The sequence below is a fragment of the Lepidochelys kempii genome, chromosome 19 (assembly GCF_965140265.1).
Source record: "Lepidochelys kempii isolate rLepKem1 chromosome 19, rLepKem1.hap2, whole genome shotgun sequence".
Taxonomy (NCBI): Eukaryota; Metazoa; Chordata; order Testudines; family Cheloniidae; genus Lepidochelys; species Lepidochelys kempii.
The window spans coordinates 7326642-7896227 of record NC_133274.1 but is presented as its reverse complement, the minus strand read 5'-3'; the positions used below and the strand labels follow the sequence as shown (position 1 = coordinate 7896227).

Here is a 569586-nt window from a genome sequence, read left to right as displayed (position 1 = left end):
CTGCAGCACGGGGAACCAAACGGGTGTGGTGATTTGAAATATCACAGGCCAGATTGTCTGTACAAACTGGCTGTGAGACTTTCAGAAGCTTTGTATCGCATTGCAATAAAAAAGAAATTAAATGCATTTTGCATGGGTTTTTTTTTTTTTTAAATAAAACGAACAGGATCCACTTTTTTTGTAGATGGTCTGTATCTTTAGATGCAAAGGCGGTGTCCTGTACAGCTTAGGAGCCTGGGAGCCAGGACTCCTGGGTTCTATTCCCAGCTCCTGGGGTCATTGATTCTGTGAATCTGGGCAAGTCACTTAACTCTGTGCCTCAGTTTCCCCATCGATAAGGTGGGTTATACTCATGCTCTTGCAGGGATGCTGGAAGGGCTGAGGTTGCAAAGTGCTTTGAGATCTTCCAATGAGGCGTGGGATAATGTGATAATACTGCCTAGCCGTCAGACAGGCTGCCAGACCCCGGCCTGTTCTCTCACTGCGTGCTAGGACTGCTCACGTTCTCCACCTAAGAGTTTGATGCCAGTGTGTTTGAGGTGGCTGTTCTAGGCTGCGGCTGCTGCCTGTCTGATTCTTGTTGTAACGTCTGCTCTTTCCACAGGGTGCCAGCAGGTGGCGTGTCTCCCTCGCAAGTCGGCCAGCTCTGGCGAACTGGGCACCAGTGGCCTGGGTTGTTTGGGGGCCTGTGTGAGCCTGAAGCCTTCTGCTCTTATCCACCCCGTGTCTCTAGCTCCTAGCTCGCACTTTTCATCGGCAAGGCAGCATGCTTCACAACAGACATCAGTGTCATCATCCCCATCCCGCAGAGGGGGAAACTGAGGCGCGGGGGGGACTTGACTAAGGTCACCCGGCAAAGCAGTAGCAGAGCTGAGAATTGACTCCAGGTCTCCTGATTCCCAGTGTGGTGTCCTATCCATTACCATGGTACCTCCCCAGGCTGGGCTGGAAGGACTCAGGCCGGTAGGCCTCACTGACACTCAACCTGTTCTGCTCCAGTACGGCAGGGGACAGCCTGATACCCCGAGAACAAGCACCTCTAAGCTCTACTCTACACGCTGTGGGCTGCAGCTCTGCTCAGCCCAAAACTCTGCCCCAGAGCCCAGTGCCATCTGCCTCCTGCCGCTTGAGATGCCTCTAGGTCACGATTGATCTTTTCCCCCTCCAGGGTAAAGAAGCAGTTTGACTTGCTGCTCACCCCTGCACAGCTCGGCGCACTGCTGCCCTGGCAGCTGCCGGCTGGAATCCAGACCCGATCGGCCGAGTGAAACAGTTGCAGCAGGAATAGCAAAGGGGCTGGCGAAGTGGTGGAGCTAAATCTCAACTGCGCGGACTAAGCAACGGGGGGAGAGTGCTCTCAGAGGCCTCTGTGAGGGACAGGATGCTGCGGGGGAGAAGCTGTAGGAGTCCCTGGAGCTGCATGGTCAACTCTCCGCCCTTCATCCTGCTGAGTAGGGAGATAACCCTGCAGAGCCAGGGCCCCACGCTGTGGACAATGGGGCCATGGGCTGCATTTCAGCAGCACTGTCTGTAGGGAGGGGGCCGATCCTGAGCCCAGCGGAGGTTTTGCCCTTGACTCTGGTGGGATCAGGATGGGGCCCAAAGGTTGTAAGGTGCAGTGGGAGACAGATGTTAAGTGGCCTCTGTTATTTGTCAGTCTACACATCTGTCTGGGCTAGTGGTCGTGGGGGGCGCGGAGCTCGTGTATCTCGCTCGTGCATTTGGGGCAGGGCAAGGGGGGGGCGGGTGTCATCCCTTTGACTCCTTGTTAGTGCGAGACAAGCTGACTGCCTCACAGGCTGCCAAGGACAGTTGGCCAGAACATCAGGCCGGATTCTGCCCCGCCCCCGTGTAACGCGGCTGGTGGCCACGGCGTCCCGCCTGGTTCTCATCAGCTGAACTGGGTCCAGCGCCTTTCTGTTTTCACACTGCCCCTTGCTCTAGGCAGGGCTCTGTGCTTCCTAAAGCGAGGGGGGGCTTTGTTGTCCCCTGGCCTGTGCTGGAGGGGGTCTCTCTGCACCCACAAACTGTTCTTTTTTGGAGCCCTTATAGCCAGTAAATGGAACCATGTCTGGGGTTCAGGCCAGGGCGCCAGGCAGGCTGAGTGGCATGCATCTGGACACTGCTGACTGGGCTGCCTCCCTCTGCCGAGAGATCTGTCCTGGGGAGGTTGGGGGTGGGGTGGGAGAGAAATCGGGGAGTGGTGCTGAGCTGGAAGTGTCTGCCCAGGTGGGAGAGGGCCAGTCGTCCCGCTTGGGTCCCAAGACAACGTAAATTTTTGCTTTAATATCCAGCACACCCTGCCTGAGCAGAAAGCAGGGCTGCTGGATTGGTGGACCTAAGCGCCGACCTGGCCTGACCCAGCTCAAGCTGCAGCAATGAGAGAGCCCCTGTCCTCTCACTGGGGCCTTGACCTGCGCCCATCTCTCCCGGGAGTCTCCAGCAGGGCCCGAGCCCCGCATTCCTCTGGTCTCCTGCCCTTCCTCCCTGATGGATGGGACAGGCAGGGGGAGGGGCAGGGGGAACAGCTCCTCTTCCTTCATGTGCCATTGTTGGTTCCCTTTTCTCCAGCCAGCAATCTGCTCCCTGCATGCCAGCAGACAAAGGCTCTAGCTCCAGGGCTCTTCACTCCCCCTATTGTGCCCTGGGGAAGGCATTTGGCCATAAAGATTTACCGTTTGCATCTCAATGCAGCCTCCTTCCCCACCCTCCATCTCCCACCACAGATCCTGAGACGCAAACCCCCAAGATGGGCCTGCAGCCCAGGGGAACCCCAGCAGGAGGGTCCTTTTCCATGGAATCAGGACCCTGCGGCATGGAACAAGCCCAGGACTCAACCCACTGTGCCCAGGAGGTTGTGGGTGGGCTGGGTCATCAGCAGGGACTTTGCCAGCTGTGAACCCCCCAGATCCTAAGGGATCAGTACAGGGGAGTCTTGTGAGTCGTGTTTCTGCTTAACAAAGAGCTTGACCTGAAGTTCACCTGCTTTGAAACCGCTGAGAGTCAGTGTTGCTGAGCTGTTAGTTCTGTCTGTGTGCGCAGGGCCAGGGATAAGGGGAGGAAAATTCAGAGGGCCTTGGTCAATATTTCCCCTCTGCCTAACGTTGGACAAGGTGCGGTGTGCCTGTTGACTTTCAGCTGCCCCGCCCCAGAGCTGGCTGCATTTCAGTGGTGCTGTCCGTAGGTTGCGAAGTGCTTTGGGATCTTTCGGGATGAGAGGCACAAGAGAAGTGTGTAGGGAGGGTGGGGGCAGGGGAGAGACCAAACGTTCAGCTCATTACAACACATAGTGACAAGCTACAAACTTCGGGACAGGAGCCAGGCGTTCCCGCAACGTTTGGAGGGGAAGGGGATTGGATCGGGGGGATGGATTGGTTTGGCCCACCTTTAATATTGATCTGTTTGTATATTTCATGTGTGTGTACGCAGGTGTAGATTGGAGTGTGTGTTTGTGCTGGGGGGGTGTTTATACTGGGGGGCTGAAAGGCTCATGTCTTTGTTCTTCCCAGTCGGTTGAAATACAATCTTAACCTTGTCGGCCTTGACAGCTCCCCCTCGGTTTCTTTTTGAGCCCTTCAGTTTCAGTCTTGCTGGGAGGCTGCTGTTCACGGATCCCACTAAAAACCAAGCGGATTAGGGCCATGCCTGCCTGGGCCACCCCTCGAACCCCGTGTTCTCAGAGCTCCCAGGGGGAACCACACTGCATCCTGGGAGTGCACGGTCTGCAATATGTTGGGGCTTGTTTTAGGCAACATTGCTGCTCAGGGACCCCGAACTCCATGGCTCTGCCACTGAATGGTCCCTGGGCACCGCGTTGACAGTGGGCGTGGTCACAGCCTGCTTCCATTTCAGAGCACAGACAGACCTACCCACACTGAAAGGTGTTTTCAACACGGCCAAAGCCTTGGTTGTCGCCCAGGTCTCACTCTCTGCACAGTTCAGGGAGCACGGTTAAGGTGTCTATGGGTCTGTGCTGTAGTTGCTTGTGGACCGTTGCAAAGAGTGGGGCCACTTATTCACAACCACCAGCTTCTCCATGAAGTTTAAACCTTCAGTGCTCCCAGATTGTCCTGTCCATGCTCAGACCGTGATTCTCATCAACGTGCTTGTTGTCTCTGGTGGGACGGTCGCACAGTTCAGACTACGGGCGAATTGCGGACTGGTGGGGGTGGGGGTGTCTGTTCCTTGGAGGAGTCGAGCCTCACCATTGTGTGTGGTTTGCCTGTGTTTCTGTCCTCTGATGGGAAGATGTAACCTTTTGAAACAGAAGGAAGATCTGCTGAGACAACCAGATTTTATTCTCTCAGGGAGAGGAGTAATGGAGGGAGGTGATGCGAGACTCGGGTGGTGGGGGCAGGATAAGTAGCTAGATAACAGGTAATTAACCATGCACATGAGATTTTCTTTTCTCAAGAAATTATTTGCCTCTGTGGATTTAAAACCCCTTGGAATCTTCCCTGACACAGACACAGACGCACACACAGATGCCACTGAAAGGTTTATTTGTTAGACTTCACACTCCCCCGCCCTCGTTGCTTTCACACAAAATAACTGCATGTGTCTTTACATGCCTAGTTCTATGCATGAAGGATACTCAGTGGTCTCACAGCTGTATCTCTTCTTTGAATAATTATCTCAGTGCTGGGGGTCTGGCCGGGGGTTTTGCAGACCTGCTATGTTCAGGATCCCACCCTATTTGCAAAGGGATTGCTTGAATTGTTGGTCCCTATCAGTCACCTACCATCATTACTGCAGATACTTCAGTAGTTTGTTCGCCTAGGAATTTATATTACACCCATCAGTGAGGAATCCAAGTGCTTTCCAAAGGGACTAGAGCGTATGCATGATAATAATTAGCACAATTTTGCAAAGGGGGTAGTCACATCTCTTTGGCGCTATGCTTTTGGCCAGGGAGAGCTGGGAACCGGCTGGGTGTGAAGCTGTCCATGCCATGCACAGCAATCGCTCTTTCACTTCTCTCCCTTTTCTGTTACATCAGCTCTGCTGGCAGGGTGGCAGTGAATCACCCATAGTTGCATCATGGTTTGCTTTCACTCAGTACAGATCAGCTTGGGCTCCATGCTCTGCTCAGCCAGCTGTTCAGAAAGCGTGAGCGAAAGGGATTGTGAATAACATCTCCAAGAGAATGCGGGGTGGGGTGGTGGGGGTGGTTTGATTCAAAAGCATATTTGCAAATACCGGGAGCAGCATTCACCCACCTCAGTGATAAGTATAGTGTGGATGGGCCCTTGACTTCACTGTGCCTCAGTTTACCCATCTGTGAGGACAGCTAACGATTCACAAAATCGCTCTTGAGATGGTTCTCCCTGATTTGGAAGGCTGGGTTTGAGCTACTGCCGTCCCCAGGGCCTTTGTCAGTCTGCTGAAAAGCCCTTATGTTATCGCCTAGACACACAACTATTTTAGTGTAGTAAATAAATCCCTCCTCCCCCTCCCTTTGCTCTCTTCACCAGTGAATTGCCAGTCGGAGTGGATTTTACAGGCCCTGAAAGTGATGGGGTTGTAAACTGACTCCCAGCTGGTGAGAAGGAAGAGTTTCCCCTTGATTATGCAGTACACAATTGGGTGCATTATAGCAGGGCTGGTCCTTTCCTTTTTAAGGGACACTGTCAAATTAAAAATGACACATCTGACTGAATATTTAACTCCTGTTGTTCCAAGGAACCCCTGTGATCTTTCCAGAACAGTGATTTTTGGTCAGTTTGTTTCCTTTGTGCATTTGACAGCACTTTGCCTGCTGTCAATTTCACTGTATTCCCCTGTCTGGTCAGTTACTTTCCCTAGTTTGTGTGGGTCTTTTGCACAGTCATAGGGGATAGTAAAAACCATTTAAAAACAGGATGGTGTGATTGCAAAACCACAAAAATTGGCTAGGAGGACTTGGGGCAGGTGAAAAATTTGCGACTACTTTCAACTTTCTTTTCTTTTTTCCCGACTAACCATTAAATTGATGGTTTCCCTTTAAACCATCCAGTGCTGGTGGGTGGGTCGTTGTCAGAGACAGAATACCAGATCAGAGAGACAATTGCTCTCTCCCAGCTGGCCAATTTTATGGCTTTAAAGAAACAAACATTAAATGCAGATATGTAAAGCCGGTAAATGATCAGAAGATCAGTTGAAGGTCAGAGTGTCTTGGTCTCCCACCCACCTTGGTCACCCAGCCAGAGCCCAGCAGGCCTGGCCAGCTTTAATAAGCTGCCAAAAGTTACATTTAGAAATGCCTATGTTTGATTTAAATGTCAGGGAATGGGGGGTTTGTATTTCTAATCTGTAGGTGGATAGGTGAAAATACACCCATGCAAGGCCACGTGAGGTCTTTGAACCATTGTGAGCTTCAGTGTAGGTCTTACTTGGATTTAAGAAATACGTAGTGTATAAGCATCTTCTTTCTAAGGTAATTAACTTGGCTCCCGTAGAGCAGACAATCTGGTCATAGTATCAGATCGTGCTGTAGGTCTTTTCTAAGCTAGCTAGCTGCATGGGGATACAGACTGAATGAGACCTTTGTATTACAGCAGTAACCCTTCGTGATGGTTTTCGCACGGCTCGGCTTCCAGGTGGCTTTGCGGCTATGATCTAATAGCTCTATATCACCTTTATCCTACTCTGATTAAATGTAACCTAATGATCAGACATTTGTGTGTGAAGCAGATTGGTATGTGCCCTCACCTTTGATTGACCAAATATATCAGCAACTAGCTTTGTTTATTTGGAGGGGAGAAAATAAACCATGTGAACTTGGTACCCCTAGTCGCAATATTGTTTATGTTGTTGTTGTGCCTAGGAGCCGCATTGTGCTAGGTGCTGTAGAAACAGAGCAAAAAGACACTCTGTGCCCCAGAGAGCAATACGGGATTCCTTTCTCCCCTTCGTTCTGCCATGTTGAAAAGATCAGTCTTCTGTATCAGTGGTCTCCAAACTGCGGAGGGCGGGTGCGTGAAGTCTTCCGGTCTTCTTCCTTCGGCGGTGCATCTGCGGCTGGTCTTCTGGTCTTCACCCTGGGGGGGTGCGCAAGCCAAAAAGTTCAGAGACCACTGTTCTCTATAGATGCTTTGTCACCTTCTGGAGGAGCAAGCATTATCACGGATGTATATGTCATTATTAATGAGCCCTGGCCTGGAGTGTTCTGGAGGGTTGCCACACACCATCTCCAGTTGCTGTGCTCCACCCCAGCAATGGTTGCATTTCAGAATCGGTCAGCGTTGTGGCCTCTGTTTGCATGAAAGGGCTGTAGTTCGCTTTCATGTTCTGGAGACTTTCCGCCTGTATCATTCTAACTGTGACAAAGCCTGAACTGGTACTGACTGACATGGCATCTTCTTCCTGGATACAGTGCCTGTAATTTAAAACGATACCTTAGCAACAACTAGTGATTGAAAGAGGTATCCATGGTCTGTTCTTCTTGCTCCAGGTGGACTTTATAATCAGACCCTGTTTAATGCTCAGGATATAGTCATCATCATTAGCTCTCCTTGTGCATGAGGGTGAATCCCCTTTCTCTGTTTTCACAATAACCGTTACAGTCATTGGCCCCAGTCTGTCAAGAGGCTCCGCCCGGATGGACCCTGGCACCCACGCAGAGCAACCTGGGTTCACGTTGGGTGCGGCTTTGGCTCTCTGAGATGTGGTTAAACGTCAGTGCCTCTGGAGGCCAGGTTTCAGTAAATGAGCTGGGATTGGGGATGACACAGCTGCCACCGGCATTCCCATCTCCAGGTGCAAGCAGGATCCCAAGTGTTGGATGCAGGAGCGGGTTGCATTTAATTCCTCCCTCCCCACCCCAGCTTTACTGATAAAGGCCTGAAATGGACTCGTCGTGGCTATGAGCTTATTTGCAAATGGACATCTCCTGTTGCATAACATGTGCCTAATGGGCCACGTGGGATTATTCTAATAGATGCATTCAGCTGCCAGTGTCATGGGGTCTTCAGGCACCATGGTTAACTTACTACTCAGTCTCCCAGCTTGGTCTCTTGCGGCATCAGTGGCCAAAAATGGACTCTTGATACACCACCAGAAGAAGTGCATGGAGTAGACAGAGCTCTGGCTGTTACAGCAGATGATCCTAGTTCCTGAGCCCTGTCAACACGAGCGCTCTCCCCCCCCCGCCCCCGTTGTTACCAGCAGGGGTAAATTGCGGTGCAGATTGTGAGCGAAGTAGGGGAAACGGTCTCAAATGTGCCCGTATTGGATTTCCCGGCTCCGGAGGATTTGTGGCTCGCAGGTGTTTGACAGGAGGCTGAGGTGGTACAGCTGGCCCATGTGGGTGGGGGGGCCAAGGGCCCTCAGGGCTTCGGCCGTAGGGTTTTGGTTTTTAACCCCGTGCCTAACTGAAGTCACAGGCAGCCCCTGAATGCAAGGTCCTGTGTTCCCAGGCTGCGCCTGTGTGGCTCTCTGGATCCAGTTGGTCTTCTGTTCTGTACGTCAATAGACTCCATTGAGCTCCTGGCTATGGCACATTATCCGTTTCTCCACTTGCCTGCCTGGGTATTCCCAGTAGCTACATCCCTCCTGGCAGCTCAAGGTTCCCAAATGTGCATCCGATTCATGTTTCAGAGGGCCAGTTGTTACATTATCACTTACAGATGTGGTCTCTCTTCTGGGGGGACATGACGGGGTTCCACACGGTTCTCTCTGCTGCCCCCAAATGCCTCTCATCACGGCAACCCCTCACATGGCTAAGACTCATCCCCATGGGGAAATGTACCATCATGGCTAGATCAGTATAACTACCCTGACGACAGATCCTCCTCTCTGCCCTACCTGACACCACCTGGGGATACAGGTAAGAGCCCCCCACCCCCATGGACTCTTGTAACAGAATAAGAGTACTTTATTCCATGGTTTGTCACTTTGTAAGTGGTATAAGCTGAATCAGAAAAAGGCCCTCTTATTCCAGAACAAGTGTGTCCACACGGGGGGTGTCACCAGCAATGCCATGTTGATATAATTATACTGGTATAGCTAGTCAATTTCCGCACGTAGACAAACCCTAAGAAGAGCTGCTGGCTGTTAAACCAGAGCCCATTGAGGCAATTACGCCTAGGCTAAGGGGGGAAACTAAAGAGCAACGTGATGTTACTGCTCCTCGCCGAGCTGGGAGATCTGCCCATGTGGTTCTGTTGGCCCCTTTCAGCCTGGAATACTTGGAACAATGTCCAGGCCCCAAGACAGCGGCGGTGCCTGGAGGCACATGCTCTCCTCTAACCTTGATCTGCCCTCCCCGCCCTGAGACCACGAAGTCCAACTGTCCAGCCCCTGGGACCATGCAGCCTGGCTGGACCCTACAGAGGCAGCCTTGAGAATGCAGAACCCTGGACCTGCTACCTCTGAAGAATTATGAATGGGCCAAGTCGCTCCGTGGCACCTCCCCTTTGTAGTTGCACGGAAACTGGTTATTCGTGGAGCTAATTAGCAGGCTAATGGGAACTGACAAAGGAACAGTCCACCCAGTCCTGATCCTCGCTCCAACAACCACCAGCCTTCAGCGGAAGGCAAGGCAGTGACACTGTGTAGGGCCATAGATGGAGGAGGTGGGGGATTCCCACCCCATGTCCTGAGGCTTTCTTAGCCCAGCTCGGGTTCAAGCAGCTGTTCCTAGAAATATTGCTTTTCTATCTGACTCTCTAAGGCCTTGTCTGCACCAGGGGAATTCTCAATAAACCTTCCCACCATTCGATTCCACTGTGCTTAACAACGGTAAGAGCCTTGCTGGGGTTGGGCCCCTGGTTTCCTCTGCTGCGTGCCCACACGACCTGCTTTGAGCAGTGTTATGAGGGGTGGTGTTCAGGGCAAGCCGTCTGTCAGGCCTAGAGTCCCCAGCATTGCTTGGACGGGTGCCACTGGACTGGGGTTAGCAATGGAGGGCTTCAGTGTCCCCACTCCCCTAGGGAATCCGCTTGTGACTGCCAACTGCTCCCCTCCCCCATTACAGGCTCCAACCAACGTTCTTCTGTAGGGATCTCAGGCAACAACTCCTTCTCTCCGCCAGTCGCCAGGCCTCAAGATTTGGGGACTGATCCAAAGCCATTGAAGTCCGTGGCAAGGCTCCCGCTGACTCCACAGGGCTTTGAATCAAGCTGTCTATGCAGTACTAGATCTTACTTTCCCTTCCCAGGCCTGTGATCAGTGTTGTTCCTTCCTTCCTTCAAAACTGTGTCCAGTTTTGGGCCCCACACTACAAGAAGGATGTGGATAAATTGGAGAGAGTCCAGCGAAGGGCAACAAAAATGATTAGGGGTCTGGAACACATGACTTATGAGGAGAGGCTGAGGGAGCTGGGATTGTTTAGCCTGCAGAAGAGAAGAATGAGGGGGGATTTGATAGCTGCTTTCAACTACCTGAAAGGGGGTTCCAAAGAGGATGGCTCTAGACTGTTCTCAGTGGTAGCAGATGACAGAACGAGGAGTAATGGTCTCAAGTTGCAGTGGGGGAGGTTTAGATTGGATATTAGGAAAAACTTTTTCACTAAGAGGGTGGTGAAACACTGGAATGCGTTACCTAGGGAGGTGGTAGAATCTCCTTCCTTAGAGGTTTTTAAGGTCAGGCTTGACAAAGCCCTGGCTGGGATGATTTAACTGGGAATTGGTCCTGCTTCGAGCAGGGGGTTGGACTAGATGACCTTCTGGGGTCCCTTCCAACCCTGATATTCTATGATTCTATGATTCCTCCTGGCCCCCAGCTTTCCCTCGGTGCCTCCCCAATATCTGCCACTGCTCCTGGCAATAACAGCAAGTCACGTTCACTTGGGTGGATCAGCAGCAAGAAAGTTACCGTCGGCCTTCAAGCTGTCACTGAGATGAGTGGGTGCACGTCACACTTCCCGGAGCTCTTGTGTCAGGGTGTCTCCAGCCGGCAGGGTTTATCTCCACAGCCAGAACAACAACTTTTAAAATAAAATACATTCTGCAGAAACGGATGGGAGCTGAGGTCATCCAAACCCCCAGCATAGCACTGTCCCGGTGAAGAAGGCCAGTCATTATGACTGGTGCAGGTAGCGATGCCTGGAGTTGAAGAAGCCTGACACTTTCCGTTGCAAGATCCTGTTTTCAGATCCTTGATTGTAGTCTTGTGCATTCCCAAGCATTAGTGTTGTCTTTGATGGTGTGAAATTTACCAGATGATGCTGGTGAGTGAATCTCTGCCAACTGCTCTCTCATATGGGCCTCCCCAGGAACACCACGGGCAGCTCATAAATTATAAATCACCCTGATGCTTCTGGTAGGGGATGTTGCCTGGAGGCCTGTCTTCTCCTGCTAAACTGTTCTGCTTATAAAGGTGAAGCCATTCAAATGAAGACTCCCCATTCCAGACCTTGAGGAAGCAATTAAGGAGCAATGATGCAAATATTTGTGCTGCAGTCGGAGGGGTTGGCTAATTGCCTCCCCTTAAATCTGTTATCCCAGGCTTTTGTTCTGGAGTCAAATTAACTCTTTGCACTCCCAGCCCCCTCCTGTTAATGAATAAAGAGGAAATTGTGGAGCAAATGATGGAAAGATTTGAAAGAGATAGAGGCTGCCCTGCATTTGCTAGCTAGACCTGGTCTGCAGCACTCCTGCAACACCGATGCTAGGATGTAGTCAGGTGAACCATCGGTGTCCTCTCTCTGTGGTCTAGATGAGCCTAGGGCCAGATCCTCAGCTGCTGTAAACGGACGTAGCTTTATTGAATTAAGTGGAGCTGTCAGGATCTCACCCACAGTGGTTAAAATACTGGTGTCCTGCCTGTAACAGCACTCCCACCATCCCCTACTGCGCCAATGGGAAAGCTGAAGAAAAATGCCAATTATAGGCAAAGCCAAAGTAGGTTTAGTTCCTATTTTGTGACAATGTTATGAGCTTCCTCAGGGAGACTTGCTGGTATATTGCATTGCAACACTTAACATTTGAACCCCCAAATGCAATGCCCGTCTCCTTCCTACCGAAAATCCTCAATGAAGGTAATGTTACTGATGACGTTATTTAATCTCAAAGGGCTTTTACCTTCCATGTTGGCTCACAATCACTTTCTTTAAGATTTAAATATTCCTCAATTTCTTGCGACTGTTTAATCTGCCTAACTTTAAACTTCTCATTGCTTAGATACTACGCCGATGGATAGATATAAATACTGCTGCCAACTGTCAAGACAATGAATGAGACAATGCCCCTGATAAAAATGTAACACAGTATTAGATAATAAACAGTATTAGATAATAATGGTCCCAAATGCTTCCTATTATATTGTGGTGATCTGGGGCTAGAACACTGGAGGGTTTTTTTTAAATAGAAATATGGGCCTTGAATGAATTTGGCCTAATGTGCTAATTCAGATTAAGATCTTTCTGGTATGGCTCAGCCTTCGCTTTCCAGAGCGTGTCAGTTGAGGGCCTGCCAGTTTGAGACTTTAACATTCCATGCTCTGTCTGCTGTCCCTGGATGTTTAAAAATCTCTTGGCAGTTTTCATATTTGTAGCGGTTTGTCCAATATTTACCAAAACATTTCCCTCCTACTCCTGTTCTGTAGGGTGTTCGTGTCAGTTGATCTCCTGGTTGGTGCACTCCAGAAGTGGGCAGCCATTCGGGGTGGTTTCCTCAAGTCCCTGTCCACTTTGGGGGTCCAGAAGCTAGAAAGCGGCTATGTTTATTTAAACTAAAAATCTTATTTACCTCTCCAATTAAGTTTCTTTTTCTCTTTCCCCTTCTTTCTCTTGTCAATGTTATTCCTTCAACCAACAGGGAGTTTCCATCCCATCTCAACCTAACTTTTAGAATTAACTGAAAATAGTTCTTTGGTAACATTCACTTCCTTTTTTGTGTGACCAACTTTTTAATTAACCTTATGTAACTTCAGTTACAAAAGAGGAACCTTTTGGGGGGTGCCATTTCAGCTACTTGCCAGGTGGTGGCGCTTCTTAATACTGCAGTCCTGTCTGGGATAAATCAGAGATGCTGATCCAGTAAGAAGTTTGGGGGTGGTGGTGGGTATTGGTGGGATTTGTTCATTACGTTGTATTCCATGTAGATTTGATTGTAAATTGGTTCTGGATTCAGTGTGGGGTCTTGATCTGGTACGGGCCATTTTAGTACCTGCCTGTTGCTCTGTGAAAAATAATGGAAGTGGGATTAGCTTGAAGTGTCCCCTATACAGCAATGTGCATTGTTCAATATAAAGTAGCTGAGATCAGCTGCGGGCAGTACCCACGCTCTATATTCCCTTGAGTAGGTGATCATTTTTCTGGCTGTCTTAGGAACAGGTTTATATGGCCCCTCTTATCAGCGAATCTGAGCGCTTTATGATCTTTTAAAATATTTGATCCCCACAGTACCCATGAGAGGTAGGGATTATTGCCATGTTGCCAATAAAGAATTGAGGGACAGAGGGTATGTCCACACGGGAATAAAAGCCTCGGAACCCAAGTTAGCTGACTCAGAGCAGCTGCCGGATTTTTATCCCCATGATGATGTAGACATACCCCGAGAGGCTCAGGCTCAGAAACCAGTGGGAGCTAGATGCCAACACGCCTTTGAGGATCTGGGGTCATGCATAGCGCTCTAACCGCTGCACCATCCTCCTTTCACCTCCCACTCTGGAAGCACTGAGAGTTCTTGGACCCTAGTTCATCTTCATGACAGGACATTAGCTGCATTTGAGAAGAAATTTAGGTCTTTAGTGGAAATAAGAGTATTCTCTGGAAGGATGAATGGACATAAAGCAGAAGGCTTCCAAGCATGTGTCAGTCCAAAAGTGAATGGGGAAGAGGGTGCAAATGACAGCTGGAGCGTGTTGCCTGAGTTTAAAACAAGACAGGGAAGTACCAAAGTGTTCTTTAGTATTTAAAGGTTTCAGAGTAACAGCCATGTTAGTCTGTATTCGCAAAAAGAAAAGGAGGACTTGTGGCACCTTAGAGACTAACCAATTTATTTGAGCATAAGCTTTCGTGAGCTACAGCTCACTTCATCGGATGCTCAAATAAATTGGTTAGTCTCTAAGGTGCCACAAGTACTCCTTTTCTTTTAGTATTTAAAGAACAAATCAATATATGCTCCATGCACAGCATTCCACCAAGAGATTTGCCTGGGAATTTGCAAACTCCATCTTTGTATTAATGGGAGAAACTTCATGCCTTGATGCCTTTCCTCTCTAACTACTGTAATCCTATGTGTTTGTTTCTTAAATGACATGCTACATCCAACAGCCTCTGATATTCAACCAACCAACCACGCACCATGCAAATTTAAACCTTTTTACAAAAACAAATACACATGATGACACAAACAGTCAAAAAATATTAAAATAGTGTCATTTGCAAGCTCTATTGCGACAGCATAGGCTCCGCGGTGTAGACATAGGCGTAATAAGTGTCCCTTGACTATGCTGCCCTAGAAATGTATTCTGCCACTGTGGGAACGCCGCCTCCCTGAACACAGTTAGCTAGGCCTACAGTGCTCTTCTGTCTGCGGAGCTGCGTCTACACTGGGGGCTTTGTCAGCATGGTTATATTGGGCAGGAGGGTTTTGTTTTTATATCCCAGCCTGACAGAGGCTCTGTAGTAGACATAGGCTATGTACAGCCCGGTGCACAACAGAGCCCAGCTCTCAGCTGGGACCTCTCAGTACAATATAAACAATCAACTCATGAGTAAGTCAGGCAACTAACTTTGCAGAAAAGTGAGTATACACCGAACACACTACTCTGAGGCAGGATCCACCGCTCCCACAGCATCAGCCGCTGAACTGCAGGCTAAAAGTCTCTCAAACGCTTGCTTTTCCTTTGCAGGCCTTCAGCGCTCCTTAGATCGCCAGGTGTTTTGTTTGTGTTTTTTTGGAAGCAAAGCAAAGCTAGCCTTGTTTGTAGGGAGGGGAAAAGGAGTCACAGACAGGTCAAGCCCGAGTCGGTACCAGAGCTGGGGAAGAGGACTCAGGGCTCTTTCATCCACAGCTGCCCTAAATCTGCTAGGGCTGAAAGATTAGCCAGGGGGTTTGTGTCGGGGGCGGGGGGGGGCACTTCGGGCGTGTTTCTAGTGCAGGGGAGAGTCAATTGCTCTTTCAGTGCCGGCGAGTAAACGCTCCCTGACGCTGCCCCCGGGAAGTGGGCTGCGGTGGGACCCCCAGGGCCGGCCAGGGCTTGGGGCAGTCGGCTGCTCCGCCGTGCCGCGGCCGGGGCCAGGAGGGAGCTGCCGCCGGAACAGCTGAGCTGGGCGGCGCGCCGCGGTGATTTACACGGGCGCGCCCCGCCCATTATGCAAATCCCAGCCCCCTGGTTGGGGGTCCGCTGGCCGGTGGCGGGGCCAGCCGCTGCAGACGGGATATAAGGCGGTGGGGGAACAATGCACCCGCGTCCCAGCTCGGCCGCTGCGATTGCGGGAGGCGGCCCCGGGGGTGCAGGCTGCAGCCAGCGCGAGCCGCCGCTGGGGAAAGGTGACTCCAGGGGGTGGGTCCTGGGGCTGGGGCCCCCCCGCTCAGGGGCTGTAGTTTGGGGACCCTGGGAAACTTGGAGGCAGCGCGGCCCCCCCCCCGCCCACAGCGCCTCTGCCTTGCTCCAAGCCGGGCAGCAGGGACCGACCTGCTTGTCACTTACCCGCCCCACGTGCGTGGGGGGCCGCTGGGCGGCGGGGGGGTGGGAGCAGCTCCGCGCGTGGGGGTGCGCAGTGGTCTCCATGGGGGGGGTGACTCCGGTTTAGGGCTTTGGGGTCTCTTGTGGGCGCGGTCAGCTCCCCGGTGGGTGGGGGATTGGGACCCCCTTGGTGGCTGCCTTCAATGGGGACGTGATGACACACGGGAAGATGCCGCGAACGCCCCGTCATTACAGATTGGGGGGTGGCCACGCGACAGTGGCTGATGTTGGGGTGTTTCCCTGCCTGGCTTGGGGCGGGGGCTTACCCCCCCCGGGGGTTAGGAGCGTGCCCTTGCCTGCATGATGCTGACCCTGCGCTTTGGGATCCCCAGGCGTCCCGCTCCCGAGATGGAGTTCGACTCTTACCAGCATTACTTCTACGACCACGACTCGGAGGAGGATTTCTACCGATCCACCGCCCCCAGCGAAGACATCTGGAAGAAATTCGAGCTGGTGCCCACTCCCCCCACGTCGCCCCTGTGCAGCGCGGCGGGGAAAGCCTGTTGCCCCGGGGCAGAGGAGAGGTCAGACTGGCTCTCCCACTGCTGCCTGGCCGGGGAGGAGCCGGAGTATCTGATCGGCACCGGGGAGATCTTCGGGAACCTGAGCGCCTTCGTCCTCCAGGATTGCATGTGGAGTGGCTTCTCCGCCCGGGAGAGACTGGAGAAAGTTATGACCGAGAAACTCTCCACGGGCACGCAAAGGGTTAATCCGCCCAAGCCCTCCTTTGCCCAGGAGTTCGGGTTCAACAACTCGGTGAGCGAGTGCGTGGATCCTGCTGCCGTCTTCCCCTGCCCCTTGGCCGAGAACAAACCCCCCCCCGCCGCCGCCGCCCCCGGGGCCGAGAGGCGCTGTGATTCTGGTAAGGGAGTAGCAGAACAACCCACGCGTTCCCTTGCTCCAAATCAGGGTGTGGGCTGTTCCCAGTGAACTTCCCGCTTTCTCCAGCATTGCAAAACCGCTCTCCCGTTCACACACGGGTGTTGGTAAACAGTCTGGGACCGGCGCTCTGGAAGCCCAGCCCCCTTTTGTGGGGACTCCAAGCTAGCGTAAAGCCCACGGACAAGAACAAAGGGAAGCTGAACCGTCTCTTTCCTGCTAGGATTTTTGCTGGGGAAACCCCTGCCCTTTGCAGGGAGGGGGTGGCCCTGGAGGGACCCCGGATTCCAGATTTCTGCTGCTTTAAAAAAAAAAAATCTTTCCCTCCTGCTGCGAGACAGCGCTGGGGAACGCGCTCTGAGCCTGGAAGCTCGCTGCCTGGGGAAGTTTGCAGCTCGCTTTAGATCCTGTTGCAATGCTTTCCATCGCAGCCATATTGCTGTTCTTTCGGCTTGATTTGGAGCACCCAGCCTGAGGTGTTCTCCCATGACTAGGTTTCAGCTGATCAGGCCGCTCCCCTTTGCAGCCTGGCAAGGAAAGTCTGTCTCTGAGGGCCTCCTAGGTCAAAAGGCAAAATCTGTTTGTGGGCTTTGGCCGTCACAAAACAATTGTTCACGTCTCTGGGGTCACCCCGCGTACTGGTATGTGGGGGGAGGCAAGCGACTAGATGCATCTCCTAATTCTTCGTAGCACCCTAGCGCTGCCTCTGCAAAAGGGTCCTGTCTCCTTGGCCCTGTCCAGTCTCCCAATCTAGGAAAACTGGTCTAAATACTAGACTGAGGCTTGAAGGTGAAAAGTGATAAAGGGAATGGTGTGTCAAGCCACCAAAACTAAGTCTGAACCTTGATCTGTAGGGGTGGAAGTTTCATGCATGCAATTCTTTAATTTTTTTTTTTTTTTTTTAAAAAAAAGCCCTTGTCTTAAATTTGTTGCTTAATGGTAGGCAAAAATCCTCCCAAATCAGCAATTTTTTTTCTGCTCCTTCTAGAAATGAACAGTTGGTGGTGGTGTGATTTCAATACACCTAAACTCGGGGCAAGATTTAAATGACTGCCCTCTGAAACGAAGGGGGTATGGTGGAAGTGCTGACACAATCTTGGGGGTGCAGGGCTAGACACCTCATTATCTTGACCCTAATACTAGTCTGACTGATGAATCAGGGATGAGTAATTTGGTTATGACTCATTCCAGGGATGAGGATAGCTGGGCCAAGAAGCACCTTTAGGACTAAGATTTAATTACATTAGGATGATGGAGATAGTAAGGAGGCTGCGGGCTCTAAAGGGCTTAATCTCAATTAGTGGGGGGGATGGACGGACGACTGAATTCATTATTTCTACTTTCATCTTGCTACTTTGCTGACCTGCTCTTTACCTGATCTGAATCCAGGGCCCTTGAGCACATGCTCCTGTCCACATGGTCCCAGAACAAAAAGCAACAGATTGTAGCAAACAATGAGGGGGGCCCTCAGTGAGTGACTCAGGCATTGGCCAATGAGGGGTGGGAAGCTTTGCAGTAGCAACATTCCAACTGCCTGCTGAGGCAGCCAATGGCCACCTGGCTGGGAGGTGGGGCCCAGCCCGTCAGATTTTTATTAATGGAGAAATGATACTATTGTCTACACAATGGAAGTTTGTGACAAAAGAAGGGCATAAAAAGTGCACCATACAAAGCAACCAGGAAATAGCATTGAATATCAGGAGGGGTGGGGATGTGTGTGTTCTAAAACAATAAAACCACAGTAGCAAATTCTAGACTGCTGATCACCAAGTGGTGCAAGACCTCTGAAGGATAATCTCTCTAGCATTGGGGCACATGGGAGACGATGCGGTCTAATGCATAGAGCGGAGGATTGGGAGTCAAGAGCCCTGGGTGCCTCTCCTCTGATTTAACAATATCTGTTGGCATGATGAGTATTGGCAAAATGCAAAAAGACAGACCTCCACTATCTGCTAGGCTAGAGCTTCACTCTGTGTCGAGGGTCTTATTCCCTGATGAGCTGCGTGACCCGTGGGCAAGTATATTAAACAGCTCTGCCTCCGTTTCCCCAACTGTGAAATGAAGGCAATACCCATCTCAGTGAAGTGTTTTGACCGAGTGAAAGGCATTGCTAATGCAATGTATTACTAAGCCAGTTGGAATGCCATGCGCAAGGGATATGTGCTTTCTTTTGAGCTTCACAATCTCTTTGGGAAAGACCAAGTGACTTTGGGAAGTGGCGGGGAGTGAATTTATAGTAGCTGCTGTAATTCATGGATGGCTAGAGTGGAGTTTTAAAGAGTTGGGTCTGTTCCTCTGTTTACAGCTTTGATAACCTTTCCCCTCCAACCCTTTCTTTAAGGTTGAACATGTTTAGAGGTGGTGAGGGGAGGAATGTTAAATGGTGGATGGCTTAGAGGTTCATTGAGCTGATGGCAAAATGTCCCCCCTCCCCACTGTGTAAGAGGGGAGGATTGTGTCTCTCCATCTTCTCTTTTCCCCTCCTCTCCCCATTCAGCTGGAGGGGGGGAATACCAGGGTGGGGGATGAATAGGATTTATAACTTGTGAAAAGTAACAAAAAGTCACTAAAGTGTGAAGCTGCAGTGAACAGGAACAAAGGGCAACTCAGCCCCCAGATCCCTCATTTACAATTCCAATGGGCCATGAAAGAGCCTGACAAGCAGGAGGGGGGGGAAAGATCTTCAACTCTGTCCCCAGCCACTAAGGCTCTTGCTCCCCTCCTTTCTGCTGGGGGAGGTGAGGACTGGTGCAGCAGTGGGAGCTGGGGGTGCAGGAATTTCTTGCCTGTTGGGTCTTTGCTCTTAATGAGTGTTGCCCATAGTGTGTAAGGGAAACAGTAAAAAAAAATCCACATCCCATTTCCTGGGACACAGAGCCTGAAGCTAAGGAGAGATCTCAGTCCTATGACTGGGATTAGGTGATGTGGGATCGACCATTTCAATCATCCTTCTGGGAGCAGAATTGTTTTGTCCAATGCACGGCGGGATCCATGCAATATGATCCTCTTCCTGATAAGTTTAACCTAATCTCCAGAACATAAAAAGGTACTGGAGATCCATGCAGCAGGCATGGTGCTGCACCATGGTCTCTTCCTTGGGCATGTCGCTGCACCATTCTAAGAGGCTGGGCCAAGGGGTAGCTGAAGGGAATAGTTGAATGATTCCAAGTGATGGGTTGTTTTGCTTGCGTCTGTTTTGAACAGAGGGTGAAGAGATTGATGTGGTGACAGTAGAGAAGAGACAATCGCTCAGCATGAGGAAGCCGGTCACCATCACGGTGCGAGCCGACCCCCTGGACCCCTGCATGAAACACTTCCACATCTCCATCCATCAGCAACAGCACAACTATGCCGCCCGCTCTCCACCAGACGCCTGCTCCCAGGAGGAGGCCTCGGAGAAGGAGATCAAGGAGGAGCCCCTGAGCAGCCCAGAGCAAGCCACAGAGAGTTCATTGCCTGAGCCTTGCCTGCTGAAAACCGGGAGCGCCCCGAGCTCAGATAGCGAGGACATGGCCAAGAGGAAAAACCACAACTACTTAGAACGCAAGCGGCGAAACGATCTGCGCTCACGCTTCCTGGCACTGAGGGATCAGGTCCCCGGTCTGGCTAACTGTCCCAAAACCCCCAAAGTGGTGATCCTGAGCAAAGCTTCAGAGTACCTGCAGTCGCTAGTTAGTGCAGAGAGGAGGATGGCTGCAGAGAAAAGGCAGCTGAAGTTGAGACAGCATCAGCTGCTGAAACGAATCGCCCATCTCAAGGGACGTTAGCTACCAAAAACTCGACACCTTTCCAATATTGATTTGCACATTTTTGGTTATTGTGAAACCTCCAAACTACATATCCCAGAATGCACTGCAGCCAGCGCACACAAATATGGCTTGCGTTCTAGGAAATTTAAACTGTGTGTGCGGGGGGTGGGTTCTTTGTCTCCCTTATCCACGTCTGGTCCTGGGTTCCTCCTTTAACAGAGCAGGGAGTTGCCAGCTGTGGGCTGAGTTAACTCTTAGCCTTTGGGGATGCTGGTATGTTGGCACCGGAGTAATGTAGACACTGGATTTTGCAAGACCCTTGGGCTGAAATTTTCAAAAGTGACTATTGAGTTTTGGGTGTCTCATTTTGAGGGTGTCCAGCTTGAAGCACCTGGGCCCTGACTTCCAGAGATGCTGAGCATCTGAACAGAGATGTGGAACAATGCCTGCTGAGGCGTACAGGAGGTGCCTCTGAACTTCAGGCCTCAGATGCCTGAAATTGGGCACTCAAAAATTGAGGCCATTTTCCAAAATAAGGGCCCGAGTGGACAACCCTAACCTAGAGATGGCAGGATCCTCCTTCAGACAGATAAGACCTCTCACTGAATCCAACTATTCTGTGAATTTACTTTCATACACACAATTTTGGGTGGATCACTAACATGGCCGTTGCTGCCATGCACCTAGTAAGTTTGATTCCACTCCTGTCATTCAACCCAACCCCAGCACCGGTTCCCCTGCTGCGGTACTCTTCCACCATCCCTTCCCTAACCCACCCTCGGTGTCTGTACTGGTCCGCCTCCCCAATCACTGGCTGGCACAACATCCCACATCCTATTCTACATCAGGGGGGACTGAGAACATGTGCCCAACACATCCCCCTCCAGAAGAAGTCATTACATTCTCAAGTGGCTCCCACTCCACTGCACCTGGGTAGAGAGAATCTAGGCCAGGGTGTTCAGATCCAGAATGCAAGGGGGTTGCAATCCAGTGGTCCAGTTTGGGTCCATCTCTCTAGAAGCAGTGACAGTTAGGGACTGCCTAGAGGTGGGTTGGGGCCAGGGCTGCTGTTAAAGACCCTTTTTCTCCCAGGGGTGGGTGGATGCATGGATAAACTCCTATCACTGGAGAAGAACCAAGACCAGCTTGACGTGGGCTATACCTCACTTTCTTACCACTTTACACAGTAGCTCGGCTTGAGGTTTGTGTTCTAGAAGCTGCTGTTGTAACTGCCTGAGTCTTGTCCTGGAGGACCTTTTTTTTTTTTAATACTGTATTTTTGTACAACTTTTTGGAAGAGTATTGTTAAAGATTTGTCTCTTTTGTAAACCTTTTTTGGGGGGGGAGTGTGTGCATTGTCCCTGCTGCAGCGTGGAGAGTATGTGTTTGGGGGACAGGGAGTGTTCCTGATGCCTTTCTAGGGGAGTCCAAGAAGGGGGACATGTTCTGATTTACTGTTCCTAAATCCTATGTTCTGATTTACTGTTTGGAATTTAAGTGAGAGATTCCTCCTGGGATGATGTTAGCTGGGGCCCAGCTCCTCAAGCAGTACAATGGGCTATTGAATGGGGTTTCTCTCTCTCTTGCAATGAGGGTGAAAATTATCCTGTTTGCCTGACTTTCACATATTCCCCAAAAGCAGGCTCTTAGGAGCTGTGCTGCCGAAGATCCCAGGTGTAGCCCAGGACTGACAGCAAGGGCTGATCTAATTGCTGCCTGGAGTTGCTTTGTCTTTACTAGGTGGGTAGGCGCCACCTCTTTGGAGGGATCTGATCAGACCTTAACCTCTTTTTTGTTTGCTGACCTGCAGCTATACTCCCTGAAATAGCATTTGTTCAGCTGGCCAAGTGTTGCCTTCTCTCCTCCCCACAAGTCTCCCTCTGATGTGAATACTAACCAGTTGACTCAGGGACTGGGGGGAGAGGAGTAGGACCAGTGGCCTTCGTCTCCCTTGACACTGGTGGGGCTGACCCTCTACTTTGCAGCAGAGATGCACAGAGCAGCCAGTGAGCTGTCTGGCTCCTAACTGACCTATTGAGAAACTTTAGAGTTAACACTGTGGTCGGATTTAGCACTTTCTTCATTACCTCACACTTCATAAATAAATAAGTTACAAAGACAGACTGGATTGGCTTCTTCCATAGAGTTGTTCTAGGGGGGGTAACTGCCACTTGCAGCTGCCCTAACTAACTTACTTGCCCAGCGTTGAGTCTTCTCGGGGCCCCGGAGAAGGGAACAGTGGGATTGTTATTGCATGAGCAGTTGAGATGAGCTATAAGCAATGCACAAAGCTAAGGAGGGCTGCTGTGACCCAGCTCCCTTTGTGTGGACAGTCTCACAAAATTTAAAATGTGGAATGGCTACAGCAGAAGGTCCTGGGAAACATCACCTGGAGTAATTTCTCTTTAAGTGGTTTTATTGAGGAAGAGGGGCTGAGAGCTGAGTTCCTCTAATGAGGGACTCAATGTAATTTTAAACTCTTCTAATGGCACTACAGAACAGTCAGCATGTGGAATTCACTGCCCCTGAAGGTCATCAAGATGAATATGATGATGAATTGTCAGTGAGTAACTAGAGGAAAGCTCAGATGGGGAATGAAATTGCTTGCTGGGGTGGGAGGGGGGTGAGACTTCCCTTTAGGGGCTACTAAAGAATTCCCTACATCCCCATATGCAGAGTTTGAAATATTTTTTACCTTAATTTGAAGCATGTTTATTACTCATGAACAATCCCAGGTTATTGGTTTTAACTCCTGGAGGCAAAATCCTGTACTAAATGCAATGGAGCGCAGGCATCATGTTACTGCTAAGGCAGAGTCTAGAATGGGGCCAAAATGCCATTTCAAGAGAGGTTTAGTTGTCTGAATGAAGGAAGTCTTTTAAAGAATGATTAATCAATCAAGAGCTTAAAATGCTCCTTTTGGTTCCTGAAATAGCTGTCATGTTTTACACTTCTATTGTGTGTTGCAGCAGATGAGGTCAAAGCATTGTACAGACACCAGAGTTCAACTTTCCGTACTCTGCCATGACTTGCTAATGGTTACATAGCAAAACTGGGAGTCAAACTCGGGTGTTCTGACTCCTAATCCCTTGCTCTCACCTCTCCACAAAACACTATGGTAAATAATATAGGTTCAAAGTGTCTAGATTTATTTCTACAGGAGTGTTCCAAGGGGCAGCGTGGGAAGGAATAGATGCAAAAAGGAGTACTTGTGGCACTTTAGAGACTAATAAATTTATTAGAGCATAAGCTTTTGTGGGCTTCAGCCCACTTCATCAGATGCATAGAACTGAACATATAGTAAGAAGTGTGTGTGTGTGTGTGTGTGTGTGTGTGTGTGTGTATATATACACACACACACACACACGTACAGAGAGGGTGAAAGTTGCCATAAAACTATAAGAGGCTAATTAATTTAGATGAGCTATTATCAGCAGGAGAAAAAAATGTTTGTAGTGATAATCAAGATGCACTCTTCAATGAAGCAGTAGTGGGTTGAGTTGATCCTCTTATTCATACAGAGTCTGCTTGTCCCAGAGCATGACAAGAAAAAGATGGAAGGTGGGATTTTTACATGAATCTTTGTGAGTTAGCACAAGTTTAATTGAAAGTCAATGGGGACTTGTGCTGCTAAGCCATTTAGGCACCTAACTCTGATTGATTTCAGTGGCAGTTAGGAGCCTAAATACCTTTGAGGATCTGGGGTTTTAAATGCTTTTGCAAATCTCACCCAGAGACTCCATTTAGTTCAGTTTAGCGGTTGGATCGTACACAGGCAAAAACCAACTTCTGGAGACATCATCTCTGTAAAGTTGTGCACTGAGTTGGCTTGGAAGCATAAGTGCTGGAACTAAGGGTGCTGGGGGGTACTGTCGCACATTCTGGCTTGAAGTAGAAGTAACAAGCCAAATACATGGTTTCTGCCTTCAGCACCCCCAGTATAAAAATGATTTCAGCACCACTGCTCGGAAGGCTACAAAAGTACTGGACCGTAATTAGATGAGACAACACTGTAAGACCACAGCAGTGGGGTCAGGATAACTTTTAAACCAAAGTGCAAAAGCCTGTAGAGATGTAGAAATTCATTATATGCCTGTTTAGAGGGAGAACAGCTGAGCTAGATCTGGCTAGGGATAAGTCTGAGCATATTACAAAAATATTAGGGTTGCATAAAACACTCAGACATCAAATCACAACCCACTGTTGAAGAGGATGGTTAGTGGAGTAAGCATCATGTTTGAAATAGACCCACTGGAAGCACAGGTTAAAAATACATCAGGATTAACTAAACCTGACATCTACTCAGAGCAGACAAACCAAATAAAGTGTGCATGGATGAGTGGGTCTCTTGAATGAAGCTTTCTGTGTACACATTAAAGATGCCAGACTATTTGTATAAGGATGGTGTTTTGCTCTGTTAAAATTACCTACAGAGAGGTTTTTAAAGGGGTTTCTGGGGGTTTTTTTTGGGGGGGGCAGAGGCTTAATGACAGAAGGCATGAAAGAGATTTAAATGAAACAAACGAGCTGTTTGTGTTTGGAAGTTACAAGTTGTTCTGGGATCAGTCAATTTGAAATCTAGTCAATTTCAAAACCAAGTTTAAAAGTAAATGTAGATGTTAGACCTGTCCCTGAATCTTCCTGCCATTTTTGTCAGTTTTCAAGTACAGCTTCCTACCCTTAAAAATGCTTTTCCTAGTATTACTACATGAAGGACCCATGGCAACTGACATTAGAAGGTAAATATGGAAACTGACTATACACACAGTGCTGCCAAAAGCCCATAAGAAACAAAGGGAGAGCATATTTCCCCCTATAATCTCCTTCAGCAATCAGACTCTTGGGTGTTAACTGTAATAATAGTAAACTGTTACAGACAAAAGCCAAATTTTTAAGTTCACATTGTCCTGTTAACACCAAGCCTTTCAGGGGGTCACCCCAATTCATATTGCATGTATTCTACCATTCCCTGGACCATGCTTTTCTCTGCAGCTGTAACTGGTTTACTACACTCTTGCAAAATTCTTCTTGTACAGGGTGAGTAATTTGTTCTGGGTGAGTAAAGAATCATGTTTTTTTCCATGCTTATCATGCTGAAGGGTGGCGTGTGGAGGTTTGCGCCTGGGTTGGTAAAGTTTGTGACAGTGTGGCAAACCTGCTATAATCTCATCTCCTCCAATGACACGTCTCCTTGCTGCCCCTTGCTTTCCCTGTTGCTATGCCAAAAGATGTATGTTGCTAGGATAAGAGCCATTTCTGCTTCCTCTTCCATATCTGTTGCTGCAGTAGAAGTCACAGAACCCCCTCTGTTACCTTGGTAACAGTCTCCTCCTACTGTTTCCCTGGTAACAGTCTCCCCATCTTTCTTTTCCTTCTTCTCTCTGTTGCTACAGTAACAGTTGCCTGCTCCCCATCTCTCCCTGTTGCCTGTGTTGCAGCTTTAGCTCTTTATCCCTCTGTAGGGCCTGCACTCAGTCACCAGGGTAACATTTCCTCTGTTGCTATGGTAACATTCTCCCACTCCCCCCCCAGTCCGCTTCTCACCTTCCCTTCTACCTCTCTGCTTCCCTGGTGCTAGACTGCCAGTGGCCCCCCAGCCCGCCCCATAACTTAGCCTAAAGGGAGACCCCTGTAGGGGCTTCCTGCTCTCACTGCCAGGGGGAAAGGTCATGCTCCGGCCCGGGCGCTGGTCTCTAGGGATGGGACATGTCTGGGGGACGGTTACCCGGGGTGCGGTCGGGCGCTGGTCTCTAGGGATGGGACGTGTCCGGGGGACGGTTACCCGGGGTGCGGTCGGGCGCTGGGTCTAGGGATGGGACGTGTCCGGGGGACGGTTACCCGGGGTGCGGTCGGGCGCTGGGTCTAGGGATGGGACGTGTCCGGGGGACGGTTACCCGGGGTGCGGTCGGGCGCTGGGTCTAGGGATGGGACGTGTCCGGGGGACGGTTACCCGGGGTGCGGTCGGGCGCTGGGTCTAGGGATGGGACGTGTCCGGGGGACGGTTACCCGGGGTGCGGTCGGGCGCTGGGTCTAGGGATGGGACGTGTCCGGGGGACGGTTACCCGGGGTGCGGTCGGGCGCTGGTCTCTAGGGATGGGACGTGTCCGGGGGACGGTTACCCGGGGTGCGGTCGGGCGCTGGTCTCTAGGGATGGGACGTGTCCGGGGGACGGTTACCCGGGGTGCGGTCGGGCGCTGGTCTCTAGGGATGGGACGTGTCCGGGGGACGGTTACCCGGGGTGCGGTCGGGCGCTGGTCTCTAGGGATGGGACGTGTCCGGGGGACGGTTACCCGGGGTGCGGTCGGGCACTGGGTCTAGGGATGGGACGTGTCCGGGGGACGGTTACCCGGGGTGCGGTCGGGCGCTGGGTCTAGGGATGGGACGTGTCCGGGGGACGGTTACCCGGGGTGCGGTCGGGCGCTGGGTCTAGGGATGGGACGTGTCCGGGGGACGGTTACCCGGGGTGCGGTCGGGCGCTGGGTCTAGGGATGGGACGTGTCCGGGGGACGGTTACCCGGGGTGCGGTCGGGCGCTGGGTCTAGGGATGGGACGTGTCCGGGGGACGGTTACCCGGGGTCCGGTCGGGCGCTGGGTCTAGGGATGGGACGTGTCCGGGGGACGGTTACCCGGGGTGCGGTCGGGCGCTGGGTCTAGGGATGGGACGTGTCCGGGGGACGGTTACCCGGGGTGCGGTCGGGCGCTGGGTCTAGGGATGGGACGTGTCCGGGGGACGGTTACCCGGGGTGCGGTCGGGCGCTGGGTCTAGGGATGGGACGTGTCCGGGGGACGGTTACCCGGGGTGCGGTCGGGCGCTGGGTCTAGGGATGGGACGTGTCCGGGGGACGGTTACCCGGGGTGCGGTCGGGCGCTGGGTCTAGGGATGGGACGTGTCCGGGGGACGGTTACCCGGGGTGCGGTCGGGCGCTGGGTCTAGGGATGGGACGTGTCCGGGGGACGGTTACCCGGGGTGCGGTCGGGCGCTGGTCTCTAGGGATGGGACGTGTCCGGGGGACGGTTACCCGGGGTGCGGTCGGGCGCTGGGTCTAGGGATGGGACGTGTCCGGGGGACGGTTACCCGGGGTGCGGTCGGGCGCTGGGTCTAGGGATGGGACGTGTCCGGGGGACGGTTACCCGGGGTGCGGTCGGGCGCTGGTCTCTAGGGATGGGACGTGTCCGGGGGATGGTTACCCGGGGTGCGGTCGGGCGCTGGTCTCTAGGGATGGGACGTGTCCGGGGGATGGTTACCCGGGGTGCGGATGGGCGCTGGGTCTAGGGATGGGACGTGTCCGGGGGACGGTTACCCGGGGTGCGGTCGGGCGCTGGGTCTAGGGATGGGACGTGTCTGGGGGACGGTTACCCGGGGTGCGGTCGGGCGCTGGGTCTAGGGATGGGACGTGTCTGGGGGATGGTTACCCGGGGTGCGGTCGGGCGCTGGGTCTAGGGATGGGACGTGTCTGGGGGATGGTTACCCGGGGTGCGGTCGGGCGCTGGGTCTAGGGATGGGACGTGTCCGGAGGATGGTTACCCGGGGTGCGGTCGGGCGCTGGGTCTAGGGATGGGACGTGTCTGGGGGATGGTTACCCGGGGTGCGGTCGGGCGCTGGGTCTAGGGATGGGACGTGTCCGGGGGATGGTTACCCGGGGTGCGGTCGGGCGCTGGTCTCTAGGGATGGGACGTGTCCGGGGGATGGTTACCCGGGGTGCGGTCGGGCGCTGGGTCTAGGGATGGGACGTGTCCGGGGGATGGTTACCCGGGGTGCGGTCGGGCGCTGGGTCTAGGGATGGGACGTGTCTGGGGGATGGTTACCCGGGGTGCGGTCGGGCGCTGGGTCTAGGGATGGGACGTGTCCGGGGGATGGTTACCCGGGGTGCGGATGGGCCCACGCTGGGTCCCCTCGCGCGGGGCTCTGCACAAGCCCATAGAAACAGGGCCCTGCCCCGCAGAGCGGAGGACACCATTGAATCCTAGACTACCAGGGTGGGAAGGGCCCGCGGGGGCTCATCTCGTCCAGTCCCCTGTCCGCAGCAGGACCAATCCCTCATTTTTGCCCCCGGTCCCTAAACGGCCCCCTCAAGGATCGAGCGCCCGAGCCGGGGTCTGGCAGGCCACGCTCACGCCACTGAGCTCCCCCCTCCGCCCCCGCTTTAGGTCCCCAGCCGCCCAAGGGGCCCCCTGTTAATTACGAGTGGGGGGGGGATATTCCTGTGTGGGGCTCAGCCCGGGAGCGGGCAGCGAGGGGGGGCCCGGTGGGGAAAGGGCCTGGCTTGGCTGGGAGAGCCCCACCCGCGGGGCCCAGGGGCTCAGCCCTGCCCCCTCCCCCTGCCCCTCGGGCCCTCCCCTGCTCCCGCCCCCCCACAGCCCGCCATGGCCGCGGCCGCCGCCGCGCGCTCCCTCTGCGGGCCCGGCCGCCGGGCGCTGCCGCTGGTGGTGATCCTGGGAGCCACGGGCACCGGCAAGTCCGACCTGGCGCTGCAGCTGGGCCTGCGGCTGGGCGGCGAGATCGTGGGCGCCGACTCCATGCAGGTAGCGCCGGGGGGAGGCCGGGAGCGGGGCCCGGAAGGGATCGGGGCCTGGCCGGCGCGGCGGCGGGGAGAAGGGGAGCGATCAAGGCCTTGCGGAGCCGGGGCCTCCCGCAGGACGGGGGGCCGGGAGAGCCGGGGCCCCGTGAGGGGATGGGGCGGGGGGGGGGGGGGAAGGAGCGAGCTCACTGACGCTGCATCGCAGAGGGGAGCCAGGAGACCCCCAGCTACTGCCCTGGTTCTGGGCTTTGTGGGGTGAACTCGGGCACCCCAAAGACCCACTCCAGGTGGGGGGGGGGTTTGCTCTCGCTCCGCAGCTCCTAGTTCTCCCCGCCGCTGGGGCCCCTTATTGTTTGTTAAGCACCGTACACGCCACGCTTCGCTCTGGTTTGCAGCCGGGAGACCCTGGTGTGGCTCCCCCTAACTCACCGAGGTGGGTGCAACACCCCCCCGCCCGCCCCCAGTTACACACACACACCCCAGAGGGAAATAATCCCACCAGGCTGACTGGACCGTGTAATTGCAGGTTTTTTTTCTAAGAGCCGCCACTGCTTACTTAAGATGTGCTAGGTGAAACAACCTGGAGAGCTTTCCGTTCAATCAAATGAAATTTCCCTGTCTGTGAAATATACGGCAAGTGTCTTTTTAAAAAAATGAACTTGCCTGCTGAATAGAGGCTCTGGGTTAATGTTTACAAGCTGGGAAGGAATTGCTCAGCCTCCAGTGGCTGCCCAGATGTGCTCTTGAGAATGACCCCTGGCCTAGCCCAAAACAGGGCCTGGAAACTCTTAGGATAGGAGTCAACACATAACTTTAAAACTGTTTGGGCCGTCTTTGTTCTCTGTTCACCGGATCTTGGTGCGATCTCTAAAAACAAGCCAAGTTTGACTTTTCTACCCTCTGCAGTTTTTTGAGTGACTAAGATTTCTCATCAAGATCCTGGGGGAGGGGGAGTGCGAGCTGTTCCTTTGTTTTTTAACGCATGCGTACTCAAAAATGGTGGGACTGATTTTGTTCAATTCCCGCCCCGCCAAAAATAATTTCACCTTTGGAATGAGACTGGGCCTGGACAGTTGAAACCCAAAAGGAATCAGTATGAGAAGTAATGAGCTCAGGGAATGCAGAATGGAAGTTGAACGTCACATGAGCTGTAGCTCACGAAAGCTTATGCTCAGATAAATTGGTGAGTCTCTAAGGTGCCACAAGTCCTCCTTTTCTTTTTGCGAATACAGACTAACACAGCTGTTACTCTGAAACCTGTCATGCTTGCTCTTATAAGCACTGCTTCCAATCAGGATCCGCTAGCACGGACTCTTGGGCATTTGTTGTGTCTCATCGAAGTGAATAAGGCTCTGCAGAGCACGTGAGACCTCCTTAAGTGAATCCCAGTGCAAGGTCAGGGTCTTACAATGTTAAATAAAACAGGATAGTAGCTCAAGGCCCTGTTCCTGCACTGAGCTCTGTGTAGGTGGTCTCCTGCATTTGCATGGAGCCCTGTTACTCTGTGGGGGGGTGGGGTCTGTCACTGGAGAGGTCATTGTAGGAGGAGGGTCCAAATGAAGATAATGATCTAATTTGGAAGCTCAGTTGGTGGGCTTCTATCACTGCTTATTAAAGGGACTGGCTGGATAAATAGGCATGGCAGAATTCAAATGTTATATTTTTATAATTTTGACAGATAATATGCTTATTTTAAGCAGTTTTTCTATTTTCATCTATTTGCATTTTCATATTGCGGAAAATTATAGGTTTTAAGTAATTTTATTTTCAATTTTTATCAATTTAAATTTTCACATACATTTTTTGAGGGAGGGTCAGACAATAATTATTTAATATCAGTAGATGTTGAGATTCAAAAAGTTAAAGTTTATAACTGTTAAAACACACATTGCCAACATCACATGTCAAATTCTACAAAGTAAATATCCTTAAATCAAAGTCTGACAAGTGTTCAAGCAGCATTTTTCTTCTTTTGCCTATATGTAAATTTCTGTTATCATTGGAAATACTTTTTCTTGTGTGTGTGTGGTAAAATCAGTGTTTACTGACATTTACCAACAAAAGACGAGTCCTTTTTAGCCTAAAGATAAATAATATTAAAAACAATTCCTTATTAGTCACTAATGACACCAGAGATCATGAAAGGGACAATGTCATCTTAAAAATCCCATGTAAGCAAATTCATTTCTTTAGCTATCTTACTTATAACATCTTAGTTTATTACAAATGAAAGATGTTAATGCTTCCATTGTACCTGTCACTGTGTTTTATTTACTTTTTGGATTTCTGTTAGCTTGTACAAGGAAAATCAATGAAGTAAGTTTTGCTTTTGTTTAGAGTCTCTTTCACTGAGGTTCCTAGTGTTGTGATGTTTGGATTTAAAACACTGCTTTAAATTACTTTAAATTTTTTCATCGTTTTGTATTAAATTGTGGCAATATTCTGATAAGCTTCTTTTTTACAGTATTTTAATTTGGTGCCAAATTTAAGGTGTTGGTTTTTACCTTTTAATCCTGAAATAATTTTTTAAAACTGTGGATGTGTTTCCCTCCCATCTTTGCTATTGTTTGTTGTCTTTTTGCACCTCACTCAATTTAGATGTTGAAACTGGACTTGTTGTTTTTACTTTCTGGTTCTTGTGTATTAGCTCACGGCTGCTGTTTGGGTTCTGAACAGGGAAGGGGGGATAGTCTAGAAACTCTTTCTACTGAATTTAAAACAAATAATGAAAATGCTTTTGCTCATACGGGAGTTTTTAAAACGCAGGGAGGTGGGGCTGCGGAGTCTTAGGCCTGAACTAAGTTGGCATGACCAAATGAACGTAACACTTGTGAAGCTTTGTGCAGCATGTCATGGTGTCTTTGAGCTACCATCAATTCAAGCGCTTGACCTAGCTATGTTAGAAAGCCACATGGGTGTGGAATTATCTGCTGGAGTCACAAGGTGACTTAGAACAGTTTTTAGGAGGCCAAGCATATTCCTGGTGAATGGTCTGCTAGTCCTTTAGAACGGTTGTTATAACATTTGGGGTTCTGACTCCATGGTAGATCGTAGAGGGAGGAGGTAACCTATTTTCTCTGGAATCTAAGGCCCTGTCTAGGTTAGTGCAAGTTAAGTTATTGGGGATAAATCTCTCTAGTATAGTGTCTTCATTAGGGGTTTCTACGAGTGTCCCAAAGGCTACGTTTCCACCATGAGCCAGGGGTTTGATTCCTCTGCCTGCACACACCTACTTGCGCTAGTTCTCATTGGGCTAGTAGGAGTATAAATAGCAGCATAGCTGCGGTAGCCTGGCTGGTCCAGGTAGCTCTGCCGTGACTTCTGCAGTCTTGGCTACACTGCGATTTGTGCTCAGGCTAGCTTGCTGGGTGCTCGCTCGGGTATGTGTAGACGTAGTGTATACGGATGTCATTGCACTAGTACAAATGTTTCCAGTCTAAACAAGCCCGGAGCTCTCACTGGAATGATTCTAGCCCAGCTGGCCATGAGGAAAGCTTTGCAAGGGTAACGTGCAATGATCAAATGAATGTGCGCTGGATGTGAATGCCGATTTAGGGCACAGTGAACTTGAACGAGCTATTGGGTCCTGGGACTCGTTTTGGCCGGCGTAGCAGAAATGAGTCTGAGTCATGGGGGTTACAGGAGGAAAACTGAGTGTTGTGGGAGGGGGAAACCATTGGCACCCCTGTTTTAGGAATACGGCAGGTTTTTTATGGCCAAGGCGAGATGTTTCTGCTCATGGAAGTCAATGGGAAAACAAGAGATCCTGGCTCTGTCTTGACTTCTCTGTTTCTCTGCAGAATTGGCTGGGACTGGCTGCCACAGTTTGAGGCTTCTAGATGTTCTGGGACCTGAACTATAGTTTGTGCTCTGGTTATCTCCGTTGCCCCTGTGGGAATGGGTCTACTCGGAAAATTCTGACACCAGGCAGCCAGTGGAATCCAGGCGCTCGCTGTCGGCCTGCTTTCCTTTGAACCTCATCCTAGCGGGACTACGGAGGGAGAGCGGAGCGGCTCTGCTGCTTTTATCCTGTAATGCGGCCTGCTCTCCGCGTGGCCCCTTGAGGCTGCCAGACACTGGGGCAAAGGGTGCGTCTCGGAGGTACTGGGCAGCCTGAAGGCATAGTGTTGATTGGACCTTGTGTCCCACACGGCATGGTGGCTCTCGTAGGCATTAGCAGTTGGAAGGATGCGTCTCCCTTCTTTCTGGTATTGTTCCTGTGGCACGTGCCTCCCCGCTGGGTGTCCCAGAGCTGGCTGTAGCATTCAGGCTGAAGGATCCTGGTGAGTTGCTGCTTAAGGCTGAGTTTGGGTTTCTCTGTCCCCGTCCCTCGTTCCTAATTGACAGCCACACATTAACGCGTCTATCCAGTCACGGAAGGCACCCAGCAAACATCTAACGAATGCTGCCAGTGTTTAGGCAGCTGTTTGAGTCAAAGCAGTGCCCCGAGACCACCTGCTCTGGTGATAGTGTGGCCAAGGCCTGGCTCACAGGGACCCTTGTATTTCCCAAGTGTTCTTGGTGCCTGTGGATCCTGGTAGCTGAGTTATGGATTCACAGCCCCCTCTTTGCGTGGCTCAGGATGTCAGGATCATCTAAAGGGGCTTTTACTTCTTTCATTCTGTGTTGTCATTTCCCTTGGTTTTATAATCCTAATGAACCTTCTTTAAGAGTAACGGCAGCTCTCTACGGCTGCCCCGGAGAAAACAGACACCTACCAGGTGCTTTGCGAAGGGAGTGCTTTGTTGTAACCCTGTTTGCAGTGCCAGCTAATGGGAGACAGCTGAAGAAACAAGTGGGCCTTTCACATCAGGCTGCTGAGTATCCTTTCTCCCCGTACCGCATGTGGGGAAAATTCCCAGCCAAAAACTTCATGCCCCTCTTCAGAATTGTATCTATCTTAGGTACTCAGATGGCCCTGTTACCATGGGGTCTGAGCAAGCACCTCCCAATCTGTAACTTTATCCTCACCCACCCTGCTGAAGTAGGGAAGTGCTCTTTTCCCCATTGTACAGATGGGGAAGAAGGAGGCTGGGGCCCAGCTTCCACTGAAATCAGTGGAAGTTACACCCCTAAATACCTTTGAGGATCTGGGCCTAAGTGACTTGCCCATGGTCACCTATGAAATCTGGGGTGAGCAGGGAGTTGAACCCAGATCTTATGAATTCCAGGCGATAGTGCAAACCACTGGACCACCCTTCCTTTCATAATGCCAACAACCTCATCGAGGCTAGGCCGCTGGTGAGTTCTGCCCACCACTCCTGATAGGCTAGAAATGGCACACATCCTGTTATTGTGTTACCCCATCACCCCCACCCTGATGTGCCCATTGTGAGGTCTTATCTTCTAGGCTGGAAGCCCTTTGGGACAGGGATTGTCATTTACTGTGTGTTTTTAATAGTGATTGGTGTGATGACTTTCACATCAGCTCTCTTTGCCTCAGTTTCCCCACCTCGTTACTCTCCCACCTCTTTAAGATCTAGGGATGAATCTATCTAGGTATTTACGTGGGCCCCAGCTGAGTGCTCTAGCAGTATTGTTCTTCCTGGTGTTGCACCCAGAGGACTGGTGCTCCAGGCTGCTGCTAATCTGTTTTGGGGCCTTAGACAGTAACAAAGTCTTATCTGAAACCTTGCAGAAAATAGACAGGAGTCTACAGTGCGAGGATATCTCAGCTGCGAGGCCCTGAAGCCAGCCAGCTGGTGGAATCTTTCTTTTCTCTTTTCTCTGTGTGTGTAAAAGGCTCCCTTTGTTCCGCTCCCAGCCCACACAGGGACACCACATTCCTCCTCCTCTTGTTTCCAGATATCTAGGGAGCCTCTCCCTCCGTGTTTATTCTCAGGAGAACCTTGAAGGATTGAGCATGGCCTGAAAATCCCAGCTCTGCCCATGTAGGGCGCTGGGGCTCCAGCCGCCTCCCTGCAGCTAGTCAAGTCCTGCCATTAGCAAGAGATTTGTGTGTATCGCTATGATTTCGGGGAAACAGGTGTGAACCAGGGGAGCTGAAAGGCTGATGGGCCTTGCCTGGGCAGGGCGTCTTCCCATTGACTTCCACCTGCTTTGTATCAAGCCACAGCAGGCCTGAATTGCACCAAGCAATTACCTCCTCTGGGTCTGACTGTATTAGATAATGGAAGGTAATCAATAGGCTCCAGCCAGCCATGGGGTTTGCCGGCAGGGAGCTGGCTCCTGGGTATCTCCTTCTGTCTGCTCAGAGCCCTGTTTGTGTTTGTGCTCAGAGCTGGCTGCATTTCCATCCCTTTCCTCGGGCACAGCTTTGTCACCCTCCTGCCCCTTCCTCCCCTACAGAGACTGCCTGCAGGCAGCCGCTACCTTCTTGATGCTGTTAAGGGAGTGCCAGTGGGTGGCTGGGGAGGGGCCTGGTGCTTTCAAAGCATGGCCCCCGAGGGGCAAATTAAACAAGCAAATGAATCTTGTTTCTCTCTGCAGCTTCCCTGAGATGTGATATGACACTAGAAGGACCACAATCCCCCCTCTCCCCGTCATGGGGTCCAGTGGAGGAATGAGGCCCAAAGAATTCAGTAGATATTGGCAATGGTCCTTCCCAATGTGCTGACTGTCTTGTAGGGGCCAACATAAATTCCTTCTTCCTCCCTGCCCTCCATCTCCTGAGCATCCCATGTCATTCCAGGGGATTATTATTAGGAGGCCACCTCAGAAGCCCAGCTGAGATCAGGCCCCTCACTGTGCCTGGTGCTGCACAAACAGATGATTGCTGCCCTGAAGAGCTAGTGATCTAAACGGACCAACACAGGGTTAAGGGAGAAGGGCTGTAACACAGGAGCAAGGGTGACAGATGGTACCTGTCAAGTTAGTGCCATGGTTTGGTGGTTTTGTTTTGAATTGTTTGGGTGTGGTTGTCCTGGGAGGAGAATTAGCTAATTAGAGACTATGGGGGGGGGGGGGGCTAAGGAGAATAGGGGAAAGGAAAAGAAGGGGTGCAGGGAGGACAGATGGAATGAGCTTGAGCCAAAGAAGCTGTGGAGGGTGTTGGAGCAAACGGCCAATCAGCTCAGGGAGAGAATGGCCAGAGTCAAAAGGAGCGGAAAAAGCGACCGGGCACAGCTTACCTTGCCAGAGTCCGCAGGTCCTGCCACAGCTGCTTGTCTGTGCTCACACCGGCTGAGGCCAGGGCTGCACAATGCAAGGTTTGCTGGGGCGGTTATACCTGTATAACTCCGCCGGCAAACTCTCCGCATGGAGACCCAGCTTATCCCCGTGTCACTTGTCGCTTGAATGAGCGATACCAGCAAAAGGATTCTTGTGCTGGTCGAACTGTAACCACGCTAGGGCTTTTGCCCTACAGACGTGTTGCAAAAAGTCACCTCCCTACCTGCCATTGCTATACCGCCAAGGTTTCCAGGGTAGACGTGGCCTGAGTCTCTGGGCAGCCCTTCCCTGAGCTGGCGTGGTTGGGAGACGGGGCGGGCCTTCCTTCCTTTCTCCCTGTTGGGTGTGCTCTGGGAGTTGCTCCGGGGCCCACTCTGCAGGAAAGCAGCACATCTACAAACTAGAGGGAGGCCCCAGGCTGAAGGTGTGCAGGTTGGCTTGCTGCAAGCTAGGGAGGGAGATGTTTTGCTCCAGTAACCTCACATTGTTCTTCTCCATGGCCCTCCGCCTCTCCCTAGCAAGTCACCAACGCGATCCATTGAGCATCACTTGCAGGAGACTGGCAGGCGGGGGGGCTGAACGGTTGGCAGCTAGCAGAAGTAAAGTGGGAATGAATCTGGCTCTGTGAGTCTGGCTCTCCAGTGTTACAGGCTGCTCTCGCCTCACCAAGCCAGGCTGACAGGGCCTTATTCCAGCGCAGGCTCTAACCTGAGGCCTGGCATGTGCAGAAAACTCCAGCCTGCGCCATGCTCAGTGCATCCTCCCAGGGGCTGAACCCCGTGGTTACAAAGCAGGGCCTCAGTGGGTGTCTCACACAAAGAAGGCACAGTCCCCCTTAAAGCGTTGAAATCTGATTTCCGAACAGAGAGGCTGCTTTATGAGCAGTGTCTTCGCCCACAGCGCTGGGCGTCCTGGGGGAGCGCTGGGCGTCCTGGGGGAGCGCTGGGCTATAGAACCCGACTCTGATCGGGGTTTGCAGGCAGGCTTTTTAGAGCAGTGGCCCAGCTGCTTCTCAGCACGGGTTGCCAACAGCATCCGAGGCTCTTTGTGCCGTGCCAGGCCAGTGCCAGGTCCGTGGGCATACATCACCGAAGAGACTTGTATTTGCACAGTGCCCATGAAGCATGCAAGGGACACACCCACCGATGTAACAACACGCTCTTCTGAAAGAGCTCTCCTCAGGGGACCCTCCTAATTCCTTAGATCCAGAGCTCGAAGTCGTAAGTAAGGCTCTGATATTTACACTGGGTAGTTCCTTAGTTTTGGCCATAACTGGGTATTTACACACCCCAGATGGTGGATCCTGGGTATGACCTTGATGTTTGTGCTGCCTGGATGCAGAGCGTGGCGATTTACAAAGAGCCCTGCAGAAGGGTTGGCCTGTTTTTAAAAAAACTCTGTTCCTAAATCAAGGAATGCGATCCAGCGGCTAGTCAACAGCCCGGGAGCCAGACTATCTCCCTTGCTGCTCCCTTGCTGTGTGATGGGCAGGTCCCTCCTGAGTTCCTCCATTTCACTAGGGAGTACTCCTCTAGCTCACAGGGGATGTAATGACGTGAGGTGCTTTGAGATCTTCACATGAAAAGTGCCCTGAAGTCTGTTTCCTGGTTCCGCAAGGAAGGAGTAGGAGAAGAGGGGGGATTGAATAGCCCAGCGATACTAGACTGCCTAGCTGAGGGATGTTCTTATCAGGGGCTTAGAAAATAATCAGATCCAATAGTGCCATCTGCACTGTGAGTTTGATGACTGTGGTAGCACGGTTTTTGCTGTTCCTGAAGGGGTGTGGTGCATTGGGTTTGATCGGTGATTGTGCCTTTTCTTTCGGTAACTACCCAAAACACAGATCTTCCAGGGTGCACCGTGCACTGTATTACATCACTGCAGGAAAGGATACAGGTAAGTCTGTACGTCCACTCAGCTGCAGGAGCGGCTGCAGACGGTATGGACAGAGGTGCGTGTGTTAAAGACACATCCACAGAGATCAGTGTGGTATCACCCGATCAGCACGTGGGCTTGACATGACTGGGATGCTCTTCTCTGCGCTGATAATCCAGGGCATTGGTGGATTTGGTCTCTGAAGCATCCAGGGAGCTGAATTGCTACCTCAGTGTATGTTTCTGCCATGTGAAGTGTTGTCAGCTGGGCCTCTGAGCTGGGGTGGGGGAGGGCTGACGCTTACGCAGGGTGGAAAAGAGCAGCTGCAGCCACAATGGAGAATTTCTTACTCCTGATTGTCTTCTGTCTTTTTCTCTACCTTGCCAGCTTTTTTGATCAGATTTCCACTGTAGGCCTGCAGCCCTTTCAGACCGGGGAGATAAACTCTGATATGGGATCACTCCAAAGAGAACGCAGCAGTCAGAGCAGCTGGCTCTGGATAATCTCATGTTCCTTTTGTATTAGACAGAATATAATAATTTGTCCAGCCTTTGCAGTGCCTTCCACCTGAAAAGATTGGTGTGCTTTACAAAAGTTGGGAGGCACTGTCTGCGTTTTACAGGGAAATAGGCATGAAGATGCAAAGTAACTTGCCCAAAGGTCACCCAGCAAGTCAGTGGCACGGCTAGGAATGGGACTCAGGAGTCCTGACCCCCAGTCCCATGATAGGAAACATTACAAAGCTGACAGGAATGGGTCATATGCAAACACCCAAAGCTCCCCGAGTTGGACTTTCTCGTCAAACGTTTATTTCTGCCAAAGGCCCCTTGAATTTTCAGCAAACATTGAAAACCGAAGCGCCCCAGCTGAAGGTGAGGAACCCAGTGTGTCTTTGATCTTCCCAGAATAACAATCTGGTGCGGGTGCTTTGCCCTTCCTGTACACAGGCAGGATTTTCTCTTCCCCAGGGGCTACCCACCCTTGCTAGCTTAGCCCTGCAGGGCATAGGCACTGCATATTCCAAACACCCATTATGCCTCACTCATTAGGTACTAGGAGGTAGGGGAGTATTGTCCCTGATTTCACTGATGGGGATGCTGAGGTGAAGGGGACTTGTCCAAGGCCACGCACAGGGTCAGAGTCGTGAGTTCCTGGCTCCCAGTCCTGTGCTTTAGACCCTGTCTCCCCTCCAAAGGGAACTGTGTATCTTTTTAGAATTGGGGAGCTAACTGATCGGGCACTACACTGGGCCAGAGAAGACCTGAGTTCTATTCCCAGCTCTGCCACTGACCTGCTGGCTGACTGTGGGCAAGTCACGCCAGTGCATTGTGCCTCAGTTTCCGCAGCTGTGAAGTGGGGAGGATACTGACCGTCTGCTGTAAAATATTTTGAAATCTGCTGATGAAAAGTGGGGTTTCCTGTTAACATGATTGTAGCCTAGACTAAGGATGGCCGTGTGGTCACTGGTCTACTTTACAATTTACAATTGTGTTCAAATGCGATTGGGGATCCTAGTGTAAGCAAAATCTCAGCCTCCAGCTCTCTGGGCATTTCCTCTGTGCCGCTCCCTTACTGCTCTCCCCTCCCTTGTTGTCCTCTCACTGGTTCTTGGGGCTTGCACTCGGGACCCTTTGAAGCTCAGAATTCCCATTGTCTGGGTGCTGAGATTTGGTAAATATCAGTTTACCTGTAAATCTGGAGATTTTGATTCTATTATAAAGGCCTGTAATCCTGTGGCAGAACTAATTCAACTCCAGGGAGTGGCTGTGTCCTCTCTTTGGGGGTTGTTGACCTGAGCTGATGTATAACTTTTTTCCTTCGGGTACCTGGAGGGACGTGTCACCGAGCAGGGGAAAGGGGTGATAAGCTCAGCTTTTACTGGATGTGAGAGCTCCGACTGTTACAGGGCTCCATGGTGTTTGCAGAAGGATCTCCTCCCCAAACAAGACTTTGTGCTCTGTTAGGGACCCTGCATTTGGACAGAGCTGCACCTGAACGTTTACCAGCAGAAGTGCCCGGTGGGGTTCATGAAAACAGGCTGTTGTCTGAGGGCTGCAGTTTGGAGCTGGACTTGGCAAGGTTACCCTGATCAGTGGCTCTGCCCTGGCTCTCCGATCACTGGGTCATTGGAACACGCTTGTGTCAGCAACGCACGTGGGGCTGTATTTGGCCCCAGCACAAGCAGATGCTGCCCTGATTGGCGAGTCCGCTTACGCCAGGGCTGAAGCTGGCCTTCCTTCGCATGGCCTGTGTCCTGTCTCGGCCTGGGTCAGAGGGAAGAAGGGGATGTCTCCAGAGTATGAAGGATTAGCTGAAGTGGTCTGTGGTCATGGGGCTGAGGAGGGAGAGCAAATTCCTCCCTTCTCCTATGTGGCGGGGGTGGGGACAGCTCTGTGATTAACGAGCGGGGATTCGGACTCTTATCTCCTGCTCTCTGTGTCCCAGGTGTACAAGGGGCTGGACATCATCACAAACAAGATCTCTCCCCAGGAGCAGGCTTTGTGCAGACACCACATGATCAGCTTTGTGGATCCCTTGGTCTCTAACTACACTGTGGTGGACTTCCGGAACAAAGCAGCGGCCCTGATATCCTTTCACAGAGCAGTCCGACTGGCCAGACAAATACACACCGGGCTCTTCCGTTCTCTCCCTGGCCCCTTCCCTGGGCCCGGGCCATTGCCTGGATCAGCCATTCGCTGTCTTCCAGGAGTGACTTCCTTAAAAACTGAAGCTGGTGAGAGAATGTTAAAGGCGGTGGGAAGTTGAGCTAATGCTGTAGGAGAAGCATTAGCTTGTCCAAACCCCTCTTTGTCCATGTGTGGACGTCTGGGCGTCGTGTGTCAGGCCAGACTCCGTAGCCAGCAAGAGGAGCAGTTCGGAAACCAACCTTTGATGAAGGCAGTGCTGCTGGCGTGATCAAAGCCACTCGAATTTGGGGTTCCCCGGGCAGCTGTCGGGTAGAGCCCTCTACCTCGCTGCATGCCACCTGCAGCATTAGTGCCTGGGGCGGACGTGGCTAGTGGGGAGAAGTGGAGAGGGGGATGATGATCTAATCCAGGGGTGGGCAAACGACGGCCCGCGAGCCGTTTTAAGCCGTCCCGCGAGCTCCCGGTCTGGGGCCGCTCCATGTGTAGGAGCTGGAGAAGGGACATGCCGCTGCTTCCAGGAGTTGCTTGAGGTAAGCGCTGCTCGGAACCTGCACCCCTGAGCCTCTCCCCATGCCCCTGCCCCGATCCCCCTCTCCAAACCCCTTGATCCCAGCACAGAGCACCCTCCTGTATCCCAAACCTCTCATCTTCATCCCCACCCCAGAGCCCGCACTCCCAGCCAGAACCTGCACCCCTTCCCGCACCCCTCATCCCCCTCCAGCCCTCCGAACCCCTCGGTCCCACCCCAGAGCCCACACCCGCAACAAGAGCCCTCACCCACTCCTGTGCTCCAACCCCAGTTTTGTGAGCATTCGTGGCCCGCCATACAATTTCTATTCCCCGACGTGGCCCTCAGGCCAAAAAGTTTGCCCACCCGTGATATAATCCCAAACCCAAGATGGTCAGGTTTGAAATAGATCAGTGAAATCATGCCGGGAGCCCAGGAGTGAGAGTAGGTGCTGGTCTGCTTTATACCCAGGTACATCAAGAGACGCAGTCAGAGCGCTGTTGTCTGTTGTCAGATTAAAGAATAAGTTTAGTTTGTACTGCAGAGAGGCTCGAACGAATGTATCGGTGTCCCTGAGACCTGCTATGACCCAGTAGGAGCAGGGCTCCGGCTCAGCCTGGTTCAGTCCTGTCTACGCTACGAGACCAGACTGGATTTCAGGAGACGTGTGGGTAGCAGCAAGACACGGTTGTTTCCATGGTGTAGATGGCCTGTGAGAAGCTCCCTTTCCCTCCATCGAATGCTGAGATTTTGCAGAGCTTTCTAGGCCCCTCTGTGTCTCGCCTCGCGCTCCTTAACCGTGCACATTGAAGATATATTTGCTCGAGAGAAGATCCCAATCGTTGTGGGAGGCACCAACTATTACATCGAGTCCCTGCTCTGGAAGGTCCTTGTCGATACCAAGGTAGGAGCTCTGGGGGGCAGCAATTCCTGGGCGAGGCAGGTCCCCTCCTCACGGCTGGGTTTGCTGTGATTGGAAGCAAATTCGCCTTCCTCCCTTGGATGCTACACTAGGCCTATGTAACCCCCTTCCTGCAGAGCAACATACCAAGTGCATCCAGGTAATGCCCTCCCTCGGGAGCAGCCTAAGGCACTCGCCCAGAGGTGAGGACATGCTTTCCTTGCATTAGCGGCTTGTTAGCTGAGTCAGCACCAAGCAGGTGCCTGGAGGCAGATTACCGGTGCTGTGGGCGTTACTCTATCCGATGAAGTGAGCTGTAGCTCAGGAAAGCTTATGCTCAGATAGATTTGTTGGTCTCTAAGGTGCCACAAGTCCTCCTATTCTTTCTATTGCTGAAGGCTCTTGCGGCAATCCCTAGCCAATGGCGGGGAGCCGGTGCCCCGTGCGAGGTGGTAGACTTGTGAGTCCTTTGGTACGCTTGTAGGCAGCAGCTCTGCTTGAAGCTGGGCCTGAGACATGACGTTCGGGTCTGACCCTGCACTGCCCCAGAGCTCGGGGAGATTTGGGCTGCCTGGTTTTGATTTGGGCTCCTTTCTGATCCATCCCACCATCCTCAGGGAGCGGAGGGTCCCAGATGCAGCAGGTTTGAGCAGGGTCTTGCTTTGTCCTGCAGGAACATTCGCAGAGGTTTGACTTGGGCGGGCTGATCTGTGCCCCACAGGAGAAGACCAGCCCTTCCCCTGGGCGAGCAGCCGACCGGAAGGTGGAACTGGAGCAGCTGGATGGCCGTGAGCTCCATTGCCGGCTGAGCCACGTGGACCCGGAAATGGCTGCCAAGCTGCATCCCCATGATAAGCGCAAAGTGGCCAGGTGAGCTTGTCTAGCTGGAGAGCGCTGACCTCGGGGGCGCTGCGGCCGCTGTAGACGGTCGCCTCGTGCCGTTTGCGGCCTCTCTTGCCATTGCAGTTAGAGTCCAGCTGAGGTTTGTGCCTCTCTGCAGATCTGCCATGGCTGGGCCCCTCGCGGGGAAGTGGACACAGTCGCCTCTTGTCTGCCACCCGATGAACAAACTTCGCTGGCCTCTCGTCGGTTTCCATTGCCACTCACTAGACTAGCACCAGGTCACATGTGGAGGCTGGACAGAGAAGGGAGAGGAGTGTGAGGGGCAGGGCTTGCATGGAGTGACATTGCAGACAGGGAGGAGGAATTAGATCTGACCTCTTGGTTCCAGCTGATGCAGAGAGATTGTGGGGTGCCGGAGGAGGGTGTTTTCATCTCTCTGCCATTGGATGAAGAGCAGTCTCTGGTTCTTGGAGTCTGTCAGATCAGCAAAAGGCTGGGTGGTTCGTGAGGGTCGAATACCAATATCCAGAGAGACTGGGCAGAGCCATTCTTTGAGAGGCCCTGATCTCTGCTCTTGGCTGTGTGGAAGTGATCTGACAGGGAGCGGGAGTGAAAGTGACTCACGTGCTTTCCCAGCTGCTCCCTGTGACACCAGGGCATCCAGCTAGTGGGTGCAATTCCTCGGGGCGGTTTGCGTTTATTTGGGGGCTTATGAAACACGCTGCTCAGTCGGCAGGGAGACATCTGGAAACAGGCAATAGAAGCGACTTGCTGCCCAAAGCCAGAGCGAGCAGGCTCCCGTTCCCCACCCCCGAGTGGCTGGAGAGACCTAGCACTATGCCTTGGACATCACCCAGCTCGGGCTCTGAAGGGACCAATATGGGAGCCGAAGCCCAGGCCCTCTGCAGTGAAGGCCCAGCCCTGACTTGCAAACCTAGGGCCTGTTAACAGGAGCATCCCTGCTGCAATCAGAGGCATCAGCGAGGGTGGCCAGGACCCAGCCTGGCGATCGTCGTTCACGCCTCCGGCGGCCCTGAATAGGGTGGCCTTTGGCAACCGGTAAAACGCTGCCCACGGGCCCACAGCGCGCTGCCGGCTCAACCTGGGGAGCCCACGCAGGCCGGGAGAGCAGCAGCAGCTTCTCTGGAGCGATTTAAAAAGAAAGCTGCCGTGCTGGCTGAGTAACATACCGCGGAGCTGTGGGAACGGGGCGCGGCGAGATTGGACTTGTCGCCTCGAACAGACTCTCCCAACCCAGCCCTGCCCGCAGGTGAAGCGGGCCAACGCCCACCCCGTTCGCACGGGAGAGACGCAGTCATTGTTCTGCCGGCTGCTTCTGTTGCTCTGTGACCTTTCTGATCCGTGGTACCAACCCCTTCCCTGCAGGGACTCTAGACGGGAAGAGGCAGGACGCATGCCAGCACCTCTCCCCTAGCCCCGTAGGGGCTGTCTCAGCGTCATTAGTGGGGGGTGGTTCTTATGGTCAGCCAGCTAGGTGCTCCATGTCTTACACCCACCCCCTGGCCTCTTCCCCCAGGAGCTGGTAGTCGGCTCTGGGCATACTCAGTACATCATGCTCCTGAAAGGGGCAGATACTTTTTCCCCAGGTGGGAGGGTTGGGTTTTCCTGTGCGTTCATGGTTCCCTTTGGCTGTATCCGCGAGGGCACTGGGCAGATGGAAATCTGCTCCGAACCTGGCTTCTGAGCTGTCTCTGTCCATCTGTTGTACAGGAGCCTGCAAGTATTTGAAGAAACTGGGATCCCCCATAGCGAGTTCCTGCATCGGCAGCGAGAGGAGGAAGGCGGGGGCCCGTTGGGGGGGCCCCTGAAGTACCCAAACTCCTGTATCCTGTGGCTTTATGCAGACCAGGCAGGTAAAGAGAGGGTTCTGACCAGGGGCCGTCTGGCTGAATGGGCAGAGCCGTCCTGGGGCGAAACGCAGGCAGGGTCTCTCTCGTCCCAAATGCAGTCTCCTCATTGAGCGGTGCCTGGTCTGAGCCTGGGAGGGGTCCTCAGCAAGGAGAGACCCCAGCTGAGCAGCGTGTTCAGTGTGGTGTTAATGTGAGCCCCCCTGCCCCGATCGTCATGGTGCCCTCCCTTTAGCCCTGGCAAGTCCCACTCGTACCCTCCAAAGCAATCCTCTTTCCTTGGGGTTCACCCCCTCGTGCCCTGGGTCACGCCCATGGGCCCAGCAGAATGGGATTCTGACGGTGCAGGACTCCTAAGAGTTCTCGGTGCGTCACCCAACAGGAGGCCGGATCCGTCAAAAATGATCGGAGTTTTGCCTTTAGCTTTAATGAGAGCAGGATCTGCCCATTACTACCCTGTAATTCTTGTAACCTCCCGTCAGTAGAATTATTCCAATTTTACAGATGGGGAAACTGAGGCAGGGAGAAGTGAAGTGGCTTGTCTAGGATCATACAGTGGGATTGTGGCGACATTGGGAATAGAACCCAGGAATCCTGTCCCCAGCTCCTGTCCATTGACCTAGCCCTTGGCAAGCATGGAATGGCCCAGTGCTGCCCTCAGGGATCAGAGCGCGAGTTCAGTGCTCAGGTCCTTGGTTGCCAGTCCCTCTTCAGGAGCTTTGTGAATGGTGCTCCCTGCTCCAGCAGGGAGGGGGCATTCGAGGTGGGAGTCACACAGTGAGAGGGGCAGCAGGTTTGTGAGTATGGAGATGTCTGGGGTGGAGTGTAGGGCTTGCACTACCCCTTCTCCCCCGCAAGGATTTAGGGTGCCTGGCGATGGAGCCATTCGCATGGTCCTCGGGAGGTCCGGGATGCAGCCTGCTACTGTGGGTGTATGTGGCTGGGAAGCCGTGCGCTCTCAGTGCCAGGGCTCTCCATCCTGCGAATGCGGCTCGGGGTGTTTGAATCGCTGTTATGATCTCTGCCAGCTCTAGATGAGCGGCTGGACAAGCGGGTGGATGACATGGTAGCAGCGGGGCTCCTGGAGGAGCTGCGGGACTTCCACCGGCGTTACAACCAGGAGAAGGTGGCTGAGAACTGGTGAGTGTTCGGCTGACTGCTTCGCACTCAATCAATCCCCTGTTGTTGCAGGGGCCTTGGGCGTTGGAGCACCTCAATCCTCCTGTTCACTGCCTGTGGCCTGTAATACGTGAGTCCCCCTGAGAGCTGAGTCCTTGGGCCGATTGTGGCTGAAAGGCTTGGTGTGGGGGTAGTTAGAGGGTGTTTAGTGGCCTGTGACATCCAGGATTGGGCTGGTGTGATGGTACCTCCCAGGTGTAACCTCTGATGCCAAGCTCCTCGTGTGGGCACCTGGACATCCCCCACCCCACCCCACTGATCCAGGCCATTGCTGGGGTCGCTCCCATGTGGCTGGCAATGGCTTTGCTGTTCTAAACACATGGGAGCTGATGTTGTGGGGACACAGCACAGAGGGGGGCAGCTCCTTGCTGCAACCGACAGGTGTTGACCTGCTGTCTGACCTTCTTCTCTAGCCAGGATTATCAGCACGGCATTTTCCAATCTATTGGCTTCAAGGAGTTCCACGAGTACCTTATCACGGAGGGGAACTGCCCTCAGGAGACCAGCGCCTTGCTGCTGGAGAAAGGTGGGAATGGCATGCCCAGGAGGCTGTCACTTGCTCACACCTGGTAGCCCATGAAGGGGAGTCTCGTGTCTACCCCTAGCAGCACTGTGCAATGGCCCAGGAGGTCCCAGCCACCCATGCCTGACAAGCCTTGCAACTCGGGAGGTGCTGGTGTCACTTGGCAGAGTCTTGAGCAGGGTCTGGTGCCCCTTGGCCAGCTGAACCAGGCTGTCTCCCTGGGGAAGGGCTCCTTGGAGCTGGGCTGCAGAGTGTCTCCCATGCTTAGAGATTGAGGGAGATGGAGACTCCTTTGCCTTTGCTTGGTGAGCCAGGGATTTGCTCACTTGTCCCTTGGTTGGATCCAAAGATGGAGAAGATCTGTTGAGGCCTCCAGTCCATCCCCTTGGAACCCTCTGTAGGATCGTCCCTAGAGTCTGTTCCTCAGGGCTTGGCCCAGTTGAGTTTTAACTGTCCCCCATGATGGTGTTTCCATCACTTCCCTTTGGAGAGTCCTCCCCCTGCTGAGAGACCTCCCTGATCTTCAGCCTAGTGGTCACCCTCCCGTTAATCCGGCCATCCCCCCTCCTCCCTTGGGGTTCGCACCTTCCCACACCCTGCCCCACTTAGTTCCCACTGGCTTCTTTAACATCCATGGAGTCTAATTCACAGGTGCTTTGTTACCTTAATTTGAAAGGGATCCAGGCCCTGAAACTAGTGACAAAGAGATACGCCCGGAAGCAGAACAAGTGGGTCCGAAACCGCTTCTTGAGACGTAAGTGTTTATACCCCTTCTTCGCCCCACCCCCAGCTGCCCTGGGAGCATCCCCTCCCCTCTCATCCCTCCGCCCCATTCACGCCCCACTCCCGGATCTGCTCTGGGGAGTGTCCCAGCCCTCCCCTTTCTCCTCCATCCCTCGGAGCAGTGTCCTCTGCCCTCCTGGCTGGAGAAGGGAGCCTGGCTGCCATTGGTGGCCAGGCGAACTCTGGTTTGTCAGGTGCTGTCCAGCCCGTGGGGGGCTCCGAGTTCTCCCAAGGGGGGGTGCGTTGCGTACAGGGCACGCTCTGACCCTGCTCCCTGCAGTCCCCTCTCCCTGTGAACAGCTCTCCTCTGCCATTGTGGCTCTACGGCCGAGGCAGCCCTCTGGAGGGAGGGGGCCGTACACGATGGGGCAGCTGGATAAATAGCAACGTCTCCGGGCGCAGGCCATATCCAAGGACAGTTACGTAACATGGCTCTCCAAGGGCCACCGAGGGAACCGTTCCCGTGTGAATTCCCTCTGCTGAGTCACGTGGACATTCTCCGCCTGAGTGTGAGGCCGCCCGCCCCCCCAAATTACCGGGATCTGTCCAGCAGCCTCTTCAGTGAATAACCTTTGGGTGTGTCCTGTCTTCAGGCTGCCGAGAGGGCTGGGCACATCGGGACGTGCTGTTCCTGCTTCGCTCCCGGCCCATCAGGACCAGGCCTGCCCAAGACCTTGCTGCCCCGGCCTTGTCTGTGCTCATTCCCCCTCCCACCTGAAGTGGACGTTCCTGAGCTCCCTTCCCAGGCCCTCTTCGGTGTGCTTGCTCCCTAATTGTCCAGCTGTGACAGGGAAGTCTCCACCCCTCCCAGGAAAAGCTCCCTCCTTGCTGGCTAAAATCCCAGCAGAACAAAGCCCCACGCGTCACCTGTCCCTCCACACGTCCCCTCCTCCTGCACTAGCTGTTGCTGGCAGTCAGATCCCTGGCTGCCTACCGGCCAGCTCTTTCCTGAAAGGGGCTACAGGGGATCTGCCCATCGTGTTTACCTCTCCCCATGAGCCCACACGCGCGCCGGGCTGGAGCGAAAAGCCCAACGGACAGCTGCCCTCCAGATTAGGAGCTGCAGCCGATTGGTTGTTACAGGCCTGCCGTGCACACCACGATGGCAAGAAGCCAAAGGGACTTCCCTCGCCCTGGAGCAGGGCCAGGATCAGCAGCTGGGAGCCGAGCATTTGTTGAAAGGTGGCTGGTAGGGGCAAGAAAAAGAAAAAGAAACCCAACCAGGCCAAAAGACTGGCTTTGAACTGGGTGCAGGGCTTTCCCGGGGCCAGGTGCGCAGCATCCGCGTCTCACCTTTCTGCCGAGCAGCAGATGGGACAGGTGTGCCTTCGATCGGCCTCTTAAGAGCCTTCTTTGTGGCTGGAGCAATAAAAGGCAGCACCTGCCGGATGCCGCAGCCTTTGATGACTTTGTCTGAGTGATTAGGTGCTCGCTCTGCCGGCTGGCAGGTGAGCGACATCGCTGGGGAGTGTGCGCTGTCTGGCTTGCAGACATCTCTGCGCTCTGAGTGCCGGCTGGGCCTCTGGAAGCACCAAACGCCCTCACGTTGGTTTAAGGAGGCAGATGGGTTGGTTTTAAAATAGTCCCACACCAAATGCAGGTGTTCAGATGAAGCACACCCATTGCTACGTGCGCGTCCACCTCTTGTCCTTCCGTGACAGCTGTAAATAAAGCAACCAGGCTGAGACCCTCAAAAGCAAATACCCGATCCAAGCACCAGGCTCGAGTCTCCCTAGAAGAACAGCTGCACCTCACGTAATTGCTGTGTGCTGAAGCCATCTGGGTCTCCGTCTGACTCTTCCGCTGGCTGAGTGAGCCTGGACTTTTCCAGTGGACCGGGCAGGTGGGAAGTGGGTTCTAGTTATGATGGGAGCACAATTTGCTTGGCTCTTGCCAAGCTCTAGATGTTGGGTTTCTTTCCTGCCCCTGGATTGCAAACTGCCCTGCTGGACGCTGGGATTGAGGATGTGCAGTTCCTAGCAAACCAAGGGCTCCGGTAATCCTGTCTCAGGACCACTCTGTCTCAGAATATCTGTCTCGGAAGGACAAGCTGGTGAGGATAATGTGGGACGTCTCCCAGGGATGTTAGGGTCCTGCAGCCACACCGCTCAGGAGTAACGTGACTGGCTAGGATACTGCTGGCAGCTAATTGCTTCTGCTCTGTGTTTCTCCCCAGGCCCTGGACCCAATGTGCCCCCAGTGTATGGTTTGGAGGTGTCTGATCTCTCACGGTGGGATGAGAATGTATTGAAACCTGCCCTTCAGATTGTGGAGAGCGTCATCCAGGTGAGCTTCATCCATGGGCCTGTGTGAGCAGTTGCTTAGGAGCCACTTATTTTGGTGTGTGTCTGATCTCTCTGTCCTGCCCTGGATGGGGACTTTTGCCAGAACTGCAGCCTGTCCCTTCCACAAGCTGCCACTGTCGCTAGAGTTCTTCTCCCCAGAGCTCCACCCAGGGAGATTGCGGTCTCCATGCTTCTAAACTAGAGCTCCCTCTCTCCCTACTCCTCTAGCCTCCAGGCTTGCCCCTCTCAGGCTGGCCAAGGGTTATTGCTATGTCTCTAACTCCAGGTTTCCGATTGTGTCCCGCTGTTACTGAGGAACCCCCAAACACACAGCATGCCCCTTGTCTCATACTGGGAGGAGACTGACTCCGTAGCTCTGACCCTTGAAGGTCAGTAGGAAAGCCTACAAATCCCATGACAGTGGCAGTGACGAGAGAAACCTCGCTGAATAGAAACTGACCTGACACCTTTTTAACCTCAGGGGCAGCAGCCATTGGCAGACCCTGTAATGATGGAGAGTGAGATAAATGAGGACAAACGGAGTCATCACATGTGTGAGCTCTGCAACAGAGTCATCATTGGGGACAGAGAATGGGCAGGTAGGATCCAGAGGGGGGGGAAATATATATGGGATAACTTCAATGTGGAATTGCAGTTTGTGTCAAGGGAACAAAATGAGTCCATAGATACCTGCTCTTGGTCATATGACCTTCATTACATGATCTCAGGCTTCCTAGGACTGTTTACAGCCCTCTGATAAAAGCAGCCGCTTGCAAGCCTGGAGGGGTGTAAGCAGCCATCTGTCAGCTCTTACCACTGGGCTGGGGGGAGGGAAACAGGAAAACTCACGTTCTCTTCTGGCACTGGGTGGTGGGAGCCCTCTCCGTCAAAACACTCTTCTTAGCGCATCACTTCTGAATTTCCGTGTTCGTTCTGAGCTGCTGGTTCTTGTTAGCAATTCAGGAGGGTTAGCGAACCTGCACCGAGAATCTTGTTTCTCTTACAATCTATTTTTTTTCTTTAAAACAAACAATAATATATCCTGGAAAGTTTTTAAAAAGTTGGGTTTGCGCCAACATTTAGGTTTTGTAAAACTAAAGCTTTTCCCAGATCTAATGTTGACAGGAACATTTCCATGAGTTTGAAAATTGAATTTTAATCCCATTGGAATCAAAATATTTTAAAACAAATTAACATTTCCCGGAAGCTCAGAACCTCAAAGTGAGATTGGCTAGAAACTGACTAGCAACAAACATGAAACTGACACGTCTATCTTCATTGTGCAAACTGAGTGAAATGCTGAAAGCAAATGCAGTATTAATAGCGAGAAGTAGGTTTTAAAGATTCATTTAGTTTTATTGATCCAGGGAGCGGTTTATAACGTAGGTAGGGAAGTTGGTGTTTTGCATTAGTAATTCTCTTTAATATGCTTAGATCATAAATGTAGTTATCTGGTTTTTAGTAGATCTGTGTATTGTACTAGTTTGAAAACATTTTAAAAGACATGCATACACACCAAGGAGAGAGAGTCTGGAAGATTTGAGAGCTCACTCCATGCTGCTAGGGCACAGGAATCATTATGACCAAGAGTGGTCCTTTTGTAAGGTACAGTTACGGGGCAATAGATTCCTTTCCTGGGGGTGTCGCCCAAGTTCCCAGTTGTTAATATTTATTTATCCTAGATCAATGCTGCATCCCCTATATCCAGCCATACTTGGCATGAACCCATAAATGGTGCAAGAGCAGTGTTACGGGGAGGGAGGGCGCATGTAGAACTGAACTGAAATGTTGCCATTAAATGCAACCTTAAAGCTACACATTTAAACACATGAGGCAGGAAATGAAAACACCGGGGGCCCGGAGTCAACTTGAAATCTAGTCAGTTTCTAAAGATGAGTTAGAAATAGTTTCAGAAACTGCTCCTGGCCCTGATGGTCCTCTCAGTTTTTGTGTGTGTTTTTTTTTTTTTACAATTGCACTTTCAAGTTGTTTAAAACGAAAGACTCTCACAAATGACAGGAGAGATGTGTACTGTTTCAGTTAAACTTTGGTATCACTTGTAACAAAATTTCAGAGAACTATGATTTCATTGCAACCTGATGGTGTTCCAATAACACTGCGATAAAGTACCAAATGTGCATATAATTTTCTTTCAAAGGAGGCCAAAGGAAAAAAAGTCTGGAAAATGTCCTAGGGCCCCCATCCTGCAAACACATATGCACATGCTTAGCGAAGGCCTTGTCTACACTGAAGTATTGCTGTCGTAACTATGCCGGCATGGCTAGGGCTGCGAAAACCCCCTAGTGTGGAGGCTGTTATACCGGGATAAAAGTGCTTATACGGCCGTTGCTATTCTGGTTCGGTGAATCACCTCACACCGATATAACTGCATGTACACTACTGCTTTGTAACTGTGTTGTAAATTAATCATACCTCGTATGGACCTAGTAATGCCAGTAAAACTTTGCGCGTAGGCCAGGCCTAAGCAACGGGACTGCTTGTGTGCTTAAAGGAAAGCACAAGCGTGAGTGTTTGCAGGATCAGGGCCTACCTGTGTTTTTGCACAACTCCGTAGGTGTTAACTTCATCCAGTCTATAGACCCACAAAACACCCAGCTATGGCATATTGTATGTAAAGACACATTTTTGGCACCGCTTCGTGGTGCTGCAGACAATTGTCCAACTTCACGACGTAACGAGATACGAAAACCGGTTTGTGATATGAGGCTCACAGCAGCTGTTCCTCACTGAGGGCTAGACTCGTCAGCAATGTAGAGGTCACCCATTTGTGAGTCTTTAGGCACAAAAATGGTTTTGCATCTCTCTTTACAGGGCAGTGTGCGTGTGTATAATATGATATAATGTTTATCCATCTGGATTATTCGAGTAGGTGGCAGGATTTTAAACAGACCAAGGCCTTTCCCTCTAGTGCTAAGAATGAGTATGAATTGGTTTGGCCTGAAAGGAATACTTCTATGAGTGACTGGAACAGAGGCTGCTGGATCCTATGAGGTAATGAACATCCTCATCTCCCCCATAGTAGTGAATGGGAGTTGAGGGTGCTCAGCACATCACAGGATTGGATGAGTTGGGTATTTGCTTCCCCAAGATCCCCCTGAGTCGCATGCTCTGTTTGTCTTTGCCCTCAGCTCACACAAAGTCGAAGTCCCACCTTCACCACCTGAAGAAAAGACGGAAGCTGCACTCGAAGCTCAGTGCTGTGGAAAGCCAAGTTAATGTCACAGGGACTCAAGGAGATAGTGACGGGACACAGAACTTGGGACAGGACAGAACGTAGGCTCAGTTCTGCATCTGCCAGCCAGCTGGGGAGCAGGGTCAGCAGTTGTTCTGCCCCCAGTGGAATCAAGACTGAACGGAGCAGAGTGCAGGAAGGATCTGGGGATAAGCTGGGTGTCTTGCTTTCAGCATCCTGCTGCAGGCAAGAGCGTATCCTCTTCACACGGCACGAATGGGGCGAGGATCCCCAAACTTCTCCAGCCCAACCTGAAAATGGCTGAACCTCCAAGCAAGCTCACCAGGAGCAACCAAGCTGAGTTGTGTTTTTAATTCTAGGCCGTGATGCAGCATCCCAGCCTTGGGATTTGATCTAGTTTGCTGGCATTTGAGCGAGGTGTTCTCAGGGACAGAAATACTGTGTCCATTCCAGCCTGGGCCAAAAGCATAGAGCCACACGCTAGGGAATTCTTGCTATCTTTATTTATTGTTTATGAAGGCGATTTTTTTTTTTAAACATCTAAATAAAGTAGAAACGTTGGCCCCCCTCTTTCTGGTGAAAATGATTAGCCCTCTGGTTTGGTAGCTCCGATCTGTTCCAGGCTTCCCTGGACTGCCCGTGGGCCTGCATGTTACTCCAGGTCCAGCCCTTTTCTCCAGAGCCTCAGTCTCCACCTGGCTTTTGTATGCGGTGGGCAGAAGGTAGTCTTATCTCTCTGCATACTGCTGGCAGTGAAAGCACCAGCACCTGTTAGAGAGCACCTTTGAAATGATCTTGACAATGGGCTAGAACTAAGATCCCTGGAGTTGACAACAGGTGAGTCTATCCTAGCTAAACCCTGATTCCCAGGGGTTTATACTGTGGTTTGACGTCCACTGGTGCCTGGGGATGAGTGCCGTACTCGGAGCAGATGTAGTCCTGTGGGTTTCTATGTGGTAACGAATGCCTCTGAGCTTCATTCTGATGGATCAAAGAGAGATCCAGCCACGCTGCCTTATTTCCTTGTGTAAAAACCATTCTGGGCTTGTGGGATTCTTGTTGCAAAGGGAGCAGCCTATATTTTGGCTAAGGTTTCTCCCATGGGGCTTCTAACCTTCAAAGCGCAAGATGTTCCTGCAGCTGCCACAGAATCACTTAATGTGGCTGAGATGAGATGAATGCCCCAGGGCTCTGCCCACTTGGGAATGGATTGGGTTACTAAAAAAGTATCTCTGGACAGATTCCCTATCGCAGGCTCTGGGGATGGATCTTTGGTTGGGGATTAGGTTGAATTGCCGGGACATGCTCTCTGGGTCCCCCTATGTTTAATTGTTTCTGTAATACCCTGAAAAGCAGTATCATTGATTTGTTTGACCCACTGGGGGAAGCTCAGTCAACATAAATCCAAGGAGAAGTTGCAAATAATGTGTCGCTCTTTTGCCCTGGAATCAGCAAGAGCTGGACGCTGGCTTTGAAACCTTCAGACGCTGCTGTTTTGTAAGGACTCTTCCCTCCCACTCTCCCTGTCTTCCCAGCCAGGGTTGGGATCCTTAGGGCAAACTCTGTGAATGAGGCAGGGATTACGGGGGGGGGGGGGGGCATACAGTCTGCCTCACGGAGCATGTGCTGTCAGATGACCACACTGTTAAAAATGGATTTAATGGGCCTAATCGGTTTAATATTAACGCCCCATCTCCAAAGATTAACAGTGTTATGCGACCCAAATAGCGGCTGCTAGTCTGCATATTCCACTGACGATCCCATTAGCAATGGATGCTGAGCTGCAGGTGAGAGCTGTGCCGGTGAGAGCTTTTTCCTTCTCCTCGATGTTGTGTTTGCGATGCTCAGACTTCCTCTCAGGCTCTCTCGTGGCAGGGGTCAGATGATATGGCCCTCGTGACCGTAGGTTCTGTTTCACTATCTCATCCCTCCCGTGACAGAGCTGGGAAATGAATCCACTGGTGGAAATGCAAAGAGTCATAGATTCCTAGATTCCAAGGCCAGCAGGAACCATTGTGGTCATCTAGTGTGTCCTCCTGCATAGCCCAGGCCAGAGACTGTCCCCAGAATAATTCCTGGAGCAGCTTTTTCCACTCGCAATTTTAAAATTTTCCGTGATGGAGAATCCACCTCGAGCCTGGGTAAATTTTTTTATTGCTCTCACCGTTAAAAATTGTTGTCTTATTTCCAGGATTAATTTTTAAGCTTCAACTTCCAGCCACTGGATCATATTAGACCTTTGTCTGCTACACTGAAGAGCCCCTGATTAAATATTTGCTCCCCCCGTGCATGCTACAGACTAAACTCAAGTCACTCTTTAACCTTCTCTTCATTAAGGGCTAAGCCTGAGAGATGCCCCCTTGATTCCTGGAGTAGAAAGGGCTCAGCATCTCGAAGGGTCAGGTGCAAGGTTCGTTTCCCTGTCACTGTTTGGCCCATGGAGGCCTCCCTGGAGCATCTTCCCTTGAGCAGATAGAAAACACCCCTTTTGTAGGTTCTGTACTGCTGCAGTATTTGAGCATCCTGCAAGTAAAGTCTCTAGTGAACTTCAGACTTTCAGGATCCTCACCAGACTGCAGATTCAGCTGGGGCAGTGGAAATGCTCCATACACAGGGGAAAGTTCTGAGGCTGTCTTGGCTCTGGATTGCTAGTGTCCTTTTGGATGCTCTGAGTCTCGAGTGGGGAGGAGTTAATACTTCTTTGATCTTCCTAGTTAGCTGTTGCCCTGAGAGGCCAGTGGGGAAACTGCGGGCAGCTCCTCACCGTTGAACTTAGCCAGCAAACGGCGCACGTTACCCCTAGGCATAAAAAAACACCATAGGGTATTTTTATTCCCCGCATTAGGTAAGTGCCAGCATGCAGGCCTGGCATGAAGGCGGTTCTGGCGAGGACCCGAACGGGTTCCTGCTGCCATGTTGCGTGGCCTTTGTTCAGATTTCCCTCGCTTGGTTTTGTTGCTCCCGGCCCCCTCTCTGCCTCTTTCAGCTAAGAGCACGGTTAAAAATCAGCCTCCCTGAGAAAGTTGTTGGGGTCTCGAGTTTCAGGCTGTTGTCGGTTTTGAGTGGAATGAGGATGAGGAATGCCACTTCGCTCCATCTGCCCTCCGCTAATCCCCAGACAAATGCAGCCTTCCCATCTGTGCTGCTGAGTCTCAGGTCCTATCACACCAGGCACTTTATCTAAATGACTTTGGCCAAAGATAAGGTAATTAATTACAGTGGGATTAGAAAACAGCCCAGGCCTGGCTTTGCCTATCAGTAAAAACCTATGCTAGGCTGGCCCTGACCCTGCACTAGAAGTGTAGGTCATTGTTGCCCAAAGAGAGAGGTTTGAGGAAATGCACTGCCTGCCTTAGGGACAGTCCTCCCTTGGATGTATGAACGCCCTGATCATCAGCAATTAACACGGAGCTCCTGCATTGCTCCCGCTGCCCAGCTGTATCCTTCCATCACAGGGGCCGTTAGTGCTCAGGAGAGAGGCTAGCAGGAGGAGCCTGGAGAGTGAAGCCCCCAAAGAGAAAGCAGCTGTAAGAGTAAGGGGGAATTCATCCATCGTGCCCTGCTCAGTTCTTAATACCTCTGCTGAGGCCCCCAGCAAAGGGGTCATGCAAGTGCCAAGTGTGCTGGTGGTTCTGAGTTACTCACCGTGACTTGGACTGAGACCCACAGTGCTCGTTACATGGATGTCCCCATCCGTTCATTGGATTCCCGTTGTCTCCATGGTAAACAGTTTATATGAGTCAATCACAAATCATTGGGCTTGATGGATGAAATTTTATGACCTATTATCCAGGGTCAGACTAGATAATTACAACGGTTGCTTCTAAAATGTCTGTCTCTGTCTCTTGCAATCTCTGAAACTCGTTGTATGTTTTATTTAAGTTGCCCCACACCCTGGGGAACCAGCTGACCTGGTGGCTCTTCCATCTCTCCGTGATATTTACCTTCCTGGCAGATCCTCCATCTTTACTCCTCTTTGGATTAAATTCCTTTTCCTTGTAAGGTTTTGCTTGTGCTCTTCCTCAGCATTGATCCCCTGTCCCCGTCAAGAGTTTCTTATTCACCCATACAAAGCTCTGTCACTGGGTTCAACGTTCCTTTTGTCACCTCACATGTGTCATCTCAGCCTTTCTTGGCCCTGCAGATGTTTGTGACTCAGGGATTGCCAGGGTTGAGCCATCTCTGAGAACCTAAACGGGTGAAAGCTGCTAGAAACCAGCCTGGTCACCTAGTTGTGGTCTGTGCAGTTAATCCCTTTGCTTTTGTGCTGTATCCATTTCATTGGTGTGAGCACTGAGGCATGGGGAAATGGCATGACTCGGGATGGCCACACAGTGAGTCAGTGGCAACATCGGGCATTCATCCCAGACTCCCAGCCCCGGGCTGATCCTCTAGATTGCAGCTGTCCCTTCAGTCTTTTTTTTTTTTTTTTTTAATTGTTGTATCACCTGGTCACCTGCAAGAACCAGGTCTCTTTGCATTATTGCTAAGTTGCAAACTCCAAGGTGCCACATTTGATACTGTACGTGAAAGTGACCGGACGGAAACGCAGCCGGTACCTGCCTGTGTGTGAACGAAGCGTCCGGAGAGGGCCCAGCTACGCTGCCAAAATGGGATCTGTGGTGCCATAATGCTGTACTCCTGCCCACTTTCTAATGGAGCTGTGTCGTTGGGGGGCGGAATTTGGCTGGGCTCTGCCAGGTTTGGGGCAGGCCTATTCCCCTGGGAAATCCCACCTCTCCTCCTGCTCCTGCCCCCCAACTGAGCAGTGGGAGGGGTGGGGGGGTGGGATCCCTGTGAGGAGATTGCCATGGAGACCTCTTACCCCGGAGTCCCCTCCTGCAGGTTCCACTGAAGGGGATGAGCTGGGCCTTTGTTACTGAACATCTAGTTCTGGCGTGTAGTTCTGACGGCCCCTCAGGCTACCCGTCGTCAGCAAAGCAGCCCAATCCATTCCAGCTCCATCCGGGCTGGGATCAGAACAGTGCCAGCACCCGCCTCGTTTACAGCTGGCCGCAGTCAGCAGGATGCTAGCATACTCTTCCCACCTCTGGTGGGCACGGCCCGGGTTATAAACCCACCCTGGACTGCAGCATAACCCTGAATGAGAGCGAGTTACAGAAACCACGGAGGGACTCGAACCCCAAGCAGGGAAATGGGGCTAGAGCCCAGCTCAGATGTCTGGACCAGTCTGATTGCGGCAGGGTGAGAGCCTGGTGCAGAACTCAAGCCCACAGGTTTCTGTACAATAGCCATTCAGTCGAGCTGAGAACACAGCAGAGACCCCTCCTGTTGCTACTCCAACCTGTCCTCTCTCGCCTAAGGAAGAGACATCAGGTAACATTGTGGCAACAGGTGCTGGAGAAAAGAGGTCAAGAGATTGTGTTACATAAACCCAGCCAGAGCGCTGCTCCGGCAAAGAGCCTATGTGAAGAGAACATGAAGAAACCTAGAACAATGGAGAGGGACAACAGCTGGTAGCTCACTCCAAGGCCACCTGTGGCTGGATTACCAGGTGGCCCTTGCCCCATGTAACGTGCACCTAGGTGAGGCAGGTGCTGCCGAAAGAGCCTCCGCATTGATTATGGGGAAATGCCCACTTGCAATTCCTGTGCAAAGGGAAGGGAACCTTCTGCATAAATCGTTATAATTGAGCCTTTGCTGGTTTTAGTTTAAGGGTGACACTGGTGTCATGTGGCTACAGCAGGGTTCTAATAGTCAGGATTCAACCACTTTGATCCCCTTCTCTGCCACTGACTTGCTGGGCAATCTTGGTCAAGTCACTTACCCTCTCTGTGCCTCTGTTTTCCAATCTGTAAAATGGGGCTAATGCCCACTGCACCAGAGGGCAGTGAAACGTACAGGACTCTGTGGATTTTAAGGCCAGAAGAGACTGTTTATGAGCATCTAGTCTGACCTGTAGAACACAGACCATGGGACCCTACCCAGTGGTTTAGTATTTGCAAAGTACTTTGAGATTCTCCAACGGAAGGTGCTGGGGAAGTGACGCTATGTATAGGATTAGTTTTATTGAAAGCATCAGCTCCTGTTTTGAGAAGACATTCTGCAGGGTCTCCAATGCAGCTGCTGTGTTCATTGTACCACTGGCATCAGGCCTGTCTCATTCGCCAGGCCGGTAAGTTCTCCAGTTTGTTCCTCCTGAGGCGTGCAGGGAAATGTCTGCAGATGGGCACCCACCGTGGCGGACAGTTCTACATCCTGTGAGCTCTGGGGAACGAAGCCTCAGAGCAGTTGGAAGCGAGCGCTGGCTGCCTTTGCTGATTTCCCAGTAATCCTGCGCTGCTGATTGTCAAAGGGGAAATGTGGTGAGCCCATATTTGCATGAGCCCTTGGGAAGGGGGTTTGGTGCGTCCATTGTGCTGTCTTTGAGCATCGTCTCCTGTCATGTGATCAAAGGGATTAGCAGCCAGGGGATCATTCTTCTTTGCTGCTGAAGGCCTTGATCTCTCTCTGCTGGCTGGAGAATGCCTCTCAGCCTGTGGCAGAGGGTGTGGGGATGGGCCTGGCTGGCCGGAAGCCTGGGTTTTGTCTTCAGGATGCTGTCCAATCTGCCTTGAATGTGGGTGGAAATAGCTTCTTTCCCCTTTGGTGTCATCATCTGGTGGTTGCATGTGGGAGGGAAGAGGGGTGGAGGGTTGAGAGACTGCCCAGTTCTGATCTCTCTAGGGCCAATCCCGCAGCAGTCAACGGAGAGAAGTCAGAAGAGGATCTAGTGCACAGGTGTTCATGGGACCAATCCTCAGCCTTCCCGACCCTTTAGCTCCCACTTGGCAGCTGCCTGGCGGTACAGTGTGCCCTGCCTGGGGAGGGTTCCCACGCTGGTCCCTGGCCCAGGCAGACTCCGACCTGGCAGGAGGCTGTCTGGGGGATGGTGTCACCTGGGGATGCACATTTGTTGCAGACACATGGCAGCTGCAAGATACAAACTGAAACCGACTGTGGATTAGCAGCGCCGCTCGCTTGATCTTTAGTTCCCAAATTGGATTTTGGTGCAGCCGGGGACTGGGAGGAGATAGCACTGTTTCAGCTTCCCTTCTTACGCTTGGCATGCCCCTGCCCCGCCCATACTGGAGAGCAGGGAAGCTATCGGTGCCTCCAAATCACGGGTGTCTCTTCTATTGCCACTCCGTTCCCCCACCCCACCACGCAGGCTGGTGTTGGTTTGTGCCTGTATCCAGCATGACCACGTTAATCCTCCTTATGCCAACTTGGGGAGGGGTCGGAAGGAGATGCCCTGTCTGTCTGGGTCTCTCCTGTTGGTGGATGGACTCCAAGTCGAGGGCTTTTGTGCAGATTTTCCATGTGGGTTGAGTCCCCACAGCTGAGACGGGAGCAACCGTGGACAGTAGAAAGCAGCCACTGGGGTGACCAGGCAGAGCTGAGGTTAGGCACCAGACCAGAATGTTCCTTGTAATAGTAACGTAGCCGGTGATAACTGCCTTTGCTTTCCAGTTAGGTCACTCCCTTGCAAATCCTAGGGCACCAGCGCTGAGGATTTCCCAGTGCTGGTTCCTGACCCCAGATCTCCTTTTTCAATCTCCTCCTGACTTGTGTGCTGAAAATAGCAACGCCCCAGAGCCAAGGGGCAACTAGCAGCCGTGCTCGCTCCTGCTCCTGCCATTGCATTGCGGGACTCGGGACAGGCTGCTCTTTGATGCACATGGGATCCTAGAATATCAGGGTTGGGAGAGACCTCAGGAGGTCATCTAGTCCAACCCCCTGCTCAAAGCAGGACCAATCCCCAACTAAATCATCCCAGCCAGGGCTTTGTCAAGCCGGGCCTTAAAAACTTCTAAGGAAGGAGATTCCACCACCTCCCTAGGTAACGCATTCCAGTGCTTCACCATCCTCCTAGTGAAATAGTGTTTCCTCATATCCAACCTAGACCTCCCGCACTGCAACTTGAGACCATTACTCCTCATTCTGTCATCTGCTACCACTGAGAACAGCTGAGCTCCATCCTCTTTGGAACCCCCCTTCAGGTAGTTGAAGGCTGCTATCAAATCCCCCCCCATTCTTCTCTTCTGCAGACTAAATAACCCCAGTTCCCTCAGCCTCTCCTCATAAGTCATGTGCTCCAGCCCCCTGATCATTTTCGTTGCCCTCCGCTGGACTCTCTCCAATTTGTCCACAACCCTTCTGTAGGGTGGGGACCAAAACTGGACGCAATACTCCAGATGGGGCCTCACCAGCACCAAATAGAGGGGAATAATCACTTCCCTCGATCTGCTGGCAAGGCTCCTACTTATACAGCCCAATATGCCATTGGCCTTCCTGTCAACAAGGGCACACCGCTGACTCATATCCAGCTTCTCGTCCACTGTAACCCCTAGGTCCTTTTCTGCAGAACTGCTGCCTAGCCAGTCGGTCCCTCGTCTGTAGCGGTGCATGGGATTCTTCCTTCCTAAGTGCAGGACTCTGCCGCTCTTTGATAGACTAGTGATGATACTGCTTATACAAGGCTTTCCATCTTCGAAGTCCTCTGTCAGTATTCGCTCGTTGCCCACCTCAGGCGCTTTGTGGGGGTTCGGTGCATTGCTGTGAACCAGATGGGCAAACTGTGGCACAGAGGTGACATGTCCAAGGTCAGACAGTGAGTCAGTGGCAGAGCTGGGATTAGAACTCGGGTGCAGCCGGCTCCCAGTGCTGTGTTCGGACCTCCGTGTGCATAGACGCCCTGTGCGCTCAGCGTGCATAGACAGCCGCATCGAAACATGTCTGTGCGGGTTAGCGAGGGGGCCACCCTGTGGCTCGGGAGCCAAGCATCCCCAAACTTTGGGGAAGCTCTGGAGTCCTGTCAGGAAACTGGGATTTTATCTTTTTCATGGGCCCAGCCGATCTCTCAGATCTGAGCTTCCCAAACACTGGGCAAGTCTCAGTGTCCGTCTGTTCTCATCACACCTCCTCGACCCCTTGTCCCTCGCCCAGCCAGAGCTGCCAGCTCCGCTCAGGGCTGGAACGCAATCCCTGTACTTCTTGCCTTGCACCGATTGTCCCGGAGCCGGGGCTTTGCCTTGGTTGCTAGGATTCGCGGCTGACTCAAGCCCCACCATGTGGGGGTGGAACAAGGAGTGAATTATAGAGAGCTCAGTCGCTCGCTGGGAGCCAGCAGCCAGTTCTCCCGCCAGAGCACAGAGCAAACAAAGGTGCGGCGGAAGCACTCCCTGCGTGCAGCTATTAGAGACGCTTTCTGAAGCTACAGCTGCAATTGCCGGCCCTCGGGTTGATTTGGGAAATGCACCAGTTGCTCGCTCTTGTCTCCTGCCACATCTTGTCCCATTGTCGTTGAGCCAGGGGGCAGTTCCCTGCATGCACCGTTCAGGCTGGAAGCAGAGGGGACACACCAGACTGGCAAGTGCATCTCAGGGGTGCAAAGCTCCCGGCGTGTAGGGATCACAAATCCTTGGCAAGCTGAAGACGGGACAGGGGATGGTGTAGGGGGAGGAAGGACAGTTTAGTGGGTAGGGCACTAGCCTGGGCCTTAAGGAGACCCAGGCTCAAGTCTCTGCTACACCATAGGGGCCCTGTGTGACCTTACATGAGTCACTTCGGGCTTGTCTACACAGCGAGCTACTGCACCACAAGCCTGGGAGTGAACCCAGTGTGCCGGCTCGCCGTGCAGTAACTCGCTGTGTAGACAGGCCCCCGGTCTCTGGGCCTTAGCTTCCTCTCTGTTCAGTGGGGATAACAGCACCTCCAAGTCTCCCAGAGGTGGTGTGAGGCCAAATACGGTAAGGACGGTGAGGTGATCCCGTGCAGAGGGATGCGGCCATAGGAAGGACCTTAAAGCAATGGAAGCTTCACTCCTGCCAAGGGGCTGCGGGGGCAAGAGGAGCTCTCGGGCTCCATGGCCCATCTAGGGCCAGCTCTGGGGGCGATCCTTGGGACATGGAGGCCTGTCTGTTAGCAAGCAAGGACGTGGAGGCCTAGACTGTGTCCCAAGCAAACGCGCTCCCCAAAGGCCATGCCACCAAGCAGCTCCCAGACGGCATGGGGCGGCTCCCGGCAGCTACTGCCCTGGGCCAGATTGCAGCGAGTGACCGAGCTGCCAAAGTCTCTGGGTCCCTGCGACCAGCGGGCCTGGGGAGCAGGCTGAGGAACCTGCAACTGAGAGGCTGGCTTGGGTGGTCTCTGCTGGGCTGCTAGCTAGCTAATCATCTCTGCACTTAGTCGGCCCTGGGCTCTGTGGGATCTGAGCCTGCGCTCAAGTGACAGGGGAGAGGCACTCAGCAGGGGCAGCTCTTCCCGGGCACCTTTTAAACCTTTCTGCTCCTGCTCAGCCCTGATTCCTTTCCTATCGGGAGAGATTTTACAGCTTGTTGGGTCGAACAGGAGACCGGATTGCGGATCCAGCACGGGTGGATTCCCCACGCCCACTTGTAATCTTTGCTGGGACTTTTCTAGCCTTGTGGGAATCGGCTTCCCCCAGGTGGTGGGGGTCGGGTGCTTCCTTTAGCGCTTGCTCCAAGTGCCGAGGGAGTCCCATGCCGTGGCAGTGAGCAGTGGCCGTGGGCTCTGCTGAGCGTGGGCGCTTGGTGTGGTTCTCATGACTGTACTAAGGTTGTCTCCAGCAGGCAGAGAGCTGGGCCTGTTTCTGCTCAGCCATGCTCCAGACTGGCAGTGTCTGCGCCAGGATTTAGGACGCACGGGTAGAGCAGGGGCATGTAAGGAGGAGCAACTGCCTTCCCCCAAACCTGGCTGAAATAGAGGGAACAATCAGGCTGTTTACATGATGCCTGGGAGTTTTCTGACCAGGTGCCAACTTCCCTGTTCAAAAAGTTCCTTCAAGTTGCTCTAAGGCTGGGTCATGAGAGCCGCATTTCCTCCTCGACGCAGTGTTTTGCCAACAGCTGTTGATCACCCAGGCTGCACCATGCACCCAGTGCCAGAGGCTGGTACGTTCGCCACACACCTGAGGCCGATGCGATTGCATTCAGCTACAGGTGCCCTTCTCAGTCCCAAGTGCAAACAGTGCAGGACACAAACCCACAGCCTTCAGGAGCCCCAACGCAGCTCAGCCACCTGCGTCCTCTTCCCCACGGCTGTGGGTCCCAGGGTATCTAGCAGCATCAGCATCTGACACACCACAAGGCACCGGCTCTCCTTGGACTTACCGAGCCACAGCGAGCAGCAGCCCTGCGGATCTGCCAAGCATTGGCTCTGTGATCTGGTTGTGATGCCCAGAATGAGGCGTCTTCACCCCAGCTGCTGATGTCTCTGGTGCCTTCTCCCCAGGCTTCACTGCTACACAGGGTCTATCCCACAATGCTTTGCTTCGTAGTTGGAAATTACCTAGAAGCCCCGGATCCCGGCACCGTGTCTGGGCGCTAGATGTTCCAGAATGCACTGGGCCGACCCCGGAGGCGTGGCACTCGTTCTGACACAAACGGCGGCCTGCCGCGGAACTGATGTGCCCGGGGCAGTCTCCTGCCGTCGCGCGGGGGCATCTGGGCAGGCTCTGTGCTCCAGGCAAGCGTCCCATGAATAGTGATGAATCCCCAGCTGTTAGCTCGCACTTTTCATCCCTCGCTCTCGACGCCGCTTTGCAAGGGGGGGTCGCTGCCATTCGCCCCGTTTCGCAGACGGGGAAACGGCGGCCCAGAGCGGGGAATTGACTTGCCCAAGGTCACCCCGCGACAGGACCAGGATCAGAACCCAGGCCTCCTGAGGCCCCGCTCCTGTGCTCCACCCACTACAGCTATTGCCCCGGTCTCAGGAGCCCGAAGCCCCGACAGCAGTAACCCCATGGGGCCCAAAACAGGTCAGATGCAATCGGTACCATCTGCCCGTTGCAGCATCCAGCCTCCTGAGGGCCAGGGCTGCGTCACTGGGGAGGGAAGAGCCGCTCGGCCCCCCACTCCCCTCCAGCAGGCTAGGGCAAGAGCAGAGTACGTTCTCCTGCACTTTCAGGCCATTAGATAAGCGTGTGGTTCCCGCGCTATAAAGCATTTGAAGCCAACTGTTTTCCCTGCAGGGGCGATAAGAGCTGGGGAGTGCCCTGCCTCCCCAAGGGCTACGGGCGGCTGATGTCCCTGTTATGTTACTGTGGGTGGGACAGATTTATAGATCCCAGGCAGAGCGGGAAACTGCCACTGGGTGAAACAGATACGGTTTGGCGGCAAAGCCCAGGTGGTGGTGTTTTTTTTGAGTGTGGAGAGAATTTAGAGAGACTCCCTGGATCCTGGCTGCAGGCCCAGTGAGCAGCAGTTCAGGGAATGCCAGTAACAAAGGAATTATTCTCTTCTCCCACCCGCCATTCTCTGCTCCTTCCCCTCCCCGGGCTGGTACTTTCCTAGGCAGCTGTTGGAAAGCATTGGCCTGCAGCAGGAGACTTCATCCCAGCCCCAACCCTCCCACCTGCTCTCACCCCAGGAATGGGGCGCTGTCCTCTTCCCGCCAGGTCCCCTTCTCCGGGCCAAAGCTGAGGCAGATCCGTTAGTCTCAGGGTCTGGTAGGCCGTCATGCCGCTGTGCAGAGCCGGTGTCGCGGTGTGGCTGGGTTGTACCCACACCAGAGCACCATGTTGCCCCTGGATGCAGCCCTCTTTGGGCTTAGGGACAAGCGCTGAGCTCTGCCAGCTTTGCCCAGTGGATGCAGGGTTTTCCCTGGCCCCGCTGAGACACGTGGTGTCAGCGGGAAACCTGGCCTGGGCAGGCAGAGATTTGCTGGGATTCGTGGGCATCCTGCCCGGTTGTAGCTGCGATTCCGAAGGGGTCGCTAGCAGCTGCCTGACGTGGAGGGGCCCTTCCCTGTCTCCAGAGAGAGACTTTGCTTAACCACTTGCAGTCTATAACCCTTGTGTTGAGAATGACCCTGAGCTGGGCTCTGCTAGTTTCTCTGGGCTGGGCTGCTTCTTGACTGGGAAAATCAGTGGGGTTGGCACCTCTCACCTGCCGCCCACCAAAAGGAGGTGTCAGTTGGAGTGAATTGGGCCACTCTGTGACCCTCCCACCCCTTCCTCACATGAGCAATGAAATAGTTAACACTGGCAAACTTGCATCATTGCCCGGCTGTCCGAGTTAAGTCATGGAGATGACTGGGGCAGTTCACATGTCTCCAAGCTATTGAGCCGCTGTCTGCTTCCGTTCCACTCAAGTCACGTTTTTTGATTTTTTCTGTGCAATCGGCTCAGTCTGTCTTAACAAAAAAAAAAAAAAGCAGAGATCCTGGAGAACGTGACAGTAGCTTCAGGGCCGTTCCAAGGCCTGATTCTAGTTCCCAGGGGAAATACGCCACTTGAGAGGTCTGTGACATTCTTTCACAAGCCACAAACAGAGGCCAACATTTTCAAACCTAGGAGCCTACGCTTAAGGCTCGGCTCCCAAGTGCATATTTAGACGCTGAAGTATCCGTGGCCTGCAGAGCTGCTGAAGGCCCCTGGCCCCCAGCACAGTCCCGGGGGCTGCAGGAAGTTCACATCTTTGGAAATCAGGCCTCCATGGATTCAGGAGCTACCCGTTCAGTCTGAGAATGCCAGCCACAGTCCTTGAGTTGGACCACGGGACGCCCTTCAGGTCAGAGTCCCTCCTTTGTTGGATTCTTTCACCTGAGGATCTCCAAGCCCTTTACAAAGGTAGGAGCCACGGAGCCACGGAGACATGACGTGACTTGCCTGAGGACCAGAGCCCACGACGCCTGGCTCCCACCCCCTTCCTCTTGCCATTCGTCTCTCTAGCGGAGAAGTGGCTGAAGTGATGCAGAGGGAATGGCACACGGTGGGGGGCAGGGACATGGGGCGGGAGGATGTGCTGTATATTCCAGCCCCCCCCCAGAGAAACGCAGCTGGGGAAGCTGGAGAGCCTGAGCAGAAAGGCTCTTGCCAACAGCTCGTGCAGGGCAGAGGAATCAGAAAGTTGCCAAAGGGAGTGAGAGCTGCAGTTTGTGCCGGTTTGGATAGCTATGATCCGGCGGGCGGGGGAGGGAGGTAATCTGAGTGTCGCGGCGGGAAAGGCTCTGGGGCTTCGCGGCAAAACTGGCCGGGGAAAAGGCCTTTTCCACAATGAAAAACCTCTTGGAATTTGGACTCTTGCCCTGTGGCGCGAGAGTGGTGGTTGGGAGCGGAGCCGTTGGGTGACTGAGGGGGATTTGGCGGCAGGGTCCCTGGGAAAGCCGCCAGCACCTGCTGCCCAAGGTGTGTCCGTGCAGCAGGGGTGGCAGGGTTTGGGCAGGGCTCGGCTGTGCTTCCGTGCACCCAAGACTTGGTCCCCGCCTCTGTCAGAGCACCCTGGAGCACAGAGCATGTTACAAACATGACACTGAATTTTCAAGAGACAAGTGATTTTGGGGCTCCCCAGCAGGAGACATTGTCAAAGGGCCCAGATTGCCGGAAAATGCAGCTCCCCCTCACCCTGAATATCAGGTCTGTCTTGAGGGCCCCAAAGCTCTAGTCACCCAAGGTGTCTGAAGGCTTAACACCTAGGATTCCCAGGCCTTTGCTCTAACCACCAGATCCGCCCCCTCCAGGCCTATGAGGTTGGTTATTTGCTTTTGTTTTTTCCTTCCATTCAGGACTTTCCTTTGCGTTTAACATAACCCACAGATGGCTTCTTATTTCCTGGAGTCCGGTGCCGTTTGCTGTCTTTGCAGCAGCTGGCGTGAGGTGCTGGGTCCACCTGGCAAACAAACCCACCAAAGGGTGAAGTCTGGGCCTGATCCTGCATTGCTGATGCCCTTGCAGCCAATGGGAGCTCTGCTTGGGCCGGTGTTGTAGGACAGGGCCCTTGGCAAACCATTTCAAAGCGTCCCAAACATGGGACTGGTGATTTGATAGGTAAGGTTTCGTTTTAAGGCTCCCTCCCCCCCCCCACTTTTTTTCAATTTTGCAAAGTGCTTAGTTTGCTAGGTGACGCTTTCGCTGCATAAGGCAAGTTCGCTGCCCCGAGGAGTGTGCAGTGGAGGTGGGGCGGATACCCCAGTGTGCGCTGCGGGGGGCACTGGCAGAGCGAGGGGGGAAACGCTCCAGAGAGGGTTTCTGGGGTTGCACTCAGCTGGCCTGTCTTGCTGTGTGCGGTTTTATCGGTGCATTTCCACCTGGTGTTGAGCAGTGTGTGCGGGGGGGCGATCAGCTAGGGAACGTGTGGGGGGGGGCGCAAAGGGGAGGCTGTGCTGATGCGGGGTGGTATGGAGCCCAGAGGGGCAGAGCGGAGGGCCTGGGAAGAGCAGCTGGAGGAAATGCGAGCTGAGATGCAGGTAGCAGCAGAGGCTCCAAAATGGGCGGGTGGGGGGGTGTTTTTTTGTCACTGGAGGGATGTGGCTGGGCTGGCGGTGAAGGACAGAGAGCCTGGCATGGCTAGAGAAGAGTAGGAGGAGGGAGGCCTTGTGGCGGGGGGTTAGCGGTGGGAATGGAGAGGAGACGCTGCATGGAGGAGCTTGTTGAGGGGGGGTGGCCCCAAGGCTGGTGTGAACCGGGCGAGCGGGTTGTGGTCTGTGCTAGAGAAGAGTGGGGGGGTGGGATGGGGCTAGTTGGGTTGGAGTTGGTGGATCATGGTGGGATGTCCTGCCTGAGGTACCGGAAAGGCAGCTGAGGAAGAGACCAAAGAAGTCGAGGTGGGAGTCATTGGCGGAGAGGCAGGAGCTGAAAGCAGCGGGGGCAGGTGGGAGGGGCACAGTCCTGTGGGCTGGGGGAGACGAGCCCCCCGGTGCGATGACGACTGGGAGTCTGGTGTGGAAAGATAAATGGGTTGGGGGTTGAAGTCTGTACAAACCCCGATTCCCTCACCGGGTCCTGCTGTACATCCAGAAACGATGAGGCAGGTTCCATTTCAACCAATGCGTCCGGGCGAGGAGTGTCCCCAGGGGGCCTTTTGGCTGCTGTCTCTGAGGGGCGCTGGGCTGAAGCGCAGTGCCCTGGGTCAGCTGCTAGGTCTGGCGTGGCCTTCTGCCTGCCCTGGGCTCGCTGATTCTCGCTTTGCCGCTGCTGACTGGGGTCTGCGGGGTGGAAATTCCCACTCATTCGTCACCAGTGTCCAGGGCACTCATAGAATCATAGAATATCAGGGTTGGAAGGGACCTCAGGAGGTCATCTAGGCCAAACCCCTGCTCAAAGCAGGGCCAATCCCCAATTTTTGCCCCAGATCCCTAAATGGCCCCCTCAAGGATTGAACTCACAAGCCTGGGTTTAGCAGACCAATGCTCAAACCACTGAGCTATCACTCCCGCACCGGTCCCCCATGGCTGGGTACCGAGTCACGGGAACGGCCCCATCCTAATGGCAGGCCTGTTCTTCTGCTTCTTTAATACAAACTTGCGCAGAGAATTCACGGCTTCAGCTCTGGGAGCTGCCTCTCATCAGGTGCCCCCAGGGCTTGGATTTCTCTGGCGCTGCTGAGACCGAGCATCAGATCTGGGCTCGGGGCTCAGCTCTTGGGGCTCTGGGCTGGGAGCTTTTGGGCAAACGAGCCGAGAGGCAATTAACGGCCAGCTTCCGATAGTGTCGTGGGGCCACCTGCTGGACAAGAGACGCAGAGCACACACTGGCTGAAAGGAGCCGGGCAACCTCAGTGAGCCAATGGGATCAGTGGCACGGGTCCGGTTTGTGTCCCCTGGCTGCAAATGGGCACCGCTCCCAGCTTCCCCCGCTGCAGGCCACCGGAGCGACTCCGGCCGTCGCCGGCACTGCTGCAGGGCCCAGCGTTGCTACTCCGGTGGTAGCCTTTGGCAGGTGGAATCAGGAGTGGACAAAGGCCAGAGTGCTGGATCCTTGGCCCCCAAGTCCCCATGTTGGAGGGGACCCAGCTGCGACAGGAAGGCAGCGTCACAGGTGGAAGGGGTTAGGAAGATCAAGGACTCTGGCGTGAGGAAGACGGTGCCTCTCCGCGGGGGGCGAGGGGGTCAAGCCTGTTGGGAGCCCTCAACGTTTTGCAGTGAAAGGGGATGAAATACTGGTGGATCTTTATAGAGCATGGCCTGGCACTGCTAGATCGTAGGGAATGCTGTGTTGTCGCCCTCTCCCGGCAGCTAGCAGGGGAAGCAATGACCAGGGGGCGGTGGACAGCTGATTGCAGGGGGGGTTGCCCGTGACCCCTTTCCCCCGGTGGAGGAAGCCCCGGCGAGGCCAAGCAACAGAGACGGCGCCAGTCTGGCAATAAACAGATTAAATGTTATTTTATTTCACACAAAAATGTACAAAATAACAGGTGAGTGGCTTTTAATTGTTTTATATTAAAAATCTAAGAGGTGCACTGAGCTATTTTCAATGGACTCAGTGCGGGAGGGTTTCAAGATGATGTCTTTTTCTTCTTCTTCTTCATCGTCGTCATTGTCATCGTTGTCACAGTCGGACCCTTGGAGTGATTCACGCACATTATTTACATCTGTCAGGAGAGGCGGCTTCCTGCCGGCCATGCCCTGGACCCCTCCCTTCGCACTTGGGGGGTGTAGTCCAGATAAAGTGACACTACGCTGTACCCCTGTGGGAACCATGGGACGCCCCCCCTGCTCCCGGGCTTCCATCCCCGAGCCCCCACCCCAAGCTCAGGCAGGCTAAGAACTGGGCATGTCACATCGCCACTGAGGGGGTGCTGGGGGTGGGAAACGGAACGGAGGCGCACGGAGTGGGTGGCACGCAGCCTGCCAGAGTTGGACACTGATCTTCTCTGGAGGGAGGCGGGGGGCGTTGGGGAGGGCGGATTTGTGGGCTGCTTAGTTTGTTCTTGTATTTCTGCATTTTTATTTTGTAAAAACTTTTTTCCCTTTCTTTACAAAATGAGGACTATGATCATGGTTATTTATAGCAACATGGCAACATTTAAAATTTTCTGCTGACAGTTCTAAGTTAAGCCTCCAGGCCTCAGCTGCACAGATCCCCCCCACCCCACCGCTCTCGAGGGCCTCACTGCAACAGGGCCCGGATCTGCTTGGACGTGGTGTCGTCGTTGAGGTGCCGGGTGGTGTACCTGCAAATGGAGGAGGGGGATTTATGCTACTGAAGAGTCCACGTGGTGCTTTTCAAGCCATTAAGCCTCCTCTCTGTCTCCCAGAACCAACCGTCGTGACGAGCTCAGGCCAAACCATTTTGATCGCATTGTGGTGTTTATGCTGACTCCACATTTTAATCCTGTCCCACCAGGAAACCTCTGAACAGTGAACGCTCAGGACAAAGAAGGGAACAGCAAGGCACAGACAGGAATCTCAAGCAAGCAACGGAGCAGGAATTTACCACGCAAGGGAGGACTAATGCCCCTTATGAAGGAGCCATTTATCTTATGAAGTGGGATTTAGACTGAGAACCTGTGTGTGACAAGGGGTCTAATCCAAGGGTTGGGAATTGTGCTGTATAACACAGAGGCCAGCCACAAGAAATGCGCCTCGAAGCACACCTGAACCCTGACCCTTTCCCCAGACACAAGGCCAGCAGCCTAGCTGCTTCAGGCATCAGATTCAAATATGCTGGAGACCAGCACTCCAAAGGATCTATCTAACGGGAGCAGATCCCAAGCACAGTTGAGATCAACCTAAACATCTGTCGGAGAACGCCTCCGAGTCCATGGGTGTGCTTCAGCTGACACTCAAAAGGAAGCTCGGTGGACCTGGAACCAAGAGTTTTAGCCCTGTGCATTTCGGATCCATGCCTCAGAGAGCAATGGGCGCGCACCAGAAACACAATCTTTGCACTGGCTGATTCAGGGACTTGAAAGCATGATTACTATGGGTATTACTGCTGTGCCTGGGGGCCTTCGCTGAGATTGTGTTAGGTGCTGCACATAAGCATAGTAAGAGATGGTCTTTGCCTCATAGAGCTCAGTCTAAATAGACAAGACAGGTGAGAGAAAGGGCCGTATTATTACCCTCCTTTTACAGATGGGGAAACTAAGGCATAAAGTGACTAGTCTGGGGTCGGACAGGTTGTCAGCAGTAGAGGTGGGAGTGTGAACCTGGATCTCCTGAGGCCCATTCAGGGCCAAAACCAACCTGCCTGTCTGTAGAGACAAGGCGCCTTGAATCTGTAGGTCACTGGCTCACACCCAGCCTAGCTCAGTAGCAATCTATAGCGGCTACCACCGGACAGCGGTTTGGTGACCTGTCTGAAATGAGTTGGAGAGTTCTCAGCGGGCAGGTGTCTCCACGACAGGAAAAGACCCAGCACAGCTGACGGAAAATCAGCCTCCCTGTTGGCACTTTCTTCAGCAGAGTCAAGGACTGAACAAGCCATAAAGTCTGAGTTGCTCCCACCCTTCTGGGAGTTCGGGGGGCATCTGCTACTGGACTAGTCTTGTAGTGGAATGGATTTGAGCCCCCAGGTCTGTAAGCCTGGCACCTTGAAATGCCCAGGGAAACATTAAATCAAGGGAGAACCAAAGCCATTCTAGTTATTGCCGGTCTGTCTGCTGAATGCACTGTCTGATCTCGGCTTGGCTCCTGGAGGCTTTGAGCTCTATTCTGTGCAAGTGTTTTCGAGAAGAGAGTTCTCAGCAGGGGAGGAGATGGGGCAGACGAGCCTCTCTTACCAAAACAGTCACAGAGAGTGGACTTTATACTAATTCATAAAGAAGAGAACAAACGTGTGTGTGTGTGTGTGTGTGATCATCTGCTCTGACCTCTCGTCCATCACAGGCCAGAGAACTCCTCCAAAATAATTCCTAGAGCGGATCTTTTAGAAAAACATCCACTCTTGATTTTAAAATGGTCAGTGATGGGGACTCCATCACAATCCTGGGTAAATTGTTCCAATGGTTAATTACCCTCCTTGTGAAAAATGTATGCCTTATTTCCAGTCTGAGTATGTCTCGTGTCAACTTCCAGCCATTGGTTCATGTTAGACCTTTCTCTGAGAGATCGAATACACACGCGCCCCAGTGAGCCGAGCTGACAAGGGGATGGAGCGTGCGCCTACTCAGCAAGTGAAGCTGTGGTTGTAGCATGGGTCACGTCCCCACTAGTTTTAACCTAGTTCATGTGGGCAACAATAGCAGTGAAAACATAGCAGCACAGACCCTGGCCAGCGACCTCAGGGTGTACCCAGAGTCCCCAGCAGGTTGGTGCTGGGGTCAGCAAGCCCATGTCTTCATGACCACTGGTCCCTGCACCAGCTGCATTTGCTAGGTATGCCAACCTGCACTATGATCACACTTTCATTTGCTGTGTAGATGTAACCAAAGACATACGACTCCCGTTGACGTTCCCCAGCTGGCCGTGAAAATCTTGTCTCTCTCTGATACAGCTGCTGAAATCCCTGGCAGCACGGTGGAATTTCCACCTTCTCAGCATTACCGCTCGTATTAGCAATGCTGTTTCTGCACTGGGGATGTGTTTCCACTGGGAACTGGCGCCAAACCTGACCAGCTAGTCCCTGCCCTCGATTGTGATCTGAGCTGGCTCTGAGGGGGGAAGAAGAATCTTGAGGCTTTTCGGCAGCGAAGAAGGAAAGGAAAGGCATCTCATGTGACCACATCTCCTGTTTCGGCCCCACCCTCCTTCTCAGCGCGAAGGCAGCTGTTGGTCCGGTAGGACAGAGTTATACATACCTCAGTGCGTTCAGGAGCCCCTCTGTGCTGGTTGAAGGCTGATCTTTCAAGACTTTGATGCATCCTTTCATCTACCAGGATTAGAGAGAGAGAGCCAGGCAGGTCAGCGCTCAAATGAAAAGAGCACATGGCAGGTGGGAGCAGGGAATGGCAGCCCCCTGACCCACACCTTCTGAGGAAGGACTGAGTGTTCTCTCTTAGCCCGTCCTTCTCACACTTCCCAGCTGTGTCTTGGCTTCCCTGTCCCTCTCCTTTTTGGCTTTGTCGCCACCCAGCAGATGAAGGGGTGATTGTCGCATAGGTAGGTACAAGCACCCTTGCCTCAGTCTAGCTAGCGTGGTTAAGAACAGCTGGGAAGACGTGATGGGCCAGCAACCTGAATGCGTACCGAGGATCCCCTGCCGGGCAGATTAAAGCACTGAAATCACACCTTCATTTGCTGTGTAGACATACCCTTTGTTTCTTAAAATGTCCCACCCCTGCTCCTATTGGTTGCAGCACTGCAGTGGTGGGAACTCCAGTGTAGACAAGGCCCCAGGTATATTAACCGCAATTCTAAGACCTCCTCTGAGAAGAGTTAAAATACCAGCCACTGACCACCTCTAGGTTTCTCACCAGTGCTATCCCCAGTGGAACTGCATCCAGTGGTGGGAAATGTTTAGTCTTGAGACAGCCTTGCTTTCTTCCTCCATCTGTCTCTTTATCTCCAGTACTTCCTTCCTACCTTATTCTTAAAATCTTGGACTGGGAATTGTCCTGCACCCGCACTGCGTTCTAGGCTGACCGCTGAGTCTCTTAGCTGGCTGCCAGCTGCTCAAGTGCGGTGCCTGGAGGCCCCTGTCCTGCGGTGTGTCTCGTGCACATTACTGCAGATGGGAATCTAGCTGTGGTACGACTCCTGGTCTTCGGGCAGCTAGGAAAGCCAAAAGTGAGCCGCCACCCAGGCTGGCTGGTAAGTGCTGTGCTAAGAGTGACTCTGCTGGATGTCACCCCTTGCGTATCTCACGCTGACCAAGACCTCATTGCTCAGAGGTAGGAGAGCAAGAGTGATTCTTGCTTGGCTACTTGTGATGGGCTCATCCAGCCCAGAAGAACCAACAGAACCTGGGTGGAGGTGAAGCATCTTCTCTCTGACTCTGCCCTGATCCAGGGGGTGGCTAGCAGGACCGCTCCTGCTAACCACCAAACCTATGCCTGTAGGCCCCATAGCACTCCCCATCTCTGGCTTCACTGCCTCGTGATTTTCTTCTCGTGCCCTTTTGCTGGGCAATGCACCATCTATTGAGACCAAGGTGTCACTCACGTCAATTTTGGAGGTCTTTGCGAAAGCCCCGACTGGGTGAACGTGATCGTAGAGGATAATGACTCCAACCATCACTCGCATGCAGAAGAGAAGAGTCTCAGTGTTGGTAAACCGGCTCCTGTATTCCCTGAAATCAAGAGCGGGGTCAAAGTGACAAGCCGAGGGAAGTGTGGCAGGGTCTGACTTAGTGTTCTTATTGCTGCTGGCAAGTGAAGGGAGATGAGAAGGAGCGTCCCATGGGGGGGTCACAGGTGGGAGAGCTTCTACCTGTACATGCCCCTTCTATATGGGTGCCTATATGTGTTTACAAGCTGGGCTTGGGGACCTGCAAGGATCTCTCAGCGCTCAGGAACTGCATGGATTCACTCCTGGTAGGGTGACTGCTTAGTCCCGGTCTTCCCAGTGTACGTTGATATCATAGAATCATAGAATATCAGGGTTGGAAGGGACCCCAGAAGGTCATCTAGTCCAACCCCCTGCTCGAAGCAGGACCAATTCCCAGTTAAATCATCCCAGCCAGGGCTTTGTCAAGCCTGACCTTAAAAACCTCTAAGGAAGGAGATTCTACCACCTCCCTAGGTAACGCATTCCAGTGTTTCACCACCCTCTTAGTGAAAAAGTTTTTCCTAATATCCAATCTAAACCTCCTCCACTGCAACTTGAGACCATTACTCCTCGTTCTGTCATCTGCTACCATTGAGAACAGTCTAGAGCCATCCTCTTTGGAACCCCCTTTCAGGTAGTTGAAAGCAGCTATCAAATCCCCCCTCATTCTTCTATTCTGCAGGCTAAACAATCCCAGCTCCCTCAGCCTCTCCTCATAAGTCATGTGTTCTAGACCCCTAATCATTTTTGTTGCCCTTCGCTGGACTCTCTCCAATTTATCCACATCCTTTTTGTAGTGTGGGGCCCAAAACTGGACACAGTACTCCAGATGATGGAATTCCCTCCCTTGGCTTCCTGCTGGCCTGTGATTTTAGAAGCCATCTGCCAGCCCGGGTTCCGCGCCTAGGCACATGGGCCAGGATGAAATACTCACGGGGTCTCCAGCATCACCCTGCAGACACAGGCCATGGTGCTCAGACAGTCAGTTGTGTCCTCAATGGGGAGGGTCTTGTTCTGAAAGGAGAGAACGAGAGAGACACTAGATTTGCCTCCTGATCCCCTGTGCCCCTCGCTGTAGGGGAGGGATCAGTTAGGGACTGAATCACTTCATCGTATTGCTATTTCCCTAACCCCTGTTCAGTTGGTCTCCCTCTATAAACTCCTGTGCCTATGCTGCTATGGACAACTCTCCATGCCTGTGGCTTATACACACCTGTTTCTTATGACAAAGGACGTCCATGACCACGGATGTTGGAAACGTGCTGAATTCGTGAAGGAATCCTTCCAAAGCTCGCATCCTGTTTTCTCTCATGGTGAATTGTTGGGCCAAACTTACTGCTGGGCACAGCTTGATTGACCTCAATGGTGTCTCACTGGTTTACCCAACAGGTACATCTAGGCTATTGTCTATATTTCTCTCCTCCAGCCCCCCCCCCTCAGCTTTTGGTTTCTCTTTCTGTCTTTGGGGCTCACTCACCTCTGAAACAAACTTGGTTGTGGCGTTGCTTAGAGTTTTAAGCATAGGCGTGGCCTCTGCATAGAAGAGAGACATCCTGTTGGCCATTTCATTGTTAACGTCACTCTCGGCCTCCAACTGCAGGACATGAGATGCGAAAGACGTCTTGGTCACGTTAATCCCAACAGGACTGGGCAAATGCTGAAAATGTCTGAGCCCATCCTAATCTGCCCTGTTGGAATATGCTGAACAGACCCAGACTATAACCTCACCAGCTCACACCTCCCAGTTCAGGTCTGGGTTTGCTGAACTTGGGGGCTCAACCCGGACCGCCTTCAGGTTTGTTCACCCCAAGCCTTGCTGGTGCGGCAGAGAGGCGAGGGGACCTAACGCAGCCGTCCTCCGGTTCATTCTGCGCATCACTTTATGAGAGGCCCACCCACTGCTTGTGTCCTCCACAGCTTGCTCCTCGAGATGTTTAGTTCTGCCAACCATCTGGTAGAGCATCGAGTGACAAGCACTGCCCCTGCAGGAATCTCTCATCTTACTTTTCTAGCAGTTTATGTAGAGTTCACCCCCAAAGCTTTTTACCCAGTGTTAACCCGGGCTAGCAGGGCTAAACAGACCTCCATATCCACGCTTATTCCACGCTCATTCCATCCCACACTGCTCTGACAAGGAACTCAAACCCTTTGGGAGGGGGACCGACCTCTTACCTGTAAATTGTTAATGCGATTTCGGCTGAGGGTTCTTCTGTAGTAGCTAAAATCATTCTGGATGGCAGGGTTGGTCATCTGCAGCAAACATGGACAGAGAAGATTGGAGGTCTGGTCAACTGCTCTTGGTAACGCTCCCACAGGGCAGAATGGGCCTTAGATCTGGATTTGTTAGACTGGGGGCCAGTTTCCAAGAGATGGTTGAAAGAGGAGTGGATAAACCTCTCAAAATCTAGCATAAGGTATGATACCCCAGTGGCGATTGGTGGGAATGGTCCAGAGGACCTAGTGTAGGCTAGTTCCACTGCCCGTTTGTCTAATGAGTGGTTCGTTTGGTTTACGCTTGCATGTCAAGTAAAGCAGAGCTAATTCACCAAGTCACAATTTAGCATTACAAGGAGGAACATGCCAGGGAATATTGACTCCCTGAAGAGCATGGCTTGTGTTGGGCTGTTACTGCGTCATGCAGCATTGGTTCTCTAAACCAACAGACCATCACTGGGAAAGCTGAGTTTCTGAGCTCCCATGTTCTGTCTCCAGCGGGACATGCAAAGCTTCCCTACCTTGAACTCGTCGAAGCTGAGGGTGAAGTGTAGGATTTCTGCAAACTGCTTTGCTAGGGCTTGTTCTCTCTCAAGGTGCTGAGTCGGTGCATAGGGCGGGCTAGTCAGAGCTTCCAGCAAGCTGCGCAAAGCATTCTCTGGGAGCGGGAGGAGAGAAAAAGGTGTATTACAGGGCGGCATGTCACCCAGCGATTGCCAGCACTCAGGCTTAACCCCCTCCCACCCCGCATGGAGCAGTTCAGCCTTAGCTGGCAGCAGATTTAACTGCAGGTTCTGGGTTATAACCTCCCCATCTCCTGCACTCAGGGGCTTTTCTACCTCTCCTGACCCAGGGACATGCACCAGCAGTGTTTCCCCTCCCTGCAAGCTGCTGGAAGCAAATCTCTTCATTCTCGTTTAACAGCGGGGTTATTTCCTGGGTGAATCCCCTTGATCTCATTCCAAAGGTGAGCAGCCCCCGGATGGCCTAGTTCAGCCACCCAATCACTTGATGTCACTGGAACAGAGCTGATAATCTGATCTGTTGTGTCCACTTCAGTCCCTTCCAGCCAATCTGCTTTTCAAATATTGGTGAATCTAGCCTCTTCATCTCCCCACCCCAGTGAGTGAGATCTGTTTCGCAATCCCCATTTTACAGATGGGGAAACTGAGGCACAGAGCGTCACAGTGACTTGCCTTAGACACGCAAGTCAGTGGCAGAATCCGGACTTGAACCCAGGGCGGAGCCCCACTCCTGAGCCTTAACTACTAGACCATCCTCCCCTCTGAAGTCCAAGGCCAAATGCTGCAGTCCTTGCTGAGGCAACGCGCCGGTTGTTCTGAATGAAGGACAGGTGGGTGCGGCCCAGTGATAGTGTTTGGAGTGACATGCGGGGCAGGGAGCTGGATGAGGGCTGAGGGCAGCAGGTTTGTGCAGGTGTTCGGGGGACAGGAACGGAGATTGCGTTACTAATGGAGCTGGGGCTCACCCAGTCGAAGAGAGAACTCATAGAAGCGTTTCAGCTTTGCCACTAGAGGGCACACGGCGTTCCAGGCCTTCTCCTGTAGCTGGAGGTCATTGGGATTTTGGATTGCCTACAAGGAACCGAGATGGCAAGCTCATCGTTCGTGCCTGAATCCCTGCCCGTGTCCCCAGGCCAATGGCTGGAGGAGCTGAAGAGCTTTACCTCTCTGATCTCCAGCCCAGCCCCCGTGTAGGACTGCAGTTCAGCCAGGATTGTCTGTGCTTCCTCTAGCACGGCATTGACCTGGTTCCACACAGCTGTCTCGGCTTCCGTGGGCTGAGCATCTGCATCGGATCACCCCCCCCAAGAAAGCAACATTTCAGCGTGTGCGTCGGACAGCGAGAGTGAGGGCTCTTTGGCGGCCGGTCCCCGAGCAGTCTTAGACCCGGGGAAACGCACTGGCTTGTCTGGGGCGCAAGGGCAGACAGAGCGATTCCTCTGCCTAAGGCTGTGGAGAAAGTGCCGACGAAAGATGTGCGAAAGGGAAATTAGAAAACCTCCCACCAGTAGGGCCAGGCCCCGTCTAGTGCTAGGCCTCATCTATCCGCTAGTCAGATCTGAACCTTCTGGAGACCTGGCTCTCCTCTCCCCAGTGATCTAGTCACACACGCAGACTCCCAACGGAAAAGAAACGTGTGCAAAGGAAACAACACAAAGCAAACCAAAGGGAAGAAACGTCTCCTGCTGAGAGAACAACCCAATTGGAATGAGATGCTTTGGAATATGACTCCCCTCCACGGGCTTGGTTCTGATCCCATAGCAAATCAGGAGTCAGTGGACCTACAGTAGCATCATACTGGTGTAGGGAGGGAATGGGGCCCTTTCTTTCCTGACTGGGCCAGATTCCGGGCTCAACTTCCAATCTTACTGCTCCTGAATGGGCCCGTCAGATCCCTTCCTGCCTCACTTCGCACGGGAAAACAGCTCCCTGTTAACTAACATTGTCTCTCTGGAATAATGGATGGGACTGAGAGGATTTACATGGCAGGTAAATGTTAAGAATTCAGGCTTCTGGCTGGGACCTGAATGCCTGGCTGAGCTTCTGGCTTTCAGTTATAATCAACAGAGCAGAAACCAGGAGAAGATAACCTTACAGGGATGGGACTGGCGCTAGGGATGGAGAGCTAAGCCCACCTCCAGCTCTGAAATGCCCCTACCAAAACCCTGAATAGCCTGACAGCCCTTTCTGCCGCCCCTTTGGAAACCAGCCTTTTAAATCCCCCAACATCTGGCAAGACCAGCTTCCTGAGAAATCGCCTACGGGAGACCAAGCGGGATGGTGAGTGGGGAAGAAATCGCTACAATTTCTGGAATGGGTACGATGCCATGGGAGATTAACTGAGACGACAACTTAAAATGACATGAATGTGGGGGGAAAAAAAATAAAAAATAAAATAAAAATCCCATCTCACGTTCAAAGTCAAGGAAAAAATTAGGGCCTTGTTCAAGGTCGTTATAAGTCAACACTTTAAGAAGGTTCCCCATGTGACACCTGCAAGAGAAGAGACAAGAGGAAAAAAATACGATGGGTAGTGAGGTGGCGTTCATGGAAGGAAGCAGTGGGAGCACTAGCCTGAGGGAAACATCTGGGCAGCAGGAAGAGCCCCTCGGGCATCAGAGTGTCAAGGGGTTTGGCCGGCTGTGTCACTCCGGAATCTTTGTGGCCACATGTAAGAGGTGCCAGTTGTTGGCTCTTCGTAAGCAAGAGCCTAAGGGAGGCAAAGGCTATTGAGCCCAGCAACTTTGCAGCACGCGGCAATTCTAACCTTAAAGAGCCGTGCTGCTCAGTTAGAACGAGCTGAGGCTCATTAGAGACTCTCCCAAGATCTTGATGGCGACTGCAGCCATACGTGGCTCACGGGCGGGTGGCCCGGCAGCTGCTCCCAGCCCAATGAGCTGCAGCCTCTTCCTGCCCTCAGATGGAGATGAGCGTTGGCTGATGAGGGTGGTGACCAACAGTAACAAGCAAAGTGAGGGAGAGCCGCTGTTCTCCAGGAGGGGGCGGGGGGGAATGGTCCCAGGGCTTCCTGGAGTCCCGCTGCATGGGGTGGGTATGTCTCATTTCATCTCCAAAGCCAATACCTGCCCCTTGAGTCTCAGGGAGGTAATTACCCAGCAGCGTGGAACATCCATCTACCCCACAGTTACAGCCGGCTCCAGGGACCCGGAGGCAACATGGTTCCGATGAGACTTTAACCTCCTGGCCCATACCCAGGCTGAAGCTTTGGACGTGTCCAGCCCTGGTCCCAGAACATGGGTCTGGGCCAGGCTCTGCTACAAATTGGCAGCATGTTTGGAAGGGAATCTCCTGGCTTGCTCACAGTCAGGAGGTACCTGGGGCCCTGCTGGGGGAATTGCTCTTGTGACAACCAGAAAAGGTCCTTGAATGGGGCCTTAGGGCTGAGCCATCCCTCCTGGCCCCATCTCCAGCCTCATGCTGCAAGGGCCTCCCCAGTGCTGCAGAGCCAGAGGACTATTTTGGGCTCCCCCCGCAGGCCTCTCTGAGCCAGACTCTGTGGTGAACAGAGCCCTCGCCTCTCAGCCCCCGCCGGGAGGCAGAGTGTGAGCTGTGATCCCCTGCACTATTTTTACACCCCTCGGGTTTTCCTGAGTGCTGACTCTGAGCTGCTTCTCTGAGTGGATGAGGAGGGGCAGCCATGGGGGCTCTTGTCTCGCTGGTTTGCCCAGGTTAGTCAAAGGCAGGTGGGTTATTTTAGGAGTGACCCCAGCTTTCCGTCCTCCTTGTTCCCTTTCCTACCCCCTTGGGAGCGCCGGACCCATCTTCAGCACTGGTGCAGCTTACAGAGCGAGCTCCAGCCTGGATGTGTTTTGACCATGGGGGCCTCTCACCCCACGGCGAGCAGTGGGGTGGCGTTGCCAGCGTGAACAAGTCTCTGTTTTAGTTCTCACTGTGCTGCTCCCTGATCCTCCAGCTCCAGGGGCTGGGGCCAAAGGGAGTTTGGCTCCCTGAAGCTGTTGGATGTTGCCGGCAGTACAATGAGGCAGCACAAATCCTTCCTTCCTCCTTCTGCGGCAGCATGTGACCAGCCGTTACAGGCAGACGGGCTCTTTGGGGGCTTATTGGCCTGCCGGGAGGCTTATTAGCGGTCCAAGTCCTACAGGCTTGTGAGCAGCGAAGGGGATTCAGGCATCATGGGGCAGACCAGGCAGCTGCCTCGGGAGAGCGTGTTTGGGGCTGAGATCCTAGTGTGAACGGCAACGGCCTCTCTCTCTCCCAAATATCCTCTGGGGGAATGTCACCTCTCCACGGCTGCCATAAATGAATTGCCCAGGTTGCTGGGAAGCCTCGCTCCATAGCAAATCTGTCTCGGCACCTGGATCCCAGAGCCATGGGTGCTGGATAAATAAAGAGAGCCAGTGGGCTGGGGCCTCTCCGTTCAGGCAGCGGCCGGGGAGTGGTGGGTGCTCCAGCGTGGAGGAACCTCCCCCCCGTTAAGGATAAAACCAGGAAAGCCCCTGAGCTCTCCATCGGCATCTGCAGGGTGAGGCCGGAGCTGCTCGTTTGATGGGAGGACGTAAGATTTCCCTCCCCGGACCTGGCTGGCGATGGAGATGGGATGTGACAGGCGGCAGGGAAATCACATGGTGGTTTCACGTGGGAGAAAGTCTATTTAATGCCCCCACCCCATTCCCCTGCTCAGTGGCGACCCAGGGCCGGCCTTAGGGAAAATGGCGACCTAGGCAAAAATGTATTTTGGCGCTTCTGGTTCACGCTGCCTCCCTGGGCTCCAAACACATCGCCCCCATCCCCCCTGGTCCCTGCCACCTCCCCAGGCTCCCAACCCATCCCCCACATCACCCCTGGGCCAGCAGCCTCCCCATCTATCCCTCCATTCCCTCTGGTCCCCACAGCCTCCCTGGGCTCTCCACCCATCGCCCATGGCACCCACCACCTTCCCAGGCTCCCAACCCATCCCCCCATCTCCTCTGCCTCCTGCTACCTCCCCGGGCTCCCTATCCACCCATCCGCCCTGGCTCCTGCTACCTCCCCAGGCTCCCCATCAACCCTGGCCCCCACTGCCTCCCCCAGACTCCGCACCCATCCCTCTGGCTCCTGTTGCCTCTCCTGGCCCCCTCATCCATCACCCCTAGTGCTGCTGCCTCCCTGGGCTCCCCACTCATCACCCCAGGCCCTGCAACCTCCCCTCCCACCCATTGCCCTGAGCTCCCTTCTGCAGCCTCGCACCCCGGGCTTGCACCCACTCCTTGCCTCTCGACCCTGGTGCACCCCCCTGATCACGGTGCCCCGGGTGGTCGCCCACATTGCCCACCAGTAAGGCCGGCCCTGTGTCCACCTGTCCAGCCTAGCCTACGGGAGCTGCCAGTGCCAGCCTATCCCAAGCTAGGGAACTGTTTCCCACTGTTCGTTTGGCTGCAGCTGCCCTCGCTCAGAGAGGTCTCTAGGGACGTTACCAAACGTAATAAGGCCCGTCAGTCAAACCCATTGCAGGGACCAGTGTGAATGTATGGTCATCTTTAGAGAGCAGCGGCTTTTCCTCCTGCCAGGCACAGAAATCCCCCGGCCCTGAGCGCGGGACTTACTTTCAAAATCCAGGAAAAAATGAGGACAGTTTTCTAAATCTTTGCCCAATACCTTTATCAGGTTGCCCATGGCCAGCAGACCTGAGCGAGAGAAAGAACAGAATGGAACAGCACAAGCACTGAGAGCTACAGCACGCCACCGCCCGGAGCACGGCGCTCCTCCTCCCACCTGGCCCAGAGCCATCCACCCTCCTGCACCTCTCAGACGGCCCACGCCCGGCGGAGAGCCCCTGGCCAAAGGCTCCCTCGCAGTCATCCCCTCTTACCAGAGGGTGACACTACCAAGCCTGGGCCGACTTACCTGCCTGCGCCAGATACAGCTGGTATCGGCTCTGCAAATACAGGGGAGTCTCCCTCTGCCTCCCCACCTGGCTATGGACTTTGGGATGCAAGAGCAGGTGAGCGGCGGTGAAAGCTGGGCATGCTACTGTCCGCAGCACAGCCGTCTGCTCCACCTGCGTCCCTCTCCTGCTGGGTGTCTGCGTGAGGACGCGGAAACGCGACTGCTCTCCCCGCCACTTCTGTTTTTTCTATTTTTGAGGCCGGAGGGGAAGCGGAGAGCTTGTTCCGTGCCTCGAATTTCCTGTGTGAGCCTCTCGCATCTTCCCCTCCACCCGAGCTATTCTGCCTTTCAGGACTTCCTCCTAGCCCAGCAGAACGGCAGAGGCCCCCTGACTTCCCTAACGCTTGCTGCTGCTGCTATTTCTTGGTGCCCCTTCAGCTGCACTGAGAACCTGTTCCCCTGACTGGCTGGGGTCAGAAGGCAGGAGCCCTTATTGGGCCCACCTAGCATCTGTCTGCCACTGAGGGCACTGGGATGGGAAAACACCCGTCCCCATAACACCACGACCCTTACACTTCCTTAAACGGAGCTGCAGGCAAACCAGTCCCTGTGAAGCTGCATGGGACAGTTCCACAAACGAATGGGAACACGTCTCCCTGAGCACCAGTTTGCATGCGCCTCTTGGGTTTACATACTGCTACTTGAGAGGTCTGGGCTAAGGCCTGGCATGCTTCAGTTGTTCAGCTCTGGGCAGTTCACAATCATCATGAAGTCTCGTTATTCCCATTAAGCAGAGGGGGAACCTGAGCAGTGAAGTGACTTGCCCAGCACTGCACAGTGAGTCAGTGGCAGAGCAGGAATGGAAGCTGCATTTCCCAACTCCACGTCCAGTGCCCCTACCCCCTGGGCAGTCTTGCTCCTTGTCTGTCCCACCATGAGACTCCACCACCTTCATGAATGACCCAGTCTGACCTGCCATCGAGGGGCACCAGAGCTCGGTGCTGGGGTCCCTGCCGTCAGTCCAGCACTGGTTTGCTTTGCAGTCCAGAAACACAGCGTAAGAATCCTTGTGCTGGAGTGGAATGCTGTGACCTGAAACCTCCATCTGCTGCTCTCCTAATGTGCTCTCCACTTGCTGCAGCCCATCAAGGACCCCTCATCCTTTCTCAATTGCAATTTTAAGATACACTAGCCCCCTCACAACCAGGGGTCTCTCAATCTTCTTCTCCAGTCTATTGCTATCACTGATTGTTCCCCAGAGGATGGCTAGGGCAGGGGCAGTATCAACTCCAGGGGTCAAGGAGCCCAACTCCAGGGTACCAAGGCCCTAGTTGCTAGGGCTAACTTGATAACAGACATTGAGCAGAGGCCTAGGACAGCCTGGGTGACTATACTCTGTGTCTGTAAAAATGACTCCATCGGGGGGGCAGGGAGCACCAGGACCCCGGCTAGCAGAGCTCCTCTGCCATTAACTATCTGGCTGATGCTGGCAGGAGTCGGGGATGGAAGCTGTCCTCTTGCATAACTTCCTTCACTGACTCCTGCTATAGCTAGGGTAGCTGGCTATTCCCCTTTTCACCCACTCGGTACAGTACCTCCTGTTGAAACTGAAGTGCTAGCCCCATGCCCATCCAGTGCCTGCTCGGGGAATTAGACTTAAACTGGTGCTCTTACATCCTGCTGAGAGGGGCTGGGCCTAGACTGTCTGTGAGCTCCCACTAGTAAACACTGCAACCTCCTCTCTAAGGTTGTAACCTCCTCCATTGCTGGCCTCCCAGTTGGGTCTGCTCGGAACAAGAAGAGATGATGGTCTTTACCTTGATTTCTGACGCTTCAGTGACCTCTATGGCAGGAACCGGGGCTGTGTATTGCTCATAAATCACTTCATCGGCTGGCAGAAATCTGCAGTGAGAAGGAGAGGGACGGAACATCACTGGAGGCTTCAAAATTTCAACCATCTTCATGAGTTAAGCAATTCCCTATAAACCTGCTGATAGTGAGGGCCAGGTGTCCTTGTTGGAACCCAGGGAGTGACTACCTGAGCCCAGGCCTTGCCCATTCATCCAGGGAAAGCTACCAAGGAGCTCAGCAAAGGCCTACACAAAGGTCTCAGGAAAAACTGCCTGGAGTGGGTCATATGGAGGAAGCTATTAGGGTAACGCCAATTAAAATTCTGCCTCTGCAGGCCACATCATGGGGGTTTGCCCAGGGAGTGGGCTCATTGGACACTTCGTTCATTTGTACTCTGGCTCCCCCAGTTCAGATCACCACCTTGGATGTGTCTCCAAACATGATGTTACTGTCAGAGAACAATGTTCCTGTGAATCAAAGCGGTGACCCTGTGGCTTGGGGCAAGTGTTTGCTCAGAAATTAAACCCAGGATCTGTAGCTGATGACAGCTAGCCATGACTCTGTCTCTTTCACGGGCTGGCTTAGATACCAGATTCATCCTCATCACATCGGGACCAACCCCATCACACCCTCCATTAACTCCTACTTTGGATCCTGCGCCTTCCTGGTCCTCAAGGCAGCATGGCCAATCTTTGTGACGGGGAGGGAATTCTGAGTGCGAGATCAAGTTGCAGTACAGACTCTGCATCTCTGCCTGGTTTCCATCTTGGTGCTGAGCTCTCCACATCGCTATGGCAACAGCTAAAATGTCTCCTTAAGACATCCTCCCCCAGCCCCATATCGAGCGCATAAGGGGCCTATTGCTCCTCTGTCTGTCGAGAGCAACAAGGGGTAAATGCCCAAGCAATTGGCCCTTTAAGATGACAACAGGGAGTTTCTAATCATGCCATGACGTGTCTACAATCCAAACTTTCCTTTTCTCACCCAGGGCTGCATGGGATTTGAACTCATTTCATGATGCAATTTCCTATCGTTGGCCATTTCGTTTGCAAGATGCAAATGAAGAGGCATCCGTTACCGCTAGCCCAGGGAGAAGTCAAGCTATGGCAATTGATTACTGCCGCTCGGCAGAGATGAGTTATGGTTTCTGTACTGGGGATGAACTGCCTTCTGCAGATGTCTAAAACCTGTATGTCAATGAGAATGGCAGAGAGGGCCCTTCAACATCTCATAAAGTTGCAGGCTGAAGGTCTGCAGTGTTGTGGCATCCATCACTAAATATACAATGGGACCAAGAGTATTTTTGCCTCTGAGTCTGACCCTTATCTAAAGGTTAGAATGGAGCAGTGGTCAGGAAGGGTCTTTCCTCTTTGCATTTAGAATTAAGTTGCTTCCAAAGGATCTGTGTAATATCTCTAAAATATTGTTAATAGGCCATCAGCAGTTCAGCACAGTATCTAGGCAATTAATAAATTATCATTAAGAATGGCTACATAGACAAACAGAAGTGGATGGTAATGGACCAGTTATCAGTAATGGACTATGCATGCTCTTTGACACTCCTTGATGTTACCATTCCAGTCTACCAAATAAATACCAGGCATCCCATAAATACCACTGCAATGCTCCCATGCACCGACGAAGCAGCCCAAAGCTTGGGCCAGTCAGCTAGGAGAGGTGCAAAACTTTCTTTGGTTTTGGTTCACATGGGCTCAGAGTACAGTTGTGTGATTTAGGTTTGAATCTGCGCAAACACTCAGTGTGAAATGCCATCAGAGCCATCCCTTGAAACAGGAAACGTGTCAAGGCTAAGTTTTGAACAGAGCTGGTTCATGGCGGTATGACATACCAGCACTGCACCAACCAAGGGCTGGTGGCATGATGGTTGCTTAAAAAAACAACCTCCTCTTCTGAATATGACCCAGTACAGGGCTGTCTTCCTGAGCCTAAAGACAGAGTGAGTCATTAGCTTGAAGAGGTGTGAACTGGTTCCATTAATCTCTTACCTATTTACGATTGATCATTTGACCGAAACCTTTAGCCACACTGGGATTGTGGATGGGATTTGGCTAGTGATGGGATTGTGGGCAGGACATTTTGCTAGTCTGCTTCTTCTCACATGATTCTCTCCTGAAACCATAACTCAGCCCAGGATCATATGAACCATAGCAAACTGAACAGAATTTTAGGTTTGAAACCTAACTATGAACATATTGCAGAACTTCGCTCACTGAGTAAAGGATTTAAAATACCCTTTTACTTCTGTTTTCTCTTGTATTTATTTTCAGCACCGTTTCAAGTTGTCAGGGAAGATTCCACACAATATGAACATAAGAAGAGCCACACTGGGTCCATCCAGCCCAGTATCCTGTCTTTGACAGTGACCAATGCCAGGTGCCCCAGAGGGAATGAACAGAACAGGGAATCATCAAGTGATCCATCCCCTGTCGCCCATTCCCAGCTTCTGGCAAACAGAGGCTAGGATACTTCAAAAAAGAACTAGATACATTCATGGAGATAGGTCCATCAATGGTTATTAGCCAGGATGGGCCGGGTTGCAAAACCATGCTCTGAACTCTGTTATAGTCTTGGCCGTCACAACGTCCTCTGGCAAGGAGTTCCACAGGTATGGGTATGGATTTCACTATGTTTGCCCCTTAAAAACAAGAATATGCCCTGCTCTTTTCCTAAAGGAAACTTCCCAGTCCTGGGAAGCCACTTTGCCACAGGGCCACCTATTCTTCATTCTTGCACAGCTCGGAGGGGAGCGAAGTCTTGGAGATTCTTTAGCGATTTTGGGTGGCACAGAGGAAAAAGTACAAACAGATGGAGAAAGAAGAGCTAAGCTAGAGATCCTTGCCATCCCACCATCCAGAGCGAACAGCTGGGTAGTGATGCTTCAGCAACACTCTGTCTAATTTGAGGCAGAAATACTCTTTGCACGAAGTCAGTGAGATGCTAAGGCATAAAGAAACAGCTGTCATAAACCCATCAGTTCTCTCCAGAGATCCAGTCTGCAACTAGCCGCAACCCATCGGGGAGTGTGACACTCTGAGCAAACGTGCTCTGGTTGAGTCCTTCAGTTTAAGGAACTGTGTGCCACTATATGAGTGGTGAGCCCAAAAGTCATGACCATCGACTTCAGCAGCATCCTTTCAAAATGGAACCATACTCTCCCTTCTGGGCATGTGGGGGAAAAAAGTCCTCTCCCATAATCTAGACACGAAAGGCAGACAGCAGAAGGCTGGGTGGACTTGTGGTGAAGGCACTGGCCTCAGTTCCTCGCCCTGCCACAGCCTCCCTTTACCTCTGTGTCTTAGTTCCCCAGCTGTAAAATGAAGGTCGTAGTATTTCCTTTCTCCCACCCTTTGTCTCCCTGGATTGTACATTTTTGGGGGCAGGGCCTATCTGATATTACGTTTGTGCAGCACCTACCATGAGGTGACCTCAAGCTCATATGCAGCCTCTAGTTGCTACTACAATGCAACTCACATTAAGCATTCCTACTCTTTTCATTTTGGAAAAGTCCAAGACACTTAAATTCATGGACTCCATTGTGAAGCGTGTGGCTTTCGTGGTATTAACGGCAGCTTGGAAGCCACACCCATCTTTCCTCCTGCTTTTACTTTCTTTCCCCCCCCCTCTCTGTTCTCGGATAGTTGTCCTTTTGCTAAGTTTTAACATTTCATAGTTAATATTAGGAGAGGAAATACAGCATGTATGAGAGTCGCTGCAGCTTCTTTCCGAAGGGAATCAGAATGTGATGACTAGATCTATCTTTCTTACAAATTGGTTTATTGCTTATAAAATCCATTTTAAAAAAAAAAGTTCTGTGTTTGTACGTCGCCTAGCACACCAGGTACTGCAGTACAAATTCTCACTAGCATTCAGTGCAGCTTTTTTACTTAGCGCTGGTAAAAATGATGCCATTTATCTGTGGTGGGAATCCATTTTTTTTTAATTCTCTGTAAATTATTATTATTATTATTTTGACAAAACCCCAAAATTGTGAATGGGGAAAATGTTTGCTCTTGGAACCTGGTTTTTCGTTTTGTTTTTTAAAATCAGGTTTTGGGAGAAATGTTCAATTTCTGAAACCAAACTGTTTGACTGAAAACCTTTTATTTATTTATTTTTTTTACTGGAAACGGACCATTTTTATAAAAAGAAAAGCACTCCATGCCGGGTTTCCCTTTGAAAAACGGGAAACCTTTGACCAAAATGAAATGTTCTGCAAAAATGGCTGAGCTGAAAATGTTTCAACAAAAACTGCCACCCCACTCTAGTTCGAATACGTTTCCTGATCAGAACCAATGTGGAATGTTGTAACTCCTGTTGACATTGATGGGACTTGGGCATTGTTAGCATCTCTCAGGCCCACACCTTGCCGGTGCAAATCTCAAAATGCAGGTATCAAATAAATGCCCAGTAATGTTAGGTGAACAGTACGCACAGATTCAGACCAGTCGCTGTCCGCATCTTCCACTGCATTCGGTCCCATTGCTTTCTGACCTTCACTCCTCTTTTACAAAGGTCACTACTTCCTCTGAGGTGCTCCGAGAGTTCAGTCCTGCTCTGAGAAATGACTCCGTGGGAGCAGCACTGTTGAGTCTGGGTTGGTCTCAGCAATTCTTTAGCAGCTTTCTTCAGCTTGCAGGTTCAAAAGACGTTTCTTTTTTTAGCTGCCAGCCCTGCCAACTCCCCCTGAGATCTGGGTTCTCTCAGTCTTTGTATCATCACCAGTAATAATCATTCTGCCACGGGGACTAGCTTAATAATTTTCTTGATGATGCATGAGCCAGGATTGCATCCAACTCGCTCTCCTCTAGCTGTACCCGCTCTGCAGGCTGAACGGGAATAAAAAGCACTAAAAGCATAGTTTTGTCACTAGGGTCAGCAGATCTGACTGTGATGACGCCTAGCTGAGAAAGAAGGTACCGTTTGTACGCAATCACCTTTTCTGTGACTACCCCTCGCTATACCGGGACATTAAATACCAAAATAAAGGCAGCCACAGCTCAGTCCAGAGCCATAGAGCACGGAGATTGGGTGTTAGGCCCAGATCCTCAAAGATATGGAGATGCCTAGCTCTCATTGATTTTAGTGGGAGTTAAGTGCCTTTGAGGAGCTGGGGCCTGCATCCTGCAGTACTGCCTGCTCTCAGTTTCTAATTTGTCTGATGTTATCCATACGGGCATTTGGTTCCTCCCAGCTGTGAGTGAGGACAACCTGCGCCTCTGTGCTCTGTGCCTTGAAGGTTCACCGTATTTGCCTCTATTAATTGTTTTTCCACCAGCAGTCAGTGGCTTTTCGAAGCCAGCCAGCCTTTCATGGAAGGAATCCGTTCTTTTTACTATCATCTCCTTCAGCTCTTCCAGCTGACATCTGAGCAGAATCCCCCCGGGAAAGGAATGAGCCCTGTGTTTGTTTAATAATACTGAGCCTTTACATAGCATTCAGAGCACCTCCTGGAAATGTTCTAGCTAATCCTCACAGCACCTCTGTGTGAGACAGGTGGCTGATCCCCATTTCTTAAGTGGCTACACTGAGCTTGGAAGGTGAAGTGACTTGCCCAGGCCCGTCCAGTGCATAAATTGTGGAGCTAGGATTAGCACTCGGGACCACCTGCTTCCTACCCATGGGCTTGGTCCCCTCAGACCACGCTGCTTTCCTGCAAGCATTGGGATGTGTCTACTCAAACGTCCTTCCAGGCAGGACGCTCACCTTTCAGCCTGGCTAGGGCGTTGGAAAGCTTGGTGACATGAAGCCAATGGAGGGACAACAGGAATGAATTTCGCCTATTTTTCTATGGGATTTTGTTTGCGATTTTCCTTGCCTCACAAGAAACTCCCTATGATGAAGTGGGGATTTTCCCTTGTTTTGTGGTATGTAAGCCTATGTGAGTCTTACCGTTTTGCATGAGGGCGGTGTGTGCCTCAGTTTCCCTATGTGTTGCACCAATATCTAGGTGGTGGGAATAAGCGTGTGTGATTTTTGCGGGGCCTGCTCCAGCTGCCTGCACATATGCTATGGCCGCCCCTTCGTAACCTGAGACCCAGGAGGGGATGCGACCAGGTGACCCTTGGCCTGGGAAGCGAGACAAAGGCCGGAGGAGGAGCAACGGGCAGGACAGGGGCCAGGCAGCATGAAGCGGAGTCAGTCTGGGCTGGCTTGGGTTGCAGGGGGAGGGCCAGAGCCCTGGCTCCCCTCCCCGCAAGATGGACTTGGCTGAAAGTCACTGATTTCTGTGCTAACGTTCTGTTCTACGCTGTGTTCCTGTCGACTAACAAACCTTCTGCTTTACCGGCTGGCTGAGAGTCACGTCTGACTGCGGAGTTGGGGTGCAGGGCCCTCTGGCTTCCCCAGGAGCCCTGCCTGGGCGGTCTCACTGTGGGAAGCACGCGGTGTGGAAGGGGCTGCTGAATGCTCCGAGGTCAGACCCAGGAAGGTGGAAGCTGTGTAAGCTTCTTGCCCGGGAGACAGTCTGCTCAGAGAGAGGAGGCTCCCGCAGAGTCCTGGCTGGCCTCATATGGAGTAGTTCCAGAGCATCGGTCCGGTGACTCCGTGACACTCCCCTGGCTCTGGTATGTCAGCCTTGAACCAAACTACGGCTATTTCCACCAGCAGCTCCCCGGATACCCCCGCAGTTAATATTTGATTGCTCATTTCCTGTGTTCTATATCCCAGGACAGCCTGAATTCCCCAGCGGGCTGCCATCGGCTACTGGTCTTTAACAAAACGCCCTCTCCAGCATGCTGTCATTTGCCACTGACCCAGGTGCAAAATGCCCTCCCTCCACCCAAAAATCAACCAGCGAAGGGTGAGTTTTATTTTTATGGGGTTTTTCATTTCTTTACAAAATACGAATACAAAAAAAAAAAAAAAAATCACTACATTGGGCCCAATTTGTCCCTGGTGTAACTCCACTGATATTGATACAGCGATGCGGGGGCGAATTTGGCCCAGTATCGATCTTAAGGTTCGGCTCCACCGCACGGTCCCTTCTGTGGCGTGTCGGGTGCTTACACTGTGTGCCCCGGAGGGCAGGTGTAAATAGCAATGTCGATGGTGAGGCATTGCGTCGATGAGTCGCGTTAGGACAGACCTGAGTCCGGTGGGAGTGTAACCTGCACACCCAAGCAGTGCCTGGTCTACACTGCCATTTCAAACAGCGTGGCGTCCTGCTCCTACTCTGCTGCCAGAGCCTTTCCCCGCCACAGGGAAGGACTCCGGTAGCTCCCCACTGCTGAGCCTTTCCCCACTGCCGTCCCCCGCCAGAGCCTTTCCCCGACACGCATGTAGCTACGCACCACAGCGTGAAATCAGCCTGCTTTTCCCTGCGGGGGGTAGCTACGTCCTGCCGCAAGTGGTGTGCAGTCTTAGGTTCTTATATGGTCCCTGACACCATATTATCTGAGCTCTTCCCGGCACCCCTGTGAGGTAGGGAAGTACCAGTATCCCATGGGACAGATGGGGAGCTAAGGTTCCAAGAGGCTAAGTGACTAGCCAAGGTCACACCGGATGTTTGTGGCAGAGCAGGGGCCTGAGCCCAGGTCCTAAGTTAGTGCTTGAACCACTGGACTGTCCTTCCCCTCTATCATTTACTAGAAAACTGATTGTAACTGGACTGTGTGAGACTGTTTGTTTATTTCCAATGACATGGAACTAAATTTCCAAACACGTCTCCAAGTCATTGGTTTTCTGTGATTTATGCCTCTGTTAGGTGAGTTTTTCATCACCAGCAGTCCCCACAAGTCATCAGACCCAGAGGGGAGAATCTCTCGTCATCCAGAGATTGACAGCGGACGCTCGAGCCACAGCTAGTACACGGGATTGTTATTCTTTGCTATGCTATGCTAATGGGATTGTTATTCTTTGCTATTTTAAAGATGCATGTTTCCAGTGAGCAGGGCTGTCACGTAGGACCAGTGTGTCCCCTGGAAAATGGCATTTGGTAATGAGGAAACCAATGAAGAATCTGACATCGGAGTTGGCTTCAGAATACAGCCCAAGCAGCAACCAGGGTAAGGTCACCAGATTATTATAATTACTATTAATTTATATTGCAGTAGCAATCAAGAGCCTTAGTCATGGGCCAAGCCCCCCCCTTGTGCGAGGCACGGTACAGACACAGAACACAAAGACATTCCCTCCCCCAAAGAACTTACAGCCTACGTACAAGACAAGAGACAACTGGCGGAGACAGGAAACCATGGCTTCTCCTAGGGGGTCTCCCATAGCTGCTCCATTGACTTTAATGGGAGCAGTATTAGGTCCTGTGTCAGTGGCGAACCCTCTGCATAATCACCAACCTGCTAGTTGTTTGATGTAGATGGGGATGGGGATCAGTGATGTGTTGGTGGGGGCATTGGTTAAAATTCCACCACTGGGTTTTGTGGGGGTGAAATCCAGCCCCATTCCCACCCCTTGCTCCCATCCCTGATCTTGATACATTATCCCTGCAGGCCAGGCTTGTCACTGGGGCCCACAGTCCCAATGGAACAGATTGCACCAAGCAGTAGGTAAGAAAAAAATCATCTCCAGGTTGGGGAGAGGAGGAACTTCCCTGCAAGCCAACACCTGGTTTGCTCAGCAAAAGACCACAGGGTGGGGCCTGGTCCTCTGAGTCAAATTCTGCTCTGAGGCACTGGTGTGAACCCATTGACTTCAGTGGTGTTCCTGCAGATTGGTGTAGCTGAGGGCAGACCAAAGCCCTCCCCTTACACCTCCTCCGGAGTTGCTTTCTCATTCATTCTTTCACTCGTGGGTAAGAGGCGGAGGAAGCATCAGCCCTGGGTTAGGGTTTTGTGTTTTTTTTCTCTCTTTGAGCCACACCCTTATTAAAAGCTAGATTTTGCATGTAACAGGCCGACTGCTCAGGTTTAATTAACGCGGGGGAAGATCTGAAAGGGAAAGGGCCTAAGGTTGATGATGCAATTTGCACCCAGGTCGCCATGGCGAATGATCCCTCTCGTGTGTTTGAGAAACACATTCTGGGAGGGGCTCTGCGTGAATGCAAGGCAGCTGCTACCCTGCCAGAGAGCCAAGCTCACTGAAACTCTCAGATGGCTGCAGTGTTCTCCAGGGCAAAAAGGGAGCTCTCAGCTTCTCACAAGGACTCTATTCTCACCTGGGTAAGAGGTGATGTTACACTATGCCAGTAGAGATGCCAGGCCGGAATTGTAATAGAACACAGTGCAAAGGGATTTGGCCTTATTTACAGTAAAGGCTACAAGGGTCTGACTCCTTATTCAAACAGCTCTCGCAAAATAAAACCTGGTTTCCTTTAGGACTAAATTACTTTTGTCCCTTCTGGGAATGTTGTGTTGCTGGAGAATTAAATGAGGTTTTGACAAAATCTTTAAAGGTGAGGCAAATTATTCATTCGCCTAGACACTGCCATGTAGAGATAGTTCTCGTCTCTCCCTGCAGTAAGATACCAAACCTAATGCAGCCATCCCTCATCTCTGCATGTTCCCAGATGCTGCTGTAACACCCCAGGGCCAGATCCTCAACTGGTGTAAATTGGCGTAGCTTCTCGGTTGATAAGCCAGTTTACACTAGCTGAGGAGCTGGCCTGAGATGTTAAGTTATGCTGTAGTAGATCCAAGGGGAGACAGACGTTTCCCAATGCCAGAGCCCCATAGGTCCCATTCTGAAATACAAGGGGTCACCCCTGCTACATCTCAGTGCTTGTCTCTAATGCCAAGTGTTCAGCCCGCTTCCAGCCTCATGGGTCTCCTCGACCCCGGGATTAGCTCCGCCAAGACCAGCTCCCCGTGACGGGCGGTTCGACTGCAAGCCGCACTTTTGAATGCCTTAATGAGCACCTCGCTGCCGCGGTGACAGGGCGCTCCGTAAGCTAATTAAATAAATAACAAATCGCCGGCAAGGTGGCAGCTCTGCATAGATGCTTGTTAATTCAGGGCAGTTTGGAAAGTGCCGTTTTTGTGCATGGTTGTAGCTGGCAGGCCCGGCGAAGGAACCCCTGTGACAGCTGCTTTGGAGCCCCCTAACGGGAGGTGGGCATCTGCACTGTACCCGCCAGGGCTTTGGGCTGAAGGGGGGTAGCATTCCCAATTGAGGGCACTGGGCCGTAGGCAGTCTGGAGCAGCTGCCTCCACCATCTGGAAGAGCAATTATGTGAAACAAACAGCCGTGAGGGTGACCTCGAATGAGGTTAAATCGAATTGACTCTGATTCGGTTTCCTCATCTTTGCGAATGGGGCAAGGGCACCAGCTGCCCCAACAGCCGGATTGCCACTGCTCCCAAACCAGCATAACCTTCCTCCTGGGCACCTCAACCCCTCTCATCCTCCTTGCTGACACCGCCCCATCAGAGACAACAGTGCCACCCAGTTCCCACCACCACGACTGCCAACACTTCCATCACCATGATTATCAACTTGGGTACCACCCATACCATAACCACGGTCAGTTACCCGAACAAACTGCCCATACCCAAGTGGGAAGGGACCTCTTCCACATGTGAAGACAGCCCAATAGCCTGGACACAGACACGCGACAGGAGAAATGAAGGAATTAAGTGGAGAAGCAGAGCGGATGGGGAGTAAAAATCCAGGCCAGCATTTTCACAGCTGGGCCCCTTAAGTTAGACACTTCCACCTGTGTTTAGACACGTAGATAATTTGATTTTCAGAGGTGTTGAGCACCAGCGGGAGCTGCCAATGTCCTGCGCTGCTGAGAATCAGGCCACTGATTCAGGTACTTGAATATAGATTTTGGTGCCTCTTGTTGTTTGTTTATGGGGGTGCCTGCAGTAGGGTAGGTGCTTTTCAAACACTAAAGAGGGACAGTCTCTGCTTCGAGGACAGACGGGTTAGACCATGGTTAGAGAAAGGGGAACAACAACAGGCAATGTTTATACCGGTCAGTTTGATTCACCATAAGCAGCACAGCCGAAGTGGGTCTTTAAGAGGGATTTAAATGTGGCCAGGGCAGGAGCTCCGTGGATGAGTTCTATGCAAAGGGGGTCAGGTAGATCTAAGTTACGTCACCCAACTTTGAGAAGGCTGGTGCTCTCTGTCCCTGTTTTTTCTTGCAAGGAGGAATACCTGAGGGGAGAGACTTTGGAGGGTGACCTTTAGTCATTGCAAAGCACTTAATTTCTTTGCAACCCTCCATGATACTTGGTTCCAAACGTTCCCCACACCCTGTTCCGTTAGGACTAAGAACCGGCCTGAACTGCAGCAGTCATATCCTGTCTGATTCGGATCAGGTCACTTGCTGAGAACGGTGCTTAACGAACCCCCCTCCAATCAGCCAGTAGTCTCGACTCAGGAAAGTCTTTAGCCGGCCTTCTGCTTTTGCTTTCTGAATGGCAGACACCATGTAAACAAACCACAAGCGCAAGAAAAAGTGTGAGGTCTCTGTTTTTCGAAAGGGCTGCAAGGGAAGCTAGAAAAACAGCCCCGCTCTTTACTGACGTCTGCAGGATGTACCGGGCGGTTGGAAACAAATGATGCTCTTTGCACTCCCCGCCAACTAACCATTTCTAACCCGGGTAACTTCCAGTCGTGCCAGTGACACAGTATTCATACTTCAACTTTGAGACTGCAAACCAGATGCCAGGGTGAGGGGTGCCTTATAAAACCGTGATGGGTGGGTGGAGGTCCTCCATTGCTGCCAGTCTTGTCATCCTTTCTTCCTCTCTTTTCCATTCTCTCCCTTTCTTGCATCTCCTTGAATTGCAGTTCCAGGAGCACTTAAAAGTGCATGAGTGAGGAAGTTGCTTTAATTACTGTGCTCTGAATTGCCAGCCAAATAGCTGCATCCCTCTAGCTCCTGCCAGACACCGGTATACCCCCAAATACCTAGGGAGCATGTCCTCAGGGCTGGCTTACAGATGTGTGAATCTCTCTACCAAGCAACATATGCCAGAACCCCATCTTTCCTGGGTATGGACTCCCCCAGTTGTGCATGCTTATGACACCCCTCCAGCAGCTTCTCTGTCTACTCTAGGGTCGTCCCCACAACCTGATGTGGGGCTCTGCATCTTCTGGTAATGCCCCCACACCTTCCAACACATGGGTAGGGCAGCCAAGAGATCGGGCCAGTCTTTTCCAAACAGGGACTGATGGGACTCCAATCTCGATGGTGGCTAAGTAGCCCCCCAGCATTGATGGGTGTCTGGGTGGTTGGATCTGGGTGTGCATGACTTTGATTTTTCTCCCGGTTCAGGCACTGACTTCCTATTATTTTACGTCCTAACGTGAACTGGTCGTTTTTTCGGCTGATCGGGTCAGCCCTCCGTGGTTGATTCTTCCCACCGTGCGTTCCAGCCGTGTTATGGTAATCGCATGTCCTGGGAGCGCTCAGTGAATGTTTCCTGTGCGTCATCCTAGGGAAGAGATTCTCTGCAGCAGATTCCTGGGCAGCCAATGGGATGATGAGCAAATTCGACTGAGGAGCTTCCCGATCCAAAGCTCATTGTAGTTATTATCACGGATCCTAACCATCTTGCCTCCGAGACATGACCAGCCTCAGAGATGTAGCAGGGGCTAATGGGAAAGCAGATGATGAGCTGGCCACAGTGATCCATCAGAAATGGCCACACTGACCACAAAGCAACGCCAGCTGGTCCAGCTTTCAGCACTGCTGGTCACCAAGGCCCAGCATCTCAAAAGCATTTAGACAGGTTTCAGAGTAGCAGCCATGTTAGTCTGTATCTGCAAAAAGCTCACAAAAGCTTATGCTCAAATAAATTTGTTAGTCTCTCAGGTGCCACAAGTACTCCTTTTCTAAAAGCATTTAGGTGCCCAGTTCTACTGGGAATTAAGCACCCAAATACCTTGAACAATCTGGATCCAAGAGCCCACCCCTGCGCTTCCCTTGCTCTGCACTCTCCTCATGCAGAGGGGCATATTCACAATCCTGGCTTTTCTCATGAAGGCCACTCTGTGGTATCAGCCCTCCCTACCTAACATCTTTCACTCAGAGACCACATCCTCCCTTGACAGCTTCATTTCACAGCCACTATAAAGCTGCAGACCCCAGGCATTGAGCACATGAGCGATGGGGACATGTCTGTCTTGTGAGCAGGTCTGAAGCTGTGGGAACTCCCGTGGAGGAGGTGAGAGATGACCACAGATCTCAACTCTCCCAGTGAAGTGCAATGCTGGCTGCTGTGACCAAGCCTTCCAGGCAACACCTCCCGCAGAGGTGCTAAATACCATTTCAAAGCTTTTCCAGGTGCTCCTGGAGCAGGGAGAAATCTAGACCAGGTGGAGGACATTTCGTGCATGCAAATGTTGATTTGCACCGCACACGCGGATGCTGTGGGGAGGAGCATGGTATACACAGGTAGACAGATGTCACCAAATGGCTGTTGCGCTATCCCTTGTCTGCTTGTTGGATCCACCTGTTGTCTCTCATCTTCGATTGCCAGCGCTTTGGGGTAAGGGCTGTATTTCTGTTATCTGCATGTACAGCACCTAGCACGATGAGGCCTTATCCCTGTAGGTGCTACCACAATATGTGGTGATAACTTTCACTTCCTGCAGAATTGGGTTGGATTTGAACTAGCCACATAGGGGGAAGTTTCCATGTCCCCCTCAGATCCCCTGAGCACCATCTAGTTCCTCCATTTAGGGTCCTTTTTTGTCCATCCTTGCACAGCAATTAAGTTCTGTGAGCCTCTGCCTCAGGTTGCCATGACAAACTAACTTACCACCCCAGACGTGGTGTTTTTCTATCTGGGGCTCGCTACGCAGTTAAAATAACCTGAAAAAGAACAGCCGTCTCTTTGTCAAATTAGAAGCCAGTGCTGATATTCAGAAGCACTAAATTAATGGGAACCTTAAATCGCCAAGGGGCCCTGTTTTTTGTTGTTGTTTGTTACATCAGTACATCCACAGGCCCCGTAAACTATCTGACACTCCTCATTAAACCGTAATGCGGCAGCTGCTGCGGCATGTTCTGTCCCTGCCCGGGGCCGGGCCCTAAGCACTCTGTTTGAAGCTACAGGGGTGGGAAGGGTATTGCCCGCTCGTTTCTTCAGTCCCTGAGCAAGGGACAAGGGCTCAGCTCCTGCAGAACCAACACGTTTTATCCCAGAAAAGTGACAGAAGAAGCCCTTAGGGTAAATCCAGGCTTAGCGAAACTAGAGCGCTGGATAGCTTGGTTCCAAGCAGGTTTGTGGTGTCTGCACATGGCCTGCTGGATGGCTTTGGAGCATGGGTAGGGGTGTGATGGGACTAGTGCCTTCTCTGCCGAGTTTTTTTTTTTTTACATATGGATTATTTCTTATTTCTCTGTTTAAAAAATATATAAAAACCCCAAACCGCTTCATTAAATAAGCCAGAAGCCCAGAAAGAATCCCCAACCCCGCCTGCTCAAGGAGATTTTAGTGCCCTGCTGACGCGGAGATGAATTCCCCATCTGGAATCTCTCTGCGCGGCTCTGGTCGCTTGCAGTGTGGGAACTGTAGGCGCAGGGCTGGGCTGCTGATTAAGGCCTGAGCAATTGTTGGAAGGGGCAGGGCTAACTCCGTTCTTACAAAGCCAACCTGTCCTCTGCCTCATTGAGAGCACTTGGGCCCGCCAAGCTTTTACCTATTTTATGCCAGGTGCTTTGGGTGCAGCCCTTTTCTCTCTCTTCCCATCCCAACATGTCCAGCTTTTAATGGGCTTTATGTGGCAGAAACCAGAGTTGAATAAATAACAAGCAAGGAATAATTTATAAGCCATATTCAGCCTCTCTTATCCACCATCTGATGGCAATTCCCTCCAGCTGATTCCATTAAAGCCTCTTCAGTGGGTTTGCTTTCTGGACCAAATACAGAAAAGTCCAAATTCCAGCTTCGCTGGGATTGGTAAGAAAGGTCGCATGGGATTCTTTCTCTGCTCTGATTGGATCAGCGGGTGAATGGTTCTGTAGTGTATATGTGCACGTGCAAATTTAAAATCTGGTGTCTGCAGGTACTTGTGCACATGGCTTTGAAATGCCCTTTCCACGGACCACTTTTGCCAGTAAAATTGCTCAGATGTCTGCCTGAAAAAGGGGAGCAAATGCAGCTGAAGCAAATCCCTTTAAAGGTTCAAACAAGCATCCATGGAACCAAATGTCTGCAGTATCCCTCTCCCCGTAAGAGAGGCAAGGAGCGTTCTTGGAACGGGTGGATTTCTTGGAAACCCCAATCCATGCAAACCATCTATTGTTTATTGGCAGTCAGGCTGCATGACCAGAGTGGTCCCTTCTGGCCTTAAAAGCTAAAGTTGTTCTCAGCACTTTTTCCTAGTCCTCTGACCTGTGCAATGCTGCTTTGGCTTACTCATTTCCCTCCTGGCAGCCTTTGGGCTTGAGTGTGTCCCTCCGCAGAGCGGCTAGGTGCCAATCATTTGAAGGGTGTTAGGAAGGAAGGTGCAGTGAATAGGAACAGCTTGGTGATACTCTGGCGGTTCTTATTCTGTGCAGGGCTGAGGGGAGAGGAGGGTAGGGGGGGACAACTGGACTGAGGCCTCAAGCTCAGTTGCCCCCCCAAAACGACTGTAACTGAGGTGAAATGGGAGGGGGTGATACGTCAGCCCCCAAATTTTTCTCAGCGGGCCTGTTTCTGTGGCTCTGCTGCATGCAATGCTAGGGCAGTGCGAAGAGATGAAACAGCAGCAAAAATGTTTTCCCCCTTTACCATTGAAATGTCTCTTCAGCTTCTAGCGGGCTCTGGTCTCTCCTCAGGACGTTGCTTGGTTGCCGTTCTTTGATTGAAGGCCACCAGAAACCAGAGCCTAGACTCAAAGGGATTTAGGCTCTGAACTGGTGGAAGTTAGGATCCTAAATACTTCTGACAATCTGCGCCCATGTGTCTATGTCCCACTCACTGTCTTTTACATATGCAGAGGGGTGCTGCAGGAATCCAGGCTCTAGCAAGATCCCCGATGTATAAATTACAGTTTAAAAGGCAAAGGTGAGGGGGAAGAATGATCTCGTTTAACGGCCCTTCCACACTGCAGAGCAATGACTCGCCCTTGAATGATTTTAGGCCCAGTCAGTCTCTCCCAATTCCCGCAAGGCTCTGGAAGGAACCTGGGGCTCGCTCTCCAGAGCCTATATACAGTCCCCTCTGGCTCGGCTCTGCCTGCCATGGTGGAGTCCACTGCCGCCTGAGGAGGTTTAGTGGATTCATTGTCTCTTCTGAGAGTTCTGTCAGGCCGCCTCCAGAATGTCTGAGGTGGGAACTGAAGGAGATAAAGCTAGGAAGGCAGGGAGGGAAGATTCACCCCAATATTTGATCCTCAAGCACCAAAACCCCATGTCTTTTCCAGCAGAGTGTTGCAAGCTCAGGCAACCAACCTCAGCAAGGGTAGCGGAGAAGCTGGGGTCTGCCTGAGCAAAGTTCGTGGGGAAAGGTCAGTCGGGCTGGAGCGCCAGCTTCCACTCCAGATGCCAAGTGCCCGGGGACGGCCGCAGAATAGGGCAAGTAGGCAGGAGAGCGCAGATAGGGCTGTGCGAAGCTGCTCTGCGCCCTCCCGCCATCCGTCCCCGGTTATCTTCAAAGGCTGTCTATGCTTCTGCTCTGTTGTCTGCCTTTGGGTCTCTACTACATCCCAGAATCCTCCTGGCTGGCCGTCTCCTTTTGAAGCAGGGCAGCAGCCAGCGCTAGGTTCTGGGCACGGCAGGGGAGCGGAGGCTCCAGCTGCAGATGACAGAGCAGAAACCAGGAGGAAGGAGTGACCTATGGAGGGGATGGAGCTGTTTATGGAGCTGGGTGCCTGGGAGGGGCAGGAGGGGCCAGCCCTCTCTTTGGTCTGGATGCCAGGTAAGGCAGGTCCTGCTCCTGCTTTTATGGGTGGTAGGAGTGTCTCTGATGGTAGTGGTGGGGGGTGTCTCTGCCTCTCGGAGAGGAGAATGAGACCCCCAAAGAGGGAGGGTTCTCGGGGCCTGTGGCACGCGGCTGTCAGCTGAACAGGTCTGCTCTGCTCTACCCAGTAGGTGCTGCTCCCTGCTAGGGGATATAATACAGGGATGGGAGTGAATTGCTAGGTCAGGCACACAGTGTGCGGAGGACACTGTGGAAAGAAAAGTGCATTGGGCTAAATCTTTTTACAAGTCCCTGCCTCTGAAATCACTGCTTAATTTACTTCAGCGGTTGAGCTGAGGCTTTGCCATGTGTGCGGAACACTTCTCGGAATCAGAGTTGGGAGCTAGGACTCCTGGGTTCTGTTCCTGGCTTTGCCACTGACTTGCTGTGTGATCTCAGCCCAGTCACTTAATTTCTCTGTACCTCCATTTCCTCAGCTGTAAAATGGGTATGAAAATACTTACTGAGGGGTGCATCTCAAAAGACTGCTGGGAGGTGTAATTAATTCATCCTTGCTAAGCACTTTGAGGCTCTCAGGGGAAAGGTAAGTAACACAAGCACCAGGCCTTGGTAATTAGCTACAGAACTGCATTATTTTGTAACTTATTTTCAGATCTAGATCTCACGAGTATCCCACGGTTTGCACTGCCGGCTGATCACCAGCATGATGAACTGAAAACCTACCTTCTGGGCTGGTGGGGGCCCTGCTGTACCACCCGGTGCCCTTCTCTGTTCTCTCTGAAGGGAGAGCCTGTGATGTACCTTCCGTCTACAGAAAGGTACATGTATGGGGTTCACGTGGCTCCTCATTCCCCTTTGCACTGAGCTCATCTTTCTACCGGGCGCCTCTTGGGGCCTGTGTTAGCGAAGAAAGAACACGGCAGAGATGCCCTCGGGACGGGGGGTGGTCGGCACAAGAAACCGCACCCAGGAGCCTTGCTTGGAGAGGGCTCCCTGCAGACTGAGGATGCAGGAGCGGAACTCCCCAGAGGAAGAACAAAGTGGAGGGGGGGGACGGGGAGGGGAGAGCAGATGGGGGGTGGTGCAAGAGAAGGAAAGTGAGGGAGGGAAGGGAGTAAGGCAGCGGGGAGGCAAAAGAGGAGAAAGCCGCAGAACCAGGGGATGGGGAAGGAAGAGGGTAAGGGCAGCGGGATGCGGGGATGCTCTCCAAGGGGCGAGCGGGGCAGCTGAGCTGGGAGCATGCACTCCTGTTCTGGCGGAGTTTCCAAACGCATCGTGTACAGCTCCCCCAGCTCTTCCTGGCCAGGTGCTTCATTCCAGCAGCCGTCCCATGCCCGGCCTTTGGATCCAGCGGCGAGGAAGTGGTGCTGCTGGTTTCGCCCCGTCGAGACACTCGCGTGGCATGAAGGGGCGATGGGAGGCGGCTCAGGTTTTCAGCATCCATTCTACGACCCGCTCCAGCCTGACGCGGAGCAGGCCCCAGGAACTGAGTGTATTGTCTCTGAGGTGAAACGTTTTAAATCCACGCATGCATATTTAACGCTGATTTGCACCCGAGGGACAGGCGAGGCGGTTTAAAGGAGACGCACGGACCTGCCCTTCAGTAACCACGCTGCGGCTTGTCTCCACAGGGCTTCCCAAGGAGCGAATCAACGCAGGCCCGAGCCGATGGGCTCAATTATAGGGCAAGAAGCGGACAGGTTCAACGGTGTCTGGGTGCAGCACACAATGGACAAAGCGGAGTGGAGACAGACTCACGGAGGTGCACCGGTGGTGGGGGTCAGAGCAGGCCAGTGCAGCCCCAGCGGAGTTGGGCAGATCAGAGCTGTACGACCGGAAGGCCGAGCAGGGGGATGTCAGTGCAGCCCCAGAACACGGCGCTAATTCAAGGGCAATGGTGACTGCAGAGGCGGGTCAGTGGCTAGCAGAGAGCCCCAGTCCAAGAGCAGTATGAATCAGAGGAGCTCTTCTATAGCAGTGTATGGACTCGACAGGACCAGCCCAAGGGCAATATCGACTTGGCAGGCTCAGCGCAAGTGCACGCCGAGGTCCTGTCCTTTGTACAGGTGAATTCAGTGCTGGTGAAAGGGGCTAGGCTGGCAGCCCCAGACTGCAGCATGGGAATTTCCAGCGGAAGCGTCATGGAGCTGACCTGCTAACGTGTCTCATCGGGTCAAAGCAGGGATGGCACAGGAACTGTTGAACTGCAGGCATCGGAAAGTGGCCAGGATCTAGGAGGGGCTGCATGGGGATCAGGTCAAGGGCAGTATGATGGTGGACCTACTAGAAAAACAGCTATTGCACGAACTGGAGGTGTCCAGACTCCATCGAGTACAGTCGAGGCTAGATGCAGCCAGCACTAACGCTGCCCAGTAAACACCTGCTCAGCGGAGACTTGCTTTCCCTTCCTGCTCCCTTCAGTGCACTGAATGTGTCTGACAGGAGCTGCATACAAATATGGAGGAGGAGAACTGCCCAGCTTAGGGAAGGCTATGGCTGTGGGGGTGAGTGGGGAAGACCTATCGCCTGTTCCCCAAGGGGCTGTTCTGAGTAAGATCCTGAAGATGGAGGCATTTGGGGTATGATTCCCCTTCAAAGGGAAGCAGTGGGAGCCAAACTGAGTCTGGAGATGTTTTATCCAGCCACGCCGAGTCTTCCTCCCCCCACACCCTCGCCCCGCAATGCTCCAGGACCCAGGGAGCGCAGAGATGACAGAAGAGCAGATGCAAAGGATTTCAGTTTTTCAAGAGCACCCTGGGAGCTGCTGGTGGTGCCCCCCAGTCCTCCTCTCCCTCTGTACCCCTTTGAGCTCCAGGGAATGGGGCAGGGCACCCCAGCTGTACCCGTGAAGAGTGTGTGACCCTGCAAAGTGCAAAGGAGCAAGCTCAGCAGAGGAGCCCAAGAAGAGCCAGGAGGGCAGCACGTGAGCGACCCCCTTGCCGACAGAGTAAGCCCATTCTACATCAGATTGGAAGCAATTCCTAGATAGGCTACTTGGAACTCAGCTGACCTCCTTCCCTCTCCAGCCCATCCCTGGTCAGTCCCACTCCCTCCAGATCTGCTAGGGGAAATGGGGGCACTCAAGTGGATCCCTGCAAGCAACAAGGGCCTGGAGTCTACTGGGCTCACCCTACTTCTCTCGAGCAGAGCTGCAGCCATAGCTCACCCTCACTGGAGTTCTTGGAACTGCTTCTGGAATCCCTAAGGCTGCCAGCCCCTGCTACGTCCAACACTGCCTCACCTAGGACCAGCCTCTGCCCAGGTGAGAGGTGGCAACAGCCCAGGGCTTCGTCTATAACAGGGGTGGCCAAACTGTGGCTCGTGAGCCACAGGTGGCTATTTTACCATTAAAGTTGGGCTTGCGGAGCCTCACACGCCCTCCCATTCTTCACCTACCAGGCTGGTGGGGGAGGGAGCTCAGGATCTCTGCCTTGTAGCAGGGTGGTGTGGTAGGGGCTTCTGCCGAGCCAGGGAGGGGGGTCTTGGGGCATCAGCCCTGTGGGGCACACCTGCCAGGGTTCAGGGCTTCAGCAGGAGCAGGGCTCAGAGGGCCAGTAAGTTTGGCCACCCTGGTCTATAATATTCCATCATAGCACCCTGATGTGGACGAACCCTCCTTTCCTGGCAATCTTCATGTTCATTCATTGCTGGGCTGCACATCCTCCCCCTGGACTGACCGCCCTGTCCCAAGGCCAGTGAGTACTGCTCCCTCAGTGGACCACCTCTGTCTGGAGAAACCCCTGTGCTGGGATGGGCCAGAAACACGACTATGTTCTTGTCCTTTAGGGATCCTGACTTAGCTGCGTGTAGTTTTGGTCTGTGTTGCTTTCTTGCTGATGCTCAGGGTAGGTGGTGCATTGAGCCTGAAAGCCTGCATCACTGAATTTGAATCCGACTCCCCTGTATCGTGCCAGAAAGCTAAGCCACGGAGGATACCTAGGTACCAGAATGCTGGCGCATTCCCACCAGACACAGCACAGAGAAGAGAATCTACAAGCCCCAAACCCACGGGAGAAGTGGAAGCTCCGAGTGGCCTGATCCCCTCCCCTATGCCCAATATCCCCCCACCCAGATCCCATCAAGGGCAGAGATAGATTAACCCCAGGCAGGCCTCCTCCTTCCCAGGTCTTGTTTTGCAGGAGATTAATAAACACTCCTTGGAAGGCAACCTGGGAATGAATTTCACTGCAATTCCTGAAATTCTCTCACCCCTCCCAGAAGCTGTCTCCATTGTCCTATTCTCCAGGCCAGCCAGGACCCAGGCACTGACCCAGAAGAAGGCATCACAACAACAGCTGGAAGTCACCCTCACCAACAAGAAGCCCCTTTGATCAAGAGAAGGCAGCTACAGACCAAACATCTCCTGACACTTTGGGAGATGGATGCTGGGCTCTACTGGGGGGAAGTGGGGGGGGGATGTCTGGGTCCTGGGAGCTGTGATCTCTGGGAGATGCCAGAAGCAGGAGGTAAGGTAACAGGGATGGGCACGATGTCACCCCGTTCTCTTGTCCCCAAGCAGGCAGCTCCCACTTTGCTTGACAGCAGCACCCTGGTGGGTCTTGCTCTCCCTTGGCCAGAGCAGGTGAGGGGCCACGCTCCTCGCAGCCAGGCCGCTGGTACCTCCATACAGCCTCCTTCCCAGCCCTTCTGGGAACTTGTGGCAAAGGCCACCATGGACCCCAGAGGAGCCGCTCGGGCCCCAGCACAGCCGGAGAGGAAGAGGGAAAGCTGGCCCCCAAGCCAGGGCGCTCAGCCTGCGCCTCAGTGCCAAGCCGGCCAGCAGCGCGCTCGCCTCTCTCATTGCCTGCTACTGCAGGAGAATTTACCGCAGGGGAGCTGAGGAGGGAGATGCAGCGCCCAGCTGCCGGCAGCGGGGGATGCACCGACCCCCAGCTTGCAGAGCGAGACCCCCCCCCCTTGGAGGGGCCCGTTGTGTGCAGAGGGAGGAGGGGGACCCAGCTTGCCTGCAAAGAGCACGGACCTCCCCCCCCAACCCCTCCGTGCTTGGCATGGAGTCACCTTCAGCTCCCACCCAGCGCAGGGGCAGAGCAGTGCAAACAGGGCAGGCTGGGAGACGGCAAGCCTGGCATCGGTAGCCGTGGGGGAGCACAGAGACACCCCCCCCCCCGCGTTGCAAAGAGACTTGAGGGGCTCCATGGAGGCAGGCGGCGGATTGCTGAATAGGGAGACCAGGGGAGCCCGCAGCGGGCAGCTTCCTGCGGGCTCTGCCCCCACCCCAGCCTTGCTGCCCCCCACCCCAGCCTTGCTGCCCCCCACCCCTTGTCTCCTTCCCTGGCACTCACCGCTCGCCAGCCCGGTGCTCAGGGGGAGGCAGCCGCGAGGACAGAGGCTGGGTCCCAGGTCCCTGCAGAGCCCAGGAGGAGTGAGGCGCGGCTGGGGAGCTCAGCCGCCCCGGCCCCTGGGTGTGTGTGAGCGAGCGTGTGCCTCGCTGATGAAAGCAGGCTCAGTGCAGCAGCTGCTGCTATCAGTAGAAAATGCATCACAAAGACCACCATAGACCACTGCTCCCCCCCCCCCCCCAAGACAGCGGTGACGTCTAAAGTGCAGGGAAGCCAGGGCCGCTTAACCCTCTGCTCGCCGGGCTGCCCGTGCCTCAGGTCCCGCTGCGCCCTGGAGACCCTGGCGCGGGTGGGGGAGCCGCAGGGCATTAGGAGCCGGGAGACCCATTTCTCAGAGCTCTCCTACCCCTGCTAGGGGTCTGCCAAGCTGGCTCGCTAGCTCACTGCTCGGGCTGCCTGACCCTTGTAGGGGGCCAGCTCTTTCTTTCCAAGCCCCGGCTGTCAATTTGTCTGGCAATGGATCTAGTGGCTGGAGCACTAGCCTGGGAACCAGGCATTCGCCTCCCAGCTCTGCCCCCGAGCTGCTGCGTCAGGCCAGGGGAGGCATGTCATCCGTGTGCCTCTGTTTCCCCTCTCGCCATGGGCCAATCCTGCTTAGCTCCATTGTAAGGGCTCCAGGGCAGAGGCTGCCTCTCACGCTGCACCTGGTGCAACGGAGTTCCCACCCCCGCTGGAGCCCTGGACACTGCTCTGACATAGACCATGATAATCCCGCTCACCACTAGAATATTGGCTAGCCCATGCAGCGAGCAGGCTATTTACCGCTTGTCCCCAGGGCTCCCTCTTGGCCAGAGGTGCTGGGGGTGCGGCCACACCCCCTGGCTTGAAGTGGTTCCCATCATATGCAGGGTTTACAGTTTGGTTCAATGGCTCTGAGCACCCTCACCTCAGCACCAACTGTTCCAGCCCCCCTGCTCTTAGCCAGCCTGCCCTCATCCTGGCTGCTGTGTCCGTCCTGGCATTGTCACCTGGCAGGTGACAGGTTCTGCAGCTCGTGTGGCCCTGGGCTAAGAGCGGCTGGCTGGGAAATGATCACAAGGGAAGGCTGGCGTAGAGCAGACAGGCACTGGGGGAAGGAGAGAGAGGCCCCTCTCTGTCGGGAAGGGTGGGCCAAGGATACAGGCTGAGAAGCTGGACTGTGGTGGGAGATGGGAGGACAGGAAGCTATGGAAACGTTCAAAGGATGAGATCTGCCGGGCGCGTGCATTGACTCCCAAGGGCAGTGGTTGAGGTGCCGTCCCGGCGGGGATTCTGGAGTGGACTAGATAAGACAGCAGAAGGAATGACGCGGGGGGCCTTGCTTCGTGGATGAAGCAGGTGGTCCCTTTTGGGCCGATTGCACTGCTGCAGCTATGGACTTGCCCACTCTGGTGGAGGTCTCAGAGTTGGGTTTGAAGGAACCTCCCTTCCTTCCCCCTTGCTACCAGGTCCTAACATCTCCCACACACTTCCTACAGCTCTGTGAAAACTCTTCCTCTCCTAGCAATCTGATGAGATTCCTGCCACCCAGCCCAGAGCCCGGCTGGTAAGACGCAAACCCACCTTCTTTTACCTCTGTAGCAGTCTCCTCTCCACCCACCTGCCTTTTGCTACTCATCCTCCAAAGCTTTGCCCCCGCGCCATTTCCAGCCTTCTCCGTCCCAATCCATCTCCCCCCACTTCTCGCCTTTGGCTTGCTCTTCGTCGGACTTGGCTGCTGTCCGTTCTTGGGAGTCTCGCAGACATGGTGCAGTCATATTAGAGTGGAGGATCTTGTATGTCCAGCTGTTTTAAGGGAGGCCACCCAGCCCTCTGTCAGCACAGCAGCCCTCGCGGTTCCTAGATGCTGGGCTGTAACACGCTGGCTGGAACACAGTCATTTCTCAGCTCTGTAGGTTTCCAGATGTTGTGCTGTGAAACCGTGGAACTAATGCAGTCTCAGGGCTGGAAGTTCCCAGCTGTTCAGCTTGGCACTGCCATTCTGCAGACTAAGAACGAAGGACAGCGAGGGCCCCAGAAATGTGGCACATTTTCCATTGAAGGGAGTCGTCTTTGTTTTTGTGGCTAAACGCTGAGCATCACTACAGTCTGGACAGAGACCAGCTCCCTTCCCAGCCACAAGGTTAGTGCTGTGTGATCACAATGGCTGCCACTGAGGACTGGCAAAGAGGCTAGGAAGACTACGGGGTACGTGGCACAGATGCGGTGGCTGTGAGCCCTTGGACCCTCACTCAGATGGGCTAATGTCCTGAGACCTTGTGATGCCCTCTTATGGCAGGACTGTTCAAAAAGGGAAGCTGGGGTGAGTGGAGGAGGGGGCATGTCCTGTTTGCTCCAGGGCCTGATTCGGCTGCACCAATCCCCTGCACTAGATTCCTCCACTCAGGAATGTGGCCCAGGGTGATTTTGATCAACTTTGACAAGCCGCCATCCTTCCATGCTCTGCCTCTGAACCCAGCCAGCGATGCGTGCGGCATGCCAGCCCCGATGGCAAAAGGAGGCAGGAAATACTCTCCAGGCCCTTCGCCCTGAGGGGTTCACATCAGGGGCCAGGGTAGCCGACTGAATCCAAGATGGCGGCTCCTGAGCAAGAGCCGGGACAACCAGTTTCTGGCAAATTGACCAATCTCCTCAGGTAAAGAAGCAATTTGGTTTTTCCACCCAGGAGCTCCCTAGGCTGGGAGCATGAGACAGTGGCCATGCTAGGTAGGTTAATCTGTTGGGCAGGAGAACTGGGGTGAGGGACAGAGGTGCCTGAGGCCGGGGCCTCGTCCACCCCACGTTGTGCTCACATGGCACTGGGGAAACGTGTCAGGACTCTGTCCCCAGCCGCTTCCAATCACACCGGAGGAGCAGACCAAGACGGGCTGGCCGGTGTGTCACTCACAGATTCACCCACCAGTGGGAGCTCAAACCTCTTTGTATTTCCATAGAGACAGCCAATCACAGGGATATCTTCACCTCACGCTGGACAGGCCCCTCATTCATGGCTTAGGTGGTGGGAGACACCAAACCAATTGCTGCTCATCGGAACTAGGTTTCACTGTGTGGGGAGCGGGAGAGCCCCATACGGCTGGGACAAAGAAGAGGGATTTCTCCTCACAGGGCATTGCTTCAGGAGGATCTCAGCTCTGGAGAGCACTGGGGTGCAGCTTCCCAGAGCCTAGAAAGGGCTGTTATTAGGGGTAGATGTGGTTAGGAGCGTGGGCGTTTTGCATTGCTACACTGCATAGATGGAAAAGGGCTTGCTGGTGATATGTGACTGTACAGCTCACGGTATTTGACTATGCAGAAGAGGAGGCTATCCTAGCACTATATTTAGCTACACAGATGATATGGAGAGTTGACGTTTGTGATGTATATGTGCCTATGCACAATAGAAGGAGGAGTGATTGTGGCGATGCAGAATAAACTGCAAGAACGGGGTAGCTGGAGGATCTAGGTGACTTTCCAGAATATAAGACCAGGTGCTGTTGGGGATGCAGATAACTATACAGTATTAATATGGGTGTAGCTGGGGATCTCTGTGGCTGTGCAGATAAGAACAAGTTGTGACTACACAACGTACTGTAATAAGTTGGGGAAATCTGTACAGCTATACAGTTCATATGAACAGGTAGGTGGAGCTTCAGGCGCTAGACAGAGTAGTAGAATAAGTTTAGATGAGCTTCACTTTGCTATAAAGTCATGGGACCTGTTCCAGCTCCCTCTGACCTCAGGGGAGTTTTGCCTCTGATGTGCCAGGGATCAGCATCAGGCCGGTGGACATGGGAGGGTGGTTAATGGAATTATGACTTCCTGCGCTTGGCTCATGCTGGAAAGAGTTCCTGTTCTTTTATCAGAGGGTACGTTATAGGCTGGTTGTGTCGCTGACGGGTTTTGTAAAATGACACAAGCTGTTATAGAGGCAGAAGCAGGGCTGTACCCATTACTAGGTGTGTCTCCTTAAGGCTAGAGATCCAACCACTCCAGCTATGACTTCCGGGGGCAGGTTGCCTTGATTTCCCAGTAGGGTTTTTTCCCATAAGGGTGCCGATGGTGGACGTAAGAATAGGAAGCTGGCAATGTCTCCTAGGGTAGGGGAGGATGGGTTGTTCTCAGAACATGATCATTCATGAACATTCTGCGAGACCAAGCTTGAAGGTTCATTACATGACTCTCATCCTCTCTGGAGAGTGCTGACCCTTCGGGGCTGTTCTACAGGGGAAAGGACTGCCAGGGAAGAGTCATTAGGGAAGGGTTACTCCTCGGACAATAGAATTCGGGTCTCTTCCTTAGCAAGCAGCAGCAGATCCTACTGCATCGTGCTGCATCCCATAGTTGTATGTATTTCATTTGAACATGTGCATGAAAATCCCTGGAAGGTCTTAGGGTACATGTACCCTGCAAAAGAAATGCCCAACAACCCACAGCAGTGAGTCTCAGAGCCTGGATCGACTGACTCAGGCTTGCAGGGATCATGCTACTGGGCTGAAAATAGGCCGGAGCTTGAGCTCTGCCTCCCCTTCTGCCTCCCCGCCAGGTTTCGGAGCCTGAGTGGGAACATCTTCACAGCTAATTTTTGCCCCATAGTGTGAGCCTGAGTCAGCCGACCTGGGCTCTGAGACTCGTTGCCACAGGTTTGGTTTGGGTTTGTTCGGCAGCGTAGATGTACCCTTTGAGGTCTCCGTGCTATTGATTTCTGAACTAGAACAAGGTTTGTTCATTTTCTGCCAGGGACAGCCCACAGACCAAGCGGGGCCCAAGGAGTAACCCACAATGCGCACTGCCATCAATCCGATTTTGTTAGAGCGGCTGGGTCCGAGACTCATTGGAGAGTTCAGGCCCGAGCAGTGCTTGATCTTGAGTGGAGGCCAGTGGAAGGTGTTGTAAAAGAGTGTAGTGTTACTAGTATTTAATACACCAACCTTCCCTGACTGTCAGTATCTTGCTTAGCTCCAAAACTCCATCTCCAGTTCACCTCCGGGGTACTGAGCCTACCTGCAGAGTGGTCCAATGGTTAGGGCACTGCATTACGATTCATGCAACCTGGGTCCTATTCCTAGATTTGCCACTAACCTGCCCTTGGGCTAGTCATTTCTCCTCCCTATTACCCTTTGCCCTGTCTATTAAGATTTGTAAGCTTTTGTGGGTAGGGACTGTCTCTCACCCATGTGTCTGCACGACACTGTTCACAGTAGGGCCCTGATCTCAGTTGTGGCCCCTGCATGGTAGTGTAATCTAAATAATAAATCCTTATTACCTCAATTGTGAATTTGGCCCATCATTTCTACATTGAACAACTTGCTTCCAATCTCAGCCTCTTTAGCTTCCTGTGAGACTGACTGGCTCATCGTGACACCTGTTCAAATCAGACACAGTCCTGTTCCGCGGATGGTCCATGTCACTGGGCTTGGAGTAGGAAAGAACATTCACGTTTGGTCCATTAATGTTGTTTGGAGTAGATCAAGGGTTGGCTGTTTCCACTGCTCTCATCGTTGCTGTATCTGATTGACCCGGTTGCAGTTTTCCTAGCTGCACCGTGCTGAATGCCGCCTTCTTCCCGTGTTTGTCTGTGCATATGTTCTAATGAAATACCTTGGGCTATTCGATGCAGCAGCATGTAGAATCCTCTGCTGTTTGCCAAGGCAGAGATCTGAATTCCATTGTGCAGGGAGTAACCCTTCCCTAATGACTTCCCTGGCACTTTCTCCTTGTAGAGCTGTCCCAAAGGGTCTGCACCCTCCAGAGGGGGAGGTAGGTCAAATAATCAACTTACAAACCTGTTTTTGCAGAGTCCCGTTCCCCCCCCCCCCATGGCTAATTGTGTTGTGTTAACTCCCCATCTCATGCAAAGCGGCTCTTTGGTGGGATTAACGCAGGGTGCTAACCCTGGGCCTCCATACGGAGGAGGAGGAGATTACCTCTTGCTTGTGAACTAGCTGATTGTGCATAGCAAAGCTGCACAGTGACACAGAAAACTGTCCACCAGGGACCGCCCCCACCTCTGGTGTTGCAGCTGCGAACAGCTCGTCTCTCACTCTCTCTCTCCCATATATGGTCATAACTGCACTGAGCGAAGCTGTGTAAAAGCCGTGTTTGTGTGCAATGTATGCAGCCTATCAGGAACCCGGCTCCAAGGAAATCAGGTCAGATCCTGGCAGGGCATTTGCTGGAGAACGACCCCATGCTGAGGTATCAGCACTCGCGTCTAACCCCGGGCCTCATCCTGGGATAGCTACCCACGCCTCACCACTCGCCTTCTGTTCTGGGACGGAGGTGCAGGGCTGCTCACTTAAACAAATACTCGGAAGAGGAAAAAGGACCCGTTAAAGGAATAAAGTGCCTGGACCAGATGGGAAGCTGGCGAGACCATTTAAAGGGCAACCCTGATCCAGGGGACAGACCAATGAACAGGAATAAACTTCCCAGGCATCAAGTTTAAAAAAAAATCAATGTTCTGATAAAGAAGCCTCCCCAAATTAGTAATACACACACATATAGGTTCTCCGCAAGCCACCTGACCCTGTAGATTACCTGTGTGAGAGGAACAGGGCCAGCTCCTCAGCTGCTGGAAATCCACTTCAATGGAGCTGTGCTGATCTACACCCCGAGAGAATCTAGCCCATAGGTGTCCTCCAAGAATCCCATTTTGATGCACCAAAGTGATTGGGAGTTTTCTTCCCTGTATGAATTTTCTCCCTTGTGCTTTATCCCGGGATAGCACCCTCCCCCCTCCTTGAGTTTGGCCCCCTAAGGGTCAGTTAGGAAGCTGCCTGTCTCGTCTCCCTGGCTGCACTGTGTTCTGGATCACTGGGAAGTCAAGATTCTCATTGTTTCATCAGCTAAGTCTCTCTTTGCCCCCCTTTCTCTGCTGATTTTCTTCTCGGGAAACCATTTTGCTCCTGACAGCTGCATTCCCTCAAAACAGTCAGTCAAAAAGCCAGCCTGGAGGGAGAGGCAGGTGGGAGGCTAGAGGTGTCCAGGAGGCTCTGTGCACTGGAGCTGAGGAGCATGAGTTTGTTGTGTTTGCAGAGAATACCTTGGACGCACGCCTGAGTGCATGTGGACATGCCGGAGGGGTTTCGGATTGAGGTGCCAAATAGCAATGCTCTGGTTGTAGATGTTTGAGAATGCGCCGAAATCTGTGCCTTGGAGGGGTGAGGGTGCCTGCCGGCGTGTGCATGCATTGGCTGTGGACTTGGGAGGGTGCCTGGTTGCAACGGTGGGTGTGTGTAGGCATGGTGTTGTGTGAGTGTGGCGGCATTGTGCGTGCTTAGAGGTGCATGCATGGTTTTGCGTGTGTTTTGTGGCCGAGCAGGCAATCGGTTCCTCCATCGGGGCATTCGTTCTTTACTGATTCGCTGCCCCACCCCACCTGGGACTGTCCCAGGTAATTTCCCAGGAGGGTGATGCTCTCTGCCTTCTGTGACAATGGCTGCCCTCTAAGCCCATCCCGAGCTGCAGCACACACAAGCTGCAGAGGAGTAACCGGCTGAGCGAGCGACTGCAGAAGGGGCAGAGGAAGCAGGGAAGAAGAGAGAGGGCCGATGGGCTTGTAAGGGAGGGAGAGAGGAAAGGAGGGGGGGGCGAGGGAGGGGCTGCAGGCCTGAGGGGAAGGTGGAGGTACCAACAGAGCCAGAGAACGAAACAGCAGCTGATGCAGGCAGTGATGCAGGGGTAATGCTCATTGGTCCAGTAGCCTGTGATGTGATGTGGGAATAGTCATGTCGCCAACCTGCACATAAGGAAGTGCTCTAGTCCCTTATCCCCATCCCATCCCTTGGCTGAGATGGGACAGGGCCGAGCGGAGGTCCTCCCAATCCTTTCCGAAAGGCAGGCTGGAGCCTCCCCATCTCCCCTCCAAGCTCCCCGGTCGGGGGAGGCCCAGACGGCTGCGGAGCTGCCGAAACAGCAGATTTCCCTGGGGCCAGGGAACTGCACACACGAGATCTAAAGAGCGGCTCAGAGGAGGAGTTGCGAGGAGGCCAGGACTTCCTTGGAATCAGGTTAGGTTATGCTGCACCTTGCAGAGCCTTTGCCAAGAGAGGGGTTTTCCCTGACTCCCCCCACCCCCACCCCTACCCCAAGGACGGGTGTTTAGCCTCAAGGACACCCCTCCAGGGAAACTGTGCTAGTCACAGGACTGGACCCAGTCTTTGCTTGGCAGAGGCTGAGGAGTGGAGCAGGAGAGGGGTTGCAGGTCAGGATTACAGTTCCTGCCTGATTTGTGTTTAGCACCAGCCAACGCTATTAGCTCTTTGTTTTCACCAGCGCTAAATTCACACGCATTTAAAAACAGAGGCACTCGTTTCTTACTTTCTTGTCCTGGACCGCTGTTGCTGCGTGCTGTTAAAGAGCAGCCTGTTCCACCTCAGAAGTGGCTGCTTTCCATGGTGGATAAAAGTGATCCCTCCAAACGTACTATGAGAGCCTTCGGGATGAGAGCTGCTACGTGATGGTAGGGTGATGTAATGAGAGGGAGCAAATTGTCAAGAGGGGTGCGTATGGCGTGATGACTTGTGTTTGTCAGAATTGGAGTTTAAATATTTCATGGTATTTTTTTTCAGTGCCTCGGGGAGCTATTTATAGAATCCAATTAATGTGAAATCTTTCCCCAGTGAGTGAAAAGACCAGGCTTTCTATTTCTGACTTCCTGAGGCACCAAACCCCAAACCAAAGGAGGATGTTGTGATCTTGAGGTTGATTCGGGTTCCCCTGGGAGCTGAATGCCCAGCACTGAGTGGCCAAGTCTTGGGTCCTGGCCAAGTCGCTGAACCTTGAAGGTGGCTCTTAAAAAAAGAGCCACTTATCTGCCCCGTGGAGCTGAGCAATGCGAGGAATTAAGGGGACACCCTGTGGCAAAGTGTGTGCCCCGATACCAGGGTGAAGGACGTTGTGTAGGAATAAAAGGGCTTGATCCCCAACATCCAGAGCTGGATCTGAACAGTTGGGAGGTGGGGTGTTGGATCCCAGAGGAGTTGGCTCAGGCCCCTGATCTCTCAGTACTAGTGACGGGCCAGTCCCGTGACTTGATGAGATTCAAGTTAGGCTGATAGAGGTGGCTGCGTAGATACAATATACATGGCCGATTGTAAGGTGTTTGCCTTAGTAACGCATGACATTCCGATGTTAAAATTAGCACTACGCGATATCCAGAGAGCACCCACTGAATGGGTTGAGAACTGGCTAACTAACTGTCCCGTCTCCAAAAGTCGTTGAAATGAATGAGGGTGTTTCGAAGGGGGCCCTGCAGGGAGTGTGACTAGTAAGCAGGCCTAATGCTATTCAACATGTCATCATTTGGTCTTCAAGTCCATACAAAATCACTGCTGATAAAATTTGCGGGTGACGCAAAAATTGGGGGACGGGTAAATGATGACGAGGACAGGGTTGTCAGGGGATGGCTGGTCCCTTTAAGAGGGGGCAGAGATTCAGTGCCCCCATGATGGGTTCCCGGCTGACCAACTGGGTTTGAGGGAAGGCCCCTGGGCCTTGCAAAAGAGGAAGCTGCAGCAAAGCGAAGCTGCAGAGAACAGATGGCTCCAGCTGCGTCTGAGGCTCCAGGACCCAGAAGATTCTTGCTAGATTGGGCTGTGAGTCCTTTCCTGGAAAACAGGGTCCGCTTCTGGGGCCCTCATTTCAGGAAGGACATTGAAAAGCTGAAGAGGGCGCAGAAAAGAATCACAAAAATTGTTGGCGGGTTGGAGAAAATGCCAGCAAACAGAGATTGAAGGAGCTCTGAGCTGTTTAGTTTACCAAAAAGAACATGGCGAGGTGGCTGGATTCCAGGGTATGGGCCCTTCCGTGGCAAGGGACGACCAGGTCCTCGAGGGCTCCTTAAGCGAATGGAGAAGGGCAGAACACAAGCCAGTGGCTGGAAGTTGACGCCAGACAAAGTCAAATGGGAAATAAGGCCAAATTTTGGACCAATGAGGTTGGTTCACCGTTGGAACAAACCATCAAGGGGAGCGGGGGCTTCTCCATCTCTTGATGTCTTCAGCCTCTGGCCTGGCTGGAAGGGGCGCAGTAGCCAAATGCAAAGTTGAATGGTCTGTGCTAACCAGGAGGTCAGACTAGACCTTCTGGCCTTAAACTCGAGGGGTACGTCTACACAGAAAACCAAACCTGCAGCAGCATGTCTCAGAGCCTGGATCGACTGACTGGGGCTTGCGCTACGGGACTAACCATAATCGTGTAGATATTGGGGCTGGAGCCCCAGCTCTGAGACCCACCCCCTGGCCAGGTTCCAGAGCCCAGGCTCCAGCCTGAGCCTAGACGAATACACCGAGTCAGTTGACCAGGGCTCCGAGACTGGCTGCTGCAGGGTTTTTTTTCCTGCCGTGTAGTAAGGTGACCATATTTCCCTATGCTGAATACGGGGCACCTGGTAAAATTACTCATCTTCAAGTGAGTTCAACGGCAATCGATCAGAACTATGCAGTACAAATGTTCAAATTAACATCAAGTTGACCGAGCCCCTGTTAAAAAGAAATACCGTGTAGTTGGATTCTTTTTATTTACCTTCTTATCTTTAAGGCTTTAGGGAGAGGTGACACACACACACTCTCACATACACCGTCTGACCTGACCCTCCCTGCCCAGTGCCCTCTGCCCTCCATGCCTAGCTGGGCCCCCAGGACGGACCTGGCTCTCCTGGTATCTGGCGCCATGTCTTCCTGAGGCAATGCTTGGGGAGGGAGGGCACGCAGGGTCACATTTCTGCCAGGGTTCACACCAGAGTGTGGCTAGGAGCAGCCTTTCGGCCCTGTGTGGGAGGGAAGGGATGAGAGCTGCTTCCAGCCGCAGGGGAGGGGGGAAGGGATGACCTGGCCTGTGTCTTTGCAGAGCTCATCTCTTCCCCCCCACCCTCCAGTGTGGCTGGAAGCAGCTTGTGCCTTCCTGCCCACACCGTGTGGAAAGGCAGCTAGCACCTCCGGGCTGCTGCTGGCCACAGCTGGCCTCCGGCTACAGCGCAGGCAGGAAGGGGTTAAGCCCCGAGGATGCATTGTGCACCAGGGCCCAGGGAACCCGGCCCGAGAGGTGGTTCAGCAGGGGATGGTGCCTAGAGGACGGAGCAGCCCCGCACTCCCTGGGGGGCAGGACCCAGAGGTGCAGGGGTGAGGAGGGTGCTAAGCCCCTGCCCCAGGGGCTGCTGTGGAACCTGCAGGTTCCCACTCCAGAACTTCGCTGAGGGGCGGAGAAGCTTCCCCATGCCAGCGCTGTGCAGAGCTCGGCTCCTCCTGGCCAGCACCCTGGGCCGGAGGGCCTTGGGCTTTCCCCGGGGCGCTGGCCCCGCCAGAGGCAGTGAGGGAAGGAAGGAGCCTGCAGCCAGGCTGTGGGTGAGCTGAGCGCTCCGATCAGGGGCTGGTTCTCCCCACAGCGCTGGGAGTGGGACACGTCCCACCACGGGGGATATGGAGGAGCAGCGGGACTAGGTTGGGGGTGAAGGGGCAAAGCAGGGAGCGGACGGTGAGGGGGGAGCATGGAGAGGGCTGATGGGTGGGCAGCAGAGGAGACGCGTAACCGGTCGCTGCCTGGCGCCTGCCTGCACTCACCAGCCACTGCACGGGATGGGGGGGGGGCAGCACGCAGCGGGGGCTGCGCTGACGGACCAGCAAGGGGAGGGGCCAGTCCCGCGTGCTGTATCTTCGCCCCGCCAACAGCCTTACACCCCCACCTCCATCATTGGCCACTGGACCCCCCCCACCACCACTGGTGGGCAGGGATCCGGCCAGCAGCAGGACCCGCCAATACTTGGGGGGAGACAGAAAATATGGGACAATTTGCCCATTTTTAAGAAAAGGAGGGCTTAAATATGGGACTGTCCCTTTAAAAACGGGACGTCTGGTCAGCGTACCGTGTCGACGCACCCTAGGACTCTATGAATGTTTATGTCTTTTACTCTCCTCACATCTTCTCTTTGCATTGCCTCACATAAAGGCCATGCCGTGGGTCTGGATCATTTCACCCCAATTCGGGGCCAGTCACCCCACTTCTCCCCCTCTCCCCCAACAAGACCCAGTTCCCATCTGCTCTGCTTCTACCAGCAGGAGCAGACTTCCCCCTCTCTGATACCTGCCGCAGACAGACTGTGTGGGCCTTTTACAACGGCTTATTAACCCTCTCCTGGCCCCATTGCACTCCAGACGCTGGGGATCATTCTCAGAACAGGGGCATGAGCCCCAACCAGTGTTCTGTGGGATGAGGCCAGGCTCCCAGGGACTGGGATAAAGGGTGTTCTCCCTAGAAGCTGCTCACACACCCTGCGTGAATCTGTACCGTCAGGATCTGTTCGTTCCCACACACCAGATCCATATGGCCCATACCAGATGTGAGTTCACACATGTACCCACACAACCTATGTATAGATATGAACATGAGCATATGTATGCTGTTCGAAATCACACAGCTCCCCGGCCTCATCGACCTGTCCCTGATCCCTTTGCCTTCTGGTCCCTATATTCTGACTCTCACTCTCTCTCTTTATGGCCTCTTCTCTGCCACCCTTTCTCCATTCCCTCAGTTTCCCCATGACTGAGTCTCTCAAGGAGAGCAGAGGCCTCTCTGATGCCAAAAACACTGTGCCGTGTTCCTCTGATCCTCTCTCTGGCTTCTTTCCTGCTCAGGGCTTCCTGTACAACAATTTCCTCATGTCCAGCAGCACTGAGGGGCGAGGTTCCATTCTGCTAACAGGTCTTGCAGTCAGACCCCAGGTTCAAGCCCAGCTGGACTCACTCCCTAATCGGCAAATTCACTGAATGGGTCTATAAGGAACATTGTGCCATATGCAGCCTTGGTCAGGCTCCTTAGGCCTGGAAATAGGCATCGGTGCTCTTCATCTGTGTGTTTCCATCCTCTGCTTCTCAGAAAGGAACTGGGTCTGCTATGTCCAGCTGCAGGATGGAACAGGAACCAAAGGGCTGACAAGAGCTTGGTAGAGCTGGGCATCTCTCCGATGCTGCATTTAGAGCCAGATTTTCAAAGGCTCTCCGCTCCCGTGTGGGCGCCTAAATAAAAGCCAGATTCTTAAAGTGCTGGGTGCGTTGGGTGCAGAGATCCTGGGTGCAGGGGAGATGCCAAGGGAGATATTTGTGCCAACCTTCGGGCTCTGCTTGGAGATCTGATTTCTAGTAGTGATGGGCAGGATCTTCTGAGTTACTGCAGGGCCCCTCAGTCTTGATCTGTCTGTAGCCTGTGACACCCTTCCCCGCGAGCGCTGTCTCCCTCCATCCCCTTCCACTGCAACAGCAGGACAGCGATCTCCGCAACCCTGCAGGTGGCCACAAGGGGCAGCTGCAGCCTTTGCATTTGGCCAGATGAGCAGATATAAATACAAGGAGGCCACAGGTCTCATCTGCCTTGGAAACAATTTCTAGAAGGGAGCAAGGATGGACTGCTAATGTGGGAATCCTTCAAGGGGACAACCCGTTCAGAGACACTAAGGTCCCAGGTTCAGCAGCACTTGGACAGCTGACGAGATAGCACTCCTGCTCCAAGATGCACTGGGGACAAACCCCGCGTGTGTCTGGAAGGGGATTCTGCATAATTCAGGCCCAGAGGTTCTGATAGTTCTGGGTGGCTTCTGTGTCCCCCCCACTTCCCACAGCTTCCCTGAATGCTCCAGCACCACAGCGAGCCAGCTGGCCTGCGGGGCTGCACTCATTCTGCTCAGGAGCTGCTCTGAGACGTGGCCCGATCCTGCGGCTGAGCCTTCCCCGCTGCTGCAAGGCAGTGCTGTGGCTGCATGGGTGCTGCCTGGAGACTGCCCATGGTCACGAGCTCCTTAGGGCCTGCTCTTGCCCTGCCGTCCTGAGGCTTTTTGGACTAGGCCACTTTAGCCTGGCGTGGACTCTGCTGCTGCAGACTCCGTGGGGCTGCTGCCCCCAGTGCTGCACAGACCCTGCTGCCCTGAAGGGCAGCTCCTGCTTCTCCAGCACTGCTGTCCCAAAGCTGTCTGACGCGGGGATGCCAGCGCCCTCCAGACGACGGATAACACCTCCTGGCGCTGTCCAAACACCGCTGCCCTGAAGCACTTGGACGGTCCCCTTCCTGTGCTGCACGGATGCTGGGGCCTCGGTATCCTCCAACCTGATCGAGTGCTGGTGTCTTAAAACTTCCGTGCTCCTTGTTCTTTGCAGCCTCTTGGCTGCACAGCTGCTGCTGAGCCAGTGACTGGAAGCCTGGACGTCGGAGGGGGTGGGCACCCATTGACTTCTGGTTGAGCTGTGGGCGCTCAGCACTTCTGAAAATCAGGGCCTACATCTCGAACCACAGTTGGCCCCTTTGTCAGCAAAGAGCCCAGGGAACAACAGGACCTGGACTCTGGTGGAAGCTCTCAGACCCGGAGAGGAGTGGGTGGTCCCAGCAGGTCGGGACAGAGGCACAAGGCCAGTGTGAAGGGGGAACTTTGCACTGCTGTGCTTGTTCTGTGTCTACACGGAGGACTTCATTATCCAGGGCTGTCAGTCTAGCATAGGGTGACCAGATGTCCCGATTTTATAGGGACAGTCCCGGTTTTGGGGTCTTTTTCTTATATAGGATCCTATTATCCCCCACCCCCATCCCAATTTTTCACATTTTCTGTCTGGTCACCTTAGTCTAGCACCTTTCACTAGCGGTGAATTCACATTAAAAATGCAATGGGCATTCCTGCAGTAACTATGCCTCTGAGTATTTAAATATGAAATATGTATGCCCTACTGTGCCCCCTGCTGGCAATGTACAGTGCATTACATCCCTAGCTACGACATACTGCTCAATGTGCTACCTTTCAAACTCAGGAGACCCACCTGTTTTCAAACCCCCTTTTTGACACAAATCTCTACATTCACCTTGTCAGGGATCCAGTCCTGGCTAGCAGCTATTCAGCCTTTCATGTCTGAGGAATCGGTTGTTATGGAAATGGCTGGACTGTCCTAAACAGACAAGTCAGACACCAGTCTGCAGTGGGGGGGTGGGGGGAAGAGGAATTCACAGGATGTTTGCACAATTGCAGACACGTACGGGGATTAAAAATCGTGGGCCTGATCCTCACCTGCTGTAAATGAACTAAGCTCCAATAACACCCCTGAAGCTGAATGCATTTGCACCAGCGAAGGACCTGGGCCCATATACATATAATTCCTTTGAGTTGCAAAGAGCATCAGAGATTATTAAAACTGACATGTAAAAAACATTAGGGCCGGATTCACCACTGTATTACTCCAGCTTTAAAGCAGTTCAGTGCCCCAGAAATCAATAGAGTTGCAGTGGGTGTAAAACTGGAGTAATGTAGGGATCAGGCCCTTCATTCTTCATGCTGTTCGTGCAGAGCATCCGTAGCTTCTGCCCCACGGGAGGTGTGATGGCTCAAGGTGGTGCTGTCAACATTTACATGCCACTATTCAGGGTGGCCACCAGGGGGCATATAGCAAGGAGGTGAGGATCTGTGTAAACAGAAAACAAAGTCTTACATTCACCCCAACCATAGTGTCCTGGTCTCTAATCTCCCCAGGGTGTCAGTGGTGGGATCGAATAAAAACCCAGCAGAACGGCCCTGGGAAAAGATGAGGAAAGGAAAACAGACAAGCAGTCTCTGGGGTCTCTGTAATCTCTACACTCAGCATCTTTGACAATCAGGCTCTCTGTTCCTAGCCAGCATCTTTCTCAAGTCCTGCATTTACTGGGGCTTTGTCTAGACTAGGATTTAAAGATGTGAGGTGAGATCTAATTAGATAGTTCAATCTAATCAATGCTTTCTAAAATTCTGGTCAAGACAATGCCTAGGGCTGCCCTCTAAGCTTTCCTTTGACCAGTTTAGCAGCAGGTGCTAAAATACAATTGCTTTGCCTTGATTTGAGTTTTTGGCTATGTCGTTCACTGCAGGAAGGGAGTGGGTTTTGCATGGCGACAGCTAGCTCAACGTATAATCCCAGGGGAGACAAGGCACAGGTAGTTTTTACCTTGATGTCGCCAGTCCAAGTCTACACTATACCCCCTCACCTGGGGTTGACCTCAGCCAGCTACATGGAGGTAAAAACAACAGTGCCTTATCTCCACTAGGGCTTCACATGAAGTTGCTGTCTGCCGTTAGCTATTATTTAGCTACTACTTTTTGCAGCAAAGAGTTTTAGAAGAGTTTTGGGAGGAGGGATAGCTCAGTGGTTTGAGCATTGGCCTGCTAAACCCAGGGTTGTGAGTTCAATCCTTGAGGGCGCCGTTTAGGGATGGGGGCAAAAATTGGGGATTGGTCCTGTTTTGAGCAGGGGGTTGGACTAGATGACCTCCTGAGGTCCCTTCCAACCCTAATATTCAATGATTCTATAAGATGCTAATTAGATTGAGCTAGTTAACCCAATCTAACATCACACCTTTAAATCATAATCCAGACAAAGCCAAATAGAAAAAGTGCAACCTTGTAACGTCAAGACCCTTTGCCAGTGTCTAGACTGGGATTTAAGGTGTGTTGTCAGCATGTGCTAACTAACATATTATAATCTAGACGAGGAAGTGTGCCTTTAACAGTTACTAAACTGGTTGAGTTAAAGCCCTGACTCCCCTCTAGGCTATGGTTTGACCAGTTTAACATGGTAAAGGCAGTGTACTGTGTCTAGACTCGACTTTTAAAACGTGGTAGCTAATACGTGCCACGTACGCCACACTGTTAGACCCTAGTCACCTCAAGATCTTTGGGCTTGTTTACACTTGAAATGCTGCCGCATGTAGCCACCACCGGCACTTCTGCGGCGTAGGTAATCCACCTCCCCGAGAGGCAGCCACTAGGTCGAGGGAAGAATTCTTCCATCAACCTACCGCTGCCTACACCAAGGGTTAGGTTGGCTTAACTACATCACAACTCAAGGGGTGTGGCTTTTTCACATCCCTGAGCTACATAGCTGGGTCAACTTAACCTTTTCGTGTAGACCAGGCCTTAGTTCCCTCTGGGTTCTGTTACTATATAAGGCCCTACAGGGGTATTCTGGCTCAAAATACAGATTTAACAACTTGTTAATTAGTAACCCTCAGGTAACTAGAAATATTTCCATGATTTTTTTAGAAAAATTCAAACTGAAGGAGTTTTATACCTCTGTTTATTAATATAATCAATTTGTCAGTGTTACTGAGACCAGGTCTACACTACAAACTTTTGCTGGTGTAGCAATGTTGGTTAGGGGTGTGGTCTTTTTACAATATGTGTATACTGGAAAAATCCCTAGAATAGATGCACTTTTGCTGACATGAAAGTGCTTTTGCTTATTTTGCTCACTGAATCCGGTATAAACTATACCCACAAAATCACTTTTTTTGCTGGTATAACCTGTGTTTACACTAGCAGAGTAGGGTTGTGCGAAACAGTTCACAAACGAGCACTGGATTTCCCCAATTTGTTTTCTGTCAAAAACAAAACAAAAAAGTCCCACACAAACCAAATGATTTGTTTCAATATTTTTTCCAAATGAAACGTTTGGACTCAAAAATGACGTTTTGGTTTGAATTTTCACTCAGTTTTGCTCTTTTTTTAAAGTTTTATAAAAACCCACTCCCCTCAAAACCAAAATGAAATCTCTCACTTTGGGTTGAACAAATGTTTTGTTCAGCCGGTTCCATGCCGCATTACTGCAGTACACACAGATGAGGGGTCTGTGCCCGCTGCAGTGGGTTTTGCTAGGCAGGCATTGGACGGAGCTCACCAATGCTTCTCACATACGCTGCCAAAGAGCCAGCAGGTGGGAATGATCTTTATTTGAGCCACACCTGGGCTAGAGCGGGTGGGGTCCATATCACCTTAATCCCCCTCTTCCCAGGGGCTGGTGTACAGGCAGTGACGGGGTCACAGCCCTGGTAGGCTCTGAGCACTCGGAAGACGCAGCCCTTCCTGGGATGCAAAAGCTGTGGTCAAAACGCTCCTTTTGGGTAGTGGGGGGAAGGGTCTGCTGTCTTTTCTCTGCTCTTGGATTGACCAAACCTGCTGGGGAAGGACTGAACAGGTCACTTTAGAGATGCAGGTAAAGAACTGAGCCTGCAGCTTTAGTGGGGGTTAAGTTTGGAGGAAGGAGGCTCTGCTTGGGTAGAGAAGGAGAAGCCAAGAGAATGGGAAAGGGGGTGTAGTGGAAAGGGCGAGGTCTCAGTGCACTGAACGTAACCAGACCTCACTTTTCTTTGGTGCTCTCCAGCTGAGGAGCTCACAGCATTTTCCAAATGCCAATGCATTAACCCTCACAATGCCCCTGCCTCATTTTACAGGTAGGGAAACTGAGGCACCCGGTTATTTGTTCTACCTCGCAGGTAGCAGAGAGAGCCTAGAAAGACCGATGTCCACACCTGTGTGCTAACCACTAGTCATGCTACCTCCTTTGGATCTCTCTTGCAGGACTACAGGGTAACAAGCAAATTGTCGTCCAATTAAATTCATCATTTGCTGGTCATCTAGCACCCTTGGGAGCTGGAAGTCACCCCTTTAACACATAGGCTTTTGTTCTCTCTAAAGGATGCAATACCAGAGATATTTCCATCCTGTGTATGTTGGATTTTTGGGCGGAGCTTGGGTTCTTCTGAGTGTTAATTTCCTTCCTGCATTGATTGGGCGGGTGGTGGGAGATTTTAGGAATATCATTAAAGCCTAGTTATCCTAGTACAGTCACCCAGCGTAGCTGGTGTCGCTCCCTGGAGGTGACAGCCTTGGGGCACTACCAAGCTGTAGGCTCACTGTCTTGCTGGGTGGCTTTCACGTTATCCGTAGATCTGCAGCTGCAATGACTGGGGGAATGTCAATTGCTAGGATGCAAAGGAGAAATATCAGTGTAGAATCGGGGAAATGGGGAGAAAGTGGACAAGGAAGTGAAAACAGAGAAGAGAAAGAGGAAGGAAAGATTTAAGGAGAAGAGCTCGAGTAATGAGGGAAGATGATTCTATGCAGAATCCTCTGATTTGGACCAGAAAGGGGTTTACAGATTAAGCTTTAATTAAGATCCTGACAGATAACCAACTGCCCTAGAACTGTTCAGGAAGCACTAGGTTGTTTGGAGACAGTGTAATTCATTGATCTAACAAGGCATATCCAGATGTATCCACAGCAGCCCAGAGCTGGTTCTGATTAACACCGAGGCCATCTGACTGGGTGATTTTGAGTGATTGTCCAGCACATTAGCATCCTGCACCGTAGGATTTAAGCCCTGATCCTTAATCTAAATACACAGGGCCAGATTTCTAAAGGTACCTAGGCACCTAGTGGGATGGTCAAAAGCATCTGAGCAAGTTAGGCACCTGACACCCATTGATTTCAAAGCTGGCCCAGTGCCTGGAGGCAAGTACCCAAGCAGCCTGGCTGGGGGCTGAGTTGCTTTCTCGCCTGCTGAGGGTGGCAGGCTGGCTCCACGCATGAGGCTTTGCTTTGCTGCCTGTTCAGAAGTGTGCAGCATGTAAATAAATATGGAGCAGGGGGCAATAGATCCTATCCCGAAATCCACCCACTTCCAGCTCAGCAAGGAACTAGCCCAGTGCTGAAGTCCAGGCCCCTCTGCCCACAAGGGACCAGATTTTCAGAAGTGCTCAGCTGCTACTTAGCCACCAAAATATGGCCCAGATGCTTCTAGTATGCTCAGCACGCAGCAGGACACATTCCTGCCAAGAGCATTACTGGCCAGGCACAAGAATTGCCAGCAGTTATTTAGGAGCAGAAGGCTGGCCCAGGGGTTAGGATGCTCACCTGTAACTTGTATGGCAGATGCTCAGTTCCCTAGCTCTGCCACACCTTGGTCAAGTCACTTAGGCTCAGATCCATAAATGTGCTTAGGCTCCTAACTTCCATTGAGGATCTGGGCCTTAGCCACTCTGTGCCTCAGTTCCCCAGCTGGGGTATTAGCCTAGCCCTGCCTCACAGGGAGGCTCTGAGGTGCTCAAATATGGGGGCCACACAAGTACCTAAACTAGATAGTTGTCCATAACCCTAAATAACTAGGCTGAGGCCTCACTCTGCTTGGTTCATGCTCTTTGGGTGTGTAGCCAGGGGAATCTCGAGCAGGAGTAGAGAGGTTATTTTACCCCTGGATTTGGTGCTGATACAACCATTGCTGGAATACAATTCAAGAAGGATGTTGATAATCTGCAGAGGGTTCAGAGAAGAGCCAGGAGAATGACTAAAGGATAAGAATATGTGCGTTGCAGGGGTAGACTCAAGGAGCTCAATCCAGTTAGCCTTAACAAAGAGAAAGTTCAGGGGTCATTTGATCACAGTCTGTAATTATCTACATGGGGAACAAATATTTGACAATGGGCTCTTAGATCTAGCAGAGGAAGGTATAACGGGATCCAATGGCTGGAAGATCAAGCTAGATAAATTCAGACTGGAAATAAGGTGTACATTTTTAACAGGGAGGGTAATGAACCATTGGAACAACTTCCCCAGGGTCGTGGTGGATTCTCCGTTACTGGTAGTTTTTAAATCAAGATTGGAGGTTTCTCTGAAAGCTCTTCTCTAGGAATTGTTTCGGGGACGTTCTCTGACCTGTACCATACAGGAGGTCAGACTAGATGATCCCGATGGTCCCTTCTGGCCTTAGAATCTACGAATCTCTGCTCGACTTGCGCGGGAGGGATGGAAGGAAGCGGGCTCTGCGCGACGGCACGTCTTTCTTTGGGACGCTCCCATTCCCCTCTCGTGGGAGGTGGTTCTGATGCCCAAGTGGCCGCCCCCGCAGATGCATGAAGTCCCCGGTGCCGGCCCAGGCTGTGCTGCTAATTGCCAGAGTTGTCGGAGGAGGATCCTGGCCTTGCTGTTGGTGGGAGTGGGGTACCGGTCTCCCCAGGGCTCAGCCATTACACGGTTTCAATTAGTCGCTCATTAATTTTTCAGGCCCTTGAAGAATCCTTCGAGGGAGAGGAAAAAAGCGTGCTGTCTTTTTAATTGACGCCGCTTCTCTTTTTAAGTGGGCTGTAAATGGAAGAGGAATCGCTGCTGGGGGGAGAGGGGGGCATAGTTTTCCTCTCCTTTGGGGAGCGCTCGCAGTGGGAGGGCTCAGCTGTGCTGGGGGCGGGGGGAATGGCAGGGGGAGACCCAAGCCTGAGCATGGATTCTGACCTTTCTCCCCTCTGCCAGGAAAGAGGGTGCAGCTGTTTAGAGCGGGGGAGGGGGCTTTGAGTAGAACCCCTCCCCCCAAACCTGGAGCCTGAACTCTCCCCTGGCCTCAAGGGAGATTCCCTAGTGAGACAATGTGGACAGCATGCACCATGCTGAAGGGATGAAGATCTGGATTCCTTTAAGGTGTAAGCCTCTAGCTGGTGGGGTGATCCTGTGGAACGTGAGCTTTTAGAGGGCAGAGGCGAAATCCTGGGGAGATGTGAATCCGTAGGTGGTGATGGGGGAGGGTCCCAGAATAGACGAGCCCCTAGCTACTGGATAGGGGGATGCTGGGGAGGTGAGCCCCTAACCAGTAGGCTGTGGGGGGAGTTGAGCCCCTAGCTAGCGGGTTGGGGGGGTGGAGATGAGCCCCTAACCACCAGGGACACTGATTTCAGGCTAGACAGCAGTTCCTGCATGATGTGTTTCTGGAAGAGAAAACAGATCTTTTCCTGTTGGGTTTTGCTTTCTGGTTTTCCAGCCCTGTGTGGGACAGCTGGAATGATGGATGGATTCCTGTCCAGGCTCAGGATAAATTGCTTTCAGGATCTGTATCCTCCTTTGTAAACCATTTACTTCCTTGGCTGGGTGCAATCTAGACGCTGCATCTGTAGATGCTTCGTTGTGGGCACAGGAACTAGGGGTGTGGGGGTGCTGCAGCTTCATTTCTTAAATACCCCAATGAACTGAACAGGGAAAGGCTGGGGTTAATGGGCCTCTTTCCCCAGAAGTGTCACCTCTTTGCATCAGCAGTGACTAGTCTGAATTCTAAAGGTGTTTAAACAGAAGGCATTTCAAAGCCGCCAAGCATTCCACCTCATTAACCAGTGCAATGTCCCAAGCCTCTGGCTGGGGCTGTTCCCTAGAGGGGGTGAGAGAGTTCTCCAGCTTTGCAATAGGGGCGTTCAGGGCTGATTGCTAAAGTAAGCTACCTGTTTCAGTGGGACGCTTTCACACAAAAAGTCTCTCCCTGCCGGCGCAGTGATTAGGGCACTAGCTGGAGACCTGTGTTCAATTCTCTGGTCTGCCACAGCCTTCCTGTGTGATCTTGGGCAAGTTACTTAGTTGCTCTGTGCCTCAGTTTCCCCTCTGTACATGGGGATAACAGCACTGCTTTGCCTCACAAGGGTGCTGGGAGGCCGAACACATTAAAGACATAAGTACTTTAAACCCTTTTCTGAAGGGAAGGCCCCTTCAGAGCAGGGCTGGTGATCAGTGTGGGAGACCGAGCAACATCCCAGGAGAAAGCGGTACCCATCTGGTACCTTGTGTGAGCTCATGCCGCAAAGCAATGTGGGACACAGTAGGAAAAATGCACAAAATAAAGTTGTGTTGCATCACATACGCTGACCTCAGCTCAGCCACGCTGACCGTGCTTGCTGGCCGTGCTTGCTATGATCTTGGCTTCTTAGATGAAGAGCTCTGTCTGGGAAGCTTAGTCCCCCCCGACCCCGCCATCCTCCTAGACCATGGGCCACGTCAACTCAGCTCTGTACACTCCCAGGAAACTGCTCAAAGCATGGGCCACACCCTCAACTCCTTATAATGCAGAGACCCCTGGGACACTGGGACTTAGCCCTCCAGAGTCCCAGGACCCCATTTGTCCAGAGCAGTGGGCATATCCCCTATTTCTCCAGATGGTAGTGAGCTTCATTCGACACAGACCTAGCCTTGTGCCCCATCTGAGCAATGAGGGCATCTTCATCTCTCAGGAGCACCGAACAATGCCAGCCAGCTCCCCTGTTTTTTTCAACCCCTCAGTCCATCTCTAGTCCCTCGTACGAGACACCATCTGCCTCATTTCTGGGGGAAGAAGCTGCCCCCCAAGATGGATCCTCCCCACTGCCGTCTCCAGCCAGAGGCCTGTAGCGGTCTTCTCTCTCCGTGTCGTGTCTTGTGGGCAGGGTTGCCGCCTGTCCAGGTTTTCCCCGGCTCGTCCCTTTTGTGAAGTAGCTGTCCTGGGAGATCTGCAAGGGGGAGCTCAATGCACCCTGTCAGCTGCCCCATTGTTTTGTACCCTACTTGTGGAGGGCACATTTCCGCGTGACAGGAATGATCTCCACGGGGTGGGGCCACCGAACCCAGCTGGCTGGAGCCTTTCCTCTCCCTGACAGGTGGAGCCGCTCCCCCGTGGCCACTGCAGCAGGGCCCTGTTAAATATGGGCTCGGCAGCCCTGGGGACACACAGCAGCATCTGAGAAGTAAGGACACCAGGAGACACATCCTCCTGTTGCTGGCAGTCACCATGGAAACCATTTGCCTTTGTTTCTGAAATCAGTTGGTCTCTCTCTGGTTTTTTTATCGGCAGGCCTGCTCTTCCCCACAAAAGCTCCTCTCTGGCCAGGGCATGAAAGGGGCAGGGCATGTTGTGGAGAACCGGTGTGCCCATCAAGACCTGGGCACAATCCTCCCCCTGCTAAGGAAATGCTGAGCTACCCACTGCCCTCTTAGCCTCCCCTCCTGGGAGCAGCATTTCAGCTCGGGGTGGCTTCCCCCTCACTCCCCGCCCTGCTCATCACTTTGGATCTTGAGCTCCTAGACCCAGCATGGCACGTCCTGGGCAGGGCAGAGCTCTGGGCTCAAACCAAGGAGATCTTGACCAATCCACCTTCACGTGTTAAAGACCAGCCCCCACCAGGCGGAAATTCCCACCGCAGCTGAATGGGGGGCTGGGCTGGCTGCAGCGAGATGCCATGGTTAGCATATGTCCTAGCACGGAGCAGTTGCCTTCAAAACTGGAATCCCAGCCTTCTACCCAGTAGTACTTTAAGGGGCCTGGGAAGAGGAGACTGTAACGTGACTGACTTCCCTGGTGCCTGAGAACAAATAATTCATACGCCCAGACTTCCCTTCTGCTGCCGGTGCTGTCTCCATCATACCCCAGGCTGAGGGGGTCCCTGGCAATGATCTTATCTAAACCTCAGTCCCCTGGGAGAGTGCGGATTTCCCTGCACGGCACCTCCTTGTTCTGTGAGATGTCAGGATGGCTCAGAATCCATCTCTCTGTATCCAAAGGATGCTGTATTTATTATCATCAACCCAGCTTTATGGGTGGGCAGGACGCTTTACAGATCAGTGGAATATGACAGGCCTCAGCTCTGAACAAGCTCCAAGAACATGATTTGTAGGGGCTGAGCACCCACACCTCTCTCTGACCTCCAGGGTGCTTGGTGCAGGTCAGGATCACACACTAAATTAGCCCTAACTCACTCAAGGACAGAGTAGGGCAGAGCTGGTCCTAGCCCACTGGGGGCCCTAAGCAGGAATACTTTTCCCACCCCACCCCCCCAGTATTAAAACAGGCAAGTTCTTAGATTAAAAAGCAAATGGGGGGCCCCTTGAGCCGCTCAGGGGCCTATGCAATTGCTTAGGCTATGCCTACACTACAGACCTTCAGCTGCGCTGCTGTAAGGGCTCCTGTGTAGCCGCTCTATGCCGACGGGAGAGAACTCTCTGGTTGGCATAATTAAACCACCCCCAATGAGCAGCAGAAGCTATGTCACTGGGAGAGCGTCTCCTGGAAGAGACCTTGAGAGGTCATCTAGTCCAGTCCCCTGCACTCAAGGCAGGACTAAATATTATCTAGACTATCCCTGACAGGTGTGTGTCCAGCCTGCTCTTAAAAATCCCCCATGATGGAGATTCCACCTCCTCCCTAGGCAATTTATTCCAGTGCTTAACCACTCTGGCAGGGAGGAAGTTTTTCCTAATGTCCAATCTAAACCACCCTTGCTGCAATTTAAGCCCATTGCTTCTTGTCCCATCTTCAGAGGTTAAGAAGAACAATTTCTCTCCCTCCTCCTTGTAACAACTTTTTATGTACTTGACATAGTGCTGTCCACATCAGCGTTTCTGTCGGTGACGCTTGTGTCGGTCGGCAGGGTGTGTGTGTTTTTTCACACCCGAACGACAAAAGTTTTACTGACAAAAGTGCAAGGGTAGACATAGCCTCAGTCTTCTTATGCCGAGTGCCGGCTCTGCACTAGAGGAAGGGAGGATGAGGGCTGCGACAGCAAATGAGCAGGAGTTATGTTTGTTGTTACGCATTCCCCACTAGACCCCTGGCCAGGACTCTGGGGCAACACCCCTGAGACTCCATCGCAGACTTTATGCTGAATCCAGTGCATGACGGGACAGGCCTTTGGGCACAGACACAGGAATGATCAATGAAGTTCAGCCATCTATCTTGCTAGCAAGGCTCCGTGACTTGATATAAGGAGCTGCCTGTAAGTAGGGCCACAGGTGGGCTCCGCGTCAGCCCCTCCTTGGAGTATTTACTGCCATGTACCCGGACTGCAGGCCAAGGTGAGGGAAGCGCCGTGACTCACCAAGGCCAGGAGAGCGCCAAGGGGAGCAGAACGGACAGCATGTCGGCGCCCCCCCTGGGGCTGCTTTTGGCAGAGCCAGGGGAGACGCCTGCTCCCCCCCTGCAGGAGGGCAGCGCTTTGGGGCAGCCCTGGGTGGCATGGGATGCTGCAGTGGGGCGGGGCGGGGGGCAGGGGAAGGGGAAGGGAACAACCACCAGGTGTGGTGTCGCTGGCAGGAACCAGCTGCAGAAGAGCCCGGGGTGGGCTGGAAAGCTCGCCTCTCTCCCCCCAGAAGTTGGTCTAATGAAAGGTATCCCCTCCCCCTTTGCCTCCCTATAATATCCTGCATCTCTCCCAGTCCCACCAGGCCCTTATCCGGGAGAAGACAGAGCACAGGCCACCCCCTGTTAACCCGGGAGCAAACTCCCCGCGCCCCTGAGCAAAGCGGGCACGATTCAGCCCAGCGGCCAGGCAGCCCGGCAGCATGTCCCCGGCCCCAGCTGAAGCAGGCTCTGCTGACTGACACCCTCCTCTCCCAATCAGCCTGCCGGCGGGACCAATCCGGCGCCTCCCTTCCGAGCGGGGCGGGGCACGTAGGGATACAAGAGAGAGGGAGCCGCAGCCCGCGGGCAGTGCAGGTGGGGGGAAAGCCGGGGCTCGCTTGAGTGCATGGGCAGGAGGCGTCCCCCCCTCTCCTGAGACACCGCCCCTGGGGCTGACACCTCGCTGGCCCAGAGGGACGACGGCCGCTTCCCCTGCATCCCAGCCCAGCTGCAAGGTAAGAGGCACCTGGGAGGGTGAGAAATGCCCCAGGGGCTCCTCTAGCCCCTGTGGGGTTGGGGGACAAAAGGGGGTTTGCTGGAAATAAAATGGAGGTTCAGCAATAGCTGATGATCACACGATGTGTTGTGATTCAAGTGGCGGGGATGGGGGAGCAGTGGGTCTGCTCGGCCAGCTGGCCCTGTCATGTGCCCCCCTCTGCTTGCCCCCCTCTGCTGGCTCAGAGCCCCTCGCTGAGCGAGCTGTGTCTGGGGCATCGTAGGAGCTGGTCCCAGCCAGGTGCTGTACTGGTTGCATCTATTGCAAAGGGGGTGGGGGGGGTGTTTGGGTCCTTGGCTCAAGTGCCCTATAGGCTCCATCTCTGAGCTTGCCCCAGGCTGGCATCAACCCAGAACTCTTGCTGCTCCTTCTGCAAAGTTTCCCACCGCTCTGGCAGCGGGTTTAGTGCATGCAGCGCCTGATCTAAAATCCCAGCGTGGCTGGCAGGTGTGGGGAGCCCTTCCTTTGGGAAATGGAGGTGGGGTATGGGCTGGCTCTCAGGAGGGGGCTGTTCTGCAAATAAGCCCAGGGGAGCCTCCAAACCAACCTCCGTCAAAGACCCTTAAGAGCTTTGGGGAGACATGTGCACAGATGCCCCTCTCTACCCCATCCCTTTGTTTGTCTCCTACTAGGACAGTGTCGTGCTGCAGATCCCAGCAGTGTGATTTTATGAGTGTATGTGGGGGAGGTGGGCTGGGGGGAGGTACTGTAAGGGTTGTTTTAATTTATGCTTTATTGTATGGGGGGGCAGTAAGGGGGTCATTCCTGCACATACACTAGTGCTAGTTAGTTCCTCTATGTACCAAAGCTTTAGATTCTCTCCCCCAACCATAAAAGCAGCCATCTTGTCATTGCCCTGGGAAAGCCCTGGTTTGGGAGGGGAATCTCAGTAAGAGGTATTGTAACTGGCCCGTGTAAGTGTGGCATTGCTATTCTGGAAGCCAGTGTCTCCAAAAAAACAGTCTCTACAATCCAGAGCCCCATGTTTGGTCACAACAACAAGCCAGCTCACCAGGGTTTCAACCCACCAGGGTTTCAACCCACCAGGGTGCTTGCCATGGTTTTTTGTTTGTTTTTTCCTATTCCTCACTGCCTGCAGCAGGTACTGTGAGGAGCACGCAGGCAGCTGGTCACAGGGAGATTTGTTTCATCGAGGTCCTGTGATCTTTTCACCAATCCAAACTCTGGAGGCATGTGGGCTGGGTTCTCCTTATCTCGGAGAACCCTCAGAAAGTGCCATTGCATGATGGAGAACGAACAATGTAACACACGCTCCAGCCCGTGGAATGGAGGAGCCCTTTCCAAACTCAACCATGTGCCCGCATCTTTGGATTGCACACGGTGTAATGTGTGTGTCTGGGCATGCACAGTGCCGATGTCCCCACAATGGAACGTACACAGCTCACAAACGATGTCTTGCATCAGTCCGTTGCTATGGTTTTTTTAACTGTTTGTGCAGCAGCTTGCGTGGGGACACGATGATAAATTCTACAGCTCCTTTCATCCTGCACAGTCCCACAGGCAACCATGAATGTCTCCACGTAATCCCTTGTTCCAGTGATCAAGATGTAATTTCCTGCCTCTGGGGTTCACTCCCCTTCCCTGGACAAAATGGAATTATCCCAGCCTGGGATGGCTCTTTATTCCCTGGCTCTTAAAATTTGCATCAAATGGCAGCCTCAGAAATATGGCTTTAGTGTCCCTTCTCTACACATTCCCATCTTGTGTGTGTACACCCACGCACACAGCCCTTGTACGCTCCCCTCTGCGCACACAATGGATATGAGTGCACAACTTGAACATGCGCATTCTTTGTGTGTAACCTGGCTAGATATTACATACACAGGTGTGTTACACTCCTGACAGACCTACACATGAAATGTCTGCCTGCCCAAACCCACAGGGCTGATCACATGCTGCAATCTCCTGTCACCTCTTCCTGCTGCTCCCAGGGTGCTGGCTCCGCTCCTGCTGAATAGTGACCATGCAAATACCACCTGTACCCTGCGGCATTCCTCAAACAGGTCTCACTGTTCTTATGCAAAGTGTGCCCACTCCAGCCAACATGCGCATCTACTGGGAAGGATCGTCCTTCCTGTCTCTGCACACTGGAGGGAATCCCTCAAGCCCAGCCATCTCCCTTACTTTGAACCCACCTGCCCAGCAATTCTTCTGCCTTTGTTCATAGCAATGACTCTTGCACCAGGAAAACCCTGACTACTTTAGGAGCAAGAGGGTTAATTCTCTCAGTAGCAGAGCTGGCCTGTGCCTAGAATCAATCCAGAACTTGTGGTGATCTGCAGAGAAACACAGTCCCACTAAATGGAAGGGGGACTCCAGGAGACCATCTGAGCCCCACAATCAGAGGGACTGGGGGGGGAGAGAACAGCTGTATCTAAGGCCTTTCTCTGACATTCAGAATAATAAATCTCTGCAGCAAGATGGAAAACACAGAATGGAGAATTTCCATGCACCATGTGAGTCCAAGAGAATCACTCTTGTGCTTTGGCTTCCTGTGTCTAGCAAATACACTCACACCACATCTTTCAGCCCACAGCACTCTGCAGGCGTAAACTGATTTACTGGCTGTAGCTTGGGATCCTGTCACTTGGCAGCTGAAATACAGCCACTTCTTGGGTGGAGCATAGCTATTGTGAAAGGGCATAATTGCACCACAGTTTAGAAGGAAAACTGAGACAGGTAAGCGTCTTTCCATTTTGCAGATGGAGGACTCGGGGAAGCATGGAGAGGTGACGTGACTTGCTCAAGGCAGCATGGCTGGAATGAGCACTGCAGTGTTCCTGGCTCCCAGACTTATGCTCTGGCCACTGCTCTCAATTAGCACTGCAGGGAGAACTAGAAGTGGGAAGAAAGGAATTGACCCAAGTCCGGTTTCAGCCAGGGCATGAGTTTAACACTGATCTCTTCTCACACACACCCCCCCCCCACATCTCCTTTCCACCCCAAGAAACATACAGCCTTTAATAGTAACAAGGAATTGGGACTTTGTCTTGCAAACAGCATGTGACAGGTGGCATCTCTCCCAGTAGCCAGTTTTGGCTCAGAAGAATCCTCAACAGCATGTCCTGCACTCTGCTGTTCCTGGGAGATCTCCCATCCAAGTGGTACTGGCCCAGGCCAGTTCTGTTTAGCACACGTGACCCTGTTAGATTTCCCAGACCCAGGTCTGCAGGCTCGTTAAGCTTTCTGGAGAACAGATGCACTCCCCAAGGCAGTGGCTGTGACCCCCCCCCCACCCTGTGAAATGAAGCTGGACTCTAAGGTTGTTATGCAGGTCTTTAGGAAGACGGGTCTGTGAGCATGCAGCAGGGACTCGCATGTTTTCCTGCTTTGAACTTCTCAGGCTGAGTCTTGGCATAAGAGTGGGGAGAGGGGCACAGGGAGCTTCCCCTTGGCATGGACTTTTGTCCCCTCTGAAGCTGATGGTGCTGGCCATGGAGTGGCTGAGATCAAGCATTGCAGCATTTGATCTCCTTCATCAGGATCAAAGGATCCACCCCTTTAAAATATGGGGGCAGGTCGCCCTGAAGTGAAAGGTGCAGACCGCTTTACATGAGGGACCCAAAGATCTCGAAAGCCAGATGCTCTACTTCAAGTCTCGGGGGACAAGCACTGGTGAGGGGTGTAGAGGGAACCTGATTTTGCTTTGACCTCCCAGTTGGGACCACTAGCCATGATTTCCCCACCCCCCTCTTCTTGCTCCAAAGTGATTTAATCTTGTGGCTTTTGGCTGAAGCGCAAAGGTCTGTGGAAGTAAAAGGCACAGGGGGAAGAGTTGGCTGGTAGCTTTGGGAATGCTGCTACTGTTGGCAACCATCTCTCCACAGCGGAGCTGTCGCCATGGCAACCTCCTCAGCACCAGTTCCTATATGTACCAGAGTAATGCGGAGATTGTCCCTGCCCCCCTTCAGCGTGAGCACAAACAAACCTGGGGGAAGGGGAGTGAAGGGGGTGGCTTGGCCTCCGTCCCCTTGCAGCTGCGCCTCCCTATGCTTGACCCAGGGAGGGATGTCGGAGACCAGGAATTTGGGCAGTGTCTGCCCCACTTGGGTCTGGAGACAGTCCAGTGCAGGGGAGGGTGTAGAGGTGGTTTTTTGGGAGGTGGGGGAAGCTGCATTGACATGCCCTTCCATTGTGTGCTGCTTCTGCAGTGGGTGAAGTTGCAGGGACGGGAAGTCGCTGGGGGGGGGGAGGGGAATTAGACAGAAAAGACCCAAGCTAGGGCAAGGCCAGGTCCTTCATGATGTTAAGTGCCCTCGGCTCCCATTGATGTCTGTGGCAGTCAAGGCACTTGGCTCGGGGATGCTGAGAAGGATTGAGTTTGGCTGCAGCTATTCTGGGGTGTGGCAGGGTGGGGGCCATCAGTTGCTAGGCTTGAAGGGGGTGGGTGGGGGGCTCTAGGAAAGCAAAGTTTGGAATTTCTAAACGGGGGTTCTTGAAACATCCGAACTCTGCTTAGAGATCCTTCGGCTTTGTCTAAGCCAAATGCCCATTGCCGAGCAAGAGCTCCAAGGCTGTGGCATCGTTCTAGCCTATTCGTGCAGTAAAGATTGGGGGGGGGGGTGAGGGGCCAGGCAGGATACAAACCCAAAACTCCACCTGCAGAATGGGGAGAGCAGTAACTAGGTGGCTTGGAGCATTTAGGCCCTCAGGGAGAGCTTCCTCCCCCCCCCCCCCCCAGAGGAGATGAGGGAATCTGCATCATATGGTGTCATGACTGGGTCCCTGCCTGTCACTAACCCAGGTCTCATTTCAACCAGTAACTCTCTGGGATCAGCTCTGAGCTTGGAGATGAAGTGTCCGTACCAAGCACGCAGTTGCTGGTATTCTGCCTTCTGTTCCCAGATGGTGCCACAGAGTCCCATGATAAAATCCCCTGGCCCACGTGTGTTGGAGCAAAATCCACCTCTGCTGAGAAACCTGCTGAGGTTCAAGGGGTGATTCTAAGGCAAGGGCTGGGTAGAGCTTATGCTCTTCCAGAAGCCTGTTTCTCCCCCTCCAGCAGTTCTCCACCATGCCTCATTGGGAGAGAGTGCAAAGCAGAGAGTGAGTGGGTTGAGCTAGGCGGCAGTTGATGTGAGATGGGGGGTGAACTTGGCCTAGTGTAATTGGGAAGTCCTCTTCTTGTTCAGCAATGGGGCAGCCCCTGTGCCATACTTGGGGGGAGGCATCAGAAATCAAAGGACCCAGTGACATCACTCCCAGGCCCTGAGCTCTCTGAAGGTTAAACTTGCAGATCTAGACTCCTACGTTTGTCTCCAATTGCTCAACAGCGAGAATCACTGGAGGAGAACACCGCAGCAGGGGATTAGATGCCTGACACACCTTCTCTTGTGCAGGGTGGGACAGTCCCTCCGCCAGCCAGCTCTGCTTATAGGGCAAGCGCTCTTCCTGCATGCCTGATTGCACAGTATCCAGGACACAGAAATTAACATCCATACCAAGAGACTTAGACGACTGGCCTGTGATCCCAAACAAGGTTGGCTCAGCCTCTGATCTTCACTGAAATCAATGGCAAAACTTCTGATTGCACTGGGGCATTTATCTGCTCCGTCACTTCTGTAGACAGTTGCAGGTTCGAGATTTGGGCCGGGAAATGCCAATGGCACAGAGAAGCAGGAAGGAGTTTAGCTGCTGAGGTCTATGCTAGGAAGGAGCATCCCTTTTTTGACTAACCAATTTATTTGAGCATAAGCTTTCGTGAGCTACAGCTCACTTCATTAGATGCATACTGTGGATGAAGTGAGCTGTAGCTCACGAAAGCTTATGCTCAAATAAATTGGTTAGTCTCTAAGGTGCCACAAGTCCTCCTTTTCTTTTTGCGAATACAGACTAACACGGCTGTTACTCTGAAACATCCCTTTTTTGTGAGCATTTTGAGACTTGGTGACAGTCTCTCGCTTATCTTGGGGCAAGGAACAAGATGTCCTGGGAAACCAGGACCGTACAGGAAGAGGCAGGCATAGAGGGGGAAGCTGGTTGGGGAGACAAAGGAGTGCCAAAGCAGATGTCTGTAAATCACTGGCACTTAAAGTGCCATATTTTGGAAGATGCATCAAACTGAGATCTGGGCTTGTCTGTTCCGGTCTGTCTCTTGGTGAATTTAAAAATCTAATTTTTTTTGAGCATATAAGGTAACACCAGTGTCCTCCTGGCCAACCATCTGCCATTCGATTAAACAGCAAATAATGACCCAGGATGTGTGGGAGCGGTTGCTGAAAGCTGGGCAGATTCTTTCTTTGCCTAGGCATTCTCTGATTTGCCAGTATTTTGCTTCTCTGTAGTGCTGTGGGAGAGCCTGGGGATGGAAGGAGCTGCCTGAAAGCTCGTGCCCTTTTATAAAGGGCTGACTGATGCAGAAAGGCAAATGTCAGAGCTGCCCCAACACACTTTTGAAATCCTGACATCCACAATACTGCAGCCTAGGGTAACACTTGCTAAATGGTGTCGCCCTCTGCTGGTTGGTGCATGAGGGATGAGAGCTTACTACTTCTACTTGTTCATAGATTTACTCAGTTTGCTCAAGTATCTGCTTTAGAATTGAAAGTCTTGGGCTGTGCCTTGGGACCTATGTCTGGGGTGGTTGTGCTAGGAATGACCTCTCTGGAGCACCGCTACCCCCTCCTTTGCTCTCTAGTTAACCGCCCACAGTGGAGGTTTGGTATCTATGGCTGGAATTCATTAGACACAGGTTCCCCACTCAGGAATTCATCAAGCAGTAAATACTTTGCCCTTCTATTGCACCTGTAATATAAGAATCTCAAAGCATTTCTCAGGCACTGATTAAGACTAACAGTGCTCCACTTGGAGAGGTATAACAGCTGTTCTAAAGATGGGGAAACTGAGGCACAAAGGCTGACCTGTGACTTGCCTGAGCTTGAAGAGCAATGCAGTCATGAATAGAAGTCGGAAATCCTGCCTCTCTGCTCTGACTACAGCAAACAGCACCAGATTATTATCCATGGCTACTCGGATATTTTGCTGCAGGCCTATTTGTTCCCTGAGCCCTTCCCTCCAGATCTAGTCTATTGACACTTGCGTTGGGAGGAAAAAGCAGCCGGCCTTATGTGGAGAAGGAGGGTGTGTTCTGGGTGCGGAGATGTCTCAAATTCCTCCCTAGGTCCATGCTGGCGACACCATTATCTGGAATTCTTAGATGTGGCCCAAGGGCACGCCTTTTGGACTAAAAGGTGGGTCGTTCTGTCTGAGCAAAGTAATGGGAGGGAGTGGGGGGAAGCTCAGGATTGCCAGCCCCAAACATTCAAAAATCACATTTTTGTCTTTAAACAAAAAAACAAACCACACACAGGACTCTTTTTGCTCTAGTTTGTTTTTGGTGTTCTTGGTTCCGAGTTTCTTGGGATACTCGTGACTTCCCCCCCCCCCCTCCCCAAGCTCTCCCTCTGCATCCATGAGGGCTAGAAATGTACTTTTAAAAAAGCATAAAAAGCAGAGCTCCTTCTGTACACGCGGGACTGCAGGCACCAGGGCTTCAAATTCAACCTCAAATATCAGGAGTCTCGCAGTAAACCCAAGAGAGTAGTGGGCAAGGTCACACTGTTGCCAACTCTATCCTGAATGGGAGCCTCACAGATGAGACTGTTCCAAGAACATCCTCTTCTCCCTCCCTTGCCTCTCCCTGCCTTGGAAAGTTGGAGGTGACACCACCCCCAAATCACTGACAAGGGCTCCCCTGGGCTCTGCCCCACCCCTTTCATTTTCTCAATGAATACTAGTTTTATTTAACCCTTCATAGCACAGACCACCAAATGCTCTGACTTCACAGCTTTGGCTTGTTCTTCTTTTTAAACATTTTCATGGAAAGCCCCCCCAACCCCTTGCTGCTGCAGCTACCACCAGCCACCCACTCCCACTCCCCCATAGGCATTCTGGCCTTGCCCCAGCACTGGGGGGAAGCTGGCTCTCTTGGCCAAGAGACCTTCTAGCACTGTTAGAACCGACAGTGTTGGATGATTGCTGGAGGCTTCCTTACTGGGCAGATCTGATGCCTTCCTGACTCCATTCCCAGAGGTTTGTGCCAGAGCGCACGGCATTAAGGTGCCCTGCTCTTTCTTCCAGCTAGAGGGAGGGTGTTCTGGCCATGTCTTGGCCGGTTTGGCCCTCAACAGCCATGGGGAAGAGAGGAAAAGGGTTCCCAGCTGCTACTTCAACTCCCTGGCAGTGAGACATGTCCTCAAAATTCCATCCAGTCGTGCTGCTTTTGGGGGCTTATGAAATCATCCCAGGAAAAACTCTGAACAAGATGATTCTTAATGGCCTTGCGATTCCAGCAGGAGTCCAATATTGTGAGCTTCTCAGCTGCTCCTAAAACCTATCTTATGCTGTGGCAGGTGCCATGAGACAGTCACTGGGTGCTGAGGTTTTACTGGCCATGACTGGCAGGTGAGGTGTTGGCTGAGGTCTCATGGTGTCCAGACAAGTTTTAGAATGATGTCAGATGGCACTCCTGGGATCAGCTGTCTAGTCTCTTCTCTGTAGGAGCCAGGGTGGCCCTAGTCACAAAACCAGCAACACTTGTAGTAGCATGAAGCATGGTTAGTATGGAAACATCCAAGCCGCAAACAACCCCACCGAGTGGTGGGGAGGGCAGGCAGGTCTTCTCAGGGCTTTGGTCCATGGGAGAGGTGGCTTGTGAGTCACATTCATCAGTCACTGGCTTTTCCAGTAGTGTTTCTGTCTCCTCTGAAATGTTGGCCATGTTGATACTTGTTGCTTCCAGGACCTTTGACAACACCAGTGCTTTGTACCAAGCTTAACTTGCGAACCCTCCCATGCACACCCGTGAGGCTGGTCAGCATGACAACCCTCACTTTGCAGAGAGGGAACGGGGGAAACTGTGGTACAGAGATGGAGACGTGGCAGAGTTGGGAAGGGAGCCCAAGAATGCCTGTCTCGCGGCCCTCTCCCCAACACGGTTAGTACTTCAGCATCTAAGAACTGCTGATCTTTCCAGAGTCCGTGATGGGAAAACACAACAGTAAGCTGGCCCCTGAGATGCTGGACGACCTGGTGAGAAGCACAGAGTTCAGTGAGCAAGAGCTAAAGCAGTGGTATAAGGGCTTCCTGAAGGACTGTCCCACCGGCATCCTCAACCTGGATGAATTCCAGCAGCTCTACATCAAGGTACAGGGGAGGGAAGAAGATGGTCAGTGTTGGGTGGATGGGGGCAGGCAGTGAATAAGCTGCCGGGAAACATGGGGCTATGGCTGTTTAAAAGGCTGCATTTGGTAACTAGCTGAGACCACTAACTCACCTGGATGGCGGCAAAGCAAACGGGTAGTGCTAGACCAACTAGAAGTCCAGAGCACCACTGAACCGCCCCCTTCACTGCTGGTGCTGTCTGGGCCCAGGAGAGTTTTATGGTTAGGATGAAATTGGTACTTGTTGCTGGCCATGGCTGGCACAGCACAGCCTGAGGGATGGATTGGGGTTGCAAAGATCTAGTCGATCTCCCTCTGCTAGCAGGATCCTGGGCTGGAGTCACAGAACCCCTGACTGCTCTAAGCTACAGAATGTTTGATTGTTCCTTCCAAGTCCAGTCAGAGCTAGATCATAACCCCCTGCCCCTAAAACCTTCTGTGCTACCCTCTGTCTGCAGGCTGAGAGATGCCCTGAATTTGTCTCCTGAAGTATGATTGCCCGGGTGTCTTTCCACACCCCTTTCTCTGCAGTGATAGAAAGTGGCCATATTTAGAGCTCAGATTCCCTTAAAAGTTAGATAAGCCTTTTACCATAGTGGCATACATCCGATGAAGTGAGCTGTAGCTCACGAAAGCTTATGCTGAAATAAATTTGTTAGTCTCTAAGGTGCCACAAGTACTCCAGTTCTTTTTGCAGATACAGACTAACACAGCTGCTACTCAGAAACTTACCATAGTGGTGGGGGCTAAAGAAGTCCTCTAAAGTTCTTGGTTTGGCCAGGCCTTCACAGATTTGTGCCTAGAATCAAATAGGTCCACCTCTTACTCCTTGTCCCCCGCAGCTATTCTCTCTAAGTTGATGATGCCCTCTATCTCTCTATACTAGAAATACAGATTCTGTGTGTAGCTGTCTCTAAGCAGCAATGAATCCCATATGCTCCCTTGCACTGCAGGTCCTCTATCTCTAGATCTCTTACTAGCCTCTCCTCACCCTGCAGTTTTTCCCATATGGAGATGCTTCCAAGTTTGCTCAGCACGCCTTCCGCACATTTGATAAGAACGGTGATGGGACGATCGACTTCCGGGAGTTCATCTGTGCCCTGTCAGTCACCTCCAGGGGAAGCTTTGAGCAGAAGCTGAACTGGGCCTTCGAGATGTATGACCTAGATGGAGACGGGAAGATAACCCGCTTGGAGATGCTAGAAATAATTGAGGTATCGGAATGCACCGGCCTCTCTGTCTCTGTGAAGACAGTGGGGTCAGATGCTGCAGTGGGCTCGTTCTGATCGTTCACCCCAGCACTGATGGGAGGTTGGAGAGCAGGACCAAGCAACTAGAATAGAAGCCCCTTCAAAACATTGCAGCACATGAGTGTTCAAACTCAAAAGCAACTCCAGTATGCCCTGAACCATAGGTAATAAACACTCCGGGGTCCCTAGTGGTAAATCCATATCCCCCAGAGCATTCGCCCTCCCCTCCAGGCTACTCTGACCTTCCTACATCCCTCCTAAGAACAAAGTCCCTATGCTCTGGCAATGAATGCCCTGCTTAGGTGCAGACTGGGCCCTGAAGGCATGCCAGGCCAGATCTGCCAGTGTTAACTGATGTGGCTCTGTGCTGACTGGAATGGCACCAGGTGACATCAGCAGACAGTTTGGCCCACAATCACTCACCCGCCAGTCTCTTCTTCCCTGCTGCCGTATGTCTACACTGCAGCCTAGGGTGTAACTTTTGGCAAAGGTAGATCTAGCATACTGCAAAATAGCTGTGTAACCATGGCTACATGGGTGGTGGTACAGGGTTGCCACCTGATACCATCACACCTGTCCCCCAGTATCTACTTGCATGACTCTACTCTTTAAAGCACACTAGCTCAGTCCAAGCTGGAAGTTACCCATGGCTGCAGGTGCAGCCATAGACCTCGCCGGGGGCGGTGCAGCATGTGTCCACTTACCTGTGCTAGATCAAAGCTAGCTCAAGGAACAGCAGTCCTGAAGCTGCAGCAGCATGGGTGGGGGCCGTTCAAGTAGGTGGGTGGGCAGGGCTTCAGGTGAAGGGGTGGTTTGTAGCACAGGTAGGCCTAGCCTTTAATCCAGTTAGTGTGGCTAACAGTAGCTGTGTGGCTGTGGAGGCATGGGCTTGCAATCCAGTACAAGCCCATGCCTCCCTGTGCCATGCTATTGTTACTCACGCTAGCTGGATTAAAGCTAGCATAGGTACACCTGTCTGTGCTCCAACCACCCCTTCACTTGCTGTGTGGACCTACTCAGCCCTGCCCCTGCTAGCATGGTGTTACTGCCGTGCAGAAGGGGCCCTCTTCACTTCACCCTTCTTCCCTCTGTCCTTCATGCCTCAGGCTATTTACAAGATGGTGGGGACGGTCATCATGATGAGAATGAACCAGGACGGGCTGACACCCCAGCAGCGGGTTGACAAGATCTTCACCAAGATGGACAAGGACAAGGATGACCAGATCACCCTGGAAGAGTTCAAGGAAGCTGCCAAGAGCGACCCCTCTATTGTCCTCCTCCTGCAGTGCGACATGCAGAAATAGCCTTTCCCCGCAGACTCCAGCTGGACTGTCCGAGGCCGCGTGCCCCAGCATACCGGTTACCGCCCTCCCCAGAACCATGCACCCAGCCCCTGCTTCCCAGAGCTGTGCACTTGGCTGCCTGGGGCAGAGTTCATTCTGCTTGCAGCCTTCCACTTCCTCACCTCTACATCCCACTCCCCAAGCCCTCCCACCCCCAAAGGGACTGCCTGAGCCACATTAGAACCCCCCCCCCAACAATCCCTCCCCACAAAAATCCCTGGAGTGTGTTCAACCCCACAGCCCATCCCCTATCAATCCATCCTGGGATCACACTGCCAGGAGCTCATCTGCTCTTCTTTTCCCATCTAGCCCCCAATACCAGTTTAAGCCTCCTCAGTACTTAAATTCCCCTGACCCCAGAGCCCTGAAGTGCACTGTCCAAGGCAGTGTTCACCCCATAACCAACATCAAGCCTTCTGGCTCCCCCAAAATGCTGCTTTCTCATCCCTAGTTCCAGTTCCTACAGCCCCAGCTGGGTTATCCTGTCAGGGCCTATTTGAAACCAACAAATTTCTCCCTCCCTCCCCCCTGCCCCAAACCTGATTCCTGGTGATGCCCCAAACTAGGTTTTGCAGTGCCCCTTGCTGCCAGTCCTGACTGTCTCTTCTCTCCCACACGACATACCCCAGTCCACGGAGCCCCAAATTTGAACTAGCCAGAACTGGGCCCTGACAGAATAGAGCTCCTAAGCTCAGTGCCCTGGGCCCCAATCCTGGGCCTCACAATAGAATTGCCGTCCTGCAGTCTCCACCTCCCTCCAGCACCCACCTTTTTGGCCTCTCCTTTCACTGCAGCCAGCGTTGGTTGCAGGGCTCCCATAGATGAGGCACTTGCAGCATTGTGAGACGTTGAGAAATAACTGATTTCTGCCTCCTCTTTCCATATGGTCTCACTGTAAAATCCCAGAGTGCCGTGTTCTGTCTGGCTACCGCGTAGCATTGCAGAGCCAGCAGCTTTTGGGTTCAAATGCATTTCCATGCACCCCTCTTTTCATCTTGAAATTAATCTGTATTTAAACTGCCCCCTCTGTTCCCCAGGCCAACCAGAAATCAAAGCAACCATTGAATACAGGCCTCCTCAGTGGGCTAAGGAAGGAGCTATTGATCTGTATGCTCCCGTCAAAGACAGCCCTGAAATCAAGCCATTGCCCATCTAATCTCAAGGGTCCCTTTTCCTGTTGCCCTGGCATGTTGGGGCTGGTCCCATGTTCAAATTGCTCTTGGGTCCAAGGGAGGCCAGAGCTGAGTAGACGTCTCGCCGTTCACGTGAACGCTCACTGCGAATGTTAGTGCAGGTTCGTAGAAGTGGGTTCCTTGTGATTTGGGTGGGTTTGTCATTAATGGTAAGTACAGGCTTGAGACCTCTGCTGAGGGTGGAATGCAGAGATTCTGCCCATTGGTGGCATTGCTAGAGGTGGGTATCTTCTGCCTTTATCTCCTCGGGGCAGGAAGAGTCTTAGGCCAGTCTAGCTTAGTTGGAAGAGACTGGCTCGATTTTCTGTTTGAGTCCTGGGTGTTGCTTCTGCTCCTGAGCACAGCAGGGCGGAGGGACAACCCGCAGCGCAGGCCAGAGTGCCAGGCGTTGCTCAGCACTTATGTGACCTTTGCAGCTGGGTGGTGGTACCTCTCGGCAGCAGCATCCCACCTGGAGAGGGTATAAAGTGAGGGGGGAAGATAGAAGGGGCTGTCTGAAGCTGGGGGACAACAGCACAGGTGTGATGGGGTGAAATGTGGTGAGAGTCTGGGTCAGGGGTGTTCTCCAGGGAGAAGATCCCCACAGGCCAGGGGTTGGTGGTGGAGGGCAGAGAGACGCAGTGGCGGGTTGTGGGAGTGACCTGGGGAGCAGCTGACTAGCTGGGATCAGGTGGTGGTTGTCGTCTCCAAAGGACCTATCCAGCCAGGAGGCTGCGCTTCACAGAGTAGGTTTGAGGGCCTGGGAGTGATTTTAATGAGACCTTTTTAACAGCATCTCCCCTCCCCAGCCTGCTGCCTCCACCCTTCTCCAACCCCAGGACAGTTGTTTGTTCACAGATGTGTATCTAGTCTGCTCATTGTGGTTTTGATTATTGTAATAACTGTTAGGAAGCTGTGGAGTTGTTTATATATTTTTTTAACTGAAAAATAAAATGTGTCCCACAAGGGTTTCCGTGGAGCCGTTATTGGTAACGCCGGGGCAGCGTAACCGCCTGCTGCAATAATCACCAGCGTCCGCTTGGTTTCCCCTGTGGCTTTTTCTTCAGTGGTCAACAAAATTCTGACCACTGCACCGGCTCCAGCCTGTTGCCCATTCCTGCCATGGGCCGTTCCACCTGGAGTGAGGCTGATGGAGGATTTGTGGAAAGGGCCAGCCCTGGGATGTTACATGACTCCTCCTAGAATCCTTGCTGGGCTCTTGAGCCCCTGGGGAGCTGCAGCCAGCTACAGGCCTGAGGTGAGGAGGTAACTGAGAGGTGAGACTTCTTAACTTCTCCCAAGGGAGGGAGGTGGGCTGATGTGGGCAGCAAGAGAGTTCTCACTAGACCCATCCCCCCCCCCAAAAAAAACTCCTCCAATGGGGGGGGGACCCAAAACACACACCATGATCAGCATCTGCCTCTGAGACTTGGGTCATAGGGCTCTTCAGATACCCTGAGGACCTGCACATCCTGGCCTGGGAATAACACTGAGCTCGCCCCTGCCCTGTAAGTAAGGTCCATGGCAGCTGAGTGAAGGGGGAAACGGTCTCTTTCCTCAGGCAACTTCACTCGGTTGGTTGGTTTGTTTTGTGGGCGTTCTGAATGTGGGTACCCTGAATGTGGGGGTTGAAATGCCCCTGACAACTCTGAGCAAAAATTCCCCCTCCCCAAGGCTCCTGCGTTTTCTCTCTGTCCCCACCAAAGCAGCACCCTGGCTTGGCTGTGGATGAACCTTATTTCCACGCTCTCTGGCAGAATCCTGCCTGCTACGAAGCCAAATGTAGGGCCAGATCCTACCCCTTGCTCCATGTGCACGGTGTGGGTAGAGCCTATTCCCCAAAGGGGATGTCTATAAAAACACCCCTGCACTGAGGGTCCAAGCTCAGGGCCATTTACACAGGCTCAGGCTTTGGGGCTAAATGTTGCCCTGTAGACGTTTTTGAGATTGGGGTGGAGTCTGGGCTGTGAGGCCCATCCCCCTCTGGGGGGGGGGGGTCCCTAGAGTCCAGACACCAGCCCAAGCCCAAATGTCTACATGGCAATATTTAGCCCCAAGCCCTGTGACCTCCAGCCTTTGCAGGGCTGTCCCATGGGTCCTTTAGGGCCATGTACCTGTCCCTAAAGAGACTTGGGTGCCAGCTGCTTCAGGGCATGCTCCAGAAGGGCCTGATCCCCCTGAGCAGGGGGAGTGCACCTAGCCTCAAGGGCCCCTCAGGCCCTACTGTAATCAACATGATTAACAATTAAGGGCTGGGCTGTAGCCGCAGAACCCAAAATTCATAGAGCCACTACCCAAGCCCTCAGGGTGGGGGGTGAGGTGGGTGCAGGGGCTGTTAACATCACTGTAGCTGTGGGTTGCTGTGCATCTCTCTGCGGGGGGGTTGGAGTTCCTGGAGGGGGTGGGCATTTATATTCCCCAGCTTACCCCTGTACGAAGCCCATTCAGTGAGCCCTTCCAAAGGGGGCAGGGGGAAGGATGGGTAGAACCTGGAGCTGCTTGGTGCTGGCTCAGGGCAGTTGCCCCAGCTGGAGCGGAAGCACCAGTTTCTTGGCCAGTTGTAGGGGGCTGGTGGCCCAGCCCAGAGCTCTTGCAGAACAATGCCTAGCACGCCCCTTAGCCCACTTTCCTGCAGAGCTCACTAGAGCAGAGTGTCCGGGAGAGGGATAGTGATGGCCCAAAGGCCACTTGGTCACCTATTAAATTCCTGAAAAGAAAAATGAGCAGAGCATCCAAGACATGGGGGGGAGGGAATAAGAGGCTTTAAAATAAGGTCTCTGAGCTTTTGAATGGAATTCATACTGTGCCCTGCTGTAGCACTATTGCCTAGCAGTCATATAGTCTGTTCTTGACATTTTAATTGTACAAAGTGAAACACAGGGAGCGTGGGAGTTGCCTAAAACCAGAGCATGAATCAGTGGCAGAGCTGGGCCTAGAACTCACCACTCAATCAATTGGCATTTCCTCTCCATATCACCTCTGCTCGGCTCCATTTGTGTGAGCATCACTGGTAGAACTGTCCCAGATCTGCACTATAGATCTTAATGCTGGATTGTACCTTGGCCCCCAGAGGCACCCACACTTTGCAGCACCAAGAGCTGTCCTGGCAGCTTGCAACCCCCCCCAAGTGTCATGCCCACATGCTCATATGCCATGTTCACAACGGGTACAGCTTGTGCCAAAGGATCACAAAGCTAGTTTAATCTGATTAAAGTCAGCACCTGGGCTTGGCTTTGCACTGCTCCATCACCCAGACAGGAAGCTGTGTAGGTCTGGAATGTGACGTGAGCTCTGGGTTCTCCTGAGCAAATCATGCGAGCAGCCCTTGGACTGTACCTGCCCCTGCCTCTTGCTTTTCTGTTCGGCAGCAAGGAATCCCCCTTCCCAAGCTGAAGATCCTAGAAAATAAGGAGAGGCAATAACAAGCCTGGAGCAATGTGTGAAAATTCTTGCATTTTGTATTTGTTCCTCCCAGCTCGCTCTGCGTGAGCAGTGATGGGACCAGACATGTCCCCAGATCCCTTGTTCCGAGGGGAAGGTGCAGCATCCTCCAGCTGGGAGATGTTTTGATGACCTCTTATGACCAACTAGTCCAAGAGGCCAGGGTACCACTACCACCTCCATATTTTGTTTCAGATGCCAGGGTGTTCTTACATAGCAAAGAATTAGGCAGATGTAGTTCTTCCACTCATATATACCACCTGGCACAACAGCAGAGACAGAGAGCCCAAGAGCAGCCGTTGGCCTGGTTCCCTATGATTATTATTACAGTAGAGCCTAGGGACCACCCGAGAATGGAGTCCCATTGGGTTTGTAGAGTACCTAGCACAGGCTGAGAGAGTCCCTGCCCTCAAGATTTTACAGTCCCATGTGGGTCCAGGGCTGTGCCTTGACTTCCCATGCCCTATCCCTCTCCCAGTCAATTTCTCCATGTAGACAATCCCTGAAACAGCTATTCCAGAATAGCTCCCTGTGTGGACACTCTACTCTGGAAGAAAAGTCACTTGATTCTGGAATAATTAGTGTCCCAAAGCAGAGTAATCATTGTGGAATAAAATCCCATTTATGCAGGGACAGAGCATCCACCCAAGGAGCTACTGCAAATTGTCTATTCCACGGTAGCTAGTGGGGTCAGTTTTCCCATGTGGCCAAACCTGGGTGCGGCTCCAGTTTGCTATGGCTTTAGCTCTTGCCTCTTCACCCCGCCTCAGTGGCGCTCCAGCCACGCACGCTGCTCGAGGGAGCCGGCTGGGATAAGGAACCGCAGCAGTGTCACGCAGCGGAGAACCTGGCTTGTTTTCCAGTCCTGGCCTTGCTCCCTTCACTGACTTTCCCTGTAAAAGAGAGGCCAGGGCAAAGGCTCCCTGCTGCCCACCCCCAAAACTGGATGCGAATTACTTTAGAGGAGGGAGGGAATGTAATTCTTATGGGAGACGGCAGTTGTCCATTATAAATGGGGAGTGGCAATCGCAACAGGCAAGGTCAAACGAAGGGCAAGCTGACATGCACTCCTGCGTTTCTGTCTGCAAGGAATTGATGACAGATGCCAATGTGATCGGAGACAGGGCTGACTGCAGCCCAAGACACCACTGAAGGGCCTATGCTGCTCTGCTCATTGAGCTCAGCCGGTATCACAAATCCAAGACAGCCAAAGGAGCCCCAGCAGGTTGCCACTAATGTGCGGCTAGCAGGACCTGGCTCAAAATATCTACCAAAGGGGATGACTGGGCTGTTGGGAGTGGTGGAAGCCTCACCCCCACCTCTGGGAGGTAGGTGAGTATCAGCCCCATTTCACACATGGCAAAACTGAGGCCCAGAGAGGTTAACGGCCTTGTCTGGGGTGAGACAGGGTTGGGATGCAACCCGCCCCCCCCCAGCAGCCCTGACTCCCTGCTCTAACCACTTAACAGCGCTTTCTTTCTGAAAGAAAACGCAAACTCGTAGCAAGGACCAAGGGCGCCGGGGGCAAATGCACTGAGCCTTCTGATGGGAGCGGCATGTTTTAATACCCCCGCTCCTGTGGAAGGAACCCCTCGGTCATTTGCTGCTCGGTCACAGGACCTGCGCATGGGGCTCTCGTTCCACTAGAGGGCAGTGGAACACCCAGGCACAGAAGGAGCTTTCTGAGTCCCGCTGCCAGGCGGCCTGCAGCCCACTTCTCTCGGGCTGGGCCAGCTTCTCGCTGTGTCATTCCCTTTCGCTCTCCTCCGCCTCCAGCTTTTAGCTTGCAATGAATTTAGGGCTCATGGGAGTTGTCAGACAGCTCCGGGGCCAGAGATGATGCCAGTCTCATCGTCATGTGCCCACCCCCCCCCCTCAAGGCAGGAAGGGCCCCTGCTGAGCTTGCTAGGAGTGGGCCGGTTGTCCTTGGGCCCCTGGGAACTGGATGGAGACCCAGCAAACTCCTCTCCCAGGGGGGCTACCAGACTGCCACTGCATGGTACCAGCACCCAGTCATTGCTAACCTGGGCTGGAGAACAGTGCTCTTGTATGTACAGCGCCTAGCACAGCAGGGCCTGGACTCTACCTGGGACTCCTAGGCACGACTACACTATAAATAGCTATAAGCGAGGGTGGGGGAAGACTCCATTGCTCATTGGTGAGCCATCCCCATGCTCTGCAGTTCTTTCCCCCCCCCCGCCTTTTTTTCCCCTTCCTTCTTTTCAGTCTCCTTCCCTTGGCTGCCTCATTCTTCCTTCTGTTTTGATCTCCTCTTTCCCCCATTCCCACCCCCCCATCACATACTTGTTAAGATAACGACTGAGCCCCGGTTGCTAGGGAACTCTTGTTGTATTAGCATCTTAAAAGACTTTTATTTTTTTTTAAAAAAAAGGTCCTGGCAAGTCTTCAGCAGCGAAGTGCCCACAGGGTTCCCCGCAGCGTGGGTGCTCAGCCACGCTTTGAGGCGCTGAGGCAGGCTGACTTGGCAAACCCCGCTCTCCCCCGACTGCCGCCTTCCTTTCTTGCTCAGTTCCAACAGCGTGTGCGGGGCTGGGCGACGAAGGGCCTGATCCTGAGAGGGGCTGAGTCGCTGCCCTGGGGCGTGTACAGTCGAAGAAGAGAGACGGCCAAGCCTGGGCGCTAGTGGTATTTTTTCAGGAACTCTCCAGTTATTCCACTGGCAGTAGTGCAGCTGGCTGCCCTAGTGTAGATGGGACTCCGGCGCCTTTCCCACCGTCACCTAGATGGGAGTTAGATCCGTTGTTTTTCAAGCTGTGATGCGTGAACCCTGGGGATCCGCACACTATGCCTAAGATTTCCAAAGGGGGCCGCAGGCTGCTTGCAGGTCACAGTGGGTGCCTTCGCCTGGCCAGTTGTCTGGGTCACAGGTGAGCTGCAGTTACAAAAGCTTTGGGCATGAATACGAGTCGGGGACAGGGTCAGGGGAACTTGAAAGCTTTGCCCCAACAAAATAGTCTCCTGAGTGTAGCGGGGGATGAGGTCAGTTAGATGGGGTTGCCTTGAACTTTCGATGCGGGGGTAGCTCTGCAAGTGTCTGGGGAAGGAGAAACTGTACAGATCACACAACCGTATTATTCTGTGTGCAAGCCTCAGACCTTGATCCTGGTAACGAGCCAGAGATGCTATTAGAAAGGGCAGTAACTTAAGCCTTGGCCTGGAATAGCTGGATCTGTTCCAGGAGGGATGGTGAAGTAGCTTCTTCTCTCAGTGGCCACCCTCCCACTCCTGCACTGGTGTAGTTGCTGTGTATGGAGACTAGCAAAGCACTTCCTGGGGTCCTTTGTCAAAGGCAAACTGTTACCAAACGGAGAGGATTTCCAAGCAGTTCAGGATCAACACAGCACGGGAGCCAGCTCTGAAGCCAGTGATGTTCTCCAGCAGCACCCTGTGCAGCACCATTGTCCCCAGCCTTAGGTGCCAGTTAGAACATGAGATGCAACAGTGTCTTGGGTTTTGTCCATTCCCTGGTGCTTCTAGCTAACAAGAAGAGAGCAGGCACCTGCTGGTCTGATTAGCCCCTGGGCAATCAGCTCTGAAAATGAACCCTTAATTGCTCGATGAACTATTGTGCAAAACGCATATCTAAGGACCTTGTTGCATCTCACAGGCAGAAAGGGTGAGTCTTGGCACTAGGACAGTGCCCCATTCTAAGGGAGAGGATGGGATCCTTGACAACAGTCCCTTGCTACACTCAAAGTCCATGAGTGGGGGTCCTGACTAAAATTCCTCATGGCTGCCAAAGTGTAAATAGGCCAACACCCTCAGGGTCCTGTCAGAGACCAATACAATTCACCCAGCATGGCGCTGCCCACGGGGTTGGGGGCCTTATCCGCTGGGTCTATTTGTCACCATAGCCCATTTTGCCTGATCCAGTAGCAGGCTGCTGTGTGGTGGGGTGTTGTCTCTCATCCTCGCGCCTTCCTGCCAGGGTTGTGCTTTGTGATGTTCAGTTTCTATCCCTAATGGACGGGCCCTGATTCTGTATTTGGTTTGAGTTCTACACATTTCACTGTGATGAGGCTGCTGGGCCATCCAGGTGTCCCTAACAGCCTGGTTTGTTGGTTTTGATCTGTTCTTCCCAGTGACTCCTATACAGTTGTTTCACAGGTCTTGATCTAGCGCCTTGAGGATCATTTAGTTTAGGGGGAGGTTGTTGGCTCCCTTGGTCTGAAGTGGACTTGGGCAGAAAATGGGATTTCTGTCCCATGGAAAATTCTGACCTTTTGAAATTTGTTTTGTCCCAAATCTGGACAAAAGGTTGAACTATTCACAGAAGGGAAGAGCCTGAAGCATTTTGATTTAGAAACCTTGAAACAACTGTTGAAATGAAATGTTACAGCATAATATAGAATGTTATATATGATGACGATCCAATAATAAATAGTGTAAACGCGGAAGTTGAAATGAAACACTCCACTTTGATTTTGAAACTTTTCTAACGGTTCACCAAAGTCGACAGGTGCCTGGGAAACATTTTGATTTCAGGGAAACAGCATTTTCCTATGGAAAACTTCCGTCTGAATTTTTCTGACCAGCTCTAGTCTGAAGGTTCAGCTCAGCAGAGCCTTTGCAGTGACCCTCTCCAGGGGTGGGTTAGGGTGTGGATCGGTTCCAGGTTTTGCAGTAAAGGGGCGTTTGCCATTTCAGATAACGTTGAAACAGAAGCTGCTTTCTTTTATCGTGTGTTCAGCAAGAGGGGGGGGTCAGCCTCCTGCTGCTCTGCAGCCCGGATTCAGTGGGTTCTGGGCTTTGCATTTAGGGCAAAGAGTTTCCTTTTACGGTTTGTCCCAAAAGGTGTTTTTAGCAGTTACAGTTGGGCCTCCGACTTCACTCAGAGGGGCTGGGTTATACAAATGAATCCACCTGGGAGATGATTTATTAGCTAATGAGTAAGATTAATAATTCCATTCACTAATGCACAGCTATGGTCCCCCCTGCAGGGACTCAGAGGACGAGTGGGTGAATCCTGCTGAGTGTACTGCAGTGTCTCCATCTCAGGCTGCCAAGCCGTGGATCTGTTTGTCCCCGAGTAGCCTGCTGGAGGATGATGGACTTACGCCGTTCCCACCGGGGTTTCAAGTCTCCCTGACATTTACCCAGCACTGGGCTTGCAGCAACTACTCTGGGTGATTTGCAGCCCCTTGCAGCCCACCAGCAGGACTAAACCTGCCCTTCATCAGCTTATCTAAAGGTGGGCAGGTCTCCGTCACTGCCAAGAACTCCATCACCCTCCCTGGACCCCAGCTTCACAATGTGGGGTTCCTCTCTGCTGCCCCCAGATAGACCCTTGCCAAATTCTAGTTTCCTGCCTCATCCATCCTCTAGATTCCAACCTTTCCTCTCTCCACCCCTTATGCCTTGACTAGCACAACCTGCCTGCATCTCATCTCCCCAAAATGTCACTGCTTAGCTCATCTTCCTCTCCCAGGGCTCCAACCCTGGCAGTCCTTGCACCAACACCCTCTCTGCTGCAGCACCTAACGGAAGCTCCTCTTCTCTTGCAGGGCTTTGCATAACTCCACCCTAAATGGTTAAGGCCATATCCCAGCACTTGGCAGGCTCAGGTGCAATTCCTAGCTCTGCCACAGATGTCCTGTGTGACTTTGGGCAAGTCACTTAACCTCTCTCAGTCTCAGTTCCCTGTCTGCACATCAGAGATAACTCTCCTGCTCACAGGGGTTGTGTGAAGATAAATACATTAAAGATGGTGAAGCATTGGGGGATCGACTGACGACAAGCACGATACAGAGTTAGGTTTTATTATTACCATTTCATCCCTCATGCTCCTTTGTACCCCCTCTTCTATCCCTTCCCTTCGCCTCCTTCCCCCACTCTCAGCTTTGAGCCATCTTTCCTGCCATCCTCGATTTTTGGGAGCACCCTCCTATCCCCAGGCACCCTTCCTCACTTACTCGGGATCTTTCCTTAAAACGCACTCCATTTGCCAAACCTCCTGCACTGATCTGCAGCCTCTGAGTTAGCTCCTCGGGGCAGGGGCCTTGGCGTAGATCTTCAAAGGTTAATTAGGCTCCTAACTCCCATTGACTCCAGTCGAGGTTAGAAGCCTGAATACCTTTGCAGATCTGGGGGGGTATGTCTTTTCTTAGTGCCCTGACTACCCTTGCACCCCTCTCCCTTGAACAGCATCTATATCCCAGATAAAAAGAAGGGCAAAGTTATTGCTGTAGCCCCCAGGGGCTCCGACAGGGATCAAGGCCCCAGGGGCCTAGGTGCGGTGCATACACCTAATAAAAGAGTCCGTGGGCTTACGGTCTAAAGCAGCCATACTCGGACCTCAGGGGTTCAGGAGCCAAATCAGCGATCAGCATTACCCCCAAAGGCCCCCCCCCCCCCCGTGGTGTGAATTCATGGCTTCAGATACTCGAGTGCCAGATACCCACTCAAGGGCCTTTGAATACCGTGTGCTGCGAAGAGCCGCAGGAGACCCATTAAAGCGCCTCCCAAAGCCTTGGCCTGAGTACCGCGGAGCTCAAGAGGGGAAACAGAGGCACGGGCAGCAGGTGACTGGCCCGAGGTCACACCGGGGCGGACCCAGCCGGGGAACCCGGGCGGCCTGAGTCCCAGCCAGGTGCCCTGCCCGGGGCGCCGAAGGACGAGCCGGGGGGGGGGCCCTGCCCGGGTCTGCAGCGCCGGTCCCCCGAGGCGCAGCCCGGCCCGGCGCTGGTTTGCCGCCCCGCTTGCGGGGCAGGGCCGGGCTGGGCGGGAAGAGCCCGGCAGGCTCCAGCGCCGCACGGGTTAAGCCAGCTGGCCCCTGCGATCTCGGCGCAGGGCGGGCGGCCCCTATAAAGCGCCCCCGCCCAGCCGAGCGGCGCGCGCCGCGTCCCGGGGAGACCCAGCAGCGCAGCCGCTCGCGCTCCGGGCCGGCGAGATGGAGCCGGCCGCCGCTGGGGAGGGCTCGTCCGCGGGCGGCCAGGAGGCCGGGACGCCGCAGCGCTGGGAGGAAGCCAAGACTTTCTATGACAGCCTGACCCCTAGAAAGAAACCCAAACCAGTAAGAGCCTTTCCTTTCCGGTTGGGGCAGGGGCTGGGGCTGGGACCGGGACCTGGGGGGCTGGGGCAGCAAACCGCCCCCGTGCCGGGAGCAGGGTCCAACCCCCAGGATTTGAGCCACCTGGACACCCCCCGACCTTTTGCATCGATCTGCTGCGATGCCTTTGCAGGCTGGCTTGCCGGGGCCCTGGGAGGACGGGACCCTGAGCTAGGTTGCTCCTGCCCTGCTCCCTGGCCGCAGGGCGCATGCCAGGTCCCCTGGGTGCCTGTCCCAGGCAGAGCACGCCCGCTAGGCCATCGTAGCCAAGGCAGGAGATGCCCAGCCCAGGCCCAAGCTCCGTCTGTGACCCACCTTCTCGTCCCTGTTGCTGGAGTGTGGGCGCCCACGTAAAAGGGGGTGGGTTGAGGATGGGTGAGGCTGAATCTCCTGGCAGCTCCAGTCGGGCAGCTAATGTCATTTGAACTTGGCTGCTCCTGTTCAGTCTCATTGGCCTGTGCCCTTCGGCTAAGAGCCCTGTGTTATCTAATGGGCACTGAGCTATAAACCCCTCCGGCACAAGTTTAATAATAGAAACTCCCACAACCAGCAGAACCTCCACAGGAACCGTGGGCTGGAAAACAAGGTGTAGAAACCCGCCTGCCTCCAATTACCTGTGGTCAGGAATAAACTTCCCTGCCGGCTGCTTGTTTGTTAAATGCCCCTTCTGGGGTTCTTACGCCTGCCTCTGGAGCATTAGCTACTGGCCACTGACTGAGAGAGACAAGGTCCTGGAGCCAATGGACCCCCCGCCCCCCTCCCGGCCACCCCGCCATCTGGTCCAGTCTGGAAATTCCTGTGTTCATGGTGCTGCAGGCCTGCCCCGTGATAAGCCCGGAGCGCATGTCCTAGCGGCTCCCAGTTAACACTTCTGTCTCACACCTGTAACCTCAGGTGTGAACTCGGACAGAGAGAGACTTGGCAGGCTGTAGTTCTGTGGAGCCCTGCCAGCCCTGGGCATCGTCTCCGGCAGACACATTCCTTGCGTGGAAATCTTGTTTGGCTCCTTGAATCCTGCAAATGGATGATGGTTGCTGGCTTTAGCCTTCACAGTTGTAGTGGGAACTGAGAGGGGATAAGCTAGCCTGGGTTATAACAATGATCCTCTGCCCCCTTTCATGCCAGGCTCTCAGACAGCTTCAGCCATTAATGCGACCTCTCAACACCCTCAGAAGTGAGTAATCAGTATTATTATCTCCATTTGACAGATGGGGAAACTGAGGCATGGAGCAGTTAAGTGAGTTGCCCACAGTCAGTGGCAGAGCTGGGACCAAAAGCCAGGCGTCCTGATTCCTAGTCCTGGGGTCTGGAAAACACACCCTCTCTCTGACCACATTGCCAGGAATCTTCTCTGTGGGATCTGCCATGACTCCATGCCCAGCTCACACTCCTGCCCCAGGGGCTGGCTTCAGGCAGGCTGTGAGGAGCAGGTGCCAAAGCCATGCAGAGAGCTCCCATTGCAGCTCCCTTGCGCCCAGACACAGCTGGGCACGCCCTGAGAGGCAGCTGTCACAGCCCATGATGAATGGGTGCAAGGCATTTCCCTGTCTTATTTATATAGTGTTTTGAAAACCCATAAACATCCCAGCCATTGCAGTGAACTTTAATCTGACCCCTGAGTGCTTGGGGGGGGGGGGCAGGGATTTGTGGTCTGTTTAAGAGAGATTTCTAGGTATCAGTAGTCTGTCTGTCATCTGTTCTGTCCCTCCATCTGCCTGCTGCCTTCGCAGGCCCAGGGGACATGCCTGTCCTCTCTGCTGGGAGCAGTCTCCATGTCCGAGCTGGGATCCTGGAATGACACCAGCTGACCCCACAGCTCTGCTGCTTGTTGGATACAAGACCAGGCGAGAGAGACGGGTGAAGAGACTCGGGGGCTTCTTACAGTCCCAGGAGCAGGTTGGGGGGGGCGCAGGTGGGGAGGGGGCTGATGATGCTTATAGTAAGCCCTTGATTTCCATAGCCTCGGAAGTGAATGTGGAGTAGGTAGGAAGAGGGTGACGTCATGGGGCTGTAAACAGCTAACGGGGGTCATGGGTGCATTAAATTGGGCCCAGAGGCACCTAGGCTTTGAGGCACCATTCCGTCCAGCCCCGCCACTTCTTCCAGGCCCCATCTAGTCTCTTCCTCCCAAATCCACTCCTTTTCAGTGCTCTTCCCAGTGGGCCCCTGTCAGCCCCCACTCCCCACAGCAGTGATGGTTCTCACTGCTGCCTTGGGTCTCCCTCCAACCACTAGGGCTGGGTCAGGAATTAGACCCATCATTCCATGATGCTTACAATGCCTTTTAATGGCCTCATAACCCTCTCCAGTGATCAAGGGGCAAAAATTATCCATCTCTAAATAGCGTACAGAACCAAGGCAGTCCCTGGGGAAAATGAGTTTTCCCTTCAGGTGCTGCTCCCTTCCCCTCTCTCCTTAGCAGAGTCCCACCTCTGCCACCAAGTATAACTGTCCCCTTGCCCAAAGTCATGCCGCTCCGGCCTTTCCCTGAGGAATAAATCCTCTTCACCCTCCTCAGAGGACTGACCCCTTGTCCATATCTCCAAAGGATCTGAACCCATTTGTCTTTGCTACCACCTGGTGCTGATGTTGCCTGCCCCTCGTCCCCCCCCCGCCCCCCAACTGGCATACAACTGGTCCCAAGACAGGACCCTGGAACTAAATCCTCCTGAAGTGTTGGAGAAGGAGCTGGAATCCAGAGTTGGACTGGATCCAGATTTCACACCGGATCCCTATTCCTCTAATGGACCAAACCAAAATGCCAGATCCAGGCATCTCTGAACTTGGAGGGAGGGGAGGGTCTGAATCCAGATCAACGTCTCAGTTGTGTTGGTCAGGCCCTTCGTTACACAGAAACCTTTGAGAACTACTCTGCAGGGATTGATGGGTGCAAAGCATCTGGAGATGGGAAAGAAACAAGCTCCAGCAGTCTGGGGGCCCCTGCTGAGAAGAAGAGTCAGTAAGAGTCACTCACAGCTATGCAGTGGTGGTCCTGTTACAGCTTGTGGCTTGGCTCAGGGGCAGCTGTCCCCCAACTCCTGCAACTGACATCCCAGAGAAAGGGTTTTCTTGAGGGTGCATTTGCATTCCTCAGAGTGACACCGGCACAGCTGGGCTCCAGCCTCAGGTCGTATTAATTTTTCATCATTTTTGTGTTCATAAATATAGGCCCAGATTCTCAGCTGGGGTAAATTGGATATTGTGACAGCCCAGTCTTGGCCGACACGCCAATGACTGAACCGCCAATCTCTTGAGCTAAAAGCGTGAGCTGCTATGGCTCGAGCTAAAGCTTTCTAAGGGGCATTATCACAGATTAATTTTCCCTGTGGATCAGACACAGCCCTGGGCCCTGGAACGCACGCTCATCGGTGTTGCGTCACACCAGCTGAGGCTCTGGCCCACAGCCTATAAATAAAAAACACGTTAATTTAGTAGTAACAATAAATGACTGTGACCCTAACACCAGTTTAAAAGAGATCATGTTTTCATTCCCCTGGGGAATACAGTGTTCAGTTCTGCACCCCTGGTGATCAGAAGGTTATGGACAAACTGGAGGGACTTCAGAGAAGAGCAAGAGAAATGATCCGAGAGGTTAAGGCACTTGCGAGGAAAGCATGGAAATGCCTATTGTGGTGATGGCCCCCAGTGGGGAGACAAGTTTGCAACTATTTGAGAGGAGGATGAGGGATGACATAGGCTGGCATGAAGGGTAGAACCAGGGGAAGTGGGGGGGGGGGGGGGGGGGAAGGAGATGAATTAAGAAAGGGAGACGATGGAATTGGGTCCCGGAGGAAGGGAAGAATGCCCCATTGCTTGGAACAGTTAAAACAAGACTGGACAATGTACTAGTCATTAGGTGCTAGGGAACGGACATACCCCAGCAGGAAGGACCTTATGGGTTTTGTCCTATCGGTGAACAGCCTATCGGTGCCAATTCAGATCGGGCTGCCCGCTCCTGAGCTGTCTGGGAGATGCCAGGCTGGACACCTGCAGGCTCTCTCAGGAGCTGCCCAAGGCCATGGCAGCTGCCCACTGAGTGGCAAACACAAGTCCTATCTGGAGATACCAAGTCAGGGCAGTGCTTTGTGCTACAATGCTCCATTTTCCCAGGATGTCGTCTGCCTGCTTCTCAATTCGTCACCTTCAGCCTTGCCTGCTCCTTGCCTATGTTCAAGGTGTTCCTCTGTCTGGCTGCGTGGGACGTGTCTCCCACAAGTTGGGATTTCCCCTCAGTTCCTGTAAAGTTCAGGGATCTCTGCACGTTCCTTGGTGCCCTCATGGGAGCCAGCACTATATATGCTCCAAACTCCTGTATTGACCGGAAGTCATATCTCCGGTCTGGGTTTTCGGTGGCATCCAGGATTTCCGGGGCTTGGCCATCAACTCTTGGCAGGGTAGTTAGGAATTGTAACCACAGCAGCTCTCGTGTAACAGGATTAGGTGACCGGATTAGAGGAGTGCCATCTGGTGCAATGTTTGAAGCTGCCTTTGCTGGAAGGGATCACTTGCAGTTATAAGTATCAAGGTTGAAATACATAGATGCCCTGGAAATCCTGGCAGAATTGTCTCAGCCCTTCATCCTTTGGAGGAGGATAAAGCTGTGCTGGGTCTTTCAGATGAAACCTTTGTTCTGCCTGTCCTTGGAGGATGTTAATGCTCCCTTGGTGCTTTTTTTAAGAGCATGTGCCCCCTTCCCCCTCTCTGGGATCCTGGCCAAAATTCCTGTTCTGTGTGCCGCTGGCTATCGTTCTCCACCCCAGAGTTGGCCGCATTTCAGCGGTACTGAGTATACATCATCTGTGAAGTGCTGTGGGATGAGAGGTGCTATAGAAACGTACAATATTAGTTTTAATAATTCCCCCTATCATTTCTCCATTTTTCTTTCTGTATTTGAAGGGTTTTTATGTTAACATAGCTCTGTTTAGGGACTCAAGCTTGTCTAAGAAAATACAGACTGCGTGGGAGGGTAGGGGCGACTGGTAAGGAATTATGGGAGCTGTTGGCTAACACTGGGATAGTAGCTTAAAGGCAGCAGGTACTTTCCAGACCGCTAGCCCAATGACTGCTTGGGAGGAGGATTAGACCTACATCTGCAGTTCCCAAAGGTTTAAATCCCCTTTTAGCATCTCCCTGCATTGCACTGTTTGCTGATGGCTAGTGCTTCCTACCTGGTTGCCCTTCTGTCCTTGTCTTAAGATGCTGAGTCCAGACATGAACAGAACCCTAGAAGACAGCTCCATCTTCCCCTTCACTATCCTCCTATAATATTTCTGTTAAGCTCTTTATTAATCCTCTGCTGAAAGGGGCTAGATGGAGCCTTTGGTCTGATCCTCCAATGGCAAAGGAAGAGGATAGAACAGCTGACCTATTTTTTAAATTCCAAAATGCAGAATTCAGTTTGATTCAGCTCAGCAAAGCCCTCGAGCTGCTTTCCAGACACTGTTTGATGATCAGCATTAACTGACCTTGAGGATAAACAGTGTTTGTTCTGAACTATCCAGTTTCCTGGCCCCAAGGATCCCCACTCGGCTGATGGTCACGCTAGGGTGGGATGCTGCGTAGGGTCCCATGTGGTCTGACAGCGAATATGAAGTGTGGCTAGGAGGTCACTAAAGAAGACAACTGTTTGTTAGGAGGAGAAGAAGCGCAGTCTAGTGGTTAAAGCACAGGAATGGGAGTGTGTGCTCCTGGGTTCTTTTCTTGCTTCTGCCCCAGGATTGCCATATGACTGTAGGCAAATATCTTGCTCTCCAAGCCTTGGTTGCCCATTTGTAAAGTAGAGATAAGAGCTGACTTCCCCCAGACGGAAAGGTTGTAAATAGAGCAGGTAAAAAATAGATCAATGGAACAATTTTATATTAAAAAGGCAGTTTTATCATGTGTCTTGGGGGGTGGGCTGGTTTTGTGACACTTCTTGATTGTGGGGGGGGAGTTGAAACATGTCAATAGTGCCCCTTTGATTTCATTTGGACTTGTATTAAAATGTGGATTTAAATATTCTGTTAATGTGATGTGTATAGCGGCCACTTAATATTGCAATATAAAAGTTGCATTGAGGTGACTTATTGAAACATTTAGTTTTTTTTGTTCCCAAAATCAAAATTTTGGGGCTATTTGTCTTTTGGGGACTTCAAAATTTCTGACTTTGCTCCGAATTGGAACAAAAATGTATTGTGACGGTTGGCATTTCCTACAGAAGGGGGAATTCCGTGAACTGACCAGCCTGAATTGTGAAGCTTAATTCATGAACATGTACAGTCCTCCTGCAGAAAGTGTTCTAGAGGTGCACAGTATTTAGCAGGCGTGAACAGGATTCGACAGGTGATATGTCCCCAGATGGTGGAAGAGGGATGATGCCGGACAGCTCTGCCTGCCCACTGACGCGCTACAAAACAGCAGGGACTATGTCAGAAATGTAGGGTGGGATACAACTGAGTATCTGGCTTAATGATCCATTTCTTGCTGCGCTTATTACCTCTGAAATTTACCTTTGGGGGGGGCCTGTACCTTTAAATGGCAAGGAGCGAACCGGGAGCATCTTGTAAATAGCTACACAAGACGAGGGCGTAATTGGCGCATAGACCTACAGGCAAGGTGTGGGCAGCACAGAGATCCATGCATGTATGAAAGCACAGCCAGATTTCTCTGTGCCATACCACGCCAATCCCAGTGTCTTTGAAAAGGCACATGGAATGGCTTTCCAGAGCCCCCTGAGTTTGTCTGATCAAACTAAGTGGTTGTGACATTCACAACACTGACCCAGTTTTATCTTGCAGGAAATTCTTAAACAGCTATAAGTGGAGGATGCATTTCCCTGCTGTCCGTCATGTACCAGGAAGCGGATACAAATGTCCTATAGCCCATCTTGGTTTACCCAGAAAACTAATTTAGGTAATAGCAGCTGTGCCCATGAACTGGATTAACTGCCAAAGGCTAGTGACGAACTGACTTGGGACCTCTAATAGTTATTAATTAATGTCTTTGCTCATAAATGACCCATGACACTGGAGTTATTAATGCAAATTAGAGTTAAGAGCTGGACCATGACTAGTTAATAACTGACTGAGGCCCCCTGGGTAACCGATCTTAAAATGGTAAATTTGCTACTATTTGCCACATGTGAATTATGTATTTGGTGTGCTATGCTACTAGGCCAAAATCCTGGGCTAGTGGGAGCGAATGAATTCTCCCCTCTATCTTACATTCTGTTGTGGTCCCCCATGACCGTAATATCTGCGGTCCTAGATAGCCACACCAGCAAAGCCCAGGAGAAGTCATTTTAGGGAACAACAGTCCATGCGCATCCCTGCAGAACAATCCCGAATCCTCTCTGGTGCATCTGTGAAGCTCGGTGGAGTGCTGGAGAGGAGAATTTTGTCCCATTGTTTCAGCTATATGGAGAGGGTCCTGTTGGTTTCAGGTCACTGTCCTGGTGCATGAACACTGCTTAGGGACACTTTCAGTGTTTATTGTCTGCAAGGCGGTTTTCTGGGCTGTATAATTAGCCTGGCAGCATCTGCCTAAATCGCTCTGTTAGCTGGCCTTGATCCTGCTGAGAGAGGAGTAGGTGGATTGTGCCAATGCACGGAGGCAGGTGACTCTTCATCCCAGCTGGCTGCAAGGGAGGTGGGAGTGACTCTCTCGGGGTGGTAGAGGATCAGGGCTGAGCAGGCTGGAGAGAAGGCCCAAGCCTTCAGAGCAGCCGAGCCTGCGGAGAATCGTTGAGCTAATCTCTGTTCTCGTGTTGCTGTTTTTAATAAAGCCAAATGCTGGGGGGTGAGTTTGGACTTTGCAGAGCATGTGGACTGTGTTCGTATAGCAGGCTGGGAAAGACACCAGCTTACCTACCTATACCAACAGCAAAATAACAATACTGGCCAGGTCAACCTTGTAAACAGGAAGTCTAGAAATCGGTGCTGAAATAAACCGAGAGGAACATTGAAAATCTCGCACTTAGGTACTTTTGAAAAAAGTCTTTAAGCACCTAAGTGCCTAAATCCCATTGGAAATCTTGCTAGGTGCCAGTCTGCATTGCTAGATGCCTAAATCTCTTTGAAAATCTGACCCTTAAGCATGTCAGTTCCTAAACTCCATTGACTTTCAATGAGACCGGCTCTTAAGTGCCCAAATGACATCTGAAAATGGGACTGAGGCACTTAAATCACTTAGGCACGTTTGCCCCTATTGGGGTTGGTCCCATCTAACACACTGTTCCGTACTGTCTGGTTTCTAGTTTTCACTGTCTCCGTGTAATAACCCACACCCTAAGATACACCCCCCCCCCCCAAATCTTAAGCTCTTGCCATAGGTTTTCATCCAGGTTCAGCCCCCCGCCCCCAAACCTCTTTACATGAAATCACAGGAAACCTCAAATCTGACAAGTATGCTGCAGTTCACTGAACACACACACACTCGCATTTCAAATCGGCTCTGATAACAATGGAACCAGCCCCCTTAGCTGGTGCCTCGAGATGAACGATAAGACGGTTGTAGCCCGGCCATGTCATCTCTCTAATATTGATTTAAGCTAAAAATTCCTAAACAAAGAGTGGGATCAGTCAAGCCAATGCACTCAGCATAATGCATCAGTAATACCCTGCAATCAGCTAAGCTGCTGTGTCCCAGAGCATAAAAATCCCTTACCCTACGCCTCTGTTTGTGCCCGAGATGTCACATTCAGATTTTGGGGCCGTTTTGAAAGCCCAGTGGGCCTGATTCTGCTCTCAGCTATGCCGCTGCAACTCCACTGGTGAAATTGGGAGCAGGGTTTGGCCCAGTCTTTCTCAGGACAAAGGAACGCAAGAAGCTAGATTGTTCCCCAGCGTCAACCTGATTTATTGCATTGGGTTTGTTTCCAAGGAGTGGGCCAGAGAAGTCCATGGCAGCATCGCTGCTAACCACAGCGTGCTCAGCTGTTGTCTGACCTAGGATTCAGAGATTCTCTGCCAATTCTGGCCCTCTCCCCCTGTAGACGGTCTCTGATGTGCCGGAGAGAACTCTGAAAGTGGCAGGGGGGTGTCTCATTTAAAATTTCCCCACCAAATGAAAGAGGCCAGGCTGGTTTCCCTGTCTCAGGTGGAGTTCTCTTCCTCCTCCTCCTGGATACTGCTAAACCATGAGTGGTAGGGATGACTTATTCCTGGAGGCCATAAAAATACTGCCCAGGAGCCAGGCTTTGCTTTCTCTGCAAGTGCCTCTCTCTTTCTCTCCCCTCGCCCCCAATACTGTCACAGGCTTTACTGCAGGCAAGGAGGGATCGGCTTTGTTAGATTCTTGGCAGCACATCGCTGGGGTGTCTGCAGAAGAGTCCCCGTTCAGGCTTCGCTTCCAATTATTTTGTCAACCAGCGAGTTGCCGCGGAGAAGCCATTTTGCCTTTGAGAAGCCACAAGCCCATCACAACTTCGCCTCCGTGGCTGGCGTGAGATTAATATCCTCTCGCCGACTCAGAGCTGAGAGTGTAAACTCCTCTGGGGGAGATGGTGTCTTCATCCCCTCTGCAAGATGCCAATGCCACCTCCAGCACAATAGACGTGTCGGGGCCCAAGCCACGCCTAATGGAAGTCCATGAAAAGCCTCTTCTTGATTTCTTCCGTGGGCTGTAGATCAAGTCTTTAAAGATTAATAACACTTGCTAATCAATGGTGGTTTGGCTCACCCTGGGCTTGCAATACCTGTTCACTGCCTTCCAGCCAGACACAACAGCCTTTCTCAGGCACTTTCCAGGCATCGCCGGCACTGGTTGGTTTTGATGCCTGGGACAAAGTCTTTATAATAGCTCAGTTCTGGCTGAACTGGCATGGTCTGTAACGGTTTCTTCCCAGTGTTGATGGGAAGCCCCAAGCATTGCTAATGCACTGTGTCAAGTAGTTTTCCTGACTCCCTCCCCAACGCAGTGCTTAGTGTTTTAAAATTACCCAGATGCCCCTGTTTGCAGCACCGTGAATGCCAGGTGCCCCGTGAATGCCAGAATGAGGGGGAGGGATACTTCTATCTGTTGAAGTTTTGCAGCGTCCTAGGAGACAACCAGCTATTCTGTTCATTTGATGCCCCTGCCATAACTCCATAATTTGGTATAGAGACACCCTAGGGACCAAATTATGCTTGTTGTAATCAGGTGCCATGCATGGTCTTCAGCTGAGTTGCACTCATGGACACCAGGTCTGAATTTGGCCTTTAACGTCAAAGGACTCTAGATGCTGCATGAAACCAGGAGGCAAAAACCCATCACATTCTATGTGAGATGGCCCCCAGAGTTCCTTCAACTGGAAACATGGAGAGGTTTTTCAACAGTTGGGTGGGTGCCAAGTGACCGCTGATGAAGAGTGCAGGGAATGGAAATGTCTCCGCTCAGAGGGGCCATGGGACTGAGGATGCTGATCCTAGAAATCTCTTGGCTCGGAGAAGCCCCAGAATGCAAGGAATGGAAATGTTCCAGCTCAGAATGAACTCTGGGGTGAAGTGCTGACAAGCATTGGCTCCCTGCCTATAACCTTAAAGCAAGCAATATAGATTTGTGTGTGATTCCCAGCACACAGTCGTCCCCCCCCCCCCACCCAAGTGAAATGGAAGCAATCTGTGTATGTGAATCTTGGGCCCAGAGGGCTATGCTAGATGGAGTTTAATCGGAAGTGAGAAGATTGGGATGGGTTTGTTTTTAATAGATACATGCCCAATCCCTACATTCTGATCTAGAGAACGATCCAGAACTGATGTTCCTAGACTTTGGAGAGGGGTGGACTTGGTGCTCCATTTCTGGCCTGGCATTTGATGATACCCCTGCATGCTGGAACTGGGTCCATAATCATGTGACCATTGATGGAAAATAAGTATTAGTGATGCAATTTCTGTCTCTCTCTGTCATGCAGCCAAAGCCTGAGAATGCAATAACAATCGCAGTCTCCTCGCGGGCTCTGTTTCGCATGGAGGAAGAGCAGAAGATTTACACAGAGCATGGGGTGGAGGCATATGTGAAATACCAACTGGACCATGAGAATGAACCCTTCCTACCTGGCGCTGCCTTCCCATTTGTCAAGGTGAGCACCACTGCTCCAGCCCCCTGAGATCCTCTGCCTTTCCAAGCTCCCCCACCACCAGAGCAAGGCACAAGGATTTAGGCTCATGGTGTCCTGGATAAAACTGAAGGTAAACACCAACCTTAGAGAATTCTGCTCTCATCACTGTGTTATCAATCCAGAATAGCTGTATTGGCTACAATGGGAACTACTCTGGATTCCCACTGGTGTAAGAGAGAGAGCAGAATTCAGTTCAAAGAATCTAGAAAACCTTGGGAGAGAAGGAAAATACTCTGAGAAAACTTTAAGGGTAATGGCTTCCACTGAACAGCACGGATTAGAACTGAAAAATTCATCTTGGGTAAAAATCTTCCCAACGGCCAGCTTTTTAGATGTGCCCAAGGAGTCATGGGCTGTACTTGTTTTGTGTCGTGTAGAAGATTTGATTTAGACCCTTCCTCTGCCTTTTGAAGGCCATGGAGGAAGGAGATATGGATGCTCTTCTGACAGGGCTGTCTTCTCTGAAAGCACCTGAGCATCCGTATTTCAGAGAGAAAGCAATGGAGTTAGTGGATGGATGGAGTATGGGGAAGATGGGGCAGAAGCAGGAGTAGCTAATACTGTCCAATTTATTTTTAAAAGATGAGAACTTAGGAGACACATACATCATGGGGAAACAAATTGCTAACTCCCCTTGAGGGACAGACCTAAATGGGTTCCTTCCAACCTTTGGTATCCTCTGTTCATGGACACGCAGATAGTAGTAGAGGGCAGATAGGAACACGTTGACTATAAGCAGACAGAGCCACATGTAAATCAGTGGGCATCAGGTTTCAGCTCGTCCACTTCTCTTGTTAAGGAGCATGTGCATGAGCTGGTGGCTAGATCACTCTTCCCTCTTTCTTTGGACTTGTAGGCCCTTGAAGCTGTCAACACTCAGTTGCGAGAGCTCTACCCCGACGGTGAAGAACTCTTTGATATTGTCCTCATGACTAATAACCACGCCCAGGTCGGGGTCCGCCTGATCAACAGCATCAATCATCACGGTAAGCACCGAATGACCCTGAGCCGGAACCATTTAAATGACCTGGGAGCTGGTGGCCACTGGGTCTTTGGTTAGTGGCTGTGATGATGGAGAAACTGGAGGGCAAAGCTTTATCTTCTGTTCCCCGCGCTATTCCGTTAAACCACCCAGCAAGCCCCAGTCTCCTGTGGCTTAGGCTAAAGATGGTTGTAGACTAACCCTCTCCAGTCTTCAAGGGTACCAATAAAATGTGATCCAGCTCTGAATCAACCTTGCTTCTGGTTTGGTAAATGGGGGTTTGGCAACATCTGCCCCATTTTGGGCCATCTCTTCTTGGGACGATTAAGCCAAAATCAGAACAGCGTATGCAGTTCCTGGGCACTTGGATGGAATGAGACCTGGATCAAACCACACCTGGGTACTTTCCAGGGTCAAAAGCCATCTGATGAGTTTCTGCCAAACTCAAACCAACCTTGATTTTGCCATCTCCCTAGTTTAGATCCGAGTTCTTGGTGCGAATAACCCTGGGAACGGAAGGAATGATAGGAGGGTCGAGAAGCAGTATAATAATAATTAGCTCTTGTCTAGCACTTTGCATCGGTAGAGCTCAAAGTGCTTTACAAGCAGGTCAGTGACATTATCCCCATTTTACATATGGGGAAACTGAGGCAAGGGGCAGTGAAGTGATTTGCCCAAAGTCACTCCACAGGCTAGTGGCAGAGCTGGGATTAGCGCCCAGGCCTCCTGAGTCACAGCCTATTCTTCTAGCCACTAGGCCGCCCTGTCTCTATAGATGTCAATATTGAATTAATACCATGTGCCCCTTTGGGGCTTTCCTGGGTCTGGGAGGAGGATGGCTCACAGGAGGACACTGCTAAGTGTAGTGTGGTGCAGGGGCTCGGTGAAGGGGTTATTGACAGGTGTCGGGAAACCAGTGTCAACAGCTACTAGGTATGAGGCGTTGTGTCCAAGCGGAACTACTGCGTCCGTATCTGTGACAGGGCTGGCCTGGGCATCACCGTTGCCAGCAGCCACGGGGCCCCCCACCCTTCTGGTGGCCAGGCTGCCCTGTGCTCATTTGCCGTCTCTTTCCTCTGGCCTGGCATCAGAGGGGGAGCAAATCCCCACTCTGGTTCACTCCCCCACCAGTGGCAGCTGCTGGGGCCCCCTGCACGCCATAGGGCTGGATAGCCGTCTGGGCCCTTGCTGGGCCATGCCAGCTAATCTGGTGCATCCGGCCATCCTCAGATCTGTTCATCGAGAGGTTCTGCATGACGGGAGGGAACAGCCCCACTTGCTACCTGAAGGCCTATCACACCAACCTGTACCTCTCCTCTGATGCCGAGAAAGTGAGTGAGGCCATTGAACAGGGTGAGTCTGCCGGTCAAACCCTGGGTGGCAGCGGGTGGGGGGCACGCTCTAGGAGAGCGGTGTAAGGGCCAGCAGCCCCGGGATCTCCATCCAGCGGGGTAGCGGAGGCGTCCCACACCCTGCCTCCATCACACCCCTGCCCTTGCTGAGGCGACGTGGGCCCTCTCGTTTCCATGGAAACGGCAGCATTCGCTGACATCTATAGCTTCTCAAAGTGCAGGTGGGCTGCTCTCCTCAGCTGGCTGCTGGATGGATACTGACTCCTTCCCTGCCGGTGGGAACAGCTGAGGAGCTGAAAGCACCTATAAGATATGCAGAGACAAATGATGGAAACCCATGTACGTTCTGCAATCTTTGCTCCCCCTGGCCGCCCCCAAATCCCCACTAAATACATGGAGGGAGGCTGGCACCTAAACAGAACACTAGACCCTCACGTCTTCACCTAGGTATCTAAGTGCCTCTGGCTTTCCTAAATGCTGCTGTGACGGTCCAGATGCAAGTGTCCAACGTAAGGACTGGTGTTGGAGCGTCTCCGCTCTGTAAAAACATCGAGGAGTCCTTGTGGCACCTTAGAGACTCGCAGATGTATTTGGGCGTAAGCTGCTCTGTGTGTGTGTGTGTCCAGTTCTGTTGCTCGGCTCCGCAGTAGGAGGACCTGGGAAGCGCAGTCGGGAGGAGCCTTGCCGCCTGCCACGTTTTTCTCTCTCGTTCCCTCCCCCAAGGCATCGCCGCAGCCACCATGTTCAGCCCCAGCAAAGACGTGAAAGTGTCGGACAGCCAGCTGCGGGTGGCGTTCGACGGGGACGCCGTCCTCTTCTCGGACGAGTCGGAGCAGATTGTGAAGGCGCACGGCCTCGACATGTTTTTTGAACACGAAAAGGCTTATGAGAACAAGCCGCTGGCCCAGGTACAGCCGATCGCCCCCCGACCCGCCAGCCCCAGGAACCAGGTCTGGGACAGGCAGCGCTGGGAATGGGCTGACGGCTCCAGCAATTCCCACTCCATTAGCCCTGAGCACAAGCCGAGGGGCCAGAGCGGGATGAGGCTGATGCTGGGTTTCTGAGTTTCGTCTGGGTTTCGTCTGGCTTCGAAAGACAGGGGAGCTCAATGGGAGTTAGGTGCCTAAATAGCTCTGAGGATCTGGGCCTTGGTTCCTATACGCTTGGCTAGAGGATTCCCACAGCAGGGTTAGGGTCTTTCCCAAAGCATGGGGAGTGGGGAAGGGATGAAGGTAGCTGTGAATGACAGTGTCCCTTTGCTTGGGTAGGGGCCACTGAAGGGCTTTCTGGAATCCCTGGGGAAGCTGCAGAAGAAGTTCTACTCCAAGGGGCTGAGACTGGAGTGTCCGATTCGCACCTACCTGGTCACTGCCCGGAGCGCTGCCAGCTCTGGGGCTCGTGCCCTAAAGACTCTCCGCAGCTGGGGACTAGAAACGGACGAAGCCCTGTTCCTGGCCGGAGCCCCCAAGGGTCCGCTGCTGGAGAAGATCCGTCCGCACATCTTCTTCGACGACCAGATGTTCCAGGTGGAGGGGGCGAAGGAGAGTGGCACCATCGCGGCCCACGTCCCGTACGGGGTAGCCCAGAAGCAGAGGCGGATGGCTCAAGAGAAACAAACCAAGAACAGCAAGTAGCCGTAGCTGGCGGTGGCAACTGTGACTGCAGGTGCTCGCTGACCAGGGCACCGCTCGCGGATTGATATCCGGGTCTGAGCGTCTTTGATTAGTATTGAAGTTGCAGCTGCCTTGTCTGGGTGGGTTGAAGGAAAGGTTTCCTTTTGCCTTTGTGTTGCACTTTATTGACTGTCTCTGTCCCGCCAGCCCCGCATCACCACCCATGCCCCATGCATAAAGGTCAGAAGGGTCAACCAATGCCTGAACCCAACTCTGCTACCTTTGCTCCTGTGTCTCCGAATCAGCCATTGCTGACTTGCGCCCCATCGGCTGTCGCCTCTCTGCCCTCGTGCCTAAGCCAGCACCAGCCATTCTGATCCTGCTATGCCTCCCCTGTGTTTCAGGGGCCCATAGAAACCCAGAGGAGCTCACACTTAAGTTCTGCACCAGATGTTGACCACAAAGCTTGGAGAACTTAAACCGAAACCCAGCCAGACTCGAGAAGCCTACAGGAGGGGGGACCTTGCGTTGGACAGGATCTGTGAGAACAGGGCTCTCCTTCTGGGGAACTCATATGCCAGCCCAATTTAAACTTTTGGTGCTCATTAAAAAAACAAACAGGGAAATTCCCAATCCAAGAACTTTGATATATTAAAAAAAAAAAAGTCAAGGCTGACAATGTTTCAATGGAATCCAGCTTACGCGCAGAAACAATGTTACAATATTGTTACAAACCATTTACAGGTTTAAACATTAAATGGTCTGGAAATGAGGTTAAAAGATGCAGCCAATTTCCCACCGCTGTTGCTGCACCCACCCAAACTTAAGTTTGTCTGTGAATGTTTGGGGAAATAGAAAGACTGGTCAACGCTAGATAAGAAAATCTCAAGCCCTATTTCCTAGTCAGTGTTTTGGGCCAATATGTTATGGCCCAAATTCGGGTGCTACTATTAGATACCTAAATCCATAAGGTTGCAGAGGGGTAGCTGTGTTAGTCTGTATCAGCAAAAACAACAAGGGGTCCTTGTGGCACCTTAGAGATGAAAAAAAATTATTTGGGCCTAAGCTTCCGTGGGCTAAAACCCACTTTATTAGATGCATGGAGTGGAAAATACAGTAGGGAGGTATAAATACACAGCACATGAATATACACATGTACATGTGCTGTGTATTTATACCTCCCTACTGTATTTTCCACTGCATGCATCTGATGAAGTGGGTTTTAGCCCACGGAAGCTTAGGCCCAAATAAATTTTTTTCATCTCTAAGGTGCCACAAGGACTCCTTGTTGTTTTTGCTAAACGCATAAGTAACGCCTGGAAAAAAGGCATCTCAAGTTGAGCATCTGAAAATTGAGCCACACAAAGTCAGAAGCCACTTTTCAATATGTGGCTTCCCGGCCTCTGGACCTAGGCTGGGCATTTATGTAAGTTGAAAGACAGCCCTAACCTATGGGGGGGGAGACACACTTTCTCGAAATCGACAATTACATCAGCTGAGAATTTGAGCCTGAGTGTTTCGTTAGCCATAGCAAAATTCAAGTTTCATTCAACCTGAGGCTACTAGGCAATTGATAACCCTGCTCCTGGCACTTTCCTAAGACCTGTGGTGACTCCTGCAATTGAAAGATGCTGCTAACACAATGGGAAAGAATTAAATCCCCAATTCAGAAAGGAATCCGAGAGCTGTTCTGAAGCCATGTATGGAATTCATTCAACAACATTCTTACTTGAAGGTGCAGCCTGGAGGAACAATAGAAGGTTAAAGATCATTTTAAAAAATACTCCTTCCCCGTTGGTGTGTTCTAGGTAGCACAAGTAGCAATGCCCATGGTTAAGATTGCCTGGCTCTTACCGTTATAAGACCACGTTTTCAATTGCTTAGAACTTAGACCATTTCATTTGGGCTGAAATTTTCCACGTGAGGTGTCTGCCTCTGGCTGACTTTTGCACATTTGCAGTTACAATGGTTTGGCCATTTCCAAGGATGAGGGTTCTTGTATATCAACTGAAATAATATTAACAATCAACCGCATGCTTCGCCACCAATCCTGTATGTTTGTTCCGTGCACTAAATCCTGCTTGGACAATGAAAGCACTGGTAAGTTTTAGCTTGTTTCTCTGGTCAGTTTCCCGTTGAGATCCACTCTGCTGCCCTGCTGGGGTTGCAGACACCTCGGGGAAGATTTTAAATCCAAACCAAGAAGCTGTAAAGAAATGAAATATCACAAAACCATTTCTATTAATATTCAGTTTTATCAAAAGTAGGAGGCGGTTGGGGACGAAACTGTCTGACAGGGACCCTTCCAACCAACCTGTCGGGATACGTGCCAGGCTTTCATGTGAACATCCAAGGTGCTTCCTGTAGATTGGCATTGACTGACATCTGTGGAAGTTCTGCCAAGTGCAAGCAGTCCAAGTCAGATCGTCGCCCAAGTCTAGAAGGTGACCTTGCAACAGGAACTACAAGTTGTAATGAAGACCAGAACAGTCAGCTAACACTTATGAAATTGTATTTCTCTGGGTCTGGGACTTGTTGAAATATTGGCATGGGGACAGGGGGAGTGTGTGAGTGAGCATAGCCATCTGCGTGTGTATATGGGAGAGTGATTGTAACGGGTGGTCTTGAGAGTGTGTGTGTGAGAGAGAGAGATTGTACATGGATGCAGGTATCTGATTGTGCGTGTGCACGATAATGTTACTTGCGGGGGGTGAGTGAGTGAGAGAGATTATTTAAAAACAGCACTCTGGGGTCGAGAGAGCTTGCCGCTCTCAAAAGAAACCCCAGGCGCCGGGGTTTGACCTGCTTGGCAAGCAGAGCTCGGGTCTAAGGTGCCTCTAGCTCAGGGAAAGAGCCTGTGCCCCAGTTCTGGTGGAGACAGGGGAAGCACGCGGCCGTCAGAGTGCTGCGTGACTTGCACTTTAATTTTGTTTCCAACGCTTAAGACAAACAAAAGAGAGAGAGAAATGCAGAGGGCCGGGAACAAGTGTATTGGGCAACTCCTGCGTTGCCTCTTCTCATTCGCTGCCAGCACGAGGCAAGTAGACCCAGAACTCGCTTCCCTGCTTGTATTGGGGGGAGGCCCCAGGGGACTCCCCCCAGAATACAGGACTCCGAGAAATGAGGATTCCCCACTGTAGTGCGTGGATCCTGCCTGCATTGAATGGGTTTATTGCCCTACTCGTGTTTGACAGCCACCATTCAGGTTTATCCATACTGCTTTCTATGGTGCACCATCATTGGCTGAATTGGATTTCACTGCTTTTGTGGCTTGCTTGCTTGTGTCCATCTGTCATCTCCTGGTTCGGGATGGATTTTCCGTCCTGCCAGCAGCCCCCTTGAAAGGTCTCTTAGCTCATCGCGCACTTGGATGGCTTGGTGGCGTTTCTTGCATCGAACCAGCGGCTACTGGGCCCTCCTGGCTGTTGTAGTGTTGTGTGCGTTTCACTCCTGTGTCCTCTGATGGTTTTATCTGTGAATGAACTGGTGTAGCAAGGGAAATTCCTATGCGTGTTTGTCTGTAATAAACTGCAGCTGGTCCTACTTCCTTGTCGCCTGCCGGAATTCTTTTGGGGGGGGCAGGGAATGACAGGCCGCAGAAGTTCTATTTGGTGGCCAGCAAGGAAGGAGTTAACCCCCTGCTTAGGATCCCCAGCCCTGGGATCCCCAGCCCTATAAGCCACCCAGAGGGAAGGTGGGAACTGGTTTAAAGCAGCATTCTGGGCGCTGTAGAAGCATTGGGAAGAGCTGAGGCTCTCCAGACAGTGACTGGAGAAGTGGTGTGTAACCCAAGGTGTCTGGCTCTGTCTGAGCAGCCATCTCCTGTTGTAATTTAGACTCAAGCCCTGGATAAAAATAGCACTTGGCAAAAGACTTCTGTCGAGCAGACCCTCTACCAGTCACTAGAGGGGGATGGGGAGAAAAGGCCTTTTGGGAGGAGATTCGTTTAGAAGCACCAGATTCGTCTAAGCAGCACCGTTGTAGTTAATGTGAGCACCACCTACCGCTTCCCCCTGCCCAAGTACAGCATCGTCGGCATTGGTCAGCCTAAAGCAAATGGGAGATTAGTGGAAAGCATTCTTATGTACGTTTGTTTTTAGTGCTATTCCTTTCACGCATTCCCTCCCCAGCCCTGCGTATTCTCATACCAACCGTCTGAAGCTAATTAAACTACACAACTGGGAGTGTTCAGAGTGCACTAGCAAAGATGCAGCCGACGTCCCTGCCTGCGTTCAAGATCTTCCGGTCTCAACCTCCAGCCTTGGAAACTCCAATGTGCAGGTGGACACCGCCACTCAGACAGAGCTCCACTGATCTCAGTGGTCCACACCCACATGGCGCAGCATGCAGGAGCGGGGCCCAACTGGACAACGGCCTGACGAAGCCTGGGAGTGAATGGGATGCAATGGCAGGCATGTGACTGAGCAGTGACGTTAACTGCCACTAGACCCATGGTTTTGTGTGCAGAGGGTTAATCGTTAGTCCTCTGCCTGTTTCTCACCTTTCTTTAGAGCACCAGAATTCAAGGGGGTTTTGCAACAAACCTATTTTAAAAAGGGATTCTGCAGAAGACCGGGTGGGTGGGTGGGTGGGGAGCAGATTGATGATTATGCTGTCAGCCATACCCTGTCGGAACCGATGTCAACAAGGTAATCGGTTCTTAGCGTGTGAATAGGCTAAACAACAAGCCGCCCGCGGTGCTGAGACTGGAACTGAAGGTCAAGGTTCTGGTGAGGCTCATTTCCCCTAGAGTGAAACACCACCAATGTCCACGAGGCAGTCGGAGTACAGGCCTGGGCCTGGTCTCGTAGTTCCAGTCCTGGCTCTGCCACTGGCTTGGTTAACATACAGGCAAACTGAGGGGAATATTTACCTGCCTCCAGGTGGGCTGGGGGCGTAGATGTGATGTTTGTAAAGCACTTGGAGATCCTCCTGTGAGAGGTGGTGCATAAACCAAGAGAGAGAGACATGTAACCTGTCTGTTCTTTGTATCCCTGTAGCACCTCAAACCCCAGTCCTGGCTCAGGACCCCCTTGTGCAAGGTGCGGTGCAAATACAGAATGACAAGTGGGCCCTGCCCCATGGAGCTCCCCCTGTACGTAATGGAACTTCTGTCTTCACAAGCGCCCAGTGACCTGTGGTTCTGTTCCACAGCCGCTTGCCGGTGTAACAACACGCCCTTAGGTGAGCGAAAGCTTTCGTGAGCTACTGCTCGCTTCATCGGATGCATGGAGTGAGCTGTAGCTCACAAAAGCTCATGCTCAAATAAATTGGTTAGTCTCTAAGGTGCCACAAGTCCTCCTGTTCTTTTTGCGAATACAGACTAACACGGCTGCTACTCTGAAACGTTAGGTGAGCGGTCAGCTGTAGGACATCTGACCTAAAAGTGCAGCCCTCTACGGGCCTGAACGACAGGGTCCCCCTTTGTTAGCTCATTGCCCATAGCAAAGCCCCAAACCTCTGTGTGCGGTTCAGGCCTGGAGGGGGCCGAGAGCCAGACAGCGAGCGTGGGTTACACCAGGTGTGCTGTGCTATTGGAGGGCAGGTCCATGTCCTCAAACCCACTTTACATCCCTCTGCCCTCTGGGCAGCAAATGTGGGGAGGGGAGCATGTGCATTGCAACAGTCTCTAATGCAACCACCCGGATTAGCGGGGAAAGGCCACTGATTGATTGAAGGAACCCCAGGGATGTCTCTGTGGTCAGAGACCAGGCCGCGGGCACCAGCTTTCAGCACGAGCAGGGCTGCTGCCGGTATCCAGACAGCCTGGCCATCTCGTTCCTTTGATACGGCTATTTATAGCTGTGCTTGCTGATGGCTCTGTCAGGGGAGCCCGCAAATGGTTCCTCAGCCCGAGCTCGGGCGGGCTGGGCTGGGGGTGGGGTACGGGAGGGGGCTGTCTGTGGAGCCAGGTCACAACAGAGCACGTGTGGAACTGCTTCGTGCCGCTGACGCACGAAACCAGTTTCTCCCGCTCCAAGGGTCGGCTCCGTGGTGAGTCCGGCTCCGAAGGAGGATTTACCACCATCCTGTAACCGGCTTCCTCCCTAGTGCCCTCGGGAGAGAGCCAGGGGCGTGGACGAACCTGTGACCATCCTGTGGGCGGGGTGATCGTGTTTGTGAACAGTTGGTTTAGACAGCATCAAACCATGACTTAGCCAGCGGTGTAGACCAGGGTGGATTGTGTACAGCCTGGTGTCCACACCATTAGATAATCACCCTTTAGCTACCAAACTGAAATCAAACATGGTTTTTTTTTTTCTTGTCCTCTCACCTTTGCTTCAGGGCATTGCTTGGAAGCTGGGCAGAGTGCCAGCATGCTGTCTGAAGCTATGTTGTGATCACGGCCCGGGCATGCTGCTCTTATATGGAGCTAAAGCCAGGAGCCAATGCAGCACTGAGTGTCCCTAAAGCAGTGCTCGATTAAGGCACTGTGGGGCCCTAGGCATGGGTCTGTAATACCCTAGCCTTAAACCAGCCCTATCCTAAAGTCGAACTGAGGTGTCTGCCTTTTCAAAGGGTGGCTGATGGTACAGACCACTGGTTGTCTGAGATGAGGGGTAACATATAGGACAAAAAGAAAAACCCTTTTAGGCAGGAGGCATGATCATCATTCACCTTTGGTCAGAAACCAGAGAGATACTCGCATCCCAAACTCGGCAGGGCTCAGATAATCTCACCCAGAGCAAACCTAACTGACTTCCTCCAGGTGACCAGAGATTTGCCTTTGTGGAAGTTTGTTTAATTCAACTGCAATCCAATGAGTGACAGAGATTTTTGTTCCTGAGCGTTTTATTCATGACTCGAGTGCAAGGTTTATCGCTTGGTGCTGGGCTTCGGTCTGGGGTTTGCGGCTTTCTTTAAAATCACTGACATTTCTAAGGTTTCAGAGTAACAGCCATGTTAGTCTGTATCTGCAAAAAGAACAGGAGGACTTGTGGCACCTTAGAGACTAACAAATTTATTTGAGCATAAGCCACAAGTCCTCCTGTTCTTTTTGACATTTCTAAGGGTTGATTTTTGGAAGTTGGGAAATTACGACAGTGGCCACCAGGGGGACCTAGTGAGTCTCCAGAATACAGGGAGAATGGCACAACTGGTTTTCAGATTCCTGAATGAAGGGCATCACTTGATGGTCGTAGTTTAAGTTCAAAAAGAAAATCCGTAAAGTGCTTGGAACAATCCTGCCCCGCCATGGTGCTTTCCCTCCCTCAGCCCACTGCATTCTTCTATTTCCTCTCTCCTGACAATCTCTCCTTGCTGATCCTTTTCTACAAAAAGGAACCCATAATTCAGCCCCTGGGGCGGTTCCATTTTTGCAGTTCTGGTGCAGCCCTGGGAGCTGAACTGTGTTAGCTACACTCCTCTTTAAATCCAGTTGTTGGTAGCACAGGGCCCTGGATCATTTTGGGTGTGGACTGTGAAAAGTCATACCAATAAACCTGGAATTTGTCTCAGCTCTGTTTGTTCCCCTTTTGCGGTCACTTTCCATAAGTATTCTACTCAACAAATTTACAGGCAGGAATGTTCATGGAAACAGTAAATATTAAGTGATGGTTACTGAATGTTCAGGGAAATGAATTCTGACCTTATAAGTGCAAGTATCAGCATCAGAAATCTGATTCTAAATTACACTTATCCAATCAGGGATTGGAAACATACCATGGGACTTGTTCCCAATCAAGTCAGTTTTAAAACCCTGCTCATAAGCAGTCTCTGGAGCATGATCATTCTGTAGATCAAGAAACATCCAGAGAAATTCTCTGGCAAATAATTTTGAACAAACTATAAATGAGAGAAAATTTAAAGTGAGTGTTTCACAAATATAATGTGGCTTCATTTATTAAATGAGTGTGTATGTGTCATTTATGCATCTATTGCATATGTGATTCCGACACAAATACTGTGAAAGCCCTTTATAATGTTTATAGTGATGGGCACTCCAATATTAAAATAGAGGAACTAGGTATTATTATTGTTACTGTGAAAGTTTTGTTCCATTAGATGAGGTCACTCTCAGCAGAAGTTCATTATAATCAAATTACTATTTGCAGACTGCAGTGAGTGAAATTAACATGCGACTTTCACTTTACTTCACTCTAAACAGAGTTTCCAACTCTACACAACAAGCCCAAGCTGATCTCTGTTGTTGTGGCCACCGGGATATTTGTGTGTCCTCTGCATGTGGCTGGGGAGAGGTGTGCCATTAGACATCCACCAGGAGGCATGAATCATTGCAGAGCTCTGAGTCCTCCTCCCTCAAAGGCTTTCTGCTGTCACTCAATGGGCAAGCCGGGAGAGGAAAACGGGAGAACAGTGGGAAAGGCCTAAACTCGTTTCTTTCATTCCCGCTGGTGGGTTCTTGTCCCCTGCCGGTGAGAATGGCAGCGCCCCAGGACAGAGCTCTAAAGCCGGTGCTCTGAGTGGGGCGGGAGCTTCGTGTTGTGTCCACTGCTCCCAATGGAAAATTCCTCCCTTCCCATGATCTGCCCAGTGTGGGGCGCAATTGGGGAGGAGGCAGGCGGCTTGGCGTGGGGCACATGGGGCGGGGCAGCCATCTCCCTGCTGGGCTCTGTGGCATGGTACCTTTGGGATAGGGGGACCAGACAGCAAATGTGAAAAATCGGGATGGGGGTGGGGGGTAATAGGAGCCTATATAAGAAAAAGAGTCAAAAATGAGGACTGTCCCTATAAAATCGGGCCATCTGGTCACCCTACTTTGGGATGGCACCGGGACGAGCTCCAGCATAAGCTGCGTGTGCACCTGGGCGGCTGGGCGGAGAGTGGGGCCGTTGGGTTGGGGGGTTGTCTCTGGCCTGAGGCGCTTTGGAGAAGGGGCAGCTGCCCTGGCCATGGCTTGCGCTGGGTGCTGCATACGGGAGACGGTAGCTGGCTCGGCACCAGAGCATGTTGTAATGGGGATAGGGTGGCTGGGTCACCAACTGGCTCTGGCACGCCGGGCATTTGAGATGGGGCGACTCCATCAATGGCTGCGCCGGGAAGGGGCTGCTCCTGCACCAAGAGCTTTTCCCATCTGTTTATAAATAGCCCCGGTTTCCTCCCCGGCCCTGTCAGCCCGGGCTGCCTCCTCCAGGTGCGGCTGGGAATGATTACCAGATTCTGCAGCGGCTGGCGGAGTGTGGGAACTGGAAGGGAAAGCTGGAGCGAGTCCCTCTTTCATCTCCCCCCTCCCTCCTCCCCCCACAGCTGCCAGGCCTGGTTTCCTTTTGAATCCTTTCGTTTGTGCCAAACGTGGTGGGGGGGGGGGCACAAGAATGTGCCTGGGGATCTGGCTTCATTCAAACTGCTGGGCCGTGAATACCCACCACTTCCAGCTCGGGGAGGAGGCCAGTGCCAGAGACACAGAGCAAACAAACAGGGAAACAGCCTTCGAGGCCGCGGCTCCGTTACCACAGTGACTGTCTGGAAGGAGGCCCCGGAGAAGAGTCCCCTACAGCGGGGGGCTGGGGAGTGTCACGGCATCCCCAGGGTGCGAGGAGGAAGGAAAGGGCCCGGCGGCTGGATGAAGCGAGGGCTCTGTTTCATCCTTGTGTGGGGGACATTGTGCGCAGACAGACGCCCTTGTGTCAGCCTGGCTAGGCACAAAGGTGACAGGGTCGCTCGGCGGGGGTCTTGTCTTTGGCCTTTCGGAACGATGGATTTTTGACTCGCTGCCGACTCTATCCCGGCCAATTAATTCTTTCCTCTTGCAGAGACAACGTCGCTCTGTGTGTGTGTCTTGGTGTCTCCCTCCCCCTCCCTGTGACACACACACACACACACACACGGGCCTGCTCCTTTCACAGCGAGCTTCCTCTTGCTCTCGCCCTCAGCTGGGCCACCAGCTGCACCTGACCAGCAAACTCAGCCCAGCTGGGACAGCTGCTGCCTGGCACCTCGAGAGATTCGCACGGGGGTGGGGGCTGGCCTGAGCCTGCTGTCTGGTGAGCTAATGGTGCAAGGGCAGCGCAGGGCTGGGGGCAGGGCGAGAACAGGGGATTCCAGGACGGCGCTTTGTTTTTAAATGTACTGAAGAGAGAGACTGCGGCAACGTCTAAAGTTGGAGGATTAACAGTTAACAGGCAAACCCACAGTTGTGTCTACGTGTCGCACACCAGTGCAGCCTTGCAGATACTCACAAGTTTGCACACTCTTGTGCAGCCATGCCACGTCCCCCTGCAGCCTTCCATGACATGCTTGCACCCACAGGCACGCAGTTGTGTATACAGACCACACACCAGCAGACGCTGGCATAGACTCACACATTTGCACACAGTTGTGTATACCTGTTGCGTGCCAGAACACACTTGCTGATACTGATCCCTTGCACACGAACACAGTTGTGTGTACAGGCCACACGCTCACATACGCTCCCATCCAAGCACACAGTTGCATTTGCTCCACACAAGCATAATGGCATAAACAAGCACCCTCCCCGCCACACACTTGTCGATGTGCATCCATCCATGCAGATGCACGCTCATTCTGTTGCCTCTGGGGGCTGAAATGCAGTCCCGGCTGGCAGGCATCCACTGTCACCAGTCCACACTTTCACGCATAGATGTCCACAGTACCCAGCACTCTCTCTCCTGAGGTTGTACAATGTCTGGCGATCCTCTGGGCATGCAGAGTCCTCTGCCAGCGCTGTATTCATTCCTTATTTATACCCTGGGACAGTGCTACAGGTGGGCAATTGTTCCAGCCAACAGAGTAGAATGCAAAGAAACAAGATTTAACTTCCTGCTATTCAATTAGAGAAAGTAGCCATTCATCACCAGCCACTGGCTGCTGGCAGAAGAGAGACCCACCCACTATGCTTAGCTCAGCTTGGCTCTGAGTCGCGGGCACTGAAGCTCACAGGGCTGGGGTCTCAGCTGGCACTGGCAGGGCACTGCAAGGAGGAAGCTCACAGCACTGGGGTCCCAGCTGGCAGGGCACTGCGAGGAGAAAGCTCACAGGGCTGGGGTCCCAGCTGACACTGGCGGGGCACTGCAAGGAGGAAGCTCACAGCACTGGGGTCCCAGCTGACACTGGCGGGGTACTGCAAGGAGGAAGCTCACAGCGCTGGGGTCCCAGCTGACACTGGCGGTGCACTGGAAGGAGGAAGCTCACAGCGCTGGGGTCCCAGCTGGCACTGGCAGGGCACTGCAAGGTGGAAGCTCACAGGGCTGAGGTCCCAGCTGGCAGGGCACTGCGAGGAGAAAGCTCACAGCACTGGGGTCCCAGCTGACACTGGCGGGGCACTGCAAGGAGGAAGCTCACAGTGCTGAGGTCAGTTTTCCCCAGGAATTGAAATTATGGTGGGTGTTCAAATTTACAGGGCTGGGGAGGCAGGGATGATGAGGGGTGAGACCATGAGGGTGAAGGTGGGCTGTATGGCATCATAGTAAAAACTGAAAAATGTTTCATGACCATTTTATTAGATTTTAAAATCATCACACAAATTAAAGTTGGCTACTCAAGCCGTCTATGAAGCACTACGTCTACATCCTTCTTGGTTTCTTGTTATAATTTTGCACGACTCCGTTAATGAACCTCTTGAATGCAATGCGTTCATCTTTGGTGGCTTCTCGTGTGTCCGGTACTTCCATTCCATGGGGGGGAGGGATAGCTCAGTGGTGTGAGCACTGGCCTGCTAAACCCAGGTTTGTGAGTTCAATCCTTGAGGGGGCCATTTAGGGATCTGGGGAAAAAATCGGGGATTGGTCCTGCTTTGAGCAGGGGATTGGACAAGATGACCTCCTGAGGTCCCTTCCAACCCTGATATTCTATGATTCCTTCAATTGATATGCTCATTAGTTCATTCACATGATCAGGCGGAAGGTGACTTCTTTCAAAACACAAAATTCTATTCAATGATGAAAAAGAACACTCCGCTGTAGCTGTGACTGGGAGTAGCAAGAGATGAATTCCTACTTCTTTCAGCCCAGGAAACAGAGCGTAAAGATCGGGTCAAGCCACTAGTGATGATAAAAGAGAAGTTGAAGTCAAATCTTCATTCATTCGTCGGATGATATTCCACTCTGTGTTCAAATTCTCTGTTCTGTCCTGAGCACATGGCAGCCCATTTGCTGGTAGTGCCTCACTCCACTCAACTGTCGTGTTTTATAAGACAGGGATCTGTAAAAGCTACGTAGAGGTTGAGTAGAATCTAGAAGTCGCTGTTGTAGATTTTTAAGAATCAAGTCTGTGTACTTTTTCAGTTGTCTTAACAAACACTTCTTGTCCTCTTCACTTAAGGATTCAATATAAATGCCTTCATTAGTCAACTTCTGGACTGAAGTCTTTGCTTCTTCCAGTACTTTTTCAGTGGATAGCTCTCGGATTGATCCAAATGTAGCTTCTATTGCTGGACAAAGATCTACTACTGTTGTAGCAGATGCCTGGATGGCATTGTTTAGTGACCCAAGTGGTTTCAACAGTAGACTTACAAGGGAGAGAATGGCAATAGTCTTCTCTGAACGTAGTAGCAAAAGTAATCCACCAGCCTCACTACTTAGATCCATCTTAGTAGATACTTTCCAAAGACAGTAATAATGGCTGGAGTAATTTTAAGACAACAGCCAAGGATCGCTCTTAAGAAAGCCAGAGGGTTTTCCCAGGTTGGACTAATTTGAACTTCAATCCCAGTGTATCTTCTATATTTTCCAAGATATTCCGGTTTTTTTGTACTCTTGCTGAAAAAAGAATATAATGAATACATTAAATTTATAGCTTTTTTAATGTCTTTTGAAGAGTCTGCAGCTTGTACTAGCGCTGGTTGGAGTAGATGGCCTCTGCAGTGTGTATAGGAGAGACCAGGGTTACTCTTTTCTCTGAGCAAAGCTTGTGCTCCACCATGTCTTCCAGAGAAGTTTGCAGCTCCATCAAATGCACAAGCAGCCATCTGTTTGGGATCCAATTGACAAGCATTTAACTCTTCTAAGATGTGGATTGTCACAGATGCAGCCAATCTGTCTTCTATCACTTGAACATCTAGAAATGCATCTACTGGCCTACCCCTGATATCAACATACACAATGACTTAATACTTGATGACCATTTGCACTGGTGCACTCAGTGATTTCAGCTGTAGTGGTCACTTAACAAAACAAAGACTATCTAGGGAGCCTAATCAACTCTGTCTTTAAACAGCGGAGAGAGGCAGGTCAAACAGTACTTGGGACTCAGGCAGACCATCAAGCAAAACAGCTGTCCCCACCCTCTCTCTTGATGCCCTCAATCAGCACAGGCTAAGGACAGTTCTACTGCCCTTTACTCCTACAATAAGAATAACAACATTTCATTCCCCTCTCCCCCATTCAAGTGATTTATAACCCAACCCCAGCCAAAATCTATCACTTGGGCAACACTGCTCTGTTTGCTGGATACCTAGGTAGATTAGGTGTGAATATAAATACAATCTGGTCCTGAAGCCTTTCCCCCCAGCTCATCACTGGCTGTCAGGGAGAGCTCATTTAGACTTTGCTTATAAACCATAATCTGAAATTATTAGGTTGGCCAATATCACCGAAATGAATGCACTGACATGGTCATAAAAACAACAGCTGTACAAGGAAGCTAAGAGACTAACCAATTTATTTGAGCATAAGCTTTTGTGAGCTACAGCTGCATGCATCCGATGAAGTGAGCTGTAGCTCATGAAAGCTTCTGCTCAAATAAATTGGTTAGTCTCTAAGGTGCCACAAGTCCTCCTTTTCTTTTTGCGAATACAGACTAACACGGCTGCTACTCTGAAACAAGGAAGCTAGTCCATGTTCATACTTTTCAAATCTATTCTACTTTTTCAGATACACGTACTTTATCATACACTGTATATGCTTTTAAAGTGTGTATTAATGTTTCAATTTCAATTCAAATTTCCAAACAATCACTAAATTGGCAACACTGTATGTAACTAGTTCACAAAACTGGGGGGGTTGGGGAAATTCAGGGGAGGTAAAATCTGGGGGAGGTGTAGGGAAATCCCTGGCTGGGGTCCCAGTTGGCACTGGCAGGGCACTGCAGGAAGGAAGCTCACTAGGTAAGCCACTCCTCCCGTTCATACTCCTAACAGAGCCATGTATAGTTGACACTTTGACCTTAGGTCATATATGTTCTTTTTAAAATGGTGAACCATCCTGCTTAAAGCACTCAGGAGCCACCCATGCTTTGACAGGGACAGCCTGGTGGAGAGTAGCCATGGGTGGTAGGGGAGTGGCCATCTTCACAGGGGCAGTATTGTCCTTTGAGCTCTGTTCACAGGGGTTAGAAGCCATGAGAAAGTCACAACGTGCATGGGGGGACCTCTGGCAAGGTAGCTTCTACCTGGGCCAGCTGAACTGTTTCAGATCAAATGAGAACTGACTTGAATCATAGAATAGCAGGGTTGGAAGGGACCTCAGGAGGTCATCTAGTCCAACCCCCTGCTCAAAGCAGGACCCATCCCCAATTTTTGCCCCAGATCCCTAAATGGCCCCCTCAAGGATTGAGCTCACAACCCTGAGTTTAGCAGGCTAATGCTCAAACCACTGAGCTATCCTTTCCCAGTCTGTGCCCTGACCTCACGCTGAGCCTTGACCTCTTTGGTAAGGAACACCACGCCCTTGCCCGTGTCCAGCATATCACTGAGAGTCCCCATTGGGGGCAGCATGACCTTCACCTGCTTCTCCTCCATTCTTCGCCACTCTGGCCTTCTGTTGTCAGACTTGCTGCTTCTGCCCAGTTGAGGTTCTTTCGGGAGGCTGATTTGTCTGGGTCCCTGGCTCCAGGTCTTAGTCATTAAACTTCAGCACAGCCTCCCCGGGCCTGCAACGGGCAGGGTATTTCAAAAAGCCCAGAGGAACGATGTGGCTCCTGCAGAACCTACTTTCTGATCACCGCCCGTCTGGAATTGTGGACTCCTGTGTGCACTGGAGGAGCGGAGACGCGTGGGGCGCTGTCAGGATGCCCCTTCTTTATGACACAGGGAGCCCAGAGCTTCGCTGCCCCCAGGCTCCCTTCCTCTGCGTTAGAGAGTTTCCAAATGTTCGTCTTTTGAAATCCCTCCACGCTGGTCCCACAACAAACGCAGCTGAGCCGGAGAGAAGCTGGTGGATTTGGGCCGCTGCGGGGAGGCGAATGTGGAGGGTGGGAGGAGACTATCTGGAAAGTATTAATTAAAGGGGGGGGAAGGCCCTGTCCCCTCGTTCCTTACGGAGAGCTGGAGTCACTGGCCAGGCCCAAGTTGCGGGTGCAGGTCCTGAGGAAACAGAAGCTCTCCCTGCTTCAGGGGAAAGCCACCTGGGCTCCCGAAAGAACCCACCTCACGTCAGTTATGGGCTGCCCCCATCAACATGCAGTGATCTCTGCTGATGAAACCCATCTCCACCTCTCCCGGTGCTGGAGCCCACACAATGGCTTGCTTTGGACCCTGCTTGGTGAAGCCCACCCCTTACCCGCGAAATCTCCACAACTCCCAGCTTGCCTTCCCCACCCCCTCATTGCAGTAGCGAGACCCCAAGCTTTTGAGGACCCTCTGGTGGCTTCATTGCTTGGGGTCCCGAAGGGCGCTAGCTCTCTCTCTCCTTTCATCCCTTCAAGCCCCCTCCAATTCCAATCCAAGTCAAGGGAAAGATTCCCGGTGATTTCAGCGGGAGCTGGCTCTGCTTCTGGGACTCTTTCTCCTGTTCGCTTTCCCCATATTGTGTGAGCCAGGTGCTGGGACAACGCTACAGTACTAAGTGTGTTCGTTCAGCAGCTCCATGCTGTTGGTGTCTCTGTTAAAGCCGCCTTTCATGGCTCTTCGCTGGCTCGTTATCTTTAACCTCCTCTCGTCCCAGAGACTCGCACAGGCTTGGTCTTCCCAGCTGGCTTTGACCCCTCAGTGACGCAATTAGAATCAATGCTGTCTGCACAAACTCACCCACACACACTTGCTTCCTTTCCAAGTGCTGCGGTAATAGTTACTAGGGTATCGGGTAGTATTGATCCAAGCTCTGACTGTGACAAGAGTGTCACTTCGGTGTCCTCTGGACCAGGAATGCATATGATTATGTAGCATGTAGGAGCCCCACTCCCAGACCAGGCCTCCAGAGGGCTAGGTGCTGTAGAAACATGGAACAAGACGACAGTCCCTGACCCAAATTGCTTATAGTCTAATGCTGTGACCACGACATTCGAAAGTGTCTCGACATTCTGGGTGCTCAGCTGAGGTTCCATTTGCTGAGCACTCAGCTTGGGGCCTCAAGGAAACTGAGATGCCCTCAGGGACGCTGGGGGTATAGCAGCCCCCCCCACCCCACCCCCAGCTTGAAGTGGTTTCCATCACATCCAGGGTTTACAGTTTTGTTCAATGGCTCTCAGCACCCCACACTATACACATTTTCCCAACGCCCCTGCATGCCCCAAATCGCGAGTCACTTCTGAGAAGCTTGGGCTGTGGGTCGTCTTTCGGGGAGGATGTGGGCAATAAAATACGTGGGTGCTCACGTGCACACCCAGTAAATGCACGTGCCCTCGTTACCTTTCCAACGCCATCTGGCCAGCAGCTACGCAACTAGGATCGGGGCTGGAGGCAGAAGAACGTTTTACCACTGAAAGTAATTAACCAAATAAATCCCTTTTTAAAACCCAGTAATTAAAAACAGCCCCAGCCTCTTTGTTTGCTGTTCAAGCTAAGCTGATGTTTACTAATTTGCTTTACAAAGTGGGCCTTCTTGTGACTTCAGAAGAAACGAAAGTTTGAAGTGGTCAGAGAAGAAAGGCTCGGGAATTGATGTGTTCCATCTGGGGTGGGATACCGCCTGTCTGTGTTTGCCTACACGCAAGATCTATGAATGCAAACTTAACAAGCGGTGAAACTGTCTACCAGGCTGAGCTCTTCCACAGCTAATGAGAGGGGACTGGAGAATTATCACTTGGGTAGGGAGGAGGGAATCATCCCTCTTGGATGGTTGGTATTTGGGGGCTGAGGTAGGTTCAGGGCAAACGCACACGTTCTGGCATTGTGTTCTCTAGAGTCCCTCAGGGCTGGCTCCAGAAGGGTGCCTAGGCCTTGTCTACACTAGACTTTTTTTCTGGCAGGGCAGTAATGGACACCTGCTGGCATTCGAACCAGTGAGCTCTGGTACAGCTTCCCAGGAGCCAGGTGGCTGAGCCCATTTTGCTCGCTGCGAGACTCATCTTCACCTGGAAAATCCTTATCCCACTGCCCTCCAGGGTTCCCCTGAGGCCCCATCATTACTGCTTGGCATGGTTCCCAGGTGAGGGAGGGGCAGCCCTGTTTCCACCCAGTAAGTTCCTTGGGGCAGGGACTGTCCGTTTGTTTTAGGTTTGCTCGATGCTCTCAGCTCACGCAGGGCCCTGAGCTCTTCTGGAGCCTTGGATGCTACTGTAACGCTAGTAATGGGGATCTTTCCTAGAATAATAATACTACCTAGCGATTTTCGTCAGCTCTCAGAGCACTTGACCGAGGAGGTCAGTATCATTACCCCAATCTAACAGCTAGGGAAACTGAGGCACCGAGAGGGGCAGTGACTCACCTAAGGTCACCCAGCAGGCCAGTGGCTGAGCTGGGACTAGAAACCAGGTCCTTCTGAGTCCCAGTCAGCTATCCACAAGGCCACACTGCCTCTATAGACAGTTTGGGGTGGAGCTTTGGGCTCATCCCACTGTTCTGTCTTGTATTACACCTCATCTGTGCGGTGCAGTGAGAGCTGCCAGCCGCTCCATGTCAGGCAGTTTGGGCCAGTGCTGGTGACAGACACTTTGAAGTGGGTTCTAGACAGGCCCTGGGCGCTGGCTCTGAGGGGCGAGCGCTGTCTTATCAGGCAGAATTCCTCTCCCCGGTACCGTGATAACAGAACCTTCCACACTGCCCCCGCACGCCAGGGGGTGAGAGCCCGACAGGTGGAGCTTCACACTTCCTGTGCCAGGGGGCTTAGGGCTGATCGGCCTGACTGGTGATGCCAGGAGCAGGGATGTGCTCAGAAGCCAGACCCAGCCACGGTCACTGCCTGCAAGGACACATGCACACAACATGACAACACAGCCGTGCTGAAAGGAGAATGGCGCCAATCATTTCAGCTGTGTGCTCTGCAGCCAGAGATCTTGGTAAGCATTCACCTCTGATAGTTTACTGTGCCTTCTCCATACTGTGTTGGTGTGTGGGCCGTGGGAGTTTAACATTTTGAGCGTCCCTGGATCTGTGTCACTGTAAGCAATCTCCCTCTGGCAGTGTCCCAGACCTGACCAAACACAGAGATTAAATTTTGTCCATTCAAGAAAACTTTCATCCAAAAATCATCTAATAGCCTGTATGTTTCCTCTCAAAAACAACGAGGAGTCCGGTGGCACTTTAAAGACTAACAGATTTATTTGGGCATAAGCTTTCGTGGGTAAAAAACCCACTTCTTCAGATGTCTGTTTCTCTCAGCTCCCATGAAGGCCTGTTTATCCACAGAACACGAATAGCACTGAATAAGAAAGTTTCCCCACCGTGATGCTATGCTTGCAGCCAGGAATCCTGTCCCAAAGACCCCTGTGAGGCCCCCACTCTTGACATTACAGCTGTTGATCTGGCAGTCCATGGTGGAACCTGAGGTTAGGAGTTGATGTTGACAGAAGATGTGTGGACAGGGTATTCCAGGCATGTACGGGGTTAAACCGGAGGTGTCGGTTCACCAGAAGGTAACAGATATGCTCTGCTTGCCCCCTCTTTTATTTCCATCAGCTCTGCCCTCACTCCCACATTCCAGCTGCTGCAGCTTTTCACAGCTGGCAGCTCTCTGGGGACATTTCCCAGAGCTGAAGGGGGGGAGGAAGGGAGGCAGGAATCCCAAAGCTATGGCTGGTTTGTTTGTCTAATTGTAGTGCCAGCGAAAGGTGCCAGCTTGAAAAGTCCTGGGGGTTGGAATCATTTACTTCTACTTCTCCAGCAAGGGGGGGTCATGCATCTTGGTGGCTTCTTCATTCCTTGGCATTCTGGCCTTGGAAATGGGCTTGCTATTTAGAGCCGGTTGTGATTGATGGGTAGATTCTATGCTGCTGCTACCCATCCCCTAGAAACTGAACTTACAATCAACAACTTGTTTCACCTTGGGCAACACTGACTGTTACTACCCACCTAATCCCAATATGCACTAGAGATAGCGGTGAAGGACTCCGTATTCCGTGGCCAGTTCCCTGAGACATTAAGTCCCCTAAAAATGAGGGTTTTTCATGAGCAATTCTAACACTGGTCTCCCTTTACCTGTGAGGTCACTTGTATTGCTGTCTTGATGGACAATTAAAACCAGATTTTTTTTTGAGATGGTGACCCCGCAATGGTGGTCTTGGTGAGCCAATACACATGGGACATTGCCACACAGCTGGGGGCAGGAGAGGCACAAGGTGGGGCCAGGGATCATATGGTGATGGGCACTCTAGAAACACCCGGGATAGGTTGTGAAATGAGGAAAGTCACTGGAGAGGGAAGAGCATTTAGGAAGGAGAAGTTCCTAAAAACATCAGGGGAAGCTGCTCCCATACCTGAAAGTTCAAAAGTTTGATGAGAGACCTGCCTGGCAGTGGGAATGAGCCAGGAAAACTCATTGCCTTGGTGACTGAGTTTCTTCTCTGGCAGGTTGTCGAAAACTCTGACTAATCTTCTATTCTGCTGGCGTATGGAGTTCTAAGAGCTTCGTAATGAGCTGCGCTGATCTCCTTTTGTCTACGGTCCTGTTGAACGTGGGAACGAGCTTCTCACAAATCCACTTCTCTTCTAGAGACACTGGGAACTCCAAGAGCTCACGTTCCTTGAATACACCCTACTGCAGGCAAAGAGGTGGCAGGCCCCTATAGTGATGGATAAGAGCAGGTCAGTAGTGGTCGGAGGCATTTTTCATGATTTAGTGACTCGAACTAGCCATTTAATAGCAGCAAAAGACGTTTTGAGCCAGTGGATCCTTAGCCCCCAGGTGAGGAACAGTATGCAAAGCCAGATTTCTGTTCTCTTCTTAGCCTTGGTGGGAATCTTACCCAGCCTGGCTCAAAACAGCACAAAAGAAAGCACCGAAAGCACCGGGAGTGGACAACAAAATAAGTGTTTCACCTCAGACCCCTCACTGATTTCTCCGTGTGTCCAGTGTGTACATTTACACACACTCCCTAGCCAGACAAAGGAACAATAGTTATTTACACCTGCACCCCCCTGTCCTGCAGCTAATTCCCCGTAATCTTTCCCTGTAGTCTCTATTGAACCCAGCTGTGAGTGGGCTCAGCACAGTATCTGTTTCCTGCTGTTCTACAGAGCGGCTAATCCTGGGGTGGCTCGGATCACTCTAACAATCCCCAACGATTTAGCAGGAGTGATTATAAATTACTCTCCAGGAGCACAGGCTAGACTAGGGATCTGATTACAAGAGAAGTGACTTTCATGGCCTCTGCTCTGTCCATAATGAAGAGTAATCCTAGAAGAACATGTTGCCAATTACTCTACGATTGAACCCAGATAATGATGCTTAGAGAAGGCCCAGGAATGAATGAGCATGGAGGGTGAATTCCCTTCTTACCCAGAAGGGAGGCCCTCCAAGGCAGGATGGGACACGCGGATGCAGGACTGAATGAACAAGGGTGCTGAAATAACCCAACCTGTCTCTATAGCCCATTGAAATAGAAAGCAGGGCATGAGACAGATTCCCCCGTATATCCTGGCACTAACCTAATTAGATATGGGATTGCCATGTAGACGACAGTAACTGAACTAGCGTTCAAAGCAGTAACATGATATCCATCCTAGGGCTGATATTCCTAGGAGTGAGAGGGCTGCAAATTGTTCCAACCACTGGTGACTGACATTTTCTTTTGCCATTACATCATTACTTGTGAGTGGGTAAATCATAAGTGAGTTATGCAGATGGACCCAAAGAAGGGGCAAGGGACCCTGTATGAGACAGCACACCCTTCTTCATTCTGTTTATGACATGCCTTTTATGTACAGCCTGGTTTGGAGAGTTTTGAAAAAGTTTGGTGCACTATTTTTCATATCCTTCTGCATAGAAATCCAAGGGCTGTAGTAACATGAGTCTAGATGCCCAAGCCTCAGGTAGAGAGAAAATGTACAACTAGAAACCTCATGAAAAGAGCTTTTCTGTAACTTGTGTCATGCTTTTAAGGGCCAATACCTCCCAATTTATCCTTGCTAGAAACAAATACTCTATCCCATTGGATAGTGGGGAATCCCAGCTCCTCTCTGTCGGAATGAAGCCCTGGTTCCTCTTCTGAATGGTTCATGAGTTACCAAACCTTAAATCAGCCCTGAATGGAGCTGGTTGGGAATTTTTCCATAAAATGTTGTGGTTTTTTTCATCAGAAAATGCCAAATCATCAGAAATGAAGCGTTTTGCAGGTCAGTTGCAATGTATTGTTCTACTAAAAAAAAAAAAAGTTTTAAAATTGTTGACATGTTTCATTTTGACATTTTTAGAATGAAGCAGTCTGGCTTTCCAGTTTGAAACAGCTTCTTGTTTTCAAATTTAAGCTAAAATATAGTTTTAAAAAGGGGGGGGGGGTCAAAATTGAAAACACACCAGTTCAAAATTATTGAGGCAAAACATTTTGAATGACCCAAACTGTTTTTTTTTTTTCCCCCAGTGGCCAAAAATGTTTGAGATTTTGACTTTAGGTCCCAATTCAGGGTGGGAACAATTTCCAAAATATCAAAAACTTCCACGAGGGGGGAAAATAATCCCCCACCCAGCTCTGTGGAATGTGACACTGATCTGAGATGTACGCTGAGTAATTCTGGAGGAAAGGCCCCATTTGCAGGAAAGAAGGTAGAAATTAGTTGGCAGGTTTCTTTGCTTTAATAGCAGCTGCTTGGAAGCTGCTCAAGGATTTGAGAGGTTAGAGTGCGCAGGGTTAGAGGGCAGAGTGCAGGTGAGGTGGCCAAGAAGAGATGAAAAAAGCCATTTATCACAGGGGCCTGTGGTTTTTCACAAGAGAATACAAAGGGTAGGGAGCTAGGCTCTTAACTCCCAATGAGTGCAATGGAAATTAGGAACCTACGTACCTCCGAGGATCGGGGCCCCAGTGTCACGAAGGAAGAGCCGCAAGCCAAGAGAGGTGGGGCAGGGAGAGCGGGCTGGGAAGAATACCGGATCTGAACTGCAGCTAGATGGGGTTCGGAGTGTCTCAGCCCCAGAGTCGGCTGGAGCTCCAGTCCTGGGCACCTGACATGAGGGGTGGCCGGGTGATTCCCTGTTCTGTTCACTCCCTCTGGGGCACCTGGCCTTGGCCGGTCAGAGGACAGGAGACTGGGCTAGCTGGACCTTTGGTCTGACCCTGTCTGGCCCTTCTTATGTTCTTATGACCTGATTAGGACTGAAAGCACCAGCCCAGCCTCTGCCCTTTGAAAACCGCCCAGAGCTTAGGCCAAGCTGGTTTGCATCTGAATCCCAGGGCTCCGGACCCGCTGGAGCCCCGCCGACGGCTGTGCGTGAGGGGCGGGATGTTGATTTTTCCCTGCAACAAGCCAGGCCTTTATCAGGCCCATCGCTTTCCCACGGTTTTCTGTTGCCAGTGAGGTCACTGGTCCCTTTAAACCGCGGCGGGGACCAATCACCGAGGCGGGCAGGGGGGCGAGGGGAAGGGGGGGGGGCCGGGCCGGTTCACACGGGCTGCTCCTTTGACAGGAAGGCGGGGGCAGGGAGGGGAGTGGGAACCTGGGAAAGCCGGAGCAGCCGAGCGATCCGACACTGCGGGGCGAGGGACGTGCCGGGCAGAGCGAGACGGGGCCGGACGGGAGCGGGCGGAGGAGCTGCCCGTAGGCGTCGGGGGCGATTTCCTCTTCCCAGCCCGGCGGGGGCGCGGGGGGGGGGACTTGGGTCTCTTCCCTTCCTACAGCCAGAAGGGGAGCAGGGCCGCGGAGACGGGACCGATCGCACAGCGCCCGGCCAGGGTGGGACAGCTCCCAACTCCCCTTTCCACCCCCCCCGACGGACCCTATCCACCCCCGCGGGTGCGGGACAGCCATTCCCCCCCCATAGACCCCCGATCGCCCCCACGTGCGGGGAGGGTGCGGGATAGCCTCCCCCCCATAGACCCCCGATCGCCCCCACGTGCGGGGAGGGTGCGGGAGAGCCTCCCCCCCATAGACCCCCGATCGCCCCCACGTGCGGGACAACCCCCCCCATAGACCCCAACGTGCGGGGAGGCTGTTTGCCCGTCGCTGTCTCGGAGGATGAAGCGGCTGAGCGAGGAGAGCTGGTCGGGCTCGGAGTCGGACGGGACCATAGACGTGGGCAAAGAGGAGGAATACAGGTAAGGAGGGACAGGTCAGGGCACATGGGAGGGGCAGTGCGGGGGGGGGCTGGCATGGGGGTCAGGGTGCACTGGGGCAGGGAGGGCTGGAGCAATTTGCACAGTAGGGGGGCTGAGAGCCCCTGAACCAAACTGTAAACCCTGGAGATGATGGAAGCCACTTCCAGGGAGTGGGGGGCGGCCACCCCCCTAGTTCCAGCACCTATGCACCGGGGAGGTGGGTTTAGAGCCCAGCAGGGTCCTTCCAGCAGCTCCAGAGCCAAGCACTGGGAGTTCCCATCTCAGCCAGGCCACCCACTTGGGGCCACAGGCTGACCCGCCTCTGTGAACTTGGGCTAATCCCAGAATGGGCAGGGAGGGTGTGAGGATGATTTGTGCAATGCTCTGGGACTGGAAAGTGCGAATGACCAGGGTTAATCATCATCATAAACCTCACAGCTGGAAAGCAAGGGACAGAAACTCACCCCAGCCCCCAGTGAAGGGATAGTGAACTGCCAGCCTTGGAGGAAAGGCTAAGGCTAATGCAACTGATTTCCCACTCTCCCATCATGGCTAAGGGAAAGGAATAATCTCACCTTTTTTAACCCAAGCTCCTAGCTCCCCAAGAGACAGCTATGTATGCTCCCCCAATGCAAGGGCCAGTATCTATAATCTGCAGCGCTGTTTATCTGAAACCTCCCAAAGAATTTTGGATGAGTGAGTTTGTCCTGTACTAGACACTCTGCCCGTGGAGTCATAATGCACCCATTGCCCGGTTAGGCCAAGGTTCATTTGCTCTTTATTGAATGCGGGAGGGATTGTGGTTTTCCCGCGGTACGAGTTTTTTACATTGTACAAACCAAATAATGTTAGCAATGGACATTACCCATTGAGGGAGCTGAGTTTCAGCACCTGGGCTCCTCTCAGGCTCGAGCACTCTGCAGCTTGGGAAGACGGTTAAAGGAAAGGAGCTGGCCCTGTGCGATTTCCCCCTCTACGGTGCTATTTTAATTCTTTGCAAGGTCCCTGATCACTGCAGTTCTGTATGTTAAGGGAGCCTTGCTGCTGTTCCTCAAAGCACTGTGTTCCCACGCTGTGTCATCTGTTTGCCAGCAGCCCAGGCACTGCCCGTGGAAACAGACAGAGGAGGAATGTGCAAAGCACTCTGAAACTTGTTTTCTTCTCTGTCTTATGCATCAGTTGCATGTGAACACTCATGTCTACAGCCCAGTATCCCCCAGTGCACCCGTAGAAATAAACCCTTCGCTGCTTGATAGCTTGAATACAGAAATCACCCATGGCCTCATTCTGTGAGCATCTCTTGCTAGGTGCCTCAGCGGGATATGCTCAGATTCTCGCAGAATTAGGCCCTAAAGAACATTAGTACTTGCTGATATTAGCACTCAGCGTTACTCGGCACCGTACAGGCAACAGAGAGCAATTTACCCAACACATAACACACGTTAGTGGCGTTAGACAAATACATAGCACACATGCATCCAGCGGTAACACAACTATGGAGTGTATCCGTATATCATCCACCCTCCCAACGCACATGTCATATATCACATCACAGATCTATACAGCACAACGCCACAGTCTGTCTTACAACACACTGTTGGACATAACAGTACATAGTGGAACCGTCTCAATCATTTATGTCAGGGAACAACCATAGAGATAGGGTTGATCTCTGTTGCAATTGAAAATATGTATTTCCAAAGCAAGATGTAAAACATAACATTATGATTGTTATATAATTTATTATACTGTGGGTGGTGGGTAGGGGCCCCATTGTGTTTGTACAGCACCCAGCACGTAACGAAAGAACAGTTCCTGCCCTGACAAGTTTACAACCTAAGTAATGTACTAGTGTAAGAAATGTAGCAGGCAAAGAGAAACACCGCCAAGTGGGGAGTGTTGCCTAGAGCTTGGAGTAATTTGGGACAGTAAGTCAGGAGTTTGGGGTTTGATTCCCGACTCCACCACTGATTTGCTGTGTGACTTTGGGGATAAACTGCTGGCATTGCAAAGCATAATTAACTCGGGTTTGTAAACGGCAGAGATCCTGAGCTGAAGGTTGGTACAGATTGAAAGTGATTATTTTTGTTTATTAAATAGCCAGCTGAACAATACTACAAATGACAAAGTCAGACAACAAGAAATGTATCAGTCATAGTCCTCCAGAAACTTAGACCAAATCGCCTTAAATTCCTCAGTCAAATGGAAGAAACCCTTTTGAAGTAAGCCAAATCCATCCGTCCAGTGTCTGGAACTGCAGTTTGCAAAGAGCAATGCATTCAAACAAAATGGGACTTTCTACTTTCCTACAAATGGAGGTTCAGGGTATTCAAACTGACTGTTAGTGAGTTCTATTGGACACATACACCACACACCCATACTGCACATCAAATCACATCCCTGTACCATATATACACACACAATCCCACATACAACAGTACAAATAAGAGTAAATACTCCTTGCTGTGAGCACATGCAAATGCTCTCCCATGTCCACTCTCTCACCATGCACACACACAAACAGAGTATACACATAGACACAGGGAAAACACGCAGCAGGCATGGAAAGACTACAAAAAATGGGGTATATGAGATGGTACTTAAGGTAAGAGTTTGTCATTGTGTGTGATTTATGTGAAACATTGTTACTCGTACTGAGAGATCAACAAATCCATGTCCAGTAGCCTTTTGACGACATTCATTGTGTTAATCAATAACATATAACAGACGCACCATGTGAAGGTTGCCCTCTTGCCCCGGCTCACTAATGTGGACTTGGTTATTTGAATGTTACTAATCACTTCTCTTGCCATATGGAAGAAGAATTATAGTGAATCAACTTCTGGAAACCCCCCACCTTGTGCCTAACAAAATGTACTTTTAATGGACCGTGCTCATTCTAGGTTTTGGCCTGTTATGCAGAACACACTCTGCCTACAGAGATTTATTTAACAGGTTCTGCCATTAAAATGCTCTGTCAAACTGAAAAATATTGTGGTTTGATGGAGTGAACCCAAACCCCTTTCCAGACGTATATTTCTTATTTGCTCTTCAGGTCCCTTGGGATGTCTGTACTGGAGAATGTTGTAAACTGTGTTTAGATTTTATCATCTTTGCTTCAAATGTCTCAAGAGGCAGGAACAGTCCAGCAGTTGGTCAGTTTCAGGAGCTGGGGTTGAGAGAAAAGTCTCCCAAGGACCACGGGAGATAAGTCAAGCAGAGGACTTTTGTAGCTTCTCTCTCAAACATACACATGGGTTCCACATCTGTGAAGTCCCCCATCTTCTAACTGTCTGTCCCTCTAAAGGATATGCTTCCTTTGAAATCCAAACGTACCTATGTCCCATGCAAAGCTGCTCTTATCCTGCATTTATTTTCCTGCATTATACAGCAGAATTGTAACAGTGAGATGATGAAAATGTTGTTTATATTAAAGATTTGACCTCCCCTTGTATTGTGCTTCCTGCACCATTACTTTGGGTCTTTTGTCTCACCTTTGGGTCTCAGCTGATGAAAGGTCTGAAGAGCAGTCTCCCCTAGTTTTTCCCATTCTAGATCTCTTTTTCCGGGGCTTCTACACTGCAGCTTGTGACATCTGGTTGGGGACAACAGCGCCTTCAGGGACTGTCTATTGGCAGGCAGTGATCACTGTGCTGAGTAATGTAACGAGGCATTTTCTACCTACTTCCGCCTTCACAGCTGAGCTCCATCTCTATGGTGCTCCAGTCCCTCTAATTATGGGGAGCAACTGGTTTTGTCCGTTTAAAAGTTTACCTTTCAGCTGTTTGCTGTGTAACCAGATACTGCCCTGGGGAATCCAGGATAACTTTATGTCTGTCACAGGAGAAGCAAACATGCAGCTGCAAGAAGTGTTCTTCTCAGGGAAATAATTGCATGATCCAGGAAAGCTCTGACCAACCACATAAATGCTGTCACCAGGCCTGATCCTGAGGCATGAGTTCCCTGACTCCTCCTTACATCAGTGGGAGTTGTGGGTGCTCGGATCCATTATCACAATGATGGTATAAAATGCTGCAGGTTTATAAAAGAGATCTGAAATCTGGAAGAACAGAGAAAACCAGGGACTCTAAAGATCAGATCTTTGCTTTTGCAACAAGTCAGGAAGATGCTGTCTATTTTGATACCAAAAGACAATATATGCCTCTTAGCAGAACGGCCTGCCAGAAATCTCTTGCAGTCTGATGGGCATTTTCAGGGAGGAGAGATCCCAAGTCCCACCCAGCTCCCCTTGCCACCTCCCACTTTACTTAGCTCTAAGTAGACTGTGCTTAAAATGGTACAGAAATCTCAAGACTCCCTTCTAGGTGGGAAATCCCATGTGGAGAGTGGGTGTAAAGTCTGTGTGTGTGGTTAACAAATAGACAGCAGCTGAAACACCTCCCCACTCCCTTTTTTTCTTCTTCTTCTTTCTATACAGCCAAGTATCCAGGGCTGTTTCTCCCACCACCACATCTCAGATACAAGCCAGGAAGAAGCGGAGAGGGGTGAGTAGCATTTATGCTACAAAACCTAACAGCCATATTGTGCCCGTCAGTGGCATGCACAGATTGAGGACATGTGAATGCTGTAAGGTTTTTAATGCTCATTACCGAGTAAGCTATAGTTCAGCAAAGAAATGGGCCGTTGTAACCCTTCTGTCTCATGGATCTCTATTGTTAACGAAGGTGAGCTCCATATCCCAAGGGAGAAGCAGTGTTAGAACAGTATAGGAAAGAGGCTTCTATTTCCAACTCTACAACACCAGAGATGGGCTCTTCTGGGGGCTGGGCTCTTCTGGGGCCTGGAGAGGCTCCAGGCATAACTTAGCTTTGGTGGCCTAAGTCACAGCATCCTCCCTGAGCTGCCCTCTGGACCCTGCACTGGCTGGAATCTCCCTAGGGCTGCATGATGCTGCCCTGTGTCTAGCACGTCCCTTGTGATGGGGTCCTCTGAAGGTACAGCTTTTCCTCCACCCTGCCTTCACTGGAGAAAGTGTCCTCAGTGGCAACTGGGGCTTGTCGGGCATGTTAATGCTGCTCTGGCCCTTTTATCCACCCTATAGGGGTTGGGATCCCACCCCAAGTGTTGTTGGGCAAGTCATTTAACTCCCCCCACCCCCATGCCTCAGTTTCTCCATTGGTAACACTGATTTATTTCATTTAATGAAAAGTGCCTATCTAAAATTGTAGATATTAAAAATGGGGGACAATCTGTACCCCATGGAGGGCTATGAGGCTCCATTAACCAGTGCTTGTTAAAGAATTTGAGATCCCTAGATGGAAGGCATTCTAGAAATGGGAGGTATATGTCTAAAAATGATTATGGGATATGGGGCCCAGCTACGCTCCTCTGAATGGAATTATTTTGTAGATCATTGAGAAACGGCGCCGTGACCGTATTAACAGCAGCCTGTCTGAACTGCGGCGTTTAGTCCCCACTGCCTTTGAGAAGCAGGTACGTGAAGAATGTTAGACGTGACCATTTTCCCCCCAGGGGCTTATAGTTTTAAGAAAGGCAATGGTGTCCCTAGCTTCTGTCTGCCAGAATCTGGGAATGAGCAACAGGGGATGGATCACTTGATGATGGCCTGTTCTGTTCACTCCCTCTGGGGCACCTGGCATTGGCCAGAGTCAGAAGACAGGATACTGGGCTAGATGGACCCTTGATTTGGCCCAGTAGGGCCATTCTTTTATGTTCTTATGTTAAAGAAAAGACCTTCTGGTGCTTATGAACAAACATTCAGAGAGGGGTCATATCAGCAGAGTAAATTATCTTCAGGCAGCCCAAATCAGGGTTGTGGTTCAATGGTTGGGAGGCATCTTGCTTTTACAGCCATTTCATCCTAGGCATTAATTTAATTAGCTCTCATTAGCTGAGCAGGGTTTGGGTTGGACAGCAGTCAGAGCTTGGGTAGGAGATCTGAGGACCACCAGCTGGTGCTGCAGAAAGAGATGCTGGTGATGGAGTAGGCAGCATTCCTCTCTCTGAGTCGCCAATGCTGCCCTAATGCTTAAGCAGCTGCTGTCTTCTGGATGAGATCTAAAAACCAGGTCCTACCCATTCTCTGTGAAAAGATCTCCTGAAATCCAAGTCACATGTCCGGCATATGTGATTGTTGTTTCTTTTTGTCCCCTGTTAACATCTGTTTATCTAAAGGCCCCAAACCTCTCAGGGTACTTTTCCCAGTTGGGGTGCTAAACCCAAGAGTCGTGCTCAGATTGTAACTTGGGTAATGCCATTCTGTTTACCTAAATTCCTTCTGCAACTACATTTGGAGATGTTATTCTTCACTGGTCCAGCTCCAAAGTGTTACGTAATGTCAACGGCGCACAATGACTGCTGCATTCCACCCCAGAGGTGTCTGCATTTCACTGATGGGTAATTGTTAAATACAGTCTGTAGATCCTGTTAGGATTCTTCAGGGTTGAAAACCCCATAAACGCTCTAAATTATTATCACTCAGAGGATAAGTAGGTGGTAAAATAGGGTGGTAATAAATCTTCCAGGAAACCTTATGGAGAATAAAAGACATTTAGCTGCAGCAGGGACGAACGGAAACAGAGATTTTCAGTTTGCCTCACAGCATCTTTTGAGGGGAGATCCATTTTCCTTACCACTTGATTCGAGATGAGTCTGAATCCAAACCCTGAATCTGTTCATCTGCCCATTTCTGGAAAGTTCAGGTCCCCTTGCTGATGGCTCCCTTAATGAGATGGAATCCTAGATTTTAAAACAGTGGATTGATAGTCTCTCTTTCTCTGCCCCTCCCTGCTTTCAATACACAGGGCTCCTCCAAGCTGGAGAAGGCAGAGATCCTGCAAATGACAGTGGACCATTTAAAAATGCTTCATGCCACTGGAGGAACAGGTGAGAACCGCTTCTGTAAACGTGTGTACTGAGGGTGAAATCCTGGCTGTATTAAAAGCAATGGCAAGACTCCCACTGATCTCCCCTAGGGGGACAGGATTTCTTTTGAGGGGAGGAAAATTCACCCTTGACTCTGAGAGCAGCGTCCCATTCTTATTGTCCGTTGTTTACTCCAGAAATCATTAACACGAAGGTTATAGAAATTATTTGGTGTTTGCTTTTGAAAGGAAGCGGCTCTCCCATGGGGAGACTTTCCACTTCCAGTGCTACTATTTGTTCTCCTGCATATGGGTCAGGGTCTCACATTTAGGCCTTGGCAGACTGAGGTGTGCCATATGGTGTGTCCCGTGTTACCACAGAAAAGGCAGCCAACTCCCAGAACAACGACAGCTATGCACACAGACCCGGGCAAGGCTACACACTTAGTCATGCTTGCAAATGGATCTGGCTTCCAAACCAAAGTCTGCCTCCTCCACATCCCATTGGGATACATTTCCTGGCACTGCCTGGAGTCTGGTTAGTGACTCGGCATAGAAACATGCCTTTTTCCACCCCCCCATCTAACAGTTTGTAACACACAAGGGGATACACGTCGTCCGCAAGAGCAAAGTTCCCATTCTCCGCTTGCCCAGTGACTCTGGCGGGGATCTCAGTTTCAACACAGTAAACCTCTGACTCGATTAAAACACAGTTCTGTCTCGCTGGGTAGATGGGACTAGACTGTGGACTTTAGCAGAGTTACATCATGGTCTAGGAACATTGTTTAAATACTCAGCTTGACTATGCTACAAGGCTGAAACATGGTGTCAACAGGGTCCCCAAAATGTGAAGTGGTGCAGTATTTTGTCCATGCTGGTTGCACTCTCTGGTTTATTGCCCATCCTCTCGGGAAGCCCAAGAAGGAAAGAGACTGAAGGAACAATTGGTAGTTTTATTGTGCCTCATTGATCGTCTCCACAATCCAAGGCTTTGGGCCCTCTAGAGCCAATAGTCTTAGGTCTGAGACTGTCTCGTATCCTCCAGTTGGACATCTGTTTAAATAAAATATGAGTAACAGAGTCAAACAGTTGTCTCTAAATGCAGGGAGGGGCCATTAAGCTGTCCATTGCGAAGTAGACACCACACAACCTGCTGGTCTAGGAATGGCCATACCAGAAGAGACTCAGCTAGTCCAGAATATTGCCTCCAGTAGCAGCCAGTGACAGAATTAAAAGGAAATTACTTCCTGATCCTGGCTGGTGATCAGTTTATGCCCTGAACCAAGAACATTGATGGCCCTGATCATTTTATCCTAGCTAGAGTAACTGCAGATGCTAGTCTTATTCATGTAAACATCAAATTCTTTTTTCAAGCTCACCCGGCTATTTGCTTCAATAATATCATGGGGCGCCAAATTCCTCAGGTTAAATGCGCAATTACGTTAAAATTTGTAGTGAAATCAGTTGTCTGTGCTCTTGGTGGACATGCTGCTATATATGTCTTTTTCTCCCAGGGTTCTTAGATGCCCGAGCCCTGGCTGTGGATTACAGGAGTATCGGCTTCCGTGAATGCCTCACTGAAGTTGTCAGATACCTTGGTATCCTTGAGGGACAAAACGGTGCTGATCCTATCCGGCTACGACTCCTCTCCCACCTGAATAATTATGTTGCTGAAATGGAGCCTTCGCCTATGGCCACTTCCCTTCTGCCCTTTCAGATGTGGCCCTGGTCATTCCTCCACAATTCCACAGCCCCCGCCAATCAAGTACTAATACCCAGGAGGGAGGTTGTCCCGGGTCTAGCTGTCTTGACTGCTTCCCCCCTGGCTTATCCAAGTACCACCATGAGAAGGGCTCCCGTTCGCCGAATTCCTAGTGCCATCATGCCAGCCCGCCGAAACTTCCTGTCCAATAGGATGGCCTCTTCGTCCCGGAGGGCTAGACCCACAGTGACATCAACAACCCCATGTGCCATGTCCAGTGTGCCATCAGCAAGTGGTGCCCTGAGAGATGCCACCTCTAGGAGCAGCCAGATTGCAACGTTCCTGCTCTCCTCCACCTCTCCTGGAGTTCCCATACCACCTGCTTCTTACACAGCTCCTCCTGCTTTGAATGATTCTCCCCAGGGGCCAGGGACCAGAGGTGGAACTTCCAGACTCTGCCGCTCCTGGGCTACTGAAATTGGGGCTTTCTGATCCCTCCCTGACAAAATCCTAATGGAGACAAAAATCATCAGCAGCCACTGCTCAGAAAGCATGCTTCGATGAACAGCTTCTTTCCTGCTTTGCAGAAATAAAGGATCCTCTCCTCACCTTGCCATCCCTTCTTATTCCTCACGTCATCTTCCCTCCCTCCCCATCACACTGTCTCCCTCTTTTCCATTTCAGGTTTGCAGATTTTTTGTTGAACTGAATGTATTTGTCTGTGTACAGCTCCACTAAAGGTTATGGGTGAGGTTTATACACAGATCCTAATTCAGACCTTTCCCTTCTCCAGCCCAGGCCCTGGTAGAGCTGACTGTTGCAGTCTGAAAAATGTACACCAGCCTTGGCACTGATTTGACTTTGCTGGAGACACAGAGCTCCCAAGCAGTGACACTTTCTAACACTTGTATGCAGTGGTGTTGTAGCCATGAAGGTCCCAGAATGTTAGCAAGACAAGATGGGGGAGGAAATATCTTTTATTGGACCAACTTCTGTTGGTGACCAAGACAAGCTTTCCATCTTATACAGAGCTCTTCCTCAGGCCAGCCCTGAAGAAGAATTCTGTGTCAGCTCGAAAGCTTGTCTCTCTCACCAACAGAAGTTGGTCCAATAAAAGATATTCCCTCCTGCACCTTGACTTTCAAACATTGACTTCCTCCTAGCTTCAGCATGTTGTTTGACACGATCTAAGTGAGGTGAGACATGTTGGCGAGTAATAGAGACAATCTACCACACGCACACAAACTGTCCTTTGATAACTGAACCCAACCCCCATCAGGATTGCCGTAAACAGTCAGGACACTTGGGAGGTTCCTCTCCGTTGGCCAGCCCCATTCTGTTGATCTCTAAAAATGGAGAGCTTGACATTATGCGTAACAAGCTGATTCAAAACCACAGAACCCTGAGGGACGACTTGGTTGAAAACGTAACAGTTCCCCATCTCCCTCTGAACTGACACCCTGTGATACCCAGTATGCATTCCTGCTGCAAAGAATTATCCCAGCACAGGACTTCCTGTACTTAAGACCTCAATACTATGTGCAGTCCACATTTTCATTTCCCGTGGCTCGGCTTTTACCTAAAACCAGGGCCTTCCCAAGTGTCACTAGTGAACTTGATTTACGGAAACATTTGCCTGATCCTGTGCTTAGATCAATGCAGTTATCAGAATGTTTTCAGGAGGGAGTATCAGACATTACTGTGCAAAATGCCTTTGCCAGCTGCTGTTTGGGATTCCCTATGTAGATAATTCAGATGTCTGTGAGAGAGACAGACCTTGCTCATCCAGTGAAGCATTACAGAGTAAGGGAGCAGGTTTCCGAAGTGACACCTGTCATGGAGGGGAGGACTTGGGAGCTGAACTACGAGGAAAAAGGATACCCTTCCTTCTCTCTTCCCCTCTTCAGCCATCAATCCTCCCTCCCCATATGAAAATACATTACCATAAAGGGAAGAGTGGAAGAAAGCATCCTTTACCCCAGGCTCCTCCTTTGTTTTCACCAACTTCCAGATCCTTAATTAAATTTTCTAGCCTGTTCCGCCAGGCCCACCTCTACCCTTTTTCTTTATCGCCATGTTCTCTGCATGGACTTGATCCCAAACCCACTGAAGTCAATGGCAGTCTTTCCACTGACTTCATGGGCTTTTGACCAGCCCCTAGAATGTCCTCTGTCTCTTGAAAGCTTTCTCTGCCTTTGTCTTCTCTCTGTGCGATCCTATATAAATGCCAAGGATGATGATTATTATTTGGTTCCTACTGCAATCAGCTGAGAAGTGGCAGTAGTAAGAGAGTGCTCAGAAGTTGCCCGAATGGGTGTAGGAAATGCTGTTTATATAAAACAGAAGCATAGGAAGGGCAGTTGGTGTGATCTGGTGACCAGATGGCCATGGAGTCTATGAGAACCAGGGCCTGTTTCCACAGAAGGGGTTGGGAGACTAGAACTGTTCCTCCCAACCAAGACATCTGGCCACCCTAGCCACAGGCTGTCTATTGCCCCGGTGCACTTCTCTTGGCATTATTATTTTATATAACATATAAGAAGGCAGTATACCTCCACTTAAACCAACGCAAGACCCCTCTTCCCTGAACCTGTGTTTTTATTTTCTTGGATTTATGCAGAAGCTGGCATTGGTCCAGTTGAATACCCTCTAATTGCATCAACGTGACCCTTGCCTGAGTCAGTGGTGCCATGCCAGGAAGGGCAAAGCAGAGAAAGGAACAAAGGGGGAACAGTGAGTAGTGTCTTTTTATGTAACAGACCCTCCCCATCCCAGACGTCAAGCAAGTGGCCAGTTGTGTATTGAACTGGTGGCTCAGCAGTGGCATTGATACAGCTGTGTATCTGACATACGTATGTTAAATGTATATGGGTCAGACAGACTTGTTTTGGAAGTGAGTCCCTCCTGATTGCTCTCAATACACATAAATGCCCCTGGCCCCCGGTACTTGTCCTCACTCATTTCCTGAGGTGGCAGAGTCAATCGGGAATGCAATATTCCTTTATTCCAATATTCCAATATTCCGTTCGGAGAAGTTCCCTGTGGACTGGTTGTTCCTGGAGCTAGTCTGTGCCTTAGAGCCCACACTTTGCACTGCGCAGAGCTGTTAACATTGTGAGCTGTCAGACATCCAGCAAAAGGTGTCAAATAAAGTCTTCCAAACCCATGTCATGGTTGTGAAATGTGCTGTTGTGTCACAGTCTGTTTTGCTGGAGATGTCACATGAGATCCCTTTGCAACTCTTCAGTCAGCTTTGGACTTGAAGATGATTCCAAATTACTGAAAATAGTTGAGTTTTGCCACCTCACTTTTCCAGATCATTTATGAATATGATGAACAGTACAGGTCCCAGTACAGATTCTTGGAGAACCCCGCTATTTATCTCTCTCCATTGTGAAAACTGACTATTTATTCCTACACCTTGTCTTCTATCTTTTACCCAGTTACTGATCCATGAGAGGACCTTCCCTCTTAACCCATGACAGCTTACTTTGCTTGAGAGCCTTTGGTGAGGGATCTTGTCAAAGGCTTTCAGAAAATCTACGTACACTATATCCACTGGATCACCTTTGTCCACATGTTTGTTGATCCCCTCAAGGAGTTCTAGTAGATTGGTGAGGCATGATTTCCCTTTACAAAAACCATGTTGACTCTTCCCCAACAAATCATGTTCATCTATGTATCTGTTCTTTGCTGTAGTTTCAACCAATTTGCCCGGAACTGAAGTTAGGCTTACTGGCCTGTAATTGGATAGCCTCTGGAGCATTTTTAAAAAATTGGTGTCACATTAGCTATCCTCCAGTCATCTGGTACAGAAGCTGATTTAAATGATAGGTTACATATAACAGACAAGAGACAAGGTGAATGAGACAATATCTTTTATTGGACCAACTTCTGTTGGTGAGAGAGCCAAGCTTTTGAGCTACACAGAGCTCTTCCTCAAGACTGGGCAAGAGGAGACATTCGTTATATTGCAGATGCTCTGATTAGGGTTGCCAGTTTTGGTTGGAGGTTTCATCACATGACATAATCTTTAATTATAGATTCATCTTTAATTCCTGGAGACTCCAGGACAATCCTGGAGGGCTAGCAATCCTAGCTCTGATTGTAAGGAGTAACTACATTTATTTGCCAAAGTTTCCGTGCGTGAATAATTTTGCCCACCTATGTTCTCCCGTTTTAAATGGATGAAATGATCGTCCCCATCTCCTGACCCTTCTTCCAGTCAAATGCAGGAGGAAGCACTTCTGCTTTTAATATGATTCAGGTCTGCCCCCTAATGGTAAAGCCAAAAAGTTAATGAGAAATCCTGACTCAGGCTCAGAGGATACAATAAGACATAGAGTCTATGGCTACCACTGATGAAATGTGACCTTCCAGCATCCAACTGAAAATTCATATTAAAAAAATAGCCTACCTCTTACCATAGTGTACAGTGCCAGTACTTAATGAAAAGGAGGGTTTGTGGCACCTCAGAGACTAACCAATTTATTTGAGCATGAGCTTTCGTGAGCTACAGCTCACTTCAATAAATTGGTTAGTCTCTAAGGTGCCACAAGCCCTCCTTTTCTTTTTGCGAATACAGACTAACACGGCTGCTACTCTGAAACCTGTACATAATGAATTACTTTTCAGAATCATGACAAATAAATGACCTTGGAAGACCACAGGGCAAAGGGACTTGCACTGACCTGCCATCACTAGGAGCATACTCGGAGAATAAGGAATATTAAGAGAACATAATCAGAAACCTTTGCTCCAGCCACCTCTGAAGGCCTGAAGAGTGCAGATAGAGAAAGCTCTCTGGGATCCAGGCCCCACAGTCAGAGGGAGCCCGGAAGCATCTGGAATCAGCCAGATGATCTTCTGAGGTCCCTTCCAACTCTGATAGTCTATGAGTCTATGAGAGCAGTAGGATCCATTTGACTCACCAACTGTTTTGGGCACAGAAAGCAGAAGATGGATCTTGTGTGCCCTCCCCCCACCCGCATGTCAATTCACTTTGTGATATAACCTTCATGTATAAGGAGACAGCATGTGGGAGTCATGTGACTCCAACTTCATGGAAGGGGACACAAAGTTATAATGAATATGCATCTAGAATAATCTTAATATACTCAAGCCCAGGGATCTGGATGCTCAAACAGCTAAAGCAAATGCTGCATTCAGAATGGTTTCCAAGGTACCAAGACCACTGCAGCCCTAGTTTTTGAGGATGTCTGGGCCATTTAAAACTGTATTCTTTCAAGAAAGTTTAATCAGGAGCACTAAACTCTGGGCCAAATTTTTCAAATAGAAATTGCAGGTTGACAGTGTTCTGATCCAGAGCAGGCAGGTGGGCAGTGTACAAACCTCAGAGTGAACATAATGGCAAGTGGAAAGGAAACAGACAATAACATTGTGTCACGCTTTGTTACCCACTCCCAGGTGCCACCAGAGTCCAATGATCTTGTGAGGCGTTGGGAATCTGGCTGCTGAGTTGGGAGGACATGAGCTCCGAAGCAGAAAATGCCAGAGGGCTGGAAAGGAGTTACAACCAAAAAATATTGTAAAACAAGATATTTTATTAATCCATTGATTCCTTTTACTCTTCCACTGTAAATTATTTACCATAGTGGAAGGATAGTTTACCAATAAATAGAAACAACGATTGGTTTTATCGAGGATTAAAGAAAATTAAATGTGCTGTATAACTGAAAAGCCATATTATAACCGCAACAAGACCCTGAAGGATATGTTAGGTTCTCTTAACTTGCACATCATTAATGCCCTGATGTGTCTAACTCTTATACTAAAGAGTCTGCGTAATTATGGATCTCCAGAGCATTGATTCTAGTGAGTCTGGAGTTGGGGCATGTTTCAGCAGTTTTCTTCTCCATTCATTGCTGTTCAACCCTCACCCTTTTACTCACCTGGTGAATGGAGAATGACAACTGGCATCCATAGGGAGATGTTGAAGCACATTGGTCCTGCTCCAGGGCAACGTATGATGTGAACTGGCGTTTTCTTCAGGAACTAGCCCTTGTTCAAGGAAAAGTGATGTTCTAAATACTAGAAGGCAGATTGCTATGGGAACAACTCCAGCTACAGTCACTCCTGATCTCAGTGCTGTGAGGGTATCTCCGAAACCATAGCTAAGAGCCACGCACTTCCAGGGCAGTGAGATAGAATAGTCAGGTGCACATCCTGTCTTCAGGTGCATTTCACTGGCTGCTTTTCTTTCTCTGCTCCCCCTTTCTTCCTGACTCAGTTGGTTTCCTCCTTTTTCACCTCAGTTTCAATCCCATGACACTGTTCCTCTCCTGTGTTTCATCAGCTGCCTAGTAACCTTCTGTTCAATGATTGTCACAGCACCACAAAACATCTTCATTCCATTCCCTTCATGGACTGAAGAGAGACCCTCATCGCAGTCCTCCTCTGCACTGTTTGCAGGGGAGAGGACAAGAATCTCTCTCAAGTGCCATTAAAAATAATCACCCCATATTGACCCAGACTCATGTCCTTATGACCCATTCCCAACTGCCCCTTCCAATGGCCCAACCCCAACTGCCATGGAATCTTCTGGCTCCAACATTTCCATCTCTTCACTGGCGAACGGGATGGCATCGCCTCCTGGCTACGAATTTATCTTGGTGCCATTACAAATATTCAGCTCCGCTTTCCCAATGCAGAAGCAACATGCTTTTGGTATAACTTGAGTGAAGGGGGGATTGGTATGGGGGGGTATATTTTGTTGCCCTGCGGCTGACAGGAGGGTTGGAACGACTGTCAGGACTTGTGTGGTGGGTTGTCCTTAGCCCAGTGGAGGCATGGGGGAGGTTATTGGTAGGAGTTTGCCCCAGAATTGGCATGGGGGGTAGACTGACAGGATTTGAGGTGGGGATGGCCTTTGACAGTTGGAAGGAGGGCAAAAATGGCCAAGTTAAAAGGAGTTGCCAGGATTTGGGTGGGGTTTTGTAGGGGAAAAGTGAATGTCAGGACTTTGCCCGTGTGTTTTGTGGAGTGAAGGGGAAGGGTGTCAGAATTAGTCAGGGGATTTTCCCCTATTTGGTGTGGGAATGATAATCGGGAGATGAATGAAAGTGGCTTTGCCCTTGGACTTTTGAAGAAGTGGGAATGACAGAATGTGTACGCAGGGTGGGCAATGTTGTTCTGGGATTGTCAGGATTTTGGTGGGAAATTGTCCCCTGACTGCAGGGATCAGATTTTAGGAGCAGGTAGATTAGCAAGATTTTTTGGGGGGCAGGGGGTAGGAATTGACCTCTGTTGTCTGAGGGGTGGTGTCAAGATTTGGGATTTTGCCCCTGGACTGCTGGGGAAAGGGGGGGGGATGTCAGAATTTGGGGGCGGGATTTTACCTTCTGCATTGTTGGTGAGCAGTTCTTATCATTTGAGTGGGGTCATGTCCCTGGATTCTCAGGGATGCGCTGCTCAGGATTTGAGTGTAGGTGTTGCCCCTGGATTGGGGTGAGTGAGAGAGGGAGAGAGGGTTTGCCTGTTTTGTTGAAGAGAGTCAGGTTTTGGGGTGGCTGCCTGGATAGGTTACCCAGGATTGTTGGGGAAGAAGAATCCAAGTTTTTGGGGGGTGGGGTGGGGTTGATGTGTGCACGAAGGTTTGGGCATGAGGTCACCCCAGATTATTGGAGGAGGGAGTCAGGGTTTGAGGGGGCTACCCTGATGTGTTTGTGATGTTTGGGAGGGTCAACCTGGATTATTAGCAAGGAGGTCCTGATTTTGGGGGTCTGTCTTAAAGGTGTGTGAGGTTTGGATGGAGGGGGTTGCCCTGGATTATTGGAGAGAGGGTCCTGATTTGTGGGGCTGCCCAGATGTGTGGAGAGGTTGGGTGTGAGGTTACCCCCAGATTACTGGAGGGGGGGGCTCATGATTTGGGGGTGCTGCCCAGATGTGGGCGGTTGGGTGTGAGGTTACCCCCAGATTACTGGAGGGGGGGCTCATGGTTTGGGGGTGCTGCCCATATGTGGGGGGTGAGGTTATCCCCATATTACTGGAGGGGGGGTTCATGATTTGGGGGTGCTGCCCAGATATGGGGGGTGAGGTTACCCCCAGATTACTGGAGGGGGGCTCATGATTTGGGGGGGCTGCCCAGATGTGGGGGGGTTGAGTGTGAGGTTACCCCCAGATTACTGGAGGGGGGTTCATGATTTGGGGGTGCTGCCCATATGTGGGGGTGAGGTTACCCCCAGATTACTGGAGGGGGGGTTCATGATTTGGGGGTGCTGCCCAGATATGGGGAGTGAGGTTACCCCCAGATTCCTGGAGGGGGGGGGCTCATGATTTGGGGGTGGCTGACCAGCTGCGGGGGGTTGGGCGTGAGGTGACCGGGGGGGCTCATGATTTTGGGGGGCCTGCCCAGACTGGGGGGAGGCTGCCGTGTGGACTCCTTGTGGCGGTGCCCGCAGGGGCAGGGGCCGGGCGCGATCCCGAGCGGCCGCGAGCCGCTCCTGCCCCGGCAGGGGTCGCTGCAGCGGGCGGCCCAGCCCTGCGGGGCGGCGGCGGGTCGCTCCCCGCCGGCCCGTGTCCTCTCCGCGGCACGGCGGCCCTTTCACCCCGGGGAGCGGGCTATAAAGGGGGCTCCCCGGGCCCCGGGCCGCCTCTCTGCTCGCCTGGCCGCCGCGCGTGAGTCGGTGTCGGGCCCAGCCGCGCTCCCGCCGCCCCGCGGAAAAAAAACAAACAAAAAAACCCCAAAAAAATCGCAAAAACCCGAGGAAAAAAAAAAAAACGAGCCAGCGCCGGGGCGAGAGCGGCGCCCCCCGGTCCGCGTGTCGGTCCCGTCCGTGGGTCCGCCCGGCCCCTTCGCCCCCCCCTCCCCGGTCCGTGGGTCTGTCCGGCTCCCCCCCCACTCTCCGGTCCGTGGGTCCGTCCGGCTCCCCCCCCCTCCGGTCCGTGGGTCCGCCCGGCCCCTTCGCCCCCCCTCCCCGGTCCGTGGGTCTGTCCGGCTCCCCCCCCCCCTCCGGTCCGTGGGTCTGTCCGGCTCCCCCCCCCCCTCCGGTCCGTGGGTCCGTCCGGCTCCCCCCCCCCTCCGGTCCGTGGGTCCGCCCGGCCCCTTCGCCTCCCCTCCCCGGTCCGTGGGTCTGTCCGGCTCCCCCCCCCCCTCTCCGGTCCGTGGGTCCGTCCGGCTCCCCCCCCCTCCGGTCCGTGGGTCTGTCCGGCCCCTTCGCCCCCCCTCTCCGGTCCGTGGGTCTGTCCGGCTCCCCCCCTCTCCGGTCCGTGGGTCTGTCCGGCTCCCCCGGTCCGTGGGTCTGTCTGGCCCCTTAGCGGCCCCCCCCCGGTCCGCGTATCCGCCCGGCCCCTTCGCCCCCCTGTCCGTGGGTCCGTCCGGCTCCCCCCCCTCTCCGGTCCGTCCGGCTCCCCCGGTCCGTGGGTCCGTCCGGCTCCCCTCCCCCACTCGGTCCGTGGGTCCGTCCGGCTCCCCCCTACTCTCCGGTCCGTGGGTCTGTCCGGCCCCTTAGCCCCCCCTGGTCCGCGTGTCCGTCCGGGCCCTTCGCCCCCCACTCGGTCCGTGGGTCCGTCCGGCTCCCCCCCGGTCCGTGGGTCGGTCTGTCTGTCCGGGTCCCACGTTTCTCTCCCACCCGCCTATCGGGTGTGTCCGTCTCCCAGACCCGGGTCCGGCTGTCTGGCCCTTTGGCCCCTCGGTGTTTGTTCTCGGCCCCCGGACCCTTTCCCCGCCTCTGGCCCGCGGGTCCCCACCCTCGGCTGTCTGTCTGTCTGTCCGCCCGCGCCCTCTTCGCTCCACGTGGGTCTCTGCCCCCCCCCCCGTGTGTGTCTGTCTGTCTGTCTGTGCCGTCCATCGCACCGCCTGTCCTCCCCTCGGGAAAGGAACTGCCCGTGCCGCCCTGCCTGGCTCCTCCAAACTGGTGTTTAGTGTTCTAGTCTGAGGAGCCGGGGTGTATTTTATATAAAAATAAGGACATATCCTTTTCCTTTTAAAGAAGAGGGGGGGGGGGACCCCTATCACTATATATTGCAAAGTTTATTTTATTTTTGTCCAAGTTTTCTATCTCAGAAAATAAAACAAAACAGTGGCCTCAGACTTTGGGTCTGAAGGATTTGGAAGAAGAAATAATAATATATTAAAAAAAAGAAATACTTCTTTTTTTTTTAATTGGCACATTTTGCTTTTGGAAACTAAGGCAAGGTGGAAAACCTCTACAGTGTGGATTTGGTTGTTGGGTGGGTGGCGGGGTTTGGACTCCTTTCTTGTGGAAGTCTTAATTTTTTTGTGTGCCTATTTCTAGGCCTTTTCTCTATCCTGCTGCTTCCCCTCTTCCTCTCTCAGGGCCTGAGATCATCAAACACACCTCTTCCACACAGTTCTGTCTCCACCCCCCCCAAATCCCCACAAGCTTCTCTTGCACTGGACCTCCAGCCTGCTGCTCTGACTTTCCAATCCCCAGAGCACACTGATCTTATTCGGACTTCCCATTGGCCTCTACTTTCTTCTGCGACTCTTCTAGTCTTTTCTCCTGCCCTGAGTGGGACCCTCCCACCCCTTGTTCCCACTTCAGCTTCCGTTAGTCCAAAATTAGTGATTTTTTTAAAAAAAAAATATAATTGTAAATACCCTGTTTTAGTTTCTAAAACTTTTTTTTGTTTAAAAAAAAAAACTTAAAAAACCAAATTAGTTTCTGGTGGGAGTGCGTGCTGGGTGGAAGATGAATACGGCTGCTAGTAGCTACCCAATGGCGTCATTGTATGTGGGCGACCTGCACCCTGATGTCACCGAGGCCATGTTATATGAGAAGTTCAGCCCTGCTGGGCCTGTACTCTCCATCCGAGTCTGCAGGGATATGATCACCCGTCGCTCCCTGGGATATGCCTATGTCAACTTCCAGCAGCCAGCTGATGGTAAGTTGGACATAAATGCCTGTTCTCTGAACTGTTTTGCTGTTTGTATAAGTCTCCATACAATCACCTAGCTGTGAATTACAATGGCAGGGGTGAGCAACTTCATGGCCACTCTGTTACTCCTTATGAAGTTGGAATGATATTAACCACTTCACATCTTCAGAGTCTTTTGCAATCATTAACTAATCTTCACAACACCTCTGGGAAGCAGTTAAGTAGTATTTCTGTTTGCCAAAAATCAGCTTCTATGGACTCGCTTTTTCTGACTCATTTGAGAATGAAATCTTCCTCAGCTTCCCTCCCTGAATTGTCCTGCGTTAAGCTGCGTGCCTGGGTCTTTATCCAGTCAGTCACCTTGAAGGAAGCTGAAGGCTAGTCAGACCTTCAGTCTGAATGACTGTAAAGGAGTCTTCCCACTCCCATCCTCTAAGTGAGACTTGGGCGGTGCAGTGAGCTGAGGATGGTAGTGTCTGGGGGTATATCTACACTGAGTTGTAAAACCCATGGCAGCGAGACTGAGACTGGATCCTCAGACTGGGGCTCTTGCAACAGCACTATAAACAGCAGTGTAGATGTTTGGGCTCAGGCCCTGAAGCCCACCCCCTTCCCTGTCTCTAAGACGCTGTCACGGTTTTAAAATGCAGTATAGACATACTGTGGGTAAACTGTCTGTTGGCTGATCTAGTTTGCTATTGGTTGTGAAGTTGAAATGCAGCATTTACTGATGCCTTTTCTACCCTTTTAAAAAGGAATACACGCCCTGCTCACATGACGTGCTGATGGTGCCTTGCCTGGCTTAGGCTCTGTTCAAGGAGGTATCCTTGGCCCACAGCAGCCAGAGCTTTGAGAAGGATGGGGCAGAGGAGGTCAATGTTTAGTATGTCCATACCCAGAGAAAAAGCTGGGTCAGCATTTTCTGCCCTAGTTCCCACAGTCTTGCATTACAGACACCTAAGGGCTAAGTGTGGTCTGGTGCTGTGGCTTAGCAGCATCTTTACATAATGTAAGCCTCTAGGGTGGTGAACTTTTAACTTTCATCCAGAATTAATTTGCAACTGCACAAACTTCAGCTACATGTGAACTCTACTGTATCCTTAGATTCAGGTTTAAGAATACAGTCTTGTCGGTACACTAAGGAATACATGGTCCTTGAATCATGAGCTTTCTAATCTGTAATAAATAGAATAGTTACTACATAACAGATATATTCCTCTAAACCTATTGAGAAGCAGAGCCTATTGGGCTGAATTCTTGTCTAGAATAGTGAGGCCCTGATTTTATGCTGCCCTGGGTTTTCATCCTGTCTCCTGATACATGAGACCCCAGGGTAGCATCTTCGCCTTTTTCCCCAGTGGTGCTGATTGCTTTAAATGACTCTTCTGCTCCTACCTATTGATGTTTTACTAAAAAGCTGCCTCATAGCCCAGTTATTTTTTTCATACATGGAGCCTTTGAAGTTGCTTTATACACAGGCCAAGCAATGTACGGTGTGGTTTAAGACTTAACAGCAAGAAGGGATGGATTTGAGAGAGTCTGAGGTTGTACACATGGTTCCCTTCTTAGTCCTGTAACTTCCTGTGTTATTACCATTTATAGAACATTTTTGTGTTCACAGCACCTTGTAAACATTAACTGATCCTCATAAGCTGGGAGAGGTAGGTGTTATCTCCCCTCTCAGGGTTGGGGGGAAAAGCGGGCAGTGGAAACAAGGCCAAGTGAGAGTCAGATTTGATGAACAGAGACATAGTCTGAGTATTCATTAGAAGAAAGAAAGAGATGCAGGAAAATGTAGCTATGTAAACTTTTTCTCACTTTAGCTTTTATAAAGCTGAGAAGGGGATAGAGCAGAGGACAATTTTAAAGCGGCCCTTGAGTACTATGAAAGTAGACATGAAACTATAAGGGGCAAAGTGTTGCTTTTTTAGAGCGTATATGAGTGATTAGTTATGCGTTCTCTTTGATCTATTAAAAAAAAATGCCCTGTCATGCATAAAAAGTAGAAGACAGGTGGCTTTCCAATATACTTTAAGATCACTTTTCACTGCAATAAATAGGCAGGTATTTGAGGGTGGGGTTGCTTCATACTTGGCTCCCAGTGAGGCAGCAGGCATTCTAGAAAGTCTCTGCTGAAGTAATACTCTGGCACAGTAGAAGGTGTCTAGTTACTTCTAGGTTAAGGAGGCCAAATGACTAAAACATGGGAAGCCTAGTCACTGAGAAATGTATTGGAAGGAGAAACCCCCAAATCCCCATTGTTTCATGAAAAGGATCTCTTCTGAAGAGCTTTAAATTTCTGCTACTTGGTGATCCCCACTACACATGCTGTTTGGCTGCATGAGCAAGAGACAGCTACTCCATGAAACAGAATATTGTCACATACTTTGGAAAGACAAGGCCATTGGTGGCACATCACGATCTCTTTGTAACCAAGACTTGTCATGGAAGAGCAGAAAAAAAGTTCTTGTTTTCCCCTTTCAAGATGGCACCCACCTCACACTGCATGAAAGGACAAATTGGTGTCAGCACAGAGAAGGAAGGATGCTCATGTAGTACTGGCCACTTTGTTGCCGTAAGCGATCTCTGTTACGGTTTGAATATTATTGTAAGATGTTCCAGAGTAGCATTTTAGCACAAGGTAAAAGTATTTCACCAGAGTTAGAGGGAGAACAGACTGCTTGTTTAGAAGTTGTATTCAAAGTACTTGCAGATGTTTTTTCAATGCATATGAAATAGTAACAAATAATTGAGGAAAGAATCTATAATAGTCCACAGCACCTTCCATTCAAGGATCAAAGTGCTTTACAGATACAGATCAATCATGCCTCTACCTCTCTGTGAGGAAAGTATTCTCATTTTGCAGGTCCAGAAGCTATGGCTCAGAAGTTGACTTGCCCAAGGTCATGTGGCAAGTCTTTATCAGAACAAGGAATCTGAGTCAGAACTCACTCCTGTGTGGTAATCACTAGCCCATGCTTCCTATACCCAGGACACTTGCATCTCAAGTGCAGACCTTCTGCTTTTTTACAGACTTTTTTGTTAGCTAGTTACATGGTACCAGGCAGTGGAATAGTGATCTTCTGGGTGGGCACTGTGTTGGCTGGGCAACATCAAAGATCTGCCTGTTGGAGAAGGGTTGTTCTTGGGGAAAGAGTAATACTGCCTTAGATTACACATCTCTATGGCATAGTAATGGGTGACTGTCGAATCCTGAGCATGTTGTACTGTGGTAGGTAGACTGACCAAGAGAATGCTCCAGTATTCTGGCTGGTGGTTAGGTTGGTTATATAACCATGGCCTTTCACTTGGTTCTTTTTCTGACTAAAACACTGAAGAAAATTCTTTCAGCTTCATAATTAGAAGAGGAATTGAATGTGTCATGTGTGTTTAGCTGTAGTTCAGCTTTCATAGTCTGTCATGGCCAGGGGCATTTTTTGTTTGTTTTAAAAACACATTAATAATTCAACAGACAAACTTTCATATGGACTTGTGTGTATAGCTAAGTTGTTACAGAAGTCCATGGGAAGAGAAATCATCCCCCCCCAAAGAATCTTAACGAAAAGTCAACAGATGGAATGCAGTGTGACCAGTCTGTTGACTTTTGGTTCTTATTGCTGAGACAGTGAGTGTATTTCCAGAAATCTCTGAAGGGAGGCTTTTCCAGAACTGTACAATGTGATCGGCTTGCAAAAGGTTCCAGGATATTAGGGAGTCAAGGTGGGTGAGGTAATATATTTTATTGCAAGTTGGTGCAATAAAAGCTATTACCTCACCTACTTTGTCTCTCTAATAAGAATGTAGGTACTCCACCTCCCTGACATGCTGTCTACGCTGGGAATTAGGTTGGTATAATTGTGTCACTCAGGGGTGTGGACTTCCACACCTCTGAGCAACGCAGTAATACCAATATAAGGCTATATCTACACTAGGCAGCTTTTAGCGACATGGCTGTGTTGATACAGCCGTGCTGCTAAAAGTCGTGCAGTGTAGCCGCTGTTTGTCGGCTCTCCTGCCGACAAGAAACTTCCACCCCCCACGAGCGGCCTTTGTGTTGTCGGCAGGAGCTCTTGCTGTTGACACTGGCACTTGTCGCGGCAAAACTTTTGTCTTTCAGGGGGTGGGGGTTTAACATCTCTGAAAGACAAAAGCTTTGTCATTCAATTGCCAGCGTAGACATAGCCTAACTTTGTAGTGTAGACCAGGGCTAAGAAAGCCCGGGGAAGTTTGTATGCAAAGGACTTCTTACCTCATTCAATGTCCTCCTCTAACTGAGCCCCACCACCACTTGTCATGGGCCCCATGAATTATTCATGTCCAATTATTCCTTCTCCTTCAGTGTCCCTGACAATACCCAACATTTTGTCTACAAAGAAATTCTTTTGCAAGCCTCCCCCATTAGGATGACCCAAACTGTATATGAAATCTTTCTTCAAGGACATTAAATGAAGAATCAATTCATTGACTTTCCAGAGTTTAACATATGAGCTGTGATCAAGGAACATACAGAAAAGCAGAGAGAATGAGCCTAACCAGTCTTAAACTCACCAATGGTAAATAAATCAGAGTGGATAAACTCTGGCTCTCTCTTTTTTTTTTTTTTAAGACATAGTGGTAATGAACAGGGACAAAAGGTCCCTGGGGCAGCTATCCTTACAGAGTAAAACTCTAGTACTGGCTTTCTGATGGCTGAAACTTTGCATTGTAGTTACCTGCCTTTATGGGCCTTCATTATGGTGGCTAACTCCAGCATTGTTTCAGTACTTGAGCAGAGAGCGGGGAAGGGGGGCATTACTGTGAAGTCTCCGGCAGGGAGTGTCTCAGTCGTTTTCACTAGGAACAGGCATGAAACAGAAGAGAGTGGTGGGTTAAGCGGTTAGAAAAGGGAGTGTGTACTGCAGCACTGTGTCAGCTGCAGCTGATTCTGCTGGAAGGATGCCAGGAATCAGTAGGAGAGAAACAGACACAGGGATTGAAATGGCTGAAGCTTTGGCCTAAATAGAAGTAAATGTGGAAGTGTTTTTCTAGATCAGGGAAATGAATCAGAGGTAGGGTTTCTGGCAAATTCAAGCCACTCATGCCCATTCACTAAAATGGTGTGACTGTGCCTTGTCATATCCACGGATGGAGATGTAAACTTCCCTAAAGCACCGGGAGAATCTATTTTGGACCCTCACTGTAATGCTTACAATGGGTCTTTAAGCCGACTTCAAGCCGCAGACAGCGATACTGTGGCCTAATCTATTAACAGAGACAGCAGCACAATAAGTTCTGCTCCTAGCTACTAACAGTAGAAGAGCTGAAATAATGCAAGTAGGGTCCTAACTAGTCTGTGGCTCAATAATTGCCGTAGAGTTTCAGAATTCATTCTGATTGCATGTCTTTGCTTCAAACTGCTTGTCACCTTTCAACAAAAACCCTGTTTCAACTACAAATGGTATATACCATTAGTTTGTGTCCTTGCCAACACATGCCTCTGGAGGACCTCTCCCTGCTATAAATAAATGCTGGCAAATTCAACAAGCTGGACTGAGTTGCCTTTTGAAGTGCCCACTGGAAATGGACTGTGGTAAACTCCACATTGCCGAAAGAATGGCATTGATTCAGACTGTAGCAGTTGAGGAATAAATTGAGGACACCAGTTGGTTCAATTTAACCCTTTTGACTAAACAAAGTTAGCCGAGCCCCTAAGGCAAAGGTATTTTTCTCTCTTATACAGTTTTACATGTTCCCTTTCCTTTGCAAGCGTGTAGTTCAGGAACAAGTGAGAGGGGAGTTTCAGCTGTGTGAGGAGAATGGGAGCCTGTGACATCATGCAAATAGAAAAGCCATTTCTGAGCAGATGGAAACTTCTCATTTAAGAAACATTTCTACAAATAGGAATTCAAACAGACTAATATTTCAAGGGGGTCTTGGTCACTTTTATTGCAAATTTTGTGGTGGTTGAGCTCCATGCAGACAAGAAGATAATCCATGAGATAATTTGTTGTATAGAAAATGTTGGATTCTCTAGATTCTCCTTCATCTGCAGCTAGAGATCAGTAAGCGGCATGTGTAGCCAGCAGACAATTAAAATCACATTTCTCTTGAATTTGCTGCTGCTACGGTTTAGCCAACAATTTTCACTTCTTTGAGGCCCTGAATCTAAATATGGAAAATCATCCATCAGAAAAAAACATGGAACCTCAAATCCAGTTCAGAGTTTTTTACTCTAGCATGTGGGTGAAGGTGGGCTGAGAGGAAGCCAAACAAACCTGGGAAAGTAGGTTTCTTATCTCATGAGTATTCTTTGACTTAATGCAGGTCCATCGTCTTTTTTCCCCCTGCCTCATACTGGGAATTAGTGTCCTCTTTCTCTTCCCCTGCATACTGCGGGAGTATTTTCTGGCATAGAAGTGTGTCCTGAGCATCTTAATTTTATGAACAAGATCCTGATGTGCATATGTAATGGTCCTTTTAATACACCAGTGGATAACAGAAATAGAATCTCGTAGGGGGGTTACAGTGGGTTAAAAGTCAATCTACACTGCTGAGGTTTTAGAATTTAGATGGATACGCTTCTCTGTTTACAATATGCAGATTTATTTCTGATTTTTCTTATCCCTCTCTGATGCGATCTTTAGAATGGGTTGCTAAAGCAACATTTTTGCCCCATAGGCTACGTGGGCGTCTCAAACTTCCTTCCCAGCATATTACACATGTTTATGTACCTCTCCCTGTCCCTGCACCAACAAGAAGAACAATCCCTCTTCTCTTAGGCCTCGTTTACCCATAACAGGGTTTGCCAGCATAGATATACTGGTAGAACTATACCAGGAAATCCCCTTGTGAAAATACAGCTTCAACTGGCAAAGGAATTCTTTCTGGTAAAGCTTAAACTAGTTCCCCAAACAGAATAAACAATGCTAGCAAAAGGACTTTTTTGCTGGTATAACTGCAGCTACACTGGTATAGCAATGTTGGTTAGGGGTATGATTTTTTTGCAACATTTTTAAGTTGGCAGAAGTCCTAGTGTAGACTGTTATACTGGCAAAGTGCTTTTGTGGTAGGGTTTATTTCTTTGGGGGAGCTGGTATAAGCCATGCTGGCAGAAGCACTCTCAATGGTGTAAGCTGTGCCTTCGTATAGCTATACTGGCAAATCATTTCTAGTGTAAGCTAGGCCTTACAAGGCATTAGGAGGGTTTTGTGCAGAGTATTGAATATTAGGGCTGTCAAGCGATTAAAAAAATTAACTGTGCGATTAAGCAGACTGTTAATAATGGAATACCATTTAATTAAATATTTTAGATGTTTTCTACATTTTCAAATATATTGATTTCAATTACAACGAAACACAAAGTATGCACTTTATGTTTATTTTTTATTACAAGTATTTGCACTGTAAAAAACAAAAGAAATAGTATTTTTCAGTTCACCTAACACAAGTACTGTAGTGCAATCTCTTTATCGTGAAAGTAGAACTTACAAATGTAGAATTATGTTCAAAATAACTGCATTCAAAAATAAAACAATGTAAAACTTTAGAGCCTATGAATCTACTCAGTCCTATTTCTTGTTCAGCCAATTGCTCAAACAAGTTTGTTTACATTTGCAGGAGATAATGCTGCCGGCTTCTTGTTCACAATGTCACCTGAAAGTGAGAACAGGCATTTGCAAAGCACTGTTGCAGCCAGAGTTGCAAGATACTTTACATGCCAGATGAGCTAAAGATTCATATGTCTCTTCATCCTCCATTCCAGGGGACATGCATCCATGCTGATGACAGGTTCTGCTCGATAACAATCCAAAGCCGTGCAGACCGACACATGTTCATTTTAATAATCTGAGTCAGATGCCACCGGCAGAAGGCTGATTTTCTTTTTTGGTGGTTCGGGTTCTGTAGTTTCCACATCGGAGTGTTGCTCTTTTAAGGCTTCTGAAAGGATGCTCCACACCTTGACCCTCTCAGATTTTGGAAGGCACTTCAGATTCTTAAACCTTGGCTCCGGTGCTGTAGCTATCTTTAGAAATCTCACACTGATACCCTCTTTGCTTTCTGTCAAATCTGCAGTGAAAGTGTTCTTAAAGTGAACAACATGCGCTGAGTCATCATCCAAGACTACTATAACATGAAATATATAGCAGAATTCAGGTAAAACAGAGCTGGAGACATACAGTTCTCCCCCAAGGAGTTCAGTCACAAATTTTAATTAATGCATTATTTTTTTAACAAGCGTCATCAGCATGGAAGCATGTCCTCTGGAATGGTGGCTGAAGCATGAAGGGGTATACAAATGTTTAGCATATCTGGAACGTAAATACCATGCGAATGCCTGTTTTCACTTTCTGGTGATATTGTAAATAAGATGTGGGCAGCATTATCTTGCATAAATGTAAACAAACTTGTTTGTCTTATCAGTTGGCTGAACAAGAAGTAGGACTTAGTGGACATGGAGGCTCTAAAGTTTGCATTGTTTTAGTTTTGAGTGCAGTTATGTAACCAAAAAAAATCTACATTTGTAAGTTGCATTTTCACGATAAAGAGGTTGCACTATAGTACTTGTATGAGGTGAATTGAAAAATGCTATCTCTTTTGTTTATCATTTTTACAGAGCAAATATTTGTAATCAAAAATAATAATATAAAGTGAGCAGTGTACACTTTGTATTCTGTGTTGTAACTGAAATCAATATATCTGTAAATGTAGGAAAAGATCCAAAAATATTTAATACATTTCAATTGGTGTTCTGTTTAACAGTGTAATTAAAACTGATTAATCGCAATTCATATTTTTGAGTTAATCATGTGAGTTAACTGCGATTAATCAACAGCCCTACTGAATATGTATAAATATTAAAGATGCATCATCCTGTCTGTCCACTTGTTCCCTACCACCATGCCTTCCCTCTCCCCCAGGAAAACAACTTCTCCCATCTGTCTCCATGTAGAAGAAAAAGACCTTCCTGATTCACTACTTCCTCACCCCTCCTTGTATTCATGACATGTTTCACCCCAGATATCAAAGCACTTTACAAAAGTGGGTAAATACCTGCATTTTGCGTAGAGAGACGCTAAGGCTCACAATTATTCAGTGAGTTAGTGGAAGAACAGTGGCCATGTCTAGACTAGGAAAACAGGCCTTTATTTTCAACCAAGTTAGCTCAAACTTGATTGACAAAAGAATTTTGTTTTTCCTAGGTGAGACAAGGCCAAGGTGTCTTGATTCCCAGTCCTGTCTTCCGATTGCTAAACCATGCTATCACTCTTGTGAAAAATAATCTATACTAAACCCCTTGTAATGTAGTCTTGTAAACATGTCTAATGACCTAGCTGCAAAGACGTCAATTTAAAATAGGCAATGGAGTCTCTCTTTTTTTAAAATTTTTAAATGTCTAATCTTACAATAAAGGTGAGTTAGCTAATGGAATTACTGGCCAAAGGATGTCACCTAGGCCTTGTCCCTTAAGTGTTCAGGAGGAGACGACATAAACTGAAAGTGATTCAAAGAAAGTTGTAGGACTAATGCAGCAGTGACCTTTCTCCTTTGTCATGCTGCAGAAGCTTGTTCTTCCTGACTTTCTTCTCTTCACAGCTGAGCGTGCTCTAGACACCATGAACTTTGATGTGATCAAAGGCAAACCCATCCGCATTATGTGGTCTCAGCGGGACCCCTCTCTGAGGAAGTCAGGGGTTGGGAATGTCTTCATCAAGAATCTGGACAAATCCATAGACAACAAGGCACTTTATGACACATTCTCAGCATTTGGGAATATCTTGTCCTGCAAGGTGAGACTTGGTACCTTCCCTGAATCATAGAATCATAGAATATCAGGGTTGGAAGGGACCCCAGAAGGTCATCTAGTCCAACCCCCTGCTCAAAGCAGGACCAATTCCCAGTTAAATCATCCCAGCCAGGGCTTTGTCAAGCCTGACCTTAAAAACCTCTAAGGAAGGAGATTCTACCACCTCCCTAGGTAACGCATTCCAGTGTTTCACCACCCTCTTAGTGAAAAAGTTTTTCCTAATATCCAATCTAAACCTCCCCCACTGCAACACCCATCTTTGTCTCAGAATCCACCTTCTATCGCCCTTACTTGACCCAACTAAACACACACAACAAGGGATGGAAAGCGGGGATGTCCACCATGCTTGGGCAAGGGAATCTCCAAAAGCAGAACAGAGAAGGACATCACTGAGCAGAAGAGGGAGGATCATTAAAATTAGATTTGATCTTGATCGTCAAGGCACAAAGCTGTTCACAGCTTTGAAAGCCTCTTCTTAAAATGCCTTGCCAACTCCGTCCCTTGGCATGACTTGTTTTCCCTTGTTGACATGCCACTTGTGCAAACACAACAAATGGAAAAGCTTCTGTTCTCTGCAGTTGAAGATACTAGCAAAAGCACAAGTTCCAGGCTGTGAAAGGGTGGGTTAATGTTTGGGTTGTAGCTGGCATATGATTTAAATCTGGGATTCTGGCTGTTGTATGTAGTACATCAGCAATACTAGGTCCGGGTTATCCTTGTAGAGAGCACTTCATTCACAGATGTGAATGCTTCACAAGAGGGAATACGTATCAGCCTTCCTTTACAGAACAAAAAGCTGAGGAAGGAAGATGAAGTACCCTTGCTCAAAGTCACATAACAGCTAAGTGGCACATTGTGGACCAGAACCCAAGTCTCTTGACTCCTAGCCTAACTTCCTATCCACAGGACCATGCTTCTCTTCAGTATTTAGTCTTCGTTATTTATTTGTATCGTGCCAAGGAGCCCTAGTCAAGAACCAGGACCCCATTTTCTTATTCATACCTTCTGTGTAAATCAAGGGAAACAGAGGACGTCTCTGCTGTTATCCTGTAACTAATATGGTCTGTCTTAATGCAGAGCTGATGGTCTGATCTGTTCCATCACTTGTAGGTGGTGTGTGATGAGAATGGCTCTAAGGGCTACGCATTTGTGCACTTTGAGACCCAGGATGCTGCAGACAGAGCCATCGAGAAGATGAATGGCATGCTGCTAAACGACCGCAAAGTGTGAGTGTCACAGCCAGAAGCAGCAACGATCGCATGAACCATGATGCATCTCGGTATTAACAGGGGACACACAAGGCTACTGGTTCTCCTGGCCCAAGCCTTGGCCTGCTACCTCTCCACTACAGGGCTGGTGAGTTTCCCTGCCCAAGCCATAGCCTGTTACCTCTCCATTACAGGGCTGGTGGATCTCCCTGGCCAAGCCTTGACCTGCTACCTCTCCACTAATGGGCCGGGTGGGTATCCTTGCCCTACACTCTCCACTGCAGAGCTGGGTGGGCACCTTTGGCCTGCCGCCTCTCCACCATAGGACAGTTGATTCTTCTGCTTGATCTCTGGGCTGCTACATCTTCCCCCAGCTCCTAGCAGACACTCATTTTTAGCCCACTGCAAATCACACATCCACCCTTGAAAATGAGTTTTTCTCACCAAGACTCCCGCTTTTTCTTTTCAGATTTGTTGGGAGATTCAAGTCACGTAAGGAGCGGGAGGCTGAGCTGGGAGCCAAAGCAAAGGAGTTCACCAATGTTTATATTAAAAATTTTGGGGATGACATGGATGATGAGAGACTAAAAGAGCTCTTCAGCAAATACGGTAAATACGCTCTTGCTGCAGCGGCAAACCTTGTACCCCCATCGTAATTCTCGGGGGCACTGCCAACCGCGGTGCTACTTCTGAGTCGCTCTGAGGGCAGAGAAGCAGGATAATCCCGAGAGAGTGGGCAGCTGTCAGGCAGGAGGCAGAGGCTGGGACACAGTGAATGACAGAAGGCCGGGCGCTATATGCGGCTTTAGTTTTGATTTTGAAAAGCTCTCCTGGAAACGTAGTGTAGCTAATGCCCTGCTAACTCTGTCCCTTGGCAACAGGCAAGACACTGAGTGTTAAGGTGATGACAGATCCCACTGGAAAGTCCAAAGGCTTTGGGTTTGTGAGCTTCGAAAAACATGAAGATGCCAACAAGGTACGAAACTGCTTTCATTCTAGTCAGGTGTTTATATGGAAATAAGCATGGGAAGCCATCATCTAGAGTAGGGATGGAGAACACTGGTCCTCAGAAAAGCTTAGAGCTGAAAGTGTCCAGAGTTGGGTTGAACAGCTTCTGCACTTCACCAAGTTGGAAATTCAAGGTTAAAGCCCACATTCCCCCCAGACTACTAGATCTGCACAGTATCCTGTTGGATCAATAGCAGGAATTTTATCTAATCAGGGACCATTACACCAGGAGACAAAGTGCGGGGAAGTTGGGGAGGTGTCTGGAGCTGGCATGATGCTCAGAAATGCTCTTTCCTCAGAGTAGGTCTTACAAGATTTGGCCCTGTAGTCAAGGGTTGAATAATTGTCTGTAAGTTCACATATCTCTGCTGTGAGTCCAGAATTTAGAGTGAGCTGTGTGAGGATGGTTCCTGCTGACAACTTCAGTTTGTATTTTACCAAGCCTTTATTTAGATGCAACACAAATGTAATGTTACAGGAGAGGGGGATGGATTGTTGGCACTCAAACTGGTAGTAATAGGAGTAGCTGCCACTTTGTTTCACTATTTGACAGGAATTTTCTGTTTGAACCCCTGTCCAGGCAGTGGAAGAAATGAATGGAAAGGATATTAATGGAAAAATGGTATTTGTAGGCCGGGCACAGAAGAAAGTAGAGCGCCAGGCAGAGCTGAAACGGAAGTTTGAGCAGCTGAAACAAGAGAGAATCAGCCGGTACCAGGTAAGAGAGTGTGTGCGCCGGTTCTGGATGCAGGGACCCATCTTCAGGCAGAAGTGTACTGGTGGACTTAAAGGGAACATGCCTATGCTTATTCAATTGTCATCTTGCAATACTGACCTCTAGAGGTAAAGGCAATCACCTAGTATTGGCAGAGGGAACTCCAAGGGTCAGAGCTATGGCAACAGATTGAAATTTTTAGTGGGATGTGAGAATAAAGTCTGGGTTTTGTAAGGACTATCAACATAAAGTCTCATGCATGTAGTCTCCTTGTAATGATGAAGACTGACACCTTACATGGATGACAAAAGGTAGCAGAGATCAGGCCACCTTCTGTGGTTGTGGTTTATGGTAAAGCTAGGTCAGGCTATAGTTTGCATCTAAATCTTTCCTGCTCCTTGCAGTGCAGTACAGGACTGGGGACACATGATGCTACAGCAAAGCAGAGGAAATCCAGACAGGCTCCTTTCCATTTGCTCTGGGACTTGTCTCTGCAACATTTCATGCCCATAGTTATTAGGGGAGAGAGCTCTGGGTTTGGATCATTTCCACAGTTTAATGGGTTTGGCAGCTCGATGTGGTTGCTCAATATTCCCTAAATATGCAATTTCTTCATTGGTATGGCTGCCTTCCATATTGTTAGCCTCATGTATTAGTATTCTCTCTTTTAGGGCGTTAATCTGTACATTAAGAACCTAGATGACACTATTGATGATGAAAAACTGAGGAAGGAGTTTTCGCCTTTTGGGTCTATTACAAGTGCCAAGGTATTGTCAGGGTTTATAGATTCTTAGATTTCAAGGCCGTTATCTAATCTGGGCCTGGGGCTGAGGGTGATTCTTAGATCTGTGGTTCTCTTAAGCACTGAAAACATTTTGACCAGTCAAGATGTGGATTTCAGTGGGACTAAAATGTGTTTTAACTTGAGAATTGTATTGAATGCTTGCTTCATCCCTGAGGAGGTGGGAAATGGCAAACTCGCTTGTGTTTCAAGTGACTCCTGACCTATATGAGATGCCCAGGAATGCAGTGTTGAGTCATGCAGTTTAAAAGGTGCACCTGAATCTTTCCCATTCCTTGCAGTACAGTGTGGGCCTGGGGACACACGGTGCTAACAGCAAAGCAGAGTAAATCCAGACAGGTGGTTTTCCTCCCTCATTGAGGGCTTGTCTCTACAACTCTGCAACATTCCTCCTCTGACCGCAGGTTGTGGAGATTCACTAGGGTAAAACATACAGCTTCTCTTTATTGGCAGGGAATAGGAAGGAAGTAGAGGTTTCATTGAAAGTAGCAATAATTGACGCATTACTGGCTGACCCACTCCCTATAGACAGCAGTCCCTTCCTGTGTGATACACATGAAAGATCCCTGAGTACTTGAGTCCCCTGAATTTGACTAGATTGCTATGACTCTAGCCAAGCCCTCATGACATGGACCTGCCTTCACAATGCTGCCCCTCTGTCAATCCTCGTTTTAGGTGATGCTGGAGGATGGACGAAGCAAAGGGTTTGGCTTCGTCTGCTTTTCCTCTCCAGAAGAAGCTACCAAAGCTGTGACTGAGATGAATGGCCGTATTGTGGGCTCCAAGCCATTGTATGTTGCGCTGGCGCAGAGGAAAGAGGAGCGAAAGGCCCACCTCACTAATCAGTATATGCAGCGTATTGCTGGAATGAGAGCCCTGCCTGCCAACACAATCATTAACCAGTTCCAGCCAGCTGCTGGGGGGTACTTCATGCCTGCTGTGCCCCAGGTAAGCCCAGCTGAGTAAGTCAGTGTGGCTTTACTACCAGTATCACCTGGCTTGGATCTCTGACACTGCAGCTGCAAGGACTCCATTGAGTCTTTCTGCTGTGCCTTTCGCCAGGCTGCAGCTCCTAATGTTAGGTACCAAGTCCATGGGATTCGTTCTGTGGCTTCCCAGCTGCCTGCTATTGTCATGTGACTCTGGGGCACAGAGCACTGAGCTCAGGGTATCAAAACCAGTTGTAAACAACGTTTTACATCACTGGCTTAGATATGGCTCCTTCATTGTCTGTTTTTGTCGTCCTTTCAGGCTCAGAGCAGACCAACTTACTATGCACCCAATCAGATGACGCAGATGAGACCTAACCCACGCTGGCAGCAAGGGGGGAGACCTCAAGGTGAGTGTGCTGGAAACAGAGCTGTGGCTTTAAGACACCTGTTTGTCTTACTCTCTGATTATCCTCCACAATACCTGTTGATCCTGTGTCTGATGCTCTTGTGTGCCACTAGACGTTGGAAGAAAAGTGTAATTGTTCCCCTGCAAAGAACAGACTAGACGTCATTCTTGGTCATAGCTGGGCTGCCAGGTGGCGAGGGACACCCACTCGTGCTGGTGACGGAAATCCCTGCTAGGCAATATCCACACACCTGATTACATCTGTTGTCAATCTGGGCTCTGCCATGCCACTCCCTGAGAAATACCATGTGTCTTACCAGGGCATACTCTGTAATCTCCTGTGTGTTCATACAAGTGTAGCCTGCTGGGGTTTCTAGAGCCACAATTCCCCCTCTCTTTCCAAAGTGGGCAAGGATGACAGCAACAACGAAGACTTCTCCATTGAATCCCCTTCCTTGACTCCCTCGTTCAAGACATGCGTGCACACGTCTCCCAGCTGGTGGGCCGGGAATTGCTAATCATTTTGTATTTTGAGAATTTCCTCTCACTGCCCTTCTCTCAGGATTCCAAGGAATGCCGAATGCCATGCGCCAGTCCGGACCGCGCCCAGCACTGCGCCATCTGGCGCCTACTGGCAATGCTCAGGCCTCTCGTGGCCTTCCTGCTGCCCAGAGAGTTGGTAAGCAGTCCAGCTCTCACTTTCTTCTCCAAGTCTGAGTGGAGAAGCAGGAGCTGCAGAGTCTCTCGTGTTTCTGAAGACTGACGCAGGATGTGGATGGCAAGAGGCAGCATGGAGCACACAGTTGAACTAGGTCCCCACATTAGGGTGGCATAAGTTAGGATAAAAAGAGCACCTCAATCTTTCCCATTCCTCGCGGTGCAGTGCCGGTCTGGGGACAGTTGGTGCTATAACACAGCAGAGGAAATCCAGACAGGTTGCTTTGCACTTTAATTGGGACTTGTCTCTACAACTCTGCAACACTTACTACCCTCTGTATGATTATGGAGGTTTCTCCAGAGTTAGAGGTCCAGCTCACTCTGTTGGAAGGGATGTAAGTAGAAAATAGTGTCACAAGCAGCATCTATCACTGGTTTAGGGTGCTGGAGAAAAGCCCCTTCCTAAGGTGGCCCAGTGCTTTCTGGGGTATAACTCTAGAGAGGTGATGATGGCTCTCTTCCACTGTAGTACAAAAGGAACTAATCTCTGACTGGGGCCCCGGGTTAGAAGCTGCAGGATGAAACACACGCAGCAGGATAATTAACCTCTTCCCCACCTGTGTCTAACACGGCAAACTGAATATTACACAGCTCGGAATAATTTGGCAGGTAAGGAGCCTGCTCAGCCGCTGGTTCTGTTGTGTTAGTGCAGCGCCTCACAAAATTTTAGTTCCAAGTGTGTGTATTACGAGGATGCACTGTGCAAAACAGGGCTGGGTCCAGCATGATCCAGGACTGAGCTCTAGCTTGGTACCACTGCCTCCTAGTCAATGAAGAAGACAGGTTCTGCACCAGTGTTTGGCTCCGCATTGAATGAACTCTGCTGCTGGAAGGTGGTGGTGCTTAGCTGTGGTTGTTCACAAATTCCACGCTGTTAGCATCAAGCTAGAAGCACAGTGGGCTTTAGACTTGTGTGCCACTCTTCTGTGCACGTGTATCATCTGGTATCCTATTCTTCCTTTGCAGGCGTCGCCACTGCAGCTCAGAATTTAGCTCCTCGTCCGCCTGTAACCGCCCCGGCTCCCAGAGCAGTTCCCCCTTATAAATATGCCTCAACTGTCCGCAGCCCACACCCAGCAGTACAGCCTTTGCAGGTAATACGAGGGACTGTCTTGCAGTTAGCAATGGTAAAGTTAGACCGTAGTAGCTACAGGAGCAGCTTTTACAGCTAAACTTGACTGTAAAGTGGATTTTTTTTCTAGAAAGGCCAGATTACTTTGATAACAGAGATGGCAGAATTTGGGAAGCTGGCTGTACTCCGCCATGTACTCAGCTCTGCTTGTACAGCTCAAGCCAATCATCTTTAGCCTGGCAGGCCCTTTATTTGTTCTTTTTTTTTCCAGGGATGCTCTTGGGTCCTTGCCCCCAACTTTTGTCTCTGGCCTCAACTGCACCTCAGTGTCTCTTAGCCAGGCTGGGTAGCGTACAGCCTTTGTCGAGGGATCCTTGAAGATGCAGCTAGACCCCTCTACAGAGGTCACCAGGCACATCTCTGCATTGTTGAACAGATTGTGAACTAAGTGCACCCTGTCAGTCCTGCACTGAACCAGTCTTGTCCACAGGCCTTTCCAGCTGCACAGGCTCTGCCATGGACTTGTGTGTCCTTAGGAAGGACCTATGTATTCTCTTGCTGACTCTAAACAAAAAACCCAACCCTCCTCTTCTACACGTCACTACTGAATTCTCCTGTTGCTTCTTACAGGCACCTCAGCCTGCAGTACACGTACAGGGACAGGAGCCTTTAACTGCTTCCATGCTAGCTGCTGCCCCTCCCCAGGAGCAGAAACAGATGCTGGGTAAGTGACACTATAGTTCTTGAGGAAGAAAGGCCTCCACGGCTGTAAGGAAGCTAAACACATTCCTTGTGAGCATATTCTAATTCAGGACACTTCACGGGAGTTGGAAAGCATCAGTCTTTCACAAACAAGGACACTCCAGCCAGTTTTGTGAGAGCAACTGGACACTTCTGTAGCTAAATCCCTTCTGTAACGTGTGTACAGATAATGGTTAAAAGTGCAGGGGGTGTAACGTTCATTTCATTGGAACCACTGCTTCCGATTCCAGTAGCATTGGCTCAGCCCTGTAGAACTGCATTCAGTTTGTTTACATGGAGATCTTTCCAGTGTCTTGTCTGCTCTACATGGACGTTAAAGTTCCTTTGGCATTTCTGGGCCAAAATTTTCCACAGCCTTCACTGCTGTCTACCTGGTGGCTGCCCTTCTCTCTGAATTTGGCAGCATCCCACAGTGGTACTCTGTGCATATACTTGGTAAAGTTTTTGAGATGAGGTGCTACAGAAATGGAAAGTTAATGATCTGGATTTACCTTCCCTCTTTGTCATAATTGCTGCAAAGCCCCTCAGAGCACTCTACAAAGACCATCTGTTTGACCTTTGCTTTCCTAGGAGAACGTTTATTCCCCCTGATCCAAGCTATGCACCCCAGCCTTGCGGGGAAGATCACAGGAATGCTACTAGAGATTGACAATTCAGAGCTACTGCACATGCTGGAGTCTCCAGAATCCCTCCGGTCAAAGGTAAATTCCCAGGCCCTTCCTGGCAGGCTTGGCTGGAGAGTGATAATGGATCTTATTTGATCATTTGTCTACCCCAGGTGGAGGAGGCTGTTGCAGTGTTGCAGGCTCATCAAGCCAAGAAAGAAGCTGCCCAGAAGGTGGGCGTGGTTGCTGCTACCTCTTAAACCAGGAAGACTGGTGAGTGCATACCTGCTCTCCTCTTCAATCCGAAGCTTTCAGTATCAGAGTTACTAGAATATTGTTTGTAGGGAGTGCAGCCTGCCAAGAAGTGGGGTCAGGGCTCCAGCACAATGGCAGCAGAATTTCAGTCCACTCCTTGTAGATCAGTGCAGTTTTGCATACAGAAATTCCTGAGGATAGAAGCTTCAGAACTTCTCTTTTAGAGATCCAGTCACATTTAATCTTCAAACAGGTTTCTTGAGTTCCTGAAGTATCTCCAGCAGCTAGTGTGTCAGGGAAGGATAAAATGAGATTTGTGAAGACCATTAAATTATTAACCCATGTCAAAGAATAGAATCCATCAGAATAAGAGCAAAGCCACAAGACATTTCAGTCATTTTTGGGCAGGGCAAAATGGAGACATATCACACCTAAATGCCCAGGTTTATCCAAGTTGACAAGTACCTTTAATTAAAATTACCTACTGTGTCTTTAATTCACGGTTGCCAGTGATTCTTGTCAATTAGCTGCTAAGTAAGGCGTTTAGTTTCTCTGAATGCCCCTGTGGATGGGTGGCTTAAACTCCATCTAGATTTACACATGCCTTTCCATAGCAGATTCCCCTCATAAATTCCCTAATGTGGATTAGTCTGGAATTACTGTGGTCCAATAAAAGATATTACCTCACCTACATTGTGTGTGTCATATCCTGGGACCAACTCGGCTATGACACTGACCATTAAGGCACTTTATCCTGTCAACTCCCTCGTATATCACCACTTCTGGCACTAAAGATTTATAGGAAATCTCTTTCGGGAGGCACTGTTGCTTTAAAATGACAACAGCCAATCTGGCAATTCGTTATAAAGGACAAATGTAGTAGTAGTATGCAGATTAGATAGTAAATTTGCCCCTTAGGCTTTTTAATGGGTTGGTAATTTTGGATATTGGCACGCTGGGCTGGATTGAGCTATGTTCCCTGTAGACAGTTTAGTATTTTCTTAACCTTTTTTTCCCTCCCACAGGATGCAAAGAAGCCAAATAGCTCCTTCACAGACATCCGCTCAAGATGTTTGTAGATACCCTGTGCTGACCTGCGGATCTCAACACCATGCAACATATCACATAACTATACTGCATTTTGTAAATTAATCTTTAAAAATCTTGTTTCAAAAGTCAATTCCATGAAACTTTAGGTTTCCAAGACCAGGATTAAGTTTGCAAGCTTTTCCTTTGTGGCCAGGACAGAGCTAATCTTTGTCTTTTCTAAGCAGGACTTTGAGGATTTCTGATTGAAAGTTTTTTGTGGGTTTGGTTTTTAACTGAACAATCCAGTTTGCGAAGTCTGGAAAGAGTTTATCAATAAAGGAATAAAACCTTTCATTAAATGAGTCTTTTCTCCCGCCTATTGTGCCAAACCACATGAATTTCTTTTGCTTGTCAGAAGTAAACTGTTAAACAATTGTCACATGATTTAAACGCTTAAAGTTGTGATTCAATGGCACTATTCTCTCTCTCTCTCAACCTCAACATGACAATCCCTGCTATCAAGCAGCCATGCTAAAATACCACTTGACATTTTGACTTCAAACTGTGCAGTGTTGGGTCTGGTTGGTATTTGAAAGGCAGACCTTTAAAGAAAGCCCATTGTATTGGAAATGGTGTTGATTTCATAGGTGGGATGCAGCCCTCTAAAATGGTATTGAGAGACATTTTTCAGATGAAGGATAGAGAAGAGGTTCAGATTACATTCCATATAAAAATCCCAGGGCACTCTGCAAGAGTGGAAAAGACCCAGCCATTCTTCACGCTGGATGACTACATACTGTGTCCCTCTTTTCCTCCTGCTTATTCAACTGGATATTTTATTTCCCTTCCTTGTAACCATTGTATAGTGTCGTACTGTGCTAGTAAAACTATCCTGCACCTTAGAGATCCCTGCATGTCAGTGGTTTTGATGTGTGCTTTACAGTGGTTTGGGGGCATTCTTTAGCGGGGAAGGTATTATATAAATGACTTAGAGGAACAGCCCAACAAGGTAAGGTTAGTACTATCAAAGGATTTAAGAGAATCTCACCTAAAGGAAAACCGCCAAGCTGGAAAGCACACTTCCGTTTCTCTGCAAAAGGAGGATGATGCCTACTTCACAGGGGAGGTAAACCTTACTACAGAATTGCAAAGCATTTTTAGATCCTTGGAAGAATGGTGCTAGAAAAGTATAAAGTGCTCTCTTGGCTTCTAGATTTAAATGCTACCTCGATTTTCCACTTTGCCAATTTGCCTTGTTTTTGAGAGCAGACCAAGGTATTGAAATATACAAGACTCTGAAATCTGGATTCTGGTCTATAACACTCAGTACCTAAACCCTAAGAGTAGAAGAAGCTAGGAGAGTGCAAGTGCAGAAATGCAGTGCCCTGCATCTCTTGAGGGCAAGTCACAAAGCAGAGAATTTTGATTCTAATTATATGGACTCCTTTGTATGGGGGATTGAACAATATATTGTAACAAGATCCTGAAAAGGCTGGTAGCTCTTAAAGGCTACATGTTGGACCTGTTATCTTAGCTGACCACTCTAATAATTCCGTTTCTGCTTCCCAGCTGCAGTACCACATTTCATAAATTTAAAGCAGGAAAATGGTTACTTTGCAGTCTGGTGGTATGACACTTAGCACAGTAACTTACGGATTATTTGGAAATGCAGCTGTACCTTACTGAGCATCCCAGAGAGTCAGGGCAGGGGCCTATGAAACACAGGCAAAGGCAGCTGGCATTGGACTCCGACTCAAACAGCTCTTGCAAGCACCTTTAAGTTCTGTGATCACTGGACACCCGGCCGTTCAGGATCAGGGCTCCTGTGGGGTAAGTCTTATAACCCCATTTACATTGTATCCTCAATCAGTTTGCATTAACTCCTATAGCTAAACCACATGTACATAAACTGCTGAACTACTGGCTGTAATGCTAGCTGCAGCCACAGAAACTCCTCAGAAGCTGCACTGTCACCATCCTGGTTTGCAATAGCAACTGGCTGATAAGGATGGTTGGAAAAAACAAACACCTCTAACTCAGGGGTTGCTTCAATAATCTTGGGTTTCAGAGTAGCAGCCATGTTAGTCTGTATCCGCAAAAAGAACAGGAGGACTTGTGGCACCTTAGAGACTAACCAATTTATTTGAGCATAAGCTTTCATGAGCTACAGCTCACTTTATTGGATGCATTCAGTGGAAAATATAGTGAGAGATTTATATACATAGAGAACATGAAACAATGGCTGTTACCATACACACTGTAACCAGAGTGATCACTTAAGGTGAGCTATGACCAGCAGGAGAGTGGGGAGGGGAAAGGGGGGAAACCTTTTGTAGTGATAATCAAGGTGGGCCATTTCCAGCAGTTGACAAGAATGTCTGAGGAACTGTGGGGGAAATAAACATGGGGAAATAGTTTTACTTTGTGTAATGACCCATCCACTCCCAGTCTTTATTCAAGCCTAAGTTAATTGTATCCAGTTTGCAAATTAATTCCAATTCAGCAGTCTCTTGTTGGAGTCTGTTTTTGAAGTTTTTTTGTTGAAGAATTGCCACTTTTAGGTCTGTAATCGAGTGATCAAAGAGCGTGAAGTGTTCTCCAAGTGGTTTTTGAATGTTATAATTCTTGATGTCTGATTTGTGTCCATTTATTCTTTTACGTAGAGACTGTCCAGTTTGACCAATGGACATGGCAAGGGGCATTGCTGGCACATGATGGCATATATCACTTGGTAGATGTGCAGGTGAACGAGCCTCTGATAGTGTGGCTGATGTGATTAGGCCCTATGATGGTGTCCCCTGAATAGATATGTGGACACAGTTGGCAACGGGCTTTGTTGCAAGGATAGGTTCCTGGGTTACTGGTTCTGTTGTGTGGTGTGTGGTTGCTGGTGAGTATTTGCTTCAGGTTGGGGGGCTGTCTGTAAGCAAGGACTTGCCTGTCTCCCAAGATCTGTGAGAGCGATGGGTCGTCCTTCAGGATAGGTTGTCGATCCTTGATGATGCATGGGAGAGGTTTTAGTTGGGGGCTGAAGGTGACGGCTAGTGGCCTTCTGTTATTACCTCCCTCTCCTAGACGGAAGAGCCAAGTGTATCCCCCATGTAGGTCCTTTCAGCCGGCGATCAAGCCGCCCCTGTGTTAATCTGAACAGCTGGCCCTCCTTGCCACTCTCACGGCTGTTAACGAAGCCTTGTGCCTCTTGCTCCTGGGTCTAGGGGCAATTTTTGAATTGGACCCCCCCCCCCTCCACAGACACACACACACACCCCCCCCAGCTGGCCGAGCGGCAGCCCCGTGAGTGAAACGACCTGCCTGGGGCAGCGGCAGCGCTCGCCGCTACCGGACCGGAGCGATTTCCAACCACTCGCACGGCAAACCCTGCACCCGGAGGCCGGGAAAGGGCCGGCGGCGGCCGCCGCCTCCCGCAGCGGAGCAGCGCGGTGAGCGCCCGGCCCCGGGAACCCGCCGCCGCGGCCGCGTGTCTCGGCAGGGGCGGGGCGGGCCGGGCCGGGTGAGGTTCCGGGGCAAGGGGAGGGTTTGGGGCGGGAAGATGGCTTCCACCAAGAGGGTGCTGTACGTGGGTGAGTCGCGGCGGGAGCGGGGGTCTCGCAGCTCCCCGGGGCGGGGGGGGGGGTAAAGCGCGCCACGCGTCCCCCCCCCGCAACCAGCGCGTCCCCCCGGGGAGTCCTGTGGCGAGAGCAGCCCTGTCCCGTCCCGTCCCCCCCCGCTATCCCCTGCGTCCCCCCGCGCCTTGCCCTGTCCCGTCCCCCCCCCCCCCGCTATCCCCGCCTTGCCCTGTCCCGTCGTCCCCCCCCGCTATCCCCGCCTTGCCCTGCGTCCCCCCCCCGCCTTGCCCTGTCCCGTCCCCCCCCCCCGTTATCCCCGCCTTGCCCTGTCCCGTCGTCCCCCCCCGCTATCCCCGCCTTGCCCTGCGTCCCCCCCCCGCCTTGCCCTGTCCCGTCCCCCCCCCGCCATCCCCGCCTTGCCCTGTGTGTCCCCCCCCGCCTTGCCCTGTGTGTCCCCCCCCCCGCCATCCCCGCCTTGCCCTGTGTGTCCCCCCCCCGCCTTGCCCTGTGTGTCGTCCCCCCCCGCCATCCCCGCCTTGCCCTGCGTCCCCCCCCCGCCTTGCCCTGTCCCGTCCCCCCCCCCGCCATCCCCGCCTTGCCCTGTGTGTCCCCCTCCCCCCCCGCCATCCCCGCCTTGCCCTGTGTGTCCCCCCCCCCGCCGTCCCCGCCTTGCCCTGCGTCCCCCCCCGCCTTGCCCTGTGTGTCCCCCCCCGCCATCCCCGCCTTGCCCTGTGTGTCCCCCCCCCCGCCTTGCCCTGCTCCGGGGTTGGCTTCTCCCTCCCGCGTCCTCTGGCGCTTGCCGGGTTGCGCAGGGCGCCTCGCCTGTGGCCTTGGCCCAGCGCCGGGAGAGGCTGCGGGGATTACAAACCCCACCCGAAATTATTGGGTTAAACGTCGTTATGGGGGCGGGGGGGGGCGTTGCGATTATCAAAGGCTCAAAGCCTGTTTAGCTTTACGGTTCCCCGCTTGTCCCTGCAGGGCTGGAAACATGCTGGCTCTCCTTCTTGTTGAAGGGCTCCTGTTCTCAGACTCCCTGGAGTCCCGGAGCTGGGGCTTTTGGGATGAGGCAAAAGAGCAGGAGACTCAGTAAAATGGGTCACACTCAGCTGAAGGGAAAACGAAATGGCACTTTAACGTAGTCTCCTTCCTTTGACTAGTGGGAAGTGTGCACCTCTCATGCATGAACCGAATGGGATGAATGCCCGCTTAGGTCATAATGTTTTAACTCTGATGCCTAAACCCCTGTAGGCCTGGTCTTCAGGGGGGTTCCTGAGAGCAGCTGCTCTTACTTATGAAAAATCAGGCCTCTTATTATGGTGCCTAACTCCAGGCACCTGAGTTGAAGCACTCTGGCTGTATGCCATGTGTGTTTCCTGCCCGGGGAGGTCCTGTTCGCAGGTTGGGATGCGTACCCAAACAACTTGGCAGCTCAGATGTTCCTCAATCCTTTGCCCAACTTTTTAATACCTGCTTGCTCTCCCCCTCAACCAAGCTGCAGGGCTCATGTATTCTTGCCCTCCCCTGACCTCCAGATGACTTGCTAAATTAATGTTGTCCCTGGTGCTTAGCTGCATCTGCACTGATCCATGGCACCTGTCTGCAGCAGGTGTGGAAGACTGAGACTTGGGAGGGTGCTACTCCACTTCCTAGTGTCTGAGCTGCTAGTTTGTGCTGGGCAATGTGTGTTTGTGTAGCTGCTAGCTTGGGCAGGGCAAGTGCAGCTTGCAAAGGTCAGTTCGTCTGACCCGCCAGCACGAGCAGGTGATGCGATGGTTCTGGTCCACTTCCTCGTATGTGCCCTGTCAGCGTAGGCAAAGGTTCCCCCTTTTACCATGGAAATCTGCCTGCATTTCAGTTTCCAGCCAGGTCTCCATGTTACTGTATTTGGATCTATTCCTGAGCTAGCGGGTGAGTTGTACAGAGCTTGTAGTTCTCTCTCCCTTGTACGATTTCACGCCAAGATGGTGTTGGTGTGGGTAAGGTCAGGTTTGTGATACAAGAAGTCTGATTAAAGTTTGGCTGATCAGACTCTGCCATGCGGTGCACAAAACCTTCCCTTTGGTCACTGTCTTTGGCTCAGTACATCTGGCAGGTCTGTTTTTGCTCATGTGCCTATCTGTTGCCATTTGGGGAGCTGAAGAATCTGGTCCTGGGATGGGATTAGCAGTTTGTTTGGTTTTTTGGGGGCGGGGTGTGTGCGTGTGTATTTGGTCCAAGCCAGATGTAGATTAAGAAGCAGAAAAGGAGCAGGAACTGGTTGTGAATTCAAGTGGTACCTGCATTCTTCATTTTTTCAAAAGGGTTTTTAAAAAGTTAGGGGGTTGGAATGGGTTCCCTTATTTAGGGTCCTTATTTGCTGATGGGGAGGGTGGTGTCTCTTATAGGGTCCTTATTTGCTGATGGGGAGGGTGGTGTCTCTTATACAGAAGGGATTTTCTTTGAGGCCACTGGAGGGTTTTGAAAACAGTGTAGAAGCCACTGGAGAAACTTCAGATCTTTCCCCAAACCGCTGGCCCCAATCCTGCATAGACGTAGCCACATGTTTAATTCTAAGTGTGTGAGTATCCCCAGGACTAAGATAGGACTCAGGCTATAAGCCACTTTGTAGATCAAAACCAGCACTCTGAATAGCACCTGCACATGGCCTGGAAACCAGGGTGGTCTCTAGAGCGCTGATTTGCTATGCTACTTGTGGGAAGCTCCGCTGAAAAAAAAAGTGACTGCATTCTGCGCTAGCTGTAAGTTTACAAACTGTCTGTAATCAGCAGGCCATCCTTTCCTCTGCACGGAGGCCATGTTTCTGCACTGGGAAGTCTTAGTGGGCAAACAGGCTGCACAGGTAGAGAACACTCTATGTGACTTGCAGGTGGACTTGCGGAAGAGGTGGATGAGAGAGTTCTTCATGCTGCCTTTATTCCCTTTGGAGATATCACTGATATTCAGATACCTCTGGACTATGAAACTGGTGAGTCCGTTCCTGCTTTGGTCTGTCTTGTTTCTTGCCCTGTGTGGATCTCTGTGTCAGGAATCATGTCCAAGAATTTGAGAGAAGTGTCAAGTTGCCCTCTTCAGCTGCTCTGTCCTTGGGGTTTGCTGCTTCCCAAGAAACCATGGCTTGCGAGGCTCTCTTGAAGAGAGAACCCTGCATAATGATAACTGTAGAGGTTTGTGCTTCTGTAACATCAAAATCTGGAGGCAGCATTTTCCCAGTGCACCAGGACCACTGCGGTTCATAGTGCTCTGGATGTGCTGGGTAACATGCTGTCTTTGGAATGTGCAAAACTTTAGAGGCTTGAGTTTTCCAATGAACTTGACCAGTTTCTTAGCATCTTCTGAATCACACCAGGACAATTTACAATCCCGACCCTCAGTAATCACCTAGAAACCACTGTCCTCTCCCTGCTTCATAGCAAAGATTCAATAGCAGTTGCAGTCAGATCTGTTATTACTGAAAGTCCATTCTCTGACAACATATTCTCCAGGGCATGTGCTCGAACTCCCTGATATATTTGCGTGAACAATTAAAACTAAATTACAGTTTTCAAAATAGATGAACACCGTGTATTTTGCAATGTCTTCTTTAAATCATGTTTGTTTATTTATTTCATAAATAGCAACTTTCAGTACTTAGCAAAGGGATTTTCCTGTCATTACATGCTACTGTGTGCCTTTTCTCTATCTCGGTTGTGAACTAAAACTCTAATCCTGCAGTGATTTCCACATGCACAGACTTGACTTCAGTGAGTCTGCATGGATCCAGGTGCCCTGGAGCTTATTTCAGGATGACGGTGTAAAGCTAGCTCTTCTTTCTGTACAACAAATTGTTTAAATTCATTACCTGAGAATTACCTTGATGGAGATTTAGCTTTGTTAACATCAGAGCCATAAAGAACAGTTTAATGTTTCTGTACAACTTGAAGTAATTAAAAATGGGCCATTTCGTAACCCCTGATGTTGCCAGTTCTTTGCACCAGCCTCTGAAAACATTAGTGTGTCTGAAACAAAGTCTGAATTCTCAAATGGGGAAGGAGCAGCAGAGAAATTAATTTCCCTTCGCAGCACGAGTGACTTGTTGTCAAATCTCTTGTTCTCTGGCTTTCCTGGCGGCTGTAACTGTTCGTTATCTTTCCACAGAAAAGCACCGGGGATTTGCTTTCATCGAATTTGAGTTGGCAGAGGTGAGAAAGGAGCAAATTTTAATACTGAGTTTGAAATCTCTTCCTCCTCCACCATTTTTCACCGAGTCCTGCTCCCACTGAAGTCCTTGGTAGTTTTGCAGTTGACGTCAGTGGGAATCGGATCACACCCTTTGTTACTGACTCCTTCAAGGTTAACAGCCATGGCTACATACGGTTCTCCTTCGGCTGGAGTTGCTGTCCCACTTCTGGGTCCAGTTTTGCCATCTCTGTTTTTTCTGCTTTCTTTGGATGATCCATCTCCGCCTTGGAAAATCTTTGTGGTCCAAAATCTTGACCAGGGCTGTCTCAGTCCATGATGCCAGTGGTGGTTTTAGTTCAGTAGATACCATGTGCTGGCACCTGTTTGTGGCCTGACGACCCTATCGCAGGCTTCAAAAAATAAAAACCAGCATAACACGGGACCCAAATGGTGTGCAATTTGGAGGCATTAGCTGATTGGATCGATGGGGCGAAAACCAGGAATGCATCTGCCCCTGTGTCTGAAAACACTTGTGAAGGTCCACGTGAGATGTGGCAAGAAGCTACAGGCTTTGCATTGAGGAGCAAGCCTTATTTTTGGGTTAGACCATTTCTGCCAGCCCAGGCTATGCATTGATATGAAATCCTCGCAGCCTTCCATGCGCCTAGGGTGGATTTTTTTTTGTTTGGTTTTTTTTACATGAATAGAGGAGTAATGGCTGAATTAGCAATAACGTATTTTCTCTTGCTCTTCCCTTAGGATGCTGCAGCTGCTATTGACAATATGGTATGGATTACAATCCCCTTTACTGAACCTTCTTGGGGGAAGTGTTGCCCTTTCTCTATCCCCTGCATCATTTGGCTTTGCTCTGCTCCCAGTACGATGAGACATGACCAAATGTCTCACCATTGTCTGGAGATTTCCGTTAGTCTCTTATATCTAATGACCCTCATCCCCTTGACAGCTGATCATAGCTCCTAGGCCAAGAAAGGGAAACATGGATCTGATACCCTCTGGGGTGGGTGGTTTTTTTTAAGTAACTCGGTTCTGGATCCTTCCCGTATAACAGCGGTCGGGAATGGACATAAGTCAGAGAGGAATCCCATCAGCGTGTAGCACTGGCTGCAGGTTCTTCGAGTGTAAAGGGAATTGCCGGCTAAAATGGGGGGTAGTGGTTGCTTTTGCATATCCTTGGAGGCGGGCCTTTGTTCGACGGTTAGGCCGCTGGTGTGTCAAGACCACTGCCACTCGTGTTTGCCGATATTGTCTCCTCGTTGCCTCGTGCTCCTCCCTGTCTCCCTCTTTTTCTCTTGTCTCACGCTTCGTAAGCTCTTTGGGGCAGGGCTGTCTGTTTGTTCTGTGTTTGTCCATCACCTAGCCCCGCGGGCGGCTCTTCAGAGGTTAATATGCGGCTCCTTGTAAAGGCACCGACTCTGGGGCCGGACCTACAGGTGCCAACTTCTTAATGTGCCGGGGGGGGGGGTGCTCACTGCTCAACCTCTGGCCCTGCCCCCGCTCCATCCCTTCCTGCCCCCTCCCCTGAGGCTGCCATGCCCTTGCTCCTCCCCCTCCCTCCCCAGAGCCTCCTGCATGCCACAAAGCAGCTGATCGGGAGGTGCTGATCGTGGGGCCGCCGGTGGGCGCGGGGAGCTGATGCGGGGCCGCTGATGTATTACTGTGGCTTTTTGGCAGGGCACATTGGTAAATTCTGGCTCCTTCTCAGGCTCAGGTTGGCCACTCCTGACCTAGCCCAATGCGCTCTCGGTCCATGACTGGGGTTGCTATGGTAATTCAAATAATCAATACTCTCAGATAGCGGGCAGGAAGGTCTGTGTTTCTCTTGACTCTCTCTCGGAGCCCCGCAGGGATTTGGAGAACGTAGGAATTTCTCACCTTTTTCTCTTTCGTTCTCCTTAGAATGAATCTGAGCTTTTTGGCAGGACGATTCGTGTCAACTTGGCCAAGCCAATGCGGATTAAGGAAGGTTCTTCCAGACCCGGTGAGTCGGTGAATGAGAAGGCGGTGGGGGGGTACCTCAATGTCCTGCTGTCAGTACTGCCTGGCTGTGTTGGGTTCTGTTTGCTTGCTGAATGTCTCCCTTCTCCATCGCTTTGCTGAGGGCCTGTGTCACACGTTACGTGGGCAGAGTAGCCATTAGGGAAGACTGAGTGGGCTGATTCTGTTGGTAATATTAGAGAGCTGACTCTAATGGGAGGTTTTACTAGGCTGCAGATACTGACTCAATGACCATCACTTTCTCATTCACCTGTGTAATGGGTCTAAATTCTCTGTGCTGTGGGCTCTGTGTCCTTAGGGTTCTCCTACTGGGGACTGAGTGCTCCTGCACCTTCAAAGTCTTAAAGCTGTCCTAGAACACACTGTGTTCAGACCTGGCTGCTCATGCCACAGAAGAGCACGTGATTTGGTTTAGACCCTGTTCTGATCCCTTCTTCTCTCTGTCCCAGTCTGGTCGGATGATGACTGGTTGAAGAAGTTTTCGGGGAAGACGCTTGAGGAGAATGCAGAGGAAGAGGGAGCAGAGCCTTCCAAATCAGAGACGCAGGAGGTAAACGGCAGGACTCTCTCTCTCTTTCTGTGGGGAGAAGGAAGGAATCGAGCGATGGATTTGAATTGTTCCTTTTGTGTCGATGGAAAGGAGGAGTTGAACATGGTCAGGGTTTGGGTGAGTCGTCGGTTTAAAACGCTGTCCGAGTTGCAGCAGGTCAGGCATGAGGGCAGGAGATGCATTAGTGCCACAATTTTTTGCGGCTTCAGAAATTCCTTTCAGATGCCACAGATACTGAAAAAGGCAAGTTCAAAGCTAGCTCGAGTCACGAGGGCAGCGTCCGTGGGCATGGGCTAGACTCCGGAGCCCAGCCCTGCCCGGCACCCTGGGTATGTTCTCAGGCTGTCTATGCTGTTGGAGCTTCGCTGCTATTGTTACTCGAGCTAGCTCAGGTACGTCTACACGAGCAGCAGTCACGCCTCCTGATTGCTGTGTTGACGTTCCCTGTGTGAGGGGGAGCAGCCCCGCCCCCAGGTGGAATTGTCACAGCCTGCTGTCCCACTGAAGGCTGAGAACTCGGGGCTGGAGGCCTCTGTAAGAAGAACCTATGGGAACATCACTTTGTTTCTCTTCCCTAGGGTGAACCTCCTGCTAAGAAATCCAGGGCCAATCCTCAGGTGTACATGGACATCAAGATTGGAAACAAGCCTGCTGGTCGAATCCAGATTCTCCTGCGCTCAGACATTGTGCCCATGACAGCAGGTGAGAGAGAGTGCCACGCCTCTAAGGCGCTTTCTAAGATGAACTTTCGCATATAGCGCCATTGCTGGCATTTTGAACTTTGATTTTGCTTTCTTTCCTCCCCTATCCCGCCCCGCCCTGCCCCCCCCAACACACACAGAGAATTTCCGCTGCTTATGCACCCACGAAAAGAACTTTGGCTTCAAGGGAAGCAGTTTCCATCGCATCATCCCCCAGTTCATGTGTCAGGCTGGAGATTTCACCAACCACAATGGCACCGGAGGCAAATCGATCTATGGGAAGAAATTTGACGACGAAAACTTTATTCTGAAGCACACGGGACCAGGTAAGGCCAGATCCTGTGGGTGCGGGAGCAGGCTGGCTTAGTGGGGCAGCTCAGGCAAAGGTTGCTGCGACTGCATGGGGCAGATTGCTGGAACTTTTGGGGTGTGACTGAGTTCATTATCAGTAAATGGTGCTGGATTCTCAGCCTTTGAAGCTATGTCTACACTAGGGGTGGGCAAACTACAGCCTGCGGAATTGCCACCCCTGTGGCATGGCAGGGCTAAGGCAGGCTCCCCGCCTGCCCTGGCCCTGTGCCACTCCCGGAAGTGCCCAGCACCACATCCCTGCAGCCCCTGGGGGGGAGGGGGCAGAGGGCTCCGTAGCCATAGGGTGAAGCTCTTGCGTCAGGCACAGATTGGGTACAGCTCCCCCCACGTTGCACCACTGATGTGCTGCAAACTTGACTCGGAAAGAGCATCTCTACAAGTGGGAGAAGATTTCATTGTCCGTGGCCAGTTCAGCCCCTTGCTTCTTGGCTGAGCTTTTCAGCAAATGGAGACAGTGTTAACCCTGTGGGTGGGGTTTGTGATGTGGACACCTTTCCACTAGGAAGTGACCTTTGTCACCTATGTACGTTGTGAGGCCACCGATGTATTTTACACAGGCCAATAAACAGCTGCCTAGTAGCCATCCGCTGATGGTAACAGTTGGTCCCAGCTGACGTAGGCTGGATTTGCAGTAGCGACCCAGAAGTAAGAGTTTGAGCAGGATGCTACGAGGGGTTGCTTGGGATAGCGGGACTGGAGTTGGTGACCCAAGAGGTCATTTCCAGTCCTGTGTCCCTAAGAGGCTCAATATCAGCCTTTCGGCTCTCCCGCTGTCACTGAGCGTCGTCAATTTCGTACTTGTTGCGTTCAGAGCTCAGTGTCTGGTGCACTAATATGATGCTGGGTTGTAAACACAGTAGGGAATGTTGATTTGGATTTTTTATTTCCATTGGGTGGTAATATTCCATGGGAGAGTTTCGATGGATCCTATATTTTATAAAAAATCTACACTCGTGTTTTACAAAATCTAAACTTGCGACCAAATCTGGCCTGACCTTCTCCTTGTAATATGTATTGTTTCGATGCATGCGGTGGGAGGGTACATGATGGTATTGAACACTGTGGGGCAATGTGTAATGGGCGTATCATGAATGGGATGGATGAAGCCTGAGACAGGAGGAGAAAGGAAGCAGAGGGCAGCACTGTATTATAACCTGAAAACATACTAGCAAACAGACCGTCTCTCTCTGGGGGTGGGATAGCTCAGTGGTTTGAGCATTGGCCTGCTAAACCCAGGGCTGTGAGTTCAATCCTTGAGGGGCCATTTAGGGATCTGGGGCAAAAACTGGGGATTGGTCCTGCTTTGAACAGGGGGTTGGACTAGACGACCTCTTGAGGTCCCTTCCAACCCTGATATTCTATGAGTCTCTTGATCCTTGTGGCTGTCCTGTGATGGGGCTGCTGAAGGAATATTTGTATTAGGCAGCTGATGTGGTGATGCGCTGAGCGTAGAGCAGATCTATGATAAATGGCATACTGGTCATTCGTATTTGTCAGCTGTTTGGGGCAGGGACCATCCTGCAGTGCACCCAGCACAGTCGGGTCCTGCTCCGTGACTGGACCTCAGTACAATAATAATATTTTGTCCCCAGGGTTGTTATCGATGGCAAACTCTGGCCCAAACACCAACGGCTCCCAATTCTTCATTACTTGTGATAAAACGGACTGGCTGGATGGCAAGCATGTGGTCTTTGGAGAGGTGACGGAAGGGATTGAGGTGGTGCGGCAGATCGAGGTAGGAGTCTGGGGAGCAGACAACGGGATGTTTCCCCAGTTGTTTTTTTGGTCTGACTTGGAGATTTATCTTTACTTCTTGTTTCCTTTTTCTTAAGGCTCAAGGCAGCAAAGATGGGAAACCCAAAGAGAAAGTGATCATTTCAGACTGCGGGGAGTATGTGTGAGCCCGTCTGGATGGAGTGACCAGATGAGCAGTGAAGGCTGGAAGTTGTTCCGGATGGGGAAAACAGAACTGGAGACTGCCAGGGAGAAAAGTCACCTTGTTACTCCACAAGTCCCACTTGCTGCATAGTTTCTTTAGAAACTACCATACAGGCTTGGGCTGAACAGTCTGGTCAGCAGACAGGACTAGGTCCATCAGCGGGTGCTTTTTCACCCGGCGGGTCACAGGAAGCATCCTTTAAAAAAGCCGTGCAAATAGTTTGACCAATCTGGAGTGGATCCTGTGTCCCTCCTCTGCGAGGCATCGCCAGTCCTGCCGGTGCCTTCCATAGAGAATTTTTTCTTGTTTAAAATAAACCAGAGCTTGTATAAAATACCGAAAATGTGTCCCTTACCTTGGAATTCTCACAATGTTGTGTTGTTTAGCACACAGATCATGGTAACATCTAGAGGTCAACGAAGTACAAACGTCGCCACCTGTTTCTTACAATCTAAGAAAGAGTTGTTGTCATGGGAAAGGTTTGAAGAAGCAGGAGTCTGCCTTGTGTTTTATGGAGTTACTTGTGGACCCTACTGTTCAGCCAGCTGCTTTGGGTTTGTGTGTTTAACAGCCAGCGGGTGAGTCTGTTTAACAGCCTTTCTAGCCGACCTTAGACTTTACCTCCCTATGCCTTGGTTTCCCCTTCTGTAAAATGGGGGTACTGAGCTACATCATAAAATGCTTTGAGATCTCTGGATGAAAAGAGCTAGGCAGTATCATCAGTTAGTTAATCTCATGCACAGCCATAGCAAAGGACTGTCCTCTGCACTAAAATCCCTACCAGTGTGTTGTCTAGTGTTGCACTCGTGCACCCCTTCAGTGCTGATGTGGTGCAGGCGGATTGGAGTTACAAACAGCGGGACAGTTGGCCTTTACGGTGATTGTGAATGGGTTTTAGGTCTTGAAAGGCCCTTTGAAAAGCTTCCCCTGACACTGATCATAGAATCATAGAATATCAGGGCTGGAAGGGACCTCAGGAGGTCATCTAGTCCAACCCCCTACTCAAAGCAGGACCAATCCCCAATTTTTGCCCCAGATCCCAAATGGCCCCCTCAAGGATTGAACTCACAACCCTGGGTTTAGCAGGCCAATGCTCAAACCACTGAGCTATCCCTCTCCCCTGTCCATGTTTACGCTCTGCATCTGTGTTTGTTCGTTCCCGCCTGACGGCATCAGAGCAGCTCTCAGGAAAGCCTCGCTCGCAAATGGCCTTGGGCTCTGTTTTTGTGAAAAAGCTCATCCTCCGAGAAACTGACCCCGCTAATTGCGCTAAGCGAGGGAACGTAACTGGGGCCCATACGAAAGGTTACACCCAGAAAGGGAAGCACCTCTGTAATTCCTGCAGCAAGGTGGCTGTGTCTAAGCACAAACATCCTGACTGTGTAGGATCCTGCTCTAGGCAATGTCCTAGTATTTGCTCAAATAGCATTGAGCTGTTCATTTATGACACAGGTCGTTATTAGTGGCTACCATTTGCATGACAGAGGAAAGGCACTTTAGTCTCGCCTTTGGTTCAGCGCTGAAATAATAGACACAAGAAGTCTAAGAGCGCACAAAGCGAAGCTAGTGTCCTGAGCAGAAATAACATTTTCTGTAACCCCCATTTTGTTGTCATTCTTTTTTTTTTTAAATTATTTTTTGAATGTAAACATGAAATGAGAGAGTGCCCGTCGGGTTTGTGTGGGTTGGAGATCACTTAGATTCTCGGCAGAGAGCTGATTTAAATACGGTTTGGAATGGCAGAATGAGAAGTCCTGTGTCTGAAAAAGGAGCTCCCGTTCACACTGGCAGGGGATGAATATGGGCAGAGCAGTAAGTGTGGCTTTGTCTCCAATTAGAGCCTAGCTTGTTTTGCCTTTAAATTCGAGGTAGTTGCTTTGATACTACTGAATAAATGTGGCATTGTCACTTACAAAACTATCCTTATGGAGACTGCTCTGCTACAGCGTCTCAGGTGTGTTCTTCTTTTATAGTTGTTTGCAGTGGGCTTGGTTGTAGCTGTGTGGGTCCCAGCACAGGACTCTCTGGCTTTAAGATTAACCTTGATAAGTTTATGGCGGAGATGGTATGATGGGATAACATGATTTTGGCAATTAATTGATCTTTAACTATTCATGGTAAATAGGCCCAATGGCCTGTGAGGGGATGTTAGATGGGGTGGGATCTGAGTTACTACAGAGAATTCTTTCCTGGGTGTCTGGCTGGTGAATCTTGCCCATATGCTCAAGGTTTAGCTGATCGCCATATTTGGGGTCAGGAAGGAATTTTCCTCCAGGGCAGATTGGAAGAGGCCCTGGAGGTTTTTTGCCTTCCTCTGTAGCATGGGGCACGGGTCACTTGCTGGAGGATTCTCTGCTCCTTGAAGTCTTTAAACCATGATTTGAGGATTTCAATAGCTCAGACATAGGTGAGAGGTTTATCACAGGAGTGGGTGGGTGAGAGAGATTCGGTGGCCTGCATTGTGCAGGAGGTCAGACTAGATGATCATAATGGTCCCTTCTGACCTTATCTACAATAAAAGATATTCCCTCACCCACCGTGTTTTTTTTTTTTTTGAGAGAGAGAGAGAGAGAGAGACACAAGGCAGGTGTGGTGGTATTTTCTATTGGACCTGTTACACATGCATTTATTTAGTGATTTACATATTTTAAAATGTACAGAACTGTTGATATTAGACACTGTACATGGTGTGGCATTTTACAAATATCCAGGTTGACCTCTTCATTTGCTGTGATCCTTCAGATGAAAAGTAGCTATGAATCTATTCTAAAAGTCAGGTGGTCTTTAGTATTGAGTGGCTGGTGTGTTAATCTAAAACCACTAATATGTAGCTTTTATATGGCACTTTTAATCGGTAGATGTCAAAGCATTTTATAAAGAGAGGGTTAGTATCATTATTCCTGTTTTACAGAGTGGGAAACTGAGGCACAGAGACTTGCCTAAAGTCACCCAGCAGGCCAGTGGCAGAAATAGAACCCAGGCCTCATAGTCCATCCACTGGGAACACCACCTCTCTGACTAAAAAAACTGTCATTCTGATGAGCAGTAACCCCAAACAGGCTATTGGCTTTGAAAAGTTTAGGACTGAAATAAATTGTTGGTGATCATTCAGTGAACCTTTGTTTCATGTCCTTCGAGGACCACAGGCAGAGTTTTAATATGAAATGTGTTTAAGGGCTTTTTCCTTATTCCGTTTATGTCACACTTCAAATTAATATGCACCTGTGGAGGCCCAGCAAAGAAGCTCTAATGAACGTGACATGGATGTAGAATGTAGGAAAGAGGGGAAAGGAAAACAGGAAGCACTAGCTGGGACTATTGCAGATCAAAACTGTAAGTATGTTGAAATGTTTTTTGCCTTAGCATACACTGACAGTTGCCTAACTAGGCTTAAGTGTTTTGATCTGGAAAAAAATCACTTCTGTGTTTTTCTGTATTTATATTTCCATCATCTCAAATTTTTTCATTTGGGATCTGATCCTGTATTCATTGAAGCCACATTGACTTGGGTCATGTCCTCCTGGAATGCATCTGTGATGTCTCATGCTATTTTTCAGTGCAAGTCTCCTCTGTCTTGGGCCTGGCTTGTCAGATAGCTGTGAGATTTCTCTTTGAGCTGCTGGTAAGGTCACTGAACAGGCCTTTGTCTCTCAAGGGACCTGACTAGCATAGCTTTTCTGGTATAACTCTTCCACAGTAACTCCACAGGTGGGAGTTATTCCAAAACAGCTATGGTGGTCAGTTTTAGCTCTGTGGAGTAATAGTTTAAGGCCAGCAGGGACCCTTGGATCAAGCTGGTCTGACAACCTACAGTTCCATGGTCCTTAATTTCATTCAGTTAAGTGTGTTTAGCTAACATTGCTAGTACCTACAGCACAAGGCCTTAGGGATCCTGGAGAGTTAATTACAGAGTTAATCAGATAGGGGCTGCTTTCCAAAATACAGTCTCCTAGCTGAGCTGTTGTCACAGCACCATGCTGACAGGATCTCATTAGAGAAGACAGGCTGTTCCTAAATTGCTACCCATGCTGTTCCTTATTCTAATGGTCCCCCTTCAGGTTCTGGAATAGGAATGATTGCGGCATTTACTTTAAAACTTTTTACCCTCTTCTCCTAAGTGTGCAAAAAAAGGGAGTTCTTGAAAAGCTGCAGTAGGTGTGAGTTTGCACAGCTTCCCCTTTCTGAATTCAATAAATCACAGTACACAATCGGGGCTTAAAATAAGGTGTGTTTTAATCTTTTCATTCCAGAATCAAGCATGACCACAATACTTTCCCTCACCCACCCTATAAAGATGACTGTTCTAAGCCTAATTTGGTAACTGGCTTTTCAAATGAATATGTAGTACTAAAAGCACCTAGCTGTTCCTCAGTTGATGATTTCTTACATCAGTTCTGTTTACGTACAATAATGGCTCACTTTTTCCAAGCAGTTATCACATCACATTAACTGCCCTAGACACTAGGTGGTCCCTTAGTCTTAGGCACTTACAAAGCTTCATAAACAACCCAATTAACTATTTTCTCACTCAAATTTTGTGGAACATGAGAATAAAGCTTTAGGATCAGACCCTGAGGCTAGCTAATCCAATATCTTGTCTCCGATAGGAGCCGGTACTGGGTGCTGTAGAGAAAGGGGTTAGACTGAAGGATAATTTTAGGATTACAGGAGGAGAATATGTGCTCCAGCCCTGAAACAGGATGTCTAATAGGATTGTTGGTTACAATTTATTTATAATGTTTATGGCAGGACCCTGGAGCAAGGGTGTTTTCCCACAGAGGAAGAGGTGTGCTGCTGTTCTTCAGGTCAAATCATGCAGCCCTGTGGCTATACAAGCAGGAGCATTAGAGGCCCAGAGAATTCAGCATCTTTCAGAGTTCAGGACTGGGGGCGAAGGTGCAGGGCCATGGAGCAGACTTTCCATCTGCTAGCTGGCCAAGTCACGTTGGGGCTGCACGGAAGCATCCACGGGCAATTCCAGCAGCAGTTGCTGCTGCTGGAATTAGTAGTAACCTCCAGTTCTGTTTCTGAGGGGAAAACTGGGGCAGCAGTAGGGAATACAACTGGAACAAGCACCTAGGCTGTTGTGTCACCCCCAGCTACCTCAAGGGCTCCATCAACCTCGAGGAGCACAGCAACCAGAGAACCCCAAACTAATCTGCTGTCGTTTGACCCTTGAGGACTCTGTAGTGCCCCAGTTCCACCAGCAGAGGGCATTAAGTCCCTGTCCATTCAACACCTCATGTAAACCATCACCAGAACGCCTTAATGGAAACTTCAACCCAGCTACACTGGACTTTAAGGGGATCTCCATTCTCTGCCATTAGTACACATAGTAGGCTACCCATTCAGAGCTAAGCAAGTTCAAGGAGGAAAAAAAATGCAGAAACCACTGAGTGTTCAGGTAGCAAACATTATTATTGACATAATAGCCCCCTAAGCATCAAGACTTTGACTGGCTAATGCTGCGTGCACTTCATAAAGGCATCCCCTTGGCTGTGCAAAGAGTGATGCTGCAACAGGGCACCTGGACAGCTCAGCCCCTAACTCTAGGCACTTCTGACCAAAAGTTGAAATCCTCCCATAATTCTGGGCGCTGGCGCTTTAAGGAACAGCCCAGCTAGCGTGAGACTTGCAGTAAAAAGCAGGACCACGGGCAACAGTCAGACTTCAGGGGGGATTGTGGGTTCCCAGCATTTGTCAAGCACTTTGACACATACTCTGAAGAATTAGTCTCTGACCTGCTGAGGAAATAGTGAACCAAAACCACCATCTCTGGGGGGTGTGCTACAGCGAGTGACCTAGGGTCCCTTAGACTACATGTTAACTTCTGCTAAACTAGCTGTTCGCCCTTGGAGTGAGCAGTGACCCGCTCAGTACCTTTCCCAGACCTGAGGAAGCGCTCGCTGTAGCTTGAAAGCTTGTCTCGGTCACCCACAGCACGTGGGCCAATAAATTATATTACTGCCTTCCCCCCCAAGTCTCTGAAATAAGATTGGCACATTCAATTCCCATGAAAAGGAGAGCTGGCGATCAAGGAACGCTTTCCCAGGTACAGGGAAAGCAGATTTCTAGGGGGAACATTCTAGCTCAGTATGCAAGTCCTGGGCTGGGAGTCGGTCCCTTTGAAGAGGCTGGCCAGTAAAGGTGGGAGTATAGCACAGGTAGGCGTACCCCAGGGAGCTTTAATCAACCTAGCACAGGTAACAATAGCAGCAAAGGCACAGACTTTGTCACGCCCTCTGCTCCCTTGCCACCCTTCGGGGCGGCCGGAGAGCCGGGGCTGGGGCGTTTACGGGGTTTGCAGAGCGGGAGACTTTTTTGAAAAATCCTGCACCTACCCCATAATCTATTTTTATCCTGCTCATGGTAGTGGGACCCCAGTTTCTTGCACACCACTCGTTTAAGCAGTACACCGCCCCCTAGTGAGGATGCAGGAAAGCAAATGATATTACTTAATTCCTATATAGCACTTTTCCATCTGTAGATCTCAAAGCACTTTACACCAAAAAAAAAAAAAAAAAAAGGGGTTATCCCCATTTTTACAGATGGGGAAACCGAGGCAGAGCTAAAAACTAGAACGCGGTCCCCATAGGATAAGGCAACATTAAAGGGATCCTTTCCTTAGAGCTTTCTTTTTTTACCCTGACACCCTCATTTAGCCGTCACCCCCAATGAATTAGCCCATAGAAAACAAATTGACATGAAGATGTCACACAATAATGGATTCCCCCCCCAGCAAATACTTACTAGGTACAATTTTAGCAGACCCCTGGGGCTTTTGCTGAGAAATAGCGTCCATGCTGCTGGGTCATGACATTTACTAAAAACAAACAGTAAGTGTTTACTTTCCAAACTAGGGGGTTTATTTTATAACTGTGGCTTGACATTTTTTTTCCAATTGGATTAATTTTCAAGCTTTAAATGGGAGGGTAGGGGAGAGGAGAGCGAGCTAGCCAGCCAGCTCTAACTGGCTGACCGCGTATCATTTAGAGAACTAGAAGTGCTTGTTAAAACTATGATACTTGGCCATAAGTGAGTAGATACTGATAGATTTATAAGCAACTCAAGTCCTGCCTTCCTTGGCCTAGTCACTTGTGCAGTCTAAACTTCATCCAAGAATAATGAATAATCCAGGAGCCAGCTAGCCACAGTTCTATAACAAAACCCAATAGCCAGAAACACAACGTGTACTTAAGCAGCCCCTGATTTGCTCTCTCTAGTTTCATGAAGTATAATAGGATAATAAAAGTTTTGTCTTCTCTACAACTAGGCGTTTGACTCTTACGGACTTTGGCAACATAGATGGGATTCAGACCTGTTAAAATAGTTCTTTTTCCTCGCCAAGAAACCAGCGATCGCATTTCCTCAGGGGCTTCAGTGGCAACCGCATGATTTCACCACCATGTTGCGGTGTTTTTTGAGGATCACATTGTTGTTGCTGTCATAATAGAGGACAGAGGTTGCGCTGAGCTTGGTTGGAGCACAACAGGCCTTGGGAACTGCCTCGGGTTTCATCAGATGGACCTGTAGAGGCAAACAAGCTAGTGTGAGAATTTTCATTTTTGACGAATGGCTGCTCCTCTGCAGGCTCCAGGCAGGATAAGGAATTTGTAGCGGGGAGTAACGAGCTAGCTCAAGGTAAACATGTGGTTTTTCGATTTAGTGAAAAGAAAAAGCTTCAAAGAGAGCAGCTCTTACCTGTAAAAAGGCTCTGATTGAATGGGTAGATTATTTTCAGCTTTCATCCAAATATTTATTCTAAACTTTTTGGCAGCTCTGGCTACAGTTTATATTGGACCCATTCTCATGGCTCCACTCCTGCAGGGCAACTCATCAGTTAAACTGAGATTTCTGTGCAGCGCCCTTGTCACGAAATATTCTAACCTCAGTTAGAAAATACGCAGGAAAGAGAATGCAGCTTTAAAACTTTTTGTTTTTGTTACCCAGGAATAAAATATTTTGTTTAGATCAGCTTCTAGGAGCAAATGGAACGTAGGCCCTCCCCCGTGGGTATTCGGTGTCCAAACTGAAAATTAATGTTGTTCAAAAAGTAGTAAGTACACAACCTTGTCTCCCTTCTGAAAGTGACACTGCCTTGACTCATTCTCCGGGTGACAAGGAATTCTTCCAGTAACTCCCCATATAATGTAAGGCTAGTAGCCTGCAAGTCATTATACACACATGCACACACACACCCCCCCCCCCCATGGGCCTGCCAAATACGTGCAATTAATTTATCTCAGCGCAATTCAGAATCTCCATTTACAGAAGCTGGTGTTTTGGTGTCATGCTGCATTATTTCAGGACAGAAGACTGGCTGGCACTGGGGCCCAGATTCTCAAAGGTATTGATTCTGAAATCAATGGGAGTTAGGAACCTAAATATCTCTGAGAATCTTGGCTTTGATTTTTTTATTTTATTTAATTTATTTATTTATTACTTCCGGTTCATTTTGCCCCTCACAACTGGATGCTATTCACATCAGTCCCCGGAAGGTCCAATTCTGAAGAGCAGTGGAACGGATACATTTCCACACACTTCAAGGGTTTGCTCTACATAATACGTTCCTGGAATTGTGGAAGATTTAAGTTTAAAGGCAAAGTATAAGGACATCCAGAATAGGAGGATCAGTCATACATTTTTTGGTGTTAGAAAACACAGGTGAAATCCTGGCCCCACTGAAAACACTACCATTGACTTCATTGAGGCAAGGATTTCCCTGTGTCTTTGTACTGTGGCCTGATCCTGAGTGGGGCTTCTGGATGCTCCCATATATGAATATTAACAAACAATAATATTTTGTATCACAAAACTGCACTCTCTCAGCCAAATGCAGCGGAGCAATCTGTCTACACCCTAAATGCTAAAATGAGAATCAATGCAACTCTAGCTTGAGAAATCAAGCACTCACTAGTCAGGAAATCCCAGAAGTTAAAGCATGTCCTGCCACGTGTAGTGTGCTTGGGAAAATGTTGCATTAGAAAACCTTTCCGCTAGGAATTTCCTGCCTAGTGAGTGCTTTGGTTTCCGAACTATAATGGTGCATTAAATGTCTCAAGATTTTTTGTTAAATCCCCATGGTGCCTCCTAATCTTGGAAAAGATGTGTACTCTTATATGTGCACGTGGGCAAGAGGGTTATCTCCTATTGGGCATATGCATCAAGCAGCATTTTCAACGTGTCCTAAAGGCAGAGACTGTTTTCAGTCTAACAAAGGCAACACACCTCCCTGAAGACTCGTTTCAGGTTTGCAAATGTTAACCATATTCTAGTTAACTGCTAGGTTGGGGGTGGGCAGGGCGGGGAATTAGCCAGAATAGGCAATTGTCATTTTCACCACAGTTGGAAACTTTTAACCTTGAGAGATGATTTGTCTGAAAAATCAAGTGAAAAATGGAATCGGCCCAGAAAGCATTTTGCAATGGGATAGCAGTTGCGAGTCTGCAAAGCGTGTGAAGCTTAAAGCTGGCCAATCAGGTGTTCATTCCATTATTTCCTGTTGATTCCTTGATCTGCCCCTGTGGGCAAATCCTGACCAGATTAAAATAATTGTGTCATTAAAGGGGTTGGTGTGATGCAGATTTTTGATAGAAGAATCTGAGCTAGACTTCTGCATCCGAATGCCCTCAAACTTGTAAAAGGCCCAGATCCAGATCTGGATTTCAGGGACTGTCTATTTAAAAAAAAACAAAACATCTCACCTCACTAGGGGGCCATGAAAAGATTCTTTTGTATCTAGTAGACCAGCCCTTGGACTGCATTTTTATCCTTCCATTGTGACCTGATTTATACACCACCAAGTTTCTGACAGCTACTTCAAATGTTAATGATCCTGTGCAGAGCCCAGGCCCCAACAAGCTATTAATGCACATACACATTAATAAACTACTGACTAGTGACTGCAGGATGGCGTGATTGGTTGCATTCATGCAGGAATCCAGAGGAAAGGCACATTCTCCTTCGCAGTAAAAAGCGGAATATCCTTGTGGTGCAATCACCCAATCCTGCAAAAGGAAAGATTTGTCAATAGTTAAGCTGCACGACTACACTCGTTCATTCAGTTCTCCGACATACACAGAAACAATCAGGCTACTCATAGTGGGGCGAGGGGAAATGTCAACAGTTAGGGTTTATTTTGATTTTTATATTGACTGGAGAGTTCCTCCTTCAGGGTCATTGATGGATTTCAGGTTGTATCAGTTCATGTTTTTCTTAGTAATGCCAATGATGTTGTTAAAGCAGGTTCCTGTGAAACCTCCCAGGTGAGATCAAAGTGAGGCAGAGTTCACATGCTCTAAATTGCCTTGTGTTTGTGAAGGAGTGGAGGGGAACCCCAAGGATGGGCTACTTTCACATTTTTCCCATTTAATTTTCTTGGGTATCAATTTACTGCTGAAGAAACAAGGGGCAGGGGGTGGAATTACCAGCCATCCAAGGTCCTGAAAGCTGACATAGAGTTCATGCCTCCTGCAAACCTGTCTGCCTTCAGAGACATGAATGTCATCTAGAAAAAAAAAAAAAGGGGGGGGGGGGAGAGGGAGAGGGAGAGATGAGAAAATACCTGTCACTCAAAATAGCAAACAGAAAAACCTCACCAGTTACCCTATTTTATCCAAGTATTTGGTAGCACCAGTATAAGAAAGGCTGTTCCAAAAGAGCAACAGACGAATATTTAAAATCCCACAGATTATCCATATCCTTTGTCTTTGACATAGCCAGTGACAGGAGCTGTTTCTGCAACACCCTGACCCATTGGGACCTCTGATTCAAAGTCTTAGATACTGATGCTACGTCTAGGCTCACCCTGACCCAGATTCCTCTCAGTCTGGATTTAATAATTCAGCTGGAGGATTACTAGAGAAAGCACCGATGGATTCCTAGGACCTCAGCGGGCTGCTGCTGCAGCCAGGAGCTCCTCACTGGGACACTGGTTCTGATTCCAGGAGTGCCTGCCCAGCTTGCTGGATTCACCAACTCCGTGGCAAAAGCCAACAGTGTGAAACCTTCAAGCTTCAAAATCCTCTGGGGTCTCGGAACGTCTTTTGGCAACTCTAGCTATGCCTGACAATGAAGCCCCCCTGGCCTCAGAGCCCGTCTTCTTAGTGAGAAGGCTTAAGAGTTTCTTTAGCTTTTAGACTCTCTCCACTTCTCACAGACTGTGGTGTGTGGGCATCTTGAAATAGTCTGAGCTCACTACCTAGCTGAGTTCCTAGATTGCCCCCCCTCACATCTCTACCCTACATTTCTGCATTTTTCAAAGCTACATGCTTACACAGAAAGCCTGGAGAAGCTACAGTCCCTAGAAACATTGGCTCCCTTGAAGAGTGGGGCCAGAAAACATTATCCCAGATTCTTTGGGTCACCCAAAGAAGTGAAGGCTTCAGACTGGATCTAGATGTATCACTCTGAGATCAAGAAACAGCGATTCAGCATGGAGAAATCTAACCCCAATCATTCAGGAATGGGCCCTAAATGACTCCCTAATCCCAGAAGGAATTTGAAAGAAGCATATCTGTGCGTTCCTAACCAACTCCTCTACTGATGCTTGGCCATGCATCAAAAGCATCTCAGGTTCATCGGGATGCCTTTCAGGGTCTCTTCCACTCTAAGGATGGTTTTGAAGTGGATGCTAATATTAATAGCATACTTAAAGGGTTCAGTATTCAGATATACCACTACCTAGAAAGATATACCACTACCTAGAAGGTCTAATAAAGCCCTTTCCTTCAGGAAGCCATTGCGGACAGTACAATCTCTTTTGTTTTTTGGCTTCATAATCCACTTAACGGTCCCTATTCCAAAAGCTCTCTCAAAACCTAGTTCATCTGGAACTCACTTCAGGACACATCAGAGCCATATGTTTCAACCAGAACAGAAATTCCTGAAGGAGGGAGGGGCTAACAAAATATACCATGATTAGCACAGCAGAGGAAAATGGTATTTTAGATAAAGATCATTTTCTTTACTGTAAATACAGGCTTTGTGCTACCTCTAGCTAGCTGGGTCTCTAACCCAAAGCTCTTACCAAAAATCCCTGGAAGCTTGTTTGGATGCGGTAAGTCGTTCGTTTTCTTGGGCTGCCTCTTCTTCAGCTGCTTGACGGCTCGAGTGACTCGGACCGGATTTTGGCTTGCCCGGAAAAAAGTGACCATGAAAGGTTGCTTGGAGCGTGGCCCGCGCCGACCCAGCAGTCCTGCTAAGCCCGGATCAATACTCTGCCCTACGATGGGCAGAAAACACAAGTTTGTTTCACCGCATATGCAAGTTAGGCTGTAAAACTAAGCTCTTTAGTAAAAGGGGGAGAAAAAACAAATCAGATGTACATTAAAAAAAAAACAATAAAAACAAACCCCAATAAAGTCCAAGGATTTTTCTAGTGTAACATCTTCTTGCACCTTCACCAGTTGCTGCATTCTATTATTTCTACTCAGCCAGCACCTTCCCTCCCTCCCCCTCTGTGTTGTTCATAATCCACATTTTGGCATCAAAAGACAAGAGCACCCAGGGCTGCCAGGTGCTCCTTTGGTAAAGCCAGAGCAAATGAATGGGCCTCTTCATGCCTGGACTGGAAGTGCGACCTGCCTCCACACAACACATTAAAGAGACACTTCCGGTCATTGTCCAATCAGAGGACATGCTTTGTGAGCTAAATCGTTCTGCTCGGAAGACCAGACAAACGAGAGTAATCATTCTAATCCAAAAAGAAAAGGAGGACTTGTGGCACCTTAGAGACTAACCAATTTATTTGAGCATGAGCTTTCGTGAGCTACAGCTCACTTCATCGGATGCATACCGTGGAAACTGCAGCAGACATTATATACACACAGAGATCATGAAACAATACCTCCTCCCACCCCACTGTCCTGCTGGTAATAGTTTATCTAAAGTGATCATCAAGTTGGGCCATTTCCAGCACAAATCCAGGTTTTCTCACCCTCCACCCCCCCACACACAAACTCACTCTCCTGCTGGTAATAGCCCATCCAAAGTGACCACTCTCCCTAAATTGGTTAGTCTCTAAGGTGCCACAAGTACTCCTTTTCTTTTTGCGAATACAGACTAACACGGCTGCTACTCTGAAACCTGTCATTCTAATCCAGGATTGAAAGAGAGAAGCGATAATTGTGGGGAGGGTGAAACGGGGTAGAAAAGACAAGGAAATGAGAGATCCAAAGGAAATCCAAACAGCTGCGAGTTCCTCGAATTATTTCGAGTTTTTCAGTCTTTTCTAAGGAAGAGAACACTCTCCTCCGATCTCAAAGTTTCCCTGGTCCAGAATGTCACCATTACAGTCTTGGATTTTCTCCATAGAGCAAGTGAGGCGAAATGGCAGTGCTCCATTCAGTCCTAGGACTCCCTCCCACTTTGCATTCCTAGAGCCTGGCTTCCAAACACGAACATCAGGTCAGAGGCGAAGTCTCATGTGCTCCTAAGTCACTTTTGAAAATGGGAATTAGGCTCCTAACTCACTCAGGCACTTCTGGAAAAAATCTCCCCCCAGGACATGAGACCCTCTGCAAAGGAGGACAGTCTCACATGTAGGGATCCAGCTTTGGACAAGAGGGCACAAGAGAGGTTTCATTTGCAACAGGACTTCATTGCAACAGGATAGAATTTGCAAAAAGAAAAGGAGGACTTGTGGCACCTTAGAGACTAACCAATTTATTTGAGCATAAGCTTTCGTGAGCTACAGCTCACTTCATCGGATGCATACTGTGGAAAGTGTAGAAGATCTTTTTGTACACACAAAGCATGAAAAAATACCTCCCCCCACCCCACTCTCCTTCTGGTAATAGCTTATCTAAAGAGGCCCACTCTCTTCTCCTTCTGCCCCTCCACCCTCACGAACATGATACAGTTCTGTGGTGACCTAGAATCCTATTTTCAATGTCTCCGACTCAAGGAATATTTCCAACATACCTCTGAACAACATACTAATCCACAGAGGTCTCCCTACCAACACTACAAAAAGAAGGATTCTAGGTGGACTCCTCCTGAAGGTCAAAACAGCAGACTGGACTTCTACATAGAGTGCTTCTGCCAACGTGCACGGGCTGAAATTGTGGAAAAGCAGCATCACTTGCCCCATAACCTCAGCCGTGTGGAACACAATGCCATCCACAGCCTCAGAAACAACTCTGACATCATAATCAAAAAGGCTGACAAAGGAGGTGCTGTTGTCATCATGAATAGGTCGGAATATGAACAAGAGGCTGCTCGGCAGCTCTCCAACACCACTTTCTAAAAGCCATTACCCTCTGATCCAACTGAGAGTTACCAAAAGAAACTACAGCATTTGCTCAAGAAACTCCCTGAAAAAGCACAAGATCAAATCTGCACAGACACACCCCTGGAACCCCGACCTGGGATATTCTATCTACTACCCAAGATCCATAAACCTGGAAATCCTGGGCGCCCCATCATCTCAGGCATTGGCACCCTGACAGCAGGATTGTCTGGCTATGTAGACTCCCTCCTCAGGCCCTACGCTACCAGCACTCCCAGCTACCTTCGAGACACCACTGACTTCCTGAGGAAACTACAATCCGTCGGTGATCTTCCTGATAACACCATCCTGGCCACTATGGATGTAGAAGCCCTCTGCACCAACATTCCACACAAAGATGGACTACAAGCCGTCAAGAACACTATCCCCGATAATGTCACGGCTAATCTGGTGGCTGAACTTTGTGACTTTGTCCTTACCCATAACTATTTTACCTTTGGGGACAATGTATACCTTCAAATCAGCGGCACTGCTATGGGTACCCGCCTGGCCCCACAGTATGCCAACATTTTTATGGCTGACTTAGAACAACGCTTTCTCAGCTCTCGTCCCCTAACGCCCCTACTCTACTTGCGCTATATTGATGACATCTTCATCATTTGGACCCATGGAAAAGAAGCCCTTGAGGAATTCCAACATGATTTCAACAATTTCCATCCCACCATCAACCTCAGCCTGGTCCAGTCCACACAAGAGATCCACTTTCTGGACATTACAGTGCTAATAAACGATGGTCACATAAACACCACCCTCTACCGGAAACCTACTGACCTCTATTCCTACCTACATGCCTCCAGCTTTCACCCTGACCACACCACACGATCCATCGTCTACAGCCAAGCTCTGCGATACAACCACATTTGCTCCAACCCCTCAGACAGAGACAAACACCTACAAGATCTCTATCAAGCATTCTTACAACTACAATACCCACCTGCGGAAGTGAAGAAACAGATTGATAGAGCCAGAAGAGTTCCCAGAAGTCACCTACTACAGGACAGGCCCAACAGAGAAAATAACAGAACGCCACTAGCCGTCACCTTCAGCCCCCAACTAAAACCCCTCCAGTGCATTATTAAGGATCTACAACCTATCCTGAAGGATGACCCAACACTCTCACAAATCTTGGGAGACAGGCCAGTCCTTGCTTACAGACAGCCCCCCAACCTGAAGCAAATACTCACCAGCAACCACATACCACACAACAGAACCAGTAACCCAGGAACCTATCCTTGCAACAAAGCCCATTGCCAACTGTGCCCACATATCTATTCAGGGGACACCATCACAGGGCCTAATAACATCAGCCACACTATCAGAGGCTCGTTCACCTGCACATCCACCAATGTGATCTATGCCATCATGTGCCAGCAATGCCCCTCTGCCATGTACATTGGTCAAACTGGACAGTCTCTACGTAAAAGAATAAATGGACACAAATCAGATGTCAAGAATTATAACATTCATAAACCAGTCGGAGAACACTTCAATCTCTCTGGTCACACGATTACAGACATGAAAGTTGCGATATTACAACAAAAAAACTTCAAATTCAGACTCCAGCGAGAGACTGTTGAATTGGAATTCATTTGCAAATTGGATACAATCAACTTAGGCTTGAATAGAGACTGGGAGTGGCTAAGTCATTATGCAAAGTAACCTATTTCCCCTTGTTTTTTCCTACCCTGCCCCCTTCAGACGTTCTTGTTAAACCCTGGATTTGTGCTGGAAATGGCCCACCTTGATTATCATACACATTGTAAGGAGAGTGGTCACTTTAGATAAGCTATTACCAACAGGAGAGTGGGGTGGGGGGAGGTATTTTTTCATGCTTTGTGTGTATAAAAAGATCTTCTACACTTTCCACAGTATGCATCCAATGAAGTGAGCTGTAGCTCACGAAAGCTTATGCTCAAATAAATTGGTTAGTCTCTAAGGTGCCACAAGTACTCCTTTTCTTTTTGCGAATAGAGACTAACACGGCTGTTACTCTGAAACCAGGATAGAATTTAAGCACATGCTTATGTGCTTTGTTGAACGAGACTAACAGCCAAAGCATCAGTCGTCTGAGGAAGACCTGAGGGGAAGCATTTTCCCCCCTAAACTCCTGATCAGTTGGAAGGAGGATTTTTGAGGGATTTCCATTGCACATTAAATCCAAATTGGCTCAATCATTGGTCACCAACCTCAAAGGACAGGGAGCCCATCTGAGTCCTCATTCAGGAGAGCTCACTGGGGCTTCTGTCAATGCAGCGAAAATAAAATCAGGTATTGAGAGCAATTCAGCTAGCACCATTACCTCAATAACCAAGCGTAACGGACCAGCTCATGAGTGACTGGCAAGGTGATCACAGTCTCAGATGGCAACTGGCGGCTCAAAGGGAGTCCTCTGTGTTTTAAGAGGCCATGTTCTTGGTTAGCTGGCAGAGACTATCCTTAAACTAAGAGCTATGCATATAAAATAACCCAGGAACATACGGGCTGAGCAGAAGGGCCATCTGCAAAGGGGAAAGGTAATTTACACAGCTCAGTATTGCGGTGATCAATCTTTACTGTCAGGCCATCCTCGGAACAGCACAGCTCAAAGCCAACTCATTGCGGGAAAAGGACCACACGGTACGAGCAGTCGCTGCAGTGTCTCGGCTGTCCCTAGACCAGATCCTCAAAGGCACCTAGCTCCTATTGATTTGAATGGGAATTAGATGCTGAATACCTCTGAGGATCTGGGCCTGATATCAGACATCTGTTCTGCTGCTAGCGTGGGTAGTTAGAAGAGAGAGAAATCCTGTGATGCAGATTGTTTCAGGCTGACTGAAAAACAACAACAGGGGCCAGATCCTCAGCTAGCATAAGATGGCATAGTTCCACTGAAGTCACCAATTTGCACCAGCTGTGGTTCTGGCCCTTGCTGTTTAGAGCTAGTGTTGATCTATCCACCCACCCACCCCGGGCAGTTTCCAGACAGAGGACACATTTACTCAAGGTTTTGTGCACCACCTCAAACCAAAATAGCCTAACCTTAGCAGCATGCTTATTGAAAGGGAAATATTGCGGAGAGAGGGGACCAACAAGCGCAATTATATTCCCCGAGCCTCAAGGACGATCTCTGAAGTACACCTTTCGAGGTAGCACTTGGAATGGATTTTATCCATGGGTGAAATTAGGAAAGGTTAATCCAGCAAAACACAGGTGAGAATCCCTTCAGGCAAGGATTACTTTAAACCTATCCTATTAGTATAGCCTTGTCAAGGTTCCCTCCCCACTCTGAACTCTGGGGTACAGATGTGGGGACCCACATGAAAGACCCCCTAAGCTTATTCCCACCAGTTTAGGTTAAAAACTTCCCCAAGGCACAAATCCTTTCCTTGTCCTTGGACAGTATTGCTGCCACCACCAAGTGATTTAGACAAAGATTCAGGAAAAGGACCACTTGGAGTTCCTGTTTCCCCAAAATATCCCCCCAAGCCCCTTCACCCCCTTTCCTGGGGAGGCTTGAGAATAATCTACCAACCAATAGGTTAACAAAGTGAGCACAGACCAGACCCTTGGGTTTTTAGGACACTAAAAACTAATCAGGTTCTTAAAAGAAGAACTTTATTATAAAGAAAAAAGTAAAAGCAGCACCTCAGTAAAATCAGGATGGAAGGTTAATTTTACAGGGTAATAAAAGATTTAAAACACAGAGGATTCCCCCTCTGGGCTCAACTTCAAAATTACAAAAACAGGAATAAACCTCTCTCTCAGCATAGGGAAAATTCACAAGCTAAAACAAAAGATAATCTAATGCATTTCCTTGCTTTACTTACAATTTTTGTAATCTTAGTTGCTTATTTCAGGTAGGGTTTTAGGAGAGGTTTTTTTCCTGCCTGGTCCCTCTCTCTGTCCCGAGAGAGCACAACAAAGAGAGCCCAAACAAACCCAACCCCCTCCCCAGATTTGAAAGTATCTTCTTTTCTTATTGGTCCTTTTGGTCAGGTGCCAACCAGTTTATCTGAGCTTCTTAACCCCTTACAGGTAAAGGAGGGATTTTATGCTACCCTTAGCTGTATGTTTATGACAAGCCTACACTAGGAAGTGCATTAGCATCAATGCCTTTAAAAGGCCTAGAGGCGAACTTTATATTGGGATATTCTCCTTACACCCAGCTGCATCACACCAAGATCTAGCTAGATTTTTACAAGCAGTAGGAATTTTAAATCCTTCCAGTGCCTGAGTTAGTCTTACCGTCATCTGTCTCCACATAAAGTCTCAGGCCCAGGTTGTGTTTACGGTTTACTAACCAGTGATTACTGGCAGCTGTGACATCAAAAACCAACCAGCCTTCGGCCCCAGCCTGGAGCTCCTGAAGGTCTAACAGGAATAAGTCAGACTCCCTACAGAAACGGAAAAAATAGATAAGCAAAGTCAACTGAACGTAGATAATGCAAACGGCTTAGATTGTCTGCTCTCCGGGGCAGGGTTTGTCTTTTTGTTCTGTGTCTGCGTAGCACTGAGGACACGGGGGGTCTGATTGATGGGTAGGACTCCTAGCTGCTACTGCAGTATTAATCATTAATAATAATGGGTGGCATCATTTCTGACATTTGCTCTAAAAAGCATGCTCCCCACTGTCGGAGAGTGAAAAAGCTTGACGGTGCCCTTGGTCCATATAGGACAGGTATACCCACTACCTATTAAATTACTACCACCTATTGAAATACATAGGAATGATTTTCCCACAGCTGAAAAAGTAGAATCAGAATTTCTCACATCCAAGTTGGACACAGGCTTGCACATAAACTGAACGTCGTGAAGCGAAAAAGCAGCATTTCAATTTTGGCTCATAAGAACCCAGATTTGTGTCTCGTTCTACAGAAGAAAAAACCATTTGTTTTGTTTCCAGCTCAAAGGCACTGGTTGGTTTCACCGCACCTGTTGGAATACTCCTTCATGATCTCATAGATGCTGATGTGAAGAGTTTTGTTGACATCACGAGTGAAACTTCGCAGCTTATAAATTCGGAATTCGGCAGCCGTTACAGATTCTCCAGTTGGAATCTGGGTCAGGTCAAATCGAAATTCCTTCCAGTAAGGCTTCTGGTAGAAGATGTCTCTGTCATGCTCAACTGGAAAATAAAGGATTGGGGAAAATGATACAAATGATTCCCCGAACATTTATCAATCTTACCAGCAGACCATTGTTACACCCCAGTCTGATGAGAAACATGCCCCAAAGCTACTGGGTTTTAATAGGATCCTCTAGAATTAATCTACCTTGCATTCAGTGACAAAAATCTCCCTAATATCTTGCTTTTTTAGCATTCTGTGTGAAATTGCTCATGAAGGGTTCCTGTTCTTAACTTATTGTTCGGGCTCTGCGTCTGTCACAGAGGTCGCGGAAGTCATGGATGCCGTGACTTTCCGCAAACCTCCATGACTTCTGCAGCAGCCTGAGCAGCGGTCCCTGGGGTGGCCAGAGCAGCCGTTGCTCCAATGGCCCCAGGCAGCTGGAGCCACTGGCCCTGACCCCCCAGCAACAGCCCCACAGGGCACCCACACACACACAGCAGTGGCCCCCCAGGGTGCACCCCCCCACACACACACACACCCCAGCAGTTCACAGAAAAGCTGGAGTAGCTGCTGCTCTGGGCAGCCCCCAGCAGCTGGTGCCCCTGGCCCTGGCCCCCTGGGGCTCCCCTCCCCCTTCAGGAGCAGCCACCCCAAGATTTAGTGACGGGTATTTTTAGTAAAAGTTATGGACAGTTCACGGGCCGTGAATTTTTGTTTGTTGCCTGTGAACTGTCCATGACTTTTACTGAAAATACCCGTGACTAAATCGTAACCTTACTTATTGACACAGTGGCTGCCCATTGGGGCAGGGACCATCTTTTTGTTCCATGTCTGCACAGTGCCTGACACAGTGGGTCTTGGCCCGTGACCAGAACTCCGGGCACTATGCTAATACAAATAGGAGATCATTAATCATAATAGATGACAGGGCTAGGTTCAGTGTTGTCAAATGTTTCTAGCCCTCGTGCTTGCAGAGAAAAGCTTGAAAACATGACCCAAAGACTCAATCAGAAGGCAATTGAGGAGAACCCGCCGTTAAAAACAAAAACAAAACACCACCACCACCAATGATTTGGGGGGGGCTGGATTCTCAATTTTTGAATGTTGTTGGGACTGTAAATTTAAAACCAGGATTAGCATTGGGAAGGCAGCGTGACCTCATGGCTAAAGCACTGGACTGAGACTTGGGAGACATGACTTCTATTCCCAGCTCTGCTGCTGGCTGTGTTTAGGCAAGTCACTTCATTTATCTCTGCCTTGGTTTCCCCATCTGTAAAATGGGGAGAATGATGCCGGCCTCTTTGGGAAAGTCCTTTGAGATCTACAGATGAAAAGCACGACAGAAGATCTAGGGGTAAAAGTTTTATTTTGGGATTTTAAATTTAGCTGGGAAGAGGCAGTGTCATCGATGTGGATCTTCATGGGCTTCCCATCTCTAGACCTGACACTTCTCTCTCTCCCCTCCCCTTCTCCTTCCCCTATTCCTTATTTAAAAAGTGCCCCTGCCTGCCAGTATTGGCCTGGAATACAGCTGCACATCAAAGAGAGTCCTCAAATGGTTTTGACTTTGCCTACATCATGCTGGGTGCCCCATCCAGGGAGGCCCCCGGCACAACAAGTATTCTCAGGGAGCTGTTTCCACCCCTTTCTTCAAGGTTCCTTTCTTCTTTGCAGGTAAGGTTCCCAGACCCCCTACAGTGGGTCTTCCCCTCTTTGCAGCCTGCTGGAGGCAGAACCAGACCCATCAGTCAAGGCAGGATGGGCAGGGCCACGTTCCTGAAGAATCTCCCAGTTTTTGTTCTACTTCCTTAGCTGTTGGCCAGCTTCCCCAGACTCTCCCTGCTACAGAGCAGCAGCTGAAAGCTAACAAACCCCAGAGCAGAGTGGGATGTTTGTTGCTTCTGATGTTCAGCTTCCTGGATCCTAAGATTTCACTGAGCTGTTGGTTAGACTCTGGGGATCTACAGACACCTTCCTAGAAACCCCCTCTGCCGATCCTGAATGCTAACTGGCTCCCAGCCCAAAGGCACAGAGAATCGGACAGAAGACATACCGCTGGCAGTCAAGGGCACTAAAACATGGCCATTGTAATATCGGAGATAAGCAAGCACCCTCTCTCTACAGCTGATTTGCATGCTACAGTGCTGTTGGCTGCAACGAGTCAGATAGGGGAGTGAGGCTGGACTTGTGTCAAGAATTCTCATTGAGAGATGTCTTGGCCTAGCTCTCCTTGCTTCGTGGCCTCATGCTAGCTCAGGTAGCACTGCTTGCCTCCCCCATGGCACTGCTGCCTTGGAGGCACTTCCCACCTACGTGGCACCATCAGGGAAACTGAGGCAGGAGTGCCGGGGTAGCCCTTAAGGCATGGGGACCTTGGGACTGGGCTCCTTCCTCCCCACTCACTTCAAGTAGCACCAGTCTCCCTAACACAGCCCCCTTCCCCAAACACACCCTTTCCCCCCCACCCCAGGCCCATGCAAATTCTGTTTCCTCTTGCCCTCCCAAATCTCCACTTCCTCCCCCTCAGCTGTAATATTTCTACTTATCTGTTTGTCCTCTTCAAACACAACTCCCCTGCTCTTGACTGAGGCCATGAGCGAAAGATACTTTTTAAAAAAAATGTATTGTGTATCAATGTAATTTAATCCGGGACCACAAACTCAAAACGCATTAGTCCTAATTGTCTGCTTATTGGGTGGCTTCACCATGGGGCAGAGTTAAGGTTGCTAGGGTACCTTAACATCGTCAGATTTATGTTAATTTTAACCTGAACTCTGACTTTCTGGATTTGTAATGCCTGTTTGTGGAATAATTGCAACATCCCTGTAATGTTATTTACTTTCATGCCACTGATAGGTCTCCCAACCTTAACTCCATTTTAACATAGTATTTTGCCTGGTTACGTCTGAAAGACGTGCCTATTTAAAAAGGCCGTGCGTTCTGATGGCAGGAATTGTTTCCTAAAAATACTGGTATGCTTTTGAGAGTCTAAGCTGTATTTAAAAGGCCAAATATTGCAAAGGTGGAAACACACACACAATTGGTTTAAAAAATCTCTTCAGATTAAGAGATTATGTAAAAGAAATTCTTCTTAATTAAAAATTATTGGATTTGGGGACCATTAAAAAGGGAGTCTTAAAGCTCTTTCAGCCATTCTCCCTCCGACAGAATTTGAGTCTACGAACTATTTGCAATGCATCTGCACCATCTACTGGATACTACAGGAATGCAACTCCAAAATCCAGACGGAGGCTAGTACATGATCACCAGATGTATGGCTCGTAGCCAGTGAAATATGGATCGCCTAAACCCCTGGGATTTAGGCATAAAAGCCAAATGGCCACATGGTCTCTCTCTCTTTGATTTGTTCACTTTCCTGTATAAATAAAGCACCCTGGAAGAAAGAGGTTGAAGACACTAACTCTGGAACCTGCTGTATGCCCTGCTGCAAAACTAAAAACAACTGAATTTGTGCCCTCCTCCTCTCTGGACATCAAGCAGCAAAGTGCAGAGCAACCAATCCTGAACTTGCTCCAGCAAGTTACAAAGGCGCCAAAAGGACCCTAGTAAAACCACAGCAGATTATTCATGGATTAATGCATTCCACAGCCAGACAGGACCATTGTTTTTATTCATCCTGCTTTCCTGCATAACACAAGCCACAGAACTTCCCCCAGATAATTCCAGTTTGAACTAGAGTCTCCAATCTCAATTTCAAAATGGCCCGTGGTGGAGAATCCACCACGATCCTTGGTCAGTTGTTCCAATGGTTAATTACTCTCACAATTAAACATGTCCACCTTATTTCTGGTCTGAATGTGTCTAGCTCCAAAGTCCAGGCATTGGTTATTGTTATACCTTTTTCTGCTATATTGAAGAACCCCATCAAAATATTTGTTCCCCCTGTAGGTGCTTATAGACTGTTGTCAAGTCACCCGTGAACCATCTCTTTGTGAAGCTAAATAGATTGAGCTCTTTATGTTGATCATTGTAAGGCAGATTTTCTAATCCTTGAATCATTCTCGTGGCTCTTCTTTGGACCCTCTCCAATTTATCAACATCCTTCTTGAACTGTGGACACCGGTAGAAATCCAGGAACCTCTAAAACAAGCAAGCAAGCAAGCAAGCAGTAACATCCCTTTAAACAAACAAGCAAACCTGCCACAGGACAACCTGCAATCAATGAGGTTATTGGTGAAAGTGTTAACTTTGTTAAATTGTGTTAAAATATACTTAAAGTTAATTAATTGGATCACTAAATTGTTAAATTAATAAGATTTGGGTCAGCCAGAGCCTGATCTCTGACTGAGGTGCTTCGTGTTACTGTAATAAAATAATAAGAATAATGATAAATCAAACATTGACCCATCTCCTCCTGTGAGCCCTGATAAACCTGGCAAAGAGCGGAAAGAAGAAATCCTGTTTAAACAAATTATTTGGTTTGATTTTTCAATAGAAGGTCTTGCATAGGACTGAAAACAACAGTCTCTTCCTTCTATTTTATGAAACGTGTGTGGGAACGTCTATGTGTTTTTGAACCCAAGTTCTTTTGGGAGCACATATGGGAAGCCACCTGGGAGTTGAAAGTGGCCTGTTTCCCAGCCAGTCAGCTGCACTTTCAGTTTAATATTCGTGAGAAATTCTATCAACGCTCAGCTGATTGATTAGTGAGACAGGGTGGGTGAGGAAATATCTTTTATTGGATCAACTTCTGTTCTACCGGTTACCTGCGGAAGAGCTCCGTACGACTCAAAAGCTCATCTCTCTCACCAACAGAAGCTGGTCCTATAAAAGATATTACCCCACCCATCTCTCGAACATCCTGGGACCAACACAGCTACACCACCACCGCATACAACGTCAAACTGATCTGTTCTCATTTGCTTTTATTATTGCCACACAACAATTTGGAAAAAATCAAAGAAAAACCTGCTCTGTTCGTCCTTTTCTCCCCCAGCTGTATAACTTGTTTAGGACTGGTTGACATTTTCCCATTAAAACTGCTTTTTGACAGAAAATTATGGTTTTGGCACAATGAACATTTTCACAGAAAGTGTCTGGTTTCTGTGGAAATGCAGCATTTTGTTGAAAAACCAAAAGACTTCCTGGTGTTTTGAGGAAAAGTCAAAAGTTTACACACACCCCCACCCCCACCCCCTGATCAGCTCTAATCTTAGCATATATGCTATCTGATCAAAAGATTCTCTTTTAACGGCTGGTTAGAAATGCCATGGTCATAACGAAAGGATAGAATTAAATGATTAAAAACCAAAAAAGTCCTATTTCTGAAATACAAGTAACTTCTTACACAAACCCAGTGTTAAAATAGCGAGCAGTTCTTCTTGGAGTCAGCCAAAAAGGGGTGTTAAAATTAATTATTTATAAAAATCAAATAATAATAATACATTAAGCAAATTATTATTAAAACCAAAAACTATTAAACCAACCTAGTTTGCAGATTTCATTTTAAAACCTAGCTGGCATCCCAATATATTATTAATTTAGAAACCATTCTCACCTGCACATCCATAAACCACTTACAACACATCCCTCCAAGTCACTTCTAATTAACAAAGCGTTTAAATGAAACGTTCTAGAGCCATTAATATCTATTCAGTTTCAGTAATGAACAAATATGGTTTAAGGGTTAGATGGTTTTGAAATTTTTACCCTAAGTGATCTAAGATCCTAAATCCCATTTTCAAAAACGAATTAGGCACTTGGGACCCTAACTCTAGCAAAGTCAAAATGCCTAAGTCACTTCTGAAAATAGAACATGCGGTCTTCACTCACTTAGCTGGTTTTGAAAAATGTATCCATAATCTTCATAACAGGCACTTGAATGTATGGTATCTCATTTATAAATCTGACATTATAAACAGGGAATATAAATATAACATAAGCAACTGAATATTGACAAAATATACAAGTGCTAGAAGGCTAAATGCTAAGATGGGTGAACTAGAGTGCCTGGCATCATGGCAACTTGGTGGAATGAGGATTAATTGATAGGTCACGGTAATACCAGGATACAAGATATATAGGAATGACAGAGTAGGTCGTGCCAGTGGGGAAGTGGCACTGTATAGGAAAGAGAAAGCATAGAGTCAAATAAAGTAAGCATCTTAAATGAATCAAACTACCCTAGAATCTCAATGGATATTAATTCCACGCTTGACCAATGAGGCTATAGCAGTAAGAATATACTAATGACCACCAGAGCAGGATGGTGACCGTGATTGTGAAATGCTTAGGGGGGTTAGAGGCTACAAAGGAAGAAAATGCAATAATAATGGGGGATTTCAACTATCTCATCTCTAGAAGGGATGCAGAGATAAAATTTCTAGACACCATAAATTACTGTCCTGGAACCCACAAGGGGAGAGGAAATTCTTAATTTAGTCCTAAGTGGAGCACAGGATCTGGTCCAAGAGGTGAATATAGCTGAACCACTAGGTAATATCAACCATAATGAAATTAAATTTATCATCCTTGCAGGGGGAAACGTGCCAAAGAAACCCACCACAGTTGCATTTAATTTCAAAAAGGGAAACTTCACAAAAATGAAGAAGTTAGTTAAATGGAAATTAAAAGGAACCGTCACGAGGGTGAAATGCCTATAAACCGCATGGAGACTATTTAAAAAACACAATAATTGGAGGTTCAAACTAAATGTATACCCCAATTTAAAAAAACAAAACACACACACAGAGTAAGAGGACCAAAGAAAGGGCACCATGGCTAACCAGCAGAGTAATGGAGGTGGTTAGAGGCAAAAAGGCATCTTTTAAAAATTGGAAGTCAAATACTAGTGAGAAAAATAGAAAGGAGCATAAACTCTGGCAAGTCAAGGCAAGTGTAAAAGTGTAACTGGGCAGGGTAGGCCAAGAAAGAATCACAAGACCAACTAGCTAAAGACACAAAAACTAATAGCAAATTTTTTTAAAGTACATCAGAAGCAGGAAGCCTGCCAAACATCCACTGGGGCCACTCGACTACCGAGGTGCTAAAGAAGCAATCAGGGAAGACAAGGCCATTGCAAAGAAGCTAAAGGCAGTGAAGCCCAATGGAAAGAATTCAGATGAGGGGGAGATTCCCACAGCTGAATCAGTCTTTTTAGGTGACAAATCTCTATTGATACCTCCATCTGGACAATTCCTCAGGAGGTTTTGGAACAAATTGATAAATTAAACAGCAATAGCTCGCCAGGACCAGATGATATTCACCCAAAAGTTCTGAAGGAACTTAGGTTACATACCACAGTCTTGCAATTTTGCATCTATCACTTAAATCGGCCTCTCCCTTAGATGACTGGAGGGTAGCTAATGTAGCACCGATTTTTGGAAAAAAACAGCTCCAGAAGCGATCCTGGTAATAACAGGCTGGTAAGCCTAACCTCAGTACCAGGCAAATTGGTTGAAATGATAGTAAATAACAGAATGATCAGACACATAGATAAACACAATATGTTGGAGAAGAGTCAAAATGGCTTTTGTAAAGGGAAATCCTACCTCACCAATCTATTTGAATTCTTGAGTGTATCAACAAGCATGTGGACAAGGGTGATGCAGTAGAACTAGTGTACTTGGATTTTCAGAAAGCCTTTGACAAGATCCGTTACCTAAGGCTCTTAAGCAAAGTAATGAGTCATGGAATAAGAGGGAAGGTCCTCTTATGGATCAGTAACTAGGTAAAAGATAGGAGGCAAAGTGAAGGAATAAATAGTCAGTTTTCACAATAGAAAGAGAAATAGTGGGGTCCCCCAAGGATCTGTACTGGGAACTGTGCTGTTCATGATATTCATAAATGATCTGGAAAAGTGGGTGAACAGTGAAGTGGCAAAACTTGCAGATGACACCAAATTACTGAAAATAGTTAAGTCCATAGCCGACTGTGAGGAGTTGCAAAGAGATCCTATGTAAGTGGGCAACAAAATAGCAGATGAAATTCAATGTTTAATGAGGGCAGAGTAACGCACATTGGGGAAAAATAATCCTAACTATACATACAAAATGATGGGGTCTAAATTAGCTGACACCACTCAAGGAAGAGATTGTAGGGACATCATGGCTAGGTCTCTGAAAACATCTGCTCAATGTGCAACAATCAAAAAAGCGAACAGAGCGTTAGGAACCATTAGAAAAGGGATAGATAATAAAACAGAAAATATCACAATGCCACTCTACAAACCCCTGGTGCGCCCACACCTTGGTTGCCCCCCCTCTCAAAAAAGATCTACAAGGATTGGAAAAGGTACAGCGAAGGATCTAGAACAGCTTCCATATGAGGAGAGATTTAAAAGACTGGGACTGTCCAGCTTTAAGAGGGAATCCGATCGAGGTCTATGAAATCCTGACTGGTGGGGAGAAAGTGAATAAGGAAGTGCTAGTTACCCCTTTACGTAAGAACTAGGGGTTGCCCAATTAAATTAATAGGCAGCCGGTTTAAAAACAAAACATAAGGGAATACTTCTTCATACAATGCACAGTCAACCTGTGGAACTCCTTGCCAGGGGATGTTGTGAAGGCCAAAAGAAGAACTGGATATCAAAAAAGAATTAGGTAAGTTCCTGGAGGGTAGTTTTATCAATGACTGGTAGCCAGGAAAATCAGGGTCGCAACCCCATACTCTGGGTGTCCCTAGATCTCCAGCTGCCAGAAGCTGGGATTGGATGACAGGGGAAGGATCACTAAATAATTGCCCTGTTATGTTCATTCCCGCTGAAGTGTCTGGCACTGGCCACTGTCGGAAGACAGGATACTGGGCTAGATGGACCATTGGTCTGACCCAGTCTGGCCCTTCTTAAGTTCTTAATATAAAACAGTGGGAAAATCTGCTAAGAGAATGTCCAAAGAATGTTTATATAAGGGGCGTGAACAGCAAAATGCACTTCTCCAAAACGAAACACTAAGATTTTAATTATCCATCCGTGTGTCTTTAAAAAATGTTCCCTCCAGCTACTGGGCTCACCACAAGCTACATTTTATAAAAAGCACCAGGCAAGGCCAGCCTGGGGCGGATGTGGAGAGCACTTCCTGTTCTCGTGGTGTGGGCCTGGCACCGAGGGATGGACAGCTGTGCTGTGGAAGGATGTTACAGAATACATTTGGTGAGGAGAAACCTGCATTTTGATCTCGCCCTACAACAACACAAAACAAAAATCACCACCACGCGAACCTCTGCACACTTGCTCCAAAGCCGCGGGACTAATTTAAATTTTTTTTAAACCCATCCATGTCCATGACAAGGAGAGTCACGACTTGTCAAGAAGGAGTTCTGCATACAATGCTCAAAGCGCACGGGGGTCTTATAAAGCTGTTCTTAAACTTAGTCTACTCCCCCACCCCAGTTAACAGAGAATGTTCTACTAGGACTGAATGCCCCATTTATAACAGCAGAGGGAGCGTCACGACAAAACAAACAAAGGCCTTTGATTTTGGTCCAGACAGCTTGTAGGGATCCATTTCTTTCCACTGACCAAGCATCCATGCTGAAAACATGGCCCTGAAAGCACTCTCACTGGCCCTGCCAAAGTGTGTTAAGGTCTGGTAGGTCTTTATTATGATCTGCTATTATATAATGCATCAATGTTCAGCTGTAGCAGTTGTCGGGCTTACAGCTGCTCAAATCGTGTTGGGATTAAAGTTAAGGAAGGAAGAAGCAAGACGATGCTCAGAATGATATGACTATAGTGTCCAATATCTAATGACCAGCCAAGTCTTATAGATAAACGGTGTATACCTTTGAAAAGCTGAAGTTCTCAGTTTTCCACTGGAATAAAGTATTTGTATCTGTCCTTGACAATTCACAAGATACTGGACTTTAAATAGGTCACTGACTCCTCCGCTTAGCAGTGTTTTTTTGGCAGAGAACAAGGATGGAGTATTGCAAGTCTTGGATCTCAAATCAATGTAGTTTTCATGCCTTGAGTTTATACCAAAATTTCTGCTAGTGAGGACTTGATATACCATTACTCTTAAGAAATCTATACATAGGAAATCTACCATGTGCTAGGTGGAGACAAGAGCTAGAATACACAAAATAAGACAGAAACCCACATGTGTACATACACAGAGTACATAGAAATCAATGTGAGATCTGATCATGTGATTGTATTTCTATCAAGAAAGTTATGTTGGACAGCAGTAAGATTTCTTTCTTTCCTCCTTTCAGCTGTTATTTATGGACACAGTGCTATGGAATACGGTTACTTTCCTCGTTCTCCAATACAGAAACAGACAAGAGATACAGGAACAGCATCAGCAACTTGCTAATAAAATCCATACTAACGACTTAGAAAACTATAAACAACTGTAATTAGAGGTTTTCCCAGAATACTTGAAATTTGTCATCTATCTGATGTATAAACATGCATTCAGGGAAGGGCAATAGGAATTCTTGTGGCAAAAATCAAGGAGGTTTGTCTGGTAACGTTACAAGGACGTGGCTAAATGTGAAATTTCTTCTGGGTGTTTTTCAGTGCTATAATTATTCCAAATTTGGTTTCATTTAGTGCATTGCAGGGGATCGGACGAGTTATAAAGCAGAAGGGTTAGGGATGCTCAGCTTCATTGGAGAAGTCATCTCAGTTCCAGCTGATGTCTTATCATTTGTATGTAGTGGGGCACAAAGCTGTGGAAACTGGGCTTCAGAAGTCTGGTCCCACTGAAGACATTGTTCCTGCCTTAGTTCATGCAGAAGAAGAGCTTCGTATAAGCTCGAAAGCTTGTCTCTCTCAACAAGAAGTTGCTCCAATAAAAGATATTCCCTCCCCCACCTTGTCCCGCTTAGTTCCTCCAGGGCATAAGCAATAGAAGGACATTATGAAGTGTGGCCCAGGGAGCCATGGAGCCCGTCCTGACCTGGAAACGTCTTTTATGCACAACCAGGTGTGTGGATACCTATGCTGACCACGAAAAGCAGAGTGTACCTGTCTGAGGGTTGGTTAGAGATTATTACACCACACTTTTCAGAATTTGTCTTGTGTCAGAGGCTCAACTCTCTTGCTGATTTCTATCTGTGACTGAGAGTGCGTTTGTGGGTGGATTTTCAAATCCCTGGGAACTGGCCATCCAAATCTTTTAGGCTGCATTTAAAAAAGAAATCTCAGTCCGAATCTGTGTCTGTCAGTGTGCATATAAGTATGTGTGTAAGCACCATAGGATTATTAATTTTAAAGCACTGTGGTCAGACAAGGACTGATGCAGTGATGTGTCTGCTAGGGTATAGGGTTGTTTTTGTTAAATGGATGTCAAGCGACATTTTCCTATTTAAAGTTCTGTGATTCAAAATTCTGCTTGGCTCCTTCCATCACTGGCTTCATCGTTACATATTCACCAACATTTAATCCATCTACCCAACTGCCATTCTTCACCCTGAGTGAAATAGGACAGACCTGCTGCCTCTGTACAGCACCTAGAACAAGGGAGCCCTAGTCAAGGACCAGGACCCCCAAAGTGCTACAGTGACACAAATAAATAATAGTGTTCCAGTCTTCCCTCTTCTTAGGAGATTTTTAAACCTCTTCTCACCTCTTTTCCTCTCTTTGTTCTGTTCTAATCCCCCTGACTGAAATCTAATGAAGGGTTTCCAATGAAAGGAAGACAGCCATCCTCGCCTGTGTTGCTTTCATCGGGCGTCCTCCTGCCCAGGAACAGGCCCTCAACGAGCCTGTGCTCACTCACAGATAGGCGCAATTAACACAGCTGGTCTCTAGGTACCTTTTATGTTTATTTGCTGTAAAACTTAAAATAATGCTCCAAAAGCCCATGATTGGTTCCTCCCGGGGGGAAATGTGTAATGAGTATACTTGGCAGGCTGCTTTCATGCCGTGCATGGAAAACTAAACAACTTGCTAATCACCCACATGTGTTGGGTACATGTTTGCTGCATATAGGAGGATGGGAATCCCTATAAGCATAATCATCTAATTATAGCAGTTCTGAAAGACACCGATTCACTTAAGAAGTCTCCTTATGGCTTATGATAAAAAAATCTCAGGCTTTGACATTTATTTATTTGGTGTAGGCAATCCACTCAAGCAAAGCCACAGCATTCTTATCAACATCGTTCAAGGCACGAAGACCTCCAGGAAGTTGAGTCATTTTGCAGTCCTCAACAATATGCGCCATGGTTTGTGGCTGTCCACATTGACAAAGGGGACAGTCTCTGAAACGCCACCGAAATTCAGCTGCAGCACAAATTCCTGGTCTGGTACAAAACCGGTTCAGAAGGCTCCATTGCCTTCGTGGTCAATCAAACCTGGGAGGATGTTGAATGGGGTCCGAGACAAGATTTGTCACTTTCTCTGCAGACGATGAAGCTCACCAAATGTCTTCTACCATAAATCTCCCACCCAGTAAACTTATCCACAAAAAGGCGATGTGAGGGCAGGCAAGGGCAGCTTTGACAATAATGGAGGAATCACCCATCCAGACAGTGGAAAGGATTGCTATGCTTAGCACGTACCTTATGGGTCAGTCAAGTCTTCTTCAGGGTCATAGTGTTCACACTTTTGAAAGGATTTGAGGTATTTGAGACATGTATCGGCTCATATTTTATAGGGGTTGAACCAAACAAAGATTTTGAAGTCATCAGGTACAGAAAGAAAAACCATGAGGATGTGAGACCAGTCTTCGAGAAGGAATACTAGTTCGAGGATTCCTAATGGCAGATATATTTAACCCTTTTCTTCAGTCTCCGGGAGAAGAAAAAGGCAACAGTGATGAGAAAGGTTTGGAAGTTGATATAGAAGATACTTTAATAAACGGAACCTGTCTCAGTCAACTTTGCCTGATGATTTTCTTCTAAGTAATCTGGAAGTAGTAGTGAAGAAAATACAACCAGTCAGAATTTCTAGTTAATTACTAAGGACAAAGGGCCGTGTCAGAGGGCTGGAGAATGTAGACCTAGTCATCAAAAGGAGGCCAAAAGTTAATCTTGGAAACTCTGGACCCATTACCCTAAATTCAATACAGGGAAAACAAGTAGGGCACACTGAAATGAAAACGTGGTGAACAGCAACACGGGTTTATGAGACAGATCATGGTAGGCAAATGTTGTTATGTTCTTCACTAATTTACGAATTGGGTGTGTCAGGGAAACGGACACTAAGCAGTAGATCTAGATTTTTATAAAGCCTTTGATAAGGCCACCCAAGAGAGCTGAAAAATTGACAGATTATCAATTTTAATTAAATCCTAGCGTAACAAGGAACCTGGCAATGGGAAGAGAGACATTGAACATGAGTTTACACAAACACAAACAGCCATTCTGGGTATGGTCTAGTCCAGAGGTTCTCAAACTGGTCTGTGGACCACCAGTGGCCCGTAAGCCCCATTCAGGTGGTCCACAGATAGTTCCCTCGAAGGTGCGCGCCTGGGTGGCCACACACGAGAGAATGAAGGGCCACCTACCTAATTAGTGGAGCTATGCAGGCATGCCTACACTAATTAGGTGCCTGGACCCTGGAGAAGATGCACATGGCCTTGGGGGTAATAGGGGGTAGTGGGGTCAGAAGAGGGGGTGGGAGTATTTGGGATGTGCAGGGCTGCGGTGGCCAGAGAAAAAGAGGCAACTTTCCTAAGCTCCAGGGTTGCGGCTGCCGGGGAAAGATGGCCCTCTACCCCGGCCCCAGCTCGGGAGCTGCTGCAGCAGGAAGGAGAGGGAGACGCCCCGCTCCTTCCCAGCCCCAGCTCGGGGGCCGCCATGGCAGGGGGAGAGGGCACATCCATCGCACTGGAAAGGTAAGACTACAGATATTAAAATAGGAGTTGTGTGCTTTTATCTGTAGAACAAAAATCGTTCCAAAGCACTTTACAATAGTTAGCTGATGCTACAAACAACATTTGGAAAGATCATTAAGTGGTCGGCCGAGACCCTCAGCAATTTTCAAGTGGTCCGTGGGAAAAAAAAAAAAAAAAAAAAGCTTGAGAACCACTGCTCTAGTCAGTCGAGTAAGAGTCTAATAGTCAAGACTCCTGGGTTCAATTTAGAGTCTGCTACAGAATCTCTCTCTGAGACCTTGCTAAGTCATTTAACCTCTTTCCCAGTTGACTCATCTGGAAATTGTGTAGAATACCTCCCCCTCCTGGGAGCGTTCCAAGCCTTTAAATAATGTTTGTAAAAATACACCGAGATCCTTGAATGAGAGATTTTTGAATGATAAGTCCAAATAATTACAATTATTGATTGGGTGGGAATGGCTGGCTTAGCTAAGCATCAGGCTGATAGTCCACAGTCTCCCAGGAACCATGGTTTTGATTTGACCAGACTAACAGGGCTGCATTTCTTTTCGGAGGTAAACTGCAAAAATAGCTGAGTTGTTTTGAGGTTTCTTTATTGAACGGCTGGATAAACATTTAAAGTCAGCCGTCCCGTTTGTTCAGTGTGGACATTAACAATCCTATGGCCATCTTCATAACATGAGGGGCTTTACCCTCATGTCCTTGGTCAAAAAATTTCCCTTTACTGTGCTGCCTTGTGCTATACATTGGTTGATGCTTCTCTGTAACACAGAGACAGCTCAAAGATAGGGCCCAATCCTGCGGCCACCTACTACTGGGAGTAGCGTTTACTACCCAGAGAGATACCATGGAGGTCAATGGCCAGCGCTCACATTTGTATCACTACATCTGGTAACAGAGGGTCTGTAGGGTTTGGGAAATAGTCTTTGGGCATGACAGGCACCCTACACATGGAAAATAGAATCCTGTTAAGTATAGGGAGAGGGATCACTTGTGAAATCAGATAGCGGCTTGCTTTATACATGCCCTTAGTAAAACCACATCTAGGGTTCTCTTTCCCATTCTAGATGCCTCACTAGAGAAGGGGTCTGAATAATTCAGAGTTCAAGTCACACACAGACAGTTAAGATATGTCCTTATTAATATTTAACAAGTCCTTTGCTCTAAGTAGCTTGGCCATTTGCTTTTACACACCTCGTGAGCAAATTGCTTGAGAAACACGATGACCCCCAGCAGAAAGAGCTCTGGTGGTTGTTCTGTGCCACACCTTAACTGGCTAAGAAAGGAGAAGGAAATAAAAGGCGAGATGCTGTTTCTCACGGACAGTGACACTGTTCAGACATCCCGGCAGCACTTAGACCAGGGGTAGGCAACCTGCGGCATGCAAGCGGATTTTCAGTGGTCCGGGGGCCTCTGCATTTTAATTTAATTTTAAATGAAGTTTCTTAAACATTTTAAAACCCTTATTTACTTGACATACAACAATAGCTTTGTGATACATTATAGACTTATAGAAAGAGACCTTCTAAAAACGTTAAAATGTATTCCCGGCACGCGAAGCTTTAAATTAGAGTGAATAAATGAAGACTCGGCACACCCCTTCTGAAAGGTTGCCGACCCCTGATTTAGACTATATCTTCACTGCAGTCAGGGGGTATGATTCAGCTCGTGTAGACATGCCTGCACTAGCTTTCACATAGCCAGCTCAGGCTCTGGAGGAGGGAAGCCACGGCGGTGGGGACTAGCTGTCTGAGTCACACCGGGGGTTCTGGGCAGGCTTGGACAGAGGTTGAGAGAGAGTCACACTGCTGAACGCACCACTTGGAGGTGTTCGGGTAGCGTGGTGCAAACGTGGTTTAAGAACCTATATACAACAGGCCAGAGGTGTCTCGGGGCTCTCTCTCTTCTCGTGCTGGACTGAACCCTTTACCAAGTGATCCCAGCCAAACACTGGACCAGCACCACTCTCGTACCATCTCAGCACCTCCGAGTAAAGGCTAAGCTTGTGCGAGGAGGTGTTTAGTCTCTGGCAGGCCTGTTTTACAGCATGAAGAGCGGCAGCTTCCCTTGGGATCAAAATCCTTCTGCTCCTTTGCATGCCCTCTTCCCCCGGCCAACACCCCACTTTTATTTTTCAGGCTCACTCTGATTTTTAAAAGTCAATAGGTAAAAGAAAGAAGAAGAAAAAAAAAAAGACGGCCAGACTTGCTTAACTGAGCTTTTCAGAGATGCCTTTCATTTGTCACATGCTCGGTTATTTTAATTCGGGGAAGGGCAGACAGAAAGAGACCCTGGGGGAACAAAGTGAAGTTCAGTGTGAGAAAGCTGGGCTGCTGTTTTTCTCAAGCAGCTGCAGGCCCAAGGAAGGGTTGAAATTGTCCCTTGTATCTAATAAAAGCACTTTCTGAAGGAGCCTCTCCCCATAGTGAAGCAAAGCACCAGACGTGCTAGTGGGCTCTCCTTGCTTCTCCAACCTCAGCACCTTACAGAGGGTAGAGGTGGGATCATGCAATCTCTACTGGTTCTTCCAGGCCGCCTTCTTAGCATTCTCACAGAATTCCAGTTTCTTTCTTTTTCAGTCCTTTCAACCCTCCTCCCAGCCAGAAATCTCCGCAATGCTGAAGAGCAGGTCTTCAAGTCTCTACTGTTTGCAAGATATTTTTAGGCACTTTTTTTTAATTGTAAAACTTTGTGTGTGCGCCATTTCTATAAACTACACATCAGTTGTAATTACTAGTCCTGGCTGCCTCCGAATGGGCCAGATGACCATTTCAGACCCTAAATTAGAAGGAGATGCCAGCATATTCAACCACATCAAGTATTCCGAGTCTTAAAATATATTTAAATGAGATGCAAGAAGGATGCTACCCTTCAGCTGAAACCAGGAAAAAATAAACTACAGAAGCTTTCCAAAGGGGAAAAAGGGATTTAGAAGTACTCCCGAACACTGCAAACTGTGGCAGATAAGCAGCTGGGCTTGGCTCCTCATTTTCTAAACAATTCCTGGCTCCTTCTGTGGCAGACTTTAGGAGCAAAAGGCCATGGGATCCCTCCAATGGAGGCACCTATTCATTCACAATTGGATCTGAAATTCTGTTGCATTTGATCATAATGCCGTTTTGCTTGGGTCCCTTAATTTCCAAGACACGTACGTTACTGCAATTCCCAAACAAAAACTTTGTGAAGTTCAAAAGTATGTTTCAGTGGAGTCTGGCTAATATTTCCTTTACCCCCTCTCCAAAAAATTATACTTTCTTGATGAAAATTCTGCACATTTAAAGGAAGCAAGCAAGCACACACCCACCCTTCATCCAGTTTGGTGAGAAAGCTTTGCCACAAAATAAAACAATTACCCCAGTCCGTGTCTTGATCTATTGAGCCACTGTAGCTGAAATTCATCTGAGGAACTAGGGAGGGAGTCTGAGCCCTTAGAGAACGAAGGGAATAGCAGGAGTGGGAAAACAGCAGTTTTTAATATTGAAGGTAATTTGTCTTCACTAATAATTGGCCTCGAAGTAAAAACTTGCTGTGCTGATGAAATACTCCATAGGTGGCAACACTGAGCGCTCAGACCTTGCATTTGGCTTTTGCTGTCAGATGCTAAGAGGGAGCTGGGAACCAGTCAAGAACTCTGCCCTCAGTAAGCGACCAGGCTGAATGGAAATTCTTTCTGCTCACTTCTAGCAGCGGTCAGCTAAAGATCGCACATCAGTTTTTGTAAGGACTATAGCCAGCATCCCATCGCCCTGCAAGAGGACGTGAGAGATGCGCTGCAAGGCTGCCTAGAATCCGGAAGCACTCCGGGTTTCCTTTCATACCGAAGAGCGCTCTCTTAAAACCAAGTGCAGCGACGTCGGTCCCGAATGCTACTTGCAATCTCTTTGGTTAATGCGAGGTGATACTTAAGTCTCCCTAAGATTTCCCATCTCTCGGATATTAACTTTCCTTACATTAAGTGGCCACCTATGAAAAGCATTTCCAGCCACACACCAGACCCACCCAGCTGTTTCAGCTGCAGCTGACTTGCTAAAATGGTTGGAAGGGAAACTGCTCCACCCGGATTCGTAAGCAGAGGCCAACAGCTCAAGCGCTGGGAGCCCTGGTGAGCTGGCTGGCCCAATATCAAATGGCCACCTGTTATAATGGCTGGAAAAAAACTTGGAGTCCTGAAGGTGGTTATTTCATTAAATGCTTTCAGTGTGGTACTTGGTCTGTGTTGTTAGTGTGCCAAACAACTGCATATAATTATAAAGATGGAAATGAGACACAAGAATATAGTGTGAAAATTGGAAAAATGGAACATTTTCTTGGTTGTATTGTGCAGTCTTGTAAAGGGACATTGCCAATTGGAGAAAAAAAAATTCAGACACCTCACTTGAAAAAACCAAACACTTAACTCTGTTCGACACTGGTGAGGCCTCATCTGGAGGACTGTGTCCAGTTTTGGGCCCCACACTACAAGAAGGATGTGGAAAAATTGGAAAGAGTCCAGCTGTGGGCAACAAAAACAATTAGGGGGCTGGAGCACATGATTTACGAGGAGAGGCTGAGGGAACTGGGCTTGTTTAGTCTGCAGAAGAGAAGAGTAAGGAGGGGGATTTGATAGCTGCTTTCAACTACCTGAAAGGGGGTTCCAAAGAGGATGGATCTAGACTGTTCTCAGTGGTAGCAGGTGACAGAATGAGGAGTAATGGTCTCAAGTTGCAGTGGGGCAGGTTTAGGTTGGATATTAGGAAAAACTTTTTCACAAAGAGGATGATGAAGCACTGGAATGTGTTACCCAGGGAGGTGGTGGAATCTCCTTTCTTAGAGGTTTTTAAGGTCAGGCTTGACAAAGCCCTGGCTGGGATGGTTTAGTTGGGGATTAGTCCTGCTTTGAGCAGGGGGTTGGACTAGATGACCTCCCGAGGTCCCTTCCAACTCTGATATTCTATGATTCTAACTCAATATTGTTGCACCTGGCATTTGAGAAACTGACGAAACATGTGTTTAGTTTGCTCCATGTATCTGACAACACTTTGTACACAAGCAGGTTTACTGTCAGGGGAGTCTCTGGCCCTCACATTTAATTTGTGCAAGGCTTACACATAGCAGTGGGGGAGATGAACACATTTTAGAACTAGGACAATGTTATTATAGACCCACAAAAAACCTCCTTTTTGAAACTGACTTGATTGTGCCCCTTACATGCCTTTCTGCAGGTGAGTTTACGGGGTAAACATGGAGGGTTCTGCTGTCTCCTCCTTTTGTGTTTGTTTGTAGTGAAATAGCTACACGGCTCAGAGAAGACATGTCTTCATTCTCTGGCTCTGCGGGGGGAGGAGGCATTTTCAGGCAGATTCATTCTACAACTGGCAGGTAGAAAAAACCCCTCTTTAAAACAGTCAGAGCTGCAGAAGCCTCAGAAAGGGGCTGCATTTCTATTGTCAGAAAGTCATGTCCAGATCATTTTATAGAACATGCATCCAGGCCACCCTGTCTTGGTACTATGAATCCCAGTTTGTCCTAAAATGGCTCGACCCTTCACCACGTAACACTCTTGTTTGTGGAGTGACTACCCCAGACTGGTTCTTACTGACCGGGCTTACCCACTGAGTGTGACAAAAAAGAAAGAAAATATCCTTAGTAGGTACTGGGCTGCCCAGCTCAAATTCCTGGGTCATAAGTAAATCATTAAAATGGGTGGCTCCTCGTCTGTATTTCCCAAAATAACCGGAGTGGATAGTAACTCCCTGAAGGCTGCATCAGGTTCCTGCAGCTCCTCTTGGCTTCTGCTCTCGCTAGCTCTGTGGTTGGGAGTGTGAGGCAGCCTTTAGTTTCCTTTTGAAATGAAGGTGACTGGAATCTTAAATTAAAAGTTCTGAACATGCTGATTGTGCAATAAACCTCCCATACCTGGTCCTATAGCAAACAGTAGTAAAGCTGAGCTTGCCCTGCAGGCAGTGGGTGTGGAAGGTTTGTAAGGGAGGGACTAAAAGAAGGTGTGTCTGTTTTGATGTGTACAGGAGACGGGAGTTGGGGTGGGGTGTTACAGACAGGGGCATGCATTAATGCTGCTAAGGTTCTCTGACAGCCTCTCATTATACACGTCATTCTTCTACTAGTACAACTCCCATAACACACAAGTGCAGGGCTAGCATCTGTAATTTTTTTTTTTTTAATTCTGATGGATATAAAGTACTTTCATTTTAAAACCAAGTCATTTTGCCGTGTATTAGCGAATCAGACCTTTCGTTATTTTTGTTTGTTAGTGAAATGGTTGGGTTACAACCATCTAAACCACAGATCACCGCACGTGCGTCCACCTATCCAGCAAACCCCGTCCCGGACACATCACAGCCAGGCTCTAGGTACCCCAGAATCTGCTCCGAAGTAGTAGTCTGGGGTACACACTTAAATCCATCTTCACTAAACAAGGACACACCACCAGAGTAGATTGTGTCATAGAACAGGTCACCCAACTACCCCAGAAGAATCTGCTTCAGCACAGGGGGGAAAAACCCCACCCACTGTACAACTCTAGTTGTCCCTGCCACCCCACCCTAGAACCCATATGGGTACCATCAAACAGTTACAACCTATACTTGATGGGGTCCACAGCCTGAAATAAATCTTTCACGAACCCATTCTTCTGGCCTTCAAACAACCCTCTCCCCCTGCCCCAAAATCTCACCCAGCTCCTCATCACCAGGACACAGCAATTCAAAGCGGCACCAGACCCTGCCAGAACAACAGATGTGAAACCTGCAGACATATCTCCCCTGCTACGATGATCCATATCCCTCACCCCCAACACAACTTTCACGATCCAGGGGTCCTACACAAGCCTAACATGACGAAGGCTAAGATTTAGTCATGCATATTTTTAGTAAACGTCACGGACAGGTCACGGGCAATAAAGAAAAATTCACGGAAGCCTGTGACCTGTCCGTGACGTTTACTAAAAATACGTGACACAAAATGATGAACTGTGGGGTCTCCATACCATCTGTGGGGGGGGACCAGTTTGGAGCTGCGGGATCCCCGCACCTTGCATGGCTCAGAGCTGTGGGATCCCCTGCCACCCATGGCTCTAAGCTTCCGGGGGCCCTGCCGCCTGCAGCGGCCAGGAGTTGTGGGGTTCCCCGGCTGCCCACAGAAGGGCAGCGGAGGGACCCTGCAGGCAGCTCCCAAGCACTGGGGGCTCAAGTCATGGAGGTCTTTGGAAGTCACAGATTCCATGATATTTGCCTTCCTCTACGATGACAAAAATAGTAGTCTTAATCATGGCATATGGAGCACCTTGTCCAGCACATCAAATGCCCCCCCCCCCCCCACCACCACCTGGGTGAAACCAGACAGTTGAATGAATGTCACAGACAAAAAACACCCTGTCACCCATGGGCAAACTTTTTACAAAACAATCAATCCATAGCTGACCTCTCACAGAATCACAGGACTGGAAGGGACCTCGAGAGGTCGTCTAGTCCAGTCCCCTGTACTCATGGCAGGACTGAATATTATCTCTGTCATCATCCTGAAAGGAAACCTGTTCAAAACCTTCACAAGACCAGCCTGGGAACTTAAACTCATTACTCTGCTGGACACTAAAAACTATGGACTTAACAGAGACACTAGGTTGATGGCTTATTAGAATAATTTGTCACACACCTTACTGCAGAGGTCTCCAAACTGTGCGGCACACCTCCCTTAAGGGGACACAGAGGAACACTCAGGGGGGCCCAGGCCACCCCCCAGGGAGGTGCGGAGGGAGTGCCACCCAGCCCCACCCCGTCCCCAACCTCAGCACCCAACTCTGACCTGGCTGCAGCTCTGTTTCCAGCCCTGCCCTGGCTCCCAATCTCAGCCTCCTTACTCCTGTCGGCGTCCCGTCCCCCCAACACAGGACTCACGTCCCTGCTCCTGGAGCAGGGGGGCACATCCCTGAAAAGTTTGGGGACCACTGTCTCATGATAACCTTTAATCACCCACTTCATTTAAAGTGGTCTCTTATAGCACGTGTGAACCCGTTGTGCTTAACAATCTGTCCCACCTTGTATGTAGCTGGGACACTCTGGTTGCCTTCTCCAGACCTGAGAAAGAGCTCTGCAAAGCTCAAAGGCTTGTCCCTTCTACCAATTGAAGTTGGCCCAATAAGAAATATGACCTCACCCACCTTGTCCATCTAAAACCAACTAATTCTCCCCACCCACATATTGAAGTGGACGAATCAACATGGGCCCGATCCTTCAAGTTATTCCACAATACGCAGAACTCTAAACAGAACAGTTTACAGGATCAGCAATTCATACAATTAACCCAATTCTTGGTCCAGGTGCACTTAATGCTGCCTCAGCAAGAGAGGAGGGACTAGATAAGAGAGGTCCCTTCCAGCCCTACATTTCTACTGATGCTATGAGAGATTCTCTCCTTCATATTTCCATACAGAGGCTAATTTTTCTAACCTGTGCAAATGTAACTGCTTGCACGGAAATGCATGCCCCGTTGTACATCTAATGGACGGCAAATAAAGAAGTGTAACTGCCCATGAGAGCACCAAATTACCCAATGTTCATGTACTACCAGGATAACGGCACAAGCAAATCAGGCAGCCAAATTAATGCAAATCTGCCCTCGGAAGCATTTAGTTAATGAGAAGTTGAATTTTTACCGGCAAGGCTGGAATTGGTGTAGGGGGCAGGTGGAGAGATTGGCACCTACCCCAAGCTGCCATCTTGTTCTCCAGAATCTGAGCTTTAGTTTTCTTTTTAAAGTGTCTAGCCTGGTTACAAAGAAAACCTTCACAATGTGAATCGAGTGTAACCAAGAGAGCAACTTCTGCCCGAGTCTGCAGAGAGCCTGAAACAATAGCTTGGAAAGGCGCAAGCTGCCCTCATTGGCCTCAGGGAGGCGATAACCCACATGCCCAATGCTGAGGCTTTAACCATTTCACTCCTGATGGAGCACATAAGAAAAAGACAGGCAGGAGAGAAAATCTGCACAATCTACTCATTTTGCTGTCTCAGGTTAGTGGAACTTATTTTGTGAGTGGGAGAGTTCCTTTGCCTTTTTGTCCCCAATTCAAGCCTTCTTTCCCACAGAGTATATTTTAATTTTTAAATGGTTCTCTCCAGGACTGTCTTTCTGCCAGCATTCAGCAGTAGGCACTAAACAATATATATTGCCATTGCTAAAGCACCTGGGTGCCTTACATCATTTATAGATAGCAACAAGACGCACCCGAATGCTAAGAGGGCAACAAAAATGTCCTACAATTAATCAGCCTAGACGGATTTGCCTGGTACTGTCTTGAAGCATGCAGAGCAGCTGGCTCTGATGGACTGAGCAGGTAACATTACAGTAGCGTGAGCACCTCAGTCCTTTACGTATTAATCCGTCAGGTAGGGAACTACTCTAACCTCCATTGTACAGATGGGAAACCGAAGCAAAGCAAGGCTAAGTGACTTTCCCAAGATCACATTGGAAGTCTATGGTGGAGCAGGAACTGAACCCTGGTCTCCAGCTTTCAGCCTAACCACTGGGCCACCCTTCCTCTAAGATGCCCATCCCTTCCCCTTCACTGCTGAAGACTCCAGGCCTGGGGAGTTGATTCTGACAGCAGTGCCTGGCCTTTCCTGGCACTGATTTCAGCACTAGCTTGAATGGAATTGTGCGGGGTGTGTTTCAGGTTGCGCAGAAGAAGAAAGCAGCCCTCAGATGCTCCACAGACATCAGGTATCTTTGCAAGGCAGCTTTCCCCCCCGCCCTTCTCGCTGTTACATGCCATTGGATGCAGTCCGGTGCATACAAAGGCCGAAAATGAGCCCTTGTTCTTGAGAAGTATCTCCAAGCCAGGGATTCAAGCCATGCCTGGGATCTCTGAGGGCCAAGTCATCTCTGAATCAGGCCCGTCGACCATCATCTGCAACGCTCTGTTCCACGCTAAGTAACTTGGGTCAGAGTAATGTTCTCGAGGGGCCCTTCCCTCCCTCTGTTCCTCAGAACTCCTTTGTATTAAAGCATCATAGATAAAATAAATAAATGTCTTGAGAAAGCTCAGCCCAGGCTGGGGAGCTTTCAGCATTACTTAAAGAGGGGAGATGACTAGTGTCAAAGGCAGGACAAAGCCAGACAGCTCTTGCTCTCTCTCCATTTGCACATCTCGTTAGAGAGCGTTCAGGGCGTAATGGGGGCCCAGGTCCTCAAAGGTATTTAAGCTCCTAATGCCCACTGATTTCAATGGAAGTTAGGACGCTAAATACGTTTGAGGGCCATCTAGTCCAGCCCCTTGCGCTGAGGCAGGACCAAATAAACCTAGACCTTCCCGGATAGGAAAGTGTACAACCTGGTCTCAAAAACCTCCAGTAGTGGGATTCCACAACCTCCCTTGGAAGTCTATTCCAGAGCTTAACTATCCTTATATTGTAGTTAGAAAGTTTTTCCCGTTATCTAACCTAGATCTCCCTAGCTGCGGATTAAGCCCATTAATTCTCGTCCTACCTTCAGTGGACATGGAGAGCCACCATCCTCTTTATAACAGCCCTTAACATGCTTGAAGACTGCTCACCAGGGCGCAATAGAGCAGGATAATTACCTCCTGTGTCTTGCATACAACACTCCTGTTATTACACCCCAGAAAGATATTCGCCTTTTTCACAGCGACATCACAGTCTTGGCTCCGATTCAATTTGTGATTCAGTCTAACACCCAGATCCTTTTCAGCGGTAGCCAGTTAGTTTCCATTTTGTAATTGTGCATTTGATTTTTCTTTCCTCAGTGAAGTACTTTGCACTTATCTTTATCGAATTTCATCTTCTTGATTTCAGACCAGTTCTCCAGTTTGTCAAGGACGTTTGGAATTCTAATCCTGTCATCCAAAATGCTAGCAATCCCTCCCCGCTTGATATCAGCCACAGATTTCATAAGCATACTCTCCATTCTATCTAAGTCATTAAAGAAAATACTGAAAAACAGCAGACCCAGGAGTGACCCTGTGGGACCCCACTAGATACATCCTCCCAGTTTGACAGCAAGCCATTGGTAACTACTCTTTGAGTACGGTCTTTCAACCAGTTTTGCACCCACCTTATAGTAATTTCATCTAGACCACATTTCCCTAGTTTTCTTATGAGAATGTCATGTAGGACTGTGCCCAAAGCCTTACTAAAAATTAAGATATATCACATCTACCACTTCCGCTCCCTCTCCCCATCCACTAGGCCAATAGGAAATTAGGTTGGTTTGCCATGGTTTGTTCTTGACAAATCCATGTTGGATATTACTTATAACCCTATTATCCTTTAAGACTTGTGCCCACTTACATCAGGGCAGATCTGGCCCTGTATTTTGAAGTCAGTTCTGATAAGGGTGAATTACTAATAAACTGCTGCTGAAAATTAGGTGATTTTATCATCATAGTCCGCTTCCACGATGCACAGACGCTGTCATGTATTGGAACAGATCTGAACCTGAATCCATCCTGCATCATCAGACATTACTCAGGGCACAAAAGGCCCTGTCTATCCTGGGCCAATCCTTGCACATCCTCTATGTTGTTACGTCCCGCAAGTGTTCCCTCTCTGGGTACGTCTACAATAAAAAAAAAACCCACAGCACCAAGTCTCAGCGCCTGGGTCAGTTAACTTGGGCACAGGCTGCGGGGCTAAAAATTACAGTGTCACATTCAAGCTTGGGCTAGACCCTCTCCCCTCGCAGGGTCTCGAGGCCGGATGTCTACACCGCAACTTTGAGCCCCGCAGTCCGAGCCCAAGTCAGCTGACCTGGGCCGGTGGCAGCTGTGCCATGGCCCTTTTATTGCCATGTAGACGGCCTCTCTGAGCACTGTTCGACAGAGGAATTCTTTCAGCGGCCTCTTTTACATGTTCCTCCTCCAGCTGCTTAATGGCAGGCCTGCCACAGCAGACACTCAGTCTTCACTCTTAATGCATGTCCCCAATATTTCCACCTCCTTTTCTGCTGGATACATTTGGAGCTCATGGGTTGCTGAACTTGCCGACCGAAAGTCAGCATTTGTTATAAATCCATTCCATTTAATAGCCAGCCTTTCCCCAAGGCCGTTGCTTTTGAAGGCATTTGTCGCCGTTGGTGGCTTTCCACCTTTCCACATGGAATATCAGGGTTGCAGGGGACCTCAGGAGGTCATAGAATATAGAATCATAGAATATCAGGGTTGGAAGGAACCTCAGGAGGTCATCTAGTCCAACCCCCTGCTCAAAGCAGGGCAAATCCCCAATTTTTGCCCCCATCCCTAAATGGCCCCCTCAAGGATTGAACTCACAACCCTGGGTTTAGTAGGCCAATGCTCAACATCCACATGTTAAGGTGGAAATCACTCTTGGCTTACAGTTTCACAACTGGTCTTTAAACTGGAGAGCATAGAAGAGACGAACCTGCTTAGACTCACCCAGGCCTGTCCCCAGCAGGGACCAAGTTACAGCCGAATTTGGGCCAAACAGGCATTTGCCGTGCTAGTTTCTCCCCCTCCACATCCCACCCCATTTTAGCAGGCTTCTCACTCAGGCTAACAACAATGTATTTATTTCCAGGACCACTGTGATACCTTTTGACACTGAAATAGAGTCTACACCATAGGAGGCCCTCTGACCCACGGGCCACCACAAGTCACTTGTGAAGTCAGCTTTATAAACAGGGGATAGCATCTGGAAGTACCGGCCAGCCTCCTAAAGGCTTTGTCTCACAAGGATGCTGACCAAGAGCCACATCTGTGTATAGGATACCAGCAAGCTTCTGGTAGAACTACTAGAATTAGCCAGCTCTTTATGTAGCTCTACAATAAAGCTGAGAGGTTTCCATTAGTCGCGAGGTTTGGTCTGTGGGGTTTAGGATGAAGTTAAATTTAGTAGCGAGGTTTCTGCTCCTGGGGAAGATCTGGTGCGTGGAGAGAGCAGCCCGGTACGGGAGGTGAAGCACATAGCGATAGTACACAAGTAACAAAGTGTACGGTTGTCGCAAGGATGCATCGTGGAACCTCCCCAGACCGACACAGCCGCATGGATTCAAATTATTTGTGTGTCCTAAACTCGCACAGCGGCAGCCCTGCTAGATTTATGGACAGTAAAAGCGTAACTCTGGCAGAATAATGTCATTCTATCATCTCGCGAGTTTAGCCAGGCTACCTGCTGCTGCTTTTGTGATGCCACCCAGCCATGTTTTGCCTCCTGCATGCCTGGACACAGGCACACAGAACCGTTCAGGACCCTTGGCTAATGGGATCTGAGTGAGTTCTAGTAGGTTTAAATTAGTTTTAAGTTATACACCAGTCTAACAGTAAATAACCCTACCAGGTTATTATTGTGTTTCCCTGTGGGGTGCTGAGAATAAAGTTTTAGGATCACAGGAATTGTCAGATTGGATCAGACTCAAGATCCATTTAGTCCAGCTAATTCAGAGGAAGGTTCAAAAACCCGGCAGCAGGCAGATGTGGTGCAATCTGCCCCCCTCCCCCCACCACACACACACACACATTAGGTCTCACCCTGATCTGCAACAGGGATTGGCTTATGTCCTGATGCATTAGGTTTAATATGCCTTCCACAAAATTTGTTTCAATTAATTATGATGATAACACTGGATCTTCCTATTATTCAGATGAAGGTCTAATTCCATTTTGTTAAACTTCTGGCCTCATTGACTTCCTGTGGCAATGAGTTCCAGAGTCTAATTGTTCTTGTCAGGTATTATATAGCACTTTTCATCAGAAGGGCTCAATGCACTTGACAAAAGGAGGGTCATGATCATTGTTCCCATTTCACAGATGGGGAAACTGAGGCACAACAAAGGGACGTGACTTGCCCAAGGTCACCCAGCAGGCCAGCGATGAGCCAGGAAGAGACATATCTTTCCAATCCAGTGCTCTAGCCATTAGGCCATATATTAGATCTAGCACATTGCAGAGTCATGTAAGACTGGAAGCAGTCAACAGGCCCTTCATATCTACGACGGTTTGAGGACAAAGCTGTCATCTCCACATTACATCACCTTTGATATCACAAGTATCCAGAGGCTTAACAGACTACAGAGTAACCAGCAAGTAAGTCCATGCAAATCATCATAAACCAGACCTCATGTGAGGAAATAGCCAGGAGAGAAGCATTGTTAGCTTAGCTTGAAATAAAGGGACAGAAATCCACTCGCAATCTGGGACAACAGGGAAACACTGGCCTTTAGAAACCGGGCCCCAAGCTAAAGGTTGAGAGGTGGGTCCAACACAGATGAGAAGTAACAGGTGTCAGGGATTTGGGGGGTGGGGCTGTGCGGGGGCATAAGTGTCAGAAAAATAATTTGAAGGCACCCAACTTTGAAGGGAGGGAAATTAGAACAATGGGCGGGGGGGGGGGGGGAAATGACAGAAAAGAGCCAGACCAATCAGCCAGGAGACCCGGCACCAATTTCAAGGCAATCTGAGGATTTTAGAGCCCCAAGGAGAGTTGTGATTTAAAGGCAAAGCTGCTCTAAAAACCTTAACCCCTGTATGGTAGAACTGCCCGTGCGCTGGGGTGAAGAAAGCCCTGCAATCAGACAGCTGCTCGGGGGCATTTGGATACAGCCAGAGGGTGGCTGTTCCCTCTCAGAGGTGCGCTGGGAATTCCCCGGGGGAAGTTCTGTGCTATCCAGGGGCTCAGGCCAGGCCAGAGGCTCCCAATGGTCCCCACTGGCCTGGGAACCGGTGAATCTAGTACCTGGAGCCTGTGGGTGGACCGAGACGAGGTGAAGAAAGTCCCCTGAGCAAATGGGGGCAGGTGCCCAAGCCCGGGCAGGCCCCACCCGCCCTCCGGGGTCCTTGTCTCTCCAGCCGCTTGGGCGCTCAGCACTTACCCATGTTGACAAAGCTCATGACCGTGTCCGCCCGGCTGATGACTCTTCCCAAAGGAGGCGCCTGGATGCTCAAGCTGGTCAGCACGGGCCGGGAGACCCCCCGGCCCCAGCCCGCCTGATCTTCCTCTTCGTCCTCCTCCTCCTCCCTGGCCATGGCGTGGTAAAGGTCCAGCATGAAGAGGGGAGCGGAGGAGGGCAGCTTGCCCCCGGCGGAGGCCTTGGGTCGGGGTCTGCCCGGCAGCCCGAGGATGGACAGGATCTCCCGCTGCATCTCCCGCTTCTCCCGGCCGCTTAGCCGGCGCTGCAGGAAGCTGGAGGCATGGAGATGGCTCCGGAGGAAGCTGCTGTTACCCAGGTCACACAAGAGCCCCAGGAGCCAGAGCAGAGCCCCGCAGAGCAGCCGCATCGCCTCTGCCGGCCGGGGCCGTGCGCTCCGCTCCCGGGGGCGCACGGGCTCACCAGCTGCCCATTGGCCGGCGCGCGTGGGAACGGGCGGCCGGGGCTTGGGATGGGTCGTGGCCAGGCAAGCGCCAGGTGCGGGGCCTTGCGGGAGCCTCCTCTCCGAAGGCGGAAGCTGGAAAACGGAGCCAAGCCGCAGCAGCGCCTGGCTCAGGCTCTCCCCGCCGGGCCCGGGACGCGGAGCTGCCGCGGAGTCATTCAGCCCGCCCGGGGGAGCCCCGGCCAGCGAGGCGTCGACAGCAGGCGGGCACCCCTCTGCCCTGGGGCTTTACGCGGGGAGCTGTTGCTGGGTGTGCGCTTTAACCATCGCCAGCGCCCGGAGCACGTGTTTGTACAGCAAAACCCTCGGCCCGCCCCCGGGCTAAAGGGGCCCCCGGCCGGGCGGCTGAGCGCAAGCGGAGGCGAGCTGGGCTAGCTCAGGGCGCAGCTCTCCAAACACCTGGGGAGGAGCGCGCCTGGCGCGCTGGAAACACCGAGCGAGGTGGCGCCCCGCAGCGCTCCCTCCCAGCCCAGCACCCCCGGGCTCCGCTCGACCGCTGCCCTCCTCCTGCCTCCCACGGGTTGGCTCTTGCGCTGGCCGCGCAGCTGTGCGGGATTTTCATCCCCCTCCCCCGCGAGAAGGGGCGCCCAGAGAGGAGGGCTGCCGGGAGGCCAGCGGTTCTGCGGGCGCAGCGCTGGGCCCCGCCGAGCGAGCAGCGAGGGGCTGGCCCTGACCCCGGCCCCGGCCCCGGCCCCAGTCTTTCGTCCACGGCAATCGGGGTTTCCAGCGAAACGCTGAGCCTCAGGGGCCAGTGCTCCGTGATCCGGCTTTCCCTGCGGCACAGGGCCCTGCTTCCCACCAAGGCAGCCGTGTCGGGACGGGGACGACAAAAACCCATTTTGACCCCAGAACGTCTCTGCTCTGCCACCCCCTCCAGCCCCGCTCTGCTGCCGGCATGGCAATAAGCCCCACCCCGCGAAGGGGGGCTTTCCTGGGCCGGTCGGTCCGGGGTGAAGGTGGGCTGGGTGGGCTGGTATCCACTGCCCTCTCCTGGCTCGGCTCTTAACTGGGACACTTCGCCCTCCTGCCTGGAACGGGGGCTAGAGTCCCAGGTGATGCTGAGCGGAGACGTGTCTCTTATACCGACCTGCTACTGAAAGGGAGAGGCTGGGTGGGTCTGGACAATCTGCACAGCAGACAGGGAGGTAGGCAAACGTTTCTCCAGCACCAGTTTCTTACAAAAATGCAGATTTCGGGCATACATTCATGCCCTCTCCCCTCCCTTTTAAAATCGAACCTGCTGTTCCCACGGTTTCCAAACGAAACATTTCAATTTTTTATTCAAAAGCGGCTTGTTTAAAATTTTACTTTTTATTTAAAACTTAAAAACCTCAGAACCAAAACGAAACAGTTCAGGGGAGGTGGAAATGAAGCTTGGCTCCTCCTGAACCAACTCAACAACTGGTGTGCTGAGTTTTGGGTTGACCCAAAACAAAACTTATTTATTAGTGCAAGCCACCAAACGGAGAGGGGGAAATAGGGTTTGCTCAGGTCTATGTAGAATGTCATTCCCAATGGCGAGAAAATGTGTAAATGAGACTCCACCCTATAGGCAATACTGTACTTTTCAATTCTACCAGTGGGTTAGCCTAGGAGGAGTTTCTGGGAACCACTGGATTTCCATCCATGAATGTGTTTGGTTTACAATGCCCACACAGGACAATCTGAAATGATGGGGTGCAAGAACAGTGTTCAACAAGTGAAAACTGGAGTGTAGACTAGTGTTCAACAAGTGAAAACTGGATATATTCAAGATCAGAATCCATGGGCGTCTTAGCAAAGATAAGCACATTTTGAAATGAACTGCAGGCCCATTTTACAGCCTGGGTCTGCTGCAGTGACCTTTGCTTAAAGAAAGAGCTTTTAAAAATGTGTCACTACACGGAGGCAGGTGCTAGTGACAAGTACTGCTCAATGCAACCACAATCAGTAGTCAAGGGACAACATTTAAGACCCTAATAATTTCAGATCACCCCATGTTTAAAAAACATTGCTTTGCTTGGAGGAGCGCTGACTCTCAGGAATGCAGAACTGTTTATGCTGTTGCACGGTGGTTAGGTACCTGAAGGGACCGAGACAGACACCAAATGTAGTTCTGAAAACAGGAAACTTGCAAAGCCATACCCGGTTCAGCTTGTATTGCATCAAGCCCATTGGCAACACTTCAACAGCAACATTGAGGAAGCTAGGCTTTGAAGGGACAATGCTAGTACATCGTCTGTGACGCGTGTGTATCACAGACACTTCAAAATGGATTTGTTACATAGATTAGAGGGTTAAGAGGAACTTGACCAGAAGAATTCTGCTCAGCAGCTGCAGACTTGTGTAGTCTAATGTACATTTTTACACACACTGACATCTGAAAAGCAGGTCCCCAAGGGTTGAATTTAGGGAATTATCAAGTTTTCTGACATCGATAGCCAAATGTATTAATATTTTACAGGGCCCATAAGCGTGCTCGGTGCCTCTCCGCTAACACTGAGCCACAACCCTGCCTCGGGGGCTTGCAATATAAATGATGGACCTGAGATTATACTTCAGATGAGAATGTCACTTTCATTAGGAAGCACATAGGTTACAGATACCACAGCGGATGTAGCAAACAACTTTGATGCAGATACGCTGAGTGTACAGTGAGCTCGGGGGGGAGGAGGGGGGAGGATTTTGGAGTTCTCAGATATTCTCTTGAAAGAATTCACTTTAATTTTTTCCTTCAATGCATTTTCCCCCTTATATGATAAACCTTTCATGCAATCTTTCTGAGGCACAACACAGCACAGATTTACATTCAGGTAGACAGTCAATACATTCAAGTACAAATAAAACAGCCATAGCTGTGGGAAGGAGAGTTGCAGTAAACAGAATGGCTCACGGAGTAGAATGCGTAGTCATTAGAGACAGGCCCTTCCAGGAAGGTTCAGGAATCAAGAGTTCCTTGTTCCTGTTTAGCTTAACCCAATTTGAAAACGGGTTCAAATAAACAGGAACAAGTCACTTTTATTCCAGATTGAATGCCCGCACCTGGAATTAGTCAAGAATAGCTACTGCACTTTAAATTTACACCCTAGCTTAATCTAAAACCACTTTCATGCAGAGACAAGCCCTTGAAATGAGATTTGACTCAAGGAAACAAATTAGCCTGAAGCAGGGGGCTGGGGGCAGATGTTAAAGGCAGCATTCACCACTTGTGACGAGGAGAGAGAAGGAAGGAATCTGGTATTTGCGCACCACGTAACAGGAGCATTAGAGATACGTTCGGAGAAATATTGCCCTTTCTCCTTGCCTGCTAAATCCAGGGAAGGCCTTGAAGACTTTTGGACTAGATTCCGTAGGAGAGGAAGCCAGGGAAGACTTGTGGGAAATAGGAGCAGCAAATTATACTATACTGAGCTCAAGAAACAAGCCAGTGTCTTGGAAAGTAGGAATTACTGGCATTGGGAGACTTCAGCATGAAGATACAATGGGGTAAGACAGGGTTAAAAGAAGTGAAAAGAGTTTTGAGTTGAGTGCACCTAAGCTCCTGCCACTAAGGGTAAATCCGGAATTGGGGGTGGGGTGGGAATCAAGTTTGGGATGAAGATGGTTTGGTTACTAGAGACAGATTTACCCCTGGCATTAGTTAATGCCCAGGCTTGTAAGCAGCCACACGATCAGCTGCTGTGCACCTTACAAGCCAGGTGCACCACGTTCTCACTCCCCGCAGTGCAGACATAGGAAGAGGGAATGTGATAGGAGGGGGGGGGGGAACTTGGGGTTTCCAAGTCAACTAGATCTAGATTTTAGTGCCTTGCTCCCCTAGGGCTAGTACTGACTTTACACAGCTTGGGCTAGAGGGACCTGAAAACCCAGTACATCCCACAGCAGGATACAAATTGCATTAATTTCCCTGGTCCCATGCAGCAGTATGGACGAGCTGGACTCTTGGCAATGACAGGCACCTTAAGACAACACATTGCTTTACTTCCAATAGTACAGCCACATGCAGCTTTTAAACTGGAGCAAGGTTTGGCTGGATCAGCTGTATAACCTTAGATTGCTCCCCGCTGTTCTTGTGCTTTGCAAGCCAATTTCCCCCTGAGCTTTCACTTTCTATGGCTCACATTATTCACCTCTGTCTTTAACGACTGCACGTTCTTATGTATTGCTCCACTGTGGAACCGACCACTTATCTCTCCCCAGACAGTCCATCGTTACATCATACAGAAGATTATATTAGCATGCTTCCCTGGGATACACATGTAAAAAAAGGGAAAGAAACTAATAAGGATAGGAAAAGGAACTAATAAGGATCTCAAGACCATATTTTGCCAAGTAATTAAATAACCCAAACCATCAAACATCTCCCTACCTGGCAAGCAAGCAGCTCATTCCTCTTAAGTGTGGACCTTGCAGCAGTTATCCAGACCCTTGGTAGCTCCATGCTAAATTAGTGCAATACACTTCACCTGGAGTTCACCCAGAAACTCTTGGCAGCATGGAGCACAGCTGCTTGCTTTCTGAGTGGTGGAGGATGGTGTGAATTCATAACCTACACAAGTCTCTGCACCGATTTCTATTCACTTGATATCACTCAGTGGGTTGAGTGATTGTTAGAGTCCTGATGTCTTATGCAATAGTTATTGGAGAATCCACCACAGCACGTGGTTTGATTGTGAAATGCCGAGATGGCAAAGGAATAGGAAGCATAGGAATGAAAGAGCGGTGAACCATACATTCTAAGCAGGTCTCCCACATGTGCTCTCAAAGGCAACTTTTGCTGTCTTATAGATGCATTCAAAATACATTTTTATCCAGCCATGCTGCTTTTGCCTTGTAAGAAAACGCTGAAGCTTGAATACGTATGTTTATAAAGCTCGCACTGTGGAATAAAACACGAAGCAAGATTGTTATTACTGCAAGCAATTTTAATACAAAAAAACTGTTTTAAACAGTTCATTGGTTGAGCTTCAGTTTCTGCCTCAATTAAACCAATTGAGAGAATCACACAGCAATATGGTCAGAGCTGAAGAGGAACAATATTTAATAAATACAGGAAGTCCAGATAGCCCCTCCCCAGACCCACCCGCATGGTCACTTGGTCAGTTGTTTTTATCACAAAGAAAAGTCGCATACAAAAGCGAGATAGGACTTGCTAGCAAGTGCGCTGGTGAGACTCATTTAAAGGACAAGCAACGGTGCATGTAAGTCCCAGGTTTCTTCTAGGAGCAGAGGTGACGTAAATCTCAGTCTGGTTTGAAGTCGAATGACCAGTCAAATAATAAATAGGAAAAGAGGTGCAGATAAATAGCAATTCTGTAACAAACAATGTGAGTCAGTCTCTTATGCGAACTGACTGGGTGGCCATCCAGAAGAGTCTTCTAACAGGTAGGACAGGAAGTGACAGAAGCACCTTTCCGTCCCATCCTCTAAAGGACGTATCTGTAGGGTTGCCAACCCAGCGCTCTCTTCTGGACAGCTTTAAAGTTCTACCCCCCAAACCCATCACTATTATTTGCTCTTTAAAAGCATAAGTGCTGGGACAGTATTTTAAAGACAGCATTTGTAATGAACCCCGTTACTGTAGCATGTGCAAATGTTATTAATTCAAACAAACTCCGATTTCTTCAGGTAAAATCACATAACCTTTAAAAAAATGGAAGCAGACGCCCAAAATCCCCTCACCTCATGTGTCTCTGTTTGAGGTATCCATGATTCACAGAAAAAGAGAGTTCCTTGAACACTGTAGGATTCTGGTTTTTTGTTTTTTAAATATAATTTATCTCGCTGAGACAGCAAGTCAAGTTTATAAAGAGGCATTTAGGAACAATCCTAAAAGATAAAGCAGGTTCACACCCTGCACCGCGCAGAAATCCTATGTATAATTTTTTTCTTAACTTTTTTTTTTTTTTTTTACACTTTCACATCTTGACTTTTTTTGCTTGCTTTCCCTCTCCCACATTTCAGTTTTCTGGGCCCCACTGTGAATAGGGGTGACCAGGAGGCAAATTTTATCTACATAAATATTCACATGAAAATAGTAACTTACAAAAAAGAAAAAAAAAAAACCCAAATAAGGCAGCTTCATAACACAATTATTCTTTTACACTTTTAACAATATAATTTTTCCCGTTTAGAATAAATATACATCCAATGTACGTGGCAGGGTTAAAAATTGGACACAGGTTTTTGTTTTGTTTTAGGGGGTCTTGGTACAGTATTATCTCTTGGGGCCTGGAGTTTTGGGGGTGGCAGTAGTAGGTTTCTTGGACATGGTTGGGATTTTGGAAGGTTTTGCCAACCCCCGTCGCGAACTGCCTTGACCCCCTGCCGCACTGCTTTCTGAAGTGTCTGAACAGGCTGACTGAGTTTCCAGAAGGTCAAAATCGGAGGCATCACTTCCCCGCCGGCTGCTGGCCCGACTCCCTGCCCGACTTCCAGCACGACTTGTGGGACGACTGGCTGTTTTTTTAGGATCTGAAATTAAATCCAGGTATTTGTGACCCCGCTGAAACACCTCCCCCTTCTAACCCTTAGCAAATGGACCCCACCTCCCTTCAGTACCGCCACCAGTCTGCAGACCCAACAATAGCAGCAATGTTATTAGAAGACTGTGCAATCAATACAGGATCACTGATCGCTCTATGATCTACGATGACAGTGAGCAACTTTGCCTAAAACTTTAAGACTCGCTGGAGAATGTCACAGCTTGTTTCTGGCTGTTCTCACTCCAGGCTCTGGGAGACAGAGGGTCTGTGGTATGAAGCTTTTATTCTGAACACAATTTAAAGGAAATGCCTCTTAAAATGCATCCCAAACTACTCAGGGTCAAGGCAATCACTGAAACATCTCTACTACAAGTGGATAAACAGACCAGCCTGTATAACCATGTCCTTTCGTTTATCCTAAGCTATTACAGATGGTCAGTATCTTATCCTTTCTCTCGACTGGAATCCATAGACAGGGACAGCTATGAAAGGAGATACCACATATTTTAGCATCCATTACAGGTAAAACGGTCAACCTAGCACTTACCAGCCCGATTGGTTCTGGCACCTGTAGAGACTGGAGAGGAACTATTACTGGTATCACCCGCAAGAGAAGTTCGACTAGAGTGAAAAGTTGGTCGCTTCAGCTTGCTGCCTGCAGATGGAGTCACCTTGGAATAAAGAATGCATCGAGAGTCTTTTAGACGTCATGGTATAATTCACTTTGTAATGGGTTAATATCAGAGGTAGATCTCGGCAACAGGATTCCAATATATAAATACCACCATCATCGTAAAGGTCAAGGAGAACACATACAGTAATTGTTTTATTGTTCCACCGAAGCCTCGTCCCTGAAAACATCATACCCATGGTGGCTTTGGGCCCTCAGGATAGCACTACATGCTAGTGCTTTTCCCTGCAAACCCATTGTTAATTATTTTGTTTAGTTTGACATGTTTTTATATCTATATCGATCCATCTCTGACTAAGCTACAGATCTATCTCAAAATACCTGAAATCTGTCGTCCATCTTAAGGTCCAAGTACTGTTTTGGGTCAAAAGCCACACAAAAAGTCACATGAAATCCTGGGAAATTTCTAGTATTTAAAAAGTCCAGAACAATGATAAAGGTTAGTTATGTTTTGGTGAAAATATGCTGGGTTTTTTTTGGTGAAAGTGTGCCAAATTTCAGTCCCAAGTGACATAATAGGGCCAAGGGATTTCAGCCTAATGTATATAAATTGGGACAGACAACCAACAAAGAGAATTTTAAATATTTTTTTTAAAAAAATCCAAGACATTTGTTCAAGCACTGGTGGTGAATGAACACGGGAAATGCAGGCCAGAAGTTCTCCACCATAACTGAAAGCTTCTCAGTGAAGCTTTATATGCTACTCGCACTCTGTTTTCTGCTAAACAGTGTGCTCTGTGACCTTTACGATGTTGCAGATAAACACTAGAGGAAGCAACACACACAAAGCTTTCTCCCACTGTTACTTCTCTTGCCACAGAAATAGGAAGCCAAAGAAAGCATGACTGTAAGTCAGAATAACATCTCTGAAGAAGAGAGGACTCCTGAGTCCTATTGGAAAGAGCAGCTCCAAGTTTCTAAAATAAACCTAGTGCTGGTTTTAAGACAACATAAAATAATTGCAGGAAAACAGCCACCCAAGGTGTTACATCCAAGCCTGCAGGTACTGGGATTCTGGCATTTTACATAAGAACAGCCATACTGGGTCAGACCAATGGTCCATCTAGCCCAGTATCCTGCCTTCTGACAGTGGCCAATGCCAGGTGCTTCAGAGGGAATGAACAGAACAGGTAATCAAGTGATCCATCCCCTGTCGCCCATTCCCAGCTTCTGGCAAACAGAGGCTAGGGACACCATCCCTGCCCATCTTGGCTAATAGCCATTGATGGACCTATCCTCCATGAACTTGTCTAGTTCCTTTTGGAACCCTGTTATAGTCTTGGACTTCACAACATCCTCTGGCAATGAGTTCCACAGGTTGACTGTGCATTGTGTGAAAAAATATTTCCTTTTGTTTGTTTTTAAACTTGCTGCCTATTAATTTCATTTGGTGACCCCTAGTTCTTGTGTTATGATGAGTAAATAACACTTCCTTATTTACTTTCTCCACACCAGACCCTCTATCATATGTCCCCCTTGGTTGTCTCTTTTCCAAGCTGAAGAGTCCCAGTCTTATTAATCTCTCCTCACATGGAAGCTGTTCCAGGCCCCTTATTTTTGTTGCCCTTTTCTGAACCTTTTCCAATTCCAATATATCTTTTTTGAGATATGGTGACCACATCTGCATGCAGTATTCGAGATGCGGGTGTACCAAGGATTTATATAGAGGCAGTATGACATTTTCTGTCTTACTATCTATCCCTTTCCTAATGATTCCCAAAATTCTGTCCGCATTTTTGACGGCCGCTGCCCATTGAGTGGATTGTTTTCAGAGAACTCTCCACAATGACTCCGAGATCTCTTTCTTGAGTAGTAACAGCTAATTTAGACCTGATTGTTTTTTTTACGTATAGGTGGGATTAGAGTTTTCAATGCATTTATCAGTGTTGAATTTTATCTGCCAAGTTGTTGCCCAGTCACCCAATTTTGTGAGTTTACCAGCACAATGGGCAGACTGATTCAGCAGCAGCTAACTATCCTTTTGCAATTTTCAGTTTGTGTCACCATAAAAAGAAATGCCTTTTAATAGTTGGAGGGTCGCTTTGGAATAAATCTTCTGACAAACAGCTGGAGAGAGATTCTCCCAAACGCCCTCTGATGTGAACTGGAGAGATTTTAATTTCTTTCTGTCTCGTGAAGCTACAGCAAAGGGAGAGGAAGCAAAGGGAAAGTCAAGGAAGAGGACAGATGCCTCCTTGGATACATGGCAGTTAAGTTCCATTAACATGTTTTAAAGTGCTGGAAAAGCCTTTGAACAGGACCAAAAACAAACCGTGGAACGAGGTTTTAAGAAATTTGAAAGTAGCTCCCTCTACATGCATTTCTCTCTGGCACTTTTTTGTTTTGAGAGCGACTCTCCAACATTGTCAGTAAATCCTGGAGCTTTTGATCCTGGCCCTTGATCGTACTTTATAACAAAATGCAGTATCTTCCCAAAGTCTTTCTTATGGCAACATGTGGATCATTTCTTACATTTCAGAAACTACACCTGACTTTTTGATAACAAAACTTCGGAAACTATTTTCAAGAGAAGATCAAGAATGGGAGACATGACAGACTGCCGGTATGTTAAACCTCCAAAATCTACGTTAAAATTCTGAACCACCACCAATTCCCAGAGGTCAGAAAATTCTACGTTCAGGCTGGAACTTCAGCCTGAATTCACTCCGCTGTATGAAAGTATTGCAGAGGCCTCGCATCAGTGTGTGACGTTATAGGACACAGTAGATCTGCCGAAATACGCCGAGAGATATGTGTACTGCAGAAACCTATGGTAAAAGTGGTTACTGGGCATGCGCTGTGGCTGATTTTCAAGTGCTAACTCGGTGATTTTATTCCTATTTTTAATATTAAGAGATCCCTAGTTTTCATTATGGTCTTTTTTTGAATGCTAAAAAAAAAAAAAAAAAAAAAAGTGGCTAAAGCCAGGAAGTTACATTGAGTTTTGCAATCTGATAAATTACTTGTTTTAAAATTGCTCAAAAGGGGTAAAAATTGATTTCAGGCATCTTGTACATTGAGTTTCATTCTTGTGTGAATTTCTTTTTTGATCCGAGTTAGGAACGCCTGAAAAACGCCCACAGTCTTAGCGTTAGCTGTGCTAACAAGCGCTGCTATAATAAAAGAAAAGCATTCAGCAGGAAAAGGAAGCAGCCGCGTTCCTTCCTTTCAACAGGTCCTTTGACCAGCAGAGCCATACTCTACCTCGGAGCTGGACAGGTGGGAGTCGGAATTATCGAAGCCCCTGTGAGGGGTGCCAGCTTTACTGTTTACCAACCAGGGTTTGTCATAACAGCGAGAGAAGTGATGTGGAGTCTGTGAAATGGAAAATCCAAAGGAAGGGTAGGGAGAAAGGGGGGGGGAAAGAGGTGAAAAGTGAGTGAAAATGGAACAGAAAAGTATCCGAAATGGGAACAACAAACAGAAAATACATAAATTCCAAAAGAAACAGACGACAAAATAAAATGCACATTGGCACAATGTGGTGAAAAGGAGACACAAAAAGGCAGCCACTTCCTCCTTCATGCTAGCCGGCTGCTCGTGTGAGCAGTGATGTCCAAGATAAGTCTGCTCCTATCGCACAGAGAGATGGCAGGGGAAATGCGGACTGGTGGAAGATAGGAGAATCAGCAATGGTCCCAAGAGTTACAATGTGAGAACGTAAAAATAAAAACAACCTCAATCGGCAACTCAGCCTTTCCTGAGACGTGTTTACGTTCTCTCTACGAATGGTCACCTACCGGCAGGTGTAGTGTATACAAAGCGGGAAGAAACTTGTGGCATGAATGATTTAAATATATCGACTGTGCAGTCAATGGGTTTATCCCTGCCTCAAGTACCAGTTTTAAGCCAAGTTCTGCCATTCAGGTGTCCACCAATGAAGCATACATTCGCCTATTTTCTGAGTCTCCCCGCAAAAACCTCTCCTACCTAATGCTTCAGCTCCTGGTCTCCTTGGAATGGGGTCTGAGTAGGCGTGAGCATCAGGAAAGCAAAGGAGTATCAGCCTTACCTTGGCTCCACTCGCAGGCGTTGCTGGAGAAGATGGCACGGACGCGCAGCTGTGATTACTCTGGCTTGCACTAGAGCTGGAGCGCGTTGGGGAGGCAGCCCGGGAGGAGGGTTTCGACCTTCGACCCCGTGACCTGAAAGGCGTCATTCCCTGCGAGGCTCCCTCTGGTAAAATAAACTTCTCTCTAAGTTCGAGGTTGGTCCTTCCTCGTGCTGAAAGAGGAAACAAAGCATCTCCTGAAAAAAACCACCCCTGAGGCGTTTCACCCAAGTCCTGCTTAGCCCCAGGAGGACATCCCTCAGACATCCACGAGACTCCATCTCTGACCTACAATGGACGTCTTGCTCTCATCCTGGCCACAGCAGAGCGAGACCAGCGCAGCATTCTCGCTCCGTTGCGACGATGTAACTTTGCTGATTGGTTTTTGAAGACTTGTGATAGGCGAAAGAACCCTAGAGGTCCAGGAGTTCAGACAGAATTATGCAACTTTTATGCATGTCCTGGGCCTATTATACAAGTCTAGTTAAAATTAGCACGAGCAGCTGATGACATTCTTAGGACAGGTTAAAAATACTGAATAGAACAGCTCGGAAAGGTCGTACTCCTGCTCTCACACCCAGCGCATGACTATGTGGAGCGTGACCAATTTTCCAAGCTACAACTACTCATATCAGACGGCAAACGTAAAATTTGGATCTGAAAGTCCCAGGAACTGGAAGGTCTCTCTGCAACTAGCAAAGGGGTAACAATGCAGTTGGAAGTTCTACGTCCTGAGATACTAAGAAGATCAGCCTAGGCCAGTATCTCAGAAACTCACCAGGTATATAGACAGCAAATTCATTAAAGTAAGTAGGAGCAAGGCCATGAGCAAAGCCTTACAGGACAAAGGAGCAATATTAGATTCAATGTGTTAGACTTGAAAGACAAAGAAGCCACTGCAGGGTAGAAGCCTTGTTCTGTGATAACCTAGGGATGGGAAGAACCCTGGCACCCGCACCCTAAAACACCCGTAGCAAAGCATTAACAGTAGAGACGAAGAAGCAGAGTTGCACTAGTAAATTCAAGAGCTTATAGAAAGCAAGCCGCACCGCTTCCGAATCATGCTGATTTCAGCAACAAGCCGCAGGTGACAGAAGCAAAGAATATGTAGCATGGGCTTCAAAAGATAATCAGAACCAATTAAAGTCTCAAAGACTGTGTTGAGATAAAGGGACGTATTGACTACTACCAAACCTAAGCTGTTTCACGTAAGGAAGAGACTGTAGTGAGTAAGGACTGCTAAACATTTCCTTTTTTCTTTCTTCCAGAGGGCTGGGTGCGGGGAAAGATGGTTTCCAGTCCCAGACCCCTCACACAGACACACAGTTTACTCTCCCTGGCAAAGAAGTCCTTGTGTTGCATTTGCTTTCCTTCCAGACAAAATGGGCTGGAAGCTTTTCTCCTCTGGAGTCCCTCAGCTCGGCAACATGCATCAGTCCCCGCTTCCCTTGGGAGAGGATTTCACATTCTAACAAGCCTTGTTCTTGGGAACCTGTTCTCGATACACACTCTCTATTCGCCTTTATATTTCTCCACTTGATTATGCCCTAAACAACCCTCCTCTCTGCTTGGTGCTTATATCTTCTAAGCAATGTACCTGCTTATTATGGCCCTTACTTAATCAAGATCTAGTTAAGCTATCTTATTTTGTTAATAAGTCACAAGTCAATTCTTCCAGCCCTCTAATCATTTTTACTGCTCTTCTATGAACTCCTTCCGGTTGGCTGACATCTATCTAATACCGACATGCCCAGAACCACATGGAGTTATTACAGGTACGCTCCTCCGTGGTGTATAGTGGAACTAACACACCCTTCTTCCAAGATACAATGTACCGCAGCCAAAAATATCAGTGGCTTTTTTTTGCTGCCATAGATTTATATGTTACAAAGGCCAGAAGGAACCATTGTGATTGTCTCGTCCGACCTCCTGTACAACACAGGCCATAGGACTTCCCTGAACTGATTCCTGTTTGAACTAGAGCAGGTCTTTTAGAGAAACATCCAGTCTTGATTTAAACGTGGCCAGTGACGGAGAATCCATTGCAACCGTTGTTCCGTTGTTCCCATGGTTAATTACCCTCATTGTTAAACAAATGCAGGCTTGAATCCTAGTCTGAAATTACACTCTCACTCAGTTGGGTGTGGCTCATTCCCCTTTCGGAGAATCCCAGCCGCTGAATGCTGGTTGCGGCCACGCTTCACCATGGGCCTCTCTCACTCCCTGTACCGAGCTCTCCGGCAGAGGGAAAATGGAGAAAACCGTTCAAGTCCCACTAGAAGCAGGAGTACTGTCTTTGTAATGAAGTGTTAGCGACATGTATCTCAACTGTTGCTCTGCAAGCTGTGGTTTCCAGTGCTACCGTGCGGACGTTCATTGCCATTAGAGGTCCTTTGTGGCATTTGAAAGCCACAGGCAAGAAACACAGCAGAGATTCCTTTAGTACACATGGGGAATTCTCCAGCTTATGGCAAAGAACACTAAGAAGAATAATGTAATGTGCCAAGGCAAAAAACACACCGACAACAAAAAGGCCCAGGTTGACCTTACACAGACCTGGCTGTTCAGCTATGAAATACAGGGGAGTCAGATTTTTGTCTTGAGGGAACATCCTTTATCCCTTGTAAAATTCTTCCTACCTTGAGGCTGGATTTAACACAACATTTTCATTAACAAATCCATCATGTAAGATGGTCGGCACTGGACTGGGAGATTCAGAAGACCTGGGGTCTATTCCCAGCTCTGCCACTGACTTGCTGTGTGACCTTGGGCAAGTCACTTTTCCCCTGGGCCTCTATTTCCACTCCCCTCCCCTTTGTTTTGTCTATTTAGATTTGGAACAAGGACTGTATCTTTATGCACTTGCATAGGACCTCGCAGGTAGGCGTTTCTAAGCACTCTTGTAATACAAATTATTTTTTAAAAGGAAGATGTCCAGAAATGGTCTGAAGAAACCACTCTCTGCAATTCACCTCAAGACAGGTAGCATCTGGCCATAGTATATTGTACAGCACAATCACAAGCTGCTTCACTGTCTGCACAGAATAGGAATACATGAGGTACAAGGCGAGCTCCCAGGCTGTCTACACAAGCACATGAAAACTAAACCCAAGACAACCAAGTGTTTTCGAAACTCCCTGTGGAGTAGGTTTTTGAAACTCCAGCCTCATGTACCATCACCATAGTCTATTCTGACATCTAGAAACATCTAAAAAGGAATAATAGGAGCTGAAATACAGTATGACGGTGTCCAGGACTTGACGTGGGAACTTCTCTTATTTTATCAATAGAAATAAATATGTAAACTGAAGCACTGGATTCATCTTATTCATTTCAAATGAAAGTCACACATCAAGCCTCAATGAACTCTCTCTGTATCAAGACGTCTGAGAAAGGGACCGACTGTGATTAACTCTGACCTTTTTCTACCACAGAAAAATACTGATCCAGGAGAATCTCACTGATGCAACATTTCAAAATCCAGAGAAAAATCACTGTCTCCAATTTTTCCATGCAGTACATGGTTCAGTTTTCCAGTCATAAAAATTGTTAAGCTTCCCTTGTTTATTTCCAAATGTTTCTGATTAAAAAAATCAACTCTTTTCGGATAAACTGAAATAAGATCCCTGGGAGCTGAACTCAGTAAAAAAGGAAGGATGGTCCAGTGAGTAGGGCACTAGCTTTAGACATGGGAGAGCTGGGTTCAATTCTCAGTTCTGCCACAACTGCTCTGACACACCTTGGTCAACTCAATTAATCCATCTGCCTCAGTTTCCCATCCGTAATTGGGACTACTACTACAATACCTCACAAGGAAATATATTAAGATTGTGAGGTATTCAGATACTGCGGTAATGGAGGCCAGATAAGTATCTAAGATATAGAAAGCACAACGATCAATATGTCTAACTATGAATCTGAGTTTGAACAGACATATAGTGCGTGTGTTTTTTCCGGTTTCTGACATGCCACTCAATTTTTGGAGAGTCGATTTAGTTAAAACCTGTTTAAAAATGTCTCAACTAGAATATTCTTGATATTATCAACACTGTCTCAGCATCACAAAGGCAGCAGATGTGGTGGGGCAGGCGGGCTGGTTAAGAAGCAAAGCCATTCTTAATGATGGGAGAGGGGGGGTGCCGGCAAGAGTGATAAAGCAAAAGTAACGCCAACCTATCGGAGACTGACTGGCAATCGAAGAGCTGGAATCAGAGCGCTTTATTTTACTTCCAGGGTGGTGAACTAGAACAAAGAAAAACACACACATACAAGGAAACTGAGAGCAGGAGAAAGCAGAAACTGGTCAAGAAAGAAATGCACAGTTGAAGGACAGTTCTTTTTCACCCCATTCAGCGCTGCCATTTTGAGAGGCGGGGAAGGAAGAGTTGGCAACCGGAATCTTGCAGGAAATTTTTTAGGCATACACACACAGAGCTTCTGGAAACAGCACCATTGTCCCTAAAAACACAATGTGAGGGTTTTCTTTCTGGAGGGTGCAGCACATTAGAATCACATTTATCAGCAAGAGAGATTATATTCTTGTCTAGAGGCTTCTTACACCTGATTTTACCTACGTTTGTATGGAATTGGAATGGTTTTTATTAGATTTCTCTAACACACTGGTCATCTATCAGCACATTAGATTTGTAACAGTAACATTTACAGTGGAATCCACACTGACAACTGTTTGTTGTAAAAGATACACAAGTCCACGAAGGCAGGAGTTCTGCTGAATTCGGCACATGCCAGCAACCCAAAGGAAAACACACAGAAGACACCAGCTTTTGGCCATCGTCGAAGAGTGCAGACAACAAATCAAAATGAGGGGTTTAAACTACGAAAAAGAAATGGCCAGCAAATTTGTATGGAAAAAAAAAGGATGTTAACAAAATAATTTTTAGTAAAAGGGATTTTCTTTTTATTCAGGGTAACTAATTTTAACTCCTTGATGCTCAAGGTTTGGATTTTCTGGAAGACCCTTTGCAAAGGGTTCATACTGCAATACTGCCATCCCCAGGTGCTCAAAAATTATGCAATTGGCTTAAAATCATGTGATTTTACACAAACAATACACAGAGTTTTTTTTATTTGCTTTCTGATTTTTGAACTTTCAGGTGCACTCAGATCACATTTTCAAGCTTTTCTCAGCAACCAGGAGGGCGACGAACTTGTTTGTTTCCTCTGAAATGAAAACTGAGATTCTCACCTATTCACATGACTCCAGAAGCTGGGGCTTTAAGAACACGACCAAATATTGATAGACTTGCAATAAATAAGCTTGGGGTTTTTTTTAGTGCTTATTTTCTCCAGATCTTCCTTTATTTGCACAAGCCCACAGATTGATGAAATCTGCTTCAATGAAGCATCTTGTGCTACCTGGCAACTTCACAACTATTGTGGAGATGAAAGGTCCCTGAGAAACAGGTTCTTTCTTACCTCTGCAAGGGTCATTTTTCACTAAAAATTCATCCAGGGCCATCCATCCTCCTCCAACTCGAACCATGACAGTGCTGCGCAAAATACGGACCAGTCGCAACTGCTGGGAATCACCGAACTGTGGAACCAACAGAGAAGCAGTTCAAGCAATAGGGCTATAAAATGGAGACACTGCTCCTCTCCAAAACAGACTGCGTCAGGGTTAGTAATATAACTGCACTGGGGACTATTTGAAGTGCTACCTGTAACCCTAAACATTTTCAAAGCTCTTATTAATGTTTAAGGCTTCTCCAAATATATCAAAAGGCTATATGTTATGTGGGAATCAATTCACTTTGGTGTCAATTTATGAGAATTTTTTCATCTAAAGAAACTCAGGATAATGCTACTAACAAGATTCTCTAGGGCTAATGCCAAAAAAAGAAAGCTGAGAAATTCAAATGCAGGTCAAAGGATGGCCAGGTAGCAAATGAGAGTTTCTAAATTTGATGTTTTGAGGGTTTTACCCAAAGAAACAGAATTTTATTGCTCTGCCTTTCATTTCATGAATAATAATAATAATCGCACTTAGCTCTTATGTAGTGCTTTCATTAGTAGATCTCAAAGCACTTTACAAAGTGGGAGGTCATAGCACCATCACCCCCATTTTACAGATGAGGACACTGAAGCACAGGGTGGGGAAGTGACTTGCCTCTGGTCATGTAGCAGGCCAGTGGCAGAGCCCAGAGTAGAGCCCAGCCACCGGAGTCCCGCTCCCAGTGCTCTATCCATTAGACCACACTGCCCACCGACACTCCTGACACAGTCCACTTTGAAAAGAGACATCTGACACGTCACTGAAGGCTGGCATAGCAAATGCTAGCCGTGCAGCATCAGCACTGTGAATGAAACCTCTTCACCAAGTCTGAGGTGTGAGCATTTCACCGAGCCTCAACCAGCCAGAGAACTCCCACAGGAGAGTCACCCAATGATAGTGAATCTAGAACATAGAAATCTAAGGTTCGAGTCCCAGAATGCTTATTAGTGATTGTAATAAAAAGAAAAGGAGTACTAGTGGCACCTTAGAGACTAACCAACTTATTTGAGCATGAGCTTTTGTGAGCTACAGCTCACTTCATCGGATGCACTCCTTTTCTTTTTGCGAATACAGACTAACACGGCTGCTACTCTGAAACCAGTGATTATAATGTTCATTAGGAATTTAAAATCTCCCCAATTTCAAACAATCATCAAGTGTGCCCCTGAATCAACAAAATCACACATCTCTTTCCAGTTCCCCTGTGCTACCGTTTATGAGACATTTTCATCCACCACCATGCACGTGCTTCTCTTCAGAGCCATCTTCTCCTAATATTTACATGGACATTCAGACATCTAGCAGAACCCCACCTGGACTACTGTGAACAGTACTGGTCCATGTACCATACAGGCTATCATAAAGAGCAGCAAAAATTCCACCCTGTCTTAGGAGCTGAAGCAATGAGGGAAAACGAAGGAGACTGGGTTGATTGCCTTTGAAAAGGGGGATACTTCAACATGATCTAATAGAGGATTTCAGAATTATGAAGGCATTGATAAATTAGACTCTCTTTTTAACATGGAGAAGGAATTAAAAAAACAGGAGACATAATGGAAACTTTAGGAAATGAGGCGTAACTAGGGGAAACTTGGGCAGAATTACTTCATGCAAATGATGCTAAACACTTACTGGGGAGGTAACTGAGGTAAAAAAAAATTACAGATGAGTTCAAGACACATCTAGATTGATTTCTGCAGAAAGAGAGTGCTAGGGGGTATTGGAACAAAGCAGGATTAAGGGTTCCTTTTCCTGTTCCAAACACCTCACATGCCCCCTACTCTCCTGAGACTACAACTCCCCTGTTCTGCACAGCCCTTTCTCAAAGAGTTTCATGCATGAGCCTCATTTCAGATTTTCCCTTTGCTCTCAGGCTTGGGACTGAGCTATGGGGATCTCTAGGGCTCTCTTTCAATCTGTAGCTGCAGGCCGTGTCTGTTCATGAAGGGATCCTGCTTCCATGCTCTCCCCAGCAAGTGGAGGCTGGAGTTTAGTTAGTTTTAGAGCAGTAGGATTCTCAGTTCTGCTCTCTGGAGAACCAATGAGCCACAGAATGGAAGATCTTTAGCGCTAAGCAGTCAGGAGCTGGAGTGCTGGAAAGGTAGGCTGTCTGGCTTCAGAGACAATGATTTTTGGTCTCAAAGTTTCTAGGCTAAATTCTCAGCTGCACCCAGTGTGTGATGGGTACACCTGGGGCCTGGGGCAACACACCTCTCCTGGCGCAGCTGCTACGCCAACTAGCTATAGCCAGAAAGAGCTATTTATGCCTGCTGAGGCTCACTGGAGGACAAGGGCTCTCTGGCTATGCCCCTTTGCTGCACTGGTTCTATACTAACTGAGTAATTCCTCCATGCTAGGGAAATCCTCAGCTAGCTGGATACACTAATTTTGTAGCCCCTTCACTCCAACATAGCAGAGTGGAGAATCTGACCCTCCATGTTAAAAATACAAGTTACATAATTTGCTCCAGTCTTGTAACATTAATTAAAAATTTATTGTTAATAATCAGATACAGTTTTATAGTTCCCTTCAAAGATTTGTCTAGTCACCTAGCTAGAATAAATGGGGAACTGGTTTCTATCCTTTCCTTCACTCAAGAAATTCACATTCCCTTACTTCATGGCACCACATTTAGAGTCCAGCTCTTCAAGTTAAAAATCCTCAGTAGTTAAAATAAATGGATTTCCTTCATTGTTCAAACGGAGGCTGCATTTTTGTGATGAAACACATTACTCCAGTCCCTTTATCAATGGGGTTCCTGTGTTCTTGTCAGCCTTCAGTTACCATAATATTAATCACAGAACAGAATATAAGAGTAGGTACATGCAATTTTTCACGAACTTTCTTCCAGTTATGAGTTACTCAAAGTCGGTGAAGCAGGGGATGAGGGTTTAGTTATTGTTGCCTAAGAGACTGATCATGTGAATGCAGCATTCTCATTCCATAGTGACTGCGTTATAGTCAAACCCATCCAGATCCTGGTATACAGTCTGTGTTCAGAAAATGTTAGCCTGGATAAATTTTGTGAAGAGTGTTACAATAGAATAATTAGCCCTGCCTTGAGTGCAGGGGACCGGACTAGATGACCTCTCAAGGTCCCTTCCAGTCCTATGATTCCTCTAGCAGTAGAGTTAGAAGCGTGAGACAATGTTCTTCTCTGACAATTCCACCATGAGCACTGGGACCTTACACGTTCCCTTTCACATGAATGATGCCATAACCTCTAATACCACTGGGGCATCAGAGGAAGAAGCAATTTGGAGGCTAAATCTCTCCATCTTTGTAGATTTCTGATTTTCCCATTAAACATTTTAATTCTTTCCTCCAAGGAGTTTTGCCATTTGGTATCGCATTTTCAGGTAAACATCACTCTGTATACCATACTCTGCCAAGTAACACAACCAACTCTAACACACCATTCTTTAGATCACATCTTCCCACAGCAACAAGAGAAAGATTGGTATTATAAACACACACCAAGCCATGTTTGTTAAAAGAATGAGAGACAGCATTGCAAGGCACACTGTACCTGATTGCCGAGGAAGAACTACGGAGAGAAAGAATTTGGGTGGGGAGAAGATCAGATGGAGAAAAGAGGAAGAGGGGGAGAAAAACAAGAAAACATTTTATAGGATTTAACAATGCAACAATCATGAAAATCTTAGTTAACTACAGGTAGTTAAAAATCAGGGTACTTGATGTTATTTGACATGCTAACTGTTCTTTTCTGTCCCTACAGCAGAAGTTGTAATTCATCACTTCAAAATTCACAAATAAGGGCTCGTTTACACAACCGTGTGACAAAGCCACCCCCCTCCCCCACAAGAGACGTAAGTTACATCGACCTAAGCGCTGTCCACACTGGCACTATGTCGGTGGGAGACCCAGCTTCTGCCTCTCATGGAGGAGTAATTATGCTGATTGGAGAGTGCTCACCGATCAGCATAGTGCGTCTTCACCAGACACGCTGGTGCGGCTGCGCCGCTGTAGCGCGGTAGTGTAGACTTGCCCTAAGTCTGATATTTGAATGTGCACAAGTGTTGCTATTTTAACTCCTCCATGCCCAAAGCATGCAGGAAACCTGGATGGTTTGCTGCCGGTCCATCCCAGTGAATAATTTGAAATGAAAACATGAAGTACCTTAAAACAGATCCATTACACAAATATTTTGCATACCTTTTTAGAAATGAGCTACATGAAGTGAAGAAAACCATAGGTGTAAGGTACACACATAAAACTTTGAGGTAGTTATTGTCTATAGGTATCTACAGATACAACATCCCCAAAGTGAGTGGGCTAAGCTCTCTCAGAACACTGCCACATCTATGTTTGTCTTGTTCTTGTGCTATTAGGCACATCCAAGATTTAATGCACCAGGAAAGCATGCTGACCCTTAGCCTTCCCTCTTCTCAAAAAGTCACAGGAGAATCTCACAGACCATCTATCATCATCTGTCCATGTATATCCCCTCCATTACACGCTCATGTGATAGAGAAACCACTTGCAAGCTCCCCACCAATAGGATCATACAGTTATGACTACTATCAAGGAATCAGTGTGCTCCATTAAGGGCATATTGCTGCAGTTTCCCCAGAAAGTCTCATCTCTAGAAACCCTCAGATCAACTTGGGGAAGAAGGAACTAGTCTCTAAACTCTTCATGTTATTCCCTCATCACAGAGCCCAAGATAAGTCTATGTCTCAGGTTCCTGAGTGCACGTTATTGGTCTAATCTCTGGACTTAACATCTCAGAAGGCAAGAGGTTAGCATAGGTAAAAATTCTGATTTAATCTTTTAAAAAGTAAGATCTCAATACAGTACGACAGAATCAGGTTGCTTCAGTACAAGTTAAAATGGACACTTCTCCCTGGTAGGATCACACATGAGCTAGGAATTAGGAGAACTTGCGCTATTATGGCAAAGGTGGATGTCTTCCTCTTACCCGATACTTATTCTCTCCAATCTGCTCCACTTGAAACCTCTTTGCACACTTACACTGGGCCACCTGCCTTGTGACCTGTTGCAAACAAGAGGGGCAAAGGTCAGGGATCCGTAGTTTGCATCTCTTGTACTGGATACATGGGACACAACATATTGTGCACAAAATACAGATTATAACAACCTTCACTTTAAAATGTTTTGAATATCCAAATATTTGAACATTGATCTCAAGTCAGTACCACTGTGATTCTCTGGGTGCTCATCAAGGCACAAGTTTCCCCCTTTGGATAGGTATTTTGAGAAGTTGACACACTGAAAAACTGAAGCCCTACATAATGCCCACTAAAATACCACTCTCCTTAGAATCTCCTTTACCTCATCCTCAATTTTGTCGGCATCTGTGGTTGGCCGGTAAGCATCTTTGTTAGGATGGAGAGCAGCCACAAACTCATAGTAATCAATATAGCCATCCCCATCCCGGTCAAAGATGTCAGCCACAGCAGTCATCTCTAACTTAGTGGTGGGGAATTCTGGAACGAAGAAGAAAAACAAATTAACAGAGATGTATTACAGTCTGAGAATAGATAACTCCTTGTATCCTCTCACCATCTGTGCAAAGAGCATATACTCTATATCCCCCCACCCACACGCTTCCATACCTGGAGTCTCCACCACAATAGTCACAGGAAAGGAAACAGGCTACATGACTATTTGAGTTTCAAAGCATCCGATGAAGTGAGCTGTAGCTCACGAAAGCTTATGCTCTAATAAATTGGTTAGTCTCTAAGGTGCCACAAGTCCTCCTTTTCTTTTTGCAGATACAGACTAACATGGCTGCTACTCTGAAAAGTATAATATAGATTCCAGGCCTCAAGCAATGACAGCCTCTTGGCATATCGCTACAATAGCAAACATGTGGGGTGGGATTGCCAAGCTATCATTTCACAGCTGTCCTCTCCTGACAGAGGAGCAAGAAACGTGCCTTGTATTTGCCTCGTAAAGGGTGGGAGCAAACAAAGTTTCTCGGAGATGGGTTTATCGGGTTTTGCGGAAGGATGGGATGAAACAGATCGAGACTTACTAGATGCTAAGATTCCATCAATAAACTCCTGCCGGGTGATTTTTCCATCCTGATCTTTGTCAATACGCCGGAAGAAGTCCATCACCCGTGATTTCTTGTGATTCATCCAGCGCATGTATTTCTTTCTCCAGATGTCAAAATCAAAGTTTGCAAACTCCTTCAACTGGAAGAAGACCAATTAGAGTCAATGGGAGTTGAAAGTACAGACAGAAAACATCCCCTGCTCTACAGAAGATCTTGCTGAGCTAAGATTTCAGCGACTAAGTCAAACTGTGCATAGCCTTTGGGGGCTGGCTGTCACTTTCTCAATATTCTACACCTCTTCAAAGCAATTCTTGGAAACAGAGGCATAATTAGGCCACTCCTCTTAAAACCATAGCCATGGGCACAGTTTCCATAACTAAACACGGCACACAATGCATCAGACAGCCACCATGTCGAATACGTGTCACACACTCATAGACACAGAAAAAAGTGAAGTATCCTCCAAACTTTTAAACATACATGTATGCCGATATAACAGATTTACACACATACACACAGACGCATACAAAAATAGCATCTTTGCAGGCGTCTAAGAACACGGTTCTCTCCCCAGACTTGTCCTAAGGATGCCCTAGTTCCTTTATTTTTGAAACTCCAATTCCTTTCCCACTCTGCATATCTGCATTGTTCTCTCTCGCTTTTTGCCTAAGCAGCTGAGAACAGAGCTTCCTGCTTGGTTTTTTTGCAGGAAGGACAGCAGTTTCTCCTCTGAGATGGATAGCAATGTTGCTCCATGGATAAACTAACAAGTAATGCTTATTCAGCCGTCAGCCTGCCTTCCCCCCACACCAACTTGACTCTTGACACGACACCTCTGCGGACCTGGGCAGCAAAACCCCAAAATGCTTCCAAATTCAGTTCTCTGGAACTGCAGTGCCAAGACTATACCAATGGCCAAGACTAGCTTAAATCACTGCTCATGAGAAGACTGTTCAGTTAGTGAAGCACATTTAGGATGGATTTTCAGGAGCCCTTCAGCTAAGAAGAGCTCAGGGTGACTCAAAACAATGACATCTTAGTGCTTTTAAAAAAGCCCCCGAGTTAAAAGTCACAAAGAAAAACGTTCATACGGATAAACCAAACTGACCTACAGAAAAAGCAACAAAAAACAAACACACTCACTTCTGGGCATAGCTGCTTTGTTAAGCATAAACGAAAACAAAAATTACATTAGAGGTTTTGAAAAAAAAATATACATCATAGCACTATATTTGCCAGACTATTATTATTGCTTCCAACCAGGTCTGACTTTTGTTAGCAGCAGAACTGACTTCAGTAGCGCAGAGCAGTCAGGTTAACCTGCAGTTACTACGGAATATGGTTTTCAGCCGCACTATTTTAGTGGAGACTTTTCTGTTTGGCATTTTTAGGACTAGGGCAGTCAGAGCCCATGACATGCCCAACGCCGTTTAAGAGGCAGTTCTCCGCCCTTCTCTCTTGGGAGTACAGTAAACGACTCTTTTCCACCACAGACTACCCCTTGTGTACCAGCGTCTTGGGGTCGTTACCTCCTCCAGCCTATCAAGAGTGTCATTGAGCTTCCGCTGGCGTTCCAGGGCCAGCAGCCACACCTGCTGCCAGCGTGCGGAGAGCTGGTTAATCCGGGGGTTCTTCGTTTCCGACTGGGAGAGAACTGGCATGGGAGGAGGGGCAGGGTGACTCAAGGATTTCCCTAGAGAAAGAAAAATATGCCACATGGGATATTGCAGGATGGGGGGTTTGGATGATCCAAGAAAAAAAAAAGACAACAGCTTTGTTTGTTTCTCAAATAGAAAATCTCTCGCAGGCTTTCCCATAAGGACTGAGCTGGCAGCTTTTAAAAAAAGAAAAGATGAGGTTAAGAACGTTCAGCACAACCGTCCTGGTGGTATTGCAGTTTTACAGACACCATTGATCTGTGGTCCCCACCCCCACCAACTCCTGTCTTCCTTGTCCCTTTGGTTTCATCTTCCTGAACTCGCGCCAATAGGACTTTTTGCTGCAAGAATCAGACATGAGGAAACGGTCATGCGAGAGAAACTAGAATGGTAACCAGACCACTTAAATACAGCACAAACTTTTCAGTATGCTTAAAATAGCAAAATCTCTGTAAACTCAAATCAGAGCCATCAGGAGTCTTCGGATGGCAGAAAGGCAAAGAATAATAAAGCTCCTGGCATATGTCAGCCACTATTGCAAATGCCACCTCATTTCCCCCTTCTCATTCCCTGGCAATTCCCAGCCAATTTCAAGTGGTTGGCAAAGCAGGGTGTATTTCTAATTGAGAATTAGAGCCAGACTAATTAGTTTCCTGTGTGTTTTTCCCTCTCTCTCAGAATGCATTCCTGTAGAGGATGCACAGAGCAAGAACCTGCAAACATACTGTTGCTGCGGGATTTCTCAATGAAAGGTCCGTGAGCTGGTTCTGTGGCTTTCCTCTTGTACGTCTTAGTGACCCGGTCCACGTCCGGCTGTTTTTGCGTCATCTCCTCCATAAAGGACTGTTAAAGGCAAAAGGGAGAAGAGAACTGTAACATTTATCATCTTCTCAACTTCAGGCTGCTGCTGCTCTAGATTCTTGCTGAGAAACTCCAAGCCCGTAGCAGACACACAAGTACATACTGAATACTAGCTATGTGGCTTTGCGGTAAAACTATTCCACAGTTGTGGCTTTCATTTCCAGTCCTGATATTTTCCTCCCTGGGCTGAGTGGAACACAGGTCCTAGACTTGTTTAAAAGTGACAGGTCTGGATGACTAACATGTGGCTGTAATAAGATCATAAAAGTAAACTCTTCTTCTTCCCCAAAGGTGGTTGTTACAAAAAGTTTGGCCTCCCTGCTGCCTGTCAGACTCACAATCCCTGCCCCAGAAGCAGGGTAGACAGGAAGTTAACAGATCTCAGCAATGGAGTTACCTGGTGTTCAAAGATGAGGGCTTTGACCTGATCGATATTTTGTGGCATTGGTTCTTGATCCCGCTGGATCAGTGTGGTCTCAGCCCACTGAATCCACGCTAAGAGTTCCTCCAAGAGCTCCGCGTTAGCCACCAATTCTGAAAGCGCAGTCTCGAGCCTCTGCTGGTGCTGCTTTGCCCAGGTCAGAACCTGATGGAAACATCCACAAGACTAGCCGTCAGCATGGGAAACAAAGGCACTTACTCTGTGACGTTTTCCCTCAGGAGAAGGAAAACAATACCCATAAGGAAAACAAGGCAGCCACCACTCTTGCTAGTTCACTGGCTGATGCACATTGACTTGTGAGAACTGATCCAAGTGGACAGGACTAGGACATCTATAGTTCAGGAGAGTAACCCATTTACATGTCCTGCTGCTTCATAGGTTCCAAGGAAGGAAGGTTCCACTGTGATCATCTTGTCCGACCGCCTGCATAATACAGGCTGGAGAACTTCCCCACAAAGAAAAGTCCAAAAGAAGAGATTGATCACTGATTCTATTACTGGCCCTATTTCCCGGCAGTGACGAGAAAGACCTTCCCTCTGCTCAAGTAGACCGGGTCCTCTGTGACTCACCTCCTCAAACCTGGCTCGGATGATGGTGATCCAGTGTTTAATTGTGGTAATGCAGTCTGGGTGGCATGCAGCTAGGATAACTTCTCCCATCCCCACCGCCGCGTTCACATCCACTCTCTTTTCCTCCACTTTCTTCATGAACTCCTAGACAGCAGGATTGCACAGAAACAACAACGGTTGTCATACCAACAGAGACAATCTGGTCCCTTTAACCTGACCCTAAAATCCCCTCATTTAAACTCAAAAATAAAGTGACTTGCGAGTTTTGGATTAAAGTTATTTTCATTCTAGGTTTATAGCGCACAAGTAATTTTCCCTACCCACCAGTGCCTGGTATTACAACTCCAGCCCAACTCAGGCCATGTAGCTATTTAACAAGATCTAAATCTCTTGTTTGGAAAAATCTCTTGCCCAAGCGTCTCACTCCTGCTGCCTAACAGTGAGACGTTAGTTACTGCCCTTTGTTCCTGGCACACATCTTCTCACGAAGGGCCGCTCTGGATATGTCAGCACAGCAGTGTAAGCCCAGAGTTTGAACTCAGGCTCAAGCCTAACCCCCATTCCGGCGACACACAAATTGCACTAACCCAGAGCTTGGACCCAGGACCCAAGGGGGACGGGGAGTCCAAGCCTGAGTCAAGCTGGGACCCAGGGTTTAAGCCCTATTGCCCTGCAACACAGGCGTAGCCCCCACTGGACTCGTGATCTGGGAGTCTGCTTAAAATATCCCCCAAGCCCACGGACCGACTTTCTTTGTCCTCTGGACAGTCAAGTTTTCCCACGCTGCACCACAAACAGAGGCTAGAGCAGACACACCTTTGGGAAGTCTGGGACATGGGGGGGGGTTGGACTTGGGCCTGCATAATATTGGAGCCCCAGAAAGGGACCCAGGTTCAACAGTTCCTAACCTGGGGTTACAAATGAGTGTAGAAGACCAAGCCCTAAGCTAACAAAGGCAGGGTCTGCGAACTTGAAGTTCTGCTAACCCTGGCCTTGCACTGCAGTGTAGACACACCTGCTCAATCCATGTTTTCTCACATTCCTGAGTGACTGATTACCTTGTGTATGTCAATGAGCGAGTGCAGCGCTTCAGCATCATCAGGCAGAGCTCCCCTAAAGCGCAGGGTCTGTTCTGCCTCGGAAAGCCACTCCAACAGCATGTGGACTGCAGTCCGGAATTCCTCTGCCTGAAACGGCACCAAGAGACAGATGCAATGAGTGACTCCTAGGGTCTCTGCCCGGCCTGAGTCTCTACCCACCACTCAAGAAGCAAGGCACAGCAGGGTCTCTAATAGGAACAGAGGCAATAAAAGACCAGACTGTCTTTGCTCTGTGTTTGTACAGCGCCTAGCACGATGAGATCCTGCTGCATGCCTGGGGCGTGTAGGTGCTGCAGTGACACAAATCAACAAAACAACAACTGAGTTGGTCAAGTAGCCTGTCCCCTTCCCTTTGAGTTCGCTGCACTGAAAAAGGGAACAAACTCCCTTTTAAAACCATTTGTGTACTCTGCTCAGTTTACCTTTGGTCATTTATTCCATATACTAACTACTATGTATCAAAATACCACCTTGGCATCTTTTATCCTTCCTAGGCTTACTTGCCAAAACTGCATATCAACACGGCTCTCTCTTGAGATGGTAGGGATGTATTATCCCAATTTCACAAAAGCAGAACTGAGACAGAGATTAAGTGATTTGCTACAGGCCACACAGGGTGTCTGGCAGAACTGGGAATTGTATCTAGATCTCCTGAGCCTTCGTCCAGGATCGTAACCACAGTGGGGCAGAGAGCGCGTCCCATAACATTCCCCCCCCAGGAAGATGGCAAATGCTTGTAAAGAGCTCCAGAACACAAATTTCTGGTTCATTTCTTGACAAGACTCACCCTTTAATTTGTACAGGTTCAGAGCTACATATAAAAGCCTGAAAGTGAAAGCGAACTTGGAAGCCTCTTTCTCCTTACCTGCTTCAAGGCCTGCTCCAGCCGGGTTTGTTTGGACACCGACAGCTTGCACACCGTGTCCCAACGATTGCTCAACTCTTGAAGCTGCCCTTTAACCCAGGTAGTGTCATCCCGGCTGCTCTCGATGAGCTCTCGGCCTGAGCGTTTGAGCACCTGCACGGTGCCCGTCCGCTTCCCCAGTTCCTTCTGGAAAACCTACGAAGGGAGAAGAGAAAGGTCCATCACGGGTCTTCGTGCTGTGGGTTTTACTCTTGTTCTCTAGAGAAGAGGGGCAGCATAGGCTTGAAGTGTTTCAAGTCTGACAATAGGGGGTATATAAAGTTGAACTGGTGGTTTGCTTTCTTCCACCAAACCCCATTTGAAATGCTTCAAGTTTTGGCATTTTTCCGCTAGTATAATTTATTTTCCTCGACACAGAATTGGTTATATGTAGGTACACATTATAACCCACTGGTGAGCGTACGTTACAGATCCGCTCGCAGTCAGGTTACACACGCACCAGTGGGTTACACTACAACACAGTCACACCATCAGCACTACATCACACAAAGCTGGAGACAGCTGAGCTTGTTTTATTGCGACTGTCCCCCTGGACACCAAAGTGGATATCCTGGATATCCTCTACTCTTTCTGAGAGCAGTATGGGAATCTTTAACTTGCATCTGGGCACCATCAGAGCATTGCAGAAGGAATCCTGATTTAATCTCTCGCCCAAAGGATGGCATGTTTAATAGGACACCACCATTCATGCCAATGCAGTGGCTGTTTGGAACAGGAGCCCAAGTTCTAGCCTGGGATTTGAACCTCTGACCTAACCCAGAAGTGAAAGCACTTACATCTGAGACCTCCTGATGAATACTGCCGAAGTGGAGTTTACAGAAGGATAAAAACTTTACCCCCTCTCTCCCACTCCAAAAACAGAGAGATCTTTCTGATAAAAGCCAAGGTGGAACAAAGCAGAACTGAAGGTTTATGTGATAATTCCAAAATAGTGATACCATCTTTCAAATCAGTCTCCCAGGCATTTACTCAATGGAAATCAACCTGCACAGCAGGATATGCAGCTCAACAGCACACATCTTGCCAAGATGCTATAAGCCTGGTACGTCTGTTATGCAGTGGATGGGGAACTAAAGTTACTTTTGCTTCCCAAAGGGCAACTGGTAAACCCCCCACTCTTACCTTATGAGCATCCATCAAGTTCATGACCAGATCCAGATCACCATGGACTGGTTGGTCTTCAGCCAACTGGGGCTCCACCTTGTACAGCCAGTCCACCAAGGCCTGAAGCGCATCCATGAATTGACCAGAGAACAGCAGGGCTTCTTCCAGCTTGTGCTGCCTGCAAAGAGAGCATCAAAGGATGTTTGAACAAACTTTCCGTCCAGAATATCAACGCTGCTTGCAGTTCAATTGGAAAGTGTTTCTTTTTCCACCCATCTTTCTGATGCTATCATCATCATGACAAATCCCCAAAAGACATAGCCTCCTTGCAGATTGAGCATCACCCGGATCGATCTCCTTACGGAAGACTGGCTGGACATTCAGTTTACATTTCTGATGCCATGTTTGGCATCATCTCTGCTCTGTGATCTACATCCATATTCTCAACAGCACATTTACAGTGTGTGATATAAATCAAGCTCACAGGGTCATCCCATCTCCGGTCCTTCACTGTTGCAGCAGTATTCTGCAACAAATGTTCCTCTCACCTTTCCACAGATTTGCCGCAGACTGTGTCCCACTTGTCCCGGACTTCTCCAAGGAGGTTCTCCAGTTTCTGAGTGTCATCTGGCAACACGGCTTTTTCTTTGAGGGCTCTGCCAGTCCGGATCGTGGTGTCGTAAACAGGCTGTTTTCCACCGAGGGTCTTTTGGAACTCCTGAATTTTACAACCAGAGAAGAGCACAAAGGAAATGTCTTTAGAATGCATAAAAACTTGTGAGTGAATAGCTTAGTGGGATAAATGCCTCTCTCGTACAACTTTGTAACTAAACTATTGTAACGTTAAACTAATGCGTGGAGTATGCTGTTCCTCTGATTGGATCATCTCTTCCCTCTGATTTTAGAAAAATGACTGTGTTGCACTGCTTTGACTGGAAGCAGGTTTCTCTTCCTTTCCAACTAACCCACACTTGAGGGCATTAATCACAGCTGGAATGAAAACAAACCCTCTACCTTGTGCTTGGAGAGCTGCAATTTGATTTTGTCTGGATCGTTGGAAATCTCCAGCTCAGAGTCCAGGTGATTCTCTGCATCTTCCAGCCAATCAACCAGCTTTTTCCAAGCTTCGTGGAACTGAAATTGCACAAAAGGTGAGAGCAGTTAGAGCTTGGTGTTTGTGTCTTCCAGGCCTTCTGAAGGCTTGAGACACTTGGATTCTGAAAGCTAGAGAATAAGCAATATCGCCGGGTGCTCTACAACCATTTTCACATCCCTCACCTGTTTAGCCCGTTTCCTTGCATCATCAAGAGCTCGGCCTCTATCCACAGAACGCTGGACTACTTTCTCCCAGCGGGACTGGACACTGACCAGAAGGTTCTTTATCAAAACTACATCTTGCTTTTGACTGAGGAACTTCAGCTTGTTCCCTGTTTGATCCAGCTCAATGATCTGGTCCCGGTGAGCATTGACTTCATTGGCAAAAACCTAGAGTAACGAAGATTTACTCTCATTTAAAGAAAAAGCATGGAAATGTCTCCTAGTTTCTTCCAGACACAGAAAGCACTGAGCATGGCTTACAACAAACTTTTGCTTTGTAAAACAGAATCAGAGTGTTACCTTGTGTTCATCTATCTGAGACAGCACGGTATTTAGGATAAGGCTGGGTGGAGGTGCAATGTTTAAACTCTGCTCTGCGAGGGTCAGCCAGTTAATGAAGTCCTGTAGGGAATTCTGGAACTCTGTTGCCTGGTTGAGAACGTCTTCCAGCTTCGACTGCATTTTAATAAGGGTGGCAGGGGGAGAGAAAACACAAGAGAGCACCAAGTTCACAATGTGAGGCTTTGCAGACAAAGACGTATTGTAAGCTAAGATGAAATGAGCTCTCTAATGGGAACTCATCAATTCAGTCAAAGAACATGACTTGTTTACCAAGAAGAGGAGATTTCAGTGAAAGTGGCTGTTTCAGAATCAGTTTCTTCTGAAACAAACGGACAGGAATTGTACATGAAAGAGGAGACTGCTCAATAATCACCATCAGAGCTTCCTAGGAAACAAGCCTCCCTGAGACAAGCTGCTCTGCGGCAGGGAGACGACACTTCAGTGGGGACAGCTGCAGAACCAGAAATTCAGCCCGGGTAGAGGCCAGCTTCTCTGATTTCATGAGAGAACTTATTGCTGACCAAAGTACCAGTGCAACGGAGTTCGGTCAGCAGAGAATTTGGCCTGCTGTCTCTTAAGAAGCAGCAGTGTCTCTTTGCTTTTCAGAACTGGATAATGCTCTTCATACCTTCTTTTATTTCTTGTGTAACAGCCTCTCTCTTATGTTCACTCACGTTTAATTTTACTTTAATTTTCTCTCTAAGATTTACCCTGCTCTGGTAACTAGCTGTACAGTTAACACTTTGATGTCAGACATCACTGATAACACCTATGTCAGAAGGCATGCTAAGCAGATGTAAACAGGAGAGAAATTATCTAAAAGAACTGATCTAAAAGCACTGATCTTGGATGTCTGAAGCACATGGCTGATTCTGCATATTGCAATCGACCTGCGTTCTGGAGAGAGCATTACCGCAGCAGGGAGCTAATGGCATTTTACTTTCAAGCCATGTCTTTCGTAGTAAACAGGGATCATATTTTAGCTCAACACATTACCTTCCTCTCCTCCATTTTGTTGCTGACCAGGTTCCATTTCTGTTCCAACAGAGTGACACTCTGCTCCGTCTTTGAGCCAGAGCCAGAGTCATCGCGGCTTAGCAGGATCAATCGCCCCTTGGCCAACAGCTGACTGTAGACCTCTTCGTTGGCTTTGAATTGGGCATACAGCTCCTACACCAAACCACCATCAAAATATTAGAGACAGAGAGACTGTATCGGGAATTTGCAGTTCACTAGACTCCATGTTTGTGGAGACACTGGGGTTAGGACTGACAGCAAACTGACAGTGAGATATTTATCATCATGCTATCAGTAGAGATAAGCAGTTCATTCATTAAGATAGTGGCAAATTCTGTCCACAGCCATCATCTGCAAACCTAATGTCCCCTGTAACCTTGGCGAGAGAGAAGTGGCAAAAGAAACACTCATCCCATTCCCCATTAGACTTACACCATGCGGCACAGACATATTTCCGTGCTGACATTTCAGAGAGAAGTTAGTTGAATTAGAGGCATTTGAAATCTTTACCATATGGGCATTGAGTTGTTCACGGGCAGTTTCTGGCAAACCTCCTGTGGGTTTTGATGCAGACAGTTGGCTCTCCATTCTTGCTAGCCAGAGGAGGAAGTCTTCAATCTCCCCATGGAAACCCTGGGCCTGTTAAGGAACACAAAATCAGCCAGGGATCAGATGACAGCAGCAACCATTGCCTGGCTTTCAGGTTTAACACTGGGGTTCCTGACACGGTGGATAAGGAGGCAGAGAAGAGTTTTACAAAGACACTAAAAAGAGGGGGTGTATTGTCATTTATTTATTTATTAACAATATACCCATTTCAGCAAGTTCACACACACACAGTTGACTTCTCAAAGAGAAAAGGCTCATCCTAAAGAGCAGGACTTCCCCTCGGAACAAATGCATCTCTGGTTTGGAAAGAAGTAACTTGACTATTTACAGACCGTTTGTGCCTCCCATCTATGGCCTGGTCTTCACGGCTGAAAAAGGTGTACTTCTTACCGGGATGGAGGTGGCGTAACTAATGTGTGAGAGTTCTCCCCAGATCAAAAGACAGTGAAGACAGGGTATTTTATAGTTTCATCATGAGGTAAACGAGGCGAGGTTAATCTCAGGTGGGGACATAGTGCTGTCCTCACCTAGTTTACCTCGAGGTAAAACTAAAGAGCCCTGTCATCTTACGACAGCTCACACAAGTCACTCACCCCGAGGTAGCAATACCTTTCCCAGCAGTGAAGAGAACACTATACATCACCTCCTCTACCCTTCACCCGGGAAAGAGAGATGCCAAGCCAGCACTAGACACTCTCTGCAGATCTCTTCTGCAAGCACAAACGTTTCTGTCTCCAGAACAAGCTCACTGACCTGCTGAAGCATTGACTGCAGCTGCTGCTCCCTCTCCTCCGTTTTCTGCAGGACAGACTCCCAGCATGAATTCAATTTCTCCAGGCGGTTCCGCAGGCTGCTTGCATCGTCTCCCGCACTGGATTCCAGGAGCTCATTGCCGGCTTTATTTACTGTCTCCACAGTTGCTTGGTGAGCCAACACATCGTTCTTCAGCACCTGCACAGGGTGGATTGGGTCACGTTAGACATTTGCCTCTACAATGTTTTGTTAACTCCAACCCTATCCCAAGGAAACAAATCAATGCAAATAACTTCCAGGGAGCCATTGTCCCCTTTAAGGCCAGACAAAAAGGCAGAACACAGAGTACGTACATGGTGTTTGGCAAGTTCTACTTCAATGACTCTTGGGTCGCCATTGATTGGTCTTTGTGCATCTAACAACTCTTCTGTATGGGTCAGCCAGGCCATCAGTTCTGCTAACGCATGCTGGAACTGACCAAGTGCCAGCAGAGCAGTTTCTAACTTGTGCTGTTCAAAGGTAGCAAAGAAAAATGTTAATCAGGAGGGAGCAGGAGGAGGAGGAGGAGGATGCTGACGACTTACAGGTTTATTTTCAGCCCTGGGTTTTGGCAGCTCTCCTTCACCATACCTGTCTGTGAGCAATCTTCTCGCCCAAGTTCTCCCAGAGATGTTTCAGCTCTGTCAGCGGTTCCCTGATGATGTCTCTGTCTGTCTCATCCGTCGCTTTTTTTAGCATCAGTTCGCCTTGGTGATTAAGCTTCTCCATTTCAATCTGCTGCTGGTAAACCTCCATTTTAAACTCCTGCCAAAGCGTGGAGGGGGAAACAAAAAAAAAAAACCACAAACAAACTGCAGAACTCTGCCTCCAACACAGAACAAGCCCTGAAGAACCGTGTCTAATGTAGCACGCTTACCTTCATCTCATTCAGCTGCTCCTTAACAGTGTTGAGGTCAGTGCCAACCGGTGGCATGTTGCACAGCTTAATCACGGTGTTATCCAGCCAATCAAACATTGCCTAAGAGGAACACATACATAACTAGGAAAACCAGACCTCCATGATCATTGGACAAGGAAAGCACACCCACTCCACAGGCCATCAGCAGAGCTTGGGGGCAGACTGTGCCATCCTTGGACCAATCAACAGAACTTCTCTTTCCAGGCAAACAGATGGGTAGTTTTCATGCACACTGCTTAGTGATCTCCTTCCTTCCACAGACCGCAGCATAAGCAGCAGACTAGGATCAGGCCCATTTCCTCCATCCCTTGCCGCCCCCACCCCAAAGAGGGGTGTATTTGAGAGGGTGAACGCAGGCTGGGTCAATTTCAAATTGTCACCAGAGAAGCAGAAGAAATGCTGATTGAATGGACTGCATTCAGTGGGTCATTGTACCCAGGGCCTACCTTAGATTGTCAGCTCTTTGGGGACAGTGACTATCTTTTTGTTCTCTGCTCATGCAGCGCCAAGCACAATGGGCTGCTGGTCCACTCAATACAAGTAACTACCGACAGCTGCCTCACCTGTAGCGTATCCTGATACTGCACAGCAGACTGCATAGCGTCCTCGAGTTTCTCTAGCCTCTCCTTCCAGGTTTTGCTTAGGTTTTCCCATGCATTGTTCATCTGCAAAACACAGGATTGCCCCCAAATTCAGTAGACGATTCCATCTGAACCAACACTGCCCTTCACATGGCCTTGTACCCCACCTCTGAGCTGCTGGTTTTCCTACCTCGTCAATGCTTTTCTTCACTTCTGGTTTCTCAGTTTCACCACAGGCCATAATTAATTCAGCTCCAAGCACACGAATAAACTCCAGTTCTTCATGCACGCCATCAGTTTCCTCTTTGATGGTCTAAATTCAGAGAGGGTGATAAATTAAAAAATAGGCTTGTTTAGTAAATGCTATTCCAAAACTCCATTTGACGGTGCATGCAGTGGGAATCAGAGTATGGAGATTACACTGGCTAGCTAATGTTTTGCATTCTGGTTGAAGACTGAGATCAATGAGCCCTCAACCCAACAGGTGAGCATCACATTAAGAAGCAGGTATGTGTTTTCAGGTAACTGAGTCCAATCCACACTTCTTCCATTGTCCGATGCATGGGATGCCATCACCATTTGCAAGCAGATGGGAATAACAAGGTAAAAACCGCATCTGCATTTGTCTGAACTGGAAAGATGGTGACCCCCATCTGCAAGTTATAGAGTTTTCAGAGAGTTTTACGAAACCAGGAATTAAACGGGTTGTCAGAGAGCCAGTATGTCTAAACCAAAGTCAGACTAGTTATAAAATGGGAGTGGCACATACAAGTAAACCAGGGTGAGATGTATACATATTAAAAAAAAAACCCTGAGTCAAACTAAAGTCAACTATGCAAACATCCAAAGCGGACTCTACCACATGATTTCAAATAGAGATGAGTGTTGCTGTCCATCCACTCTTATCGTTTTATTCTACAGTAGCCTTAGGTCTAACTGGAATGTAATCTGCATCTCACAATCTGGACAGATCCAGCCCACATTGGGAGCAGAACCATGGTAACAATTATGCTCTAAACAGGGCAGCGGACAGCTCTGAACACTTGCTTGACAAGCGTTTCCCCAGCGTAGTTACAGCTAAGATGATTTTAGCACCATTTCAGACTCTGGTACAGGCTGTTGTTTTTTCCACTTGAAACGAAACAATATCCTGAAATTCCGCGCCCCCAAACCACGGCTCTCCCATGGTTTCTAAATAAAATGAGAGCATGATTTGTAACCATGTTGGGTGCTCACAAAACTGGGGTACAACAACATTTGGCTGTATCTGCATTTGAGACCCAAACGTGGTTACAAGCTGTAGCACAGACAGGGCCAATGTGGAATGACATGTCCACAGTCCTTACCTCTGCGGCCTCCACCTGCTGCTTGATGATTGATGGGTCAATGCCTGGGCTCTCCAGGTCGTGAACAATATCCTGTGTCTCTTTGACAGTAGTCAGGAGGGTTGCCATTTCGTACCAGAATTTCTCTGCCAGCTCCAGGACATCAAGGAACTTACTTTCACGTCCCTCTGCCTGAGCCTTGATGTCTTCCCAGAAAAACACCATCTGATTCAGCTTATCCTGGATTTCTGGAGGGGGTGGAAAAAAACAAAACAAGTCAGGACTCTTTATTCTTCACCTGTTCTGACCCGCAATCTCCAGTTACTAATCAAAGCATCTGCATACAAACGTGATGATGAAAAAGGTTTACAGGTTTGTCTACACAGCAAAAAAAAAACCCTTCCACAACCTGCAGCACTGAGTCTCAGAGCCCAGATCTGCAGACTCAGGCTTTGGACGATGGGGACACTCACAGCCTTGGAGATTTGCAGGCTCAGGCTGGCCGGAGACGGGGGTGGGTTTCAGAGCCTGAGCGCCAGCCGAACCCCCAGCGTTTGCAGGGTTTATTTAGCACCGCAGCTTGAGCCTGAACCTGAAGACCTGGTCTCCAAGACTCGTGCCGCGGGGGCCCTTTTTCCGTGTAAACTTAACCTGAGGGAACCTTCAAATAAGAACTGAAGTGGCCAAGAGTGCCAGAAATATGAACGTAGAAAGAAGCTGGATGAATATGCGACAAACACCAAGATACAGAAATACAGTCTTTATTTATCCAGAGAACAGTTACAAACCTGCCCACGTGCCCACCCCACACCTGACCACCTCCCTCTGCTCATTCAGTCCATGGGCTTGTGCCCAAGACTGCCAACAAAGGTGCCAATCATATTGGTGGTTTTGTGATGTGGACATTTCCGCCCCCCCCTTCAGGGCCTGAACTGAAACCAAGTCACTGGGAATAGACCCCCCTGAGAGCTGCCACGGGGTAACAGTCTGCAGTTCCCTCTGAACGGGGCTGGATTTGGACCTATCACTGAGCAGTCAAATGCTCCTTATTGCTCTATCAATGCCAGTCCCCCGATAAACAAGATACATTTTGGTTATATGAGAAACTTGCCATCCTAGATACGCTAAATATAACAAACTGCCTCTCCGAGCAGACGTGAGATGTCTCCGGCACTTCCGTGCGGTACCTTTGGCTGCCAGGTCCTTGTCTGCCCCCTGCGATCGCCCAATCAGCTCTTCCCCACGGCGTTTCAGCGCTTCGAAGGTTGGCTGCAGTTTTTCCAGCTCCATGGTGGAATTTTTGTTTTCACTGATGCACTCCCTGATTTTATCAACTTCGGCTGGGATCACGGGCGGCATGCGCAGGCGGGAGGAAAGGTTCTCCAGCGTCTCCAGCATAGGCTCAATCTTATCGTGGAACTGAACAAAGGCAAGTCCATCAGGCAGGTTAGAGGACTGTACAGTACTAAATTACTCCAATGTATGCGGCATAATGTTCAGAGCATGCAAACTGCTCTCTTTTCTCAAAGAGAATTCATCTTCCCTAGAATGCCCATTACACCTGCAGCCTCCAATTTGATGTCTGTCACTGGTTTTGTCACTAACAACTGCATTCTGCAGCGGCTGCAGGAGTTAAACCAGATTGCAGTTAGCTAAGCCTACAGAGAGAGCACAGGAAACCGTGAACCAAATGCAGCAGCAGCTTGTTATTGTACCCAAACCCACAGAATTCAAGTCTGATTGACATCCCCTTCTCTCCAAAGGGCAGTGCTACAGGATGGGCATAGGAAAACTCAGTCACACTAGTCCTGACCCATGTGCCAGCACATTAGCCGTAACCTGCATGTGTTTGGCGACGCAGGGGCCTCAGCTCAGGGGAGCCTGGCATAGAAACCACCTCAACTCCCAACCCGACTGCAACCACCGGGAGGAAAGCATGTGTGTATAGGAAAGAAGAGAGAATGGGACGCTGTGTTGCTTTGGCTTCAGGTTTCTGCTGTTGCTTTGGCTGATCTTACTGATAAAGGAAGGAGATTTGGCATTGTTAAAGTTAGCGTTAAAGATAATCTAGTATTTACAAGACAGAATGAAGGGCAATAAGGGAAAGTTATTCTAACTAGATGTCTGCTCATGGAACTGGACCTGCTACTCGCACAATAGGAGAGCCTCTTGTTTCCACTGAGTTTCACATTATAACGGCAGCGAAAAAGAAGGAAATAGGTCCTAGGTGCAAACTCTATCGTCACTAGACTGTCTTAAAACTAACAAACTTGGGTGAACCAACCAGTCCCTCCCGCTAAGGCAGAATATGCTTCAGCGTAGATCTCTTTTATAGCAGTAAAATGTTTTTTTCCCCTATGGAACACTTGAATTTCTAAGCAGAAGCTCACTACCAAAGTGGAACTTCAATTTGCACATTGCAATAAAACGAAAGAGTTAAGGACTTTAATTCTTCAACCGAAATGGAATTTCCCTGTGTCTGAGTTTGTTCTTAGCAGGTTCCATTGAACTGCATAGAGAGATATAATACAGTAGGAATCTGGATATCAAATGAATTAAGACTCATCTAGCCCAAAGAATGATAATGTAAACGAACAGCGAACGTGGTGAGGCTTACCTCTGAGATCTGCAATGGTGGGGCGCAGTCAACACAACAATGAAATGGGACGGGAAGACAGGAACAGGCAGCAACACACAAAGATAACACATTCCACAATGTGAGTGAGAGATGAGACGGAAGGAGTGTGTGTGTGGGGGGGGAAAAACTTGGAGTTAATACAAGTGCAAACCAAGAGAAGTGACTAAACAACGCAGGAATAAATAACCCAGACGTGACGACAAAACTGCTACAGTAAATATTAGCTGAAGTGAAACATAGCTACAAACACTAATCCCCGTTGCATGCAACGAAAGTTCTTCACATCCTTTCTTCACTTCAATTTGTACAATCTCTGCCCTTCCCTTCACATAGTTCTTCCCTTTTAGGACTCCTCCACAGAGCCTATATACAAGGGAAGATGATTACCTCTCCTATGTAAATGATCTTGTAGTTGTTCATTATACGTACAGTAGTTTCCTGCTTATCAGGAACAAGATCCAGTTCTCTAAGCGCTACTCACAGTCTTGCCAGACCCATCCATCATGGGCAGATGCCAAAAAGCCCTTTTAATGAGGAACATTATTAAGTCTGTAAACATTTATTACCCTGTTTACATCAGGATTCAATCTCTTTCTGTACAGCTTTTGCAAATCTATCAGCACCAGCCTTCCCAGACGCCCCTGGACAGGCAAGCACTATGCAGATCAACCCACCACGCACCAGCCTGCCAGCAAATGGCTTCCTAGAACAGATCTGAACAGTAATGGGCATTTAGTTGTAAGCAACGGTACAGAAGTAAACTTCAGAGCCTGCCTTCCCCAGGGAGCTGTGATAAACACGAATACAAAACTGCAGCTTCTTTGTGCGCAAGGAGAAACGTACCTGAGTGGATTGTGAAACAGCCTCATCTAGTGCCAGAGCTCGCTGGCGCACCTCCTCTTTGATTCTGGCATACATGGCCTCTGTGGTCAAATATTTCTCCTGTACCATCGCCCCTTCCTCAAGGTTGAGCTCCTTCAGCTGCGGTCCAATTTTCAGCAGCTTGTCAATATGAGGCTTATGTTCAGCTATAGACTCTCTTAGTTGCTATAGGATGGAAAAAATAGATGTGTATTCAAATTCACAGCATATTTACTTCACGCCATCGATTTCCTGGGCATCTCTTGGCCCAGCATGGGTCAGCTACATGGTGCCTGGGTATTTCTAACATGCCAATCCCCATTATAGTCAGCCATTATGCTTGATCTTTGTCCAGCCTGCTACGGGAAGGCTTCCCCACTGACCTCAGCAGTATTTCCCCACCTTCAACCCCCTGCCCCAAGAAGCTGATATTCCCACACCCTCCAGGTGATAACTCTGATAAAGAGCTGCTCTTTCTTTGCCCATCTGTTCTTTTAAGCAGAACGCACACACACCCTATGGCATCATCACACCCAGAGGACAAATACATAGACGATCCATCTCCCATGGGTTTACAATCAAAATTTCTATTTAAAATACAAACTCTTAGGGGTGTGACACCTGAGCTGGATTAGATTTCTACAGATGTCATTGTGACAGACAGGTGGAAACTCCAAAAAGTGGAGCGCTTAGAGAGTTGCCTGCCACCTACTGGTCTGCAAACTACACTCGTGGGTAAGGCTAAGGTTTTGTTACGGAGGCCATGGAATTCACAGAATCTGTGACTTCCAGAGACCTCCATGACGTTTTCGCTTCAGCCCCAATGCAGTGGAGTTGGAGCTGTCAGCTGGAGGAGCCTACCTGCAACTCCCAGCCACTGCAGGAGCGGGGACCCCTGCAGCTCCCAGCTGCTGCCAGCAGGGGTGCCCCCACCAGCTGCTGTGGCAGGTGGACCCCGCAGCTCCCAGCCAGCACAGGTGACCCTGCAGCTCCAAGCTGCTGCCGGCGGCAGGGGGGGACCCCGTTCTCTCAGCCACTGTGGGTGGGGGGAACCCTGGAGCCTGCAGCAGCACTGGGTGCTGTACCCGCCTCTCTCTCTCCATTTCGTCATAGTTATTTTTAATAAGTCAGGGACAGGTCACTGGCTTCCGTGAATGTTTGGTTATTGCCCACGACCTGTCCGGGACTTAAAATACCCATCACAAAATCGTAGCCTTATTCATCGGCCCTTTTACCTTGAAGCCTCCATTTTATACAGAGGGCGGAATCAGTTCTACCTGGTGTAAATGATACAAACAAAAACCTCTCCCCCTTACCCTCATGTCCTCTTGCTGCTGTTTGAGCTGCTCATGATCAATAGCTGGAGGGGGTAACTGTGCTAGAAGCACCTGTATTTCTTCAGTCCACGGGTTGAGCTCTTCATACGTCTCCCAGAACTGGCTCACCAAGGCCTGCGCGCGCTCTAAGCATGCGTAGCGCTCGGAGTTGAGTTGGCTAACAGCATCGTACTGCTCCACAAGAGACTCCGTTTTCTCCTAGAGGGAATAGGAGGAGGGTGTGGAGTTGGTGACAGATGCAAGGGCAGAGAAAACGAGCCGGCCGCATGCCGTGAACGGAAACGATGGAGTCCCACGTCTGCACACTGTAACGCCAACCAAAATGGTATCTGAGATCCCTACAATTTTGCCTTTATAAACACTGCAACAAAACTAGAAAATTAATAAATGGGAAACGACCCCCGTGGGTATTGTTGTTTGGCACAATTAGAGATGGAATAATTTTAAATCGAGGAGAAAGATACAAGGAAACAGACAGATGCAGGAAATGTGCACTCTACTTTTCTCCCTCCCGTATTTAATCCATTACTTGCCAGGAGGAGCTCTGCTGTGTAAGACTCTCTCATGAGGTCTACATGTATCAAAGACATGGATTTACCTGTAACATAGCTTTCTGTTCTTCTCCACATGTTCCAAAGATCTCATTACGCTGGCTGAACAGCTCATCCATAGAATCTTTGTGTCGAATGATGTCTATGGAGAAAGCCTGTAGGAAGGAAATGTTCAGAATGATCTCCAAGCCACAAAGCTTCTTGTCTTCCCACAGTGCTTGTACTGGGGGGGAATGGAGTTCAGAAACTCTGCCAAAGTGGCCAGATGACTGGTGAAAATGACCACCAGGTGGTCGAGTAAATCAGAGACTGTAAACACTCAATCAAATATCCCATGACATCCTCGTAATCTGACTTCACCTGCAGATTACTGCGTTTTCTTCTCAACTGTGTTTTGGAATTTCACTCTTAATAAATTAACATCTCTTTCAGAAGCCTGGAAAAAGCCAAGTGAAATTAAAGACTGGTTCAGACTTGGAGCATCAAGTTCATTTTTACTGCCCATGAACCCAGCCGCGCCTCACACCTTACACAGAAACTCCAGGGGGGCGATAGAACCCATCGCAATAGGCTGACCTTTGCACCCGACAGAAGAGTCAGGGAACTATTCCAAGTTCTGCCACTAATTTGAGTGTGACTTTAGGCAAGTCACTTTCCTAGCTCTGTCCCTCAGTTTCCCCACCTGCCATGAGATACGACCACTGACCCACTTCACAGGGGTGTTGTGAGGCTGAATTACATTTCATACAAGTAAAGCACTCTGAGACAAGACTGTTGATGAAAGGTGCTGTTGGACAACTATAATTTATATTCCGAAGGGCCATATGATTAACAATAGACCCACAACAGCGGAAAGCCAAGCTGAGCTCAATTTAACATCACATGTGACAGTCCTCTCTTTATGATAACACGGATTCTTTTTTCTTTCCTTTTTTTGCAAAAGCCGATGAGACTTTCTATTTCTATTGCTGTCAAGTCTGGGAAAGGATACAAAACTCTTTATTTCAAGCTACACCTGAGACAGCTGTTATTAGCTTATTTATCAATGAAGTCTTTTTTCCTTTGCACTCTTTGTTTGGCCTCAATTGTATTGTAGTGCTCAGCTCTTAACAACGATACAAAATCCAGGACATTTTTGTCCCAATTTTGGCCACCAGGAAGGAAAAAAGGACACCAAAGATGATTTTCCACGGAAGAGAGCAGTCAGTGATATGCAGATCTAAAATATGTACAGGTAGCCTCACTATTTGAAGTTCACTCTTCTCTAATGGCATTAACGTTGCAGCTTTTCATGACATTCAGACTTAGACTGCCCAGGTGGTTATGTCTATGCTAGAAGCCTCAAACTGACTTGTGTGTTGACAGAAGCCTAGAAGCCACCATGATCTAACCATGATTTTTAACGTTGGGCACCCAAAACCAAGTGGTTACTAAGATGTCTAAACACTCTGAACTCACAGCTCAGGGGTGTGAGCTGGCACCAGACTGACCATGTAAAATTGACAGTACATGGTATCAATTCCAGTAATAACTGCTATTAATGCAATACCATCTGGACTCTGAACATCACTGTTTCACAGAAAATCACTCCCTGAGGCTAAGCTAGATCCGAGAACGTGCAAAAGGAAAAAAACACCTATTCCGTGTTAAGGTCAGAAAATGTTTGCTAGCAAACCAGTGGAAGGGGATGGAAACTGGGCTACATACACCTACACAAACTAATTACAGATACGATTTAAGGTGGGTGACAAGGGAAGCTAATAAACCCGTGAAGAAAATGTGTGGAATATCATAGCTTCTAAGACATCTAAAAACATGGATGTCTAAACAACTGGAAATTAGCCTAAAGTGGAGCTGGAGTGCTGGCAGGCCTGCAGTTAGAGGGCTAGATACCTTTATACGAAGAGTTGTTTGTCTGTCTAATTCAGCCACATTTTAAACCTGCAGGTCTTGTGGTATCTCGAAAATTCAGGTATATCTTGTCCTGGAGGGATCATTCTTAACTGACCACCTCAGTGACTCTATTACTTAAAAACCCAGCTGAATTGCTATTCTCTGGATAGGTCCATTCTCAGCTCTATAAAACTAACGTGCCTCCCTAGAGAAAGATCGTGCTTGTACCCTAACCAATAAACTCTCCATCCCTTCACACAAATGACTCACTCCCATGACTGAGCTTCACCCGTCCTACTCTAGCTCATCACAGCCACCCCCAGCTCAATCCTAGCTAATAAATTACCAACTTCCTCTCCTACATGATCAATGATTTGCCCTACTCCAGGCAAATGAATTAATATCACCCTGACATACCAATTAGCTGTTCCATTTCACTCACCACCTCTATTCAAGGAGCAATTTTCTTCTCCCCGCTGCTGCAGACAATGAGTAAGGTCTTGCCCATCCTTTCACCCAACGAGCAAAAGTAGTGCACGCATATTGCACGTACCTTTTGGACCTGCAGCTGGGCTGTTGTCTGGTCTTGCTCCAGACGAATTGGACCAAGTGCCATCAATTTCCGTTTGGTCTCAGCAACCCAGGCTAATTCTGCATCAGCAGCTTGCTCATACTAGCGGATAGGGAGAGGAGACCGAGCGCAACAAGTTAGCGACACACACAGAGCAAGGACAGCATTTACACAGATGCACAAACCAACACGACAGCAACAGCGACACACACAGAGAGAGAGACATCCTCTGAAGCAAGGACAATGGTCTCATAGATACATATCTCCATACTACAAACAGCAAGGTGGACTCACAACTGGAAAAAGAGAAATGCACAGCCACGAGCAAAGGTAATAGGCACAGACCGAGCAGGCCTGATGCTGGACAAAGCAACCCCAAGGAAGAGACAGCCAGACAATGAGATGCAGTCACATACGTACAAAGAAAGACATGGAAAAACAACATAACCTTAACGCCAACACACACCAGTAGGTCTTATTCCCACATTTGATTTGAGGAAAATTACCAGGTTGTTGTTGTTTTTTTTAAAAAGCTTCCCCCCAAAAATTGAAAACAATTGCAGTTCTACTCTGAGTAATGTGGCAATAATTGCTCAACAATCCTGAGGTAACGTTTCCACAGAGAGATGCCTAGGACGAGGCTTAGCAGAATTCACTTTTTTAATCATTTTGAGGGATAACATCTATGTTTATTTTTAAGCAATTATGGGGAAAGGGTCAGGCAATAATTACGTAATGACCCGTGGAAGCTGAGATGCATAAAGTGAAAGATTTAAAACTTAAAACACAAACTGTCAACATCAAATACAGACAAAGTAAACAGCCTTAAATCTGCCTCTGACAAATTCCTAAGCAGATTTTTTCTTCCTTTGCTTATCTTAAATTTTGATGCTCATGGATGGAAATATTCTTCACCAGTTTGTGCGTAGGGTGAAATGGAAGTTTTCTGACATTTACCAATAAAAACCGAATCCTTCCAAACCTACCTATGCAGCAGCAGACAGCTGTCCTAAAGGGACGCCATCCCTTTCAACAGCTATCTGCTTTTGCTCTGTGGAGACCCCAGGAGAGAACACACACTTTTTTACACGGTGAAAGTGAAACACAAGCTACATTTTCCCCTCTTTTAGCAAACATTTAAAGAGACAGTACCCACTTCTGCAAGAGAAATAAAAACAGCCCTGGGTTTTATCCGTAGGACTCCTCTGAAACAGGCCAACAGTGGAAAGAGCTAAACAGACACATATCTGAATCCTCATAGGATTTAAAGCGGACATGACCAACTTCGCTAACCATAGTCCAAAATGTTGGTCAGCATAGTCCATTACACGCTGGGTGTTTGACGAACAGCTGCCATCAGGTGACATAATTAACACATCGTTGCCTGGAAGAGGGTACTGGCTTCTTTAGCAGGTTTTAAAGCACAGAGCAGCACGGCAACTTGCAAGTTTAGCGCTACAGAGTATAATGAAGCAAGCCCCTTAAATGCCCTTTCTGTCCGCGGGGAAAGAGACTGCTCTTTCACACCGCAGGTTTGTCTGGGTGAGTTCTGCTTGTGTTACCTGGGCGCAAAGCTACTGGCGAAGAGTTTAGCTCCTCACTGTCCTCAGTCCCCAAAGAATAAGGTGTTAGAAAGATTCTTATTCTGAAATAAATCCCCGGGCTGTCAGAATTATGGATTACATTTCTGGGCCTGAGAGTCGCCCGCCATCAGTTTTAGACACAATCCACTCGTGCCGCAACCCAAAAGCCAGGAGCACTAAGTTAAAACAGAACTTCTCTAAGAGGCACCGAACTATCACCAAAACCATTATGAAGGCAGCCTGTTCAGAAACCAGCTAGACTCTGTCGCCAGTTCTACCACACAAACTCCCAAATCTGTTCATTTCTCAGCATTAGCTGGTGCTTCCCCATCATGCAATTCTCACGTCTATAGCTCAAGTTACGTTGCTACTTAGAGGGAAGCCGTGGTGAATCAGCTGGCATGCAGCCCCCGCCAAACCCCCTCCTGAGTGAGCCACAAGAGACTATAAGGTTACCTGTTGTGACCTTTGTATAGCAGCATCTATCTCTTCCACTCTCTGCCGGACAGTGTCACTGACCATCTTGTACTGCTCGTTGGTATCTGACACGAGTTTGTCCAGCCCTTCACGGGCTCGCCAAGGCACCAGTCCCAAGAGGGCGCGGCTCACCTCATTTACAGTATCCAGAACAAGCCTGTGCTCCATAACCTCCTTCTTAAGCTCCTGAGGAAGACACGGAGCGAGAGCATATACAGTACATCTCAGTTAACATCCCCGATACAGAGTTGGCAAGAGGCTGTTCCTACATTTGAATCGTAATGGTCTTGCGGCCAAGTTCCCTTCATTCTTTTCACCGGTACAAGATCCCCAGTGGAGCTGTTCACCAGGTTATTGTTTAGCAGGACTGCCCGTTTGCCAGGTGCTGTTTGAACCCACAGGGGAAAGGAGAATAAGGTAGCATTCGTAAGAAGGCAGATACATGCACTAGCTAGGTGCACGTCTTGATGGGTCCAAGTAATTTGAAAGAGCGTTTTCAGCGAAAGGCTGGCATCCTTGGGGGAAACTGGCAGGGACAACACGATAAGAGACAAGTGTGGATGAGCAGGGAGGGGCAGCTGCGAAGGGCACTGAAGGCAAGGACTTGTAGCTTGAATTTAATGGGGTGAACACTGGGGAATCAGTCAATCAGAAGGATTCAAAGGGAGAGCAATGGGGTCAAAGTGAGGGAAGGGAAGATGAACTTGACAGCTGTATTTTCTATGGGGGGGGCCCGATGTGGGTGATAGAGAGGCTATAAGTGAGGAGATTACAGGCAGCGTGTTACCTTCTGCTTTGTTAAGATAATTTTAATGTATTAACTGATCTTTAAGATTTCTGAGCTGCAGCCTCCCATAAGCCGGAAAAGGATGGTGCCTCATTGGCTTCTTAAAGCGAAACATTATTGCTATTATTTGTATTCCCGTCGTGCCGACGAGCCCTCGTCATGGACCGAACGGATATTTTCCCTTCCGTTACCCCCTGCTTCTAGGCGTTGCACTCTTAAGAGCAAATTCTCTCTCAAAGAGAATAATAGCAACAATATGTCGCTTGAAGAAGCCAATGAGGCACCACCTCTGCGGTGCATTCTCAATGCAGTGCGCAAGCTCTCTGGCTCTGGTGCATTCCCAGCTTTTGACATTGAGCTCAGTATTTCAAAAGTTCTGACCTTCTGCCTCTGCTGGAATTGGGGTATCTGCTCTCCAATAGGCGACTGCCCCCCACTGGACATCAGCTCCTCCTCCACCTCACTCATCCAGCTGGTCAGTTCCTCATGCGTGGACTGGAACTTGGTGGCCAGCTGCCGAGCCTGCTCCAACGTCCTGAGAGCCTTAGAGCTAGTGGCTGTGATGTCCGAGTAACGAGTCTTGATGCCATCCAGCTTCTCCTGGATTAGCAACACCTCTTCCCCTGAGAGATGGAGACACAGTTAGTTATGCATGTCCAAAGTTGGTTTTCTTTTAAAGTAGCCTGTTTTCCTGCTTTCTGATTTAAATGGCTACTTTCAGAGTCCCTTTTCATCAAGTCAATGTAAGCAAGAAGCCGTTTTCACAACCATGGAGCTAATTTTGCAACTGATATTTTCATTCCAGCCAGGGAAAATTCCTCCTTCTTCCCACCATTGAAATGAAACCTGCAACAAAGTCTTTTTTGCTTGTGGTTCCAATAAAACCCTGACCTTACCAGTACTTTGTTCTTGACAAACGCATGACACCTCTGAGAAAGAGGGAGTCATTTCTGAGAGGACAGGAAACGGAGGAGCTGGTTTTTTGTTATATTAACTTTTCTAGAACATTTGTTCATAATGCAGACTACCTCTTAGTAAACAGACTGCCTTAAGCACCACCTCTCCTCCCACTCACGAACGGATGACATCCACATGGCAACTGCAGCAATGGCTTACATAGAAAGTAATATTAGGAAAATGCTTGGTGTATTTTTAGCCTCTTTTAATGTGATTTAGCAGCTGGAAAGAAGGCGTTGAGCCTGTGTTGGGTTGCAAGCCAGGTCTGTGGAGATCACCAAAAGGTGAACCACCCAGAACTCTATTCGGGAACTTCTGCTCGACAGCCGTCGGCATGTTCAAGGGGAGGGCACGTCTACTGCTCTGTGTTTGTTCAGTGCCTAGCACAGTGGGTTGACCCTTAGGCACCACCATAACAAACATATTAAATACTAACTCATGGCCTACCACACAGAATGAATGTGTGTGGAACACCATCCGGCTCGGCAGCGTCTTAAAAGAAGCCAACATCAACAGCCTACTCTGAACCAATTATTGTAATCAAGAACAACCAGGCTTCTCAGGTAGGCCAAAGCTTGGCTGCAGGGAAGTGCCTTTATCAGACCAGGCGTTGCAGTCTGTTCATCTCTTCCGGTACCTGTGGTTTGTTTCAGAAGTGCTTGCCCGTTTTTAATGGCTTGGTCCACATTCTTCTTTCTGTTCACGATCTCCTCGTTCAGGGCCTGAATGGAAAGAACCAACAGCAGTTACCCTCTCCAAGAAGAGGCCCTTCAGCTGCGCAGGTGACCGAGTGCAGGAGAGAGAGGAGACGGACCCCAGGGAAAGCATAACTTTCTCTTTCTCTGTATTCCCCATGGATCAGAACCAGGTAGGTTGCATGTCCTTCCTGCTCCCCCACCACTACACTTCCCTGACAGGCTTAAGGTCTTGTAACTCAGGGCTAAGCACAGTTCTTTACCACCCTCCACCTTTGGATCTGTATTCATGAAGCATCCACTCTTGTATTAGAAATTAACCAAAGACTAAATTTACTGTGCAAAGACTGGCATATGCTTAAAAACTTATACTGGCCTAGGTATGTTGGCCAGGAGTCTGGGAAAAAAACCACACCCCCCTAGCAACATAGCTATGCCTGATAAACCCCCTAGTGTAGACGCAGCTATGCCAACAGACGAGTGCTTCTGTCAGCATAGGTAATGTAATTCGGGGAGATGGTGTTACTACACTGGCAGACAAAACCCTGTCAGCATATGCTACATCTACACTGGAGGGTTATGCTGATATGGCCTATGTCTACACTACAGAGCCTATGAATGAGCGGAAACAGACCTTGCCTCTCAGAAGAGGTGTTCAATGCTGGACTATGGCACATTCCCATGCTCTTTAAATTCACTTATTGCAGGGAGAAAGACTGGAAGCTCTAAAGAAAAGTCCTGGCAGGTCTTGTTTATTTAGCCCAGGAGTTGGATGCAAAACGTCTGAATAATTTACAGTCTATGGGACACCAGGACACCCTTTTTATTTTTTGGGGGGGGGAGGGGGTGGGTAGGAGGGATTTGAGGGGAGGAGAGTTGTTTTTAATAAATGAAATAAGTTTATTTTATCCAACTTGAGAAAAGAGAGGCTTGTTTTGATGTTGGTTAAAATTAGAGTCAAACAAACAAAAATGGATCAAAACAGTTGCTCTATAGCTAAATAAATAAATAAACAAACAAATAAATATGAAAAAATGGAAAATGGCAATACCAGCTGGTCGGCATGCTGCTTTTGCAGGACGTCCCGTTTATAATCCTTTACGAATACCAAGCTGAGCTTGTCCTCAACCTCGGCCAGCCAGTTGAGCACTTCCACCTCATCCTCCCCAAAGAGCCTAGCGTTGGACAACGCCTGATCAAGCAGGGCTGCCTTCCGGCAGCACCGATCTTGAATCTCGCTGTACCGGGCCTGCAGCGAGTCTAGCTTCTCTGCCAGCAAGCCCTGTTCAGCTACGCAACTCAGGGAGGTGAGAGACTGCCCAAGACTGACTGCCTGATTCACGTCAGCCGCGCGACTCTCTATGTCTTCCTCTAGTGCCTGAAAATCCAGGGTGACAAAATGGACAACAGACACAAATGACTGAAAATGGAATAAAATGGGGGAAAAAAACTAAAAGAATGAATTTAATTCATGATCAAACAAAGTAAAGACAAAACCCACCAAGAAGGGCAGAAACAATAACAAATAAAAGGTTTAAGTTGGTTGCAAAGAGTAAAAGACACAACAGTTACATTATGGCCAGAAGCAAACAATGGGCCACCCATGTTGTGATTTCTCAAGTTCTCTATTTCAAAAGCCTGTAACAGCTGCCCCCATCACCATGCAGACAGCTTTCTGCACATCTATGTGTAACAATGGCCGACGTCTTCCATCAACAGTTTTGTGTTTGCTTGGGGACCATTTCCTACCTTGTGACGGGTGATCTGCTGCTGGATTTTAGCTGTCTGAGTACCAATGGGCTCAGAATTTGACAGTTTTTTCTCCGTCAAAGATAGCCAGTCTGAAATAGGCTCAGTGGTCTCATGGAATTGTTTAGCCAGAACCAGGATATCTTCCAGTTGTTTTTGCCTACATCAAGATAACCACAAAGCTGCTAATTAGGCGTTAGGTCTTTTGTTAAAAAAAAAAATCAGGAAAGTTAAGCAACTTAATGTTTGAGTGCCACCTTAACCATAAAGATTTTATTGCACTATGAAGCTTTTAACATGCTGCAGTGACTAGAGGTCTGAGTGCAAGGAAGAGAAACACCTCTCTTCAGTCCAGGTGTAACATTTTGTCAGGCAAACCGGAAATGGAAACACACACGTTCCCTAGCAACTGCAGAACAAGGCCCTTTTCACTGATGTTGTGTAAGGGGCCAAGACAACTCCCACTGAAGTCAATAAAAAAGGCTTCCGTTCTACACAATTAGCTTTTCTGCCATCAACAGCACTGTCATAGGAATCTCCCGAAATGACAAGGGGTATTGCTAGAATCCTTAAATGTCAGGCTTGTAAGGTGCTGGTGAAAGGTTCCAGATTGACAGTCCTTGAGACCGCGGCCTATTGATTCAACTGGAATTTCAAATACTGTAAACTGAGGTTGGCCCTTATGGGTGGCTCGACACATCATTATACTAAACTAGACCATGCAGCAAACTGCATCTTGTAAATGAAATTTGTGCAGCAGAAAGGTGCAAACAGTTCTCTGGAGCTGAAAGTCAAACTAGGAGGAATAAAAATAAACCCGCACCGCGAAGAGAATTAATTTCATTTAAGCATCTCCACGGCACTATAAAACTGTGCCATCTGTTTCACCCTCCCAATGCACATTTTAGTTTGGCGTGTTTTCTGGTTGACACTTGCTGTTTCCAGGATAGTCCCGTAAAGGAATCTCACTGAACTTCCCAAGCGTTGCTATCTGATGATTACAAACAGCCCACGACAGTGGCCAGTGGATTAACACTGGCTGCAAACCCAAAGTGCTGTACTAGCAAGAACTATTCTAAAGATCTGATTAGCTGACTGCTGGATGGCCAACCAACGTACACTGAAAACAGTTTAAAAACACATGCACAAATGCTTCCGTCAGTCAGAAAGCAGCTTGTAAGTGTAGAGTGTAATACAAACAAACAATAACAAACTGGTCTTAGTCTAAAGTACCCAGGACAGCGAGCTCTGTAAACAATTCCAAAATACTGATCATTAATGGACATGGGAGAAATTGCCACTACACTTTGCCAATGTGTCAATAAGACGAGGAAACAGATCATTGCCAGACTGATAAGCAGTTTAAGGCAAACTCTGGGCCTTTTACATGACTTTACAATGAAGTAGGCTATCCCAGCAAAATACAGATTCTAAGGCTGGAAGGGACCACTGTGATCATCTAGTCTAGAGCAGAAAAGAAATTCAGAAGCTTTCCAGTGACAATATGTTTCATGCTTGTCCTCCACCCTTAAACAGGCAGCATATTCTACCAGATACATTGGTGGAAAGAACATGTTTCATGCTGGGCACAGAGGAATTTCTCCGCTTTCAAAGCTGAGACAAAATGAAGTCACTTCTTTCCCACTTTTCTTCCTTACCTGGCTGCTGCCTTGCCAAGCAGTCCTGCCCATCTATTTTCAAGACTCTCCAGCTGGCAAACAATCTTCTCTCGGTCCGTTGGCTCGGCCGACTGCGCTATCCTTCCGCCCTCTGCCTGAATCATCTCGACAGTGGCCTTGCGATCATCCAAGAGACGCTGGAGCAGCTTTTACATAAACATTAAAACAAAGAGGGATAAAAGTTACCAAGTTGAGTCAGCAGAGCTACTTCTGCCTCCAAACACACCAACCCTCTAATTGTGTCTGAAAACTATTAATAAACACTGGGCTGCATCCAAACCCAGCTGAGCAAATCAACAACAACAAGATTTTTTTTCCCTCCCAAACTCAAAAGACCATAAAAATGCCTCCAACAAATCCAACACACTTGATTCAACAGAGAAACTTGAAACTTGCTCCCCAAACTGTAAACGTTATGTTTTAACGTTCGCTTGAATCTCCTATTAAAAAAAATCTCACCGTACGTGATGAAGTTTTGTGGTTTTTTAAACTTTGTTTTACCATTATTAACATTTATGAACGTTCCATATGTTAACAAGTCTTATTCATAACCTGTATGTGTTACCTAAAGATAGGGTGACCAGCTAGCAAGTGTGAAAAATCGGGACAGGGGATACGGGGTAATAGGCGCCTATATAAGACAAAGCCCCCAAAATCGGGACTGCAGCCGGTCACCCTACCTAAAGACCAATTTGTGTTTAGCCAACCCTCTTCTCTGTTTTTTTATTTTGTTCAAATTCCAAAACCGAAACCATACACTAAAAAATCTATTTGATCCGGATATAAAATAGTTGTCAGCATGAGCAAAAACAAATGTGCTGTTGTTGAAGAAAAAGAAACAGGCAGCGAATTTCACGACAGTATGACAGCAAAATAGTACTGGAGCTAGAGAGCCAATCTGCCTGTCCTTCATACAACTCTCATTATTAGCCTGTTAAGATGGCAGGCATGGGGAACAAGACCAGAACCCATACAGTATAATGGCAGAACGTGAGAAAGCCACAGCTGCGGAATGGCTGCCGTAAACTAGCAGAATTACATGAAATCACAGTTACCATTTATATTTTTAAAATGATGGAGGAGACACACTTGTTCGGCTACGAGCAGCGTACTGTGCTCGTGGCCTCTACATCCTTCCCTCCTGGATATGGTTTGGCGTTCACTATCTCCAGGTCACTTACCTTCTGCTCTTGGATCTGAGCTTTCACCACTTTGTATTCAGCAGAGGGAGGTTTCTGATTGGAGATGAGCTCCTCTGTGTCTACCAACCAGCTCAGCAATGGCTCCAAAGCGTCCTGAAACTTCCCACAATGCAACAGGGCCTCTTGTAGCTGTGTGATTCTCTGTGCCACCTGCATTGTACATACACACGTCACTAGAGGAAAAGCGTCCTCAAGTTACACTAGGTGACAACAGAGCAACTGCTCATGGTCTTTGGCACTGTTACAGAATCAATGGCTCTGTTTCAACTCTAGATGCTGTTCCCTTTATGTCAGCTGGCTCACCTGAGCCAAGACAATGGCTTACTGCATCAAGCAACGAAGGCTCCTCTCTCCAGAGGTGCTTACCTTTTTGTTGAGAGTGTTCCAGCGGGCGTTGATCTCCTCCATGTCATGTTCCAATCCCTGTACGTCGCAATTTTTTCCTGCACTCTGGATGAGTCCCTGACCCAGTCCGTTTACTTGTTGCAGTTTTACCTGAATGGGATCCACTTGCTCCTTCTGAAACATCTGAACAAGAAAGGGGAATTGATTTATAACCTTCAGTTCCCTTACGCAGCACCGCCTCATCTGCTAATGGATACACTTTAGACTACAGTTCCCAACCTTCTCCAGAGAGCAAGCAGAACATTTTCCTTTCGCTTCTTCTGGTGCAGTTACTTATTTTTTTTAAAGGAGGTTTGTTTGTTAGTTTGTTTAAATCTTTCATCTGCCCATATCCAGTATAATCATAGAATCATAGGACTGGAAGGGACCTCGAGAGGCCATCTAGTCTAGTCCCCTGCACTCATGGCAGGACTAAGTATTATCTAGACCAGGGGTCTCAAACTCAAATGACCACGAGGGCCACATGAGGACTAGTACATTGGCCCGAGGGCCGCACCACTGACCACCCACACCCCCGCTGCCCCAGCCCCACCCCTTCCGGGAGGCCCTGCCCCACTTCTTCCCATCCCTTCCCCCATTCCAACCCCTTCCCTGAAATCTTCCCTCCGGGAAGCGGCAGGAACGGCGCGAGGGCGGGGCAGGCAGGCAGGGAGGGAGCCTGCCCTGCCCCCGGTGCGCACCGGGCCAGAGCTGCTCTAGATAAATGCTGGGGTGGCCGCGGGGAGCTGGTGGGCTGCAGAAAATAACCCTGTAGGCCGCGTGTTTGAAACCCCTGATCTAGACCATCCCTGACAGCTGTTTGTCTAACCTGCTCTTAAAAATCTCCAATGACGAGCACTTCAAGTATCTACAGGTCTCAGGCATAGATTATGTCTCAGACGCAGCCATATAGTCTTTTAAATCTGTAAATCCCATGGAGAAGCCCCACCTAGATAGCCAAGACCCAGTCACTTATGTGACTTATACCAAGACGCAGTCAGATGCTCAATAACAGAAATCAAAGCAAATCTTATCATGGCAGCGTTGAATTGGGATGGGCTCTACACTATATGAGTTTTGTCAAACGATCGAAACTTTAGACACTGGGAAGCATACTGTATTTGTAAAGACCAAGGGAACAAGAGAAAGGCAATGGACGATTAATGTGTTAGCTGTTTATCTGAGATCATCCCATGTATTTGGCAGAATCCTAGTCTGCAAGTCCTGTGGGGAAAGCATTCCAACCAAAAAAGGGGTTTTGGAACTGAAGGAAGGAACCTTGCCGTTGGGAGGAAGAACAGCAGGGAAAATCCCGTTTTTCAAGGAGATAAGTGCCCTTATCAAAGACTCAAATCTCCTGTAATTAGCTGATGATAAGCCAGACCCTAGCAGTCTGTATTCATTTCCTTTCCTCCACAATAGTGTCATTCAGTCTCAATGAGACAAGGCAGCCAACCAAGGCCACACTGTGCAGGAAATGCTGGAACATGAAAGGCAAATTCTGAGCAAAATTCGAGAGGTAGGACCAGCTCTGCTTCATCATAATGAATAATACAATCCAAAACAGGGATGGATACATTGTTCAAACAGGGCCTTGGGCTGCTAGCTAGAACAGATCATAGGTCAAACGCTGACAAACAGAAGAACAGGGAAGATTACAGTGCTCTCTCTGTACTCACAACCATCTTCCTCAGAAGGGAACAGGAGATAAATGCAGACAACCTCTTTCTTTTTCAAGTATGCTTGAAAAAAAACACCATGTACCCAAGGATATGGATATTGACAACGTCTAAACATTCCATTTCAGATAGACTTGTGTCAAAAACTCCTGAGAAGCAAGCACTCGAGGAAGGTTTGGAAAAGGTCTCTGGTATCAGACAATTGCTTTATCTCCGAAGGGAAGAAAGTCAGTGACACGCTGCCTATAAAGACAGCCTGCCTTCTGTTGCTTTGCCACATTTTCAAAGAAAAATCTTTTCCTCCCCAACTGAAGTTCAGCAGCTTGTCTACATCGTGGGACTATGCCAGGAATATTAACTCAAGAGTGCTGGAAGACACAGTCCAGAGCTATACGCTCGTGCAGAATTATTCTATGGTTATAAGAAGTGATGGTGACATGAAATAGCTAATTCTCCAAACACTTCTGTTACTGCTCTTATATGGAGCTGGCTGCCTTACATGAAAGGATCAGACTGATAAGTCAGGCATGCAAACATTTGACTGGAGCACTGTGCCTCTGCCAGTGTACTCTGACCTAAGCCTTTAATATAAAACTGGCTTTTTTTTTTTTTTTTGGTAACTAGAAGCTTTAAAAGATTTTTTTTTCCAGGATCCAAATGCACAGCTCCTGACACCCAGCAATGAATAACTGCAAGGTGTGTACACACAATCCAGAAACCAAAGCCCATTTCATGAGGATCATTTAAAACGCAATCACATGCATAATCGCATTAAGAGCGAATACTTCTAACACATTTATTCTTCAAAGCCAATATGCATACACAAGATTCCAATGTTTTAATTTATTAAGCTTCACTGGGACTCAAATTTGAAACAAATATTTAATGTGCAATCTATCTTTTACATAGAAAAACATGATGAGTGAAGTTTCTGAGAAGCTGTATTTGGTTAACTGCATGGACTGACATTCTCGACTAAAGGCCCTGGATCTGTTCAGGTACGTCCCTCTCATTTTGAGAGCCACTTTCCAATGACTCTCTTTAAATTCTACTTTGTTCCTATCATGGATGACTGCATCCTGTGATCTCACTCCACTTCTTAACCCTTTTATTGCCGAACACAAAAACAGGCATTATTTGGTGATTTCCTGTAGGAGTGCCAGCACTCCCTCGGAACAAACATTTCAAAGGGAACATATGAGGATACGTGTTACAATATTGGGAGTACTTTTTTGCTTCACGCCCTTGGTACTTTAGCCATAACTCAGCTGGTTAATGCTAAGATACTCAAGGTACAGGGCATTTTCCTGATGCAAACCTAAATCTATCAATGGCTCGAGGCATCACTGGTTCCAAAGGGTTAATAACTAGGAACATTTAACGTAAAATACAGTCCCAATGGAGAAGCAACAATGAAACTGAAGCAGTAAATCCCAGATAATAGCCACATGAAGTCAGTACCTTGATGTCTCTCTTTCTTTCCTAATTTACTGACTGGAACTTGGTTTGGCAGTGAAGGCTGCACTTGAAGCAAAAACTCAGTATAAACTGATTGCCCTCTCCTTGGGTTCCCCTCCATTTCAAAGCAGTTCTCTGATGCTGAGGTGGCTGTGGGGTTTTTAAATGGGTGGCATAGTGCAAAGGATGAAGAATTGCCGCTGAATCAGGTTTATGGGCTGGGCAATTGGTAATGTCTTCCCAATGCTTGTTCTTCTAACCTACATGGCTGATCAATTAGGGTTCAGATATGGGAATACCATGCATTAAAAAAAACCTGATACTCTTTATAGCATTTTTAAAATTTTCTTAATACAAATGTTGTTAGTAAAATACTGAAAAGAATTACACTTATTTTTCTCCTGATATTTCAGAACCTCTTTGCCCCTCTTTATCATTTAAGAAAACCTTAAATGAGCGCCTATTGTATAACATGTATGCATTGTTTTCACTCCATTTGCTTTACAAATTCTCTTTAGTAACAGAATTTTGTATTTGAAATGGTGCATCTAACTCCAGCAAGAAAAATCTTCCCGTAGCAATCTCTAATTTACTTTTGAGTAAGCATAATGTATTTGAATAAGTAAGTCACTTGAAAAGTTTAGGGAAAGAATGTTCATAATCTAACAATTGTCATAGTTTACCTCCCATGCTTGCAAAAGATACATATTTCCCACCCCCAAAGCATTGGCCTACAAAATTGAACTCTTTTTAATTGGGAAAAGACCTACCTCAAGGTTTACAATACAGAAAACTGATATGACAGAGGGGACAATCAGTGCAGTCTGTACCCCACAAAAAGTGTGAGCAAACTGTCAGCTAGGTAGGAGTCAGGACTTCTCCCCACCCCCATAAACGAAGGGATTTCCTGTCTGACACACCCTGTGTAAGTAACTGAGTAACAAATACCTCATTATCTGGAACTAATCCATCTGTTACAGCAGGAGCCCCTTCCGCCACAAGAACTGTGATAGGAGGCCTTTCTGTGTCCGTCACTGTGGTAGCCAACGCTTTCACTCCAGATGCTGTAGAAGATAGTTCTTTTGCTAGGAGGTGTAAGAGAGGAGGGGGGTCTTCCATTCCCAACGCAGCTGCAGGAAGCATCTGTGTGCCGTGCTCTGAGGCACATGATGCCCTGGGTGCCTGGCCAGAGGCAACAGGCTCCTCCAGCCCAGGTGATGCAGCAGCAAGCTCCTCCATGCTGAATGGCAAGGCCGTGGCCAGCTCTTCCATCTCTTGTGGGGACGCAGCATGCTCCTTTGTGCTGGAAACTGCAGCAGTGTTAAGCTCTTCTGGTGTGGATGCTGCAAGGACGGGAAAGCCTTCCACACCCAGAGTGTCAGTGGGAAGCTCCTCCATGCTGGATGGCATGGCAATGGTAACATGTTCCTCGGTATCTGGCACTCCTAATACAGGCTCCTCCGCAGCTGGCGGCTTGGCCTCGGTGACAGGCTCCTCCGCAGCTGGCAATGCTGTGGGGAGCGTCTCTGTGCTGTCTAGATTGCGGGGGGCAAGCTGCTCTATGCTAAATGCGGCTGCAAGCTCCTCCTCAGCGGTGGCGACCATGGAAGGACACTCCCCTGCGCCAGCACACGCGTGTTCCACGCAAACTGGAGAGCGAGTATTCCCACGTGCAAACTGTATACCAGCCACACAACTTATTAACTCATCTGCCCAGCTGGGTTCAAACAGCCAGGCCAGGTCTCCTGGTTCCCAGGTATCGGCCTCCCCTGTGGAAACATCCAGCATTACCTCTCCAACCATTCCTGGCACGTCCTCCTGAACAACATGGGCACTTGGGAACTCTTCACCAGGAGTAATCCCTTCCACATGCAGCTGCTGACCCAGAGGCACTGTTTCTTCTGACTGCAGGTCCTCAGTGGACTCCACCCATGCTTCAGAGTCCTGCTCGGACATAGAATCACTTGGAAAAGTTGCTTGAGAAAAACAGTGAGTATCTAACCGTTCCGCTCCATGAATTTGGCCCTCCAATCGATCGCTCTCTCTGTCCAAGTCTGTGACTTCATCCTCAGAGGCCAGTTCTGAGACACCCCAGTTTGAGAATTCAGTCCTTTCAGACAGAGGGTGCTCCTTCTCTTCAGAACTATTAGCCCCCTCAGCACTGACCTCATCTTTCAGCCAGTAAAAATCCTGCTGGGAATGCAGTTCCTCCGCATTTGTGGCAGGAACTAATGGCTGACAGTGGAAGGAATGGCTTGAGGATGCTCTCTCTGTATACTCTTCAGAGATCCTCTCTATTTTACCGTAGGTTTCCAATGAGGCTTGATCTCCTTGGGGCATTAACGAACCACCACTGGGATGGGGAAATGTTCCTTCACAACAGGGCATTTCCATTGTATTTGCCTCAGGAGACACTGTCGCTTCACAGCTCAGTATTGCTCCTACTACACAATCTTCCACTGGCTCTTGATCTGTCAGCAGGTCAGTTTCACATTCTTTAGCACCCTCTAAGTGACTTATTGGCAAGAGCTGCTGTGGCGATATTGTCTCCTCTGCAACCCTAGGACTGGAAACCCCCACTTCTTCAGAGTCTGTCTGGGTGACAGAGGAGGTTTCCTTTTCAGAGTAAGGCTCTGTAGTGGGTTCTATTGTACTCACCACCTGAGAACTGTATGTGACATCAAAGTCCTCGAGATCTGACACAATAGCAGAGTCTGCAGCACTGACTTCGAAAGGAGCCGTCTGCTGACACTCTTCCGTTTCAGCCTCTGCAAGCTTTTCTGATGAGTCTGTTTGTGAGTCCAGCCCTTCTGAGCACATCCCAGAGACCGGGCCCTCTAGATCTACTGAAGCAGCTCCATCTCCTTCTTCACTCAAACACTGCTTTTCTAGTTCAAGGAACATCTGCACAGAATCTGTGTCAGAGAACTGCTCTGGGACAACAGGACTGACACCGTGCTCTGAATTTGGAGTGAAATCCTCAGCTTCAAATTGAACGGTTATGTCTTCAGTATCACACACGTTAGCTGTAAAAGCGCAGTTTAAATCCTGGTATGTTTCCTGGAGAACAGAAGCTGAGCAGTTATCCTGCAACAGTGAGTCATCACAGTGCACTGGGTGGTGAACTGGGTGGTTAGAGGTCCCCAGGACACCAGCAGAAGAGTCTGCTGTCTCTATTGTCACTGCTGTAGCAGATAATTGTTCCCTTTCTTCAGAAATATCTGCCAAGCAACAGTTCCTTTTCTCATCTGTCAATAGAACAGTCTTTCCTCCCTCTGACAGCATCTCCTCCTCCCACTCCTCCTCGGCCTCCATCATTATCCATCTCTCATCCTCTTCAAATCGCAGCTCAGACTCCGTTTTTTCTCTAAGGCTGGGGGTGATGAGAATATTCATTCCTGAATCCAGCATCTCTTCACTGAGGCAGGGAGATAGCTGTACAGTTTCTACAGTGCAGTCTGCTTGGGGCGATTCCAATGTTTCATGATGCCCATCACTAAGGCTTCCTTTAATAACATTTCTTCTTGCTCTTGGCCATGTTGCACTTGAGAGTTTCTGGTCCCGTGTGATAACCATGGATGTTGCAGGTGTATCTTCTGGTTTCAGAAGGGGTTGGCATTCATCCTGGAAACAGTCATAGCAGTCTTCACTTAACTGTTTCACCTCCTGAACTTCTGGAATGCCAGACGATTTGGAGACATGTTCCAAAGTTAGTGATTCTGACATCGGTTCCCTGTGGTCTGAATGTCCAGAGTTCTCAGCTAACATGGCACTTGACTCCCTTTTTTCTTGTAAAGAAGTATTTGATGCACCAGCTTCTGAGACCTCACTCAAGGAGGCCTCAATCCTTTCTGCAAATTCAGGGAAGTTTGGTGGCATAAAAGATTTCCACGATCTCCTGTTTACATTCTCTTTTCTTTCCGGGTTTGGCCTTCTTCTAGGTGGAGCTGGTGCTGACTTTGAGACATCGCTGCTGAGTTTCAGTGCATCAAAAATTACTCTTTCGTCTAACTTTTTACTTTCCGGCGCCCTTGATTCAAAGACATTGGATGCTCCTAAAGTCCCATTGCTAGACATAGTACTGGCATCCACCTTATCTATGGTGCTTTTGGAAGGCTGATTAAGTTTAGATCCCTGATCAATTTGTTCATTTATTCTCATTGTGTCATATATAGACCTCTGGGGGACATAGCAGTCCTCTATATACCCATCCTCTTCCTCACCTTTCCCCAGGCAAGTGGGATTCTGCCGTAAACAGTCTGGCCTGCTTAGTGGCTTGCCCATACTTCCTTAATTCAGGAAGAAACAACCTTGTTAACTTTTTATCCACAACAAAAAGAAATGCATTCTGTGTCAGTTAAAATCCCTTTCGATTTTAGACTGTAATCCTAAAAAGAACTCGGACACTGAAATTTGTATTCCACAGAAGTCAAATGGCAATCCGCACAGAAGCAAATCTCCATTGTAGTAAGGCTCCCACAAAGTCGCATTCCATAGCCCCTCCCGTAATCCTGGTGGTCCCAAGCTGATAAACACATCTCTTAAAAAATCATTAGCCAAATAATTCCTTCTCGGGGTTGCTTTTAAGGTAAGGTTCCTTTCTCCTGGCAACTCTGTCAGCAAAAACCGTCCGAGTATGACAACTTCTATTCAATAAATACTCCCAATCATTATTTCCGGCAGAAGCTGCAGATGAGTTTGAAGCTGTTCATTTAATACTGAGGGTGGCCTTTTTTAATAACAAAGGCAAAGCTTCCCCAGCCTCTTCATGTATCACAGTTCAGGCGCCTAGATGCCTCTCATTTTCTTCCCAGCTCTAGTCCTGTAAAGTCCAGCTGGTCTGAATTAGCCTCTCCCTCCACAGCACGAGTGTTTTCATTTGAACTGAGCTTGGGAGCGGATATTCCTGCAAGTTTAAACACAGGAAGTTCTTCATTCAGGGCAAACTCAGGGTCTTCCTGTCTCAAAACCATGATGGCATTGCTGTTCCTTGTACCCAAGCGGGCCGATCAAGCCATAACGATCTGAATCAAAGAAAATGACCCAAAAAAACCAACCCCCCCCTCCCAGCTTCTCGGTGAAACGTACAGGGCAGATTCCTTCATGGGCAGCTTTTTTTTTTAATGGCTTTAAAACGCACCAGACACGGAGAGAGGGGGTGGGCTCAGCAGATCTGCAAAGATTTCCCAAGTTCCCGACAGCAACGGAGGAATATTTGTGGGGGGGAAAGCGAGCAGCAGAGAGGCCAGCGGGACTAACTTTCCCAGGTCCTGCCGATTGCAGCCCATTGCTTTCCCCGTTTCCACTCGGCTCCCGGAGAGACTCCCTTCGGTTTTGCCATGCTGCGTCCCCCGGGGGGGGCTCTCTGAAGAGGAATCCCAGCTGCAGAGCCGCACAATCCCCTCCAGTGTCCCAGCTCCGGGGAGAAGCGGGGGGGGGGCAGGACTTTCTCCCCCCAACCCCGAATGCAGGTGGCCGCTTCGGAGAGGGGGCTGCGGGCAAGTCTCCAGGAAGTTAGTTCCCTTTCCTCCCTCTCGCCTTTTGTGTGGCTCAGCTCCGGCTGGTGCGGCGGCGGCGGCCGGGCTGCGAGCGGAAAGCGCCCCGCCTCCCCCTCGGCGGGTCCCCGGCCAGCGCTGCTCCTCGCCGCCGCTCCGTGGGATGCATGTCAAGCAGCCGCCGCTATTCTCCTCCTCCTGCCGCCGTGCCCAGCGCGGAGGCTGCAGCTGTCAGGGGCCTTTGCGCACAAAACTTCTTGCCGGGGGAACAAAAGGCTTCGCGGGAAGGCCGGGGCTCGCCGGCCGCCCCCACTCCGGCTCTCGGCTGGGGTTCAGGGAGCCATTCCCGCCCGCTGCCGGGGCAAAGCCGCGACCCCGGCCCCAGGCGCTGAGCCGGACCTGCCCGCTGCGCGGGGCTGGAGACGGCGCTGGAAGACCGAGGCTCCCAGCAAGCTGCCAACTCTGGAGAGGGGGTCGGGGGCTGGCGGGGAAGGGAGGGCGGGGACCGGCGGGGTGGGAAGGACAGCCCGGGAGAAGGGGAGGGGCGAAGAGACGGGCAGGGGCCGGGAGACAAGGGAGGGCGGCCCCGGCGCGCCCCGGGCACGGGCAGGAGGGCGGCCGCGGCGCGCCCCGGGCATGGAGCGGGGGCGGCCCTTGCGCCTCCGCGGGGAAGAAAGAAACGCGGCTCAGCGGCTCGATAAAGGCGCACCCTCCCCGCGGGGCTGGCGGTGAAGCGGCGGCCGCCCGCCTCCGCTCTTCACGGCTCCCGGGGCCACCGTGGGCTGAAGGAAACGCGAGGCCGGGGGCAAAGCGACGCGGCGGGCTTCGCGCCGGCTCCCGCGGGGGGGGGCTGGAAATACCAGGCGCTGCGCTGCGCTTCCCTTCCCCCTGCCTTGTCTCGGGTAGCTCCTCCTCTCGGGGGGAGGGGGCAGAGTGCAAATCCCCCGACAAAGAGAAGCAACGCCCTGTCTCCCTGCCTGGGGCTGGGCTCGGGTATCCCCCCGTGCCCGGCACCGTGCGCCCTGCCCGCCGCTCTCCCCCTCCGGCAAGGTGTCCTGCAAACAGCTGCACCAGGAGGGGGACAGGGCGGGGGAGGAGGGCTTGCTACCCCGTATTGACTGCCACGAAACCCACTCGTCAGTGTAAACGCGCGGGGTTACATTCGCACGGCTGCAGGAGTTTCCCGCACATCGCACGGGGGCAGCCATCACCTCCCGGGACCACCACAGGCCGTCCCGGCCTCGGGGATTCCCTGGCCTGCCCCTAGCTGCTGAGCTTCTTTGCACCATTGCTTAGGAACGCCTCCTACACGCACCATGCAAGCACTGGAAACACACACACACACACAGTGCTGCACAGAACTGCCCTGGGAAGCTAGGCTAGGTGACCCACTGGGTCTTCTCTAATTCTACTTCCAGCATTGTCATGCTCTCCAGGGTCACACTCAGCCCGAGGGGGGTTCGTTCTCCTTTGATGGTAAGGTTTGCAACACACTTTGTTGCAGGCGGGGGAAGGATCCCTGGTCCAAGGAAATCTGTTGTACCCAGAGGTCCCTGCCATCTTCCCTCCCCCCCGCCCCCCAGACCATTTTAAGGTTTTAATTGGGGACTGGAGGGAGTTTTACAGAACAGGACCACAGGGTATATAATACTCTCACAGACTCCCTCCATAGTTTATTACAAGATGTCACCGGGGAATCTTGCAACCTAACTGCGGTGATATCTTGGCACAACATCCCAGAACCCACTTTTTGTTGACTGACATGCTTTAAAAAAAATTCTATCAGCACATCTTCATTAACAACAAGAGACTTATCAGACTATATACTTCCCCATTCTTATTTTATTAGTCACTTTAATATAAAGTTATAGTCATATTTTCATTTCAAGTTACCCTAAAACTGCATCCCTTTCCCAGCACTACTATCTCTCATTCCAAAAACCTGGGAAGTTTTGTCAGAAACGGGTTTAGGCTGCTTAATCCTAAAAGAAATAATGACACCATATGTTTTACCATTCTGGATTCCTGCTCTGGAGATCCACTGCTCCACAACCTTTGCATCACATGTTGACCACACTCTCCCTCTTTGTTCTTTTTCATTTTCGATTTAAAATGGTTAAATGGGGCAAATTTAAAAAGTCCTCTGGGGGGTTGGAAGAGGGAGGTAAGCTGAATGTGTGACTCACTAAGGAGAGGGCTGCTAAGAGCCATGGCAGGCTTTGAGAGAAAACAGGAGGGTTCTGAAAAAGCTTCAGCACAGCTCCCAGTAACATCCAACAACCCAGCCAAGGCCTGACAACCCCACAAGACACACGTCCTCCTGGGTTTTATGGATGACTTAGAAAATGGCCTAGAAATTAGAACACGACAATACTAACAACAGGGGGCTGAGGGATACCAGTGCTACTAAATTATATTTTATATAGGTCTATTGCCATCTACTTACTTACTCCCATCACCATGGTATCAGAGCTTCACAAACATTCACATACTCATAATGGCCTGGTGAGCAATCTCCATTTTACAGAGGAGAAACAAGCAAACTTTTCAGAATTTCTGCACACCTACTAACAACCGAGATCAGACAGAGAGGCAGGTGTCCCGCTGACAACATCTAGACTTGCCCGAAGTCAAAGAGAGAGCTTGTGGCAGAGTTGTGAGTTGAACTCAGATCTCCAACCCCTGTGCTTTAAACGCACCTCCATCTTTCCACATTAACTGAGCAAGTCCACCCCCTCTTTTTGAGCAGATCCACATGTCTAACACTTGTCCTCGTCTCACAAGCAAAAGTCTATAAACAATCCGTAGTGTGAAGGCTAAATTACAATGGACACCAACTGCATAAAATGTCCTATACAACCATCCTTAAGAGCTTGTTCTCCTTCTGAAAAATGAAAACACATTTTCCAAGGGTAACTTTTCCACATTTATGAACATCAAAAACTTGTTAAACTTCCTATACTGTCCAGTTGAGCTGGGTAGAAATGAAAGAAGCCTTTGGGGAAAAAACGTTATTTCCATTAATAAAATAGGTATCATTCTGAGAAGAGGGGGAAAGAGACCTGACAGCCAAATCATGCCTGAGCCACGTGCAGCAAGACACCCTACTAATATGGATGTAGTTGGCAATCTGAATTAATCACCTGAGAGCTCCTTTAAGTAGCAGAATCTATCCTAGGCTGCACCGTTCACTGAAATATATCAACCCTCCGACATAGACCTCCAGAGGATTAATATGGTTGGCACACATCTTGTACCCAGCTTGGTCTGCCAGTATTTTCTCTCTCTCTCTCTCTCACACACACACACATTCCAAGACCAGTCTAGCCCATCTCTGGCTCTGTGCGTAAGCACAGATTTTACAGTTAAGGGAGAGCAGGAGTTTAATGGTTTACTTTAATAATTCAACACAGCTGAAACAACACAAGAAAGGCCAGCCCCACCGTTTCACCAATAAACCCACTTTCCTGCCCCTCCCCCCCCCCACACACACCTTCACTGTGCAAACTCTCTCTGAGTGGGACTGTTAAATACTTTAGGGCCCCTTCTGCAGGAGGAATTCCAGGAATCCAGGCTGGGGGTGCTGAGGGTTTTTGTTCCATTATAAAGAATGATCTCGATGTGGAACTGCCAGCTTCAGAGCCAGAAATTCTTTTCCTATTTCCTCACCAAGTCACGTGCGGAGAGCAGGTCAGTTATCCTCCATCACATCCCCTATCTCTAAGACCATTAAAAAACCAGATGGTTATTAAAGCAGATGCAGCCGACTACAAACCCACGGTACTAGGCTTTCAACGGAGGTTTGGGCTCAAATATTATCAGGTCCTCAAAAGTCATAATCAGACTGCTCACGAAAAGACTCTAAAGCAAGGCTTGACAGGTTACTGGGTGTCATACAGTTGGGAGCAGTCCTGGGGTTGAAGAGTCCTAACTGAGAGCCATGCAGCGGTTCCTAACTCAAATGGCCCTCCTCCAATTTTATACTTGCTATGTGGTGTGTGAAGGGAGGGAGCCTATAGTCCTCTGTCTGAATTTTTGTCCTTTCAGATTTCTCTCAATGGTTTTGGTATGTGGAGGCTTGCCAGGAGCAATCTCTGTTACTGAAATAAACATCTGATAGAGCTTCCAGACTCTACCCCACAGCTCAAAAAAAAAAAAAAAAAGGGGGGGGGGAGCGGGGTGTTCATTTCACAGCTAGCTGAGACCTATATCCTGGTTTTTAAAGAAAATGTAGCAGGGATGGACTGGGAGGAACCTGAAATGTGATGTTGATTTAATTCTCAAATCTGCTTTTATCTGCCCCATTAGGAACACACATCTTAGCCAATTACAAAATCAGTTCCCAGTCAGCAGGTGAACAAGAAGTATGTTCTTTGTGAATTCCTAGAGAGGAATGAGATGCCAACTCTCCCTTCAGTAACCCTGCTCTCAAAAGAAGAGCCAGCTGGGGCATATTAGCCCTCTTCTGCCAGCTCCCTGCAAAAAAGCCCAAAGGACATTACCCAACCCTACCCAAAGTCATAACAACTCTTGGTATGCCTGTACACAGCACTGATATACAGAGCAATGCCAGTTCTCAGGCACTGATCAGCAGCTAAGAATTTATGTTAGAGGTTTGCTTTATTCTTAATTCTTCTCAAAAATTCTTGTCCTCCCCTTCAAGACCCTTTGCAACCAAGCTTCCAGCTACATGTCTGCCCATTTTCTCTTCCTCTCCTCACTCAGGATATTCCTCCCAATCTTCTCTTCATTGCTACTTTTCTCTCCTCCTTCTCTCATTCGACCTGTCCCCTGGGTTTGGATCAGTCTCACACTTCCTTCCCACCAAGTGTTCCCTTTTTCTTTCAAATCCCTCAAAGTCTATTCTATTTTTTAAATTATGTATGTTATGGTAGATAACTGGGAGCACCCAAGATGACAAGGTGCTGTAAAGACATACAGGAAGACGGCCCCCTGCTCTGAATTACCGCTTTTTCCTTACTGCTGAGCCCTCTTCCCGATTTTCCCTACCCATGTTGCTCTGTGCTTTGTCTAGTTTTTTATTAAATTGCAATGCTCTCTCGATATTCTGTGAAGCATCATGCATGCTGGCAGTGCTGTATAATGTTAATTTCCTACTAATAAACGATCTCTGCTAAAATTCATTCTGAGGGTTGTTTCAGACTTACCGAGAAACAGCTGTGTTTAAAAAAAAAGCTTTGCCAAGAGACTCGTCTGAAGTGGGAGCACCTGCTTTTGGAACTTGAGGTCTGTGGTTCTCCAACCTTTCTAACACAGACTGCATTTTTCAGACAGTGATTGTCTCATGGACCACCTATCTTCTCGTTCACAATTGCATAAAATCCCTCTGGCAACTACAGAAATTGCTTATGTGGAAAAGTAACATTAGGAAGACATTTAATATATTTTTAGCTGTCTTTTAATGTAATTTAGCAGCTGGAAATAAAGAGTGCATCATATGACCAGCTAGCTTGCTGCAGGCCCCCAAGTTGGCTACCTATCAGCTTGTGACTGTCTGATCCAATGAGCCCGGAGTGCAGAGCAGGGTGATGACTGGATTAACTGAGGGAGAGGAATGAGCCAATGGATAGAGGATGGTCCAGTAGTCAGGGAACTAGCTGGGTATTTGGGAAACTTGGATTACATGTGACCCTGGGCAAGTTATCTAGCCTCTCTGTGCCTCAGTTCCCCATGTGTGCAATGGGGATAATAGCATTGCCCTACCTCCCAGGGATGTGGTGAAGGTACACACCTTACAGACTGTGAAAAGCACTCGGATACTACATTGATGGGGCCCCATAAGCGGGGGGAGGGGGGGGGAGGAGGGGGAAGGGCGGGAGAGAGAGAGAGAGCAAACAGCATTCCTAGCCACCAGGCCTGGAAAGAGGGATACAGATTCAGAGAGGCAGGGAAGAAAGCAAAGTCAGGAGACCAAAATGCAAGTCTCCCTCCAGGATTGTGCAAACTTCCCATAACCTTCTTCCTGGAACTTGGCACTCTGTTATTTTGAAATGCTTCATCTTTTTGTGGGTCTTATCCTGTCTCCGATAGACACACTTCATTCTGGAAATTTAGCAGCAAGAAATCTGGCCCCAAACCTGCAGTGGAGAATGCAAGTGCAACTCCTCCCACAGGTACTGGTAGCCGCACAACACTCGTGCATGATGGTTGGGAAGAGTGTGGTCCCAGGAAAAAAGGGCTGTATAAATGAATTACACTAATTCCAACTTTACCCTAAGCTGCCGCTCTAGGTGTTGACAGGATTTTTATGGTGGGGGGGGTTGTTTTTTTTTTTTTGGCTTCTTCACACCCCTCCCCCAGACCAAAATCCTAGGGGATTTAGTTATCTCTACTCCCTTGCTGCCTCTTTCCTCCTAGATTCACTGGTTTCCCCAAATCTTGGAAATTGACATTTCTGTGTGTTGCAAGGTTAGTAGCACTGTGTGGTTAAACCTCACGTTGTAGACAAAGGCTGTGGGGATAATCCTATCCAACTGTGCTGTGGTGGTGGTTCTTTTATCCACTTGGCTTACAGCGGACTTCAAACTGATTTCATGTCCGACCTCAGCCAGCATACAATCCCACTCTTCAAATCAGAAAAGCTGGTTCCATTTATAAAGCAGGGAGATGGTCCCACCAAAGCACCTATGCTAGAATGTACATCCCCCTGAGAATACAGCCTCCGACAGCTCTACATTTCCCACAAAAGTTTGCAAGTTCCATTTTAACTATTTATTTGCATGGCAGCTTACAAGCTAAATTCTCGCTAAATTCTTCTTTTTTAAAAAAATAAAGCCTATAGCCTACACACTATAGCAGCGATTAACACAGCTTTACACAACCTAATGTGCCAAATACCATGGCACTTCTGTGCTTAATCGTTGTGAGAACTGGCACTCCCACAATGCACTATTAATCTTCCACCCACAGAAGGAGGTGGAAGACACCCTGAAACAGGCGTAAGAATAAGCCTATTTCAGATGGTAGGTTCAAGGTAAAAATCCACCTGCTGGAATGGTATGTCTTGATGGCTGGGAGGGTGTTTATTTTTATAAAAACTTGCCAACTGCCATTTTTTTATATAACAATTGCCCAGTTCCCCACAAAATCTCCTGCTCTGCTCACAGGGGATCTCTTTGTTCCAAAGAGCATACGCTGCATATAGGACTGAACAGAGATTTTAGTCTGTCTGATAAAACAACAACGAGACCTCTTCACTATAAACAACTCCCTGCTCCCAGCTGCTGACAGGGCCCATGCCATTCTCTAACACGCCCTGCAGGAAACCGCCCAAGCTAAACAGCTGATTGATTGTCACAGCAGGAGAGGCACGGCAGGGTGTGGTAGAAAACTGCGGCCAGGCAGCAATGAAGTATCCCACTTGTACAGACTAAGTTTAGGGAGATCTGAACAGTGTCCACTCTGGGGTCCCAAATCTAGACACAACAAAGGTCTTTTCCCCTGGAGATCTCAAATCACCTTAATAAATATGGAGACCTACAAGCACCCTGGAAGGTATATAGGTATTAACCCTATTTAGCCAATGGAGAAACTAAATTACTTGCTCAGTCACATAGTGAGTCAGCAACTTAGCAGGAGCCCCAAAGAGATGAGCACTATTAGCTGACAACAACTTTCTGGAGACTCTAGGAAGTGAGGTAACAGTATTATGGGGATCCTTTGGATGGAAGGAGGATTGGAAGGTCATTCGCTTTCTTTTAGTTAGGCAGAAGAGTGGTGGTCATTCTTTAAGTGCCAGGGATAAATCAACTAAAATATCATCAGCTGCTCTACAATACTGAATCTTCTACTGGCGACCGTCACCCACACCCTTTCCCTTGCAAGTCAAATAGTTACTACTGGTTTTTGAACCGTAAGATCACACAAAGTATTGTGGGAAAATGCAGTCAGAGACGGCATGATGAACACACACATGCATGTAACTAAGTAGATGCTCGATCTCACACTTCTCCATGCATCTGCACAGCGCTGGCAAACAGAGAAGCAAATCTATCCTTCAGACCAGCAATGCCCAACACCTTCCTTTTCTGCTCCGCCAGTTTTAGACAAACCTCATCCCCTCTCCCCTCCCTTCTTAAAGAGCCCAACATTCCTGTATTAGAGGATGTTGGTATTTTTAGCACCCCCTTGATCAGAGATGGACCACGGATGCAGAGTATTTCATTTCAAGTATCAATACAACCAGGTTAGGAATATTCCTTTGAAAGGGAGACATTCCCATGGCAGTGGTTCCCAGAACAGGACAGCTGAGACCCAGCAAACCGATTCGTCTACACAGCATGTGTGAGTGGGAGGGTTTGGAACAGTGACCCAAGCTGACTCCCAAAAGGGACTCACTTTATTACTGAACCAACAAGCCAATTATGGCAAAACCACCTCAATATTACTTGATTACATCTCTCAGCAGCTTTCAGTTCAATTTACTCCACTCTGAGCTTTCACTTGCACATGATGTTCTGCTCAAGAGAGATGAAAATGCCTTCCTGACTTTCCACTGACCGGTCAAGGTCACCGCTATTCAGTTGTTTTTAGATGAACAATTGCGAGCCATTTCTGCTCCAAGTATCTCTAGAGGTCTGATCTATTTGCTCCTCCTCTGTTCATGAGGAATCAGAACACTGACCACCACAAGGGCCCCTAAGGCTCAAGTGTCCCTCTGCAAACAGGTTTATTTACAATACTCTCAGACTACCAAATCAGAAGTACACAAGAGCTATGACACTCACACCAGTGACACTTCTCAGCTACCCTCCAGCACCTCAGCCAGGGCTGATCTTACTCCCCTCATAAAGATTACTGTAGATTTGTAACCATCAGCTCTTACCTTTCATGTTGAAGCCTACAACATGCAATGCACGATGCTTATCTGAGCTTTCTTCCTAGTTTTCTTGTTCCTCAGTCTAATATCACTTCCCCTCAACAGGGACGTTGTGCCTTTAAGATGATTTAACAGCTGTGAAAGAGGAGGCATTTTTGCTTGTGTTGCTGGTGCTCAAAATACTAGCCAGCAACGCTTTAAGCAGGTCTGGAAAGTGTTCAACAAGGAGAAAGCATTGCTTCCCTCCCACCCCATTCCCATCCAGCTGCTTGGAGAAATACGACAGTAAGGAGCCACGTGCATTCCTTTGGGGTCACATAAGGGTTAAAAATACCACCAGCTGGACCGTGAGATCAGCCAAGGCAGGAGAACAAGAGACAGATTGTCCCCTCCCTGTTCCATTAAAGACACTGCATTCTGATGGGACATTCATACAGGAAGTTTACCTCCCCCCTTCCACCCACATCTCAAAGCCACCGACCAGCCAGGCACGCTACAACTTGAGCCCGAAGTTATGTTGGGGCTCCAGCAAATGATCAGGTGCTGAACCACCATCAAAACCGCTCAGAGACTAGCTCAGAAGGAGGCTCTGAGGTTGGGCTCTGGAGATGGTATCTTCAAAGCACAGAAGCACGTTCATATATTGGGGCGTTGCTGCTAACAGGCTACCTCAAAATAATAGTCACAGTACGTTGCATAAATATTTTGACTCATCATCTAACAAACTCATTTCTGTTCTCGGGTTCCGACCTGCAATCCTGAAAGGGGTGTAGATTTTCCTTTCCAGTGCACAGGTGTAAACCATCCTGGAGATAGGTGCTAAAACCAGCTCAAAGAACTAGAGAGCAAATCCTGCTGCTAATACTTAAGGGGTGAAGGAAGAGTGCAAGACGTCATCCTTGTGAGTTGGCGACCCCTCTTCTGCATGCTTCCGTGAACAGGTATTCAATAAAGGTAATAATCAATAGTAGAATGGGCAATAGGTGTGAGGAAACACCAAGATTCAATCTTTCAGTAGGCCGTGTCACTGAAATGCTATTTTACACTGTTACTGAACGGTACTTACAATCAATCAACTCCATCCATCTAGTCCCTTTCACTCTGTTCACCGTAACAGCAACTTTACTGGGTGACGAGTGTTTCCCCTCCCTCTTCCAAGCATGGCTTCCCTTTGCATTTATATGCACCTGATGCCATGTTGGTGCAGTCAGGTATGCAACAGGGCCTTTCTATTCAAAATGGTCACCCTTTCACACATTTCTATTTTGACAGTGGCATGCTTTAACCCTTATGTGACCCCAGCTGGAGACAGAGTGAGCTACTTTTTTGGAGACGGTCTTCCGTGTTGCACTTATTCTTCCTAGCCACATAGTGCAGTACTGGTTCTAAGACATCTAGAAAGCATCATAGTGACTTTTACCTGCAGCTTTCAGACAGGTGTCTTGGGCATGGACTACACTATAAAGTTTTGTCAGCAAAGCTGTCGGGTAGGAGTGTGGAAAAAAAATCAAACCCACAGCTGACATAGCTATGTTGGCACCCCCCCCCACCCCCCCCGGAGTGTAGGCACAACTGTTACATCAGAAGAGTAATTCTGCTGGCATAGCTAATGTCATCTGGAGAGGTGATGTAGCTATGCCAGCAGAAATCTGGCTTACGTCTAGGGGCTAGACCAGCAAAGGCTCCGTAGTGTTGACATGGCCTTGATCTACAGTAAATGCTAACTCCTTTGGGTGCCAAAATCCAAATTCCTAAACTTGCACGAGTCTCCTCTCTCTCTAAAACAGCACCGTCTTGGGCAGCGGTCCTCAAACGAAGACCTGCCGTACCACATCTAAAACTCAGAAAGTTCTAGGTAGGTCACCTTCCCAATTCTAATCGGTGTGGTTAGAATAGATTCCTCCTCCAATACTGCACTTTAATCCAATCTACATACCGCTTGGTCGTGGCTCTCATGCCACCAGTGCCACAGATTGAGAACCTCTGGTCTATGGCACCAAGCACAGGGCTAGAAAACAGACGCAGGTTAGAATTCAGGCATGCTTGCTGGAGAATTCACTTAACCTCTATGTGGCTCTGCTACCTGGATTTTAAAATGAGGGGGTTGGGGGGAAGTAAGGGAGCTATTCCTACTTATTCACTCCTGGGGGTGTCACAAGAGCTAGTAAATGTGTGTATTGCACTTGGAAAATGGAAAGTAGTATAAAAGTGCAAAATATTCTTATAAACAGTGGTACTGTTGACAGTGTCATGGAATCAGTCACCCTCCCAAAAAGTTGAGAGAATAATACAAAGAAAACAACCACTCTTTTCACCAAAAGAAGGTTTTGTGGAGTATTTTGGTGGGGGCGGGGGGGGGGGTTCCTTGATGTGTTACAATGTCAGATTTGGTAAATATTTTGCAAAGGGCAAGGCGGAGGTATTAGAAAGAGCAGCCTCTGAATGAAAAGGTGACTAGAATGGTTTTATTCACTCCCTCTGAGTGCATCATGAATTCTTCTGGGGTTTTTACAGCCAGAGAGGGTGCCAGAGGCAAGAAGGATCTGTGAGCCCCTGCTCTGTAAAATAAATTCAAGGTGTTGCTTAAGTTATTTCTGTCTAGGGATTTCTCTCGGTCTCTCACATGCTCAAGCTCAAAATCATTATTGGCCTGAAAAGTAAGTATTGCGTAAGTTAAAGAATACAGTACATTGGGAAACTCTGGTTTCAAATAACCCATCACAAGGATTTATTACATGAGGACAAAAGCCATAGAGAACGTTTTTAGGGATTTGCACAACAGTGTTTAGATTTACCTTAAAATATGGTTTGATTATTATAATTTTATCTACAAAATTTGAAAATAGGTGGCAGAAGTCCCACCCCTAATGCGCCACCAATTCAGAACTCAAGGGCTGCACTCTTGCCAGGATTGACAAGTGGCAAGCACCAATGGCAGCATGTCATTTTTGGCTCTTTTTCCTTTGCTTTTCCCCCTCAGAGCTGAATTCCTCTGGTGCTCACTAGGCCTTTATGGGGACTGATCATGGCAGGCTGGCACTCCAGTCTGAGAATTCCTCCTTCTCCGCTATAATTTCTCAATAAACTAAGAAAGGGGAGGAATGTAGAGGTGGAAAGTCCTTTGCTGCAGCTGACCTTTGCTGGTTTGAAGTCACTGATTCAGTCAATATGTTTAAACCATCATATAGCAGAGATTTTTCAGCCCCTTTCCTCCCCAAACATATTTCTCTGGCAGAGGGATAGATGACAACTCCTTGGAAGAAGTGATGACCATCTTTAACGGGTCTTCTTGGAGGCCAGGGTCCAGTCAGTCTGGCCTTGGACGACATGGTTTGCCAACATGGGATTCTCTGTAACTAATCCTTTGTCTCAGTCACCTGACCCACTGCCCAATCTCATTCAAACGACCATGGATCAATCTAGAGACCTTTGTCCTCATGGGTGAGACGGGGAAATTAGCAGTAACTAGTACGGAGCTTTTCCCACCATGTTAGGTTCCGGCCAGGAATTTCAATTCTTGGGCACATGAAAGAGTATGGATAAAGTCTTTGGTTTTGTAACAATCGAAACAGCGCCTGGCTTGTATGTGTTCCTTTCTTATTGTTCTGGACATTTTCAAGAAGATGCTGGACAAAATAAGGTCTTTAGCCATACTGGGGATGGGGGGTTCTAATATTCACTGCCCTTGGAGTGCAGAATGGGAAGGTGGTTCAGCTGTAACACATCTCCTAGCTATATGTCTCTTTACGTGGTTCCCCTTGTTTAAGTCTGTTGAATTAGCCTAATACCAGTCTCGTCATCCATATACGCCTCTCTTTAAGCCAGTTGGAAAAGCACCTTGAATACTAAGGCAATCAGTTTACTTTCGATTATAGCATCAGCAATTTAGATGCTTTCTGTTTCCCATTAAAATAATACAGATCTTCGGACTCTCCCAGACTTAATTTTGAAGGCTGCTCCTCAGCACAACTTTGAAAAAAAAGGGAGTCTGCCAAATTTTTGATCTAATCTTTCCATGAGAAGAAATTGCGATTCTCTCAATATGCAAAAACTCTGAAATGTTGTTTAGGAAAGGCCAAGGGAAAGGTGACTAGGGCTCCCAGGTGTTAGGATAATACAGATGAAGAGCAACAACAACAACATTATTTTGTAGAAAGGAGAAAAGACCTTTAATTCATGTAACAACTTTTGTGTAAAGACCTCAACGTACTTTGTCAAGTACCTTTTTCTGCTTTGCAGACGAGGAAACTAGGGAGCAGAGAGATTACATGACTTGCCCAAGATCACACAATGAGTCAAATGGCAAAACCAAAACCAGGATCCAGGTCTCCCAACTCACAGTTCCCAGCTCTAACCACTAGGGAAGTGTCTAAATCACTTAGGCAAGGTGCATTATGTGATGTATTTTGGAGATCTATAGAGCAGATGAAATTGCTGGCTTAGATTGGACTGGGGGCTCATCCATCTTCTTCGGAAGATATTTTAAAGAGGGATTCTAGATTGCAAGCTCTTTGAGGCAGGGACCATCTTTTTGTTCTGTGTTTGTACGGCGCCTAGCACAGTGGAATCCTGGCCCACTGCTGGGGCTCTCAGACACCACCGCAATACTACAAAATAACAATAGGTCTATGTCCCCTTCATTTGCAGTCTTACTCTAAAGATTAGGGTTTTTTGCATCAAATAATGTAGCTTTCAGCTTCTTTAATCTAAGCACATTGGTCTCTTGCCTAGTTTCTGGGTGGAAAGTTTGCAATTCAGGATCCTCTCAGTTTTGGACTGCTGGTGCCTGAGAGAGCACAAATAAAAACCCATTACCTGTTCAGTATGTTTCCTGCATCTCCAGTGTGCAAGTCTGGAAAGACTCGCCCCGAAGAGTCTGCTGCTTGTTAAAGCTTAGCTGGATTAGCTGTTCTGTTTATTGACGTCTTAACTGGAGCTTGTTTGAATTCAATCGTTAGCATTAATACTATGGAAAATTTCATCTGAGAAAACCGAGCTGACAGCAGAAAGAGCCAAGGAAATATGCCAATAACTGAAAGCTCATATGAGCAGCTGCCATTGGCGGATGTTTCCTGTCAATCTTCCTGTCGAAAGAGTGCAACCCATCAGTTTCACGCAGGTGGAACTGGAATGCAGAAAGGATATTAAATAGGTTGCAAAGTCTCTTCGTAATGAAGAAAATGGACTCCACATGAGGCTGGTGCGTGACTCTGCCAAGCAGGTCTGTCTTTCTCTAAAGCAGAATCATACACTGTGTTCCTAATGCTGTGCTCAAACCTTTTAGACAGGGCTGATGTTTGCTCTTTACAAGAAGGCCACAAACTTCCATCACGCTCATGTGCTAGACGCGATATAGTTATAATGATATTCCAGATGGATCAGCGGTGTCCATATGCTCACAGACTCGTTACACCATAGACCTGAAGACACAATTCTCTAAGCTAAGGGTAGGTCTTCACTGAAGCTGGATGGTGTCATTTCCAGCTCAAGCAGACATATCTGCACTAGCTCTGATTGAGCTGGAGCCTAAAAACAGGGCGTCGAAGTGGTGGCACGACTGGCTAGCTGCCCCAAGGACACTCCCATCTGAAACCCTAGGCACACGCACCAGCAGCTAGCCCGTTCTGCCACCATGGCTACACTTCTAACTTTAGCATGCTGGCTTGATCAGAGCAACCATCCCTTCAAGCTGGAAATTACGTCTCCGGCCGCAGAGTAGACATACCCCGAGTCTCCACTTTCTTCTTTAAAAGAAAGGCGGCCTGTTTGCATCTACCATCAAAGGATGCTAGTGGCATGAATAATTCAGAAAGTTGGGATATATGCACAAAGATGACCTTTGGTGCCTTCAGTCCTCTATTCCAGTCTCCCTCCCTCACCCCCCCAAAAACACTTCTGCTGTAAACAGCAATTTCTTCGGTCAAGATCTGGCAGGCGCTTTTCAGCTTCTTCACTGGATTTAAAATAATCTGGAAATGTTGCACTCAGACCCATCTCTTCTAACTCCTGTGCCTGAGCTTGTGGTGTGAAACTGGCAAGGGACAGAACAAAATGGACAAGGAGCGTGGGGACTGGGAAACAGCAGTATTAGAAGGTTTTTTGCAGCTAGTTCTCTTTTTGAACAGGTTTGGTGGGTGTTTGTTGGGGAAAAAAAACCTTGGGAAGTGCCAGGTTCATTTGAATCACCTGTACGTAGTCTCTGAAAGTCCAATATCTCTTTTTCCTTATGCAAACCACTCTAGCCCTGGAGACCACAGGCAGATGATTTACATAGTTGTTCGTAAAATTAGTGCATTAAGACATCGTATCTAGTTATACTTGTGTCTTCTGGACAGATAAATAAAAAGGGCTTCTTGGTGCCCCAGCCATCAAATCCTGTAAGCGATCAGCTTTGTTCTCTACATACAGTTCCGAGGAGGAGCCATCTGGAGGCATTATTTCATGATGCTAAAGGCTGCCTCTAGCCCCTAGGCCACACACTGTGCACCTCTCTGATCTCCAATCCAGTGGTGAGACACTGTTTTGATACTGTGCATTGAAAGATCGCAGCCAGTTTTAAGCACCAAAAAAAAAAAAAAAAAAGTTTCCCAACTTGCACACACTCTTTTCTGGCTTCCACCAGAGCACCTCTAAGAGAACAGATGCCCCTGCAGTCAGACCAAAACTCACTGCTTTCCGTTTGTTAGAAGCTGTGGCAGCATAATGATGCGGGATCCCACCACGAAGCTCTGGGTGTGAGTGCAGATAAATCTGCCATGCACTTCACATTGCATTTCAGCTCAGGAACTAAACTCTTGACCCATGGAAATGAACCAAAATATTGTTACTTGGTCTTGAGAACAGGGCCCAAAGAGATTTCCCTTCCCTGACCCTCTAGGGTGTAAATGTGGCTGACACACTCAGATTCTTTCCTTTCATTGTTTTAGCTTCCCATGAGCTCAGCAAAAGCTGGACCTGTAGATCACCCTTCCCCCACTGCAAAGTCTGGCTCCAAATCACAACAACATCAGCAAGCCATGAACTTTCAAAAGGTTTGCTAGTGCTGTAGAAGTTTCTAGTTTGGCTACACCACTCTCTCTCTCTCTCTCTGAAGGGAACATTCATGACTTCAGCTTGATTGTCTGTGCTGTTTTACAGATCAGCCATGGGGCAGGCTTCCAGGTTCATTTCTTTCTGCTCAGTTCACATGGATTGGATCACAGGGCAGGGTGCGCGCTCTCTCAACGCCCCTGCCAAGTTCTGTAAAGCCTTGCGGGAGAAAGGACACTCAACACTGCAATGTGAACGGACAATTTATGACACATTTTCCTAAAAGCTTGCTCTGGACAACCTGATCCTCTCTTCCTAATTCCCATTAAGGCTGGACAAGCCAGGATGCGTCATTACTCACTCCAGTCGGTGCACGTTTAATGACCTAGAACAAGATGGTCACTATTTATGCCTGTGATATCATTCAGTGTCCAGGCTGACACATGGGACATCTCTTTTTCCTGAGAGGCAAACCATAAAATTAGGCTTGAAAGTGTCTTCTCTCTAGGAAAGTTTTACCAGTTACACAGGTACAGTTTTACCGGGTCTAACCTGCCTTATGGACATTCATTTCCAGGATACATGTAGCTCTCTTAGTTTTAGCTTAAACCCTTTCCCAAGTGCCATAAACCAAAAAGCCACTCTTACCCTGGAATAAAAGTGTCCACACAAGGGTTATACCAGCATAACTAGATTGGTTTAAGTTCACACCTCAGGTTATACTGGAAAACGTTCTCATGTAGACAAGGGTTAGGGGGTTGAGAGGACCATGATACTGCAATGGTGTATCCGAGGTATTAACTATCTGAATGGGATCAATTAGCTGTGTGATGAAAAGTAAATGGCTCGCCCTCTTATTGCTAGTCTCCGAGCAGCAAGATGCAAATCAGACCAATCACTAGCAGTGGAGTGCCCCAGTAATGGAGGTTTCACAGCATCTCAGAATCTCTAAGCAGTACTAACGTAATTACTGTAGTGTAAGAGCATGGCCTGACACCATAATACTACATACAATTTAAACACCTTGAAAACCTTCGCTCTTTGGGCTCAGTTAAAAGTTTTGCACACATACCTTGATGGGCTCCAGCGTTTCTCCACTGGCAATGTGAAAATCCTTTAGCAAAAAACTGATAAGACAAAGGGAATGACATGCCCCCGCCAGATGTAATAGTTTAATACTATCTATCATTTTATCCAAAACCCAGAAACTGGAATGAGGCATCAGAGTCCAAGGTTCCTGAAAGACAGCTGGGATTCTGGGGTTGGACAGACAGGCCCACTTAGCAGATACACTGATGGATCTGCACTGGACATCTCAGGAGATGCTGAAAATCATGATTCAAATAAAGTCAAGGAGCCAAAACACCCCTCTTCCCTGAAAAATACTGTACCGAAAAAGCCAAGAGAAGTTCTGATAGACTAATATTGTGTGCACTATGGGGAGTCGCGGGTGGGGGAGACAAGGAACAAGCTTTTCAAACCTGACCATGAGAGTTATCAACTCTTCCTTCCAGGTAGTCAACTCTTAAATGGCAGAGACCATCTCTGTCTCAAACAGCACCAAGGTCTCTGGCGGCATTTCAGCGATAAAGTTATATGAATTCTGCAAGGAATGCACTGCTTCAGAATAGCACAAGAGATCAGGTCAAATTGCAGATGAACCTTTAACCAGCAAATGCCACTTAAAACAACCCGCATCAGGAGCGCTCACCTTGAAATCTGCCAGCTGCTGTCTGATGGTTTCCACTTCAGTCCCTACAATCCACTGCAGCGCCTCATTCTCCTCCGCTGCACTGGCCATGTGATTCAGCTCCTTCAGTTTGTCATAAAAGTCCTCGACTCGAGAGAGTGTCGTTTCTACTTGCTCTTGGCGATTTTTGCCCCTTTCCGTCAGCTTGCTGCACTGTTTATTTAGAGTCTCCAGTTCACGTTTCAGCCCTAACAAGTCAGGGCTTCCTTCATCCTCCAGCATGTGCCTGCACTCCTCTTCAGAAGCTTCAATGTCTGACTTCAGCCCCTGAAGTCTGCCCAGGAATGTACGAACATCCTCGGCTTGAGACTGGAGGCTGTCAATGTCTCTCCCGATGGCACCCATGCTATCAAGTTCATCATCTAGATCTGCCAGTTGAGAGAACATCTCCCGGACATGGTTATTAAACTGGCCGATTCCTTCAAGCTTGGTCTCCATCAGCGAACAGCATTCATTTACTCTTTGTTTCACTATTTTAAAGTCCTGCTGGGAATCCTCGGCTTGCCGTAAGAGCTGGGAGCAGTCAGACCCATCTGGAGCATCTTCCACCAGGCCTTGTGTGAAGTTCTTCAGATAATCCACCTGCGGCTCCAGGGCCTGGAGCACTTCTTGCTGAGCCCTCAACTTCTCCAAGTTCTTATTGCTGCAGGCTTGAGGTCCTAGAGCATCATAGATTTCTAGCTGATGCTTTGCCCCTTCCAGCTTCTTCTCAATGTTCTTAAAGTTTTCTTGGAACTCCTTTAGCCTTTGCGACAGTTCTTCAGTGGACCCAGTCTTGGCTTGCAGCTCTTCTGTAATGGCATCCATCTTCTGATTGATTCCGGCTTTCTCATCCCGAACCTCATCCTCATCAGTCTGACAAGCATCTATCAAGATGTCAGCTGCACTGTTCAGCATCTCCAGAAGGGAGCGGCGCTTCTCCACATCACTGAGCATAGCCTTTGACCTCAGAAGGCCTGCCTCCAACTGCACAGGGTCCAGAGTTACTTCCAACTCCGACATCTTCGCCCTGCAGTCCTCAACCCAAGGAAGGAGGTCTTCCATGTGCCGCTGGTATTTCTGGGCCTTCTGCAAACAGTCCTTGAGTCTGGAGTTTCTATCTGTGACCTGTTTGCTGAGCTCATCCCAATGTGTTTTGAGGCCGATCAGCTGGCTTTGCAGGGCAGTCTTCTCCTCCCCAGGCTGAACCGAGAGAAGCAGAGACTCTCCCTCAGCCACAATCATCTCATAGGAGCCACTATGCTGGTTGAGACTCTTCTGGAACTCTTCTTGCTCCTGGATTTGACACTGCAGCCTCTCCAGTTTAGCAGAAATAGGCCGGCTCTGGGCTTGCTGGCACAGTTTGTCATCCAGCCAGGTCCTAAGCTCGTCAAACATGTGCTGGAACTGCTGGGAGCTTGCGAGCGCAGTCTGCAGTCGATTCATCCGGTCGGCTGAAATGGAAATAAGATTAGAATGTAACAATTAAGCTGGAATCTAATAAACTAGGTGAAATTGTTTTTTAAAAAAAATCTCGAATGCGCAAGCTGCATTCTGACTAACTGAAACGAATTCCTCCCCTTGCACGTCAGCACCTTTCGCTCGTCAGGTCATGAACAACTTCAGAACAGAGTTAGGAGACAGTAAACACAATGGAGAGGGTTTTTGGGCTACGAGGCCTCTATATGCAAACCACCTGGGGAGCGAAGATGCCCCTCAGATGCCCACTCTCCTCTTCCCTCTTCTCAGACAGGAGATTGGGGCCAGATTCTTGTCAGACTCTTAAAATCAGAGTGCATAGGGTGCTGAAGGGCGAAATGAGCCCTACCCTTGTAATGAACAGGTAACCCCTCTGCTCAACCTCCAGCCCTTGGTGGCATCGTGTGGGAATCAAAGCCATACCGCATGCTTGGCAGTGCACAAAGCACTTCTAACTAGGCCCTTTCCATAATGGTTTTCAAATTTAAAAATCATGGAAGATCCCTTCCTCATTATTCTTAAAAACACAGTACCGCGTAACCCTTTGTTAAACAGGAGGCAGAGAAGGTGAACTCCACAATCAGGTGTTTCATGGCATCTCACCTGCGAGGTCTTCCAAGCCTTTGAGCGGGAGAGCCACCGTCTCCAGGCGCTTTCTCAGCTCATCCTTGAGGTACTGCTCCCCAATCAGAACAGACAGCTCATCACACAGAGTCTGAGCCTCCATGATCTCCTCTTCCAACTGCCCCAGGTCAGACCGAATCTCACTCGTTTCCTCCAGCTGCTGCTTCACGGCATCTGGCTGGGTGCTGACGGCAGATTGGCTGCTGAATCGCTGCCCAACTGCCTTTACCTTCTCAGACAAGTCCTGCAGCAGCTCTTGGTATTGGGTACTCTTGACAATGGCTTGGTCAATCTGACTGGAACGGGAGTTGAGTCTTTCAGTTAACTCGGCCCATTTCTGATTCACGCCTTGGAGCTCCTCCCGCACCTGGTTTGATGATGGAGAATCATCTCCAGGGCTGATTAGTATCCCCTGAGCTGCCTGGTTCAGCTGTTCCTGCTGCTGTCTGCGAGCTTCAAATTCTTTCAGCATAAACTGGAACAGAAATAACATATAAGTGTTTGTTTAAGAGTGACAGCACCGAATACACATCGTCAAAACAAAACCAAGCTCCAGGAGCTTTAAACTATCCACAGAATCACTGGAAACAAACCAGGAAATCCCTGGGACAGGACTACCAGTAGACTGCAAAGATCTGTTTATGATACCATTTCAGCTTAAAAAAATTTGGAAGCATCTGTGATTACATCCATAAAGTATTTCGCTTCTCTCCCTTATTTGTCCTATTGGTGTTCAACACAATGTAAACCAGTGACACCAGGAGATAAAATATCCTGATTAATATATTATATTTTGTGGTTTGGCTGGTTACAGACATGTCAGCAATCTGATTTGTAATGAGAGGGTAGGGAGGAGGTAGATAGGAAGGCTCTCATGCAGCATTAACAGGTCCTGCATAGTATTAACATAGGTCTTTGTAGAGAGTGGAATTTTTTTTTTTTTTTTTAAACAAAGGAGCCAATACTGGAACCCTGTGCACAGAACAGGGATCAAAAAATCACATCAGTTTCAGTTAGGCGGAGTACTAGCCACACCCAACCTCTTCTGACATCTCTGTGAGAAGAGGTGTTAGACCAGTGCTGTTGTGCAATGTGGTGTGTGCAGGACATTTCTGCTACAAAAGAAATGAGTTTCAGACAAGGGCTTGTCTACATGAACATTTAGCCTGCAGCAAGCTGGGGTGTAAATCTACCCCTAACTAGCCTGCCTTGCACTAAGTGTCTGTGTGGACTCCACTGATGTGGATTAGCAGTTCCTTAGCGTGCTTTGATCTCCCCAGCTTTGAAACAGGACTAGATCAAAGCACCCTAAGGAATCATTAGTGCCTGTCAGCAAGATCCACACGGACACTTACTGCATGGTTTACAACCCAGCTTGTTTGGGCAGACAAGCCCTAAGGGAGCATGTTCTGTAGCAGGAGAGGATACACACAGACACACACACGCTCACTGTACAAACTATACACAAGTGGAGGGGAGGGATAGCTCAGTGGTTTGAACATTGGCCTGCTAAACCCAGGGCTGTGAGTTTAATCCTTGAGGGGGCCGTTTAGGGATCTGGGGCAAAAACTGGGGATTGGTCCTGCTTTGAGCAGGGAGCTGGACTAGATGACCTCCTGAGGTCCCTTCCAACCCTGATATTCTATGATTCTAAGAATTTATCAATCACAACAGGAGTTTTGCACAAACTGGAACTGCCCACTCCTCATTCTTTAACCTACAAAGGAGGCACAGATACAGCCCCTTTCTCACCTGGACCTGCTGTTTTTGCGCATTCAGCATGTTAGGGTCAATGGAAAGGGGTCCCAGCACGCTCATCATTAGCTCCTTCTCCATCAGCCATGGGCGCAGCTGGGCTTCAGCTGCCTGGAAGCTTGCCAGTTGGTTCGCTGATTTCTCCAGCTTCTGCTGGCGCTCTGCTGTCACCTGATTGGCTCTTGCCCACCTGGAGTCTGAAGACAGGAAATGAAATAGCCGGTAATTTTACTGTTATTAGGAAACCTGTCCTTTGATTTAGCAGTTGTTTTTTCGTTTTCTTATGTGATATAGCAGTGTAATGCTTGATACACAATCAGTCTAGTAATATATTTTCCATTTTTAACTACTATGGTACTGTGGTTAGGACAGGAAATGTGGAATCAGCGATCTACATCTAGCGGCAATTGTCACAGACTTGCCTGACCCTTGGGCAAGTAATTTAACTTCTCTCTGCTTCAGATTCCATCTTTCAAGCAAAAATAATATAATGTGTATCAATTTTTGTCAAGCACTTTGAGAGCTTTGGATGGAGAAACACTGTACATGCACTTTGCTTCTAGCAAGTTTTGAAATTTTCTTTTTTAAATACACAAGCTCATTTAATCATTTAAGTATCTAAAGTATTCTAAGTAATCAGACTTTTACTTTGACCAACGAAGCTTTTACTCAAAAAAAAGCAATCAACTGATTTTATTGCAGGGTATTTTTTTAAGGTAACTTGAGAAAGCAAAGTCTCTGAAACGTAGAACCATCATGCAGACTTCATTAACTGAACAATGCTCATCCTGAAAACATCCTAGCATGCCAGACAGCTTGAAGGTACGTTCTCTATTTCCTGAATTCAATTACAAGTAACTCTGCTCTACTCTGACTTTTGGAATTGTCCTGGAAACTGGAATCATCCTTAAGGGATGTTAGAAACATCTAAAAATCACGCTACATCCCTAGGGAACTTACTGAGATCATCCAGCATCTTCTGCCAGTTTGCTGCTTCTGGAGAGTCAGGACACTTCTCCAGCAAGCCAGAAAGTGCTTCCTTTACTTTCTGGATCTTCCCTGAATTCTGTTCCAACTCAGCCAGGAATGCCTAGGAAGAAGAAAATTTTGGACATGCTAAGACATACAAGAATTCAAGTACAAGAGCTATATTGAGATGGGCTACAGTTTGAAGGAAGAAAGTAGGTACACTTGGAGTTGTGTAAGGCTTCATCTTTGGCCTTTCATGGAATCATTTCATCCAGTTACTAATACTTAGAGCTCCCTTGGGCCTTAAGAATAGAAGAAATGAAAAGTTCATCTTTCTCAGTGTAACATTAAACTGTGTGTTGCTTACCCAATGAATTTGGAATGACCTGAGAATTGGTGCTAAACATTATCAGCTTTTTTCTCTGAGACAACTGCCCATAAAGGATAGGTCTAAAATATCTAAAAGGGTGAAGCTCACCACAGATTCACAGAATCACAGAAAGTAGGTCTGGAAGTGACCTCAAGAGGTCATCCCAGTCCATTCCCCCCACACTGAGGCAGGATTAAGAATACTAGATCACCTCTGACAGGCGTTTGTCTCACCTGTTCTTCAAAACCTCCAATGCCTGGGATTCCACAACACCCCAGGTCACCCGTCCCAGGGCTTAGCTATCCTTATAGTTAGAATGTTCTTCTTTATATCCAACCTAAATCTTCCTTGCCGCAAACTAAGGGTGTGTCTACACTTAAAATGTTACAGCGGCACAGCTGCGCCACAGTAGCACCTCAGTGTGGACACTACCCACACCGACAGAATGGATTCTCCCGTCAGCATAGGTAATCCACCTCCCTGAGAGGCAGTAGCTAGGCTGACGGAAGAATTCTTCCCTTGGCCTAGTGTTGTCTATATGGGGACGTAGGTCGGTTTTATGCCACTCAGGGGTATGGATTTTTCACAGCCCTGAGTGACTTAGCTACGCTGTCCTAATTTGCTAGAGCAGACCAGGCCTTGGTCGCTTCCTTCTTGTCCTACCCTGGGTGGACATGGAGAACAACTGAGCACAGTTCTCTTCATAACAAAACCTTGACATATCTGAAGATGTATGTTCTCCTCAGTCTTCCCTACACCGTGCTTCTTCATGCTACATTTAACCACCAAAATGAAATACGCTCTTTAGAAACAGGCTATTGTTGGTTCCTCCCAACCTAGTGCAGTAAAGCATGTCTCAGAGAATGATCTAGTCACTATGACAAACTCAGTCCTTATTCCTGCTCAGAGAGACAAGTTACCTTGTTATGCTCAGCCTGGGCTCTCATGGTCTCCGTTTTTGTAGGTGAGGAAGACGCTTCGAGTGCTGACAAGGTCCGTTCCTTTGACTCCAGCCACTTCAACACTGAACTTGCCTCCTCTTGGACTTCTAGCATCTTCTCCAGCATGGCTGACAGCTGCTCCTGGCGTTCCCGCAAGGCCATGCCAAGTCCCTCGTACTGCTGGTTCACATCAGACATGTCACACTGGATCTCAGTCAAATCTAATGACAAAGAAACAAACCTGAGCGGAAGGACGGCAACACCACTCCTACCTGGGCTGCTGGCACTGAGAATTCTGGGCAACCCTCACGCAGGCTGAGAGTGTCAGGGTACCAGAGGTTAGGATCACTGTCCTTCCATCTACTGAAGACCCAAAGATGTCAGGTTATCACCACTTGTCCTGCCAGAGGCTTGCTCTGTTGCATCACATACAAAGTTTGACAGTTTGCCCAACAAAGCAAATCACGTCCCATCAAATCAGCCTCATGCATATTGTGCTCCCATGTTAACAGTGTCATATTTAATCCACCTCTCACAGTTTGAGTTCAACTTTTTACATGTTATCTCACTGAACCAATGAGCTCACAGCAGCTAACAAGTCATTTAAGTAGTACTTAAAATTCCAGGGTAAGATGGTCTCAGAATCCTCAGAACTAATAATCTTCATTGCATTTCTTAAAACAATCTCCCACTTAACAGCTTTCTAACACCAGCTGATCAGGGGTCAAGTTGTTGTCAATTCTGGAAGCTGGATTCCCCTCCTGCCATTTCTGTCCTTCAGTCTGTCCTACATCCTACATCACAATCAGCTGCCCATCTCACGGCCCCATTCTGGTTACTACACGGCGCTGCAGAGAAATAGGGTTTGCTATAGGATTCTGACAATGTCACATTGCAGTGTTTATCTCCTGGGGGAACATCCATACAGACTGCTGTTATCATGCACTGATGGAAACGTAAATGAACACACAGACACCGCTTTCTATTGCAACACGGAGTTGGCGATCTCACCTTTGCAGGTGTGGTATCCATTTACGCTGCCTACTGACACTCCTAGAGCGGGCAGCACAGAACCTGAGCAAGGGACAGAGAGACAAACAAAGGACAAGACAAACATGTTAGGAATACAGACATATTACCAACAAACGTACGCACTCAGCACTGACTCAACCGTTTCCAGCTGTCCACTGTCGATGACGGACATCATGGCAAAAGAAAAAACAAATCCTGAGCATGAGCAAATTAACACAGCACAAGACAACAGAGCTCTCCACAAGACGAACCATGTCAGCCACCAAGCAAATAGATGTCATTTGGAAGTGGCTTATTCTCTTCATCCCAATAAATCCACAGACCCTCTTAATGCTTAACGCTAAGGGCTCAGCATCGGGAATTCCCCACTCCTCACATCTCAATGCCCAGCTGGGACTCCCAATCAATTTTGCTTTTCATCTGTTGATTTTACCTTACTCTCTTCTAATTCCAAGTAGCTGAAAACAGAATAGCTGTCACTCCCTGCAGCCAACATCCCCCTTTTCCATTTCCTCCAGCCACTCCTATAGGGACAATTTAGAAGTAGCGTAGACGTTTAGGAGTAGCTGTGAAGTTCCCCAGAGCCCACAACAGTAGCCCCGCTAGTGGGCACGAAGTAGATATCAGCTCCCCACCTCACACTGCAAGCCTGTGACCACTGTATACATTTTTGCATTCAGTGGAGGCACCAGCATTCCCACAGGAGAACTAATATCCATGAGAATCATATTTAGAATACAGACTGATATTGCAGGAGCCAAAAGACCTTCATTGAAGAGATTAACTTCCTTACGTTCTTCTTTTCTTATGGGATGAAGCTCTTAAAGAAACAGACCTAAAAAAATAAGATTCTTTTCTATGCAACTGGGCCCTGAAAATTATTCCTCAGAAAATCCTTCTCTTGGACTTCATTTTGGGATGATCCCAAGTCAATCCACATTCAAACCCGAATGCCCTGGAGATGTTATAGATCAGGCTTCTCATTTTCTAAGCAGCCAGAAACAGTCAGCATCATAATCATTATAATGTCCATTTATATAGGAGATTGCAACGTAAAAACCTCTCAAAACTTTCACCGGGTATGTACAAGGGATTGCTCTCCTATTGCTTACATTCAGCTACCCCTCAGGAGGAACGCAGTAGCTATTCTGTGTCAGCAACACTCTACAACATGTCTGGGGATGCGAAGCAAAGGTTAATTTCTCCAGATGAAACGCCCATCGAGGTGTTAGGTAATTACCAATTTAGAAGTTAGCCGGCAATTGGAGTTAAGTCCCCTAACACTTGCCCTGGGTTCTTAAACGGTCAGAAAAGCAGTCAACACATCCAATGTACATCATATCTGAAAGCGAGCATCCTCCAGTGTTATCCTAGCACCATGTTGATGAACTGATTCAGTACCGATTCTTGGGCTAGGTCTACACTGTGACCGAGGGGTGTGTCAAACTAGTGCGAGTATAAATAGCAACACAGCGGCAGTAGCGGGCTAGCGGCAGTGGACAAACGGCCGAGCCATGCAGAGCATCAGCCCGCGTGAAACAGTGGGTATGTACTCGGCACAGCTGAGCCGGAGCTCCATGCTCACGGCCTGTGTTACTGCAGCTGCCCTGCTATTTAGACTCAATGAGAGCTAACGTAGGAGCAGGGGAATCACACCCCTAGCTCACAGTGTAGATGTAGCCTTAGAGCGCCAGCTACAGAAGCATCAGGACTATAGCCTGTAGCCTTTTCCTAGATGTTCCTTGGAGGTTTCCCATCCAAACGCTAACCAGGCTAACCCTGCTTAGTTTAGGGGCTGCGATCGTACGTGGGTGGCGGTTACGAAATGTTAAAAGCATTTCCTCAACAGGAGTCCGTACTCACAAGTTGGAAAACAGCCATTTGGTATCTATGTTCATTCCCATATAAGACAGACAAACAGACAATCTCTCCAGAGGCTGAGCCCTCAGCCCCTAAATGCCTTGGAGCAAGGCTAAGGTACACAGACTATTGCTGGCTCCTTTCCTTTTGTTTTGTAACAAGTTTAAAGCCATTTTCTATTTGATGATGGTTTAAATAAAAATATACCTAAAGAACAACAAAAGAAAACAATAGTGCAGAAAATGACAGGGCTCCTCCTCCAAAGACACTCCAGGTGTCCTCTGGGCGGCACGGTTGTAACTCACCTGTCTTTGACTGAGCATCAGGGGCTGTGATTTCTACAATCAAATTCTCTAATGCAGTCCCTTTGTGATTGATTTCCTCCACCTGGGCCCCCTTTCCTGTCCATTCTTCCAGGAGGACCTATTAAAAAACCAGGATCAGATACCAGCATCCTACATTATATATTTCCCACGCCAGAGGGCCTATGATTGAAACAAACACATTCTGCAGCTGAGAACGACAGGTGTGTGTTTGTTGTCTAGGCACTGTGAGTACTCCTCTAATACGCATGTAGGATCCAGCTTTAGCATGCTCAGCTGTCTAATTCACAGGATGGCTCACTGACTCCCACAGAATAAACTGAATTACTGTTAAACAGCAGATTAAGAGCGTACCTCTATATTATGTCAAAGAGGGCAGTTTCTTTATAATGAATCAGCTATAGAGCATCAAGCAGCAAATTAATAACTAGTGGGTCTCTCTTCAAACTAGGGTTCTGAGGACCCTCCTTCCTAGCCTATACACCTAGCCCCCTACGGTATCCAGCATGCTAAACTCGCCATGTGGACCTTGTATAAATCAGTAGCTCGGAGAGCTCCTATATTTCTGTCTGAGATAAGACAGCTACAGGTGAACAAACAGGATGTTGCACTCTCTCTTAAATCACAGCCCTTGACATATCTTGATTTAAGGTGTCATTTACCCTAGAGAAGAAATAGAGCGCCCAAGTGACCGGATGTAACCCCTGATGTCCAGCAGAGGGAATTTCACTGAAGATACAGACTAGCACACAGGGGTTCCTCCTCCCAAATTCCTCTGAAAAGCAGAGGAGCGGTCGGATTTCTTTTAAAAATTAATAAAAGACTCTGCATAGATTTCACTGTGCATTGAAAGTGTGAGCGGCTATAGCGAACAGTGATGTGTATGATTGCGAGCACTGTCTCTCGACAGTCCCACACAGACAGGGGCTTCAGACCATCAGTGGTGCTGTTTTCAGAGCAAGTAAAGGCTCACTTATGAGAATCCATTGCACGGACATACAGCACCGCACTCCTGCACTTAAGCACATGGAAGCCCAGGCGTAGCTGGATTAATACAAGCATAAAACAGTTCACAGTATACCATGTCCTGCAAGTCATTACATGCTCCTTTGGTTTCCACACCAACTCCTCAGAGCGTTTCCGCTTTCCCTGCCCACCTTGATTTGCTGCATGCGCTTCTCCAGTTCCTGGGTGCCCAGGGAGGTCTCTGCAGATGGCACATTCCCTTCGCTTTCTTTCAGCCACTTCTTGATAGCTCCAACCAACTTTCGGAACTCGTCCAATTGTTCCTGGCAAGATGATGCATCCTTTTCTCTACGAGTGAAAAGGTGGAGAGAGTTAGCAGCTCGTGCTTCGCTTTGCAATTACCATACCCTGAATTGAGCACACCATGGTCTCTGTGATCTTGTGGGGTTTTGTTGTTGTTGCTTAGCAACAGCACTCACTAGTGGCCAAAACTGTGGCTATAGCTATGGTAAAGCGTGCTCAGTGAATGACCTTGGTGCACAAGTTCAGTGTTATCTTGACCCCTAGAAACCCAGACTCACATTCTTGGCAAAGTCCAGGTTAGCAGTTCTGAAACCATGATCCACACAGAGCACTTGTTAGTGGCCTGTAGCGAGCTGGCAGGTCACAGGGTGAGTGGAGTCACTTCCTTGCTATTAACTACTTGGACAAGGGTTCAGGCTCATCATTGGAAAGAAGAGCCTGGATGTTTGTAAAAACAGCTGGAAAAAAGGAGGAAGAGTTTGCCTGTCTACTTCTACCAGCAGCCACCACTCCATAAGAGAATAAGGAGCAACACTCAACGACAGAGATACTAAGGAACAGCTACAAATAATCAAACACTTTGTGACACAAAGGCACCTTGGCAATGGGTGCACAGGTCTTTGAAACCACTCTCATCTCAGACCTGACAAACTCACTACATCAAATACATTGTTCACAGGGTATCTATGCATACTGGGTACCATGTAAGGTCTTTATTGAAAGCTTGCAATTTATCAGCACTCATAATCATGGTGTGATGTGCGTACAGGTAACACTGAAGGAATAAGGTAGATATATTGATGTTTATTCCCTTAGGGTCTTAAAGTTAAGGGGAGTCACCAGGGATTAACTACCTGGTGGCAGTTTATTCATGCAGGAGGGAGTTGCTCTCTCTCCTTAATGACAGGTTTCAGAGTAACAGCCGTGTTAGTCTGTATTCGCAAAAAGAAAAGGAGGACTTGTGGCACCTTAGAGACTAACCAATTTATTAGAGCATAAGCTTTCGTGAGCTACAGCTCACCACGATATGCATCTGAGGAAGTGAGCTGTAGCTCACGAAAGCTTATGCTCTAATAAATTGGTTAGTCTCTAAGGTGCCACAAGTCCTCCTTTTCTTCTCTCTCCTTAGTTAGCCAGGGATGTCATGCAAGGTTCAATTGTCTCTCACTGCCCCATCACAGAACAATCAATGGAAAACCAAGGAAGACAAGTGCAAACAATTGAAACCACTTGGAGGTAAAAACAAGAACATTACAACAGGCAGGGAATTGCCCTATGAATAGAGACAACAGACTTTCAGTATAAACACAGGTTTCAGAGTAAGGGGCAAGAGGCCTCTGCATCCATTCACTCAGGAGACATCTTGTGGAGCAGGGGTATTTTCATGACAGTTTGGATCCTGGTTTCTGTGAAGCCAGCTGGCTCTGCAACAGACTGAAATTTTTTTGAGGGGGGGAAACTATTTTATTAGATAGGAAAAGGAACTATTAATAAGCGTAGGCCCTAGTTCAGGTTTTATGATTTTGTTTGCATCATTTGTTTTCACCACACTCCCTTGTTTCTAGCTGAATCTCTATCCTTTCTTAAATAAACCTACTTCTTTCTTAATGTCAGCGCTCACAAGTGCTGTGCGATATACAGGAGTGGTGGTTTAAGGTAAAACTAGCAAACTGGAGTACCCGGCTCCTTTGGGGGCAGAGGCTCGGGGATTATTGTGAGTAGCCAGTGTCGGGGCTGGGAGTCACAGAGGAATAGTTCAAAGGAACTCAAGGGGCACCTCTTGGTAAGCAGCAAGGCAAAGACAGGGAGCTAACAGCCAGCTTACTACAGCCAAGTCTACCTCTCACTACAGCCGGAGGGTAACAAGGTGACCCTCAGTCCTGGGTATCCCAAGACCTGGGTACCACATGCTTCCTTTAATATTTCTCTTCCACAATTGTGTCGTCACCATTGGCATGTTGCATGCTAATCACAGAATCATAGAATATCAGGGTTGGAAGGGATCTCAGGAGATCATTTAGTCCAGTCCCCTGCTCAAAGCAGGACCAATCCCCAACTAAATCAAAGGTCAAGAGCAATAGGAATGAGCTCCACATGAATGAGCTTCAATGGAAGGGCAGATAATCTCTGTGGTTAAATATGCCACATGATCACGAGTGGAAGAGGAGGCTGAGGAGAGAGACACTATTAATCTGTGGCCCACCCCATGACAATCCCTGGCATGGGGAAGTAGAGCTGTCAGGAAAGTGGAGCTCATTCATATTGCTCTTGACTTTGTGACAACCACTTCTTGCCCCACTCCTCCAAGAACCGCTCGCATTCAGGGAAAGCAGGGAAGCACGGCAGGCCAAGGGTACGTCTACACGGCAATCATGGGGCGTAACTAGCTCGTACAGACAGACCTGAACTAGGTGGGATACTAGAGCGGTGAAGTCATGGCAGCATGGGCCGTACAAGCCCACTTGGAACCCTGGGTAATTATTCGGGCAGCTAGCCCGCATTGCTGCGGCTTCGCTGCTCCAGTTCTCGAGCTAGTGACGTTCCAGCTAGCTCCGGTACGTTTACACAAGTGCCATCAGATTCCCCACGGCTGCAGCGAAGACGGACCTTTCCCTTGCCTCCCCACGTCACCAGCGGGATTTCTGTGGGAGGCGGTTACAACAGCACGCCCTTGCAGTGGTTCCCGTATGTGCGGTGCTGCGTAACCCATGAAATTCGTTGCCTTCTTCGCTGCCCTTACGGCAGTTCTGAAATCACTGTGGAATTTGAAGACAGGAGACTTCCTCACCCTTCGGAACGCAGCTGAGGTTCCTGGGCGTGCTGCTATTCGGTCAGGCATCTGAACGGAAGGGATGCCGAGCTCTGGCAGAGGCTTACAACATCACGTAGCAGTTTATTCCCCCCATCTCGTCGCTCTCCGTCGCGAACGAGGTCTCGTGAACCCTCTTTAACTTAACCCTGTTTTAATGCCGCCCGTTCTCTGTAGACAGACCCTGCACCGTGGCAACCCCCTCGAGCTAGGGAAAACGAAGAGGCTCCTTCTGCAGCTATTGTCTGTCACGCCTTCGCTGGCCAATGAACCTCTGCCACACAATGCCATGCAATACAGTGATCCGCTCCTGGGGGGAGCAGGAGTGGGTTTGATTCGTGGCAGCCCCTGCATGCTGAGAAAGCACGGCTCTTGCAGCACACACATTTTCACAACGCCTCCAGCCGTCCTTTTTTAAAATGTCAGTGAGAGATGACGGCATTAAGTTTTGCGGCGTAGGAGGACAGCAGAGGTAGAAGTTAACGTACGGTCCCCAAAGCAAAAATGAACCTTAGTCAGCTCTCTCCCAATTGCTAAGTAACTTTCACCATCAGTGAGAAGCACATCCGCCAATTTTTAAGAGCTGTCTCCACAATCCAGCCCCTGAAGGGTGGGAACAGGTGATCTCAGGTCTTACCTCTCCTTTGCTGCCTTCTGCAGCTGCACAAAATCCTGTTTTAGACTGTGCACCTTCGCTTGGTGCTGAGAGGAGCCCACTGGGAAACCAAAGGAGCTCAGCTCTGCGGTCAGACCCTCTATAGTATCCAGGTCCTCTTGGTGCTGCCTCATTTCTAAATTCAGCTCCTGTCAGGATAAACAAGAGCGGGGATGAAGCTCCTGTGTTTGTTCAAACAGGAGAAATGAACAGACACAGCCCTTGATACTGACTAGGGCACATAGTGCCCTCTACAGGGAAATAAGATGAATTATCCATAAATCAGCATGAAATACTCACCAGCAACTACACACCACACCACAGAAACACTAACCCAGGAACCAATCCCTTTAGCAAACCTTGTTGCCTACTCTGTCCCCATATCTACTCTAGAGACACCATCAGAGGACCCAACCACATCAGCCACACCATCAGAGGCTCATTCACCTGCACGTCTACTAATGTGATCTATGCCATCATGTGCCAGCAATGCCCCTCTGCCATGTACATTGGCCAAACCGGACAGTCCCTACGTAAAAGAATAATAATGGACACAAATCGGACATCAGGAATGGTAACATACAAAAGCCAGTGGGAGAACACGTCAATCTTCCTGGACATTTTATAACAGATTTGAAAGTAGCCATACTTGAACAAAAAAACCTCAGAAACAGACTTCAGAGAGAAACAGCAGAACTAAAATTCATTTGCAGATTTAACACCATTAATTTGGGCTTGAATAGGGACTGGAAGAGGCTGGCTCATTACAAAAACAGCTTTGCCTCTCCTGGAATTGACACCTCCTCCTCTATTATTGGGAGTGGACTACATCCACCCTGATCGAATTGGCCCTGTTAACACTGGTTCTTCACTTGTGAGGTAACTCCCTTCTCTTCATGTGTCAGTGTATTTATGTCTGCATCTGTAATTTTCACTCCGTGCATCTGAAGAAGTGGGGTTTTTACCTATGAAAGCTTATGCTCAAATAAATCTGTTAGTCTTTAAGGTGCCACCGGAGTCCTTGTTGTTTTTGTGGATACAGACTACCATAGCTACCCCCGATACTTGCCACCATGAATCAGAGCAACTTCTGAAACTCCCGCACATCAGAATTGGTAGAAAGGCTACAGGGAGAATCTAGGGCAGATACTGTTCCCAGCTAGCAGGAACCATGGTCTCCATGAAACCACTATGATTTTGTCCCATCCAGTGCAATGGACCCAGTCCTATACCCTAAACCACTGTCCTAGGGTAGCGATTCTACTTACTGACACGGAGGCATTGTGCAGTATTAACAGATGGGATTTTTAGCCAGTGAGGTCTAGCTATATTTGCCCTGGGTCTAATCCAACTGTTCAGAGTTCACTCCTTTAGTTCTCTGCCCCCAGCCAGCTGGACTGGGCAGAATTGTCTTTCTAGTCTAGAACTGCTCCTAGACTGTTCACGCAGGGCAGTGAAACAGCAATGAGCTACAAAGCCCCCATCTCGTTCCCTTTCTCCAATGGCTGAGCAAATAGCTACTGTAACTGCAGGTCCCAATGGCCTGGGATGAATGCAGGGGGTTATTTACTCTGCACAAATCCCTCCACTCTGCCTGCAAAGGGCTCCTCACAAAAGCCTCATAGTCTGGGCCTCCTTTCTTCTTTAGGCACAAAACCCGCTTCTCACCTGGATCTGCTGGGAGAAGTGAGCGATGTCACGATCCGGCTGGTTTCCGGAAGCCAGCATGCGAGCTCTGCTCTCCGTGAACTGCTGCAGCTTCTCGGAGAGGTGCTCGTACTGTTCCACCTTCGGGAGGAGGCCCTTCAGCACGTTCTCCTTCTCCTGCTGCTGCCGGCACAGCTTGTTGAAATGCTCAGTCACCTCGGCCAACTTGCCCTGCAGGGCTGAGGCTGCGGAGCTGCTGGCCGTTTCCATGAATCGAGTCACCATTTCTCGGGTGGCTTCTAGGCTGCTCTTCTGCCGGGCGATGTCCTGCTTCAACTTCTGTTGTCAGAATAGACACCGAGAAAACCAAAGTGGCATGAGTTGGCCGGGGGGCCCTTTGGAACTAGAAATCTTAAAGCAAATGACATTTCTAGACAACATTCACGTGCATTATTTTCACCCCCAGTCCTCCCTGTGCCCTCCTTCCCCACTGTGTCTGACTTTGGCTTTTCCCTGCCTCTGCTCATGCTGAACTGTCAGTCTATCCTCATCCACTGCTTCTGGACAGGGATTTCCTCTCAAGACTATGTGAACGTCTCTAAACGCTGCTCATTAGTTGAGGAGGGAGGTAAACTGTTTCGGTGGCTCTATTTCCTAGTTCAGCGAATTCAGGTAAAGGATGGATTTAACGCTTCCTTTTTAAATGGGTTTACTGCATTTAAATGACTTGAACATGCAATACAATTAAAGCACAGAATGGTTTAAGATGTCTGCCCCATTCAGAGGTTGGCGAGAGGCAGAGGAACCGTCTACCTAATGCAGGCTCTTTCTGAAAGGCAGTTAAGTGAACATCTCACAGCGTTTGTGGCGAGTGACTCCTGGATGGAGAGAGACGAGAGGGAAGCCAGCTGCTCTCCTTCCAGGCTCTTCTCAATCTCAGCCATCGACTGCACAAGAGTCTCCAGTCCTTCTTGAACGCTCTGGGACTGGGCGATGGACTTCTGCAGCAGATCCGAGCGCTCTGCCATCTGACCAGAAAGGCTCTGAAAACGGCTCACGATGGAATCTGGGGAATTCAGCACAGGATAAAAATAAATGACCAAGAGGGGCAAGTGATTGTCACCTCTGAGATTATCCCCAACACAAATAACTAGCCAAATCACCCGGAGGAGCCGGAGCTGCGAAGGTTCAATTACTGAACTCGTTAGAGAGAACAGGAAAAACCTCACTGGGTGAACAAAAGAAAGAGCAGCAGCGTAGGAACTGACCCACGGTCCATCTATCCCAGTGTCCTGTCTGCGACAGCGGCCCACACCAGATGCTACACAGGAAGGTGTAGGAACCCTGCAGTAGCAGAGGTGGGGTAACCTGCTCCCACTCTAGAGGTAAGGCACATGGGTATAGGCTAACCAGAAACATACACAAAAGCACAGAAACAGGACTATGATAAGACCATTTCAGTGGAGTCTATTGTATTGTCTCGACTTTAAAACCAATAGGTCTCTTTCACTACTTGAGGCAGAAGCTGCCTGTTGCTCAAGACGTCCCTCCCTCCTCCCTTGTTTTCTCAACATAAAGAGAAGTGTGGATCCTCCGAAGGAAACAAACAGCCTCCGGAGGTGTTTTGGGAAGGTGGTGAACTGCGCTATTGGCGCGTATGTGTGTGCACACAGGGATTGTAGACAAGTTGCTCTTCTACTTTGATCCCGTGTTCTTCTGAACTCATCTGACTTGGGGGCTTGAGTTCCCTTTTTAATTGTGGTCTGTCTTCACACTCGCACATGCTAATGGACACGGCTGCTTTGCCCAGTACCTGTGGTTTCCTGAATGCGTCTGCGATCAGGGGCTGGCTCTCCTTCTATCTCCAGGAGGGAACGTGCTGCTTTCTGCAGCTTCTCCACGGGCACCTGATGCTCAGCAAGATCTCCCTGTAGTTGCTGCTCCAACACAAGACAAGACCACTAACGTCAGCAATAACATACACCAAAGAGACTGCAACACACTGGTGAACTGGTCTAGCAGGTTCCATCCTTAATTTAACAGCCCCCCAGGTAACCCATATAACAGGAGATCGAAATCAGGATTTTAGGGTGAGATGTCTGGCCCACGAGGGTCGTACACTCAGCCTGGAGAAAGACAGTCTAAAGATCCCTTACCTTGGCATTGGTGAGCTGCTTCTGCAGAACCGCTGGGTCCGAGGAAACTGTCTCAGAGAGGACTTTTGCTACGGCTGCTTCACTCTCCTGCAGCCACGTCCTGAGAGATTCTGCCACTTCCTGGAATTGCTGGTAGCGATCCAGCAAGGCGTTCAGATGGGAACCAAGCTTGGCACACTACACAGGAAAATAAAATCCGAGACAGGGATATGAACCACCACGGTCCGCAGCCTGCTCTTCCATGCCCCCTTAATTTGAAGAAAGGGGGGAAAACTCACCGAGGGCTTGTCTACACCGCAGGTTAGCGTGTGGCAAGCAGAGGTGTGAATGTACAGAGCACTAGCCTGCCAGACACAAAGTCACTATGTGGATGCTACCAGTGAAGGTTCCAGTTTCGAAGGGGAATATGTCAAAGTGCACTAGAGAATTGTCAGCGCATTACAGCGAGTTAGCGCACAGCAAGCTAGGGTGCTGTAAATTCACACCCTGGCCTGCCACACACCAACTTACCATTGAGCCAAGCCCTGAGGAAGAACTCAGTTTTAGCATGGGTGGAAGAACCATATAACACAGTCCCTGCCCTCTTCTGAGCTCACACCTTTAAAATGTTTGAACAGTATAAGTGTTCCTGATGTAGGAAGGTGGAGAACGGTCAGAGAGAAGGTAACAGGGCAGATTTGACAGGAAAATTCCCAGTTACATGCAGTACCGGCTACCACCATCCCTACAGCCCTGCACAGAGGAAACTCCATAAAAGCTTTATCCTATGGAGCTGGAAAGGGTTTCCTGTACCTTTGAGTGGAGAGCAGTGTATCTTTTTGTTGCATCATCCAGTTTGCTCTTGACTAAGTTTCCTGTGGCTAATGGCTCAGGCCCCTCTTCCTTGGCTGCACTCTCTGCGTCCAGCACCTTCTGTCCTGACATGGTAACAAACCGCAAATCCCCCTTGTGGGAGATCACATCTTCCGAGAAGCTTCCCTGCCGGAGAAGCATTGGTCTCAGCGATTCAGGGTCGCTGTCCGCCTTGTGCATCCGCTCCAGCTCCTTTTCCGCCTGCTCTAGCCAGGCCTCAAACTCCCCGTGATCCCGCATAAATTTCTGCAGCTCGTCCCGCAGCACCTGCACTTGCTTCAGCTGCTTCTCCGACTGCGACAGGTTGGCTGCGTATTGCTCCTTCAGCTCTGCCAGCCTCCCCTGAAGCCTCTGCCTCTCCTCCGGTGCTAGGTTGTGGCCCTGTTTGTCCAGGAAGGCCTGTGCTGTTTGTGTAGCTAGAATGACATCTTGCTGCTGGGAGAGCAGCTCCTGATGGCGTGCCTGAAACACACACACCAAACATGCTGCCTTGTGACCGATCTAATGTCTCTAAGGACTTATCTACCTGGGGGAAAAGCCCTCAGTAGCTGGTGTGCACTAGTGACTCCGCACTAACTCCCAGTGCGGACACTGGTCTGCGCACTGAGAACCCCTCTGTGCTCGCTGTTGTGTGCGTGTCAGCCCCAGGATACTGGAGAGACACGGTGGGTGAGGGAATACCTTTTACTGGACTCGCGCTCGTCTCTCTCCCCAACAGAAGTCGGTCCAATAAAAGAGATTACTCGCCCACCTTGTCTGTGTGCGCATGAGCTTCATGCACTTTGGAAGCGTGCTAAGCTAAACTGCCTGGAGGCATTCACAGTGCGCAGTAAGAGTGTTCACATGGGGAGTGGGTGTGGAGTCAGGAGTGCGCTTTACATTTACTCCTAGCCCACTGTGCACGAACTTCCCCATGCAGACAAGCCCTCAGCACCAGAACTACTGACAGACCTCTCTTCACTCTGCTGGCAAACAACTAACCCCTCCCCTGCGAGTTACCCTGACAGCATCATCTTGCGACCTGACTGTAAAGTACTCTGCATTACTGATCACACCGCTAATAAATTACAGCTGAGGCAGACAAAAAACCACGTCTCTCCACTTTCACATCTCTATGTCCTCCCGTCTGCTGTGCCAGGAGGATCCCACAAGTTCAGGGGTCTCCCCTTCTAGCGCACCAGAGCCTTGATGCCCGGTTACACCGGAACACAACTGCGTGGCATGGCGAACACATCCATGCATTCAACGCCACTTGCTGGTGGCAGGGTCATCACCGTGCTTGGCAGCACTAAGATCTAACGTAATATCAGCCAGGTAGGTCGGACATGGCGGCATTCTAACCTTCAGCCTCTCATACTGCCCATCAAGGCTCTCTTCCACTCGGTCCACTTCCACCAAGTGACCATCGAGGATGTCCTGGGTGCCTTTCCCCTGGACTGCTCCCAGAGCTTGTTCCATTGGGCGAGGTTTGTGCTCAGAGAGCTCCCCCGTCTGTTCTAATGATGTCACCCACTTTAGAAGCGACTCAATCTTACTCCTGTTCTCCTCCAATTCTTTGGCAGCTTTCACCTGAAAAAACAACAAATATTCCGGATGAGGAGGGCTGTTCTTTTTGTATTTGTATAAGCTGCTGTATCAGGAGAGGGAGAATCCTGGCATCTGACTGATTTTGTGATTCTCAGCCCTGCACAACACATAGTCCACAGTCTTACTCAGCCAACACACGCCCCAAACTGGGCTTCTGATACAGAGTGAGTGAGTGAGTGCACGAGCAGTGTGTGCACACGGGTGAACACATCCAAGTGGTTCCTTGAGGTACACCCCTGGGGCTTATCTGGGGAGGTTGAGACACTGTCAGATTTTCAGAGGTGCCAAATTACTTCAAAAAGCTGCACTGGAAGTTTATTACCAAGTCCTGACATCAGAGCAAGGCTCCTTTACTCTGCCCTGGGCTGCTTTACATTCCAATGAATATTGTATTAGTATTATAAATACCTAGCATGTCTAATCCATAGCTCTCAAAGTGCTTTACAACAGGAGTCAATACCAACATTTTACAGATGGGGAAACCAAGGCACAGAGTGGAGACACGGTGACACGGTGGAGACAAGGTCACCAAGCAAAAACAGTTGCAGAGCCAGGAACAGAATTTCTCAACTCAACAGGTTTCTCAACTCCCCGGCCAGCGGCATACCCACTAGGCCAAGCTGCCTCCCCACATTAAAAGTCCCCCCTCCTTTTGTTCTTTGTGTGTTACCTTTTCCGTCTCCTGTTGCATTGCAGCCGTCACTGTGCTCTCCAGTTCTTTCTGGGCCACTTCAGTCCTCTCCTGCAGAGACTGGAACTGCTCCTTGGCGAGGCGGAGTTTCTCTTGCAGGGCTGCCAGCTCCCCGGGGTTCATCTTGGCCCTGTTCTCCTCTAAGAACTCTTCGGTTGCTTTCAAGACACCCACGAAAGAGGCAGCCCGGCTCTGAATGTTCCTCTGCAGGTCCTACGAGCATTGTGGAAGAATCATACAACTTTTCTGTGCCATCTGACATCTCTTTTGCCTCCTTCTTGCCCCCCACAACTATTCTAGCACTGACCTTAACGTCACTTTGCCTTTGCTGCAGCATAGGTAGGTCCCCTTCATTGGCTGCTCTCTGCTGGTCCCTCAGTGTGTTCTCCGCCTGGCCCAGCCAGGCGTGGAGCTCCTCCAGCTTCCGACTGCGCATTGCTTGCTGCTCCTGGAGAGTCTGTATTGAGGGGAAGAGAAGAGAGGAGGCCGTTTAAGACACATCGTTCATTCAATGCCACCATGTCTCTGAAAAGCAAGGCAGAAGAGTTACAGTCTGAGCACCTGATAGGATAGGAGGCAGCACAGAAAACACCTTTTGAAGCCCTCTGCTCTCAGCCAGGCTGCATGAACGTGTATCAGAGCCCAACAGTATTTGAAGGACGGGATCTCTTTAAATACACTTTTTTCTGTCATTCAATCTGTCTTCTCTCCTTAGATGGGAGACCATTCCACAAATGTTTAATAATTTCATAGGGGCAACAATCAAAGCACAGCCCTCCTTGGTACAATTAACCAAATGTTGCTCTGGCTTTGTCCTTCCTCTCAACCTCAAGAAATTTAAAATATACCAGAAACCCGTGTAATGCCATCTCTAGACAGGCTGGCCACGCGTAACGCACTGGCATCATGCAGGGCTGCGGCTTTGGAACTTTGGCTGACCCGAGTCAGGTTTATTTTCACACCGGGGTTGGCGTGAGAGCCAAGGGAGACAAAATGTTTCTGTAGCTGATCCAATTCCTAGGTTTTGCCACTACCGCACAATACAGAAGCGCCTGTTTGAGCAATTGAGCATGATGTGTGACCCTGACAGTCCTCACAAAAAACTTCTCTTTGCTAGCAGGGAAAAAACGGTTTCTTCTGGTGCCGTAGCAACTAAACATACAAACTTGTGCAAAATGCTGTGGTCATTTCTTTCAATCTTTAAGATAAACAACAGAAGCAATTCAAAAGAGCGCTCTTAAGAGCTCTTCGGCTGCAAAGCGAGATCTTCCTGGGTTAGGATGGGTGCACACTGAATCTGAAAAAGCAAAGCAAACTGGTTAATACACACACAGAGATGGCATAGGCAGAGTGTTATTGAGAGCAACTGTTAATAAAAACATTACAGTATTAATAGTGTCTGGAGTGAAAAGGTCCATGCAATTATGTGGGCTGCGGGAACACAGCAGAGTATCAGGAGCTTGTGTGGGTGGCTGCTGTGTGACACGACATTTAGATATTATTCAAAGGGCTGTTCTCATGTGTCTACAGACCATTAACTGTGCAAGGAAAATGAGAAACTAGCAACACTGGTTATCATTCGGGTTGAACAATGCCAGTTTGTGCCATCATTTTCTGGTGTGGACCTTATAGGAACTAGGTTGAGTCCACTAAACCAATGCACATATGATCTCAGCTAGACTCAGGCAGGTTTCCAGAGCTGAAAGCCAAAGGGACTGACCAGCTGTCCCATCTAGAGCCCTCAAGAGCTTGGTTAGTTTGAATAAGGGAAGGCAAAGAAACTCAGTCCCTTGAAAGATGGGATGGGTAGGGTAATAGAAAGGAGCAATCGACTCTTTTCAAGAAATTCCTGCTGTGCCAGGAATCATTTAAAAGTCACACACCCAAAACCGGAACACAGAACGGCAAGTGTTTCACGGCATGTCCTTGAAAACATCTCAGTTAACAAAACACAACAGGCCTCATGACCTTCACCTCATCAGTCTGCTCCACTTGTCGGAGACAGACCTGCAGGACCTCCACCTGAGCTGCCACACGCTCGGAAAGGTCCCGGAAAGACTTCTGCAGTTCATTGAGCAGTCTCAGCAGCTGCCTGCTCTGTTGCGGGGTCAAGTCCTGGGCGTGCTCAGAGATAAAGAACTGAATGTCGAAAGCAGTTGCATCGAGCTCAGACTTGGTGTGAGCAAGGGGATGTTTCAACTCCTGAACAGAAGAGAGAAAAAGCTAGTCAGTGAAGTGAGTCCGGTTTGTGTGCACTTTCCTAAGCTGCTGTTTTTGGACATGATCCATGGGCAAAGAGAATCCTACGGCACAGAAGCAGAGAGATTTCAGCCAGATCTTCATCGAGAGAACAAGATATTTCAGGCACCCAGCGATACACGAAGAGCTTGTCTAAGTGAACACTTAGTTCGCGGCAAGCTGGGTTGTAAAACTACCCCGCACTAGCCTGCTGCAAATTAAGTGTCCAAGTGAAGCCACCTGCCAAGCACTAGAAGTTCTGTAAAAAGAAAAGGAGGACTTGTGGCACCTTAGAGACTAACCAATTTATTTGAGCATGAGCTTTCGTGAGCTACAGCTCACTTCATCGGATGCATACCGTGGAAACTGCAGCAGACTTTATATACACACAGAGAATATGAAACAATACCTCCTCCAACCCCACTGTCCTGCTGGTAATAGCTTATCTAATGTGATCATCAGGTTGGGCCATTTCCAGCACAAATCCAGGTTTTCTCACCCTCCACCCCCCCACACAAATTCACTCTCCTGCTGGTGATAACCCATCCAAAGTGACAACTCTTTACACAGTGTGCATGATAATCAAGTTGGGCCATTTCCTGCACAAATCCAGGTTCTCTCACCCCCTCACCCCCCTCCCAAAAACCACACACACAAACTCACTATCCTGCTGGTAATAGCTCATCCAAAGTGACCACTCTCCCTACAATGTGCATGATAATCAAGGTGGGCCATTTCCAGCACAAATCCAGGTTTTCTCACCCCTCCCCCCACCCCCATACACACACAAACTCACTCTCCTGCTGGTAATAGCTCATCCAAACTGACCACTCTCCAAGTTTAAATCCAAGTAAAACCAGAACATCTGGGGGGGTGGGGGGGTAGGAAAAAACAAGGGGAAATAGGCTACCTTCTGTAATTCTGTTCTGTAATGTACTTTAATCTACTCCTGTTCCAAAGCAGCTTAGATCAAAGCACCCGGACAATTTTTAGCACGCGGCAGGAGGGGCCGCACACACACTTTGTAAGCGGCAGGCTAGTGCGAGGTAGATGCATACCCCAGCTTCCCACCAAGTAAGTGTTTGTACAGAGAAGCCCTAACAGAAGCACGTACAGCAGCACACGAGTAAGACGATGTGTGGAAAGCAGCGGTTTCCCAAGTCTCCTCCTTTCTCTTTATACCAGACCTCCCAACACCTTTGGAAAAAACCCCTCCTGTCATTGGCATCCGAGTCAGAGCCAGTTTCTCGAGGCGTGTGCAGTGCAGCGCTGGAGATGTACCCAGATTCAGAAGCGACTGTTTATACTCTATATGCCAATCGCCCTCCAGCTTCCTCACTCTGCAGATCGTGGTGTAGCAGCAAAAACCACTCCTGGAGCTACCTCTTCTTCCAACACCTTAGCCCCCTGCCCCACACTGCTTGGGTCTCAAAAGCATAGCTCTGTGAGCCGTGAGGACAGCTTCCACTGACCAGTGTGAGCGCCACTCCCAAGAGAGAGTGGCACTCAGTAAAGGCTCCAGGTCGTGCTCTGGAGGAGATTGTGACTTTTTTTTTTTATTTATTTCCCTATGTTCTTTGAAGGGCTGAGCAGCAATAGGATGTTTTACTTGTTGCTGAGACAAAACAGGAGAAAAAAAAAACCCTTGGCTACTTTCACCTCTGCATGGCATCATTACTCATGCTCCCAAGAGCACAAGGACTGAAAAACAGGCTAGAATACTGGCATCTCCTTGCACAATAATTGACAAAGGGAAAGCCACAAAGAATCAAGGAGGAAGGCTGGATTAAAAGCAACCCCTGGAGGAGGCCACAGTTTGATCAGTCAGGATTATGGGTGTTGCTATGGCTACCTTATAGTGTTGCAGGCAGCAAGTCAAGCTGTTCCCTTCAGTTGCATGGTGGTAATCACTGCTGTCGAGAGATAATGCGGTATCGCAGACCCAGTTCTGCAGCTCTTCCAGTTTGCCCTCAAGCGTCTTATGCCGTGTTAAGACTTTAGCCTGAAAATGAAAAGTACTCTAATTAAAACCAGGCAACTAACGAAGGAATGAATGCAGAGATCTCTCAGTATAGGGTTGAAGCAGCAAAGGGAGGACAAAAGTCTGTTTGTGAGTTGTACCTTTTCAGTTTCTGCAGCACCACGCAGGTTTAGCAGCCAGGCCTCCAAGGCATCGCTCACTGAGCTAAAAGACTTCTGGAGGTTCTTGGCATCTTTCTCCAAGGCTTTCAGCAATTGTTCAGGGACTTCTTGGGGCTGGTTGGCCACAATCCACTTCACAGAGTCCAGCTCTTGATTCACTGGAGAGGACAGATCCTTCAGTTCCACATCCAGGACCTGAGGCAAGACACTATCTTTAAGTCCAAGACACAATGATTTCATACGCTCACTGCCAGCATTCACAGGGTACGCCTACACTGCAAAAAAAAAAAAAAAAAAAAAAAGCCAATTCTTGGCACTGAGTCTCAGACCCTGGGTCAACTGACTCATGCAGCATAGCAGTGTAGTCATTGGGCTCAGGCTGAGTGAGGGGGAGGGTCTCAGAGCCCAGCCCCGGTCCTAGCCCGAATGTCTACACTATCTGAGTCAACTGACCCGGGCTTTGGGACTCTATACCACGGGTTTTTTCTTTGCGGTGTAGACATAGCCACAGTAAAACAAAGGCTGGAAGAAACTGGATTCAAACAATCTGTGTATCTGCTACAATGATTCATTACCATCCACCAATTCATCCTACTATTCTCATCTGGCCAGGTTACAGTAATTCATTCCAGACAGCAAACCTAACTGTGAATTAAATGAATTTATTGTCTAAACATGGACGAAGACCTGAGCCAGAAAGAAAGATATCTTTTAGATCCCAGACTAAAGTTCCTCATCGTGCTCACAAGAGACAGTTAGCAGCTGCTAAAGCCCAGTGAGCCCGTGCATAAACCACCCTAAAAGAACTAACCCAGAGAGAAGAGCACTGGAGCTGGACTAATTTTAGTACAGTGCCCCACCCTGACCTCAGCCTGATGCAGCAGGTCTTGCAGCGCTTCTAAATTCAGCTCCGCCGGTTGAACCTGTTTAATTTTCATCTCAATATCTCGGAGCATGGACAGATAAGACACCAGCTTCTCATCATGTTCCAGACAAAGCTGCTTGCTGAACACAGTCTGCGGAGTCAAAAGACAAAACATACTTCAGATTTTGAGAGAAAAGTAAATCAGAATGAGATTATTTTAAAGAACTCTTAGCATTCTCTCTCTTTACAGCAATTTTCCACATTAGGGACTGCTCCCTTGCTAATCTTATCTACAAGATTTACTACGGAGAAATAAAATGTACTCTTTTTCCAACAAACCTTAAAAATAGCAACAAATCTGCAGTGTTATCATCCAACTGCCAAACAATGGGCTTATGTATCTGTCATTTATAAGTAATGTTCTCATAAAATATAACTGAGGTTCAAATGTTTCCCCCAATACATCACAGTTTCATTTGCCAAATCAACTCCAGCTACTATCTTCTGGGGCTGCAACTCCCAATAGGTGCTCTACATTCACTACCTTTATCCTTCTTGCTGTCAACTTTGTCCTAAATCATGCTCATTTATATCAAATACACATAAATACCCGGGAATTTAAAAAAAAACAACACAACATTTACCTTGGCTGGTTTTGTAGATTCTCTTGAAGGTTCTTGCCATCTCTCCCTGTCTGCCATAGTTAAGCGTGGTTCTTGATCACCGTTGCTGTCGTCTCTGGTTATTTCCTGGGGTGTCTTTCCTTCTGATTTGAAGGCTGTAGAGGACCTTGCTTCATCCATGGTGAACTCTGTGGTTGTTTCTTTCAGAGTCTGTTTCTCTAGTTCAGGGATTACAGAAGATTCTAGATCACCTGTGGATTCCTCTCCGGTAATTAACTCTGGAATTTTTCTCTCTGCAATACACACTGTGGTGGATACCAGATCTCTGGTTTCCTCTTTGGTCATTGTTTGGGGTATCTTTTCCTCTGATTTATCTGTTACAGAAGTGTCCTTGCCATTTCTGATCTCTCCGATTGTCTCTTGGAGCGCATCTCTCTTTGGGGCAATGGTGAATTTCTGATCACCTTTGATATTCTCTTTCAGGCCCAAAGCGGTCGCTTCCTTTTCTCTTTCAGGAACCTGTTTCTTGCTAATCTCTGTTTGCTTTTGTTCAGCAATGCTGCTCAGCAACCCACCAGCTGTTTTCTTGGTGGTGGTTTCACACGCTGATTCCTGAATACTTGAGATCAATTCCTCCTTGATCTTCCTCATCAACGTTTCTTTGGAATCTGGGATAGGAAGGGACTGTTTTTCCTTGGAAGATTTCCCTAGTTTAGTGGTTTCTCCTGGGATACTGATCTGCTTTGGATTCTTTATCTCAGTTTTCTTCTTTCCCATGGGTTTTAGATCAGCCTCACTCAACATTTCTGGAGCACCAAGACTTCTGATCTCAAGAATTTTTGCCTCTGGTCTCTGTGGTGTAGTTTCAGCATGCTTCACTGGTATTTCATCTACAGGTTTGTCTTCAATATGCTTATCACCAATTGCAAGCTTGAAGGTTTCCTTAGCGTTTATGTAGACTATTTCTTCCTCTCCTTGATCCACAGAAACTGATTCTTTTGATACTGCCTCTACTGCTTTTGACCCCTCCATTCTCTCATCTAAGTTTCTTTGATCTACTTCAGAAGCCATAGCTGTAGCTTCTGTCTTTCCCAGAACCCCATCTTTACTGAAAAAGGCTCTCTCTATTCCTTCTTTGTCCCCATCACTTTGATACATCATTTCACCAGCAAATGATTGCTCTCTCCCTGCCTCCAGTCTCTCTCTTTTCTCTTCTATCTCCTCAGCTACTTCTTCCCTCTTCCTCAATTTCTCTTTCCAGGGTTCCTGTGATCTGTTTTTCCTAATCTCTCTTTTCTGGGTCTTAAATGCTGGAGATACAGGCATTGTGGCTAATACTAAGGGAGGTTCAGGGGACAATTCAGCCTCTCCTAAGAGTTGACCCACTACACCTTCCTCTGAAGTTTCAGGAGGAAGTGATTTCAGCACCTCTTTTTTCATTATACTCATTGTCTTATGTAATCGATCAGAATCAGCATCTCCAGCTGCACTGTAGCCCATTGCTTCGCATCTAGCTTTGTGTTCATCATCATCAGTCATCTCCGTAGCAGGACTATCCATGGCCACACTTTCCTCTTTGGGTGTTCCATTTTGCAGTAGCTGCTGGGAGTGGCATTTATATTCTCTCCACTCTTCAGGATCAGATTTGTCATTGAGTATCCAAATGCCTTCCTGAACAGCCACAGTTAATTTTTGGCTGATTAGTCCTCTTTCAACAGCTTCCTTTAAGCTCTCCCCAATATTAGTGTCAACAATCCCTCCAGCCATCATCTGGTTCGATGCAATGATTCTCACCATTTCTTCATCCACCACTTCCCGTTCCAAAGCAGACATCAGAGACAGTCTTTTGCCCGTAGCACCATCCACAATGCCACCAGTGTCTGCTTGAGCCTGCAGTACTCTCAAGGTGGGCAACAGGTCTATTTCCCCCAGCTTCACAGCCTGAGCACACGTCAGAGCGTTCCCTGTCACCTTGTCCTTGATTGCTCGGAAAGGAACAAGCTCCAGATACCTTTGTCCAGATTCAATGTCAATTTTACATTTCTTTATAAATTCTGAATAGGGAATGATCATACAGCTCTCAGGATCTACAATTCCATGTTTCATATCGGAAGACAACACTGCCTTTTCCATAACTGGCTCAGATAACAATCCTTCCTTTACAGCTTTAGACAAAGCCAGCCTCTGTCCAGAAACAGGGTCAATAACACTTCCACTCAAAGCCTGTACTTCTTGGATTTCAGCGTGAAAGTCCAAGTTAATTAGCCCTAATGACACTGCCTTGGGTAAGGATACAAGCTCCTTTCTTTCTGGATGAACATACTGGTGCAGACACACACTTTCAGACTTTATGAGTTCTTTGCACAAGTCTTGATCAATCAATCCATGTTTCATTGCATTATTTACTGAAAGTCTCATTCCAGACATGTGGTGAATAATTCCTCCATCTGCTATCTGTTTGGTCAAGAGTTGAAGGGCTTTCCCTTTATTGAGAAGCCCTTTTTCAACCGACTGGACAATAGTTAACGGTTCTTTCGTTTTAGGATCCATAATTCCACATGTTTCAGCCTGTAATCCAATGAGTTTCTGTCTAGTTTCATCTTCAGCATCTTTTCCTTTAGAAGCTTTCTCTAACTTTATAAGTTCCTCTTGACTGGAGGGCTCGATCAAGCCAAGATTTAAAGCCAAAGTGACTGATATTTTTTTGCCTCGTTTCAAGTCAACAATTCCTCCAGTAACTACTTGTCCTTCTAAAATTCTCAATGCTGTTTCCTCATCCAGTAGGCCAACCTCAGCCGCACCCTTGACAGAGTAGACAATATTACTACATGGGTCGAGAACACCACTTATAGCTTTATCAGATGTGAGCACCTCATGCAGAAGTTTCTCATCCATCAGACCTTCACTAATGACTTCTTCGGTGGTTAACGATTCACATGTGTGAGAGTCGAAGAAGCCATTGAACATTTTCATTTTCTCCATCAGTTTAACAGCTGTGTGGCTGGACACTACACCACAAGCTACGGCTTCATTCAGAAGAAGATTCTTGCCCATCTGCTCATGGTATATACCTCCACCTTGGAGTTGCGCCACCAGATTTGTTAAAGTGCAGTCTTCTCCCACTTCCATGGAATGTTTGGGTAGCACAGAAGTTTCATGAATACGGAAATCAACTGATAAATCTTCCACATCCGTTTCTTCTACTTCCAATACTCTTGCGCTTTCAGTTTTTTCTGTTTCTCTTTCTTCCATTTGCTTCTCATCTCCAGTTTTAAGAGGCACGATTTCCTCTCTTTTCACTGATCTGTTCTTAGCTTTTTCCTTATTCAACAAATTCTTATCCATAATAGCTTGTGTCTCTATTTCAGATTCCACCCTTCTCTGAGTTTTCTCTTGCATGATTTGTGGTTTCTCAGTATTCTCTGATTCATCCACAGATATGTAGGTTTCTTTTCTCACACCATCTCTTACCATTTCAGGTGCTCTATCTTTGACTTCATCTATTAAAAATTTAGTACCACTGGAATCTATCCCCATCTCCACCAGCATTTCCTTTGCTTCTCTGGGCTTTATCTCAAAGCTGATTCTAATGGGGTCATTAGCAGATTCTGGCCTAGACAATTCTATTTGATTTCCACTCCTGGTTATAGTCAGCCTTTGTTCTCTTGCAGATTCAGCATCAATTTCACTCTGAATAGAAGTTTGCTTTGCAGAAATCTCTTCCTGTTCCTTCAGATTCAGAGTTTTTTCTTTATACGTTGATGGAAAACTTCCAATTTGTATCACTGGATTTTTATCATCTAGAGACGTATTTTCTGACACTTCTTTCTCTTCTTTCAAAGCGGTAAATTGAAACTCAAGTTGCTTCAAAGCCAAATCACTACAGGGCTCCCTTTCAGTAGTTGCACTCTCCCAGTCTCCTATCTCCTCAAGAACTTCCAGACCTTTGTAACCATCCTTGTTAACGTCCAACAGGTGAGTACTTGATCCATTTTCTTGAGCTTGTATAATGGCTTTAGTGAGATCATTTAACTCCCCATCGACTAGGAGCAGCTTGTGGCCATTGTGGATGTTGATATAGCTGTGGGTCATCAAATGGAATATCAGCCTATCATCATCACTCCTTAGTAGAGGGTGACTTTGGTCTTCATGACTCCCTCCTGCAGAGCCCACGCTCAGTTTGCTTCTGGCTGCAGAGCCTGCCAGCTGCATACTGGGCATCACGTCAGGTATGACGGTAGATTTTAGCTTCTTGGCAACATCTCTCTCCAAGATGCCATGCTCTGCTGCTTTCTTCCAGGTCAAGACCTCTGTGGTTTCTGGTATGAAGAGAGCCTTGATGAGTTGCCTGTTACTAAGAATCTTATGAGCCAATTCAGTGGACAGGATGCCCTGCTCTAGGGCATCTGCAACTGGGAGGATCTCGCCTGACTCGGGCCACAACAGCCCCATAAAGGACCAAAGGGATTCCAGGATCACCAGCGCAATCCTCGAGGCTACTAAATCTCTCTTTACTGCTTCATCTATTGTCAGTCTCTCTCCCGTGACAGTATCTATAATGCCACCTGTCTGAAGTTGTCGGATCAAGAGTGCACATGCCATATCCTGGTCAATCAAATTATGTCTCACTGCCTCGTCCACAGTCAGTCTGTGCCCCGTTCTAGGGTCTACAATGCCCCCAGCAAAAAGCTGGGCTTCCAACAGCCGCACAGTGACCTGCCTATCTATTAGCCCCTCCTGGACAGCACGGAAGATGCTCACTTTCCTACCTGATTTCAGGCTCACCATCCCACCTGCCAGCTGCTTGATGGGCAGCAATCTCAGGCCAGTCTCTTGGTGAATGATACATCGCTGCATTAGCTCAGTCAAGCTGATTTTCTTGGCTGTGTTGGGGTCAATCAAATTCCTGCAAGATCTCAGGCGAGAGGCCAGTTTTGAGTGAAGCTGAGTAGTTATGAGGCCTTCTTGAACAGCCTTTTCCAAGCTGATCCGGCCTTGACCTGAAGGGTCTAGAAAACCCCCTGTAACAAGGTGAACTTCTAAAATCTTCAGTCCAACATCCTCACTGATCTTTCCCTCTTCTACTGCAGAAACTGTGGGCAGAAACCGTTTTCCTTCCAAGCGAATTTGACGTATCAGAAGAAGGGTATCCTGCAGCTCCTGCAGCAGCTGGAGAGTCCTGGGATCGATGATGTCTCTTGCCAGGCCTTCTGCCAAAGAGAGCTTCTCGTTGGTCTCAGGAACGACTAGGCCAGACGTGATAACCTGAGCCTCCAGCAGTACAAGGCCTGTGTCCTGGTCTATGAGACCTTTCTGCATGGCACCAAAGATAGGGAATATTTCCACTGTGCCCAAGTCTATCACTCCCGCAACTGTGTCACATCCCTAAAAATGGAGAGAGAAAATAAAAATCAAATCAGAACCACAGAGGCTGCTAAAAGCAAACCATCATTTCGAGTAACTACAGTGCATCAAGTCCAGGGATGTCTCAGATTCCAGGACAAGGAAAAACAAAACAAAAAGCCTAAAAAGACTAGAGAGCAGATCCCAACGGGTATGACATGCAACGCCGAGTGCATCTGAGTGAGACGCTCATGTAAACAACTCTATATTTTCTAACTTGCATGTTGTTTTAGAGCTCATCTAGTCTCCTGTGCGGCATTTCGACACCCATCGTTACAACAACGCGGCAAGCGGCAAGCGGCAAACCCCCCAGCTTTCTAACGTCCCACAGAACGACCAGCAGATAGAGACAGACAGACATTTGGACAGACATGCACTTTAGCCTTTCAACACTTCAGTGCAAAAGGGGACGGACAATATGAACCCAGTTTTGTGCTCCCTATGAGGCAACAGGACAAAAGGAAAAGCACCTTCAGTGGTTCAGAAATCTCCCACTGGTGTGGTTGCCCCCATAGTGCCTGCCATGCAGATCTGCGGTGCCAGCCACCAACAGGAAAGAGGGAACCCCGTGGCAGATACCAGCTCACCAGCGACAGCAGACCGGCCGTGCACCAAAGGGCAGGGGAGTCACCTCTGCCCATGCAAGCCGGCTCTAGTGCAGCATTCTCTGGCACTGCCATCACAACTTCCCTCCCTGGAGTATTTCAGAAATGACCAACTCTCCAGTAGCTCAGGCCAGGCCTCGGGGAAAACATAGCTCCAGACTACACTAGGTGCCAGGGTGGAAAGCACCATGATCAGGACTGAGGCTCCAAAAATAGCACCCGCCTCAAGTATTTCTGGAAGGTCTTTTTTCTTGGTGTTATGAGCACAAGCAGGGGAATGCTCAGGAGGGAGCAGGATTCTCAAAGATGACGAAATGGGAATGAGCATCCCCTATAGTATGTACACCAGAGCTCCTGCTTTCTACACTCCCGTTGCTCAGGTATGAGAGCCTGGGACACTGGGAGATACCCCAGAGGGAATCCCATGCAGAGGGGAAATACGGGAATCTGGATTTTGTGAATAATGCAATCAGTTCAGTTCATATCTTTAAGACGCTCAAATTTCTGTTTGCAGACGTGTCCCCTTATAGTCCCATGAGAATGTTCAATAGGACGTGGCAGCTTCAATATGGTACCCACAAACACACCACTTCCAGCAAGTTGGTCTGGATTTACCCTCATGCTCTTTTTTACAGGGTGGATGGGGGGGAACTATTAGAAGGCTCTTAAACTCTCTAAGAGCACTGTCAGAACCCAGCATGCACATTCCATCCTCAACAAGCCACAGAAAGACAGAGGAAGAGAGAGAGGACATAAAAGGCTTTTACTTACCAGAGTTGCAGGGTGTGCCTTGAGCAGTTAAAGACAGAGCCTTATGGAGCAGCTCAGCCGTATCACACACACAGTGTAAAGCTTGGTGTTAGCGTCCAGCATGCGACCGTTTTGTTTTGCAAAAAAGAACCCCCCACGCAGGTCGTCCTCGTTCTGCTTTGTGTGGGGTGTGTGTTTAAGGTTCCGGAGGGTTAGTTAAACTTGTAAGCAAGGATGTCAGTTAATCGTAACAATACTTGACATGAAACACAAACTGTACAGGGACACATCATGCTCAATGTAGCGCGGGCTGCAGTTTTGCTTTGGTTTCCTCTTTTTAATTTGATACCCTTTCGCTGAGTCTCGGCTCTTTCCAGCGAGCAAATGTTAAAACTTCTCCATGGGCTCCCTTCTACAATGAAGCAACCATACCATGAAGCAATGATAGCCCTAAAGATACTCCCTCATACGGGCCAAGTATCCATAAGAGAAGCCCTAAAGTGCCTCTTATAAATAGTTCTAATCCCGTCCCACTTTTGGGCTTCACAGAGAGTGCCAATGACAGCTCTCCATGCTAACCTTGGTTAGCCGGGAGGCCACAAATCTGGGGGCCTGTCATAATTAGGAAGCAAAGTACACTCCTTTCAGCAAAACAGAAATGTAAAAGGAAACTGACACCCCCCAAATGTTTTCATGCTGTATAAATAAAACACAGCCAACTGTAGGGAAGACTTTTGTATGAAAGCATTTTTCTTTCTGCGGGAGGAGCGGGGAGAGGAAAGAATCCGCATCCCACTCGCTTTGGACCTGCAGGGCCATTTTTAGCTTCTTTTCTGGCAGCAGTGAGGTAGGTGGGATTAATGACATGACAATTTAACTGGGGAGAGTGCTACCTCTAAGCTCGGAGTCATTGCTGAAATGGCAGCATGACTTTTCTGCTGCTAGCAAAGTAAAAAAAAAAAAAAAAAAATCATCACTGGACCGAGACATCTGAACCAGGATAGAAATACGTCTCTTTAGATAGAAATACGTGTGCTTCATTTTTATGCATACAGCACTGAAAGTGTGGGAGTTTAGATTTCCCATAAATAAACTCAATGGCCTTGCCATCCTTTTCACTTGATCTGCTGGACTGGGACTTCACTATCTCCCATTTCAGTTTTGGCTATCACAAAATCATGTCCAACTTGGCCAGTGCTTCAAAATACAGGGAGCTAGCAAGCAAACACACAGAGATATCCATTGGACACATATATATACATTTACATACACATACAGGTATATCCATGAATGACTGAAGACAGCTAACACCAATAACAGAGGTGATAGGAAGGAACTTCAAACCCTTCCCACCTAGTGCATGAGTGTAACATGAAACGGAGATTGACAGGAACATTATCGGATGCAAATGGGAGATGGACAGGGGTCCAGCTACTCAGTCAGTGAAGGTTTCTCAGATTAGCTGAGGGTCTATCAAGCGGATGATGCAGGGCTGCATTCCACACAGAGAGGATCTCAATTTCCTACTATTCAAGGCAAGTCTACTTCTTAGTAGTGCATTCCACAATTTATGCCTGGAGGTGTGAAAAAGATTGCCCATACACCAGTCTCTATGCAGCCAATCTTCTGGCAAGAGACGTAATCAAAATGTCCTTGCAGGAAGTGCTTAATTTGTGCCAGGGCTGAGACCCGGCACCTCTGAGCTTGCTGCATCAGCTATGAATGTAAAAAAAATGCTGGAGCCCCAGCACCTAATTGCTTGAGCCCTGGCACCTCTCACTGCAAATTAAGCACCGCTTGCAGGTCTCACCCAGGTCCTACATGACTGTACGCTCTCTATTTTAAAAGAGCTGAAAGGATACCCCCATGGCCACTCTGTCTCCTTAATAGATCAGATGTCCACCTCCCTTCTTTCCCATTACAAGATTAAGTCAACTCTGTAGCCTGGGGATCAGCCCTGATTAACAACACTGCAGAGGAGACCCATCCCCTAACAACCTGGAACAGAATACGAAAGCCTCTTCTACTCAGCCTCCAATGACCAACTCAGCCCGGACCCCCGAGTGCAATGTATGGGACAAAATGGAAGAGTGGCTGATCATGTGAGATTAAGGACAAAGCAAACAGGCTGTGAATGGCCGGTGGTCATGAGACACGCAACCAAGCAAAGCCTCTTTCATGCCCTGAGGAAAGGTAACTCAGATCTATGCGATAGACGGGATGGGAAAAGGTACCTTGTGCTCCGTCTCCTGGGCCAGATGGCTCTGAAGCTGTTGGAACTGTTCCGCAGAGTCGCTGCAGAGCTGATGGTAAGTGTCCTTTAGGGCACTGAGTTGGGTGGAAATTTGTTCGTTCTCCTGGTCAGAAAGCCTGCAAGATGGGACAGGAAATCTCTTCATGGAGTCCAAGAAAGTGACATGCAGCTCCATGTATTTCAGATTTTCTCCTCCGAATACAAAATGGCAAGCACATAATGGAATCCCCTTCTCACACTGCTCATGCCTCAGCTGAAGGGTTAAGTGCATTGCCATGCCAGTCACACTCGGCTGAGCACAGGGACCGAATCAGGAATGAAACTAAGCAAAATAGCTGAGGTTTTGAATTACCAGGATGGGGTGAAACCCTCGCAAGAGAATTCAATGGTTTTGCATTCCATTTCAAATGCACAACAATGGTTCCATTTGGGGGGGGGGGGAGAGGGGAGTGACAGTATGTCGTTTTCCTATACAAAAAATGGGCCTATTTTCATTCACATGGTCCAATTTTCAAGCTAAAATCCACTAAATTATCAAAGCTCCTCAATTCTGTTCCCACTGAGGTGCATTTGTATATTTAAACACACAAGATTTGAATTTTTATGCTTCAGGGCAAAATGGGTCATTTTAGCCAAAAGCAAAGTTTCTGGGTTGTAAAATGGCCTGGAACAAAATTGGGAATCTCTATTGGGGCGAATTTTTGATAAAGCTTGCCATTTTCACATACACCTGGTCACCATTCACAACCGTCACCTGGATTCGAAGAATACCTGCCCACCCATGGAATCTCATCAGTGTGTTCGAGTAATCTGGCCATTAGAATAACTTGAGGTTAATTTCCTTTGTATTTACCATCACCTTTTCTTCTGACAAAGAGGTGTACTACCCTTCCCCACTCTCCTTTCTCTTATTCACCACTATTTGTATTGTACTCACTTGTGGCTATGTTTTGCAAGGAAGATCTGTGCAGTTTTGATGGCCTCTGAGACCTGCTCTTTCCTTGCAGCCAGCTCCTCATTTAGAGCCTGTTGAGAACAAGAGGAAAGCTAAATTCCAGGTTGGAAAGAAGGGAAGCAATTCCCCTGAGGTTACAGCACATGCTCAGTGTTACACAGGAAGCATTAAGGTTGCTTTCCTTCAGTGGTTTTGGAAAGCTCAGTTGGAAATAGCAGGATAATGTAGTTTTAGTATGTATAACAGCAGTATGAAAATGACTAAGTACAGGTATTATGCACATATCAGAGAGAGGGAGGGACACAGGTCTCCTGATTTACCTGCTGCTCCGAGATGGATTTCTCAATGTCTCCCAGCTCTTTGCTCTTGAGTGGACCAGTCCTGACTTGCGTGCTCTGTTTCAAACCAGAGACCCAGCCCAGGAGTTCTTTCACCTTGTCCACATGCTCCTGCTTCTCCTCCTCTACTGCTTTCTACACATGGGGGAGACAGGAAAATATCGTGCATTAATGTACAGAGGGGCCCAGAATTACTGCAGCCAGAGCCCAGCACCAATCAGGCATATAGCCATTTGGTGGAAGGAACTGAAATATGCTCTAACCAGGAAACGGGAAGGGGGTCTGAAGCAGAGGAAGAATCACTGGCAGAAAATGACCACTGGGCCTGGGAGTTCTGAATGTATTAATTATGACTTTAGAATCACAGAATCGTAGGGCTGGAAGGAACCTCAGGAGGTCTCTAGTCCGGTCCCCCACACTCACGGCAGGACTGAGTATTATCTAGATACTACCCGACAGGTGTTTGTCTAACCTGCTCTTAAAAATCTCCAATGATGGCAATTCTACAACCTCCCTAGGCAATTTATTCCAGTGCTTAACCACCCTGACAGTTTTTCCTAATGTCCAACCTAAACCTCCCTTCCTGCAATTGAAGCCCATTGCTTCTTGTCCGATCCTCAGAGGTTAAGAAGAACAATTTTTCTCCCTCCTCCATGTAACAACATTTTATGTACTTGAAAACTGCTCTCATGTCCCCCCTCAGTCTTCTCTCCTCCATACTCAACAAACCCAATTTTTTCAATCTTCCCTCATAGGTCACGTTTTCTAGACCTTTAATCATTTTTGTTGCTCTACTCTGGACTTTCTCCAATTTGTCCACATCCTTCCTGAAATGTGGCACCCAGAACTGGACACCATACTCCAGCTGAGCCCTAATCAGCACAGAGTAGAGCAGAAGAATTATTTCTCCTGTCTTGCTTACAACACTCTTGCTCATACATCCCAGAATAATGTTTGCTTTTTTTTTTTTTGCATCAGAATTACACTTTCACTCATCTTTAGCTTATGATCCACTATCACCTGCAGATCCCTTTCCGCAGTACTCCTTCCTAGGCAGTCATTTCCCATTTTGTACTCCACTGATTGTTTCTTCCTACGTGGAGCACTTTGCATTTGTCCTTATTGAATTTCATCCTATTTTCTTCAGACCATTTCTCCAATTTGTCCAGATCATTTTGAATGTTGATCCGATCCTCCAAAGCACGTGCAACCCCTCCCAGCGTGGTAACGGCTGCAAACTTTATCAGTGTACTCTCTATGCCATGATCTAAATCATTGACGAAGATATTGAACAGAACCGGACTCAGAACTGATCCCTGTGGGACTCCACTCATTTTGTCCTTCCATCTTGACTGTGAATCACTGATAATTACTCTCTGGGAACGGTTTTCCAATCAGTTCTGCACCCACTGTATAGTAGTTCCATCTAGGTTGTATTTTCCTACTTTGTTTATGAGAAGGTCATGCGAGACAGTATCAAATGACTTACTAAAGTCAAGATCTACCATATCTACTGCTTCCTCCCCGTCCACAAGGCTTGTTACCATGTCAAAGAAAGCTATCAGGTTGATTTGCCACGATTTGTTCTTGACAAATCCATGCTGACTGTTACTTATCACCTTATTGTCTTCTAGATGTTTGCAAATTGATTGCTTAATTATTTGTTTCATTATCTTTCCAGGTACTGAAATGAAGCAGACTGGTCTGTAATCCCCTGGCTATCAAATATCCTTACTTCCTCTTCTTCCAGCCGCCGGAGAGCATCGCTGATGTACTTCACGTGCTGCGTGGTTAACGTTACCAACGCTGTATAGCGAGTCCGTAAATCCATGAACTAAAAATAACAAACAAAAAAACAAACCACCATGCGTCAGTCGGAACTCTGGCTTATACAACCACAGTACTTTACAGGGTGAGAAATGGATACAGAACCTCTCATTTGGAAAGATCCCCAAGCACTTCACAGACTAGATACGTTACAGTACCACTGAAATGCAGCAACTCTGAGACGGAGGGTGGCAGCCACCTGACGCACTGCATGCTGCACAACAGCGAGGGGGGAGGGGAAGTTTTGGTCGAGGACACTGGGGAAAACCTTCTACTCTTATAAAAAGACCATGGGATCTTTAATATCCACACGGAGCAGACGGGACCTTGGTTTTTAAAGGTCTCATCCAAAAGATCCACACACAGTATACTGCATGGTACTCTGTTTATTTACCTTGGAAGGATGAAGGGCTGAGTCGACCCTGTTGGGATTTGAACCTGTGGTTCCAAGGAGTCTAGGTATTTCATACCTGAAGCTTAGAGCACTAAGCCATCCTCTCTGGCTAATAAAAAAAACAGTGAGGGTGGAAATTTTTATATAAGAGTTCAGCAGAAAGGAGCTATTTTCACAGACAGGCCGCTCGTCTGTCTTCTAGGAACAGAGGAACCTCTCCCCACTCCTCTCCCATGCAAGGCCAGGCAGGCAGGCAGGCTGCTTACCTCTTGAGTGATCGCATCCGAGGAGGAAAGCATGCGTCTGCGTTTCATGGGAGATTTCTGCTGTGATTCCACAAACGCCCTGTATGTCATGAGCTGCAGCTCATAGTCCTGGAAATAAAAGAAAGCGGGGTGTGGGGGGGGGGAGGATTTTGAATTGTTACCTATTTATTCTAAGATTGGCATTTTCAATTCTCTCCACACACAGAGCCAGAACACCAAAGCCAACAATAGAGGAGTTTTGCCTCTCTCCTGGCTTAGGAGAACGGAATATGCAGGCAATGATTGTGCAGTTGACACCAAGCTCTCTGTTCGCCTCGGATTTAAGAAACATGTCATTACCTTGACAGCAGCAGAGTACTGCTGTGAGAATTTCTGACACTGGTCCAGCTTGGCTTGATTTCTGTCGATTACCACAACCAAAGCCTTTGACAAAAAAAGAAAAAAAAGAAAAAAAGATTTTTTCCCCCCTGCCTTTTAAATGAAATTTTCCACTTATTTCCTCTTTGACTCCTGACCACGTCACTTTCATATTGAACTTGTTCTCTAGAGTCCTCCAGCAACAGAACATTCCTGCCCTTCCATCTGCCTATACATTAAAGAGACACTATGCAAGGTTTGTGATCCTCTAAGTCTGACCTCCTGTATAACAGACCATAGAACTTCCCCAAAACAATTCCCCAAGCATGTCTTTTAGTAAAACAACTAGTCTTGATCTAACACTTGTCAGTGATGGAAAATCCACCTTGACCCTTGGTCAATTGTTTCAATAGTTAATTATATTCACTGCTAAAAATTTATACCTTATTTCCAGTTTGAATTTGTCTAATTTCAACTTCCATGTATTGAATCATGTGAGATCTTCCTCTGGTAGATCAAAGAGCCCATCATTAAATATTTGTTTCCCATGAAGATAGCTATAGACTGTCATCAAGTCACCTCTTAACCTTCTCTTGGTTAAGCTAAACAGATGGAGCTCTTTGAGTCTATTACTTTAAGGCATGCTTGTTACTCCTTTAATCATTCTTGTGGCTCTTTTCTGAACCTTCTCCAATTTATCAACATCCTTCCTGAATTGCGGGCACCAAAACTGGATTAGTATTCCAGAAGCAGTCGCACCAGTGCCAAATACAGTTGTTAAAAAAACGCTCTTCTCCTACTCAAGATTCCCCTGTGTATGCATCCCAGGATCGCATTATCTTTTGGCCACAGCATCACATTGGGAGCTCACGTTCAGCTGATTGTCCACCATGATCCCCAAATCCTTTTCAGAGTCACTGCTTCCTAGGATAGAGTCCCCTATTCTGTGAGTATGGCCCACACTCTTTGCTCCTAGATGTACACATTTACATTTAACAGTCTTAAAACACGTATTGTTTGCTTTCACCACGTGATCCAGATCATTCTGAATCAATGACCTGTCCTCTTCTTTATTCACCTCTCCCCCACAAGTCTGTGCCCTTTGCACACTTCATCAGTGATGAATCTCTATAATCTGCATAAGCCCTCCTGACACTTAAAGATTCTTTGCTATGATGAAGTGGCTTATATTTCTTGTTAAACAGCCATTTTAATTTCAGCTCTTTCAGTACAGAGAAGAAGACATCAGTGTTTGTCAAACAAGAAACACCCAATCAATAGGGGGAAAACGTTGTCCTTTCTTTAAAGCCCATTCAGAGTATTTATTTTCTGCTCACGGAAGGAGCTGGACTAAGACCAGTGAAGACACACAACTTATTTACAGAACAGGTACAGGGGCATGCTTCTCCCACAACGTCCCACCATGCCTCAGCACTTCCAGGAGTGGAGAAGGTAGCTCAGCCTCTGTGGCCATTTTACAGAGATGAGAAGGGAGTATTATCTAGATCTCTCTCTTCCTTAAGTACTGTAGCATGAGCGCTTCACCATCTTTAATGCATTTATTCTCACCGCACCCCTGTGAGGCAGGGCAGTGCTACTATCCCCATTGTGGGGATGCGGAACTGAGGCACAGAGAAGCTAAGGCCCAGATTTAAACCCCTAACTCCACTGAAATCAATGGAAGTTACGCACCTAAATACCTTCAAAAATCTGTCCCTGAGTGACTTGCCCAAGGTCACCCAGGCAATCTGTGGTGGAGCAGAGGGTTGTACCCAGGTCTCCCATGCCCCAGGCTAGCACCCTAACCACTAGCCCTTTGTTCCTCGGTGCCTCGGATGGAACCACTAGGCGCTACCAGGAGACCACAGGTGAATGAACTGCTGACAGTGGTAACATTCAGTTATTACCCTTCTGGGGGGCCAGCTGCTCTGGTAAGCTATAGATGAATGCACACACATTATTGCATATCCCGGGAGTCATTCAGCCCTTAAGAGAACAAAGATTTGAAGCTGACAAGACAAAAGATTTATTTAAAAAAACAATACTTGTCCAACTCCTTTCAGCAACCCTATTCCAGTTAGAAAAGCACCATTTTCTCTCTCACCGTCTGCTGGCTCAGCTGCTCAGAGAGCACTTTGCTGTCCTCTGCTTGCCCAGGTTTCATCAATTCCTGCTGGGCAGTGGTCTCCTCAATCCACTGGATCAGCTCTCCGTGACACTCCCTGTAATCCCCCAGCACCTCCTGGATACTCTCCAGATCTGAACAGCTGAAAGGACCAATGCAAAAAGGAAACCATCACCAAACTCAAATCATTGCATCAAAACAATGGCTCCAGGTCCAGCCACATGCAGAGAAACCGCTAAAGCCGATACTTCCCCGGGGATATTTATAGAAGCCACAGGTACAGCTCTGCAGGACAGGGAGCATGAGGGGTGTTTCCAGCCAAGCTATGGTTTGTTAACGGTGACAATGTCTCCAACCAGTAAAGATCCAGATCAGAACTGAAAGGGGTTCCACAGAATCAGCCTGGCAAAGGTTAGCAGCTGCTAAGGGAGCTGTAGGATAGGCCGGGGATGTTAAAGCAGGGAAAGAGAGTCAAGAACTCAAAAGATGGAGTTGCAGAAGCAGAAGAGAGAAAGAGAACGAAGTCCTGCCATTCCCTCAGATGGGAATAGTTCCTATATTTAATGGTGGCATTTGCCACCCTGGCTGCGAGCAGAAGTTACAACTGGAAAAAGGCCATTGCTATTTCCAAGTCTGGCACAAGCTTCCATCAGAGGCACAGCCAGCAAAGCAGCAAGCACAAGAAGGGAGTGACTCACCGGGTTTCAATCTGAGAGCAAACTCTCTGCCAGCGATCCCACAGCTGGGCTCCCTTCTCCTGGTACCGCTCTAGGTCCATGCTGCGCTCTTGCTTCAGACGATACAGCTGCTCTCCCGTGATTTTAGCCTTTGCCACATCCTCTTCCAACGTCGAGAACACAGCGCTCTTGTTCTTCGCATCACTGAGCCATTGCTTTAACAAACAACAAGACAGCTAAATCCATATTACCACGACCAGAAAGTTTAGCTGCATTTGCTGTTGCGAATGTACAACATGGAATTCTCCAATCAAACGTAAGCAGCTAAATGTACAGAACAGTGAAGACAGGAGAAAGAAATATCTAGCTCTGCCTTGCGTTGCCCTGTGGAGTTTAGGAACAATGATCAGCTCCACCATCTGGCTGGATCTAGGACCAGGAGGTGCAAAATGTCGGGATCCGTAGCCCAGCCCAGAGCAAGTCATAACGGTGCATTTGGCATCGCAGAGTTACGCACGCTGCGGCTGCCAAGTGCAGTTAGCACCAGCCGTGCAAAAAAGCCAAGGCAGCTGTTCTGCCTACAGTTCACAAAGCAGTAAGGATTTTGTCGACTCCATTAAAGCCTCCAATCACTCACCAACGAGCAGGTGGGGTGGACCACAATGCAAATTCCGTAAGGAAAGGGGAGAGTGCCAGAGCTCAAGCCTGGAGTGATGGTAGTTTCTACTGGATGCTATTGGAAGCATAATGTTACCAACCTGTAATGTGGCTCTGTGAGACTGAATAGCTGTTAGATCAGCAGGGACTGCCTCCTCTTGGCTCAGTTTAACTTCATATCCTTTGACCAGGGACTCTGCTCCTTGGGTACTACGAACAACAACATCCACCGTCTTTAACCTATCGTGTAAAGACAAGAAAGAAACGTGACTTCTCGAACTGAGGATATTCTGTATTGTAAAGTCATTTGGATCATAAGCTGCAGAGAGGAACAGAACAGCTCGCTCTGGATCATACCCAACATTCACATTTGAATAGCAGGAAGAGAGATCCATAATGGAATCTAGATTCTCAGGGGAGAAGCCAGTGAACACAAGCCCCTGTATATGCCCCTGAAATTCTAAAACACCTTCAAGTAAAACGGAAGGGATCAAACAGAACAGAACACAGAAGCAGCATAATCTAGTGGTCTGAGTTCTAGGATGAGAGCCTGGAATACCAGCATTTAACCCCAGTTCTAACAGCAACTCCAAGTCACTTCATCTCAGCGTTCCCATCCCCAAAGTGGGAATAATTAGTTACTTTTGTACAACACTCTGAAAGGGAAAAGTGCTATATAAATGCTACGTGTACTTACTGCTTACCTCCCTCATGGGCTATCATGAGGATTAGTGCTTGGGAAGTACAAGCATAGTAGGGATACTATTGGCAAGCAAACTACAGATACCAGCTCTAAGGATCACCCTTAAAATAAAGCCCAGTGCGAAGCAACCTCAATGTTCCCAGTACATATTGTCTGGCCTTCAATTAATAAGTTGCCAGAGAACCTGTTTTTGTTGGTGTTTTGGGAGGTGCCTTATTACAGTTTTCACGGTGTATCTCAGAACAAGAAATGCATGCTTGGCTGTGTCATGTTAGGGTCCTACAGCAGTGAGTCAGTGAGAACTCCTCCATCCTTCCCTGTTCTTTGCTGGCCAATATTGTTTCATTGGTTCCTTGCACTCCCTCATCTGCCTGTCTGTATCCGTTAGTTGTCTCTTGTCTTATACCCAGCCTGTAAGCTCTTTGGGGCTGGAACCATATTTCTGTTTTGTTTCCATAGAGCCTAGCACAACGAGGTCTGGTCCATGCCTATGGCTACTAGGTGCTAAATAATAACAACTTCTTAGGCAGGGTCACCCTTGTCAACTGCCTGCTTTTTTCAGCTCTTGATTGTGCTGATGAGAAGTTCGGATGTAATAGCACTGAACATAGCAAGCTGTAATAGCAAGAGGTGTTCTGTACATTTTTCCCACCCAGCTCTGACAATGCACCTCAACCCTGACCTACAATGGCCCTGGGTATTCCAGCCCTGCACCAACTTCCACCCCCACGTACTATACCCCCAGCCACATAACACCTGATCACAGATTGTTCATCATGGTGAATTTTGCCAGACTGATAGCTCAGCTTGAACCATTTCCCAGTTGAATGCTGTATCTGAAACCCAGCTGTCTGGAGCACTGAGTCACCTCAACACTAACACTTAAATATTCTGGAGCACCACTGCCTGGCACCCCTTGCAGCTCTTGAATTTGCAGCATCTCCTAGACATTCCTAAGCCCCATTCAGAAGCATGAGAGCAATTCCCACCCTCACCCAGTTTCAGAGAAGGGAGCCATGCAAATTCTGCCCATATAGAATTCTCTCAACTCCAGAAAATAGGCATGTTCTGACTCACTTATCCAGGTAGATGGAAGAAAGTCCATACACGTGATCCATCTTCTCTACCAGTAGATTGAGCTCAGAACGCAAGTGTGGGGCACTGGACCCAGTTGGAGACTTGTGTAGGAAGCTGTCACATTTCTCAGAAACGTGCTGCAAGTCGGACTTCAAGTGCTGTAAATCCTCCTGCATACGCTGTGTGGAAACAGAGAATTAACATCAGAATAAAGTGCAGACACTCAGGAGACAGAAGCAAAAGTGAACAGGATAAGATGCAGGAGCGCCTGGTATCAGACATTTCCAGCTTAAAATTCTATTTAGCAGAATCATTTCAAGTCTAAATGGGCTTGTAAATTCTGCAGAATTCACCATTTTCTTCATTCCTTTCCATTATCAGATCAGGATGCTCTGGTCTCAGTGGGTGCAAAGGCCACCTGCAGTCAGTGCTTTGGAAACTGTTGCTTTTTATAACTTTTTAAAGAAGGAAGACTTTATGCAATGGATGTTTGCCCAGCCAGCCTATGAAAAAGGACATAAAAAGGAGAGAGATCTTTGCAGATTTCTTCCGGGGGTTTATATTTCTCCTCAAGTGGCCGCCCAGTGGACTGAGGGATAGGCCCAGGTTATATGACCATAGACATTTTCCCCTTGGGGATCTGAAGCGAGGAGACATCATGGGGTGGGTGAAGGTGTAAAATGCAAAAGGGCGGCGAGACAAGAGAACAAAAAGATACCTTCATTGTCTTTCTGACCTAAGAGTAAAACGTTCCATCTACAAGATTGCTATGTGAAGCAGGTGAAGATGAGGGGGGAGTTCCCTATATGAAATTTATGCCAGGGTATCAATGACCTGTGAAGCAGTTCTCTTAAGACCAACAGTGGGTTCCCTCAAACACTACCTTCCTTCAGGAAGTACTGACCTCCTGCTCTGCAATGTGGAAGGTGTTTTCCTGGATAGCATCACCGTCTGTTCTGGTGCTGCTTGGAGCCTGGATTCGCCTCACTAGTCTCTGTTCACACTCCTCCAGGCGCAGACGGATGTTCTTTAGCTCAGAGAGATATGCCCTGGCAATGGTCTCATCTTTGTCCTCTGTTAAGTGACAAACATACCAAAAAAAAAAAAAAAAAACCACCTAGGATTAGTCTCTATTAGGAACCATAGACCCAAGTGGCTGCATTATTCTGCCCAGAGAGAAGCGAACACAGAGGTCTCTACTCAGATGGAAACCAATTTTGCCAAAGGCCTGTCAAGAGATGTGAGGACCTAATGTTTAACCACTGGCAGCAAAGCAAGGACCCCACTACCCAGATCTAATTGGCACCATTTGCCAGTGCTATTTCTCCCCAACAAAAGCCGCACATTCGAATGAACAGCAGAGAAGAGAACAGCCATTTGCAAAGCTAACACTCACAAGCTAGTCTAAAAATTAAGAGCACCTGTAAATCCCTTGTCTCTATCAGCCCCCACAGCTCCATGTCAGTCTATTAACCCTTCCAGCTCACCCTTCTCCATGGACTCCAGCAGATGTTGGAAGTGCTCCTTGCAGGACTTAACTTCTTCCTCCAAGCATAGCCGATCAGCCCCAGAAAAGAGCTCTGAGTCCTGGCTGTCGTGCAAGAAGTCCTCATAGTGTGCCTGGAGGCTCTTCATGGCTTGCTGGCACTCTCCTTGGGCCAGAGATCTCAGCTGTGGAAAACCAAAGACTAACTAGAAGGAACCAGGCTCCAAACTGCCCTGACCAAGCTCCCAGTTACTGAAAATTACCCGGATGCTTCCCCCATTTCTCACACACAGCAGTAAACATTAATTCACACGCTCCTTTCCTAGCAAGCATCTTTTCAAGGGTGACAATCACTGCCAGGCCACCCCTGGAGCCAGATACTAGTGAGTCTCCCCTTCTCGGACAGGACAGCTCTTCTTGTCACGCTATGCTGCAGCACGGCCTCTGCCTTGCCTGGGTTTTTATCTCGCTCCCCCGCACTACAATAATCTTTATTGCCTGAACAGAGCTCTCCCATGATTTCAAGGAAAGATATTATGAGGAGTTCGCTTTCCCTGGATCTTTCTTCTGCTTCCTCATTCCTCTCACCTCCACCTCTGTTCACTCCTAAGTAAAAAGGAGCATCCATCCTAGGACACCCTAGCTGATTATAGCTCAGGAGCAAACAGCTGACGCTACAGTCATTGCACCTTTCTCTCTTTGCTCTGTCAGACTGTCTTACACTCAGGCTGATCCCTCAGTTGCCCTAACCCTTCACCCTTAAATCATCTCTTACTATTTTCCTTGTATTCCCTACCCAGGCGAGGAAGCCTTGGCATCCTTTCCAACTCCAGCCAAGCGGCTGGGACTACACTTCATGCCAAAGCAAGTTAGCTTTCAACATTGCTGGAGAAGACCAGCCTACACTGCAGTGACACGGACACGAGGATTTGTTGGGATGCTTTGTATGGTACCTTCTCCATATTCCAGCCTTGCACCAGGGCAATGTCCTTCCGCAGGTAGTTCCAGGAGATCAGGCTCTTCGTGTTCACATGGAGCTGGTGCCAGAGGGCCATCACCTTCTGGTACAGCTGTTCGACCCTACGACAGGACAGCAGTTCCATCACTACCCAGCTCCCCCAGCATGCTCAGTTACGCATGGAGCCAGGCCTGTGCTTATTCAAATTCAGCCTTTAACTTTTAGCTCATTAAGATAACAACCCAAGGTCGAGCCTAACCGAGTAGAACGAATAGGAAGGCTTGCAGAATGCCCTGATCAGAATCAGATGGGAGCCTTATATCTCTCTCATTCACATGCATTAGATCCTCACTGGGGAATCCCCCCCTCCTGCGTGTTGCCATCTCCAACCACCCAGAAATATTACATCGCGTGTTCTTGTGGAATTAGCAGCAGGAGCACTGGAAGAGCTGCCTCCTCTGCCAGGCAGGCCAGCCACACCCCGGGGGCCCCCGGCCCCTCTGCCAGGCAGGCCAGCCACACCCTGGGGGCCCCCGGCCCCTCTGCCAGGCAGGCCAGCCACACCCCGGAGGCCCCTGGCCCCTCTCCAGGCAGGCCAGCCATGGGTGTTCAGCTTTTTTCCCATTCCCATTAATTTTATTGTTTGTGAAGTCACTAGGCTAGAAGCACTAAAAAACACCTCCTCGTTAGCCACACAACAAGCAGGGCAAGGGAACCACCTTGCCCTCATGGCTCACCCCTACCTAGAGAGTAGCTCAGTTTCCAGACCCACTTAGACCTTGTCCACACTGGGGTTTTTGCACTGGTGTGGACAGCATTGGTGCAAACCCCTAGTGAGGAAAGGCTGCACCATGAGTTTGATCGTTTGAAGCCAAGATAAGCAGCACAAGTCATGCTTTATATTGGTGCAGGCGCATCTAACACCAGGGACTTGCACTAGTGCAAAAGGCTAGACAGTCTAGATGAGGCACCCTTGGTCTCCCTGCTGATACTGTCGCAAGGGAGTCAATCACAGGAACAGGTTTTGTGACACTGGTCCACTGGGAACTGAAACAGCAAACCCAACAGCCATCAGACTAAGTACTTCTGGGTACAGCTCACCAAGCCTGGATTTCAGCTCGTAACCAGAAGACTCCAAATCACCACCAATCCCCTGAACCCTCCCCATCACCTGCAACTGAGCCCCACCACATTAATGAGCTAGCCACCTGTTGCAATTAATATTAACAACATGAAGCCCCAACTCCCAGCAAAGATGGGGGGGGTTAAACTTTCCCCCAATCAAAACAGATCTGGATGGTCTCAGTATAAATAACCCAGAACATAAACAGCTAGAGGCATCTCTTGGTCATTCTAGCTTTGGAATTCCAACCCACAGCGAGCAGCAAGCAGTGAATTGCAGAGCTTAGTTACCTGTTAGCAATGTCAATTGCCTCTTTGTTAGGAGGGGGGATCAGGAAGCACACAGATGGTACCATGGCCTCATTGCCTGTGGGGCTGATCACCTTCCATTTGGTCCTCTGGGAATTATCTTCCAGCACACACTCATCGTTCTTACAGATGGTGATCTACGTAGGCAACAAAAATAAGATTGCATTCCAACACCTGACCCATTATTGCCTTCTATTGTGGCCAGATCCCTTTCTGGGAGACTCCAGTAGGGCTACCTAAGGAAAGGAGGCTTTCAGCCAACTCACTTTAAAATCGAGCAAAAGCGAAGTAAATTGTGAATCACCTCAAAGAGCTGTCTAGAGAGGAAGGGAGGAGAAATTCAGTGATGCCGGGATGCTCTCCGGAAAGTCTTTAGCTAGAAGGTATCAATTCCACCCTCCTATGGGAATGGAACGTTTGCTACTGCTCAGAGAAAAACCAGGACCATTGGAGAAGCTATTTCAGAAGAGGCAATTGCGCTGCCCGCCTCCTTATACATCCCCTCCCTACCTCGCTGTTGTTTCTTACCGTCAAGTGCCATAGAAGTGGTCCAAGTTTCTCTGTTTCCTACTTCCCCACTATTCCCCCAACCCTCTGCACAAGCCTGGATTCTTCTCCTCCCTTCACTCCGAAGCCCGCAGGCTCCTTGCCGTCAGCTCACCTCGATTTGGCGATAGTCACAAACAGCCTTGACCGAGATGGTACTCTTCAGGACATGGTCCGGATTTCTTGGCTTTAGCTGAACGATGGTTTTGGACCGCCCAACCAAGCTGGCAACAGAGCTCTTCGACTGAATAAGCTGCTCCTTTTCATCCTGGCAAGAATGAAAGTGCGTCTAGTGCAGGTGGCAAAAGAGAACCACTAAATCCCTTAGAGTTGTTGCAACAACCCTCTTGCCCCCTGAAAGGTGAGGGTCCTCCAGGGCTGGGCTGGGCTGGGCTCTCAAGGGCTGAATGGATATGCCAAGAGAGTCCCTCTCACCCCAGCTGTGGGGGAACACACCCCAAATCAGGGCTGGAACCTTTCCTTTCATTTTTGTGCCATTCCAGACAACTCACTTGCTTACCCCCACCCCACCAAGCTGCATGCAGAGCATTAATTTCTTTTGCTGCTAGAGACAAGAAAATAACAGTCTTCTACAAAATTTAAATTGCAGAGTGTATAAAACCGTGAGCAGCAGGACACACCCTCACTGAGGAGGAATTTCTTTTTTGCTGCTTTGGGAAGGCTGCAGAACCCTGTTTAATTCCTCGTTTTTATAAAGCAAGGAATGAAGGCACGTTTAAAAACAACACTCAGGATGTAGGTGCAAAGAGTTAAGAAGATAAAACATCCCAGAGAAACGGCTCAGAAACATGTCTTCACTAAAGACTTTCCACTATGGTTAGTGGTGAAGCAATCAGAGTTATTAGATATTTTGATAGAAATTTGCCAGCTGGGGTAAATGATATTGCATAATTGGTTTCTGTCAGTCACTGCTGGTCTGATGCTCTGAGATCGCAGTGGTTCTCCATTTTCAGAGCATCCTCAAAAACAATCTACAGCCATTCCAGTGTAGAAGTGTGGGTAACATTACAGAAATCACAGCCTGAATAATTTATTATGGTCCAGCCCACTTTGACTTATGAAGTCAGAAAAACCATCCAACAGAGAACTTTAACACTCATGCTTTCCACTCTGAGCCCATTAAAGGGTCAATTAGTGCACTAGGAAGGGTGAAAGGTCTGAGTTATTTAATGGTTAAAAAAAAAGAATAAGTGCTTAAATAAACTACCTGTGCCTGTCCCAGGGAGCATGATTGGAAGAAATACAACTTTAACTCATTAGTTACCAAAGAATAATAGCACATGTCAGGGAGATAGCTGGACTTCACCGTTCCTGAGACGTCGGTTACTTTTCAAAACAAGGAGTGACCCACTATCATGCCAGAGTCCTAGTACTTGTGGATACAGCTCTAAGAACCTGCAGCTAGTACAGCTGGATTACAAAGGGCCTGACCACCTGAAACTGGGAGGAGGGAATGCGCCACACGGACCCTTAAGAAGAGAGGACAATGAGTCCAGAAGATTTATCCTGCATGACTCCCCAATAACAGCACCCATGTTTTTTGCTGCAGAACCTCTGGATCAAAGGAATCCCATAAGTAAGAGACTGAATATGGCAATGGGATTTCATGCATCTGAGTTTATTAACCTCCACTAATACGTTAGTACTTAATCAGTCCAATCTGAACAAGTGTATAAATGTTAACATTTAAACTTTATCAGAGGATTAGCAATTAAATACTTAAGTAAGCCTGCACTAATTAGATATGCCAAATCAGTAGCTGGTTGACAGTTCACTCCTTGTGTTTTATTATACCAATTTACACTAAGCGGTTATGAAGTTATCTTATTGTTTGGACTGCTCTATATTATTCCATTTGCATCAGGTCATGAGGCCTAAAGATTAATCTGCCAAAGAGCAGCCTGCTACTGATGTCTTGATTACTGAATATAAACATACACAATTACCCTTATGCTCACTGCTTTGATTTTATCGTTAGCAACTTTCTGGAACTGGCATAACAGATTAATGACAGATTTGATCTGGATTAAGAGTGGGCATTTCCCGCCATCCTTCCCTGCACCGGCTAAACAACCAACTGGATGCAGCCTCCAGCTGCATTTGACCAGATCAGAGTAACCATCTTAGACAACAAAACTCACCCATCACCGTATTTCTACGCACAGAAAGATAGTGTGGTAGATAGTGATGGTGAAACATCTGGACTTCATTTTCCTGTGGTATAAAAGGTCTCTAACCAGCCTGTTTGCACAGCCGGCTCCTCTTCCCTTCAGCAAGGGTGCAAGGATACAGAGAGCCTTGTGCTCTATAAGAGTCCTTTACTGCAGTCACTGATCTTCCATTATAGCTATTAAATTAAAATCAGATTAGTGTAGACAGTGTTCAGTAAACAGAAAGCGGCACAGTTAAGGTCACACAGCCTGTACTCGGACACACACACGCACAATCAAAATGCAAAGAGTGGCCTGAGACAGGATAGGCAAAGAACATTCAACTTAACTGTGCTGTTGTAGGAATAAACAAATATACCCATTTTCCCCTGTAACACAAAAGCCAGCAAGCAGTGCTGCTCCACAATACTGATTGTGTATTGCACCAAGCCCATGGTGTTGGGGCTTATACAGAACACCCACCATGGAATCCTGGAGCAGATCTTCCAGGCGGGTCAGGCTGGTGTTCTGGTCACAAGAATACTTCCGTTTGATAGAGTCCTGGAGACTCCGCAGGTATGTTTCTGACTCTCGGGCATCGCTGAAGAACTGCAAAGCCAAAAAGCATTACAGAAAGCTGTGCGATACAACACACCAAAGGCTATTCATTGCCACAGGCAACACCGAAAGGAACCAACCAAAAATCTCATTAGGCAAGTTTCTGCTGCATTTCTCTCCATCTTTGTGCTGTTGGAGCTGTAAGCACCACCACAGGCATGGCCTGGGCTATAGCGAGAAATCACATCCCACCATATAAAGTGCCCAGAGGACCCGGCAGAAGGGAAAGAAACACATGGGAACAAACTCAGAAGTCCTTCATTTAAAGCAGTGTTCAGGATAAAGCCTATACTGCCCTGCAAAAGGATAAGTGCGTTGTGGGGCTCAAACATCAGGGTCAGTTGATGCTATACCATAACCACGGTGCACATCCAGGTTTGGGTCTCTGAACCATAGATCAAGGACAGAAATGCAGGACTGTCCCTCCCTACTATACCTGGAAGTAAGCAGCATTCTCCTTCACGTGCTGGTCTACACATAAGCAGAGCTGTTTGATCCATTGCCACTGGGACTGGACAGCTGCACTATATGCCTGGAAAATACACACATACAAAGAAAACCACAAGTTACAACAACAAAGGAACAAGGTGCATCTGTCAACGAAGGGGCTTGAGTCAGTGTTCGGCTGGTTCACTCAACTAGCTTACAACGTTCACATAAGGAAAGAAGGATTTGGTTGTAATGAGATGTCGTGGGAAGTGCCCTGGAATAGAGACCAAAGGAAATAAATTAAAGAAAGGAGGCTCCTCAAGTGGCACTTCCAAGGTAGTTTCCCTCCATCCCCTGGAATTGGTGGAGGGGCTTGTCAGTAAAAAACCCTGCCCTAAGAACCCTTTGCTCCACAGACATGTTTGCTCCATCAGTCTCATAACCATGAATAATTCAAAGCGAGCTCAGGGCCACTGGCTCTCTTATCTTACCACAGGACCTTGGGCCTGGGCCTGGTACACACAAACATTTATCATTATTATCTTGGGAAGGGCACTGTGTAGAAGTGTCTCCCTTGTCCTCACAATAGGCAACCTTATAAATAAAGCTGTTTACGTCTACTTGGAGTTGATAAGAGCAGTTCAGGGTGGAGGTGGATGTGTGGTGTGTCTACAGCATGTCTCCCACTAAGCTGGGTTCAATTGATATGGCTTGGCGTGACACTCCCCAACTCCCCAGCGTATCTGCCCTTCAAGTGATCAGTTACCTCTACAGTCTGTTTGGCCGGGTGATTCTCCAATGACAGCAGCTCCGCCGTATCTTGTAGAGACCGGAACACATCTTGTTTCTCTTCCAGTTCCATTGTCAGCTCCTGAGTAGCAGACACAAGCAAAGACTCAAATCAAAATCAATCGTACATTTCTGTGGAAGCTGTACTTGAGTCATTACATATCCAGGCCAGGCTGAAGAGGAGCAGGGATGTGGGGCAGGGTTAAAGCCGGTGTTGGGAACAGCACTGAACATTTCTTCAGTTCCTAGCATGTAGGTTTTGAATGGTAACACCTTATTAATACTGTCTTGAAGGGCAGTCTCCTTAACCTTAACTGAGAATTTCTGCCTTGGAATTTCCTTAATTTTGAATGGATACAGCTATAAATAAAACATTATTCAGGAAGTTATCGTTCAAAGACTAGATGCTAGGAGCTGAGGGAATTCGCAGCCAAGTTTTCAACTCCAGCTTTAACCCTGCCCCACCAGATATTTATTACATGCTCACAAAACTGGAAACCCTGCTGAACAGATTTAGCTTGTCCCTTTGCCTTCTACGCCAGCCACAGTTCGCCAGTGGTGCTCGTGACTGCAGCAAGTGCTGCGGGCTGAGCTGTAGGAGCTCAGAATCCTGGGAAGCCTTAATTTGAGAGCTTGTAAGCCAGCTGGACATTTTACAGCAATTGAAAAGCAATACCAGTGTAATCAGCGGTGCTTGTAACTAGGCAGCCCTGTTCTGATGGGTGCCCTGTGCCTGCACTATACTCACTGAGAAGTAATTCCTTTTGGCAGCAATATTGGGGTTGTTGTCACTCCAGTCATACGCCAGCTCCTCTTCCTCCTTTTCATTCAGCCAGATTAACTCGGCAGTGGCTCGGGACACAAACCCGTACAGGCTCTGGAGATGCCGCAGTCGGAAGCTCGACATTTCCTGCATTCCATGAAATAACCCACCCATCTCATGATCCATAAATGGATGCTTCTCAGACTCTTCTCTCTTCCAGTGCCCCTGAAGGGGGCTGAGGACATACAGTTACAGTACTACGAAGATGTCTGAAAAGTGTGTAAGTGAAAACCACCACCCCCGAGATGATGACTCCAGCTGTGACGAGTTGCTCCAAACTGGGAAACATTTCTCATGTCATGTAAGTCAAGCAAATAAGGACAATGAGAACAGCTTAGGAAATTTGGATCCTTTGCCTTGGACACTCAGGGTTACAGGCTGAGTAAAGCCATGGCCTCCATAGCACACAGGCCAACCTTGCCAAAATAACCTGGTTTGCCATAAACAGGTTTCCTCTGAATTCTGAAGAAGACACTAACGTGTCTGCTCTTCTCTCAGCTCTCAATGATTACTGCTGTTCCCTCTCCCAATCCTCACCACCAGCAGAGTATGGACCCCGTATTCTGCATCCTGTGCCAAGGGAATATGGTGCTGGGTGGAGGGGTGGGACTCTCAGGCACCAGAGCATGCTGTGGACATGGATAATGCCTACTCACCATCAGCTTGCAGTACTGTGTCTCCAGCTTGCCGAGCGTTTCTGTGTAGCTAGTGCGGAAATTCTGAGACATTTTACCCTAAGAAGGAAAAAATGGTTCACGTTGCCAGTATATAGCTTCAATTTCAGAGCATCGCACCCCACACCAGCCACTTCCCCTGAGTTTTCCTTGAGCGGTAAGGACCAGAAGCGAGAATGCTAGCTGTGGCAAGTGGTCTCTTCTCTGAAGCAGGGGGTTGGGGGAGCGGGGGGGCAGAGGAGAGAAAGAGGAGAGGGAAATCAGGCGGTTTCCCTTAGTGAAGGAATAGGGCTCCAAGAGAAAATAAAAAGAACAACTTATGAGAAATTGGGCTTAAGACAACAAATCAATGAGGATCAAATCTGAACAGTAGCCGCAGCACTTAAGCCTCTTTGGTTTGAGCTTTGCCTGCAGAATAAGCTAATGGTGATACATTAAAATCCTGGTTCAATGGGACACACCTTAGATTCACAGATTCTAAGGGCAGAGGGGACCATACAGCACAGGTCACAGAACTTCCCCAAAGTAATTCCTAGAGCAGAGCTTTTGGAGACAGATCCAACCTTGATTTAACAATTGTCAGAGATGTGGAATTCACCATGACCCTTGGAAAATTACTCACACTGTTAACTACTCACACTGTTAAAACTACATTATTTCCAGACTGAATTTGTCGAGCTTCAATTTCCAGTCATTGGATCGTGTTAGCTCTTTCTCTGCTCCACTGAAGAGCCCATTATTAAATGTTTGCTCCCCATGTACATAGTTATGAACTTTATTCAAGTGACCCCTCTTTGTTAAACTCAATAGATTGAGCTCTTTGAGCCTATCACTAGAAGGCAGGTTTTCTAATCCAATCATTCTTGGGGTTCTTCTCTGAACCTTCTTGAATTTATCAACACTCCTTGAATTGTGGGCATCAGAACTGGACACACTATTCTGGAAGGAGTCACACCAGTTCCAAATACAGAGATAACATAAACTCTCTACTCCTACCTTTAATGAGTCTTGATAGTTGAGAGTGCTGGTAGAGCTGGCTGCACCATATACCTTCAAAGATGCCTCACTGCAGCAGCTTCAAGTGTATTCACACTCAAAAGCCACCAAACACTCACAGGATCTGATGTCATGCCCCTCCTCATCACTCCTCCGAGCACTGGCAAACTCTAGTGCCCTCAGTTACACTATCAAGTCTGTGTCCCCTCACCTCGTACATCCTGGCCTCCTTCACACTGGTGCCCAGATCCTCCACGCTGGAGTGGACGTGCCGCTGAGTCTCCAGCTGAGATTCCACACTCGGCAAATCACTGCCCCACTCCGCCCGCTCCAGCTTCATCTGAAACAGCCACCAATAGGCCCAGTCAATGTTCGCCATCCCAAAGAGCATGCTCAAAAGCACAGGATCCTGGAGGTGACATCACCTCCTAGCTCACTATTGTAGCAACAGATGCAAAGCCCAGCCCCGGTGCAGTGTGCTCCTTAAGAGACTGACCCTAACAGCGCTCAGGTCAATGTCCAAACTCACACTGACTTCAGGGGCAGCTGGCTCAAGCCCTATGCTCATGTCAAACAGGAGGAGCTTGTCAGGCTGAATTAGTCTTGAGCCCTGCTTTGGAGACAGCCTTCCACTATTCCCTGCAAACAGCAGGAGCATCATATGGGAAACCAAACCCAGCTCAGGGCAAGAGGGACTTCTCAGAAACAAGAGTATCTGGAAACCAACGGCATTCCCTGTGCACCAGGGACCAGTTGCACTGTCACAACATTTGTGGTTTAAAGGAAAAAAAAAAAAAAAAGACAGAAACCCCCTCCACATTTTTCAGTTTTCTGACTTTGTTTTAGTGCCAATACAGGCAGCTGAGTCAGCCTGTAGAGCTAGTTAAAGCCCAGGGCATGCACACACCTGCATCTCTTCCACCCAGGACAGCAGCTCGTACACAAATCGGAGGTTGCCTTCATCTTCAGAAGAGGAGATGGCCACCAGCTCCGCCCGGGTCATGGGCTTCCGGAACCAGGAGGTAGAGGAGGTGTGCGTGCCCTTTGTCAAGGGCTCTGCCTTCAGGTGTGTAGTGGTCAGGGTGGACGGCTGTACCAGCTCCAAGGTAGAGAAGTGACCCTTCCGGTACAGGTTAGTGCATTCCAGCCTCAGCGTGACCAGCTCATCTTGCAGCCGGACGATCCTGGAGCAGAGAGGGGGAAGGAAGACAGGAGCTGAGTTACCGATGTCTGGACTCCAGCAGATATATGGAACGACACCTGTTCTCCACAACGATCCTGCTTATCAAGGGTTTGTCTATCTGCTGAAGGAATCCCACCTCACAGGAAGCCCACGGAGAGCATGACGCACTCAGCTGGGCACAGCCACTACCACCAGGACTCGCATACCTTGCTGCTTAATGCAGCATATGAATGTGTTTCAGTCTATATCCCCCAGTCAGCGATGCTTCCTCATACACACAGCCCCTCACCTGAAGACCAGCTCCTCCAGCTGGTAGTAATTCTCATCTCGGAGGATCTGCACATCCACCTGCAGCTGCCGGATGAGCCCCTCGCATTCCTGCAGGTACATGACCACATCGGATTCGTACTGCACTGGCTGGCCAGACTCCAGGTGAGCAGCATCCTGCAGCGAGAGGTCGGAGTTACCAGGGGGATAGGTCATCCCCGCTGTACTGTAAGGGACATGCAAGGCAAGAGGGCTGTGTTCTGGTTCAACATTCAAAGGATTCGTAGATGTTGTGGCCAGAAGGGACCATTTATGATCATCTAGCCTGACCTCTGCGTAACACAAGCCAAAGAACCTCCCCTACTGGCTTGTGCATCAAGCCCATAACTTCTGTTTGAGCCAGTGCAACGTCTTTTAGGAAGACATCCAGTCTCGCTATAAAGACTCCAAGTGGTGGAGAATCCACCCACCCCTAGACAAGTTATTCAAATATTTAGTTACCCTCCCTTTAAAACGTGCACCTTGTTTCCAGTCTGAATTTGTCTAGCTTCAACCACTGGCTCTGGTTACGTCATTCTCTGCTAGCTTAAAGGGCCGTCAACGATCAGAAATCATTTCCCCACATAGGTACCTCGATGCTTTAGGTACGTCTACGGTGCAATCGGGGCGTGACCGCAGCACGCGTAGACAAACCCGAGCTAGGGCTGAACCAGCTCAAACAGCAGCGAGACCACAGCAGGACAGGCGATACGACCAACCCAGGCCCTGCGCACGTCCTCCAGCGGCTAACCTGTGCTACCACAGCTTCGCTGCTCTTGGCATTCAAGCTAGCTCGCCCAAAGCCAGCCTGGATCTCTTACACGTCTGACTGCCCTGTAGACTTGCCATAGCCAGTCACCTCAGAACCTTCTCTTGGATCACCAGAATAGATTGAACCTCTTAAGACTCATTATAAGGCATTCATTCCCAGACTGAATCATTCTCGTAGCTCTTTGCCGAACCCTTTCCAATTTTTCAGCATCCTTTTGGAAGCACGGACACCTGATTGGACACAAGGACTAGTAACCGTCTGACTGATGCCATATACCAAAGTAACACCACCTCCGTACTCCTACGTGATGCTCCCCCTGCTTATACATCCAACGATCACATTCACCTTCTTAGCTAGCACAGTACTGGGCGCTCCCGTTCCACCAAGAACCCCACGCCCTATTCAGAATAAGCTCAACACCCCAAGGGTGAGGTGCTGAGGTCTAAGCAGAAAGGCAGCTGCTCTGCCAGGCTATAGAGGCGAGTGAGGTGGGTTCGAGGGAAGGAACGAGGACAATAGACACAAGGCAGGAGGTGATCCTGGGAGACTAACACCAACACTCACGGCTTGCAGTGTGTTCCTTGCCAGAGTGAGTTTTTCTTCACAGCTCAGAGCACCATTCTGAATTTTGTTAGCGATTTGTAGCAGCAATTCCAGCCTGCGACAAAAGAAACAATCAGAGACATGAGCCTCTCCGGGACACCTTCAGCCACCATAGCGGTGGCAGAAGAGAATTCTCAACAGGGATCCAGCGAGCTCTGCCTTCCCACAGTTCAATACCAACCTCTCCACTGCTGGCCGCAACGACTTCTCGCGCTCCAGCATCTCTATGATCAGCTTGCCCCATTCCTCCTCCACGTCATTGGGGTGGTAACCTTGGGGCAGCTTGATGCGGCCGAATTCAATCCATACCTGGAAACATAGTAGTAGAACAGTGTCTCTTACCCCGCTGTATTACACCATTGACCGCATCTGAGTGACTTATTCCAATGACATCTCTTGGGGGAGGAGGGCAGTCTTCTTGGTTATAGCCCTGCATACCCCTAACCTGAATGTAGCTCCCCCTACACCACCTTGAGAGGGGCTGCCTCGGTCATCAGACCACTCTCTCTGCACCACGCCGCCAAGGGGCTAACACACTGCTGGGAGGTGCTAGGATACCACAGCGATCAGAGCAGCAGAACCACCCATGCCTCAGTCAGGTTGGCTCAGCGACGCTGCTGGCATTATAATAACCCTCAGGGTCATTTTTGTTTCTCTGTTTCAAAACAAATCCAGACTGAACGTACAGTAAATCTTGAAAAACCAAATGTTCCCAGCGACCAGTCACGCAGCTGAGAAGTCTCTTACCTCTAGTAGTTTATACAACTCCTCTATCCTCCCTTTTTCTTGTTCTTTTGTTGGGATTTCCGTTTCTTTGAAGTGTATGTACTGATTATAAAGTGCCTGCAACGGGAGACAGCTGTATCAGCACACAGCCCAAGGCACCATCTCACGCTACCACCAGTTAAGCCCAAAGCCACAACTGGCACCAGACACTCCAAGAAAACCCTTACCTTTAGCTCAACAGGGTTCTGGGGGAAGGATGTATCTGACATCAGTATCGTGTGCTGTTTGATCCACGGGATGAGGGAGTCCACGCGGTTCTGGTACTCTAGCCACCTTGAATCCACCTCCTGGGAGGAGAAGGGGGAGCCATTTGAAGTGCTAATACTGGAAAGCAGCTACACAAAGCAACAGGCAAAATATCGCAGCTGGGCCCCAGTACGTTGCCAGCCAAAGCAGGGGAGAGAACAAACGGAACGTGCATCTTTGCGACTCAGACCGGTGACTTCTGCTGCCCAACCCCAGCTGAAAGTGCCTCCCCTCTTGTGATGCAGTTACACCGGCACAGAGGGAAAAGCAGGACCTTGCTATAAGCTGCTGTCTCCAGGGCACAACAGAGCTAGGTTACGCCGCTGCCCAGAGCTGAGACTTCAGTGCACCGCCTCAGGCTGGTCACACGAACCCACGGAGAACCAAGTGACTTTGCATGGTGCACAGGAGAATTAAAGGGCAGCCCAACCTGACTGGGGAAACTGTAAATTGCCCCACACTGCTCCAGCAGCAGCAAGCTGACATGAGCTCCAACCCCCACTTCCCTCTCCTGATTCCAGTCTCCGTGCTGGGAGAACCCTGCTAAACAGCACAAACTTCCACTGCCTTTTTTTTTTTTTTTTTTTGGAGACACCATCTTTTGTAGTTGGAGATGGAAGCCTCCAAACTTTTCTCCTGGAGACGAGGCAGACAACTCACACCACCCCCAGTCACGACACAAGGTGCTTACAGACCCGCCTTCCATAGAATTCAGGGTCAGAAGGTGTAAAAAGCAGCCGTTCTTACTATCGCACTGATCCCGTCTCCTCCCTCGGGGACCTTGGGAAAGGCATCGTAGATTGAAGACACATACGTTATCACAGACTTCTCATCTGGAGATGGGACATCCACATCTGGGGCAAGGGGACAAAGAAATCTAAGTCAGAGGGGGAAGAGGGGAAGAGGTAATCTTCTACCCAGATGGGCCAATCACCATTGTCTCTCACCTTCGGCATCCAGCAACCGGGTGACTCCAAGCCTCTCTGCAACCTCAAAGGCCTGTTCCAGATTCTCCCGGTTACTCTGTATCTGCACCCGCTCCATGTCCACCATATCCGGCCTGTAAGACACACCCAACAGCTCAGAGACAGCCACCGTCACACCTAGCCAAGGTGACACTCTGCTTCTGGTACAGCACCGTGCGTTCACAGCCAGATACCGCTAACCATACATGATACACAGGTACATGGAGACCAAGGAGGAGGAGGGAGGCTCCTAACACTACAAAGGGGGTCACCAGTGATTCCCCCAACGTGCCAGGAGCAAGCACTGTTCATGCAAGCAGGTATGCAAAGTTACAATAGGACATAAAGTGCAAATGAGGATTAGGACCAGAAGATCTTCACGTTCAAGGCAAGAAAAGCAGAGATTTCCTGGCTAGTTCTTTGAATCTGCTACACCCAGCTCAGTGCTGGGGTACACACTGCTCAGGACTCCTAACCCCACAAACAGTTACTCCCTTGTTTTCCATCTTCCTTCTGCAGAGTGACTCATGACCCCACTCCTTTCCATTTAGGGGGTTGCCCGTGGTCAGTCAGTCACAGCCTGACAAAGGGTAATCCAGGTGACAGATGCTGTCTGGAGACATCTGATGATGCTTTGACCTTACTGACAATTTTTGCTCATCTCCTTCACCCTCAACAGCGTGGTCTAGTGGTCAAAGGCAGGGGCGGGGGAGCAGGAGTCAGCCCTGCTGAGTTCTAATCCCAGCTCTGCCACCAACTCACTGTGCAGCCGGCAAGCGTCAGAGAGAGATAATACCACTTGCCTAGCTAGCTCACAAGGAGTTTTGTGAGCCGCTTAATTGCTGCTTCAAGAGAGCCTAGAGATGCTTAGATGGAAGGTGCCACTGAAGTGCTAAGTATTATTATTCACTGAGAGCAGAGTGGGAAATGACAACATTTACAGCACAGCAGCGCCTCCATAATCTGGTTTTAAAGCTTTTTTCCCCTTTGTTAAAAGGCCAACACTACTTGCAACTGTGTGCGTGCTCAGCTTCTTCTGCTATGCGGGGCCCGAAGCAGAACGCCCATCCTCCATTATTCTAGGTCGGGCAGAACTAGGATTTCAAGGTGCAGACTATTAAATGCAAAGAGAGAACAAAGAGCCTTAACCTCCCCCATAGCCAAGCCAGACTCCTCTCTGCGTACCTGTATCTGTGAATGAGTGCATTGAACATCTTCCCGTCGCTCCAGCACGAAGAGAAGTTGGTGCACTTCACTCCCACGTAACCTGCAGTCACCTTCTGGGTCCACAGAAGCAGCTTCTCCTTAGCGGACATGTCCCCTGACTCCCCGCTGATGTAGATATCGGAGATCTGTAAAGACATGGTGTCGCTGGTGACACGGCACTTTGGAAGCGGGAAGAACCCTGTTGGGCAAGTTATGCAGATTTTATTTCGATACATACACACCGTACGAGGGCTCTCAGGAGCTAGTCTCATATGAAAAGTCCAAGCCAGGGATCCATGTCTAAAGACAGGTTATAGGCATACAGCACCTCAATTTTTACTGCCACAATTGCTTGGATCGGTGCGGACTAAAATCAGCTGAAAGCTGAGGTCAGGGCAAATTCAGCGTAGCTGCACGTAACTCGGCTGAAGGCTTTTCAGAGCAAAGGACATTTGGTTAAAGGGATACTATAGCCTGAGAGCTTTGAAAAGGACGAATATTGCATCCTGGGATGCACAAACAGGGGAACCTGGAGTAGGAGTGGAGAGGTTATTTTACCTCTGTATTTGGTGCTGGTGCAACTGCTGCTGAAATACTCTGTCCAGTTCTAGTGCCCACAAGCCAAGAAGGAGGTTGACAAATTGGACATGGTTCAGAGAAGAGCCACGAGAACGATTAGAGGATTAGAAAACCTGCCTTCTAGTGATAAATGAAATCGATGGAGTTCTTTGAGTCTAACAAAGAGAAGGTTAAGGGGTCACATGATTTTATCCTATAAGTACCTACATGGGGAACAACCATTTAATAGTGGGCTCTTCAGTCTAGCAGAGACACATCTAACATGATCCAATGGCTGGAAGTTGAAGCTAGACAAATTCAGACTGGAAATAAGGTGTACATTTTTGACAGTGAGAACACTGAACCATTGGAACAACTGACGAAGGATCATGGGGGATTCTCCATCACTGACACTTTTAAAATTACAGCTGGATGTTTCTCTAAACCGTACGCTCTAGGAATTATTTGGGGGCAGTACCATTATTGCCTGTGCTATACAGGAGGTCAGGTCACCACAGTGGGCCCCTCTGGCCCTGCACTCTATGAATATCAAGCATTCCGATTTTTAACAACCCCCATCCCCTTCCCCTGTAAGTAGTCTCTCCTGAAATGCATTCATGTCTTTTTTTTTTTAATTCTAAAAAAAGCTAAAGGTTTTTTTGCTCCCCTGGTGAGATTTAGTAGGGTCTTCTGGGCAGCCCCATCAGGCACACTTGCTCATCCCCTTTCTCTGTACACACTCCTGCCTGCTGCTTCTGTTACAGGGGAAGGGTAAGCACCAACAACAGTGAAACAGACTATGCACAAAGCGCTGTCAAATGCAGGAAGCTAACAACATGAAAAAAAGCAAAGAAAAGATACCTTTCTTTAAGCTCTTTCAGTTATTGTGATTTTAGAGGCTACCTGTAACAATGGTAAGTGTGACATTTTCAGCTGGGAGTGCAATTTTCCCCTTTAATTCATCCAGCCAGTCAACACAGCCTACCTACAAGTCATCGTTTCTGCACTTCTCCCAGAGAGCATCACAAGAGAGCACAACCCAGATAATCACAGTGATGAGCGCTTTGGAAATACCTGAGACAGACAGACAGGGCAGTGGGGTGAAGGTGTTGGAAGACAGAGAGAAGAATGCCCTTCATTTGCCCCTGTGTTTAAGAGCCAGACCCCACACACTGTTAGCATGTCTTGGTGATTTACACTGAGCCGTTTGAAATGTATCTTTCTGCGGGATGTGCATGGAGAACAAGATACTCCAGAAAAACAAACAAATTCCAAGGCATCAGCAGCAGGTGGAGATGGGAGAAGCCGCTAAACCTGGTCTTAGAATGGTTTTCCTACCAGCACAAAGTCTTGCTTGGCTAGGTGGCTGTATACCAAGCCCAGCTACAGTCAGCATTGCAGAGAACATCTTCCAACAGAGACTGCCAGTCAGAGCATCTCTACCTCCTATGATGACTACAGACAGCTTATCAGAACAGCTTTTCCTCCCATGCTGAATTCAGAGAAGCAGCAAGAAATCGTGTCTGGCTGAGCACTCTGGGGTAAAGTACTGGGGCATGGACTGGATCCATCTACTGCCAGGAGACTGCAGAACTGGGCCTGTTCTTACAGTCTAGCTGCACTCCCTCTGTGCTGCTGAAGACTCCCAGGCTCACTTCAGCATAAGATTCACCCAAGCTCCAACAGCAACGCCCTGCTTTTGCCTAACAATGAATGCCTTCATTCATAGATCCAAGACACAGAGCTCTAGACAGAGTCCCCTGGAATAGGGGATACTAAACTAAGTGTTACTGGCTAGACATTGCCAGGGGTCAGGGTTTCTCCCTATTATCACCTTGAACACACATCACCTACAGCTGACCTCCGACTGCTTGTTTACTCAGCCTGCTCTCCTCCCATCCCTCACTCACTTATTTGTCCAGCCACCCCTTAGGTCTACTCTGTTTAGGCTGTAAACCAGGGACTGTCACGGACTATGTGTCTGCACAGTGCCTAGCGTGGCAGACAGGGCAGCTTTGAGCAATATCTTTGGAAGACTATATTGTATTAAATGTATGGCCAGTTTATATCTCATTGTGAGCCAGGGATTGTATTCACCCCGGGGTGGGCAGGGGTTACCACAGCTCCAGCAGGAATTAAACCCAGCAAGGGGTGATTAACGTCTCCAGAGAGGTACCGCCTCCTGGGGAGGCTCACATGTTCTGGCTCAAAGGGGATTCTCCAGAGACCCAAAGAAAAAGGACCGTGGAATAAATAGCCCAAGCTTAAACTGACTTAGGGCCTTTGTTCTGGTTCCTGATCTAAAAACTGATATTGACTTGTAACCACAGGGAAAATCCAGTTAGGGGGATCTGTAGGACTGACACCTACCAGAGCCCTAGGTTGAAGTTGGGGGTCATCTCTGATAAGCTTTTTAGCATGTGTGTAGGTTCTTTTATTGTTTTTAATCTGATTTTTCTGTAATGCTTTTACCTTAAGAATAAATGTGCTTGCTTAGATGGAGGTGTGTAGCAACTTGTAACTGCTGGCAATACACTGATCATAGCGCTTCGAGAGAAACCGAAGTGCAAGCACTGGTCTTTTTAGGCAGACTGGCTTGCTAGGAATATCATAGAGTAGATCAGAGTATGTGTTCGAGACTATGCCAGTGGCTCTCTCAGCTTTCCACAATTAGTAGAATTACTGTCCATCAACTCAAGCAGGACAGGGACAAACAAAAGGGGGAATCTAAATTTTCACCCTGGAGGAAAGGTGCCTGTAGAACGTTAAACCAGCTGATTTGCTCCCATCACTGAAGCCCTGCTCAGCGCTGCAGAAAATCATGTGTCCAGGATCAAGCCCTTATATGTCGCTCCCTTCTGTGCTCCTCTCTCCCTGAACGTCCCCCTGCTTCATTAAACTTAACTAACTGGGAGCACAGGAACTTGATCACGAGCTACCCGCTCACTGCAGTCCTTTAGGAAGGTTACTGGAGGGGAAATATTTTCACTAGAGCTGTCAATTAATTGCAGTTAACTCACGCAATTAACTCAAAAAAATTAATTGTGATTAAAAAAATTAATCACGATTGATCGCGCTGTTAAACAATAGAATACCAATTGAAATTTATTAAATATTTTGGATGGTTTTCTACATTTTCAAATATATCAATTTCAGTTACAACACAGAATACACAGTGTACAGTACTCACTTTATCATTTTTACAGTGTAAATATTTGTAATGAAAATTATATAAACAAAAGAAATAATATTTTTTCAATTCACTTCATACAACTACTGTCATGCAATCTCTTTATCATGAAAGTGCAACTTACAAATGCAGGGGGTTTTTTGGTTACACAACTGCACTCAAAAGCAAAACAATATAAAACTTTAGAGCCTAAAAGTCCACTCAGTCCTACTTCTTGTTCAGCCAATAGCTAAGCGAAACAAGTTTGTTTACATTTACGGGAGATAATGCTGCCCACTTCTTAATTACGATGTCACCTGAAAGTCACCAATGTCACCTGAAAGTGAGAAAAAGCATTCGCATGGCCCGTTTGTAACTGGCGTCGCACTAAAGATTCATATGTTTCTTCATGCTTCGGCCATTGTTCCAGAGGACATGCTTCCATGCTGATGATGCTCATTAAAAAAAATTCATTAAATTTGTGACCAAACTCCTTAGGGGAGAATTGTATGTCTCCTTCTCTGTTTTACCCATATTCTGTCATATATTTCATGTTATAGCCATCTCGGATGATGACCCAGCACATGTTGTTTGTTTTAAGAACATTTTTACTGCAAATTTGACAAAATACAAAGAAGGTACCAATGTGAAATTTCTAAAGATAGCTACAGCACTCGACCCAAGATTTAAGAATCTGAAGTGCCTTCCAAAATCTGAGAGGGATGAGGTGTGGCGCATGCTTTCAGAAGTCATAAAAGAGCAACACACTGATGCGGAAACTACCGAACCCAAACTGCCAAAAAAAGAAAATCAACCTTCTGCTGGTGGCATCTGACTCAGATAATGAAAATGAACATGTGTTGGTCCACACTGCTTTGGATCGTTATTGAGCCGAACCCATCATCAGCACGGACACATGTCCTCTGGAACGGTGGTTGAAGCATCAAGGGACATATGAATCTTTAGCACATCTGGCATGCAAGTATCTTGCAACGCCGGCTACAACAGTGCCTGTTCTCACTTTCAGGTGCCATTGTAAACGAGAAGCAGGCAGCATTATCTTCTGAAAATGTAAAACAAACTTGTTTGTTTGAGCAATTGGCTGAACAAGAAGGAGGACTGAGTGGACTTATAGGCTCTAAAGTTTTACATTTTTTTATTTTTGAATGCAGCATTTTTTTGTACATAATTCTACATTTGTAAGTTCAACTTTCATTATAAAGCAATTGCACTACAGTACTTGTATGAGGTGAATTGAAAAATGCTATTTCTTTTGTTTTTTTACAGTGCAAATACTTGTAATCAAAAATAAATATCAAGTGAACACTGTACACTTTGTATTCTGTGTTGTAATTGAAATCAAGATATTTGAACATGTAGAAAACATCCAAAATATTTATATAAACGGTATTCTATTATTAACAGCGCAATTAATCAAGATTGATTTTTTAATCGCTAGACAGCCCTAATTTTCACCTGGCTTCTACTGCTCACAACGTCCAGCTCCAGTGAAGATTCCCCTTGCAGGGAAGAGAAAGGAAGCTGCAGGGCTGGAGGCAAAGGATCCTCCCTCCCCCAGACATCTGAGGAAGACTCTGTGGAAGCACAGAGAGGAGTGGCAGCAGTAATGTAATTGGTATGCCGCTGCTCACCTCCCTCTCTGGAGTCTGACATGCTTATCACACAGAAAACTGCTCTTTTTCGGTTGCTGCCACACAGCCGGCTTTGGCGTTAACTCTTCCGGACCCAAAGCAGGGATTTCCTTGAAGCAACGGGCTGATAGACTGACATGATCACATGACCCACAGCCACAACAAATGCACGATGCACCTCGCGTACCATCTAAATAACAAACAACATAGTCGTCCGTCCCCAGATTATTAGGCCTTTGCCTACCCCACTCCCCAGGCTGGAAGAAGGGACAGAAAAGGCAGCTGCATCCGCAGGATCCCGACATGCCCCACACATGCTCCACTGTACTACTGATACTGAGAGGCGGTACCACCTCCTCCTTGAAGAGCCTGCTCTTGGCACGAAGGAATCTGAGAAAGGGGGTGATGAGCAAATGGAACTGGGAGCACAAGCACAGAACCTTCCTTACTCACTGATCAGCTCACAAAATTCCTCTGAAATTTTTTTTTAAAGATCAACCACTTTTATCAGGACAGCTCTGCTCCCACCGAGCTTGGCATCTAAATACAGAGCTGCCTTCTCCAGTACATCAAGGTAATGGCCTTGGCCCAACAAGCCAAAATATTCAGCATCGAGCTCCTTTTGCCTACTGATTCCTACCTTTCATGGGCCAAGCCCGATCCCCAGCAGCCCAAACTGCGCTGAGAATCTGGACCGAGGTACTCACGTCCATCACAAATCAGAGGTGGCCCTTCTGCTCCCCAAATGGCAGAGAATAGTGACGTCCTCATCTGAAGCAACCCCCAAAACAAATGCAGCATCTTCTGCCACCCACAACTCCAAATACAGACACAAGAGACCTCTGGCCTCAAGCCCAAAATACAAGGAGACAATTTCACTGCCCCCAAGTTTAACACCCAATAACCAATCTCTTCCAGCAACCCTGCCTATATCACCATGGCCTCAAGCCAAAAACCCAGCGTACACTCATCTAGTCCTTCCCAGGCCAAAATACATCCCACTAGCCCAAGGGTGGGCAAACGTTTTGGCCCAAGGGCCACATCAGGATGTGAAACTGTATGGAGGCCCAGGTAGGGAAGGCTGTGCCCCGCAACAGCCTGGCCCTGCCCCCTATCTACCCCTACCCACTTCCCACCCCGATTGCCTGTCCTCAGAAACTCCAACCCATCCACCCCTCCCCCCTGCTCCTTGTCCCCTGACCGCCCCCTCCCAGCACCCCCCGCACCTAACCACTGCCCCCCTGGGGACCCCAGCCCCATCTAACCCCCCTGCTCCCTGTTCCCTGACTACCTCCCTGACCCCTATCCACACCCCCGCCCCCTGACAGGCCCTCCCAGGACCCCACCCCCTATCCAACCCCCCCGCTCCCTGTCTCCGGACTGCCCCAACCCTTATCCACACCCCTGCCCCGACAGGCCCCCCGGACTCCCACACCCTATCCAACCCGCCCTGTTCCCCGACCCCTGACCGCTCGCCCCCCAGAACCTCTGCCCCATCCAACCGCCCCACCAGATGTGACCCGCGGGCCATAGTTTGCCCACCTCTGCACTAGCCGATGCCCCCTTTGACTATCCGAGGCACAGCACTCCCTCCAATAACTCCGTTTTCTGTTCGCGTTCCCCTGGACCACAAATGGCACTGCTGCACCAGGGCAGGATTCTACTGCCCGAGAGGAGATGGACTCGAACTGGCTGAGTTCACCTTCGCCCCGGAGAAGTGGGGCCGCTTTTCCTCTTTGGAAACATGCTGGGTTGACAGGAACTAGACTGGACACCTGTAATGATCTGGAGGATGGCATGGATTGCGCCCTCAGCAAGTTTGCAGATTACACTAAACTGGGAGGAGAGGTAGATACGCTGGAGGGTAGAGATAGGATACAGAGGGACCTAGACAAATTAGAGGATTGGGCCAAAAGAAATCTGATGAGGTTCAACAAGGACAAGTGCAGAGTCCTGCACTTAGGATGGAAGAATCCCATGTACCGCTACAGACTAGGGACCGACTGGCTAGGCAGCAGTTCTGCAGAAAAGGACCTGGGGTTACAGTGGACGAGAAGCTGGATATGAGTCAGCAGTGTGCCCTTGTTGCCAAGAAGGCCAATGGCATTTTGGGATGTATAAGTCGGGGCACTGCCAGCAGATCGAGGGACGTGAGCGTTCCCCTCTATTTGACAATCGTGAGGCCACATCTGGAGTACTGTGTCCAGTTTTGGGCCCCACAATACAAGAAGGATGAGGAAAAACTGGAAAGCGTCCAGCGGAGGGCAACAAAAATGATTAGGGGACTGGAGCACATGACTTATGAGGAGAGGCTGAGGGAACTGGGATTGTTTAGTCTGCAGAAGAGAAGAATGAGAGGGGATTTGATAGCTGCTTTCAACTACCTGAAAAGGGGTTCCAAAGAGGATGGATCTAGACTGTTCTCAGTGGTAGCAGATGACAGAACGAGGAGTAATGGTCTCAAGTTGCAGTGGGGGAGGTTTAGGTTGGATATTAGGAAAAACTTTTTCACTAGGAGGGTGGTGAAACACTGGAATGCATTACCTAGTGAGGTGGTGACATCTCCTTCCTTAGAGGTTTTTAAGGTCAGGCTTGACAAAGCCCTGGCTGGGATGATTTAGTTGGGGATTGGCCCTGCTTTGAGCAGGAGGTTGGACTAGATGACGTCCTGGGGTCCCTTCCAACCCTGATATTCTATGATTCTGTGAACACTAGCACCTTCCCTCTCTCAGCTGATTAACGACCCTGTCGCTCTTCTCTGTTTGAATTGCTCTCTGCCCTGCCCCGCTACAGGTTTGAGGCTGAATCAGGGGGTGTCTCCCACCATTTCAGTCATGTTCCCTATACGCTCTACCAGTCTCTGCCCCCTTTCCACCCCACAGACTGACAGCAGCCAACAAAGGTACTTGGTAAGTCTCTCTCTCTCTCTCTCTCACACACACACACACACACACACACACACACACACACACACACACACACACACACACACACACACACACACACACACACACACACACACACACACACACACACACACACACACACACACACACACACACACACACACAAATGCTAGAAAGTGCTACTAATGCCAGGGACACCACTACTGAAAGTTGCTGCCTTGGCCTGTCTGGCTGCAATGCACCTGTTTCTGGGACCATTCTAACAAGCCTCCTTCCTAACCAACACACTTTGCAAACTGCCCCTTCCCCCATTTTTAATCAGTGCCAACATTTCACAGAAATGTTAAATGCATGCAGACAAAGGGGGGAGCGTGCACGCCACACAAGTGTGAGATCGGAGGGAATGTGCTGTTAGCAACCCCTTGAAAGTGGGTGAACATGCTAACTGTAGTCAGTGCATCTCGAGTGACACACAGGCAATTACACCTAAAACACAAGTAATTGCCTTCCCACATCCTGCTTCTCCATCGAGTGCTGCTCCAGCTCTTTACCTGCACACTCTAGGTAAATTACAGGGTAGAGGCAGCAAAGTACAAACAGGGTCAGTCCACAAGCAAACAGCCCATGCAGTCCCCGCTCTCCTCATCTGACATTCCTAACAGATCTCCATGCAAATTACACCTGAGGGCTATCAGAGTCATGCAGCTCCTCAGGCTGGAGAAAGACACTTCTCCAGGAGCATTCTGACTTGGCTTTAACCTGCCACTTCTCCATATGTATGGCTGTAATTCACAGCGCTAGACACAGGGCTAAGCAGACTGGAGTCAACTGGGAAGAAAACTCTCCCAGGGAAATGGAGGGCTGGGCTGGATCACTGATATTCAGGAGAGCATCCCCCCGCCTCTGAAAGACGGTTCAGTAAATGAATACAAGCACTGACCTTTCCTCCAGAAGGCTTCACGGCCTTCTCCGTCCTGCCCCTCTGAACCTGGCTGCCCTCTTGTGCAGGGAGTGGGCAGCCATCTTCCAAGATCGACCCCGAGATCTGACTGGCTACAGTATCCCTGGTGGGCTGACGGGACGAGTCACTCCCATATCCTGAGGAGCGCTGGGCAGTGCTGGTGGTCGGCCCGCTGAACGAAGAGTCGCTCTGAGAGGCAGACAGTTTAGTGCCAGGCTGAATCCAGGTGCCCTCTCCCCCCTTGAGGGCAGGTTTCTCCCGTGACAATGACAGCCTCTGGGGCTTCTCAAAGCCTTGGTTTTCCACCTGGTCCACCATGGGCGACGGTGTGGACAATTCTGAGATGGTGCCTGGCTCTACGAACCACGAACCTGTCCACGTGGCACTTGAAATACTTTCATTCCCCTCTTCTGCATCCCAGACCTCCGGAGACCCGCCAGCTTCCACCAAAGCTGCAGGCTTCTCCGGCCCGCGTCTGCCCTCTGGCTCCTCTCTAGACACCGCGTGACACCTGGACACAAGCTGGTCTTCATCCCTCCTCTTGTAGTCTTTGATTGCGGTCTCCCTTTGTAAAGGCAACAGCACAGCTCTGCTGCTGCCAGCTCCTGTCCTTTGAAATTCAACCAGCCTGCTCACAGCCTTCTCACAGTTCTTCTCCGCAGGGTTGTCTAGCAGGCGTGCAATGACTGTGGTGCCCTCCTCAGGGGAACCCCTCCTGCCCCCAGACCCCGAGGGCCAGTGCTCGACCACCAGCTGAGCCTTCCGGACTTCCCCTTGAAATCTCTCTTTCACCTGTACAAGGAGACCCTGAGGCAGTGCCTCTGGACTTGAGCTGGGATTAGGATCCAGGGGCTGTGAGGTGCCTTGGTGCAGGGTCTTGGCAATTTCCTCTCCTCCCTCCTGCTGAGGCTGTACTTTGAACTTCTCCAGTGCCTCATCATCCTCAGCAATCTCCGCGCCAGGCAAGGGCTGCTCCTTGGGATTTGCCTCTGGCACCGTTCTCTTCTTCCCCCTCCGCTTCCGTTTAAAGCGAACCCTCTTTTGGGGGGACAGAGGAGCCTTTCCTGGGCCAGCAGCCTGCTCTTTCGGTTCCTTAACGCAGCCCAGAGAATTCCCCATCTCCTCTGAGCAGAAAATGCCAGCAATAATGCAGCTAAGCTGGTCACAGGCCCCTGGATAAATCCTGACCTTAGCTTCATCAGCTTAGACGCACATTTTAAAACACGGAGCACTGTGGGCGATCCCCCATATTCTCTCTCTCGCCCTCACTCACACACACGGAGTCTCTCCCAGCTGCTGCTGTTCCAGACAGCCATCTTACAGACTAAGAGCTGCAACAAGACAAATTCAAAGCATCTCACTGCAGTTCAGAAATCACTTGACCTAAAAGCAGACAGAGACTGGATTGGTTGCAGCTTTCTCTCTCCAAATATGAGGTAATTGGAGCACTGCCCTCGGTAACACAAACAGAAAGCAAGAACCAGACAGAAATCGGGTGGGGGGGGGGAGGGAGGGAGAGAGAGGCTGGGGGAGGATGTGGGGGGAGAGAAAGGAGGGTGGGAAGTCAGAAGAAGGGAGGTTGAGCAAAGGTAGCATAAAGAAAAGGGTGGGGAGAAGTAGGGAGAAGCACGGAGAAGATGAGGAGACTCAGCACGCATACTAACAGGAAATCCCATGGCCAACGCTGCGTGGGAAGCCCACAAATTCCTGCCCCTGCACGGAAACAGATTCCTCCGGGCTACGGTCAAGGCGTTTCGGAGGGCCTGCTCACACTGCCTGATGTTTACTCTATTCCTGACTGTTGTCAAATAAACAGCCTCCGACTGCTCCACTCTGGCCATAGGCAGGCTGCTTTTCCTCCAATCACAGCGGAGGAGCATACGGCGGGAGTGGAACCTCCCCAAAGGGCTAATTGTCCTTATCACTGCACACCCTAGGCAGAGTCACGCGATGGGGACCAGAGCCCCCCCAGGACTCAGTGCTCACCTTCTCCACAACACACACACGCACTTTGGGACTAAAACCCAGCACCCTGCCTGCCCCACCCCTCCCCAGAGAGTGGGGATTTGGCTGGGTTGGTACAGGGAGCTCTGACCATTCCCTTCCTTGTAGCAAAATGCACGCCACGCACTAGACACCTGCAACAGCCACCCCGCCCTCTGCCCGCCAAACAGACCCCACTAGCAGAGCAGCAAACAGCTCAGTGGCCAGCTACAGCCTTCCAAACCCAGAGACACCAGCTCCCAGGGCTGCTCCCTCCTAGTGCCCCTGAGCTGAGGTTTCATTCGTTCCCTTCCAAGCCTCCTCTCAACCAGCAAGGGGCTTGTTCGCTTCTAGGTAAAAGGCAAAACAAACTACAGGCCCACATCTCCCAAGCAGGGTTTGCACCAGCCCCCCAGCAAACGGGGAGACAAGTCATGGTCACTAGGCCTGCAGTGCAGAGATGGCACCAGGAGCTCGAAGCAAAGGACACTGCACTGCCCCTTGGCTGTTTCTTTGCAGCAGTGGGCTATGGACTTTCAAATATGGAAGACATGAACGAGATTAAGGGGTTAGCAATAGAGCTACATTCCTAGAAGAAATCTCCTTATTCCAGGCAGAGAGGCAGTGTACAACAGGGAGTGTGTACGGCCAGGGAGCAGGCCCAGCTGTAAGCACTTAATCTCCCTGGGCCAGACCAGCTATCCTCAACAAATCCTCACGGCTGGTAGGTTTTCACTTCTTGACTGCGGAGGGAGCAAGCCCGAAACAGCTCCAGGACAGTGCCGCGGGATGGCTCCTGCGCTCCCATCTGCCTGCCTCAGAACTGCAGAACGCTCCCTTTGAAACCCGGCTCCTTCAGGCCAACTGCAGTGCAGCAGCACCACCTAGCGTCCCCCGAGACATCCGAAACGAGCCGAAAAAACAGGAACCATGTCGGAGATTTGGCCAAGGGGCCCCTTTTTATCCTCGCCTCTGAATTTTAGCACCTCACTTTGTGTGGTCTTAGGAAATAGGGAGAGGAGGTGGCCACATACAGACAGGGATAGTTCATTCACCTTCTACTTAGGGCTTGAATTCACTCGTTTTGTTTCTCACTGCTGGAGTGAGGTCAGTGCCCGAGCTGATGGTCACACAGGAGAAAGAAATAATTATGGCCGAAAAAGAACATGAGGCCGGACCCCTCGCATGCCCGTAAGAGTTATCAGTCTGCTTTGCATTCTGACCCTGCTCAACTCTTACACTTCCAAAGGCCACAGCGCTCACTCTAGTGAGAGTCTAGTCAACACATTCAGGCCCAGATTTATGGATAAACTCGTGCATCCAATTTAGGGAGTGCAAATCTGCTATCGGAGTGGCCTGAGAACACACCCCCAGAAGCCAAGATTCAAGTTCCCAAGAGTTAACCAAGTTAACCAATAGGTGCTTGAAGGGAATATGTTAAACTCTTCACCACATCGCATCTCTAGCTGTGCACTCTTGTGAACTCTGACTAGAGATGAGTATGAACACCTCAAACTTTGCAAAGCCCAGTCTCAGAGGCGGCCCATCTATTTCTTCCCAGCGAACAGGGAGGGTGTCATTCAGAACAGATTGCTGACCACAGAAACGCGTATGGATGCTCCAGCTCTTCCCCCCTTGTACCAGCCAGGAAGGTTTCACTCTAAAAGAGGGAGCAGGATTTTCACAAGTAACTAGTGACTCCTTTAACTTGAGGCCTTGATTGTTTAGACCCCAGGCTAACACTTTCAAAAGAGATTAGTGATTTCAGACTCCCTATTTAAGACACTATAAAGGGGCCTGGTTTTCAGGAAGTGCTGAGCACTTGCCCTCTGAAAATCAAGCCCCCTTTAAGATGTCTCAAACTGAGCACCCAAAAATCATTTGTCTCTTTTCAGAGTGTTCGCTAGGAGTCTCCCCAGTGGGTTCACTGAATCGAAAAGTTCTCAGGAATTTGTTCACACAGGCACAGAGACTGCAGCGAAGGCCTGTTGGTCTCACACTACACACCTCTAGCCAGTGCTCAGGGCCCCCTCCGGAAGGCACAAGCAGACAAATGGACGGAAACAGGCAGACACTTGTACTGACAATGAAGGCAAGTGACTGATGAAGTGGTGTTAATTCCTCATCAATATACAGCCTCTCAAGTCCACCGATTGCAGAAGCAGGGAGCCAACCAGTATAAACACACTGTGCCCTAGAGACATGCTTCTCAAGCTCTCTGATGTGGGGGACCGGCAAGTTTTTTTTTCCAGAGCGCGCAGACCGGCAGCTGATGGCTCGCAGATCAGCACCAGTCCATGGACCACCACTTTGAGTAGCACTGTCCTAGAGAGCTGCCCAGGCTGAACCAAACAAGAACACAGCCATAAGACAGGCAAAAACTCAATCACAATCTATACACACAGGCAGAAATGCAATAATTAGCCAAGTCAGTGACCCCAACACAGCTCCAGAGCGCCCTGCATCACAGAAGGGCAACAGCTGCCAAGGGAGACTGGCAAGGACTGCTCAGGACATGCTAATACACGCCACCTGGACTTGCATATATGCACAGAGAACTGAAAGCAAAACTGGTTTGGTTACAGGTGGCTCCAAGGCGCTGGATTCAGAGAGGCCTGCTCTGTGAAAACTTTCTGCTTCCTCCCAGGCAGCTGTGGCCACTGGGCCGCCATCAACAAATAAAACTCCACAGAACCAATTTAGTCTTCAGTCAGCTAGCGCTGGGATTGCCCTCGCAGAGCAGAATGATTTAGTTCCTGTCAGTGGGAAAGCGGGGGGCTGGATTACCCCTATTACATGCGTGTGGATCTAGCACTCCCGTTAACAATGGTCACCCACAGCGAGAGGAGCTCTGCAGTGAGGAATGCCACTCAGAAACTCATCTGTCCACCCAAAGAGCCTTGGTGAGGAAAACTCAAATCCTATGGAAAACAGCTGCCAACAAAGGGCTATTATCCGGCTTTGCAGGAAGCACAGGAGCTCCCGAGGCCACCCCGTAGTGCTGGCGTTCCCTCTATCCTGACCCCACCAGCATGCCAGTGCCGTGCCTGCCAGCAGCCGGGCGCTCTGAGATTGCGGCTCCACCTAAGACACTCAGTCACACCAAATCCCACAGCCAGCACGTCAGGGCAGCAGCTCACATGCCTGGCACGATGCACTCCCCACACACCTGCTCAGCCTCGAACATGGGGATCCGAGCCGACACAGAACCAACGCGCCAGCATGATGTTAAGGGCCCTATGCTGCTGCACGTGCTGCCTTTCTGCTGACATCTAAGACGGATGCCCTGACGGCCTGTGGCACTGGAGACCCTGTGACGTGGTTTGTAAGAACAGCGGTGCTAATCTCAGTGTCATGGTCAACTCCCACTTGGGCAGTTACACTCTGCCAACCTAAATTCCTCCTGCCACCTCAGACGGACGGGCTATTCTCTTCCACTCATGTCCTGAACTGCCAAGTTGCATTGCCACACAGCTGCTGTCTTCCACCCGAGACAAAGGAGGTGCGATTACTAATTGACTGTACAAACTATACATAGAGGAGAGTGTGTGAAGGACAGGGAGCTTTTGGAAGGAAGGTTGCTGTAAAAACATGAGATCGCTGTAACCAAATGCACCCCTATATTCAAACCCGACACACGATCGTAATAATCTTTGTACACAATATGCCTTGTATTGTGAAAACTAATAACTCGCGCGTCAATATCATCAAGGTGAAATGTGTGTAGCAGCATTATATGTAAAATTATGAATCCCCCCGAATGACGTTGGCAGTACATGTTCAAACCCACTTAGCCCCAACTAGGCAGAAGTGATTAAGCAGGCCTATCTTAAACACAAATCAGATGTGAAGAATTATAACATTCATAAACCAGTCGGAGAACACTTCAATTTCTCTGGTCATGCGATTACAGACAAGAAAGTTGCGATATTACAACAGAAAAACTTCAAATCCAGACTCCAGCGAGAGACTGCTGAATTGGAATTCATTTGCAAATTGGATACAATTAACTTAGGCTTGAATAGAGACTGGGAGTGGCTAAGTCATTATGCAAGGTAACCTATTTCCCCTTGTTTTTTCCTACCCCCCGCACCTCCATTCCTAAGATGTTCTTGTTAAACCCTGGATTTGTGCTGGAAATGGCCCACCTTGATAATCATACACATTGTAAGGAGAGTGATCACTTTACATAAGCTATTACCAGCAGGAGAGTGGGGTGGGGGAAGAGAAAACCTTTTGTAGTGATAAACACCCAATTTTTCATGGTTTGTGTGTATAAAAACATCTTCTGTATTTTCCACAGTATACATCCGATGAAGTGAGCTGTAGCTCACGAAAGCTTATGCTCAAATAAATTGGTTAGTCTCCAAGGTGCCACAAGTACTCCTTTTTTTTTTTTAAAGGAATATGTGTTTACCTCAATTTACATATAAGTAGTAAACAAGGTCCTTGAGACAGCAAAGGGGCAGGAACAGACCGAGCTGCATTTTAGCAAACAGCATCATGGAACCTCTTTCACTACCAAAAAGTCTCTCTCTTCACGGCTGGAATGAACTTTATCTAGGGGTTACCCTCAGGAAAATGCATTTTAAAGGGTGACTGGACTGTACAAGTGAGGGGCAAAAACACACCATGTTATCTCTCCCTATCCATCTCTCTCTTTCATCAAAGAAGACAAAAGAAACCAGCCCTTTGGGGGCAGATCCTGACTTGAGAATGTTCTCAGCAATGTTGCTGGGAACCTGTGGTAAGAATTTACTTTGTATCAAGTCTAGTTGGTTAAATTTAGTTACTGGGAAGTTTCTCTTAATTTCTCTTTTAACCATTTCGGACTTTAACGCCTTGAACTTGCAATCTCTTAAAATCTCTCTCCTTGTAATTAAATAAACATGTTTTATTCTTTAATCAAAACTAAGCCAGTGTTGTCTTTAAACTGAACTATGAGGGTAACTCCATTTATGGTAGCAGACTGTTGTACATTGACCGCTTGACCTCCAATATCTGGACTGTCCAGGAAAGGGCTGGACAATGCAGAACACATATTTTTGGGAGGAAATCTGGAACTGGGAGCATGTTGGGGTCACTGCAGGTGGTAACCAAGGCTGGTGGAAGTCAGAGTGTGACTGGAGTGTGCTGGCAGGGTGCAGCTATACACAGACAATCCGGGGGTGACCTGCATGCTGTTTGCAAAGGGCCCAGGTTGGGACTTAAAGCAGCAAAGCATTGCAAGGCACCCAAGGTTACAGGGCAAGTGGGGATCCAGCTCCTCACTGGTCTGGACTGCATCCCAGAATGTCATAATCACACACTCCCCAGACACCCTTCTCCAAATCTACTCTCCCCTTTCCCCTGCTCAATGCACTGAAGAGCCCTGGAGGGCTCAGCTTTCCAGCTCAGCTGAGCAATAGCAACTGCCAATAACCTTGGTGCCAATCAAAGGGCCACAGCACACATAATCCATCATTAGAGATTTAATTATATAAATGACCAGAGAAGGGAATTCTTATTCTCTCTGGCCTGGTCTCCATGACACTGTTATATATGCTAATCTTCCTGACCAACCTGTATGAAGGCATTACCATTAAATATACTCATGTTCTCCAGACAGATGCCAGAGCCCTTGGGACTCAACATGCCCCTTTTTCCGCTCTGTGCCCTTCAAAAAGTCACATCCCTACCTGAAAGTGGAGAATAATGGTCCATATGAGACCCAGGGTCAGCTTCGGGTTGCCATCTGTAATGTCATCATTGCGAATGTTCACCAGCTTCACCTGTGGGGAAGCACCAGGGACTGTCAAAACTTCAAATCAGATGCTTCAACAAAGACAGGAGGGACTTTTCTCTCCAACCACTCCACCACCACCCTGCCCTCCCCAAACCAGTCATGTGCACCTAGCAGGTGCAATCAATTGGCTAGAGAATGGGACAGGGTCTCAAGGCTCCAGCATTCTATTCCCAGCCCTGCCACTGACTCACTAGGTGATGAGGAGCAAAAAAATCAATCCTTGCCTTTTCTGCAAAAGAAGGATTGAAATAACCATTTTTCAATTCCCTAGTGCCTTCTGCTGAAGGGCCTTCACGTGTTTTACTAGCATTTCTTATTTCGGTTTCTACAAAGAGTGTCATGCCCCTACAGCCTCAGGCACTTGTGCATAATTTAAAATCTACAAAGCACATCACGTAGCTAGGAGAGCACACCCAAACCCAATCACCCCCACCTGCACCGCAAAAATCAATCAGCTCAGGAATTAAGCCTGAGATCACAGCACCCTCAAGAGGCAGGCAAGCACCTTTGATCCCCAGGTTCACAGCTGGGGAGACAGGGAGAGGGGAAGTGCCTTGTTCAAGGTCACATGGGAAGCTTGTAGCACAGCAGGGAATGAAACCCACTCTTGATACCCAACCTGTGGCTACACTGGGATTTTACTCGCCCATCTCACAGGAGCCAGTGTGCGTAGCTGAGATGCTCGGCATAAAAGATTGCCAGAAATACATGAAGTATCACCACCATCTTCAGAGCTACCAGCAAACAGAAACCGGGGTGTGCACCGGTAAGTCTGGATACTCCCGCTTACCTCTCAGCTCTCCACTCACAGCTTCCACTTGTTTCAGACTCCTCTCTGCCCTCCATTGTCTCAACGGCCCCTCCCCGCTACCATCTGGCTCCCAGAAGGAGGGGAGTCTCTGACGGGAGGGTGAGTGATGCTCCCCACTTCCAGGCACAGGATCTCAGCAGCAAGAGCCTGCGACACCGGCAGTTCTTCTCCGCCCACCCCCAAACTCTGCACCTTTGACGTTCCAGGGCATCACTAAGAGAGCATTCGGAGTAAGGCATGTCCCAGCATGCACTCTGCTGCGATGCCATAGCACTGCAGAGGAGCAATGGGGGGGAGGGGTGGGGGTGTGCATGTGTAGAGAGAAACATGCTCCTTAGAACCTCTGGCAAAACATTTCTGCATCTCTACCAAGAAGCTAGGGAGCCGCTAAGTTACGCGCCCTCCCTAGGGAAGGGCAGGTCTATTCAGTGCGCCTTCAGCTAGCCAGAGGAGTTAATCTCTGCTTCGGCACAACGGATACAATTCAGCATCGTCATTCATCATGAGTGTGTCATGACTGAAGACTGACAGAACAGGCAGGACAGAACTCCCCACCCCGTGAGCCGCAGGAACTGCTGGAAACATCCCTCTGCTTAGGGGCTGAGAGTTCTGGCTGGTTAGAAGGAGGGTCTATTACATCCACTTGAGGAAATCCCCGACAGAGACCAGACGGACCTCTTAGGAGCCCAGCACTTCCTGAATGCTGGGAAGGGGGAGAAACATAGGACCGAAAGGGACCTCCTGGGTCATCAGATCTAGCCCCTAGTAATCTCAGGCAACCCTGACATAAAACTCACCAAGCTCCATCTTCAAACTAGTTTGGTTGGCTCCCAATCCTCCCACTGGGAGGCTGTTCCAGAACCTCACTCCGGCAATGGCTAGAAACTGTCTTCTAACTTCTAGCCTAAACCTATTCATGGCCAGGTCACACACATCTGTTCCTGTGCCAACATTATCCTAAGGACACCAGAAGAGCTCCCAAGCATACACTGCACTCAGAGCTGACCAAGTCAGTTCCTGGGACACAGGAAGCCTGCGGGGCTCTAGGGGCTGTATCCATCTGAGACACTTGCAACGGCTTCCTGGAAAGAAAGAGTCCTAACTCCTCATTCTGACCTAGGGTGACCAGATTTAACGGAGAAAATATCGGGACACATGGGGGAAAACAACAACAACAGCAGCCAGAGTTGCCAAAGCAAAACAAAAAACAGACGCCAGAGTGGCCAAAGCCAGAATTTTGGGACAAATGGCGTCCCGACCATGCATCGGTCGAGACGCGGGGCAAAGACCTAAAAATTGGGACGTCTGGTCACCCTATTCTGACCACCACCACCCCCTCCCCCCAGGAGGCGTGGATAGCACTGAGGGCTCTCAGCGCCCACAAGGGAAGGTACTCTCTGCAGTACTGACATTGACGGGCATCTAGATGCCCTAGGGATGGGCCCAGCAGAAATAAACGGATAGTGCTTCGTTACGCCCCACTGGATGCCCATGGCACAAGCTGCAGCAGGAACCAGAGCACACCTCGCAGGTGTGCAGTGAGAACACTCCGAATACGTTCAAAACTGGAATGTGACCTGTGAGCATCAGACTGGCTCTTACCTGTCGCTGCTTCAGGAAGTCCAGAGCAATCTGCACATTCTGTAACCTGTGGAAACGCATCCTGCCCTTCTCACGTGGCTGCAAAACAGAGGCAGTGCGTCAGTCCAGCCATCCCATGGAGGCAGAACTAGGGCGTCTTTGCTACACATGCACAGACCCAGTCCCACCCCTTCCCCCAGGTGCACTTCCTAAGCCTCCTACTGGAAGTACTGGAACCCAGAGAGACCCTCCCTCTCGCGGAGGACTGGGGGAGCTCACTTCATTCCAACCACCAGCCTAATTATGTTCCCTCTAAGTCTGAGCAAAGACCACGACATTCAATACACTTGCTTGGCCTACCGCATTCAATGTGCCACCTAGGACGGCCATTTCCTCCTCTCTCAGCCCCAACCTAACAGCCAAGGCACAGACAGATGTGAGCAGGAGACAACAATTCGCTCCCAGAGTGCGTCGCCGTAACAGCAAAGCAAGGGCCGAAAGGAGGAAGATGCAGATCATAAAGATTTCTGGATATGGTGAACATACTCCACCAGCATGAGTCTGTCTTTCCTGCTAATACACTGCCGCGTTCTCTTGCCCCCTTCTGGCTGCTTAACACTGTCCTGTTCTATGCAGAGGAGTCTTTATTATCCCACAAATCCCCTACGCTGGGGCGTGGAGCTAGGAAAACCCTCCAATAACTATCTCCTGCTCCCAGCCCATCCATCGACCCATGATCCTGACCACAGACACCGACTTGTGACCTCAACATTTGCCCCTAGTTTCAGTATCACACTTTGTTCCCCGGCCTTTGCAGGCAACAAGCTAGTGCTGCCCACACACAGAGCTAAACCGGAGACAGCCACAGCCACTGAGGGCTCTTGCAGTCCAGCCAGCCCGCTCCACCACAGGGGTGTGCTTGGGTGTACACCCTATACTCACCTACCAGCACAACTGCTTGAACAGGGGAGAGGACAATTTGAGATAAAGTGAACCACCTTGCTCCCAACCTGCCTGCAGGTGGGGGAGTCCTGCCGGCCCAGGGGAGAGCAACAGCAGCCTTGTGATTTGCCAACCCTTGAAATGGTAGATGTGTCCTGCAATAGCTAATCGGCTATTAGGGCAGGGACTGCTCCGCTGGAGGAGAAAGCAGAGTCTCAGGACCAGCTGTGTCTGTTTCACTGCTACATGGACCCCAGTGTTTTCTGTCTCCAAGGGAGCTGACCAATCACAGTCAGGCTACTGACCAATGTACACAGCAGCATCCATGCTGGGCTACTGCTCTGAATCTCTCTCTAATGGACAAGGAGGGGCGGCTGCTCCAGTGAGAGCCTGTGATCCAACCAGGAGCAAACGGTCACGTTCAGTCACCAGCCCCACCCAGCTCCAACACCTACATTTAATCCGATTCATTTACAAATAGCAACTCTGTGCTGAACAAGGGCTTGGGGAAGAGGTAGGAGCTCTGCTGAAGGGCGGATCGTGGTGCAGAAGCTCAGAGCCAGCACACAAACCCAGCTCTGCAATGAATCAATAAGAAAGGAAAGGAGTTGGGGCTGGGAAAATCAAAAGAAGCAATGGCTTCTAAATACAAACGAGAGGAGTGAATTGTCTGAGGAATCAGGAGCAGCAAAGAGACTCTCTGGGTCAGCAAAGACAAAGGACGTTTCATTCTTTGTTTTAGGACGAAAGCCACAGGAAGGTCTCCCTATGCTCCAGCCCCTGGCAGAGAGGTGCAACAGGCGAGTCATTTCCTGTGCCACGCCACTGCGGCTGCCAGAGTGGCTCGGGAGGGGGAGCAGAGAAGAGAGCTGTAGAGAAGGAAGACACAGCCCAGATCGAGAGGGTTGGTAAGAAATGTGATCATTTCTACCAGCCAGAATGCTCTCGTTCTTACTTGGGGGAGGTGCAATCCCCTTTGGGTAATCCTTGGCTTGGGTAAGGTTGGGCCTGCCGGGAGCTGGGTCCGCTCCACATCAGAAACACTGAGAATATGTTGCTTAAAAACAGATCTGTTATCATGCAAGGTTAATCCTTGCTGTCTGACAGCAAAGCCACTGCACCCAGTACACATGGATGTGGTACACAAGGCAGAGCATCCCCATGCAGTGAGAACTGTTAGCAAACATCAGATGATTCATCCTAAAGGTTGTTTGCGCCGTGTGAGTGGAGAGAACACCATGTCCCATCCAAGAGCGTGCAGGACCCCAGCGGCTTTATCTGGGGATGCGTGAGAGCCAGGGGTTCATCTAGGAGCGTGCGCCCTTCCCATCCCCGTGAATAGACTGATTTCATGCTCTCACAGCAAGTGGGTCAGCATTCTCACACTGCAGACCACCAACACTGTAATGCACTCTCAGATAATCCAGTTAACTTTAACAAAGCACTGTCCAGAAGGAATATGGGATTAGCTGCCTTTTCATTTTCGCTTCTCACTCTCCACTTCCCAGGTACACACCCCACATATCACTCCTCTATTCTAACGTGCTTCCGGGAAATTTATTATCCGGGATCAAGAACCAGCTGCTAGTGGAAAGGAGCTATGGCAAATTCTCCATTAACCCACCTGAACCAGAGGGAGGGGAAGGCCAGAGGCCACTATGGTATGTCTACACAGCAACTAGACACCACGGCTCAGGCTCGTGGGGCTTGGGCTGGGGGCTCTTTCGTTGCTGTGTAGAGATCAGGGCTCAAACTGGAGCCCGGGCTCTAGGACCCTGAGAGGTTGGAGGGTCACAGAGCTTGAGCTCCAGCCCGAACCCAGAAGCCTACACAGCAATGAAACAGCCCCGAGTCAGCTGGCCTGTACAGGCCAGCCACGGGTTTTTCTTTGCTGTCTAGACGTACCCTGTGTGCCCTATGCAAAGCTTGGTTACATCTGGACTATCTGATGGCACTCCAGTGTCAGTCTGTATTACATTGCTCCCAGGAGGGAGTCAACCTACTGCATCACCATCCTCCTCCTCCTCCTGCTCTTCACTGCTCGTGCGACGCCAGGAGGGCGCTTTTGCCAGGCGGAGGGTCTTCTGGCCTGAAGGGTCCTTTTGCTAACAAACGTGGCACAGACAACACCAGTGGGATAGTCACAGAAAAACAGAAAGGAACTAAAAATGCAGCACATGGGAAAAGAAAAAGAAACACATTGCTCACCAGCCTCCCTCCCCTGAAAAGGAACATGAAGACTAGCTGGTTATCCTGGATCTTGCCTGCGTCTCCCCTGGGGACCCTACCGGGGCTTGATTCAGACACGAGAGGTAGACACAATGGCAAGAGCTAAAGTAGATTTTGAAAGAGCTGGGAACTCAGAGACAACTTGTTTTAGGTCAAATACTCGTTTCTGGGCTCAGCTGAGGAGTAACTGGATGAAATTTTATGGCCTGTATTATACAGAAGGTCAGCTTATACAGATGGTCATGTGTAATGGTCCCTTCTGGCCTTAAAGCCTATGAGACAGCGCCATCAATGTTTAGGGCAGAATAGTCTAAGATTTCCTCCTGTCTTAGCTGCAGCAAACGATACCGCAGTATCTATAACAGTCCAACCACTTCTGCCTACCTCCATGTGATTTTCAGTATAGGGTGCCTAAGCAGAGAGATTTCCCTAGGATAAAACTCAATCCGAAAATCAAAAATGTTGTGGAGAGGGACATGATAGGCCTGTGAAGCATCTAAATCCAACACCCACAAAGCGTAGCTTGGCATTTCAGGAGGGCAGCTGAATAACTTCACACATCATCTCACAGATCCTATTTTAGGGGTTACTAAAATAATTCCCTCCGAGCTGCGCTACTGCACCAAAAAAGTATCTTCCAAGAGCTAATTAGGCTTGTTGGCCTAAAAAAGGGGCAAATGATTCTACTCTCCCCAGATGCAAGGGAAGATGTTTGCATCCTGCAGAACTATCTACCTCTACAGATCCAGCTTGTAGAGTGGTTGCAAAGCACATGACAGGAAAGCCTAACATGCTACTGAAGAAAATAGATGGAAAAGCATGGACACCAGAAACCTGGTGTCTAAATTGAGAATGAACACAAGCAGGAAAATCCAAACTGGCAGCTAAATGGCTCAAGGCAAGTTTATCTGCAGCTGCACTGATGCACCTAGCCCCACTGATTTTCAACATTTAGGCAATTCTTGTAAGATTCTGAAAAGACCTATCTTTGGACGTGCCTGGAGCTGCACCCAGCTTTCATGCTAGAATGGTCATGTGAACGCCTCTGAAAAAGCATGGCTCACACAGATCTCATCTGCTGAATTAAGGGACTGTCTTTAAACACCATTCCAGCTAAAAAACATCTAGTATGGCCCTCTCCTGTGTCTACACCCCGCGGCAGCGAGTCTCTGAGCCCAGGTCAAGTGTCTTGAGCTCACTGCGCTCCTGCTGTAGGGCTAGAAACAGCAGTGTAAAGGTTTGGGCCAGGGCTGGCTCCAGGGCTTTGAAACCCGGCGAGGAGGTAGGGTGTCAGAGCTCAGGCTCCAGCCCCAGTGGGAATGTCTATTCTGCTATTTTTAGCGAGATCCCGAGTCAATTGCTCCAAAAATGTGTTCTGTCAAGGCACAGAATAACCACGTAAATCAGTTTTGCCCCATCCACACTAGCTGGACAAACCGTGTTAAAAACAGTTTCAGCTTGAACCACCATCATCTTTCGTTATTTAAATACACAGAGATGCAGTGCAGCAGTATTTAAGCACCGGTTTCAGAGTAGCAGCCGTGTTAGTCTGTATTCGCAAAAAGAAAAGGAGGACTTGTGGCACCTTAGAGACTAACCAATTTATTTGAGCATAAGCTTTCGTGAGCATAATAAGCATCCGATGAAGTGAGCTGTAGCTCACGAAAGCTTATGCTCAAATAAATTGGTTAGTCTCTAAGGTGCCACAAGTCCTCCTTTTCTATTTAAGCACCGTTTCCGAATATGTTTGGGAGTCCCAAGGAGGTTGGAGAAGCTGGTCAGATTGTCTCAGTTCTCCTCTTCAACTTATAGGGCAGGTCGACACAGCAAAAACAACAAGTGAATCTCCACGCCCAGGTCAACTGACTCGGGCTCTTGCTACAGGGCTTAAAGTAGCAGAACAGACACTCCCTCGAGAGCTGGAGCACGAGCCCCGAGACCCTACCTCCTCGCTAGATTTCAGAGCCCAGGCACCAGCCCCAGCCTACACTGCTGTCTCTAGCCCTACAGCACAAGCCCAGTGAGCTCCAGTCACTTGACCTGGGCTCAGAGACTCACCACTGCAGGTCTGGGTTTTTCTTTTTTTTCCCGCTGTGTCGATGTATCCACAGACAGAAAGGCTCATATTCATCCCTGCTCGTGCACCACTGAAGTCAATGGCCTTAATGCCAGGAATGATTTGGACACGACGAGTAAAGTTTTCAAAAACACCTACGCGGCGTAGGCACCTAAGCCTCACAGAAACTCAGTGAGATTTAGGCTGTTAAGCACCTAGGTCATTTCTGAAAATGGGACTCAGGTTCCTAAGCCATTTAGGCCCTTTTGAAAATGTTAACCAATGCCTGTAAAAGAGACAAACAAATATTTAGAGTGGTCTATTGTGAAAATCAGCAGGCAGCGCTGGAGGAGGGGAAGCTAAGCTAAGCTCCCCTCTTGGAGAGGGGAAAGTGACACTAAACCTGCCCTTTTGTCTTCACCCAGCATATTGAGTAGATAGTCCCAAACGCATATGAGCCTCACAAAGAGAGTGAATACACCTGTATCCTAGGCACCTTTAACCTAATCACATAGTTAGGTGTTATCCAGGAAACCAGCATGATGAAGATGTAAAAAAATAAATTTAACACAAAACCAACAAAGGCCTTGATGTGACAAGGAACGCTGGTCAGCCTAGCACAGCAGAAGGCAGCGAGGAGGAGAAGGCAGTACGTGGATCCAGTCTCTGGTGGTGAAAGCCACAGCAGGGTGGCTAAGCAAACTTGGAAACTCACCAGTTTCACTCCTGACAGAACCTCCAGCAGAGAGATCAGGTTATGCCCATCTCGCAGGTCTTCATACAGGTCATTGATGTGCTTGCGCACCTGCGGGGCAGAGAAGGAGGGTGCATTTTCAGGGATTTCATTCATTTAAAATGGTTATTCCAATATTCTCTCTATGGGAATCGGGCTCCAATTGCCAAAGGACCCCAGCAGAGGCAGTTACCGATTTCAGGCACAGAACAGATCACTATAAAGCCAGCATTACTCCATGCAATTCTAAAAGGTTCCCATGCAGCCACTTTGCTATAAAGCAAGGGGATGAGAGCAAATGGCAGCTGTGTACAGGATTGGGCCTTGTGTAATGGCAGCTTTCACATCAACAGCAGGAGTATCCTGTTAAAAAGACAGCAAAAGGAGCCAATTTTTCCTGTTTCTTCCAAGATAAGCCACTCTTCACAAAACTCATTGGCAACCCGGTCAGACCAAATCTTTACCTTTGCCACACACGGACTGAGACTCTGGGTTCAACTCCCAGCCCTGCCACTTATTTTCTTCATGACTTTGGACTAGTTACTTAGTCTCTTGCTGCTTCAGTTTCCCATCTATAAAACGGGGCTCATGAACCTTCCCTTCCCCCTCCCTTTGTCTTATCTGTTTACAATGTAAACTCTGAGGCAGGGATTTACACCACCACTTAGCACAAGGGGAGCCCAAATCTCAGTTGAGTCCCCATGTGCTACTGTCATTCTAATAGCAATAATAAATAATGCAGTGATTCTCTCACACAATTTTTTAAAACATTACCACACCAGCTTATATTATCCTCCAGGAATGTCACATGGCGTTTGCCTTCTGTTAAGGGCAGTCAGGTGTTTTTCCCTTTCTTTGCCGCGGGAGGGGATGTGTGAATAGGGTGATTGTCTCTCTCTAATTAATGTATAAGGCATTGGCTACATGTCAGTAGAGACTTGACTCCCACGCTGCCTTCTTTACCCATAAAGTTATTTTTTTGGCGGGGGGGGGGAGGCGTGCAGCTTAAAGATTAGTGCACAGACCTGCAGTTTCCCTGGCCTCACCGCAGTCCACAGCAGGCTGAAAAGTACAATGGCAACACCTTCAAAGTCCAAGCCAAAAACTTTCAGTTGATGGAAAACATTAATTAAAAAATACCTGGCAGTTAACCAAGACGACTGGGAGGCACCTCAAAATACTGCATTAACCCTGCTTAGCTATTCAAGATACAAACCTCCCATTGCAGACAACACGTGAGAGACCAGCCCCGCTGCACAGAATATAACAGATGGGCACCCCTGGATTCAAACCCAGCAATCTTTCGTGGCAGAACTGGCTGTGTTAAGCCATCTAGATCCTGGTCCTGATCCAGTTCACATGAATGTAAGTGTGTAGAAGTGTGTATCCCATCAGTGATGGACAAACAGGCAGAGCTGCCAGGAGCCTTCTGGAAGGCCACGGTCTCTGAACAGGTAATTTGATGCACAGTGAAGGCAGAGATCCCAGAAAGCAACTGAAGGTTTGCGTGTGGGCTCCAGGAACTTTAACCTGGAGTTCTGAGTGACTATTGCATCCATGGTGAATGGTAAATCAGGGGGCTCCAGTGACTTGGCACCAGTGGGTGGGAAAAGGTACCGGATTCTCCCCAGAAAGGATCTTCCAAGCCTCTTGAACGTTAAAAACAAAAATCATCAATCATGTGGCTGGCTCAGAATAAAATCGGACACAACAATGTTTAGTACAAACAGCTGGAGTTACTGACTTGGCCTGCTAATAGCTCTGATCTCAGCTGCAAGCCCCGTGCCCTGTGCACTGCTGCAGAGGTGCGCAGCTGGAAAACGGACAGAACTAAGGAAACAGGCTCTTCACTCTTTTTGGCGACAAACGTCTTTCTTTTAAAAGACGGAGACTAGTCACCGCTCTGTTCAGATTGGTACCGGACACCTTCCAACAGGCAGGACCCCAGTAAGTTTACAAAGCCATCGCTAACCAGTCAGGCAGCCTGCCCGGATACAGAACCCCTGAGCCCCTTCCCACTTCACTCATTTACACACACAGCCCACTGCAACTCCCTGGTTACCAAACCACCACTTAGAAACCAGCCTCCGCTTTTGCTGGTGCAACAAGCAGCGGGGTCTGAGAAACAGCAGTACGGCCCCAAGGACTGAAAAGATCCAGGAGTTGAGCACATCAACTTAGATCCTCAACTTTCATGGAGGGGTGACAGCGTCCCTGCCTCTGAAATCCTTCACTGTGTTGTGGGATCTCAGGCTCCCCAGCTCCTCCTGTGTCACCCCTCATTGGCATCTGATGGGGGTCTACAGAATTCTAATAGTACCCCTGCCACAGCAAACTCAACCAAGAGCCCAGCTGCCTCTAGAAAGCAGAACAATGGTGTAAGGCAGGAAAGGAGAGACAGATACTGAGGAGGGAAAGAGAGGGGAATGGTGGAAAGAGATCTGATGGGTAGAGACTTTGTCCCAAAGGCAGCTTTCTGTCACTTTTCTGCTAAGAAACAGAGACAGAGAAAGAGACTCTGCTCTGGATAAAAGCAGAGATCTGCCCGGCCTCCCAGCATTAACAATGACACGATGTATTCCGCTGGTTTCCCTCTTTCACAGCGTTTTGCCATCACAGAAGGATCTGACTGGCAGCACCAGCTTGCACTGGGCAGCAGCCACCAAAGACCGTCTCGTTCAAGCAAGACGGACGTCAAGCAAGGTGCTCAGGAGGGCTCCGGGCCCAAACACAGAAGAGCCGGTGTCTATGCTCTGGGAAGGAGCGGCCCCTCCCCTGAGAGGGAGAAGGGCAGGGTGTAAGTGGAACAACCAATACAGCTCTATGAATAAAGGGGAACAAGCGAGCTTGGGAGGGGAAGGGGGAACAGTCCCTCTCATCCCACCATGCATGGTAACTCCCAAAACACCCCCTCACCAAAGGATTTCAGGGAGACGTGGGGTACAGTTCTCTTTCGGGGCGTCATTGCCAAGATTTTTACATGCTCTTTGCTGGAGCAAACGATTTTTCGATTCAGAGGTTAATGACATGGTAGGGGAACGTTTGCCGAATGCTTTAGGACAGTCCCAAGAGGTCGCCGTAACATCCAGTTCTGCCCCGGGGGGTCAGATCAAGCGAACATTCCAGTGCCTCTAAACCCCTTCAGAACTCTTCTCCAAGGCCAAAGCAATGCCAGCTAGTGCCGGTCCAGAACAGGCAAGGCCAGACCGGAGCAAGTTAGGAAACTGTGCGAAGTAAGGCATGACTCTCACCTTCATCAGGTGCTTATTGACCCACTTGGTGAAAGTTTTCTTCTGGACTCGGTCCCGTTCATCTGTTAAGAGAACACACAGATGGGTCTCAGTTAGCATTGCTCAGGTGAAATCTCACCAACGGGCCACACACCCCTTCCCCATTCAGCCCAACTCTCCCACCTTTGGATCCCACCACACCCTGCTAACAGCCTCCTTCCATGTTCTGCTGGGACTACTCCAGGAACGCGCAGGACAGGGGTGCAAGTAAGCAGGTACAGTCAGGTACGCCGTACCATTAAAGTATTTATTACCGGTACGCCGTACTGGAAAGACACATGGTCAGACCTGCAGGGCTCTCCAGGGAACCACAGCGGCGAAAGGAGCAGAACGTAAGGCCGCCGCTCCCAGAAGCCAGCGCCTTACGTTCCTCCTCTCGCACAGCTGTACCGGTACCGTCACCCAGCACCGTCCTCTAGCGCGGCTGTACCACCCCCAGCCCAGCCCCCAGCCCTGTCCTCTGGCGCGACTGTACCGGTACCACCCCCAGCCCAGCCCCCAGCCCTGTCCTCTGGCGCGACTGTACCGGTACCACCCCCAGCCCAGCCCCCAGCCCTGTCCTCTGGCGCGGCTGTACCGGTACCGTCACCCAGCCCCCAGCCCTGTCCTCTGGCGCGGCTGTACCGGTACCGTCACCCAGCCCCCAGCCCTGTCCTCTGGCGCGGCTGTACCGGTACCGTCACCCAGCCCCCAGCCCTGTCCTCTGGCGCAGCTGTACCGGTACCGTCACCCAGCCCCCAGCCCTGTCCTCTGGCACGGCTGTACCGGTACCGTCACCCAGCCCTGTCCTCTGGTGGGGCTGTACCGGTACCGTCACCCAGCCCTGTCCTCTGGTGGGGCTGTACCGGTACCGCCACCCAGCCCTGTCCTCTGGTGGGGCTGTACCGGTACCGCCACCCAGCCCTGTCCTCTGGTGGGGCTGTACCGGTACCGCCACCCAGCCCCCAGCCCTGTCCTCTGGTGGGGCTGTACCGGTACCGCCGCCCAGCCCAGCCCTGTCCTCTGGCGCGGCTGTACCGTCCCCAGCCCAGCCCCCAGCTCTGTCCTCTGGCAGGGCTGTACAGACCCCAGACAGGAGACGCCACTACGTGGAAGGGCTGGGGGCAGGGCTGGGGGCAGAACAGCCGCGCCGGAGGAGCTGCTGGCGTGGGGCCACCTGGCGGCACCACATTCTGCTCCTTTTGCCGCTGCGGTTCCTGGGGGAGCCCTGGGGTTCAGAAATCCATGTCCAGCGCAGCAGGACAGAACACACACGCACACACACACCCCCCCGGTAATGTGGGATGGGGAGAGCGCGGGGGCCTCAGGCTGGGGGCAGGGAGAAGTCACATGGAAGGGTCACCTGGGGAGGTCACTTGCCCCCCTTTAGCTGGTGCCCCCCTTTGTGTCCCTCCCGTGGGTCACCTATGTGTACCGGTAAGAATTAAAATCTCCTTGCACCACTGCGGCTGGAAATCGGAGGCCTTGGGAGCACATCTACCCCACATCAGAACGGAGGCTACTTCGTCCCGGGTTAGCCATGGACAGCGCAGCACGGAAGCCTAAGTGTGCCTACAGAGGCACACGAAATGATCGACAAAGTCACGTTCCCTCTATCCCACATGTCAACGTCAGTTCTCTCCTCCTCCCAGCTCTGCTTACAACTGAACAGCCACACGGAGAAAAATGCTCCTAAAACACTCACCCTGGTGAAATTAAATGTCCAGGTCATTTTAAAAGTTTCAGACGGGCAAAAACAAGTTTGATTTGAACAGGTGATGTCCAAGTTGCTACAATGGGAATAACCACTAAGTACTTCTCCTTCCCCAGAGACAGGGCCTCTTACCAGCACAGTGCGGGTATAAGGCTCTTCCGAAAGGGCCTATAAAGAATTTCTAGCCCCTAACTGGGAAATTCCTTTAAGGAACCCATCTACAGTACCTGCTCGGTCACTTACACTGAGGTTCCCTAAGCAAACATGACAGTAGAAGAGGATGAGAAGCTATAGGAATAAGACTCTCCCTTAATAATCCAACAGATTGTCACTAGCTACAGCCACATGGCAATGGAGAAACACACAGGCTGCACCAGAGGAAGAGGAGAACCTGTCATGGCCCAGGCCTGTGGAATGACATACCAGCATAGCACAGAGAAACCAGTAGGAGACTGTGAGACTACCAGACCCAGAAATCTCATTGTCGTTCGTGTAACATGCTGCACCCACGAGGCATCCCCAGCCCTCACCCCACACATTAGTGAGGGGATACTGGGGTTCATTAGGAAAGGGAAGAGAGGCTTCTTCCAATACTGAGTCCCTGGACCCCCTTGCCAGTAGAGGTACAGCCTCTCCCCAACTCTCCAGAGAGGGTGAGTTTTCATGGGCTTGTGTTATGCAGGAGATCAGACTACATAATCACTGTGTATGGTCCCTTCTGGCTTTAGGATCTGAACCTATGTTCAAAAGACACAGAGATCTGTTCAAAGGCCCTGCTTGGGTCTGCCAATATATGCAATTAGCAGCTTATTCTTTCATTGTATTTTTGGTTCATTGGCTTTTAAAGATTGAATGCTTATTTCAGTCGCTGAGCTCAGCCGGGGACACCCTGGCTAGGTCCCTGAGAGCTTTAATGTCCCAACAGTTTAGCAGGAGCAACTGGCTCATCCCCACACACACCCAACGGTTCACTTCTCAATGCAGTTCCTTGTAGCTGGACATCCGACGGGTCCGTCCCACCAAAAGGGCCACAGCACTAATGAGATCTGAGACCTTAAAGACTTCTGTAAAGAAACCTCTGACAGGTTTCCTGGTTTTGAGGCCCAGGTGCTCAACAGGGGAACTAAATGCTCTTCCCACGGAGGAAATTGGGGCTAGATCAAACTTCAAATGGAAACATGGGAGGGAGACGTCTGGCAGGGTTTGTTCTGCCAGTTCTCAGTTAAAAGATACATTAAACGAAGGGGAGAACAATCAAGGAGATAGACGCCGGCAAAAGCACAAGGGTAAGAACTGGCCAGCAGGACCCACCCTTTACTACTTCAGGTAGGAGAAGAATAAACAGACATTGGACGTTATTTGGAAAACTCTTGTGAGCAGTATCTGGCAATTACACTGACGAGAAAACGAGATCTACCAGGTATATATTTCTTTCTGAGCCCTCCCCGCCCCCCGCAACATGCTATAAAAACTCCACAGCCCACCTGTGCCACGACTGTTTTTCTGCATATAAAAGCCAGGGCCAGCATTAGGTGGTAGCAAGCAGGGCAACTGACCCAGGGCGCTACACCACAGGGGGCCCCGCTAAGCTAAATTGCTCAGGCTTTGGCTTCAGCCTTGGGCGGCAGGGCCCAGGGATTCAGCTCTGCATGGCGGGGCTTTGGCTTTCTGCCCTGGGCCCCAGTAAATTTAATGTTGGCCTGCTTGGCGGCCCCCCTAAAACCTGCTCGTGGCTCCCCAGGGGGCCCTGGACCCCTGGTTGAGAACTACAGCTCTAGACAAAACACTCTCCTCCCTTCCCCTCTCTTTATCACACCTGTAAAGAAGAAAGGGATCAGGGTAAATCCCCTCAGCAGCTCTGCCAGCTCCTGCCTCAAATGGGATTTTCTGGTTTTACCAGTTTAATCTGGAGAGAAAACTGGCGCCTCCGTACTGGACCAGGGCAGGCAGCACCTAGAGGGTGCTTACTTCACAGTCTCTGCAGCATGCAACATTCGTAAGTGGTGGCTTCCCTGTGTTCGGCTTTACTGAAACACCACGAACAAGCAGCAATAATGATTCGTAGCATTTTTCATCCGTAGAGCTCAAAGAGCTTTAACAAAGGTCAGTAGTATTAGCCCCATTCTACAAATGGGGAAACTGGGGCACAGAGAAGTGAAGTGATTTGCCCAAGGTCACCCAGCAGGCCAGTGGCAGAGCTAGGAACAGAACTGAGGTCTTTCAGGTTCCCCAGGCCAGTGCTCTTTCCACTAGGCCACACTGCCTCTCCTACAATGCTTGGCATTGCACCAAGCAAATCTTTGGCAGACAATTAGATTCCTGAGTGGTTGAATGTTATCTACTGATAAGGGTTATAAATGCTTCAGGCAATCAGAACTAAGCCTGATCATGGAATAATATAAACAAAGATTACCCTCTCCCATGGCCCTGACCAGGTCTCGTCCAAACCCCAATCCCTTCTCTGGCTTCCACAGCGTTCCAGCATCAGCTACAAGCTATTCACTTTCACAGCTGTGCACAAATCCACCCCTGCCTGCACCTCCGTTTTCAACTTCACCTACACCTCTTTGCAAATGCTCCCTTTGTCTCCTTCACCCCAGCCCTTCTTTCCCAATGCCCCTAATGCTTACAAGATCCTCCCAGTTAAGGTCCTCCAAGCATTCCCCAAGTCCTCTTCCAAAAACTCCTGAAAACCTCCCTGTACACCTTGAAGCATCCCAGCTACAAAGACCAAATTCCACTCTGCCTTCTGCTCAAGAGCATCCTCTATAAATGGGATGGGTGTTGTTTTCCAGCACCCTTCTCTTTGCAGGTATTTACACTGTGCTCATCACCATGATACGTGAGAGTCTCAAATGTGTCCTGAACATCTCCAGCACTCTCAACTTTTCTGGACTCTCTGCAGACAGAAACATCCATCCATCCCCCATACCCACACTCCCTGGACATTTCACGATTGCTCCCTCTAGTATATTTCCCAAGACTCGGTCCTGCCTTGTTTTTAAATTCCCAAGAGATAGGACTTCCACCACTTTCCTTAGGCACTATTCATATTTCTGTTACAACAGCACCTGGAGGCCCCGGTCCTGGTTGCCGTCCCATTGGGATGGGCATTGGACAATCTAACCTAATGACAGAGATGAATCACTGAGTTGCTGAGGCACATTTATCTGCTGGCCAGCCCAAATCCCACCGAAGCTGCTCACTAGTGATAAGATGGGCCGAGTGGCATTGCACTGCACTAGTGACCTTTACATGTCTGAGGCACCTCTCCCCCTGAAGGTGCTACACAAACTCCACACATACAGCGGCAGCTGAAAGGCACATGGTATATTGCTGGGGGGGGGGGGGGAAGGAATTTAAATTTGGGGCAATACAAAAGAAAATCCCTACTCTTACGAAAAGTGCCAGAGGACCATGAGCACAAATAACCCCAGGTTTTTAAGGTCCTGATTATTTGTTATCTTAAACCTACGGTTGCCAACCCTCCAGGATCGTCCTGGAATCTCCAGGAATTAAAGATTATGTCATGTGATTAAACCTCCAGGAATACATCCAACCACAACTGGCAACCCTAATTCCATAGAATAAATCTGGTGAAAGGCCCGTTCTCAGAAGATCCACGTTGCCCGTCCTACCACTGAATTGGGAGTGGGAGACTATTGTCATCACTTTCTGATCCAGCTGAGCTCAGACTACTGTCAAACACCCAGTCTGAACCAATCTACCCACATAACAACGCACACTGAGTTTATATCCTCTGTAAACAGCAAAATGGACAGTGCACCCGTGACAGAGTGCATGCATATACGTGGGTCTGCACAAGTGTGTGAACAGTGCAAGTTTCAGCCCAACATCACCCCCCTCCCAGTGTTCACATTCAGTGACCCCATGGTGCACATGACCCTTGGCCTCCCTGCTGGCAATGGGGGATGGGGGGAGGGAAGAAGGCTCGTAGACCTCTACAGTTCACTTTGACTTGTATTCATCCTCACTACTCTCAGTAACTGCTCCAGGCCAGTTCCCTGCACTGGTTTCATCCAGCAGTAAGTGGCCCCTTCCTTAATGGGTCCCTGTATTGATTTCTGAGCATCCACAGATTCCAATGTGACAGATTTCAGAGTGGCAGCAGAGTCTGTATCAGCAAAAAGGAGGAGTCCTTGTGGCACCTTAGAGACAAACAAATTCATTTGGGCATAAGCTGTTACTGAGTCAGTGAAGGAGGAGCAGGAGGGGCAGTCAGTTACTGTAGCTCTCTGGGGAGAGATCTGACTGATACGCAGGAAGCCAGTTCTCAACGCAAGGAAGAGACCAAACACCAGTTTAAGAAGAGGAGCAAACTATTTCTTAAAGACAGAAAGAAAAAGCAAGCAAGCATCTCCCTCCCTTTAAACTCCTCCAGACGATAGTAGACAATTTGTGACCGGCCTGATTTGCATCTTGACCGGACAGTACCCTATAGCACTCTATACTATTTAGTCTCTTCCGTGGTCACAGCACTTGACACAGCCACAGATCCAAGGCCCTGAGATTTTGGAGGCAGCCCCACAAGCCTGAGAAACCTCATCCCATCCCACCCCTCCAAAAAAAAAAAAAAAAAGGCTGGAAGGTCTGTAAGCACCATCTTCATCTTTTAATCTCCTTTCCCTTCCCACACTCCAACCAGCTGCACAGTCTGATCTATATACTCCCAGGACATCCCCATTCCTTTTAAACCTGGTCAGTATCATTCCATCTCCTATGGAATACCTCCTGCCTTCTTTATGATGTATTTTTTCTGGGGGCTGCTGTGAGAAAATTCAACGGCACTGCAATGTCACTGCAGCCGGGTCAGAGATGGAGTCCTCCAGGTTTTTTATCCCTCTGAACTATTCCTCCCCCTTGTAGCACAGCCAGGAAATCAGGAGCTGAAAACAGCCAACAGCCTGTTAAAAATACAGCCCTGCCCTTGCCATGTGAGATTATTGCTTAAGCATGGCTTCCTGGTAAAGCAGCAAGCAGTGTAGCGAAGCATACGGACCCAGAAGAGGGCAGCTAAGGGGCACTGGAGTCCAACTATTGAGATATAAAACCGAGTCGTCATACTCTCCCCCCTGCTTGAAATACCACCCTTCTCCCAAAGCCCAGCCCTCAGGCCCACGTCTCTTCCTGCCTGCCCTGCTCTACATGCTATCAAGACCTTGACGATAACCCAGGCTGGTTAAAGCATGAGAAGACGCCTGCGTTGTAGCAGATTCCTCCCTGTGAGTCAGAGGAGAGCAATGCATTTCAGATTCTCTCCAGCCCTCCAGGCGCTAAAGAAGTAGACTCAAGATACTAACCGATGCAGCACATCCGGCATACCAGGTGTGCGTTCAGCTCCCTCTCCCCTCTGTAGATGTGCCACATCTCCACTGCTTGCTCTCAGCGCCAGCAGAGCTAGGTCCTCAGTGCGCCCCGGGGCTTTTGCACTGGCATCCTCCACAACCGAAACAGGAAAAGTATCTTCAAGTCAGTCTTGCGCGTGCTGGCTGGGTCTGTCCCAAGCAAATGTCTCTTCAGGTCTCCGCTGGGGCTCCTCCCACCATTTCCTACCGCCTGCTTTAAGACACAGTTCCCTTTCAGGATCTCTTTCAGGGTTCTCCTCACCCCTTGGAGAGGAGTTCTCCCCTCATCAACAGGAGAGCCCAGAGGCCGTCACTCTTCCAGCCGCTCCCAGCTTGGAATGGCAGGGGAAGCACCAAGATCCAGAAGCAAAGGGGACTGCCTTGTAGAACAACTTTACACAGCCACTGGGCACAACAGACCTGCGCCTGCAAAACCCCAAACAGCCACCGCTGGGGCAGTTAAACTTGCCACTGATCATTCAGAATCAGCACAGACATTGCCTAATATCCTGCTGAGCCATGCATTAGGCTAGTCCTCATCAGGCAACATCCTGTGTGAAGAAGTCACAGTCCCCAGTGTCTTCTCTGACCCAGGCAGACGCAGACTAGAACCCCTTGCAGAAGGGGGCTTCAATCAATATGAAAATTCAGTGCCCACATGCTGTAGACAAAGCCCCCTGACTTGTCAGGCTGATGCTGTTCTTCCACACAACCAGGAAAAAGAAAGTTACTCTCCACTCCAAGGCTCCTGGAAACATGCAAGAGGCATTTCACAGAACCGCATAGCTCCAGGCCATAACAGGAAGACAGAGGGGGTAGCTCACAGTGCAGGTCACACTGACTCCACGTACCTGGGAGGTGACTTTCCAGTATATCAGCTTTGCATCTGAAAGCCCAATAGGTCCAGCTTACTGTCCCACCGCGCCTGAGAGCAGCACCCTGAATGCAGCAAGGCCCAGAGTCTGCACTAACCTGGCACACAGGCTGTTGGTTTGTTTTTCCAACTTGTTTTTCAGTTCTTGGTTAATTGCACCAGTCTCGCAAACTATGACGTGAGAGAACAATAAAGGGCTTTTTCATCCACACCGGCCAGCCAGCAGCTTCTTCACAAATGATTTCCCCTGCCTCCAAGTTCCAGAGCTCAGCATCAAACCCTTTGGCTGAAGGCTGGGATCCTGCACACAGCAAACTCAGAACGGTGGCAGGAGAGATAACAAGGGCTGCTTTATAGCTGCTCTTTCCTTTCTTCGTCTAAGTATAATTCCTCTTCAGACCTTAGGCTGGTTTGAGCCCTGCCGTCCTCTCCAGAGAGGAAAAGACACTTTGCCCAGGAGCCAGATACAGCATGCTCGGGGCAGACCAGAGCAGACAGGTCGAGTAAAACTCTAGATTTTCTTCTCCTGTGGAGCGTTTGCAGGGGGCAGCTTCAGGGACCTTCCCTTGGAGATTTCTGCAGGCAAGTAGCTCCTGAGCTGGATCTCTCATCTCTGGTGCGCTTTCATAATTTCACACAGAAGATTCTTTTGCCCTGTTTTACCACCTCTCGGTAGTTCTTTAATTCTAATTACATTACACCTCCCCCACCACAACTACCCCAAGAGCTAATAATAATGCCCTGTTACTTCTTGCTAACAATATTAAGTCATTGAAAGCTTATCTCTCGCTGGCTAATCTTTTCCAGAGTCACCCTGATAAGCAACCTGTTACAGCTCCCCCTCCTCTCCTCCCAGTTCTCCCTCCTGCCTAACAGAGGCTCTCTGGCTGGCTTTCCTCTGGCCACCCCAGCCCCGTTCCCTCACCACCCAGAAGATATCCAATCAACGGGCCTTGCATTCCAGACGAGAATAGCGGGCAGGGGCAAAGCAAAGCTGCTATTGTCAGCGACCTGCCCAGCATGCAGGGAAAGGACGAGAGCAGAAGAAAGATTCCAGCAGCAGAGAAATGTCATACAGGACACCAGTCAGGACCAAGGAAACTAACGAGACAGATCCTGGCACTGAGTCTAGTAAAATTTGATAGCCTTAATTCATCTGAAATATAATGGTCAAAAGCATAGAGAGGGAAAGGAGGGCCTAGGACTTGGCAGATGTGGGGTCAAGTCCCTGCTCCACATGTGACTTTGGTCAAGTCACTCATCCACTCGGTGTCTCCGTTGCACATCGGTAAAACAGGGGTAAACAGCACTTCCCTACCTCACGGGAGTCTGATGTGCACAGACACATTAAGAATCAGGAGGCATTCAGATACTGAGATATCTGAGGCCATATAAATACCCAAGTTAGAGCGAATCCTTAGCACGCAGCACGCTCAGCTGGATAGGGTCAGACACTCTGGTAAAAAGGCCCTGTATCCTGTCTCTGCTGCATGCTGGTGGAGCTGCACTGGTGCAGAAAAATTCTTTCAGGTGTGTATTTCATGTATAATGCTTTCAGCTGTAGAGGAATCCTTCCACATCAACCGCGCCTGGAGCGGAACCAGACTAGCTTTAAGCACAGTTGCATAACAGTTTATCTCACTGGCATGGACAAGGAGTTTTTGTTTGTTTATAACAATCTATAATATAATTATGTGTGGCTGGCACAGCTGTGAGCCCACTGTGGACAGAACCTAAGAGAAACTCCCGACAAGTGTCCCAGCAGATATAATCTGGGCTAAATGAGCATCAAGCAACAATTCCAGGAAACAAATTCATGCTGCTCCATGTACTAACCGGGCTTGACTTAGCAGTTTGTTCCGGAGGTCAGAGCCTTTGCTGGACCAAGCACTCCTGTCCTCCTGATCATTTAATAGATGAAACCCTGTTGCTTTGGCCATGGCCACCTCCTCTCTACCTTTTCTATATCAAATCTCATTCCAAGGACATTCCAAGGAAGGTGCTAAAATGAAGATCAAAGACAAGTGAGAGGCACCATCTGTTCACCTCTGCAGGCATCCTTAGTGCGGACAGCTCTACCAGTCACCAGAAGTAACAGAGCTTGGGGAGGGGAGATGATCACCCTTAAGGGAGGAAGGCATTTAGTTCCATTGTCAGTCACTGATGCAAACCCAGCTAGAGAGAGAACCTGAGCTGCATTAAAATGGAGCTTCTTTGGGTACAGTGTGGGAAAGCAAGAGGAAAGGTTTCTCCTCTCTCCCTAGCAATGGAGTCTAGCTAGGAAAGTCAAAGATAAACTTCCCTCTCACCCCAGACGAGGGCCCTGCCTTCCAGGTTGGGGTTGGTGGAGTGGTGTAGGGAGAAGACCAAGACTGAAATGAACAGGGTGAATTCCTCTTCACACCCTCCCCCACAACAGAGCCACCTCCTGGTCAAGATTGTGACTACAGCCCTGCATGGATATAAAATTCATATCTGCATCCGATCCAAGAGCTGCAAAAATGGTCTGTGAATATAATGTGGATATTGGCAGATTTTCAGGACTCGAGTTGTGACCAACACAAGGGAGAAGGATTTGACACTGCTCATGCATACAGTTTTCTATCTTTCAGATCCCGATCCCAAAGTTCAGGTGTGCTCTGCTCTGCGGGGGACAGGTGAGGGGAGTGAGCCCTGCACGGACGTCCCTGTACACGTTTTTCCTAACACTATTCAACAGGCACATCGCAGGCCAATCATCTGCCACAAGGAGAAGAGCTTAGATCCAGTTGCATTCCCAACACAAAGCCAAACCCCCACTAGGGGCTGCAGAGACAGTAATTCTGCACTGGGAAAGGAAGGCCTGTGGCCTATTCTCCCTGCCAGAAGCAATTCATAACTAGCCTCTTCTAAGCTGTCGCTCCCCACATCAGCTTTTCCCCATTTGTTTCAGAAAAACGTCTTCCAAGCCTGCCAGCTATCACCATTGTCCACACGAAGGCTGGGCTCCCTGGCTTCTTTCAAGTACTGATGGCAATCTGAGGAGGAGTCTCGCCCTCCCTGGACGGAGCGGGAGTTGTATTTATCAGTCGGGTCAATTTTCAAAATTTGGCCAGTTTGGAGAAATCCACTGAGTACCTGGGCAGGCAGGCAATTTTACTTAAAGGAGACGTGAACAGGATTTTAAAACTTCAGCTTGCCCTTTGGGGCTTCTTTATCGAGGAGAAAGGCAGCCTGAAATGTATGCAGAAGTGCTTTGTTCTAATCTTAAATATATCAGGGACATCAAGTCTGCTCTCCCCTAGCTTCGCCGGAGCATCTCTCAGTGGCCCCAAGATTGGCTACTGAGCAAGAACTCCTTCTCTGAAGGAGTGGTGCTGTTGACTAACTTCAGTGAGCCAAGGAAGTTTTTCTTAAATAGATGTTGATAAAAACAACAAAAGTTTTAAACATCTGACTAAAAACCCCACCTCCTCTCAATTGCTCAAGTTTTGCTCTGGATTTGGGTGGCGTCACCATTTCACTAGTTCTCCAGTCACCATATTTTTCAGTCTAGAGGATTTGAATGACTAAGGTAAAAAAACAAGCAAGAAGAAAAAATACTTTGGGGAAAAACTCTTCTGCCCTTCTGTATAAACTTATTTTAAAAGGTCATATATTCTATTTTGTAGGTCAGCTTTTAACTGTTCTGGAATATGGGGGGAAATGGAATGGCTCAGGAATACAGGGGTGATTAAAACCTGTATTTGCTACTAATTTGAACGGTGGCATGAACACCACTGAAAGCAGAGAGCTAAATGAAGAGGATATAGAGTTTAGAAATATGGATGGGAAATAATGTGATTCAACCCGGAAAAATGTAAACACACCTGGTGGAAAATCAGCCAGCAAGAGATGCCAGAGAGACAGGAGTTGGAAGGCATGTACAATAACTATATGGCAGAGGATGTAAATGCAACAGAGGAGTTTATTTATACCAGGTAAGCTACTATGAGATTACCCCGATCTTCCTGTAGGCTTGGAAGGGAGCGAGTGTGCAATATGCAGAGCTAGGGGAGGATAAGACATGATCTATACCAAAAAGGGAAAATTAGGCTGTTTATTAATGTAAAGGAAAACATGGATCAGATGCGGCTCACTTTTTCCATCACCTACAGTGCAATAGTTTTTAAAAGAGGAGGAACAGATTCCTCTGATACACTAAAGAATAGAGATTGCTGAGTTATGCTGGGATCTCAGAGACTGGGAACAGATAGTATCTCTAAAGAAATTAAATGCACACGTGGTGTGGAGACAAACATACTGCCAAGCAAATCTATCTGAGGCAGCTTTGACACTGAAGAGATTAAGTGGGGAAGGGTGACTGGGTTAACTAGAGACATTACAGCTAATGCTCTGTTTAGAGGCGTACACTGTATAGTGTACAAAAGATGCAAAGGAAGGCATTTAGTTCCATTGTCAGTCACTGATGCAAACCCAGCTAGAGAGAGAACCTGAAGACAAAATTCACCTCAAGGAGTCTAAGCCAATCTATATGGTGTTTCCCCTCTGATGCCTTAGAAACCCAGTGTCTTCACCCATCTGGTTTGGGAAATGGCCTTTTAGGTTTAATTTTTGGAAGAATGAGATGTTACCAAAAGGGTTGGTGGACTGCAACATGCAGGGTGAGACAAAACCATCCCCCAGCCGTTGGCTCCAGGACCACGGCCTAGAGCCAACGTGCAGCTTTTGAGGAAGTAACACAGGAAAAGACTCAAGGTGGGCAAACCGAGCGAAATGTGGCTGCAGGTCGTAACCGATGCTTCAGCTGCATGTATGCAACAAAACAGTCCCAGGCAAGGACGTGACAATGGTGCGACTCCAGTCAATACCAGAGCACCATCAACAAGGATGTTTGAGGAGAAAACCAGGGCTGCACCTTTTAACTCCATTGAAATACATGGGACCGGAAGAAAGGGAAAGGGATAGGAGAAACATGGGAACAACTGGTGTGTTTGGATAAAAAGCTAAAATAGACCCAGTGTGCAGGGAGAGAATGGACTGAATTATTATTACTGTTTAACAATCTAGCATTTCCATTTCTAGGAGCATTAGGTGCAGAAAAGAAAACAACACACCCTATTCTCATAATAAAATATCCATTTGACTAGAAAGCTGTGAGGTTCATTCACAAGAAAGGCACAATGGCCTTCCCACCTAGTGTGTACAGGCTGACTGCCCCTGGGGACTCACTCCACTCACTTCCTAGCCCTCCTTTCCCTGAGAAGTCCAACTTGTCAGCCATTTCAGTCTATGAGCAACAGGTGGTCCCAAACCAAGCTTTGGAGGGGTTCTGATCCAGATCCAAATTTTGATCCAGTCTCTGTAACAGGCTGAAAACCACAACCCCAGATCCAAACACTTCCAAACTTTGGGAGCTCAGACCCATCTTTACAATAAGCATGTTATTCAGCAACATGCTCCGTGCATCTGTTAATTGCTGTTACTCAGCACCTGGATTGGGTAGGTTTGCTAAGGGATGCCATAGCTGCTGCTCAGCAGACTCTGAGCCAGAGCAGCAAGGATCATCACTCACCATCCCCAGCCATTAGATAGGGCTGCACTCTGGTTTCTCCACTTCCTCTCAGGCAGGTACAGGGCTGTCGCTCTATACTGCTCTACCTGGTGACCTGCCCATGAGAGATCACCAAACAGCTGGGGCATGGTAGCCACAGAGGGAACCGGGAAAGGTAGGTAGCCTCTTCCCACCTCCCGGAGTATGGGAAGGAGTCCTTTTGGGTTGCCTCCTGGACATGCTAACTGCAGAGAATGTAGGTGAGAGGGGAAGCCCAATTTCCTTGGAGGGGTAAGAAATGTAAATGGACAAAGAGTGAAAGCTGAAGGAGTGGGGGGGGGGTTGGGGGGGAGAAGGATGGGAGGCAGAGATATGGACTGGAGGGGAGAGAAAACAGGAAACATCCAGAAGAAGAAAAAAGACTGGCTTGGAGTGAAAAGGACAGTGTGGAAGTGCAAGATAGGATAATATTTAGCACTTGTCTAAGACTTTACATTTTCAAAGTGCTTTATCATCAGCTGATGAATCCTCATGGCCGTGTGACATGGGCTCATATAATCCCTATTTTGGGAAACTGAGGCAGACAGCCTCAAAACTGCACAGTGAGTCAATGGCAGAACATAAACAGAAAATCAGGAGTCCTGCCAGAACTGTGTGTCCACAACAGGACTACGCTCTGTGTGTATGTTCTGACAAACATCTATTTTATTGTAACAAAGGGCTCTGGAATGGATTGTCTGTAAAAGAAAATGGCACAATGAACATTTTGAGCATGCCCCTACGGCCCCTTCCCTTCCCATCCACCCTCTCCACACCAAGCCTCCTCAGAGACCCACACTCTTTTCCCAGTGCTTCCAAGCAACTCCCTCTCCTGCGCCTCTCACACCCAAGCAGAGAGATCAGAAGAAAGTTTAGTAACAATTATGTAGTTATCTTTGTGCCCGGACTCTCACAGTGCCAGCCCTGACTCCACCCCACAGCAGGAGGAGATGCTGCCTCCCGCAAGGGGAGAGGAGAACAGAAAGCAAGAAATTCAGAGTAACTCCCTGTGCTGGGAGACACCAGAAGCAGCAGCCAGTCCGGAAAGCGTGTGCACTCTTTTACCAAAGCTGTTGCTCCCAGATGATGCTAGACCCCACACGGGGCTGCAGAACTCAGCCCTGTGTCTCAAATGCCATCAGGAATCACCACCACTTCCTGGAGGAAGGAACAAAATCCGTACACTTTTAACAAGTGGATGACAGCCATCTTGGTTCCTCACTCTCCCCCTCCTGCAGGCCCATGCCACATGACCATCCACCCCCTTCGCACTTCTGGGGACTTCCTGGACTCTGCTCGCAGCCAAAGCGTGAGGAAGGGAGGCAGGAGGTGGGAGATATAAACCCGATACTCTAAGGGCAGGAAGAACTGTACCTTCTCTCCTCCGTCTCCTCAAGTACAAGATCCCAGCGATGCCAAGAACATGACTCAGAACAACGACCATGGGCGGCAGAAAGGTCCCATCCAAAAGAGGCATTGTCACCTCTTCCCAACCTGGAGGCCTCCGTCCCGTTTCCACAAGCCCTGGGCTCTGGGTACGGCTCTACGTTCTTTTCTGCTGAGGTTACAGCTGCATGGTTTGAGCATCACAAGGGAAAGGCAGCAAGAGGCAGGCGTGGAGCTCACAGAAAGCTGTCACCCGCGGTAACTACAGAAACTTCCTGTCGGTTTACACCAGGCAACCCTCCCTCTTGAGAGCTCCTGAGCCAGTCGCCCTCGCCCCCTCCCTAGGCAGGCACAGTTATAGCCGAAGTATCAGATAAAGCCCCGGATCTCTCCACACAGGGCTCAGCGAGAGGGAGAGAGAAAGTGACTCAAACATCTTTCCTTGGCATCCACTGACGTGCTGAAGTGATCTGACTTCAACCCCCCTTCAAGAGAGGGACGTCATGCTCCTAAATTTCCATGCCTAACCCCATTGGAATGCCTGCTCTCCGCGAACACGGGCCTAGCCAGGGAAAGAGGAGGGACTCTGCCAGAACAGTGAGCAGTGTCCGCCTGCGGGATACAGCCTTCAAGGCCTGAGGCCTGTCTCAGTGGCCCAGATTGGCCTGGTCAGAAACTCACCTGGCTCCTGGATCAGAGACTCAAGTTCAAGAGGAGAAGGGGGGAAACACACAGTTATTAGATCACTTTTAAACATTTGCATGCATGCTGAATGCCTGCCTCGGGCTGATTCCATCACTGGAGTAGGCTGGGGCGATTCCTCCGACTTCCGCAGAACTGCACCCTGCTTACATCAGCACTGAATTTGGCCCATCGTGTTCCCAAACCTTTATCTTAAAGATAAACTCTCTCACACCAATTGGCTGTAGGACAAACCCAGTTTGTTGCAGCTCTGGGGCCAGCACTGAACAAGAAGCAGCCGATTCAGAAACGAAGGTAGCAGTTTGGTATCTTTCAAAGACAGTGGAGGGACACTGCACCCTTTGTTTGCACTGGCTACTCCGAGTCACCAGGCAGATTCGCCCTCTGAATTGGTGCCAGGCAAGCTACGAGACAGCGCACGATTGTTTCAAATAGCTTGGCTGGGAGCCCACTGGAGAGTGTGTGTGTCTTAAGGACATCTCCTGGTCATGAACAGGAAACAACCGAGATCTGATCATTTTAGTGTCAGGACATCCTGCTCCAAGCGACAGTAACATAAGCGGTGAAGCAGTTGCAGCTTCATTTGCAGTTCTCTCTCTCTCACACGCACACACAAAAATACCAGGTTGGCTAGCCGGGCTCTCCATTGTTCCACACTTCTCCCTACAATTCTCACTCATGTCCAGGGGGCCCTTCTTCCTCATCATCCATTGTGTAGAAGTGGTGGTGCCTTTCACAGCACAGGGTTGGACAATAAGCTGAGAGAGGAGGACTAACCCTAAAGGCTGTAGTATTTATGAGAGATTTATTGTTTGGAGGAGTCATTTACAGTTCATACATTTCCTGTTTAATCTTGTACATTAGAGACAATTTCCATAAAGATACATGAACCAGGAAGGAAAATACAGAGCACACCATGCTGGTGTTAAACCTCTCCATGAATAAAAATGGGGACAGACCACTTACCCAGAGTGGTTAGATAAGCTGCCCAATAGGGAACAGATGGAAAAGGGAGGAAACAGCTGGGAGAAATGTAATCCTTAGAAATGGGCCAAAGAGACTGGAGTTTGGGTTTGCAAAATCGCATGGGTGGATCAAACTTTAGGGTTGTACCAGCAAGGCGAGGTTCCAATCTCAGTTCAGTGTCATCAGAAACCCCAAAGTTCCGGGCAGGGTTTCAGATAAGAGCTGGGATTTCCCCCATCTCTGCAACAGAATCTGCGGTGATCTGCAACACCAGAAGTAGGGTTTAGTCTGGATCTATGTTCCATTTTATCTGGACCATGAAAGGCTTAGAGGGAAGAGTGTTTGGATAAAAGGTTCCAGTTTGGATCCATTTCTAATCGCTCTGCTTGGAGCGGCAATATGGGAACGAGCACATACCGCCCTCATTTTTGCCCCTGTATTAATCTTCGTGCTCTCAGCTATTTTAGTAGTTGACCATAGCTGGCGTTTAACTGGGTCTCTCTGATGTCCAATTCGCCATCAATGCACTGTGAACATGCAAAATGAGACACATCATTCTGCGCAGAAGTCATTCTATTAAGAGTTAGTATCTAACAATGTCCTCTGATTACTTGAATTCTCATTTCTCCTTCGCTTTGCACAGGTGTTATTTGGGACAGAGAATCCCAAATAGTCTAGCCTCAAGAACGAGCCGCACATCGGGATCCCATTTCTAATCCTGATGCCCCAATATTTAAGCTCTCACAGATCATTCATCTTTGTAAGTACAGGCAGAGAGAATGGAGACCCCAGTTCTGGGATATAGCTCAATTTCCCACCCCCCAAGTTGATGATCATACACTCCGATATCCAATTGTTCCAACCTCACTCCAGTAAAGGCAACCTCTCCAAAGTCTACTGAACACATGACCCTCTAAACAACCAGTTTCTTCTTCAATGTGGACTTTCTACCCTTTTTTTTTTTTTTTCTTTTTTAAACAGATTCAGGCTCTGGTCTGAGATGAAACTTGAAGGAAGTGGTCTGATGACGAAACAGCAGTTGATCCTTCTGAAGAATTTTTGAACGGAAGGGGAAAGCTCTCCCCACCCCATTAACATGCAAGCCTGTTCCTTGTAAGCAAGAAACAGTGAATGAAACCACTAACTCAGACTGCTCTCGCCTACAACTTAATTAAGACAGGAACTTCTGCTCACTAAGACCGAGAATTTAGAGCTTCCCACATGGTCAGAATCTGTCTCAGGTTTGATTCAATCAGCCCAAGTGACAATGCTGCACACAACTGTTAAACCAAAAGAGCCTCAATCGGTCTAACAGCCTCAACCAAAGCCAGAGGCCGGGCCGGCCCAGCAGCACTTCAACCTCAAAACCTCAGTGTGCGGCCAAAGCCGGCAAAACCATTATTCTGTATTACACAGAGTAGCGGCATTTCATTCATACACAGCAACACAGAGGCGGGGAGACTTGCATGCAGTAGATGCTTGGAACTTCCCTGAATCAAACGTGGGCTCACTTCCTCCTACCCACTTAATGTGGAGACCCACCATGGGGCAAAGTGCAGGGTCATTCCTGCTGTAGGATGTTTTCTAGAGCTTTGTTCTGTCTGACTTCAACTATCCCAAGAGACAGGCCTTCCCCACTCCCAGAGGGACTATTCCACAGTGTCTGTGATCGTCTTTTTTTACAGCGCTGGGTGTTTTCAGAGGAACAACCTGTCCGAAAGTCTTCCTCATCTTCAGTCTATGTTGTCCCTTTAATTCCAGCCTACTGCTAGCTCTCTGTGCCGCCCTAAAAAAACCCACTCCCTCCTTGGTGAGCCTACATTCACCTCCTACTTCTGAGGTATTGGGTGTTCCCTTTTCTGTCGTAGCCAAACTCCATATGTGGAGCTGTTTTAGCCTCTCCAGCATTGCTATCACCCCCCCGCTGGAGGGAGGCAAGGAACACGGTGCTCATCAAGGCACTGTCCGGATGATGCTGTCAGTCTCTTGGACAGAGGGCAGAGAAAGCAGGAACCCAAGTGTGTGTACCTTGATTTAAACATGAATTTGATGGATCCCCTCCACAGTTAAGGCTCAAAACGGGTGTAGGCGCACAGCAGCTGTCCAACGAGACAGGCAGCGTCCGAAAGCAGCAACACTGATGCATCTAAGAAACTCCTGCAATTCTCTCACCTTCTGTTGAGTTATACACAGCTGGGTCAAAAAGCCTGGCCTCAGGCAGGTGCTATTATGCAACAGAGTCACCTGGCCAGGACTAGCAGAGCTCTCTTTGCCCAGGAGGGCAGAGCCTCCATATGGACTGGAAACAGCAAGCTTCTGGCACCTGGTAGAGGAGAAACAGAACGGAAAGGTGCTCAACAAAGGCTAGAAATGGAAAGAGGGAAAGGCAGGTGCATTGAGTGAAATGAAAGATAACTCTAGCCACCAGGTTCTGTTCTTGCAGAGAGCTGAGCTCCATCTACGTGTCCCCAATGGTGTTCCACACAATGCCGCTTCCCTGAGAGTGACGGAGCCCGCAGTCCAAGCTGTAGGGAACGAAGGAGACACCCGGAGAATTTAGGAAGCTCATAGGATCCCACCAGACTAGCTGGAACAGCAGCGTGGCAGAGAAACAGCCACCAGGTCAAAGAAATTCACTCTGTGTAACACAGAGAAAAGGCTGGAATGGAGACAATTGCACACACTTCTAGGAGGCCTTCCCATGGGCCGAGTTATGGCCCGTGTGTGTGCGTACCTATGGCCCTGTTCACAAACAACCGGACTGCCAACCCCGAGCTTTTCAAAATCTGAGTCAGACGGCCCAAAATCATAAAATTGGCTTAAGCCCCTACTACTTTTCAAAATAACCCATGGTGGGTTCTTTTTATTGATTGTCTAGTGTCTGGGTCACCTTTTCAAGTGTCTCTCGGCAAGCACGAAACACCAAATGTTGTGAGACTCACATGAAAACAGCGAGAACGGGCCACGCTGGCTTTAGAACAATAGAGCTGAGAAAGTACAGGAAGACAGAGCGCAGCATGAATGGAAAGGTGGGGAAGGACTAGGTGGTGAGGAAGAGAGAATAAGAGAGAGGAGGACAATAGCAGCAGCAATAAGGGAACGAATGCAGGGAGTAAAGGAGGGAGGAGGCAGCCAGCTGCAGGGAGGGGGAGCTCTGACTCTTTGCTATGGTGTATAATTAACTGCTCCATCACATAGGGATGTAGACAATACAATAAGTAGATACCGTGTGCTGTGCCACCCTCTGCCACTTCCAGCTCCCCTGTGGGCCCTGCCACCTGCAGCAGAGATGGCATTGAGCAAGCACAGCGCCAGAGGGCACAGAAGGGCAGCAGTTTAAGTCCGAGATCCTCCCAGATCCTCCAGCCATGCCGTCGTGTCCGCCTGCAGTGGGCAGAGTGCCCACGTTTCTGGAGAGGCCCAACGATCTCCGCTCACCGCAGCCCCATGGGAACAGCCAGGCCAGATTTGAAAGAGACAGGCTGACTGAGCAGCCAATCGGGTTTCAGAGGGAGGACCAGCCGTAGCAGACGTATCAGTGGATGTGAACATTTAATCTGCTAACCCCTTGTGTCCTTTATTTGCAGCCTGCAGCAAGTCGTTTGCCCCAGCTGATCCGTGTCCACAACAGGCCCTTCCAGCCAGCACGGGAGGGACAGCACAGCGCAAAGGAATGAATTATGCCCTTAAGGGGGCAGTGTACTCTTCTGCAGAGTCTGGACTAGGGACAATGCTGGTTCACAGGAGCACGGCTCCGTCTGCAGTGGGCGTACTGCATGGGGCTGAGTGAAAGGACCAGAGTGCACTTAATTCCACTCAATTTAACTCCATTTCCTTTTTCTCTTTTAATAAAATAAAAATATCGACCGCATTCAGCGTAAGCGAGTTTCAAGCATTTTCTGGCTGCTGCAGGAAACCGATAACAGGCTGTAATTCATCTGGCTGCGGGTAACGCTGGACAAGGAGGACGCGGGAAATACCGGGAAGTCACAGAAATCTTATCTTTCACTCCGCTGTCACACACTGTCAAACACTCTGCAGCGAGCCAGTTCAGGGGGCTACGGAAACGCCAGCTGGACGCTCCAGGCCCTATTCAGAGCCCGGCAGTAGCGCTCAGACGGTGGCAGTGATAGGAGCCGTGCCAGACAGGGCCCTTCTTACACCGCCCAGCCATGGAAACCACTCTACACATACAAAAACAGACTGCTAATTTTAGTTGCCTTCACAGCGGCTTCTTGGGCCGAGACGGCGGTCGTTCTACTGGAAAGGAAATGGATGGCGGAAGAATGTGCATCTTAGAATTAAACAAGAACCCGAGGAGAGGAGAGAGATGTTGACTCCACACATGGGATTGTTCTGCACTTACAGCGTTGTCTAAAACAGGCCCGGAGCACACTCCAAATGCAAACCAATCCAGGAGCCGCAGCTGGGTTCTGTCACCAGGTTCACAGCCACAAAGGGCCTGTGCTTCTCAGCGGGGCCTGATAGCTTATTTTACACCCTGCACATCCCTTCTCAGAGGCAGGACACCATCTCGCCCATAGAACCAACATTAACAAGCCTACCACGCTCTGCCCTCCAGTGGCCCCTTTTCTCCCGTCATAGCCTTACTCCCCATGGATTTTCAAGCCACACCTGCAACACATCTCTTTTCTCCAAGTACAGTCTCTTAATTTCTCCCTCTGCTAGTCCTAGATGGAGTACTCTATATTATACAGTTTTCAGAGTAGCAGCCGTGTTAGTCTGTATTCACAAAAAGAAAAGGAGGACTTGTGGCACCTTAGAGACTAACAAATTTATTTGAGCATAAGCTTTCGTGAGCTACAGCTCACTTCATCAGATGTAGCTCACGAAAGCTTATCTCAAATAAATTTGTTAGTCTCTAAGGTGCCACAAGTCCTCCTTTTCTTTTTATATTATACAGTGTTCTTCTACAACTATTCGCTCGGTCCCCGAATTCTGTCATTATACACATCCGTAATGCATTGTGACTAATCTAAAACCAATCCTCCTCTGCCCGAAAATACCGCCTTTCATCAGAGAACCTCAGCACGCTTCACCAGTCCCACGCTGTCCCGATGGGAGTCAGGGCTGGACTTTTAAGGAGGACATGCACCCCACAGGCACAAACCACCACCACAACCGCCCCTAGCTGCCGTTCGTGCTTTTCATCCCTAGCACTCCAAGCGCTTTACAACAGAGGGTAACTGAGGCATAGCACTATAAAGTGACTCACTCAGCCAGACCAGTGGCAGAGCTAGGAACAGAACCCAGGCCTCCTCAGCCCCAGTCCAGTGTTCTATTTACTGCACGACATTGCCTCCCATCCGTCCCCTACAGACCAGGGCCTGAGGCTGTGCCCAGTGAAGTCAATGGGAGCATTTCCGTTCATTTCAATGGGCTTTGGATCAGGCTAACATAACAGCCAGTGGGAATGCTCCCAGCACAAAACACAAGACAAACCCATTTCCCGCTCTGTCTCGCTGCACAGGGTTTAACAGAGCAGCTCTTCTGGGTGAAGGTCGCATTGCCCCCGTTTTACAGAAGGAGTAACCGAGGCACAGAGAGGTGAAGAGACTCATCCAAGGCCACACGCTAAGGTAGCGGCAGAGCTGGGAACAGAGCACAAGAGTCCCATCACCACTGGACCATGTAGCATGTCATACGGATAAGTATAGCGCTCTCCTGGGTTTCTAACATTGGTGTTTCTGATCCCTAGGCACTTCCCCGATCGGAGGCACTTGGAGCTCATAACAGAGGATGACGGCAGTCTGGTCAGGGAGCCTGTGTCTCATGCACCAGCCCAGCCACATTATCCCTGCCTCACAGTGCCGCCTACAGGGAGAGGCTGGGACAGCTGACCAGGTATCCCAGGCTTCAGCCACCACTGGACGGGCCATCCCACCCACTGTCAGTCTTTGCACGAGCCGGATCCCCCCACAGCACAGCTTCCTCTGCGCCCTCGAGAGAGAGCAAGCAGCCACAGGCCTTCCCTTCCACTGAACAATCCCCTGTCCGAGTGCAGTCTTTCCATTCCAGAGTAGAGTCATACCTTGGCTCAGGCCAAGTCTTCCCCCTTTTACTGTGTGTTTTCCTGGTGAGTCATGCTTCCCCGTCGCATTCCCGCAGCGGCTGTCGGCTTATGCAGCATCACGTCTCCTTATATGACTCGGGAAGTCGCCTGCCAGCAACTCAAAGCAACCAGAAAGCAATCACTACCCTGAAAAAACAGGAGCTCTGCTCCCAGCCCCTCACACAGAGAGGGGGCAGATGTTCCATAGCCCCTAAGCCACCCTGCCCACCTTTCTGCATAGCAAAGGATGGCCCCAGGAGCCAGGGCTGCTGTAATGAGGGTCTACATACTCCAAGCCCAGGGCAGCTCTCTCCATAAACCATATTCTTTATTGCAAGCGGTTGGTTGCCCCCAACCTATGGTTGCAATGGACTCACTTCCCATCCGGTATGCTGCATGGGGAAGGGACCCAGGTGCATTCTCGGTCCAAGGCAGCTGTAGCAGGTTCCCGCCCAACCTAGCGTCAGACACAGGAAGTGACCCCCTGCCTGATGGTTGCAGGAGCCGGGCCTTAGCTAGTATGCTGCACAGAAAGGGATGTAAACAAAGGTATATTAATAAAGTACAGAAAGGGATCCCAATGCCCACGTGCTCAGTGCATTCCCGCCCATGGCAGCCAGGTGGCGCCACAGAAACACCAAAAACCGAAGCATCTCTGATTCAGGGAAACAGAAAACAGCTCCTGTTTCTGGATGGAGACGAGAGAGAAGAGAACTAGCACAGAAGCCGAAAGATTCAGCCTAGTTTCCAGTCCTGACACATTTGCACAATGGCTGGTGCCTAGCTAGCAGCGGAGCTGCATATTAAATGGATGGAGGTGGAAAGAAAACCCCACCAAAGATGATCAAGGGTCTGCAGTACAGCTCCCATCAGAACCAGCCCCCAGTTACTCTGGTAACCCCGACTCCCCCCTCAGCTCTTGATCTCAATTCTGCAGCACCCTGGGAACACAACGGCCCTTTTCAATAAGCACAACTAGTCGAGACTATACAAAAAAGCTCCATCTCCTCCAGTGTATCAAGCTGAACATAGAAGCAGCCACGAATACACTAGGGAAATTCTTGTCCCTTGGCTGGGGAAGGCAGGGATGATACTGATGCTGCTGTATTCATTTGACAGGGAGGTTTCACTACACAGAACAATGGAGAGGAATCACACACAGCTGAGTCACTCCACGGCTCACCCAGAGAATACTCGGTTCACCATTCAGTCTGGCATCTTTGCAAGGGAGCCGTTTAAACAAAATCATCTGACACGGGGTGTCGTGTTTTGCAAAAGCCTGCGTCTCAAACAAACACCACAATGGCTCCCGCTTCCCCCAAGGAGCTACCAGGTACCCCTGTTTCATTCCAGGAAGCCAGCCTGGGTCGCAGGAAGGGCCGTGGGCAGCCGCTGAACGATGAGCCACCAGCACAAGGGCAGAATCCAACTCATGTCTCCTGACTCAGCTCTCCTCTGGCATCTTTTCCACACCTCCAGGCCTTTTTTTTAGTCCTGACACTGCAATGGTGCTGACCGAAGATGTAACTCATGACTGTCTGGACAGAATGACCAGCAGGCTTCCCATCTGGAAAGAGCCTCTCTTTTCTTTCCCTGGATCGCTCTCATATCCAGCGGGTTTGAGGCATTTTGAGAGTCTCTGCCATTTTATGGCAGCTGATCAGAACCACCAAGGGACTCAGGATGGAAGGGGCCACTTGACATCAGGAATGCCCAGCTCATCCTGAAAGAGCGACATCATTTCACTTCCCAGAAGTCTTCCCGCTGGAAGCGAGCAAGTGCCAAGCCAACCCTGGGAAACAAAGCAGCCTAAGGCAGTTGTTTTTTCAGGGCTTCGCCCCTCAGCATTCAGAGGTCACTGGACAGAAGCACACACCTTACACAGGCACAGAAAGAAAAATAATCAGTTCTCTGCATACCCTGTAACGCACCAACTTGGCAACCCGAGCACCTGACCCATTCCAGGACTCCAAACCTTCACTAACACACATGAAAAGCCCAAGAACCTGATCTCTTCCCTGCATGACTGTACCTCTCCACTCCTGTAGACGTCATCCTCAGGCAGACCCGTAACCCATCTACCCTTCTGCCATCAGGGTTTCTACTTAGCACTGTGGGAATGAGGAAGGAGGTGCCAGACTCAGGTTGGATTTGCTTTATGCCCAGGACCATGCACCCACTGCCATGGCCCAGGCAGAGATGCTGAGAGGAGCAACCCTGGACCACATCAGCAGAGCGGAGCGCCTCTGGCTTGGGCTTCTAAATACCTCAGTAGGATGCAGTAACTAAACATGAGCAAAGGCAAACACCGCACCTTCACAGCAACTGTCATTAGGTACAGCCAGAGCTAGCAAGACAAAAGAGACACCTCCATGAACAAGAGACAAAGCACCCTCGGAAAGGCAGGCTTGCTCTCTCTCTCTCTCTCTCTCTCTCTCTCTCTCTCTCTCTCTCTCTCTCTCACACACACACACACACACACACACACACACACACAGTGCAGCAAACCATCTGGCTCTCTCTGACATTCACACACACTACACCCTCCTGCAAGCAGAGACAGGACTGTGAACCATTCCAAGGCACACAAGCCAACACCACCCCTGGCACCCATAGCGGGAGTTATAGGAAAGAAAATAAAGAGAACAAAGCTGACATTCCCTATGATCTATGCTGTTAAACAGGAGATGAGCAGACCCTGGCCAGCACTTCCCTTGGGGCCTGCTAGTCTGGCAACTACCCACCAGTGCATTCTCTTTGAAATTCCTTCTACTGCAGGTGAATCACTAATTCCTACATGCACAGACAAAAATTCTGTCTTCCTCCACTTATGTCACCACCGAACAAACACGAAGGAAAGAGCGCAAAGGAGCAAGGTGTGGCCTACCCCCGATTTCAGATGCATTCTCCCAGCAGCCTTACCTACACTGGAACAAATGCCTAACAAACACATTTGCTGCCCCCCAGTTCTGTCCAAGTGACAGCACCAACATTGAAGCACTTGTGTCGGTAAGGTGCCAGAGACCACCATGTGGTCTGAGCAAGGTTAGATGACGGAGTGCAGAATACCTGGAGACCTCGCCATGTTAGCACTCTCACCATCGCTACAACTGGCTGAGCCAAAGCTACAGGTAGCAAAGCACATTTTAGGGGTCTGGGAGGAAATCTTCCCAGCGTAGATGGGAATTATGCACCTCGGTGCAGTGACCTTGCAGACCCAGGGCTCAAATGCAGACTCTGTTTCAGAATCCTGGCCCGGCAGTAACTGCGGGCGTTTGTGAAATCATGATGCTTCTCACTACTTTTTGCACTTCTCAGCCAAAATCCAAGCGGCAAGGCGTTCACTCGCCCCCACTCTCTTTCTGGTTGCTGCTTTAGGTAGCGTTGGGCAGGGTTTACCTGTGGCAGGAGCAGAGGGAAAACCGTTTCAGGAGGCACCAGCCATTTTTTACTTACCGCTTACAAGCTTTTCAACTGAATGTTCCGCTCCACTGCGAGAACATTAGGAGTGAATGTTTAACTGCAAGGATCCCTACACAGGGCCAGCTGAAGGGCTACAGTTTCACCAACAAAGGCCAACCAGACAGAAAGCAAAACACCCTCCGACAGTAGGAAATACTTAAAAGCACCACACAGGGAATGCTCCCTCCCACACTCCCACAAGCCTGACCAGCCCACCATGCTCCGAACTGAGCAGCAACGTCAGCCCTCGGACATTAAGAGCTAAACCTGCCAGCTGTCCAACCGGTGGTTAACATTAAAAAAAACCTGAACTCACAGGAACTCTGGCAGGGAAGTTGCTGAAAATAAAGACTGACACGTTTAGCATCAATTCCTCTTTTCAACCAGCGCTTGGCACCAAAATAACTATTATATTTTTAAAAGACTTCCCTTTCCAACATGAAACTGACCAGTCCACACACACAAACTGCAGTGCTTTAACCACAGGTGCAATGTTGCATTGATTTAACTACATCAGTGCAACATCCCACTTTTAGTTAAGCCAGTGCGACTCTGGGTACACCCACACTTCGAACTGGAGCTGAAACTTCCAGCTCGAGGAGACACGTGTGTGCTACCTCTGATCTGGCTAGTGCGCTAAATATAGACGCAGAGCCAGGGTGGCGTGAGCAAGGGGAGGGCTAGCTGCCCAAATATGATGCCATCCGAGACTCTAGACACATGCTCAGGTTGCCAGCTCTTCCCACCACTCGCACCACTGTGGCTACACTTCAGTTTTTAGCATGTTAGCTCAGAGTGCAGCTATCTCTTCTCGAGCTGGAAATGTAGACACACAAGAGAAATATGCAGGAAAGTGTAGGTCCTCTAAGCAGGGATGGAGAGCTAAAAACGGACATCAAGAAGGCGGAGGTGTTTGATGCCTGTTTGCTTCAGTCTTCACTAAAAAAATTAATGGTGACCAGATACTCAACACAATTAATATTAACTATTAGGGGAAAGGAACAGGTTAACGAATATTTAGATAAGTTGTATGCATTCAAGTTGGCAGGGTCTGACGAAATTCATCCTCAGGTGCATAAGGAACTAGCTGAAGCAATCTTAGAACACTTAGCAATTATCTTCAGGAAAGCATGGAGGATGGGTGAGGTCCCAGAGGACTGGAGAAGGGCAAACATAGAACCTAGCTTTTAAAAGAGGAACAAAGAGGATCTGGGGAATTATAGACTAGTCAGCATAACTTCAATACCTGGAAAGACAAGGAACAAATTATTAAACCATCAATTTGTAAGCACCTAGAGGATAATAGTGTTATAAGGAATAGCCAGCATGGATTTGTCAAGAACAGATCATGCTGAACTGACCTAATTTTCCTCTTTGACAGCATTACCAGCCTAGTGGACAGGGGAAACCAATAGACGTGGCATATCTTTATGTCAGTAAGGCTTTTGACACAGTCCGACATTACTTTCTCATAAGAAAACTAGGAAAATGTGATCTACATTAAATTACTATAAGGTGGGTATAAAACTGGTTGAAAGGGTAGTTACCAATGGTTTGCTGTCAAACTGGGAGGGTGTATTTAGTGGGGTTCCACAGGGTCAGTCCTGGGTCCAGGACTAATCAATATTTTCATTAATGACTTGGATAATAGTCTGGAGAGTATGCTTATAAAAATCTGTGGATGACACAAAGCTGGAAGGGGTTGCAAACATTCTGGAGGACAGGATCAGACTTCAAAATAACCTTGACAAATTGGAGAATTGGTCTGAATTCAGCAAGATTAAATTCAATAAAGATAAGTGCAAAGTACTTCACTTAGGAACAAAAATCAAACACACAACTCAGAATGGGGACTAACTGGCTAGGCAGTAGTGCTGCTGAAAAGGATCTGGGGGTTCTAGTGGATCGCAAATTGACCATGAGTCAATACGTGATGCAGCTGCGAAAAAGGCGAACTTCATTCTGCGGTGTATTAACAGCAGTGTCGGAGGTAAGACACGGGAAGTCATTGTCCCACTCTGCTTGGCACTGGTGAGGCCTCAAATGGAGTCCTGTGTCCAACTCCCGGCAACACACTTCAGGAAAGATGTGGACAAATTGGAAAGTGGCCAGAGGAGGGCAACAAAAAGGATAAAAGGCTTAGAAAACCTGACCTCTGAGGAAAGGTTTAAAAAAAAGGTAATGTTTAGTCTTGAGAAAAGACTTAGGGGGGAGCTGATAACAGTCTTCAAATATGTTAAAGGCTGTTATACAGGGGATGGGAATCAATTGTTCTCTGTGTCCACGGGAGGGAAGGACAAAAAGTAATGGGCTTAATCTGTAGGTCAGGAGATTTAGGTTAGATATTAGGAAAATCTTCCTAACTCTAAGGGTAATTAAGCTCTGGGACAGGCTTCCAAGGAAGGTTGTGGACTCCCCACACTGGCAGTTTTTAAGAACAGGTTGGACAAACACCTGTCAGGTACGATCTAAGTTTACTTGGTCCTGCCTCAGTGCAGGGAGCTGGATGACTTCTCGAGGTCCCGTCGAGCCCTACTTTTCTATTGCTCTAACCCTCACCAGTGAGACAGAGACAACTCAGGGGCCGGGAGGTCTGGAACTATCCCAGTGCGGGCAGCACTCAGAGATTGGGGTACAGAGGCAGCTTGCTCCCAGAGTAGGGCAAAGGGATTCCTGTGGGACAGTTTCCTGGTGGCCGTTGCCCTTTGGGCTGGACCTGAAATGAAGCAATAAGTGAAACTGATTTGTGCATGACAGTGTAACAACACGTCAACAATGCCTTTCTCCCACAATTCCGGCTAACCTTCCTGAGCACACCTGTGTGAGACCAGCCCCCACACCACCTACAAAAAGCCGGTACAGGGATAATCTGAGCAACAAAGGGATGTGGAAGGACAGAGATGCAGCAGAGGGCAATAAGGTTCACCTTGCTGCTGAAAAGAAAGGGAAGGTAGGCGGCCCAGGGCTGGAGAGATAAAATGGTTTGTGTTAAAGCTGGAAACAAACATTATTCCTGATGATTTTCATTCCACAAAGCAAACAGCAAAGCTGAGCCACCACCTGGACACGGCTTAATCATTCTCTAAAAACAAAACTTGCCATTAACCCTTCGTCTGACCATGCTGGCAGCAATGGTGCTGGGCAGCCAGAGCAGACCAGGGAGCTCTCGGGGTTCCTGGGAAGGAGACAGTTTCAAGAACAGGAGGGATTTCTGCCCTGGACAGATATTGGCTTGGACAGTATTTACCCAGCAATACTTGTGTCCTGTCTCATGCCAAAAGGTAGACCAGGCTGAAGTGCCTGGCCTCTGTCTGGCCACACTGGAAATGTACTATGAGTCAGCCATACTGGCCATCACTTCCAGTGGTCTGAAAAAAGTGGGAGGTCTCTCTTAACCTGGAGCAACAGCTTTGGTAAGCTAGTGTGTAAAGTGCCCCCTGCCGTGACCTGGCTTGATTTAAAACCACTGCCGGGTCTGTGACCCTTCGTGACCCCCACACACTTTAAGCACTGCCCACTGCAACTTCCAGCTCAACGTCTCCTGCCTGCTCTCTACAGACCGAGTGGGAACTGTTTGCTCTGTTACGGTAGGTGTGGTATAGCAGAATCCAGCTCACAGTTTAAAGGACACAATACAAAAGAAAGGCAAGGGGGAAGGTATCCAACACGCAATGGATGACTGGCACATGCTGTGTTTTGTTTGTGGTACACACACAGATGCCCTTGGTGAGCTCTGTCGCAGGGGCCCATGGCAGATGTGGTTGGGACTTACAGGAAGAGGGGTGGGGCCTGGTGTACCAGCTCAAGAAGGTTGTTCCAGGAGCAGCCTGGAGATGGCCAGGGGACAGTCCTGCCTTCTCTTCCCCCGGAAGGCGCCGATCCTCGCAGTACAAGGACGACTCTCCCTGCAGACAGCTGCTCACCCCACAGAGCGCTTTCCCCTTAGTCATACCTCTCATAAGTGACCCCACAGCCACAGGAAGTGTTACTATAACTTGGCAGGACCCTGTTTTCCTTATCGAAAGCAACACAAAGGGAACTCTTCTGAAGGCATGTCGGGAAAATCCACCCGGTCCCCAGCGCCCTGCAGCTTGTAAACTGGAGCACACAAGCGAGAGGAGCCAGCATCCCCTGAGGCTCCAGGAAGCTGCTCAAACCTCCTTTTCTTGGGGAAACTTGCTTTTCCATGACCTAGATTCTTTGGGCTTCCAAGGGGCTGCCTCAGCATCGGCAGCTCTGCCAGCTCTACTCCCTGCAGCAGTGCAGCGCCATGATAGACATGGTGCAAGTTCGGACCCCGGAGCCTGCATGCTTCATCCACAGGCAGCTCCCTGCACGCCCTTTCCTTTCAGAGTTTTCACGGCTTTGGTGCTCGAGGGGGGCCAGTGGGAAAACATTCTGCAAGTGAAACGTCAGCCACTGCCCAAAGACCTCCAAGTGCCCACCCCACCTTGGTGCAGCAGCGCCTCCCCACACCACTGCGGCTTTCCCCACAACACAGACAGCGTCTCCAGGATCCCTGCATACGGCTTGCTTCTCTCCCAAGCCAGGACTTGGGTCATCTTCTCTCGGACTGCAAAGGCCTGGCAAACTGTTCCTGGCCACAAGCCCTGCACCATCCCAGATTACTGCACAGGAGTTAGGAGACCTGCAAGATGGTCGTCTCACTTTGGGTCCTCTCTGAAATCACACGGGCCTCAACCCTCACCCTCCAGCATGAAATGTAATGGTCTGCACTATACAGGAATCCAGGCTAGATGAGCAAATGGTCCCTTTCTGGACTTAAACTTTATGCATCTATGAGCTCTGCACCACCCCAGATTACCACATAGACCCATTAGATTTCTTTGCCGATGCCAGAGTTCAGTCTTTATGACTAAGCCCTTTTGTATCTCTCAAGCCCCCTCTTGTTCCTTAGCTCTGACGATGCTTGAGCTGGCAGGAAGTCACGCGCTATGTCTGCCCATCAAATAGTGTCAAGGAACTCCTGGCTATTCACCCCAGGTCTCCATCTACTCCCTGGAATCACAAAGAAAGGTCAGGGGAAGTTGGCTTCCAACCCAATGAAATGAGCAGAGGAGGAAGGGGAGGGGGAGTCCTCTGTGCACACAGGGATAAAGAGAAAGAAGCAGGTTGAGAAAAAGAGACAGCAAAGAAGTGAGGGGGCTCTGGACCCGGAGGGAGAGAGAGGGAGATGTGGAGTGACAGAGAGGAGGGAGGGCTGGATGCAGACAGTAATACACAGATGCAGGATGACAGTGAGCAAGAAGAGGGGAGAACATGCTGAGGAGGAGGAAGAGAAGGAGGAGGAGGAGTACAGCAAGATGCATGCTATGAGGGCAAGAAAGGGTGAAGGGGCTCGAGATGCACACAGGAACACAGAAAAAAAACAGGCTGATGGGGGAGGGAAGGGCAGTGCCAGAATCTGGAGACAAGAGGGACGCAGACTGACAGGGAATTAATTAAGTTCCGAGAAAGCAGCAGCAAAGTCTGATCCTTTGTGTGGCTCTCAGAGGCCTCGATCTCCAGAAACTAATCGCAGCTTTCACCAGAGCTTTGAAAGCTGCCAGCTTGGGGGGGTCCCTCTGGAAGGCAGGAGGTCTGAGACCAGCCACTTGTGCTATTTTCAATGCTTTGGCGTAGCTCGTCCTGCCTCAATTAACTGCGTTTACGATGATAATGCTCCCGCTTGTGGGGTTGTGAGCTCATCCGTCCTGCTGAGCAAAAAAAGCACCCACAGGAGGCTGCACTGAGAGCACCCACTTGCACAAGTCCGTGCCACACAGATGTGCAAAACAAACACTGGGCACCACAGCCAGCTCTCCCAGTGCTCACGCTACTTTGGTTGGCTCAGCATCTCTCCTAGAGGAGGGGAAAGCAGGAAGCACGGGACTTTTCCAGAGCACTGCCCATCTTTTCAGTCCACACCGTAATAAAGATACTACTGCTTAGCATTTATATAGCACCTGGGCTTCAAAACACTGTGCAGCTATTGGCCCGTTAATCTCCCCCAGGCCCCTGCCAGGCCCAGATGGAAAAAATGATGCAAAAGTAGAGAAGTGACTTGTTCCCAGCCACAGCGGGAGCCAGTGGCAGAGCCAGGGTTAGAGCGTGGGAGCTCTTGGCGCTCAGGCCTGGGCTCAGAATATTAGCCCAAGCCTCAGAATATTAATGCAAAGACAGGTCACCACAAGGTACAGTTAACAGCCCCCTAGCTGGACTCGGCTGCTTCCGCCATGCGGCCAGCTAAGATGGGGAAACTGATCCAAACTCAGCCCAAAGCATCCCGATTCCCGTCCAGGTCCAGAATGCACATTCAAGCCAAACAACAGAGAGAAAATGGTGCCTCCATGAATCCCCTTCTGGCCTACCAAGGGCCTTCACACTGGAGGGTCCTATCTGAACTGTCCCATGGCTGACCCAATGAGCATCGTAATTCCCCTTGTCTTGGGGAGAACAAGCCAGACCCCCTTCTTGAGGACAGGGCTTTAGATATCCAATCCAGAGCACAGTCCTCTGCACTCCAGCTGCCAGGAGCAGGTAGACTTGAGGAATCTCAAAAAAAGACATTCCCACCTTCACTTGTTCCCTCTCTATCCTCCCTCCACCCCAACAGGGTTGAATGAACTGGCAAGTAATGTCAGGTCGCTTCCCTCCCTCCCCATGCTATCGAGGCAGAGTCTCTCAATGCAGGATCTTCAGAGGTCGCCCAGAGCCAGGCTTTCCACAGCAACCTTCCCACAGCAGCTTAGGAAACAGGAAAGCCAGGAGAAAGAGCGAGACTGCTTGAATCAAAACCCCTTTTCTGCTAGCTAACAAAAGGCCTGGTGTCTGCACAAACAGGCCTGTTATTCTAACGCCGACCAGAGGCTTCTTGGCAGCGAAAGAAATATGAAAATGTTAGGCTTGTGGGAACTATCTGCACTTTGTTTTGGGTGCGTTTTCTCCTTTGTATATTTATACTGCGCTCCACACAGGAAGCCCACTTCAGCCAGAACACACAGGGCACTTTGGCGAGTCAAAAATCACTTCTGCCTCTTTGCAAAAGTACGCTGCCCTCTAACAACTTTTTGTGCTGACAACCGTGCCTGGGAAAGGGGCTTTACCCTCCTCCAGCCCCAGCAGAACCTTCTCCCCTTGCCCACCTCTCAGACAAGAGGGTAGCACTTGCAGTTTGTTTGGAAACACTGGTGCAATGTAACAAGTGAAGAGACAGCGTGTGCGCGCTTACGTGTGTTTTTAAGAGACCTACCAACAAAGGACAACTGACAGAAGGTCTCCTGTAACAGGCAGAACGTCATTAACTCCATCACTGCCCTTCCACAAGCTCCAGCTGGGCATCCTAAACCTGGGTCTGAGCAGAGGGTTTGATCTTCAAGTGAAGGGTAGAGCAGCATGTGGGAAAATTCACAACATACATGAAACCTGCTCAGGATGCAAGATGTGCAAAGCGTCAACCTGAAAGGGAGGTCAAAAAAGACACACGCACTCCCGTGGGGCTCTTGTTTTCCCTTACTAATAAATTGGAAGCATCCATAAAACCTTGAGCTGTGATCTCATTAGACCTCACAAGCTAAGCAGTGTCCAACCTGGTTACTACTTCGATGGGAGACCTGCAGGAAGATGCTGGTGATTTAATAGGTGGCACTCTTCCCTCCCTTTGAGTCAGTACTGAACCAATACGTCAGCAAGGAGCCAGGAATCACAAAAGAAAGCAGGCCACTCTTAGAAGAGCAGGTGTCAAAACTTGAAGGCCTGGCCAAATTCTATTGCATCTGTGACTAATTGGAATGTTGTGCTCTTCTTCACTTCAGACATGTCTACACTGTGCACTAAGCCTGCACTGCGACTCAGGTTTGAGCCCAAGCCCCATTCTATCCACACACAAATCAGTCTAACTCAGGTCATCAAGCAATCAGGACCCATGCCTTAGGCCTGGTTGGGAGGTGGGTCAGAGCCTGATTCCCACTGGGACTGGAGTCCAAGCCCCATCATTTTGCAGTGTGGACACAGGTCAAGCTGCAGACCCAAGTCAGAAGGTCTGCGTAGTGCTGTAGGTACACACCGGCATGGCTGTGGGACCCAGGTCCAGCAATTGTAACCCTGGGTTTGCAATGCAGTGTGAACACTCAAACATAGGCTTGGAACCAACAAGTCCACAAGGCCAGGTCCCACAGGCCAAGGCTTAGTGTGCAGTGTAGACATACCCTTCGTGGCCTACACTGTTAAACAGCTGCTGTGTTCCAGAGGTAGGCAAAGCCAGCTCTGTATATACAGTCTGTAACTGCTTTGGCTTGAAAAAGGGTTGTCTAAATGCAAGGCATCAGCACATTGGCATCTGACTTAAGATGCCAGTTAAAGGTTCAGACTCTTGCATCATCTCTGACTGAAACAGAAAGTCCTGTTCTTTCCACACTTGTTCTCCAGGAGCAGAAACATGCCCCCTTTGTTTGAGTATGTGCTGCTCAGCTTGGGCTTCACTTATTACTTCACAGCCAATTTTCAACTGTATTTAATCTCCAGCTGCTAGAGTCAGCTCCTCTCTGAACTAGGCCTTGAAGTGTCATGGCAGCGAGGAATTTGAGATTAAAAAATAAATAAAAAGGGCTGAAATCTCCGTTCCCTGCAGATCCGCTCTCCTGCAGTGAAACTTAATCGCCATTAAAAAACAAATTAAATCATCTAGTTGCTAACATTTCCCTGCCTGTTTTGTCAGAGCACCCATGCAACATCATTCATTAGAGCAGCACCGGCTGATCCAGTCCCCCTAGCCCTATTCCAGAACATGGCACATTCCTGCAGGGCTCAGCCAGACCCTTCCAGGATGCGTATATCTTCCCCATCTGGAGCATTTACACCAGGGATCCAGAGTATCATCAAGGTTTTTCTGGAACCCAGACACGGTGAGCACCTCGCCAGGAACACAGGAGCCTGCAGAGTGCCGTCACGGCAGTACACTCGCACCTTCCAGGGCCTGTGAAGGATGGAACTTAACCCTCCCAAGGCACACAATAAACCGTAATAAAAGCTCAAAGTCACTCTGAGATTTCGTCTTCGTTTTGACAGGTGCCCCTCTGCCTGCATCCAAGACCCCATCACTTTATCGCCTCCCCACAAAAAAGAAAACACCCTATGTGGTACAGGAGACATCTGTTAGATTCGGTCCAAAATACCAGGCAACAAGCAAGTGACTCAGCTCCTTCCTCCGTCACATTAGGTGAATTTTTCCTGCATCAACTATTTGTCCTGTTTTCACATGAAAGCTGCTCAGATACTACGGTGAGCGGGGACAGCAAACAACTGAGCAGACAGGATACGGCAGGTGCACGTCCCCAGTGCTGATGGGCATCGTCATCCGTCTAGCCGCAGCAAGCAGTCGAATTCCCGTTTCTCTCTCTCCTGCCCTTCCCCAATCAGAACGCTAGGCGGGGGTTACACTCGACACTCCTCCATAACGCCCAGTCCCACCAGTACACAATGCTGGGGTAGAACGAGCCGGAATTGCGTGCCATGTTTCAGAGAAAAATGGGCCCCACCCAGTGTTGGCTCGGAGAGATCTCCAGCTCAGACCTCTTATCACTCACCAGCACCTTGCATGGCTCAACTGCAGACACAGGACCAGTGCTCCAAGTCAACGAAGCTATCACATGACCGGCCCAAAGTAAACACTGATGGGAACACCAGAACGCAGGGGAGATGGCCTGACCTGCCCCCTGCCACTCTCTTTCCCCCTTCTCCCCTCCCCATTTGCCAGCCATTCAGCTAGCATCACCCTGCTCCCCTTCTGGGGCTTTCAGTGGCTGAATTCAGTGCCAAGTCAGAGTGCAACTTCTCGCTGTGTGTCAGGATCAGAGTGGCCCAGACAGACAGGATTCCACGCTCCCTTTTTTCCCCTCCACTAAGGCATTAAGACAAAGAAAATGTTCTTCACAGAAGAAACCAAATGGGTGACTCAGTTCATTTCCCAAGAGGTTACTTGCAGCATTTACTGCCTACAAATTTCTAGTGCTTCAACCAGCCTACTGGTCAATGCCCAAACGATGAGGCTTCCACCACGGCCCTTGATTCTGCTACAACTATTAGCAGACCCAGGAACACCCTCCTCATGCTGGATTCACAATTCCACCGTTTCCACACTCCCAGAATGAGCAAGAGACTCCTAAGAAACCTCAGCGCTCCAAATCACAGTTATGTACAACCGCAGCCACGTGGCCTGCCCATCTCCCTCCCAGCTATTATTGCTAGAACTGCTTGCAGCCAGGACATGCAAGACTAATCAGGGCTATTGTCACCCATTACCCTGAGCCTGGAGCATGACACACAACTGAGGCGTATCAAAGGAGGGCCACTTCTGGAAGGTCAGCTTTGAGCGGATGAGTTGCTGGAAACAAGAGGAGCAAGTCCAACCAAGTAGTTGTTTGGTGTGAGTAGATGACATGTTATTGTTGGCCCAATGGATAGAGCCCCAGACTGGGACGCAGGAGACCTTGGTTCTATTCCCAGCTCTGCCACTGGCCGGCTGGATGACCTTGAGCAAGTCATTTCATGGCTCTGTGCCTCAGTTTCCCCTTCTGTAAAATGGGGTAAGGATACTTATTTCCTTTGGCCAGGTGATCTGAGATCTGCTGGTCTAGGTATTATTCTTCTCTCTCTCTCTCTCTCCACAGAGATGGATCTGGGGGAAAGCAGGATTCTGCAGTGCCTGACAACTAGGCTTGTAAAGGGGACACCATGTTGAACATATGGTGCTGTCGCCGGAGAACAGATGGGGGGTTTCATCCCCCATGACAGCAGATTCATCCTGGAACCCTGCATGGCACAGGGGAGCTGCTACTGGTCCCCTCTAGCATCACTCCGAGCATTTGGCAATCTCCTCTTCCAAGGGCATGTAAACGGAACGAGTGACTCATCAGAAACTACTGGTTACCTTTCTGACCCCTCTCCAGTGCTACAAGGCACAGATTTAGCAGCAGGGCTGAAAGCAGCAGATTCACAGAGACACAGAGACACATTTTATAGAAGAATTCCTTCTTGTCACTCGAATCATGGGGGAGGAGGAAGAGAAGAACAGCTCTCGCTCTGAAGAACACGCAGGTTCGACTGTGATCTTAGATCCCACTCAGGCAGAGGATAAAAAGTGCCGTGCAAGGGCACCTGAAGAGGAGAGACAGAGCCTTTCATCTCTCAGTCCCCAGGTCAAATCCAGCTTGTGGCAACAAAGTCATGACCATCTGCAGGCTGTTCGGTGGCTTCTGTGAAAGTGGCTCAGGGGTCTCAAGCCAGAGCCTATGCCACCGCCAATGCCTCCCTTTGCTATCAGCCTCAACCAGCAGTGGATTAGGGATCTGTGGGGCCCTGGGCCAGAGCAAGTGGAGGCCCCTCCCCACTCCTTCCGCCTGCAGTCCCCCCACCTGGCACTCCTGCCAGGGAGCTGGGTCGGGGCGCGGGGGCTTCCCCAGCCCGCCCAGTGCTCCTGCCGGGGAGTGGGTTCAGGGCAGGGCTTGCCCCGTTCCACCCACCCGGTGCTCCTGCCAGGGAGCTGGGTTGGGGCATGGGGGCTTCCCTAGCCCACCTGGAGCTCCTGCTAGGGAGCATGGTGTGCCGGGGAACTGGGTCAGGGCATGGGAGCTTCCCCCGCAGGCCTGGCACTCCTGCTGGGGAACTGGGTCAGGATGCACGGTGGACGGCCAGAGTGGGTTGGGGTGCGGGGGGCCCCCCAAGTTGGCCAGGGGCCCCTGGGTATGGACCCCATTCACCCAGTGGCTAATCTGCCACTGGCCTCAGCAGAGAGAGAGAGAGAGAGAGGCTGAGCAGGCCATAGAGACGATTACATCTCCATCCAAGAGGTGGTCCCCTCCAGGACAGGATGACGCACGCTGGTAGGGGAGCCTGGTATGCATTGGGCACGGACGGCAGTCTCCAGGCAACGTCATTCTGGCAACTTTTAGAAACACTATAAGTTTGGACTGTCAGTGCTGTTCAGCTGTCCCCAATGCCAGCTCCATCACTGCCCAGGTGCGAGTGGATTGCGTACGTGAACACCCCCGTTCCACGCTCGGGGGGCTAGTCGTGGAGAAAAATCAGAAACTTTCCTGGGCCAGCAACCACTGCCGCCCACCACCCTCGGCCCGTCCATCTGTAGCTGACCAATTAAGTGAGCAAGTTATTCGGACAATTCTCAAGGCATGCTGGGAAAGGCCTGGAAAGTGCCTGTTTACATTTGGCTGCCAGCAAGCCACAAGCTTCTGAGAAAGTGAAACTGCTGCTTGTGACATGGGAGATAAAATTAACCCTGTAATAAATTCGTAGTCAGCGGCGGCAGTCACCTTGGGCAGCGTCCATCGGCTGCACTGGGAAATGTGAGACAGGACATTTTCAGGGAAGGCTCCTTGACTTACACATTATCCAATCCACTCTCCAAAACAACCTCCAGTCTAAGAATAAAAGAGGCTATTAAAGGAAAACCTGTTTCCTCTGGCCCCCTGCTCCAACAAGGGAAGGAAACAGGACACCGCAGGCTCAGAGGGACAGCCCATCTCTTCCACCTTGCCTGAAAGGCAGGGCTCCCTCTCTCCTCCCAGGCAGAGAAGGCAGACAGCTGGATGCATTTCAAAAAGCACCAAATCGGAACTGCAGTGGCTACTGAGGCAAAAGGCTCACCCCAGTTCTGCATGGCTCGGAGATGTCAAGGAACAGGCATCCATCGTCCCCAGCGGGGCGGGAATGGAGCCACTCTTCAATAAGGGAGCTAGCCATGCTACTACCTCCAGCATCTCTCCAGGCCAAGCAGGCCCTGGGTCTCAGGGGAGAGGGGAAGCGTTCCAGCCCTTTGCTCAAACTCTGCATCACCGAGAGCTGCGCTGGCAACTTGCCCGGGGTCAGAGAACTGCACTCATGGACATTTACATATGAAATGCTCCCAACCCCAATATCCGCTGCTGCTTGTACCTCCCTGGCAGATGAATAGAGATGGTGCAGCTCGCCAGCAATAAAAACTTGCTTTTCACCAGCTTTGTCCCAGCTCTGCAGCTACAGGAAGAGGCCGAGTGCCACGTTTCAGCACAATGGGAGCATTGGGTCACTGAGCACCCAGGCTCTACAGCTAACACCTAGATACCATGGTGATGGGTGCGTTACAAATATCTCGGAGTAGACAGACAGGAAGACTCTGGGTACTAACAAACAAAATAACTAGAGTAAGACAATTATGTGTCTGTATCTGTCCTCTTCGGTACTTCTAAGGGCCCCATCACCATGGCACCTGAATACAGAACAACAGTAAAGCACTGAGCACAACCACAAAGGAAATTCTTTCACTTTCTTAATAGATCCTTTATAGTCATCCTTTATTCTCCACCTCCTCCTCTCAGCCTTTGTGGAGCTCTTCATATCTACCTGTTCCTCAAACTGGCATTAATGTCTCCAGAGGATGATGGGAAAAGGGGGCACAGTAAAAACAAGGTGCGTTTGTTACCCTCCTGGGAGCAGGGCTGGGCGGACACAACACACAAAACAGGCAAAAAGAAAAGGAGTACTTGTGGCACCTTAGAGACTAACCAATTTATTTGAGCATGAGCTTTCGTGAGCTACAGCTCACTTCATCGGATGCAAAACAGGCAGACACTTGGTTGAATAAGAACTCCAGATCTGCTCTGTGCAGGATTTTATTTTATTTTTTATTGCTACTTGTACAAGCATATTTTGGTTTGCAAAAGCAAGGTTTGTGAAAAAAGGAAAGCACGGCGTGTTCCTGCGCATACATTTTTTGGCGGCACTGCTCACGCATGAAGCACAGTTACCTTGAAAGCTTCCTGCGGATTTGGGAGTCATCTGGTCAAGGAGCTGAAATACTGTGGGACCTTGGTGATCAATAATGCAGCCTGAATAGCAAATATTCAAAACAGCAGTCTTGCTGACTGGTTTGTGAGTGGCCCAGAGGCTGAATTATGTCTGTGAAATAGCTGAATACCTCCCAGCAACCAAAGAATTTGTTTTAAAAAAAATATTTTTTTTTAAAAAAAATCTACGTTCGCATGCAATTCTCCCACACAAATGGGTTAAATTTGACAAATCAATTGTATGTTTTGCATTGCTCTAATCAAGAGACGGGGAACAAGATCTGAGGATCGCAGTGTTTTTAGCAGGGAGCCCCAGAACAAGGATGGAAACACATGACTCGAGTACCCGCAACAGCTTGCTGACGTGCGTCCTCCACTTCTCTCTCTGCACAGTACTCCAAGAACAGGCTGCAAGGTTCTACAGGACTATGCGCCAATGAAAAACTGGAAGGGCCTTGGATAGAAGTAACCTGACAGAGGCCTTATCTCCCCCAAAACTCAGCAGGAACCCCAATACCTTTCCCAACTCTATTCCACAGCTCAGAGGCAGCAGCAGCAGCCAGGCTTATGAGAAGGGGGAGGCTCAAGAAGCAAGAGAAAGAGATAGCTAAGAAGGAGAAACGCCCCCACTCCCGAAAGAATGACCTAAGAACTCAAGGCAGCCAGCTGAAGCCGACAGCAAGGCAGCACCCTGGCCCAGCCCAACGCCCATTTGTGCTACAGCTGCTTAAGCGCTCAAGAATGGGAGGAAGCGTGCTGGCCGCGGTGGGTGGGAGACAGAGCCAGCGAGGGGTCCGCCTGTTGCCTCGGCTGCAGCGCCTCCTTGCTCAGCAGCGAGCAGTATGGGGTTCGTTTTACATGGATTCCCAGTGCCAGCTGCAGAGAGGATAAGGAGAAATTTATGATGGACACTGCACCAGCATAAAAACGTGCGTTACGTTACTCCTGGACACGATAACTCAGGCAGCTGTCGCAGCACGAAGGGGGTTAGATTTAACCCCTCATGTGATCAACACCAAACCCTGGCAGTTGTGGGCCTAGAGCCTGTACAGCCAAGCAAGGGAAAGTAGGTGAGGATTCCGAGAGCCTTTGCAATGACATCTCCCTTGGCTCCCTGCTAAGTTAAACATGGAATTCACTCACACTTGTTACACAAGGCCCCAGGATCAGCTGGGAAAGCCCAGAAGTACAGAGGAAGTGCTGTAAAGGGAGAAGCCAATAAAACCACCATGGGCGGACAGGCAGCTGAATCCCACTGGAATTGTTCCCCTCTCTCTGGTTAAATCCCAAGGCCCATCCACACCCTCCTGCTTAGTGCCACAAAGCTCAGAGCGCTGCTACCTCCCTAACCCACCCAATTGACCATAGCCAGAATAAAGACAGGGTGACTACCCAGCCCCAGCTATCGCACTCTGCTTTGCCACAGGCCAGGACCAAGTCAGATCCTGTTGCGGGATGTCCCTCTGCCCACACCCAGTCAGCAGAAAACGGAGGGGCGGGAGAGTTAAGCATGCATCCGCTGCTGGATCCAGAGAGAAATGCCCGGGCTGTTCCCCCGGGGCCAGGCTACGCTGCTGAACCAGGGAGATGCCCCGGCTGTATCGTGACTGACATGCAGGAGTGGGCTGCTTCGCCCACAGCAGCTCACTCAAGGATAAGCAGCAGTTCCTACAGGAACTGGCAAAAACTCGCCAGCTCCCTCCAAGTGCAGGCTGACATCCTGAATCCCAGGTACCACCTCCGTGTCCCACCCTCAATTCATAGACTACGAACCACCACCATCATCTGGAGAGCCACCACAAACACAGCCACCTCTCCCCCATCTTTCCTTTCACTTGTAGGCTAGGTTGCTTCATCAGTCACTCTCTCTCTATGGGGAACTGCGTCTCTCTCGCTGCCTATCAGCCACCTGCTGTCAGAGGCCCCAGAGAGCCCGATCAAATATCCAGTTAACCGATTCCTTTCCCAGCCTCCCCAGTCAACCTTGGGATGAAGGGAAACAGAGCTGACAGTCAGTCAGTAGCTGAAGGAAAGGAAATCGCTAGGGGAAGTTGAGCGTTCTGCCCTGTGCAGTTGGAAAGAGAAAATCACCACATCCAGGCTTCTCTGGGGAGGGAGAAAGGATGGCCCAGTGGTTAGGGCGCTAGTCTGAGACGTGAAAGACCCAGAGTCAATTCCTTGCTCCACCCTCGATGCCTTTGTGACGTGGTGCAGGTCACTCGGGCTCTCTGTCCCTTGGCTCCCAACCTGTAAAATGGGAGTAATGGCACTATCCTACCTCCCAGGGACGCTGGGAGGAGAAACACATTACAGATTGTGAGGCATTCAAACACTATAGTAATGGGGGACATACCAGTCCACATAGGAAGTGAAAGGAACTAGAGTGGGTGCCAAATTGCAAATCCAAGGCGCCTGTTTCCTCCCTTTGCCCGCCATACTCTGATTCAGAGCAGAGCTTGACACATCCCCTAACCACACCAAGATGCAATCACACACATAGAAGCGCCTGGTTAACACATCCTCAACCAGCAGAAGACACAAAGCCACGGGAGGAGAGAGCTCGCTTCATTTAAGTTGTACAAACCACCTTGAGTGCAGCAGGGGACTCAGCGGAACCTCTCCCCACTAACTCCCTTCGGTCTGCACTCCACATCCAACTTGTCAAAGAGTTACAATAACAGAGCTTTTGTGTGTGTGTGTGTGTGGCTGTGTTATTTCTAACGCAGCCTCCGCTTGTCTCAGCCACTGGAGAGCTCCATGTTTCAACTCTGACGCACTGCTAACGAAAACAATGAGGAGTCCTTGTGGCACCTTAGAGACTAACAAACGCATCTGGGTATAAGCTTTCGTGGGCTAAAACCCACTTCATCAGATGCATCGACTGCTAACTAAGAATCAATACAAGAGACAGACGTAAGAAATAAGACAGGGTCATAGGTTGGTGCACAGTAAGGCCTTTGCTTGCTTCCTATGGTCAGAGAATGCAGAGCTGCCTTAAACAGAGGCCAGAAAGTCCCTGGTCTCCCAGGAGGACTGGCTTTCCCCAATGCATGACAGAGAGCAGGTGGCCCGACACGGCCAGGGACCCAGGGAATACACTAGAGCAGAACTCCTTACGCTCTGCTCCCCCTCCTACAATCCTGTTCATTAACTGTTTGTCTTCTATTCAGCCCCAAGAACACCAGTTGCGAACACCCCCTAGCCCTGCAAGTTAAAGGACGAGACAGTCAGACACTCAGTGGGTGCTGGTGCAGCTGCCTGTCCCCTTCTGCATGCCCAGCAGGGAGGTCTACAAATACCTTTCAGGTTGTTGAGCCCATCCAGGAACTTCCTGTACTTCTCCGCATTCATTGCCCTGCCGAGCCTGCCCCGCTTCAGCCGTGAGGAGTCGTGACCATAGCGCCACAGTGCTGAGAAAGCAGAGACCCTGATTTGTCTCGGATCCTCCTCTTCTCTGCTCCGCATCCACAGCCAGTCACTCACACAAGAATTGCACTTTGACCACCCTTCCGTAGTGATGTCACCGAAGAGCCTCACTGCATTAGGGGCCCTTTGTGGTTTCTTATTTGATGAAGTGCATTAAAACCTCCCCAGCCTAAGCCAGCCCCCTTTGTGCAAATTAGCCATGAAACTACAGACCAACCTCCTGCATGTAACTGGCTGGTTCTACCCCATCCACCTCTCTCTCTCCCCCTCCCACACACAGGCATTGGATTTCAAGGACCATTTGTATTGGAGATATTGCACACAAGAGCACAGCTGACTGATAAGTGGACTGGGGAGAAGTTTCTTTATTTTATTTTTTTTATGTCTGTATATATCTGTAAAAAGGAAAGCAAAACTCATGGGTGCAATGTCAAAGAGGAGGAGGCGGAGGGAGGGAATGCACTTATTAGTCCGAACACAGGGCTCCGGGCTTCTGTTGCAACCTTTGGTCTTGCAGTCACTGGGAAAACCATGGGAAAATCACTTTGGTTCTCAGTGATTCAATAAAATGGCAATAAGGACCCCTGGCTAACAGGGAATAAGAATGACAAATGTTTATAAAGTGCTAAGAAAGAGTTGGATGTGAAGCGTGTTATCAAAGGGGCAAAGTATTGTAATAAAGAAGCACACTAAAAGCTTGCCAGTTGCTTATCTTCTCCTGTCTTGTGCCTTGTGGATGGAAATCCGATAAGGCCGCATCGCTAACCATATGCTTCAGGGAGATGCTCCCTCGTGCATGGATGGCGAAAGAGTTACAAAATCAAAAAGGAGATTTACTTGTTTTCAAAGAATTTTGGCAACAAATAATAGCCTGGAGTGATCTGAGTGGAATGCGACTGAGGGTAAGCTCTGGAGCGTGCCGCACGTTCCCCTTTCGTAACTCGACGCCTTCAGCAGAACAGAGGCCAGAGTGGAACTGAACAGGAGAAATGTGATCAAATATAAACTCAACCAAATGCAAAACAATCAAATGAAACCCACCCCGAGAGAGATGGAGAGAACGAACACACGATCGTTTGCTGAAGAGCCCTGAAGCGCAGGGCAGAAGGAACGAGGTGGAATCAAAAAATCCACCCTATGCACCATAACCTGCTCCCATTCCTTACTGGTCCCCTCATCTCCCCATCTCCTACTCAGCCTTACGCCTTCCTGCATGCAGCCCTAGCACTCAGAATAGGCTCCCACTCCTCCCTATCTCCTGCTCCTTCCAGAAAGTCTCTGAGTTAGTCTGTAAACTCTTCAGGGCAGGGACCTTGCCTGCTTACTCAGGCTGTAAATACCAAGTACCTCCGCAGAATTACACAATAACCAGCATTTCAGGACCTGGATGGACTGAGCTTTGCTCTGGCAGTTGATGCTGTCAGTGCCTCGCCTCCTCGTTCCTAGCCATTGGTGCTGAAGGTTCGTGGATCACTGTACAGTAACAGACTATTTTTACACTCTGAAATGAGTGGTGTCCAAGGCACTGGATGCTGGTTTGTCGCTTGCTTCATATTTCCTCCTAATTCCTTTCCAAAGGATTTTGTCAGATTAAATAACGGCGCAAACAGCTGTTGAGAGGTCCCGTTCTGGCGATTCTAGTTTTATCAACCACAAAACCCTTCTCTGAGATTACAGCCATCGGTGACCCCTCTCCCATCTTTCCTCAAGCCACGCAAAGCAGGAGACATTTGAACAACTGCGCCAGAGAACAATGCACACACTCAGTGGCCGGCCCCAGGCCGCAGCAGGCCTCCAAGCTGCCCCGTCGCTAGAGGCCAGGATGAACCTGTAGGGTGCCATACAAGAGACAGCTCTGTGCGCACAACAGGCACGGATAGCATTGCTCCTGAAGACAAACCCGCGAGAACGACTCGAAGCAGCAGGGACAGCAGAGCAGGGACATTCCTTTCCGCCTGAACCACGGTTATTCTTTAGCAACGCGCATGATGTGTGGATACCACGAGAGATGGGCACACGAACAAACGCTGTAGATCAGAGGGGGCAAACTACGGCCCGCGGGCCACATCTGGCTCGCAGGACCCTCCCCTCTGGCCCCCCAAGCTCCCCTGCCAGGGAGCGGGGTCAGGACAGGCTTGCAGAGGAGCCAGCCCAACTCCCCCCGCCGCGTGGTGAGCCGGGCGGAGGCTAGCTCCTGGCCCCTCCCCGCCTCCCTCCTTCGCAGTCACGGTTCCCCCAGCACCAGGGCATCGTGGCTGCAGCTACGGCTGGGCGGCACGACTATAGTGCCACCAGACCTGGTGCACCAGGGCGGCGCGGTCAGGGGGAGTTCGGGGGTGAGGTGAGGAGCCGGGGGGGCGCAGCGGTCAAGGGGCCTGGGCCCTGCTGCCAGGGACAGGGGCAGAGCAAACCAGGGCCCCCCTCCACCTCCAGCATGCTTGGCCCCTGTCCCCAAGCCCAGACAGGGAGTGAACCCTGCCCGACTGCCAGGGAGAGAAGCCAAACGAGCAGGGGAAACACACAGGGAAAGGACTGAGCCCCCCCTTTCTCCCACCCCACAGGTAACATGGGGCAGGGAGAGCAGGGAGGGTTGGATAAGGGGCCGGGGGGGGCTCCAGGGGGGCAGTCAAGGGAGGGGAGCAGGGGAGATTGGATGGGGCGGGGGTCCCGGGGGTAGTCAGGGGGAAAGATTAGATGGGATACCCGTCCCCGGTGGATGGTCAGGGGGCAGAGAGCAGGGGTGTTTGGATAGGATACAGGAGTCCCAGGGGGCAGTCAGGGGTGGGGAGCTGGGGGGGGTTGGATGGAGGTGGGAGTTCTGGGGGGCTGGAATGGGGGCAGGGGCCAGGCCACGCCTTGCTGTTTGGGGAGGCATAGCCTCCCCCAGCCTTCTATACAATTTCTGTACCTGATGTGGCCCTAGGGCCAAAAAGTTTGCTCACCCCTGCTGTAGATAAACAGATATTCAGAAGCTGCCCGCAGTCGCAGAGGGCTCTCCTCAAAGTGACAGACTCCAGGACCTCAATCTATTTAGCTCAACAAAGAGAAGGTTCAGGGGTGACTTGATCACAGTCTATAAATACTTACCTGAGGAACAAATATTTAATAATGGGCTCTTCTATCTAGCAGAGGAAGGTCTAGCACGATCCAATGGCTGGAAGTTGAAACTAGACTAATTCAGACTGGAAATAAGGCATAAATTTTTAACACTAAGAGTAATGAACCATTGGAACAATTTACCAAGGGTCATGGTGGATTCTCCATCACTGACAATTTTTAAAGCAAGACTGGATGGTCTTCTAAAAGCTCTGCCCTAGGAATTAATTTGGGAATGTTCTCTGGCCTGTGCTGTACAGGGGGTCAGACTAGATGATCCCAATGGTCCCTCCTGGCCTTAGAACGATGAAACTCCACACACCCCAGATCTGCAGCCCCCCCAGTAGGCCCCACAAGCATGACTGCTCCATCCCAGTTTATAACAGAAGCCAAAAAGATTGCAGGGCTAGTTTGAGTGAAAAGGGTCTGGCAAGTTAGCATTAACCCAGGGGGTACACCCTGAAAGCATCAGCCCCAGTGACTCACAAACCCAGGGCAGCAACCCCACATGTCTCTCTGCAACACAAATCAGTAGGCAGGTCAGCACAGCACGCAGGGAAGGGGCTATTCATAGCAGACAGGACAGGGCATTGTGGGATCTAACCACAGAGCAGGTCGGGATGCTTCCTCCCCCTTAAAAGAACCTGTGTGGTATATTTCACTCTGAGCAGTGAGCATAATGCACTGAGTTATTCAGGTTGGCACTGGAGTAAAATCAGTTCCCTCTGGTACAAATTTTACCAACAGAGGAAAAGGCAGTGACAAAGCATCAGCCTAGTAGAATAGAGGAATTCATAGTGGAAGTTGGTCCCTGTCCTTCTGGCAGCCACAGCTCCAACAGGGATGGGATCGACTCGCCTCCCTCCTGCCTGCCCTCCTCAATCCACAACCCAGCTGGGATCACCACAGGCTCCCAAGCAGCCTAGGGAGAGACAGACACATGCAGATCATATCAGTTTCATTTGAAATGGAACAAATCCCGGAGGCCAGTTGCCACTTTCACCCCACAACAGCTGTTTGTCCAGGAACGGATGAGCCAAAATTGCTCCAGCGCCTCTAAAAACCACAGTGACAAAAGCAGGTGTTATGTTAACAGTCCATTTGTTCTACAACAATGATCCTTCCCCCCACCATTGTCTGGGGTGCAGGCAGGAATGTCATAGGGAGCAGGTGGAGGGGTTGAATTACACCTTGTCCCCCTGGTCTGCTTAAGGGAAAGCAAGTTTGCAACATGGAGAGGGAGGCCCATCTCCCTCTGGGACTGGAAAACAGAAGGGGCGGAGGGGGAAGGCAAAACCATAACATCTCCAGTCTTCACAACTAGCTTAGGAAATGTTTCTACAGATTCTCTAACAACGGGTTCTTTGTGAGAGTTTCTGCAGCTCACACCGGCCTGGTAGGCAGAGGCCAGCTCTGAACCTCTGACCCCCAGAAACATGGCTCAGCCACCAGCCCTGTACATGCTTCACATTAATTCGTTATCCTTCCAAACCGTCCCAGTCTTAGCAGTCTCCCAGGCTTCAGAGGAGCACGTGCTTTCAGCAGGAGGCTGGCCTGGCAGCTTGGCTTACTGTTTTCAACACTAAACTTGATAACAGCACAGGCTTGTGATGTTTCGGTTTGCATTATTTGTGTGAAAGGTAAAGGAGCAGCCCTCTGACCTCTGAACACAGATTATTACTTGCACAGCCATAGAACCATAGGAGTCACGGACACGGACCCCGTTGCGCTAGGCACTGTACGGACCCAGAACAAAACAGAGTCCAGGCAGTGATGCAGACAAGATACTGTCACCTTTGGACAACGATTCCCATCTGCAAATGCACAGGCCCCTCCTTGACTTGCATCTCCCACTCAAAAGCACAGCTGGAATAGTCCATCCTCTCTTGGCACAAGCTACGAATGCAGCCTTTGACATCCCCTAAGGTACAAGTTAATGCAAAGTTGTCCCTTATGGGGTTTACACGCCTTCCTCTAGCTTCTTGTACTGGCCAGTGTTGGAGATGGGATTAGACAAGCCATTGGTGTGACCCTGTATTGCAGTTCTGATGCTCCTGCATGTGCAGGTCAGACAACTTGTCTATACCACTCCCTCTACGCCTCCTTTGCACTGGGAAGAAGCAAACTGAACCCCACCCTCTTCCCCCAAAAATGTTACTTTTAGTCCAAAGACTGAGGGAGGCTCACAGCAACCACAGCCCAGGATCAGAGTGACACAGATTTTAAGATCTGCTGCACAGTAAGGGAAGCTGCCCTAACACAGGGATTGATTTATTGATCTGCAGCGGTAAGGGATGGAATTAATTCATGTTCATGAGAGAGAGCAGACCTGAGCGCTAGCGAGTGGCCATGTGGAACAGGGAATAGAGCAACTGCTCCAGGCTCCATGCAGCCAGTGACACTGTAATTTACCCCCCTTTCCACCAGGACATAGTGAATTTATACCACAAAAGCATTGGACAAAGCCAGCAGAGGTGCCTAAGGCACACAATACTTGGATATAGTCATAACTACTGAAATACAGCGGCCTCGGCCCTGTCCCCCTAACCTTCAGTGACACCCTCCTCCCATTCTCCCTCTAGGAGGCCCCCAGCTCCCGGCAACATTCCTCCATTGCCTCTAGGCAGAGGAAGGAGGAAAAATAAGTTATTTCAAGAAGCCAAGTTACCACTAAAAATAGAACAATGGAATTTTCCTCGGCAAGGCTGCTTCTTACTAACAAACTTGCTTTCATTACAATAAAGAAGGAAACTGAGATGTGACAGCACAGAGAGGTTGGAGGGTAGGGGGCAAAAAAGAGACAAGACAGGAGGCCACAGCGAAAACTGGAGGAGGTTTCCCACTCCGGGTCTCCCAGGATTCCTCAGACCCTGCTCAGATGCCCTCATTTCCATATGCAGATTGGATCTAAACCTCAACACCACCCCTCAAAAAAACGCCGCTCCCCGGAGGTTTGGGATGCCATCCAACCCATTATCCCAATGCCACCAGCAAGCTACATCCAGTAAGTGCCCAAAGCTCTCCAGAACCAACAGGGGAATTTCCCGTTTTATTCATTTCCATTCTGTCCCCGCCTCCCGACCAAGAGAGATTAGAACACAACCAGATGTGGTAGCAAATGAGGGAAGCAGAGGGCTAGTTACCTACAACGACAACTATTGACCTAGAGGGAGAAAGAAACTTGGCTGAGTTCTTTGCTTTTATTGATGACCCAAACCAGGACGAGGCTACCACAGTGACTGGTGCCCTCAGCCCGCTTTTCTCCTGGGCCCTGTTGAACACTTCAACGTTGTGCCCCGCGGAATGATAAAAAGTAACTCTAAACGTTCCAGCCTGGCTTCACTTTCCCCTCCTCTCCCTGCTCACAAACACTCAACTGTAACAGGAAAATAGGTCAGTGACTTGCAGAGCAGCTGGTGAGAGTGCTCCTGCTCAGCCCCGGTCCTCAGGCTCCAACAGGTCGGGGAGGGGGAAGGCAAAATATTGCCTAGGAGACCTAAAGCAAGGAACGAGCCCAGTGCAAGCAGCACCCAGACTTGCGCAGTTCCAAACAGGTGACGCCAAGAGGCCAGATGACAGGTTTCCATTCACCACTTGGATTCAGGTCTCTCGCATCTTCATCTCCTGAAGGATTCTAAGCCCATTTTCACAAAGACCAGAGGGAACCCTGCTAGCTAAAACCCATAGATCCGTGTCATTACCCCTCTTGTTCAGCATTTGCTCCCTCACTCCAGATGGAGCAATGAAATGCACAACTGCTATCTGCAGGAACTTGAGGCTTGGAAGAGAGCTAGATGGTTGTGTCTGTAGGAACTTAAGGCTCGGAAGAGAGCTAGATGGTTGAGACTTAGTCTGGACGGGACGGAGACCACATTGGAGGAGACAAAGTTGGCAGAACTTAAACCAGCACCCAATTCAGGAAGTGTGACTGCCATTTACAAGAGAGACAAGGTGGGGGAGGTAACATCTAGACCCCTGTGCGGATACAAAATTTGTATCCGCATCCAATCTGCAATCCGCAAAACATGGTCCGCAGCTATCCAGCGGATTTCCACAGATTTGCAGAGCTCTCGTAATATATTTTATTGGACCAACTTCTGTTGGAGAGAGAGACAAGCTTGGTCCAATAAAAGATATTACCTCACCCACTTTTTCTCTCTAACATCCTGGGACTGACACAGCTATGACAACTCTGCATAATTACCAGACATGCATGCAACTTAGGCTAGTTATTAGACTCTGCACTACCCATAAGCTTCCAGGTGCAATTCAAGGTGTTGGTATTAACACAAAGCCCCACACCCTCTGGGAGAGGTTTGTGTAGGAGACGCCCATCGCCCTGGGCCATATGGCTGCAGCCAGCAGATACACTCAAACTGGAGCTCCCTTCTTATGAACTGGAGGGAGCTGCTGATCAGGCATTCTCCATGAGGCTCCCTCAGCTTTCAATCTCACACCTTCTGCTGGTCTTACTGAGCAGGGTTAGTCATCATGACGGGGCGGGGATGGCCACGGCTGTTCCACACAAGAGCTCCGACCACTGGGTCTGACCAGCTGGTGTGAGAAACCCCCCCCTTACCTCCCCCAGTTCTGCTCAGGAGGCCCATGCACAGAGGGAGCAGCTGACCTAGCTGAAGTCACGCAGCGGCTCCAGCAGGGTGAGTAAATAAGTTAGCGCCGAGTGCAAACTCAAAGCGCCACAACCATGCTCGGGCAAAATCATGTCCAAAAACAGCTTGAAACAGCACTAGTAGGAACAGGACTTCCATGGCCACAGGGAGGGGTGGGGTGCTAGAAGACAGCTCAGCTATGAGGATACATGAGTAGGGGGAAAGGAATGAGAACTGAACTCCTTCCCTCCCCAATCCTTTATGGGGGTGCAAGAGGACAGTGCTGGACTCTTCCCCACTCCTTACTCTGCCCTCACACTTCCCAGCCTTGCCGGGACACCCCAGTTCTCTGAGACGGTTTAAACAACTCATCCGGAGCATTTAAGTCACTTTCCGTGAGCTGTGTTTGTGCCTTCTCGTCTGAGTGAAAGGTTGTTTGCGCCCCTCTGGTCCAGAAAGGGTTAACGGAGCATGCCTGAAGCCTGCCAGATCCCATTCATAAGCACAAACTCCAAGGGAGCGACTGAAATTCCAGGGCTGGGAGAGATTGCTCCAGCTGCCCTTGGAAAGCTGCGGCCGATTCCGCGCAGAGGATATTATGGCCTGCTCAGCGTCCCATGTGTAACCGTCTGAGAGGCTGGAAGGGGAGAGATGAGAAGAAATGGGAAGGGAGCCTGCAGACTTCTGGAATAGCTACTGTACATCCAGCTGTCTGCCTGCCTGCGGAATCCCAAGATCTCCCAGCCCGACAACTGCCCTCCGCAGCAAGAATCAAAAGCATCTCAAACAGCCGGTGAGGATGAAATATCCCAATCCGCTGATATTGGCTCCAATGGAGCCACCTGCAATAATCCCCTGAGTGATCACAACTATCTTGAATCCACTGACCTTGCTCAACAGGTGACACCTGGAAGCAGCCTCGGTGCTATGGATCTCCAGAGCCCCACCAAAGTCACCTTTAAGGGTCGGGATACGGTAGCAAGGATGGATTTAACTTCCCTGACTTAGCACCAATGACATTGTCACCAGAGCGACACAGCTCCTGGGGAAAGGCTCAGAGTAAGCATGCTGCAGAGAGCTTCCTCTGAACCTAGGGCAGAGATAAGCAACGCCCAGAGCAGCAAGGGAAGCCTGAGCCTTGTCTACATGAGGAGGGTATAGTCGTAGTGGTATAGTTGGACCCACAAAACCTTCTAGCACGAACACCGTTGTGCCGGTGTAAAAGGGTTTATACTGGTACAGCTGATCAATTATGTTGGTTCCTCTAACTGGTGTAAGCACAGTTATAATGGCATAATAGTGTCTACACCAGGGTTTCTACTGACCTAGCTGTGGCAGTAAAATAAATCACGCCCCTAACCAACATAGATCCAAGTGTGGACCAGGTCCTAGACTACACTAGAGAAGATTTGTTGGCATAGCTGCACCAGCATAGCTATATGGCCCCAGTGTCGCATCTGAGGCCGGAAGGGGTGGAGGGGAGAGGAGCAGAAAAAGGTTATACCAATATAACTATCCCCACAAATCCTCCTAGTGTAGGTACCACCTATACTGGTAAAAGCATGCTACGGATGGTTTAGCTTCTACCGATTCCCTGAATGAAGTAAGCTACAAGAGCCAAAGCGCTTTTATGCCAGTATAAACTGTGTCTACACTAAGGCTTTGGCTGGTGCAGAAACGCTCTATAAAAAAAAAAAAAAAATCATTTCACTAACTGCACTGGCACAAGATTCTGACACCGACCCGGCCTGCGGGTCTTGCAGACGGAGGAGGAAGCAGCAGAACCAGCTTGAGAAGGAGGGTGGGGAAGTGAAAGAAAAGGAGACTCGCCTCTGGGGTGGAGGGGGGAGCATGAGCCTGTGAACAGACCTGGACTGGGACTCAGGAAATCTGGATTCTAGTCCCAGCTCTGTCACGGACCCTGCGCAAGTCACTTCCCTGTCTGGGCTTTTGCATTTGCCCTCTATGAAAGAGGGCAAGCAATACTGATATCACTTCCCTTCCTTTGTAAAAAACCCCTTTCAGGTCTGTGGCTGAAGGAAAAAACTCCCTCTTCTCACTTGCACCTGGTTCAGGCTCTAGGCAGTGGGGAAGGGAGGCATGCTGAGTTTGGGAGAGGTTAGTAGAAGCTCAGATGGGGAGGGGGACGGGGTAGGGCAGAATAGGGCAAACCCAGCCCTGGGGAGGAGGGAAGAGACAGAGGGATGGAGAGAGAAGTAGCTCAGAACGGAGAGGCTCTCTCAGGCTCTGCTCCTGGCCCCAGTGCAGTGACCGCCAGTATAAAACCATCCTGCCCCATTCTTTGCTGTGTGCGAAGAATTTGGGAAGGAGACCGTTTGGTCGCAGCCACACTCAGGCCCTGCCAAGGCAGAGCGGATTGTGCTGCTAACAGACAGCCCATGGAACTCCAGTCCGCTAACCCCACAAACCCACCGTACCACAGCCAAAGCGGGCCACAAATCATCAACCCACAGGAAACGGAGCAGGGCCACGGCTAGTATTTCCTCATTTCGTCTTCCCTGGTCTCACTCCTGTCACAGACACACAGGCAGCAAAGGAACAAGCCAGGACGAGAACTTCTTAAATATTCATTAGAGCGTCATTCAATATGCCACTAAACTTACCATCTAGCCCCTTAGGTTCACTAATGAGAGAACTCCAGACAAACAGGAGGAAAGTGGTAGAGACGCGAGGTGAGAAGCAAAGGCAATGGAAGGGGGAATCGATGCAGGAAGGTGCTCACCCAAGGGGCCCAGCATGCTTTACCAACATTGCTGACACATGCGACATAACCCTCGCAGGTGGAAATTCGACCCATTTTGTAGATGGGGAAACTGAGGCAGAGACAGGTGCTGTGACTTGCTCAAGATCATACAGCCAGTCAGTGGCAGAGGTGGCACAACCCAGGGGTCCCCTGCTGTTCACTTTAAGCGCCAGCATCTCTCTCCATTGTGCAATGCAGCACATTGATACATTCCAGTGTCAGAGGGGCAGGAAGTACCAACGGGAATAAAGCTCCACAAGGTATATTTCACAGGTGCCAAGCTGCCCCAGAAAGTGGAGGAGCAGAGAGGTGTATAAGAAAGCCCCCTTGTAGGCATGGCCAGACCCTGAAGGTCTCTAGCAGGGCATTCTAAGTTCATTGGAGGGAAACAGAATCAACTAGGAAATGGAAAAACAGCTACATTTCATACACAGAAAAAATTAATTATGCCTCCTAAGTGACACAGCCCAGCAGCCCAGAATGAGCTGATCAGGGTCTCTGACAAGCAGAGGAAATTACAGGTCAGATATGAACTCAAGGGACTGTATAAAACCCATATAAAATCCTTGCTCATTAGGACACAGAAAAAAACAGAAGCCAGCCTCACCCCAAAACCCACATCCCCTGCACGTGCTGCCAACTCACTCATGTCCCCACAGCTTGCGTCCACAGATCCAAGCTCTCCATCCCCAAGGTCAGAGCCCACCACAGTTCTGTGTCTACCTGCATCTCTGCACTAGTTTTCTCCCATCTGCCCTCTCTTCTGCTTCCTCAGTCTCCCCTTCTACCACTCTCGGCTTCACACCTTCTAGCCCTTATGCTTGGAACAGCTGCTCACTTATCATCTGCCAAACTTCCCCCTTTCTCCTTCAAATCCAGCTTAAAACCCTTCTGCCCAGAAGTCCTTTTCCCCTTGCTCCTCTCTCCACACCCTTCCTACCTATAGTTAGCTAAAAGAAAAGGAGGACTTGTGGCACTTCGTTAGTCTCTAAGGTGCCACAAGTCCTCCTTTTCTTTTTGCGGATACAGATTAACACGGCTGCTACTCTGAAACCTATAGCTAGCTAGTGGCCAATTAAGCTTAGACTGAAACTTCTTTGGGACAGGGAACAGGCCTAACTTCACATTTTGCAGAGTGCCTTGTAAGTCTGCAGAAAGATGTAACCTATGCCAGGAATCCAAAGGCTGGAAGGAATTCACATACAAAAAACAACAAACTTTTATTAAAGTGGAGTGGAAGTTCCCAGTTGATTAACACAAACATTTGCCCTGCTCAGCAAGTGCTCAATGGATGCCTGATGGAGAGAGAACAGTCTCCCTAGGTCTTTCTCTTTAGGGGTTTCTTTCTTTATGGGTTCAGCCTTTAGAACTGCTCTGAATGCTGGCAACAATCCCAGCCCACCAGACAAGCAAGGACAACTCTAGGAGTCAGAGCAGCAGTCTTTCAGCAATGCCCATAGACAATCACCTGGAACCAAAGAGAGCTCAGGGTCAGTTCCTAAAAAACCCAGTGAATTCAGTAAGCCCAGCTCCCCAAGATCAAAGGATAATGTTTTTGCAGGTAGAATGATTCAGAAGGAGAGAGATGAAGGGATACAAATCTGAGGCCTAGCGCAGACGTTGCTATGTATCCTCCCTATTCCAGAGCCAAATGTGCACCATGTGGGCTGGAGTTGACATGATCCCATCAGGACAGAGACACCAGTTAGCTCTGCCCAAACACCCACCACAATGTGCATTGTTTATAGGAGAGGTACAGTACTGAACAATGACTGCTCCCAAGGAGCTCCCCCCAACCCACCTTCAGCAGGTGCAAACCAGGAAGAATTCCCACAAGAGGTCTCATAACCCCTATATTAGAAAAGCCAAACCTTCTAGCATCAGCAGCTGTAGTTCCAGAGACAATGGAGAACACGTGGACTGTGTGTTCCCCAGAACTATCCCCCCCCACCCCAAAAAGAACAGCTCGGATGTCCCAGTAACCTGGCACTTGCAATAAGTAATAAGGCAGTATTACTATTTAGCACTTTTTAATCCAAACAGCTGCCTTGCTCTGAGAGGTAGCGAAGTTTTATGCCCACTTTACAGATGGGGAAACCGAGGCTCTCAAGGCCACACAGTGACAAAACTCCGACTAGAACCCAGGCATCCTGACTCTTAATGCCTCGCTCAGACCACATGCATCTCCTACGCTATGTGCTGCCATGTTGAGGACAGCAGTTTACAAAAAAAGTCTCATGCTCCCTGAACTGCTGGCCATGCAGAGTGAGCTCAGCTCCCTGCAGAGAATGAAAGCCTGGTACTGCTGCACTGGTGACCCCCTTCTTGCTGAATGGGAAGTGACCGAGTGGGGTCCAGAGAAAGCCACCCTGAGGCCTTTAGGCTGGAGTATGTTATGGAGTGAAAATGCTGCTGACACACAGGCCCATCGGCTCTGCAACAGTAGGAGCAGGTGGCAATCACTGAGGAAGCTGATATTCCCTCTGCAGGCAGGGAAGAGCCTGCTCTCCTCTCACCACACCCTCCAGATCCCACTGACAGCTCAGGAACCCAGCAGCTGATGCACCCCGCACCACCTCCCCGCTGAATAATCACACAGGACAAAAGCAGCAGTGGCTGGTGCAATTTTGCTGCAGGTGGGAAAGGCACGAACAACCTGTTGCTGGTAGGAAAGAAGCTGGTTTTCTCTGGCCAGCCTGCGCGTCTCACAATGCCTCACGTTTAGGTCACTGTACAGCGTAGCTTTTCTAAGGCTCTCAGCCCAAGACACCTTCAAGAGGGCTCTTCACAAGCGCCAAACTCAGCAGGATAGGCTGTAACCAGTCCTGGTAATTACAGCTCCCGCTGCCACCCCCACCCTGTTCCGCTCCCAGCAAGTCTCCTTCCTCCACCCCAAGGTGTGCAACGTACACTATCATTACACCAACCGCTGCTTCTCTTTACCGAGCACCCCGCCCTGACCGGCAGCCAGCGATTGCCTCACCAGCCTTGGAAAGCTCAGCTGGCATATGACAGGATCCGCTCCCCGCTGCAGAACTTCATGAGGCAGCCCCGTGCCAAATGAAGCAAACAAAGTGCGCTGCGGAGAGGAGCCTGAGAGGCAGTTAGAAATGTTTAGAGGCAGAGCAGACAGACCGAGACAGGGATGAGCAGAGGGGTTGGTCTGATATTAAATGAAAAAAGACAGGTCCCCAGCGAGCATGTCCAGGAAAAGCACACAACTTGTGCACCACAGTCCACTGGGGCAGCCAAGAAACACTGCCCAGGTAATGCCCAGCGCAGGCAGACACACCCCTCGCCCCGATGAGACATTTACAAGCTATCCTGAGGGGAGCACCGGCTGCAGAAAAGGCTTTGTTAATCCCATCCCTACACTGAAGCGTACCCCAGGTGCTGCTTTCACGTGTGTTTCCTGGGGAATATTAACCAGGATGCTAGAAAGAAAGACAGACAGAAAAAGAAAGTCTAAGCTTTATTTCAGAAAATCACTGGACTCAGTATTGGATCATTTGCAACGGACCAGGTACAAGCAATTCCCTGTAATCATCCTCTGTCAAAGATATTTGACTGATGGAAAACAAAGCCAGGCCAATCACTAATCTTCCCCCACATTGCTGGGCACCATCGCCCTGTGCACCTCCCTCACCCCACCCCAAGCCTGGCATTCACAGAATACATCTACATGGGGATTCATCTTCCTCCTGGAACAGAGGCCTGTATTATCCAGCTTCCTCGATTCTCCGCATGACAACATCCCCAGCAACCCTTGCGCCAGCACCTGCTTTGCTAAGAGGGCCCTAAATGGCTGTAAGGGGAATTGCCCAGTTCAGGTTAAACCGGCACCACATTGTAGTCACAAGGTAATTTATTACAGCACTAGGTTCAATGGTTTAACCTCCGGCAGGACCCAGCAACTCTGAGGCTCCTTTCAAGTGAAAGCTCCGAAGAACCTAGTTGCCCGGAGAAGGGCAGTAATGATTTACTGAAGGTCTCTTACAATCCATGTGTTATTCTCCTTCCACATTCTTTACTTGTTGCTTTGTCTCTTTAACCCACTCTCCCTCCACCTCCCTTTAAAGCCCCTCCCCCCCCCACCTTGCTCTCAGACAGGCGGGACTTGAAAATTGAAGGCCCTGGCATGTATAACAGACACAGAACATCTCAATAACATTTCAGCCTCGCTAGTTTAACTCTACTCAGAAAGGTGGGTGGAGAGAGCAGAGCGACCCTAAAAGTTGCAGCCGAACAGCTGTGGGCAACGAATGACGCGATCCCAACAGACACGCTGCTTTTTGAGGAAGTTACTCGATTCTTCTTAAGCAACCCGAGTTGCTCAAATCAGTGTTGGCACCGTGATTTGCCAGCCATCCTGACTGCTGCTTTCAGGGACTTAAGCTGCTTCCTTGTTCCTAGAGAATGGTTCGTTGCTGAGGGACTCATCATTCCCTTTGCCACAATGCACTGCTTAGAGTGAAACCTTCCCTCACTTCCAATAAGCAACCCGCTTGCCATATCCCCCAGGATTTCCAATCCAATTTTGTCCAGTCTTTACTCAAGACCCACTTCACCCTTCCTCCTCCCCCCAAGTTCTCATGGGTAGCTGCTTACGACGGACTTCGCTGTAACCCGCCAAAGCCAACAGGAAAGACCATGTTCGATGACCTCACTGCAGTCAGACACACCTGCTCCAGTTTGTAAATCTTTCGGCACTCAAAGCCTGGGAATGCAAGTCGTGGCTCAGGTGCTCTGGTATGCAGCTCCGGCTGAGCTCAGAGGTGGGGTGTGTGAATCCCAACCCTATTGCCTCACAACACATTCAGAGGCACTAATCAGCCGGAGCAGAATTGAGACGCACAGCAGATTAGCTTGCAGACCTGGGAGAAAGAGTTTGAAAAGGGGGTTGCACCTAAGGGATGGAGCACGTCATCTTTCGGCAGGTGCCAAAGGAAAAATGAGGGACAAGCTTCAGAGGACCAGTCATGCATGGACAGAGGGGATTTTACTGGGGCTGCCAAGGAGCATTATATTAACCCCAGCAACCAGAAAGTTGCTTACTGCATCGAGTATATATTTTTTTGGCTGCAATTTCCTCCCCTAATCCTGCACTCCTGTCCCTGGCCCATGCTTGCCTGCGCTCTATGACACAGCAGCTTGCGCTCATGTTGGCAGGGGAACACTGCCCCATACCAGGAACCCAGCTGGGCGGCAGCAGAGACCCACTCAGGTGCATGCCGCCACTCACCAGGGTAATCAGATACCCTCATGACCCTGTAGAGAGAATCCAAAAACCTTCTCAGAACAGGGGAGGCCACCAAAGCTTTCACAACACTGGGGGTGCAACAGGGCTAATGCCTCTTTCCAAAGAGCCCTGTTCATGAAACCCGCTGGGATTCCTCCGGACAAAAATTATGCCGGCCATAGTAAGTGGAACTGGTTTAACAGAGTCCCATCCCTCTTCCTTTTAACACCATTGTTCTCACACTGACCTCTGTTAAGGCCAGCACTGGTGCCTGCTCAGATTTTGCAGTGTGCCAATGTTTACGGCAAAACTGGGATGAGCCTCCTTAAACTGCATCCCACACAGAGAAGAGAGGTCTCAGAGTTCTACTCCATGTGCTCCTGAGACGGCTGCGGATGGAAACTGAAATCTCCTGCTGCAGCCACAAGCTGGAGTTATCCATTTTAGATATTTATACAGCACCTATCACTGTGGTATCAAAACAATCGAGTTATAAGCACTTGCAGGAGTCAACAAAGAGATTCTTTTCATGCTCGCCTCTTAAGAGAGGCTGGAGTGATTTCTTCATCATGTTGGCTTGTCTTGGTATCTCCAGGGCAGCCTAAACAGAGCTGACCAAATGTGACTAGCTTGTGAGGAGAATGGTCAGAAACTAGCAGATTTGAGGCATCAAAGATCATCCCACACTTCAGGGTAGTGTGGAGAAGAGGAAAGGCCCAGATGAGAAGTCACACACACATACCCCTTTTTAGGTGGTGTAGCACTGTGACAAAACTCAACAGGACAAGCCATTTCTAAACACTTTGGTTGCCAGCAATCTATTAAATCAGCCATTGAAGAGAGATCAAAGATTTTCTGAATCACCTACTGGCAACGCACCTTCCACTCCCAGCATGAGTCATGCCACGTCTATCTGCCTCAGAATCTAAACCTGCTGTCTGAGCAAAGGGAGGCAAACAGGTTCACCATGACCACTGTGAAGGCACCTGATACGAAGACCGAACACACAGACATGACGTGAGTCAGTGGGTCTCAGTCCAGCTTCTAGAGGACACACTAACCACCTCAACTGGCAGCAATCGGACTGAACAGGTCCTGGAGAGTGGACACTGCTTTGGCCCCCTCAAGGTGATCTCTGCAGATCAGGGTTGAGACACCTGGATGAGGCAATGTGAAAGTAACCAACTCCCACTACTGCCCAGAATTGTACCAGTTCTGTGGCTAAAGCCAGACCTGCAGGCTTTAGGGCTGATAATCTGGCACTTTTCACCAGGCCTAAATATATTTTCTCTCTCACACACACACACACACATACTCACACACAGTAAAAAGAGCAATAGGAGAAACTGTGTCTAGAGACATCAGAACTCAGAGGACGTGATCCCCCCTTAGACAGGTGGTCATTATCCTGGGAAGGCAGCAGGAACCTGGGTAGGCAAGGCAGGGTGGATCCCCGTCACGAGAACAAACCACAACAGTTATTGCCTTGCCCAAAACAAACAAGAGTAAAACAGCGTCTTCCATAGACACCTCAAGTTCCATCCTGAGTAAAAATAAAAGCCGCACATAGGCTCACACCCCAGCACAAGTTGCTGTGACCCCTCATTCAAACAGCCTGGGCAACACAGCCATACCAGGGTCACACAAAATCTCAAAGCCACTGCATCCTTCTGAAGTCCCTCAGTCCGCTGCCCCTCCATGCTGGAACATAGTCACTCGCGTAATTCTGGGCTGCAGGCGGATACCAAGGCCAACAGGAGGGGTGGATTTAAAGGAAGGGGCTAGACAATTTTGTGACCCACGCACAGCATTGCACAACTGTCTGCTCTACCTAAGGAGATAGGTCTTTCTCTGGAGCACCAGGCAGTGCTTGCTACTGGGGGACAGGGTACTGGACTCGAGGAGGCAAGGTCTGATCTGTTATAGCAAATCCCATACCACGGTTACTGTCGGGAAAGCATGGCTGACCCTACACCTATTGGGGTAGGGGCATGCAATACAGCTGCTGCAACTGTTCCTGCAGGAGGAGAGGCGCATTCAAAACAGGGTCTCAATACACCTACTAAGGTGGGGGAAGGGGGAGAGATTTCAGCTCAGTCTTCAACACTCAGCAGCTGGGAAAACCACCACTCCCCATCCAGGAGAGGGGAGCCATTGCCACATGGCCAGCCCACTCCTGCAGGCTCCAAAGAATATTCACAACCAAGACAGTCCTTTCATCACCAGGAAGGGACTGTGTTGATCTTTGCAGGACAAAATAATCACTACTACAGCTATTCCAGAGTCAGGAGACGAGCTGCCCTCCCCCTAGTCCAGACTGGAGGAGCTGAGTGACCCATCCACCTCTGCAGAGAGGCATCAAAATCCAAATGCCCTGGTCCTGCAGTGTCAAGGCAAGACCCCAGCACAGGGTTCTCTCTCTCATAGCTGATTTATGGGTGTCAAGAGGAAGAGAGGGCCACCTACAGAGTAGGGCAGCAGCCCATTGGAAAGAACGCTCGAGCACCAGGAGAGAGGTAGGCTTAGGCTAAGGGCCTTAGGCATTGCTCAGTGTCTATAAAACATATGTATTGCTCCTCCAGTATCAGCCAGCGCAATCCCTTCCCCAGGGAGGCAGTACCGGGCACTGCATCCCCTAATGTTGAAGGGTCCTTACTGGAACAATCTGCCTCCCCTTGGAGGGATCCCCATGTCAAAGGGGGACTGCCACTGCCCGACAAAGCAGCCAGGGAGGAGGGAGGTTAGGCGACTGAGGTGACCATGTCATCACCTCTCATACCAGTCCAAACAGCTGTAATTAAAGCATCAACGCACCGCGGGCAAAGATCAGCCTCACTGACCTTCCTAGCAGAGGGCACTCCAGAGCTCCTTCCAGTCGATGGCAGAGCAGTTCTTGGTGCTACAGAGCCGCCCGGGGTAACTGGGAGCAATGCAAGTGAAAAACCAATGTACGCCTGCCACAGAACAGAGACCACACAGCATCGAATAAACCATAGAAAGAAATGGCCTCCCTGGGAACAGAGGGCTAGGAACCTCCAAATGCTAATCCTGACTCCAACACAGATTCATTCTGTGGGCCTTGGGCAAGTCACCTGCCCCGTCTGCCTCAGTTTCCCCATCTGTAAAGTGGGGCTAATGATCGTTACCGCCAAGGTACGATTTAGTGGAGATTAATTAGCTAATATTTAAAATGCTTGGAACAGGAAAAGCACCGTATACATGCTAATGACGTTTAATGCTGTGTGGTACAAGGTATGCAATAATATGAATCATGACTCTGGGCCAACCTGGGACTGTAACTAACGGTTTTGCATTTGCAGCACTTTTCTTCACAATGCAACACTTCTCTTCATTTCTTCAAACATCTAACTGAGAGTTAAGCACGGGAACAGGTGACCGAGGGAGGTTGTGGAATCTCTGTCCCTGAAGGTTGTTAAGCATGGGTTTACTCCTAAGGGTATTCTATGCCAAAAAATAAAAAATTCTGTGCCAAAATATCAAAAAATTCTGCGCACAATATCGTAAAATTCTGCACGTTTTATTTGTCAATAAATAAATGCAGAGGCTCCAGCGTGGCAGTGCATAACCGTGGGAGATCACCCTGCAGCCTACCCATCTTGGGGACATGGACTCAGTGGTGAGGCTGCACCTGACCCTGACTCTGCATAAGGTCTGGGCCTGCCCCAGAAACACCCTGGGCCCCTCTGTGCCAGGTGCATCAGGTGTGGGACAGGCAGGCTCAACCAAACCGGATCCAAGTGTGGAGGGGATCAGTGAGTGGGGATCCAGGTGTGGGACAATCTGGGTGCAGGCAGTTCAGTGGGGAGCCTCGGTGTGGGGGGATCTGGATGCCCAGAGGCTCGTTGTGGGGTTTCCAGTTGCAGGGGCACTGGGACTCTTCAGGGGCTTCCAAGTGAAAGCTGTCGGGGGTCAGTAGAGGGGCCTGGGCGAGGGACTCTCAGCAGGGGGGTCTGGATGCTGGGTGAGTGGGGCTAGGTGGGGTGCAGCTAATTGGGGTCAGTGGCATGGGGGTCTGGATGTGGGGGGTCAGGATGGTGCAAGGCTCATCAGAGTGGGGGGTTGAGTGCAGGGAGCTCAATGTGGGGTGGTCTGGGTGCAAGGGTAGGGGTCCGGAGGTAGGGGGTCTGGGCACAGGGGACTCCAGATGCAGGGGTTGAGGTTCAATGGGGTGGGGTTTGGGTATGAAGGGCAAGGGGGTTCTGGGTATATGGGGTGATGTCTGGGTATGGGAGATCTGGATGCACGGGGGTTGGGCGGATGGGGGCACAGCTGAGGAGCGATGAGGGTTGGAAGCAGAGGATGATGCTGAGCTTCATGCAACTGGGGGAGGTTTCTGGGAGTGGGACTGACACAGACCCAGCCACTCCTTTCCGAGGGAAGAGGAAGTCCGATCCTCTCCTGCTTCCAGGATCAGCTGCTAATCCCAGGGTAGGAGCCACTGTCTGGGATGTCCCCAGCCCTACAGTGATTTACCTCTCCACCAGCTGCCTGAAACTATGTACCTGTGCAGCTAGGGAGTGGTGCGTGACTGCTCTTGCAAATTACCTGTCAGAAAGTCATTTTTCTGCGGGGAAGCAAAGAAATCTGCAGGGGACATGAATTCTGCACACATGCAGTGGTGCAGAATTCCCCCAGGAGTATGGGTTAGACATCTGTTAGAGGTGGTCTAGGTATACCTAATCTTGTCTCAGTGTGAGGATAATGGACTATAGGAACTCTTGAGATCCCTTCCAACCTTACATTTCTATGATACCAAAATGTTATCATGGAATCCAAGTCCCATCTCCTCCTTCCAACATGACTCTGATTTTGAATCAGAACACAGAACCCACTCTGCTCTGCACTCGTACATTTGTGTGGCATTACCTCGAATAGCTCATTGCTGGCTGGTCTCCGCAGACACTGCCTAGCACACGTGCATAATATTTTATTATTCATCAGCAGAAAGTTGGCCAAAACTTCCCTTTTCTCTGGAAACTACCTCTCTGGTTTTCTATGCCACTTCAGAGTCATGGCATCAGCATCCAAAGGGAGTAACTCAGGGACAAAGAGCTACCTAACTACTACATCTCTCAATGCCTTGGCTCAGGGGTGTGACACGTGGAGCTCTGTAAAGCCGCTCAGAGCTGCTTTCATCATTATCACGGACACATGGCCTGCAGAAGCTATACTGCCCAGCATGTGGTGCTCCATCTTGATGTGGGTAGCCAAGCAATGAGACAAAGGCGGCTGAAATCTGCCCCACTCTGTGCATATTAGGTGTGGTCCTGGGGCTCCTGAGAAATCGCCCATGCAGCTCTCAGTTGGACAACGTATTGGCACCTCTGGGTTAGGCAAGTCACACACCCCTCAGTATCCTGTGGACTTTTAACTGGTGTGAGTCTAGGGGCTTTTGTTCTCAATTATGGCCACCCTGGGCTATTCCTCAGGTGGCCGAGACCTTTGGGACCATTCTAGTAGAGAGTGACTGGCTGCAAAAGTGCAGCTCTGAATTCAGAGCCCTGGGATGCCAGCACACAAGAGGACTAAGGCAATGGGAACAGCTTGGTACCATACGCAACACAGCAGGGTGGAACTTGGGCCTTGTCATTATCTGCCAGTCATTTCCCCTTCTTAACACTCCCACCCGTCATGCTGCAGGCTAACCACCCTTGCCGATTAGTCATCAGAATGCCTTCAGTTCACACCTCCGCTCAGTCAAACATTTCCCCCACTACTGTATGGACATCACCACCCACGGCAGACCAGGAATCAAACAGAAGCAGGTTAAAGCGGTGCAGGCCACTGACCCAGCATGGCTTTGACTCGACTGACTCGACACGCAGCGCAAATCACGTTACCTTCCATCAGCCGTGCTCACAGACTAACGCCTTGTCGTGTAAACTAGATTTTTAGCCACTGGTACAAACCCCTAGCGAAAAAGTATTGCATGCTGGAGTAGCATAGTTACGAGGGAAGCAAAAACCCAGTGCCAACAATGTCTAGATCTGTCCATCTGAGCTCTTTTCATCAGTCTACAATGAAAGGCATGAAAAGTAACAGATCACAGAAACTGCACTCTGATGGACCCAAACTACCCAGATAAAGGCAAGGTTTGTAAATGGGACGAAAGCACCTGAAACGTCCGTCCCAGGGAAGGTACACGCACATAGGGACCCTTTGTACTCCAGATCTCACTGCACCCAGACCTGCCCAGTCTTGCTCCTTGAATGGAAGGTGCCGTGGTTGAGACTAATTTTAATAGCAGTTTTTAAAGTACCTCACTGTTATTATGAAAGATTTCTCTGAATGATTCAACCGGGCATTTACATTCTCACGCAGGCTGTCAACTTGAACAATGTCAGGTGTCCTTCCTCCCTGCCCTCCAAAGAGAAGGATCACTGCCACTGAACCATGGGGTCAATTGCACCCAGACAAAACGAAAGCCCAGAGGGGTCAGAGCCTGTTCATTGACTCTGTGGAACTATAATCTCATCAGCTGCTCCACCCTGCAGGCCAGATGACACACAACAACCTCAAATATGCTCTAGAATCGTCCACTCTCAAACATTCATGTTCTCAATTCACATTTCATCGAAAATTCTCCACTGGAGGAAGGGGCTAGTGGAAAACTGGTTCTGGACAGGAGAAGCTGAATTGTTTATCACAAAATGGGGGGCGGGGGGAATGAATGGAAAGAAGTGAGAGAACAGGTCCTATGACTCTCCAGTGAGAATGTAACATTCTCTTGCCCAGCCCCCACAGCCAAGCAATGAATGCCATGCTGAAAAAAGGCCATTTTACAGTTTAAACATTAATTTCCCTTCATTGAGCAGGCATCGTAAACAGGTTTATTCCCGCATGGAATCGGTCACTTTCTACACTGACAATTCCTGCCGAGGTAGCTATTGGCTTTCATTAGCCAGCAAGCAAACCACACTAGCCTACATGGGGCTTTCATCTTTGCCAGGAAAGTCTCAAATGTCCACTAAATAGAGCAATTTACAGTTTGAGCATGAAAGCTAACTAATGGGGTGGGGGTGAGCAATTGCCCATCCCTGGATTATCAACCTTCACTAGGAGGTCTGAGTCAGACTAGAGCAGGCAAAGGTAGCCTTGTGATTTTACTTTCCTTTTGCAATATAATAGTCTGTACAAAGTGGTATGGATTTATTCAACTTAAAGTCAAGACTCTGTGGTTCTAGTCCCAGATCTGCCACTGGCTCTCTGCAACACTGAACAAGTTATCTGGGCCTCAGTTTCTCTACCTAACAAGCAGTTTACTGCATTTACCTCACTGCGGTTACAGGGGTTAACTAATGAATACGTGCAATGCACTGAAATCTTCAGATTCCATTATTAGACACCTTTCTGGGAGGATACTCCCAGACGCTGTACAAGGCTTTTATTCCCAGAGCCCTGTTAAGCATAGACACTGGAGCTGTGTTTTCCTCACCTCTGGAATTTCTGAATGGCACCCCTTGAATCAGAGGACTGGAGAATCAATTATATCCCAGTCTCAGCATGCAAAGAGGAAACGGAAGCATATGCTGTTAGTGCCTGGCTCCTTTGGACAGGACAGTCCCCGTTTCAAGAGACTTGGCTGCGAAACTTACAAAACAGAAACACTGTGATAGGAGCCCTGTGGGGCAGAAATCTGGGCTCACAGACAAGTCTATCTCTGCGGGGAAAAATAAAAACGCGCACAACAAGGAGGCCGACGATGTACATCAAAACTGCACACTCACTGCCTGTGCCATACACCCCCAGCAGCTGCCTAAAAGATACAGGCAACGGCTTCAGAAATCCAGGGCCCTCACGTCAGCATCCACACACTCACTAGTGACTGCGTGGGGAGGGAGAACCACCCTCCTTTTAAAGAGCCCTTAAACGAAGCTACCTCAGTGACAGCCCCTCTGGGTGGGAAGTAATTTAGGGTTACCGGTGCCACCCCCTCTGGCTAAGCAGAGCATCTTTGCTGGGACTATCCAAGAGTTTATCTCTGATAAACAAACTGACCAAGCCACACAAAGTGAGACCCTGTTTATAACAGTCACCCATAAAGTGTTTATGGCTTTGGATTCCCACAGACAAGCCTCTGGCTGGCTTTGCGCCATCACCACCTCCCAGGAGATGCTCGTGGGAGGTGTGCGAGCCTACAAGAGAAAGGCAGATCGCAAGGGGCCAGCGTCCACCCCCGATGATGCGACTGTGTGCGCAGGGCTGAATAATAAAAGGAGAGACAGCTCCAGCCAGGGGAGCTGCCCCCCAATGCTCATTACTCCAGTGAGATACGGGGGAGGGGGGAGACAAACAAGCCGTCCAGGCTAGAGTCCCTGTAGGAGGCAGGGGCCGAGCTGGGGGCTCCATCCTCCTCCTCCTCTTCTTCCTCCTCCCCCAACCCAGCCTTTGCCCCGCTGATCTTCCCAGCTGGGACAGGGCCCGGGGCAAGGGGCAGGCTGAGCAGCCGGCGGAAACTGCTACATGGAGCCGCGTCCCCGCAGCGGCGCGCCTGAGCCTGCGGGAGCGGCCGGCCAAGGCTGCGGCAGGCCGGGGCTCCCTCCCCACCCCACCGGGCCCGCCCCGGGCTCCGGGGCCCGGGCTCAGGCCACTCGCCCGCTGTTTCCCCCAGCCCCGGCTCTCTGGCCCCCGCTACCTTTGTACCGCTCCAGCACATCCTCGTACGCCTGCACGAACTCCTTCTCCTGGCTGCGGTTGGCCGGCAGCAGCCCGGGCACGTAGCCGGCCATGGCGCTCCCCTGCCGGGCCTCGGCGGCGGGCTGGCGGCGGGCAGGCTCCGTCCCGCTCTCGGCCCGGCTCCGCGCGCTGCAGCGGCCAGGGCCGGTGTCCGCCGCTCGCGTTTCCGCCGCGCCTCTTCCCTCCGCCCGGCCGGCGGCGGCGGCTCCTCCCGCTGTCAGCCGCGGCTCGGCCCCAGCCCCCGGCCCACCCCCGCCGGGCCCGGCCGGCCCGGCCCAGCCGAGCGGCGGCGCCACCTGGCGGCCGGCCGGGGACGTGCGGGGGGCAAGGCCGGGCCAGGGGCAGGAGGGGGCGGCGGAGCTGGGGGTCGGGGGCTGCCCAGGAGATGGGAGCTGGGGGTGCTGCTGATGCTGTGCCCACGGGCCGGGGAAGGACACCAGAGCCGGATCAGAACCCGGCAGCGGAGAGAGGCGCCAGATCCGGATCACACCCGGGGGAGGAGAGAAGCACCAGATCCGGATCAGAACCCGGGAGAGGAGAGAGGCGCCAGATCCGGATCAGAACCCGGGGGAGGAGAGAAGCACCAGATCCGGATCAGAACCCGGGGGAGGAGAGAGGCGCCAGATCCGGATCAGAACCCGGGAGAGGAGAGAGGCGCCAGATCCGGATCAGAACCCGGGAGAGGAGAGAGGCGCCAGATCCGGATCAGAACCCGGGAGAGGAGAGAAGCGCCAGATCCGGATCAGAACCCGGAAGAGAGAGGCGCCAGATCCGGATCAGAACCCGGGAGAGGAGAGAGGCGCCAGATCCGGATCAGAACCTGGGAGAGGAGAGAAGCACCAGATCCGGATCAGAACCCGGAAGAGGAGAGAGGCGCCAGATCCAGATCACACCTGGGGGAGGAGAGAAGCACCAGATCCGGATCAGAACCCGGGAGAGGAGAGAGGCACCAGATCCGGATCAGAACCCGGGAGAGGAGAGAGGCGCCAGATCCGGATCAGAACCCGGGAGAGGAGAGGTACCAGAGCCTGGGAGTTGCAGGTCCAAAACAGTGGGGCCTTGAAAAAGAGAGTGAAGGGGATCGGACCGATGGGAGAGAGAAAGGGATCGGAACCTGAACCTACCGGGACTCTACTTCTGGAATCAGAAATGGAGATGGAAAAGAACTGGACTGAGATCCAGCCCTTGTCACAAGGGTAAGTACTGGAACTAAGCCCGAACATACAGCACAGACCAGAACCACAGAAGGAACTGCAGCAATATAAAAACAAGAAAAGAACAGAACACACCCTAGATTGACAAGCACTTTGAGTATCCAGACTCAGTGGAGAGTTAAGGAAAAAATATTTTAGAGGCCTGGACCATAACAAAATGCAGAAATGAAGAGAAGGGGTAAGGAGAAAAGAACAGACTCTGGATCAGGGTCAAAACCTGTGAGTTTGGCTTGAGAAACAGGAGTACTTTAAAGATAGCCTGGCTGAAATCTGAGGGTCAGCAGCTGGGACAGAAAAAAGAGCAGGACCCTAAAGTCATATTGGGGCAGAGTTTCTGTCTGCTAAAAATCCCCAGGGGAACTTGGGTTCAGATTAGCAATTTTCCATTTCCCTACACTTCTTATATAGGCTCAGTCCTGCAGTCAGATCCATGTAGGTAGAGCCTTGTGCCTTGGCACAATTCATCCATGCAGATCAGAGAGCCTATAAAGACATAAACATGCTTAACTTTACATTCTGTAGGTGAAACTTTGGCTTCATTGCAGTCAATGGCAAGTGGGGCGGGGGGCATGGATCAGTGTTCACATTGCACTCCCCATCAGTACCCAGCCCAAGCCAGGGAAGCTAATGATCCAACCAGCGGACCAAATTCGATGTGAATCCTGGTCATGTGCCACTTGAAGCACATTGCGCATATGCTAAGAAGAATGGCAAAAGCCACACTGACAGCAACAGAACCAGAATTTCACCCTGACAATACTCCCATTGACTTCACTGGAATTACTCACTGGTCAAGCTCCTTGGGGTGAGGACCTTCTGACCTATGTGTTTTGTACAGTGCTGGCCACATTTTCAGGGCTTAAAAATAAATAATACCTGCACCAATGCTGTAGTAATTTTCCATGAAATTATTCTGCCCCTGTTTGTTTAAAATTTACTTTCAGGATTATGGAGCCACCTGCATTAAACAGAAACATGATGATTCTGGTGATATTTTGCACCCCAGGTCTAACTAGCTGGGAACTGGATTGGCTGGCTATATGAATACTTGGAGCAGCTTGCTATTGGATAAGTATGCTGAAAAAAAGGATGTATAAAAGCCTGTGTAACTTCCTGCTCTGTTGTGCAGGATTTGAGATTTTATTCTCCCTGTACCTTTTTGCAGCTGCAAATAAACTTTTCTGCTTCTCCACCCCGTTGTGATTATTGGGTGTAGCACACCGGGTAACGAACCACTCAAGCTGTTGTTCAGCCTCTCGGCACTGGGTGCCGGCAACAGAAACATGATGATTCTGGTGATATTTTGCACCCCAGGTCTGTGGATGATTCAAGTGACATTTTAACCTTGACAGAACAGGGAATTTGAAGCCAGTTTTCAGAGTAGCAGCCGTGTTCGTCTGTATTCGCAAAAAGAAAAGAAGTACTAGAGACTAACCAATTTATTTGAGCGTAAGCTTTTGTGAGCTCACTTCATCGGATGCATTCCGTGGAAAATACAGTGAGGAGATTTACCAGTTTTGCAGGTATATGCAAATTAAGCTAATAATGGCACATTAGCAGGCGTGAATGCCTAAACATTAGCACACTGTTCCTGCAACAAACTGGGATTCAGGCTTCCATTCCCTAGCTCAGTGCTTCTCTGCAAACTTCAACAAGAGGCCACCAGTTTTGGTTATCACCACAATTTGGTGATAACCAAACTGAGATAACTTGGCTCTAACTTTCAAGAGTGCTAAGCACCCAAACATTCATCTGAAGTCAATGGGAGATGTTGGTGTTCAGCACTTCTTCAAAAATCAGTTCCATGGTGCCTCAAATTTCATCACCCAAAAATGGAGGCATCAAAAATTAGAGGCCAGCTTTGAAAATGTAGCTGCATGCTGCCCAGCGCCCCCTTCCAGATGGTTTGTACATAAGCTTGCCGCAGTACGCATACACCTTCTCAACTCGAAACGTCTGTATTGGCATTACATATTCTACAAGTCTTGCCAAAGTGTAAGTGACAGTAATAAGGCATATTGGTCAGGAGATAGTTTAATAGATCAGGTCTCAGAGTAGCAGCCCTGTTAGTCTGTATTCGCAAAAAGAAAAGGAGGACTTGTGGCACCTCAGAGACTAACCAATTTATTAGCGCATAAGCTTTCGTGAGCTAGCTATCAGGTATCATACCAGCACAGGGTTTCGTATTAAATAAGCAGTGTGACAGGTAAGTCCTGTCTGGGATGGCTGGTGTGCTAAGAACCCAGCATGGGAAAATAAGGAGTGGAGGGAAAACAAGCAGCAGATAATCAGTGATTTTCAGTTTTCAAAGTGCCTTAACTCCAGTTGAGTGTTTGTTTGGTAGATGGCCTGGTCCTAATAACACTGGCCTCTAAATGGTCCAGGTAGGCTTTGAAATTAACATCTCAGTATGATAAATGGGTAGGCAGAGGTCAGATTGGTTGCTGACACTATTATTTACCTTTGAGTCTTGGAAGCTATTTATGTAACCGAAGAGTGTACACACTAGCAATTGGAAAAACACCAGAGGGGTTGGTTTTGCAAAACCTCCTCGGTCTGGGATTGATTTTGAAATAATTCGTCAGTCCAGTTTTGATTTTGCAAAATCAAAAACCAGGGTGGGGCGTGAATTCAGGCCAGATCATCATTGATGCAAAACCTTCACATTCATCCTTTGAGTTTTGTCCCACAGCCTAATTAGACTAGTATAATATGCAGCAAAACCCCAAAATCACAGGATCTCCAGTTCCTTGTGGCTCTGTTTTTTGGAGACCCTTGCAAATCTCTGAAACATGGTTATTGTCACAGTGTTTCTCTTCCCACACCCTCTGACTAACTCAGCAGGTGTGGAAAGAAAAAGGAAATGCAGCTTGAGCAGCACCTAGTGGGGAACGTTGGGTTATGCAAGAAAACCCACCCCAGGCTTTAATCTTCACTCAATCACCAGCTGCTCTCTGGAGAAGCATGAGTGAACATAGAAGAGAGACAGTTACAATCATCAGAGGTCACTGGGGATTATGGGAGGCATCCAGACAATTCAGAAGGGTTGTCACTGAAAAGTGGCCAGGGCACAAGACAATTGTGGAGGGACTTCTTCACTGGATCCCACATTCTCTCTTTCCTGGTGCTTTGAGTTTTTGCACGGTAAAGTAAATGACATTCCTCCTACTCCTTGCAGTAGAAAATGGAACCAACCTAGGCAGCCAGACATAGGATCTACTCCCACTTTTCCTGGGCACCACCAGCCCCCATCCCATCCCCTGGAAAGGTCAGCTCCCACAACCATTCTTGGACAGCCAAACATGCTGCCCACACCTTCCTCTCCTGACCAAACAAATATGTAATCAAATTCCCTCTTTACCCTAGCAGGCAGATCTGGATTAACCAATGTGCACTGACTTGCACAGGACCCCCATCTAAGGGGAGGTCACAACCATGGGGGACCCACCCACGCACAAAAGATCAAAAACAACTGAGGGCCAGGAAGGGGGCAGGGCATCACAGGAGGAGGGCCCCGCCTGCATGCTATGGCCAGCAAGGAACCAAGCCAGCCCCACCCCATGGGACAGGAGCTGCTGCAGGGTGAGTGCAGGGCGGGGTCACTCCCCAACTCTCTCCCCGGGCCTCCCACCCACCCACTCCCCAGGGCAGGGAAGGTGGGGCCCCCAATTGCCGTAGTGCACAGGACTGCAACATTCTTTAATCTGGCCCTGCTAGCAGGGAGTCTGAAGCAATTTGCTTGTCATCACTTGCTCAAGGCAATATCCAGGGCATAGATAGAGATGGGCCCATTAGGGACATAGGACTGGAAGAACCAAGACCAGTCCAATGCTACTGCAAGAAACCCCATCACACAATCCACTTCATAAATGTATCAAGAATCATTTTACAACTAGTTGTGTTTATTTCATCATTTCCTTGCACTCCCCCATTTGTCTCTCTGTCTCCATCTGTTATATCTTGTCTCATGCATTGATTGTAAGCTCTTTGGGGCAGGAACCGCTACAGCTTTTCCTGACCCCTTCACTGGGTACCAGGGACTCTTTTGCTAACTGCTGGCCTAGTTCCACACATGCAACATAATCTCTGGTCTGGACTTGTCCTTGCAAAGCTGCGAGGGTGCCATATGGGCCATTGACCCCTTTCTCTCGTGGATACGCACTTCGTGGCTGAGTCTGTGCCCCTCCTAGGCAGCTCCACAAACAAAAATCCACCCTGAAATTGCTCCTGACCCCACGTCTCCCACTGGCCAGCAGAGCGCTCCCATCGCCAGCCTGCTCGCTATGCTGGTTTCCAAGATGAGATGGAGGAAATCAGTCTCCTGCCACTAGGCCAGGCCCCGCCCCTTGGCCTGGCTCCGCTCGGCTAATCCCTTTTCATATGGCAGACTTTTTCCCTTCTTGTCAGATTCACCACCGCCCCGTCCCCAGCCACGCCACCTCATTCTGCCTCTCTGGACAGTTTTGTGCCTTGACAAGAGGAGAAGGTTTCTGCTGGATCCAGACCCCTGCTCCAGAGCTGGGAGTTGGAGAAATCCTGGTGGGTTGCTGGTTTTTTTGCCGCTGTAAGATTTGGCCTTGGCCTGTCAGAGACACGCACACCTTGGGACCTGGTGTCCCGAATGGGGGCAGGCAGCCCGAGAGACATTCCCTGCTCCAGGGCTCTGTAACCATGGCAACCAGCAGAATGGTTACTCAGCCATCTGGGTTACCGTGGCAACATGAAAAGCCGCCTTCCACTTCAATCCCTGTGGCTCTTTAAGCCACAGAGCAGGCAATTTCCTTTTGCTTTCTGTGTTTGCCATACAGGGAGCATCTCCAAGTGCGCTAATCCTTCCCTCACAGAGCTGGGTGCCCTGTAATCCCTCCCTCGCTCCCAAATACACCCCCTGCATCTGAAGAAGTGAGGTTTTAACCCACAAAAGCTTATGCTCAAATAAATCTGCTACTCTTTAAGGTACCACCAGACTCCTTGTCTTCCCTGCTCTTAGAGGCTTAAACCCAGCATGAAACCTCGAAAGCAGCAACGCCCCCAGCACTTGATTCATCAGCCCCTGAACCAGCTGAAAGAACAACAACTGCATTTCACATGCTGTGTCCTCAGAGCACTTTGGAAATACGAATGAGTCCTCACCCAGCCCTGTCCCTGCCAACGCCTCTTTAGAGATGGAGAAACCGAGGCACAGAGCGGGGACCTGACTAGCCAATAGTCACACAAGCAAGTCAGCAGCAGAGCTGAGAAAAGAACCCAGGAGATCGCAGCCCCAGGTTTGTGTGTCAGACCACACCCCTCTTGCGGGTCTAATCTCCAAGTCCCACCCAATAATGCAATTGTTTCTAAAACTTAATCTTTATTAGTCAGGGAGACTAAACCCTCCATTACGCCACAGAGCAAACAGGGGAGGAGTAGAAGCAGAGGAAGGGTGCACTTGTGCCTACTCAGATTCCTCAAGTTTGAGTCTAGTGTACAGTAAATCTGCTCTCTCGTGAAAAGAAAAGGCAGACTTGTGGCACCTTAGAGACTAACAAATTTATTTGAGCATAAGCTTTTGTGAGCTACAGCTCACTGCATCGACTAACACGGCTGCTACTCTGAAAAATGCTCTCTAGTGGTAGTTCCAATTAGAGTGCTTAGCTCACAGAATGATTGTTGGACTACGCTACCCAGAATCCCTTACAGGAAGTTGGGTGTGCCTGCTTTTGCAGAGTGAAAAATAGAGCTGGGTGGATTTTGTTAAGAGGCAAACCTCATGGTTTCTGTGTTTCCTTGCAAAATATTAATCACAGACATGAGTCTTCTCTTGTGCAGCTTTTACACTAAGCCAATTTTATTTATTTGCATCAACAACCCCTAGCAAAATGGCAGTTTTCACATCAAAACATGCAACCTTTTGGCATTTCAGCCTTCACTGGAAAGAAGTGCTGAAATCCCAAATTCCCAAATCCCAAAATGTTGAGGTGTATCCTCTTGGGTCCCAGTACAGCAAAGCACTTAAAGCACATGCTTAAAGTTAAGTTCATTGAGCTCAATGGGAGTACTCTTGCTTAAAGTTATGCATGTGCTTAAGTCAGTGGTCCCCAAACTGTTGGGCGTGCCCCCCTATAGAGGCGCAGAGGAATGTCCAGGGGGCTGCAGCAGGGCCCAGGCCAGGCCTCCGAGGGGGCTGGTAGGGAGCACCACCCAGCCCCGCTCCACTAGGGTTGCCAATTTCGGTGGACGTGTTCCTGGAGGTTTTATCACATGACATAATCTTTAAATCCTGGAGACTCCAGGACAATCCTGGAGGGTTGGCAGCCCTACTGCAGCCCCATCCCCAGTCCCAACCCCCAGCCATGGCTCTTGGCCCCCAGCGGCTGCTCCCAGCCCAGGGAGGCGCAGGCTCATTCTGTTACTGCTAAGGGGACACCACTGGCTTAAGTGCTTTGCTGCACTGGGACCCAAAATAGGACCATGAAGTCTGAACGGAGCTAAGTGAATTTCACTCAGCTGTAATCTCTGAAGACTGTTTTCCTCTTAAGGAATCTTCCCCTAGAATCTGAGGTCCTTAATTTTTTTAAGAACCTTTCTGGTTCATCTTTGAAAGCACATGAGCCATGGCAGACAAATTATAACCCTAACTAAAAGCTTGCTTTACCTTAGTGCTTTAATCAGCGAGGGTAATTAACACTGTATTCCGGTATTGTGCACTGCTACATTTATGGCTGTGCCTCCCACAGGGGCGGAGGTTTTAAATTCAGGAGCTTATGATGGCACGAGGCAGCTCTTCATGCATTGGTACTGACTTCCTTGCAGCTAAATCTCTGAACAGCTCGTGTGCCCGCCTTAGTAATGAAATAAGACAACCGTCCATGACAAGCAAAATAACAACCACCCTGACAGATTTTCATTTAAACCAGCTCCTCTGGCTGCTCACAGCAGAGACAAGAAATATCAGCTCTTCTCATATGAATTCTCTCCCTCCCTGCCTGTGGAAACCTGGCTTGCTCATCCCGCACTGCCACTCCCAGCAAGGAACAGGAAAGACCGTCTGTCCCTTTAGGACAGGCCGGATTTGCTGTTTGCCTCCCATTAGAAAGCAAGCTCTGATTTTAGAGGTGTATATGGAAGTAGACTTATAGACAACTGAATTAAAAACAGTCACAAGGAAATGAAAAAGCTTTGCTTACTAGCTGGCTTTTTTTAATTCCACCTTGGGCATCTTGCAGCTGTTCAAAAGCTGCCATCTCCCTAACGCTAGGCAGAATCTGCATCTCACCAACCAGCAAAGAATAATCAGGTTTATTCCCACATCCCTGGGGCTTGCATTAAACCGGCTTCTTTAATTTTTGTTAATTAAACAATTAATTTTGCTGTGGAAAGTGAGTGTATTGAAATGGCTTCGACCAAGCCACTCGGATAAAGATTAAAACTGAACTTCGGAATGACAAGGAAGTCCAAATGTCACTGTGAATGTGGATGAAACAAGGACCCTTGGAAAATGCCAGCAGTGCCTCTTGTGTATCTGCCCGACTGCTGCCCTTGTTTGTCTTTAGGATTGGTCTTCTCAGTCCCAGCCCCACTCCCTGCACGTAGATATTGGGCTACATTCTGCTCTCTGGGTTAGATTCACAAACGTACTTTGGTCATGCAATGCTTAGCACTGCAACTCCTAACTGCTAGGTGCTACTGCCACCTCGTGCAATCCTCATCCCAGAGTCAGAACATAAGAATGGCCATGCTGGGTCAGGCCTGTGGTCCATCTAAACCGGTATCCTGTCTCTGACAGTGGCCAGCGCCAGGTGCTTCAGAGGGAATGAACAGAACAGGGCAATTTATCGAGTAATCCATCCCCTCTCGTCCAGTCCCAGCTTCTGGCAGTTGGAGGTTTAGGGACACCTGGAGCATGGGGTTGCAACCCTGACCATCTTGGCTAGTAGCTGTTGATGGACCTGTCCTCCATGAACTTATCTAATTCTTTTTTTAACCCAGTTATACTTTTGGTCTCCACAACATCCCCTGGCAATGAGTTCCACAGGTTGACTGTGCATTGTGTGAAGAAGTATTTCCTTTTGTTTTAAACCTGCTACCTATTAATTTTATCAGGTGACCACTAGCTCTTGTGTTATATAAAGGAGTAAAATATACTTCCCTATTCACTTTCTCCACACCATTCATGATTTTAGACCTCTTTCATATCCCCCCTCAGTTGTTTCTTTTGAACCTGAGCAGTCCCGATCTTTTTAATCTCTCCTTGTCTGGAAGCTGTTCCACACCCCCAATCATTTTTGTTGCTCTTCTCTGCACCTTTTCCAATACTAATATATCTTTTTGAGATGGGGAGACCAGAACTGCACGCAGTATTCCAGGTGTGGGCGTGCCATAGATATATATTTCGGCATTATGATATTTTCTGTCTCATTATCTATCGCTTTCCTAATGGTTCCTAACAGTCTGTTCACTTTTTTGACTGCTCCGCCACATTGAGCGGATGTTTTTAGGGAACTGTCCACAATGACTCCACGATCTCTTTCTTGAGTGGTAACTGCTAGTTTAGACCCTATCGTTTTATAGGTCCCCAGGCTCTACATACAATGCATGGGGAGAGTTAGGCAACTAACAAAGCTATTCCCAGAAGCCAGCAAGCTGAACAGGGAGCCACCTAAGCTACCCAGGAAAGAAATGCAGAGGAAAGGGGCAAGACTCACAAAGGTACCTAACTCCCATTGACTCCTGACTGACAAGCCAGAGATAGCGCCTCTCCCACCAGTTGGGATTCTCAGCTGTGAACCCTCTTCCGGAGACAATTGCCTCAGCGAGGTCAGCCCTTTCTTGCAAGAGAGACCCCCCCCCCGCCCACTGCAGGGTGCTTGGGGCCAGCACCTGGGAGATGGGAGACACACATTAAAATCCCAACTCCACCTGATTTAGAGCAGAGACTTGGACCTGGGTGAGCGTCCTAGCCACCAGGTTATTGGCTCTAATGGGGCAGTCTGTCCCAATCTCTCCTCTGGGAGCTGTTCCACTTTGTCTAAATAATTCCATATTTACTGGGTGAGAGAGTGACTGACTCTGTATCCCAGGGACCGGGGCACTCACCTGGGGGATGGGAGCCCTGGATTCAAACCCCTGCTCCAAATCCTACAGTGTCTCCAACACCCCAGGGGAGTGCTCAAAGCACTGAGCTAATGGGTATTCGGGGCCTGCCCCCACTGTCTTTTGTGCAAGGCTCACTCCTGAAGGCGTGCGCTGAGCCCCAATCAGGCCCTGCAAGTGACATAGGTTAGGGAAGAACGCCTAGTTTGAGAATGCTCCTGCGGGGGCTTCCAGCAGTTTGTTAACTGTGGGGCAGAGTCAGGACTTGGGCAGTTTTGTTCCCTCCTACCAGTGGAAAATTAGGCATGGGGGGACTTCAGGCAGCAGCTGAGCAGTGGCTTTGAGACTGTCAGTAGTGCCTAAGAGTTGGACTTCGGCACCCAACGAGGCAGTTAGGCCCTAAATATATTCATGACTCTAGCCCCCCAGTTAGTCCAGTGTAAATCCAGAGCTATTCCCAGGCAGTCAGTCTCTGGAGTTACTCCACACTGATACCAGCAAACCTGACATCAGAATATGGCCCACGGGCTGAGCAAGTCCAAACAGGTTTAGGATCAAAGGGTCTTTTCAATTCAAAGTGGAGCATTCGCTGCCATGAGCATGAGAACACGCCAAGCCACTGAAACAAGACAGAGCAGCCTCAGCCTCAGGAGCTAATTGTAAAGGACGTTAGGCTCTAAACCTGTCTCGTCTGGAGAACCCACAAGAAGCCACTCCCAGCCACACCTCCACAGATAGGTACCAGAATCCTTTGTTCTACTTCCCGCTCTGTGTGGGCGCTAAGGTTTACAAGCCATTCATGTGACCAGATGCTGCCACGTGAGCTCCTGAAAGCTCATCACCTTCAGTGGAATGTCAAGGTGCCCAGCACCACCCAGGAAGCCCGACAGCACCTGAGCAAAAACGCTTCAGAGGAAGAGCGGAGAAGAGGAATGGGAACAGATTCACCCACGCACCTCAAGTGCTGTGGACAGCCCTGAGACCTATCGGCTGAGAACTGCCGCACTCGAGGCTCCTGTCAAGCCTTTAAACAATAATCACGCCCTCCCTCCACCCGGAAAGACATTTACAAAAATGTGACTAACAAGCAGTAAACAAAGTGACACAAAGTCTGTGGTCTGCTTGGCACAGAAGCAGTTTCCACCCCTAAGATTGTCTCCTAGCATCTCCTGCCCATTGCCCAGTCCCCTACCCACCAAAGCAGGTTGTCATTTTGTTGTGTTTCAGCTCACTGGGGCAGCGACTGTCCTTTTTATTTCACAGATCCATAGATTGTAAGGTCAGAATGGACCATTATGATCACCCCCTTGTCTGACCTCCCACCTAGCACAGGCTTGAGAATTTCACCCAGTGATTCCTTCTGCCAGCCCAATACTCTGTGGATGAACTAGAGTGTATCTTTTAGAAAGACATCCTGTCTCTTTGCAGAGTCTTCAAGTGACGGAGGATCCATCTCATCCCCGTAAAGTACCATGCACAGCGACTGCACTAGAGACAGTACGTAATAATCATACTCTGTGCAGCTACAGCATCTGCTATCTGAGTGCTCTATGAATAAGGATGAATTAAACCTCATGGTGCCCAACATGAGCTGGGGCCATATTAAGATCCTCCTTTTACAGACAGGTTAACAGCACAGAGCTAAAGTGACATGCTCAAAGACACAGCAAGTCTGTACTAACAGCTGGGAAGAGAACCTGACTGCTGGTCCTTTGCTGTTGGAGCCCTGTGACACACCTTGCTTCATTAACAGAGGCATCTGGTGTGGAGAGTGAGCCATGCCCTGAGTGCTGCCCTGACACTGGGTTGGCTGATGGACTGCTCTTTGTAATCCGTTCTCTGCTCCCTGCAGCATGGAGAACAGAGCGACAGTTCCAAGGCCCAGATTGTTTCCGGAGTTGGCCTCCGTGCTCCCTAACAGAGAACGGGACAAGGGAGCAGGGCGGAGATGGGGAAGGCAATGGAAGAGAGGAGAAGAAAAGAGAGCAAGGAGGAGGAGAGGTGAACACAGAAGGCAAGAGGACACAAGTAGCAAGTAGTTGTGTTGTCCCTGAACCCAGAAAGTCTTTTGGCCCAGACACTCATTCACGCCCCACTGATATCACCTGTGAAAGCCACAGAATCCAGTATTTGATCCAGGACAATTCTGCCTTCATCTTGTGACCCACCACGGCTGTAATACACCCCCACTGTGCTCTCTTGGGTGGCTCAGGGTGTACTTATCCCATTGGCAATGAATACAAGCTGCTGTTGGCAGACTGAAGGACTGGAATCCATACAATTGCAGGGGGAGAGTTATGTATTTCAGGGAGCTGATTCAACACCCCCTCCTCAAATGACTAACCCAGGGATCCCAGTCATTGTGGGGGGCGGATAGGGACAGAGCCGCATCCTGGCACCAGTAATCTTGTGAAATGAGAATGGGCTTTGTTAACGACAGGCAGCTGTCTTTGTAGTAATTTGGTATTAGCTCCACCCTGATTGTACCAAGAGGTGCTCACTCTCACTGAAATAGCTACAAAAAAATTCCCTCTGATATCTGTCCTGGGTCATGGCCCCGAGTGTGGATGGAAACCCAGGTGTCTGACACCATTCCAAACTGGCACCCATCCCAGGAAGATGTGGAGGTCACATCTCCTCATGCTTTGGTGCAGCCTCCAGCAAAGATCCCAATAAATAATGTAAAAACCCAAATCAATATTTCAACACATTTTCAAATCCAGTGACATGAAACTGCTTCTGACTCTTTCTTCCCTGCTGAGTGCGGTCTAGCTGCAACTCAAAAGTTATTTTTAATGTGAAATCTGCATAAAAGCAGATTATATGACATTCTCTTTCCTTTAATCACGGGCTAGATCTACCCAGCATGACGACAGACCCCGGCATCACAGAATGGAAGGAAAGATCAGAGCAAAGTCACAGCTGGGGAAATAGCATTTCTCATCTCTTCAGCTGGGACCCAAATGAGGGCAACCCTCAACTCCACTGTGAATGGCAGGCGCTCATCATCTTGCAGGAGGGATCAGCACTCTGCAGGACCAGATTTTTATTTCACATTGTAGGGAAGCAGATCAGGAACACAGCGCTAGGCAGAATCCAATCCTGAGCAGTGCTGTGTCCACTCAATTGTGGCTGCTCAGCGCCCCCCAGAATCAGGGCCACACTTTGCATCCGTTCCTCCAGCCATTTTCATATTCCAGCCTCCAAGGCCCAGTGTTTCTAGGACAGGGCTTTCCCACACCCCTGCCACTTGATTTTACCTCCCGTCCCAGGAATTATCATTTTAAGTGGCCGGTTCCTCCTGTCCAGGGACTTCCAGGCACCTCAACAGCATTTGCGAACAAAACGACAAACTCACACCATGAAGCAGCCTTCCAAGTGGGGCTGGGGGATTTCCTGATTGGCAGGCTGCATCTCCCTCCCCAGAACAGAGATGGATTAACTCTTTCTGTTCCCCAGGGGCTGTTGAGTATCATTATTTATTATTCGTATTACAGTAACACCACGTGCAGCTGGCCGAAACTAGGAATTTTCATTTGGCAGGAAAATTTGAAACCTGATATTTCCCATCCAATGGAAATGTGCTTTTTTTTTTCCTTTTTTTCATTTTTGGAAATTTTCCTTTAGAAAAAAATTCAAAATTTCATTTCAAGATAAAATGTTCCTTTCAAAACAAAATTTCACATTTTTTCCCACGGGAAATTTTGTCTAAATCAATAAACAAAAATCTTCCAATCAGATCTACTGAGGAGCCCCAGTCATGGACCAGAGCCGGATTGTACTAGGCGCTGTACAGACACAGATCAGAGATGGTTTCTGCTCCAAAGTGTCCACCATCTAAGGCTGACATTAAAGCATGGCTCTATCCTAGACCCCACTTTGCCTTACAGGGGGACAAGGTTGGCAAGAGCCAAATGGAAGGATTTTATTTTAACTTGGGGGTATTTTAGACCCTTCCTCACTGGATGTGAGGAATAAGCTCCACCCCTTGTTAATGACATCAAAGAGGGAGTCCCCTAGGGTTTCCTCATGGCAGCTGCTGTTTTCAGCAATCAGCAGCAGACCCTTAAGGCCAACCTGTGACACACACACACCTCGAGGCCCCCCTCCTGCTCCTCCCCATCCCCAAGAGATAGGTAGGGCAGGTGGGTGGGACGGACTCACTTTCCCAGCTGGGGGAGAAAGGACTGGGTGGTGGAGGGTGGGGCTCATCAGACATAGACCAAAATGACTTGTGACTTTTGGAGCCCAACCTGAGACACCTGCAAGGGGCCTGGTTTTCAGGGAAAGGGGCTCAGCACTTTCTTCAAAGCAAGCCCCTTCAAGGTGTCTCGATTTGGTGCTCCAGAATCACCAATCACTTGGGACAATCTCAGTCCTACTTTCCATTTTCTCTCCCCTTCCAAGAGCAGATCAAAGGACCATCCAGCAGGGAGGGGAGAACCTGCCAGCGGAGGGGGGTGGAGGAGACCAAAGGCTCTGGCAGCTGTTTCTTTTTTTCCCCAGGCAATGAAACCATCCCCCTCACCATACAGCTTGGGGGGAAGGGGTTGTTTACCCCCCAGCACCACACCCCGGCAGGCAGATAGCTGCAAAAGGCCAAGCCGTACTGCTGCTGTAGGGCTAACTTCCCCAGCAGCTGAGCTGCCTCCCTCCTGCTGCTGCCGTGAGAAAACACTAGGGGGCTCCCTCTCAAACGTCAGCAGCAGCGGGGCAGGGACTTAACCCTCAGACCAGGAGTGGAGTAGGGTCCCCCACAAACGCCCTAAAAACAAAATGTAAAAGTTACCCCCATATTGGGCCATCCCTGACCCTAACGCTTTGTATTTTTTATAAGTGAAGGTCCAGGGAGAAGCAGACATATCAGATCCTCTCCCCGGCCTGCTCGAACCCCCTGCAGGATACAGGACAGGGGTGCAGAATTAGGGCCAGAAATTCAGGCATCTGCACAAATGTAGTGGACAGTGTCTGGGTGACATGAGATCAGCCCACAGGCTGCACTGCACATTGTGCCCAGTGCCGTGTGAGCGGCCAGTGGGCTCCATCGGATGCAATGTCTGGTGACCAGAGACCGGCCCACAGGCCCGAGGGGACACAGTGTCCCAGGGATGTGAAAGCAGCCAGAGGATCACAGCAAAAGCCACGACTGAATCAAACTGGAATGAAATCAGAAACCTTCTGAACCACAAATCCCTTCTTGGGGTCAGGGCATGGACTTTAGGGGACCTCTTCCACCAGGGATCCATTCAGCCCTTTATTTGCTTATTTAATCATTTGGACTCAAACCAAGAGAAATGCTCCTGGTGCCCTGCCACCAATTAAACATATGGTCAAAAGGATACAAACAAAACAGGAACAAACCCTGCCCATAGAGAACCAGCCAGCAGGAGAACCACTGCATGCCCACCCTCTGACTGCCAGCTGTCTAGGCCCCTGCCCACACTGATGGGTGGGTAGTTGCCACCACTGCCCCCAAGGATGCCCCCTGAGCCACTACAAATGTTTTGATTCCTCCAATCCCCTTGCAAATGGCTCAGTTTGAACACCATCAACTGTGCATTTCATTTCACATCCACTTTCCAGGGACACCCAGCTCCATGTGACCCGGCAGACCAAGTAATTGTCATGAAACCATGATGCTGCATCTCAGAGGCTGGGTCTTTGAGTCATGGAGGAGGCTGGCTCAAATACTCAGGTTTTAAATGGCCATGCAAGCCCAGCTCATGGGAGATGGAGCAGACCTGTGCAAATCAGGAATCTCCCTTGAATGAAGGGATGGGTGGCCACCTTGTCCCAAGAAACAGCATTTTTTCCTCCATACCCCCCTGTTCATTTAATTTCACCACCGGACTCATGGCCCAGGGCTGAAGGAGAGAGTGAAAGGGCTCTTCCAATCAGTGGGGGCATTGAAGGACCATCATCATCTCCTAGCATCTCTGCGGTAGAGTGCTTGAGCACTCTACCAGCCACAGAACTGAGGCTGTGTCTACACGGGCAAACAATGGGATACATGATTCCCTACTGGAGATGCCCCACCAGCGGCAGAAATGGTGGAAGATAGAGGGTAGACGGGGGCACATGCAGGCTCAGGTACTGAATTATCTAAACTGGCTTTGTAGTGAAAATACTCGAGCCTCAGGTACTAAACATCTTCCACCACTGACACCACCCCACAATGGTAAAGACGCCTATGGCCTGTCTACAGTCTGGCTTCCACTGCTGGTGGAACTGCACAGACGGTGAATGACAGGGTCCCGTTTCTTCCAGAGCACAGAAGGCTTGAGAGACCTCAGGCCACCTCTGAACATGGGCCTCTTGTATCACCCTACACCCACTGACGGCAGCTAGGTTTCACTCCCTTTCGTTCAAATGAGGGGGCCAGTCCAGTGCTCTGGTGGCACCACAAACCTGAATCTGGGTCCCTCATTCCCAGGGCTTGCAGGAGGCTTGGAGCGCTACAGAGAAGCACAATGAGTCCTATGGGAGTGGGGCACTTGGGATGGCTCTTAGATAGCCGTTCTGGGCTGACGCAAGGAGCAGCATGGATGAGCTCTAAAAGAAGGCATATCTGACCTTCCATGGAAGGATGGTGGCCTCATGACGAGATTCAGGGGACAGTTATAAAGGGAACAATAGAGACATGGCTTTAATTCCTAGGTACTCCATGTTTCCTTACCAGCTACTCTGACAACGGCTCTCTCTGCTGGGTCCAGCACTGAATCCTGGCTCTTCCGCTTCTTCTGCTCATGCAGGGGTAAATTCCAGGGTAAGGTGTCGCCCGGGGGGCAAGGAGACAGACTTCCCGACCTCTCGCTTCTGTAGGACCTCTCACTTCGGCACGACCTCTCGCTCCGGCATGACCTCTCGCTGAGGGTCTCTTCGTCGGAGGAAGACATGGCCCACACGAGAGGGATCAGCTACTCTTCAAGGACAGCAATCTGTGGGTGGATAAAACAACACATGAAGTTCAGCTCCATGGGAAGATACTAGCAACCTTCTCTTGATGTCCCAAGCAGTCCTACCAATACGTGGCCACTGGGTGGCTCAGGGGGTTGGCACTGCAATGGGCATCCTTTCCGGTCCAAGCCACCTGTTCCAGTTTGACACAGGCAGGTAATGAGTGCTGAGCACTTAACGACCTAATGGCTGTTCAGCGCCTATGGGAAATTAGCTGGCGTGGGCCCCCACTCAGGGTCCCCGTGGAAATGGCATGCATGTTGGCAGTCTCAGCAGAAACGAGCAAAGGCTGAACTAGGCCTGGAGACCTTGAGAGATGTCACTCCAGGGCAGGCTTAAGGCAGGATGATGCGAGTATAAGCTTACGCTGCTATTGCATGTAATGTGTCTGTTCCGGGCATGAACAGCCCTTCAACCTTCCTCAGCTCTCAGGACACCACCAAAAACCCTACCAGCACAGAGCTGCCCCAAGCCAGGCAGGAGGGTAACAGCGTGAGGGCCCTCACATCAACGTCCAGACAACGCCAGCTGGAACGGCAGCTTCCTCAAAGCAGACACCTGTCAAGAACAGCCAGAATTCCAGCAGCGTGAGCTTCCTCACAGCAGTGCCAACTACAGTCTGCCACAGTGTGACCTGCCTCACAGCAGGGCCCTGCAGTGCTAAGCAGAACAATCACCGTGGGAGTGTACTCAGAACAGTGCCCTGTAAGGGCCAGCTACGATTCCTGGCCTATGAACTGCCCCCCAGAATTTTGTGAGCTTCCTCACAACAGTGCCCTGTCAGTACCGTGTAGCTCTCCCGGCCTATGAACCTCCCCCTAGAAGCTGTGAGCTTCCTCACAGCAGTGGCATGTCGGTGCTAACCAGAACAGCAGCCTTGTGATCTTTCTCACAGCAGTGCCCTACACACCATTGCCTCAGTTTGCCATTTTCTGTTACACGATGACTTCAATCCAGGGCTCTGCATAGGAAGTACAACACCATCATCTTGTCTTGGCCCCCAAAATATAAGCTGGTACCATCGGAGCTCTATGCACCTTGCTCAGTTCAACAAAGCAAACTCAGATTTAAAAAAAAAAAATCTGACAAGAAGAAGGTTTAAAATCTAAACTACTAAGAAATATCCATTGTCCCCGATCTTCCCCAAAGTGGAAGCAGCTGTAAAAATCCACTTTATTAAACATTATAGGAACAAATTGGTAGCGGCTTCCTATCCTAAGTGGCGAGTGAGTCTGTGCAATGTACATTCAGAGAGCAAATAGGCACTTTGCCATAAGACATATTTTAAACAACTCACATTTCATTCTCTAGAACCACGGGGAAAGAAACGTGCCTGATTCCTAAAATCTGTAATGGAGGAGACGCTGTCTCTCTGGAGGACAGTATTAGCCCTAGCAGTTGTATGTAATCAGCGAAACAGGAACAAAGAGAACAAAAATCCAGAGAAATAAATAATGTCATGAGTCATTCACCTCCCAATGATAAGCAAAAATTTTGTTTTTGCTGTTTATCCTCTACAATATGGACCTGCCCATGTATGTACTGTCCGCCTGCATCTGCCATGCTAAGAGAAATAGAGGGAAAATGTCTCTTCTCCCCATTTGCTTGGGAACACACCCACATCAGGGGCAGCCAGGAATAAGGACTGAAAGCCCTGTTTGCATAGCAGGGGAAGGAGGCTGCTCTTCTGGGCGGAGAGGACGAGGCGGTAGCGGGGGTTACCAGTGGAATAGCGGGGCGATCATTAACTGGATTTGTTCCGGCAATCCAGCAGGTGCCAGGAGGGGAGCAATGTGCATGGCTCGCAATGGGTTGGGTGCATACCACGGGAAGATCGGGCCAGGGGCCAGGCTGCTTCTGCGGAAAGCCCCCTCCCCACCCATTCCCCAATCCACCCCCCCACTCCCCCCCATTCCCCAACCCACCCCCCCGACTCCCCACCCATTCCCCAATCCACCCCCCCACTCCCCCCATTCCCCAATCCACCCCCCCCGACTCCCCACCCATTCCCCAATCCACACCCCCCCCCACTCCCCAGCCTCGTCAGCGGCACATTATCGACGGCAAAACCATCGACCTGCGGGTCCCCCGCGGCAAAGGAGAGAGCCCCGCAAACGCCGCTCCCCGCCGGCACGGGGCGGGGCCGCCAGAGGTGCCCCCGGGCTCCGAGGATCTGCCATGAACCCAGCCGAGGAGAGGAGCCCGCCCGCATCCCCCCCGCTCGCCGGACTTACCCCCGCGCCCGGCGGCGGCCTCCCGGGCCAGCGCCCCGCTCCGCGCCCGGCCCCTGGGGCGCTCACCCGGCCGTGGCTGGCTCCGGGGCGCTGCCAAGGCAGGATGGAGAAAATAAATCCCCCCAAAGAATAGGAGCATCCGAGCGTGTGCAGCCCATCGCCGCTCCCAGCCCCGCTCCGCGCTCCGAGCGCAGACACCTCCCCCTGCTCTGCCCGCCCCTCCCGGGAGCCAATGCCCGGAGCGGGGGCTCCCCGCACCCCCGGCCCGGGAGCCTGGCACGCAGCGGGGGGCTCCCCGCACCCCCGGCCCCGGAGCCTGGCACGCAGCGGGGGGCTCCCCGCACCCCCGGCCCCGGAGCCTGGCACGCAGCGGGGGGCTCCCCGCACCCCCGGCCCCGGAGCCTGGCACGCAGCGGGGGGCTCCCCGCACCCCCGGCCCGGGAGCCTGGCACGCAGCGGGGGGCTCCCCGCACCCCCGGCCCCGGAGCCTGGCACGCAGCGGGGGGCTCCCCGCACCCCCGGCCCGGGAGCCTGGCACGCAGCGGGGGGCTCCCCGCACCCCCGGCCCGGGAGCCTGGCACGCAGCGGGGGGCTCCCCGCACCCCCGGCCCGGGAGCCTGGCACGCAGCGGGGGGCTCCCCGCACCCCCGGCCCCGGAGCCTGGCACGCAGCGGGGGGCTCCCCGCACCCCCGGCCCCGGAGCCTGGCACGCAGCGGGGGGCTCCCCGCACCCCCGGCCCCGGAGCCTGGCACGCAGCGAGGGGCTCCCCGCACCCCGGCCCGGGAGCCTGGCACGCAGCGGGGGGCTCCCCGCACCCCCGGCCCGGGAGCCTGGCACGGAGCCGGGGATTCCCCGCACCCCGGCCTGGGAGCCTGGCATGCAGCGGGGGGCTCCCCGCACCGCCGGGTTCCCCGCACCGCCGGCCCCGGAGCCTGGCATGCAGCGGGGGGCTCCCCGCACCCCCGGCCCTGGAGCCTGGCACGCAGCAGGGGGCTCCCCGCACCGCCGGCCCGGGAGCCTGGCACGGAGCCGGGGGCTCCCTGCACCGCCAGCCCGGGAGCCTGGCACGCAGCGGGGGGCTCCCCGCACCTGGTTTTCCTGGGACCCCTGCAGATCCAGTGCCCTGAAAGGGGCTCCACACAACCCAAAATGAGGGGGGGCTTCACCTCTCCTTTGGCTCTTTGTAGGGCGCTAGAGAAGCGGGGAAAGGGGGTGTCAGCCTGGTGGAGAAGGATGGGATCCGCTTCGCCCCTGTGTCCATGGGGCAGGCAGAGTCCGAACCCACCGCGGGCAGGGGAATAACGCACGCCTCTGCCTCCTCCCCCGAGAGTCAGGCAGTCTGGGTTATGGGCAGAAACTGGAGCTGCCCCCAGGGCATGCTGCCCCCTGCTCTGTTCCCCTTCCCCGTCCCTCCCAGCATGTACCAGCACCCTCACCCTATTCATCCACCTCCACCCACCTTCCCCCCATTCATCCGCCTTCATCCACCTCCACCCACCGTCCCCCCATTCATCCACCTTCCCCGCATTCATCCACCTCCACCCACCATCCTCCCACCCCATTCATCCACTTCCACCCACCATCCCCGCATTCATCCCTCATCCCCTCATTCATCCCCTCACCATCACGCTCCTGCATTCATCCACCTCTGCCCACCACCCCATAGAGTGCCTCAATATAAATCCATAGTACGGCCACATCTTGAATACTGCCTGCAGATGTGGTCGCCTCACCTCACAAAAGATATGTTGGAATTAGAAAAGGTTCAGAAAAGGGCAACAAAAATGATGAGGGGTGTGGAACAGCTGCCATATGAGGAGAGATTAAAAAGACTGGAACTGTACAGTTTGGAAAAATGACGACTAAGGGGGAATATGAGTGAGGTCTATAAAATCATGACTGGGGTGGAGAAAGTAAATCAGGAAGTGTAATTTACTCCTTCTCATGACACAAGAACTAGGGGTCACCAAATTATATGAATAGGCATCAGGTTTAACACAAACAAAAGGAAGTATTTCTTCACATAACGCACAGTCAACTTGTGGAACTCCTTGCCAGAGGATGTTGTGCAGGCCAAGACTATAACAGGATTAAAAAAAAACTAGATAAGTTCATTGAGGATAGGCCCAACAATGGCTATTAGCCAGGCTGGGCAGGGATGGTGTCCCTAGCCTCTGTTTGCCAGAAGCTGGGAATGGGCGACAGGGGATGGATCACTTGATGATTCCCTGTTCTGTTCATTCTCTCTGAAGTACCTGGCATTGGCTGGTCAGAAGACAGGATACTGGGCTAGATGGACCTTTGGTCTGACCCAGTATGGGTGTTCTTATGTTCTTATTCATCCACATTCACCCACCATCGCCCCACCCCATTCATCCATCTCCATCCACCATCCCCCAATTCATCCACCTTCACCCACCATCGCCCCATTCATCCACCTTGCAGACCCCTGTGGATCAGTGAGAGGCTAGCAAGCATCATCACCATGCTGGCCCCAGGCCTCTGCTGCAGCTCTGTGTCCTTATCAGCTCTGGGCCTGGGGCCTGGCAGTGTGGCTCAGCTGGAGCTATGCTACCAGGCCTTCCTTGGCTGCAGTTACCCCAAGGCCCCTCTTTAAAGGAGGATCCCTGCTGCGGAGTGGGCTTGGTGGGAAAGGCAACAGACCCACAGCATTGTCTCTTTATGGGTAAGCTCATCTGGGTGCAAGGGCGGACAATGTGTGACCCCTCACCGGCCTGCCTATTCCTCCCCCAGCCTGTCCACTGTTTGTCTTTTCCATCAGTGCAGATCCCTGGACAAGCGAGGAGGTTTTCGTGAGGGCCGGGGGGTGGGGGAAGATGGGGACATGAGGCAGCCGAGTCCCTACAGCGGAGGGGAGAGCCGTGCGAAGAGGGTCCCCTCCACACATCCTCCTAGTTTTAGTCAATAAGAGGACTGATGTTTGGTTTATATATCCATTGTTCATCATTCCAAACCACCCTCCTCCTCCTTTAAAGTCTCATCGCACATGGTCCAGCCGGACCCACCCACCCTGTCTCTCTCTAGCCCCAGCCCCGCCGTTCCAGCTGTCTCTGTCTCAGCACGCAGTGCCACCACTCCCAGCATGAGAGCCTTCTCCTGGGCAGTTCCTGTCCTCTTGTTATTCCTCTGCCTCGTCTATTTTCACATCTCATCTGAAAATGGCCCTTTTCTCCTCCTGTGCTATATAATTCATTACCTGTCTCTATCTGGGGAATACAGTGAAAGATGCTGTACAGAATAAAGCAATGGTGTATGAGTATGGATGACCTGGGGAAAGGAACATGCCATAAAAGTGACACATTTTCTTGCAGATATTTAACTGGAGGCTGATGGGAAGAGGGAGGGAGCAGTCAGCACAGAGGAGAGGAAGCAAAATCATCAGATCCAAATATAGCTACTGAAGATATATAAAGTCGGAGAAAATTATATTAGCCCTGTGTATGGGACTGCTGAAGCTACACATACAATATTACATGACTTAGCACTTACCTTCCAAAATCTGAGAACCTGGCTTTCTCCCTGAGCCACAGTGGCTGTTGAAATCAGGTAGGTGCTCAAGTTAACTGTCCCTCTATTCAGTATTGAATGCCAGGGAGTTGAGGGCAGTGTTTGTACAGCACCTTGCACAATGGAGCCCTGGTCCTGTTGCAGTCTTCGGGCACTACAGTGAAACAAACAAATAATAATAACAACAAAGGGTGTTCTCAGGAGAGGGCCCTTGACCCTGGGATTCATTACTGTTACGGGCTAGGGACTCAAGTTTGTTAACCTCCAGTGGCGTAAGACCCCCTCCCTTTTCCCAGACATTGGCCTCGGAAGCAGGGCTGCTGCCTCTGTATTGGGAGGCCTGTCGTTTCCCTTTGTTTCTCCTGCAAACAACATCTGGTAAAGATCCGCCTGTGCCCCGCGATGGGCGAACAAGGACAGTACAGGACACTAACGAGCACGGGGATGTTATAAAAAAGCTCCGGGGAGGTCACGTGCTCAGGCTTATGGAGTGGGATGATACATGTGCCACATCAGCACCCAGCATCCCCTATAACTAGAGACAGTGGGGGTGGGGGGGTTGGGTCAGCGTACAGCAGGTGGTATTCTCATGTCTTAGCCACCTCACTGAAGAAAGCTAGACTTCCAAAGAATCAGATTTTCCACAGGGATTTCAAAGATGCCAATAGGCAGGTGTTAGGATTTACAAAAGCACCTGAGTGCTCCAGGCACCGCATTTCCTTTGCACTTTTGTAAAACCCATGAGGTGCCTTTGTAACACCAGCTCCAGGTCTTTCATCTGATTTTATTTTTGCTATATTCTTTGGGAGGTGCTCAGACACCACAGGGCTGGGTGCCGTTATCAGACAGCGTTTTTATTTTCCTGCTCAGCTCTGTTCATTTTCTTACCTCATCCTCGGCTGCCCCATCTGTCGGTCTGTTTTGTCTGCCTGTCTCATCCAGTCTCACACTGAGACTGCAAGCTGCCTGGGGCAGGGAGTGTCTTCGTTGTTATTTGTCTTTACAGCACCTAGCACAATGGGTTCCTGAGTATGACTGTAATACAAATATTAATAACTATAATAAGATAGATAGGTAGATAATTTGATCTCTCTTTAGAGCAGCTGGGCCTAGTCTGGCTTTCACCCTTTCCAGACTACGGTACTCCTTTCTGGAGTCTGATTTGTCTTGCGTACCCCCAAGCTTCACCTTACTTAAAAATTACGTGCTTACAAAATCAGACATAATAATACAAAAGTGTCACAGCACACTGTCACTGAAAAATTGCTTGCTTTCAAATTTTTACTATATAATTTTAAAATAAATCAAATGGAATATAAATATTGTACTTACATTTCAGTATATAGTATATAGAACAGTATAAACAAGTCATTGTCTGCATGAAATTTTAGTTTGTACTGACTTTGCTAATGCTTTTTACATAGCCTGTTGTAAAACTAGACAAATATCTAGATGAGGTGATGTACCCCCAGGGGTACACATACCCCTGGTTGAGAACCAGTGGATAAAGCACTAGACTGGAAATCAGGAGACCTGGGTTCTGTTCCAGACTGCCACTGAGGAATATAGAAAGGAACGTAAAGTATAATTAGTCAGGCCAAAAAAATTTTGAAGAGCAATTAGCAAAAAACCCAAAAACTAACAGCGAAAATGCTTAAATACATTAAAAGCAGGAAGACTGCCAAACAATCAACGGGAAAAGGAGCACTCAAGGAAGACAAGGCCATTGCAGAGAAGCTAAATGAATTCTTTGCACTGGTCTTCACTGAGGAGGATGTGACAGAGATTCCCCACACCTGGGCCATTCTTTTTAGGTGACAAATCTGAGGAACTGTCTCAGATTGAGGGGTCAATAGATGAGGCTTTGGAGCAAATTGAGAAATTAAAGAGTAATAAGTCTCCAGGACCAGATGGTATTCAACCAAGAGTTCAGAAGGAACTCACATATGAAACTGCAGAACTAGTAACTGTGGTATGTAACCTATCACTTAAATCAGCCTCTGTACCAGAAGACAAGAGGATAGCTAATGTAATGCGGCCTTTTTAAAAGGCACCAGAGGTGATCCTGGCAATCAGAGTCCAGTAAGCTCAACTTCAGTACCAGGCAAATTTATAGAAACTATAGTAAAGAACAGAATTATCAGACACATAGACGAATGCAATTTGTTGTGGAAGAGTAAAGATAGCTTTTGTAAAGGAAAATCATGTCTCACCCCTCTGTTAGAATTCTTTGAGGGGGTCAACAAACGTGGACAAGGGTGAACCAGTGGATATAGTGTACTTGGACTTTTAGAGAGCCTTAGACAAGGTCCCTAACCAAAGGCTCTCAAGCAAAATAAGCAGTTAATGGACATGGATCAGTCACTGATTAAAAGACAGGTTAGGAATAAACGGTTAGTTTTCACAATGGAGAGAGGTGAATAGCGGGGTCTCCCAAGGATCTGACCGGGATTCCAGGGCTATTCAATATGTGATGCTAGCCGACCAGGTGCCAGCAGATGCTGAAGATCTGGGGCCTCAACTGAACACTGACAAATGCAGAGCTGGAAACCAGTCTGGCTCACCTGTTTGTTAGTGCTGGTCAAATAGGTGTTAGATTGATAAGAATGTGTTTAATGTTGAGACTTTATGAAATGCTTGTAAGTTGCTGTATGCATTAATCTCACTTATAATACCTGCATGGGTGGTGGGTATAATAGGCCAGGGAAGGCTAAGCCTTCCCTTGATCAGCTGCCCCCGACAGACACCTGGTCCACGGTGGCCCTGCCCCTTCCCCGAGGCCCCCACCCACTGCTGGCAGAATGAGGCGGCTCGGCCGGGCACTGGGACAGAGTGGGAGGGGGTCGCCGGCTCTGACTGGCGCTCAGGCGGGGGAAGCTCAGCCTGGTGCTCGGGTGGGGGGTGGGAAGGAGCGGCTCAGTGTGGCACCGGGGCTGGCCTGGCCTAGCGCTCAGACGGGGTGGGGGGAGCAGCTTGGCCCGGCGCTGCGGGGGCTGGTACAGGGTGGCTGGGGTGGGCGAGCTGGGGCTCCTCTGGTCATGGGGAGGGGGCCTCAGGGCTCCTCCTGGTATGGGGGGGTGGGTTTCAGGAATCCAGCATGCAGGGGTGGGGCCTCGGGCAGAAGGGGCGGGGCCTGTGGGCTAGCCTTCCCAAAGTTGGGGTTCATTCGCCACCCATGAATACCTGTATCCATGTTATAAGGCAGTATTTAAGTGTTTTCTCTGTAATTGTGAAAGTGTTTGCTCTGAAACTGTAACCCGCCCCAGTTAGGAGAGAAGCATTACCAAGTGTGAAATACTAGTTTGCCACAGCAAGTGTTATCTCCTGCCCAACAAAAGGATCATAGACACCCGAAAAGCCATTGTGGAACATCAAAAGACTTTGTTGATTGCTCCCCCGGCACCTATGAAGAGGAGAGGTGCAGGTGGACTTGTCCCATCAGCTTGAACTCTAGGGGAAGGGAATAAAAATCCTTGACAGGAAGAAACTTGGTCTTTATGCTGCTTGGAGTTTGGGAGGGCAAGATTTCTAAGCATAAGTAAAAGTTCCCTGGTGCTTGGCCTGGGTTAGCCCTAAAGGCCATATAGAGTTTGTTTATTATAGAAGTTTCTACCACCTTTTGGAACCTATGACTAACTCACTTGTGTGTGTCTGTTTACCTGCTTTAACCTTGTAAAAAACTAAAGATTTATTTGCAAAAAGAAAAGGAGTACTTGTGGCACCTTAGAGACTAACCAATTTATTTGAGCATGAGCAACCAAGAAAAGGAAATAAGAGAGTTAATTTGTTATAAGATCGGCTACAAGTGTTGTCTTTGGTGTAGGTTCTAAAGCGCAATTGACCTGGGGTAAGTGACTGGTCCTTTGGGAGTTGGAGTAACTTGACTATTATTGTGATTTTTGGTGCAAGGGACCATGTATCCCAAAGGCAAACATACCTGGGTGGAGAGATAGATCCGAGTACCCAAAGAGACTGTCTGTGACACCATGTTAAGGCTGTGATAGTACCTGAGGAGTTCACACTTGACATTTGGTTGGTGAATTCTAAATATAGAACTCACAATCAATTTGGGGTGTGGGTCCTGCTTCTTCACAGTCTGTCCTGAAGTTGGTACTCACACTCCTGAGCCACTCCAGACAGCTTGACACAACATCGTCACAAATCTGGAAAAGGGGGTAAACAGTGAGGTGGCAAAGTTTGCAGATGATACAAAAGTGTTCAAGATAGTTAAGTCCAAAGGTAACTGCAAAGAGTTACAAAGGGAATTCACAAAACTTGGTGAATGGGCAACAAAACAGCAGATGAAATTCAGTGTTGATAAATGTAAAGTAATGCACATTGGAAAACATAATCCCAACTATATATACAAAATGATGGAGTCTAAATTAGCTGTTACCACTCAAGAAAGAGATCTCGGAATCATTGTGGATAGTTCCCTAAAAGCATCCACTCAATGTGCAGCAGCAGTCAAAAAAGCTAATAGAGTGTTAGAAACCATTAGGAAAGGGACAGATAATAAGACAGTAAATATCGCAGTGCCGCTATATAAATCCATGCTATGCCCACACCTTGAATACTGCATGCTGTTCTGGTTGCCCCATCTCAAAAAGATATATTAGAATTGGAAAAAGTACATTTGCATTGGTCAACGTTCAGCTGAGGCCTCGGGGCATTGGCATGAGCTGGCACCTTGGAAAAAGGACAGAGAAGGGCAACAAAAATTATGAGGGGGCTGGAACAGAGTCCACAGGAGGAGAGATTTTAAAAAATGGAACTGTTCAGTTTGGAAAGGAGACGACTGAGAGAGGTTATGGTAGAAGCCTATAAAGTCATGAATGGTGTGGAGAAAATTAATAGAATTCTTACCTCCATCCTAGGTGGCTTGTCAGACTTAATTCACAAATGTCTGTAGAGCCCTTTGAGACACTCGGCTGGCAGGATCATTACTAAGTAATACTGCAGCCAACTGCAAGTGACGTGGTAAGGAAATGACAAATTCGGTGTCTGTGCAGAACTCCAGGGGTCACACACTCTTAGCTGGTGCAAATCAGCCTAGCCCTGTGGAGTTCAATAGAGCTATGCCAATCGACACCAGCTGAGGATCTGTCCCCGCGGCTCTCTTGTTCATCACTTCACTAGGCTCCACAAATCAAACCTGTCTCTTTTTTCTCCCCTTTCCCTTTTTATAAATGATTCACATTCTGTGAGTTGTTTGTTTCCTGTCTCAGAGGCGGATAGAAATGGAAGTGGCTGCTGGGAAGCCACGGACACATCTAGGAACACTAGTGCAACAGCTTCTGGAGCAGGAGGAATGTGTGTATTAAGCCAGAATGGCTCCCCACGAGTATGGCCAGGTCAGAACGTACCTTATTGGTCAAAGGCAGGAGACACAAGCGGGTGCGCAGCTGGCAAAATACAATGCCCCAGGGTCCCGGCAGGAGCCTGAGGTTCAGATGTGCCTACATTTCTCTAGTTGTGAGATGAAGAAAGTGTATTCCATCTAGTTCCAGGTTATAGAAAGTTAGCTGTGGATAACACCTAGTAATGTAAAACCTACACTACATGGTGTCAAATCACAGAAAGCCTGTCCTGAGTGGTTCCAGATCATGGAAAATCTGTTCCAGACAGTACTAGAGAACCTGTTCTGGGAGTTTCCTAAGAACATAAGAATGGCCATGCTGGGTCAAACCAATGATCCATCTAGCCCTGTATCCTGTCTTCCAACAGTAGCTGGTGCCTGTTGCTTCAGAGGGAATGAACAGAACAGGGCAATTATCAAGTGATCCATCCCCTGTCATCCAGTCCCAGGTTCTGGCCGTCAGAGATTTAGGGACACCCACAACATGGGGTTGTGTCCCTGACCACCATGGCCAATAGCCATTGATGGACTGATCCTCCATGAACATATCGAATTCTTTTTTCAACCCAGTTATACTTTTGGCCTTCGCCACATCCCCTGGCAATGAGTTCCACACGTTGAGTGTGCGCTGTGGGAAGAGGACTTCTTACGGTAGTTTTAAATCTGCTGCCTATTAATTTCATTGGGTGAGCCCTGGTTCTTGTGTTCTGTAAAAAGGTAAATGACACGTCCCTCTTCACTTTCTCCCCGCCAGTCAGGATTTCATAGACCTCGGTCAGATCCCTGCTTAAAGCTGGACAGTCCCAGTCTTTTAAATCTCTCTTAACGTGGAAGCTGCTCCATGTCCCTCATAATTTTTTTTTGCCCTTCTCTGCACCTTTTCCAATTCTAAAATATCTTTTCTGAGATGGGGCAACTAGAACTTAGCACAGTTTTCAAGGCATGGGCATACCATAGATTTATATAGAGGCATTTTGATATTTTCTGTCTTATCCATCCCTTTTCTAAAGGTTGTTAGCTTTCTTGACTGCCACTGCACATCACAGGAAGTCCACTGAGGGTGATACTATGCTTAAGTACCACATTGATAGATGCCTTAGAAATACCTAAACTAGATCCAGGCAGTCTCAGCTTCTGTAGAGGTCACCCTGGTAATTGTGTGACTTGGGGATCCACTCCCGGATGATGTGGGATTAGAGAAAAGTGGTGTGAGTGGATCGAACACTTGACATTTTTGCTGGCATAGCTATGTCGGTTAGGAGAGTGAAAGCATCACAGTCCTAACCAACATAGCTATACCGGCAAAAACTTAGTGTAAACACACTTACACCAGCCAAAAAACTCATTTTCCCAGAATAGCTTTGTTTCTTGTACCAAAGCTGCTTAGTCAAATGGTAGGAGCCAATCCCAGTTCTCTGTGATAAAAAGATATCAATAAAATTAAAAACAAAGTTTATAAAGTGTAATTCAACCCATCCTACTGTACAGAACAGAGACTTGTTGGGCCACAAGAAAAGAAATCCGTATGCTTTCCACTCTGGAAATGAAGATGATGAGATGGTCAAATAGTTGGACACTCTGTGATAAGAAACAAAATGAGTCTGTGAGGGGCCCAGTACAGGTTACCCCAGTTGAAGACAAGTTGAGGCAAGGTAGGCTATGTTGATATGGACATGTCCAGTGGAGACCTGAGAGTTATGTTAGCAGGATGGCCCTTGCAATGATTGTGGATGGAAGATGACCCAGCGGGAGGTCAAAGACTCAGTACACGGACGGGATATCAGAGGATGGTAGAGAGATAAATTGGCATGAAAGCCAAGCATACAATCATGTTTTGGATGGAGGCTATAAAAAAATTATTGACCCCAAATAGGGAAATGGCAAGAAGAAGAAGAAGAAGGGCTTATTTTGATGGGGGAACTGTATAAGCTATACTAGCAAAAAGAACACTTCTGGTGGTATAAACGGCATCTCCTCTAGGAGGGTTTGCCAGTAAGATAAACAGACAGACTGCTGTAGCTATATCAGCAATCCCTTTCTAGTGTAGGCAAGGCCTAGGAGAAGGTAAATCTTTTCCAAGGGTTTCTAGCTAGCTCCACATGAGCTGATTTCATGTGGCTAAGGACTTGGAAAAACTGGTCCCTAAAATTCCGAGTATGTTATGTCCCTCTTCCTCAGGGAATCCTCATTGTGGATGGTTGGTATCCACATTAAGAGCTATAAAAGAAAAATCTCCAAGGATTTCTGATGGACTTCTGAGGAGAGGTCTTTGCACTGTCCTAGCTCTCTGCCTTCCTTCTGGGTCTCTCTAGATTATGTCTAGGGTTTCATACTTTAGGTTCAAGCCAATAAAATCCCAATGAAGCAAAAACGGGAGACTAAGTTCATATAAAGTATACACTGAAAACATCCTCCTTTTAGGATTTTTCTTGTGACTTGCACAAAAAGTTGGGGGACCCTAAACGTCCTGTTTGCCTGTTGGTGTTCAACCAGGGAGTTTCAGGGCCAACGTTTTCCTGTCATTTAAGGAAACGGGCTGATCTTCACTCCTAGTATTTGTGTTTCAAATCAAACTTCCACAATGCTGCAACTCACCCATCAGGAGATAAAGATACTTTCTCCATCTTTCCAGGAATTGCCTGGGTGTATTTTTATCTTTCTCTGAACCGGGATTTTTCCCTGGGTTTCATTTATTTTGCTCATGAACTAAAATTTCAAATACAGCTGTAACCGACACGAATGGTTCAGTCCTTCTTGGTTCTTGCTATCACTACCACTAGCTTTCTGCTGCATTAACAGTTGTTGACAGAGCAATTCGATTGTGGAATGATCTAAAGAGCCACTTGGGAGACAGGAGTATTTAGATATATTTAAATATTTCCTTCGACACCTGGACTAGCCTTGATTGCCACTTCTGACACTGCAAGGTCCTTGCACTTTTTTCTTTGCCACTTTTTGCTCCTTTTAGACACATCGCTTCTCTTCCAGAGTCTGTCAGGATGTTTATTTAGCAAAGTAGCAATTATCACAGTTGCACGTGCCTGTTTTCACTAGCACCATTCTAGTTATGAGTCAGTTGCAGTTGCCATTATAAGCAGGGTTTTGTAGGGACTCGTGATGCAACTGATTGAACTAGCGCTGAGATGAAGATGCCATCAGAACAGTCATCAAGTGGGCCTCCCTCAAACCTGTGCTTGAAACCCACTCCTTTCCCAAAGCCTCCTATAACAGCCTCCTCACCAACCGTTTCTCTGTATCTTCTTGTGTTGGAATTATTGTCCTATATGGTGTCTCTGTCTGTGTCCAACATTAAGCACCTCTGGACAAGGACCTTGTTTTTGTGTTTGCAAAGCATGGCTCACATCTATGGAGGAGGCCTCATTACATAAAAATCATTACCAATGAGGAGGATATGATGGTCCCAAAATGAGATACAAAAGGGTTATCTTTATGGGGACTGTCAGACAACTCCCCTGTCCCTGTCTTTTGAGCAGGGCTAGACAGAACACCAGTGGCTCATATCCAGTGGCTCACTGCAAAGCTACTGTTTGGAGCGCCGCCCCCTGCCCGTTATCTCTTTTTGGTGCCAGTTTGTCAGACAAATGGAATATTTCACATGCAAGTCCTGGAGGATTTCTCCACACGATGGGATTTCTCTTTCTTGCATGCTGATTTCCAGACATGTGGTGGAGGTTGAGGTGGTAAGCTCAAGGACTCTTTTACTTGTTTGTACAGCACCTATCACAATGAAGCCCCCGATCCTTGATTGGGGTTCCTAGATGTTGCCATAATAGATATAACAATAGGCCAGCTGTGCCTGTCTTGAGGGGGGGCTTTATAGCAAAAGAACTATCACTCCCCCACTCTGTTTCTCCAAAAAGTTTTCCCACTCCAATGCATTTAAATGAGGTTAAAAGCAGTCCCCTATTTTTCTCTCTCTATACCCCTATTTATAGCTTCTCAGTACTGCTAAATATTCAGCAACCGGTGTGCCATGACCCATATTGAACACCCAGAATGTGTGACATGCATCACTACCCATGACACATCATCACCAGACCTCCAGGACATTGTAACTACCCCATCCAATGCAAATATTACACCAGTTGGGGGGTGCTTTTTGGTTTGCAGCACTGTGCTTTAGTTTTGTGGTTCTTCTTATTTGTTAAATGAACACAGTATGCTCAGCACCATAAGAGAGACAGTCTCTGCTCAAGCAGCTTACAAAGAACACAGAAACACACTGGGAAGCTTCTATTTTAAAGCATTTCTTTTTATTTTTTCTTGTAGCTCTTTTGATGTCTGTTTCCTTGATCTGCTTTCCTTGATTTCCATATGAAATATTTCCCCTCTCCTCTGTATCTGAGGCCCAGTACTTGAAAGTCAGCACTATTATGTAAGTTTCACCGCCTTTACATAAAACCTCACTAAACAGGTTTCATATTTGAAAACATCACACAGGAAAGTTCTTCTCTGGATTATCAGAATATAATGCAATCCGGCTGGGTAAAGCTTTCCTGTCTCTTACCCCGAGCTTCCATACTCAGAGCCTGATTTGGATCGTATGCCAATACAACTCCATTGAGTTCCGTGGATTTACTCCTCTTTTATGCTAGCGTAAATCATATCAGAATTGGGTCAGGACAGAATCAGAATTACATCATTCCTCCCAGCAATCGGGTCACCGACAACAAAAAAGCTGAGACAGGCCAGATTTAATTCAAAACATTATTTTCAGATACAGTTCACGGTAAGGGGAAGCACATTCGTCACCATGTGAACGTAAGGGATGTGGTGCTGAGCAAAAATAAGTGCTTCAGCCTCATAGGTGCCTTCGGGTCTGACTCCAAATTCCACATGCAGCCACCCTTGGGTTTTGGGCTGTTTGAAAGCCGGATCCAGCTCATGATCCAAATTTTGTGGATTTGGGTCTCTATTTGCATTCCATCCTCCTAATGGTTCCCACTCCATTCGCCTTACAAACTGCCAGGGAAAAGCATGTCTCCATCCCACACCATGTGGTTAATGACAGAAATTAATCAGATCAAACAGTTAGCTGCAGAAATCCAGAGGGGTTATAGAAACCAATCCATCTGGGGCCTGCACCTGCTTAAGCCAGGGCTGGCTTTGGTCATGTGTGTCACCTCAAGGGTTTAGTCTAAGCAGAGAGGCTAAGGGCTGATTGGGCTGGGGAGCCTGAGGTTTTGGGATGAGGGCATTTGTCCAGTAGGACCTGGCCTGAGACCCCCAACTCATTTCTCACCAACCCCCCAATAGACTTCAGTGCAACAACTTTCTACCATCTGCCCCATGAGCCAGGAGCCTGAGAGGAAACGCTTTGTATCCCCGACTAATTCACTGATCTGCCCTGGTCCAATTAAGAGAAAACTTGTACTTTACCCAGTAACTGTTCCTCCAGCAACACTACCCACCCAGCCCCAGGACAGGTGCAGGTGTTTGAAGACTGTGATAATTAGCTGTTTGCTTTTCTCTGTAGGCAGCGGGGAGATTTACACATCCAGGCAAGCTGCATTTTCTTGCTGACTTTGCAGTGTGCAGTAGGAAGCTTTATTAGTTGATCAATTTCATATTGGACGGAGAGCAGGACTAGGCCTCTCCCCTAACAGAGCTATTTACAGACCACACAGCTGGCTTAATAGATGCTTCCTCATATCTTTATCTAGTTCTTTTGCTAGCTCTCCTCCCAAGCATTTAATGCCAGCTCCTTTAACAAGACTTGTAGTTTAGAAGGTTCATGGTCCAGCAAACATAAGAAAATACCAATTGAGCATAAATCAATTTACTCTGTGAACTTGGGAGTTCTTTTCCCCTTAAAAGACATTTCTGCATGCAACAGATATAAATGAGTCCCTTTTTTTCTCACCCATCTTTCATCAGCTTCTTTGAGACCAAGGAGCCTGTTCGTATCTCAATGCTAATGCATAAGGCTTAATATCCTGCTGAACAATGGACAAATGCACGGATCAGCAGAGAGAGAATTAAAGAACAATAAATCCTCAATCAAAAATAATGAGAAGCTTTTATCACCTTCTAAACAATGTTTTGGTCTGTCAGCAGTAATTTATAGTGTTGATATCATGCATCAACTTTGTTGTAGGTTTCTGAGAGGATCAAGAAATTCATAGACTCCATGTATGAAAGATGATACATTAAAATCCCAATCCCTGGGTATTAAAAGCCCAAGATTAAAGCACAGACATTTCCCCTCTATGCTCTCGGGTACACATTTGCTTTAACCATTTTCCAAAACCAGCTAGGTGTTCAGGCAAATGAAGAACAAAAATAAAGCTTTCACATTTGTAAAGAAAAGATAAGAAACCAGAGTACCATGCCTCAGTTCTTAAGTGTTGAATGGGAGATGTCACTGTGCATAGAAACGTAGAAGGCAGTAGAAAGTGGAATTGCCACAGACACCCAGAGCCAGCCTGGACTGTTGCCAGTCATCCATTCGGGGAGCCCAGAACACAAAGTGAAATCTCACAATTGATTGGACTTAACAGCTGTATTGGTCCCAGGATATGTGCGAGACGAGGTGCGTGAGGTAATATCTTTTACTGGACCAACTTCTGCTGGTGAAAGAGACTAGATTTCAAGGGCCCCAGAGCTCTTCTTCAGTTTGACCACACTGACTCACAAGGTTTAAAAGCAAACGTTTATTGCTACCAAGCAAAAATCAACTCATTGCAGGTGGTAGGCCAGGAGGAAATCGACAGTGATAAAATATATTACTTCACCCATGTTGTCTCTCTCCAGTGACCAAACACTTCCTGCATCTTAATGCAAATGTTATATTTTACCATGAAGTTCTGTTACCCAGTTTAAATGTTCAAGGTCCCTGATATGTCCATTGTATACACCGATCCCATAGCACATGAAGAAACTGAGCGGGCTGTAAATGGACCGGCATTCCCGTTGTAAATTTTGAACATGCTGAACTGCACGAGATGCACACACCCACGCCCTAACAGAAGGTCCTGACTTATGGAAGCTATTCTAAATGCTGTAGTTTGGCTCCGTGGTCCAGCTGCTGAGGACACAAAACAAGAAACAAGACAATGAGCCAGTCAATCTTTCAGCTTCCTTCTGACTCCAAATTTATCCTCGTGCTCCTCTTGCTGGGTCCAATTAACAGCACATGGAGAAAGCAGAGATACGGACCTGCCCCAGAATTCAGGATCCAAATTGCTGAACTTTAAGGAAGTTTGGATCCAAATTTGACTTATGATTGGACTGAGTTTATGATTTGGGCACTGAAGCTTTATGGTAGAACTAT

At 49.3% G+C, this 569586-nt stretch overlaps 10 protein-coding genes, 1 long non-coding RNA gene and 3 other non-coding genes across 40 annotated transcripts; 10 read left to right on the top strand and 4 right to left on the bottom strand.

Annotated features, from left to right (window-relative positions):
• Positions 1–12808: 12808 nt before the first annotated feature.
• On the bottom strand, positions 12809–16431 carry LOC140900410 (uncharacterized). The gene is made up of 2 exons (XR_012155619.1): positions 15982–16431; positions 12809–13100 (listed from the first exon to the last, which is right to left on the bottom strand). It is a non-coding gene; the product is annotated as an uncharacterized lncRNA (long non-coding RNA).
• On the top strand, positions 15287–22364 carry MYCL (MYCL proto-oncogene, bHLH transcription factor). Its single transcript, XM_073317661.1, has 3 exons — positions 15287–15419; positions 15948–16477; positions 19699–22364. The coding sequence occupies exons 2-3, from the start codon at positions 15964–15966 to the stop codon at positions 20259–20261; spliced, it is 1077 nt and encodes a 358-aa protein (XP_073173762.1). The 5' UTR covers positions 15287–15419; positions 15948–15963; the 3' UTR covers positions 20262–22364.
• Positions 22365–28582: 6218 nt separating this feature from the next.
• Positions 28583–53092, top strand: TRIT1 (tRNA isopentenyltransferase 1). 3 transcript variants are annotated; one of them, XM_073318009.1, is made up of 11 exons: positions 28585–28766; positions 40214–40356; positions 41732–41828; positions 42547–42695; positions 44400–44542; positions 45565–45676; positions 46129–46241; positions 46915–46992; positions 49198–49307; positions 49788–49905; positions 52456–53092. In XM_073318009.1, exons 1-11 carry the CDS (start codon positions 28608–28610, stop codon positions 52602–52604), a joined length of 1371 nt encoding a protein of 456 aa, XP_073174110.1. In that variant the 5' UTR covers positions 28585–28607; the 3' UTR covers positions 52605–53092. The 3 variants fall into 3 exon arrangements, with proteins under 3 accessions (XP_073174112.1, XP_073174110.1, XP_073174109.1); XM_073318008.1 differs by having other exon boundaries at positions 42499–42695; XM_073318011.1 differs by lacking the exon at positions 49788–49905 and having other exon boundaries at positions 28583–28766; positions 42499–42695; positions 52456–52589.
• A 16535-nt stretch (positions 53093–69627) lies between these two features.
• LOC140900398 (CYFIP-related Rac1 interactor B-like) lies at positions 69628–107152 on the bottom strand. Of its 9 annotated transcripts, none has more exons than XM_073317636.1 (12): positions 106931–107152; positions 84814–84898; positions 82714–82794; positions 78313–78434; positions 78115–78220; positions 77147–77283; positions 76584–76661; positions 75889–76005; positions 75346–75425; positions 74307–74433; positions 73004–73074; positions 69628–70435 (listed from the first exon to the last, which is right to left on the bottom strand). In XM_073317636.1, exons 3-12 carry the CDS (start codon positions 82781–82783, stop codon positions 70372–70374), a joined length of 972 nt encoding a protein of 323 aa, XP_073173737.1. In that variant the 5' UTR covers positions 82784–82794; positions 84814–84898; positions 106931–107152; the 3' UTR covers positions 69628–70371. The 9 variants fall into 9 exon arrangements, with proteins under 9 accessions (XP_073173737.1, XP_073173734.1, XP_073173741.1 ...); XM_073317633.1 differs by lacking the exon at positions 82714–82794 and adding an exon at positions 79563–79642; XM_073317640.1 differs by lacking the exons at positions 84814–84898; positions 106931–107152 and adding an exon at positions 79563–79642 and having other exon boundaries at positions 82710–84807.
• A 7705-nt stretch (positions 107153–114857) lies between these two features.
• On the top strand, positions 114858–147081 carry HPCAL4 (hippocalcin like 4). Of its 2 annotated transcripts, none has more exons than XM_073317670.1 (4): positions 114858–114954; positions 142164–142333; positions 143349–143564; positions 144707–147081. In XM_073317670.1, the coding sequence occupies exons 2-4, from the start codon at positions 142172–142174 to the stop codon at positions 144902–144904; spliced, it is 576 nt and encodes a 191-aa protein (XP_073173771.1). In that variant the 5' UTR covers positions 114858–114954; positions 142164–142171; the 3' UTR covers positions 144905–147081. The 2 variants fall into 2 exon arrangements, with proteins under 2 accessions (XP_073173771.1, XP_073173770.1); XM_073317669.1 differs by lacking the exon at positions 114858–114954 and adding an exon at positions 132959–133127.
• Positions 147082–156423: 9342 nt separating this feature from the next.
• NT5C1A (5'-nucleotidase, cytosolic IA) lies at positions 156424–172700 on the top strand. Its single transcript, XM_073317545.1, has 6 exons — positions 156424–156589; positions 167493–167660; positions 168556–168685; positions 169912–170034; positions 170757–170941; positions 171302–172700. The coding sequence occupies exons 1-6, from the start codon at positions 156467–156469 to the stop codon at positions 171665–171667; spliced, it is 1095 nt and encodes a 364-aa protein (XP_073173646.1). The 5' UTR covers positions 156424–156466; the 3' UTR covers positions 171668–172700.
• Positions 172701–194324: 21624 nt separating this feature from the next.
• Positions 194325–206618, top strand: HEYL (hes related family bHLH transcription factor with YRPW motif like). 2 transcript variants are annotated; one of them, XR_012155620.1, is made up of 6 exons: positions 194325–194905; positions 199344–199410; positions 200276–200359; positions 201691–201772; positions 203265–204136; positions 206073–206618. XR_012155620.1 is itself a non-coding variant. In XM_073317665.1 (5 exons), exons 1-5 carry the CDS (start codon positions 194826–194828, stop codon positions 203942–203944), a joined length of 993 nt encoding a protein of 330 aa, XP_073173766.1. In that variant the 5' UTR covers positions 194325–194825; the 3' UTR covers positions 203945–206618. The 2 variants fall into 2 exon arrangements, 1 of the variants encoding a protein (XP_073173766.1); XM_073317665.1 differs by having other exon boundaries at positions 203265–206618.
• Positions 206619–212639: 6021 nt separating this feature from the next.
• PABPC4 (poly(A) binding protein cytoplasmic 4) lies at positions 212640–233954 on the top strand. 4 transcript variants are annotated; one of them, XM_073317463.1, is made up of 15 exons: positions 212668–214318; positions 223886–224079; positions 225207–225322; positions 225774–225913; positions 226186–226280; positions 226893–227030; positions 227699–227794; positions 228505–228777; positions 229081–229168; positions 229730–229846; positions 230851–230978; positions 231587–231680; positions 232289–232419; positions 232497–232596; positions 233604–233954. In XM_073317463.1, the coding sequence occupies exons 1-14, from the start codon at positions 214126–214128 to the stop codon at positions 232581–232583; spliced, it is 1890 nt and encodes a 629-aa protein (XP_073173564.1). In that variant the 5' UTR covers positions 212668–214125; the 3' UTR covers positions 232584–232596; positions 233604–233954. The 4 variants fall into 4 exon arrangements, 3 of the variants coding, with proteins under 3 accessions (XP_073173566.1, XP_073173564.1, XP_073173565.1); XM_073317464.1 differs by lacking the exon at positions 223886–224079 and having other exon boundaries at positions 214200–214318; XR_012155608.1 differs by lacking the exons at positions 231587–231680; positions 232289–232419; positions 232497–232596; positions 233604–233954 and adding an exon at positions 230354–230493 and having other exon boundaries at positions 230851–230937.
• Positions 227404–227529, top strand: LOC140900607 (small nucleolar RNA SNORA55). Its single transcript, XR_012155676.1, has one exon. It is a non-coding gene; the product is annotated as a small nucleolar RNA SNORA55 (small nucleolar RNA).
• Positions 228083–228218, top strand: LOC140900606 (small nucleolar RNA SNORA55). The gene has a single exon (XR_012155675.1). It is a non-coding gene; the product is annotated as a small nucleolar RNA SNORA55 (small nucleolar RNA).
• On the top strand, positions 230018–230151 carry LOC140900605 (small nucleolar RNA SNORA55). The gene has a single exon (XR_012155674.1). It is a non-coding gene; the product is annotated as a small nucleolar RNA SNORA55 (small nucleolar RNA).
• Positions 233955–237134: 3180 nt separating the features above from the next.
• Positions 237135–247252, top strand: PPIE (peptidylprolyl isomerase E). 4 transcript variants are annotated; one of them, XM_073317365.1, is made up of 10 exons: positions 237135–237188; positions 240040–240138; positions 241308–241351; positions 242091–242117; positions 243249–243330; positions 243797–243897; positions 244476–244599; positions 244739–244924; positions 246563–246705; positions 246803–247252. In XM_073317365.1, exons 1-10 carry the CDS (start codon positions 237158–237160, stop codon positions 246869–246871), a joined length of 906 nt encoding a protein of 301 aa, XP_073173466.1. In that variant the 5' UTR covers positions 237135–237157; the 3' UTR covers positions 246872–247252. The 4 variants fall into 4 exon arrangements, with proteins under 4 accessions (XP_073173466.1, XP_073173467.1, XP_073173468.1 ...); XM_073317367.1 differs by lacking the exon at positions 237135–237188 and adding an exon at positions 237929–238779; XM_073317363.1 differs by lacking the exon at positions 237135–237188 and adding an exon at positions 238810–239081.
• Positions 247253–251123: 3871 nt separating this feature from the next.
• LOC140900294 (bone morphogenetic protein 8A-like) lies at positions 251124–295724 on the bottom strand. Its single transcript, XM_073317362.1, has 7 exons — positions 294828–295724; positions 266111–266303; positions 265424–265572; positions 258938–259132; positions 257337–257416; positions 256806–256916; positions 251124–254436 (listed from the first exon to the last, which is right to left on the bottom strand). The coding sequence occupies exons 1-7, from the start codon at positions 295231–295233 to the stop codon at positions 254287–254289; spliced, it is 1284 nt and encodes a 427-aa protein (XP_073173463.1). The 5' UTR covers positions 295234–295724; the 3' UTR covers positions 251124–254286.
• Positions 295725–300209: 4485 nt separating this feature from the next.
• On the bottom strand, positions 300210–557966 carry MACF1 (microtubule actin crosslinking factor 1). 9 transcript variants are annotated; one of them, XM_073317696.1, is made up of 102 exons: positions 557822–557963; positions 556916–557087; positions 550890–551151; positions 466125–466186; positions 462856–462945; positions 456935–457012; positions 454415–454507; positions 437487–437653; positions 436284–436396; positions 436084–436190; positions 435258–435377; positions 435052–435147; positions 434486–434613; positions 434266–434359; positions 432913–433067; positions 432348–432624; positions 431652–431780; positions 430427–430504; positions 429696–429857; positions 428925–429029; positions 428166–428261; positions 427595–427720; positions 425056–425208; positions 424377–424531; positions 422959–423085; positions 422007–422190; positions 421424–421593; positions 420520–420698; positions 418841–418979; positions 418104–418297; positions 417385–417547; positions 415263–415346; positions 414924–415031; positions 414172–414270; positions 412419–412571; positions 412081–412169; positions 411124–411259; positions 402153–407516; positions 401510–401659; positions 400623–400838; positions 400354–400503; positions 398238–398465; positions 396571–396720; positions 396243–396476; positions 395327–395554; positions 393926–394447; positions 393134–393310; positions 392791–392914; positions 391835–392043; positions 390999–391316; positions 389313–389479; positions 385755–385911; positions 384580–384697; positions 382394–382456; positions 381362–381603; positions 380063–380192; positions 379100–379299; positions 377327–377822; positions 375227–376698; positions 348998–349159; positions 348611–348781; positions 347409–347575; positions 345751–345910; positions 345053–345379; positions 343944–344028; positions 342731–342972; positions 341542–341748; positions 339485–339604; positions 337086–337193; positions 336467–336685; positions 335133–335336; positions 332839–333070; positions 331673–331899; positions 330517–330639; positions 330309–330410; positions 329704–329805; positions 329418–329591; positions 329141–329296; positions 328788–328985; positions 327936–328064; positions 327405–327578; positions 326367–326522; positions 326028–326234; positions 325764–325883; positions 325298–325467; positions 324768–324927; positions 323586–323780; positions 322679–322807; positions 321621–321764; positions 321007–321195; positions 320474–320591; positions 319620–319783; positions 319234–319248; positions 318067–318229; positions 317361–317515; positions 316987–317061; positions 315574–315591; positions 311969–312086; positions 306494–306705; positions 305686–305796; positions 302338–302461; positions 300210–301779 (listed from the first exon to the last, which is right to left on the bottom strand). In XM_073317696.1, exons 3-102 carry the CDS (start codon positions 551107–551109, stop codon positions 301523–301525), a joined length of 22533 nt encoding a protein of 7510 aa, XP_073173797.1. In that variant the 5' UTR covers positions 551110–551151; positions 556916–557087; positions 557822–557963; the 3' UTR covers positions 300210–301522. The 9 variants fall into 9 exon arrangements, with proteins under 9 accessions (XP_073173797.1, XP_073173798.1, XP_073173799.1 ...); XM_073317697.1 differs by lacking the exons at positions 550890–551151; positions 556916–557087; positions 557822–557963 and adding an exon at positions 533887–534146 and having other exon boundaries at positions 345053–345421; positions 398232–398465; XM_073317698.1 differs by lacking the exons at positions 398238–398465; positions 400354–400503; positions 400623–400838; positions 401510–401659; positions 402153–407516 and having other exon boundaries at positions 557822–557966.
• Positions 557967–569586: the final 11620 nt, after the last annotated feature.

Bases quoted from the DNA above. Each gene is read 5' to 3' on its own strand.
- MYCL (XM_073317661.1), top strand. From the start codon at position 15,964: ATGGAGTTCGACTCTTACCAGCATTACTTCTACGACCACGACTCGGAG. The intron at 16,478-19,698 runs GTAAGGGAGTAG...TGTTTTGAACAG, and splicing joins CGAGAGGCGCTGTGATTCTG to AGGGTGAAGAGATTGATGTG.
- TRIT1 (XM_073318008.1), top strand. From the start codon at position 28,608: ATGGCCGCGGCCGCCGCCGCGCGCTCCCTCTGCGGGCCCGGCCGCCGG. The intron at 46,242-46,914 runs GTGGGAATGGCA...TTAATTTGAAAG, and splicing joins CGCCTTGCTGCTGGAGAAAG to GGATCCAGGCCCTGAAACTA. The intron at 49,906-52,455 runs GTAGGATCCAGA...CTTTGCCCTCAG, and splicing joins TGGGGACAGAGAATGGGCAG to CTCACACAAAGTCGAAGTCC.
- LOC140900398 (XM_073317640.1), bottom strand. From the start codon at position 82,969: ATGACTGCGAGGGAGCCTTTGGCCAGGGGCTCTCCGCCGGGCGTGGGC. The intron at 79,643-82,709 runs GTCCCGCGCTCA...CTTCTCTTGCAG, and splicing joins TTCCTGGATTTTGAAAGTAA to GTGTCACATGGGGAACCTTC. The intron at 78,221-78,312 runs GTAAAGCTCTTC...GGTTCCTTGTAG, and splicing joins CTGGGCTGGAGATCAGAGAG to GCAATCCAAAATCCCAATGA.
- HPCAL4 (XM_073317670.1), top strand. From the start codon at position 142,172: ATGGGAAAACACAACAGTAAGCTGGCCCCTGAGATGCTGGACGACCTG. The intron at 142,334-143,348 runs GTACAGGGGAGG...CTCACCCTGCAG, and splicing joins TCCAGCAGCTCTACATCAAG to TTTTTCCCATATGGAGATGC. The intron at 143,565-144,706 runs GTATCGGAATGC...TTCATGCCTCAG, and splicing joins AGATGCTAGAAATAATTGAG to GCTATTTACAAGATGGTGGG.
- NT5C1A (XM_073317545.1), top strand. From the start codon at position 156,467: ATGGAGCCGGCCGCCGCTGGGGAGGGCTCGTCCGCGGGCGGCCAGGAG. The intron at 156,590-167,492 runs GTAAGAGCCTTT...TCTGTCATGCAG, and splicing joins CTAGAAAGAAACCCAAACCA to CCAAAGCCTGAGAATGCAAT. The intron at 170,942-171,301 runs GTACAGCCGATC...TTGCTTGGGTAG, and splicing joins AGAACAAGCCGCTGGCCCAG to GGGCCACTGAAGGGCTTTCT.
- HEYL (XM_073317665.1), top strand. From the start codon at position 194,826: ATGAAGCGGCTGAGCGAGGAGAGCTGGTCGGGCTCGGAGTCGGACGGG. The intron at 194,906-199,343 runs GTAAGGAGGGAC...CTTTCTATACAG, and splicing joins GGCAAAGAGGAGGAATACAG to CCAAGTATCCAGGGCTGTTT. The intron at 201,773-203,264 runs GTGAGAACCGCT...TTTTTCTCCCAG, and splicing joins TCATGCCACTGGAGGAACAG to GGTTCTTAGATGCCCGAGCC.
- PABPC4 (XM_073317463.1), top strand. From the start codon at position 214,126: ATGAATACGGCTGCTAGTAGCTACCCAATGGCGTCATTGTATGTGGGC. The intron at 225,914-226,185 runs GTAAATACGCTC...CCTTGGCAACAG, and splicing joins AGAGCTCTTCAGCAAATACG to GCAAGACACTGAGTGTTAAG. The intron at 226,281-226,892 runs GTACGAAACTGC...ACCCCTGTCCAG, and splicing joins AACATGAAGATGCCAACAAG to GCAGTGGAAGAAATGAATGG.
- PPIE (XM_073317363.1), top strand. From the start codon at position 239,006: ATGGAAATCTGCCTGCATTTCAGTTTCCAGCCAGGTCTCCATGTTACT. The intron at 243,331-243,796 runs GTGAGTCGGTGA...TCTCTGTCCCAG, and splicing joins GGAAGGTTCTTCCAGACCCG to TCTGGTCGGATGATGACTGG. The intron at 246,706-246,802 runs GTAGGAGTCTGG...CTTTTTCTTAAG, and splicing joins AGGTGGTGCGGCAGATCGAG to GCTCAAGGCAGCAAAGATGG.
- LOC140900294 (XM_073317362.1), bottom strand. From the start codon at position 295,233: ATGCGGCTGCTCTGCGGGGCTCTGCTCTGGCTCCTGGGGCTCTTGTGT. The intron at 259,133-265,423 runs GTAAGACTAACT...TGCCCATCGTAG, and splicing joins TTATGTGGAGACAGATGACG to GGCAGAGTATTGATCCGGGC. The intron at 254,437-256,805 runs GTCAGTAGTTTA...TTGCCTCTACAG, and splicing joins ACGCCATCCTGCAGTCACTA to GTCCATCTGATGAAACCCGA.
- MACF1 (XM_073317692.1), bottom strand. From the start codon at position 447,872: ATGGGGAATTCTCTGGGCTGCGTTAAGGAACCGAAAGAGCAGGCTGCT. The intron at 398,466-400,353 runs GTAGCCATAGCA...TCTTCTGTTCAG, and splicing joins GCTGCCTGCAACACTATAAG to GAGTTGAAACATCCCCTTGC. The intron at 331,900-332,838 runs GTACCGCACGGA...CACCCCCTCCAG, and splicing joins CAAGGACCTGGCAGCCAAAG to AAATCCAGGATAAGCTGAAT.